General features: G+C 43.1%; 3 protein-coding genes across 8 annotated transcripts; 2 read left to right on the top strand and 1 right to left on the bottom strand.

Moving 5' to 3' along the window:
* Positions 1-10,531: 10,531 nt before the first annotated feature.
* On the bottom strand, positions 10,532-347,884 carry PLCB1 (phospholipase C beta 1). 4 transcript variants are annotated; one of them, XM_063391478.1, is made up of 33 exons: positions 347,514-347,883; positions 336,500-336,577; positions 251,651-251,719; positions 147,833-147,973; positions 141,790-141,869; positions 139,309-139,362; positions 138,707-138,782; positions 133,596-133,696; positions 132,061-132,227; positions 115,785-115,931; positions 109,303-109,460; positions 105,695-105,777; positions 99,985-100,069; positions 99,315-99,492; positions 93,605-93,675; positions 92,917-93,013; positions 89,196-89,280; positions 88,074-88,198; positions 87,648-87,802; positions 85,746-85,910; positions 84,562-84,661; positions 82,506-82,610; positions 81,898-82,007; positions 77,462-77,594; positions 76,586-76,639; positions 75,832-76,051; positions 72,547-72,727; positions 70,387-70,463; positions 70,206-70,295; positions 68,077-68,134; positions 67,010-67,096; positions 31,251-31,315; positions 13,699-13,837 (listed from the first exon to the last, which is right to left on the bottom strand). In XM_063391478.1, exons 1-32 carry the CDS (start codon positions 347,610-347,612, stop codon positions 31,277-31,279), a joined length of 3,468 nt encoding a protein of 1,155 aa, XP_063247548.1. In that variant the 5' UTR covers positions 347,613-347,883; the 3' UTR covers positions 13,699-13,837; positions 31,251-31,276. The 4 variants fall into 4 exon arrangements, with proteins under 4 accessions (XP_063247545.1, XP_063247548.1, XP_063247549.1 ...); XM_063391479.1 differs by having other exon boundaries at positions 13,816-21,566; XM_063391475.1 differs by lacking the exon at positions 31,251-31,315 and having other exon boundaries at positions 10,532-13,837; positions 347,514-347,881.
* Positions 347,885-391,634: 43,750 nt separating this feature from the next.
* Positions 391,635-412,590, top strand: TMX4 (thioredoxin related transmembrane protein 4). Of its 2 annotated transcripts, none has more exons than XM_063391474.1 (8): positions 391,635-391,877; positions 400,550-400,665; positions 403,746-403,791; positions 404,404-404,532; positions 405,227-405,272; positions 406,743-406,844; positions 408,529-408,592; positions 409,039-412,590. In XM_063391474.1, exons 1-8 carry the CDS (start codon positions 391,693-391,695, stop codon positions 409,329-409,331), a joined length of 981 nt encoding a protein of 326 aa, XP_063247544.1. In that variant the 5' UTR covers positions 391,635-391,692; the 3' UTR covers positions 409,332-412,590. The 2 variants fall into 2 exon arrangements, with proteins under 2 accessions (XP_063247544.1, XP_063247543.1); XM_063391473.1 differs by having other exon boundaries at positions 391,638-391,877; positions 409,036-412,590.
* A 3,789-nt stretch (positions 412,591-416,379) lies between these two features.
* On the top strand, positions 416,380-439,734 carry HAO1 (hydroxyacid oxidase 1). Of its 2 annotated transcripts, none has more exons than XM_063391472.1 (8): positions 416,380-417,021; positions 423,310-423,461; positions 429,901-430,156; positions 433,436-433,611; positions 434,090-434,181; positions 436,716-436,874; positions 437,147-437,216; positions 437,608-439,734. In XM_063391472.1, the coding sequence occupies exons 1-8, from the start codon at positions 416,885-416,887 to the stop codon at positions 437,676-437,678; spliced, it is 1,113 nt and encodes a 370-aa protein (XP_063247542.1). In that variant the 5' UTR covers positions 416,380-416,884; the 3' UTR covers positions 437,679-439,734. The 2 variants fall into 2 exon arrangements, with proteins under 2 accessions (XP_063247542.1, XP_063247541.1); XM_063391471.1 differs by lacking the exon at positions 416,380-417,021 and adding an exon at positions 419,777-422,189.
* The last annotated feature ends 58,035 nt before the right edge of the window (positions 439,735-497,769 follow it).

Below are 497,769 nucleotides of genomic sequence, written 5' to 3'. Positions count from 1 at the left end.
GAGACTTCTGGAGTTGCCTGTGCTGCAGCAAATGGAGTTGTGCACTCAGCCTGGTACAAGCTGCAGCAGTGCAGCCCTGCTGGGGCCCCAGCCACGTGTCCCCACTGCTCTGCTCCTGCAGGAGCCTCCAGCATCACCTGGAGGCCTTGGTCACCAGGAGAGGTCTTTGTTCTGCACACCTGTGGGTGCTAGGCATGCATCTTCCTAATCCAACAACACACCAAGAGCAGATACACCCAGCCATTCTTGCACCAAAAATTCAGTATAAAGTTTCTTTTTTTATTTTTTCTTCTAATCACACATAGTACTTGGTAGCAACACCATCTGATAACCCAGCATAAACAATCCTGCTCATTTGTGTTGCCTCGTTGGCGTTCTCCATAGAGACACGCACACAAGTTTTCTCTTTGTGTGCCACTCCTCCCACCTTGGGGAAGGAAATTAGAAGTGCTGATGGAGGAGCTCCAGTCACATTTTCTTCCAAATTCTGGTGGCATCAGCTCAACAGTGACAGTTTGTAAGGCAAAACAAATGGCTTGTGAAGTGAGTGTGTGTTATGGAGCCCTACCCAGAAGAAGAGTCTGTCAGGTATTCCAGAAATTCACTGTGACTTTGGTATATTTTTGTTTCACAAGAGCTCTGCTGCAAAGTTTAGCTTTCACCCTCATTACTGCAAATTATTCCCCCAGCTGAGGTGCCTGTTCTCTTAGGCAGTGCACTGCAAATTGGTTCTGTACTCTCAATCAGCATCACCCTTCTGTCAAGGGAATGCCTTCAAGGGCTTCACTCTGCACCTGGCGCTTCTTGTGTAGGAGCTCTTGTAGCAAAAGGAAAGTTTACAGCCTAAGGAGCAACACCCAGGTGCTGCTGGCAGGAGAATCCTCAGTGGCAGCTTAGAGGAGCTGTAAGTACCACACAGACTGACATACCCACCCTCTTTCATCCCTTTGCAAACCAGTGATACCATGAAACACTTGCACAGGAGATCAGGTGCAGGAAGTAACATTGCATCCTACTGAAGCAACTCTGGGTGCCAGCAGAACGTGATTAGCATTTGAAACAAAACACAGTTTCCTTCATTTGTACCCTCATTTATTTAAAAACCACATGGCTGCGTGGACATTATCACAGGAATAGCCCTTGTCCCTTCCTTGCCTTTTTTGTCCACATGTTTCTAAGGCAGCACCAGTCCTCTAGGCTTAGCTGGAGCTTTGTGGGAGGCTCATAGTATATATTAATATTACTATATTAATACAGTAAGAAGTACAAATAATGCCTTTTGATTTCTTCCTTCCCCTTCTCCTGTGTCCTCTGTCATCGATATCATGGCATTGTTCTGAACCTCTACACAGCACCTCTTGTGTCTGGGAATAGCTAAAGGAAAAAAATCAAGACAAGACAGATATTTCAGCCATGGAACACCAAGGAGAATTTCATTTGTCATGAGCTGGAGTAATTAAAAGTGATTTTTGCATGTTTTGGATGCTGACTTTGGTCAGAGCATGAGCTGTGCAAAATGCTTATTTTTATAGTTTTGACGTAAAGCATGGAATGTTTTCTTTCTTAATTTGGAACACTTGCCCCAAATGTTCCAAGTCTCTGTAGATAAGTCCAGGCTTTTTTCCTTGTCATGACATCCATCCATCCATTAAAGTCCCAGGGTTGACTGCCCTGTTGTTTAGCTGGGCTGAACACAGGACCAAGGCATCTTTTAAAAGTGAGAACTTCCAACAATTTTGATAGACCACTGATTCCAAGTGGGATGCACAGTTTTGCTATCTAAAATCTGCCTTCTTCTTTGCAGAAGAGCCATGGGTCATTGGCTTAATAAAACAAACCCAGCCTCCGCCCCCAAGCCCGGCATATACACAAAAATAATTTCCGTGGTTATATTTTTCTCTGGGGATGTTTAAACTGTCAGCTTTTCTGAGCTACATTCTCCCCTCTCATTCTTTCTCATGGGGGATGTCCTGTCACAGGGGACTCGGTGCAAAGTCACATTTTGAAATTTTCCAGAGGATTTAATACGAGCGCATGTAGAGAAACTTGCAAAATCTTTCTCTTTTGAAATGATCATATTCTGTGAATTGTTGCTAGATCTGGAGTTGTTCAGCTTTGGCAAACAGTTCAAAATATAAGAATCAAACACTTCTGATCCCAGGATTACGTGGATGTATCGTTTTTCGGATCAGCCACTATCTCAGTGTACGAGCACATGACCATTGGCTCACTCACACTGAGATCCATTTGAAATTATCCCATGTGATTGGAATCACTTGGTGCTGAACGAGGAGCTCTCTGTTTCCAGTTGTATCTTCTCTTATCCATGGAAAGTCCTGCTTGGCCAACAACAATAAACCCTTGGAAATGATCATACACATCCTGAAACCTCTACAAGTGAACGTGGGAAAAGCAGAAGCTTTAGTTTTGCTTGTTTTAACCTAGGACACTGGCTAAGAATCAATGACTGTAATGGATAGCAATGCAAAAATGTGAACCCACAGGGCCTGTCTCATATGGATACACATTTGAGAGTTTCTCACATTTGCAGTTTCAGCTGTCATCCTCTGCAGCCACCCACAGCCAGAAGTAACAGTGCGAGATCACCGCCAACACCCTCACATTGAGACTTGGGCTCAGTGTTTAATATCCATGATAACCCATCAGTTAAAATCCACTGAAATTCAACTCTCAAAACACTTGAAATGATTAATAATTAAAAGCTGCCTAGATAGGAATGTAACATGCCAAAATGTTGGCTAGCACAGGCAACTTGGCACAGCAATTTGCATTACAGCCTTTTCATCAGTTACAATAAATGAGTGTGGTAGAATCTCTCCCCCGCTATTAAATTAATATGCCTTTTTTTTTTTTTTTCCTTTTGGCTCACATATGGAAGAAATATCCTTGTGGCAATAGGAAGGGTCTTGGCAGACCTGTGCCTAAACTGTGTGTTGATGCCTGTGCTTCTTGCCTTACAAGTCTCCTGTAGGGAAAGCAGGGGTTTAGCCCGAATGCAGCCACCATGATCACGAGTGCCTGGCTGTCAGCGTGCCTGGACGGGCTCCATCTGCAATCAAAGCCACAGTGTGGCTCCCATAGAAAGCTGCCTGGGAAATGGAAGTGTTTTATCGTAAGAGGAGTCCCGCTACCACTGTAACTTGTGGCAAATTGCAATTTTGCCAGGAAAAGCAGGATCAGGCGCTGTTGGCTGATGCCTGTATTTCTGCTGGTAAGGAGTGCTAGCCAGAAAACCCAAAATGGTTGTATAGAAACGTCCTCCGACTGGTTTTCCCCCCATTTTATATAAATACTGCATGCTTTAAATCAATTACCTGTCTTCTAGAGCTCCTTGTGCTAGTGGTTTTGTGGCTTTCACTGATTTAGGGTTGCTAACTGTGATTTTACTGCAGGTGCTATGATGTTTATTGATTTTTTTGGAAGTATCATCTCCTTGAGTCATGTGAAAACAGTTTCCATTTCACAGCTCAGGAATGGTCCCACATCTGCTGCTGGTCAAGGAAGGTTGCAAGCACTCAACCGGTAACTGCTGTAAGAACCAGTAATATTAGTGGGTATAATTCGTATAATTACAAATGAAAATGAATTTTTTATTTCAAGGAGGCTTTATGAATGTCCCAGTTTAGGTTTTGAGTGGGTGGTAGTACAGAGGAAGGAACCAACTCCTGCCCTACTCGACATCAGTGCTCCATCACCCTGCAGTGTACACACCAGACTGATTTGCACCCTAGTGACAGACTTAGCATCCCCACAAACCTGGTCCCAGTTCTGAGGACTGTTATAAGAAATTAATTGGAATGGCTGATATTTAATTCTGATCCTCCAACACTTGGATTTCTCCAGGCATCCCCACCATCTGCATCCATGATGCTGCTGAGCTGCTGAAAGACTACGTGGTTTGGACCAGATCCTCCTCCTGGCTTGGGGCAAGCACAGCATTATTTTCATTCCACTATCTGAAGGAGGCAGATCTGGTGGCAATTTAAGAATCGTATATTATCACAGGCTATGAAAAGAATAATTTATGCCCTTGAGCATTTCTCAGATCTTTCAGCAAAATCAGACATCTAAAAGGAAAATCTAGTTCTTTGGAGAGCCACAAGGATGAGTAATGCACCCAAGAGGAGCTGGGGTTCAGACGTGAAGGGATTAGCATGATCCACCAGTGTGGTTTTGTCATCTCAGACAGACTCAGGCACATCGTGTTTCCCTGTTTCATAACAGCCATCTGGATGTGAAAATGCAAAGATGGCAGCTTGTTCTATGGCTCTGGTTTGTCCCCCCATGGGCCAAACCTTGCCTTGGGCTTTTGCAGAGGGCTGAGCGCTGCCTTTTGTGCTGGGTGCTTGCACCACTCCTGCTTCTCTTTGACACACAGTGCCATAGACTGTGACAGGCCTTGGTGCCTGTAGCTCTGAAAGAGGGGAAATACTCCAGGAACACCTCACCCAGTGTGGTCACAACCATCCAGAATGCTTTTGTGCTGGGGTGGAACCTGCTGCTCTGTTGGGCATTTGTCAAGCAGTCCATGTATAAAATTCCCAGTGCTCTGCCAGGATCTTTTTGCTTTCACACAAGGAGTCACTAAAATAGCTTTGCCTCTGTTGGCATTCACCTTCTGCTAGGATACCCTCTCCCCACAAAAAAGCAACCCCAAAGCTGCCCATTAATTGCTACAGCACTGACAATTCCTAAGAAATGGAGTGATCTATCTGCAGTTCCCTGAGCGTGACACTGGGCAGTCACTATTAAATAGCTGACCTAAGGCAAACCCAAGATCATCTAATTATTAAAAGATAAAATAAATACCCTCTCCCCCTCCTTGCCTTGCAGGAACAATACCACCCTGAATTTGTGTGAGTGCAGGCTTTCCAGTTCATCTCCCTCACTGAACATTTGATAGTTCATTTAAAAGAAAGAAAAAACCAAACAGAGCAGAGGGTTCCCTCGTGGAATGTAAGACCTCCAAAGACTTTTGGCAGCATCTGGAGATATTATTAAGTTTTCAGGCTAGGTATGCATAGCACAATAATTAGGTCCCCTGAAGAGACCCCAGTAATTGATGGAATTTTATGACATCTATTATAAAAGCATGAAATGGTTCTTCATAAAAAACAGTATTGGATTTTTCACTCTTTATTCCATTCCAGAAAGGCTAAAATCAATGTTAATACCGGGATAGTGAATTCTGACACTTGAAGAAGTTTGTGGCACTAGGAGCTCACAACACTGGGTACTAATTGCTGTGGAGCTAACGAGGGGATTGAGAGCACCGTGATATATGCATTGGATTAGACAGACTGCTCAAAAAATATCCTTTGTATTTCTTTAAGAAATATTGCAGAACTTGCCTTCTGGAACAAAAAGCCGTAAGTGTTATTTTGTAGAGCTGCTTCTTTACTTCTGGCAATGCTCCAGAGTGCTGAAAACCCAAGTGAACAGGGAAGAAAGAGGACGTGCACTGTGCATTGGCATTGCAAACAGAGGAGATCAAACATCAGACAGTTCTCATGCATTTTGGGCCTGAGCTGGAAACAGCCACTCAGGCAGAGGGCAGGAGTGGGATTCCAGGGCCCACTGGATCTGCCTGGTCCTGCCTGGCCATTGTCCTCTGCTGGGGACAGCCAGGCTGCCCCCTGTTCCCTCCAGCCTGGAGTGTGCCGAGGCTGCTGCAGAGCGGCAGCTAGTGCCAGCAGATGGGAAAGGCTGGGAAAATGAAAGTGCAACCCGAGGGGAAGGCAGCAACCTGCAGGAGGAATCCTGCAGGTTTGTATAGAAACAACTCCTCATTTCACATGCGGGTCACGTGCTGGTTTTCATACAACTGTTTTTAAGGTAGTGCTGTGTTTTGACAAAGTGGAATTTGCTGCAACAATCTCAGTGCTTGCAAGGGATTGGAATATGGTCAGAGATATTTAACTCTATCAACTCCATGAAGCAAGATAGTGATAATTGTGTCAAATTCACCTTAACCCACAGTGAAGCAGGGCCAATTAAACCCCAAGGTTTTTACCACTGCATGTAACATCAGCAAATGCCTGTCCGTGTGCCTTGGACACCATCTGGCACCACTGGCATCCCCTGTCCACAGCCAGCCCCAGCTTGAGTGTACAGATGAGGAGTTGCAGCTTTCCTCACATAGTTGGGAACAGCAGCATTTCCATGGAGAGCCAGGTAATTTCCCTCTCATTAGTTACCTTGACATGAGAAAGTTATCACAGCTCCCAGTCTGTCACTGGTCTGCAGGAACAGGGATTTTAAAACAGATACGGGTTTTAAATTATGGCAATAGACAACAGTTGCTTTTTATGGAAAGGGAGAGCGAACGCCCAAAGCTGGATTTCCTCAGGGAAAGCAGAGCAATTATTTTGTTGCTACCAAGGCAATACCAGGGTGTTTTCTTCCTATTTCTAGACCCCTGGTATAACAAAAGGAGCTAATAGCAGCCAGATGCAAGAGACACACACTGGTGAACATTCTAATGCACCGAGCTAAATCGGGTTCTGTGCCAGAGGCAGCACAGGGTTTCTCAGCAGTGCAGAGCAGAGGCTGGGCTGCCACAGCACAGTGGCATTGCATGGCATCACTCCATGTATGGTACAGCACAGGTGACAGCCTGTGCCACTCTGCACCAGCCCCAGCCCTGCCCAGGGCTCCCCAACCCCGCTCCCAGCCCAGCCCTTCCGCAGGCGCAGGAAAACCCTCCCTGGGGAGCAGGAAAGCACTTCTCTCCCTCCCCTCCTCTCCAGCCGGGCCTGGCAGCTGCCTGCAGGTTTCTGAGCACGGCACAGAAGACAGCAGTGGCGTGAAGGGGCTCTGTGGTGGCTTCCAGCCCATAAATCAGGGCAGCAAACAGCCCTGCTGATGGCCGGGCTGCGGTCTCGGGCTTAGCGATCAGAGGGAGCGCTCTGCGGCCGCAAAGTGAAAGCAGAGTGTCATATTTACTTACTGAAAGGAACACAGGCTGTTTCCTACTTCTACAAGTCCCTTCTCATCAGGAGAGGCTTTTCACCTAGCTCGAGGAACCGAGCTCTCTGCTGAGATCATTGCACTCTCAGATGGAAACCGTGGCACGCCACAGCCACTGCCTCCTCCTCGCTGGAGCTGTGTCCAGCTGTTTCCCCGAGGCTGACAGGCTGCACTCTGTGAGTCAGAGATGCATCTTACCACAGGCTGTACAGCCTGGGTTTGCTTCCAGCCAGGGAGTTCATCTGCTCTGCTCAGCTGGTGGCGAGCATTAAGAGCACTTGGGTTGAGTTTATTTATTGCTGAGGGCTCCTGGGATGCCACAATTTTACTGATTTACACCCTTGGAGAGAGGTGACTTGTTTTCTGGGAGGCATCCCATATGGCTGAATCACCACTCAGGGTTACTTTACTGACCCTGACAATTAAGAGGATGTTAGAAAGCCTTTCCAAGGGGAATCACAGCCTTGGGGTGATCACATGTGAAAGTGCCCTCCTGGGGGAAAAAGCCCTCAAAGAAAAGAACATTATACTAAGAGCAACAGATCTTACAGCCAGGAGATGCTGTGACATCATCTGGTCTGGTCTGTCCATCACAGTTCCCTCTGCTGCATCCACACCGACCACATGGCTCAAGTACCTGGTGTGCACATCCCCTGCAGTGTGTCATCCCCTCTCTCTGTCAGTGCTCACAATCCATCATCTCTGCTATGTGTATGCAGAAAGAAAATAAAGGTTTTGGTCTCTAACTCTCTAGCCTCCAGCTTCCATCTGGCAGCTGGTGTTCTGCCTTTCCACCAGCCTCTGGTGGTTTTCCTGTGAAGCCCAGCTTTCAGCTATTGGTCTATAGCCCAGGGACTGAACAGAGCCAGTTTTTCTCTGCATTTTCCTGAAAATGTGGTACAAAAACTGGACAGGGTGTTTCCCAGCTGTATTCCCAGCTGGAGACAACTCACCTGCCCCTCTCACAGCTTCTTCCATCTGTGGGTCAGATCAGTGCAGCAACACTTGTCAGCTAAATTTCATCTTTCCCAACAACAGAGCAAAGTTTGATTCTCACCTCCCCCTGGCCCCTTTTTTTCCCTCTTAAAGTTATTTGATCCCCCTTACCCAGCCTGTAATCACTTACTTGAACAGGCCAATTATCCCACAGCAGCTCATGACACTAATTACTTTACAGTTCTCAGCGGTGGAAGTTGCCAAGCTCTCCTGCTCATCAGCCAGGCTTCCTCCATTGATACAGCAACAGGCTTTACAGAGTTTCTTCTCTTCACATTCATCAGATTGGCTTCAATTTGTTCTGAATTAGGGCTTGGCTTCCCCAGTGCCACTTAAAGCCCTCCTACCTGGAGGGGAATCCAGCCATAAGGATTAGCACCTCCTACCACAGTCTTCCCACCATGTTTTGCAGCCCAGCATTCCAAAAACCTCTGCCCTATAAAATCATATGAATTATACAGTAATTAATAGATTACCTCCAATGTTTTCTTCTTTATCGTCTGCAGGCTGAACACTTGGATTTCTCATTTCTTCAGTGTTTTCCCCCTCAGATCCTCCTTTGGATCATGCTCTCCCCACGATACTGATCCTGAGGAAGCTGTAAACTGAGCCTCAAAACCCTCCCACCGAGAAAACGTAAGGGAAAGCAGCACAAGCCCCAAGCCTTTCCAGCTGTCTGTCCAGCTGTCTACCTTCCCTCTAGAGGACTGTTTTTAAGCCCAGAATTCCTTGCTGCAGTTGCCTTCTCTACTGACCATCACTACTGCTTTTTGAATGTAGCTTTGATTTCCTGCATTGGCCCTTTTGTTGAGCAGCTCTTCCTTCTCCTACTGGGCCCTCAAAGAAAAGAGTAAGGCAGGATGGGACCAGGTCTGGTGATGGACAAAGGATCCTGCTCTGTGTGAGCTTGGGCTGGCAGATTTGACGTGCAGCTCCTGCACACAGAGCTCTCCCAAAAGCCAAGGGTATGATACCGTCCTTGGGGGTTTAAACCCCCATTCATGTCTTTCAAATGCACAGCTGCTTACCTTAAATTTATTTCCTTGGGTTCAAGTGCATGCCCAGGTTTCAGGGAGCCTGCTTGTCCAGCCCTTCAGCCTGCTCATCCACTCCAAACTCTTTCTGTCCCCTCAGCAATGTTCCCTAGTGCTCATCCCAACACCTCAGCTGGAGCCAGGTACTCTCCAGCCCTGCTGGAAGCTGCTCCACAGTGAAGGCAATGGTGTAGGGCTCAGAAAGCTGCTGTGGTAGGACTGGTTTTCTTCTGGTCAGCACCAGAGGTATTTGCAGAACCCACCTGAAGCTCAACAACCCACTGGGCTTCCCAAAGCAGCTCAGGTCCCACTGCCTGGCCTCTGCAGCACCAACCTCTCTGTGCTCAGCTTCCGAACAGCTTTTCCACACATCCCAACCTGCTCGTCTCCCCCTGCCAGCAGCCAAGTCAGTCTCCTGTGGCCCAAGTACAAGCACCAAGCTTAGCTGCTCAGCTGGCTGTTAAAATCCTGCCTCACTGAGCCCTGCAGGAGCCAAGGGCTGTTTCCCAATCCTTCCTATGGCCTCCTGGCTTTTCCCTCTGTGCTCACCATCACCACCTCCACCTTGTCTCCAGATTTCTTGGTGCCAGGCTGCCCTCCTGCCCCGTGGTTCCATTTGCCTCCTCTCACCTGTGCCACTTCACGGTGGGACTGGCTAAGGGGGCCTCCACAAACCCAGCTCTTGATTTCACACCCCACTGCTCCTCTTTGGGGAAGGAAATATATCCATTTTTTCCTTTTGATTACCCCTCACTTCCCCATTTCCATCCCAGTTTTATTCCTGTCTGTCAAGACTCTTGGCGCTGCTCTCAGCCCTGTTCCTCCCTTCCTTGCCTGGCCTCATCCCGTGCCGTGTCCATCCCATGTGTCAGACCCCGTTTCCCTTCTAGTGAGTGATTTGACTCCAGCTGCCTCAGAGACTATTTATTTGAACAGGTATATATCCCTCCATACACTGGATTAATATACCTGCTTATCTCTTCTCCCAGAGATAATTTTGTACATTGTAAATTAAACAGGGGAAGGGAAGTCAGAAGCCAAAGGAATAGATTTATTTTTCAATGCTCTCAGTGGAAGGCCCTGCAAAGGTACATTTCACAGCACATATATAATTGAATAGATGATTAGTGAAACAGCTGGGGCAGTGGAACAGAAATAGAGGTGCTGTAATTTGTCGAGGCAGTTTATTGCTATGGCTGGAAATCAGGTCCCAGCTCTTCTGCAAGAGCCTTCCTGTAAACCAACACATTTTCTTACCGGTTCATTGGCTCCCTGCACGCTGCTTTTTGTTTGCCATTGTTTCAGGGTAGCAGCAAATGCACATTGTGCTGGGAGGGACAGGGGCTGGAAGCACAGGCATGTGCAATTTCTTGTTCTTGGTGTGAACACAAAGCCTGCAGGGGAATTTCCCTGCCTTCTCCTGGCACTGTCCCTCCCGTCAGCAGAGGGGTCAGGGTAAGGTCTCCTGAGTCAACCGAGCCTGTTGAGTCAATGAACACAGAAAACCGGGCTTGTGTTAAGAAATTTTTATTTGTCCTTTGGATCTGTAATGTAAGCACATAAAATTACAAGTGGAAGAAACATCATGCCACAAAATTGCATAGAATTTTTACAAAAATGTGAATTATGCCTCTGAAACAATCATAGATTGAGGAACCGAAAAAATATGTACATGTTAACTGGAATATTTCATCCTACTCTGAAAGCAAATCATCAAGGACTAATCAATCACAGACACTATTAATACAATGTACAAGAGCAACACTGATTTCAAAGAAAGGCAAGCAATGATGTCCCTTTAGTTATCTGTCAGTGAATGTTTAGCTAATACATGAGCATTAATTAACATAATTATGAACATGTTAAGTCTAAAATGTCTGGCCTTCGTTAGAATTTTTAAAATTCTGTTTATACTGCCAAAACCAAGCTATTTTCAGTAGTGTAAAGATATCTGAAGTGCACGACCTAATTTAATATAGACAGCTCTATTCTATACAGCAGAAAGTCCACGATACAGCATTTCCACACATTCAACACGGAACAAGGCAAATACATAAAAGGCACAAGACTTGCACATCATAAAGACCCTTTTTTCATTATCTTACTCTAGTTCAAGTAATATCAATATTAAATGATATCAGTTTCACTGAAATAGTTTGAACAATGCAAGATGTACAGGATTCCACACTACCTTACACCTGCAGAAAGTGGCACTGTACAGATATAAAAAAATGTGAGTACAGGAAATGGTCAAATACAAACGTACTGTAAAATGACTACAGCTGATAGTATATTTAACCCAACCAGTCTATTTATTTCTTGTTAAATACAAACAAAAGGTTAATTGGTATTTGCCCGAGTTTCTTTGAAGACTGTGGCGAAGTCCTGGCTCCCCTGAAGTCCCCGGGAATGTCACAGATTCAGAGGAGCCAGGATTTTCCCAAAAAGCCTGCGCTGTACAACGGTTTCTATAATGCAATCGTTTCAGATTTAGTATGAACACTGCTATCAGTTTATTCTTGTAATAATTTAGACAATAAGTCATTTTAACTTTATAAAATGCAGCATTATATCTCTACATTTTCAATGAGTGATTAAGATTGATTTCAAAGTGCAAAACTAGGATTAGCAGAGGAGTCACCTTTCCTAGTGTTAGGATGAAAGTCAGATTTTTGAATTTCATGTGCACTGATTTAATCATCATAAACCAGGACAGTTTAATTCAAAATATGATCTCCAAACAATGTGCAATTTTTCTTTCTTTCTGCTCTAAGTTTAAAAAGGAAACATCAAAATACTGTTTGTTTTCCAAGATTTGAACTTATATATATATACACACCATTATTTAACTGAAAACTTAAGTTTGATTTGTATTTTATTGCTTAAATTTAAATAAAATAAGTTACTTTAAGTACTAAAATCCTGAGGGAATGGAAGTAAGGTAACTTAACTGTTATGACGCGTTAAAATGCCTCCCTATTAATTGATTGCTTTCTCCGATTGCTGTTTAATCCTAAGTAAGGCCCTGATCTTGCAAACGTGAATGTAAATGTTATTCCCAGCCCTGCTCCTGAGCCCAGTGGTGCAGGAAAACACAAATTTGCAGGATCAAGTGTCTCAAGGCCAATCTGGGGCTTCTGAGCTGGTTTCTCCTTTGCTCCAAGGCACCTCCGCCAAGGAGGGAAGGATCGCGCACTGGCCCGGGAACGAATCCCAATCTGTCTGAGGTGTTTGGTAATTCCGATTTCTGTTGGGATGGGAATCTAGAGAACAGCATTTCTTTACCTTTTCAAATATCCTGACTTTCACAACGTCTCTCTGTTGTCTGATAGAAATTTCTCAGAATGTGCTGTTACCTCTCTCATGCGTATCTTACAGTACACTAACTTTGATTGTTCTTATTTTAACAAGTCAGTTAAACAGATTAATACACATTTTTAAATAACAGTGGTCAGGTTTTTATACTTTGCTTTTAGATTTTAGACCTTAGTAAAACTGAGCCTCAGTCTTAAAAATGGAAGATTCTGTTAGATTTCAAATACTGTAGTCCTAAACATTTTATCGTCCTATCAAATTCAGTAAGCTTAAAATATGATACTTAAAATCAATACTTTTGAGTCTGCAAAATATATATCAAATTTATATTCTAAAACTACTTTGATTTACAACACTAACACCACAAAAAGAATTCTATGATTCCATGATTATTCTACAGCAGTATAACCCAGATGTTAGCTCTCGGAAAGATTCTCCCTACTCACGGATCCCTGAAACATTTCATTTGGCCAAGAGACCACATCAACTTCAAATAGCAACATGCTGTGTGTGTATATAAACAGATGTGTGTGCACATATAGCTATATATATATATATACAAACATATATGCACTCACACGGTGTAACAAACACAGGCGGACACAGACACCCACAATCTCCACGCGGATTCTTCTCTCCGTTTTCCTCTCGTCCCCACAGTTCCAAGAATTTTCAGCAGCAAATATATGTCTCTCCATGGGATAAACATAATATCAAGACAGCAAGCCACCAGTGCTTGCAGAGCTAAAAAGGATCCAATGTTTCAGTGCAAATGTAAAAGGATGGTACAGCTGTCAAGGTGCAGTTATAAAGAAGGAAACAAATATGATTAAGTACTGTTGTAATATTCGCCAGGATCTCGATTAATTTGGAGCACTTTGCACTAGCACTCCAAAAGGAAATAATCTGCACACATTTGTCTCTGTACAATACACTGGTCTTCATTAAACATTCTTAACAGTGAACGTGGCCAGAAAATTACCCATTGTAAATTGGCCAAAAAAAAATAAAAGAAAAATAAAGAGAATAGGGAAGTTAACATATTAATTTTCCCATTACAACTGCACTAAGCTTTAGAATAATAATCAGATGAAGAATGAGAATGAAGACCTTTGCAGAATACTTTTTATAAAATGTTCCTTTGGGGAAATGTGCACTTGAATGCAGATTCCTGCTGCCTCCCGAAGCGCTCCGGCAGCAGCTCACCCCGGGAGAGCGGAGACGGGCAGTTGGGAGGGCGCGCCCCGGCGCACTGATTGTTTCTCGGGCAGTTAAAAAGTAGTATCAAACACTTTTTCTTGATTATCCTCCTCCAATTCCTCTTCACTTTGTGGAGGTTTATGATTTGATTTTCCACTGTCGGATGCCAGGGAAGAGGGGGCAGAACTGTGGTCTCCATCTTCACTGATTTTCCCTTTCATAGCTTCCTGTACGAACTCCAGAATTTCCAAAGGCAGTCTTTTGAATTTGTCTTGATATTCCTGATCGAGTTCCACCTGCAACTACAATAAAAGAGACAAGCTGTCTTCAGGTGTATCTGATGTGAGCAGTGCTACAGGATGGGGAAAGTACCACACCAGGCAGGAGGGGAATAAACAAGGCATTGCTGCACAATTCAAGAACGTATTCCCTTCTTTCCCGTATTAGCACCACGCATCCAAAGTGCCTATTAATTTCCATGCAGTCATTGCAAAGCTGGAGGAACGTGCAGTCACAGGGCTGGTTTTGGGTACCGTCCTTGGGTCCCCAAATCCTTCAAACACATGTGGATTTAACCGTACTGGTGTCCATACTCCCACTGGCTTTGACAAGACCCCATTCAGGTGTAGTATGGATCACAGATAAGCCTTTGAAAGAGCAAGGCCTTCATTGAGCTTCAGGTAATCACACATCAAACACACCACAAACGTTGCTCTGAGAACAATAAAACAGCTTTTGCCAGATTTCTTGGGTTGGAGAAACCATTATGAGAAAGTCAGTTGTCAAAGGGAGACAGAGAGGGAGGGAAAACACGTTAAATTACATTTCTTAGGGCCAGATCATGGAAAGTTACATTATCAGATTAATGCAGAATGTGTCTTGGACATTACTGGGGAAAACGTGTCATATCATCAACAGGATGCAAAAGGCATGCAGAAAGAAATCTGGCTATCAGTCTTCAGGAAGCAGTGGGTCCTTTCCCAGTATTTATTAGTACAGCCTTTGTTTTTAGTGCCCGTATTAGGATCTGCATGATCCATTATTTAAAAAACATTAATGTGTATCAAAGTTTCAACTGAAGACAAAGCCAATTTTTTCATCATGACCAATATGAGCACAGCAGGAAGCAAAAGGGGTGAGTTCCAAAGCCAGACTCGCTCCATCTGTCCGTCCATCCATCCATCTACCCACCTTCTTAAAAAGAGGGAGTCAGGTTCTGCTAACTGTAGCTGCAGCAGTTTTGCAATAGTTTCTTAGGCAATTGTGTTTTCAGCTATGTATTTTCCCAGGATTTCCAGGATAAAGGTGCTAGGAATTCTGATCCTTCAGCTCTAGGCCTGCGTCTATCCTGTACAGTTTCAGGTCTCCTTCACCCCACTGCAACAGCTCTCCATAGGCAATGCAAATTTTCACTTGAACATCATGGCCTATCCTAGTCTTACCATCCTTGACCTGTCCACATACACCATGTGACTCTACCACTACCCCTCCCTCTGAGCCCTTCCAATCCCATTCCCCATGCTTCTGTCCTGGTTTTCATCCTGCATCTCTGACTTTATTTTTGTGAGGCCTCTTCTCCTTTCTCCTGATGTGCAAATCAATGTCCTTAGCTCACCCGGTCTAGTTCTACATTCCTTAATTAGACAAATTCTGCAGCTTTTCTTCCTCAAGATCTAAGATCTGTTCTTTTTCCTTTTAGTTTCCCTGCTAAAGCTCTTTTTCTGCCTTCTTTCTGGTCATTTTCCTGATGTCCTGGCCTCGGTTTTCCACCTAGGATAAAACCCAAGTCTGAGGCACAAACGGTTCCATTAAAACACACCCTGCCTCTAAAATACATATATCTATCAACTAGAAATACATAGTTGTCACTGTGGCAGTTAATCATTATCATAACACCCTTCTTCTTTTCCTGAACCCCTTTGTTTTCTGGCTTTATGCCTAGATACCAATTTTCTGAAGGGATCCTCCTTTTGTCTCCACTTTGCAAACACTTCCACAAGTACAGGCATCATCAGACGAACACTGCCATAGGGTGGCTGGTGGAGAAAACTGAAAAATTATGCTGATCCTCCCTCTCTGCCCTGCTCACCACAGCCCCAGGATTTAACTGCTGCTGCCCAGGGAGCTCCTCAGTCCCCAGACATCATATCCACACTGGCTGGAGTGTCGGCAGCACGGCACTCACGCAGGCCACACTGCAAAACCAAAGATTAAATTCTAGGCTAAAGGTCCTCCTTCATGGTCCAGTTGTGTTTGGGGTCACAGTTCATGGCTAAATACCTGCACTGCTTAAAAACACAGGAGTGTCCAAGGCAGAGATGAGCTGCTGCATTTCCCCCACCTCACTGTCATACATGGCTTTTGTGAATTTTGGGCACCTCAGGTACAGAAGAAGGTGTGTAGTATCATAAGTCAGGGAAAAGTCTCCTGGGTCTCAACTTCCTTCAGAACCTCGATTTGCTTAATTAGGTTTAAAAGCAAAAGAAATACTTGAAATCCCTCAGAAACTGAACGTTATCTGAACCCAGTGCAACCACAAGCATGTTGTTAGATAACAATTGTGTCTAATATTCTCCTAAAGCGCCTCCAGTGGCTAATCCCCCCTAAGTCGAGTGTTTAATAGAAATGACATCAATCTGGAGCTACCTCTCTGTCTCCAGAGACAGTCTATATAGATATCTAATCATGGGAAGGTTGACATTAGTTGGGAAGGAGCAGACAGCAGACAAGGAGGGGTGATTAAACTGCATCAGTAAAAATTAGTTTTCTTTTTGACTCCAAGGGCACTCTCAGTTCTTCCCCTTGCTCAGTGTCCGACAAGCCCCTCAGATCCCATCCATTCCCTGGCCCCTGAGCTACCACACAAGGTTAAAGAAACAGACTGCCTGCTTAAAACCAGCTGGCCTAAAGAAATCCAGCTGAAAAGCCTCAGGGCCCTTCTATTTATTCTGTACCTTTACAGGGATATTACAGTTCACGGCAATGAATGGAAAGCTGCCCTCCCAGCAGCAGCAATAGCCACACTCATCTCTCATCTGGCTGGCTGATGGCAAGACAAGATGCCACGTTAGTGCAGGAGTAAAAAGCTCTCTGCTCAACCAGCACTTCACCAGACTCCACCACAGGTGGCCTTCCCACTCAGTTTGCTGTCCCCTTGGGTTGCTACCCCAATTTCTCCGCTCTCTAGCTGCCAAACAAGGTGACCTACACTTGCTGTTAGGATTCTGGAGTCAGACAAGGGGGGGAATGAGACTGATGATTAGAAGGGCAGATCATTATCTGGACCACTGTCCTCATTAACATGTAACAACCTTCTTCCTTCTGTTATCTCACTACCTCCCCTCTTAGAGATCCTCTGTCCTCTCCTTAACCCACAACAAAAACAACACGAGTGTCACCTCCATGTAGCTTTAGTGTCCCACAGTTGGACACTATTTCTTTTCAGGTATATCTCACTCCCATGTACTTTACTGACAGGCAGTGAGTTAAAACTTTGAAATTCAGAGCCATCGTTAGGTGTTTTTAGTGGGGTCCTTGGGGACAGGAAACAAATGTGTTACTCACTCTTGATGGCCGTGGCCAGAAGTTCTTGAACATGTGCTTCCATCTCCTACCTCTACTTTTTTTACCCAAGAGTGCAAGTTAAAAAATGCCAGCTGATGCTCACCTCAGCTTTACACAAAAACTGCCCTGGACAAGCAGCACCATCTGCACCTCGAGTCCAACCAACACAGCCCTGAGCCGAGGGCCAGGGCACGAGCAGGGCGTTACAGGTGAGCAGAGCTCCTGGTGGCCAGCCCAGCTCGTGGGCTCATGGCCTCTCCTGATTCAAAGGGCTCCTCGGCATCCTCGGCTACAACCGCTTACCAAAAAGGGTCGTCAGTCAGGGAAAGGCTGCCAGCCCTTCCTTGGAACGTGGAAGGGGGCAGTGATTATGGTTGTTCAGCTTAAAGCAAGGGAAACACACTCAGAAAAGGAAACAGATGGTATTATTAAAACTACTTACATTTACATTCATACCTAGCTGTTACTATTAGAACTCCCAAGTGAACAGCACTAAAAGCAGTGACTGTGATCAGTAAAGGATTGCAGGAGCAGAGGTTGTGGGTTTAGACGCTCCTGACCAAGCCCCTGCAGACTCTTGCATGCTTGCAGAGTGATCTAATGAACTCCTGTTCCTCCCAAGAACCAAAACAAAGCGCTCACGTGGGAAACGTGCTGTGCTGCCAGCACCAGTGACCAGGGCCCTTCGAGACAGGAGGTGACACAGGCGGCCCACACGCCCCGCTTCCACCTCACCCCCGCCCCGCACTCCGGCAGCCCAAGGGAAAAGGAAACCGCGGGGAAACGCGTCCAGCCCGTCCCCTTCCTGCACCACCTTTGAAGTCCTGAATGTGAACACGGCTGCTCCTTGCCCTTGTACCCCGGAGCGGCCTTTCGGAAGGCCCCGCTGCACGGGCTGTCCAAAGTGCTTCCCCCTGTCTGCTGTCCCCACGTGGCCTGGGACACCACAGGCTTGGCCTGTGACCTCGCAGCATCCTTCTCCTGCTCTCACATCGTATCTGATGCAGAACCAGCCCACTTCCACCCGCACTGGGATTCATTCCAGCTCACATGGGCTTTTAAAAATACGTCTGCAACTCAAAAATAATGGAAGGGCACTATTTAAGGGGCACCTCAGGAATTCATCTTCAGCTAAAAATGTTTTGAGAAAGTTATGTATGAAATACAACCAGTTACACATTTTGGTGAAAAAATAACCATCAAAACACTTTTGTTGAAACAAAAACATCGATTTGGGTCGTATTTGTTTTGATGAAGTTTTTCCACTGTGAAGATTTGATATGACTCCAAATAAGTCACTTTTTTAAATCTCAGTTTTTTCCATTCCGCTGGGAATTTTTCTCTAAGGGCAGCTTTTTGAGTTTGGTGTTTCTGTTATATCTCCTTTTAAATTTATCTTATTTTGTTTTCCTGATGACTTTCTTTCCCTGAATGATGCAGTGACTTATGAATGGAAAATTATTCGAATATCCTGGCTCAACAATTTAAGTAAAAATAGACCCTGAGGACTAAACAGTTCAGTATCTCCAACAATCTCTGACATTTCCAACAGTAAACTCTTTATTCTCAAGATTTTTGGACAATTTTTGAGTTAAGATTTCAAATGGGAGACATTTTAGAGTTGTGTTATTTCTCCTTGAGGCAGAGTGCAGCAAAATATATTAAAAAAATTACTCTTTTGGTATCTGATTGTTGCATTTACTCACCAGTTGAAATGGGATACTCATTTGTATCCGTAATTACCGTGGCACTGCCCACATGCAGGATATTATTTAATTCCACATGGACAGTGCCTGTTCTTTTTGTTTTACTGATGAGAAGCTCAACAGCTTCTTCTGTGCAATTTCAGCAGAATGTATTTTGACAAGAGGCAGTAACTGGTCACTGCACCATTTGTAACCAAAGCGGGGCTGCAACCTCTCCAGGGAATTTGTGTTCAGCAAAGCTCCCGTTTTCCTTATCACGTGTCATTGGAAATGTTTATTTTGTTAACACCAGCAACACTGATATTTTCAGTGGTCAGTGAAACCACATCGCAACAGCAGCACTGGGCTGGGATTGGGGCCCCTTTCTCTCTCCTCCCCTCCGTCTCTAAATCTGCTAAAGCTACAAATACTTATTTTTCTTCCTGCAAATATTTGACCCATGTGCCTAAAGATAATTTTAAATAGAGGATTTGGGGCTTTTAAGCCTGCATCAGACAACAAATATGCATAAAGTCAGCGACCTCAATTTAGCTTCCAAAATAGCACATAGAGGACTCCCAGATTAAGGGTACAGAGAGCAAGAAGGCTGCTGTTCCTCTGCTTTTCATTTTCAGAGCTTACTTAATTAGAAACCCATTCTGGAGGGATACAGCATTAAAAGACATATGAGTAGCAAGAACTGTTAAAAGCAGATGGAGGCTCAGTAACAGGGAGAGTGAAATTGAGGAACAGAGCTCAGGGATCAAGTGATTTATAGGCAGCAATTTTTGTTTAATTGGAAACAGTAGGAGTTCCTTATTAAGGACCATGTTATTCCCCCACTAAGCAGATTTCTGCTGGGAAGGCAAAGGAGTAAGCACTGCTCAGATGTCCTCTTGCCTCAAGGCCACAGTCCCTCTGCAGCGCTCGGCTGGAGACCTCTCTGCCCTCTGGCAGAATGGCCTAAGACAGCAGCTGGAACAGCAGGTTCTCGGGAAGCTGTTTGCCAGCACCTGGGAAAGGAGCTAACTCTGCACGTGCACACAGCACCTAAATGCTCCTTTTTTCTCCCAGGGGCATCAAGGAAGTGCATAAAGGGATGTGCCAACAATGTTAACATTTGGGCTTAATACGGTATAAGGACAACACTGCTAACCCTGAGATGAAAGTATTCAGGTAGACAAGGTTTCCTCTCAGAAGATGTGGGAGTGAGCAATCATTAAAGGGAGCCTAAGGGCACTTGGTATCTGAGGTGGCACAGGAGCAGCACGGCACCAGGTAAACAACAGCGGGCAATGTCTTCATGCCGGCTGGAAAGCTCCCATGAACCACTCCTGTCCTCACACAAGGACATCTCTGCATTTTCAAACAATGGTTACTTTCCAGACCATGAGAGACACTAGGCACACCAATTCCCAGGTGCCTTCTCTGCCTCCCTACCTGAAGGTGATGCTCCCCTAGTCCTTCTCACGAGGTCATCAGGCCGATCTCACCACCCCACAAAGTCTCCCTGCTGTTTTCCTGAGGGCAGCGCCGCTGGCTCAGCTCTAGTTTTGCTCCACCATTGCCCCTCTGCCTTCCCATGCCAACAGTCCAGACACTGTCTTTGAGAACATCACCAGCAATCACCTGGAGCGCATCCCAAGGCACGGAGTGGGTACACATCCCGTGTTATCTCCCCTGGTACAGACACTCCCCCTCCACCTGCCTCCCTTATCTGCCATGGTTCAGCTCAGTCTCTTCCTGCTGAAGCAAAGGTGATGTGCTCTGCCTCCCCGAGGTACAAGTCCCTTTCACATCTGCTGTCTCAAGGCACTGGACTGTGACCTTGGGGCCTCCATCAATATCTGTCTCTGCCTTTATTAACTGCAACCTCAGTCAAACCAATGGCACTGCGAGGAAACCGGGACCTGGGCGCCTGGATTTTAACGTTTAGAGGCAACTCATATCTACCTTCTGTGTAGGAAACCAACCTTTGCTCCAATAACTGATTAAAGATAAATGTTTGGGTGGTGAGATTGCCCTTCAGGGCTGCCCAGGTTATACACATATTAGACACACATACACCCTACAATATTTCTGCTGAAACCCTCTGGGTTACAGAAGGACCTTACAGCAAAAGCCTGAACTGGTGACCTTTTCCTACAGGGGTAGGGGTAATTGTGTTATTAGCAGCAATTCCAGATCTCTTGCATTTTCTTTAAAGAAATTATTTAAAGAAAGAGTTTGTACTGAATTCTGTGGGAGGATTTTCTTCACAGTAATTTGTTTTCTGTTCCTTCAAAAGTATGGCAGTTTATTCTCATGCAAAGCCCTGCTCTGTGCCTTGCAAGCTGCATACTTGGAATTACTCCTTTTTCTGATGATTATTTCATGTAACAATTTGCTTTTGTGGATAAAATGCTTTCTTAAGCTGTCAAGTGGCTCTTAGACAACTCCATAAACGCATGACCTGTGCACCTCATGATGTATATGAATAAAAGAATTTGAGCTAGAAGGAACAGGAAAAAAAAAATCCCCATTCCATGGGCATTTTAAGGGTAGATGCTGAGATTCTGCTCTTTTTCATCATCACTAGAGTAAGCTATCTTCACTGTAAGCAAAGGAGAATCTGCTCAGTTTCAATGCAATAAATCCAGAGAAACTCCCCTGAAGTCTCATCTATCAGCAGATACTGCTCTTAGTTTATTGGGGTGGATCCAGGATAAATAACTCAAGTGACAGAGCTCAAATAGAGCTTCTTAGCTGGTCCTTTTTTAATGTGCTGTCCATATTTTGGATGCTGCAAAACAAACAAACAACAGAAAAAGTCAGTGCAGCCATTACCTCCTAATAAATGATGTTTTTTCACTTCCACGATGCCTCCGAGGCAGCCTGGAAACAGGCAGCTGACTGTCCAACAGCACAGGCCTTCCAAGAGTAGCACTATTGTAATTCTCATCTCAAGAGGTCATGGCAGTCCCTTGGAAACTCATTTAAAATGATATCTTGAGGTTACAACAGCAACAACACATTCCAGAAATATTCCAAACACTGGATGGACCAGAGAATGTGGGGCTCAGGCAGCACCAAGGCAGCAGAGCAGGATGTCCCCAATGGGCCATGGAATCTGCAGGGCCACTTAATATTTATTGTGGTTTGCCTGAAAGTGGTGTTGCCCCAAAAGTGAGAGATTCTGGCAATTTTTGAAAGAGGAGAGACAAGAAAAGAAAGTTTCAGGTGCTTAAGCCTCCAGTGTGAGGGCTCAGGAGCTCATGAAGTGCAGATCTGTAAAAAAAGTGGTGGAACCCACAGCACAGCTTTTGGGCCTGACCTAAATTGAACTCCGGATTCACTTGAACACAGCACTTCCAGTCTCTCATCCCCGCCTTGCTAAAAGGTAATTACATTACAGTGTTGCCTGTGTCTGACTCCTGGCTGGACATCTCCAACAGGCCCCATCAGTGTCACAGAGATTTCTTCTCCAATACAACAATGAGAAGGAAATGAATAATCCCTTTCTCTGTGTCTTTCCAGTGGCATCACTGTGCTCCTCAGAGCCAAAGGAATAGCTCACCCTGTGGTTAGGTCTGGCACCTCCTTTCACTGCCATGCCCTGCTCTGCCACGATTCTTGAGGCTGTTTTGAGTGATGAGGGCTCCAAACACCCGCTGAGGGCTGTGCATCTCGAGACAGCACCTTTCTTACGGCACACACTGCCTGTGATTTCTATGCCACCGATAATTGCCAGGGAGCTGCACGGAGGTCTAGAAGCAAGCCATCATTAGCTCAGAAATAATCACGTTGATAAAGCCTCTGCTGCACTTTGAAGTTTACCTTGCTCTGACTGTAGCTCTCCACGCCACAGAGACTCTGCAGGATGGAGTCCCACTGAAAAATCAGCTTGGAAAACTACTGAGCAGTCAGTCCTTCTCCTAATAGCTTGTTAAAAATGAATGTTTTAGACTAGAAAGTAAGCACACTCTGAATAAAGATCAAAGCCTTAGGAGTTTCTTTGGAAATCTTTTCAAGTAGTTGCAGTTCTGTAATCCCTTGTAACAGGGAAGGCTATTCCAAAATATTTCCTAACTCATCAACAACATGAATCTGGCTTCCTCTTTACTATGAGCAGGGACTTTTGCATTGACTGGCCCCAAATAATGAGCCTATTTAGTGACAGACCCATTATTTTTTAACATAACAGGCTAATGAACAAGAATCCATTCAGAACCTGGCAGAAGTTTAACAGTGGAGACAGAGCTGCTATCCCTCATTTTCCATCTTCCAGAAATGATGGCTCAGTGTTTTGGCCTTTGTACTTCCAAGTGTCAGGGAAGTTTCAAGGCTGGGTTTGACAATGACAAAAAGCTGGGACCGGGTTCAATTTTACATGCTGATGTATATGTTCATTATTATCTAATGGCCATCAAATGGAGATGGATCATTGCTGCTGGGGACTGAGTCTGGTACGTTTATGGCTGCTCTGTGTTTATATCCTATGATTATCTTCACATCCCTCTACTTCCACCATGAGCTCAGCCATATATCCTTTCTCATCCTTTCATGCTTGGTGGGTTTTTTTTACTTGAGAAGCAAAATCAGTGCAGAATTTTAACTGCAACTATTAAAAACTTTAGAGCTTAATGTAAGAGCAACATTGCCCAGTGGTTCAGCCTAATTAAAAATAGCCTGAAGGTTTTTACTTCCTGATACTACAATGAGCTTTAAAAGAAAAAACCCTCCTCTTGCTGTCTGTACTGCTGTTACTGGATTAAGCAGTACTATGCAATAGGAGCCATCCTCATGATTAAGTTCAAGGGATTAATATTTCAGTTCAGTTGTTTTCCATTTCAACATTTTCTCCCAAGTTCATATTAACACTGACTGCTGCAAACTTAGGCAACTCTCTAATTACCCATCAAGTTTAAATGACCCATGCAAGAAAACTTTACTTCAGTGATATTCAGCAAGCATCCCACAATGCAAAAATTGACATATAAGGTAATTTCATCAAGTCAGACCAACAGGACATAGCCCATCCCACTGCTGCCCAGAGCAGCTTGAACTCGTGCCTGGTAAAGCACATCCCCAACATTCACTCCAGTCTGCAGGACAGTGATTGGCTTTAATGGGGTTTGGATCTACGGTTTGGATCCACAACCACACAAGTACAAATGCAACCAGACCAGATCAAGCAAAGGAATGCTGGTACAAAAGGACATGAAATGCCTCTGACCCAGCAGAGATCTGGGGGTGATCGTAATCTGCCCCACAAAGGAGGGGTGCAGGATTTATGTTTCAGTGGCTCGGGGTTTTCACCTGAAAATCACTCCCTCTTTCAGTTTAAGCAAACTGCAAAGCATGAAGGAGTCTGGGAAAAGGGACCAGGTTGCTGCTTAAAATCCAAGCCTGCTCCAACAGACAAGAGATAACAACTTCCCACAGAGAAGGGCAGATAGATGCCTTTGTCACATCCAGGCCTGGCTCTCTGTGCACCACCCGATCTGGGTTTCTGTCCAGCACCCCAGCTCCATGAGGAAGGGGAAGCGCTGAGGGAAGGTGTTTTTCCCTGCTGATGCTTATTCTGGGTGAGGAACTGCTCCCTGCTCATGCTGCAGCCTCACACACTCATCTCAGGTGTGGTGGGATATGTCCAGTGAGGAACTGTGACAAAATGTGTGTGTGCCTGTGAGTCTGTGCCATGAACACTGAAAGCCCTCCTGAACACATCTCCTGAAGAGAGTGCCATTGAGTTCTGTGGTCAGAACTCGCTGTTGCCAGGAAAAGGGATGCACTAATTCCTTAGAGGCCAGCGGAGGCAGGAGGATAAGGGACACCCCAATTTAAACTTCCTGAGAATCCCCTGGTGCCTCCCCCACACCCCAAGTTTACTACAGGAGCTGTGAGCTTTTCACTGACACTGCTGTGAGCTGGATGCGGTCCCTGGCTTCTCTCCTCCTGAAGTTAACACAGTTCACCAAAGTTCAGTTCACCAGAGGGTCAAAGCCTGAGCTGAGATGAATCTCATGGAACTTCACTAAGCCCTTTGCTTTTTTTTCCACTGACAGGCATGCCATCAAAATGCCTAACATGATCCCCCTAGTGCTCCACTTTGTTTTTAATCTGATTTCATTTATGTGTATCACTATTGGTAGCTTCTCTCTTGGAAAGGCTTTGCACCATACAAAACCTTATTTAAGAAAAAAACCCAATAGAACAAAACCTTTTTCCATTACAAGAACTGATCTTTTTAATGCTCTATCAGTGTTTCATTATTATTTTGGAACTTGACATCTTCCAAAAGCATTAAAAAGTTCTTGAGAGGTCTAACAGCTTTACAGTCTATTCTCTGATGCCAATTCTGATCACAATCTAGCTGAAGATAAGTTTAATGAGCACTAGAAAAATAAAGGCCTTTCATAAATGATCAAGTGATTTGAAAAAGCAAAAGAGTACTTTAAAAACACGTGTTTCTCGTTTTAGAGGCCTATTTTAAAAATGTATAGAGTACACATCTCTGTTGAGGAAAACAGAAATTCATATGGAACTTGGGGAGTATTTATTTCAAATGATGGTAGACAAGTATCAGAAATTAATGAGATTATTAACTTGCAAAAACACCTTTTAGAACAATGATTCTAAAATGTCATATTTTCCCCATCTTATGGAAATCTATTTAGTATTAGAGAAATACTAATAGACATTAGATTTAGTGATGATGATTGAAAAATAAAGTCATCTGCTACTCTAAATAACAGTAAAAAGATTATTCTGAATTAGTTACAGAAGTTCTTCCTAAAAAATTCTTATCACTTATGTTATTTAAACTTTCTTACATATCAATTAGTTGGAAATAATAAGTCTTTAGGCTATCCATTAATTGCAGCACTGTTGGCATGATCTGTATTTAAAATTACACAATGAAAATTAAGCTGAAGCACCAAGCTGTCTTGGCTAACAAAAAAGATTTCCTCAGCCCTTCGGATAGAGAAGGAGAGATAATGGGGGCACTGAATTCACAGGAGAACTCCTTCTCAGTTTACAATTCTCTCCTGTCACACGCTGACATCTGGAAGCCTCCAGCTCAGGAATCCCCCCCGTGTTTCACCTGCAGCGCTGCCTCTGCAGCGCATCCATTTCCCATCGATCGGCACGGCTGCTCTCAGGCACAGGGGAAGGAGCTCCCGTGATTAATGCAGAGGACAGGCAGCACCACGCACAACCTGGAGGAGATTCTGCACAGGATAATTACAAATGCAACGGACTGGGAATTGAAATTGTTAAGTTACCCCTTCCAAAGTCAGGGGGAGGCTGTTTGCAGAGGAATTGGTCCATACGTCAGGAGAAGACACCAGTTTTAATTTCTCCTGCTGTTATGGCTCAAGGCTCTCCAAGAAGCCTCCAACCCACGCTTTTAAGTCTTCCTGTCTTTGCAGAGCAGATCTAAGGACAACTGAATTTCTCTTGTCTGGTCATATTTTGCTTCACAGATACACTGAAGCCTCACTTGGCATTTGTCCCATTCCCTTCAGGCTCGTTCCTGCTGGCACCTGTCAGAGGCACTGCAGGGACTGCCACGTCTGGCACAGCAGCACTGACCAGGGAAGGGAGTTTAGAAAGTGCAGCCATTCCTTGGTAGGTGTTGTTTTCCCAAATCCTCCCTGCCTGCAGCACAGATGAGTCAAAGACAACACTCAGCTGGTTCAAACAAATCTTGGGAATGGCATCTGCCTGCCACAGAAATTAGAATAAAAGCAGCTGAAATATCCTGATGGAGGGAACCATACCTGGGAGAGAAACTTCTTTAAATGAGCCCAGGCACTGCAGCTCACTCCCTGTCAGCCTCTGCCTGCTCCACCAGCAGCTCCCTGTCTCCTCCATCCTCCAGTTAATTGTACTTTTAAATAAGGAAAGGCAGAGCATCCTCCTACTAATCTTAATGAGCTATAGGGAGGAAACAAGGTGAATATTGAGTCAATCCTCTTGTGACAGGCTTGTGTGCATATGGATGCATAGATACACATAAAAAAGAGAAGACATCTGAATATTTTTAAGTACATCAATATAATGACTCCACTGGCATAAACACAGGTTTTGTTGGAAAAAAAATCACGTTACTGAAATATTCATACAAAAGATTCAGTTTGTTCAAGGAGGACAGGTACAAAGAGGATCTTTGGTGAGATATTTATCAAAGATCTGCATTTTTTGTGATCTCCAGCACACCGTGGAGAGGGACCTGCTCGGGGTCTCTGGGCAATGTCAGAATTGACCATGAAAACACTCTGTGGGCACTCTGACAGACAACTGGGTGGTGAAGCTTTACTTACTTGGCCAGAAAACTTTTCAAAAAGGAATTCAGGAGAAATTCACAGAATATTTCAACTTCTGAGCAGGCAACATCCATATTTACAGTACGTCCTCTCTACTGGTGATTGGGTGGGACAACAGACACCTCTTCCCATAAAGGATGTGGACCTGTGAGCAGGCTTACTGCTTTTCCACATTCAATCAATTCCTGCAGCAGCCAACAGAGAACACCCTGGCCTGTGTAAATCCTCAAACGTGGTTTATATCACTGAATTAAATCTGCTTAGGAGTTGCAACCATGACATGGCAGCTGATATTACAAGAAATTAACTCCAGTCTTAGAAAAAAAGATCACTTCAAAAGTAAAAAAGCTAAGCAATAATTTAAAAATTGGAATTCATTTCCAACCAATTAGTATTTTCAAGTGGGAGCTGCAGTAGTGCCTGTCTGAATACAAATGGGAATGAAGGGTACTCCAGGCCAAGAGGAGGCGTTAACACTGACATGGAACTGGGGAGAAGTCACTGCAGAATTTATTCCTTTACAGCGTGGAAAGCACGAGCCCCTGCTCGGAATTCCAATGATCCCCCGACAGAAAGACTGACAGTGAGTTATCATTCCCAGAAGCTCCTACAGTTTCCATGCTACTTGGCATTACAGGCTGCTCTCTCCCACCTCCAGCAGCATCCAAGCTATGTGGTGTGAAGTGGATTACTGAAATAACAGGGAAACATTTCATTGCTGCAAGTCAATCCCATCAGGAATACTGATTTCTGAAACCCAACCCCTGCTCTGGAAACTGAACCTGCAAAATTTGCAGCAGAAAGGAGCATTTTGAGAGCAGAAATACTACACTGAGATCTCACCAACCTATAACACTCTGCAGAATAAACCTGATCCCAACAGGCACTTCTACATTTACTAACAGAAATAACCTCAAGGAGGACCACGGATGAGTGACTGTAAGCTGTTTCTAGAAATGCTAACCTTCAGTACCAGCAGGCTGTGAAATAATTTTTGCCCTACAAGCTCCACACCATATGTTTTGTTCAGGCTTTAGCACCTCCTTTGTGAAAATAAAGCTGTCAGGGTAAGAGGCAGCACGCTGCAGTATCATCCCCACAGGCCATGCAGTAGCTGAACCTGGAGGCTGAAGTTGGACTGTGCAGAATTCTGGATGTGTGCAGCAGCTGCCAAAAGACTTACAAAATTCCAGGTTTAGGAAAAAGGACAGCTTGATCCTAGACAACACCTGCATATGGCTGAAGCCTCCCTGAAAAACTCTCCCATGCACTTAAGTGCCCATTTGAAACACAGCTTAAAGGATGAGAAAAGTGCAGCAGCAGCTTTTAGATCCTACTTTTTAGACTTCTTGAAAGCCATTCCTATCCAGCAAAAAATCCTAGTGCAAAAGCATAGAATAAAAAAAAAAAAAGGCTGCAGGTTCAGACCAGACTTGTAAGTCTGCATTCTTTTCTTTCTGTTTCAAAATTTTATCTGCTGCTGACAAACAACATTGTGAACTATCTGGAAGTTCTTCCTGCAGCTGTCTAACATTCAGTCACTTGAGGATTCGAATAGCTCCTGAATGATGCTGCAATTTAGGTAATTTCTCTAGATTTCTGCATAGCTTTTAGCGTGGCTTAGAAGGATTCTGTGCCTCTAGTGCACAGAAATATTCTCTAAGGTGATCAGTGTTGTTCAGCCCAAAGCCAGTGGTTTACTCCACCAGAGCAGGAGCTATTCCTTTCTGGCCTGCAGGGAAAATTTACTCTCTTCTTCTTCTCTGCCTGCCCTCCCTTGTCCTGGTACTTCACAGCATCCCAAATGCCTTGTCCTATGTAACAGTGGGAGCTTAGAACAGAAAGGGGTGAAAAAAAATGTTTCTTCATATCACATCATTCTGATGTTTGCTTTGGTGTGATGGATTCCTTCAGCCCGTTTTGGAGCTCTCTGAGTACTCAGTGCCAATCCATTGTGTTTCCCAGTTTTCTTGCACAGGTAGGGTGCACTGAATTTCAATTCTACCATGGAGAGCTTCTCCTACACAGTCTGTGAGGCTGAAGTCCTGAGAGCAGGACGAAGCCAAGCAAAGAGTGGTGTAAAGAGGAGTTACTTCTCGTTAGAGGAGGTTTTTCTCTGGGGCCTGATTTCCTTTTAACTGTGCAGGAGCAGTTGGATTTGCCTGGGTTCCCAGTATCCTCCCAAGATATCCTAACTTGACCTAGGCAGATGATAAGAGGTTGGCTCCAAATTATTTAAAATGTTAGTGATCTATGACAAGAAGAGAGTTCAAACAAGTTCTTCTGTTTTTTTCAAATGTTCAGTGAGCTGTTTCAAGGCAGCTCATCTCTCTTCCCATCCTCCTGCTTTTCAGGAAAGGAAGACAGCACATCCCTCAGGAACAGAAATCAATATTCTCCTGTCACTTAAACACAAACAACAAAGAAATCCCAGTCCCCTAGTGAGCAATTGCCAGTTTAATTTTGCCGTCTTCAGTAAGTCACTCCTTTGAATACTGAGCAGGTGCCAACATATTCATTATGAGCTCTGCTTTCTTTTGTCACAACCACTGTGCTCAGGAAACACATATTTAGTTCCCTTGCCTGTATCCAAGAGGAAAACAGGACTCATGAAATCAAGGCCCCACCTCACAGTTTTAATCTCTAACCCTGCCACAATAAGAGAATTAAACAATACTGGCAATTGTGTTATTTTTACTGAGCATTTGAGAAAAATGTTCCCTTATTATGCAACAATAAAAACCTTTAAATGAACTGTAATGATGTGAATAGATACATGAGGAATATGTTGGGGTCTGTGTGAGCAGAGGCAGGTGATTCACAGAAAGAAAAGTCTGACAAATCAGTCACTTCATAAATCAAACTTAGCACTTGCCTTTCTGTAAAGCATAGGACTCAATCTGCATTGTGCAAGGCACAGATCAAACACTCAGAGTTGGTTCCTCCTTCCTTGCTAGGGCATGGCCATAGAAAGGGACATGAGCAGTATTTATAAAACCAAACAACACCCCAGACAGGCTAGGAGAACAGCTACAGCCCTCACTGAGAACCATGGCAGTTCTCTCCCCTAACAAGCAGAGCATATCAGAGCAATCCAGAAGAAAGCAGCAGAAGGTGAAATAGTAAATAAAAACACAAAGCAAGCAGGATCCCCTGATATGGTGACAAAGTTGTGTGGCTTATTGCTACCCCCTTGACAGTGAAAGCCCAAGCCCTCCTGGCATGGCTGTGTTTGCAGGATATATAATCATATCTCCTGATAGCAGGCACACCTGAAATAATACTTCATTCCATCACCATCTTTAATCATTAGCCCTTCCATAAAGCAATGAAGAAAAATCCCTTTAATCTACGTTCATCTTTCCTCTGGGCTTTGCCTGCCTTTCCTCAATTGTCTTCTGTTCTCTTCCTCCTCCCTGAAAAACTCACTCTTACCTTTAAGTCTTCCTCCTTAGCTTCACTAATCCTGTTTTACTGATCCCCATTCATCAATTCTTTCTCTTTGTGCCCCAATTCTTCCTTCTGCTGTGATGCCCTGGTTAATCCCTTCTTTATCCCATACTCTGGTGTCCCAGATGACAAATTCTTAATTTATCTACTTGGTAAGCCTAATCTTCAGAGGTACCCAGAATTCCTACCTTCAACACCTTTCCCCACCTCCCACTTCTACATTCAAATGCTCTCAATTCCTACCCCCACATTATTCAACCCTCTTTACCTCTTCAGAGAGAAATTTCACAGTGCCTGGTGTTCTGATCTGAGAGTACTGCAGCTACTGTGAGCAGAGAACAGAGGATATTCCCATCACCCAAAGGGCTGTGGCAAGAAAGCTGGGACAGTCATGCTGTTACACACAGCCCCTGCTGGCTGCACTGAGGTGGGGCAGAAGCAGCAATAAATAAAACAGGCAGGGAGACAATGGGGTGGGGCACGATCCGAAGAAGGCACAAATCGCTTTCGCGGTATCGAAGGGAGGTGATGGTCAGTGGCGGCTCATGTTATGCAGCTAGCAGGTAATAATCAGGGCTAGAGTTGCTCAAAGATTTCAGAAAAACCACCAGGCAGTTAATTGTGGATCATCCTGACTTGGTTTTGACATGTAAAATGAAAACAACATCAGCATTACTGGATAAAAAGGGGAATTTTTCACTCACTTTCACTATAGTCTCATATTCCATTTCTACTTCTGTTTTTCCTCTACTTCTTGTTCTTCTATGCTCTTTAAAACAAAACCAAGGATCAATTTAATTTGAGGTGATTAACAATTACTCTAAGCTGAAATGACATAATTCTGTGCATTACAGTAAAGCAACATCTCTTTAATCTATGCACTTAATGAAAAACAAAAGATTACTTCATGCTTCTGTGTGCCGGCTCATTAATATTTGACTAGGTACATATTAGTCAGAGAAACAGTCTATTTATCACCACCTGTCACTCCGTGCTACAAGAGGACAAAATTCCAACTGCGTTATGAGGGAGATCCAGCTTTAGTTGAAGTTGCAGCTTAAGCAGGTTGCAAGAAGTGTCACTTTTTTTCTGGGAAAGGGAAAGAAATGTATCTGAAGGGAAAAATGAGCATCAGCCATGCCACCTGAAGTATGTGCTGGAAGAGACGCCCCTGGCCTTAGACTGTGATCATACCTAATGCCATGAACTCAGGGCAGTTTGGATGGAAAACCTCCAAGGACATCCCCAAGTGCTTACAGGAGTGGGGCTGCTCCAGCCTGTTCCCTTGCAGTCAGTCTTGCCCGAGTGCCTGCGCAGGAAATGTGAGGGACACGCTGCTCACGGAGGTGTTACTACTGTCCTCTCGCCTTCAGCCCAAGCCGGTGTTTATCTCTGGAGCTGAAATTTGTGTTTGGCAGTTCCAGGAGCAGCAGGACTGTCAGATTGTCCCAAAGCCCCTGGCATGCTCCAGCACTGTTAGATTGTCCTGATGCCCCGATGTGTTCGGAGCTGCTTGAAGCCGACTCACTGGGACAGCATCACGCACCACTCTGAGCACCCTCTCTCTCCTGGAGAGGTCTAAGGTCTGGAGCAGAGAAGTCCTGAAGGTAATCCAACAGCAACCAAAAAGACATGTTTATTCTTTAATTTTTGCAGTTACTAGAAGATGGCTTTGAAACTATAGGAAGTTAAAAAAAAGGGTGACTTTTTGGTTGTTGCTAAGTGCAGCCCTTAAACAGCACTGTCCTGCCATTTTCAAGTGGCTGCAGCATGTTCCCTTCTCTGTTGTGTTAAATTATTGTGGTAGCTGTCTTGTCTTACTCTAAAATCAGTGTTATTTCAGCATTAAGTGATTTACTGCTCATATGGTAGCAATTGCATGAGTCTATCACTGAACTTGGTTCTGTTTGCACAAGTTAAATCACAGCTCTGTCATGACAGGGTCGGTGCCACCAAAATGTTGACACTTCCCACATCACATACTTTATACTTAATGATGTATTTTGGACAGTATTGCATCATGGAGCCAGAGCTGCAGTGGCATCCCCTGTCACACACAGGTGACACGCAGGTGACAGCCAGCCATGGGCTAATTGCATGTGAGCTCACTGAGGTAACCTGTGCTTTGTCTTAGGTGTCAGGTTTGTCATGAATGAAACTGAAAATGGAAACCTTTAAAAAGAAATACAAACAGACAATAACACAAAGTAAAGCTTCTCATTTAAATGTAAAGATGAAATAGCTTAGAGACCGAGGTAGTACTTTTAATATTTGTTACAAAACATTTCCTCTCAAAGCATTTTCTTAAACCGAATACAATTATTGAGTCACTTCCTTGGTAATGGGTGAAGAAGCAGAACAATGTGTCTGAGCACTGTGTCCTCATTTTACTTCCATGCAGATTCATAAACGCCTTCTAATGGAGTCACAATGCAGGCAGAAAATACCATTAGCTAACAACTGGCTGGATTTGATTGAAATGCTGTGTAAGGGAACCTAGGCCACCTTCTTGCCTGCGTTGCAGCAAACGAATGAAATGGATTCTATTTATTTTCTCCTTGAAGGCTTTCTCACTGTGGCAGCAGTGGGCTGGAAAGCTACAGCATTAACACTGACACAAAGGGTGTTAGGAGATACATGTGGGGCATAAGGTGCTCAGGAAATGGGTGCCAGTGGCTGTGGCAGCTTGCACCATCTTGACATGCAAAAGGAACCTAAAATATTAGCTGAGGAAGCAGAAGGTGACAGTTTGTAGCAGAAAAAAACATAGCAGCAAAGAAGGTGAAATGTAAAGTGAAATAAGAAAGCTATTTTGTTTTGCACAGTTCCTTATCGCTCCTCCTGAAGCACTTCATTTTTCTGCCCCTTTGATCTATGTACTTCACTGGTTCTGTGCTCCCACTGACAGACAAATCAGATAAAGCAACTCACAGAAAATTGGCCATTTTTACAAAATTACATGGAAGTTTGCAGCACACAAACATTTTGTTGCTGGGGATGTTGGCCTAGTTACTTCAGTGAGGTTTGTAACTACTGAAAGCAGGTTAAGATTTGATTAAAAATTCCCTTAAAACCAGTCTTGGAAAACACTACTAAGCATCCTCTTGCAAAATTTCTTCGTTTGTGCAACATTAATACTTTTCCTTTCTTTTGGAATGATTTTTAGCCAGCCTCCCTGTTAAAGGGCACATTTTTGTCTGGGAAAAGGTCTGTGTACTTTGTGTGTTGTGCCCACACACCAGGATTTGGGTGTGCAGAGGAGGCACACATTTGCCAATATCCAGACTTTACCTACCTGCAGGATGAACATCAGAAATAAGTAAACATTTCAACAAAAGCAACATTCAAGAATGGTAGCAAACCCCCCTCTACTTAACCAAACCGAGGAATTTTCCCCTTGATTATTTATCAAAACACAGTCCACGGAAAGTAACAGAGATATCTGGGTAGCATGAATTCCACAGGCAGAGGAAATGACAGAGTCACCAGATACAGCCACTTAGCTGGGAGCAGGGTATGCACCACTCCAAACCTCTATTCTTTCACTGAGCTTTTAACAGTACACTCTGTGCACCTGCACCACTGGCATGCTCCTGATCCAAGTGGTGGGAGTGCAGCAGACTTGCATCAGAGATGGACCACAGGGCTGCTCACTAGTTTGGGAGCTCCAGGTATGGCTTTGCAGAGTAAGAAAGAGAAAGTCAGAGGGAAACGCAGGGATTAAAATAAACACTGAATTTTTCAAGCTCTTTTCTATTCTGATGGTCATGACTGTACGTGCAAAACTGCCTGGTGTGGAAAATGCCTGATCAACTTCTTGGTTCCGGTGTGAGCAGAACCTTTCTGTTTGTACAGACATGGCATTAAGCAGCTCTTTGTGAAATCTCTAACACAGAGGTAATAAAGCACAGAAAACACACACACTTTCCCAAATGATAAAGCAGCCATATCTGTTGCTTTTAGTAGTGCTGAGACAACATTTTAGGGAAGACAAACACAGAAACCAGACTGTAGAAGAACACTGATGACAAGGGGGAGTGTTAAAACACTATCTGCTATTCATAGTCACTAACTAATGCTGGTTTCCCAGAAGCTTTCTGGAGACACCATAAAGTCCAGAAATCAGGCCAGTAAATGTTTAAGCTGTTAAAATATTGAAACTGAATATAATCTGGCTTATCTGATGGTCCTGGATGTGTCCTCACTTGTGCAAAGGGCCACAAAAAAAGCTGCACTTTCTATTTCTGGTTTTTAAGCTGTCATGAAAAGCAGTGTTGTGTTCTCAGTTGTTGTGCCATTACTGTAAAGAACTACTGCCATAATTAGTTAGGATTTATCTTTCTGGCACACAGAAACAGGGCATGGAATCTTGTCAGCCCCCACAATAAACTGTGCTGATCTAACACCTCCAAGCAACTCCTGTTAATGTGACTGTTCTTCACAACTATCCATTAATGAACCCTTAAAACCACAATGAAGAAATGTGTCTCAGGGAGAGGAAAAAGGAAACAGTGCTTATGCACAAGAGCTGCCTCCCAGCACATGGTTTGGTTCCTCAGTAATTCACACACCTCTCAGCTGTTCAGCGACTCACACGTGCTGCTCTGCCTCTGCCTCTGGCAGGCACCTGCAGGGTTTTCTGAGACCACAGCAGCACAAAACCACCATGCTACAGAGAGCAGGAAAGATCTGTAAGAGTGCTTTGAGGGGAAATAGAAAAGTTTTAAGCAATGTCATGGGTTAACACTGGCCAGATGTTAGTGCACCCATGAATATATGTTTTTTCTCTAACAACTCCTGTGGGATGTGATCAGGAACAGAGCAGAGCAGGCTTAAATCTTGAAAACAAAAAAAAAACCCACCAAAACTTTATTAATTACATAAGAACAGGGACAGAAATACTCTTAAACACACACAGAGACAGAAATAAAAACTTCTTAGAACATTTTCTTCTCCCAGTTTCTACCTCCCCACCCATCACTTTTCACAAACTAACCCCTGGGTTTTAGATCAAACAATCACCACTCAAAAACAAACTAATCTTCAATTCAGCAAGGGAGAGAGGAGTCTCTCTCGCACTACAGACTGTTCCTCAGAAAACACGGGTCTACCCCTTATGTGTTTCCATGTCACCCATAGCACCGCCCGGAGAAGTCTGCTAAGGTGACACTCTCTTTTTCCTATGTCCAGCGCTCTCACCGCTGTCTCATAGGCCAAAACTGCATACAGGGCTTTTTAAGGATGCTGCATGCCGAGCTCTCCCCTTTTCACCCAGGGGCCGGGGTTCCAGGAGCAGGTCTGCCCTGAGGGCAGAGGGCGCCACCTCACCCTCCCCCTCTCTTCTCTGCTCGCTACTCACTTCAAGTGCCAGTCACTGCAGCAAAAGCAAGGGGCAGCTGCATCTACCCAAAAATGCAGTTTATGTTCAAAAGAGACTCAAGTTCAGTCTATGGCTGACATTATGCACGAAAAGTCCAGCTCCAAGGCTACTCCTCTCATTCTTCCATCGAATTCCTTCCAATCATGCTTTATCATCTCGGTCCCAGGCCGCTTCCCTCTCTCCGAAAACCACCAGTTATGAGAATCAATGTCTAAGAAAAGTTTCTTTCTGCTAAGCAAGGGTTAACAGTTTCTTCTCAGCAGGGTGCTGCAGGCGAGGCATTCCCAGGCTCCGCAAACCCCCACATGGCTGAGCACCTTCTCCCGGAGTTTGGGGGGAGGAGGGGGGTGAGCACACACAGAAGGCACTTCCACAGTTTTCCACCCCTCCATCCTGGACGGGGCAGCTCAGTTCCAGTCTTGTCCCTTCTCTTCTAGCCCCCCCCGGGGGGGGCTCCGGCTTACCTGAGCCGACCACGTGTTTCCCCTCCCCCACCCAGCCTCGTGGCCGGGCAGGGGAAGGCCTCACACGTCCCTCTGCTGAAAACCAGGATCCGAAAAGAGGGCCGAGCCCCTCAGACTCCTGCTTTTAACTCTTTGTGTCCTCAGAGGCGTGTCCAAACCTCTGAGTGACCAATCCAGGTGCCAGCAGAAAAGCTGATTACTGATTGGACTGCCCACATCTCCCTGGAAAAATTCACCTCCCCCCCAACCACGACAAGCAATGGTGCAATCAAAGGGACCTAAGATTTTTAGAAATGAAACATTCCTGCCTAGTGCCTTCTTCTTTTTCTGCGCTATATTGCTCTCACCAAAGGTCCAGCTAACTAAAGGATACTTCTTCTCTGGGTGCAACTCTTCTCAAACTCTGGCCAGCTGAAGGAGAAGCAAGTGTTCACTGGCCACCAAACTGGGGAAAAGCCTAAGCCCCCAGGAAAACACCACATTGTCTCCAATGGACCATAAAAACTTTCTTGCTCTTTATGGAAACAGCCCTGGCCTAAATTCCTAAGGCGTGACTCCTTTTCAAACTTTGTTTCCAGCTGTGCTGTGTGCTGTAGACTTCGTCTTCAAAATAATGTGCCAGATGTGCTATAGGCTCTTTTTCTGTAGATGCTACAAACTCAAGGTGAATTGCTAGACCAAGGAAACAGAAAAGCCAGGGGCAGGGGATGTGCCTTCCTGTGGGTGTCATCTACAGCAGGGTGGCACAAACAGACAATTAGGACAAAATCTACCTCATGGCAACACAGAAACAGCACAAAACATTTAATTAAGGCAGTTTTAGTCCCATCTTCCCTGAACCAGCAAAGATCCTTCACATCCCTGTCACAGAGACAGAACGGGTCTAGGATTGTTCATCAACTGATCCAAGATTGACTGTGTAGTAGGCAGAGGAAGAAACGCAGGAGGAAGAGCTTGGTGCTGGCTTTGATCTCACTCAGCAAAACAGTAAAAAAAAAAAATTCAGATTAATTCTACTGCATGTCAGTGAAAATCACTGGTTTAACAACAGCATGTGTGGAACCCACCCCTGTGCAATTCCACACTTCAGTTACACACACAGAATCCAACTGCAGCAAGAACAGTCTTCAGATGCACTCCTGTTGCTCATCCTGGGCAAAGAACATTCCCATCCCTGTTTCCTAGTGATTACTTTAGATATAACCTTTCTTAAAAAATCAACTGCAATTACAGAGCAGTTCCATGAATGCCAGAAGATTAAGTCAGAATATCCATCTTTCAGCACAAAACCCCCAAACTACAAGGTCCAAGCAGAGCATCACTGAAATTCTGTCTGCACAAATCATTTTATGTGTAGCATAACATTTACTAACTTGCAAGCTAAACAGAGATCAAGAGAATGGACTTTATTTCTCAGAAATGTATTTCCATTAATACAATAAACGTTAGACACAAGAAGTCCAATCTGGGACTCCTACCCAGAGTTCGTGTTCCTCTGGTCCAGCAGGAAGAGTTAATGCCTTGTGGTTATGAGGCCACTGCAGGATGTGAACTGAAAGCCTCAAAGGTTTACCATTTTGAACCCAGGTTTATTACTCCTCTAAAGTCAGTCTGAATTTTGCTATTGATACCAGCCAAAGCCCATTAAAAGTTCCCTCCCCATTCCAAGAGTGCTTTTGGCACACTGCCTTAGTCTGAGAGGTAGATCAGCAACCCTTGCGAATCAGCTACTCATCAAAGGAGTAAAAATTACTTTAAAAATTGAAAGAATGCAGGGGGAGCCAATATTTCTACAGCTAATCCAGTACAGCAGGTTGGCAAGGCATGATTTTAGGGCAGTTTTGAAAGCAGGCATTCCAATCTGGTCACCTAAGGGGAATGAAGGAATCAGAGGGACTTAGATTACCACAGGGAGCAGGCTAAAGAAAGAAAGGCACCGTAGAAGCATTCTGTATTTTCACTAGGCAGAAAAAAAACTTCTGTTATTATTCAGTAAGCACTAAAATAAGCAAAGTCAGGAGTTCTCTCCCTGGCCATGGTGACACGGCCACCAAGAGCTTCAGGAACTACTGACTGCTCCTTCATGTGCTAATGAAACCTTTTTGCTGTCCTGCCCCGTTGCTGTAAAGCTCAAGTGCCAAGGCTGCTGAGCAGAAAACCCTCAGTGTTCCCCAGCCCTGCTTCAGCACAGGACAGCACTCAGCTGCCTCAGCCTTCCTGCAGGAATCTCCCTTGTAAAGCCTTGGAATGTCTAGAGCACATATTCCAATATTCCTTTGATACAGATGAAAGTTCTCAATAATTCATGGCAAGCAGCAACAAGATGAGGTAAGCAGTGCTGAATTCTCACTCAGCCTTTAAACTCTGAGTGTTACAAAGACATTTATGTATGTATTTGTACAAAAACATACAGGGAGGACCTCTGTCCTCTGAGGTGAACTGTAAAATAAAGAGAAATCAGCTTAGCTCCACTTTAAACCCAGCCTTGTCTCCACACAATGCATCAATTTTAAATAAGGTATCCAGTACCCAAAGCTGGAGCTGCTTGTGTGATGGCTGAGCTAAGCATGAGCTAACCCAGTTATTTCTGCAAGAACACAGCCTGCAGCAGTGTCCTGCCATGGCTCCCCCTTCCCTGTGTCCTCAGAGTAAACAGGTCACTGGGAGGAAAGCCTGAACGCCTTCCAGTGAAATGCGTTCATTGCCCCAGTTCAGCAAATGTTCCACTGCATTTCATTGCTCTAAAGTGCAGAGTGGGAATAGGGATTGTCAGAGTAAACTGTCTTCAGGGGATGTAAAGGACCCGCTCCTCTGATCCGATGGTGAGACAGAGTCACAGACTAGTTCAAGTCTGAAGGGAGCTCTGGAGATCACCCAGTCCAGTACCCCTCCCAAGGTGGGGGCACCTGGAGCAGGTGACACAGGGATGTGTCCAGGTGGGTTTGGGATGTCTCCAGAGAGGGAGACCCCACAGCCTCTCTGGGCAGCTGTTCCAGTGCTCTGCCACCATCAATGTAAAGAAGTTCTTCCTCACATTGAGGTGAAGCTTCTTGTGTTCCAGTTCATGGCCATCACTCATCCTGTCACTGGGCACTGCTGAAATGATCTGGCACCTTCCTTGGCACCTCTCTTGAGCTATTTACACAGATTCATGGGATCCCATCTCAGTCTGCTCTTCTCTAAACTAGACAGGCCCAGCCTGTCCTCAAAACAGACCCCTCATCATCTTTGTGGCCTCCACTGGACCCTCTCCAGTAGCTCCTTGTGTCAGAAATTGCCTTTCTGGAAATGATACTTCAAATAGGAAGACTGCAAATGAAAGAAAATTCTCATCCTGTCCCAAAATGTTGTTCTAAATCACACTGGTACCTATTCAAAGGGATTCCAGTAACATCTCTGGAAAGATCATGTACAAATGCCAGCAAAACTGAGATAAGCCTCAGGCTGAGAATGGACTTCTCATTGATTCAGCACCTCATAGAAATTAAATAGTTTAGCTGTCTTATCCCACAAACTGATTTCCTTTGCAACTTTCCCCATTTCATTTCACTGCCAAGGTCTCAACTCTCCCATCTGCAAAACTGTATGAAATGTGAGTTACTGGTTCAGATTTTAATACTGCTGGAAGTGGAAAGCAATAGCATGGTCCTGTCTTACACACAAGCATGATAGCTTAGGCAATTTTAGGGCATTCTCTGTATTAAATATAGCAGATTGCAGTTTTCTCTGCAGTAAAAAGAGCTTTATTTCCTAAGAACATTCAAAATCCAAGTCGTTACCCTAATGAGGTGTCAGATGAAAGGATCTTCTTCATAGACACATCAAGAAAACGTCATCTCCCAAAATTTCACTAAACATTAAATGACTGTGCAATAACGAACAAAAATGCTGATTTTTTTGACAAATTGTTATTCAATCTACTTGCTAAGACAGAGTACATATGACAATTAGTTCTTCAAATAACTACATGGGGGAAATCCCTTCTGTCCTGATGCTCTGCACTCTATGATAAGCTCATTTGTTTGTTTCTAAGAACAATTTTCAGCTTCATTCCTTTCTGAAACCAAAGTTAGCCTCAGACAGATAATGGAGCTGCTGCAAATTAACCCAAGATGTCTTAACATCAATTTGCTGAATGGAAAATCCTGCTTATTTTGAACTAATGTAGTACAGCAGTACCTGTTTAACATCAATTCGCAGCAGACTATTTCCTATTTATTGCTAATTAAAATCACGGATTTCCTGTTCCAAACAGCATATAAGCCTGAAAAATTAGCTCCAACCCAGTGTGCTATTGACTCAGCTGGGGCATTAGATCTCGATTTACCACCTCGTTCCAAGGTTTATGAGAACAGCTACTCTCAGGAATGACAAATCAGCCAGAGGGAGGTCAGGTGGAGGGAAAGTGGGAGGCAGTCGCTGAGATTTGTCTTCTCGAGGTTCTGGAGTGCAGAATGTGCTGTGCTTTTCTCCCCAGCCTGAGGCACCAGGAGCCCGCAGACTGGAGCTCTCCCCTGGCACATTGAATGTGGGCACCGCCCAGCCTTTCTGCCCCAGCTGCAGCCCTTCCTGCCTCGCAGGGAATAATGCTCCAGCTGTGTGCCAAGGGTGTATCTGCAGGTGCCATCTGGGCTTAACCTTACCCACCCACACTTCTATGGTCAGGGCCACACAAAAATGTTTTCATCTAATTGTGCTGGCAGAAACGGTCAGTTCTTGCTCTTCTGGAACACAGTTCAGCCAGGAAAGCACACAAGCTTGGGAACAGCTATGGAAAATGGAAATATTGGAGGGGTCCTGAAGGAAGGATGATCCCACCCAGTGCTTTCAGTACATTGCTCCAGAGCATTCACGTCCCTGAGATTTGCTTGAACTGCTGAGTTCCCAGGAAAGCAGCACCTGCTGGGCTCCACTGTGAAGACACCAAACTTCCAGAGGGTACAGAGAAGGACTGTGCCATCCCTGTCTCCCTAATCCACATAAACTGACAGAAGATGCACTTACAGCACAAAAATGCTTATTAATAAACCAACCTTTCTCTTTTTTTCTCCAAAAATCTTTGCCTGTTTGCCACATCAAAAGCCTAAAATCTGCTCAGGCTCATCTTAGGGTGATTTAATCAATCACAGCAGTTGGGACCACATTTCCAGCCAGCAGTCTGAGTTTAACTTTTACTTTTCTGTGTCAAAAAGTGACACAGAAAGGTAAAAGCCCTCTAGGAAGGATCCCTGCAGACCTCAGGACAGGTATCTCTCCAGAGCTTTGGCAAACATTTTGCCAACAAATGCTTCTTTATTGGCACCAAATCCACCAAAGCTCATTGAGACAGAAATACACCTCCTTTAAAGTTCTATTTCACGCCCCCAGATAAGTTAATTGCCTGAGCACTGCACATGTGCACAGTTTTAAACCCCAGCCATTAACTGCTATGAAGAATAATAGTAACTTTTGTTAATGTTATCCTTTGTTTTTTTATTTTTTGAACGATGTCAAAGGTCATTCTGGAAGATCTGGTCTGGAGGTAACATTCAAAAGTAATTATTAGTGTCCAACGTTGTTACTAGCGTTTTCTTCGATGCTCCAAAAATACTTATTCAAACAATTTTCCCAGTCTGAATCTTACTAATTTCTTAGTTGAATTGCTTGTTTTTAAACAGTTCTTGGTGATAGTAATAACATTGCAGAAAATACAATAGGTGTATAATGAATGAAATAATTGTGTTGAATGTATATTCACTACATTTAATAAGTGAGAAGAACTTCAATTTGTCTTTTGCTGTACAAGTGCCTAATTCCTGCTCAAATACTTATATAATTGGAAAATTATATTGGTTGGTTTGATACTGTATATTAATTGGTTGGAAACTGTTTAAGAAGCAACAGGCCAGGGACTGTCCTTTTGTGAGAGGCCCCTGCAGAACCAGCCAAGGGTTTTATTGTCTCTGTTCTTGCACTGAGCTACTGCAAATTCATGAACATTATCATTTCTTGAAGAGATGGAGTCCTACTAATACCTGGAAAAATACAAGGAAGCTGAAATGCTCTTGTATTTCAATTTGACTCAAGGTCCAGATTTTTTACAGATGAAGGACTTCACATTTATGGATGACTTAAATTGGTGTAGCCACCGCAGACAGCATCCTTAGCAATCCCCCCTTTCTCTCCCCAAGATGATGCCATTCTTGCAGGCATGGCTGAGCAAATTCTGCATCTGCTTATTAGCTGCTGTTGCTTAAATTAATTAAGTGCATGAATGTAATCTGCTGCCAAGTGGAATTCACATTAACAGGCAGGACCACAAATAGGGAAAAATGTTGGGGTTACTTATCTCAGTGCAGGGGAGGGAGGGGCAGAAGGCTGAGGTGAGTGCTGGACCCAGCTTGCTTGGGACACAGTTCTCTGAGGATCAGAGAACAGAACCCACAGATTGCTGCTCACTTCTGACCAAAAAGCAACATTTTGGTTCCCTTCAGTCTCATTTATTGCAGCAGTCCAACCTGCTTGCCTGGCAAGCTGATAAAACCAGCAGTGCTGTCAAAAAGGGAATGATGCAGTGATGGGGGCAGTTCCCTCCCCCTGGGGCAAACCTGAGTGCTGCTGGAGAAGTCTGAAACTGTTTAGTGACAACTTCCCCAGGCTCTGGGGAGCTGCCCCAGCTGGGGTCACTTCGGAGCTGCTCAGCAGCACAAACCACTGACAACATGCAGGAATAATGGGAAGTGATATGAATGCAAGCAAATATTTGCAATAACCCTTACTCTATCTGCATTTCTCATTAAAAGAATGCAATCAAATCAATAATGATAAATATAAATATTAATGTGCTGATATTTAGATGATAAAATGTAGTTTCCTTGTTCAGAGAACTAAGCTGCTCCCTTTTTCCTGCTGGCTTGAAACAGCCCTTTGTTTATTTCCATCTTGTTTTCCAACATAACTTATTTATTTACAGCATGTCAAGGGAGAAACCTAATTTCTAAGGACATTTTCCAATTAACTTTCCTAATTAAAAGTAAAAGTTAGACTCAATTGGTTTGTAAGTAGCATTATCCAAACCCCCCAAAATGAATAGATTCAGGGAAATGACTGAGAATCACCTACACAAGCACGATCAGAAACGTTCCCCCTCTTCCATCTCCAGGTGTTACAGATGTTGTCTGGCACTCTGGACGTCTGCTCCCTTCCTGCCTCGTTTGGAAACAATGACATTTGCTCCCAAAGTCTGTAACACTGTCAGGGAATTGTGCTCCCTTTGGTTCCTGTTAGACAGTACTCACATGGAAGTTTGCACTTCCAGCTATGGGCTTGAATGAGTTTGGAGCTCTGCTCTGAATATGAATCTCAGAGTCTCTGCTGTGATCCAGCTCCATGAATTTCTGCAAGACTCCAGTAATATCCCAGGAAATGCCTGCTGCTGCGCTGATTCAAACCTCTGCCATTCAGAATGAGAACTTTAGAAAGAACTCACAGTTTCAGCAGGGACCACGATCTTGCCCTGAGTCCCCTTAATGAAGTTTGTGTAAGACTTTCCAATTCTTGGAACTTAAACCAGACACAGGAAACACAGGAATTGGAACCTGGAGGTCACATTGTCATGTCTGACTTGGTGATCAATTAGAAACAGACTCAGCCCACTGAACAGTTCACAAGAACTGGGAAAATATTTAAATCCAATAAAGTCAAAGGAGATGCTTGCAAACCACTTTAAAGCCCTGAAATTACTTATTTTCCCAGCGCATTTATGGCGGTGAATAACCACACTCTTTGTGGATGCAAGAGCATTTCATATCTAAAAATAACTTACACTGTGCACTGATCACAAATCTAGATATACCCAAGGCAGCCGGGAGTCACAGATCAATTTATAATACTTATGTAAAATAAAAAATAAAATAAGCTTAAAGCAAAATTAGATGTTCTACTTGCTCCATATATCAGGGACATCTGCCATGAGTTATTGCAGACTTTCTTAGAGACACAGTAAATTAGGTGAATGTACTTCTTAGCAGTTTTAGTACTAAAAACACAATATTTTTCTCAGCTACTGAAAATAGATGGGAATATATTTCCCATATATTTAGCAGGTATAAACACCTGGCTACCCTCTGCTCACATCCTGACCATCTTACAACAGCTTCACACACACTTCTAAGCAGCACTTTCCCTGCTTCAGTACTAGAGAAACAGATAAATGTGCTTTGATGTATTTGCTGTGCAAGAAGAGTAGCTTCTATGTTCCTCTAAAATGCTTTCAGAAATAATAATGATAATAATATTAAAAATAATGACAAAAGAAGCCATAAACTCCAGTAGGGCCTGGCTGTAACTGGAGGAACCAAATGACTCTGGATTTTGAAGGCAATTAGTCCCCACACGTTTTAAATTAATGTGCTTGTGTGCAGACAGCAGCATTGTATTCCGATTTTGCCATGGTGTTTTTAACCGCATGAGTCACAGCTTGGGAAGGCAGCTGAGGAAACCTGATGGCTTCCATGCTCCACAGCGTTTCCTTGTGTCAGAGGAAAAATGCTGCTTCTGTTCAGCACAAGGTACGAGGGACCTCTCTGCTGGAGGTTTGGCATGTGCTAAATCCATTTTGCAGATAGCATGGAACCTGGGAATCCATAAATCTGCCTTTCCCCTTTCTTGTTTTCCCTACAGGGGAAACTCTGACTTCATTGTTAATGCAGTCAACTAGGAAAACTTGAGTAGACCACAAAACTCCTTTCTGGGATTGGTGGTTTCAAAACAGGACTGGGAACCATCAGAGCTGGATTCTAATTCTGTCATGCAGATAATTCGCTCTGAAAGATGCTCAAGCCAAAGATTTCAAACACTGACACCTGAAGTAAGGCAGCAAAATGTGAGTTAACCAAGCAAAGCCTTCAATACACAAAAACCACTGTCCTGGTTTGAGTTGGAAGCACCACAGGAAGTTTTATCACACATCATTTTCCTTTTTGGAATTGTCTATTGATTTTTTTTTCAGACCCGCACATTTAAAACTCACAGCTAAATTTTTTTTGACAGTGTCATTTCAACTGAGCTACAAATATCTTCTATTTGCTAGGTTAAGCTTCAGAGACTTTTAAATGCAGACTGCTTCAAAAGCTACATTTCCTCAAAAACATAACCTACGGTAGTAAGTATCTGGAATCTCTTTCTAGGAACAATTGACCATAATGACCAGGGGGGTTTTGGGCATCTTCCATCTCATTTACACCTGCTCTGAGCTCCAGTGGATTCTTGGCCACAAATGTGAGTGTCCAGGGAGAGATCAAAGCAACCCGTGACTCGAAACTCCACGGACTGCACTAACAGCTGCCTCCCACACTGGCAGCGGTGGCCATAAGGGTTCCCAGACTCAAATCCCTCTTCCCTTTGGGTTTTCCCTGCCAGGGTTGCTGGGAGTGCAGGTGAGGCTCCTGCAGTCCCAGCTCAGCGGGCCACTCCTGTTGCCAAGGTCACCTTTGCAGAGTTCTATTTGTATCCAGCTGACGTTGATTCATGCCGCCAGATGGCAAAGGACAAAGCACAATCGCTCAACACAACGTGTGACCTACTTCCACTCCCAACAATCTGCTGCCTAATACTTGGGAAATGCATGGAGACTTTGATTAAAATTTTAATTTTGCCTCATAGTTGGCCCACATGTGGCATGTACATTTTGCATGCCAGATACATCTGCTCCAGCAGGGTGGCGCAATGCCTCCGATTTCCTTCTGAAGCAGGGCCTGTGAATGTGTGAGTGCCACTTCCTTATTTCCTAAAGGCACTCTCAAAAGTAATTACAAGTTATTGGTTTACATGAACAGCTAATGAAGAGCCAGGCACCCTCACACTGGCACCACATAAAGAAATAGTGACGGCAGTAATGTGTCTGCTCTAGAGAAGGAGAATAGAGACACGATACACACAAAACTCACGGAGGGTTCCTAATCAAATCTGTGCAAAGTCATGGGGAAACTCTCTGTCCACTCTCAAAGTCACAGATATATTTACAAGATCAGCAGGACATGAGAATTTCTGCCATAATTAACTCCACTGTGAAGGTATGTGAGAATAATGGAAGTGACATCTGGTCACTGTATGCCAGATCCCCCAAATTGCTCAGGGCTTTAGGAATGCCATGATTGCCAGGCTGGCACAGACCCACGCCTGACTGAGAGCTGTGCTCTGCCTCTGCCCTTGGCTGGTCCCAGGTGCTGTCCAAAGGAAAAAGAGTTCTAGAGCAGACAGAGATAAAACAATTCCCACCTTTGAGCACACCTTCCTGGTCCTGATCTCTCAAACACTGGCCTAAGTCCTGCAATTCAAATTTTAGAAAAGTTTTAGTTCCTGTCAAAGTTTTAGTCAACAAGAACTTCAATGCTGAAAACATTTAATTTCTGAAGTGGTCTCCAATCCCATTTTGAATCTCCTCAGCTTTTGACAGACCTTTCAAGGGCTTGGCACCAATAAATGAAGTGGAACTGCTAGAAGTCTCAAGTGCTCAGCAGCTCTTCTTGTGAAAGTTCACTACCAGACCCTCAGAGAGTTCAGTGGTGTGTGAATCTGGGCACACACAACTCAGTAACTCTCCTAAATGAAAACAGAAGGCTTGTTAAAACACAAATCCTTCAGGCCATGAGAAAACAGAACCAAAAAGCCTGCAGAGAAACAAGGCTGACATTATATTTTGCACTGAGGAGGAGGTGAGAGATGCTGGTTGGAAACCATCCCATCACATATTAATACTGTTTATTTGGGGGAAAATGAGAAGGGCAAGCCAAACACAGGGAGAAGCAGTTGTATCATAGTGTAGACACTGCTAATGAGGTGATTATAGGTGCCAGAGTAAGTGAAAATAATTGGCAGGACATTGACTAAAAAAAACCCAACCAAATGTTTTATTATTGAATAAAGATTTGCAGGGCTACCTTCAGGGTATATCATTACATTATCTGTGTGTCACACGTGGTGTTATCTCCAGCAAGAAGTTCCCAGGACTGGGAAGATGACTCGAAAGGATATCCTAGCTGTGGGTGGAGCAGAAAACAGAAATATTTTCCAATCGGACAGAAAAAAGAAGCCGATGAGTTTGTATCTATTACTTTCTCTTTTATGCTTTATAGAAAAGATCTACATGGAAAGTGTTACATCCTAAAGTTCCTTTTCTTTGCCATAAATAAAGTTTGGAGACAGAAAATAATCCAAAAGAAGTAGCAAAAAATAGTGTTTCTGTCATTATTGAGGAAAGCACAACAGTTCTGGAAAAAATACCAAGCACCACTTTTTAAAAAGAAAAATCAGAGAAATCCCTTCTTCCTTTTAGGTCAAAGGAAGCTCAAACATAGATTTTAAGCCCAATGTTTATGGGTAAATTGGAGCTGTTACTATCCATAGAACAATAACTTGTATGAAGTATTTGTATGAAGGTTAGTATAATATTAGGAGTAATGTGTCATACCAGACACAAGTGTCTTTGTCCTGAGCAGTACCTCAGCCTCAGACCCTGGGAGAAGCTGATCCTCATGGCACAAGTGTGAACTCTCCCTGTGTCCATCTGGAGGGCACAGCTCCTGTTCCACACCAACCTTTCTGTACAGAAAGTCTTTGCCTGCAGGCACCAGACACACATCTGCAGCCTGCTTTGGGCAGTGGCCCTGTGACAAATGCAAGGTCCCTTCTTGCCCTCAGCGAAGCTCCCACAGCTCTGCAGAGACAGAGCCTGCCCAAAGGACCAGAGGTGACCTGACCTTCACGCAGGAACAGCGCTACTGCAAGGATACAGAACATTTTATTGCATTAACAACTGCAGTGCCTTGAGCCCATTGGGGCTGAGCATGGCATCACAAACACATCCCAGCCTGACAGCACCTGCTGAGTGAATCACAGAGGCTCTCCTGGGCTGCTCAGCAGAGAACACCCCCCTCCTCTGCTGGGTCTGATTGTTTTTTGACTTAAAAGTCTGCGGAGGGGGCAAAGTGTCTGTTTAATTTGCTGTTGTGTGGGAAAGGGGCCAAGGTGTCTGTGACACTGCGCTGTGCTGGGAAATTGTTTGCTCTGCAGTTTATAAGCAAGATGCCACAAAAAAAACAAACATAATTGAGGAGAGTCTCCTTAAATGAGAACAAAGTAAACAGACATGCTTCATTAGAAGTTACATCCCCTGATCCTTCTGCTGTGAAATCCACTGGGTTTTTTTCCCCTCTTTGGTTCAACTTAAAAATTAATTATCTTTCATAGAAAACACAAGTTGCTACCGTTATGTTAACAATACTTTGAAGAAAAAGGTCCTTTTGGAGGCAAGTCTGTCTTCTAAAGAAAAGAGATAAATTTAGTAAAACTCATCCTTGCTTGCTCTTTAGATCCTTCCAACAGGACTTTGCAACTGCTTTGCCTGCACTGAACAATCACAAAAGGGAAAAAAATCTCTTAAATAATATGGAACTGGGATAAACTAAGAATAGCAATACAATTGAAGAGTTTTGTTTGGGTTAGTGCTCTGGTTTGTTTTTTTGGAAGAGTTAGATGGATAATATTCAGGATAGCTCTTTATTTAAGGAAAGGAGCACATACCATAAATTAGAAAGTATAAATATTTAAAGGTTTGCTGAAAGTGTACACAACCAACCTATCATGACTGAACTGCTTTTTCTAGGCAATAGCTACAATAGATGTCCTTAAAAGTGATCCCTTGGTATAACACTGGGCAAAGGCCAAAAGAAACTCTGTTTCCATAATGGCGCACCAGGGAATTCTTTATTTTAAAGTGCCACATGGAATGCCTAAATTAAGTCATAGAGGCAAAAAAATTTATGGTATCCAAAACGTTTGCTTGGGCACGCAGTCCATGGCATCACCCTGTTAATCACACTGGAGATAAACAGCTCTTCCCAGATTCCTGACTCCAGCGACAACTGCTCCGGAGCTGTCACGCCTGACGCCAGCTCTGCTCACAACTGCTCCCTTGACCACAAGTTTGGATGTGCTTTTAGGGCTGTAAGGAAGAGTAAGGCAAAAGGGGAAAAAAGTGCCTGAAGTCCCACAGCCGCGTAGCAGGAATTTCAAACAGTTCCCAGTTTGGAAATGGCTGAGAACAAGGACACACTCAAACTCCGTGTCTGGGAGCATGTGCCTGGAGGAAGCACAGTTTAAAGAGTCTGCAAAAAATCCTTAAAAACCATAGGATAGGGAGGGATAAAGGCAAGTGGGGAAGGTCAACAGGAGGAGCTTTTTCCTCTCTCTGTAATGGTTACAGAACTAAGAGACGTGGCCTGCGTACCATGTGATTTTTTCAAGTCATAAGCACTACTTTGAGATTCCTCTCGCTCTGTGTCTCTGCTGTTCCCAGGGAATCGACAGCGCTGTGCCTGTCCCTACACGCACCAATGGCAGGCAGGTTTCACCTCTAATCACAGAACACTTCCCTCCCCTCTCACACCTTGTCACTTCCCATCAGCTGTGAGCTGGGCTGATGGATCACCCTGCACAGCTCTGCTCAGGGAGCAGGGAATGGTTCTCCTCACAAGCCAAGGAGAATGGCCTTGCATTGGGTGTTTGCACAGCCACGGGCGCAGCAGGGAGGCACCACGGCACTGCCAGTGCTGTCCAATGCAACGCCCAGGCTGCAGGACAGCTCTTCCCAGGAATGCGCCGGGTCTGCCTGGAACCTGAACCTCCGAGGACTGGGATCAGTTTCCAGTCCATGTGCCATTTCACACTTCCATACCCCAGCCTTGCTCTTTGCTTTGCCGCTAAAGCGATGCCACCCAATGTTCCATGGATTAGCAGCAAAGGCAATTGATACTTCCCTGAGTTTCTTTTCTTTCTGAGTAAAGTTTGTAGGTGAAGCAGACAGTTAGCAACAAAAACTCAGTTTTGCTCTTACAGCATTAAAAAGCAAAACTGGAATTTATACCTGGCTTTGTTTTCACAAGCAAAATTACAGATGAAATACAATTTTTCTTCTTGACAATAAAACCCACTCTCCCTTACTTAGTTACTCTTCAAATTTTAGATTTAAAATCTTAGTAGAAATACCTGACTGATCAAAACACGGAGCTGCTCCATGCTAAAGGAATTCAATAGCAATGCTCTTCAGTAGAGCTCAGATGAGAACAACTAAAACACATCTGTAGTACAAACCTGTCTGTCAGGAAACACCTCCATACATTCAAGAGCCTTTTGTGCAAATTGAATCATTCTGCTCAGAGTAATTCTTATAAAATAAAATAATTTCATTTGATGGCATGCAAGGTAAAATTCACTTCTTGTCTCTGTACATGAGTGGTTACTAGAATGTCAATTTTCACTCTTTAAAAGAGGGTTGGCTTTAACTTAACATCATGATTAAAGTCTGAATTTCTCTTTTAAAAATTCAGTTTTTCCAAAGCCATTCCAGAATTAATGAAATGCAAATGTAAAACCTTTAGTCTTAACTTTTACAATTTTTCCTTGCTTTTTGCTGTTAAAATATGTATTTAAAGATATACGTCTATCTGTAATGAAGGCAACAGTAAAAGAGTTTATTGCTCCTTATTTGCAGGCACACAATGCAACTCATAAATCTTATTTAAACTTTAGATTCACCAGTTTGGGGTAATTGAAGCTGCCTTGGAACAGCCTGTTCCAGAGCCTCTTTTGCCAGGCAATGGAACACCAAAATTTGCCTCCCGATTTTCATCTTCCCCCTGCATCTCTCCAAGCATTCCTTTCCTCAACACCACCTACAAACCCATGTCCTCATTCTCTGATGCACTTCCTTCCTTCTATTCTCAATGTTTCCTTTTCCCTGAAGAATATATTCCCATAGAATAATGTATTTTTTAAAACATTTGCCTTCCTTTGTTCCTCAGACAGGATTAAAGCCTTGTTTGAGCAGAGAGCTGCTCTTGCTGTCCACCCATGTAAAAGACAGGAAATTCCCCGAGGACGCACACTGGGCCTCATTCCCAGTCTGGGGACAGGTTTAGATTCCAAGGAATCCTCCTACAAGACTTAGTGGGGTTTACTGAAAAGCTTGGAAGTACTGCAATCTAGTGGCACCATATTCATTTATCGACAAAAAATAGCCAAGATAAATCATTTTTTGTTGTAAAGGGCCATTTAAGAATCTTCTTTGACAGCTAATCTAAACCACAAGAATTATTCTCCTAAAGAGATCCATTTCACAGACAAAAATTGAGTGCAGCAATTTAGAGGGTATCCCATACTTGTTTTCACATGCATCAGGAGAGCTTCACACCTGTCAGAAGAGTTCATCTCGATCCATCCTTTGCTTCAGAAATGTAATGCCTGTCTCCTTCATTAGAGAGGGTCAGGCCAGTTCTGCTGACACCATTTACACCTCTCACAGTCTAATTTGTAATCAAAATATGTGTCGTAGATCCTACCAGAATCTCTGTGAGTCCTGTGTTGGTCTTCTTGCAGAGAAGGTACAAAAAATGGGTTATTTGAGGTGCTTCCTGGCATTTCCTCCCCTTGGAGGACTTGAGACCTGCCCAGGTTTCTTGTAGGTGTCTAAATTCAGAGCAGGTGAGCCTCACCTCCATTCCTGCCCCCACTGCCCTTGGAGTATTCTTCAGCTCCGTTATTTCATGGCCCTTTTAATTCATAAAAATTCACTTTAGGACTCATCATTTGATTCAAGTGAATTAAACAGTGCAGCAATGTGGAAAGATAAAAGTGCTGGAAATGCAAAGTCTGAGGAAATGCAATTAGAGCATCCCACTTGACCAGTTCTTCAGCTGGCACTCATCGCATTTGCACAAATCCACACAAACATAGGAAAAGGTGAAAAGGGTGAAATATTCCCAGGATGAAAATACTCTTGCATTGCCAGTTAGCAGCAGCATTAAACTTTAACAAATGAGCTGCAGAACTCTCTACACTTCCATGTACGTGTGAGACTGAGACCCAAAAACCCCACAAGGCAGTGAAATATTACATTTATACCCAAACCCCGTCTGTCTCTGGTGTTGCAGCAGTCTTTTTTCAAGAAAGGAAACTGAAGGAATCCCTGGCACAAAAAACCAGGTGAAATAACAGCAATTTTCTTCAAAGACACTGATGTCTGTCAGTGCCACCAAAGAAAGTCACAAAAAAAAAAAAAAAAAAGAGGATGGCATGATTTCAGCCACCAACTAAAATGAAACAAAACCTTTCAGAAGTGTAGATTGGGATGATTACAGCCCACAGTTTTCCGCTGTTAATGACACCAGATGAATTTCAAATTATAAAAGGGGTGGATATTCAACATCCAGAAAGCTGTACGGGATAACACCAGATGGAGAATCTGGATGTCATTATAGGTAACATTTGCAAAAGGGCATAACTCACTGAAGTACTTCAGAGATGGTGACTGAGTTTAGAATTTTACCTTTCTCTGTTTGGGAGCTCTCCAGCTCTCTATGCTATGATGAACTCATTAGGAAAATGAAGCATTCTGACCACGTAATGATCTACATGGTGAACTATGCACCATATTCTTCCGCTTATGGTGTTAGAAATCACATTTTCAGCCTAAATAAGCCCAAATACTCAATTATTCTAAAACACTGATTTGATGTGTTGGATGTTTTTAAAGCACAGTAGCCAAAAGCAACAAATGTAAAAGTTCTGTATATTAAAAAGACAGATACCAGCTTGAAAGTTATTGCACTTAATCAGCAATTTATAATAATGAAAACTTCCATTTTCAAATAATAATAATAAAAAAATTAACACCCCCCATCAAATATTCCATGTAAATATAGAAAAACCAGGAGGACTTGTTGCCATTTATGAGCAGTTTATGCAGGCTCCTTGTTGCAGCAGCTTTTCATCATTCCCACTGCTCGTCCTGTGGGCACGTCACTGTGATTTGAGAAGTCCCCGTGGCCTGTCCCCGTGTCCCTGCACGGCAGGAAGCACCAGCTGCAGGGGTCAAGAACACCCTGACAATGATTGAAACTTTTCTGCTGTGGAATTGTGACCGAGGCAAAACCAAACCACTCCACGGGCCTGTAACAACAGAGAGTGTTTCAACAGCACTTCACCTCCAGCTGCCAAGAGAGCTTGGCAGTGAAAAAGTACAAATTGGGGAAGGACAAGGAAAAAGTGGAAACTGGGAAAGCCTCACTCCTGGCAGCTCAGAAGAGAAACTGCTTCATCTGATGGGCTGAGGTCCAGGGAAAGCTCAGGCTGCTCTGAGCTCTGTGAACGAGGCACAGCAGCTTTGCTGTCTGCTGCCTCTGGCTGAGTGTCTCGAGGAAGCCAGGGACAGAAAATCCTTCAGGAAAATGCACTGGAAAAGAAATGCCTGCAGAGCAGGTAAAGGAGAGAGGGAAACCACCACACTGTGTCTCAGCGGTGAGCCCCCATAAAGGGCTGCTTTCTATTCAGGCCACAAGCTGATCCCAAGTATTAATATTGCAATGTGCAATGAACTGCTAGGGATCAATGCCATAAGTGAGCATAACTCCACAGAAATAATCCCCCATGTCATTCCCAGGGAACTGAATCCTAAATTTTAACGGGTGGATAACAGAAACTGAAACCCAACAACAACAAGTGAGCAATTTCAGTGGAATTAAGGAGTCACAGGGAGGTCAAGGGCAACGTTTTGGTGTGAATTCCAACACTGTATTCTACATCAAAGGCAGAAGTGCAACACAGGGTAAAAAAGAAAGAGGGGAGACATGATTCAGTTGTGGGTTAAAAGTTGGTTAAGCGGCAGCTAAAAGAGGCACTTAAAAAATGGGTTGGAAATTTTGTTTCTTTACCAATTAACAGGCTCAGGAGACAAAACTCCAAAATTCTGTACCTGCTTGCATATTAAAGACCCCTGTAAGTGAAACAGAAGCTGCCAAGTGTTTAAAACATTTCTAAAAGCCACTCTGTGAAATGAGTAAGAACTATATAATGTGTAGCTGCTGCTGGCTATCGCTCCCTTTGCTCCTGAGCCAGGATGGGAAGCTGACAGGATGCTGGGAAGGCTCCCCTGAGGGCTGGTGTCTCAAGAGCCACCCCTGAGGTAACAAACGAGTCAGGCACACAGGAAAATTCCGGTCAGTGGATGAAGGACTTGGGTGTGAGTGACAGGAAGAGCAGCAAGAGCTGCAAATAGGACTGAGAGAGCCAGCTGAGAAATATTGTGGAATCCTGTGTCTGCTGAGAGGGAGACTGGAAAACTCTTTCTAATAAGAGTAGTTTGTGGTTCACATACTACAACAAGAGGGTGTTGCACAGAGTATGAGATAGCAGAAGTCATCCAAATACTTGCTCAGGACAATGTAAATCTAGTAAGGGAAAAGATGGAGTGGGATCAGTTACTGCTCTGAAGGCAGCTTTTCATATAAAACCTAGGCCAAGCTGTGACTCTTCCCATGACATGAATAATACACTTCTGATTTTCCCTGCCGTGTTATTAATATTGCATCTTGTCACAGGCCTGTGCACCACACAATAACTGCCCAGCTCTCGGAAGCCTTGACCTGAAAAGCCACCACAGAAGTTATTGGAGAACACAGCTTTGGTGGAAAACAATCAGCAAGGCAGGACAGAAAGGACATTCCTAAGTGCCCTCTGCACAGTGAGTAACATCATCTGCAAGTGAAGCAGACAATGAACTCAACAAACCAATACAAAATGGGTTTTCTCACAATATGTTATCACCTCTAAATGCAACATTTTTTCTGAGCTAGAAAGTTACATTTTTTAAAATGATACAACAAGCTGCGAGTGAATCTGATTGAAATGGGTGAGGGAGGGTGACTGGGGGAGCTCTGACACAGCAGCATTACAGTCAAGGTGATCATTACAAAGCTTTTGTACTCCATGTGTAAACAAGATATAAATGTTGGGATGGTGCCCTTCAGCAAAAGATAAAAATCAAAGGAAAACCCAGGAGCTGGAATCACTGGAGGGTGTTGATCAGTCCGTAAATGCACTTACACAACTCTAGAGCTGAGCAAGGGATGGTGGATAGTAATTAATCAATTAAGTAATTAATTAAGGCAATAAGGAGTCAGTTCATCTTGTCTGCAGGAGCAGGAATTGCTTACCAGGATATACAAGAATATAGCAGAAAACTCAGAGCAGGAACAGAAATTGCATTTGATTACTGTATCAACACAACAAAGAGAGTGGGACTGTGGAAATATCACTTAATCCCAACTCAGGCACAAGAAGCTCTCAGTGATGGGGCTTTCCCTATCCCCCACACCAGGTGGGGAGGGAAAGGCATCTAGATAGTCCCAGGAAGGAGGAATGCTAGGATAATAAACGTGAAAGCAAATTAAAAATGTCATTTCCAATTAGAAAAATGGAAGAGGAAAGTGATGGCGAGAAAGGCAACATTTGTTTTCAAGCTATCAAACTAGGCTTTCACAATGGACAGGAGGGAAAAATAAACAGTGTTAGGCAGAATGGTTTATGCAGCTCTAGAGGTAACGATTCCATTAAGAGGAGAGATTCTGTGCATTAATTGGGAAGCCGCAGACATAATGAATGCAGGATGACATTTTGATGCTTCACTTGTCTTCTCCCCTGCCAATCCATCTCTCTGCTTTGCAATCTGTCACCACTGACGATGTGTTAATCTCAGGCTGGGGAGATAAATCTGTCTGGGCTCTTTCTGAGAAGCAGGTACCTGTTAAGCACTGCAAAGAGCCTCTCCTAGGAGGGAAGAGCCACTGCACTTTGCTGGGAAGAGAATTTATCTAGCAGGTAATTCTCAGTGAAACCCTCTATGGCTTCCTCCTATATTTACTGTCTAATTTGCATTTATATACCCTTTATTATCTGAGCACCTCAAAATCTCCCATGTGCTTAACCTGACAAATCCCTAACACAATTCAAGGAGCATTAGGGCAGTTTCATAAGAGATGAGCAGGGATGATGGTAATTCCTGTTACTGGAGCTGGAAGGTTGGTACACAGACACCCTGTGTTTGTACAGGGTGGAAGGAAGGAGATGAGTCCATGAATCACTGATCAGCTGCCACCCCAGAGATGCTGCAGCACAGCTCCTCCCTGAGCTGTGAAAAGCGTGTTCAGTGCTCTGTGTTGCCTTCTCTTGACCACACCTTTGATTTCCATCAATTGCCTGAGGTCCCTTTCCTTGTGCCATTTTCTGTGCTCCCAATGGGCAGGCAGGAATTTTCCCCATTTACTAACTTTCTAGGAGAGAACTAGAATATTAAGCAGGCAATTTTACAGGACAGGGCAGAAAAAAAGAAAGAAGTAAAAGAGAAGGTTTGAATCACACAGTAATTAACATGGTGATCGTGCCAGTTTGAAAATCACTAACAGAATATTGTGACAGTGAATTTTCCATCCTGCAAGGCTGTGGATAACTGCAGTTTAACAGATGCATCCAAAATGTACATACCAAACTAAACCTCTACAATTACAGCATATGCATGCTCTTAATATAGCTAGTGAGCATGTGTGCATATGCACACACAGCACAATATTTTCTGTTACATATAGAAAACCACATTTATTCATCAATATAAACAAATGGATTATACCTATTCTATTTCCTTATGCTGTGATTACAATTCGTGCTGGCCAGGTCAGTGAGGCCACAGGTAGCAGCTTGGCTCCCAAGTAATGCTCCATTCAGGAGTCTTCAGATGTCACAAGACAGTTTTATCTGCTCTGTGGGGACCTGAGTCTCGGATGACAAACCCGTGGGCCCGTTCAGCAGCTTTGAAGATGCAATTCTCAGTGTAAATGGCTATCAGATGCCCTGTAAAACACTGCTGCTGTGATGTGCTCTGGGGTACCTGCACATTCCTACACACATTTTGTCTGCTCTATTAGGGGAATTTGCAGAGCACATTTTGCAAGAGAAAAAGCAAGTGGGTGATGCTGTGGTACCACAGAAATCAGCTTTGCTTGTTTTATCTCATCCTAATTGAGGGCTGTTTCTGTTGCCAAGTGAGGTCTGGGCTTCCTTGATGTATAAATCAAGGGTGTTTGTTACACTAAAACTGGCATGTAATTGCTTGTCAGCAGTCACCTTGCTCTAAGAAATGTGCAAGAAATCAAAGGAAATGTAGAATATTACTGGAGACTGCCTTGACAATGAATAGGACTGTGTGAATGGCTGATCAGGTCTGGAAGGGAAATACACAGTGAAGGGTTTTGGTATAAATATGTTTAGATTTAGACATGCTGAAAACATAAGTTTAAAAGTTTTGTATTCAATGGAATTCAGTCTTTAATCTCTGAACTCTGAGTGTGTTTGGCCCTCTCAAAGCCAAAGCACAGCAGTGGGGAGCCTTTTCCCAATGTTTCTGTGCCCGGGATGCTCAGCTTGGGCCCTGCCTAAGAGACTCAGGTGCCTCCTGTGCAGTGGGAAGGTGACCCTGGCACCCTGAAACGGGCTGGTCCGCATCAGGCAGCTCCCTGCCTCTGCAACTGGAGCCGTTCCACACCTGCAGGATTTTCCACACATCTCTGTAACCCGTGTGCCATCTCTTCTATCTGATGGAAGGTTTCAGGTCCCAGTCAAGCTCACAAATATGCAGACCACGTCGGGACAGCTCTTTAGCACCTCTCCCCTTCAGGCTGCTCCTTCAAACACGCTGTTTCATCTGAGAGAGACACCATTCCCACAGGTACTTGTGGATACTCCTTGAAATTTAATAGCAGCAAGTGACGGCAAAGAGGAAGGAGTACAAGAAGTGTAAGTAAATCAGGTCCACAGAAAGAGTGAGAGAGAAACCACACACTGTGGAAAGAAGCTCGATGCAAGCTGGAGAAGGACAAGCAGCAGAGCAGGTAAAACGGGGGAAAGTGGGGATATAGAGAAAATGGGAAGTAAAAAAGGCAGAGACCTCCTTGCATTATCAGCAGGGTAATATTAAGCCTGATAACCTTCTTTAGTGAATGGCTTTATTTCTATAAACCAGGGGTTAATCTGGAGAGCTGCAAAGTCCATTGAATGAACCAAGGCTGAGATTTTCTGTCTCATACTCAGGAATTTTAAAAAGAAGGATTTTTCTAGCACATGAACATCGAAACTGCTTTTTCTTTAATTTCTTTTAGAGAGTAAGGTAAAAAGAACAAAACTCCTGAACTTTCACCGCCCTCATGATTTGGCAAACTCAGAGCTGCAAGATTTGGTTACAATGTTAAAAGATAATGTTAGAAAGTTTAACTTTCACCTTGCCCATCCTAGAACCAGACTCTCCTGAACCACATCTGGATTAGTTCTCCTCTTCCCAGGCACATCCATTTATTCCACACAGAGCTTACAGGTCTCTGAGTCTCCACAAAAGAGATCATTTTCAGATACAGAGCTGCAGTTTAGGTGCTTAGTCACACTCCACATTCTCTTGGCAAAGCCTCCTTCCAAACAAGGGCTGAATAATGGGAATTTACTGAGTCACTCCAGTCCAACCTATGGACTGTCATCACCCACAGCTCCTGGATTATGCAACTGCAGCAACCCTGTGGAACTCCTCTGGGAAACGCTGATTTGTTGTGAGTCACAGGAGAAATTTAATGCAAAGTAACCTTTCCAGGGAACATCTTTCCCTGCTATTCTGCTACTGACTCCAGAGGGCTGCCAGACCCTGGAGCTCACCCACGCAGCACGGCAATGTGGAAACGGGGCTGAAAGGCTTCCCTGCCACTTTCTCTCCCTTCTCATGTGCAGGGCTTTCTTCCCCTACCAAGCTCAGTACTCTTAACCCTCTGCAGAAGAGACTGCATCTCAAACTAACAGCATTTTGTTCTTATTTTTGTTGTTTCTAGAAAGGAAAAATCTTCCCCGTAATAGGCTATACATGATTTGTAATATACTTTTTAAATCAGGTATAGTTTTGAAACTCTAACACTAGTTTTATTGTTTCTGTTACCCTTTCCAACAGTATTATTTATCATCCTAAAGGGTCTGAGTGTAAGATGAACCCATCACCCACTTTGTCATGACTGTACAGTTAAAGCAACTTGCAGCAGTCCCTCCTGTGCAGCCAGCCAGCATTATTTCCATCAGTGCCTCTGCTTTGCAGGGTGATTCTGCACAGAAACATTGTCATTCTCCTGACAAATGACTTGCATCCACAAAGCTGTTCCTACACTACAAGCTTTGCAGGACCACTGATTTTATTTCTCTGTTCATTAAAGAACACATTTTTCCCACATTTCATGCATTTTAAAGCACCTCTCTAATGAGTTCACATACTAAGCATTAATATTTCTTTCAACACTTTTCCATTAGCTGTGTCAAACCGAATCTCGTGTCATTTGTCATGTTGCACTGAGGGTCTGATAATTAAGAAGGGTGTTGCTGCTGTTGCTGTGATGATGAGCACAGTTGTTCAGGAGTATTTGGTTGTGCCTCTGCGGTGTTTCGGGCTCGGTCTGAGAGCGACCAGTGTGGAGATGGTGCTGTGTGTGCACTGTGAAATGCCTCTGTGTGCTGCCATGCATTGGAAACACTCTGCCTATGCACACCCCATGCATAATTCAGCCCATGTTTCCTCATGGATTTTCCTGCAGTGCCAGCCCAGCTCACGAAGAGGGGAAGGGGAGTCAACAGGTTGTGGTGCCCTGTTGCTCCCTGAGATTTAGCATGCAAAGCACTTGCCTTTGCAGAATCACAATTATTTCCACAGCACAGACCTCTCTGGGCAGGTTTAAATATTGCAGTCTAAGCTAAACATCCTGACACAAAACGTTTGCGGTCCCTGGATTCCTAAATTTTTCAGCATCACTTATGGTTGTTGTCTCCTCAGAGACCACAAGGCTAACACAGCAGTCACTTCTGTGCTCTCTGCTCCCCCAGGCAGTTCCACTTGGCCACCTGTCCCCGCTCTGGGAATGTTTTGCTGTGGAAAGCAATAAACGTGGCACCACAGGGAGCGCAGAGGGTCCCAGGGGTGCAGGGACTGAGTGGCAGCTGGCATTCAGCCCTAACCCCAGCAAAGGAGCTCTGGCTGGGCAGGGGATGGGACAGTGCAGGGGGAAATGCTTGAGAGGCCACACAGAACAGGTAAGGGACTTTTCAGTGTTCCACTGCTCACTCCAGGGTGGCATTTTCTTGTCACCCTTAACCACCTACAGTGCCTAGAGGAGCATCTTCTGCAGAGGAAACATGCTCTCTCTAGAATGTCATCATCCTGAACTCAACCTTGCAGAAAGAAGCTATATATTGATTTTTCACACCCTTCCCCCAGTTTTATCCTCAGTCTATGGAGAAACACGCTGCACTCTTGTCTGCATAGGAAGCTCACTTGTTCTCAGAGGGATCAGCTATTCACAAATGTTAAAATTAGAAGTTAGGTCTGCTTATGGAAACTATATCTGTCCAGAGAAGCTGGGAGTGCAGGACAGTCCCAGTTCCGCTTTGGATTTCATCTTTTTTGCATCAGGAAGGCCAATTAATAACCTAATCAGCGTGGGCTGGGACATGAGAAATGTGCCTACCTGAGAGGCAGAATACAGAACAGATTCACTTTGCAAATTAGAAAAAAACCCCAAATCGCTGAAGTTTTTTTTTGCAGGAAGAATTCTCATATTTGTGCCTTTTTAAACAATAATTTTCTGTGAGCTCTTTTGTCCACAGAGAGTAGCTGGATTCTAAAGTCACTATTATTAAAAAAACCTCGAACACCAGCACCCTCACAGCTCCAATTTATCAGCACGTTATCCGGGAAGATCTCAGTAACCTTCACAAATCAGCTCTGGCTGCCACATGCCCCCATTATGGCCCTCACTAATATCCTTAAATCACCAGCGACACTGGTAACTCGATAATGTTCCCTCTGATTTACACTACTGCAAAACTGAAAAAAGTTTGCCCTTTCAAGTCATTTATTTCCCCTTTTGTTGCAGCTCCAGAGCAAACCCACGATTTTCTCTGGCTTCCAGCAGAATGACCCATGTGTGAAAAAAGTATCTCCCTCTATCAGTAAACTCCAGCTTAAATTTATCGTATTTTTCCACGTGTTCCATTCATCAAAGTATTTTTTTACATTTACATTCTTCCTACAAAGAGCTTGTGACATTTTTGTTTAAAAGAGATATCAGAATTTCATTTAAAAAATTTAAAAAGCATTTTGCATATTCACACTGGAAACATGATGCTGTTGATTTAAAAGTTAACGTTTCCAAGAACATGTATGTGTAAGAGTTACACTGAAGACATTCAATTAACACAATAAATATCACCTCAAATTGTTAGATGTATCTTTTGTGACCTGATACCCCTTCCCACACTGCAATATTTAGTCTGCTGGAAAAAACAACCATTTAAAATGTGGATTTGTGAAGAAAAATGTAAACAAGCAAGGCCCAAATTGAAAATAATCCTTTGAGCACCCTATGTTTGGACTGAATTCTTTTGATCTCAGGCCTGTGACATGCCAGTCGCTTCAGAGAACTTAAGGAAGTTTTATTGGTATAAAACTGGCTCACGATAAAGGTCAGCCTATTTATTTTTAATGAATGAGGTGAGATTATTTACTCCTCAGTATACAGGCTGAAAGTGTTTATTCCATTGGGAGAAACAGAAAAAAAAGGGACCACCCTAACTTCCCCAAAACAATGCTCTGCAATTGGGAACACCTTAGCAACTGCACCAGTGCAAGACTTCAATCCCATCAGGGCTTGAGCTGCTCAAAGTTCGGGCTGTCACTGAGGGCTGCACGCTGAGAGTGCTGAGCAAAGAGCCAAGATCCTGCAGGGAATGGGCCATGAATACTGCATCCCAAAATTTACACCCAAGCTCCTATAGAGAAATGTGAAGATACCAGATCAAGTCACAGGAACATTTGTAAATCTCACTGTGTGTTTTATTTTTTTCTTTTAAATATGCCTTTTAAATATTTCTTGGTCACTGAAGCTATGAAAATTCCATTAATTTCTCTGCTGTTGCCTATTTAATGAGGTAGAGAAACATTTTATTATTCCCCTCTGATGAATACACAAGCAGCAAAACCCAGAGCTGAACAGAGAAAAACCCAGTAAATTATTTCAATCCTCTTAATTCTCTGCTTTTGTGGCAGATAATGCCATAAGTCATTTTAGCTTAGCAGCCACAGCTTGAAGAAAAATTTCTTTTAAACTTTGGAAACGTTAAAATTGAATGAATTAACAAAAGAATTTTTTACCTACAGAAAGAGAAAATAAAAGAAGAACTTTTCAAGTATTACACTGGCTGTCAAATAATTTTATGTTTGTTTTTTTTTTTTTGTAATGAGTCTGAATACTAATTTTTTGGGAGCACAATTTTCCCCTGTCCAATCCAAATCCATGCAAGTCCCATGAATCCCAGTAAACTGAAATAACCTTTTCCTCCAAACTCCCTCCCCAGAATTCTTGAAGAGCTGCCTGTGGTTGAACCGGAATGCATCTGGAAGTGTTTGAATTAAGTGCAGCTTGCCCAAAGGACAGCTTGGCTTCCTGCAGAGGTGTCAAGGATAAAAAAGGGATTGTGGTGGACAGAGCTTTGTTGTTGTGAGTTAACAGGGAGCTGGGGCGACACTGGAATACTCATCAAACTTCCTAAGGGCTGCTCCCTTCCAGCTGAACAGAGAGTGGCTCTGAGGGCAGCTGAAATATCCTCTGGGAGTGCTGCAGGACACATTTGCTGTTTGCCCCTGCTGCAGGGAGCAGCTCCATTCAACTCAACAGCATCACCTGCACCAGGTGATCACAGAGTTCACCTAAAGCACCAAAGCTGCAGCCCTGCAGTTACCAGAGGCTCTACTGCTGTAAAAAATGAGCAACTTGGTAATTTTGCTCTGCAACTTGAATATGTATCATTCTGTGCCTCCATGAATTTTTCAGGTACGCTGTTAATATTAATTTTTGATTGGATGTGGAAGTGTCAACTCCCACGGGGTGCAATTAATAACACGTGCCAAATTGGGAGATCATAAATGCAGGAAAGCGAGTTAGTATGCATCAGGTGCTTGTATTTTCCATTAACAAGAACAGATTTATAATTTAAAAAAATTGTTTTCATTACACTTTTTGAGGAGAAGGAATTTCATACCTTAAGGCTGTATATTCTCTTCACTCGCTTGAAAGACCACAGAGGTGCAACGCTTAGAGCAAAGTCTGCCCAGCTGCTGGTGCCTCTGTAGATCTGTTGGGCCTTTCCCCACAAAGCCCCACCCTGAGCTGTGCCATTTTCCACACCCTCCAGGAGCCCAGACCTCCTGGCAGGCCTTGGCTACGCCGGCGTTGTGCAGAGTAGGGCAGCTGTGGGCAGAAACACGGGCTCAAACTGAGCAGCCACGAGAGTTACACCTTCCTTGAGAGCTGGAAGAACGTGCTGGAGCCAAAAGAATCCCAACAACAGGAGCCTCAGTGTTCCACTGAGATCTGAGGGTAGCTCTGACCCACCACCATGGGTAGCAAAAGTCTCATTGAGCACAGTTAGAGGAGGCTTGGGTCTATTTACTGTAACTGAGTCGATTCTCCGAAAAATAATTAATTCCTTGTCATGTCTCCCGTGTATTGATTTTTGTAATTACAATGGAATTGGAGGCAAGGGTGCAGGGGGAAGGAAATGCACTTGATTTGTGTTTAATTTGATGCTCAAGCTGTCGAGGACAAAGCAACTGAGATGCCGTGGCTGTGCCCATCCTGGACGCTCCCTGTGCTCAGATGCCCTGTGCCAGACGTGCTGGAGAGCAGGATCCAAAATCTCACCCTGCTCTGCCATGCTGCAGTGCACAGAGCTGGCTCTCTGCAGCAGCCTCCAGCAGGCAGGAGAGATGCCCAGGGGGGAGAAGATAAGCACGGACAAGCCTAATGTGTATCAGTGACTAAGAGGAGGAGACAAAGCAGGAGGACGGGAGAGAAAGAAAATACAAGTTGTTGCTGATAATAGAGCTGCCAGTAGATAATGTAAGGGAAAACAAGGAGTGAGAGAAAAGAAAATACAATATGGCCTTGCTTGGTAATGATGCTGTTAGGAAGAACCAGCAGGAGGGAATCAACTCTGTTTCCCATATGCTTTCACTAAAATGGCAAGTCAGGGAGTTTTTACCCAGAAGCAAGTCAGCATTTGACTTCTTACCAGGTGATGGTCTCCTTTCCCGAGCATGTTTGTGGGTTCCACACAGCAGCCCTGACTGTAACACTCAGCTCCTGCAGCGTCACACATCAGTTTGTCACAGAGATATTGTCATCAGCCACACAGACACAGAAGCACCTTCTGGGCTCACTGAAGCCAGTGCCTGCCCTGGCTCCTGCAGGACCACAAGAAGCTGCTCCCAACCTTCTACCTAACAGTACCAGTTCAGGAAGTCTCCATCTCTCATAGGAGCAAAAAAAGCCTTTTCTTATATAATAGCCCTGCAAATGAAAGCTGCAAAACAGTCTCACATCCAAACACTAGAAAGAAATTATATATATGAGAGAAAGGCAGAGCTTAGGGGTGTAAATCAGTCCTGAGTTAAGCACTTTCAGCTAACCATGTGGTATTTTAAACAAACCAAAAAAGCCTCCAGGACAGGGAACTATTCTGCATCCAGTTTGTGCAGTTTCTAAAACCTGTTGCCTAAAAAGACAGCAGTCAAAGGCAGATTTTCTCCTGGAGCCTTACACACACCACATGAGAGGAAGCTGCAAACTCATATTTGAGAAAAGCCGACAAAATGTGAGAGTTTGTGGCAGTGTGCTGGCAACCCTGGGTGACACGAAATCCTCCCTGGCTGGGAAAGAGCTCTGAGCAGAGTCAGAACACAACAAACTGTGAGGCACCAATAAATAACCAAACGGCAGTGATGGATGACAGCAGATCTGTCTCCAGTGGAATTACTGGTGAGAACACTGAAAATTCTTTCCCTCTTAATATATTAAACTCTTTGTTTGGGGCTGAGTTGATGCTGCCAGAAAAGCCTTTTAACACAGCCAGCATAAATTTCAGTGGGTGTTTGAAGCAGGAGAGCCTGGGCTGTTGGAAAAGCAGCCCCCAGAAAGGCTGCTGCCTGCAGAAAACACATCAGCTCTGCTCAGCTGGGAAATCATTTGATCTATTTTATATCATCCGCCCCGTCACTGAGGAGGCAAATATGGGGATGAAATATGGACACGGAGCAAAACATAAAAAGAGACTTAATAAAATGAGTAATTATGTTTTCCCTAAACCCTCTCATGCAAGCAGGAGGCACACACCATCATAAATTCAGCCCAGTGCCCGTTTCAGTGTGTGGGAAAGGGAAAAAGCCCTGGAGCCAGGCCCTGTGAGCACAGGCCTGCGAGGAGGGATGGGCAGGGCAGGGTGAGGGGCTGGGGCTGTGGCCAGGGGCAGGGGGGCAGGGATCTGGAATGTTCTGTGCCAGCACCTACCACTGGCCAGAGAGAGAACTGCTGAGAGTCAAACGTGGCTGGCCCAGCACAACCTCTAGAAATTCAGCTCAAGTCCTCAGTGACAAATTTCCAGTTATGCTACCCCTCAGTACATCAAGAAATTACAAATAAAAAATAAAGAAAAAAAGAAGGAAGGACACAGCCAAACAGAATAATTGAGTGCCCAAGGATCCAGGAAAAGCCGGTATTAGAAGCACTAACTGATTATTCTTTGGCTCTTTAAATTCCAGCTCACAAGCCTGATAAACTCACGATCCTACAGCAGCAAACAAAAATATGTATTCTTTTTATACCCAGATGGCCACAAACCAAAAGGTTCCAGCTTATTTATAAACATGATTTTAAGAAGACAAGTAGAAAACTGGAAATGCAAACATTTCCCTTTTCCCAAACTATTGTAAACTTCTGGCTATTTAGCCCTTAGCCTAATTTCTTCTCTGGCTACTTCACGGAGATGACATGACAACACTGCCCAACTCACAGCCAGTGCTAGAACTGAAGCTGTAACACAGGCACAGACACATTGGCACTGTGGACACAGACAAGGAATGAGAACTGAAGCCAAGGACACACGTTTGAGCAAGAGCAGAAAAATGACAGCAGACATGACACAGAGGGCCGTGAGGAATCACACCTGGATATGAACCCTGCTGAAAACAAGTCTCCCTCCTTGTGGAAGTCTGATTATACCTACAGGAGAATCAGGTACGAGTGCAGGACTGAACCTTCTCCACTGAAGTTGGTGGCAAAACTGCCACCAGCTCCACTTGGAGCAAGAGTGAGCCCCCAGGCTCAAGGATGAAAACATGCATTTCAAAATGTCACATTGTAGATGTAGTGCAGAAAATCAAACAGAGGAAACCCAGCAAGCAATGTAGAACACAAAGCACTATTATTGTAGAAAAGCTTGTTGTTTCTCACAGAAACCCATCCAGACGGATGGTCAGCAGGGCCTGGGGGCAGCATGCTAAGGAGATATCTCTTTTTCCTTTCAGTGGCAACTGTGTTTTGCTTCTGTGCAGCTCAGGCACAGGGGAGGGAAGGGCACACTCTGCTGGTCACAGCACCTTTTGCACTGACAGCTTTTGAACAACCTGAGTGCTGAAGAATAACCCTCATCCCACCACACCTGGAGTGAGGTGGCGCCCACAGCAGGCTGCTGCTGACTTCTCTCACCCTGAGTGTCAGTGAGGGTGGCTCTGACGCTGTCAGCGGAGTCTCTCATGTTTAAACATCAGCCTACCTGCTGCAAGGGCTCTTTCCCTCCTGAAGGACAATTTTAGCAGTGTAACATATGCTCAAAAACTCTTTACCTTAGGCTTTTCATCCAGTATTTGCTGACGAATCTCCTTGTGTTTTTCTACAAGTTTCTCCTGCCTTTTACTCTGAGCATCTTCTAGCTGTCAGAAAAGAGCAGAGAATCCTTTTTCAGGGATTGCACATCCTCATTCTCCCACCTCCTCCCCAACAAACCCTCCACCCATCAAAACTAAAACATTATCATCCAAACTACAAACAATTCCAATATAAAATTATACACCACTGCCTCGAGCATCTCTGAGCACAACTGTTCAACAGTCGGGTGTGGAGATGAAATACCAGACTTCACATGTAAGATTCAGGATCAGAAATGTCTAAAGGACTGACTGCAGACTTCTAATGTGATTAAATTATAAATTTTGGGCTTCACTTAATAAGGCACTCAGACACAAACCTACCTAATTTGCTAATTCTTTAGGTTGCTTTCTAAATCAAGGCTCTTCTAAGCAAAAAAACGGGCCAACTTTTGAACCTAACTCTCTTTGCATTGAAATTAAGGGGAGAATTCAATGGCTGCACAAATTCCATGGTGATTTTACACCCCAAAGCACTGCAGTGCATGATTTCAGCCTGGTGTGAACCACTTGTACCTTCAGAAAAGCCAACAACTGCAATGGAATTCTTTCATTTGTGTTTACAGAACTCACAGAATGCGTTTTACGTTTCAGTAACTGTACAAATGCAATTAAAGTTAAAATACACTCTGCAATTAAATGTTCCTTGACTTTCCTTATGCAGTCTTTGCATTTGTGAGACAGCAAGCCCATTACAAAAGTGGGTGCATTTTCCATGAAAACACACAGGATATTGAGAGATGAAATTGTATTTAAATCTTCCCTCCTCAGCACCATCCCCCAAATGCTGACTAACAATTAATGAGGAGCTGTCTGAAATCCCAGTTCTCCTTGAATTGGAATGTGAAGCAAAGTCTACGCTGCATCTGCTGAAAGTCAGCAGGTGTGGAATCTTCATGCTGAGGCCTAGAATCTGCAGTTGAATATAATCTAAGAGATGAAAGGTGACATTCTGTCCCCCCAGATGCAGCAGAGACCTGACATACCCTCTTAATGTACTGCACCACCTCCTGGATGTAGGACCGGATCATCTCCGTCTTCTCCCTGGGGGAAGCATCCACCAGTTACTGGAGTCAGTGAGATCCCACCCGTGTGTTTTATCTCCCTGCAGCTCATCAAGGCCACCTTTAAGGATCTGCCGAATTAACCTTGCAGCACTCCCTGCACCAGGCTGCCCCTTTATCGCACCAGGGGCTCAGACTGCCCCGTGTCCTGCACAACACCCCCTGCTCTCCCCAGCAGGCTTTTCCCACAGGATGCTGCCGTGTTTTCCGAGTGCTGCTGGCGTTCCCACAGGCCGAATGTCAGCCTGGGAGCTGCGGAGCCTGAGCAGAGGCACAGTGCCACGCTGTGGCAGAGGATCAGCCTCGGAGCGGGCACTGCTGGTGACACCGGGGACAAAGCCTGGCCCCCACACAGAGCTGGGCTCGGGAAAGTTGGACTTTATGTCACACTCCGAGAGAAATTTGGCAACCATCAGTCAAAGGCTGCACACAAGAACCCCCAGAGGGGTAAATGCACATAGAGGAACAATTTGTGGCTGCTTCAGCTGATGAGTTTCAGGGCAGTGACTCCAAATCCCGATGGCCTCAGCCCAGCCCAGTGAACTGTTCCTCAGGGGGCACTAAAATCAGAAGGATTTAGGCAAGCCCCGCCTGGGTGTAAAAACATTAACAACAATTAAAACAATGGATTATTATCCTTCCCAAACTTGTGCAAAAGCTTTAGATGAACTACGGAGGCAGAGTGATTCAAAAGGGATTCAGCAGAAGGTCTCACTCCTCTCTGCCCTATTCCCGAAGTGAGGACAAGCTGTGTCTCAGGCAGGGGAAAGCTGACTTTCCCATGGAGTTCCCATCTCACCTCTCTCAAGGGCTCTCTGAAAAGCCTGACAGAGGAAAGTCCTTGGGAAAAATGAGAAAAAAAATGAAAGGGAAGGAGAAAAGAACTGCTACTTGCCTGTCCCTGAGCCCTTCTCACAGTGCCTCATTTACCTCGCAGCAAATCATTTCCTACTGCAATTGATTTTTACTGCTGCAGCATTTCCGTAATGGCCAGCTGCTTTTTTCTAATATGAATTCCATGCCCTCTGAACAGCTCTAACTGTATTAAGTATTTCTCCCTCTTTTTCACAATAAATTATTCTCATCTTTTTTTTTTTTACAGGATGCTTATTGAAATTTTTAATGCGTTGATTCTTAAACTACCTGAGACACTTCACTGTGTGTGTCTGTGATTTCCTTTCAGTGTTACCAAACACAGATTCTCTCTTGAGAGGCTCCAAACCTGTGTAAACCCTTTTACCTGCACAAAACCAAACACAGTCGTGCCTTTGTTACATGGCAAAACTCAAACCTTAGAGGGTTTCTTTTGTTTTTTTTGTTAGTTCCTCTTGCATTTTTAACTGCTCTAAAGTAAAGACAGGTAACAAGAATAGCAGTGCAAGATTAAAATGCTCCATTTTCTTTTTGAGCTGCTTGCCAAAACAAATGAAGGAGGACAAACAAGCCTAGACACTGTGCCCTTGGGAAGGACTTGCACAACTGCAGTTTGTGTTGTCTGGGGGTGCATAAATGAAATCAGGATTGCTGTGCCTGCACAGGGACACTGCACCCCCAGAGCTCAGCTTTGCCCTGTCTGCCCCCAAAGTGTCACCGCCACTGGTGGAGGATCACTGGCAGCGTCTGAGGGGAGTTTGTCCCAAAAGCAGAGTAAACCTCACAGTGTGGTGCTGCCATTTCTTCTGGAGAGCAGCTTTAATGGAGTCAGGAAGAAAAGACAGCTCACAAATAGGAGTCCAGCCCTGCAGGAACAGGAGCATTAAGGCTATTTGTACTCAGAGGAGCAGTGCCTGGACAAACACCACTGTGGGGAGCTGCACCGTGAGGTGCTCCCAGGAACAAACCCACTCCACACACTGCGGCTGCTGGCACAGCCACTCCCTGCTCACAGAACAGGAGATTGCATTAGCCCCAGGAAATGAAATTATTACCAGGGAAAGGGCTCTGGTGAGGTCTGACTAAAAGGCTGCCTTGGATTTAGGGTCGAGACCTTTCTTTGATTTACCAGCTGTGAAAAACCTTGTGTGAGGATATGGATCTAGGGATATACTTACTCTTCCATTTGATTTTTATCCTTCGACTTTGCTTCTGTGATCTTCTCCTGCCTCTTCTTGTCCATTTTTTTCTTCAGTTCCTTCTTTTCTCTAAAGTATGAAGTATAAAGGGAAGTTCAAAAAGTTATCTAAATGAATCCCACAAGGAGCAGCAATCAATGATAAAGGGAACAGCACTTACTTTTCACATGTTTCTTTCAGTTTCTTTAGCTGGTTGTTCTGACACTCCTCTGCTACATCTGTCAGCTTCTGAATCAGCTAGAAAAATATCCCAAGAAATAAAAATATGTATTTTCAGCTAAACATCACAGAGACAGCTAAATGTCCTCAAAGGTCTGCAGCAGACACAAAAGTGCTGTGCCATTCCCAGATTAATTTCCAGCGATCAAAAGCCAGCAAACATTATTATCAGTGTAAACATTATTCACTTGTGGAGTTCAGCCAGAATGGTGCATATCCAACTCACACAGAAACTGCTACTTCTCTGTACATCAGAGTGATACAGATTCACCATATTAAATGTAAAACCAAAATGTATGTTGAGTATTTTACCTTTGCTAGGAATGAAAATGCCTGTGAAAAATCATAAGGGGTCACAAACTGAATTTACACAATGCTAATTGCCAACTGAATTCCTGTGTCACTGAATATCCAGGGTTTTCTGGGAGGGCTGAAAACATTCCTCTTGTAATGAGGGTTATTACAAGGAGTGGTTTGGATTTTGGGGTGGTCAGGGGCACGTTGAAAATCAGGATGTCAAAAATCAGTTACGAAAGCCAAGCACAGAGAAGCACAACCTACATTTTGGTCACAGAATGGAAAAGCTCCGAGCCATTGGTTTGAAATCTGCTGTGGTTTCAATCTCCTTTGTGCCCAAACCAGTAACAAAAGCCAGGCCTGTGGTGGGGATGCTGGCAGGAGAGGAGTCATGGGCAGGGCTCCTGTGCCACTTCAATGAACAGTGAATAAAGTGGGAAATGAGACCCATTTGGTTTGATCACCCTTCTAGGTAAGTCTGATTTTGTAAAATCATCCTCTGAGGGAGATGAACCAGGAATGTATAACAAGGCATAGCTGGTCTGATCCAACTTTTCATTCCTTAGATCAAAGTAGAAAGGTACCAACAATAGGCTCCCCTCTAAAAGAAAGCCATCAGAAAGAATGTCTCAGCTGAAAGGCAAATTTTAATTGGAATATTAACTCCTGCAAAGCTCAGAGGCAAAACTGCCCAAAAGTTCTGTGCTAAAAATGCATTTACTGTGCCACCAGAAACAGGAAGATGCCAGAAATGTAACTGTGCTTTGAGAAATGCCATTTTCCATTTTGAAATGAGAAACGAGTTACTTGCCTTGTAAGCCCAACTATGAGGGTCTAAAATGGTTCTTTTCTATACAGATTGAAATGTCTGAGATGCAGCCACCAGCTGTTACTGGGATGGGGACTGTCCCCCGTGGTGCAGGTAACTGTGCCCATACCCCACCCTGCAGCAGCTGTGACTCACACAGGGATGGGGATAAACACCACAGCTCCGTGCTGAGATCCATGGAAATTGCTGTGCAGGGGCCTTGCTGAGCAGTATCCACACACAAATCACTCCTCTGACCTGCTCTTTGCTGCTGGCAGGGCGCAGGAGACAAATCACTTCACCCAACAGGAGTGAGGCAAAACATCAGGAACAGAAAAAATTGCAAGAGGGGCTTGTCTGGAGTTGAGAAACAGCTTGCACTCCCATAATACCCTTTAAAAATGTTCATTTCTGCCTACAAATATCCATTAGCATCAGCTTCCATCTGCCCAAGCTCCTCTATTTCAGCTCAGAGGGCCTATGATCCTGCTCTAGCTGTCAGCCAAACTCCAGCTGTAAAAACAAAGCTGATTTGGACCAATGAATGCAAATACTTCTTCACCATATACAGAATATGTCCTGATGTCCTGCATCCCCTTAAAGCCTTCATCTGCCACAGGAACACTCTTTGGCACAACCCTCTGTCCTGGGGAATGTTTGAAGCTATTTTCATGGTGTTTTGATTTATTTTCTGGCTAATCCTGCCTCCTTGTGTGTTGCAGGTTTGAAAAAGTGGCAGAACAAAACAGGAGCATCATCCAAACGCTGCAGGAAGATGAGAGTTATGTAACCAGAGGTACAATAATCCTGTTGCCTTTGTGCCTTCCAAGCTGTTGGAAGTGTCAGTGACAAAGTGACACAAGAGCCCCTGAAGCTGCAGCAGAGCACAGGGAGGTGAGGCCCTGGCAGGGACTCCAAGTGGGAGGGAGCCCCACTCAGTGAGAATTAGTCCCGGTGCCGTCAGTGCTCACCCCGAGCTCCACACCACAAACCTACCAGCTTGATGTGCTCCCGCTTCTGGTACTTCTCACTGTAATACTGCTCCTGCCTGAGGTTCAGCAGCTGCTGCTGCTGCTTCTCCTTCAGCTCCACCAGCTTCTGGGTCATCTCGGAGTCCAGCGCAGCCAGCTCCTGCTCGATGGTGGAGGAGCTGTGGTCGGGGCTGCTCGTCTCGGACCTGCAAGGACACAGCACACCCCGGGGGTCTCGGTCACCAGGCACCTACACCCTGCCTGTATTTGTTTAAATTTGCCTTTTTAGGTCACTTATAAGTAGTCCATTAATAAGTTCCTCAGCACCACACACAGAGCAAGAAGATAGGTGTTTTTAGCCCTAGTAAGTTCAATAATTTATTTTAAAAGAATTTATTAGTGATTTATTAGTGGGATGGCTACAGCTTTTAAGCCTCATTTCACTGATCCACCAGGGTGGTGTCAACCAGACTCACTACAAGTGAGCTACAAACACAACTGCCAAGCTTTCCCATGAAGAGATGCTCATGCAACTTGTTTATCCACTTCCAGACACAACTTGAACTTCAAAGCTGCAGAGCTTACAGCAGGAAGGGTGAACGCCGAGGATTTTGGAAACCAAGTCATCCCTGCAAGCACTCAGCAATAAATTTTAAAGCCTAGCGTTACATCTGCACTTACCCAATGCTTCACATGGTAGGAACATCCCTTTATTTGGTGTTTTCCCCCCCCTTCAGGAAATGCCATGCATAGCACACACAGGAAAGTGCTCCATGGGCTGTGGACTTCAGAGGGAAAGTTCACACCCCAGCGGGGAGCAAACCTCACACAGGCGACTCTCAGGAGCAAGGGAAAAACAATAAGGGAGCTAAAAAGCAACACTAAGGAATAGTTCGGGTCTGTTTCACTCTTTGTTAAGACAGAAGGAAGGACAGATGTAACTGTGAAAGGAGATATGATGACACTTAACTGCCCATGAGAAAAATAAGCAGCAAACCCAGTATCACTCTCAGGCCAGCATTAAACCAAACCCAAGGAAAATACATTAAAAAAATGAGATTATGCCGTGTCCCCGCTCTGCTGCTGTGTTTACTGCCGTGCTCAGGTGCTGAATCAGTTGCCTGGGAAACGTCAGAACAGCGCAGGAGATGGACAAAACAACAAAACCTTGAACAGGGAGGGCTGACACGGGGAGAAAAATGAGTTTGCTCCTCAGAAATGTGCTGAGATTACAATGCAGAGAACTGGCTCTGCCTCTCGTCTCTCTCCCAGGTTCAAGTGTGCAGCTGCTGTCACTTAGAGTTACTTCACCTGAAACAATGTGATCCTGCTTTCATCCGTCCGAGGACACGAAGCCCAAGGTAGCCTCCTTTTATTTCTTGTATTTTTATTGTATTTGAATATTCTGCTAAGAGGTTAAGTGGTGTCAGTGTGATGGGTGAGGGTAATTTAAACATTACAGAGCCAGAAGACAGCGTTAATGAATATTGCAGTCAGCATATTATGCCATTACACAACACGTATTTTAAAGCTGACATTTCTCTTGTATTCTGGAAAAAAGAAATCAGGCCTATTTCTAAACACTGGCTAAAATATTGGCTGTTTTTAATGGGTCATGATCATTATAGAAACTTCAGAGCAACACCAACAAAACACTTGTGCATGTGTATAAATAAATATTTCAAACTTCCTGTAGACAATGGCTTTACTGACTCTTGGCTGAATTTTAGACAAGGGCAAAAAGCAGAGATTGCTCCTGACCAGAGACAACACATTTTTATGGCCATCAGATACAGGGACTGCTGTGAAGCAGTGATTTATACTTTGCAGCTACAGGCAAATAGTGCCAGCAATAAATTAAAATGATAAAATCCCCTTTCTGCTCGGGATGCAGTGCTCTATTAAAGGCTGCTGCTTGAGATAATATGTATTTGCAAGCTTCAAAATCCCTGAAAACATATTTGTGTCTTTTTTAAAATTTAACCTCCAGACTTGTCTGTATCTGTACATAAAACTCCACGTCTCTGACACCTCTGTGGCAGCTCCACATAGGAGACTGCAGGGTTTTACTGCCTGACATCACCAATGGTTTGCAGTCAGATCACAACCCAGTAAAAAATCTCAAATCCTTTTTTGCTCAAAAACAATTGAGTCATTTTATTTATTCAGCTTGATTTTCTGCTTAGATGTGAATAGGAGGCAAGACAGAAATGTGCTGTTGTTTTGCCTGCCACTGTCTGTCACACACTGGTGATGGAAAACACTGCAGATAAAATATCCCTGTGCTTGCAGTTGACAGCCAGTCATTAAAGGGAGTTTGTTAAACTCAAGTACAGAACCTGGGAGCCTGAAAACTGGCAGCAGTGAAGGCCAGCAGAACACAGATATATTTTGAGTGTCAAGCTCTTATTAAGCCCAATGACATTCTGTCATCAGGAAAGCAGAAATGAATAAGCTCCTGCCCAGGGACAAGTTATGGCCTGGGTCCCAGTCACTTACATTTAGAGGTACTATCAACAAGGCTGGCAGCCAGAGCAGGCCTGCAGCTTTTTCCTCTGGTCATCTCCTACCAAAAAGTAATTTTTTTTAAAGTTCCTTCAATATCATCATATTGAAGAACTGCAGCTACATCAATGTCATGTAAAAGTTAAGAGGACTTTTGTGCTTATCTAGTTACTTTAAAAAAGAAATGATGTTAAAAAGGAGGCACCAATGGGAGAAATGAAAGTTCAGTTGCAAGAGTACCTACAGTGATTGGCTCTGTGTGTATATGCTTTGTCAGGAGTTATGAATTGATCTTTATTAACATACAGTTCCTTACCATAGGAACAAGGCAATAATTGTGGAAAGGTTAGTAAGAATTCATTGCAGCCTTTGCATTTCAAACTGATAAAAAGAAACAATCAATAAATAAATAACATAAAGATTGTATCAGGACAGAGAAAGAGACAGGGTGGTGCAAGGCTTGGAAAGAGAAAGCACAGAAGGGGTGTTCATGCAGAGGCAGAGCCAGGCAATCTTTAAGGGATCCCCAAGTGATCTGGATCAGTCAGGATTCAAGCAGCAGTCAGATGTTTATTATCTGCAGGTGCTTCTTTCCCCTAATTCTACATCTCATGCCTTCTGCTGTGGCCTGAGTTTTCCAAGGCTCTAACTCGGAGCCAAAGCTCTCATGCCCCACTAACCAGGAACCTGCTGCTTTTGATTTTTTCCGTGCTCTGTCACCTCCATCTGATTTCTCCACTGTCAAAGAAGGCCCGAGTGCAGATCTCCAGGAGCACACGGAGGGGGCAGGGTGTGTTTCACCCACCTTTTCTTGCTGTCCCTCTTTGCAGTTTTCTCCAGCACTGCTCTCCGCCGCAGGTAGTCGTTCTGGATCTCGTTGTACTTTGCCGTGTGCTCTTTGATCAGGTCCGTGGTTTTCTTGTGGTGCCTCTTCACCAGGTCCTTCATTTCCTTGTAGTGCTTCTTTTGAAGTTTAACAAAGGACTTCTGTTGTTTTAGCTCCTCAATGGTCTGTGCTTCCACTTCTGCAATGAGAATAACAAAAGCCACTTCAATTTTCCAGCAGTGTAGGATTTCAGCCAGAGGAGCCAGGGATTGCCATGAGCAGGAATGAAACAAAACCTGCTTGTTTACTGTGAGTAAAGGAAATATGGCATAAACTGAGTAGATTTACCTGAAATAAGCTCACTGGCTTGAAAGCTGTGGGATAAAACGGTTCCACTACTGTTCACTACAGTCAGAACAGTTTTAGCTTCTGTTCTCACAATAATGCTGCTCCTTTTTCTGTGCTGGATGGTAACTTGGTACTCCTGAGACTACAACAATTTCCAAAGATTCCCTGTTTGCACCCCATCTCATGAGATGTGCCCAAACATTGTTTACTTCAAACCTGAGGAATAACACTTGGCATTTCCACATTTCTTGTACATTTTCTAGGAGTTACTGCAGTCCTAATCACTGGAGGAAATGCCTAAGCCAGGTGGCCTACTTCATAAAAAACATGTTTTTCTTGACAAGAAAGCTTATCATTCATGCAGTGTAATCTGTGTAATTATTACCTGTGAGGACACTCTGGATAAGATCTTCTGTCTTTGCAGGTGCTTTCACAGAACCTAGGGGTAAAGGAGATGTTTAATTCCAGTTCTTTTAAAACCACAGCCACGACTGTGCTGCTTGACTGAGTGTTAAACACAGCAGGTGACACAGGACACACCCTGACACGGGCAGTTATTAATCATTGGAAAAAATACATCTTTTGAGCAGGAGAGGAGCAACATGTAAACATCCACACAGAGAGGTGACCTTCCAGAAACCCACCTGAGCTGTGTTGTGTTACTGATAAGGAGGATTGAACTCCTGATATCACTCACACGACCCATTTGAGTGGCATTGGGCTGACAGTACAACTATATTAGATATTATGAGTCAGTGCAAAATTCCTGCACACAGGATGAATGCAGCTCCTTGGAAGTCAGTCAGATCCTGCCTGGAGAGACTGCAGCCACGAAATGATAAACACTGTGCTCAACAAGCATTGGCTATAGGAGATGTGCCAATACAAAACACAGGAGTGCCTAAGACTGTCTTTTGTGTGTGGACTAAGATGGAACTACGTAAATTAGGCATAGGTGTAAAACAATTCCAAGAGATTCCTGTACTTGCAGCAACAACAAAAAAAACCCAGCCCATTTTCTTGCTTGTAATGAATTTCAGTTTCAACAGTAATGCAACTGTTAAGTAGAAGATATTTGTATATTTGAAGCAGAGAAAAGTGGTGAAAGTGTCTACCTATTTTAGACAAACCAAACAAACACACACAGTTTCCCACCTTTGTTCTTTAAACACAAAGCACTTGAAAATTATCACCCAGACTCATTTTGAAAAGATGAGACTTTTTTTTCTTTTCCTTTGTTTTGTTGTTTGTTTGTTTTTACCTGGTGCTGGCTGGCTGTGGACAACCTGAGTTGCTGGTTTCGGTGTGAGGGAGGCAGTGAAATTTACCCCATTTTCTGCTGGTGTTGGCCTGGGTTCATTGTTAGCTTCTGACGGTGCATCCCCATGGTCAATCTGAAATCACATGATAATTCACATTATTCTTCCCAACTCACAGACTTAATTGATTTGCAAGTTCCGTTTAGCCTGGTTTTTAAATGTAAAATTCTGCAAATGTTGTATCTAAAAATCATTCTAAAATAAAACAATAGACGAAGACATCCTCAAAAACTGTGATAACCCAGGTGGCTCATTTGTGCAGGGTGGATTTCAAGAAGAAATGGAGCATGTATTATTCTGAAAAAGTATTTTAAGCAGATATAACTCATCAGGGACATTTTTCAGTACAACATATATTAGCTGCACCAGATGTGAAGGCTGTATTGCAGTGAAGAGCCATAAAACCTTTCTAGAAATAACGTAGGTGCTGGCAGGAGAATGCTCCTCAATTCCCTGCTGTGAACAAAACACGTACGCAAGATTACTTTTAAATTTCATAGATACACACAGCACTATCATTATTCACCATTCTCACAGAACAGGAACATCCTTCTGACTCCCAAGATCTTACATTCTTGTAACTACACTCCCAGGATAAAGTATAAACAGTACCTCCATTCTGCTGCATGAACACATCTGTGGTATCCAAATATTTAAGCATTTTCCACAATCTTTTCCTTCTCTCCAGTCTCCTAAAGGCTCAGGCTTGCAGCGTGCACTGAACTACACACTGAACCTCTGAAACTGTCCCTGTGACCATCAGGTTTTAAGCAGGCACCTGGCCCTCAGCAAACAGAAGGTCATTCAAAGCAATTTTTATTTTGAAATGGCCAGGCCGCGCTTCCTGCTGTCCCTGCGAGGGGCCTGTTGCCATGGAGTCTCGGGGAAGTTCTGGATCTGTTCCTTCAGCTGCTTCCATCTCCTGCTTTGATGGTAATCACATTACATGCAGAGGCAGGATACCACTGTTGGGGTTTTTTTGCCCCGTGATTATTCCACTTGCAAAATATCAGCCCGTGCTGCATCAGCAGAGGCAAAATAGATTTAGATCCAACTGTTTTGTGCTGCTCCTGCTGCTGGTTTCCTTCAGCCTGGCCCTGACGTTGCACTGCATATTGCAAAACAATTCCTGTCTCAACAGCCTATTCCTCCCAGAATTACAGGAGAGAGATACTGTAGGCAGAAACATGATGCAATTGAAAACCAGTGCCAACAGTTTCATTTACATCAAGCAGGAACAACTGCAATCAAATATGGGAAAACCTCATTTAGCCAACATTTGTAACAGAGGGACAATGTGGCAGGCAAAAGCTGTAGCTGTGACACACAGCTGTGGTTATCCTCACAGCTCTCCTCAGGCTGCAGTTCACTAGTTTAATGAAAACTATGTTTGCTACACAGATCATCAACATTTAATACAAATAAAGCCAGAAATCCTAACTCCTGGCAGCTCTGTGCCCCACTGCATGGGAAGTGGGTATTATCTTCTTTTGAGTTTTTATGTGCTGTGAAATGCTGCATCTCAGCTTGTTGAGGAACTATTAATATAACCTGTCAGTTTGGGACATAAAACATCTGCTTTCAGAAACTGAAGCAGAAATGTGAGGCAGGATCATGAAGTGAACAAGGAATAATTTTCACTACATCAAGCAATCCAATCTCATTAAAAAGCACTTTCTCTTCCCATAATTCATCACACTATGCTAAAAGAATGCTAAAATAAACATGATGTTTCTTTTTTAAAAAAAGGATTTTTCCTTTTAGCCTGTTTTTAAAACATGATGTAATCCAGCCTCCTAATTTACAGTTTTACTATTCACATAAACTGGATTCTATTTCACATTGCCATGTCTTTTGCAATACAGTGCATTTACCAAGCAGATCCATACCCATTAGGGGAATCTATATGGTCTATTTTTATTTCTACAGAGAAAAGGACCTGCTTCAGGCTGGGATTAGTTCTTACCAAGGAATTCTCTGCAAATTCCTTTGGATTGTTCCTCCTGTGTGTAAGGGACACTTGGCAGGGGAAGAGAGGGCAACCTTCACTACCTGTGTGCTCTTAGAGATTTACAATGTGTTCACTGAAAGGTGCAAAACTCACACTGCAGGCATTCCATCCCCCAAAACCAGCTCCCCTCAGGCCAGGCTGGAAAGGACTGACCAAGAAGAGTAAAGGTAGGAACTTCTGTCATATTTATGATGGGAACTTTGTAAATCAATGCAGAAAAGATGCTGGAACCTCAGTCAGTTCTTCAGCATTCTTTGTTTATGTGATTACACTGACCATTAACAGACATTAATGTGAAGCCTGAAGAAAGGCTGATTTATTTGTGTAAAACAATTCACTATTGGGTAGCTTATTTCACTGTTGTTCTGTAAGAAGCCTGTGGAATGTCCTACAGAGGTTGAGTTTAAACTTCTACAGCAAGGAAAGCAAAGCAAAAACCTCTCAGCGCTCCTCTGACAGCTGCTCAGATCAAAAATGTGTGTGAGGGGCAGGAAAGAGGTGTGGGGAGTGGAATCTGTGCTGGGAGAAGCTCAGCTTTGCACACAATCAGTTCTAGTGGGCATTGGGAATGAGGATCCAGGTGCAATCAGGTGTGCACTTCTGGCAAACACCCTTGGGTTTGTTCAGCAAATGTGCTTGCAACTATTGATTGGTGTGATTGTTGTGGGCCAATAAAAGTGAAGAAAACAGACTGACAGATGAGGAAAATGTTATCATCACAAAACACGGTCAGGGAATTCAAGGTTTCCAAGTACAGACCAAAATATCTTACCCAAAGGTGCCTTTAAAATAGAAGGTGACTGTGGTGAATTCAGATTGACACTTACAGTGGCGGTTTTGTCCCTGCTCCTTGGTGCTGCAGCTAACTCAACCATTGCACATTTTTAGCAAACAGACCATAACCACTACAGTTTTCTTTTCCAAAATATTTCTGTGCCTCTTTAAAACAACCTCCTTTATCCTATGAGCTTTCAAGCTCCTTGGCAGTCAACTCTCCTTCTTCCATTTGCTGCAGAAGATACTCTATGACAAGAATTTGTCTAACTAACAAATAAGCCTGTATATACGTGTAGTTTTTCAAAAGTAAAAATGACCTCTAAGGTATTTAAAGGATTCTGTTAAAAAAAGGCTTTGCTATTAATATAGAATCTCATGTGTAGTGTGTCCCAGATAAATGTCTAAGATACTATTGAGCATTTCACAGTGTCCTCATTCAGCAGAACTTGTGACACTGCACAAAGAGTAAATTGTTGGCTACTGAATTGTAATGACTTTCACTCATCTGGTCTGCTTTGGGAATGTATTCTTGGTTACAAAATCTAGTTCAGTGAGGTTTTGCACATCTGAGAATTGCAGAAGGCAGACACCAGAGCAGAGGGCAGTTTAGGATTGAAAAGCATTTTCTGTCTTTGCTGCAGGCTCTGCTGAGAGCCTTTTGATCACTCGGTGTGCACAAGACTTGGCACAGCCACCTCTACAGACAAAGCTGATATGCTCAAATACTGCCAGCAGCCCCAGGGACAGTGTCTGGAACACAGACACTGAATATTTGAACATGCAAGTCCATCAGAAACCACAGCTGAACTCTCAGTTATACTCAGAACAACATCTGTGCATTTGGGTGCATAACACCTTCAATTATAGAGAAAAAAGGGTTCACAGGTTAGTCTGCAGCTAACCATACATACCCAGATACCTAACAACTAAAACTGTGGCTCCCATAGCTTTCAGCTGAGCTACAGTAGGCCTGACTATTTGTTTACTCCATGGCCTTCTCCCTCTTTATTTCTCTTTCTGATATCTATGAAGGGTTGGATCAGTTGAACTCCAGAGGTCCCTCCCCACTTAAATTATTGTGTGATTACCCTGTGTCTCTGTAGGACATGTTTGCTCACAGAGAATCTATAGAGACATTGTAATCTGAGATATACAAATGTTTCTCAGCAGAATGACCTCTCCAGAGACACCCTGAAATTCTCTGCAATGTTTAATGTTTTCAGGAAGAACTCCTGACACAGAGTTGTCTTTTTTTGCAAGAGGAACCAGCAGCACACCAGAAAACAACGGGCCTTGACTCACAAAGATTTCAGTTGCTCCAGAGCAAAGTTGCACAGTACAGAAATAACACAGTTTTTCATTTCTTTCACCTCTGAACAACAACCTGCTCAGTGCACACCACTGTGATTTTAGTGAAACCACACTCCCAGTGCAATGCTACTGCAGCCTCCTTCAGGGTGAGATCTTTACAGATGTTCACATCATCAACACTTACAGCTCCCAGGGATTCTCAGTGTTTGTCTTTCTAAGCAAAGTAGGTGCTTTTAAATACTGTAGCTTGATTTCCAGAGACTCAGAAACCTCCCTTACCTCTTTCTTGACCTCCTCCTCATCTTCCAGAGTCAGTGCAGCCAGCTGCTTAGCTCTCTGCTCCATCAGGTTTACGTATCTGATTGGATTGGACAAGGCCTCAATCACATCTAGGAACAAGGCAAACACCTCAGTTTCAAAGCCCTGCTGTTATGGCTCCAGCACTCAGGTTGTAAGAAAGTGGCAGAACAGTGTTTTTTCCTGAAGATGGTCTTTCCCTGCATGGCATTTAAACCCACCCCTGCTCAGAGCCAATGCCAAAACACAATTCTCTCTCTTGAGCATGGCACTTGGCCTGGGGAACAATTACATCCTCGAGTGTCCTGCATGCAAGGTTTCATTTGTGTTCCAGTGGCCAGTGCCTGCAGTATTCCCTCCTTTGGAGTCTGCTGAGAGTAAGAGCTGGCCCTAGTGCTAAGCCTCAGGCAAGGTGCTGGAAATCAGGCCATCTCCTAGGATTGAGGAGACACAGTGATCCACCAGATGCACACCTTTGCTCACAGGACTGTTATCCCAGCCTGGCAGGTCGTCTGCAGCCCATGCCTTTTGTGTTTCCATCACCCTTTATATTCCCCAGTGGGAAAGGCACCTGCACAATGCTGAGTTACCTGCATAAGTGTCAGGGACGTAGTCTTTGACCTCGATGTACACAAAGAGAGCTGGCAGCGTCAAAGGCTGGTTCCTCTCGTTCCTCAGGCAGATGTAGTGATAGCCTGCAAAACCAATTCACAGCACAAACCCTTCCACAGGCATTTCCAATGCATATCTGTCATCATTTGTTATTTATAGCATGGCTCCAACTGAGCAAGCAGCTCAGGGACTTCTGGGAGGGAAAGGTTTACGAGAAGAGTCTTGGGGATAAGTGTACAGACTGCTGGAAAGGCACGTGGCCCTGCAGTTTAAAATGATATTTTCTGTTTACTCTTACACATGTGACTGATGTTAAAAATGGTAATTTATTGAAATTTTTCATGCATTCTGTTTCGGTACCTCTGTCTGGATGTTTTAGTTTAGTACATCTTATTTAATTTTCAAAAGTGACCCTGGTAGTACTCAGCAATCTGAACGGCCAAAGTAAACTGAGATGTAACAGCCCATCCACGCACAGCATCTAATTTAAAAAATATACAGTGTTGGCATGATGGCCACAGAGTGTTTGTGTGTATAAATCCTATTGGGTGACCATCCTTAGGAATACACCTGTCAAAAGAGAAATTCTGGACTGTTTCAAAAGGTGGCTGTGCAACCTTTGAGTGATCACCCTGTGGCACCGAGTGCCATGTCCAGCTTGGGAGCCACACACGTGAGAGGTGTCAGGATCCAGGTCAGGAGCAGGATGCATTTATCTGAAGGAATCCTCACCTGGCTGATGTAAGCAACTCTCTCTCTAAGTAAGGGCTAAATCTTGCTCTGGGAACAGTGACATGTCTGTGGATTTATGTGACAGCATGACACAACTTTAAATAGCATCTCAGAAAAGAGAGAAATTACATATTACAAAGGGTTCTCAGCTCTCTCAGCCTCCTGCAGCAAGTTTTCTGCTTGGACACAAACTCAGACCAACAGGCTGCTCTCCATCACATGCTGTAAACTGAGGACAGAGAATGGGCCTGTGGGGAACAGCTCTGGTCAGGCTTCACTTACCAGAGGAGGGAAATCCTTCCCTCTGCAGTCACCCACCTACCTTCCTCTGGCACTCAGCACATCCTCCAGGAGACAGCTGCACCCATTAAGGCAGCAGAAAATGGCATAAAAAAGGTGTCTGCTGGACTGATAAACTAAGTTTGCTTGTGAAAAAGGTGTGGAGATTATTCCTGAGGGATAATTTGGCCAACTGTCAGATATGGGGACACGTGAGTTTAGTGCTGGATGAGGCACAGGATAGATACAGGTATTCCTTTTCCAGTGAATAAAGCTGGGAGCATGTTCATGGCCCATATGCTTGCCCTAATTCAGCTTCCTCCCCTCGCTGGAAAATCTGGCACTGAATTTGAACACTTCTCTTGCTCAAACTGCCAATGTCACTGCATCTTTCTGAAACAGGATCTCTGACAAGTCTCTGGCCTGGAAAATGTGGTCAGAGTTGTCACACAAGGTAATTTTCATTTAAGTGGTCACTAATTATAGTAGAAATAATATGATTTAGAAGAGTCCAATAATTATATTTTTCTTTTAATTTTCAGCAACGGGGATGAAAGTAATTTTGGGTTGATTTAAAGGTATTACAGAGATATAACAGCTGGCATATAGGTCAGTCTTTCGTGTGTGCAGAAATTACATTGAGAGGAGCAGGTTTTGCTTTCGTTCCCAGCCACGTCCCATTCTCACAAAGCTGACATCAAAATTGGCTGTTGCTGCTCTCTTTCCTCTTAGAAGTGTGCAATTGTACTTTATAGCATAAACCTGTGAGCATGAAACTGCTGTACTGGAGATAAGGAGGTGCCAATGCCTCCAATGCTTTAATTCCATTGGTTTTCCTGGATGGTTAAGAGTTAAATTTGTGATGAAGTACAGCGTTTTTGTTTTCCAAACCCGAGGCAGATTATTCGAGTCCTCAGTTGCTATGAGGCTGCAGAGTGGCTGCTGATTCAGAGCAGCTGAGATTCTGCCCTGCTGTCTCTTTTCACCACACTTTGTCTGTCTGGGTGGGGCAGAAGGTTTTACCTGGTCGAATTGCTGAGACGGGCAATATCCGATGGCCAATGAATTTCCCTCCTTCCTCATACACTGCTAGCCTTAAGCAGGCCAGGGAAGGCAAAACCACCTGGAAGGCAATATTGTTGCATTATGAACTTTCAGCTCTGGATGAAGCAGCTCCTTCCCTGGGCTGCACAGAACACAGGCTGAAATTTATCTAGTCATTGAAAGAAAAGAAAAAAAAGGCAACGAAAAGAGCTTCTCTTATTTATTTTCAACCTACTAAAAATAGTAGCCGGTGCTTCTCTGAGCACAGGGGCAGTCAGGCACGGTCATTAACTAAACACAGAAACGAAGTACACTAATTAGAAGTTCATTACAGAAGAAAAATGCAAGTGATGTTTCCAAACTTCAGCTCTGGCAGGCTGCCATAGGAAAGCCATTCAGAAGGCCAAATATTCAGGGAAAAGAGCACTGCTGCAAGTACCAAGTGTCTAAACATGCTTGTGAGCTACACTAGCTGACAGAAAACTGAAAGAAACTGAAAGAAACAAGCACCTGGACTCAGGATATACTTAACCAGGGTGCTCAGTGAGCAAAACCCAGAGGTTCTGATCAAGAAAATGTTCACATTGCACGGTGCTCAGTGCCTTCTGCCACCTTAGAAGTCTGGAGAACTGCCTCTGAGTAATAGTGCAGGATCAGCTCAGGAGTTTATGTCTCATCTCAGGTGGATGGGGTTTGTGTCCTCATCACCTGGGCAGTGACTTTATGGCCCAGTCTAGTGGCTGGCAGGGCCAGCAGATCGCTTTGGCTGCGCCAGCTCAGCCAGGCAGGCCACGGGAACTGCATTCCCATTGTCCTGCTCCCAGGTTCCCAGGAGGGCTGCTCAGCCAGGGCACAGTGCCATGGCCGTGGCACTGAACTGCTGCTGGGACCTGTGCCTGCTGCCCATTCCATCCACACGGCCGCTGCTCCCAGCTGTGCCCCCAAAACAACCAAGGGGACCTCAGGCTCACCTCCTTCAGCAGCTGCTGCCACAACGGGAGCAGCCAAAGTTCAGCAAAAGCAGCTAACTAGGAAATAACCATTCAGAATCTCTTTTCCTGCTTTCTAACAAGTGCAAAGTTTCAGTAAGCCACGGAAAGACCCCACTGGACAGGGATAAAAAGAAGCACAGCTGCTCTCTGGGAAGCAAATGTTTCACCCACCTTCTTAAACACTATGGCTTCCTCCTCCCAGACTGGATTCACTGCGTTGCCTTGAGAGGTCTTGGTCTTCAGAGCCTTTCTCCTGGTATCCACAGGCAGGCCAAACATGTCCACTTCCACATAGGTACCAACTTTTTTATCAGAAAGGAACTGACCTGAAATTATCTAAAGCCAAAGAACAAAGGAGCATCATTAGGGATCACTGTGGTGGATTAGGAAATGAGTGGCTGTAATGCAGATGCATAGTTCTCATTAATGATCAGATAGTGGGCATTTAAAATAAAACCAAAACAACACTAAGCCCACTATAAACAGAAAAAACCCCCAATATTTAACTGTAGACACAGAAAAACAACCTGTGAGGCCTGGTTTCCTGTGACCCTGTGGTCCTGAATTCCCCTAGGAGCAATACTGTGGTTGAGATCATGCTGCTGTCCTTCCCTCAGCAGGAACACTCACTTGGATCTCTTCCTCACTCTGTATGCCTATTTCCTGAGAGCTCTTAGTTCTATCTAGTCTCAACAACAGGTTCAAAAAATGCTTGAAAAAACAGAGGATTAAATGACAGAGAAATTATATATATGCTTTTAGCTGTGAGGGAGAAAACAATCTTAAAAGTTTGTATTCTAATAAAGACTCTTCACAGAGGAGCTTTTATACAAAAATAAAATTGTAAAATAGCTGATCTTTCCCAGTTCTTATTTTTAACAGGCAGCACAACTCTCAGCTTGAAAAACTGAAAGAAAGGTCTGCAATTACTCCAGAAAGCTGAAGAGGCACAGGAGTGTGCAGCAGTGTCACTGCACCTTAACAAATTGAGGCTCACCTACAGCAACTCTCAATCCAGAGCCAGCCCTGCCTGTGAGCGCTGACAGTGACCAGCAGAGCCCTCCCTGAGCAGGCAGAGGCAGCTGCCTTCTGCCAGCAATCCCCTGGCTCCTGCACGCTCATTCCCACAAAGCATGCCTCTCCTAATGGCTGCGGAATGACTTCCTCCTCCATTTGCTCTAATTGCACAAGAAAATGCCTCGAAACCCACAGGAGGGGCCTGAAAGCTTCCAGGATTGCAGGTCACCACGAAAGGTCACCCCACACATCCTCTTCTATTCCTGTGCCTGTCACCGGATTGTTCCTTCACATCCACATCCCTCCCAGCACGGCTCTGCTGCGCTCCTGCCTGCAGCCTGAGAGGAAACACTTGTTTTCCCTCAGTGAAAGCAGGAGGAGATTTTGCAGTTGGGCTCTGTAATACAGAGGCTGTTCTAGTGAACAAGTCCATTAAAGCAGTAGCAGGAAAGTTTATGGTTTTATAGCTGGAGATACACCAAGTGAATTTGTCCCCCTGTCACTGCCAGTGCAATCTATCCCCTCAAACACTTAGGCAGGTAATTCTCAATCTGCAGCTCCTTGGCCGGCCTTGAACTTCATTAGAGGTCCTTAAAAAGGAACAAGGAAAAACAAGTTGGCAATGAATTGCAGCTGACATTTATGGTTCCACAGTTCTGCTGGAGAACTTTCAGAAAAGCAGAAACATTTATTTATACTAAGCATGTAGTGTGCTAGCTATTCCAGTCCAACCTCCCACTTCACAACAGCATGTTTTAAATCCAGCCCTTTGTTTCTAAAAACACAGCCAAACTGCTCCTAAATCCATTCATTGCCCAGTTCAGTGATTCTGTAATTACTTCTATGGCAAAGAATACATACCATAAAATATATTGATTTATTCTACAATGCGAAATGCGAGGCAGAATTTAAAAATTAAATGTCACTCCATGAAATTAAATTAATTTTATTTTCTTGGCTTACTATAATAATTTTCTAGGCCACTGCACCACAGGAATATAAAGATATCCCTGCTCTGGCACTGCCATGAGAGCACTTCCAGCACAGCACACGTACCTTGACAGACAGAGTGTTGGCTACTATTCCATCCACTATGCCTTCAGTGAACGGATCAAAGTGCTTGTCTGGCCTTCTCATGAATTCTGGCTTTAACCTGTATCCACTCTTGCCATTGTACTCGTACATTCCCATGTTTATTTGCATAGACAAATCTGGATGTCAAAAATATTGGAACGAGTTATCTTCTGGACAGATAATGATTTCAAAGAGCAATGAAATTTAAAAAAAACCACTGCAATTTCATACTGACTGTAACAGAAACAGTACAAGCCTGGGTTAAACATTTTAACTACCAGCTTTACAGTATACTTTAACCCCTAGATAATTTTTGACAAATAAAACCATTCCTAGCTATGAGTCAGCCAGTCTGCCAGAGAAGTGGACATGTGCAGCTTTCCAAACCCAGGGAACAGCGTGACTTACCTACGGTTTGGAAGTTGAGGGCGACCATCTGGCAGCCAGCATTCCAGAAGACCTGTGGCATGTAGTTGGAAGAGTCTACTCGTGTTCCCTTTGGGTAAATCCGGCTCAGCTGCATTTTGTTGTATCTAACAATGAGTAGTTAAGGCACAGAACATGTGACAAAACTCTCCTGGCAAGGGGGAAGTGCAGCTGCAGGGTTAAATGCAGGTAACCCTTTACACATTGGCAGTGAGTTCCTCGCTGGGTTTCGGCAGCCAACACGCTTCCAGATGTCCACAGGTTTGTAGGATAAATAAATATGATAAATATGGGGCAATTAAAGGTGCTGCTTGTTCCTGTATAGAGTACTCAGAATAAGCATGGAAAGAGAACAGGCAGATGCTTTAGGAAGATCACATCCATAAAATTCCATTTCTCTTTACGGTTCCCACTTTGGGATTTTCCTAGGATGACATTTACAGAGGCCAGTTGGCTGTAAACAGTGAATGTTCCTCTGGAGCAGGGAGAGGTGTTCAGTTAAGAACTGGTTTTCTGGAATGAGATTAGAATTGGCCTCTACATGGACAGAAATGACAGGTGTACGCATCTTATGGTTGAGTCTACAAATCTCCGAGATGAGAATGTGCTGCAGGCAACCTTTGGAAGGAGCTCTCCATTAATCTCCTTTGAGGCACTGTTTTATCTGCTTAGTTATAAAGTTATACAAATCAAAAAATTAAGAAATTGTGTGGCAATAAATCGGTAGAGGTATGTTGGGAAAATTAGCATTCTCATGTGACTGCAAAAAAGTCAGCCACGTTTTGACAATTTGCTCACCATAACTCTTACCACTCCACGCAGGAGGATAAATTTAACAATCAGAATACAAAGAATTAGGTCTTCAATATGTCATTTATGCCTATTCCCTCTAGTCCTAGCCCACAGCACAAGGACTCTTGCCAGTTTTTAAATTAGCTCATCAGAACTCAGGCCAATTAATGCATTTAGAAAGACAGTCAAATCTACATATTTCATTTGGGTTCCCTATTTCCCCAGCTCCTGTCTCTCAATTCCAATAAAGCTCTGTAGCAGAACTCAGATATAGAAAGGCTTAGGAAGCTGCTTTCTGAAAGTCAAGGATACTCCACAAATTCCACAGGAGACTTTGTAAGTTGCTCAAGTCCTTTGGTTTCCACAAAGGAAGACATTTCGAAGCTTTTGTTGCGTTCTGCGGGTTTAGAGGGGAGATAAAACCAGGAACAGGTTAGAGTGGAACTCCCGTGGTTTAGTCCCAGTCCCCTTATCCCACCTACAGTTCCCCAGCTCCTTTCCCCCCGATCCCAAGGAATTTGCACACAGGTTTGCTGACAGCAGTGACCTTGCTCTGCACACCCTCAGAGCTCCACCTGCACTCACATCAGCACTGCCCAAATTCAGGGCACTGGTGCTGCCTGAGGTTGATGCTGCTCCAGCTGCAGGCAGCAGTGGGGGCAAAACACCGAGTGGATGTGCTTGAGAGGGTGAGCCCAGAGGTCACACCTGTGACACGCAGGGCTGCAGCAGCTCGCTGTGGGCACTGCTGGACCTCTGGCCTGTCTTTGCAGGCTGGTGTGGGGGCTGGGAGCCACTTGGAGCTGTGATAACTGATGTCCATACCAGATTCAAGTGAGCAGTGCTGTGCCTGCAGTGGCTCTCGGCACATCAGGGGCAAGGTCACAGCTGTCAAAGCCACAAAACATCCAACAACCCCTGAAGGTGCACTGCTGTGTCCCAGCAGGGATTCAGACCTCATCTCTAAATGATATCAGGCTTTTATGATCTCTTTAATTTGGTAAAACTTTCTGATCTGCCAGTAGTGAACAGCTCCTCCTCCACATCTGAGCTGGCAGGAGTAAACATTAAATTGTGCATCACTTGTCCCTCACCTTTGCCTGATGTGGGCACAGCCTTTTAATGCAGCCAGGCATCAGGATGCAGCAGAGAGCCTAAGTCATGACCCTGCTAGCTTCAGTACCTTTACCTCTGTTCAGAGGTAAGGATTTCTGTAAACTAACATCCTCCCACTTCATCCCACTCAGCTGTGAGGTCACCTAGAAGGGCCACAGCTCTGGAGGTCAGAGCCATTAACTCACTCAGCACTGATCTGTTTATAAATGAGGGGATCAGTGCCTGTGTTCTGAACGTGAGGGGATCAGAGCAAGTTCTCTCCAGCCTCGCCACTTTACTGAAAGCAAACAATAAAGCAGAGAAAAGGCCTGGCCTCGTGCAGGTTTAGAAATTGTGCTGCAGCAATCCAGGCTCAGGCAGGAGGCAGGGCTGGCCAGCTCCCCAAAGTCAAGCTGCGAAGCTGCAGGGGAGGGATAAAACTGAACAAAAGCACAGAGGAGCAGGACAGAAACAGGTGGGCACCATCCTCACAGGGAGCCAAAAAGGAAGCAGTGGATCCAAAGAAATGAGGAACTGGATTGTTTGGGCCACTGTGAGAGGAAAATGTGCTGCCAGCCTGGGAACTACAAACCATCCTCAGCCTATACTGAAGAGTCAGAGGATGAACAGGGGTTTCCAAAAGTGATTCTGCTTCTAGGAGAGCAGGGACTCACCCTTTATGGTGGTCCCTATTTCTAATCAGCAGCCATCATGCTACTGCTCCTATCCACAGTTATCTCCTAATGGTGAAACATTCCTGTTATTCCCTAAAGGCTGCTCTCCTACCACTCCCTCTTCCTTTCTGACACACAATATCCTTTCTTTCTCCAGCTGGCTCACCTCCATCTCAGCTTCTCATAAAGACACTGAGGTTATCCTTATTCCAGCTACCCCCTTACTGATGGCATAGCACTAGCAACACACGTATACTGGTTTTATCCTGTTTAGAATGTAGGTGATGGAATTTCTCGTAGCAATAAGCTCTTACTTCTCAGCCTTGTCTTTAAGTAGAGCATCTGTAGGAAACCAGAGCTGGTAGCTGTTAAAGGATTTGGTTACCAACTGTCCAGAGCCTAATCAGACCCATAATTAAAATAAGAACAATTATTTCCTTGTAGTATCTGGAGAGGATTAAGGGACCTGCCTGTTTGAAGAAAAGACTGTGCAGGAGAGACATTTCTCTCTCGTGATATATTACACTGTGCTATCTTATCAGGAGCAAATTACTGCAGAGTGAACAAATAACTCTTTGAAAACTGTCTGAAAAAAAGGGAAAAATACAGTTACAGCTACTTGCTGCCAGAGAAGAGGGAACCTTTCTAGTGAGGGCAGTCAAGGGATGGGTACAGAGTCACTGCTATTCGATATTTCTATAACCAACTTGGATGCAAGACCAGAAAATGTACTTTTAAAATGTGAATGACAGAAGCAGTGAGGTACTGGTATCCCCACGGAGGTCCGGATCACAACTCCAAACAAACTCTGAATAAAAAATAACAAATTAGAAAAGTGCTCTAACATTGAAACTATTAAACTGTATAAAAGACAAGCATGGATCTCTATACTTAAGAAAGTGAGGTTGAGTGAACAAAAGTGAAATTTTTAGGGAAGCAGCTGGATAGACAGCAAACTGAAAAGCAATCCTCATTTAATCCCTTCTTTATTCAGCTCATTTAATGAAGATCCAGCAATGAGCCCAGGCCAAGTCTAAGACCAGAACACCCAAGTCGTTCTTTAGCCAGCCAGCAACATTTACCACCTAGGGCCATATTTATCACATAATTATTTTTTTGACACAAACACCAAAAATTTAATTCCTTAACAATATGAGTTCACTGAAACTGTATTATTGATCAAAGGTCACATCAGGACTTAGGAGAAAAATCTGGTCAGAGCAGATCTTTACAAAACACAAAACTCAGAAAGGCAAAGGCATGTGAACAGAAAAAAAAAAAACCAACAACCCTACATGAGACAATTTGATAACAGCTGCATCAGCTTGTAGTGCTAGGATTCACATGGCTTCCTTTTCAGAAGGCACATCTCCTTCCCACTGAGTGCTTGTAACTCTCATTAGAGCTGAGGAGATTACAAACACCCAAAGGGACACTACCACAGGGAACAAGCACAGCTCCCTGCACGGTTCTGTGACTGCTCATGTGTGGTGTCTGTACAAATACCCACGTACAAATGAACACTTGGGAACTTCTCACGTGTTTGTTATTCATCACAAGTAAATGCCAAATCTTGTACAGAGACACGGACTTAGGCAACAATCACCTGTCCTCTGCCAAGGACACCATAAATCCGGAATAAATTAAAATGCTGTATTCACTCCCTTAACTAAAAAGCTCCAGAAGCACATTAAAACCTGTCAAAACAAAGTGAAAAAGGACAGGCAAACAGTGGGGGGGTGTGCATCAAGGAAGGCAGAGATGCTGCAGTGTTTACTGAGGAAACCACTGAGTGCATTCCTAGCAAGGCATCTTCTGCAAAAGCCAGCAGGGGGTGAAATTATGGCCCTTTCTTTACAACACACAGAGGCAGGAAAGTGAATTTGCATGTGGGGAAGGGCAGACTCTGCCTGCCCTGAATCTCCTGTAGAAGTACCAGAGGCAAATAAAAGTAGGAGCATTTATGACCACCTTTCTCACAGTGCTTAAGTTACCCTTCAGTCATGGACTAGAAAGACAATGTAAGCACATAACTTTCAAAACTGTTTTTGAAATGTCAGCATGTTTACTGTTGATGAAGTCGGATATTTAGACTAAAAGAGGTTTCAAAACACAAATGGATTTATTTGGCTGGATACCAAGGGAACATTTTCTGTCTGTGTTCCTGTATCTAACTGAGAGCAAGCCAAGCAGCATTTCTGCAGAACTCTGCCAAACACTTGCCAGGTAATCTTAGGATGTAATTTGAAGATGTTTCTACTTACTTTTTGATACTTCAAATGACTCAAACTTCACAGGCTGAATGTAGTTTACCAGGTTAGACATCTCTTCCGTGGCCATAGCCTCACTTCCAGCAGTACCCTGGGGAAGAGAAGGGAAAATGCTGCAGTTCGATCTATCAGAGGCCACAAACTCCAAAGCCCAGTTTTCTGTCAGTTGTGGTGTCTTTCACTGCCCCTGTAGAGAAGGCAGTGCTTCATGTGGGGAATGTCACACAGGAACGAACAAAATGGGCTGGAAGATGTAAATGTTTACATTAAACTGATGCTCTACTCATTCCTTCCATGTGGCTCCCAGGGAAGGGACAGCATTACCTCCACCCATGCACAGTGCTGAGCCCATTTATCAGTACTGTTGGAGAAAGAATAAAGCTCTAAGTTTTTGATATCGATTTTTTTCTTCCAACAGTGTTAAACGTACCACAGGCAGCTGCCTAAAACAGATCTGCTGTGGTGCTATTTGTTCCTTATCTTGAGAAAATAGGAGTATAAATAAACAAAGTAAAGATGTGCTTCCAAACCGACCAAGGACCAACTCGGACAAGCCGGTGCGGTGCTTCCCGGTGCTCTGCCTCCCTTTCTCCACTGGATGGCAGCTGCACTCCTGGTAACACGCACCAACCCGCAGCCACTGCAGCCGGCCCAATCCCCCAAAACACATCTCCGCCCTTACTTCATCCATCGACGACTTCTTACAGTCATCATCGTAGTCATCATCATCGTCGCTCTCCATGTCTGCTTCTCCTGAAAAGTTTCAAGCAGAAGATAATGACCGGCTGAGGCAACAGCCACAATTACCAGTGACAAATTCAAGGAAGATGTGCAAGTAGCACAAAGCGCTGTACATGTGCTTTTTGTCACAGCACCAATCAAACACTCTGCTCTCGAGGGACTCATCCATCTCTGGCATTGATTTGAGCTCTTACTGCCCAGCCAAACGAGAACTCTTCCTTTGCAGCTGCTTGAGTCTTATTCCTTGGCAATCAGCACCCAGGGAAGAGTGCAGTGTGCTCAGTGTGTGGGGAGAGCTTCACAGACTGCTCTGACATACTCCCGAGCTTGGGACACAGCCCCAGAGTTTGGAGATGTGAGTTCCAACTCCTGCTGCTGCAGGATCCATGCAGGACTCCAGGGAATGCCTCACCCACTCTGGGAAGCAACAGGGTGAGGAAATGACAGTGAGAATCATGAGCTTCTGCTGTACTACCGAGGGCTGCTCAGCAGAATCCAGCTGTTCTGGACATGCCACAGCCCGGCACTGAGGCAGCACAGCTGGGAGGGCGCGGCACAGGAGCCAGACTGCAGGAGCTCACCCCAATTCCCTTGGCAGAGCACCCCGGGTCCTGTCAGGGCTCTGGAGCAGAGCTGAGCTGCGCCAGCTGAGGGCAGTGTGAACCAAGCAATGGCAGGAGATGCCTGAGGCTCATCCTTTCCCTGAACACCCGGAGTAAACGGGACCAAATAAACCACATTTACTGCCTCGCTCCCAATTGCAGCGCACTCATCAAATTTCCACGGGCAAGACGTAAATTCTCTGATGTTAATTAACAAAGGCCTCCCCTCGCCTTCAAAATGTTTTGATTGGTTGCATCAGAAATTAAATCATTAAGGAATCTCAAGCTTATCTTTGTCTTTAGAAACTCCTCCTGTGGGCCTGGCTGTCACAAAGTGTACCCTGTGCATCTCAAGATTCCAGAAAGGAAGATTTACTTATCCTGCAGCCACCTATCCACACCCGTAAGAGTGACAGCTCTCCCTGGTAGTTTTATTCTACAAACCTTCCAGCTTTCTTCAGCAGTGGCAGTATGAAAATCCAACTAATGTGCATCATTCCCAAATTCTCCAGAGAATGGTAATTCAGTCTCAGCTCCTCCTGTCGATCTGGGGCCTCATCCCAAGCACAGTGGGTCAATACAGAAACTCCTGGTGGCTGCAGCAGGCCCCGAGTCTGGCCCGGTGGGGCCCCCCTGAGCACAGAGAGCACACGAGCGTGCCTTTCACAACCCGGCGATGACTACCCAGCCCCAACCTCCTTCCAGATGCAGATGTTGAAATGTCAGGCTTTTATTCATCAACACATTTCTTCCTGAACATCTCATTGAAGAAAAGAACATGATTGCTCAACAGGCTCAAGGGATGGCTCAGGGAGCCTCAGCACAACACGGAGAGCCAGGCAAGCTCTCACAGGATTTGCACTGACAATCTGTGGATGGGGAGCTCTCAATTGATTTAACCAGAGTGGCAAAATAACCCTTTGCACAGAACACAAGAAGGGGGAGGTGGGCAGATTTTGGCCAGCTCGCACGTCTGAGATAAGAGGTACACGATAGCCTGTTCTAGCTGGAAGTGCCCAGAGAGGAAAAAACACAACACATGGTTCGTTTAGTTACAAACATTTAACACAAATACTCCCAAGGAGATCAAATCTCATTTTCGAGTTCTGCATCAGCAGCAAAACCGGGACAAGTAACACACAGGACTGCCAGCATGGAATCAAAATGAGTGTTTCAGGAGGTGTGGTGCATCTGCACTGCCTTTCCCTGCAGCACGGCCCTGTGCTCACACCCAGCCCTCCCTCCCTGATTCATGGCACGGACACGAAGCCACCCTGAGGGTTTCTAAGGGACAATCAGCTGTAATGCCATCATTACTATCTGCATTTAGATGGGACTGCAAACCCAGGTCAGCACAGGACCTCTTCAGTGCTCTGTGGCACACAAATGCGGTGACAATAGAGCCCTTCTCCAAGGGAGCCAAACAAAAGCCTGCCCATGGACAGAGGCAGGCAGAAGAACATCAAGAAATTAGAGGCTGCTGCTCCCCACCACAAGTTAAACCACAGATACTGCCAATCACTCACAGCAAGGGCACAGGAAACTCCAGTGAAATAACAGGGCAGTTTCAAGGATGTTTTCAAGGAACTGTCCCTGGAGAGTGGGGCAGTGTGGAGGAGATATAAAAGTGCTCCTTGGGAAAAATGACGAGTGGGCAAAGGAGGCTGAACCCCAGCTGATGGGCAGAGGGGTTCAACACAGTAATACTGACTGGAGGATGATCAGGAGAGTTGGGAATGACGAGCCAAATCCCTGGGTGGAGGAAGCAGTGTGCTAAACATCATCCATTCTCATCATCCTGACAGATACTGAGTGCCTAATAAAACCAAAGGTTAGACAGTGCTTGAAATTCAGAGGAATCTGGTAATCTGCCTTTCAGACCCTTTCAAAACAATGGCCAGGATGAATGATGAATGTGGTACTTGCTGGCTGGGCTTGTTAACCCTGCAACATTTGGGCAGCCACCAGCATCCTGGGGGGCAATCACCTTTTGGGTTTCTTCCACTGTGCATCAGCACTTGCTGATTTTTACAAAGAGAAAAATGAACTTTATTCAGTTTGATAAACCATTCTGCTTTGTAACAAGGGGCCATGGTCTCAGCTGGCATCAGCAGCAGTTATAGACACTGAGCCTAAAACCTTTTATCTGGTTTTCCATTTAGGCATCGTGAAACCATGGAGCCACTTCTGCCCTTTCTCTCTATCTTCCATGACTGCTTCCTTGCAGCACCCACTGCTCTGACAAAACCACCACCCTATCAGTGAGAAACTAACAATTTGCTTATTTAACAATATTTAAATACTGCTCCAGCAGCAAGTTTTAGCTCCCTTCAGTGCTAAAACTTCTGGTGAAATGCACATCCCTGCAGAACTACCACTGTTCCTTCTGCACCGAGATAGAACTTCTTTGGAAATCTTGCTTGCTTCTGTTCATTGTGCAAGAGCAGCCAGGTCTAAGATGCTTGTTTACCAAAATTGCAATCTATCTCTCGAGGGTTATCTCAGAAATTATTCTTCTGCTTTGTCAGCTTTGCTCTACTTTTAGAAAAAGTTTTTTCCACTGAAATGTGTTAAAGTCACTTCCTACATCCGCTTCATGGGCATCCTGCAAGGCATCCTACAAAGCTCAGAATTCTTTCTTTAATTATTGCTACTATTTCACCAGCACTACACTTTTATATGGTCTTATAATACATCAAAAACATGGGTGTACTTGGGTTTAAATCTGACCTCAAGCAGTGTAAGACACAGCAAATCTTGATACCAGTTCCAGTATGAATTTCCACTTTTTTTTGCACTGCTGTGAAAAAACTCATTTAGATTCTCCAGAAGGCTAAATCAGCACAACTTTCTCCTGGAGATCAGCAGCTATTCCGACAGGAGATATACAACCCAGTAGAGTAGTTTGAATAATTATGTCCAAGTTGCTAAATGTAAAGATTATATTAAGGCTGGAGTACTGAAACACTTAATGCTGAAAAATGTTAAGAATGAGGCTTCTGATTAATTGCATTACTCCAGAGAAGCACAAGGCCTGCAGAGCTCCAGGATGACACATTGCCAATATGGAGATGTGAGAGGAAGGGTGTCATGGTGACTCTTGGGCTCTGCCATGTGGAAACTCTTCACTACCACAATGTTCTTGTAAAACAGTGAATAATTTATTTTTATCTGTCCACAGACAGAGAAACTGGCACCTGATTTACAGAAATGCTGCACTCTCATAGCTGTAAGCTGTAATCTCTGGAGCTCTGAACACTTAAAAAATTCAAAGTACTCTAGAAAAATGACATTCTGGGTGTTCCTCATCAGTCATCCCTAAAGTGTTCTTAAGTTCTGTCAGATTTGTCTGTCCTTAGAGAAAATTGGTTTAACATTATTGCACTTCCCACAGGTACTGTTCAGATAAATTCATTGCTGTTTGTCAGGAGCTCACAGGGAGCCTGGATACCCCCACAGGAACTCACTGAGGATGCTCTATCTAGGATCAAGTACTGAATGACAGAGAGAGGAAAAATATTGACTGACTGCATTCTCAGAAAGAGGCACAAGTCCTAAAGGAGAAACAGGCTGACACAAGGACTACAAGCAATGTGTTTTGGCAGTCATGGATGAACAAAGTGACCACAGCAATTCTGCAGTCTCAGTTCCAGCATCCTCCAATTTGTAAGTTCTCATTTTCATAATCAGAGGATGTTACAGAGGTAATACAGGCATAATAGTCACAGTTAATTTGTAAAATTACACACCATATTATGAGACTGACCCTTCTGCCTCACATCATCATCATCATCATCTTTATTCACAGCCTGGGTCTTTTCCCACAAAAGCTCCTGGAGACGCTCCTGACAGGCCGAGCTGTTGCCCTCTATGCAGCCCAGGCCCTCAGAAAGCCAAGGCCACGTTCTTTGCCACTGTCCTCACCGTGTGCTGATAACAAAAATGGAGAGTCAGGAACACAGGGCTGATTTCAAATGCTGGAAGGGAGGCAGTCAGAACACACACTTACTTTTCTCCTGCTTGGGATTCGTCTAAAGCAAATCAAGAAAATAGTATTAAGTCATCCCTGACACCAGGATGAATCTTCCTTTGAAATCCAAAGCGTGCCCTTTTCATAGTTTCTTTAAAAAAATACTTGAAAACCCCTTCTTTGCTGCTAATAGGATAAACAATGTTATCCACAAATGAAGCAGGATTTCTTTCCAGTTAATTCAGCTTGGGGCAAACTGCCAGCATGAAAATTTTCAGCTCAGTTAATCGGAGTTTAGAAAAAACTACAAACAGTGGGGAAAAGTTTGTAAATGGCAAATGACAATGAACTTATATTTCAGCAGAGCTTTCAATTTACTCTGTAAGTTTTCTGCTGCTAGGGCAGAAATGTCTGTGCTTTTAAGAACACAAAATTTCAGTCTCGATAGGAGAGGAAATTCCAGTGCAGGAAACAGACACTGGGCTGGCAATCAGGATATAGGGACTTTATTGTTTTTGCCTGTTTCCATCTCTGGAACAGAAGAACATCTCACACCACTTTAAACAGAGGTCCATGACATGTTCCAACCAATGCAGGACAAGAGCAGGTTGAGCCTTCCCTGCCTGAGGAGCAGGGTTGTCATCCCTTTATCCTAAACCCTGAGGCAGTGCAGACACTCTGCAGCCCTCCTGGGCAATGGGTTCTGTCTGAAAGGGCACCAAAGAATGGCAGGCCCAGCCCACACATAACAGGGAAAAGAGAATATTTATATTTGATATTGAGCTCGGGCACACAGGAAAGGCAGCCAAGGGTGGAGGAGTTGGCAGCTCCCCGTCCTTAATGAGCAGTGCAGAGAAATGTTAGCACACATCAGTGAGCCCTGGGTCATTCCATGGGACTGCTGGGCCGTGAGCCCTCACAGAACAGGCTCCAGGATCACGACACTTGAGTGCTGCTTCTGCCCAGCAGCCCACACTGGTGCACCTTCACCTTGCACAGCGCTGCAGATGGATGGGATTGGAGCTGTGATTAAACACTTGTGCCTCAGGGAGAAGAACATCAGCAGAACCAGGTCCTACCTGCTCCAGGGGAGGAAGGCTCAAACATGCTGGATGTATCACTGCAAGTGTTGGAAGCTTGCTCTGACAGCTTCTTCTTCGCACTCCCGTCTGCTGACTTGTGAGACTTCTTCTTATTCTTCACCAGGATTTTGTACATTAAATCCATAGGGCTTGGCAGAGGAACACCAGCTTCCAGCTTCCAGCAAGAAAGAGGAAAGGTTTGTTAGAACAGCAGAAGAAACCAGCTTGGTTCAGTGGCAGCTTCTTAGGGATTACAGGGCACAGGACAGCTCTGTAAGCTCTGTGAGCCCTGTTAAAATGAAATGGATTTTGCACAAGAGGCAATGTCAACACTAAATGAAACAGGGCTACTGAGGGCACTTAAGAAGAAAAATGCTTTATGAAATGTCTGCAGTAATAACCAAAATAAGTATTAGCTCAGATATGAGAGTCTACATTTTCAAATGGCAGCTATGAGGATCAACTGCATTTAAAAGACCACAATTCACTTTATCAGGGCGATCTCTGCATCAGAAATGATGCTTAAGTCACCAACAGCTCACGTTGCTTAATTCCCTCCTTTAGACTGAAAGGTTTTATATGAAGAATGAGGCAGGACTGAGACACTTAAATAAAAATTCACACAGACATTTGTGATGTGATGAACACCAAGGCACATTCACATTACCGGGTATTTTTCCAATGGATCCATAAGCAGTGCATCTCCAAATATTAACCTGCAGTACTCTGCCATTTTTGCCTGTTGTTTAGGGCTGAAAGGAAGAAAAGAAAGAAATGAGTCCTACTAAAGCTCCAGAGTGGAAGCAGCAGTAATGGAGTACATAATAGCCCTAAACTAGATACAATTTCCTGATCCAATAGCTGTGAATTTTTCAGTGAGACCTGCATACATCATGCAATTATTCCAGTCCCTCTGATGGAGTTTATCAAAGGGAATATACACGAAGTAAAGGCATAAGTCAATAGAATAACAGTGAAACACCCATAACATGAATTTGCTCCTTTCAGGCAACACATTTATTCAAAATTTAAATATTTTCCCCGTCACATTACTTTGTACAAATGCCTGGCCTTTTTCTTGCACTACAGCAGTTTTCACAACATCCTCTATAAGTAAACTGAAGCTCAGCAAACTCTACTTATAACCAATTTTCCCAAAGTGCAACCAAAAGATGGAATCATTCCTGCATATCAGTGATGGAAGTTTGAGGACTGAAGATGGGTTTTATGGCTCAGAAACATTATTCCAATCATCTCAAAATGCAGCTCAGTACCACAGTCACTCTCTAATTTTAGAAAACGGAGTATTTTTGTTACATGTGCCTGTTTAAAATGCGTAGCATCTGAGCTGAGGCATCTTTCAAAGTTTCCCTTTTTGACACTCTGTTGGGGAGTCTCGATTAAAGGACAGGTTTACATGGCTTAATATAACTTCCTCAGCTCCTGTTAATTAGGATCTGCATATCATGGAAGAGACAGGGATGCTATAAGCCATTATGTTACCATGGAGCTACTTTCATGACAAAATAGAGCTGAGTATAGACAGAAAAAGAGAAAGAAAGAAAGAAAAAAGCTCATTTCTCTCTTGCAGACCAGGAGTTGAACCCTTGGCTGTGCCCAGCTGGTCATTGGTTACCAACTCCCAGGGTCAGCGTGGCCAAACCAGAGCCGAGAAAAAGGCTGGGTGGCCAAATGACATTTCAGTCAGAAAATGTAATTTCCCTGGGATCAGCTTCCTGGCTGCCCCTGCAAGCAGACAGGGGCTGAAGCAGTCGTTAGCTCAGTCACTGACAAAAAATACTGCGAGGAGGCTTTCAATTATTCCCCAAAGCAAGAGCTGCATGCAGCCTAAATCCCAACAGCAGTTCATGAATGCTGTGTTTTACATGCAGCCAATTCTGTACAGAAGCTGAAAGGCACTTTGAGCTGGGGATGGAAAATAAGGCTGAAGACAAGCAAGGCAGCAGAACGAAGAACCCACACGGGAGAAGGTGGTGGAGGAACACATCAGGCTGGGACATTGTGCTGGGTATTTCCAACCCTCAGCTACCAAGGGAAATACAGGCATCACTCCAGCAGAGTGTGCATGGGCCGCAAATCCAGGGGTCATTACAGTGAGCTTCATTTCTGTCTTCTCCACCAGCATTTTGAACAGATCCATGCTCTCAGAGCCCAGAAAGTTCAAAGGACAACTCCGTAAATCTAAAGAGCCCATTTACTGAAACTGCAGCAATCAGATGTGGCATCATCATCATCCTTAAATGGACACAACTCCAAAAAGAGCGCTCCATAGGAATTGAAAAAAATAAAAAGCAAGAGTTAAATGTAATAAATTCCCATCCACCACCACAGCTAGAACAAATTCTTCTGATCTTCTGTGTTTAATTACATGTTTACCTCAAAAAGAGCACAGTGAGAACTTTCATTTTTGCAAACGTGAAAAATCAAATGCAGCATTATGTTGGTTCAGCATATAAATTCCAATGTCACTGCATCCCAGAGGCAGAAAGTAGGAAAATTACGTGGAAAACTAATGGGTTTTAGCACCACAAGAAACCCTTGAGGTAGTAAACAAGGCCGAACGAGGAAAATCTTGACATTACAAAATTACTTGTCTTTGTGAACTGGACTATGTGTACAGATACTTTTAAAAACTGCTAAGAGGGAATAAAAAAAATTTAGGAGTACCAGCATTTAACTGTGGTAGTTTTTTGTGTTCTCTCTCCCCAATATATACATCTATGTATGTGTTGCTGCTAGAGAGATCACTAGGAATAGCAGATTACACATCCCTATTCAAGTATTTTAAAATGCAGGAATACCAGTTTATTTTTATTTTCCATTCTTTGAAGATTATGAACCAGAGCAACAGAAACACTGAATTTTCTAAATCAATATCAATTCCCCCAATTTTGTTATGAAGTCAAAACCCAGGCGTTTCTTGGTCCACATCTCCTGTTACTGGAAATTCTCTCAACATTCATGCATTGTAGTGAAAATTGATTGTCTGATAAAAGCTGACTTAATCTGCTTTATGATTTTTCCTGTGCAGACATGCACAGGTAGCACAGAGACTCATTATAAATGCCCCAAAAATGTGCCAGGGCAAGAGGACATAAAGGGGGAACAAGTTACCTGGAGATATGGAAATACAAAGAATATTAAGAAATGTCTTCATTACCATTACTGTATTGCCTGCACTTTGTTTTACTGTGTTGTATCATGCCTGTTATGAAGGTCAACCACAGAGGCTCCTTGGCTGGCTCAACTGCTGCTCCCAACATTACACTTTTGTCACTTCTGCAGAGATACTTCCTCTGCAGAAGACAAAGGCACAGATGCTTCCCAGAAGAGTCTGAAATAATTCAAAGTGTGGGATGAAAAAGTGATAAAAATCCTGTTAATATTTGAAGCAACAATTCCAGCCAGAAACCAGCAGTATGAATAACTGTAATTAAATTTAATCTTGGAAGCAATCTTATATGGATACTGCTCAAGGATCACTTAACCTTTTTGCTATGTCATCAGTGCATTTCTAATTATAGAGTGTCTGCTTTCAGATTTGCAGATTGCTTATCGGCTTGCAAGCCCCACTTCAAACGTCAAGGTCTTCTTGAGGTCTTTTCAACATTTTCAGGGCACTTCTCTGCTTTTTTCACAGAACCACAGCTTGTTTTAGTGGTCTTTTTTCCAGTGGGCATATTTTGACTTCACTATAAATGATGGCATACGTAATATTTTATGTCATCTAAAAGTTACATGCTTGCCTCTTTTTCTTAACTTTTTATTGCATATAACCAGGCAAGAAAAAATACATTAATAGTGGAGTTCTAGGAAAGAAAATAAAAGTCCTTCATGTGCTATGAAGATATTGGAGAAGAGCCCTTCTAGGATACACATCAAAGGAAAGCAAATGAGATGATTTACACAATGTGCTAAAAAGTGATTTTTCCCCTAGGTGGACAAAAAGTGTCAAAAATATTCCCATGAACATAAACCAGAAGGAAGCAAAATTGCATTTCAAGTCTTGTGGTGATTAACAGTGTCACATCTATGGTGGTGATGTGAAACTTATTTACCTCTGATAATTGCAATCTGCTTAAAAGCCATAAACACAGGCTAAAACCATATTTTCATTTAAGCCAATGCCAAAACTTCTAGGGGACCAGAATTTCACAAACAACCCTCACAACTTGAAAGGCAGAAAAAAATACTTGGTCCCCTAGAAGGAGGAATTGATGAAACAGGATTTGTTTGACAGCAATTCAAAAAAATCCTTGGCACTTTTTGTTAACATTCAGGACAAAGTCCAACTTTAAGATCTAGGAGAAAAACAACATTCCAAGTAAATGAAAAGACAAAAGGAGCATTCCATGAAATTAGGTGAACTTTTCTGTCAGTGGCATGACTAATTGCAGATTTCTCCAGCAACTAATGAAGGAATTAAGGGGTAATTGTAGAAGTTGGTAAAATAACTAGAAATTATTTTCAGCCACAGCAAAATCAGAAAACCCTCACACTGAATCTGATCATTTACTGTAGCAGAAAATAATCACTAGCAGGAAAGGCTCAGAAAGAGAAAACATTTGGTCATGGTTTTGCAAACTTGCTCTGCTAAAAACCTGTGTCTTAGCAAAGTGTGGAAAAGGATATCAAGGAATACACATAAGGTTAATTCCTTATTCCATGGCTGGAGGTTTCTGGAGAGAAAGGTCCAATGCCTTCCATGGGGCAAAGTGTAAATAACAGAGTAATGCAGCAGGAACTCTGCTCCCTTTCTGTCACATTCCTGCAGTGTCACACCGCCTTAAATTCTGACACTGTTTCATCTTAGAATTTTAAAGCCACTTTTGTATATAACTTACATCTGACAGGAGTTTATTTCATAAATCTTTTTACTTCTTCACCTTCCTAAAATAGAACAGATCACCCTGGAACCGTCAAAGATTTAAGTCATAATGACTTTAAAGGAAGAAAAATGTAACTCTTGTGGTTGAAATAATTTAGCTGTTGTTTCTTCTCTGCCTCATAGTAACAGAGTGAATGTACATTATAATAAATCCAGAAGAATGAGTACCAAATATAATACTTTCAAAAATGATGGCTGACATCTTTGCTGAAGGCCGGAGGCTGTCTGTGAGCTCAGACCTACAGGAGCAGGTGAGTGCAAGTCCAAAGGGACGAAATACACACCACAAAGAAACGAAGGGGCCATTAGAGAAGGCAATTAAACACAGCAGCTGTGTGGTCTTTCAGAGGGAGACAGGAATATCTAAGCAGGATTTAAGAGGTAGCTGTTTGAATCATAACCATGTGCCCTCCAAATGTGTGCAGAGCAAACACATATTTGCCCACAAGAGGTAAATTTATACTCTGAGGTGCACAGGCAGTGGAGCTCAGCTCTCAGACTTTACATTTTTCTGCCTACATAAATTTTGATCAATATTCCCACATCTGTTCTTTAAAAGCATTCTTACATAACTTCTTCTACCAGTTCCTTCCCTTATGACAGGAATGCTCTTCCTAAGAGAATGGAAAAGCTGTTAAACCTCACCCTTTTCCTTTTTCAGAAACAAAAGTGCCAACATCATTTCTGATTTGTATTAAAACATTCGTAGCTGCCCCCAAGAATATTTTTATTTTACATTAAAAAAAACACTCCCAAAACAAAACCCAAAAATTAATTCCTAAGTCCAAGCTGCCCCCAGAAGTGTTGGAAATGTTTTCACAGCAAAAAATCACAAAAGGGGGAAAGGCAATTCAAGTTAAGGCAGATATTATGTGTCAATGTCACCCCACTTTGAACCACGTGGTCTCTGCATTCAAAACCAAAGGTAATGTAAAAAAAAATCAGAACTATAAAAATAAAATAGATCACTGGGACAAAGCTAGAAGTGTTCTCATTTCTTTTTTCTTTTCTTACACAGATAAATTGTCTTTTTCTTGAAGTTAAAAAAAAAAAGAAAATGAAATAAACTTATGCAAACTGCTATTTTTTTTGGCAGAGATGAACTCCTATTTTGCAGTCCTAGAAGTCCATGGTTCTGGCCTCTGCTTCTAACAGGAGAGACAGACCAAATTCTGAATATGTTTATAGCACAGAGTAGGGTCACAAGCAGGTGAAACACTGCCTGGTTTTCCTTGGAGTATTGCTACATTCCAGCAGGACAGACCGAGAGGGAAAAGTTAACAAAATCCCTCTCACAACCAAACTCCCTCTCACACAGGAGGTCCTGATCCAGGAAGGTTTTCAAGAGCAGGCCCAATTTCCTTTTTGGACAAGAGTTGTTGTTTGTGTCACAAGTGCACACCCAATTCCCTGCCGAGACCTTACAAAAAATGAAACATCAGACCAGAAGAGTGTGGTAATTACTTACGAATCCACGTGGTTTTCAAAGGAAAGGAGGATTGGGAAGGGCGATGTCTTAAATGCACATTCAGCAATAGCTTCTATTACTTCCTAAAGAATCAAAATAAACATAGTTAAAAATTTAACTCTCTGAAAAAGCAGAGTTTTAGCCTTTGAAGACAGAAAGGACCCAACAAGCTCTGAAATATTCCCTGAGATCAGACCTTCCTTCCTAAACATCCCAGAAAGTTCTGCATGTGCTTTGCCACAACCAAATTTTTCAGCCTGAACTATAATCAAATCTCCAAAAGGTCTGATGAGTCTCAAGCACCGCATTTTTCAAGAAATGACTTATGTCTGCCAAAATCAATAGTTTAAATGTAAAGCTTGGTTCTGGTGTGGCGCTGTTCCCTGCCTGCAGCTAAGGCTTTCATGTGCTATAATAAACACGCTCTGACAAAGGCAGATCTTCTAAACATCATCAGCACAAGCACATATCCATAAAATCCTTAGTTACTCTGACTCACATTCTAGTTCCCTCTCTTTTTTTTTTTTTTTTTTTGATGACAGAAATCCCTCTAAGGCAAAATAAAGGAAGAAAGAAATCTTTACTCAATTAAAACAGTTGGTTCTGTGGTATTTATCAAAGGACTCAGAAAAGGAAGCTTCCCTAAAGTTTCCTGCCAGCTCTATGGAAAATGGAAACCCTAAATCCAGTAGAAAGGTAATTTGATAACGATGATTTCAGTGAGGTGCACAATAAATGCACTCATCGTTACAAATCATGAAACTTTTCCCTCTTGGAACAAATCTCTCTTCCAGAAGAACATACAAAACACTGAAAACTTTTCATATGCTGGCAAGCTCTGGAATTTCTAAGAACCCTAAGTCTCTGCCATGCCAAATCATAAGGATGACTAAAACCTAAAAGATCTATTTATTTTAAACAAGCTTTCCCTGGGGATTCCTCTTGTTCATTTTCTGTAATTTCAGAGGCTCAACTGAGAAGAATAACAGTAAGAAATCCACTTCCTGAAAGAGAAGCTGAGCTTCTGGTGCATTCTTTTGGCCCCCTTATTTTCAACTGCCTTCCTGCTGCTAGAGGGGATGGAATCCTGTGCGAGTAGGGAAAATAACCTGGAAGAGTCAAGTCAGGAGTGCACTGATGAGATGTGGGGATGAGAAGCTCAGACAGCAGCAAAGGCAAGTGCTCCATGGTCAGAGGAACCAGCTGGCAGGTTCCATGCGTGGCCCCAGCTGCAGAATGGCTCACCTGCAGCAGCTCTCCATGGTGTAAACATGGTTACACACACAGAGAGCCCTGGTGATGGTGTGACAGAATGACAGAATGACAGAATGGCTCACCTGCAGCAGCTCTCCATGGTTTAAACACAGTTACACACACAGAGCCCTGGTGATGGTGTGACAGAATGACAGAATGGCTCACCTGCAGCAGCTCTCCATGGTGTAAACATGGTTACACACACAGAGCCCTGGTGATGGTGTGACAGAATGACAGAATGGCTCACCTGCAGCAGCTCTCCATGGTGTAAACACAGTTACACACACAGAGAGCCCTGTGACATCCATGGCTGCTCCCTATCGGATCCCACCCTGGCACAGCTCACAACCCACAGCTGAGAAAGACTTTATGGATTTCTGAGTGGTGAACCAAGGGGAAAGCCAAGGAACCAAAAAGCCCAGGAACATAAGGATGGGGAGCGCACAGTGCTGCTGCCTCTGCACTTGAGGAGCTCTGTCTGAGGCTGTGAAAGCCGGCAGACTGAGCAGAACCCTTGTGCTGTGGTCACGGCAAAAGTGTGAGCTGAGAAACGATTCAGCATTCAAGACATGAATTGATTCTCACACTCCTGACACATTATTTCACTGCCATTTTGCTCCTCCCCAGCCAAGCAGCACACTTGGAGTGTTGAAAGGAAATCGAGATGTTTTTCACATTTTTCTGTGTGGATTAAAACATGCCTGCCCTGAAATGACCGATGAAATACTCCAGAGTAGGTTTAAAATACCTTCCAATATCTCTCCTGCCAGCACAATGCCAAGGGTTGAACATCCAAATATCCAGGGATAATCCTTGTTCCCACTAATGATCCTTTTAAAAATCAGATTAACTTCGTTTTAAATTCCTGCTCATGACCAAAGCAGTCGAGAGCCATCTTCCTTAATTAAAGGACTTCCAGCAATCAAACCCCACGCCTATAAGCATAATTGGTTTCCCATAAACATAACTGGGAAGTTAATAACGAATATGCAAGAAGGTTGTTTTACGTGTTTCTGTGATTAACGCAATCAAGGGAGAATTAGAGAGAGCAAACTGGGAAAAAAAGAGTGTTCTGGTACAAGTGAAACTTGATGTTCTGTTTGTGGCAGAGCTGTTTGCTTTTTTCCTAAAGAAAGGCACTAGAAGACAAAATCCCACCCAACAACACGTTTGAAGTATGGGAGAAATGGCTCAAAGCTGTAGCTGGCACAGAAGCCACACGTAATCCCTGCACCATAACCAAAGTCAATAACGAACATTTTCCCACATATTCTTGCACACAGCTAAGGCTAGAAATGTATTTCCATGGTGAGTTAGTGTCTCAGATGAAGGAGAATTATTTCTTCACACTTCAAAACTGATTTCCTGAGGTATGATTGTAAGCTGTGCTGACTACCAATCCTAATACTACAGGAAAACACCTCCATTATGCTCCTCTAACACCTTGGATCAAAAACATCTTTAAGAAGAATAAGAAGATAACAATTTAAGGTTATTGCTAAGGGTATGGTCTCTACCTTATGCTGTAGAAAAGGAAATGGAAGATGAAATTCAATAATAAAGATGACAGGTTTAGGGTTTGACTGGCACAAATATCCCTTCACAGTCTCCAAAGATACTAATTTTTCTTTCTTACCTTCCAGTACTTTGGGTGTGATTCCAAGTATCAGGGATAACACTGCACACACACTATTTTTTTTTAAATCTAATGCCCAGTGTCTGGGTCATGTGCATGGAGCCTGCCCATCTGGCCATGAGCAGCATGTTATTCTCTGCTCCCAGGAGTTTGAAGGATTGCAAATTGTTGAGAGCTAGCTGCTACTTCCAGTCTCAGTTCAGGGCTTCTGCCTCCCGCTGCCAGTGACCAGGCAGGGAGGAGAACAGGAGTGAACTGATGTGCTGGGTACTGCTGTCCAAACCCCGTGGCCCCCAGCTCTGTCCCACGGAGCTGTAACCCAGCAGTTGTTTCTCCCAACGCCTTCACGGCCCCGTTTGTCTCTGTGCAGACCCAGCTGTGGTGGCTGTGCCTGGTCCCTCAGCCCTGGCTGAGGCCTTACCTGGCTCTCTCCCTGTGAGATTGGCTGCAGGGACGTGCACAGGAGCACGGACCCGGGCACGGAGCCCAGCCCAGATGGCACTGCTGTCACACCACATAATCCCTTTTCCTCACACTGCCAGGACCACCAGGACCCTCTCCCCACGCAAGGTCCAAATGCTGCAGCTCTTCTCCTCCAACGACTCTGCAGCTGCTCTGCAATTCCCTCTAGCAGCATCCTTCTGCCCTCCCACCCTCGCAGTGGCGTATCTGTGATGGTTTTGCCCGCACAGGACGCTGCCCAGCTGACCCGCCGTACCTTGAAGGATATCTCTGTGGTCATGGTGAAGCCGTGAGTGATGACGGGCTCCTCCTCCGCGGTCCGTCCCTTCCAGCAGTCCAGCTCCACGCAGCGGCAGCCCGACAGCAGCACCTGCCGGTACATCTCCACCGAGGAGTTGCCAGCCAGCTGTCCAGCTGGGACACAGCACAGACAAGGGACGTCACTCTGGGCCTCGGGAACAGGCACAACTGATCTGACAATCACTAGGGTTAACAGCAGCTTCTGCCCTCGGCTGAGAGGAGCAACGCTCCAGGGAACACGGAAAGCCCAAGAACGCAACGGAAATTACTGTGGCACAGTCAACGTCATGGTTTGGATCTGCCATCAGCCAAGCAGAGAATAACCCAGCTGAAGCCAGCTCAGAAGCTTCTGATGGGCAGCATCAAATACACAAAATTAAATAATAATAATAATAATAATAATAATAATAAAAAACTTAGTTTTAGGAGATTTTGTTATCCCCTGACAAGCAATGTGAAATTCAGAGGCGGCTCAGGAGACCAAGACCACATTTTCTCACAACATGCAACGCAGTTTAGTACAAGATGAAACAAACCCCCCTGGAGTCACTAATGGCACTGTCATTAGGTCTCAAATCAATATTTAATATGCTAACCACTGCAATGAGTTGGTCAGTTAAATTTCGTGATGTGTTACTGTATTATGTAGAGAGAAATTCAATCAGACTGTCCTTTTCCAAAAATGAGATAATATAAATCTAAAAATTAAGAAGGAAAACTCATTTTTTCCAAACTTGGGAAATATTAAAAAAGAAGCAACAAAAAATTCCCAGCCCAAGCCAACAAAGAAGTCCAGTTGGATTCAGGGAAGGATAGCCAGGCTGCCTTCATCTGCTGCAACAGGTTTGATTCCTGTCATTCAGACACAAATTTCTTGCAGCAGAGAGGTAACAGTAATGGAAGAATGGCTTTGTGCTGCTTTTAGATGTGAAGGAAATGGATGCAGTTTCCTGCTTTCCAGCAGACTTGCTGAGAAGATCTTCCTGGATTTCTTGAAGGGAAATTAGTTTTCTTTATAAGGAGGCAGTGAGTTTATTTACAGTGAAGATTCTTTGCTGGCTGGGGACATATAAATACTTCATCTAGACTGGCATACACTGTAATGCAGATTAATCCTCATTTTATGATGGATAAATAGTCTCTGTGATTCTGTGTTTAGGTTTTATGCTGGGAAATACACATTTTGGAATTTGCTTCACAAAACAGAATTGTCTGTTTTTACCTTGTACTTAAAACTGTAAGAGAACCCCTTCTTACTTGAAAATCCCTGTTTACAGTTTCTGTCTGATACATGAGATGGAGAAATCACAAATTCTCCACAAGGTATTAACATTACTCTTGTTGCAATCCATAAGAATTCTCAGTTACTGCTGGAACCAGTGAGAAATATCTGTTAATAACAGAAGAAATTGGCCAGTGCTGGAAACCTCTGAAAATCCAAATGGCGTCAGCAAAGTGACAATGTGTCTCTCTTTTTAAAAAAAAATTTATTTAGCTTTTTCCTGTTTCACCTTTGCTTATGGCAGATTATTTTTCCTTACACAAAAGCCTTTTTGGTGCAATTCCAATGTCTGGGTTAAGTAGTGGCTCTTTTTCTTTGCAGGAAGCAAACAAGCATAAGCACGGATCAGGGAATAACCACTCACATTTCCATGTACTCATCCCTAAGCATCTGCTTATGAAATCCTGGCTCTCATAGGGATCCACTGAACTCTATTGCCTAAAAACCCACATTCACTTCGAAAACTGTTCTAATGTTGTCTTTCTTTTCCCTCGGAGCATTTTGAGTTTGGATTATGAAACTATTCTATGATTAACGAACTCTATTTATGAGAGATTCCTGGTGATTATCATTGCAGAGTGTTTTGGGCTCCAAGATCCTTCACCTTCAGAAGTGTTTAAGTAAATCATGACATGCATCACTTGCCATATGACACTTCCCACACTACCTTATTAATAAGGCTCAGACGTTTTGGAAGGATTCCTGCAAAGGATAAGAGGTTATTCAACCTCCAAACCACACAATCTTCAGAAAGACTCCCAGGCAGAGTGTAAAACGCTAGCACACATTTTAATAGTCCCAACAGCTTGTTTTTCTCAAATACAGAATATGAGGGATGCTCCCCGAAATGTGAGGGGTTTGCATATATTATTTAGAAATTTCTATTGTGTGAGTTCCTATTTGCATTTATTTTAAATACCCCTTCTGCATTTTAAAATGTGGTAACACAGAGACTAAAGGGAACACTTCCAGTATATTTTTAATAGCCTGAGTGCAGATCAATTTTTTAATACTGGAAATTGAGAGCATTATTTGTTCCCTTCTACAATACAAGCAGTGTCTACAGTAACACCATACAGAACACATTTACATCCCATCACTCTATATGGACTAAGGAGAAATGGATTTGGACAAAAAATCACTTTTCTGAAAAATGCAATGACCAAATAATAACTGACAGGGTGCTGTGCAAAATGAGCCAGTGCTGACTGCTCTAAGCTGAGGAAATGACCCAGGTCTTCCCACACAGAACACTTCCACACTTCTGCAACTTTAAGCTGCTCATTTCTCAGGAACTGCATCCTTGTTGGGTTCATCCACCACTGTTTTTCCAAGTGAAAGCTATTTGCAGTATGTGGAGTTCAAACGTGGTTGCTATCTGTTTAAGGTATCTCTGCTCCACAAACTGGGGGATTTTTGGATCCAGCTATTTGGAATCACCTGACTCTTCACTCTCCTAGAACCAGAGGCTGCTTCTTCCCTCTCCCAACACTTTCTCCAGCATGAGGTGCCTGTACCCTCCCTTTGCTGGGCACAAACATGAGCTGCTAAATCTCCTCTCTCCAGACAAGTGCTGGAGAAGCAATCAGTGCCCTGGATTTTTTGTCCACTGGGGTTTGCAGTGTGCAAACTCAGAGCCCCACGCTGGGAGCCTGGCTCCTCACTCCAGCAGCCACACAAGGTGCTGGCAGCCGAGATTTTCTTAGACACAGCACCTTTATCTGCATTTACTTTCCTCCTGAGCTATTTCACCATGCACAGGACAAGCTGATCAGAGCTGTGACCTACTCTACTCCTGCTTGTGTGTCAGTCAGAACCAGGCTCTCAGCCCTGCCTGTTGTTTTGACACTTCACACTGGACCGAAGCAGGATGTGTGGCCAGCAGCAGGAAGGTGTCACCCAGATTTCCATCCCTTCCTGATGGTGCTGTCAGCTTGGAAACTGCTCTGCAAGCTTTGGAGGGGAACAAGATTTCAAGGAAGTGCTGAATGCAGACAATAAGCAGCAACACTGAGGACTGAGGAATCACTGAGAACAGAAAAGCTGGAGGGTGGTAGATGAGAGGTCACAGGCAGCAACAGAGAACTGCCACTCAGGAGATGTTTTTCTAGAAAGAACTGAAATACAAACCTATTGCTGAGATTATTGCCCCTTCTAGCCAAAACATGTGTTAAAGGTGTGTGATTTTAGTATTCTGCACTTCCCAGAGACAACAGCAAGTCGCCCAGCCCTCAAAACGTGCAAGGCTGAGCGTGATATGATCTGTCTCTGACTTTGGGTGCCGCTGAAAGAAATGTTGCAAAGTCAGTCCCCACTGTGCCCACAGCAGAAACCTGAGGTGAGACTCCAGGAAAACACAGAGTAGCACTTTAGGGGTTCAAAGGAATAAAGAAATAAATATGACACCAATGAGAAAAAAAGATGAGACAGTAAAAAAAGTTTCTCAAAGACGACATTTTTTTTAAGTTAGCCCAGGTTCACTTCAAATCACTTCTTTCTTCATGAATTTTTACCTTTGTTCTTAAAAATTACATTTTCCTAAGAGTAAAGAAAGCAGTAACACTTCTAAATAAATAATCAGGACTTGATGTACTGCCAAGGGTTTCTACTAAAGGCTAGGAAAATGATCAGCATAATTAAAAATAAATTCAGAGTGTGCACATGGTGCTTTTTATGTTATAATGTTGTTTCTTTGTGCATGCTTTTTCTGGGTTAAAAAAACTAACAAAGGCAGAGATAATTGGTAGGGCATTAAGCTCAGTAATCATAAAGTAATGCCAGACTGAATAGTTTTCTTATTGTCCTGATAATTATTACATGACTAGTTGCTATTTCATGGCCTCAGTCAGGGCAAAGGTGCTTCCAAGGCTTCCCTTCCAAAGCCATGAGCACTTGAGCAGATCCTTCAAACTCTTTTGGGGAAAAGGAGTAGCTCACCATCATTAATTTTATTAATTTTACTTCCTCGTTGGAAGAAAGCAAATGGGAAATGTGATTGCTGTATCTGACGCAGGCTCAGAGCAGAATCCAAGGCTGTCAGCTTTTGTAACGCACAGATAAAAATCAAATCATTAATCCCATTGTGGCCAGCTGCCACACATTCACTGAACATAATGAACCCACTTAAAGGGAAGGGCTTATGATTTATGCCTGCAAATGTGAAAATATGCACTCTGAAAAGGAATTTGAAAGAGCTTCAAACTTCTCTTGTACTATCCCCTGAGTTTATCCTGATTTACTCCCCTCTGTTTACTAAGCTGGGAATATTTTGTCCAATTAAGACTGAAGATCATGTTTCCAAATATACCTCTGAGGTTACTTGGAAATGCAGGCAAAGGAACCTGTAGATGCAATCTGAGATGATTTGCAGACTTTCACATACAAAGTCAAAGCAAATTTAGCAAGTGTCAAGGTAAATAATTAAACATGTGAGGTCACTTGTAGGGCAGTTAAAAAAATTAGAATAGGTTGGACTAATCATGAATTCCCATCCTTAATTCTTTGGGTTTTGGCTCCAAACCTTTGGAACACATCTCTGTCCTGACCAGCCCTGATAAAAATCTGTGGTATGGACCTGGCTATAAATTCCTGCTGGTAGAGGGGAGAGCAGTCTCTTATTTCTTCAGAACAACCTTAAATTGCATCCTTTTTAAACCTCCTGTGGGCCTGTGCTTCTCACTTTAGTACTGCAGCTTAACTGTTTTCTTCCAGACTTTCTGCATAAAGCTGCAGCATTTGGCTCAAGCACCAACTAATCCTCAGTGACAGAACAAAGTCAGTATTGGAGGTAAGAGGTCTGCAGAACATCACAGTTAAAAATTGCTTTTGCTTTGGCCATGTCTTCGCTCCACCCAAGGGCATAAATTTCTGCATATTGGAATCATAACTTAGAAGTGGCCACACTGCTTTTTGTTTCTTTTAATTCAGAGAAAGAAAATCGCTGTCAAAACAAATACTTATGTGACAAGTTCTAGCACAAAACACATTTCACAGCCTAGATATAACTCCTGAAAAATGGTGTCTAATGGAAACGATGACAATTCCTTCACTTCGTGAAAGCTGGCGAAGGTGCTGGAGAAAGAGCTGCAACAAACATAAAGCAGATGAAAAGAGCTCCCCTGAGGTCTGTTTAAAGTGCCTGGGGTTGTTCATGTTTTGGCACACTGGCACCCTGAAGGAGCTGGTCAGTTAAGGCCAGTCTGTTAACGGTGTTAAAAAGCCTACATTACACATAAACCACATTTTTAGCACTTAGTGCAGCATCATTTTGTTAAATTAAACATAATGCTAAGTCATTAGCAAACATGACAGGACTAAGCAAACATCAAATCAAACAGGAGAGAACCCCCTGTGCACATCTGCTTGCCCAAAACATTTGTTCCTATGTAAACCAAACTATAATAGTAAATTTACAATTATTTGCTCATAAATTAACAGAACCTTGGACTAGAAAACTAATGCCAAAAGTCAAATTCCTAAACTGCCTTAGCTTTCTCTGAGTCTTAAAGCATTGTTGACTTTGCTGTGCAAACAATACAGTTCAGACTGTAAATCTAATTAACAGGAGCTTCTGGGTGCTCAACCTTTTTAAAAACATGACAGCACCTAAAAATCCCAGCTCAGATGTCAGATATTGTCAGGGAGCCAATCTCCACTCTTGTATTTGTGGGCTGTCACAAAATTATGTGCCATGTTGGAACCTCCTTAATCTCTGAATCAAAGCAGATTTCATGGAGCACAACAAACTGCCAGATTTCATGTTTAGGGGCAAATTTATGAGCTACGGAGATGTTTCCCGTATTCTGCTTTGCATGCTTGCTATCTTTGTTGTCATAAAAAGCACGAGGTTCATTCTCCTCCCTAAAGATGGGCCTTAATATGGAATCCTGCTTGAGGGAATCTTTCCAGGGACTTCACTGGGTTTCTGGCCAGGCCTTATCTGAACAACATAACTGCTGCTCACACGTTAATAAAAGTGTATTTGATGCACTTGTGTTGCAGCTGCAATAAAAATCAAGTGCCACCCTTGCTTCCCTGAAGACTGAACTCCATCATCTGTTTAATGCCGATGTTTTTAGTGTATTTTATGTTACCACTGAAAATACACTCGGAATTTTTGTAAGGTAAGGAATCAGATCTGTCCAACACTGCTGTACCTGTGAGGTAGGTGTTGTGTGAGGAGTTGATGAAGTAGTGTGACAGTGGTTGAGACATATCTTCATTTAAATCCAGTTTCTCGGGTGGAACGACGCCGTTCTCTTCTCCACTCAGATACCGCATAAATCCATCCACGGATATCTGTCCTGAGAGAAACACAGAGCCAGGGAAAGCACCCATTAACTTCAACCACAGATTTTGTGGCATGCAGATAAATTCAATGTACACTTACACAAAGGCACGTGTGAAAGACCATATAACCACCAGCCTGGCGTTCACCCAGTTATCCAAATATTCTTTCGTTACTACTACCTCGATTTCAGCCGCACAAGTGGCCAGTAACACACAGCCCTTCAGCTGTAACAAAGATAAAGCTCTTCATAATCAGCATCTTCAGAAAAGCAAGTGCAGGGGGGAATCAAGAGTTACAGCAAAAATAGATCCAAGCCCATCAAGGAAAGGGGTCTTTGGGGGACAAAACAAAGCACGCTTTCCAAAGCAAACCAAGAAACCTGCAGGGAGCCACAGACACAGGCAACTCTAACCTCTTTGGAGTTTGGTCCAGTGTGTGCATGAACTACCTTTCAGGTGGGAGCTAAGGTTTGCTTTGTCACTTTTATATTTGTCTTCTAATTGATATCTCATTGGAGTGTCAGCATAAATTATCATTTCATATGCTGCTGTCAAATCAGAAAGCTGAGTCCTATCCTTTCATTCATCTCAGACGAACTGCTCTTACTACATCAGGAGGACTTTTGCTGTTAAGCCTTCTGCATAAAGTTGACTTTAGGATGTCAATTTGCACATTTAGACTAAAAAGAAATCCAGTAATCCATAATTGAAGATTACTGCTTAATTGAAAAAATTTGAGACTTTTTTTTTTGCCTGGTATTTTTTGCTATTTTGTCTAAATTTTGTCTGTTTACTCAACCATATATCTTTAGTTATTTCTGTGCCTGCCTACAGTAAAACAGATCTTCTGTATCTCTGAACTACATGTTTAGTGACTCCCAACAGTGAGAATTTCTTACCTCTCGTGTCCAACCCAAAATATTCTGCACAGTCTGACAAAGCAAAATCTCATTTGCCTGATGATAGCATTGAAAAACTGAAGATTTCAGTTCTATTCCTGACTCTGCTATTCTCTCCTTTCAGGATCAATCCCTTTTTATACTAAAATACATAAACCTACACATGTTTTTCTAGAATGTTAAAAAGTAGCAGACAACCTTGTCCTTTTTCCTGTGTTTTTAAGCTTGTAAACACATGATGCAAATATTGCATGTAAAGCATTTACTTAAAATCTATGCTTGGGCCTGATTTGGCTCTTGCTCAGAGAGGAAAAGATGTGTAACAGTCTTAAGTATACATCCTCCTTTTCCTAACACCCCAAGACTGGTAGCATTAAACGAACTTATTCATAAGAGCAGAAATGCAGTGACAAAACAGAGCAATGCAATTGCCATTCATTCTTACGACAACTGTAAGAGGGTTGGAAAGAAGAACATCAAGTCCATCCCCTATTTTAAGGCTGTAATCCAAGTGCAGTCCTGTCAGGCTCCACAGCTGCTTTGCTATAGGGTAACTAATCATCCAGAGATGGAGGCCCATGTACTTTCCTTTCTACAAGGAATAATTCAAGGAGGTGAAAGTCAGGAAAAAAATCCCACCACTGAGGTTTTTCGTGGAACTAAAGGTGTAGGAAGAACCTTTCCACCGCCTGAATCGACCAGAGAATGCCAACAGCACCAGGTGCTACCATGGAGTTTGCTTGACCTAAAATCCACCCAAGAGAATGCTCTGCACCAAGCAGACTGAGAATGTGTCAAGTATCCACACCAAGTGAAACAACAGAGGAAAAACCAAAGTTAAGACCTGAACGGGATTGCTGCCACTTGCATTTTGTTATACGGATTCACGCACGTGTAGTTTTGAAGGTTCTCAAAGCGATCTTTGCATTCAATCCTCAAAGCGCACCTGGCAAACAGGGGCCTTGTTTTTCAGATGGAGATGGTTCTCCTGTGCACTGCTGCTGGTATTAACATAAATCACAGCGAGCATTATTCACAAGTGTAATTAGGCAGCTTCTGAGCTACCCACTTGTCTGAGCCCACGGCTCTAGAATGCGATTTCCCCTATCACAATTAAGCAGTCAGCATTTCAGAAAGTGAAGCAATTTGCAAGTTCAATTACAGCCTATATTGCACCAGTGAGAGTTTGTCTGTGGAACGGAGATGGCAGATGTCAAAGGGGCTTTGTGTCCTGGATATTAAAGAGTAGATTGTTTGTGACCAATGTCAATAGTATTCTGAGGCAACTGCAGAGAGGACGATCCTTGGTGGACAGTCATTTAAAAAAATGGTCTTAATTAAGTGGTAAGATTTGTTCTCTGTTTCCTTAAACATATTACACCTTTACACAGACACTGGCAAGAAAAAATAATGTTATCAGTTGTTTTGATTACAGTTGTCACCTTTTATCATTGCCTATATAATAGAAAGATTTAATGGTATGTTTAGACATAAAAAGTTACAGAGACAAGAGACACATAATGCAAAGATAGAGAGACATGATAGATTCACATTTTTCTTTTTCTTTTTTTGGCTTTTTGTATTAAAATTATCTTAACCCTAAAAATTTGATTAAACTTCTAAAAATATCTGGTGTGCTTAATACACCTCAAGTTGTAGAGTTAATTGGCTTGCCTTTTTCACTCACCATTGCCATGTTAAATTTGATCTGGTGTCTCTTCTTGGGATGGAATCACATCCGTGAGCGCAACCACAGCAGAAGCCACGTCAGCAGCTACAACCCTCAGCGAGACCCTTTTCTCTGCAGGGTTTGGAGTTTGCCAGCACAAGAAATTTATTTTTCTTCCCTTTCAAACACCTCTTCTCTAATTTATCTGATTAATTACAACTTCCCTCCCTATGGGGTCACTCGGTAGTGCTTTATTAAAACACTTAAAAACAGCACAAACATAAAAATGCCTCCTTTTTCCTGAGGTACCTGCCCAATTGAAATGTTCAACACAAATCACTCAGTACCACTGAGACATCTGCTGAAGAAAGCAAGAGCTTCCTCATCCTCCACTCTACTCTTCCTAAGATCTCTCCCTTTTCCCCTCTCACTTTGTCCTCTTTCCCTCACTCTCTGCTCATTTTCCTTTCACATTTTTCATGTTTCCCCCTCACACATGGCACATTTCCCCTCACTGCATTTCCCCCCTCACTCTTGGAACCTTTTTCCCTTCACACTTTGTGCTTCTTCCCGCCACACTTTGCACTTTCCCCCCTCACACTTTGCACTTTTCCCTGTTTGCATTTTTCCCTTCACACTTTGCCCTATTTCCCCTTACACCTTCCATTTTTCCCTTACATTTTGCACTTTTCCTCTCACACTTTGAAATTTTCCTGCCTCACTTTGCCCCTTTTCCCTCACACTTTTCCCTGCACACTTTGTACATTTTCCCCTCACACCGCACTTTTCACCTAACTTTGCCCTTTTATCTGTATTTTTGCCCTTTTTCTCCCACACGCTTCACTTTTCTCCTCACTTTGCTTTTTCCTGCACACTTTCCACTTTTCCTCCTCATATTTTGCACTTTTCCCCTCACACTCAACACTTTTCCCTGTTTGCATTTTTCCCTTCACATTTTGCCCTATTTCCCCTTCCATTTTTCCCTTACATTTTGCACTCTTCCCCTCACACTCTGTACTTTTCCTGCCTCACTTTGCCCTTTTTTCCTCTCATTTCACACTTTTCCCCTCACACTTGGCACACTTGCCCCTCACATTTCACACTTTTTCCCCTCACATTTTGCACTTCCCCCCTCACACTTAGCACTCTTTCTGCACTTTTGCCCTTTTCCTGCACTATTTCCCCTCTCACTTTGCACTTTTCTCCTCACACTTACCATTTTTCCTCCTCATATTTTGCACTTTTCCCTGTTTGAATTTTTTCCTTCACATTTAGCTCTATTTCCCCTTCCACTTCCCATTTTCCCCTTACATTTTGCACTTTCCCCCTCACACTCTGCACTTTGCCCTTTTTTCCTCCCATTTCACATTTTCCCCCTCACACTTTGCACATTTTTCCTTCACATTTCACACTTTTGCCCCTCACATTTCACACTTTCCCCCTCACACTTTGCACATTTTTCCTTCACATTTCACACTTTTGCCCCTCACATTTCACACTTTCCCCCTCACACTTTGCATGTTTTTGACTTGATTCTCAAAGCATGTGTAAGTGGCCAGCTAAAGTTTGGTGCCAGACAAGTGAGTAACAGATCAATTTTAATGTTTTTATTGTGCATTGGAACAGGCCTGAAAAATACAAGAGTAAGTGTGGAGGAGAAATACAAAAGTGTCTAATGTATTCTTAGTCACAGACATTCCCAGTACCTCAAAATTAGAAATGTGTAACTGCACACTTGTGTAAAGATTATATAGGCTTTGATCTACCTCTAGAAATGTACCTGAATTAAAAACTTTCAAGAGTTTGGAAAGGCACTGCAGAGTCTGGAAACGTTTCTCTATGCCTCTCTCTGTATTTGTACACACATGCAGAAAAATGTGAAGCAGTTTCTTAGTAAATGGTTCCACAGAACACCTCAAACTGCTGCTCCATACAACCTTCAGGGTGGTGGAATTCATGCAGAGATCAAAAAAGAACCACCACATTGGGAATCAAGTGAAATCAACTGAATCTGGCTTTTTTCATTAAAATTTGATAGGAAGGAGAAGTAATTTCCTACTGGAAGAGGAATACATTGAGAGATTCTATTGAATTTCCTGATTGTGATCAGCTTCATTATATGAAACATGGGAAGTGTTTGTGCACCTTGATCTTTTTCTGCATCCCTGGCTCCACCTGATTGTCCCAAAATAGTTACAAGGGAGGGAAAAAGAAAAAAAAAAAGCACAAATGAAGTGGCAAGTTCTATGCATTTCACAGTAATTCCTTCTAAACTTCAGTTACATGATCCCATACCTCTCAAGATCAATTACAATGGATCAAATACATGAATGTTCCTGATTCACAAAAAATCACATAAAAATGTAACTGTTGCTTTGTCCACAAGTATCAAGGCTCTTTTCTAGTCAACATTTGTCAGACCTAAATACAACAGAAGTCACTTCTGTTATCCCAGATCCTTTTTCCTGGAAGCAGTCTTCAGGCAGGTGACACACTTCTGACAAATGATCTATTGAAAATTCACAGAATTTCCAGGGGTAATTAAATGAATCCTCTTTTCTGTGGTTCCTAGATCTTGTCAACATTCATCAGTCAAAATGTTTTCTTCTGCAGCTGAGGAGATCTGGAATATCCTCACCCCTGGGAGATGGTGATCACACATTTGCCATGAGGCAGGAATTCCAGCCAGCTGAAATGGCTGATAGGATAGACTGCACCTTGTGAATATACCTCTCAGAGGCTCCTCTGAAGACTTACTGTGTACTCACGAGGCTCTTCTTAGTCCTGTTTGACCAGATCCAGAGAACCTGGCACATTTCTCTTGCAGGGCCTGTGACAGTGCTAGGGCAGACACAGGTGACAGCCCCATGGAAAACTGTTCCTGTGCAGTTTCCAGGCTGGAAAAAGCACAGGCTGCTTTTGACACAGAAATCCTTCTCCTGCTGCCTAATAAGACACAGGTAACTTGACAAGATGCTGCTTTCCCAACCTCTCTAGCAGCCAGCATGACCAGCACGTTGCTCTGGATGTGGAAATGCTCCTGTGTCCCTGGGAGCTTGCCAGCTCCTCAGCACGAGGATGTAAACAAGCCCCGCTCACTCAACACCTGCTAGAAGACATCAGGGTTCAAAGCAGGGTCGAGCTCCCAGAAGAAGCTCCTCCTGCAGTTCAGTGCCCTCTGCAGAGGCCCGGGATCAAGACCAAAACACCAGCAGTGCGGTAGTCTGGGGGAGGCATAAAAGTGCAGCTAACCCTGAGAACTTCCCGAACAGCTGCTTGATCTAAACTTCACCCCCTTATTTTGGTGGGTATGCTGGATGTGCAGCTACTTAATTTTCCTAGGGTCTGTCCAGCCTGCTCCCAGGAGCCTTCCAGTCCTCCGGAAAAAAATTTTGGGGCGGATAACAGGAGAGGCACAGCAGACAGCAGAAAAGACAACTTATGTGAACGCTTTTCTTTGTGCTTCACTCTTGCAGCCTCCACCTGTCCCTTAAAATTTGTGGATGTTTTGTATGACTATTAAAATGTGCATTTGCTTGTTCACAGTAAGCAGGTTTGGCCTCATGGATCTTAAACATTTCTTTCCGTGTGTCTGCAAACTTCACAGTGCTTTCCACTCGTTTACACCCGTGCTGTTATCCACTCAGTTATAATGTAACTGGAAAGCACAGTTGTGCCAAGAGATGTTATTAAAGCAAAAAAGAAAATAAAAAGGAAGCGAGACAATTAATTGGCACCTTCTATCTCCCAGTCAGCAGCACAGAATTACAATTGCATTTTGTCTGACAGTGAAATCGGGTTAATTCCAATGCAATCTGTAACAATAATCACATTTGCTGTAATCCCACACAACTGAGCAGTCCTCTCAACTCGAAGATAAGAATCCAACAAGTAAAGCAGGTATTTGATAATCCAGTGAGAGATCTGTAAATCGTGTCCCATTGGGAATTCTCTCTCACAAACCAGCACCGCAATTTACAGCTCATTAGGTATTAAAATATCATGCACAGTGTGGAGCAGGATGCACAGAGTCACGGTGTGTCTCTTGACACACATTAGCTACTCTCTGCTCTCTAGCTCTGTGAGCCAGCAGAGAAGCTCACGAGATGAATTTACATAAAATTCACACCGAGTGGGACACGGTGTGCCAAAGCCACTCTGGTGGCACTCACAACATTTGTATCCAAGTGACGCTGAAACCTGCTTGGCTTTCCAGACACACCTTCTGCTGCTGTACTGCTGTGGGGTGACTGCAGTTTCTGTCTGTATCCAGTTTTGCAAACCAGGGCAGGACTGGATTGTCCTGCACTGTCCAAGGGATGCCCTCTGAACAGCAAAGTCATCACAAGGACAGAACATGGTCCAAGCTCAGCCTAGACCAAAAAGACCCCAACCCTACAACTGGGTTACTACTCTTAGCCCAGGAATCTCAGTGCTGCTTTCTTTTAGAAAAAACACTGAGGACAGCAAAGACTCTCAGGACTCAGGTCAGGGTCTGCAGATATATCAAAATATCAACCACCATTTACACACCACAGAAATCATCAGTAGCTCCTCCATTTTAGCAGTTCGCTCAATGATCAGTAAGGGCAAAAATTCACAATAGTCAGTCAGCCTTATCAAATTAATAGGTAGAGCAACAGCAATATATCTGAATTACTGCATCTGGATATTAGTGAAGCATTTAATGAAGCTTTAAACTCAAATTTTTCCTAATTAGAAAAACTAATCTGCAAAAAAGTTCAGATAGAAATAAACTGAGGTCAGCTTAAAAGTTCAGGGTTTCTTTGAATTTAAAAACTGAACTGCACAAAAAGTCCAGAGGTTGAACACTGATCAGCAGTAGGTCTGGTTTCGTGAAGTCCTTAATAATACGAAAAAGTAGAATCAACAACACAGGGTTTAAAGAACAGACAGTTCTCTGGTGGCTGTTAGCAAAACAAGAGGGCAAAGCTGTAATGAAGCAGGTAAATGGGACACAAATCAAATGAGAACACACAAATAATAATTCAAGCTACATAGCTAATCACTAGAGCAAAGAAAATCAAAAATACAGAGGTGAATAGGAAAGAGGATGCCTAGAAATCTATCGCCCTGAGAAGCAGATGAGATGCAGAGAACAGCAACCCATCTGTACAAGAAGCTGCATCAAAAAAGGTGATTAAGAAAAAGAAATTAAACATGTAATGAGAACAGAGTGAGCACTAGAAAACTTGGGGTGAATGTCTGAAAAAGCTTGGCAGTGCTTCAACTAAGTGTGCTCAGAAACAGTCCTGTAACCAATAAACAGGATTTATTGGTTGTCTCATTGCTTAAATCCTTTAAAATCAAAGCAGGACAATATCCTGTTGTGTTCAAATCTCATTTCCGTTCTCTAAACTTGGAGGAAAACATGACGGATCCAATTCTGCCCTCAGTTATACTCGCTCAAATACCCTCTGTAATTAGACAGTTACCTGGCCACAAACCAAAACAGGCTGTCTTGGGGAACATGTTCTTGAAACAGAAATGAAAACTCACTCAGTAAGAAAGGAACAGAGCAAGATTCCTCGCTCCAGCCCTGAATGGGTACAGCGCAGTAAGACACAGGGAAATCTGAACACCAACAGAGAAAGGTAGCTCTGATCCAAGCTCAGGATAAATGCTCACTGAATGACAAGCAGCCACTGAGGGAAAACACGGGAAGGCAAACATGTTGTGCCTAAGTAGCCTACATAAAAGAGCTGGCTCAGTATCCATTAATCCATGCAGAAATATCGCATGCCCAAGGACACTGAGATCCAGAGCCTTCTGCAGAGGAAGGTTTGTCAAATAAAGGAGAGCTCAGTGTGTCTAAATCAGGAATGCTTGTCATTCTAATGAAGCTATCATATCCACTTCATCATCTGTACAAGTGCACACAGAAAACCAAGAGTGGATACAATTATTTATTTACCTTTTGGGGAGGGGCAAGAAAATGTTTGCAGATGGAAAACCACATTTCTGAACTATCAAGAGGAGGCACTGCAGCGCAAGACACTTAATTCACTCCAGAGAGGAAATATTTCCTACAAGCTTCCACGCAAACCATGCCAAACAGCAAATCTGCTTCAATCAGAATAAAAACTTCAGGAGCGTTCCAAGGACACTGCCATCTCCAAAGGGAAGGGAAGACAGAGCCTCACCTGAGGGAAAAAACAGGTTTCCTAACCTCACTGGTGCCTGTAGGCATGAACCATCCAGGTTTAACAAGATCTTAAAGCCACTGTGCAATGTTGAGCATGGTATTTATTTCATTATTTTATTAGAAGTCACAGGCTTTTTCAGCCCTTTTCAAGCTCTCAGGAAGGAAGGGCTCACAGGGGCTGCACAGCACATAAAAAGGATGTATTTTTCTCCAGTAGTGCTAGAAAACAGTAAAACACACATTGAAGCAGGAAAGATTCTAAGCACTCAACATTTTCTCTTCCTTAAAATTTATACCTTGGAAACACATTTATTTTGATGGATATTGATCCTTTAAATTCCTGCAGCAGCTTTAAAACCCTGTGCTGCTACAACACATGGTCACAGTTCAGAGATCCTGGTAAGCAGAGGTTTCATGATAAGGAAAACAAGTCTTGGAACAGCTTCTAAAACTTTAGCAGGCAGATGTATCCAAACTTGAATAACCAGTAATTGTTAAGGAGTGGGGGAAAACCCCAAGCACTGATCTCTCCTAAGTCTCAAGACTGAGGCAGGGTTTTACAGCCACGAGCCCATTCTCTGCTCTTGACTTCTCAGCAGAGATGCAGCAGAAATTGTTTCTGACAGGATATCCCTTACAGGCTATCAGAAGACAGTTTAGTTCCAGTTAAATCCACAAAATCACTACAAAACCACCTTCACACCAGTCCCCAGCTAGCAGTGGAATGAGCACTTTGCAACATGGCAGATTTCTAAGGCAGCTGAGTGGAAAGGATTTAAATTAGACAGATAAAAACACCATTCATCCCAGCAATACTGTAGTTATTTCTGACAGACTTGAAAGAGGGACACCACTGGAATATGTCACTGTCTTGCCAAACCTCTCAAAAACATCCTCTGTACAATGCCTCAGAGTGATCCTGGGAGATGGAATAATGTTAAAATGTTGGCGTACTTCCAATTGCTAAGTTGCACTAAAAGACATCTAAAAATATGTGGGGTTTTTTTTGCTAAGTGATACTTCTCTACATAAGCTATTAATGCACTTGCCAAAAAGATCGTCCTGTAGTATCATGGGAAGAGACAAGGGAAGAGAGTCAGTGTGCTGTAAGTGCCGAAAAAATTCTAAAAGAGAAAAATCACAGGTGACGTTTTTACTTCCAGAGACTCCTGCAGCTGAAAAAAGACTAATATTAAAGAGAAGTGGAAAAGAATAAAGGGGTGGCACTGCAAAGACAGTGCAAATAAATGGAAAAGAAGGCATTTCAGTCCCTTTAAAGGGCCTTCCTTATCTGTTCTTTAAACTTGGTTCTGCAGCTGCAGGCACTGCAGTGGACAATCCCTTTCATAAACAACTTGAGCTCTTCACTAATAACAATCGCTTTTTTTTGCCCTCTTTACTACCTCTGGCGGTCTGTGCCAGGACCATATTGTTAGGAAAGTTTTCCTAACTTCCAGCCTAAACTTACTCAAGGCCACTTGATCCCTCTGTGTTCTCGTGCCAACATTGTCCTTTAGTTTACCACTTCTTTCTGCCTCCCCAGCGTTTAACCCCGCTGTATTTATAGGCCTATTCCAGCTAAAGGGTATTGTGAGATGATTGCATCTGAGAGAAGGGAAACTTCCTCATATGGCTGCTGTGCTCCAGCAGTGCCCAGGCCCCAGCGCTCCGAGAGCCCTGCTCTGACAGATCCCACACATCCCAAAGCACTCGAGGATCAGGGCTGGCTCCTCGAGGCACAGACTGACTGACTGTCGAGTCGAGCCGACCCGAGGGCGAGGCAAACCCCAAAAATGACACACAAGAGAGGATGGCTCAGTGGCAGTGAGCCCAATAGTGCTCCTGTGCCACCAGTCCTAGATGCCACCCAGTGGATCCCTGCAGCCTTCACTCCCTGTGTCCTCAGGGGCCCTTTCCAGCTGAGAGCATTTGTACAAGTCATAATGAAGAGCCAAGCCATGCCATGTTTGTCCAAACTTCATCTCCGCTTGCTTCCTTCAGCACTTGAGTCCGGGCTCCTTTATATTTTCAGAAGTAAACTTTATCTAACACTCATCTTCAAATAATAAACCCTGCTGCTAAAATTGAATACTTCCCCGTGCTCCATAAACGAGGCAGCAACAAGCACAAAAGAAACAGTTTCACTGTTGGACTAAGTTTTCTATTTATGGGCTCTGATAGTCTGAGGCCGGGTCAAACACAATACAGGCAGGCAACTGCAGAAAAATACGTCCCCATAACCCCTGAAACGCAGTCTTGACGTAAGAGTCTCTTATCTTTGAGCAAAAGCTCCAGCTGGAGGGAATGAGGTTCTAAAACTGTGTTTGCCTTGTGGTCCTGTCACCCCCAGTTTTTTCAGCCATTCTCAGTGCTAGGACACAGGGCTGAAGGCTGCCTGTGGGGTTTGATCCCAGGGCCCACCAGCTGTTCCCTCTGGATCCCAGGCTGGGGAACAGGAGTCCCAGTGTGGTCACTTCCAGGTTGGACAGCACAGGGCTGGGTAATGCACAACCTGCATTACCATTACCATGACTTCATGCTCTGCAGCTCTGCAGACAAACTCCACAGTAAGTCTGGGCCATTTCACCTTCAGCACTGTTTCACTGATATCATGGAGCTATTCCTGGTGCCAGATACCAAGTCCAACATGGATTTCTGCAAAGCTCGTGCCTCTTTCAAAGTATCTGCATTATACACTGAAGATCACGAAACTTGTCCCCCCTGGAACCCTAAATATATTTTTGCTACTTTTATTATCAGTACTGCCAACAGCAGTGTTCAGTGTTGCAAAATCCATTATCACTAGTCCATATCACCGTTTCAGCTGGTACAGTTCAAAGATGACACAATTTACCTGTAAAGCAGATGCAAAAAATCCTTATAATTGAGGACTTTCCAGTCTAAAGTATTTTTACATTTAGTTTTCCACTTGAGGGGCAATGTTCCAAACAACTGCAAGGTCTGAAATTAATTTTGCAGCTTAACTAGAAAAAACAACCTCCAGTGTATTACAGAAATACATTCTGCAAACTCATTTTGACAAATAGTTTCCATTACCTTATTTATGCTGACACATTATCCATACTAACATTTGTCGCACATATATACATATTTTTTAAAACAATTTAAAAAAAAGGTTTTCTGGTAAGCTACCTAACTTAGCACTTGCTGCTGACAGCCTGGGCTAGACTACGACTTTGGTGTGGCTTAAACATTTTGAAGAGTAATAAATCATGACTGGGATCTATTGTTCTGTCAATATTTGAGACAGAAACAGTGCAGAGAGCTCCTCTCTTGTACAACTGGACTGGAAAACACTGACCATCCCAAAGTTAATGGGCTCTTGGGTAACTGTTCTTACTTTCCAGTGTTACAGCTGGGAGGCCAAAGAATTTCAACTGTTTTGTAACACTTCCTACAAAGGTTTCATACCAGAAGGCTCAACCACTTGCCTGAATGATTTATACATCAGAATTTATGCTTTAAATATCACAAAGTATGTGATAAAAGTAGAGCCCTGGCTGCACGGTGCTTGTTTTTGCCATTAAAATCTGTTACCTAGGAAATGACCCCCTTCTGCCATCAAAAGAATCCAATGCGTAATTATTCTTAAGCAGTTACTAAAAGGTGAATTTAATGCAGGGTGAAAATGTTTAAACTGCATAGAAGTTTTAAGGAGGGAAAACACATTTATGCTGGAGTGAATACTGCCTGCTGTTAAGGCCGCCATGGGAAAAATACATACGATAGATGCTGTATAAAATTAAATCTATCTTAATTTAATGATAATTGCTTAATTTATTTTATTACCTGAGAAAAACTCAGCGCAACAACTACCAATAAATGTGCACTGTAAAACAGAATTAATACTGGAATTCATGGAGAGAGTCACGCAACCAGCTCCTCTACAATCCCTCTAAATACATGTCTAACCAAAGCTGACACACAGCAAATAGATACAGAGAAAATCTGGAGAAAGAAACACTGTGAAATATAAGTGCAAAGCTCTTTTCCTCTGTGCAGATCTAAAGGTTTAGCCCTTTAAAATTAAAGAAGCAAATATAATATTTAAATAAATGCATCCCTAAGAGGGAAAAAAACATCAACGTCTTTATGCCATTACTTAAAGCACTTTCACACTCTATTTTTAAATCTTCCACCACAAAAACCTCTCTAAAAATAAAGGCTGATAATAACCAAACCCGTGCCTTGCTCCCTCCAAGGACGATGGGGGGAACACGTATTTCATAGCTTTAGTTTTTTCACACCTCCCTTCCCTAGCAGGCCTTGTGTTCCTCCCTGCTTTCCTTCCTGGTCTGGTACATGGGTACAGCTCTGGCATGCCTGGAGTGTGGAAGTGGCACAGGATGCCCCCAGAGCCAGGGCTGTGGCTCTGTGCTTTCCAGAGCACTTACCGGGTTTCAGAATGAAAGGTTTAAACTGAGACATTGGGATTTGAGCTCTCAAAGCTCCTTTTGAACTCAGAAACTTTCAGAAATGAATTGCATCATTAAGCAAAGGAAGAGCCAGCATGTTTCTGCAGAATGGGAGAAACATCTATACAGTAAATTCTCCTCCGGTCCCAAGCCCCCAGCACACTTCTGCTGACAGGGAGAGGCTGCTCAGCACTGCCAGGGACCTCCTCCTGCCTCCACCTGATAAGGGAACACGTTCCACAGCGAATTAATCTCCTTCACTGCACGACACAAAGCATTAATCACTGCAGCTTACCTGAACCACAATAAAACACTACTCCAGACACTTAACCTATGCAGATGTCCAGCCCGCCTATCTGCTGATTCTGCAAAAGCTCCACCGCATCCCTGCAATAAATTCACCTAAAATACATCAGTGACAAGCAGGAGCACTGGCAGGATTTTTACTCAGAGCTCTGCAAGCTAAGGAACTTCACCAGCAACAACACCAAACTTTTAGATTTTACCAGGTACCTGAGGAGCTGCAAACATTTAAAATATTATGGACAGCTCTTGCTTACTGTGTTCAAAATAGTGTAGGTGAGGAGCAACAGGTACAACAAAAGGGCTACAGTGGTGACATGGGGAATTATGAGATCCCAAATGCGTTTGAATAGTGCTGTGAAAATTGAAAGACAGCACAACAACTCACTAGAAATTCACTGAATTAGCTATGAGAGAATCATTAGAAGAGAATATTGCAGTACAGGGGATGTGCACAGACAATGAACTCGGACAGGAAATTAGGAAGAGCAATCATCAGATGAGTGAAGGTCTAGCACTATCCAAACAGGGAGCAAGGAGTCAGGTGCTGTACATAGCTTCCATTTCATGAATTTGGATTTATGTTTTCAAGGAAAAAAAACCTCAGATTTTGTTTAACAGAACTTTTCAATGCATGGAATTTTATTTGCTGAGAAGCATGTGCAGCACACTTTTGGAGGTTGCCCGTTGCTGCGTTCATGTTTCTGGCCAAAAACTGTCTGGACATTTCACTTCAACAACCCTGGCAGCAGGAAGCCTGGGTGATCACCCCTTTTACAGAACACCATATCAGGTTAAATCACTGCTCCAAATATGTGGTTACATTTTGGTGACATTTTATAGACAGGAAGCATTTTTTGAATATTATTCCATGAGTGCAGAAATGAATGCACACCTGCACTTCATTTAATATACAGTGAATTGCATTCCCAACTCGGAGCAGATGTACAGAAAATATTGTGTCCCCGTGTCATTCCTGATTAGCCAGTTCCTGTCATTTTAAGGAGTAAGCTTGGGATTTGCACTGGAGCATGTGCCAGCTCCTGCAGCTCAGCTGCCAGACAGGGAGGCGGTGTCCTCAGCACAGAGGTGGTTCTCAGGTTGTGCCAGCTGGACCCCAGTGCCCAAGTCTGAAAAGGGGAAAAAAACTCCACAACAATCCCACAGAAAGAATTAACTCTCCATGATCTGCCTTTCCCTTGTTCAAGTCAGCATTTTCAGAGAGAACTGACTCTTTAGGAGCAACATAAATTACAGCCAGGAAGAGAGGCACCTATGGAATGGCAAATGTCTACAGCAAATGCGTGCACCAAGACAAACAGGGGAAAGCTGGAGGTGTCCCACAGATCCCACAGGAGGACAAAGAGCAGCAAAGAGCAGCACAGCACCCTTCTTCCTGGGCTCTGTTTCATGTTTTCTGCGTATTGCCAGTCAGAAGGTGATTCCATTTCGACTCCTGGCGTTCCGCTGGCACACCAGCGCAACTCCTTCTAATAAATCCCTTATTTGGTTTGTATGAAGTGCTAATATTTGGGTTACAAGAGTGATCTTTTAGGGAACAGACTTTCCTGCCACTGGTGGGAAATAAGGTAAGCACAGAGCACAGCTCTAATATTTGCACAGATGAGAAAGGAGGTCACAACGTGTTTCCATTTACTCAAGGTACCCTTCTTCCTGACATCAAAGGCACTTTGCACAAATATGGCAAAGAAGCAGGATTTAACCCTCCAGCAAAGCCTCTGGAAACACTCAGTTTGATTGGACTAGGGAAAAAAGAAGCCTTAACAGAAAAATTAGAAGTGTTTGAGAGACAACATTGATTGTGACATTGATTTCCTTCAGGAAGCCATCAAGGTGAGAAGGCTTCCAGAGTGCCTTCAGTTAACCTCCAGACTGTTGGGTCTTTTTTGACTTTTTTGATCCACAGTCTCTGGACCAAACAATCTTTTTTTCAAATTAGATCCAGTTTTCAGGATATTCCCATGCCTCTAAAATTTCTAAGGTGTAAACACATCAAAAGCTGGGCTAATCATTAGGATAATGGATTGGAATAAAACAGGATGCAGACACAAACTAAATGCTATTTTAAGACTTGTCATGGTAGCAAAAATCTGTAGAGATTTGTGCAGGAGCTCTTTCACTGATTTTGGCAAAATGCCCAGTTAAGTCCTGACAACACTTGAGATGTTCAAAAGGGAATTTTCTATGATTATAGCATGAAACACCCTGAGTGGATCTCATGTCTTGTGTTGTACACCACTTTATCCAAAAGCAGAGGACTAGACTTAATAGCTTTATCAAATGATAGAATTATCATGCTCTTAGTTCCACTGTCCCTGATTTTTTCTTTCAACTTTCCATTTTAGATGCTGGTAAACAGCCATGGTGAGACTCAGGTTTTTGCTGAGGGTCGCATACCAGAGCAACTCTTCTGTCAATGACACACACTGCAAACCAAGCAGGGAAACCAGCCCCATCCTTTCTAACCTGATACCAACCAAACACATTTAAAAATGCACCACGTGATGTCTCACAGGCCTGCACGATCCCAAAAGGAGACAGCTGGGAGAGCAACTGGGTTTTGAACCAGATTTTGCTTTAGCACGTAGGATAATCGAGTTACTGTTCTGCATCAGGAACTGAGCAAGCAGGAGTGTGAAATCCACTGACCTTTCTTTGCTAGGTTGCTGTTGGGTTCGTACTTCTCAATCAGCACTTGAACTTGTTCTTGTTTGAGCGGTGGGTAAAGGATCTCATTTAATCGTGGATCCCGTTGCTTCAAATTTATAAAGTCCATCATCTGATCAACAGTAAGGTAGGGTTTGCTCTTGGCACCACTGGAGAGAAATCAAAGCAACACAAAAGTTATCTTAATACACGTCCTTGAAATCTTGTTTCATGTCTGAAACCTCCCAAGGAAATTGAAACAAGATTCATACAAAACTATCATGAAACAAAAACATCACTCCACTGTGTCTCTGGAGCAATTTCTTTTGCTAAAGGTTCTTCATCAGACATCTAGGAGGAAGATCTTTGACAATGTTCAGCATTATAGGCATCAATGGGAAGACTTGGAGCAAAGCTAAAAGCCTTTCATTCCTCTGAATTCTTGGAATTAAGCTATTTAAAAAAGTAAAAGAGAAAACAGTCATGGAATTCAATCCCAAGCTTGCCACAAACACTGCTGGCATTCCTACCCCAACTATTTGGGTTTACTGCTGAATGAAAGCAGCCCTGATTTCATTATTCTGGTAATTTGTGTGGGGCTTTTTTTAATGAACTTCCTAAAAGCTTCGAGGTGCTCTGTAACGCAAACAAAAAGATGTCTATTCAGAGAGACAGTGAAAAGAGCAGAGTTTGGGTTGTGCCCAGACAGAAACCCAGGAAGCCTCCAGGCCTGGTGATGAGCTGAGGGCTGTCTAGAGCACTCAGGCTTGGCTTGAGCTCTGCCAGGGAGCAATGGGAAGCACTGGGTGCACTAGGAGCAAACTGGGCCAGGGCTGTGCTCCTCTGAAACCCCCGCCTTGGGGACAACAACCCCAGGAGGGGAATGTGAGCACGGTCGTGCTGCCAAAAGACGTTCATCAATTGCTTTGGAGGCCGTGGGGTGTATTTTGGGAATTGCTCTCCTCTCATATTGCTGAATGTTCTGACCCCATTGATCAGGCTCTGCTGAAACTGGAGGTACACAGATTGCTGCAAGGGGTAGAAGCACCAGGAGTTACAGAGCCCATAACTGAATGTATGAAATCAGTTGTAGCCGGCTGCTAATTTAATTTCACGGTGTGAATTCATCATACGCAAATCCTGAAAGTTACTGCGTTATTTTGCCAGTCCTAATTAAGCTTTTGGGGGTGATTATACATATTCTCATGCCTATTTCATGCTGTTATTGCTTATTAATCTTCTTTATTTTCTTGGAAACCTAAACTATCCTGATCAATACAGAGAAACAAGACCTGGCAGTTCTGCTCCTCTAGGAACAAATTCCTTTAAAACTCAAGCCATCAAAAGTGGAGGTAAAAGCCTGGGAGGGAAGGAACCCTTGATCCAAGATTAAATAACAGCCCTGCTTGACATTTAAATCTGTTACTGGCAAGCACTGCATTCTGCTACAGTATAAATAACCTATTTTGCCATTCCCAGCCCAGAAAACCAGTGAATGAGAAAAATAAATAAATAAAGCAATGAGAGTCGTTCCTTACAACTCGGAAAAGATGTGGTCGATCTCAGGCCGAGGGCAGAGGTTGTTTAAGAACACTCTGTACACTTCTGGCGTGAAGTCGTCTTGAGGGATTGAATCATTCTGTGAAATGGCAAAAAAAAAAAAACAGTGAAAGAGAGATACAGCACTTTTACATGTTCTTTGCAAACACATCACTCACTTTTTGGCTGCTTTTGATTTCCTTCCTGCAACCTAGAGGAGCCCAGATTCTGCAGGATTATAAATTCCCCTGAATGACAGAGCAGCTCAGAGTTCATCTTTAAGAAATACGTACAAACGCATCTATTAGCTTCCATGGGCACAGATATCTCATCCTCTGAGCACCCGTGAAGGAGGAGGAGGAAGGGACATCTCCCCATCTGTCCCCCTCACCCACAGCAGAAATGGGTCTGTCAGCCCTGATGAAGGCTCTGAGCTCACTCCCAGCGGTGCTGAGCCTGTGTTTTTGAGGGAGCAGAACAGCAGCGTCACAGAGGATGAGGATGTCACTCATCTTCCCAAAGCTGTCACACAGCTAGGGAACAAACTGGGTCACTGTGTCATTACTAATACACTTGTTCCCTGACAGCAGCAGTGATTTTGCCTTTTCCTTCCTACAGATACATGTTCAAGATGCCACAATTCTGGGCAAGACTCAAGCAGCACAGCTTTTCCATCCATCTTTGTCCTAAACACTCAGTGTAACACATTTGGCAATCAGATTTCTTTTAGAAGGAATTGATAAAAATGCTCTCCCGCAGAAGACTCGCCAGTATTATTTTTTCCTTACATTTTCTACATTTTAGAGCAATTTAAATCTAGTCCAACTTCTACCTGACAAATCCATCACCCTCACTACATTTTTCTCTGAAAAAACCAAATTATTGGAGGTAATTACTGTACTGGGTCAGTCCTGTGCAGGAAGTTTGGAAGTCCTTCATCCAAAGCTGTGACACGTGCTCTGTGGAGCACCAGGGGCCCACAGGATGCCTCTCCACTGCAAAAGGCAGTGAACTAGAGGAGAATGGTAACTCGGGCACAAAGCTGTTTGCTTGGCAGGCTGTCGGAACCTGGCTGTCTGGGAAGGGAGCTGCTGCTGGGGCGGTCAGGGCTTGTATTTATTCTGCCTGTTTAGCACCGTTGCCAAGGGAACAGGAAACATCCGTTCAAGCCTTTGTCAGGCACAAGGAAACTTTTCTATATTTTTCCTGCTTTAGGTTACAATAAATAAATGATACCACAGGCGTCGCTTTGTCTCCTTTCATCTGAAACCCGCAGAGGCTCAAGAGGGTTTTATTCTGTTTCTGTCCACAAGAGCAGATTGACCAACCTGGGCTGCTCCTCTGCTCTGCCTGGATAACATCTCCAGGCTCCATTCTAAGGTGACCCCATCAGACCCTTGTGCCCTCTTTTTTATGGCAGACTGTGAGTTCCCACAGGGTGAACTGGTTCAAAACTTGCCCTGCCAAAACCTCCCTGTGTTTTTCATGGGACCAGTCCGTGAGCCAGGTAACTTGCCAGTGGCACTACTGCCAGATCCAGTGCAGGGGTGGATGGAGGAGTGGGAATGCTGAGGGCAGAGGATGAAAACAGCTCCTTTGAGTGAGACTTGCCAGCGACACTAAACCTGCACCCATGACACTGATAAACTCGAGCTGTGGAGCTCTCGGTGCCAACACCTGTGTTTTCCTTAAGTCTGGGATTCTCAAAGCTCGGGAATTTTCTTGTTTGAGTTAGCACCCTGCCCTCCCCTGCTCCCTCTGTTTATAACCCTTGTCCAGCAAGGTGCTGCTCCTCAGCCAAGGGCTTTTCAATGATTCTCTAATTACCACAGAACTACAGTCCCCCATCAAGCTACTGGGTTTTTTTCTTTACAAGGGATATGAAGGTGCTCAGCTGAACAAATGTGGATCTCTTCCAATGATCTGAGATCCAGGCTCTGATTTGCCACTCAGACCCAATTAACAGACACTGTTTTGCCTCCCAGTGTCTCCAAACACCCACTACAAAAAAAATAACCAACACGAGCCTTCAGGCATAAGTGTACAGAACTTTTTAATAGGTATTTCCTACCAGTGTCATAATCAGTGGGCTACAAAACACAAATATGTAGATGGGAGACAAAAGCCACCTCAGGCACAACCTCACACCACTATATATGACTTCCAAAAGCCTGTCTGCCCAAAGGGATTAAAATACACTGCCCCCTTACTCAGCCTGGTCTGAGCCATCCCCGTTTCAGAGGAACCACCCACACACCTTATGGGCTCCTCTCTTTTTTGACACCAGTGAACAAAGCACAAACCTTCTGTACCACATGAGAGCATCCCTCGTTTCTGGCTTGGCTTAATATTGGCATTCAATTTTATTCCGTGATTAAGGCTCTCTACTAATTTCAAGCACTGCTGATTTATGATTTGCCTGGTAACCTGCCTGCTTTTATAACATCTGTATCCAGTCTGTTACGTATTTGGCAGCACAAGAGCTAATTCAGATTATTTGCACAGACTGGACTCAAGAGTTGGTTATTTTATTTTAACAGCCAAGCTCCCTGGTGCTTCATTGTGAACCTCAACATTAACTAGAAGGCAAAAACCACTCTTCACAGACAAAAGGCCAGCTAAAATAAAGCTCTTCAAATTCTATTTAAGGCACCTTTAACCAAAACAAACAAAAATATCCAACAAGAACAAAAAACAACCTCATCTCCAAAAAGTAGCCAAGATTTAAAAAAAAAAAACAAGCCAACAACACAGACGAACCAGATGCCAACCTCCGAAATCCATTGGGGTATTTTAAAACTTTGTTTAAATGTTTATTTAAAGATCCATTTGCTTTCAGATCTGCTGGATGACGACTGTTCCAAAAATCAGGCCTTGATCCTGCAAGACTCTACAAGGCCAGTTCTGGATGCAGTTCTGCAGTTCTACAAGACTGCAAGGCCAGTTCTGACCCAGAAAGAGAGAAATTAATAAAGCCATGCTTTGCAAAAGAGCCTGACTTGAGGTCCATGGGTTATCCCACTGTGATCATGCTCAGCTGAATCAGGGCTGCAGTGCTCAGCACTGCAGAGAATCCATCCCTTATGAAGGTCCTCGAATTCAAAATAAAGGATTTATTTTCGGCAGTTCTGAGGATCCTCTCTGGTGCTATTCCTCCGGATGAAAACAATTATCCAGGCAATGAGAACTCCTCCTCCCCTTGCACTAAATGCAGAGCCTGCACATCATGCCACAGGGTCTCGTGGCAAACACCACACAGGGAATTCCCTGGAGACTGGGGCTGACAGAAGGGGATGTTTGTCCTGTCACAGCAAAGTCCACACAGGGACACCCAGCCCTGGCACCTGTGCCAGATCACTGCAAAAGGCAGGAGAGGGACTCTTCCAGGCTTGAAGATCCATTCCTAAATTCCAAGAGCTGCAGGCAAACATCATGTGAAGCTGGTGGCCAAAGAGCTCCGTATCTTCCCAGAGCAATGAGAGGTGTGGAAACATGGAAGATCCATGAGGCATGACTGAAAAACCAAAGAGCCTGAACTGCTAACGTCCAGGAGAGACTTTCATGAATTCTCTGAATAATGTGGTGTTATTTTGCTGAGCAAGACCCCCTGATATTCCTGTCTTGCACGCTGCTGGAGTCTGTTGCTCTTCCAAGGCTTTATGGGAACACCATTTGTCCTGTAGTATAATAGGGCAGAAAAGCTGGAAGCTGAAGCTAAGAATTCCATTTGTTCAAATAAACAGGAACACAAAGGAAAAGAGCTGTAGTTGAAGTTCTGCTTTTCTTCTATTCCATTATCTCCACAAGATCCAGTTTTGACCTTCCACAATATTTTTCCAAGATGATCAACACAGTTTTCTTTGGTGCATGTAGCACATTTTTCTTTTGTCCCAAGCAAAGAAAGGATCTACTTTATACTCTGAATAATTTTCAAGATGGTATCCCAGCAACAAGCATCCAGCAGTGTGTATGCAAAACTGGCTCTACTTAGACAAATAGCAGAAAAAGGCTGCACTTTCTTCCAAAGACCCAAATGATATTTAAATTTTCTTTTCAGAGACATGTAGTAAATGGAAGAAATAAATCAGCTGATTCAGAAATCAGCAGCACCTCAGAGATTTTTTTTTTGGCACACTTTGTCTTGTTTGCTATCAATTAAATGGAAAGTCATCTTTAAAATTATTCTCTCCGCATTTCTAACCTCACAATATTACTTTAGATAAGATTAGTATAGTATTTTATACCGACTTTGCTGACATTTCTTGGAATTTTATGGAATTGTGCTCCCAAACCTATGAAGGAAGGTCTCACTGTAAGGGGTGTCTGAGGTTTGGCTGGTGGAGATTTTGCTCCACTCTTCTCCTGCAGCTGTAGGAAGAGGCTCTATTAAACCACCGGGGAGCAAATGTTGAGGAAACCTCACAGCACAGAGTTTTGTATAAGTCCAGGGATCAGCAGATGCAGGCTCTCTCTCTGCCACAGAACAGTTTTGCCCCACCTCTTGGACCCCTGACCTAAGGAATTATCCTGCAAGAAGCCTTCCTGGGATTAAAACCCAGCTTGGAGATGGCAGGTGGGACCAGATGTCCCACTGTGGTCCCTCCCAGCCTTACCCAGTCTGAGATTCTGTGTCTCCAGCATTAACTGGAATCACCTGCTCAAGCTCAATTCCTTCTGAAAAAAGCCTTGAGGATGAGGCACCATCCTGGAAATACTGTGGGCTGAGGGGAGCTCCTGCATTAGCAGGATGCAGTGACTGCATCCCTGCAGTGTCACCAGCTTCCACAGCACAGCATTCCAGCATTTCCCTCATGCACCTTCTGGATCAGCCAGGGTGGGTTCAGCCTGTCACCTCCAGCTATAAAACACAGCTCAGGCTACCACTGCTCTGAAACCGTGCCTTGGAAATTGTGCTACAGCCACCTGTTCTTAAAATGCCCCCACAGGACTCCTCCAGGACAGGTCACACAAACTCTGCCCTTTCCTTGAATCCTTTTAGGCTTCTCCCAGGTCCTCCTGATCCCAAACAACTTCAAATCAAAGGTACACAGCAGAGAGGCAACAGCAGCAAACGCAAGCAAAGCTGATGTGAGTAACTGCAGGTGCTTACCCTGGAAGAGGGAAGGTTACAGGCCTCTAGCGCGGTCTCCACCCGCTTTCTGTCGGAGGAGAACAAGCGGTATATGCTGCAAAATGAGGACAAAACAGAGGCATTTGGCTTAAAGACACGCCTTGATGGCCCGTGTGGCTCAAAGACTGAATATCTTCTAGCAGCCTGCTACATCTTGAGCTGTTCATTTCCCTTTGCTGGCTGCTCAGTAACAGAGCGGAGCTCACAGTGCTCAGGTTTAACCCCACCCCACACCAGCCCCTATCACAGCAGGCATTTATTTCAGCTATCACTGGTCTCTTCATTCCCCCAGTGACATGCAATTTAAATCTCTTTATTTTCACGTGTCCCTGAGATAAAGAAATTATGCCTTTTTTTTCCTTAATTTTCACAAGTGGAAAGAACCAGGGCAGAGAGGCAGAATGTCTGTGCCCAAAGGGCATTTGAATAGAGACATCCCAAGTATCACTGGCCACTCTGTTATAAACAGAGGGTAAAATTATTCTTCTTCCAGGCACAGGAGTCCCATGCACATCCCAAACACATATTCACACCCCAAAGTCAGCAGAGAGCCTGTGGTAAGGAAGGGGAGCAGCACTTACTTCTTCAGAGGAATGCGCCCCTCTGGAGTCACCTGTAGCTTGAGTTTTGTGTAGCTGTGGAGAAAAAAAGCACCCTGCTTCATTTTTACAGCATTTTCAAGGATCTCTCCACCAACCTTCTAGCTCTGGGCTAGTGCTCTGATCATGTGGCAAGTTCCAGTCAGCTCTTTCTCCCAGTATGAAAACATCTTGGGATATCATAATTGACTAAAAACCTCCTACTGTCTCTCCTGAGATAACTGTAAAGGAGTTTTGCAGTACCATCATCTGGTGAAAATGTGACAACACTTAAATATTTACGAGGATTTTTTTTGTTAAAAAACTCAGCTTTTTCACTTCATCCTGGTCTGCCAAAAGAAGAAGAAACTGCTTGGTTCTAATAAACTTTTCTTTTCTTCCCAACAGAAAATGCCATTAGCAACCACTTCAAAAACAAAGTGCATGTTAAAACTAGGATAACTGGAATAGGAACATTTCCACAAATTCTTGACTCCCCACATTCATCTTCTGGAAGCCTTTTGTGCTACTGTGTCACCAAGCACAACTCCCAGCACTGCGGAACATTAAAATAAAAAAATAATATTTAAAAAAATAAGTTTCTTTTATTTTGCCTTCTATTTTTTGAAAATTCTGATTATATTTTGGTCACATTGAGTGCTTTCCTCTATAACCAAGGAAGTTAGAAACAACAGAAGATGGGGAAAAGCTTCTCAAGCTGTTTATTACTGCACTTCCAATGCTCCAAGGAACTTAATGTCCTAAAGAAAAAACCCTTCATTCTGCTCTAATGCAATTTGATTTTCCCTTTCAACAAAAGTGTTCTGTTAGGACTCCAACCAACCCTTTGCTTAGCAGACTAATTTTAATGGGGAAATAATTTAGTCTTTAAAGTCATAGATTTCTTAAGTGACTGATTTGGCATCTGTGCAGAGGGGCTGGGAAACCTTACAGTTTCCAAGTGATTTATTAATTAGTGGAAAAAGGCACAGGAATGCCATGCTTGCCTGCCACTGAATCTACGCCGTGTGCCCAGTGACTTCATCTTTAATTAATTCATAAGGCTTGAAGAACTGCCAAAGAACAGCTCCAGACAAGGAGCTCTGCTGCACTGTGTGATGACACATTTCTCCTCTCATTTGGGTAGGAGGAGGCCCATTAGGTACAGCCCCAACCCTCCCCATGACAGACCTGCCAGCAGAGCCCCCTGGATCCCTGGGGATTTCAGGGGCAAGGAAATTGTAAAACCAAACCACTCTTGGAACTCATCTCCAGCCTGTGGAGCTGAAGGAAGCTCACCAGCTCAGGTGAGCACATGCCAACACACAGGGCCAACAGGAAATGTTAAATGTTCCCATTATTTGGGATTTTGCTTGCCTAATACATCCCTGCTGTCCCAACACACCATTACCAGACACAATGCTGTAGTTCCAGCAACACCCACCCTTCAGAGCTGCGTCAGGAATTTCTGTGGACTCCAGCTGCACCACAACAAACACCACAAGGAGGAAACACACCCACAGATGCACACCCCTCCTTCCCAGAACAGGCACCTGGGACTCTGTGGGATTGAAGCACTCTGGAACATTCTGAATCTGGATGCAGCTAATGAAAGTGGCCATTCACAGCCTCACAGAGTCCAGGGAAAGGGGAGGTTAATTTTGGAGGGCAGGAAGTTTTAGGAACCTAAGTTTAGTATTTAGCTGGACTGAGCCCCTGCCTGTGAGCAGGAAAAGGTGTTTGGGGGAGACCCTAAGCTGACTTTAGGCAGCAAACTGACAGGCTGGGGAAGGTGCATGCCCTCTGTTAGAACCCCAGAAGGCCAGTGAGTATCCAAGCTCAACACTGGCACTTCCTGGCAGGCTTAGCCACACTGTTCTCAAAGCTCTGATTTACACAAAACTGCCTCAGCCCATGCACTTCTCATCAGCTGAGAATTGCTAACGTCAGGTTTAGCTCTCTTCCCTTTTGGGTGAGTATTTCACCCCAAACGGTCTCATAAAGCTTTTCTACTTCGTGGAAACCAACTCAGACTCTGCCCACTCTGCCAAGCAATCCAGAGGAATGAATTCTCTCTGGATCACATGGAAACCAGACAGATTGGACTGAGGAAAAGGGACTTCTGGCATTTCTCTATGTTGTGCTCAATAAAAGACAAAAAGGAAAACAAACCTGAAACAAACCAGTCCAGAATATTCTTTCTTTTTAAATGGAGACCTACAACTGTACAAGGGGCAGGGAGCATTCAACTCTGATTTTTCTGCAGTGATTTATTAGTTTGTAAGGAAAACCCTAAAAAGGATTTTTGTTTAGATGACTTCTGATAACAGGCTTTTTAGAACCACAGGAACAAGGACCTGTGTTTACAGAAGTGACAAGTCACCAGAGCAGAAACAATAGATGACAAGGTGAGTAAGGAGCACGGAGGAAAATGACGCAGAGGGAAGAGCAACACCCACAGGGTGACATGCGAGGGCCACTTACGCTTTTTCCAGAAACGCGTCCCTTGACATGTTCTGTGCCAACAGATTTGTTGCCAAACTGAACACTTCATCTGACCATTCCTATGAAGAGAAAAAGTGAATAAATGAGGCTCAGTTTAGATGTTTACTGACACAATGCAAAATATTTTTGAAAATTATGCTTTGAAAAAAGGGGTCTAATTAGAGCCTGAACTTGATTTTTCCAATTACAGCTTCCCTCCTCATCTGTGAGACCTGATTTTCTCATGCCACAAAAAAACCATGAAGCCTGTTACAAATTAAAGTCTGACTCTGTCCAAGACCTTACCAGCCAACATAAGAAACAAGCTTTAAAAAGCCCCAAACAGCAGAAATATACAGGAATACATTCCAATGACTCTGATGTGCGAGGAAGATGCAACTCCAAAGGACTCTTTTCCCCTGATTGTACATCCTTACACTGAGGTCCTATCCCTCACTAAATGTTTTTCCCCCTTCCCAGTGTAGGGAAGAAATGCCATAGAATCATGGAATGCCCTGGGTTGGAAGGGCTGTCCAAGAGGATCCAGATTCAACCCCCTGCCAGGTTGCTCCACGTTGTTCAAGTGCTTCCCTTGTATCCCTGACTTTTCCCGGGTTCCCAGCACGGCTGATCCATGATTATAAACTGAACTTTAGACTCTCAGAGTTTGTCCTGCTCTCCTCCTTTGCAAGTCTCTCCTGCAGCTTTTCATTGACAGCTTCAGTGCGTTTTTCCTTTCTCACTTGGTACTTATTCACAATCTTTAAGTGCAAACCTTCTCAGTCACAACTGTGGGTTTGGATTGGCTTTGTTTCACCCTATTAAAAGAAAGGGAAGAAAACAAGCAATGCCTTTGCAAACAACGTAATTTTTTTTTTGTTTTGGTTGACAAAGCATTCGGAGTTTTGTTTCAAACTAAAGTTATGTTTCCTTCATAACAGTCCAAATCCAAAATTCCCACTGCCACACTCTTTGGGAAGTGATCACTTCTCCTTGGCCTTTCTTTTTCTTGAGAAAAAAAAAAAAAAAAAGAAAAAAAAAAAAAAAAAAAAAAAAAAGAAAGAAAAGAAAAAAAATATATATAAAAAAGGGAGGATTCCATTCTGAAAAAAATGGATAGAGATGGGAAGTGTCAGTGACCTCCAATGAAACAACATTCTTGTGTCGCTTTGGAGCTCAGAGCTTGTTTTACCTAAAAAGCCTTATATTTTCCACACAACCAGGTGATTGATTTGAGAAGCTGGAGGTTTTTCCATCTTTTTTATCTGCTAAGGTTTTTTCCCTGATGCTATCAGACCGTGTTCCTGAAACTGGTCTCGCACCGCTGCTCCCAAGGAGGAGCAGATAAGGCTGCCTGTATGCCCAGTGTTTTTTAGTGGCCTTTGATGTCCTCCAGCTCTCAGATCCTGAAGCCCATCCCATTCACCATCTCACCCCTGAACAACAGAGATAACAACTCTCCTGTGGCCGGTGTTTCTGGAAGAGAAACCTTCCCTCAGACACAGACTTGTTCTGGAGGCAGATCAGATAGGCTGCTCACTCAGTCCTCCCCTCCACCTTCTCGTGATCGCTACCATTTTTTCTTCCTTAATTGTTTTTCCTTCTTAGGTCTAGCTTGAAAAACCCAGAGGTGTGAGGAAGCAGAGGAGGAGGAATTGGGTTTGTTAGGAACACAACTGCTTTGCTGTGACTCTTGGAACAGAGAGAGTATTAAGTGCAGCATCTGTTTTTCTTCTTGGCAACTCATTTTTCCAGGCTCAAAATAGGCTCATCTTGTAAACACTGTTTTGTTCAGGCACTAATAATAGCTGCTCAAACTCCTCCCTGTGACACTAACAGCCACAGAGATTAACAGCAACACAAAATATTATTTGGAAATTGAAAATATACTGCCTTTTAACAGATCTTGATAGACTGTTTTCATCTTCTGCTGGGCTTAAAGCTGAAATATTTTGTATAAAACAGAAGTAGGGCACTTCAAGAGTATCCCACACCCCCAGCTCTTCCTTTTCTTTGTCCGAATGCTTTTTGACCGGAATGTAAGGGGAACTCACTTATTATGTGCCTGTCACACACATTATTTATATAAGCAGTCTTGCCATTTGTTCCATTCTGTTCCTTTGCTGGCTTTTCCTGGCTCTCCAAAGCAATCCCATCGCTCTTGCCAAACATTCTGAGGGCTGCCTGCAGGCTGAGCCATTTCTAACCAGGTCACAAGCAACACTTGCTCACTGTCTCTCCCTTTTCAGGGTCCAGCCACCCCAGAGCCACAGCCAAAAAGCCAAGATCAGAGAGCGTGCCAAGGCTCACATCATCTTCCCAGCCTCTGATCTGAGCCCTTGGCAGGAGCGGGAACAACAGCATTGAGGACAGAGCTTAAAAAATGAAGAGATGCTTGGGACTGCCTTTGATAGGCTCTCACCAGCCAAGCAGAGAGCCAAGGAGTGCCTTGCTGCTTCAGCTACCAAATGGCTCCGTTTCCTTGGGTTTGCTGCATGGCAGGGAGCAGAGCCCACACTCCACCTCGGTACCCGCGGCTCCAGCAGGCAGCACTCCAAGGGATGGAAAGCTGTTCTGTGTGCAGAGAGAACAGCCAGCTGTGGGAAGGTTACAGCAGCATCGCCACGGGCGCTGCAGCCTCTGCACAGATGTGATACAACAGGAAAATATAAATCTGGGCTTTTGAAACAGAGCTGCAGCAGTGCCAACAAACCCTGCACTGATCCCTTCCGGGAGAGGAAGGACCTGGCCTCTGATCTTCAACTCCAAGCGAGTCACATCCATCATGGTAAGAGCTTCCTGAACTTGGTCCCCCCTCCTGGCTCCGTCCTGTCACGCCAGTTCATCTTGTACCACTCCTGAGAAGTTTGCTGACGAGTCATTCAGCTGTTGTGTGCTTTGACAGGTAGCACACGAGCAGAGCTCATTTGGAAATGTGCTGCTCAGTGAAGTAATCTCTCTTCCTCTGCATGCATCAGGATACCAGAAGTCATTTGGTGCAACAAAAGAGATGAGACCTTTTTCATACCAAAAGGCAGCACAGAGCCTTGAAAACACTTCCCTCAAATCAGGCCTGACTACATGTGAAGGCAATGTTCCTTGCATATTTCTTTTTGGTGGGAGGTGAACAAAGCAAGCTGCTGAAACTCTACACTTTCAGAATTTCATTAAAAAAAAAACCCATATCAAATGGATGTGGATTTATGTGGCTTGCTTTAGTATTTTGTTCTACTGATCAAGCTCTTACATACACTGAAGAAGCTAGAAAAATAAAGATGTACGCTGGAAAGAATAGGACAGCGTGACTTGTGAATCATCCTTGATGACATCATTTTACTTATGGAGGAATTCATCAGCTCTTAGTGATGCATTTTACCCAAAGCTCATCAAACCGAGGAGAAAGAGATTTCCTTGGGCTCTGGACAGGGGCCTGCAGGGCAGGATTGGCAGTGCAGAAAGAAGAGAGCTGGCATGAGAGGCACCAAAGAGAGCGAGAGGAAAGAGATGGGAAAAACGAGATGTTCACTTTGGAATCTGCTGGATTTGGGAGAGAATGAACTGTTCTAGAGCAGACAGAGCTTGATGGATTGGAGCTCTCCGAGGTGGGAATGGAGACACGGAAAAGGAGCATTTACTCAGAACAGGGTTTGAGAACAAACCTCTGCTGCTTCTGCAGCAATCTGTGGATGCTCCCAAATAAATCCTGCCCCAGACAGGCATCCTCAAATGAAAATAAGCAAGCGCTCTCCCAGTGCTGCTTCTCCTCCCCACCAGGACACACCCTCCTGCTGCCCTTCAGACCAGTGCCTAATGAATTACCAGCTGCATTCTTTGAACAAACCAGGTGCCCTTCAGCTCAGCACTGATTTGCTTTAAACATCAATTACTTTTTCCTGGAGGAATGAACACAAACCAGCACACTGACATTTCTAGTTAGTGCGCCTCAGGCAAGCTGAACAACCCGAGACTCGCATTTTCCTAATTTTCCCAGAACTTGGCCAGTGGATGTGACAAGCAGAGTTTGCTGCAGAAAAGGCAGCCCACTGCAAAAGGGAAAAAATCCTACAATGGAATAGTTTTAACTGTCTCATTAAGACAAAAGGCAAAGTTTATTTTGCCTTTCTCTTTAAGTGATGTCTGGTCAACACTTGCCACACAACTTGAAAAACAAGCTATCACAAATGGAGGGTCACCCAAAAAATGTTCATGCACTGAAAAGGGAAGGTAGGAGAGATTTCTATTGGCACTTGCTTTCCTTGGAACATCAGAAGGGTCAAAATTTGCAAGTGTGGTGCTGAAAACGTCTTGTACCGACATTCCTCCCCAGAGCTCCCTGAAGTGATGATTTGTGCCTGATGTGTTTATTTATTACAAGTTCTCTGACTCACTGCATGGGGCTCAGAGACAATAAAGACCAAATTCTGTGTTGTGGTTCATATGAAGTTGGTAAACAGGTTAAAAAAGGAGGGATTTTTCGATGTATTCAACAGTGATCAAAACTATTTTGATTCAAACAATCAGGATATTTAACATGACCTCAAAGCACACACAGTTCATCTGCAATGCCTTAAAAATTTCATCCCCACGCCATAGTGCCCAACTGATCAAATATTAATTTATTTGCTCTGTTGCATTTACAAATAAAAGGAAGACTCAGATTCTTAGTTATTTGGATGGTAGGAGTTACTCAAGATTTAGAGCAGCCAAGCTTTTACAAAACGTTATTTTATCCACTGCACCTTAAGGTTCCATTATCAAACAGAAAATAGCCCTAAAATAGCCATTTCTGTGCTGTTTTAGCAAATAGTTTATGGCTCACTGATCGCTGGCTAGACAGGTAAGTGAAAAAGACGGACATAAGCTTCTGATTTGGGTGATTATCCCTGCTCCTTGGTAAGGGACAGCAATTTCTGCTGGTAAAGATTTAGCATACCTTTTCATTTCCCACCATAAACACAGCTCCTTTTTTTTCCTGAAGAGTCATTTCAATTGCTTTCACTTCTGCAGCGTTAAGATTTCTCACCCTGTAGAGCTCTGCATTTCCAAGTCTGAGAACAGCACGGCTCTCAGCTGTTCATGGACCACCACAAACTCTGTTTCTATTCTGCTATGTCAAAGAAAAAAAATGGAAATCGTGTTTTTGCCAACTGGCTAAAGAAGATTAGCAGAAATAGGAATCTGGCAAGAAAAACTGTGCCCTCCTCGCTGAAGGCTTTAGTCCTGTGACCTTTTTGCACCTGGTCCAACAATCCCTGCTGCCTGTGAGGTGACAAAATCACTCCTTGCTGTTGTTAAATCACGGCAGGCTGCAGAGAACCTCTTTTTAGCACAACCTAGTGAACTCCAGGATGTAAAAATGCTCTGTGGAAAGTGTTCTGTGCACGGATGTCTGGAGGCTGGGATCGGAGCGTACCCCTATGAGTGGAAGTGGAAAGAGGAGAAGCTTTGGAATGTCTGTTTGAAATAGATAAAGCAAAAGTTCCCAGCTCATTAAACAGAACTGAATTGCAGAGAAATTGGAAGAAGGAGGAAAAAAACCCAAACCCAAAGGTACTAATATCAGTGTGGTTTTATTTTGTGGATTGGACAGAGGAAACTGATGGACCTGCATGGAAAAAATAATTTTCTAAGGCAATGATGTTGACCATAAGCCTTATCAAGGGCTCTCAGCGGGCAAAATGTGATACTACTACTGAAATAGTGATGTGTGTTTGGGGAGCCACAGTGTGACATCTCATTCCTGAGTTGAAATTTGTGTGTAGCACTATTTTCACTGTGATTATTTGGGCCTTATGAGCAACATTCTGAACTTGAGCACACTTACCAGGGGCATAAATCTTGGTGAATGACCTCCTTGGAAAAAACAAACCAAAACAAAATAGATTGTACATTTATTCCTGGGGACTGAGTGGCACAGCTCCAGAATAGAACTGTGCTTCATTTCATTGCAATTCCCACTTTTAGCTCGTTTATCCACATCTCAAAACACCACCTCCAAAACCTGAATTTGACAGGACAGAGCTTCATCCCTCAGGTGTGTTACCTTTGCTATATCATCTTGGAATGCCACCAGGTTCAAGTAGGATATATTGACCAGGTCTGGGCCGTACACCACAGTTATCATCCGATTTTCCAGCCGGCCTCCCGCGTTCCCTGCATCCAGCAGCTCGCGCAGCTTCGGATCCTGCAGGGGAAAATAAAAATGAAACCATTAAAAACATTTTGTAAATGCATGGCGCCGAAAGAGGAGCAAAAATTCCAAATACTTCCATTTTGAAAAGTTGTGTTATTCTGAACATTTTAATCATGTTGGCACTAGGATCTGGGTAATGACTCATTAAAATACTTAGAGTTATTAACCCAGAATAGAAAGGAAGTCACTGCTGTAAACCCTTCAAAGCCTTTGAGCTCTATCTTGGTGCAGTGCAGACTCAGAGCTGCCCAGCTGATGGCTGCACACTCCTGTTTTCAGATATTTTGCCACAGAAGTTAAGCAAACACAAACTGTGTTGCTTGTCAGAACAACACAATCTGTCCAAAGGCTACTGTCCTCAGCAGAGAGACTCCCTGTGATTTTACTGGATCTTAGATAAAACTGAAAATGAGAACTTAGTTTTTCCTAAGGAATTAAGGAGACTTCTGGAATTAACTTTCTTCAACTCTGTGAAATGAATAACAGAATTTTAGCACTGCCCTCCTCTTTCTTCTTCATGTTCAACAGGTCATGTGTTATTTAAATTGTTATATTCCATTTAGATTTAGCTTTTACCTTTTTCCCCCCCCAGTTTGTATCCAGTACCGAATCACAGACTCATTTAGGTTGGAGAAGACCTTTAAGAGCATCTAGTCCAGCTGTTCCCCCCGCTCTGCCAAAGCCACCACTAACCCATGATGTCCCCAAATGCCACAGCCACACATCACTTAAAGCCCCCCAGGGATGGTGACTCAACCCCCTCCATGGGCACCTTGTTCCAGCCCCCACAGAGGCGTGACTACCCAACACCTCTGTGCAGTAAAGGCACACTCAGTGATTGGTATCAGCTATTAATAGCCTGAACCTCAGCTTCAGTGGCAACCCCGGAGTGTGAGTAAAAGCCTCAGGTTATTTGGTGACTCTCCGTGTTTCCTTTAGGCTGCACCATTTCCAAGAAATGCACTCAGTGTTTGAAACTAAGACAACAGGTCCTTGGCCTCACGGTGAAGTTTATGAGGACAGATGAAAAGCTGCCCTGCATAACTGGATTCAGTGCTTTGCAAAGGGTCCCTGTAATGGGAAAGCTCAGGTTTCCTAGAAGGCAAGACTGCTCATTCTCCTTCAAAAACTAAAAAATGGCCAGCAAATAGAATCCCTGTGGGATGACAGATGCTGTGTAGAGATGAGGTTTTTTAAAACCGACACAATAAATGTACTGCACTTTAAATTTCAGTCTCCCATGAACCTTCTCCCCACACTGTCTGCATATGCTCAGTTTTTGGTATTCTTAATATTTAATAACTCCTTGAGAAAGTATTTAATCTGTCACCAACTGATACCAATTAAATTCAATATAACAATGTTAAGATGATAAAAAGGGTCATTTTTCATGGATCTTGCAGGAAATCCTGCACCAACAAGACATCAATCTAAAGGGTATCTCCTGATTGATATCATATCTTGGAGGCAATGGAGCCGCGTGTGTGTTCACCAAACACTTCACCAGATTTAGGAAAACATTTTTGGAGCATGAGGTAGAAACTGAAAAGAAAGTACAAGGCTGTCTATCATAAATGCTGAGTCTCTTTAAATACTGGGTATGATGCCAAGTGTTACAGGAGAACAGACAGAATAATCCTATTTAAGGGCTCTGTAAATTGTGAATATCATTGTGCTCCGAGACAAAGATGGTTTCGTGGGTAAACAAGCTAATCACAGCCTTTCACTGGAGAGAAAAACAGGAGAGGGGTACAAAAATAGTAGTTGTGTTTCAGAGATGAGGATTCAAAGGAGAAAGAGAAAGACAAAGAAATGGTATCATTTAGATCTGGGAGAAGAGCTAGAGAGATGCCCTGCAGTTGCTAAGTCAGTCATGGTGTATTACTAGATGGGTTTCTTTCTCTTTTATTTACAGGCTGGATGTTTCAAAGCTTTGTTTTATGTCTCTGGGAGATGAGAATCCATCTCCTTTCTACCCTCTCCCGTTTCAACCTCCAAATCAGACAGATGGATGCCTCTGCTCAAGGGCCTGTCTGGGAATAGCATCATTCTTCGTGGGCTCAGACAGAACAGGACTGTCTATCTGCTTTCACCCCCTTCCACATCATTGTCATTCCCCTCTCCCTCTCCCTGCCTGAACCTCCTGTTTCGCTCCGGATGATGAACTGCAATCGTAGCAACAAAAGAAGAGAGCAGATAACCTTTTCCTTTCGTATTTACACTCGGCCAAGGGATGTCTCAGTGATGAATCACACTCCAGCTAGACTAAGATACGCATTAGCCACGCACCACCGAATAAAAAAAAAAGGAACTTATTTGGAATGAGATGGTTTTTCCAAGCAAATTCAACAAATGAAAAATTATCTGGCCCTGGCTCTGTTTTTAGAAGTGGGAAGCGAGCGGCAAATCAAGCAATGAGAGTTTGAGTTTGGTTTTCCAAATCAAAGATTTTTTCAGCAGGTTTCACAGGCAATCAGACAGACCATCTTCTTTGGGCTGCTGTGTTTGAATGGCTAAGATGCTGGATTTCTCTGTTCTCTTGAAGGCTTGTCTAGCAAAGTTTGATGCACACACTCCATTGCAGCAGTGCATTATCCAGCCCCCATCCAGCAGCTGTTAACAAAAGGAATATACCACGTGTCCTGGGCTGAGTGCAACCTATGTAATCCATAGACTTAAAATACATATTTTAATAGGTGGGTTTTACTTTTTTTTAATATATTTTTAAGTTTAGTGCAAGAGACTATTCCTGATGCTAACACGATTCATACCCTTGTTGATCCCTGCCATGGGTGAAGTTGCCCTTTGGGGGTGACAGATGCACTTGTCAGTGACAACCTTGCCCTTAGCTGATGATCTAGGTCGTAATTAGTGTTTGGATCTGAAGTCCTCAGACACCAAAGCCCTTCACCAGCTCCCACATTCCTCATGAACAGCTCTGCTCCCTTGTTACTGCCGTTCACTGCAAACAGTGCTAAGGAGATGAGCAAAATATCCTTGAGCAACATCTTGAAGACTATCAGTGCTCTATGAATCAAAGCCCTTTTGGAAATGTCAGCAGGTTTTCCTGTGGAGATGGCAGCAAAGCACATGAAGGGGAAAAAACCAAACCAAGCGGCAACATCAAATTTAGCTGCTTTTATGCAAATTTGATTGTTTTGATTTTGATAATTCCATTTTAGGGAATGACACTGAAATACCTGCTGCTGGTTGAGGCTGTGGTTCATACATTGGCTCACAAGTGGACAGAGTGGTTTTTAGGATAAGCTCTTTGCTAGATTGGTAATTAGCAACATATTGAGCTCTTTGACGGACATTCAGAAGAATTGTACCTCTTTAATATTGATTATTATTGTTATTGGAACACCTGAGCTGCTGAAGTTTGGTAGCACAGCCATGGGATGGCCAATAAACAGCAGCCACTGGCAATACCCACACAACTCATCAAAGTTCCCTTTGGAGCTCAATATTTGAAGTCTTTGATGTTCCTTTTTGCCTCTTGCAGTCAAAAGCCACAGGGGCCAGCTTGGTTCTCCCCTTCCACTGGAGTCTGGTAGGAGCTTCAGCTCAAGGATGGGTGGTGCCTGAAGACTGCCCCGGAAACGAGTCAGGAAAATCAGTGTTTGCATGGGACCGTGCTTGAATTCCCAGAGGGAGACAGAATTTGTAAGCAGGCAAAGATGGAGGAGGTGATGAGGATGGTGTTGGCACCACAGAGAGCTTTAGAATCTATCAAAAATCAAATAAGTCATGTCAAGTGGAGGCTAAGGTTGATCAGAGGATTATCTGCTCATTGGAAAAAAATCTTTGCTATTTGGGTGTGCTGTCTTGGGAAACTTATCAAAGAAAATACACCTTAAATCAATGGGAAATAAAGAGAGAATGGAGAAAAAATAGCAGTAAACATTAAAAAATGGAATAAAAGCTTATGGAACTCCTACCATTTTCATGAACAAATGCAAAATAATTACTTTTTGTTAGAAACCAGGGTCCTGTAGACAGATGGATAAAAATAGATTTCAATCAGACTTCCCAATCTTTCTCCTGCTGTATTACCTTTTCTCTGGAAATCATAAGAATAACATAAACTTAGAGAGGCACCTCAGCCACATTACAATCCCTGCTTTTCACTGTGAGGGGTGTTATTAAAATGTAGGTCTTAACCCTGAAATCCCAATTAGTATGTGCTCTGCACAGCACAGCAAATGCCATAACATCTTTTATTAGTATCACCAGCTCTTTAAACTTTTTTATGTCTTCTGAAAACCTGCACCACATTGTCTGTCTGTGGAAACGCTCTGCTTTTTCCATGCACAGCTACAAAAGGCTGCCAGGAGGTTCTGTGGCACTCAGACGCTGATTTCAACACACCAGGGAGCAGCAGGTCAGCCCCCTTGGCTAACTGGTGCTTCCCAAAGCTGCAGCACCATCTCAGAGAGCAGCACTGACGCCTTTAAAAAGGAATGGAGCCTGTCCAATGCTAAAGATTTTCCTGGGCTTTGATAGTTGCAGATAATGTCACGGCCAAACCGGGCCATTATCAAGAGAATCGGAACTTCTTGGCTTGCTGGAACAGGTGTTAAATCAAATATATCCAATGATATACTGGGAATTTGGGTGAAGACATTAATTTACAGGGCAAAAACTCTCAAAACTATTTTATAGAGCCATAGAGTACTTCAAAATTCCCTACACTGTAACCATCATGGTCTATATTGCTACCTGTAACTATCATGATCCCAAATCATTGTATTTATGTCCTGATAACTTCAGGAGAGATTTGAAACAAAACTGGCACAGACTTTTGTCTTAGTTTTCTGCTCATCAAAGTGAGATTTCCAAGCACTCAAAAGTGCATTTATATGTTTCTAGCTCTTTATGTATCCCAGAAGAGGGAATACAGGAGAGGAAAGAAGCATGATCAGCTAGCTACATATGCAAAGAGTTTTCCAGGAAACACTCGAGTTTGAGGCTTAAATTAAACAAAGAACCTTGCTAAATTAGGACTTTATAACGTGACTCCATTGAAGGCAGAACTCCCACAGATTTCCTACAAATAGAAGAATGTCTTGTCTTTAAGAATTCCTTATCACAGAGGGTTTATCAACAAAAATGTATATACAGGCATATATATATATATAGGGAGCATGGAGATCTCATCTATTTGACACAGATTTCAAAACACCAGCTCTTAACACTTTAAGCACCAGGCAAGTTGCTGGTTTAGGGGCAGCAAAATAGAAAATAATAAAATCCTAAAACAAATAATAAATTCCTAAAATCAGACCACTTACCCCTGTGGCTAGCTAAGGACTTCAGCTGAGCTCCCCAGCCCCAGCTCTGCTACAGTGACCCAACCAAACTCCTCAGTGCAAGCTGCCCAGCACAGAACACCAGCTAAAGATAGGAAATGCTTCCTAAGGCTCTCAAAATTATTTTGTACCACTTGTGGCACCTGAAGCACACAGCTCAGGTCTGCCAGAATTCTCAGGTCCATGTTGATACCTAAGAGTTGCTTCTCATCTTGGTGTCTGCACCAGCCTGACCCTCAGAAACAAAGTGTCCTTTTTACCTGGCTGAAATTCACTGCCAACAATCCCCACGCAGATTTCACAGCTGGCTCAAACACCCTTTGTGTCACACATCACCAAGAACTTCCCATCAAGTGCATGGACAGACTCATTCTTCAAAGAAATCTTTCTTCTCTTCCTTCTTTGCTGAGACCAAAGTCAAAACTCTCAAGTTTCTCTTTCAGCAATCCCTCTCACTGATCAGGGAGAATGTCCACACATGGGAATCACACCTGCCAAACTCAGTGACAGGATTTTGTCTGTCTGTCTTAATGACAGTCATGTGAAATGAATATACTCCAATTACTACATCAAAGATATTCAAAACAGTGCTCTCCAAACTCTCCTTCATTACATAGAATACACAGGAAGTTTTATAGCTAAATTGATTTATTTATATCAAGTTATCCTTACCAAAATCGTTGTCATTAAACCAGAAATCTATTTGGCCTAACAAACACTGCAGTATGGTTTTAACACAAATAATGTCTTCACACATTTCACGAAAGAGTATCAGATCAAGATATATCCAAAATATTTGCAAATAAATTTCTCCTCCTTTCTAAGGTTTCAGAATGGAATCCAAATTTGGCATGATATCACCATAGCTACCTATGCACAGAAACAGAGCCAGGATCTTGTTTAAACACCCAAGCCATCCAGACATCATTCCTGTGCAAACCAAGTCAGTGTGCACAAAACAAGAGGAAGTTTCTTGGAAAAATAATCTGTCATCTAAACTGGTCTCAACTAGACCATCTGCTCAGTTAATACAGTGGAACACTTCTGCCATACCACACAGCGTGAGGTAAAAGGAGTCAGAAATGCTTTAGTCAGTCCCTAGGGAAGGAGATCCAAGGCATCCACTGACTCCTACAGATCTGGTACGTGCAGCAATCCCAAATACCTCAGATGCAACTAAAATCCGAGGGCTGCTCTTCCCACTGATATTATCAGGGAGGACAGGATGCCATAAATCACACCTCGAACAGTCAATGCTGATCAACCCTCTCTATGAAACACCTAGTCCAAACAAAGGTTGTTTTCCTAAAATAGCCTAATCCAATTCCATGCTTGAAGTAAGAACATCAATACATCAGGTTTACCAGGACCAGGCTATGAAGAGTGAAGATACTTCTTTTTCTGTGATGTACAACTTTTGAGGAAGAGAGAGCATGTGCCAGCTTAATACAGATTTTTCTTTTGCAAAGGAGTAAGAGGGAAGCCAATCTTTGCCTGTACAAATGAACTTAGGAAAAGACAGGACTGTGTCAACAGGCATTTGCAAATACAACTCTAACTGTGAGCTCCGAAAATGCAGAATGAATTCATGCTGACTTTGTACAATACCCACGTTGCAAGACACGGGTTATTTAAAAACACAAAACGTGATAAACCAGCGTCTTTATAACACTTAAGGACATCCCCCCCAAAATCATCCAATCTTGTGTCAGCCACCACCCCAGGAGGACAGGATGCATTCTCTGGAAGCTCATAGGCCATGCCAAGCTGGAGGGAGCAGCCCACGTGCTGCACAGCCAGGCTGACAGGTCTCTGTTACCCTCCGGTTTTCAATGACACCACGATTTCTGTACCAGATGTGCTGTAAAAGTTCACTGGGGACAACACTACAAATTCCCTGATGGTCATTTAGTGCTAGTTTTGGTGAAGGTACTACTTAGAGTCCAAAATCAGATTGATTTCTGGGGGAAGGGAGAGCGATACCCAAATGATATCTATGCCATACACAGTGAAATCAGGATTCTATCTGAAATACAAAGAGAATTTGTTGTATGTGCTGAGGAAAAGCCCAGGGACAAAACCAGGGCCACCTCATTCCTCTTTTCTGACCTTTCACACAGTTCAAGTGATCCAAATCCAGTTTCCCTGGGTCTCTCATGCTCTCATGGCAGAACATTAAGCAAATATTCAGCCTGGATTTTTTTTTAGCTTTCCATCCTAACATTCACATTTCTCAAGATGTTGTTTTCTAGGTTCATGGTATTTGAGTTTTAAATGGTTTGCAAGACTGTGTGTTCTAACAAAAACAAGTGACAGTATAAACCATCTAAGTAAAAGCAGACCAAATGTGGTGTTTTTCAGTGCTTCAGGATGTGGTTGTGATTAACACAAAAAGCCTTTACATCTCACAGTGTAAATCTTAAGTTATATGGCAATTCTAAAAAGGTGAAATACCGAGCAGCTACAACCATTCACAACCTTCCTCTAGGTGTTCTCTAACTCACGAACATTTTTTACCAATTTTTATCAGCTGCAGATGGCTCATTATTTTAGAGATGACCTTTAAACACACACACTTCCCTTCCCTGCTTTTCCTTCCTCAAAATTCTGTGAGTTTTTCTCCAATTTAATTTTAAAGGAAGAGATGAACAGACAGCGGCAAAAAGAAACTCATCTCATTTTCACGTCACTTTTATGAACTCATTTTCTTTGGTCTGTATGAGACTATTGAAAAACCTATAAAAAGTCTTTAAATGAAATGATTTCTACAGCAACTTGCACAGCACCTAAGGGCAGGAATAGCTGGAACAGCAGCCTAATTTTCACTTATCTATAAATCTCACATGCACTGTTCTTCCAATTCGGAATTGCTACGTGGAGTTATTTTAACAGGGTTACTTCAGAGGTTGAAGTACAATCAGCTCTTCATTTATCTGGAATTTGTAAAAATTTGAGATGCTTAAAACGAGCTGAATGAGAGGTATTGTGGGAATCCCACCACGCTGCTCTGGAGTGCTCCGTGAGGGCTGCAGGACAATCACTTGCATTTTAATGCATTATTTGGGTTGTCAGCTGGTGGAAATGTGAACATCCAGAGGGTCTGAAATGCTGGATGCACCAGCTACCCACCCCACAGAAACACAGAACAGATCAAACACAGAAGGCCAGAATTGAAAACATCTGACTAATGAGCTGCTTATTATTGCAACATTTCAGACACACTCATCAGCAGAGGAAAAAAAAAACCCAAAACAACAACAACAACAAAACACCTGTATGCCATGCCAGCAATATTTTGTTCTCTCTTACCTGTCTGAGAGACACATTTTGGTGTCATGTTTTCAAATTACAAAGTCATGTGGAATGCTTAATGCTAAAGGTTTCAATTTACCTGATTTTAATTATTGTAAACACTCACTGTTCCCATTACCTTTAAGTATTTAATTCGAGGAAACTCATTTGCAGCGTAGGAAAGAAAAATAAACCATTTCAATGACGATGCAACGAGAGTGGAAATTGTTTTCTTCTTGGGCTGCAGCAAACCCTCAGCTCCTGCAAATCAGCCCGTGAGCTCAGAGCAGGCTCCTAATGGCACATCTAATTAATGATTGATGGCTAATGACGAGTGTCCCTGCACTGTCACATGTCACAAAACCTGCACTGCACCTTAGCTGACACAAGTCAGAAACAGAAATACATGTGGACACTTGACACCTATGAATTGGTGCCAAATTAGGCAGCACAGATGAACTTACTCCCTGCAGAGCTTGATGGGGTTGTCCTGGTTCCTGGTGACAACACAGCTCGATGGGAATCGGAGCCAGGGTACCACAAAGTCAAGGGACTTGACTCTGAAAATCCACAAAATCATCTAAAAATTACATGGCAAAATCATATGGCAGATGCCACTGCCTTGGAGGGCAAGGTTAATAGAGAAAAAGTAGTGTGGAATAAAAAAAACAAATTAAGATTCCTCTATAAAACTTGGCTTCGATTTACTTCAGAGAGGAGGATTTTCTCTAAGTACATTTTAATTTTTAAATTAAGTATCTAACAGAATAGAAATAGGTTCCTGGTTTAGAAGACAACATGACTACTGAAGAAAAGAAAGAGAAAAGCAAAATCTACAAGGAGTATGAGTAAGAACCACAAATATGTTTTTCTGGCTGAGGAGAGAGAAACAACAGTGAATAAATGCAGAAACTGGGTTTGGGTGGTTTAATGAGAGATTAATTTCACCACCTGTGAGAGTACAGGAAACACGTTCAGTCACTGCTAGGAAAAGGACAGCCAAACACTGATGCTCTCTGGCAAGCAGCTGCACAGAGGAATTCTTCAAGGGATGCCACGGACATTATTTTAAGGCATTGGTTTTGAGAACTAATTGGGGAAGGGAATATAAAAAGGGTCTCTGGATCAGTTTTAAATCAAGCTAGAAGAAGACAACGCATCGACTCTGAGAGCAGTGCTGATGAAAATCCTGAGTGTCACATACTTGTGAGCAGCCAAACAACGTGAGAATACCAAGCCATGGAAGAGAGAAAATCAGTGCAAGCAGAAAGTGCTGGAAATGGTCCCAAAAAATCCAGATGCAAACATCAGAGTGAGCAGCTTTGGGCACCTGATTCATTCACATGTGTTCTGGAACCACAATTCACTCATAAATACACGTTCCTGCCTATATAACTGCAGATACAGAGCACTGAGACAACTGCACCAAACCTGGTCCTTCAAACTTCTCCATTTCCATCAGTTTTCCTCATGGTTCATAGGGAAAGCAAAAGGGACCACAGCTGTAGCTCTTTAAAAAGGAGACATTTCTCAGTGAACACTTCTGCATCCCTGATGTCCAACGATGGCTCTTTGCCACAGCAGAAATAATTAAACTTTGGAAAGTGCAAGGAGACAAAGGGTGTTTTTCACATCCATCTATTGTGACAAGAACTTGCTAACACTTTAAATGAAGTTCAGAGTTATACACTAATGCAGTACAGAATCTGGAAAATACGAAAGCTAAAACTTAAGGCATCACCTCAATTCAAAGAGGTTCACCTGGACTTACATGAGATGAGAAAGGGTAAAAATTGGCAGAGGAAGTTTAATTGCCATTAATTGTTTTTAAAGCTCCTTGTACAAATCATGGCAGCTTGCAAAGAATTCAGTTTCTTACATTTAGAAGGTAGATCAGCACTTCTCTTCCTAATTTCACTTGCTGAGTGCCAGACAGACTCCCAGTTATCCAAGAATTTAATGGACTAAATCCAGCCATTTAAGGCTGTTTCATCTAGATAAGAAGCTTTCCAACTTGAAGGATAAAACAGCCTTGAAGGCAATGGGAAATAAACCACATTTTGATGTGTATAAACTACCCAAGCAGTTAATTTTCAATTATAAAAGTAAAATTTTAGCTGGGGGACGTTGAGTAAATAGGTTTGGCAGGAGAAAGGAGACCAGCAAGGAGTGGAGGAGGCTGGAAAAGTCCTGCACAAACTCCAGGCCACACTTTGTGCTCCCCCCTTTGCTTACTTCCCAAGGATCCCCAGCGGAGCACTTGACTGAGCAAAGCTATGAACTCTAGGGTTGGACCAAAATATTTCTGAAAGGTTACAAAGTCCAGTGTTTTTTGAAAAGGAAATTAAACATATTTTGTGCACATGAGATTATGGCACTGAGGGTACGCTTCCTCCAGTTGGATCCCTTCCAATACATCCTTGGGAAAACAAATATTTATAATGGACGCAATTTGGAAAGGGAAATTCTGCAAATATGAGAATATTCTCAATGTCACTTCCCCAAAACAACATCACTTGACACTGGGTTTTTAATAAAGACGCATTAATACCTTGCTGTTCTCGAGTTCTTTTCTCCCCCCATCCTTTAACAGGAAATAAGGAGCCAAACAAAACCTGGCCATCTCTTGTGATAAGAGAGGTGAAAAATCCTGAATTTCAGTATCTTCATCTCCTCCCTATGTGAACTCAGTTTTTCTCTCTTTTGCTTCTCTAAAAATCTACTGAATTTCATTTTTCTTATATTCTGATCAGCTGCTCTTGCATCACTGAGAGTGTTAACACAGCAGAAGTCTTTTTTTTCCCCTTTGAATGATTTTTATGAAGAAGAATAAATGTGTGCTTCATACTTCCACATCTGAATAAGCTCTGAAGTGATAAGGCACAAAGCCTCATTGCATTCACATGAGCAGAGTTAAGACCTTCCCCTCCTTGCCCGATTGTGTCACTGAGATGCTGCCTTGAAAAGCCACCAGAGCCATCCCCCCCCTGCCTTACAGCAGGAGGAGACCTTGCAGCAGAAAATGGCACCATGCTCTTCATGCATTTACACCTCCTGGAATTTAAGAGCATCAAGATGCACCTGGATAATGATTCTGCCAGCGTGGCACTGCTTCCCACTGGCCACTTCAGAGGCTCCCTCATCCTGCAAGGAATCTGGGAACGCTGCAGTTTGGCCATCCCCCACCAAGCACCTGGAGGGGTGCTGTCACGCCAGCTACGTCTCTCCATAAATTTACTTCTTCATTCCAGCCCCGTCCAGAGCAGCCTCTCCTACCAGCCCTGTCGCTGAGGTGTTGCTGTAGAATTTTCCCTCTGGGTTTCAATGTATGACTGAAACCAGGGGTGCTGCCTGCACTCCTCTGCCGTGAGAAGCGATGTGCCTTAGGTCTGCTGAACGTCTCAGCACCCTTGGAAGAGTGTGAAGGTGCCAGTTTCAATTCTGTGCAGAGCTGTGTGGCTGAGCACGGTGTGGACACAAAGGCTTTCTGTAACTCCCTGTTTAGTTCAGCTTTTCTTATGACAGAAAGCTGAATCCCAACAGTGCTTTGAAGAAATCCCCCAAGCCTGTGAAACAGGACCTTTCCAGGAAAGCTGCCAGGACTGACAGTCACCCCCAAGCCCTGCAAACCAGGTGAACTCACCCACAACCCAAACAAATCCCCTACAGATAAAAACCCTGTGTGTAATGGATTGGTGCTATAAATAGGGAGATCAATAGTGCCTGGAGTCAGCCTGAATGCCTCAATGAATGATTCCCCAAAATAGCAGCAAGACAAGGCCACGTGGTACACACTGGCACCTACCTGAGGCTTCACAGCGTGGGCAACACAGGGTCAAAATCTTCTTTTCTTCTTCTTTTCCATATTTTCCATACCATTTAGACTCTTAAATAGGTTAGGATTTGTTTCATTTGCTCAGTGGGCTTATTTGAAAAAAAATCACGTCTTTAGCAATCTGTAATCCTTTCAGAATAATGTGAATTTTTTACATATACACAATAACAAATATATATTTTTTAATATTTCTGTAACATAATTTATACTGGCACCACCATCTGGTTTCACTCTTTATACATGGTGGTGTCTGTGGCATTTGCCCCTTTCTGTGGCTGTGCAAGCACAACCAGCAACAGGGAGTAAATTCTCAGTAAATTTTTTAAATGCCTGCTTTGATTTTGGTTTTCACTCCAACTCATAACTAAGCTCCTGGAGGAAGGACACAAGAGGATGTTTTGAAAGAGGGATAAATGTAACATTGGGAAATGCACAGTTTGGGCAGAAATCAAAGTACAGCCTTCCACCTTGCCCTGGAAAAACAACCTGTGCCAATAAAACACGCGGGGAATGGAAGTGCACTTGAGCAGCCTTCTGGGCAGGAGTCCCAGCAGAAATTTATTTCTGGCTTATCGAGTTTCTAATCAGTTTTTTAAACCAGGCTGCTGAATAGGTGTAAATCTCCTGAATGGTGGGAAATTCGCTATGGAGACAGGAACTTTCAGGCTGCAGTGGATCTCATCTACCCAGAAATCTGACCTCTGAGACTTTTATCTGCAACTCTGATGAGAGGCTGCAGGAGCTTGTCCACAACCAGATTGTACTCATGATTCAAATGGATTTAGAGAAAAATTAAAGACCACAAGTACACCAAATTTTAAAAAACCCCATGAACAAGCAAACAACTCACAAAGAAACTCCTATCAAACTATATAAAACCCAAAAGACCCCTGACTTACCACTGCTGGGATTTCCAGTATTAATACAAAGGAATGGAGAAATTTAAATTATAATGGAGAAAACTTTCAAAAAGAGAAAGTTGATTGAAAGTTAGGGCAATTGACACAAACTTACTGTTTTTAAATCAGTTTGCTAGAGCCTTTATCAAACACACCTTAATATGTTTAATATTTTAACACCTTTAGAGGGGTTTTACCTAATCTGATAGTGCTTTTCCCTGCCAGCCTTAAATAAAATCAAATTGCCATGTATGGGGTGAGTCCTTGCCTCAGTACCTGATCTCTTCTCCTGCCATGTGAAGTTTTGTTTGCTTCTTCCATGTGAAAAGCACATCTGCTGAACCCACACCTTCTGTCAAGGCTGCTGTGACCTATGAAGCTGGAAAGTGCCATCCAAGGTCTGGATTTGTTTGACCCCTTCCGAGGAAAAGCTCCACTCTTCTTGACAGATCTAATATCTAATAATACCCTCCTCCATCCTCCTGCCAGTGCCTCTTGGAAACGCTGTTTCCATTCCTTTAGGTGTTGTTCTTTGGATCTCACTCAGCCTTTCTGAGGTTTGGGATAATAAATGCACATACATTATTCTTCTTAGTAGCCAAAGAAAACCATGGCTCAGTTCTCAGCCGTTGGTCTAAGTCTGTGAGGGAGCACTCACACAACCCAAAGGCACGGAATTCCACAGAGATGGTGTTCTCCCAGTTATTTGGTGTTATGTGGTAACACCTGAATCACCTCCATTCCCTGCACACCCCCTTGGGTTCAGGAGGTTTGGCTCAGATCAGACCCTCCTGGTGCCACACACGGAAGATTCCGCATCTTCCTTCAGAAATCTGGAAGTGTAACCACAAGTTTGTGCTCCAGTGAAAGGAATTAACTGGATGGATAAGGAAAGCACAGAGCACAACAAATTTATCTGCTTTTCAGAGGGCTCACTACAGCCTCTACCTTTGTGATGAGCGAGCTGCTCCAGAAGGATGTCCTGCATGAACTACGAAGAGAAGCTGAACAGATCTCAGCTTTGTGATGAGCACAAAGCTGAAATCTCACACCTTAAAAAACGAGGAAAGGAAAAAAAAACACTTCCATGGACACAACAACATGAGTCTGCTGCTGCCTCTCTTGAGGCCTCCTGCAAGATCCTGCCCAGACAATGATGTACAAAAACAAATACTGAAAAACAAGTTCCTATTTTTTTTTACAGCTCAGAGCAGCTCGTTGTGCTGTTTCCCCTAAGACCAAGTGTCAGCAGCAACAGAGCAAATACCTGACCAGAGCATATTTTATTAGATCAGCTGTCAGGCAAATTCTCTTTCACCTTGGAAAAACAAAAACAAAAACAGCCACACTCCCTGCACCCTCCTCCCAAAAAAGAGAAGTAAAACAGGACAGACTTTTCTGAGTAGGTTTCTATGAAGGCTGCTTCAAAAGCTTCCAAATACTGAATTATCGCCATTAATGGAAGCACTATGCTAGGAGACTTAGGAGATGTTGAATCTAAGACAGGAAGGGCCGTGCTCAGGACTTGGGGAGTAAAAGAGCATTTGGGATGAGCTCCTCTTCCAGAAGCTGTGCCAAGGGGAACACAGTGTTAACACCTGCTTTTGTGAATAATCCCACTGACTGTAACATGAGAAGTCCCACTTTCCTAGGACAAGAAAGAAAAGCAGATGTTCACAGAGGAGGAGTTACATAGGTGTGGGCTGCTTTAATGGGATGTCCCTGGGGCAAAGGCTGCCCAGTAATTAATTAGGCAATAGTAAATCAAGCCACCAAGAAGCACAATGATGCCCTTCCCTCCTCGTGTTTGCTTGGATGCCTCTGGTGATCTTTAGTGGGAGCTCTCAGAAGAGGGGAATGAGCCGAGATTCGAGGGTGATGGGCTGCAGTTTATCCCCAGATTTCTGGTCCAACTCCCATCCATGGTGGGAGCAAAACTCTGGGGCAGACACTGACCTGAGGCACCTGAGCAGCCCTGGTGAATCAGGGCACTGCAGATTCAAGAGGAACGTGCCCAGAAACTTCACTTTAGGTTTGTTTTGGCTTTTTCAAGGACTTCAGTTACATTTACAATTCCTCTTTACACGACAGACTTTCATATTTTTAAAAACCCAAGGTTTTTTTCCTTGCTTTAATGTATCTGTTTCTGACATATTTCTTTTGCCAAGGTGTGACATTTTAACATGGGCTTATGAAGAAAGACATTTAGAGAGGGTATAGATTTTTGCAAGAGCTCTGATTCAAAAGGAGCTGAAAAAAAGCCCTTAAAATCTCTGAAGTATTCTATTGCTGAGGCACAAAATACTGAAAAAACTGATAATTCTTCAGGCAATAGAAAAAAATGAGTAAGTGGCTTTGATATTTATAAGATGATGTGGACAATGTCACTGGCTTTTCCCTTTCCAAACCTTTTTCTAAATATTCCGACTTTAAAATAGCAAGAAGCCTCTCCATATTTTCAGACACAAAAGAGGAAGTATTTCCTAAGAGAAAAATAAATGCTTTCTGTTAACTCCCCTGCCATCTGGGAAGAAAGCAGCAGAAAAGGGGATGGGGAAGACATCTCATGCATGTGAGACAGTTTTTCCAATTAGGACATTTTTCAAGATTAATTTTGACAGTTGCTGCCAGTGGCTCACCTGAAAGTCTTTCTCAATCTCTCTGGACCTTTTATTTCCATTACTTTTTCTGTATCACTACTTCTTACCACAAAAATTCCTCATTTGCAAAAAGATATCAATTCCGAAATTAACTTTATAAGAGAAAATGGTAGATCTTAGATAACACCATCATCTGTGGAACCATGGATGTAAACATTAGCAATTTAAAGCTTTCAGGGTGATGTTTCTTCTGTTATTTTCTTCTTTCCCCCAAGAGATTCCTCCTCTGCTGTATTTCAGTTCTTTTTTCTTCAAATTTCTTTTAAGAGCCCCTACGTACTTGATTTTCCTGGATCATTGTTTCAGCCCATGTGACTCTCACTATATTCTGAGTTCTGTGAATTTCAGCAGCTGACATCCTTCATTTTCTCTGGTTGAAAGGAAAATTAAATATACACCATTTAATCAGCCTACATATGCTCCAGTTTTCCTTTGTCCTAACTGTTGGGGTGTAACAGCTCGGGTTTTATTTGCTGTTAACAGGCTTGTAATTGTTTTTGATAAAATAATGCAGTGTTTGTTCAGCTCTGCAAAACAGAAACGCACAAAAATACAAGTTTTGTGCGCAGCCATTATGTGGGATAAAGAAGGGTTCAGCAGCTAAGTGCTCCTAGTGACTATCAGATTAAATCAGTCCATTTATTGAAGTTCTACAAGGAGAATATGAATTTTAAAGTACTCCATCAAAGTGTACCAAGTTGTTAGAATGCCATTTGCTATTGTTTATCCGAGCTACTGCAGCTCAGCCTTTGTTTAACACTCCTGTAGTTCCATGCTCACAACACTGTCAATCCCAAGTAGCCAAAACAGCCGTGAGTCACCTCCCTTCCACTGCAAACAGCGACTTAAAATCCAGGAGATGCACGACCACTGCTGGTGCTGCCATTGAAGGAGCCTGGATGATCACCTTGGGCTCAACCTTCAGCTGCTGCACAGCAAAAATGATAGGAAATGAACTTAATTTCATGGATAAGAGAACCAAAGTGCTCAAAGGTTTAACGACCTCGGAACAGGAAGCTGGAGACACAATTTGCAGCTCAGGAAGATGCACATACCTGCACAGTTGTGCTCCTGTTTACTGAAAATACTGAACAGGAAAGCCACATATGAACATGAAACAGTCAGGTAATAAATACTTTCAGGAGAACACAGCTGCTTTTTTAATTTTTTTAAGTAATTTTACTGCAATGATTTTCTGTTCAGATTTTGCATAAAGATATTTAGGGATCCATTCCAAAATTCTATTTGTGGTTGCTTTTGACATCATGCAGAACTGCTGCTTTTTCCATATAGGTGACAGCAAATACTTAATATGTATTTGAGAATTTGAGAATTTGAGAATAGCAGAAATTTAGCCTCTCAAAAGAAACTCAAAGGTCTCTGTGGTGTGTGAAACAGCGTTAAAATTAAGCAGTGGAATTCCTCATGAGACAGCCCACAACACAGGCACAAGAATAGAAAACTTTTCATTCAGTAAACCATATGTCCCTAAAAATACCTGGCCTAGCACCAAATTATCCAAGGTGCAGTTCTCAGGCTTTCTTCCCCAGCACAGCAATTATGTCTCCATTGTACTCTAATCTCTTATTTTTAGCAATGAATGTGTCCATACAAAAAGCTGATTAACTTCTCATCAGCATCTGGCACAGCACAGGCTATTCTTTTGCAGGTAACCAAAAGCTGCCCTCTCTTTTTTTTTGCCAGCAAAAATGCTCCAGTGAGCAATTCAGGAAGATTTATCCCGGACACGGGATTGTTCTCCTGTTAACACGCTGACATATCTTGAGATCAAACTGCAAGAATAAATTTCAGCTCCTGAATGGTGAAAAGGTTTTGTGTGGAGCCTTTCCTTTGGCAGGACGCCTTCGCGGATGAGTGCTAATTTCTAAATACTAAAAACTGTATCCTGCTATTGCTAAACGCATTCCTGAGGCAAAGGAGAAATGGGGGAAAAACATGAGGACTAAAGCAAAATATCTAAAATCTGCCTTTTGTGAGGGAACAGAAATATGCTATGCCCTGAAAGCCTATGGAAATCACATGGTGTTATTTTGTTCTTTTGTTGGCTGGGGGATTTTTCCCCTCTGAAAATGCTAGCGATGATGATCGTCATCACTATTTCACAGAGCAATGCAGAAATCACAAGTGTTTCCTACTCAAAGTCTGCAGAGCATCTCATAAATTCAGGCTCTCATCAACAAACCCTGAAAAAACCCCACCAAAATCATCATCTTTTCAATCCACGGGAACCACAAATGCCCCTAAAAACTCAGATGTGAGCTTGTAAGCTTTCAACTTCCAAAAAGCTGCCTTGCTGCCCCTAAAAAAAACCCCAAACCCAAGAAAACAACAAAGACCAAACAAATAATAAATCCTAGAAGAAACCTCAGTGTCTGGAATCTTGGAAAACTAAAGCCTGATGGAATCTGGACTTGCAGAAGTGTTGTTTCTGTACAATCTGCTGCCATTAATGCAGCCCTGTCACCTGCCCCCCACCAGGGCTTCACCCCAAAACACCCCAGAGTCCTGGCAGCCCTGTCCTGGATGAGGGTGCCATCCCCATGGGATAACCCACAGCTCATGGCTGGTAGGAACTTCCTAGAGAAGGGAAAAAAATAGACAATATTATTCAGGGTTGGTTTTTTTTCCCCCCAATGAAATATCTGGAAGTTTTCCATCCGAGCAAAAACGAATTTAAATTTGCAATATCCACTTTGGAAGTCTGTATTAATTCAGAATGTCTTTAGCGGCTTTGTTTATTTTTAAAAGTCATGCAATACTTTTAGTGCACAATCACATCCTAATCCATGACTGCATTAATCACATTTTAAATGACAAGGACATCCGTGATCAAACAATCTCATCTTGCTTGAATCACAGTAGCTCCTGATACAGCCTGACACTGATCTAGACCAGAAGAGGCTTCAGTGTTGAAAACAAAATCAGATTCACTATTAGCCTGCAGTTATTTTCCTTTCTTGTTAATAATTTCAGTCCTTTCCTATTAAAGCAGGCTGGATACATCAGGCAGATAGATCCTCAGCCAGAGGCATCTGTGAAGTATTCAGGTCTAATCCATGTCCAATCCATTCAGGATTGCTAGAGATAAACCTGCAGTGCCCTACACACTGGCTCTGTCCCTGGATGATCATTTCACTTCCTCATGGGATGCAGAAGAACATTTCTGCTCCCCAAATATCCCCTTAATAACCCATTTTTAAGAAATTACTTTAAATTGTACGTGGTCAACTATGTGGCCATCCTGACACCACTTCTGATTCTGACTGGAATTATTTAATTTCTCCATTTTCCAAGTTCACAAACCCGCTTCATTCCAACTTTGTAACTTAATTCAGATTTTGGCAATCACATGCTCATTAAATGGCACGTGCTGTAGGACGCAGTCAAACACGCTGGCATTTTAGCTGGCTGTGGAAATTGCCTCCTGAGGATTTTTATAGCCCAGGCTTTGTCCCTGGATTTAGCAGCAGCACAATGTTCCCATACACGAAGGGCTTCGCACTTATTGCTTCACTGCATTTCCAAGCTGTTTGTTCATTCTGCTGGGTTTACTAATTGTGAGCCCAGCGAGCTCAGCCCAGGCTGTAAAATCCCAGCTAATTAAAGCTACCAGAGGAGAGGTGTGGGGAGATAATTTCTCAGTGTCTTGATCCTCAGGTATGACAAGCAGCTGCACCGGGGCTGCTCCCCTGCAATTACAGGAGCTGCCTGCACTAAATGAATTCATTTAAATTCTAAACATGGTCTAACAAGTTATATTGTAAATAGCACAAGCACACAGGGAGCGACCCCAACTTATGACGTTTCCCAGCAGGTAAAAAAGCCCCTTGATAACGACGATGTTTCAGTACAAACTAACAGAGGTAGAAGGCCAGATGTGAAAGACATCCCCCACTGGGCCAACATCATTTTGCTCTCACACTTTTACAGCGAGTTCCCTCCAAAGCTCGACGTTAATCAGCTCCAGGAGAAAATGACACCTGGATTAAATACAAACACTTGCTCATACCAGGTAGCACAAACGTTTATTTTCACTGCACCCAGTGCTGTTTCACCACCACAACAAGCATGTGGAGAGCCACCTCTTCCATCCAGCCCTGCCTGGAAACTGCAGAGGCTTGAATGGACTTTAAGAAACTTTACATGAAACTTAAGATGACATTTCCTGTTTCTGTGAAGACCTGGGCCTCGTGGAGAGATTGGAGAAACGAAAGGTCTACTCTGTCTACAAAAACACAGGGTAATGGAGTTACCTGACTATATTTAGTTGTTAAGAACCAAACAGCAATGGAATAATAACCAGGACATTGCATGGAAACCCATCACAAAAGTCCAGTGTGGGGCTTCATCTCAGCCCCACACTCTCAAAATCAAAAGTTTGGCATTTTGTCCTAACTCATGGTCTAAATCCTCTCTTGGCGAGTGGAACACAGCAGGCATTTCCAGAGGGAGGTGGCTGCTGCTAGAGCTGTACCAAGAGAAAAGCCTGGCTGGGTGTCCAGGTTTTAGGTAAGTAAAATGACAATTAATACAGAGGAAAAATAATCAGAGATGATCAATGCAATGCCTGACTAATCCCTGGTCTTGGATCACTTTACAACTCACCTTTCTCCAGCAGTTTGGCTGTCACTTCATTGTGGAGATGTTCCAGCCTGGTGCAGACCCACACAGGAGCACTGAGAACATCTGGAACTACCAAAAAACATTCTTTGTGGCTTTAGACTCCACATCTAAAGCTGAGGTGATAAAGGCACAAAAAGCCAAAAACCTTCTGGGTGTCTCTCATTCACTTTTGAGTTCCCTGAAGCTTCCCATGCTTTCGGATCGGAGCTGGAATTTTCCTGGCATGGCACTGCCAAGTGGCTCAAGCCCCTGGGCACTCCTGTGCCCACAGCTGTCAGGTCCTAAAGTCAAGAGTTAAGAACCTTGTGGCTTTTTAAGGGATTGTTCTCTTTTAGTAGGACAATATCCAAAGGGAGGTTTTCCCCAAAATCAACAGTATCCATTAAATAATAAAAGCATTCTGCCTGAGACACGAAGCTCACAAAAGGCAATAAAACTGTCCCCTGGTCACCAATCAGGTACTTTAAACTAATATAAACAGCAATAAAAACGTTAGAACGTTATTTCTGTAAACTTTGCTGCTAAAGCAGTGTGACAGTTGTGCCTCAGCACACAGACAGAAAAGGGAAATTCTTTTTTAACAGGCAAACCAAATGCCAGCATAGAGAGAGCCTTGGAGCTGGGCTGCAGGGATTGGGCTCTGGATCAGGGAGCTGAAAGCAGCTTTGCATGAGGATGGTTAAAGGGAACCCTCCCAAATTTGTTCCCATCAATAAAAGGTTTCCTTTGTAAAGCAGAAGCAGTAGCAGGGAGTGGAGTTTCCTCTGAGGGCCTGATGCTGCTGTCGGAGCTCTCCCCAGGCTGCTGCTGCTCCAGCCGCTCACCAGGCTCCTGAAGCCACACACGTGGTGACACAGCGAGCACAGCCCTCTGCAAGACCTCCTCAACAAGGACATTTTTCACAGAGACTGATTTCCCACACAGAGAGAAGAGCTTTGTTTGTTTGCGCAGTGGTTCACGATCCCCTCCCAGGGAATAAATCCCAATTCAGATGCACTTGCCCCCATGGTTACAAAACAAACCGTCAGCTCCCCAAGAAGTGACAGCTGAGTGCAAGGACAAAAATAAAAGGTTAAAAATAAAAGGTAATATATATATATATAAAAATATATTTATATCTTCTGCAGACAGAAGAACCTTCTCTCAAGCAGTATATTGGTACTGACATTTAATAGCATTTTTGCAATATTATGCGACTCACAGACAGCAAAGAAATAAGGGCTCAGTGGTGGAGGTGCTCTGCATGCAAAGCTACTGAGAGGCTGCTTGACAGGGAAAACAGAGCCTAGTTAAAGCATTAGTGCCTTGGAAGACGCTCACTGAGAGGTGTAACTTGTAATATTAAAGAACTGGCCTTGAAAATTGGCAGATCTTTAAACCCTGAATTCCTTCCAAAATGTGTACTATGCTTTTATTTGAGGGGGGAAGGATTTCAACTTGAATTTATGACTATGAATGGAAACTTCTTTCGACTGAAGAAGAGGAATCAAAGAGATCTTAAAGAAATATTGTCTGATTTAAACTGAGGCAGTAACAACCATCAATATCAATATTTGGTGTCAGTGGAAGCAATTTTAAGCACAGAGGCCGTAGCAGCTCCCACAACCTGTGAAGAGTGGTAATGTCAGTCCAAAGCAGTATAAAATAAACACACTGGCTTAGCAGCTATCAAGAAGTTTGAGATTCGTAAGAAATCCTGAGAAGCTGGCAGCATGAAGAAAGTAACTGGAATTTATTTATTTTCAGGGAAAAAAACTTTGAGAAATCCAAAACACGGGTGGCACAGCACAGCAAAGCAAACAGCCCTGACGAGTTCATCCTCGAGCCTTTGTAAATAAAACCCAGGAAAGGGTAGGAAGAATAGTACAAATATCTGCAATGAAATTCAAACCCAACCAGAGCCATGAAAAAGCTGTGTCAGAAAGGTGAATTACCGGAACCAACCTCACTCTCAGATCTCACTGCCATTACCTTTTTAATTACAGAGAAAGGTTGATAAAATGTAGCAGAAATACATTTATGACACTTCAAAGACAAGACTCCACTAAATTCCAGTTCCATCCTGCAGCAAGTGCCTACGACAGAATTAATAACCTGTAACTTAAGAGCCTTTCTTTTCAGCAATAAATACAGAGAGATATTGCACAGAAACTCTGCCCCAGGGACACCAGATCTGTGCTGCAGCGATTCAAGTCAACAACAGCAACAAAGCTTTCACAGTTTTCCAAAATCCCGTTGATCCTTTCAGACCAAGACCTTGGAGTCATACAGGCAAACCAAGCTACGGCATTTATTCCCTGCTGCACACCCGACCCCCGTACACAGCGGCTGCACACGATAAGCACAGGAGTGACATTACACCACCAAAGGAATTCAGAGGAAATTCAATAAACTCCAGCTTAATAAATTGAATATCCTGAGCACCTACTTCCCCAAGCCTGACAAGGCCTTAATATGTGCAAGTGATTATAAATGCCTATAAGAGCACACAGCTTAGAATCCCAGATGCTTTGCAGACTCCTGTTTACCTCCCAGACTCAAGTGTGTCTTCAGCTGATTTCATTCTCTACGGCTCGACATAAAGTGTGTGTGACCTGCAGCTGCCAGATCACATTCTCCTTATTCTTGGTGGCAGAACCCACAATAATCCGCCCTGATAATCCACCCAGGGTAAGTGATATCCTTTCTTCCTGAAAGCCCAAGGCAGAGCAGGGGGAATCCAGTCATTGATCTGACAAGTAATTTGTGGCTTCGCTTGACAGAGATTAATTAAGATTGGAAGAGAAATGGGAGCAGGGACGATAAGCAACAGAGGTCCCTGAGGGGGCTGATAAACCAGAGGGATGTTTCACGACTAACAGGCACATCAACAAAGCACTGAGTTTCCGAGTCCCTCAAAGCAGGGCTGTGCTGAGGCAGCAGCTCCAGCCCTGGGCCTGCAGCAGTAGGATGGATGCTGAAAACAAGGACATGAAGATGGAAACCCAAGTCCTGCTGATCTGGCTACAGAAAGGCTTTTGCTGTTTGAGTCCAACCAGGAGTTGCTCAAAGAGCAAACATCCAATCTGTCAAGTATCCTTCAAAATTCAAGTCTCACTCGGAACAGAATGACACAGATGAGTATTTAAAAGCATAGCAGTATGGCTTTCTACACAAACTGTTCCCACTTCAAGCTGGCAAGCAGGCTGTGGAGGGTGCTGTGCATCTACCAGGGTGCATTCTGATGAAAATGCTTCGCTTTCATCTCGTAAAACCTATCTGCAGGGCTTGAAGGCACACCCAGAGCTGCTCAGAGGAATTAAAATTGCAGAGTAACTATAAACAGTTGGTGCTGGATACAGACATGGCAACAGCACCTTCCACGCTTTTCCTAGGAAAGGGAAGAGAGCAAAAGAAGGCTGGAACTGAAGCTGCAACTTGGAGCAAAGGTCTCAGTGAAAGTGCTTCTTAATTACAGAAATGAATTTTAATACAACCAGATTAGAATTATTTAACTGGGTTCATTGCTGTAAATCAGCGAAGTCTTCTGAATGTCAGCTCCAAATTAAGCCAATATAAATATTTGATGGAAGTTCACAAGTATGTATAAACAAAAATGTATTAATGACACTGAATCATTTTGTAACACTGAAAAGGAGATTTTGCTCCTAATAAACTTTCCGCATACTGAAATTATTTTAAATTATTTGTTCTCCATTTGTTCTGGTATACAAGATTATATTCATGAGGTGTAACTGTGATGCATAGCAACGTGTAAAGTATTTTTCAGTATTTAGTTATACGAAAAGCATAAATATCAAGCAATCCTGAAGTTTATGGACAAGAAAACCCCACTGAGGACTGGAAATCAAGCTCAGGAGGAGCTGCTCTGCAGCCATGCATGCAGATTTCAGTAGGAGAGACCCCCACATCCCCTTGAACACCACGGAGCAATGAGCACGTTCCAAACGAGCTGAGGGCGAGGCCAGACCTTCTCCAGCAGGAGCAGCAGGAAAACGTGAGCCTGATTTGTGTCAGGTGCTAAACTAAACCCAGAGCACCGACTGCCAGCTGAGCACCCTCGGTGCCCACAGAGCCCAGAGACCAAGACCTGAGAGTCTGGCTTAAGGAAACACTCAGGTTCAGACATCAGGGAACAGGAGGAGGTAGCTACTGCTTCCAGAAGAACAGAGCGGGAACGGCTCCAAGGCAGGGAACTGCACCATTTCATCAGTCAGGCAGCCACAGGAACATTCGACAGAATTTTACTTTTGTGAAGAAAATTGTGGCTGAAGCCAAAAGCAGATGAAATGCAACACCAAAGCAGTGTTTTCTCTTTTTCCAAGACGGATCTGCCTGCCTGAGTTTCCTGTTGTACATTTTCTGCAGCAGCAGCAGTGTCCAGCTCTGCTCTGGAGATGTCTGTGTACTTGGATACAGGCTTGGCATCCCTGTGTCTCACTTTGGACTCGGTGCTGCAGTTCAATCCTACACAAAAACCATCTCTTGCTCGGTGTACTTGCAGCCAGTGCTATTAATTGGCTTCCTTGATACTTAATTAATCTTCTCAGTCAAACACCTTAATCCTATGTAACACTTGCATTTCCATGGGTTAATGAAAGTGGGATATCAATTAAGAGACAGAAAAAGAGCAGCTTGGAGAAAACCAAACCCCACCTCAAGCGAGGCCCAACCACAGGAACGAATCCTTTCTTTGTACCTTTTTATCAGATACTTTTATTTGCCACACTTTGCTACTGTTCTTGTAAACTGAGGTGGATTCACACACTAAAATTCACCTGACAGATCAGGTACAGGTTTCATGGACAGAAGTTTCTTCCTAATTTATAAAAGAAATAAGAAACATTTTTAAAAGGGTTTTGGTGACTTTGCAGAAGTCTGTATCCATTGGGACTCCAGCGAGCACCTCCTCCCTTCACCACCATGATACCTTTACAGATCTACTCTGCAAGCTATAAATTCGGCAAAAGCTGGAATAAACTTTCCAGGGTCACATCTCCCCCATCTGTTCGGCTGAGTCCCCTTATGTGTCTGCATTTAATTTTGGTACTGGGCCTTCTGACATTCTGGAAAACTTCAGGCTCCGATCATCTGATTCAGATGCAACCCCAGACTCGGAGACACCTACGCTGTGGGGGTGGCTGGATTCTCAACTTTGCTTCAACTTTCTCTCCTATTTTAGCATTACATAACACATCTATTTCAGTCTGTGCCATCAAACATTAAAATTAAGGAAAGCCACGCTTCATAGCTGAATAGAAAGTGAGTTCTTGATGCTCATGTTCCCAGCAGGGACATTTAACCATATCCAGTCACTGCCACTGGCAGCTGGTTCAATGGGGTGTAGCAATCTTGCCTTCACATTCATTTTTTAGAATAAAAATTGCAGGTGCACATTAATACTTTTAATGTATGGACTGCAGAGAATGCAAACTGTACCATTCCTATGATTTGCCAAATAGCTCTGTAGGATTTTTTTAACCTTAAGCTTTACATCTATTCTTTTATTCCCAGATAACAATCTGTGAGTTTAGTGATAATAAAATATAAGAAAAAAAATGCTTAATGCTAAAATTTACATGCTTAATAAAACAATAACTAGAAATTATATAAAAAGGCAGCCCTTTCATATTTTACTCACAGTGTGGCTTTCAGCAAGGAAAGCTTACCAGGTACTTATTTGGAAAACCTCTGCAACAATGCCAGTTTTGAAAGAAAAGACATAATTTTACAGCAGAGTGGTAAGCAGGGAAAAGCAGACAATCCCCATCAGCGAAGAAGAAATAAAGTGTTCTCTCCTCTGGCTCTGAACAGAGACAAATGTTATTTGTTTTAATGAAGAATGGCTCACACAAATGCTCTTTGGATCTGTTTTGGGTTTTGGTTTTCTTTTTGGAAAAACTTTTGTCAGATAATGTTTTAAAGTATTCCCAGATGTTTTATATTATGCAGCCAACTCAATTCATTGTCTACTATGCAATGAAAACGTCCAGATTCATCTGTGCAGCAGAAAGTACTCGCAAAGTTAATGGTGTTTGATAAATGACACCTTCTTCCCCAGCCCTCCTTAACCTGATGCAGTGATGACACATCTGTCTCCCTCCCCAGTGGAATATTCATTTCTGCTGCCTCCCAGCCCTGAGAGCTCTCACCTGCCGGCTGATATTAAGCAACAGCCTGACAGCAGAGGGAAGAAAATAAAATGAATTTGTGCAATTCAAGAGTAACTGGAAATATTCCTAGAGAGGGACAGATTAGCACAAGAATGACTGCTGGCCATTAAAGGCTGTCCAAAACACTCTGCAGTGTAGGTCCTGCGGATTTCATCTATTTCTGCTCTGGGAAAAGTGCTCTGCTTGCAGAGCTGTCTCTATTTTTATACTTTCTGAAGAGAGGGAGTCAATGGGTTTCACGCTGTTTTAACACACCGCACCCTGGAGAATTTAGTCCAATATTATGTAGTAAAGTGGTTACAGCAAAAAAGAAAACCCGTGCCACACATTTTCCTGAGAACCAGGCGGGACTTTGCCCAACCCTGAGCACCAATGGCTGGTACTGAACACAGAATTGCCCACAGCACTGCAGGGAAAATGCAGGACAATATCCAAACTTACACATAGGTGAACTCATTTGATCAGCAAGTCAAGAGCTACAGTCTTGGAGACAAGATGTGCTTTCAGATGCTGCACCTCTCTGCCAGTACACACATTTCTATCTGCTTGTGAAAATCATCCCAGGATCTAGCTGCAAAGAGCTTCAAGAGCTTGGGGAATTCAGCCCATCCTCTGCCAGCCAAATGGTGCTGAGAATTGTGTACGGCAAACCCGAGAGAGACATTTTATCTAGGAATTCAGACCAGGAACAATAGGCTTAGGGATGTCCCCAGCCCTCAGCTTAGCCTAGCTGTCCTCTGGGGGTTCCCATAAAGCTTGGCCACGAGAACAATGCTGCATTCATTGAGGTGGAGTTTATCCTCTCCTGGGAGGAAGGATTGGGGTTAAATAAGACCTCAGCTTCTTCAGCTGTTGCCTCCTGAGAAGCGACTCACTGCTGCTCCCAGCTCCGAGCGCAGCCCTGCCTGGCAATGCACACCCAGTGCAGGGGCTGGGCACAAGCAGGAGCTGCAGAGCTGCAGCCCCTCCCTGACCTGTGGGGCACAGGGTGCTGAGTGCTCCCCTCCTGCGGCCTCAGAGACACAGCTCCGTTCCCTGGTGTCTGCACTCCTCATTTCAGGCTTCCTGAAGGCCCTTGGCTCTCTAGCTGTGAGTTACAGCTGCAGAGGCCCCGCTGGCTGAGAACCCCCAGCTGGAAATTCAGGCACAGCCTCTCCTTCGTGGCCCGGCAGGTAAAACCCCCCCAGAAACATCCCAGAGGTCTCCCCAGTCTACACAGTGGAACTTTCAGCACAGCCCAACAGGATTTATCCTGACCACTAACTTCATAAACCCTCGAGGGGCACTTGAGGCAGGGAATGCCTTCCCTAGAGCTGGGCTGCTCCAGAGCTGCTCAGAAATTCCCCCTGCACAGGGGAAGGCACCAAGGTCTCTCCCCATACCAAGGCACACATCACTGCAGCCCACATGTTCTCCTCGCTTTTCAGCACAGCACCGAGGCTGGCAGAAAACTCTTGCCACAAACACAAGGATTTTCTCAGTGCCCTCCTTGTCTGAAAAATTTTTGTTCAATTTTTGTCTAATTGTCATAAAGCATATCTATTCATTTAAAAACACATCCGTCAACCATCCAGCACACTTGGAAATGCATATTCAACAGGAGATAGGAAACTCAGTCTTCCTAAAATCCTGGGATTATTTTCCTCATGGAAAGAAATTTGATGTTTTCTAAACATTCACTATTAATTAAGCACTCAATTACTATAAAACCAGCAAATATCAAACCAGATAATTTATATAAAGTGAAGTATATACACAATGCCAAATAATATTCTTCTCCTTCAAAGATTAGACATGTAAAACCAGTGGAACAAAGGATGCACTGCAAGCAGGACTCAGCAACCAAAGAAGCCATACAATAAGATTAAATTCCAAAACCTTTATGAATACTCTTTCTTGGACAAAATGAAATAATAATTTCTCCAATTCCATTCAAAGGCATTACTTAAGTGCAAAGCTATGCATGTCCCTAAAAATATTTATGGGCATGGAAGTGTTCCTGTAAATTGAAAATAAATTAATCAGCTCAGCCAGTGTTTCACCGGGGCCCCTGTTGAGGGCAGAATATGACACGGGCCGAATAAAAGATGAGGCTGTTCCATAATCTCCACGGATGCAGTTCTTGATGAGGTTATGAATAATATCACTTCTCATTATATCTCATGGCTGTTTGAAGTCATTCTGCATCTCGGTACGCGCGAGCCGAGTATCGCTCCATCTGGAAATGCAGTCCTTAAAGGAAGCAATTTTGCTCGTGTAGAAAGTCTAATCCTACAAAGTCCCCAGGAAAAGATTCTGCCAACTTCAAAGCAGACCGCGCTTCTTGCGAAATATGGTAATAATTATCCATCCCTTCGGCACATTAGAAATATTCATTTCATCAAGGTCAGGCAGTGAGATCCACTTGAGGGACTGTGGCTGCTTGCTCATTTTAAAGCCTGGTTTCTATATATTGCCCCATAAGTCTCTGGGAAGTGTGAACACAAAGAACATGCTAAAACTACCAGGTTGTTAAGTAGGAAAACTACACTGAACCCATTAATGTAAAAGGCTGTTTTATTTGGTTAGACTAATTTAAGAGTTCTGTCTGGTTTTTTACATTAAAATACACTTTTTGCTCAGTAGCTAAAGTTAATTTGAAGCTTATGCATATAGAGAGATTCATTACCAACAACACGAAAAGAAGAACTAAATACAAAACCAAGCAATTATGTTTCTTAATTGCTGCTATCTCATCTAAGGTCAAAAATATCGACGTTTCTTTGTCACACCTGACATCCTTAGGCAGCACATTCAGCGCTGCTCAGGTGCTTCAAATGCATAACTACAAACACACAATCCCGGGCAGCACTCCGGGATTTAATATTTCTAAATTACAAACTTTTATCCCCAACACTGCCTCAATCTTTCCACAGGTTCTAGGTCTAGGAGGTGGTTAATGAAACTAAGTTGTTAGTGATCTTTTCAAAAAAGATCAAGTTGCAGCACAGTTGTTTCTATTACAATAACAACAGTCCTACAGGGGCAAGGAGGGTTTCCAGTGAGATTTTTGCAGCTTTTCTAGCAGGAAGCTTTCAAACATGAGACATCCATGCCTAAACAGAAAGAGAAGTAGATGCAATCAACAGACTCCTTAATTGTCTTTCCCATGGCTCACTGCAGAAAAAAGCCCACACCTTTATTCTGCAGATACTAATTTCAGAAGATGGTATTTTTAGGAGGGAAAAAAAAAAGAGAGAGGAAAAAAAAGCCATATGACTGACATATATTAATTAAACCCTGCTGTGATGTTTATTAGTTTGGGAATAATTATTTAATCAAGAAATAGCTGCCAAGCTTTTGATTTGATGCTGATGAATAGATATGTTCAAAGAGATATCTGAAGCCAACCAAAGTAGGAAAAATTCCAGAATAATTCATAGGAATCTGAAAGCAGTGGCTCAGCACAAGAACACTAACCTTGCATTTATTCATGTTCTAAGTCGGAGACCTTTGGCTTCTTTTCTGAATAAACACCATTGTGATCTGCAAATGTTTACTGGCATGACTGAGCCAAACATGAAAACAACCCACGGCACAACCTGAAGGAAACGGGACAAACAAGCTGGCAGCTCTCTGACAGCTTGTGCTACATGTCCTTCCACTGCTCCCACAGAAACACACCTGGGGAAAAAGGAATCATGGAATGAAAGAAGAAGGAAATCAGAAAGACAACGAGGAGAAGGAGGAGGAACAGCCCAAATACAAAGCTTGTATGATTTCTCTAGAAGCAAGCAAATGCCATGGTGGATTAAAACCCAGTTAAAACTCACATATATATGTGCATATATATGTACACACATCCATACAATAAACGTAACTTAGAATTATCTTTTTAGACATTTGTTCATTTTAGGCATTGTCTTGTTAGACAATTGCTTTGACACCTTTCTAAGGGATCTGGATCAGGGGATTGGATGGACATGAAAGATCTTTCCTTTATGGCCAATTTTCTCTCTTCCTGAAAGCCACATACTAAACTGTGGAAGGGGTTGTCAGTTCAGCGATTCATTTATGCTTCTCTAAAAATGCTACAACCTTCAGGGGATCGATCTTATGCCAGGAATGTCTGATAAAGGAGCACTGATTCCCTCCAGAGTGGCAGGACGTGCCGAGGAAGAAACTGCACCCCAGCATGAAAGCAGGGCCTTCACAGGTATCCTGTGCTGCTGGCTTGAACAGACTTGCCTTTCTCCCACTGAGGTAACAATCTTCTAATTTTAAGAGAGTGGGAGATTTTGTGAGCCTGAACGTCAACAAAGGTTTTGTCTGTCAGAGTGAGGAGGCGTAACGGGAACCGAGGGAGGAGGAAGGTACCATGTTACAGAAAAGGTGCCCAAGCTCTCCTGAGCACAATTTTCTCCTTCCTAAGCAAATCTGAACTCATATTCACCATGTGTGGGACCCTCTTGAGAATACACCATTGGTGCCATCATTTCAGACCTGCTCCATTTGTCAGCTAAGGCCTGGGATTTCAGTCTTGGCCTACTTTGCTGAGGTTTTCTTCCAGCTCTTTCCGTGAACATCTTTTCCAGCAAAGCTAAAGCTTTGCAAGATGGTGTCTGCACTTACTAACAAGGTGCAGGTAATTTTAGCAGTGCTGTTTCTTGAGGCTCCCTTTCTTTTTGAGCAGTTTGAAAGGGTTCACACTGCCAGGGCAAGGGGTAGAACATATACAGTCCATCTCCTCCCACCTCTCTTGTGTCATAATCAGCCTTAGTTCTGCCTTTCCCACACTTTTGAGGAAATAATTCTTGAATATTAACAGATTTCCTCTCAGTCTCCTCTGTTTAACTTATCCAAGTAAAGGAGCAAATGAAATACCTAATTTACTGATTTGTAGAGTAAATCACGAACAAAGGCAAACCAGAATAAATACCTGCAATTAAAGGAGCAACCTTTACAAGGCTAACTAATACATGGTGATTGATACAGGATCAAAGCCTGGTGAAGATGGGACAGTTCCTGGTTTTCACATGTTTAATCTCTTCCACAGTATAGGAAGTTTATTTTGAGTGGCCAATATATACTCAGTCTACAAGAAGCCTGGTCTCTACTGAGTTTACTTCCAGCTGAAAACCGATTTCCTACAGACAAGATTTCAAGGAGTGTGTAGACAAGTCTTCACCCAGGTGTTATCTGTTAGAAACACATAAACATCTTTACACTGGGCAAAAAATAACCCAGTGTGCGGTGTAGAATGACCCAATAACTGTGCACGAGACTTTCAGGAGTCAATAAAAGGCCTGCAGAACCTTAGAGGAATGCCAGAAAATTCAGATCTGTGATTAAATCCCGTTCCATATATTCAACACTTTTAAGCCTCTCGGAAAGGATTGCATGCACAAAGACTCAGACCTAGTCCCCTTTGTCACAAAGCACTGTCACAAGCAGACACAGTCTGTTCTCTCCCCTACCCCACAGAAAAAGGACCTGAGGCTAAACTGGGTCAGTGTGTCACTGTGACAGCAGTTTCTCTGCTGAAGACACACCATGCACAGAAAAGGGACCAGGAGAACAACAGAAAAATGACATTTTGTTTTGCTGGGGCATGAGCTTGGAAGAAAACCAAGCAGAGTGGGTTGCTCATCTATTGCCTTCTGCATTATTTTGTGTTGTTTGATGCCTCATTCCAGGTGCTCAGTGTTCTCTCGGAGGGTTCTGGGCTGGAGTGCATCAGCACCACCTCACTGAGGAGGCTACAGGCAAACTGTCCCTCCCCTCATATAATTTCTCCTTGCACCTCACTTTCCCAATCCTCTCAAACTCTTCTCCTCTTCAGATCAGGACCATGGTATGTGAGACAGACATAATTACAAAGGCACCCAAGTGTTTGAGTGTGTAGTTTGGGTTTGCATCCCAAGAGCTTTTCAGGGCCATCCAAGTCCCCCTAACTCTCCATGTGCTCTTTAAACAGCTGTTGGGTCAGGGGTGCACCCAGAGCAGATGACGGCTCTACAGGCATGAAACAGCACTGGGGCCCTTTTGATAGAAATCCTTCTGGCCAGACAAATAACAAATACTAATACACTTTTCAAGTGTAATCTTGCAATTGATTATCTGCCTGCAGTGACATGATGGCATACAGAAAAGCATTAAAAAGTCTAAAGGAATACAAAGAAACACATCTTGGACTCTTTTAATGGCTCAGCATCTCAGGGGAGAGGAAGGAAGCATGCTGTGAACACAGCAGCATTTGGCTTAGAAACACAATGCATGATTTATTAATTTTGATGAAGGTTTTCGTAGCAAGTGTTATGTCCATCTAATTTAAGAGAATCAAACGTATTTAATAGCGAGCAATCTTGCTGAATATGCAAGCTGAGCTCTCCACCACCCAGCTGAAGCACACTTCTGTGTTAGGAGGTTTTTTTATGGAAATGTCTGAGCCTCACTGGACTGAAACCTGTGCAAGCAGCTGTGGAACAGATTCAGCAGAACCTGCCTTCTGAAGAGAGCTGAAAGCTCAGCCTTGTGCCAGGGCTGCTGTGGATGGGTTTGTTTCCTTATGGGCTGAGCCAAATCAAGTCTCACTAGAACCTGGTTATCCTTCAAAGCCTGGATCAGCTCTCACATTATGCACAGCACTGCAGGCAAATGATCTGAGCACAGCTTTGACTCCTCCCCCAAAAAATGTGCAGCAACATACAAAACAACGATCCTATGAGATCTGCAATTTGGGGTTATCACTAAAAGGATTGTGGAAACACCCTGTGATCAACAGAACTGAAATAGGACAAAGAGATGGAACCATGCATATGAACCAGGCATAGACATTATCTCTAATAAGCCCTGAGATGTTTTTGTCTGCCTACATGTGGGCACCACAAACATTATTTTTCCATTACCACTGGAAGGAGACCTCCCTCCCCTGAAATATCGAGTTGCATGCTTTATTTTTCTCTATTTGCAGACAGACACAAAAGCCTCCCGAGCATCTCATACAATAGAAAGGTCTATATTCATGAGGGTGAAGCCCCATGCTGAACCACACATCACACAGTGTCAGTTTAATTGGGATGTTCCAAACGTGGTGCTCTTAAGGCAGAGTGGACATGACCGGTTTTTGTATCTGCTACCTGCAGCAGGCAGGCTCAGAATAGAAATAAGAGTCTGAAAATCATCTTGGCTTCACTTCACATGTGAAAACAGCTCTTAGAGCGACTTAAAACCGAGTGCTATTTTATGGCAACAAATGATGCTTTCTCTTCACCATGCCCAAACAGCCTAAAATGTAAAATTCCATTCTTCCTAATATATTCCAAATAGTTAGTACAGTTATAAATTTCAGGAAGAGCTGAGTCTTGGGAAATAGGAGAAATGAAATTCTAATGCTGTACCAACTGCAGCAACCAATGGTGATGAATGTTTGCTATCAATGTTACTCTCACCCCCAAACCCTCTCCAGTGTAAATAAGGAAGAGTGATGCCAGTTGGAAAGACTCCTGCATTATTTATGTAGTAATGCAGTAGGTAACTGAGAAATTAGGGTTTAGATGCACTTTTGCCAAGCTAACGTGTGCTCAGCTGTTACACAGTCTTTCTTGCAAGGTTTGCCTGTACAGGAGGGCTGCACTGCTTGACCCAAAAATCTGCTATGAAGCTCCCAAAGGGAAATCAAAAAAGCCTGAGGGAACACACACAGCAATGAGGGAAAAGGAAGAAAACTCCAGCTTTGTTACTTTCCAGAAAATGAAAGATTTTTCCTCATGCCTGCTCCAGCTACTTGGAAGGCTACAGTCAGGACAGTAAGGATGAAGCAGCACCATTTCCCTGAGGCACAATTCTCTCTAAATATCAATTTGTTCTTACTAACACCTAAACTCCAGTGGCCTTTCCTAGAACTAGCTTAAATCCAGTGCAGGTGCGGATATCCACGGTGCATAGTGCACCAGGATGTGCCTGAGTGTGCCCTGGGAGCTCTGGAATGAAGCCAGAAATGCACTTTTGCACAGGTTATCCCAGGCCTCGCCCCTCCCAGTCGAGTGTTTCCATGCATGAGCAGGAGTTGAGTGAGGGCCAAGGCACAGAATCAGAACGTGAGTTAATCCCGGCAGCTCCGGCCTTGGGAAACACAGAGGAATCAGCCAACATTCTCCTTGTAAAAGGGAACTTGGCTGAGTCCAACCTAATGTTTATATTGCTGAGGGACTTGGCTCCAGCTTCCCCATTGATGTGCAGACCCATGAAGAACTTTATCTCACTTTCCAAAAACGCTGTTTTAACCTTAGAACGAACAGGACATGAGGAAAGGCCACAGGCTCAGGTGCCTCAGCGTTCCAAGACATGTTGCAGACTTTCAGGAGAAATCACAGGCGAGACTCTTTTAATGTCTTTTGCAAAAGCGGCCTTTGTCCGGTCTCCAGCAATGAAAGGCTGCAGCTGAGACCAGCCCCGCCAGGGCTGTGGAGATGCACCAGCACCACGAGCTTTGGAGCAGGACCTGGGAGCCTCCTGGCTCAACCCAGACACTCCAAATATTCCCAGCCTCAAAAAAATTCCAGATGGCAACACTGGGCAGAGAGTTTGAGGCTTGACTTTTGTGAAAACCTGAAAAAATCCTGTTCTTTCCAAGAGTGGATAGGGAAGGAAGGATCTCTTATAATTAGTGTCCTCATGAAGAAAATTTATTCAAGTTATAAAAGCTGCAGCACTTCAAAAAGCAGCTTTCTCTTCTTCCTTAACTCCTCACTCATGTTTGCTGTGTATTTCACACAGATTTTGGCTTAGCTGATAAAGTCCTAACGTGTTCCTCTGACAGTGGCTGGTCCAATGAAACAGCAACGAGTGACCTGTGAGTAAAATTCCAGTCCTGCTTACACCAACAAAATGCTGCTGTTGCCATCACCTGAGGCCCAGGTTTCCCTTTCGATTCCCTAAACACACAATTTCTGATTGAAAAAAGGTGAAATGGAACACGGGCATGGTCATACCTGAAAGTATAAGAGTAACAAGAGTGAAGAGTAACAATGAAAAGAAAGAGAAAAAGGAAAGAAAAAAAAAGGAGAAAAAAGGAAGGGAAAAAGGAACAAAAAGAACAGGGAAAAGGGAGGAAAAAAGGAGAGAAAAAGGACTGGAAAAGAAGAGGAAAAGAAGAGGAAAAGAAGAGGAAAAGAAGAAAGCGAAGAAGAGGAAAAGGGGAAAAAAAGAAAAAAGAAGAGAGGAAAAAAAAGAACATGAGACTAAAAGGACCACAGTAATTGCTATATCCCATTCAGCAGATTTCTATTCCAGAGCAGTATGTAAATGTCAGTGAGCTCCATCCTTTAGTAATCAGCAGCATATCTTGTAACTTCATCATCAGAAAGGGTCAAAGTTTAAAAAATATTATCGTAGGAGATGGAGACTGAGTATGAACTTTCAATGACAAATGCAAGCAGCTGATCTCAGAGGAACATTTTGAGCTAGCTGAAATCAGTATATCTCCATAAACATCAGGGAAAGCACTGCAATGAGACCAGAGATTCAACCCCAGCCTTCCCTGCTGTACCAAAAGCAGGGGAGGTGGAAGCAAAGGTAAATTCCATTTAAACACGGGCTCACATTTAATTATGCAGCTACTATGGCTTGATCTGCTCTGAACCAGAGCGAGGAAAGGGCAGTTTCTGTTCCAGCATCAGCTACAAATTACAGAAATGAACAGGAATCAGCTGCCTGAGGTATTTATAACTAGGGACACTCTGTGAGGATTTCCAGAGTATATCACACTGCAAGCCAGACAGATTCATCCTCCATTGCAGAACTAGCACCGCTTTTTATCCCTAAATGAGAATTTCCCTACATCAAACTCCTGAGAGTACCTATCTGGGTTTATTTGAAATTATTTTCATAGGATTTCAGCAAAACAATTTACTCAGACTGTTGCTGTTTTAGTAAAAGCAATTGACCTTTCATCCTGATTTTATTGGTGCTGCTGGGGGAAATGAAACCAACTTTTCATGGTAATTCCAAACACGGACGCTCAGCCCCTCAATTTTCTTCTCTCTTGTTAAAATATTCTTCCCTTTACAGAAAAGCAATAAAATGGCCTTGCTGTCAGTATAATACCAGGTATGAAGAGATTTCTCTGATCACCATTTCTATCCTGGCAATACAATCTGATTGAGTGCTGCAGATACACTCCAAGGCAACCCCTAAAGCACCCACAGAATTTTGGTTAATTTGCCAACACAAGCTGATAGAACAACTTCAGAAGCTTCAGAGTGTTATGCCAACATTTTGTCCTCAGTTTTGCTTTTTCTTCAGCCTCTGTAAGAAAAACTGGCAGGTGTGGATGGTGGGTTTATAGCTCTCAAATGCTGCTGTTTCAGAGTAAGTGGGGTGTGTTTAATTGAGGCAACATCCTTCCTCTCTGGTAAAAAACCAAAAAAAAGCAGCAGCAAGGAAGCTAAGCAACTGGAAATAGGATATTCCTCCCGAAATCAGAGTGCCCCCGAAGGAGTCAGGCTGTCCCTGGCAGGGAGCTCTCCATCCCTGTGAACAAACCACGGGCATCTCCCTCCCACACGATCTCCTCATCTGCTCAAATGCTCTGTGCTGGCAGCCCCCAATTAACAACTCCCTGAAGCCAGACCCCTCTTAGGGAGGCGGTTAAGCAACTTAAAGGAACTTTTAATTAAACTCCTGCTCATTTTAAATCAATGGAAAGGTGCATGGCCTCTGCTCTTGGAAACCCAGACTTTTGTGCTCTTTGTTACCACCATTTTCCCTTCAATCTCTGTGGAATTTGTTTGCACCAATCATAAGCTAATACCAATAAATTCTCCACTTTTTTTAAAGTTCTCTAAGTGATACAAAACTAAAAATTACAGAGCTAAAACTAAATAATGCCTTATTTGATTTTTTTTTCACAACATTTTCTGATAGCAGCCCAAATCCAGCTGTACTACTTCTGCACACAATTTCTCTAGTTCCAAGGAGGAGATGTAAATCTCCTATATTTAGCTGGGAGACATAATCTCGATTAAATTTATGAAGAGAAAGAAAGAATTTTCCTGACCCAAAAATACAGAAAACAGTGAAGGGAAAATTAGAACTCATGGGGGCAAAATGCCTTGAAAGCTGTGCAGGGGTTAGTTAAATATAAAAGCGTGCCTAGAAACCAGCTCTCGGCCAAGCAGGCACCTAGCAACAAAATGCTGCACGTGATGTGGTTTTAAATAGGAGAGAAAGTGGTGCTGGTAAGTGAAACAAGAATTCCTCTTTGAAACCTCTCTTGCTGCTGTTCTACCAAATACCACAAGGCTAAAGATGCTCCCATGACAATTAGGAGGGTCACCAGTATCACCAAATTCTGTTTCCTGCTCCATTTCGGCAACGGCTGTACCTTCTCCTTAGCCACAGACAGGTTTTCCTTTTCTTCACAGATTTTGTCCAGAAGCAAAAAAATATTTAAAGGACCTGATGTTATGAATTTGTGATGCTCAGGTGGCTGTGACACTTCAGGCAATGAAGGGATGAAGATGGCACTCAAGACAGGCAATGTGTTTTGTGGGGTGTGGAGAAAAATCCCTTGAGGTTCAGCCAAGAAAATCTCCAAAATGTGTCCCTGGGGTAACTTCACATCAGTGACTGCATGTCAGCAGAGGCTCAATTGTCCTTTTCCTTATTTTTCAACTTGATATCCTGAAAAAAGCTGCGTGACTGACCGTGCAATTTATCACTGCAGTGATGGGCACTTTCCAGCCCAGCACCTTGAATAGGTACAGCACTATTTCCAGGCTGACAGTGTAATGTGCAGCTCCATATATGTGTAACAGCTGGAATTAAGAGCTTAAATCCACTTTGTGAGATGTACGGCCATTAAAGCGCAGGCAATGATGGAAATAAAATAAGGAAAAGAGCAAAGGAAAAGGCTATTATGCACTTGTTAGCACTAAACATCAATTCACTTGGAGTTGTTCCCCTTAGAAAAATAAAAAAGGAAAGAAAAAGAAAAAAGAAGGAGAACTTGCCATGTGTAAAAGTCTGTGCCATGAAATCCCAACAGATCCAATAAGTAATGTAAGAAATCCTTATGATGTACAAGATGGAGTTAAGCTCTCAGGGGATATAAACTGTCACAATTTAACAAATATAAAATGAAAATAAATGCTTCAAGTTGTGTAAAAATACAGCAGTGCCAGTCATACTGAAAATGGAAATTCAAAATGGGAAATAAAACAAAAAAGCACCAACCCATCAAGTAAGACACGGGTCCAAACCAACATCTTGCAACTTCAGCTAACACAACATTAATGTCTAAATATCACCTCTGGAGCCCTTTTGCACTTTACTGTTTTAAAAGCATATTTTATCAGTTCCTCACAGGACTTGGGGAATGTTTTCCCTCGTATCACTGTTAAAACTCCGGGTTTGGCACAGAGGGATTATCTGATGCCATCAGTTCCAGTGTCAGTGGCAGAGAACTGGAGAAGTCCCTCAGCAGGTGCTGGGCAGCTCCCCTGCAGAGGCTGTGCTTGAGCAGGATGGGTGTAAAAGCAGCCCAGCTCTTACATAAAATTGAGAGAAGTCAGTAAATTTACAGACATCTAACCTTGAAAATCTGGCCATCGAGACCAAAAAGGTTTCAAGCCATAACAATCATTACAACAATTAATTCAGTGTATGTACATGCACTGAGGCTGCTTAACTTTTAACACACAGAAGAGACACAGATGTTCACTTGTGGTTCCTTCTCCCACCAGTGACATTCTGCCTGTGGGACGTTGTATTTCTCCTGGATAATGTTATTACATATTTTATTGACGTCAATAACCTTGTGTTTCGAGGACAGTAATAACTTCTGGCTATTTTTACTTACGGGCAGGAATTTGAAAATATTAATTGAGGTCCGTGATCCTTCATGGTAATAGTTACCAGAATGTTCAGAAGGGAACATCACAACTTCTCCTGTAAATAGTGCCAGGCCAAGAACAAACATAAATTTAGGTTAGCCTTTCAGTAACTCTCACTGTAGTTTTTTTACTCCATGAGCTAGTAAAAGAAGAAGGTATAATAAAACACTTCTATTTTACCCTTTTCCACATGATCGACCTTATTTCAGCTGCAAGAGAATAACAAGTGCTTTGGGAAATGTGCAGGAAAGCAAAAATTATTAAATGATATTTTCTCAGCTTTCAAAATGCAATGTTTGAAGGCAGAAAATTGGGTAAGGAAAGGGAACATTCTTATTCCCTCCTCTCTGTCCCTGTGCAGTTCAGCTCTGCTTTCTTAGCCTGACGCTGACAAAGGTGGACAGAGGGGCTACAAAACCATAACCCTCTGTAAAAGACCTGCTGCATCAAGGGACAGTGTGTTATGAAGCTGTTCTCTCATTTCCAGGTATTCCGTGTCCAAAGTAATAATAATAACGCTAAAAAATTGATGTGCTTTGCCGTGGGCCACTCTAAAACACCTTAGACTTTTCCAAAGCACCTTGTTCCACCCTGACTTAGCTTTCCCACTTCATTTCTCTCTTCTCCTGTGGCCTACTTGTTCTACGGATCCCTTCTCACCAGACCACATCCAGCCCACACAATCTGTTCTGTTCTTGGGCACCTCCCAGTGAACTTCCTTTTCCCCCCGGTTTCTTTTCCCTCTTGCCATTCTTCAGGGAACGGAATCCACCAGAGGCTACAGAAACCTGTGGCAGCAAAGAGAGCTGAGGCTACACCAAACCCAACACCTCTGGTGGCTGGAGAAGCTGAAGAGGAACAGTGTCACTCACTCAGGTCCTACAGAATCACTCAAGGCCTTTATAATCACTCTGAAGAACCATTCATTGTAAAACCTGGAACAGAAGTGACCAAAAACCTTCTCAAGAGGACACACAAGGACAGCAAAACCCCACGGTATCATAAACAAAGAGCTCTTTTGTACAGTGACAATCGGAGTTTTTTCTCCTCAATATAGTCTTTTGTTGACTTCAATGTTCACCCAATGAGCTTAATGTATTTATAATTCAATCTTTGAACGCTTGGCAATGAATAAAGGATTGGGCCTGATAGGAAAGGTCGTGTTGACCTTGAGAGCTATCAAATGACAAGACATTTTAGCAATGGAATAAACAATTTAAATACATCTTGGGAAGTAGATCGTAATGATGGAGCCAAACATACAATCAAATGATACTTTGTTCCAATAAAAAGTTTATCCTGTCTCTTCTAGCTCTGTTAATGCTGTGATTTTTATGTCTTCTCTGTCAACTTGACAAGCCAGTTTTATCAATTACAGCTTTTTTACCAAGCAGTTTCCACCACAAAATTTGCAACCCTCAAAATACAAATCTTCAGAAATGCACATTAAGAACACTTGCCTTGTTATTGAACTAAACAATCTTCAATAATCTTTATACAAAACATTATCATGCCTTTATTTCTAACTCTTCTGTAAAGTAACTCACTCACTAGCCAGAATTTGCACAAATGCAAATGAAGAAAAAACATTTAGAAACTGGAGTTTCTAAGCCCTTTTTTTGAGGGTGAAATGTGTCTCAAACACGTCTCAGTGCAGCTCCCAGTCAGAGAAGCAGGCCCTGTACTTACAATATACAATATAAATTGTTCATGATGCACTTCTGCACATAACAGGGAAAGAATTCCAAAAGTAGAGGTCAGTTTTGGTAAATTCTCTAAATATTGGAAATGACAAAATTTCACAGTTTCTCTCCTATATAAAATCGCTATTATTTTTTTTTTCCTCCAGAGTACTGTCTGGCAGCTGTTGACAAAACCTGACTTTTTAATGGTCTGCATAAGCTTGGCTGACAAAATTCCCAATAGATAACACCCATCTACCACACAGCACTGACAGATGACAATGCCCTCCGAGTTAGGATCACTGCTCCAATAATCTTCTGTGCTCTTCACAGCACCATCAAAACCCATTTATCTATTTATTCATGAGCTTCCAGTGAAGATTAACACATATCCCAGTGAAGCTGGAAGACAGAAGATGCCTTTTTCCTTATCATTTCCCAGATAAACCCAAACAACAGATCTCAACTCTTAGTGCTGATGACAGCAATGTGGTACTTAAAAAGTTTAACCTCACAAATTACAGCCCCACAAATCACAAGCAGCTGAAGGACAGACAAAATAAAACTGAAATGAAACCATTCTGGCATGTCTCATCAAATGACTGGAAATGTAACAGGGATGGCATCTGATAAAAGACACTTAAGGAAACCCTGCCAGTGTCCCAGGGCTGTGTTTGGCAGCAGCTCCTTTGTACCTGCCTCTGGGAGGCTGCAGGAGCTTTGGGTGCATCCCCACAGCCCCTGCAAGCTTTCCAGCAGAGCTGGAAAGAGCCAGCCTTGGCACAGTCGGCAGTGATGTCTCTTGAAGCCAGGGCAGGTCTGCTGACCTCTCCATTCCTTGAAGGAAAGAGATGTAACAATCTCTTCTATGAGACAAAGCAGGAAAAAAGCAATAAAACAACAGAACTCCTGTGACAAGTGCTGTTGGGAGGGCTAAAGCCTTTCAGTTGCTGCCAGGGATTTTCTCCAAGGCATTCTATTTTTGTGTTTTCTTCTTCCTGAACAAAGAGATCAGGGAAAGGATCTCACAGGCTGCCCTGAGATGCTGGACATGGCAAGGTGGGAGAAAGGAACCGTGGCAAAGCTGTGTGTGCTTGTGTGCAGAGCAAGGCAGCAAAGAGCAGATCCAAGTGGACTCTGATCTAAACCAAAAGCAACAGCTTCTACAATGCTCTGAGATTCAGGAACATCACCTTGGCATGAGACAGTGAAAAGCTGCCCACATTCAGCTGTACCACGGTAGCTCTGGTTTCTAAACTCGGAAGTAAAAACAAATTTGAACTGGTTTTGTACATTACTTAATCTATCAAGAACATTGACACGCTATAAACCACATGACACCACTGGCCAAGCTCGTCATTTCTAAGATATTACTGAAGACTTGACACCAAACCCTATTTTGTTTACGTGCTAAAGTAATTGCATGGACCTCTACAGAACTAGTCAGGTAAGCTGAACTGCACTGCTTTCTGTGTTTATGATCAGAAATGAGTGATAATTTTCTTCCATCCTGGTAGATGTACTTGGAACCTGAGTTATAAAAGCAGTTTTCAATAATGCACTGGGTGTATGAACAAGCCTTTTCCATAATAACACCGCTGATTTAAGAGGGATGATACTTCACAGAGCACAATCACATTTCAAGAGTTCCTATTATAGTAACTTCTCTATAACTGGAGCATTAAATAAGTTCTACAGTGTTATTAAGAAGTCTTGAAAATACTCTTTGAAGTTACTTAAAGTTACATTATGGCCCTGTCACTCCTCCTGGAAGAAATAATACCTGGGAACTGGGGAGAATCACAAGGTTGGCTTGACAGCTCCACTGCTGTGCCAGTGTAAGAACCACCAAACCCCCTCAGTGCAGAACACCCTCACCGGGGACAAAGCATTTCTTACAACACAGCAAACCTGGCCCGTCTCCTTCCAGGGCTTCTCAAACCTCTTCTGACCACACTGCAGGAGACCCTCACATTTCTGCAGTGCTTTTGGCTGCCTTGGGCTAAATCTTCTGCCTGGGAAGCAAATAAGTGAGGCCAGGGGAAGAGGCCCTTCCCTACAACTGGCTGACCTTTTCTCATGAACTATGAATTTGATATTGCTTTTGATATTTCTGAGGAGAGCCTGTTGGCGTTTGTGTCTCAAATCTCACCTGCTGAAATGTCACGCTGCACATCAGGGTTCAGGCAGCAAGATGAAGACGAGTGACCCAAACCTCTCCATTAAACACAGATCAGTCAGAGAAACTTGACTTCTGCCCTTCCAATTGAAGTCCTTTAGGAAATCAATCCCATTAAGTACCATTGACAGAAGTGCCGATAAGCAAGTGGCTGAACTGACTAAACAAAGTCTCTGCATTTTGCTCACTTACATCCAAGAATTTATCTCCCATGGAGTTAAAACGACCCCACAAACTCAAATCAATGTAGAAACGCTGTCACAGATTACTCCAAGTGTAAGAAAAATTCAATTGGTGGTGTGCAGCGCTGTGATGAAGATCAAAACCAAGAGAAGAAGGAGGGTTATTTTCCACTGCAGAGCAATGGGAGGTGGGCAGGTCCCAGCTTGCCAAGGGACTTTTCCAAATGGCACAAAGAACTTGCAATTTGTGTTCCTGCTGACTGTGCTCCCCTGTACTTTCCACATGCAGAATCCCTCCTCAGCTTCTTTGGCTCATTTTAAACCCCCAAGACTGAAAAGCCTGGTTTACACAGAGTTGTGTAATCCTTCCCAAAGGAACATTTCAGCTGCAGTCTCTCTACACATCAGCTAAAACACTATGAATCTCTTGTTTGAAACCCTGTGGTCCCATTAAGAAATCAGAAAGCTGAAAGCCCAAAATATCAAAGCCTACAGAATCCTGGAAATTTAGGAAATTCAGTTTCATGCTCTCAGTGTCCCTGTCTGGAATAGGAAGTAGGATTACTTTTCTGCTTCACCTGATAACACCAATAAGGTTAAGTCTCCAGTCTCAGTGCATAAATGAATCAATAACATTATTTCAAACTTGAAGACACACCCCAGTAAATTTTAGAATTAAATTCTTTTGTATATCTGGCTTCCTGACAGTGGAAATGCATCACATGCCCATCTGCAATGAGCAGCAAAAATTCAAGGGAAATTTTTGTCCCAGGATAGCCCAGACAAGGCGCTGACTACAATATGTATTGCTGACTACAATATGTATTCCTGGACATATGTTCACATGTTTCTCTATGTTTAAGCACACAACCCACAGCTTTGCTAACCTGAATCGTGTCCATTTTCCACCGCATACCACAATTAGGCAACACAAATGGCAACAAGGTTTACATCCCTTACACACTACACCTGCCAGAAGAAGGTCAGCAGGACTGGCTCACTTTGCAACTACAACTGAACAGCTCTAATACTTTAAATGAAACTTTATCCCAAATTGTGGCTTTGCCTTCTCCAAAACAAACTGCACAAGGAGAGGTGATGGTGCCTTGTGGTTTCGATGTAGATGAGCATTATGTTTAGTTTCCAGATGGGGCAGAAATGATTTAACTCATTTATTGGTTGCTTAGAAGCAGGGAAATCTGAAGTACAGTACATCGCTACCCAATGTCACAAACTCTGCAAGTACAATGAAAAGTTTGGGCAATTGAAATCATAACTAATGGAAAGCCCTGACCCTGCCTGTTCTTACAGTGTCAAATCAGCAAAACACACAAATATTTAGAGGCATGTGTGGGATATACAGCACACAGCAGACCATGGAAAGCAAAGCACTGTGAGCAGGTTCACAGGAAATTCAAAGCAGATGGTGGCACCTTCTCAGCCCTCTGAAAGAGCTAATGCAGCACCAGCATTTTGTGAACCCAGCTGGAAAATGGGCAATTACTCCTGGTTTTGCATCCTGGAGGTTTTCTGCAGAACTCCCCTTCCCAATCCTAGCAGTGCCAAAGTAATTAGTTCTTCCCAGCTCCCCGCATGTTAATGGCTCCGTCGATGACGGGGTCTCAGATAAATGGCACTGTGGACAAAGAAACCAGCAGATGTTAATTCAAGCTACAAAGCTCTGTTCCAGGACAGTGACTCACCTGCTCTCCCCCTCATCAATTTTATTTTGAAGTTTGAATCAGAGAAACAAAAATGGGGAAAAGGAAGCGCTGGATCCAGCTTTTTCTCATCATCAACACCCACAGTCAAAGAAATCTGTACTTGAAGTCTCAACATCTTGACCCAGAGTCTCTATTCTCAGACCAGTTAACTCCAAAGATATCTATTTTGTCCACTGGACTTCTGAAAAAAACCCAAGCACATAAATCCGTCTGGATGGAAAACAGGGTTTTACCAGAAGTATTTTTTTGCCTTAACAGCAGAAGAAACTCAGCATGAATCATTTCATGATACTATCTGAGAGCATCCTGGTCACCTTTAACATCCCTGAAACTGTGGCTCCAGAGATACTTTTTTTTACCAAGGTATAATTTCATAACAAATTATGTTGAAACAGTTTGATTCATTTTAGCAGACCAGAACTCCATGCTCAGACAGTGGTGAAAAAAATCTCTCTAATAAACTGAGACTGCAAAGAAAAAGTAGTTCACCTCTCTATATGAAAATTTAATATGTATTCTTATATTTTTCCTCCAGCCAAGAAGGAAAAAGAATCAGATGTGACTAACTCCCCACAGAACAACAATTCTGGTATTTGATTACCTTTTAAAAGGCAATTCTAACCTAGTTTTTCAAAGTTCACCTACAGCAAATTGCTGCCAATAAATGGATGGCCAATTCTTGAGAGTTATTGCCTTGAAACGTTTCCCTAAACCAACACGGTTCATGGCAGAGCTGCAGTGAGGGATTTTTCTGAACAGACTGTGCCTCCTGTTTGCTCTTCTGTCCTTCAGGCTCAAACCCATCCTTAGGAACTGGGAGTGAGGTCTGGAGTGATAGGTAAAGTTCACAGAGAAATGTGGCATCATCTTCATGAAAAGTTTCTCTTGGGGATATGGGAGGGAGGATCTTGATTAAAAGTTTCAGTAAGGGATATTCTGAGGAACAAGAAGGGGAACAAGGCAGAGATAAATTTTAATATTCTGACAGGAATGCAGCAAATTCCCACTACACTGATTACATCTAGGTTTTCCCTGGATTTACACTGTTACAAGACAGGTGAGAATATAGTGGTGAAGTTAAAGATAACATTCACCTACTGAGTAATTACACTGAAAAAAAAGAAAGTTACTCCACTTGACTGCCAAATTTGTTAGAAAACACTGTGTACTTTACCTATTTATACCTAATTGTCAACTTCCCTAAAATTAGCTTTCCTATGACACCCAGCTGAGGTTTCTAAAAGCCTGTCCTGTCATAGTTCCATATCTGAATCTGGAAAAAATCCACAAAACTTGCTTGCTGAAATGCTTTATCCAGAAGTTTCTTAATGAAGAGGTCTTATTTTTTTCCCCCCCCCACCCTCTCATAGACAATTTTTACTGAATTTTCTGCATTTAATTTAGAAAATCCCCAAATAACCTGTGATTTATTCAATGCTTGTTTTCAAAGCACATAAAAATGTTTTGTGTTTCCTAAGAAGCCAGACAATGGCTGCTGATAACAAACCAACCTCACAAAAACCCCAAACAAAGTATGTATTTAAACACTGGTGTGTTTGGAGGGGGGAAGGCTGCCCTGGGCTCTAACTGAGAGGAGATTTCTGTGCTTGCAAGGGAAGGATCCCACTCGGGCAGCCGCGGGAAGGACGGGACGCTGCCGTTGGCAGCGCAGGGACGCGGAGCTGGCAGCTCTGGCTGTGTGGGATCTGAGACACGCAGCACGATGAGATTTACAGGCTGGCAGTGGGAAGGAGACACCGGGAGGAGGCAGCTCATGGGTGAACACGTGGGAAGAAATGGAGAGACAGCAAGGAGGCTCTTCCAAGGTAACTCCTGAGGGTCTCCAACCTGATTCTGAAATCCAGAGGAGGTGAAAGCTTTCCTGCCAGGTTATCAGCCTCAAGCCCCAGCCTGCACATTTCTGAAGGGACTAAACTCACCAAAAATATAAAAACCCGCACAAAACAATTCCACCTACAAAAATCTCCCTAGCTGGCATCAGGGAAGAATTTGGTGCAAAGACAACATGCTGCAGCAAATAAAGACCGTGGAGATGGTAGGAGTTGGAAATGACAACCTCATGGAGTCCTGAGCCCCCACAACTGCCCTGAGCTTGAAACCCCTGAATAATCCCCAGCCCACTCCTGCCATGCCCAGGAAATAACATGGCTTTGAGCTCGCCTGTCTCGGGTAAAACAAAAGCTTTTGTGACTCACGACAGAAACCCGAATGCTAAAATTTCCCGCAGAACTACTGAGTGTGTCTTTTGAAACGAAGTGCTTATTACCAGGGACTTGTCGTCCCAAGAGCAACTGTAACCTTTACATCTGCTTATTTTCTTTCAGAAAACCACCTTGCTCAGTTATTATATATGGAAAGCTTGATGGTTGCCAGCAGCTGGAAGGGTACAAACCCCCAAGCAAGTGCCACAAAGTGGTAATATTGAAGCTGCAGGATGTAAGGCTGCTGAAAGAACAAATAAATACTATTGGTACAGAGAGCTTTAGGAAGGAAAGAAACCTGGATTTCCCAAAGAAAAATATAAAGCAAGCCTTGCACAACTTCATTCTACAGAATAATTCTATGCAATACATCCCTTTGCTTTTCACATTGCTTGGCTGTCACCTCGTGAAGGCTGGAAAGGGAACGGATGCCAGGAGGAGAAAGTGCTGAGGTCTGGCTGGAAAAGGCTGAACTGAACTTCTCCTCACAAACAACCCCTGACAGCTGGTGGCAACCAGGAGAGGAGTTCTGCAGTGCACAGCCTCAGTGAAACACCCTGCAGAGCTGCAGGATGCTGAAGGTATCTCTAAAGCTGTGCTATTGGTACCTGGGAGGGTTTTTCCAAAACTCCCTTTGTGCCATGTGTGTCTCTGAACTGACCCACAGCCATTAAAAGCAGAACACGTGCACCTCACCAGTTCTCCCTCCCAGTCCCACACACCTAAAGGGACAATATCCAGTTCTCCTGGCTTTTCCTTCACGTAAAGAGGTGCTACAATAGGTGCAGAGGTGGTGAGAGAAGTGGTGGCTCCTCCACAGTGCCAGGAGGTTCACAGGGAACAAGGACAAAGTAAGTTAGTCAGTGACTTTTGGCTGAATTCTCCAGGGAGGGGGAGCACTGGCTCTTCATGTCCCAAAGGACACTAAAATCCTGGCTACGTGCAGCCTGGAAACCTGCCAGCTGTGGGAACAGAAAATAAGGCACTTGGTTCCCTATGGATTTAACAGCACCATATATGCCAAACTGGAGAAACTTCAAGGTCACTGGAGAGTATTTAAGATGTTGATACTTAGTCATGCCATGATAATGTCAACTGCAATTAAATGCAGTTGAATTGAGGGCCCTAAATGCCTTGCATAATTTACCTTTTCAACTGTGGGGATAAAAACATATTTCAGGGCTCATTCCAGAAGTGTCTGGTACAGAATGATGCCCGTGGTTCTTCATATTTTAGTTAATTCAGACATTTTTAAATATGCTTGTAAATAAGCACTACTGAGAACAGTCTTGGTGATTACACTGGGATCAGACACAAAATGGGTGATGGCATGAAAACATCATGATCTGTAGGAAAAAAAGGCCTTCCACAGGTACCATTTCCATAGGTGGTATGCCCTGAACATCCCTGTATTGCAAAGATGGCCAAGGCTCTAATTCTGAGCGTGGAGAGACTCTGCAGTGGGAAGAGCAAGGACTCCAGAAGGCAAAGGGCAAAGTCACAGTGGGGGGTCACCCAATGATGCCCAGGCCATCTCAGTATGGGAACTCTTCTGCCAGCAAACACTGCAAGGTGAACTCAGCTCTCCTTCCTCCCCCATTAATAAAGGCCAACTCTTGTGCTCTTGGTTTGAGCCACTGTTTCTCTCCTGCAGCACCTGGAGAAATTCCCTTCCCGCAGCCCCTGCCCCGAATTTGGCTTCAGCAGCTGAGTCCTTCTCACAGTTACTCTCACAGCCCTGCTTAAAGCCTTTTGCCTCTCCTCCAACATCCTTTCCAAAATCCTGTCAGGTCAGTTGGCAAATACCATGGCAAGCTCCTGCCCAGCTGCCAAACACCCCTACAGGGCTTTCTGTTCCCTCTTCCTTCCCTTTCTCGAAATGCTCTCAGCAAAACCTCCTCAGTGCCTCTCTGCCACTGCAACTTGGTAATAAATACTTTCACTCTGAGCCCCTGAACCTCTGCCCCAGCTCACAACTTTGGCCTTGTCTAGGCCTAAAATAGCTTCTATTTTCATTCCTTTTCTCTCTCTCTCTCTCCTCTTGCCTGCACCTCTTATTTCCTGCTTTCTCTGTGCATCACTTTGAGAGCGGCAAAGATTTGTTGTTCACACGTTGAGGAACATTGCTTCTGTCAAAAGTGTTATTTATAAGGATTGGAAGGCTTTTTCCTGATGAGAATTTCTGGCGAGGTTTTGGTGTTGCCAATCTTCTTTCCAAACAGATCTTTGAAAATTAGCTTTAAAAGCCTATGAAAGCAAAACAGTTGAACAGAAATTTGTTTTAAAAACCCCAAACTCTTTGGAAGTATTTTTATGACATGTGTGTCAAGTCCTGTGAACCCTCCAAGCAGCTAAATAACCAACAAACAGTGAAAGTATTTTTTAGCTGCATAGGTGGGATAATTCATCCTGCCTTCACTGTAGGGACACAGCCCAGGCTGCCTGTAGGTCATGAGTATTCTCTGACACACAGAGAATTTGGCCTTCCAGAATTAGGCACTCTGAATCACACCTTTCAGGAAGCATCACATATCTAAGGACAGTGTGTGAATACCTGGGGGTTCTGGAAACAGAGCTCCTAAAGCCCCTTCCACTGGAGACGGTAAAACCAAAAGTTCCTGGGCCTCAAGCCCCAGTCTCCAGCTAGGACAGTTGTTTTGAGGCTGCCTCAACTATTTCAACAATAAAAATATCTACCTTTTTTTTTCCCTTTCTTTTTTATTAAGTTCTTTTTTCAAGGTAGCTATAAAGCAAGCTTTAAATCTTGTAAGAGACTTGTGTCCTGTTTACCCAGCTAGAACAATGGAAATCCAAGTAAAAACAGAAGTTTTGCTGACAGGCAATAAACTTGGAACTCGTTCTATTCCACTGGCAGGAACTGGGGAAACAGGCAGCAGGAAGATTTGAACACCCACAAAACAACACAAAGAATTTGGCATTTAACTGAAAAACACAGGGAAAGACCCACCTCTGTTCCAAACGCTGTGGAGGGATTTAACCAGGCACGGGGATAAGCAGTTCCCCAGCCCACAGATCTGCCTGTTCTCCCTCACCAGCAGGATGGAGAGAGGGCAACAGTTCCCCTTTCTTTTTATTACCCAGCTGGAAGGGGATGGCAGTGCACAGGGAATAACCGTATCAGGATATGACACTTGAATGAAGGGGCTGTGAGTCCCCCAAAGCAGCAGTTCCTCCCCACTGAGAATTCCTCAAACCCACCCGGAGCCAAATCCTGCCCCATCCACGGTGGGTTTGCTCATGAAGCTTTTAAGGAGCTTGGAAATAAAACACATTTCTCTGCTAGCTGTAAATCCTTTGTCACCTGGGAAATCAGGTTTATTTTCCTACCACTTTTACTCCCTGTAAAAAGTACTACTGTTCTGCTTAAATTTACATTGTGTTTTTATTGTGGAGACTGTGGAAGTCCTGAGTTCTCAGCAATGTTGTCATAACTCAAATTCAGTTGTGAGGGTTTCCAGACAAATTCTTTATCAGGATGTTATTGGCACTGTTAAAACTCAGAGAAAAGAAAATGACTTGTTAGGTTTTGGAAAAAAAAGAGCTATGGAGCTTTAACATGACATTTCATTAATATTCCTTGTAGCGTATACACTGCGAGCTCATTAACAAATCACCAAGCAAAGTAATTATTTTGGGGTGGGTTTTTTTTGGTAAGAATATAATTTAATATGAACATCATTCTTTGCAGTTCTGGATTTGTCATTCTAGTTTGTAAATAAGATATCAAAAGTGAGAATGAAAGCATTCTGCTAAGAAGCACTTTGAAAATAAAAGTCTACCAAATTAATTCTGTGATTAATCAAAGGAATAAACTTTATGAGTCTTTTCCATGTGCCTACTAAGGATGTAATTTTCTTTATTCCTGAGGACTCAAGTACTACTCTCAAACAAGTGCTTGTAAACCCAAGGTATCAATAGTAATCAGGCAGAATGAACATTAAATAACTTCACAGGAGAACTCTGCCTCATGCTCCAAACTCTTACTGCACTGGAAGAGGGAAGGAAAAAAAAAAAAAAGAAAAAAAAAATAATTCAAGAGTTTTATGATTAAAGTCAGTGAAATTCTTCCATTTGCCTCATACCAGTTGACTAAAATCGACTTCAAGTGACAGGACCATGTTGATAAAGCTCTTAAGAACACTCAGCTGTGGATTAAGAAGGGTTAGTTTTAATAAGAGCTGACCATGGTAAAATGGAAACAATTTCTAGTCCCTTCACCACCTGCACTAAAGGTCTGCTATCAAGCTAATTCCAGAAATAAACGAGAAATAGGAAAAACTTCCAGTGCTTGCAAAATTCCAAGAAATTTAAAAGAACTTTACCCACTTTAAGAAAACAATATTTCAAAATCTAGAGCTGGACTACGAAAATAGTAAAACCCCATCAGTATTTATATCAGTTTAGGTAACTTTTTCCCTGTTTTCTATGACTCAGTGATAGGAAAAAAAAAAAATCCAACTACTTGATTTAGACAGAAAAAGAATGTTCTGTTTGAAACAAAAAGAGCACTAGACGGTATTTCCCTTCTCCAGAACTGTGAATGACAAAATAAAAGAGCCAGTCTCTGGAAGATTTGTTTTCTTTCTTCCTGGTGTTTGTGTGACTCAGCCAGCACTAACAGCAGTCTCCCAAATGTCTACAAATGGTGGCTTGAGAGCAGCACAGCCAAATCCCTGCTTGGGGTGAGCACTTTCCCAAGGGGATGCTGCTCTTCTGGAAGTTCCATAAACAAATGTATGGAAATCACTGTCAGTGTGAAAGGCTGCCCATCGCTTCTCTCTTGTCCCTCTGCCTAGCGCACAGAGGCTTAACTAAGAACGAGCAGCATCTTTTATTCATCGCCTGAGAACTCCTGGTAGTTTCTGCTCCACGCTCTGCCAAACAATCAATAGTCTGTGCCACGGGGCCAGGGCTGAGGGAGATCACAGCGCTGCAGGAAACAATATTGATGGTGCTGCACGCAGAGGGGCAGCGGGCGATGATGCCGCTCGGACAGGAGGAAAACAGCACCGTGTGTTGGAAACGCGGGGAGAATTTCAAGCAGCTCGAATGAAATACCTGAACTCAGAGGGGGCCACAAAGTTGATGAAGTGAAGGCTGCAGCACCTTGCCTAGACAGGGAATTGGGGCTGTGCAGCCTAGAGAAGAGGAGGCTCCAGGGAGACCTTAGAGCCTCTTTCAGTGCCTAAAGGAGCTCCAAGAGAGCTTGAGAGGGACTTTCTACAAGGGCACGGAGTGACAGGACAAGAGGAATGGCAAGAACTGTCAGAGAGTGGTTTTAGATTGAATATGAGGAAAAAGAAATTACTCTGAGGATGGTGAGGCCCTGGCTCAGGTAGCCCAGAGAAGCTGTGGCTGCCCCATCCCTGGGAATGCTCAAATCCAGGCTGGATGGGGCTTGGAGCAACCTGGCCCAGTGGGAGGTGCCCCTGCCCATGGCAGGAGGTTGGAACAAGATGAGCTTTGAGGTACCTCCCAACCCAAAGCACTCAGTGATTCTATGATTATGTGAAAATTTAATATAATTATAGCCATGATAGAGATGAGAGATGCAAGGCCTGCAGGGAAAATAATGTTGTTTATTAGAATAATTGATGCAGTTGGAAAGGATATAGATTTCTAATAGAGCACATTTTACTTAGTGCCATCTATGTATTCCTTTCAAAATGTGTCTAGATGATTACAGCTTTCCAGCAAGGCAGAAATTGCCTCATTATCAGTAAAATATTCAAAGCGATGGTATACACAGCATTGTCAAACGTGGGAAATCATGAAAGCGGGAGGTGGAGGAAAAAGAATTCCAGATTTCAGCTAAAAGATTTTCAAGTCTTCCTTTGCAGAGTCAGACATAAAAACTTGTACTTTTTCAAAGCACTCACAAATGGCTGTAAAAAAAGATAAGACCATGGCTAAACCTCTGTGTGCACCAGGGGGCCAAATCCTGTTGAATCCCAGCATGAAGTTGAAAAAACAACTGGAAAACTTGCTTTACAACCAGCCTGGAGTTTCTGGGACACTGAGAGTGAGCACCCCCTTCTTCTGGCACAGGGACCAGGCACAGCCACCGTGCTGCTTTCTTCCTTTTCCCACAACCCTCAGTTTCAGATTCTTATAACTGATAACATGTTCTGAGAATGGCTTTGAGCACCAGCTTTCTTCTTCCCCAGAAGAATAAAATGTTACAAAGATCCAAATTCAGCTCAACTTCCTCGGTTATTTGGCTCTAAAATATAGAACAATCCACACGTGTTCATTCTAAAAATGCATCAATGCTCCTTCCTAGTTCCCAGGAGTTATTCTCTTTCAAACGATCTCCCAAATTCATAAGAAATAAGCCTAATTTCTTTCTGCACTAAAAGTGCAGATTCCCTCTCAATTACCAATATATCTGTAGCAGTTGGATTATTTAAAGCTCTCAAATTATTCAGCCAGCAGAAGTTAATTCATTTAATGATTACATGCAAAACTGAACCTTTGAACCATTTCAGTCAACTAGCTCTTTAATTGTTCTTCAGCAGTCCTGTAATAACTGGAAATATTTTCTTAAACCGTGGAAAAGCTGAACTGAGATGTGTAGTCAGGAGCTCAGACCTTTCAGATTTTTCTCCACAAATACTTCATTACTGCTGCCACACACGTATTTATAACATTATCCTCGGAATTATTTCTAGACTGCCAGGACTTTGGGAGAGCTCCACACTGAAAGTATTCACCAGCTCATATTAAATTGATAACCATGAGGGCCAGACCTTCAAGCCAGGGTAACTCAGCTCCAGTGATTCCAGGGCTGCTCATCTATCTGGTAAACACAGCTCATGCTGAAGACCTGCATATTCTGTTTCCTCAGGAACACTGGGTCATTTCGCTTTTCACAAGCTTCAAATGCTCCAACACTTCAGCACAAAGGGATTAGAAAGGCAGAATTACTTCTCACATAACTCACTTGACCATCCTGGCAACTCTCGCCAATTACAAGCACATAACCCCTGCCCACGGCCGATGAGGAGAAATTACAAACTCTCCTGGTTAGATGGGTGAAATATTTTCAGTAACAAAACCTGCCTGGAAAGGGATGGCATTTTTAGTATGGAAGCACACACAGCCCTGTAAGTAAAGCTTTCTTATACCTTCTGCTATCGGTAGTTCTAGATTTCAAAAAATAAATTATTCATCTTCCTCAGCTCCTTGACAGCCTTTGCATTCATTTTAAGAATAAAAGTAGATTGCTTTGAGTGGAAGAAGCAGCCCAAAGTACAGACTTACTGAGCTCTATTAGTAGAAATAAAATGGTGAAAAAGTCTAAAATTTGGATAATGAATCTAGAGGGTGGCAAAGAAACCATCAGGCAAGATGCTTCACCCAACCTTCTCCTTGCTTACACAGCCCCAAAAGACGTCCTACAAGAGATAACCCTGATTTCCTTACTTAAGATCTTCAAGTTAGAAATGTGGGTGCAAGAAATTACTGCCAAACCCAATCCAAACCATCACATTTGATAGCAAAATCCACATTCCCTATAAACCATCTGCCTAACCAAGACTAATTTAATTCTTTAAGGGTTGTAGTTGTGACCAATGACCATTACAGATGTTGTGGAAACACCTCAAAGGAGTCACTTTGCACAGATACAAGGGTTCTAGAAAGGATTAAAGATGATTTGAAGGACCGGGCAGTTTCTAGTAAGGCAGAAAGATAAGGCAGCAGGAAGAGCAACACAACTGCACATGCAAGTCGAGTTAAATCCTTAAGCTCCTATTGTGCACACCCCAGATGAAAACTGCTACTGTCTTTTAAGTCTTCCAGCTGTAAATTTATTTATTTAAATAGAAGTTCTATGTTGAAGGACCATTCTGAAAAACAGATAAAGTTCAAAACACAGCTGACTCAACAAGTGCAAAGCAGGAGTACATGGTGAGTGAGATGAAAAAAATACCCACAACCAATAAAACCCCTTGTAAGATCTACAGCAAAGCAGTTTCACAAATTTCAGTGGCACCCATCACAATTTGAAATGAGCAAATAAAACTCCAAATTAAGGTTCATCACTTTCTTTAAAAAAAATTATCTCCTTCCCAATTTTAATCTTTTTATAATGCATGCAATTTTTATCTCAAAAGAGAGTGACAGATCATTTTCTGAATGTTTGAAACTATTTACCATTCTTTCCCCTCAATAAAACTTCATTAAGGTTATTAAACAGAGAAGAAGTTGTATTTGCCCCGTGCTGTAACCCTGTATTCTGGCAAAATGCGAACTCATCTGTTCGATATAAGGGGAGCCAGAACTGCAAATTCAGTATTTAAATCATGTGATAAAAGCAGAAGAAACCCGTGCAATTATATGACTTCTTGCTTTCTCTACTTTCTCATCCTCTTCTACAAATTTATTTTGTTTGATGTAATTGAAAAACAGGAGTGCAAGCGTGAGGTTTAATCTTTAAGTGGCCTTAGTGAGTTAAAAGAAAATTATCTCTAAAGAAAATAAAGGCAGGAGACAAAATGACAATGAGGACCATATGTCTTATGGCATTAGCACAGCAAATGTGCATTCTTGATCCTTTTCTTCAAAATACATTAATTATTTTTAGTCTGGCTCAGGAGTGGCACTTTGTTTTTGAGATAAAGTTTCTCTGTGGTGGTGCTGGCTCTGTAGCTCCCATTCTGCCTCGAAGGACTGTGACCTTTCTGTGGATGGATTTTATTTTTCAGTCTCTACAGATAGGACCTTTTTAATGCTGACCAAGTACTTTCCCCTCAAAATGACAGCTTAAGCAAAACTGTGTATTACAGTTCATCTCTATAGATACCTGCCCACTCTATATCCGGGAACTGCATCCAGCAGGAAACTGGAAACCTGGAGAGCTTCAACAGGGCCACAGGCAACATTTTGCACCTTTCTGACCATCTTTGCAGATGATACAGAGCAGTATAAACAACCCTCACAGCCAAGACAAAGCTGAACAAACTGAGAACATTTAAATAGCTCTTTCCCTGATACAGATATGAGACAGCCAAAAGCCCACTAAGACATGAGTTACTCGGTGGCTGATTGACTGTTTTATCTGAAAGCCTTTTCCTCCACTCGTGCTCTGATGTGTTTTGATGCCTTAAGTTTTGGCTTTCATGTTTTGCAGACTCTGTGCTGCCTGGGGGTGCAGTTCTGAGCCTCACATTAAGTGTTAGTCAGCTCTCTTCAGAGTGGGTAGACAAAACAAATCCTTTTCCTGCTGCAGACCGAGGACAGCAGTTACAAGTTTTCAGTCCCAAAAGCACAAACAAGGGTGGGCTGAAGAGAGAAAACAAGAAGGATTAGACTTCATAATCTACAGCTGTAATTGAACAATTAACCCCAATATGCAAATGGACCAAAACTTTTAGAAGTGTGAGCCCTCAGGACTGTTCATCCATTTTGTGACCATTTTGGGTCCACCTTGGGTGTAGCCCTGGCCAGGCTCTTGCGCTGCCCAAGGTGTACCCTAAAGGCCTTTTAATAAATATCTACTTTATTCTCTAGCTCTGTCTTGTCTCTGTTCCAGGTCAGCCTTCCCAAGGCATCAGTTTCATAGGGAAGGACATGTTAATGTCACCTGCTGCACAATGCCATGGAAATGTTTGGAGTTTGGACATTTGGGGGGGACACAGGGCAACAGCCTTGCCCTACTGCAGCTGGAATGGGACAAAATATATCTAAAACAAGCTATCTGAATATGTGCTAATTTCATCTGATAAATCCAACTCATCAGCAAGGAAGCTTCCTGGGAAAAGACAGCAACCTGTTCACCAGCTTAAAAACTTTCAGGCATTTCATTTCCTTTCAAATAACACATTGGTCATTTCAGCCACAGTTTAGGACAGTTTGATCCAGATCCCACACTCCTACAGATGATGATAATAAAGGTGCAATTGCTACGTAACTTTCCTCAAGCCTGGTGCTTTCCCTGCCCTGTACAAGCAGAGGCATCCCAGCAGTTCCTTAGGGATGCCAGAGAAGTCTCTCAAGCAGCAGACAGGATTTGTTTAAAGGTACACTTATAAAACATAAAAAGGCTCAGCCTCTAGGCAATTTCTGGTTTGTTCACTCGTTTATTTTGCACAGGAGAGCACGAACGCATAGTTTCCAACAGAAAACATAAAATCATAGTTAGCACACTAAATCCCTAAAGAAGAGCAGACTGATTTTTCTCCCTGAAACAGGCAAGAAAAAAAGATCTCTGTTACACAAAGAAACTAAAGGAGAGCTATGCAGATAAGGCACTTCAAAAAGAAAATTAAGTATTTTATAACTTGGAGAACAATTACTTAGAGATTTGACATTCACAAGCACCCAGATCCTCAAGGACAGGAGCACCACTACCATAAATTCAGCTGCCACTACTCCCTGCTTTAGCATCACCCCACTCCCACTTTCCCATTCTCACTGATGTACAGCCTGATTAAGATTATACCCTTTGAGCAGCCAAATAGGAGGAAAATTCCAAGTTTGCTACCTAAAAACTGCAGGCTAGAATCCCTCAGATGGAAATGACAGTACAACCCCTGAAATCACAAGGAAATTATTAACTTCATCCCACAAAGGACCTGTCTTTGCTTCTTCACAGTTCAACTGATTTTAGGTTTTTCATCCAAATTTTGTGAATAACCTAAAATTTTCATCATGTACAATATTAACAGTTTTCCCTGGATTTAGCTGCCGCAATAGCCAGCTCTTGCAGCATTGCAGGTGCGGCCAAACCATGAGGGAGCAGCCCCAAATCTCTCCAGTTAGAGGAGGAGCCTGTTTTGCCAATTACAGCAATCTACTCCAAGTACTGGTGCTCTCCATCACTTGCACTTCCCATAGAAAGCAGGGAAATGTTCTTTAAGCCTCCAAAATGTTTCATTTTTTGATGGAATTTCAGTGAGATTCAGTTATGAAGTGCTAAAATAATCATCAATTTATTTCTTAGGAGAATGTCGGCAACATGGCTAAACAAGAAACATAAGACTGACACTACTACTTTTCCAACTTGTTTTGCCACCTGCATGACCTCCAACTTTTGTGTTTGGTAACCAAATACGTAGATGATTAAGAATGAAGAATTAATGGAGTTGTGAAGTCAACTTCCACCACAATTCCAGTGGAATTCAGCATACAAAATCCTCAGGTTCTTCTGAAAATCTTTAATCTTTAGACAAATCACCTCCATACTCAAAACCTGACGCTACACAGGGTTGTCCTTTGTGGGTCAGCTACCAAGATATGGAAGAGGGAAGAATTTCTTTTGCACTTCTGGGGATCAGAAAAAATCAACCCGCTCTGAGCAGCTGTTTCCACACCTGCATCTGCGCTTGCTTCCGTCAAACCAAGGCACTCAAGGATATGTGCATCCAATTTCTTTTCATAAATAAATTCAGCTATACGAACTCTAGCTTTAATAACACATTCTTCTCTCATCTTTGTGAAAACACGGCACCTGGAAAAGGCAGGGATCATTATCAAGGATCTGGAGGGAGATATGTAATTGCAGTGGAAGATGACATGGAAACGTGTGATAAAAGATAGGAACAAAACACTACAAATCTTCCGTTTTCCAACATAAAATACAAATATCACATTCAGATGAGAGCAGTGTAATTATTGTTACACAGTTTAAATTTATTCATTATCTGGTCACCTTGCATCACCTAAAAAATCAGCAAGATTCTGTGGAGCAGCAGAAACGTAATTACCAAGATCAATTCAATGCACTGTGCCATTAACACCTTATTATAATGAGGCCACAATATGAAAGCATCTCACACACAGAGCTGTGGTTTGCAATTCATGGTGCAATTAGGTCTAATTCAATGAATCCAGATCTAAGTGGGATGGAAATTCTGGATGTCTTTGTCCTCAGAGATAAAGGTCAGTCATGCAAGTCAAAATTAACTTCAGTGAAAAATTAACAGGAGAAAGGCTTGTCAAGCAGTGCCACAGACTGCCCAGGGAAGTGGCAGAGCCATCCTCCCTGGAGGTATTGAATTGATGTAGCACTTGGGGACATGGTTTAGTGGTGGCCTTAGCATTGCTGGGGGAACAGCTGGACTGGATGATCTCAAAAGATCTTTTCAAGTCTAAAGGATTCTGTGACTCTGAGAACATGTAAAGGCTTTTCCAGCAAGAAACTACAGTTAAAAAAATGCCCACAGATACACAAATCCTGAAATCCTGATTATTAATGATTTAGTCAAAAGTATTCCTTGACGTTTCCTTTTCCCCCACCCTTTTCTTTCTTAATTTTCTCTGTATGGTGGCACAGATTTGAACTGACAATGCACATATCTAAAGCTGCAAACCACAATTTTCTGCATGAGCGTTTAATATTAGAATCCTGGATTCCTATTTTATGTATTCTAATATTCACTTTCAAAACAGGCATATTGATGAATTTTTCCTAAGAGCTGACGCATCAGCCCTGTGAACATTAAAGCACAGTCTTTGATTCCCGCAGGAGTGTTAGGATTTTCATTTTGAGTGTATTTCAGCAATGTATTGGACCATTTTCTTAATTTCATTATAGACAGCCCTAGCTCGGAGCAGCAGAGGGAATTTGTCTACAGGCTCATTCCCAAAACATCCAAGTGCTACTTCTAAGTACAGATTTGCTATTATCAGTCATTACCACCCCAGATCTCATAGCACAACACAAACTGCTGAAAACAGCGAACGCTTGACGCTGCCCTGTTTCTGTGTTTTGTCTTGCACAGCAAAACAAAAAAACAAATGCATTTTGTACATGAATCAAACCCTGAGAAAGAACTTCTGAGACAATGAAATTAAACATTAAAATGTTTCCTTTGAATTAGTATGAAATGCATTCAGTGATACCAGGATGAGGCAGAATGTACGCTATGACTTCTCCATCTTAGATGCAAACAAGCCACTCTCTTTAGTATTGTTTGTCCTGCAAAGACCTCAAGAACTAAAGGTCCTGTGATTAAACAGAGTCTTTTTGCTTTGTAACTTGTTCTTCTCAAGCACCTGAAGCTTGAATATAAGCTGATCCATAAAATGAACTTCTACCTCCGTTACCCTTTGTGGCTGAAAACCACTTTACCGGAGATACAAAGTCTCTTAAATTCAGCTAAAAAATGCAGCTGCAAATAGATACTTAAGGCAGGGAATTGAATGTTATAAAGCCTGAACACTTTACAGCTTACCAGGTAGGAATGTTGTTCTCAGGAAATATCATAATGATATTCTTAAGCAGCTTTGGTGACTCAGTGGTAAGTCTCCGTATTGCCGTGTGGGAAGCTGGAATTTGAATTCGTCTTCCCCCTGGGTTGCCACTTTGGGATTCTTGTGCCAAAATAAAGCCGCGGGTTGTGCAGGGGAGGAATTTTTTGTGTGGTCCCAGGATGCCACGCTGGCTGGGGGAGGCTGTGTGGGCCCAGGGCTTGCCTGGAGGGGACTGTGCCCAACACCTGCCTGGCACAATGGGGAGGATTTAGGGGCCTTCAGAAAGGTCTCAGCGCAAGGAAAAAAAGCAGAGTTTTGGTTCAAAGTCACTTTTTCCCTTTTCTTCTAAAAACAGTGGGTTTACACCAACTGCAAATGGGGGCATAAAGAGTCTGACCAACCTATCCTCTCTTAAGCTGATACTATTTTATCCTCCAGTGAATGCTTTTATTGAGTGTCCTGCCGAGGTGAGGGTATATAGCATCTCCAAAGGTGCCAGAGATCAAGCATTAGCACCTGAAACAGCTTCCCCACCCACACTCAGCTTCCTCCTGAGCCTTGCAGCCCCTCTCCCGCTCCTTCCATCTCCTGGAAACCTCACCAGGCAGAGCTCAGGGTTTTACTGTGTTAAAGGCATCAGGAGCTGAGCGTTGTGCACTCTGCAGAGCTGACAGACACCAGCCTGGGACACACACAGGACCAAGGACAAATCACCCATCTCTGCAGAGCCCCAGCGGGGTGCACTTAAGATGTGCACTGAGGGTACTGATATTAAAGGAGAGATGAACAAGAAGGAAACTGAGTAAATGGGGGGTGAGAAAGGAATATTTTTTTCTCCTCATACAAGACAAGCAGGACAAGAAGCAGTGAACACGAACTACAAGGTATGTGCTGCAGCTCATGAGAAGCTTTTGGAGCTGTCCTAGGTAGACACCAGCCCTTGCTGAAGGCATTCAGACAGGTGCCTGGTGGAAGCTCTCTCCTAAAACCCAGGCTTTGGGTTCCCAGCTTATGTGGAAGATGATGCTGAAATGAATCAAGCAGCTCAGCTGATAACAGGCAGTACAGAATGCTGAGTTTTGCAGTGTTACAGGAGGCTCTGAGGACACGGGCACCAACACCCTCCAGCAGACAGCACTGCACTTCTGGAGACCACGCACGTGCTAAAGCAGAGCCTGCCCTAAGTGGATAAAACCAGATTTGCTCAGTAGCTTGGGGATTGAGCCACAAAGGCATAATCCACAAATACCAGTCTAGAAAGTAAGGCTAATTCAGGCTTTCCGTAGCATGCACTGCCACCTCTGAACCAGCTTTTTTTAAAAACTGTCTTTAATTTGCAGCTTATGCTGCAATTTCTAAGCTGTTCCATACATGTCAACAAAACAGCCAGGAAATTCATGGGAAGCATTTCATATTTATCAGGAAGTCCTTCTAGGCTGTACACAAAGACATGGCTCTTGTAACTCAGAGTCTCTTCCTTGTCTTATCCTTACTTTTAGTGGCATATTATGGGCAGATCTGTGCAAGAAACTTCTTGTCTAGAGAGCAGTGAAAAGGGATGATCCTGTGGATGAACAAGGGGGCTGAACAGAGAAGGGCCCACACCCCTGACTTCAGCCCAGCCTATGGATGAGACAGCAAAAGTTTAGCATCTATTTTGAAGGGGAGCAGAAATTCCTCCTCCTGCTTTGCAGTCAGAAAAAGATCCAAAAATTGGTTCTTTGAGGGGCATTTCTCCTATAGCCACCTCCAGAACAACAAAAAAAACCAAACAAACAGGCTTGAAAAGTCAAACAAAATACAGAGTGCGCTCTGCATCCTACAATAAGAGAAGCAAACCTGATAAACCCTTTGGTTCAATTAAGACAAGCCAGAACGGGAGCACCTTCAGTATCCCATTTGATTCCCAAACCACAGTTTTATTTGCTCGTATTCTTACGTTCTTAGCTCCTGGGGATACTAAATTCATAAAAACTCTATCCTGTTTTGCCAAAACTAGGGTTCAGTTTTTATGTAGTTGATTTGATGAGGGTTTGGTACAACAAAATAGAAGAAGGGTGAACACATCCGGTTTTAGTAAATAAAAAAGAGGTGATCAGAAAAAGAAGGAACAGCTTATTTTTATTTTTCTTCTTTAATCAGAAGCTGCATTTTATCTGTACAAGTTGAGATTACAACAAAGCTCTAGTGATGGCTTCAGTATCACCGCTGACCTGTGAAAATCCCATCCTGGACAGTAGAATTTTACTTACTAAAGGGAGTATTAACTTTCACACATTACTTTTGGCAGCTGAGGAGCTGCACAAAATAGACAAATAGAACAGCCCAGAGAGCCTTAGGTGAAGACAAAATAACCATGAGCCACCACACGCCAGGGCCAGCTGGGCAGCTGCAAACTGGAGGCCATCTACAGGAAGAAAGGAGTGAAATTGCTGGCCAGCTGAGAGAGCTTCAGTCACAGAAAATACAAAATCAGGTGATAAAAGAGGCGAGTGCTGCATGTCCCAGCTGCTGAATCCACAAGAGCCCTCTGGATAAACACTTTCAATTATCTCAGGAGCTCGGCTGGCACCACACAATTCACACCTTTATTCCCCTCTCCAGAGAACAGACCAACACTTAGGGAGAGGGAGCAGAGCGGAAAATGGGCAGCTGAGGAAAGGAAACACGACACAGAAGGGTGCAGAGAATATTCTCTGATTCCCCCTAGACCTCTGATGACATCTTCTAAAACACCAACAAGGCTACAGCAGTGCTGGCTACAGCAGGGAGGCACATCCAGAGGAGATGAGGCAGGAATAAAACCCAGCACCTCCCCTGAAACCTTCAGTGACCTCTGCAGAGAGCGCCACATAACCTACAGGGCGGGCAGCTCTGGAACTGCGAGGCTGCAGCAGTGAGGACGGCAAACCAGGTACCAGGGCAGGCCTCTAACACTTCAGCTGTGAAATTTAAACTAGTATTTCAAATCAAATGGGAAAAGGATGGAAATAAACCAGTGGAATACTGGGAATAAGGGAGCTGGGGCTGCAGAATGGGTTGTGCCTTAGACCAGGCACTGCAAGGTTGAAGGGTCAGTACTCAAATCAGATACTGTGGAGTAAACACTGAACTTCTGCGCTTCCTTTTTACAGCAGTATTGTGTCCTTAGCCTGTGTAATTACTAAATGTGAGATCAGGAGGACTGAAATGCATGAAACATTTACACAGGCACACATACACCCATCTGTGAACTTTCCCATCTCAGAGCTTCCAAACCAAATCTTCACAGAGCATTTTAAAAATGCACAAAATGCAGATTCCCTTCATCACATGAAATGCCTCAAGAGAGAAAACAAAACAGGAAAAACAGCTGGAGGTAAGGATTTTCAAAGTATGAAATGTGCCAAAATTGGAGAAATGTCTTAATCTCCAGTGGTGGAAATGCACCAAGTGAAACACTTCAGTATTAAAGCAACTAATGTTTTTAGGACAGAACAAGTTCCCCAGTAGTATATTAATGCAAAATTATGTGCTTTGAAATGGGAAGTGATTAAAAATATACCAAATAAAATCAAAACACTGAAAAGCCTTTTTGATGGCAAGATCAAATTAAGAGTAATTTTTATTCCACTTGGAGGGAAAACTATATTAACATCCATTAAAATCTATAGTAAACTGATTACCGATGATTGCTGTGGTTTAAATATTCACTTTGCCAACTTTGGGAAAGCATAAGTCAAAAATTAATCCGAAATCCCCTCAGAGAGCCTGGCTATGGCACCTGAGTGATGGATGGATGGGGATTTTCACAGCCTGCTCAGGAGCAGCCACAATGGAGGAGTTGTTGGTCACTCATCCACAGAGACCAGGACACCCTAAAGCGACCCAGGTGTGGAACAGCAGAGAGGAAACCCACGTGTCTGTGTCACTGCAGTAACCAAGAACCCAAAAATGTTCTTTAAATAACAGCAAAAGTATGTCCTTGGCAGCACAGAGCACCCCTTGCAGGCTGGAGCATTTCTGGCTGCAGAACACCCAGAAGGCTGTGCTGCTTCACCAGAGGCAGCAAATATCTCCTTTGCACTTGGGGTATGTTGAGCATCAGGAGTAGAAACCGTGGAGATTTGTAAATAGAGTACAAACCCTGTTAAATATCCTTTATTGCTTGAACTGTGTCTTGGTAAGGAGAGGAATGGCTTCAAAAGGCATCTCAGAGTGCACAGGAGACGGGCTGTGGCAGCTTACACACTCTTTAGTGCAGGAGCCTCGCACTGACCCATATTTGTAATCAAAATAAAATCCTCCTGTGAAGGCTATCAAAGCTTCGCTTAGCAGAATTCCACTAACCTACAGGATAAACCCTTCAATCTGGAAAAATTCATTTGACCTCACTGTTACTTCTGCGTGCAGAACTAACACAGAGCGAGCTCCCAAGGCACCCTTAAAGGCAAAAATGTCTTTTTCCACCCAGCTGTAGATGGATTTCCCATAAAAAGCCACCTTGTACATTTCCATTCAAGCAGCTGCTTCACAGTGTTCAGATGCAGGTTACAGATCAGTGCAGCCCAACGCCACGTGACAGAAAATTTCACTGTCACAATTAATACTTAATCAATTTGCGGCGCCTTGTTCTCCAGCAGGCACTTAAAAAACACAGGGAACAGGTAGAGCCTTAAACTGCTGGGAGAATAATTACCACCCTGACTGGGTCCTCAACACAATGCCACTCTGCTGTGGTGTTCTGACAAATACTTACAGACACTCACAGATCCAGTGACATTTTCTTTTCTTTTATTAAATACTCTGTGTGGGCAAGAAAAGAAAGGAGGTTGCAGTATAATTTTTGACACCGTGTAATATCAATACTAAAATACAAATGAAAGACTTTTAAAAGAAAGTTGCAGTGTTTCTTCCAGTAAGTTCCCCTCTTGTGGTATCAGTAAGTCTCATTTTTGATATTCACAAGGCAAATGAATGGTTTCTTTTCTGAAAGGGAAAACTGAAATCACTGTCAACAAAATGATGAAGAAACAAAGATGATGCATATTAAAATGAAGATGTTAAACAATTAAAGACTAAATTTCAAAACTCCCACTGCAATGAGAAGGGAAACTCTGCGACATGATATGTAGAAGAAATGGTAGGTAAGTAACTCCAAGTCTAGAATTCTGCAGCTTGGAAGTGAAATGGATGTTAGGAAGTGGTCAAGAACACCACAGAACAGCACAGAGAATACAAGTAGGTGAAAATTACTCCCACAAAACCCAGAGGAAACAACTAAAACAATCCTATAGAGTGCGGCAAGCAGGTTTTATTTCAAGTTGTGCTGCTGCAGTGAGCTGGGCTGAATCAGCTTAACACGGATCAAGAGGAGGTTTGCAGCTGCATTCTGCATTACCATGGCTGCCAAATTCCTCACCCTGCATCCTTGCCTGACTGCTCACTTGGATGGGAGAAGGACCGTCACTCAGAAATTAAGGACTGAGCCCTGGAATCAGTCACTGCACTCTGAGAGTGTTTCCACACTTACTGCAGCAGGGCCACCCGTGATTTAAATAGGTCTGTTCTTTAGTTATTTGTTTACTGCTTACAACTTACTTATTTAAGTGCCAAGAGAAGGTGCAGATGCCGAGTTACATAATCTCACCTGCAGGACAGTTCTGTCTGTGCAACAGTTCACAAGATGCAAACCTGGCGTTTTAGCTTCAGGAGCAACTCTCAGTTTTACATTAGATAACACCACTTTAAATTGATTTGACACCAGAGCAGGCACAGCATCGATATGGGGTGTTCCATCTGAATGTGATGTAAAAACTGAGCTCCACACATTGATGACACTGTTAGGTAGTTATTTACTATTATACATAATTGGTGCTAAACTGGGGACAAGTGTTAATCCAATAATCAAAGGGTTAAGAAATGGAGGAGATACCACCAATAAACAAGAACCTCATCAAAGACATCCTCTTCTTCAAGTATTTCAACTGCTGCTAATCTTTAGAATCCATTTTCAATCATTTCTTGGGAACTTGTCCTCAGCAACTTTTAGGCTAAGAATATATTAATATGTACTGCCCTTCAAATAAAAAAACACTGAGGAAAATTGTCTGGGTCACATGTATTGGGCAATTCATTTGAATGCACAAGGTCTTCTCAACAGACTGCAAAACTACCCATTTCTCTGCTTTGTGAGGCCCTGCACACACTGAACTCATGAATTAACAAGCCTAGTTAGCCAATTTCTGAATGCACACCTGAAAGAAAAGAACAGACATAGCTGTAGATTTATTGGTACAGTAATGCCTAAATGTTGATTTGTTCAGCATCAATTAGAGAAAACCATATGTTCTCCATGGGAGACAAAAAATAAAATGGAACCAAACCCATTTTCATTTAAATGCCTGGAATTTGCTCTGTTCTTAGAATGATATTGCCACAGAACTTACTTAGAGGCTGCTGCAACTAAAGCATTCGGCAGAGGAGAGGAAGAGATGCTGAATGCCCGAGCAGCAGCGCCCTTTGCAAACCCTGTCCTGGGAAAATGACATCATGTCCTGACTGCTCTGTCAGACATCCTCATTTGCTGGCCAATTCACACAGAATGGCTTAGACACTGTCATTTTCCATTCAGAAGCTGCTGCTGCTTTGCTGGATGGCTGCGTGCTGCCCATTAATGCTCCCCAGCTGCCTCCAGCTCTCTGCTGGCATGCTAATGATGCCCAGCATGCTAATGAGGCCCAGCAAAATAACACCAAGATGGGACTGTCACATCCAGCCCAGGCTCCGACTCCATAGCAGCCTGATTTCCACCCCACCTGCCTGACCACAAAGCTCACATTCAGGCTGTCGATGCTCTCTGGTGCTGCACTTGGGGACAGGACCCAGAACTATGGACTGTTCTGATTCCTTTGCTGCAGTCACATCATCTGACCAGAAGCCGTCTATCCTTCAATAAAGCAAAGCCCAGAAGTAGCTTTCCACTTGCCTGAATGCTGGAAATAAACTAAACAACCCGTTGCAGAAAACCCAGGCAGATGCAAATTCTGCCCAGTGTAAGAAGGGAGGAAAAGGAGAGGACAATCTTTCCTACAGGGTCTCTCCTCATTTCAGAGTAAAGACTGTTCATACAATGGTTTATACCTTGCCCTTACCTCATACAAAAAAGTGAACACTTAAGAGTCATTCTGGTTTTGTAATTTTACTTTTCTCCATTTTTAATCTGTGTGGAGCTCATGGAGCTACATCCCTGCTATGGTACAAGTGCCAGAGCCAGAAAGAAGGCTGCCCATGATGCAGTTCTTTGGAATAGTGTTCTTCTGTTTCAAATTTCTAATAATTTCTAGTAGATCATCTAGGCTAAATCATTCTAGTAAATCTAGGCTCTGTAGCTCATTGGTGAATGATTTGTATTGGCTACTGTTGGAACCACTTGTATAAAATGAAGAAATCACCCTTGGAAGCTTTCAAAACAAACAGATTCCCACACATGCAGGCTAAATCTGAAGAGTAACTGAGTTGGTACAAGCAGGCTCTAAGAGAAGGTTTGCCCTGCCAGCTCACTGGGATAGCTGGGTGGGTCTCTTAGGAGGAACTACAGTTGTCAGGTAGGTCTGAAGGAGCTGCAACACGCAGTGACAAAAAGTAACACAACAGTCATGGTCACTGATGATGCTCAGGAGCAGCGACAACTTCCTCTCCTTTCTTCTTTCAGCAGCACAATTCCCACTGTTGCCTCTACAGCGCTAATGCTCAGCAATCCTTTAAATCACCCTTATGGAAAATCCAGCACTGAGGTGCTTCATTTGTTTGTTTTCTTTTGCTTTTGATGGAGGGATGCAACTCACCCATGTGGGGAAAAGAGGGGGAAAAAAGGGAGGGAGAAACCCCCCAACCAAACAGAACAAAAACATCCAACCCCCTAAAACGGAACAAAAAACTTCACAGAAAAGCCCCAAATCAAAGTGTAATGAAACAAATGCACCTTCTCCCACTTCAGAAAGTCTTTTATCTTCCTGGGGTAATTGAATCACAATTTAGATGCCTTGGAAGGAAGCAGCAAGCCTGGCAGCTCTAATGCATTCTGCAGGAGGCCAGACTTCACCTAATGCAATAACAGCATCCTAAACAGTACCATATCTCCCCAAATCCATCTCTCCACCATCTCACTCTACAGCTTTCCTACTTGAAATAGGCCTCTCTATTCATAGTTTTAAATCCAGATATTAAAAGAATCCATGTATTAAAAGAAACACATGATCTCTTCCTATTTATATAGATATAAATAGATAACAATATACAGATAACAAATATAGATGTATAGATAACAAATTAACACAGAGCCAAGGCATTCCAGGGAACCTCACTGCAGAGTCTGTGGAGTAAAAACTTTGAGCATTTTAAGGTCCTAAAGGAAGGTCAGCCTCAGGGGTCTGTATTACTTCAAACAATAAAAATGAACTTTTCCCACTCCTTACAGCTTCCTCGAACAAAGTTTAAGAAAAGAAACAGCAGCACTACCTAAATGTTTTGTCCTTTAAAGAAAAGGGGAAAAAGAGTTCTTTTTACTCTAAAAAAATAAGCACTGCAGTTTGGTGTGGGGTTTATTTGGACACGTATGAGCTAGGAAAAACCACAGCACAAACATTAACAGCAAGTTGATCTTCCAGCTATAGTCCACTCCTTGACACTAGAGGCTTATAAAATAGAGTTGCAGATTGTAGTTTTATCCATTAATTTCAATGAAGAGGTATTACAATACAAAATTATCCCACTTGCCAACATTTTAAAATGGACAATATGCTTAGAGTCAGAAAAAGGAGTTGGCTTCAGAGAGGATTTTGGAAAAGGGCAGGGGAGAACTACACTTATCCTGCCAAAATGTAGAAGGGCTACTTCCCAAACAGAAAAATTTGACAGGTATGAAGCATTTACACATCTCACAGCAAAATACAGAATGTGTTTCTTAAAATATTTTAAGAAGAAATAAAATGCATATTTCAAAGACACTTTCATGAACATGTGTTATAGTCCAGATTACACAACACTGCCTCTATTAAAAACAAAGCCTAATCTAAAGGAAAAAAAACTACCCAGCCATATTCATGGTGTTTGGAAATGAGAAATAGATGACTAGGAGCATTTTCTTCATTACATACCAAATTGCTTCTCAGAGATGGATATTTTAAGGTATCCAAGTGGCCAATTGTCAGCTGGTGTAAATTATCATGGTTGCAGGGAGCTCTGTTTTTACCAGCTGAAGATTTGCCCCTAAGCATCTGCCAGTGCAGCCAGCCAGGGAACCACAGACATATACATGGAAAGGCATTGATTCTAAAGAATGCCAAGATAATTACAACGTGCTGGGCACTTGCAGGGACAGGGGACAGGAAAAGGATGAGGAAAGTCACAGTCAGTAACGAAACGAGCAGGAAAGCAGACAGCACTCCTGATGGCTGTGTAGGCTTAGCATTACTGCACCAAAAGCTGTGCTACAGCCCTGTGCTGCAGATCCTGTACAGAAACTGTGCTGAGGCATCTGGGCTGAGTCAGCACTGCTGTTCCTCCCTGCAGCAGTCAGGGACAGCTGGTGACTGCTGAAACCAACAGAGTGGATATTCTGAAGAGCAGGATAAAGCATTTACAAGATTTTAAGAAATTTAAGATAATTTCCATGTGCATCTTGGCTGAACAAGTCCAGTAAGCGCGTCCAAAACCTCCTCCCTGATGCCTGGAGCGCGTCCCCGTGCTCTGTGTGCCCGCTTGACCGGCTCCTCCCCGTGTGGCACCAGGCCTTGGGCAACCTGGCTGGGGGCTGGGCATCAGCCCATCCCTGCTAACAACTGGGCCATCCTCCCAAAGACCTGGGCTTGCTTGCTGGGGGTGGCCATCCCCTGCCGTGGTTTGGGTTTCTGCTTGTTCTCCACACACCCTTTGTTGGTGTAAGCCAGCACATAGAGTTAAGAGACTGCAACAGAGCAGCTTCCAGCGCACCAAGCACTAGAAAGCTTCAGATTTAAACAAAACACCTTCCCCAGCATTCCATGTAATGCTTCAGTACTTTCAGAAGACAAGAGGAGAGGAAAAAATGTTTCCCAGAGAGTCCCACGTCAGCAGTACCTTTTTGAGAGCTGAGAGCTCACCTTCCCCTGCGCTGACAGCAGATGTGCTGCTGGCAGTCACCTTCCTGTTGCTTCATTTGCAGGAAAACAAGAGACTGGAGCTGATGCATTTTTGCATAAGTGAATCATGTTAACCCAGCTTGGCAATGCTGCCTCTTCAAACTATAAGTTTTTGTTGCTCAGAGTATGTCCCTTGCTAGATACAAAAGCCATTAGATTGAGTAGCCCAGCTACTGGTAAAGAATAACTTCTAATTACATGACATAATCATTAATTAGCATTTATCCAGAGATGAAACTTGCATTCATGGGTGATAAATGATGTGATCCTGAATGTTCAGGAGCACTTAGTCACATCCCTGGGACATCACGGGTATGCCACTGCTAAGCACCTTTACATGAAGTCTGGGTGCCTTTCTAAATGGCCACTTACTCTCAAAATACAGTGACAGATGTAAAATACGTGGATTGGAACTTCAATTCAGAGCAGATAATTCTGTCAAGGAAACATTATGAAAAAGATGAAAACCAGCAGAAGCAGATTATTAAATTTATGCTGTGCTGGATTCGCTGCCACCATTTTTAACAACAGGCTTTATCCTTCATGTAACCAAATTTATGCTAATCTCCTCAAGAGTTCCAGAAATCCAAACCAGAGAAACTCATCATTTTCAGCATTTCAAAACTCACTTCACAATACTCTCCTTTTTTATTTTAACCTCCCCATGAAAGCCTATTTCAGCCTTGCCCAGTAAATACTGTAGGGTATTTACTCTGGACGTCAAAGCGCTGGCGGTACTTCCATTTCATTGTAAAAGGCCAAGATAACAAATACAGATTTATTATTAAATGTCCCACCTTTCACACTATGCAAATTTGCCCAGCCTGCAGCCTACTTTTGGCAGTCCTCTTTCCCAAGGGCCCTTTAGGAAGAGGCTATCAGCCAGATTAATTATTTTAACAATAGCAGCCTTTTCCTACTGCCATTTTTTCTGTCACCATTATATGACAAAAAGCAGAGGGGAGGCAGAATGAATTTATCCAGCTTGTAATATATCTCAGTCCAAAGCTTCCCAGAAGCACTGGATTCAGTGTGCAAGAACAAAGCCTCCAGCCTTGCGTGACAAGTTACAGGGGACAAGAGAAGAGCAGAGCATCGTGCGTCCCTGCCTCTGGAAAAGGCTGTGTGGTCCATCTGGCTGGAAAGGCTGACCACCACAAGAAGGGAGGGAGGGGCAGCTGTTAAAAACCCAGAACTAAAATAACCTGCTCTGCCTGTTGTCATTCCTTAGGACACCTTGGCTTTCCAGTGGAAAATGCACCTTGCAAATGCTTTGATGCTTGATGACTTAGGCACGGTTCGTTTGCCAGTCCTGCTCTCCTGACAGGACCGTAACTGCAGTGGCACGTGACCTCTGAGCAGCAGCTGGCACAGGGACACACAGTGACCTTCCCACATGTCTCAGGTGGAGCCCTGGCACTCCAGGAGTGCCCAGCGTCCTGCCCAGCAGTGCTGCTCCGGCTCCTCCCAGGGCAGGACACCCAGGAACCAGCCTAGCACTGCTGCTGCCCAGCCTGGGAAAAGGAATGCTCAGGGTCCCTGCCCCCTGCTAGAGATACTGGATGTGTTTTTGGGCAACTCCCCATTGTTATCATTTTTACAACTCAGAACCACAAATCTGCATGGAAGGAGAGGGAATCATTCCTCTGCGAACCCGAGCTGCTGAGGGTGTCAGGACCTGCCCTTCCACTGGGGGGAGCAGAGCCTTGTGGCTTTGTATTCCAAATTCACTCCTTTTGGAGACCTTGGTCCCGGAGTTGCAAAACAAGTCAGGCACAGGGGATTAGGTCATGTGAATGGGTGCACTGTATGTTTGATTTAACAGAAAACATAAAGCAGTTGGCACTTTGCAGCCTGCTCTGTAATGTTTACAAAATGATAATAACTGCAAAGAAACGCCAACAGGAACTTAGCACAAGTTAAACAAATCACCCTCAAAGTGGCACTCTGACACAATGGTGTCAAAACACATTTCCTTTCCCACTGGAACAATCCTATTATTTCGTGCTGGCAAATGGTGGGGAGAAGCGGTTTTAAACCCATGGGAAAATGGCACATTTACAGGGACATGAGCAAGGCTGATGAGCTCACAGAACTACTCAGGGGGAAGTTGGGCTTCCTCAGGGAAGAACTTCTGAAGGCAAAGGGTTTGACAGAGAAAAAGTCTATAGGGTTATTGCATGTCAACATAAATCCATGGAAAGACAATGCCATCTTCATTACTCCAACAGGCACCAAATCATAACCCTCCCACCAAACAAAAACAATCTATGATCTGCCCCTCCTCCTCCTCCATAGCAGCTGAGAAGTAAATGAGACAGAGGAAAAGAAATGTTTTCCCAGTACTCCAAGACTGGCCAGCGTAAGGTTTCACAGGAATCAACACAGCTTTGTGCAGATTGCCACAAATCTTCCCAGGCCAATGGGAACTTCTGATTAGGAGAGGTCCAGGTTAAACTCTGGCAGTCAGGAAGGCTCATCCACATGGCACAGCCTGCATTTCCAGCTCCATATTTCACTACCATGTGTCTTCAGAAGACTCAGTGCTTATGGAGTAAAAGACAAACATTTCAAGGAAAAACAGATGTCAAAAATCAAGAGTCACTTCCCCTGGCACTTCACTTCTACAGGAAGCGCCTCCATCTCTCCCCTCATTTCTGCCTACAGTGTGAAGGGCTCAGATGCCAGCTGGACAAAACATCACATCCATAAACTTCAGTGCCAGTCAGGGTTGGGATGGAGAAGTGGGCAGCCCAACCTATAATCCCTTCATAGAGTAACTTGGGAATCGAAGGAATTTAAAAAGTGTCTGAATAGGATTTTAGGGCAAAGCTTGTGAAATCAGAGCATCCAGGACCTACAGACGTAGTAAATCCCTCCCAGCTCAACCTTCCCATTATGCACAGGTCAAGCACAATAAATCCCGAGGCAGCTTTAAATGAAAAGTCCAGTGACTACGAGTTGAGTGTCTAACACTGCCAGGAAAAAGATACAGGCTCTGTCAGTGAGATTAAGATCACTTATTACACAAGTTCAGCACAGGATGCCATAACTTAAGTCAGGAGGAGAAAAGCTTAAGATAGCCCTGGCTTCCTGTACACTCACAGCAGTGAGGAAGCCAGGAGCAGATCTGAAAACCTGACTGAAGCATGCCAGAGGTGAGGAGTGGATCTGCTGCACCCGTGAACAGGAGTCCATTAGGATGCTCCTGAAGCACAACTCTAAATCGAGTTCCATCCCATTTCTGTGTGCCAAACCTGCTCTGCCAACGTGAAATGGGAAGCTCCAAAAGCGCACTCCTGCAGCACCAGGGTGCACAAATCCTCTGCTGGCACAACAGGAGCTGCCAAGTATCCTGTGCAGCACGGGCTGCTGGCTGCAGAAAGAGTGGAGCACAAACAACTATCTGAATTGTTGCTTGTATTGAAGAATTTCTCTCAAACCTCCATGGCCAGAGACCAAGTAGTCACACCACTGGATGATTCGTCAAAACTATGCAAATGCACAAATATCCCAAAATTAAGGAGGAAAAAACTAGATGGTTGATTTGCATGTCTGAAACAGAGCAACACCAAGTCCACTGTATTACAACAGGTACTGCAAATCTTCAGGCCAAGTAGTAAGACAAAAGCCCAATAATAAATCTGTCCTGTGCAACCATCGAGGTCAAGGTGTGCTGGAATTGTTTTATCGCTTCCTCTTTGAGTTCACCAGAGGAAACTTGAAGCAATTACATGTGGGGAGATGAAAGGGTGGGAGGGGAGGAGGAGAGTCAATTACACCATCACTTCTGAACACTTCTGAAGAGAAATCTGGGAGGTGGAAACCTCAGTGTGGACATTTCTGGCATCCCAGCCAAAGCCTGACTGACATGGGAACACCACACAGCAGGATCTGACATCTGTTCACTTCTAATTCTGACAGTGTCCCTAACACACGATATTGGTTTTCCTCTTCTGATGGCTCAGACTCTAGAATACCTGTTTTGACTGAATGTTCCCAAGTGTTCCTGGAGCTGAATGGGCTCATTCCCTCGGAAAGCTGTGGCACCGTACTTGTCTCTAGAGGCACCTCAGCTCAGTAATTAGGCTGCCACCTTTCACTGCTTTCTGGTTCCAAACAATGCTTCTGTAGGCTTGCTCTGAAGCAAACCAGCCATTTAACCACACACAAAGGGAGTGCTGCCTTCCCAAAGAAAAAGAAGTCAGATTTGTGAATTTCCTTGGAGGAAAAAAAGGTGTAATTACCAAGCACTAGTAGCCCGTCCTTCCCTCACAAAAGGCTGAACACTAACATTGCTTAAAGGGTTTTCCTGAGCCTTGTTTGCTTGGTAAAAATATCCCAAAAGGGTGAAAGAAAGAACCCCCTCCACAACAGAAGCAGCATGGAGTCTTTTTTGCCAGATAATTCGTTTCTTATTTTGGCAATAATGAAAGGCACGTTGGGCGCTTTCTAAAGCGGTTTGTTCCAGATTGCTGGCTCCCACTGTACAAAAAAAATAATGACCCTTTCCCCACCCCATCTAAACAGTAGCACGCAATCCCGGCGGCACAATATCCCATTGTAGTGCTCTGAATGCCGGCCTGGCAGAGGAGCTGGTGGGAAGGAGGGAGCACAGGCGCCCCTTTGCCCCCCAGTGCTGCCAGTGCCAGCTCAGGGTAGGATGAGGGACAGCCACTGCCAATATGTTGATCCGAGGAAACGAGGGAAGGGGCCACGCAGAGATAAATGCATGGAAAGATTCCACGCTCTGGCCCTGCCTCCTCTGAGCTGCTGGAGGAGCTGGGGAGAGGAAGTTTGCGATGGACTGCACAGGCATTTCAGCAGCACTGCCTTCTCTGCTTGCAGGGCTCTCTGCTGCCTAAAAGTGACAATCTCTTTTCTTGCGATCCTGGAGTACAAGACAGCATCCCCATTTCAGCTGTTCCTGCTTTTTTCCTATCACACCTTCCTGTGCTCTGCCCTCCTGCATTTATCAGACGAGTACAGGGATGGGTTTAAAGGTCTCCCACAACCCATACTGAGCACTTGGATACCACTCTGAAAGCTCATGAAAACACTGAAGCCACCTTGCAAAAACAGCCGTACAGGAAAGGAGAGACACATCCATCCAATTCCTGTGTTCAGTGAATCACCCAGGATGCAATTAAAAAACGACCTCTGTGCTCAGGTAAAGCAGAGGAACTGACAAACAGCACTAGGGTTTCTAAATGCCTCAGCCACTTCCAGAGTTTCCCACCTAGGACAGCATCCCATGATGTGGAAGGCAGAATGCCACCACTAGAAGAGTGTCCTGGCACAACTTGTGAAAGCAAAGGAACACCCACTCCACCCCTGTACTGCTGTTCCCCCAGCTCCTCCTTGCCCACCCTGCCCCCAGAGCCCAAGATGGGCTTTTCCCATCCCGCTTTGCTTCCCATGACTCTCCTGGCAGCCCTTTTCCCACAAGCCAGCAATGGCAAGGCTCTCAGCCTGCTGCCTCCTGCAGGACTGGGTTGACAGTCCTGTTTTGTTTATGGCTCCTCTCAGTTTAGCCACATAATTACGTCCATTTGCAGCACAGAAACGAATTCCAAGAATAAAGTGACTCACATTCATTAAGGCTGTTTGTACAGAATCTGATGATGCTGTTGCTCCATCCAGAAAGGACTCTGTGTCCATGTTTGTGACAAGGCTGGGTGGACCCATGACAGTGATAAATTTGTAAACTGAGATGTACCCACCTCCACCTCATGACCAGGAGCCCACAGAAGTGAAAACATTAAACAGGTTTGTTGTTTTGGTTTTTTTGACCTGCCTTAAAAGCACTTAATTCCACTTTCTCTTCAACTCTGTTTCAGAAATTACTGGGAGATTTTACTCCAAAAGAGCTGAACAAATGACAAGTTATTGCTATAATCTTGTATTAAATGGCACAATTTTGATTATTTAAGCTGAATCCAGGGTAACATAGTTCATAAGCTTTAAAGTTTTAAAATAAGTACACCACAACCACACTTCTGGACAGGCCAAGAGCTGATTACATGGAACCTAAGCAAGGAGGTGACACAACGAAACAAACTAAAATTCTCCATGAACTTCAGCTACAGTCACATAATCCAGCAGCACATTCCCCTGAACCACAGGCTTTTGCCACTACACCAATCAAAGAGAAATTTTAGGCACTTGGAAGCCCCAATGTAGACAGAGTGAAAACTTTTTTTTATAACAGAGTGGTAAGCTTATAACTTAGCATCATTTGAAATATTTGCCCATTAAAAGCTACACAGCTGACCCTGAGGTACCTCAGGGAAAATGTAATATTGTTCTTCAATAATTAGGTCAGACTCTGACATTTTGACCTCTGTGTATTACTGCTGAGAAATATGAGCAAAAGTCAGTATAACCTGAGGCTTTCATGATAGGGTCGGAACCTCTGTACTGTAAAATATTCCAGTTGACCCCAAGGGGATTCAAGTTATTACTGGATATTCCTTCTCTCACACAAACTGTCTTCCTTCCCGCTGGCAGCAGGGTATAATATTTCCATCAGCAAAAAACATTCTCCAATTTAAAAAAATGTCCTTCTCATTCACAATCAGCTAGCGTCACCTCCGAGATGTATCTTGTCCTCCAGCAAACACAGCAACTGTTTCCATACTGAAGTGGCAAATAAAATCTGTGTTTGGAGCTGAGTTTAGTTGGAAAAGTGTTTTGTGTTTTATAAAAAGAAATATCTCATCTCCAAAATCACCCAAGTAACACTAAGGCTGCGTCCTGCCGACTGTCAATAACAATTAAATCTTTAGGAGGTGACATAATGATTAAATTGTTGCAAGCAGAGAGAAGCAGAAAGATTTCACAGACTGAATGCGGCTATTTGCAATTTTTCAAAACACATTTGCTATTTGTAATTTTTCAAAAAAGCAACAGTGAGTGCACAGCAGTAAGTCCAGAACATTTTCCAAAAACTCAAAAGCTCTAATGGGAACGTGCCCGTGGCTTTTGCTCCATGAAATGAGATGAAAACCAGTTGTGCTGACCCAGGCTCTGGAGCTGGTTATATTCCCACTAATAGGTACTGCCAGTCTGAAAGACAACTGACAGTTTTCTTGTCCCAAAACTTCTGGGATCACCAAAGTTCATGTGCTCAGGCTAAGTATGTCTTAAAAGGCTACATGGAAAAATGTGGTTCTCTGCTCATTTTTCCATGTGCCAGAGCAGGAGATAGATAGCAATTGCACTGTGAAGCCAATAACCACCTCAAGTTATTCATTCCTCCCCAAAAGACCGGCATTGTTTGGTTTTCCAAAAGCTTGATTTATTACCTCCAGCAACCCGGATGGGAGTTAATTGGGAGAAAACGCAAGAGCTGTCCAAACAGAAGCCTGCATGAGAGCTACTGCCTGTAAAGCAAAGCTGAACCGAGAGCTGGAAAAGGTCACATCCTTTTATTTCTGCAGGCAATTAACCATCAGAGCAACTTATTCAGGGATTCGATCCATTCTTCACGCAGAACTACCAAATAACTTCCTCTGTTTAATACTGGTAGACAATTTTCCTATTGAGTTGACTCAGCTTGAAACTCATTTTCAAACCCCTAATCCACCCCAACTGTAGATTTGGCTGGGGAATTGTGGGCTGGATTTCCACAGCTCCTCCTGGGATGAACAGCAGAGCTCCCACCACCAAGGCGCTCACAGAGGGCGAGCACCTTGTGGTGATGACATGGAGAACCAGAACTGCTGAGTCCCAGAGCACTCTGGAGAAGCTCTGGGGCAGCAGAGCAGACTTTACAAGTGACTGGATGGATCTCCTGGGGTATAAAGCTCAATAAGGTATTTTAGAGGGCAGAAATAGTCAATAGCTTCTCCTTTTACACTACGCTTCTGTTTACGAAACTACTGGGAAATAGAACTTTTTTTTAAGTTTTATTTTAAAATGTCCTCACAAAACCAATGATGAAATTCTTTCCTGTGAGAGAGGTGAGGCCCTGCCACAGGTTGCTCAGAGAAGCTGTGGCTGTCCCCATTGCTGGAAGTGTCCAAGGCGGGCTTGGATGGGGCATGGAGCAACCTGGGATAGCAGGAGATGTCCCTGCCCATGGCAGGGGAGTGTTGGACCAGGTGGTCTTTAAGGTCCCTTCAAACCCAAACAATTCTGTGATTCAGTGTATGATGAACTGACACTACCAGGACAAAAAAAGAGATAAATGAGGCACAGGCTTGGTGCTCTTGACACCAGTTCCAGCACCTCCTGCAGCCAGAAAACCTCCTGTATTGCATGAAGACAACTTACTACTGGGAAGCATAAATAAGTCAAATAAAATATTATGCCATGAATAAAGGCAACTTAAATATACATTGAAAAAAAAAAAAGCTTCAACTTTACCATTTTCAGAAAACATCCTATTTGAAATAATACCATAAGCTTTACAGAAATTATGTGAAGACAGAACACACCTCTTATTTCTCTCCACAGCAGTGAAACAGAGGAAAAATCATTTAGCATTCAGCTCCAATAGAAAGCACCACTGCTTTTAAGTTTTGAAAGAAAGCCAAGCAGTTCACTTAGTATTTTCTAGTAATAAGCATTTACCCAAGACAACCATGCCAGCCTTTTGTTTAGTACAGAATTATTGCCTGTATGCCTTTAAAATTGAGCCTGTCATGCAGATGTTTTTTATAAACAGTAGCTCACACCCATTTAGTAAATGAAAGCATCTCAGACACAATCATAACCCTGCACAGAGCAATCAGACACAGGAACGTGGCCATTTTACAAAGCATTGAATCAAACTTGCAGGCATCCAGCTTCTCCCCCTTCCCTCCCCCAGCAGCACCTTGACACCGCCGGAATAGGACGGAGCAAAACGGGGTCAGCTCAGAAACGGGCACCAACATTTAAATCCACGCACCACATGCCAAAAACTCCACACGGCACAGCAGCTCCAGAGAGAAGGAATACACAGCACACCCTCAGCTGGCTCCAAAGCTCTGGTATTTCACACCTGATCCTAACCCAGGAAAGGCGATTTGATCACAAAGGTGCACAGAGACTTGTGATGTAGATGGATGACTTGAATACAGTTCTGCTTCTTCATGCAGATAAATTATTCCTTAAATTCAATAAACAAATACAAATGCATTCTTTTGTTGCTATTTTAAATTTAATCATCTACATTCAAGCACCCCTTCAAGGCGCTTAAACTAAGAGAGCTTGGGCCCAGTAAGATCTTAGCTACATGATGCTAAGTGGTTTTGACAAGCTCTATTATAATTACTTTAAAATGTTTTGTTTTAATGCTCGTGTTTGCTGAAGTCTTTGATGGGAGATTAAATTACCTTCACCCGAATCTCCTATAATAAATTAAAGAAAACAGAAATATAGTGTCAATTTGTGTCCAAATCTGCTTACAAAAAAGAATTAGCTCAGGCCTTTGCCTAGCCAAGCACTTAATCATGTGCATAATTTTTATTACATCAGTATTCCCACTGATGTCAATGGCCAATTGCAGCTACAATGACAAGTTCTATACATGCCTGAGTGCTTTCCTGGAGCTGGGCCTGAGAGAATTCTCAACACATGGAAGTGACTTAGGACAGCCAGCCCAGGGAAAGTCTCTTGGGACCGATGTCAGGAGAAAGCTCAGCACACAGCCTGATGCTCCCTTACAGAGAGAACTAAGTTCTGCATGATAAACCTTGGTAACATAAAAAACCAGCACCAGGCTGCCCTGAGTCAATGAAGTACCACCCAAACTTCAGGCAATTAACTGATGATCAGAGCAGTGCCGCTTAATTAAATAAAACCGTGACAGTTACAAAAAGTTGTGAGGTTTACTGTGTTTCCTTATAACCAAATGCTATCTTATCAAGTGTTATGTAGTGTCCAGGGGAACACACAGGTATCTCCAATTCCCAAAGGAACTACTTAGGGAAGAGCTAATTTGGGTAAAGGACTTTCAGGTCACTGGGCACTTGCCTGCAGACAAAAGCAACTGCTGCTGTCTTGAAGCCTCCTTATGTGAGTCGTGAAAAGCACCAGTGAGATGCATCCTCAGCTGGGAGACAAAGACACCAGAACAACTCGGGAGACTTGTCTGGGAAAGCTTTCACACCAGCAGAACTCTGGGTTTCCACGGCGGAGCCCAGGCTGAGCTTCTGCAAAGGCAAGACATTCTGTGCTGTGGAGTTGAAAGCAGGCTCCGGCAGCCAGAGAAAGGGATTTAATTATCGCTCCGTCACCCACATCCTGTCCGCAGCCAGCACTGCCTGCTTTGATGGCTGCTGCCACTTGCTCTCCCCCAGAACGCAGCAGGGAAGATAAGGCGTGTTTGGGTTCTTCTGGCTGCAGAGGATATTGGTTTGCTTCTTGTTTTATAAACTCTGCTCTGTCACAGCTCTTGGCCATTACTCAGATGAGGGAAAAACAACTATTTCCTGCTTTCTGCATAAAGCAGTGATCACAATTGTAATCATTTGTCCTGTACTTCAACAGATTCCTTTTAATTTGCCATGTGTAGTGTGTATGTGTCCATGAACACTACACGCAAATATATACTTACACATACGTATTTGTAATATTGGGCTGGTAGCATCCAGGTTTTTCCTCAGAATGACTGCTCTGACATTCTTTTTAAGCAACAAATTTCAACATTTAGTCATTACTACTAATATAAAGAAAAACCCTACCATTTTAATTTCAGAGACACGCTTAAACTCATTCCAGTACAACTTATTTTTCATGCTGACCAGCACCTAAACTTACACCTACATGGCAAACTGGTAGCTTTTCTCCATTTTAAAGTAAGTATGTTTAATTTCTGCACAACAAACCTACAAAAGTTTTGCGTAACTCTTGGCAAATACCAATCATTGCTTTGAAGATAAAGCATGAAAAATCTCCTGCTTGGTACCACCTTCATCCATCTTGTACCATCATTCTTGCCTTGGTGACAGCCACAGCTTCTAGCTCCTGGGAGACCAGGAGAAATGGTAACAAACCCTTCCCAAGCTTCACACTTCATAAAACAAACCCAAAGCATCACAATAAGCAGCACAGCTCTTGCAGAACAAATGCCTCAGTCTTTTGTGCCAGTGATTTCTTGTTTGTACACACCAAAAATACATTGTAAAGTATTTTTTTAATATATATATATTCAGAGTGGGTCACTAATATCAGGCACAAATATTGGGACAGCTCAAACATGCTCTTGTTAATATTCGAAGAGGATGAGCCTGGGATTGATCTATTTTTTCCTTCTCCCTTAGGAATGGTTTCCACAAAGGGCAAATTTAATAATCAATTACTATATTAAGAACAGAACCTATATTAAGTCACGAACTTTCAGCCAGCAGTTGCAATATAAACAGACACATCTGGTGCAGAAGATCTCTTTTCATTACTTTAATGTTTGGTTTTAAACGTCCTTAATTTCTTCATACACTTCTTTATAACAGTTCAGCAGTGTTAAGTATCTCCCAATGGGGGAGAGCAGTAAGAGCATCAAACTCCTTCTCAAGAGGCTGTTCTTGCACGTTTACTGATCCTGCTGTGAAAACCCCTGGTGAATTTTTGATTCTGTGGCTGCTTGTCTCCAAGGTTCAGCCTTAGTTACTTTTAAATGATTAATGGTGAGCTAGCCAGAGACCAGGCATCTCTATTAAAGTCCTGCCTGTGTTTACAAAGGCCCATGAAAGAGAGTTGCCTGTCCAACATTATTTCCCAAAGGAGCACGGAGCTCTGCTGCTGCTGCGGCTCCATCCTACATCAGCTAATGACAAAGAGCGAGCTTACACGGATCACAGGGTTTGGAGTCCGTCTGTAACAGAAACCAAAATTCACTTTCTCACTCTTTCATTAGCACTTCAGAGTGCAGAATGTAAACCTGAACATCAAACCAAAACCAGCAGAGGGACAGCAGTCAGGAAAAAGTTCAGCTGGGTGAAAACCTGATAATTTTTATGTGGAACTGACATAGCTGACAATGTTTTCCCCTTGTATACCCTTATTAAAAGACATTTTTGAACTATTTTATGAAGACCAGATTCTTAAATTAACCTTGAGGTCTAATGGGCCTATTAAATATGAAAAATTCTGGAAAAACCCACCATTTCTCGCTGATATTCTGTTCTGAATTCATAACATTAATCCTAATCTTTACATTCTACTCAATTTTGAATGAATTCTAGACAAGTAACTCATGCTTTTCAAACTTTATCTAAACTTCCTAAAATGGAATTTCCCAATTTGAGTCATCTCAGCTTAAAAACGGAGACCAGAACTGCCTCAGTACAATTCACACATATATTTAAGGACACAACATTTCCTAGTGCTAAAATAAAACATTTTATAATCATCTGCAGGAGCTCAGATAAGATGCCTCATGCATTTGCCCTTTGCATCAAAGACCAGAAGAGGATGCTGAAGGGGTTTAAAGATGCTACAAGAACACTTTCAAATGGTATTGATCTGACAGAAAGGAATGACTGCCACGTCACAAGATGGGCGACATTAAATCTGCCAGCAATGGAAGAAAAAATAACTATTTACAGGTTTAAACTCCAGCTTTGTAACCTGTTTGCAAGTGCTGTCTGGAACATCTGAAGATTGTTAGGTTGTACCATCCTTTTAATGATTTCTTTCATTATTATTGATTTTCTTTTTAACGCCAAAGAGCCGGAGTTAGGCTCCTGGAAGTCAAAAAGACAAACTATTCATCCTTCACCAGGCCTCCAAAGTAATAAAAAAAAGGAATTCAACATTTTTCATCTCTTTACTTCATTAGAAATTTGAAAGTTGAAAATTTTCTAAAATGTAGAATAAAAAATAGGATGAAGTAAATACAAATTTATTTTTGACGAGTCCTCAAAGGAAAGGAAATCCAGCCAGCATTGAAAACAGTGCAAAAGCACAAACAGTTCTCCCCATGCTTTACAAAGCTCATCTTCAAGCATATAATCTGACAGGAGAAGAGTCACATAAATCCAAATTGTATTTCAGTCCTTTTTTTGTTTTCCAGTGCCCACTAAACTTCCAGGCATCTTTGCTGGTGAAGAGAGCACGTCTTCAAACCAAGTCATAGGGGTTCCTTTTTGTGCTGCTGAAAATTTACAAGGCTATCTCATGTTGGTGCCAGAATCAGGAGTGAACTAAAGACACCCAGAAGGTATAAAACATATAAAAAATACACTCAGCCCTTCTCAGTTCAACACAAAGAATTCCACTTTTTGTCTCTTGTCTCCAGACTCAAACATTGTACTTCGGAAATGACAGGACTCTACAAATAATGTTTCCAGTTCTTAAATTGTTTTGTCCCAAGGCTAATTATATTAATAGACTTTCCTGGGTTTAATTAGCATTTTGTATAACCCCAGCTGATCATTACGATTTCATTTAATCTGATCACCAAAGTACGTATTTTAGGTCCAGTCCAGATGAAGGAATTGCAAGTACACAATTACAACTGAGTGGATGAGCCAGGGCATTTTTCACTCCTAAATTTAATTTCAGTATCTCAGGTCCATTAGTGTGGATTGCCAAATCCTCCTCCTTGTTTAACTGACAGCAGCAATCGATCACAACCTCCTGTTTTGTATATTGGGAGCACTAATTCTCAGTTCCTGTCACTCAGCAGTCGCAAGTGGTTCTTCCCTACCCGAAACTCAATGTCTCCCAATCTTTGCACCTTGCTGGAAGGTACCAGCAGACATCTCAGTGCAGGCAGTTTCATGCTCATAGTAAGTTATTTTGCCAATAAAATCATTTCACCAAAGAAAACATGCTCCTGCTGCCAGTAAAAGAGTTGCTCTGCTTCTACAGTTGTGTTTGTAACAGAACTTTCACTGGCCAGGTTTTGGTAGTAAAACCTCTAGAAGTACACCAGGCTCCCAAGAGCTGAATCTCCCTTTGGGTTTCTGAGGAGCTGTGCTTCCACGTGAGTTATTGGGCTGAGAGCTAAGGAGGCCCAAGAGGAGAATTTTTACAAGCCCAAAGCCCTCAGTAAACATAACTCCAGAGCTCCTTTGTCATGCCCACGGGAAAGCATTAACTCCTTTTTGGAGGAGTGGTAGATGAAGGTTTGAGCACGCTCACTTCCCTGTTCCTGAGGCTCAGGCACTTGTGGAGCCATGCATCCTGCAATTCCCAGCAGGTGGGGAATAATGGCACCACGAGAAGCAGTGTTATAGTCCCAGCTAAGTCCAGGAAACATGGCAAACTGAGATTAAATGAATTCTTTCTGAGGAATGACGGCATAAGCACACACATTCAGCCAAACTAACAGCAAGAGCAAAGCCCAAGTTGTCTCTACTAAAACCAAAATGAAGCCACAAAACCAACTGCCTCAGCACTGTTATATATCATAATCCTGTACTTTATACAGACAGGGGAACCCCAAGAAATGGCCTTGCTACACAGAACTGAGGATGATTTTATAAAATACAACTGGACAAATCCCACAGAGCTGCAGACACACCTCTACATAAATTCCCACAGGACAGCTTTCCTCCCCTGAGCTTGTAGGCACACAGCTATAAAAGGGCTTTGGGCAGACTCTCTGTTTCTATGGAATTATCTGCCATCTCCACTTCAAAAGAAATCACAGGGCTGGATACAGAGCCTGACACTGGATAACTTCTGGAACCATTAATTCCTCCCCTTCTGGCTTCCTTACAATGCATAAACTACAGCCAACACCTCTGTGATTAAAGTACTTTACTCATGGAATCTCTGCTGCATGTGAGCACTGATTTTCCATGATGCTGAGTGCTCCTGTCTAGGTACAGGACTTCAACTCCCAGTTCTCATTTAGTTTAGATGGAAACTTTATTCTAATGTGAGGTTAAGTCTTGAATAATTGCTGCTGAGTACTAGAGTACTAGAACTTGTGTAGCTCAGATGTTTACAAGGCCTGGTTTACATATACTTGTGGTGGCAGCCTTTAGGTTAAACCAAGAATGCACAAAATTCTTTGTATTTCCAAGAGTTTGCTTTAATTGTCCAATATTTTATTAATCTGCTTACAGCCTGTCTGGTTTTGTTTATCTGGAAGAAGCAGTTTGCATGAGTAAGATAATTCAATTGAAAAAATACATTCCCTGTAGATGTCTCCAATATGTAGAAAATTTTGGTCACTGATGTTCTTCAAAAAGGCTCTGCTGCATTTTCTACACTGAACCATGATACTTCTTTCCTTAGGGCAAAAGGTTATTTAGTGCATGAGAAGTTATGGATTTTATTCTGTTAAATATTTTGTTGCAGATCAGAACTCCTTGGGCCATTTCTGTTTGCACAAATCTTTCCCACCAAGTATTAGTCATGCTCTGACTTCTGTTAAAATGGTTTTGATGACAATTCTTGTAGCTGGCACTGGGGCCCAGAAACAAAATGAAGCTGATTCGTAAGCATTTATTTTATCCAAGGTTTGTGGCTCAGCTGCTTATCTGAACTTCCATTATAAACTTTGGCTTGCTTGTAAATCTTAGCAAAGATCTTTTCATTAAACCACCAGCCATTAACATGAAAATTCAGTAAGAAAAAACAAGTGCTTTGAAATTAAATTAAAAAACAAAAGGTACTCTTATTCAACCTATTAGTACTTTAAGAACTTGATTTCTAGATACGATTAAAAGCAATTAAACTCCAAAGCTCCAGAACTGCACTCCAAGGAGAACACACAGCAGCAGAACGAAATGCAAGGATGCAATGAGAGCTGTGTTGAAAGTGCTGATGTTCCGTGTGCCTTTGGCTTTTAAAGCACAGAGTCACTGCACTGAGAGAAATTAAACAGCCTGGATGTGAGAAGGGGACCAAGCAGCTGTTCTGGAGTGGCTCATCAAAAGCAGGGAGCTGCTGTCACTCCCAGAAGAGACTCCTGTTCCATTCTCTCTCTCTGTAAATCAAATCTCCACATGTGGCTCTTCAGACCCCACCTGCTCCTCGACAACTTGCTCAGGTTGTGAGATTTCAGCACTAGGTTATTTCAAGTAATTTGTATTCTTGCCAGGCAGTGTAACCTTATGTATGACATGCTCTCCACACGGCCTCCTCCAGTGCTGCTAATTCCTGCCCAATTAACATTTGGTCGCACATCTTTCCATGAACAGAGAGTCGCTGTTTAATTACCAGCACCCTCCATCACAGATCACCCAGGGACACAAAGGGGAACTGGCTCCACGAACCCAGGAAAAGAGAGAAGCATTTGCAGAAAGGATTCTCTCCACTGCCCTTAACTCTATGCCCAGGGCACTGTTTTTCCAGCCAGTGTTTCACTCAAGAGGTTTTGAAATATCCTTTTGTAATTTGCTTCCAGGTACAGTCATCATCTTGTTTTAAATATTACAGCTCAACTGAGGTGGCTCATTAAAACGACACTGTGATGTTCTACCAAGAAGGAGCATGGTCTTGGCTGATAAGGAAGGGTGGTGCTCCTACACATGCTCCAGTCAAGCTGCTTGAAGAAGAAACTTGCTCTACACTTGTGCAGAAACCTCTACCAAGAAAAGGAAGTTCAAGACAGGACCAAATAAGCTGAAGGTGGAGAGGAAAATTAATATAACAGCACCACATTCAGCACCTTCTCAGGCTGATGATTTGAAGAGCTTTCTGTTGGCAACTGAGCTCCAGTCCGCTTCACTTGCTCAGTGTATTTCCCAGAAGCTACATTTCAGCTCTGGCTCTTTTGAGTCCTCTTTTTTTTTTAAGCAGAAAATCCAGCATCCCAGTGCTAATACCATTTCTCAGTCAGGAAGTAACAGGCAAAGCTCAATTGAAAAATCGCGCTATATTTTACATTCTTGATAAAGTGACACAAACTTGACAGAAAGTTCATTCTCTCAGCACCCTACCATGAACCACTACAGCCTTTACTTATCTCCAGCTGGTGCAGATCCTCCAGGCTGGAGGCTGGAACAAGAACAGCACTAATTCCAGTGTTTCCGTGTCAGGCAGTGCCTTTAGGAGGCTGCCTTCCTGCAGGTCCTTCTTCCAAGATGTCTGTGTTTGATATCAAACAATTCAGAACAGAAAGCCAAGGAGTCATGCAAACCAAGAGCAGCGATTCAGTGGCAGCAGAGGTGTCTTCCTTCAATTATCAGACATGCACATAGCACAAAAGTTTATTCAGATAACATGTCCTATGCCTCCTGCATAGCTTTAGAAACCTTTGGTCTTCCAGCTTCATTTTCCTGGGTGTTGACAGTTAAGAACAATCTCTGTTTCTCCAAGAAAAAAAATAAGGGATGATTCAGAGACGCACAATTAGATTAAGATATTCCAGGTTAGGGAAAGCAAATGTGACAAGGCTGTCAGGATTTTCCTCCCAGATTTAGGAGAAACAGATGAGACATTACATAAACTCCTCACTGATCACCAAGGTTAAGCTCTGCAGCAGATCATCAATTTAGAACAATTTACTATTCCAATATGAAAGATTTACTTAGAATTACAAGTACTCTCTTCCATAGTTTAAAGGTTGTTGGAGGAAAGAATGAATTACAGCTTATTTTTTTCTAAATAAGATTCATAAAATTGAAGAAATGTAAACTTGGAAAGGACTTGAAAGGTCATTAACGAAGTGTAATGGAGAAGAAATACTTGAGTAACACAAATACAAATGCCTTTGTAAATACTGCTCCTGCTTATTGCTTGACTCCCATTTCACAATATCCACACTATTCCTACTTCATTGCATAAAAAGCAAACAAATATTGAGGGCACTGTCTGATTTAGTCACTACTGGAAAATTGCATTAGGCACAGATCCCAAAATAATAACTATTCTGCTCCTCAGCTTTTAAACAAAACATACACATTTGCAAACACTCTCCATGCTGGGCCTGCCAGCCTGCAGCTCATCATAAAGCACAGTAAAAAGGCTACACTGATAGTACTGCAGATAACCTATCGTGATCCTTCACTTTCAGTCAGCTCTTTCATCCCTGAAATGATGGCAATAAATAGCCGTACAGCTACAGAAGCAAACACGGTTTGGGCTTTAAATACACTGAGAAAAATCATGAAAATATTTATGGAATTAGACTGCAATGCTCTGAAGGGAAAGATGAGACTGGCAGGAGGTCAGGGATTTGTTTCTATCCACCTTCCCACCTGTCTGGTGCTTTGGCTGTGACGTGTGGAGCGATGCTAATGGATGGGTAGTGGTCATTCCTGCTGATTCGGGCAGCAGGATGATGTGAGGGTTTTCATCAACAGAAACATGGGAGCCAGCTTTCTAGGATCAGACAAATTGGATTTCAGCTCTCAAACATGAAGTGCACTGTCAAACGCAATTTCTTCGTCAAAGAAACATGTCCTAGATAAAGGAATGAAATTGCAAATAGATTATAAACCATATTTAAACTGATTACAGGGTAAGGCAGGATCCAGACTAAAGACATGCAGTGGTGCAGGCTGCACATCACTGAACTGAGCTCCTGGTTCAGGGTGATTCCACATGCAGTTTTCAAGAAACAAGACAAACTGCCGAGAACATTTTTGAAAGAAAAGTGAGAAATGCACTAAAAATGAAATATCACTGAGTAAAAATGCTTTGCTGGGTTGGGTGTAGCCACACTGGTTCAGGCTGGACATCGAGGAATTTCTTCATGGAAAAGGTTGTTAAACATTGGTTTGGACTGCCAAGGGATACGATGGAGTCACCATCCCTAGTCAAGGAACGACCCAACGTGGCACGCAGTGCTCTGCTCTGGCTGACACGGTGAGGGTTCAGCCACAGGTTGGACTCGATGACCTCAGAGCTCTTCTCCAGCCTTAATGGTTCTGTGATTCTGAAATAATCCAACATCAGCTGAACTCCGTAACCAAAGGTGTTTAACACAGCACTTCCAACCTCTTCTGAGGAGCAACTGTTTGGATTCCAGCTAGGAATTAAGTAAATACAAATGCAGAAAGAGTAGAAAAATAAATACATCAATGCACTAAAACGGCACCAGCATTACTAATTGCTGCTTACTGGACTTTTTCCTGGCTTAGCTGTTTCCCTATAAAAACCAAACAGCTGCTAAGATTGCACAAGGAGCTCCTTGCCCCCACATCTTGTCCAGGCTTTGCCAGATGCTCTTTGGAGAAGACATCTCTGCTGCCTGCCAGGCCCTGAGGGCTCCGTGGTGCTCTGTGCCCTCGCTCACGTGCCTTTGCTTGGAGTGCATCCTGGCACAGGGTGACAGTCTGTGGCTGAGGTAGTGCTTGTGGCAGTGCTGTGGGGCTGGCAACAACTCACAACATCTCAGTGTGATTTCAGAGCTCTGCCCCTCTCCTTGGGGTCTGCATTTTCACATGGGTCACCTCCCCTGGCTGGCTGTCACTCCAGTTTAATGTCCCCTGGCCGGTCTGTGGTGGCCTCACCAAGACAGTGCAATTGCAGTCAGCTGCTGACACTTTATTCCTACCAGACAAGGCATGTAAGCAGCACCCAGCTCTTCTCTTCAGGAGCAAAAGTCACTTTTAAGAGATGACAGGCACGTTAAAAAGTAGACAAAACCATTTCCCACATTTCTAAAGAAGTCTATTTTAGACAGCAGAGTTCATGCTTTGTAACAGCACTCCTATCTGTAATATATCTATAAACAACAAACAAAAACTGATTCCAAGTTAGAAACAGAAAAGATTGTGCTTGGCTCAGATGACCCACTGTGGTCCCTTCTAACCATGCCCATTTTGTGGTTTTTTTTTTAATTTGAAAGCATCTATTTGTTTTAATAGAAATATGTCTCTGGTCTAGCAAAATGTAGACGATTTCCACTGATATCAAGTATTTAAAATGGGAAAACCAACAGAAATATTTGCAAAAATATTTAAATTATTAACTACTGCTTCTAAAATATGGAATTTTAGACTAAATATGAATTTACACAGAATTTTTCCTCCAAGTCTCCCTTGTGATGCTGTTTGCTAAGAAAGTTCATTAGAACTGGTTTTGTCTCATTCCATGCTGACACTTAAATAAAATTAACTCTACATTTGTTAAAATGCAACTTCTAATGAAGCTCCCAATGCAGAAATACAAAGAAATCAGAACACACACATCAAATTACGCTGAAAGCCAAACCAACCCAGCTGAATGAAGCAGCCCAGCTCTGCGTGCCCAGACTAAACTGTGCCCTCCCCGCCCAGGGTTTGCAGAAGACTTTAAACCCAGAGCCAGCTGCTGCCCACATCACTCATCCCTGCGTTTCAAGAAAGCTCTTCGAACACAATAAGCCATCACATTTCTTCCCCAGGCGTGGTTTCAAACATTACTGCTTTTTTTCTGGGCCTGCACATTATTTTCTCTTACACAGGACATGACCAGCCAGCCCAGTTTTCTGCAATGTGATGAGGTTTTTCTTTGTTATATCCACTAATCAGTATTAAGAGCAACTTGGTAAAGAGAGATGCTCTGGATGAACAGAGCCCACTCAAGTCGGCTTTTCAAGCTAAGATTTTATTATTTGAAGCAAAATTAAAAGGAAGCCAATCAGCTCCCTCTGGGTGATAGGAATTTTAAAGAACCCTGCTGTACATCTCAAGAATAAATAACTGAAATACAGCCTTTTTTTTTCCTTTCCTTTGGTGATTTGCCTGTTGATTGCCTTTTCATTTCCTGGAGACATTTCTAAGCCTTCTACATCCCAAAACCCAAACAAAATCAATCCTTCCCCCACAAACTGCAATCATCCAGTAATGGGAGAGCAAAGAACTGAAGGCAGCACACGAAGCCTTGTGTTTCTGCTGCCTCTGCTCACAGGCCCAGCTAGAAAAGCATTTTTTTAATTTCACTGGGGGGTGGGCTCACTCCGCCATCAAGGGAACTGGAAAACACGTGATGTACTGATAAGTGCCCTATAAATAGATTTTGGCTTTGCCCAAGTGCTCTGATTTGCAGCAATTGATGTAAATAAGCTCTGGGTTTAAAGCCTGTGACAAACACTACTCTCAGACGGCTTGGTTGTGTAAACAGCTGTCTCCATGGTGCAAGGGAGGATGAAATCCACTCCTCAGCTCTCTCCCTGCAAAACTGGGCACATGGTTCCAAGGAAGGCTTTTGCTGTGTGCCATTAGCTTTTTTATTTTGTGTCCATGCTGCTGAGACCACAGAGCCTGCATTGACACTTGTAAGGTGGTCCTTGCAATTCTCAAGCATAATCCCATGTAGAAAAGCAGAGAAAAACAAATACTCAACTTTTTTTATCTCCAGTTCTCTTATTTGCAGCAGGTAGAGCAACTGTACCAGATTCATCTGGCCAGACTGAACTACGTATTCATGCAATTCAATTCTGTACTCCCAGGGGCAACAGACAATGCACACCCAAAGAAAAATATCCATCTGCGTCTGCATCAGGGGTTCACTATTTTCATGCAAATAAAAACATCTCTCCCCATCTTTTTCTCTGGTTTATAAGCACATTAGAATTCTAAGTACGTCTCTAATATTCAGCTGCAATTGAAATAACTGTAGATCAAATAGTTTTATATCACATTTGACATAGCTCAAAGAGTAAAGGAAAATGCTTTTTTTTCCTCATACTCTAAATAATCTTGCAAATAGTTTTGAATTTATCATCAGGATAAACTGCATGACTAACAGGCACAATTCCTACTCAGGGGAAAGCTGCTGACAACACTTCTACATTCTCATCACTCATCTTAATTCTGGGCTACTTAATATAGAATTCTCTTTAAACAACACTTTGTCTCCCAGTTCTCTTATCCTGGGATCACACCTTTCCTGGATGTGCTAAACAAATGCTTGGTCATTGCAGGCTTTCTTCCTACGAGGCTTCTGGAGCGTATGCCAAGTGCCTCGATGAATCAGGCTCCACAGGCAGGCAGGGCAGGGATCCACTTCCTTTCCATGGGACGTGCAATCCCAGCTCAGGCAATTCCCTCTTCCATCAGGAAGGGAGTTCACAGTGGATACTGACTCTTACAGAATCTTAAATAGGATTGAGCAAACCTGTATAGGAGCACTCAGGCTGCTCACGTTAGTCCTCCCTGCACTGGAGTGGCACAAGCTCTTCAGTTTGCTTCAAGCTATTGAACCGATAATCTGAAGTTATTCCAGATGTTCAAACAGCTCACAAATATGAATTTCCTAAAGCCACGGGGGGGCGGTACCCACAGTGCCAGCACCAGACACCTGCTCTGGGAGCAGGGGAGGGAATCTCACATCCCCATCCCCTACGAGCATAAGGGTTCCCTTTAGTCCACACAGAGACAGAGGACAAGGACCTGTGGCTCCTCCACCACACCTTCTGCCAGCTGTGGGCAGCTTTTCCCATGTTGCCAAGCCCAGCACTGCTGTGAAGAGCACAAGACTGTCTGAGAATCACTGGGTTTTGCCAGATGGCAGAAAGCTAACAGAGATTGTGTAACATTTGTTTACAGCCTGATAAGTTTTACCTTGGCACTCATAATTTATCCAAAGAAGTTTTCAGTTGAAGTAGAAAACACAGTACCTCCCTTTCAAACACGTGGACATTTAAATGCTCTTAATCAAGCTGGTATCTGATTCCTAAAAACACCAGTAAAGGGTTTCTTGTAATTACATAATTTGCAAGTGTCACATGCAAACATTTAAATTAGCAATATCAAGTGATTATGCTTTCAAGAGAACACTTTAAATATAAACCAAAAGGAAAAGCCAAGCATCATCAAAATATGAGGAGACCTAAGCACAGCTTTCAAATGCTCCATTTTATTATGCAAGCAACAGTTAAATAATTCCACTTCTCCTCCCACCATTTGAAACTCTCCTGACTCCAGCAGGATGAAAAAAAAAATAGCCTGAAAAAAAATCACTTCCCACAACTGAAATACTGCCACAAACTTATAAGTGTCTTAAAAACGAGCTAAATCATATTCAGTGTTGCCTAGAAGAACTTACAGCAGCAATAGTTCCTTTGAAACATGCAGAAGTGCTGCCCCTTCTCAGTACAGGGACAAACATGGCACAATGGTTAGCACATCAGTTATGACAAGTTGCAACCAAGGACATCAGAGAATTGTAGAATGGTTTGGGCTGGAAGAAGCCTTAAAGGCCACATTGTTCCAACACCTTGGTATGGGCAGGGACATCCTGCCACTCGAGCAGGTTGCTCAGAGGTCCAGTACAGTGGCCCTGAACATACTTCCATCAGATTCAAACTACAGCATCAGCAGCCTCAACTCCCAAAGCACCCCAGAGCCTTGGGCCGCTGCACAGAAACTCTGAAGGACTATATGAAAACACTCCAAAAGAACTCCTCTTCTTTCAGCCAAAGCCAAGCAAACCCAAAGCCCCACAGCAGTTCTGGAAATGTCCATGCACTGACCTGTAAAACACACACACCACAAGACCTAAACAAGCTCCTGTCCTGCCCTCCTCCTGCCTCTGTCCAACACCTCACATGCTGACCCTAGTAGCAACAGTCCACACTGTAAAGGAACAGTTCACCACTGCTCTAACCAAATGTAAATATTTCTGCAGAAGGTGACATTCTCTCCTGCAGAATCAGTGTAGTCTAAGGGGTGTGTAAACACAGAGGAGGAAGGGGAAAACTGCTGGGCTGCAGCTCTGGGCATGGAAGCAGCAGCATGGGCAGATCCCCAGAGCCAGCTTTGGGAGCAAGGGCAGAAAGGGATCTTTGTCCTTATCAAGGCACAACTCAGCAAAACTGAGCTAACTGGGATAGCTAAATCAGCCTTCCCTCTCAAACTGCCAAATAACCATTTGGAGGTTTAGACTTTTTTACCAAAAATGTGCTGCAGAAAACCTTCCTGTGTTGGCTTTGGTCTTTAACCCTCTGAAGAGAGTCTGGCTCTCTTGCAACAGCCAAAGCAGAGTCCCCCTGCCCTGGGAGGGCTGGGATCTGCTCCCACAGCTCTACCAACTATCCCACACACATTAGCTTCCATTTGTCTCACCATGAGGACAACCATTCACACAGACGCTTCAGTTTATCTGAATTCAGTTTTGTCCTTTCTTAAAGCATTTTAATAGCATGCAAATCACAACCATTATTTCCAAGATTAATGTTTCCCCTTTATAGCATGACCTTACCTAGCACGGCTGTTCTGCTTCTGCCACTTCATTAGCAAACAGCGTTTTGAAGCCATTTACACTGAACACTCCCAACTACAGCATACAATTTCTCATATAAATTATTTTAAATGTATTTCATTAATCTCAGAGGAAGGAGGTTAACTCCGAGCAGCAAAAAGAACAAAACCCAAAATCTTTGTGTAATTTCAGTTATGGCATTATCAATATTGGATGTGTTTCAGAAAAGGGAAAATAAGCATGAGATGCATAGCAATTCAGACCCACCACCAGCACAGCTCCCCTGAACTACCAGAACCTTCCATCACGGTAATTTCTTGTAAAAAATGACTGAGCTGAGAATGATTATTTTGTGTTTCGACACAACAGAAAGAGCTCATTTCCTCTGAACTATTTTTTTTAAAAAATCCAATTATTTACCAGTTGCAGTAAACGATGTTGAACACTGATGTAGCACCAAGACTGGACAGAACTTTTATGAATTCAAACAAGATCATGATGTATTAGTATTTGAAAGTTATACTGACACTTGTTTTAGGATTCCTCCTGGAGATAATATGGAAAAGATATGTTCTTTTAACACTTGTTATGGTAATTAACCATCACTGGAATCTGGTATGTGGAAACCAGTCTCCCTTGATGGGAATGAGCCCCAGACATGTGTGCACAACAGGGTGGGAAAATACCGGCTTCCATGTAGGCCAGATCCTAAATCACACTGCTGAGTTCACTCTGATTCCAAAAGACAACAAAGAAACTGGGTACTGCAAGGTATCAGAGCCAGGAACTGCCTAAGAATCTTCCAGCCAAAGGGATTTCTTCTCCAATGTAAGGCAATTGTGCTTTATCCAAATTTCTCCAGACAAACAGTGTAACTCAGAAGCTCACAAACACAAACCATACAGAATAGGTCTTTAAAAGGGCAAACCCGCATTTTAACAGATTGCTGCACTTTACAAATACCCACTCAGGTTTTTTTCTGTGTTGTTTTTTCAGTTCAGGACTGTGGTACCAACTAAATCAAGAGCTACCTGAACCTCAGTGTAAGATCAGCATGGAATGGTCCCTTCCTGCACCTGCTCTTTCTGGGACACACCACAGTCCCAGGGCACTGATACATTTCTGTACTTCTGTAAAATTCTTCACATTTTAGGCGGGTGAGTAATTCAAACTACACCTGAGGGGTATGAAGGCAAGCTCATACTCAAGAGTGGCTAAGTTTGGCAAAAGTTTAATTCACCTGCTTTCTTACCCAGCCCCTAAAATGGTCTCTGTTCACCAAGAATCACACATAGGTACATCCACAAAAACAAGACTTCTCTGTAGACCAACCTTCTCACCAAAGACCTGACTTTTGCAATCTAAAGCCAAATTATGAGGGGTATGGGACACTCCCAATGCTATTAACCACAGGAAAGAAGACCCAGATGAGGAAAATTGCTCCTAATTCTGTCTCTGTGCAATGCTAGTGCAGATCAGCCACGTCGAGGAGAAGCTGTGCAACTTCTCCTCCAGTTTGTAGCTGTGGAAATGCTTCTCTTTGGAAAGACTCAATTCACAATGCCCTCCACAGTGAGAAAAACCTCCCTAAATCATGCATGGCTGTGTGTCAGTCTTAACACATAGCAGTTTTCACCAGGAATTCACTGCACTTTGTTCTTGTGAATCACCAAGGGTTGGAAAATGCATTAAGCCAACATTTGGCCTTCAGAAAATGTTCTTGTAGCTCCAGTCTACAGAGAACCATTTTGCTTCCCTGTGCCATCCATTTTGCAGGAACACCCCTGTGGATGCTCATTAACAGCCCGGGAGTGGCAGAGTGTCTGAACTCCCAGTGGCACCAGCTGATAATTTTGTTTATTTAACTAGGATTAATTTGTAAGGTGACAGAGTTGAGAAAGCCACAGACAGACAACTCACACTCAATACAGCTGTAAGGTTTCTTGTTATCACCACACAGATACTGCCCAAGACTTATTTAAAAATGAAGTATTCGTAAGTCTTACTTGGCAGCATAATCCTACTTATAATTAAATAGGAAGGGAGCTTTGTTTGGTTTGGTTTCAGAAATAAGCTACTGTATTAAAAACCTCAGACAGATATTTGGATGCACTTGCCAACTTTCTTGCACATCCACAGCAGATAAAGCAAAAGAAACAAGTCTCCTTTCTCCCTGATGCTTTGGAAAAATGCTACCACAGATTTAACATGAATATACTGATATCACTACCCTGGAAATCCATCATTTTCTGCTGCTTTGTAGTTCACAGGGGCCCCTGGCTATTTCAATTTGCTCCCACTCACTCCCTTACCTGTTACTGAATTTTAAGTCCTGCTCTCATATTCCTAATAAAATGTCTGCCAGTAATACTGGTTGAGGTCTCTTTGCAGGACATCTGTGTCCTCATAAGGTCCCAGTGGCACAGCCAAGCCTTGGGACACGCACAGACCAAAACATCTCACAGCTCCATCAGGAGATCCCAAAATCCCCATTTATATGCAGATGATAACAAGCATATCAAACCTTTGCAACTAATTAAAACCTGACAGCTTTTCCAAACGGCTGTTTACAAGCTAAGGGATGTAATGACAAATCTCCAAGCTGCATTCCAATAGACCAGGAATATTTTAATCATTTGTTCTAAACAGTTGCAGAAAGATGCATCTGCTGTGACATTTGCACTTAAGCCTGTTGATCCTACATTTGAAGCTTGAGGGTATTGCACTACCATCAGATCTCTCCACACTACTGCTCAAATATGTACTTTAATATTTATGAAATATTTCTAGATGGAGATTATGGCTCCAAAGCAAAGACTAGTATGGTTCAGTTATTAAATACCTTTACATTTTCCAGTGAAAAATTTTGAAATTCTTTCCAGACTGAGTGTTCATGACAGGCTAAATGGAGCATTCCTTATTTTTATGGATAGCAACATTTTATTTATTATTATTTTATTAGTATTGCACTAGGGCTTTTCCAAGATTTTGTGATCTTGGTGCAAGTCAAAGGACAACATGTGGACCTGCAAGGTAACAAACAGATAATATTGGAAATTGATAGGCAGTATCAACATCTTAGCATGGTTATAAGTGCCTCTAAAATAACATTGTCATCCCACCAATTTTTAAATTTTGTGCCAGTCAGTGCAAAAATGCCATTTGTCACATTCAGGTGAGGTTTATCTCGAGTGACAGGGCGTGGGGGATTGTGACAGCCATGGCTGGACGTGCTGTCCCAGCTGCACCCTCAGCTCATTAACATCATTAGTTGTGAAAGCAAGAATAAGACATCCCTGCCCTGGATTACTTGGCAGCAACACTGGTCATACCAAAAGGGGCAAAGGAAAGAAAAGTGTGCATGTACACAGGTTTATTCAAAAGCAGCAGCAGCATCTAAAGCACAGCTTTACCAATGATTTCTGGTGTTTTCAGGAACTCAAATATCACGTATTTAATTGAGTAGTGCCTAGCTTTTCGAATTTAAATGTCAGGTTTTAAAATCGCAGTTGTAAGATGCCTCTGCGCTTCTTAAAACATGGAATTTCTTGCTACAGGCTTTGCACTGCGAACTTTGGCAAACAAAAAGAAGATGTGGGCTTTATAAATATGACAAAGAAAAGTATAAAACCAACCAGCTCAGAAAGCTAACTGAAACAGTCAGCAAGCAGGGGGAAAAATAAATTAAATCTTTCTGGCAATGATTCATAGTGAAAACCTTGGAAAAAACCCTGTGCTTTCTGCCATGCCCTGAATGTTAGTAAATAGTGATTTCAACAAGCTGTCCAGGCAGAGCTATGTTACACAGTGAATGACATGCTGCTGCAACGGTCCCAGTTCCCCAAGCATTAGAGGTTGTGAATAAAGTCACCAGTTCGGGCCAGTGGAGGGTCCAAGGAAAAGCCCCCTCACTCTCAGGGCCCGCAGCTCCCACGCTCCCGGCAGCATTTAAACAGCTTTCATTTCTGCATGAGCACTGGCCAAATAGCACACACAGAAAGTCATCTTAACTTTCCTTAATAAACTAAAACTCAGCCTAGAGAAAGTGTTTATGGAACTCAATCATTCTTATGAAGAGGAAAAAAGCAGTTATGTAAAAGAACAAACACATTTGGGGCGGATGTTTGTGGCTGTCGCTGTTCTCCCCAAGGTGAGTGGGAAGAAGGTGAGCCGCATGCACATTCCATTTTTATTTCTTTTTGGCAGAAATAGAACACTGCTTTGGCGTGATTTACATTTTCTAATTTAGCATCAAGGTTGTTGAAGGGAAAGCAGCGTGCATTTATATCAGCAGACAAAAATAACAGCAACAGCAGCGTTTGAGATGGGCAGAGTGGCAGCAGCAGGTGTGCGGCTGTCCTGTGCCGTCCATGGACAAGGCTGGCTTTTCCAGGGAACGGGCTGAGTGCACAGGAAGGAAAATCCCAATAGATCTGCCATTTCCCACAGGCAGTCTAATCAGGGTGTTATAAACACAACAGAGATGTCAGTCCTACGACTCTCAGTGCCATGGAGTGCACAGCAACAGAGGCAAACACCTCAGTCCAGAAAGCTCTGACAATTCAGATGGAATTGCACATCCTCATTTCCCCCCAGAATCACCTCATCTTCGGTTAAATAATTACTTGGACTTTCCTTGCTGGTTTTCCTTTTAGTTCCTGAGCCCACCTAGTTCAGGAGATGCTGCTTGTCCTCTGTAGATGTGTTAGAAGCCAGCAAACCTTCCACAGCAGCTTTTGGGTTACAACTGAGGTAGGTCCAAAATCACCTCACTCAAGCATTTCGAGAAAAGCCACCAAATACAGAGAGGCTGGTGCTGATATTAAAATAGTAGTTGGGATCTTGGCAAATTTCTGACATTCAAACATCTGAATTATTTTTTTTCTGTAGAGCTTGCTTGTTAAAGTGAGAAAACTTGGGGCGGGGGAGCCACGAGATTTTTTAAAATTGGGGATTACTCTCTAAACACATCCTGGCATGAGAGTGATTCTATCATTCATAATTTCATCTCCTACAGGTTTCACAGTATATGTTATTTAAAGAAATTCATTTCCTGCTGAATGATTTATGAGAGAAAACAGGATGCTGAGGGAAAACAGACTGATCAAACGCATCAGAAGTTTTCAATATGAGCATATACCATTAGATTATTTCCTTCTCCCTGTCAACTAATCCTGATATTTCTTCTCGCTAGTAAAACCACATATATGGTTGCTTAAGATTTTAGTTTCCATAGAAACTGTTATTGGCTAAAGTAAATACAAGATGATAAGAAGTGTGACTTCCCTAGTCCTGTGAGCATGTTTGCAGCTGCCAAATTTTCACCACCTGACCATTTATTTTTCAGTACTTACTGGTGCCTGACATTTTTAGCTACGGCTCCCTTTAAAGAGCAGGGACACTTTTGAGAGGTACTTCCATGCTTTCCAAAAAGCATGTGAGTATTCATAGCTATTCCTATGCCTCCTTGAATAAAAGCACATTTTGTGTTATTTATTTTGCAGACCTCGTCACTGAACTTTACAAGGGAAAAGATGTCTCTGTCTGCACATAAAACCAAAGCTTGAGAGAATACTACCAGGTAATATACAAATAAAGGGAAATAAAACATGGCTCCATCACAACTAATGATTTTCTCCTGTCCCCAAAACTCCTCTCACTCCCTTTTCCTACCTGATTCTAATACAAACTAAAAAAGCAAAGTCCTGATAATCACTTTATAATTCTCTCACTTCTTTATCAATTTCATTTTACTTTGAACGGAGACACTTTTTCCTAACATACACCATTAATGTGTCTTTTCTTGTTCCCTTCAGAACACGACTTTCATTTTTCTTCTCATGTAGAGCTCTGCTGTAGTGCTCTGTGCTGCCTGAGATTTTGCCTTTCTCCCAAGGAATCAGCCTTTGCATGTATATTGCATTGAGATGGAAAACTCTGTTACCATTTCTGAAAATAGCAGCTGAAGACAGAAGGAGCCATCTTTGACAATGTGCAAAAAGAAGGCAATGCTGGAGTTTCTCAGGATCTCAAGGTCATTTGAGTAGACTGCTTCTCATCTCCCAAGCATCAAGTGCTTTGGTCCCCACTAAAAATTCCCTTCTACATCATTAAAACCCAAGTTCCTGCCCCTGTGGCAACAGCACTGCTCAGGGGCAGCCACAGATTCATTACAGTACCCAAAAATGTGTTCTCAGCTCATTGCTTGTGCTGCATTAATGTGAGGACTGTTGGGTGAGAGCTGCACTTCTGTGCCTTCCAGTGAACTTTTGAGTCTAAACATTGAGGGGATGGAGAACGCAACCACAGCAGCTGGGTGAGAAACCCAGAAGATGCAAAAACCATGCAAAAACAATCACAAAATATATGGGACTGGACTTACGGAAAAATACTATGAAAATTGAATATTAACCAAAAGAAGAGAAACGGTAAAATCTTTTGTGCTTCTCAGTCCTTTTTCAGCAATGAAGAATACTCAGGCAGTGCACTGAAGGCAGCACGAGAACAGACTGAGTTTTGGAAACCAGGACTGCCTACAGCCCTCTAAAATCACTTCTCTCTGGCAATCTTGTGTAGCAGCACACCTCACACGATCTGGTAGCTTAATGTGGGTGAAACTAATGACACTGAAAGTTAGCTTACTATAAAAATAAAAAGGAATTACTCTTTTTTATTTAATGGGGAAGTCAAGGCTTATTAAAAAAAAAAGACATTTCTATCAAAATGCAGCAGTAGATCAGAAATATGTCAAATGAGGTTTAAAGATCCCCATTAAGTTTGTAACGACAACCCATGGGTGAAGTCTACTCTTAGAATTCTGAAAATAGATATAAAAATTTGCATAAACTGGCATAAGTTCCCTAATATAAAAATTGTACAAAACCATGGGCAGAAGGTGGGGTGGTGGGCTGATGCAGAGAAAATCACCTCAGTCTCTCAGTTTACAGTTAAAAGCAGGGGGTGCTCCCGCCTGGAAGCAGAGCTGTGGAAAAGAGCCCCCAAAAAGCTTTGGTGAGTATCCTCCATTCCCTGTGCTCCCTCTCTCTTCAGCCAAAATCCCACGAGTTTTACTGGAAACCTCTGTGCAATCCCAGCTGCCACTGCCTGACTTGGAAGCGAGCCTTCCAAAGCTGAGCTTTAGATCCTCTGTGGAAATGAGACACGCAGGGCTCTGTAACGCCGCTCACCCGCAGCCCACGCTCCTCGGCTCAGCCCCACGCCACGGACCAGAGCACAACTGCAGAGTGGCCTCAAAAGCAGCCTTTTATTTCACACCCTTCACAAAGTGCCATCAAGAGCCAGCCCAGGTGCTGCTTAGCTCTGCCCACACGCAAATCAATGACAAAAAGCAAGCTCATTCACACAGGTGGTGCATTTCATCACCCCGAGGGCCGGCATTTGCTCCTACCCTTCATTTAATGCCACTGCTGTCAAATCTGTAATGTGCTCTAACAAAACCAGCCTTTATATAACCCAATAAATAAAAGTCACCAAGGCAATAGCTGTGCATAAATTTTAGCTAAAAACATTTTGTTAGAACATGAACGTCCTCTGAAAAGCGGGTAGCATTTTAAAATAATGTTCTAGACATTGTTAATACTTTACTGCTATTCATCATAGAACCATTAATCATGGTGAACTCATTTGGTATTAATGTGGATGTCATAAAATACTTCTATTGCATTTCAATTATAACTCAGCCTTTAAAATGCTGCCAACTCTACACGGAGAGCTTTGAAAACCAAATATGAATAGTCTGTTCAGAGATAACTACAACTGCTTTCTGGCACAGGAAAACAACCTTTCCCATTCCTAATTGCCCTGGGGAGGCTGAGGGGCCGTGCCTGCGCCCAGGGCTGCAAGGGAGAAAGATCATCCAGACCCAGGAATATTCCTGCCCCAAGATGAGAGTAGGAGAAACATTCTTTTGGTCTGTTCAACCAGGGCTAAGCAGCAGCAAGGCCAAGCTTTCCAGCCCCCGGGGAGATTTCATTTTTTCCTGTCACTCCTGGGATTCCCTGAGGCGCTCCCTTGCTTCCGGAGCTGAGTGCTTGGGTTTTCCCTCTGATGTGCTGTGTGTGCCCAAACAAAAACACCAGAGAGAACTTATATCTACAGCCTGCTGTGTGCAGAGACTGTAAATGAGTGCACAATACATCAGGGCAAGCCCAAAGGGAGCTGATATCCCGACCTACCTGACAGCAGTTTAAAAAAATCCCTAAATCCTCCTTCTTGGCTCAGGAGGCACTGAAAGAGGAAAATCACCAGCACCACGTACAAAATGGACTCAAACAAGTATGAGCTCCCCACCTTTGGGGAAGTCAAGAACTTGTGTAAGTGTACCTTGACAAACCAGGATTTCTGCTCCTGCATTGCCAGCAGAGCTTCCAGATGGATTTTACATACCGAATCCAAAGACAACAGCTCAACAACCCCAACACTTCTCAACAAAACAGGAACAAATAAAATGCAACATATTTCTTTTTAGCTGTGGGAGCTTGTTTTCTTCTTTTTAATTCTTGCATGTAATTCCCTTTCTTTTTTATCTAGGTCATCAATGTAACAGGGAAGCGCGCAGCAAGAATTCCTACCTTGGGAGCTCTGGCATGTTTTCCGCATCTGGCATCTTTGACAAGGCTGATATCCAGCAGCTCAGTCTCCTAGAAGGAAAAATTACAACACAAGTAATTATTACATTATTCAAGAAGCCTTGTTGTGTTATCAGTGTCCCACTTCCCACATCTGCTCGTCCAAACTGAGATCAGCTTCTAGGAGAGCTCAGATGCACTCAGGCAATTCCAACAGCAGTAGCGTGCAGGTCTCCTAGGATATCCAGATTATATAGAAGCCATAAGAGTCAAGCTGATTTCCTGGATCACTAAATAGCAGCTGCTGTGCTTTCGGTTTAATCCTTTTAATACAATTTTAGCATTTTGATGCTTGTCACAGTGTGACAAAAGGCAGTGCCACAAACACAAAACCCTGCCTCTGCAATAGAAAACCTGCTTTGTTATCACCGGGATACTTTGAAAAGTGCCCATAAACCCCAAGAAGTGTTATATCTATAATGCTAAGGAGGTTCAACAACTTTAGTAACTGCTGCTCAGTAAAACACATGCACTTTTTGACAGGCATTTCATAGCTTGTGCTACTCTTGAGTTATGGATTATACAACAAAGCTGGCAGCTTCTGTTGGGCAAATTCTTGCCCTCCCCTACACACAAGTAACATGAAGAATCCCCTTTCCCTGATGTGAGCATTTGGAAGGAGGATGGATGCTGGAGCAGTGCAATTCCCAGCTGCCAGCAGCAATCTGAAATACTACAGCAGGAGTGTGACCACGCTGCAGGGAGAGCCACACCACGTCCAAGCATTTCAGCCTGCCAGAGTCAGAACTGCAAATGCTGTGCAGGGAACTTGAAATCTTTGTGCTGGACAAAGACACTACTCCTTTTCTTTTCAATTCTAAGGAGAAAAGAAAAAAATACATTGATGGACATGTTATTTTGCCAAGGGTTACTTGGGATCCTGATTTGTTTTTCATTTTAAGGAACCCATTCATGCTCAGCTCTTGCAGATCTTTGTTTTCTACTAAGACAAACTCTACAAACAAATTTTCATGTGACCGTACATCATATTTCTCTCTGTTCCCCCTAGCAATCCTAATTCCCTTCTGTTCTGGTACTTGCTGAACTCCACGAGCACTCTTCTCCTCGTTGTGGAGTCTGTTTTGAGGAAACTTGCACTTTCAAGTGCTCTCACTTGTCTGAAAGAGGACAAGGGTATCAAAACTTAGATTAGAAAGAAGCATTGGCAGGGTGATAAAAGGTAAAAATAACCCAAACTCCACCAATACTAAGGGAATATGGACACACACCTGCACTGTCAGAAGAGTGTTTAACTTTAAATAAAAACAATTTACAATTAAGCACACTGGACAGCTTTGAGTCCTTTGAACTTTGAGTTAATCCATGTGGCCATTAAGATCCTGGTGAGAATGAAAACAGTGGGATATGGCAGAGCTACGTATGAGTTTATCACTCTCAGAGCAAGAACTCAGGTGGGAAACAGAAGTTATTTTTACAACACCACATGATACCCACACCTCAAAGTGGTCTCAAGCCCATGGTGAAATGTTCTACAGAAGCTCCAGGCACACGGAGATCATGTCACAAAAATCAGATTTCCCCAACTGAAAGGACTAACAAACACTAAAAATAAAGGCTTTAACAGCAAACACATGAGGGAACTAAAATATGCTGAAGAAAAACAGATCTTCACAGAGATGCTGAACCACACAGAGTGGATTTCAAAAGCTTTTTCTTTGTCTGGTATTTTGTTTTTTTTAAAAAGAGAACAACGAACAATTAGTAATTTAGTCACTTATGAAAGTGCAACTAGACCTCCCGTAACACAAACACAAAAACACCCTTTTAAGCAGAATAGCACACATTAAAGAGAGACACAAAAAAAGAAAAGACAATGACCAGCACTCCCAAGGACCTGAACAACCTGCCCTGGTCTGCATCCTCCCAGATGGAGGAGGATGAGCAGGGTTGGTTTGGAGTTTTCACTACTGTTTTTGAGCTGCTTGCAGGCCACCAAGCCACATACAGAAAATGTGACAACCTGAGGACCCAAGAACTGGCAAGGGCAATCTAAGAGTAAGGGAGAAGTGGAGTTTTGTGGAGCTACTTGGCTTAGAGCTGTAGGAAAGGCTGATCCTGAACATTCACCTCATGGCCTTCCTGCCCTGTTACCTCTCTGGCAGAGAGCACAGGGTTTGTAATCCTATCCCCAGAATGCTTTATATCCCTATTTGACAATATAATTTAATATAAGTAGATGAGAGCAGGACCTGCATCCATGGAAGTGCCTCTGCAGGCAGCGTTCAGTGGAGTCTCGATAAATCAAAATTCATAAAGGGCCATTTCTTGCTACTTTGGTTCAAAAAACCCTCCTGGAATTCCCTCACCCCAGGCAGTTGCTTTCATCTTTTAAACAACTAATTAAGAGGGCAGAGATCAACTTCCTTGCAAGTCAGAGGAAATACAATTTCCAATTTCCCTATTGCAAAACGCGGGGGGATTCTTGTAAAGCGAAAACACACTTGAGCAGTGGCCAAAGAAATGCCCCATTTCCTGTGCAGCAAAACAGTCCAAGCCCTCTTCCACCTAAATAAACAGAAGCTTTGTTAATGACTTCCTCCATCCAGGCTTGGAAAATGCACTCTGTGTTGCAGGGGGCATAGAAGTCATAGCACCTGGGAAGGAAAGAAAAAAATCCAAACCCTCTGCAAGTCGAACTTTTCCCTGTTTAGAGATCTTCAGCCATTGCTGCTGGGACATAATCCTGCAATTGGGTACCATCTCTTAATGGAAATGGTATACCCCTCCAAACACTCATAATACAAAAACTCCGGAACAGTGAATTATTAATCCTACCATGTTTGTTTTCAATTAGCAGCCGAGACAGAGATGCATTCAGAGAGGGCTGCATTGTGCAATCTCACTTTTATGGGTGAGCACACACTCACAAAAGCAACCAGGATTGTGCAACCTTCAGTGTCTGCTTAAGCACTTGTAATTAGGCCCATCTGAATTTAATACAATAACAGCCATTTATACCAGGCGAGGATCTGGCTCCCTTCTATTTTAAACTGCCCAAAATGATGCCAACCGAGTCATGGTGCCTTGGGCACGTGCTTGTGACATAACCCCAGCTACAAAGCAGGAATCCTGCTGGATAGCACTGGAGAGCTCTGCTGGAGAGCCAGCAGCAGCAGGGCAGGCTGAGAGCAGGATCAACTACAGAACCTCCCAAAACTGTGTCAAGGAGACCCAGCGAGAGCAGGTGTGCCTTGCATCAGCTGCACGGGTTAGCCCAGGGAGCCAATTGCTCTATAGACATCCCTAACAAAAATAATTCCACTCTTCTGCAGGCATTCATGGCTGAGGAGTCGTGTATTGCTCTGACCTCAACAGCTCAACCTCTGTTTTCACGGCCCTTCTGGCTGGCTGTTCTTTTTTTCCCAAGGCATGGCACAGCTCTCAGCCAGTGCCACTTGGGGAGAAGGTCTAACCAATTAAACTCTGTAAATTCATTTTCCACTTAGCTGGAAAACCTGTGGCTTCACAGTTTCAAATCTGAGGAAGAAACTGTGTGCCTGAAAGCTTATCTAATTTTTCTAGATGTTACCAGTCAGTCTGCTGGAAAACACAAGACTGCCTACCAAGTGTGCTTGATACACTGCTAGCAAAATAAACTTTGGAAAGCTAAGGCAGTTTTCTAAACAAGCACCATTTAGTGTTACTAGACGGCAACATCTGGTCAAAGTTTTCAAAGGGGTAAAGCCAATTTGCTGAAACAAACTTCAAACAGAGAGTCAAACACCACTTTCTATTGGGAATAGCTAATCAAAATGAAATGGTACTTTAATATTGAAAGGTGGTTTTATCATTCTCTGAACACAAAAGCACCGAATATCTCTGGAAGAAAAAACGTTTGCAGTTCTGTGCTATACTTACTTTTATTCAGCATTTTAAAAAAATGTTATTTTAAATCAAATCATGTGACTACTGTCCTAACAACATGTCAAAAGGAAAACATTAAGAACAGCACTTGAATCTGATGAGGAACAATTACAGAATCACAGAATCATTTAGGTTGGAAAAGACTCTGAGAGCACTGAGTCCAACCTTTGACCAAATACCACCATGGCACCAAGTGCTATATCCAGTCTTTCCTTAGGTACCTGCAGGGATGGTGACTCCACCACCTCCCTGGGCAGCCCATTCCAATGTCCCATCACCCCGTCTGTGAAGAATTTGCAAGTCATGAAGAATTGCAAGCTGTGCTAGAGGAGTACCTTAGGCCCTAGGTTTAGAGTAAACACGTATGGAAACTCATCAATTTACAGCCATTTATGGAATATACCTCACTCAGGTTTTAGGGATGTTGACAGTGAGCCATCAGCCCCACTCCGATGAAATTCTCCACGTGAGAGTGGACGTTTAGTGCCAGTTCCAAAAGGGTGCTTGCAGAGCTAGGGAATGTCATATATCGTTCCCCTGTTCAGAACATACTATTTTCCTTATTATCATTAAGAATAAATTGAATGAAACACGGCAATTTGTCTCCTCATCCCAAAGGAGAACCGTGGAGGACTGGTGAGACTGATTTAACAGAAACCTGCACTGACAGTGACAAGCAGGAACAGCAAGGTTGTCAATGACTGTAACTGGAGCTGTGCTAAGGTAGTCCTGAGCCTCCCCAAAAGTCCAATTATGTAATTCATGAGCTGCATCCCACTCGAGAGAGACAGTCCCTGAAGAAGCTGTCTCCATGCTTCCTCCTGGCAGCACACAATTCAATTATCAGGCATCAAAATTATGGGCTGTGTCAATAAGGCAGCAGCAGAGCAGCACGTACACCTCAAATCAACAGAACTCTCCTCAACAACAGCAAAGCCTTTGCCTGCACAGTTGTCCTTCCCAAGTTCAAAGTGATTTGTTACCTTCCCACATGCTCTTCTCAAAGAAAAAAATTGAAAGTTATATTATTAATGCTAAACTCGCCAACCAGACCTCCTTCTAGCTCCTTGCAGGTGATGGAGAAAGCAACAGTAAGGCACTCAGATGATGGAACAAAGGATCTTACTCCTAGAGTAGCCACTGACTTCTCGAGGGTCAATTAAACACACAAAATTTTAACTTGGTCAAAGCGGCTTTTGAATTCTCTGCGTTCTAAATATCTATTACAAAATCCAAAGCCCAAAACAAATCCACCACCCTGGCACATGAAATGAAAATTTGGGTGAGAGGCACAGCTGTTCATGAGGGGAAACACAGCAAACACTCTGCTGCCTCCACCACTTCACTCAAAATCTCTTATTTTCAAGCTTTTCCTTTCCGGCCAATGAGCACTGGCAGAAAATCACCACAGCCTCATCCACGTCAGGACCATTCCGAGCATGAGGCTGGGCACGTTTCACCACACGCTCAGGGGAATTTCCAAACCCCCGGAGAGGAGGGTCCAGAAGAGGGGCCTGTTTGTCAGCAGCAGCACTACAGCTCCCCGTGGAGTTGGGGAGGTATTGCTGCCATTTGTTCTGCTACCTGTGGTGACAAGGGACATCCCCCGAGGCAGGGAGGAGATGGGAGAAAAGACAGAGATGTGTTCCTCTTGTACAGAGCAGCAGCTTTGAAGACCAGAAGGGATGGCTTTAAACCCTGCTTTGACCACATGGCTCCCCTAGGTCTGAACTGGCATGTCTGAAGAACTGGCAGAACCATGGGGTATTACAGAGAATGGAAATTTTTCAAAAAAATCACTTGAACAGAATGATTTCTTACTACCCAAAACATATTCTCTATAAATTTTAACTTTACTGGCTGGTCACTAACTCTTAATTCAAAAAGACGTGGAGGACCTCAGCAAGGCAAGAACCAGCATTTATTATTTGACTCAACTGTCCTGGCAATGAGCTCTAAACACCTTGAAATGTTTCCTGGCACTTCAGGAAGAACCTGCAAGCAGAGTGGCATGACATCCCTCCTGCAAGGCCCTTACAGGAAGCATTCCTATGGAGAAACAAGCCCCAAACTGAAAAGTATTGGCTATCTTAATAACACAGAGTCTCTCTCCCTGGAGTTGTAAGAACAGCAACATTTTTTAGTACAGGGGAAATGATCTGCAGTTTATATAAAGCATAAAACATTGAGCTATTAGGACAAAAATGAGAGGGAATTTTCATGCTAAGTGCCCTTTTAATAATGAAAGCGAAACAATTCTTCTGCAGCTATGCATAGAGTTCTTTGCTGCTTCATTAAAGGAAAATTTCATTTACTTGGATTTACAGAGGCTGTGGCTGAGCAGTCTAGAAACGGGCATGGAGATTTACCAATACAAATCTCAGTGCAAAGAAACAGAACACAGTAAAGATTTCCTGCCTGCCTTCATCCCAGCAAACTGACCATCAGAAATAGGCAAAGGTCACCAGGAAGACTCAGTGTGCTATGATCAGCCATCATCCCAGGTGTTACAAGTAGTGCACTGGAAAAAGAGAAACTTTCCATACCAGGTAAGACTTCAGCCATTCATCGGTCTCTGCCAACCGATGCTACAGTTCGAGCCCAAAGTCAACAGTGTTGATAGGGTGTAAACTCAGCGTGGTATATAAAAACAGCCAGTGTCAGCACATACTCCAAAAAAGCAAGCCTCAATCCTTCATCTTACAGCCTAAACAAGACAACCAGTGAATGAAAGGAGCAATGGGTTTGTGCAGTGATCTCCCAGCAGGACAGAGGACAACAACGGCAAAACTGGAGAAGTACCTCCCAAACTTAATCCCACAGCCATGAACACGGCATCTCCTTATCCCACTGCTGCCTTTGCCAGTGCTCTCCCTCTCCAGGAAAGGCTCCACCACAAGAACACTCAAACCCAGAAGTTTCTCATCCAAACAAGCTGGATTTGTTGCAGCTGGCAGTGGGAATTGTGTGGACAGGAACACCTTGAATGTACCTGGTTAGAACTGCTTTGGATCTGCTACAATTGCTCTTGCACCACTGCATGTCCCACTCACACAAAACAGGGAAGAACAGGAGCAAAAGGAGAATTCGTGAAGGGCAGCCATATTCAAAAATGAAAAGAGCTGGGGGAGGACCTGCTCCAGAAGAAAATACAAAAGTACCTTGTAGGCAGCCTTCATAAACAGTACTTGACAGATTTTTATTCACATAACTGAGAATAACCTGGCAATTCATAACTTTAGAATCACAAGAAGAGTACAGTGAATTAAAGTTTAAGCAGTATATTTAAAACCCCCAGTATTTCTATTAAGAAACCTTTCCTTTCAAATCCCAACTCAAACATGTATGATTATGATGATTAGAATCCCTACCCAAAAAGGGCTCTATCAAATTTTGGGGGTGATATTCTCATGCCATTATTTCCCACTGACAGGGGATCACAGACTAAACAGAGATTGTTTTTCCCTTTGATGCAAGTAAAATGTATTGTATTCAACAGAGTGTCCCAAAAAGTGACAGCAGGAGCAGAGACTTTCATCTCACATGGAAAACCAAAGTACAATTCCTGCTCTACCACACCTGACAGTGCAGCTCCTCCTTAGGAAAATGTGTCCATCAACAAAAAGTTTCACCAAGACTCAATGAGATTCAAGGCTTTTGAACTCTTAAAAAAGCCCTTTTTTATGCATGCAGCATCAGCTGGAATAATCTAAACGTATATCAACAAATTAACGGCTCTGGCTGTTTGATTTTAGAAGCTGTTTCAGCAGGTGAAGGTGTTCTTTGCAGAACTCCACTGCTCTGGAATAGTTCTCCTTCTGACTAGTTGGGTTTTGTGGAGGTGTTTGGAGACTGCACATTCATGTCAACAGCACAGAGCTTTTGGCTTGTCTATATTAAAACAAGAAACGCTTTTTACAGCTCTAAATTGAACAGCATTGGGAGATCAGGACCTTGGAGTTTCTCTGCTCCCCACACAACACAGGGAGTTTTAATGTTGAGGCACAAACACAGCAATCCGTGCCCTACTTACACGCCTGCCACTTCCCTGCATGGATAAAGAGAAGCAACTAAAAACTGTATGGAAGCAGAATGTGCATCCCTGCCAGCTCCTCTAGCTGTGGCCCTGGCATGTGTTACTTAACTGGAGAATCCACAGTCCAGGCACAATTCCAACTGGAGGCTCCAGCTATAACATGCTGCTTGAGCACTAACAACAACAGCTGAAAACCTGCAAAACCTGGAGACTGGAAAAAACCTAAAACACGTACAATTTTGGGAAAAGGAGGAGAAGTAAGCCCAGCAGCTCCATGTACATTAGTCTGATAGGCAAAGCTTTGGATGAGATGATGAAAGGAGCATAAATCACATGAAGGTAAACAACAAGAAAATAAGAGGCAGCATGAGCTTGCCGGCCAGATCATACCTAAGCTGCTAATTTTTCTTTTTTTTTGGCACAGGAAGATTTGGACATCATCTCTGCTTGAATTTTGATTAATGATATGAGCTGGAACGGAGAAGTCATCATCCCAAACTCTGGTCACCAGTGCTCTGAGGTGAATTTAACCTAAAGGAGCTACAAAGAAGGTTCCAGAAGCGATCACAGAACCCAGAGCAGGCCCTTGTTAGAGGAGACTCAGAGAGCTTGGCTTCCACCAAGCAGCTAAGAGAGGGATAATCATTGTCTATAAATACGTGCATTGTATAATCAGCTGAGAGGAAGAGGAGCTATTCAATCTAGAAAGAAATAAGAACTGAATTATATGGATACTAATATAAGTGTAGGCAAAATTAGGACTATTTTTCTTCAGATAGTGAAAGCAAAAATCACCTTTAAAAAGGGGGTTGAGATGCGTTTCTGAATACTAATACATGCACCACACAATACCCATAAGCATAGAGCACAGAAAATGTTTTTCTACATTTCTACAAAGGAATTATATTTATTTACAGCTAAATCTTTGTGTTCTTACCACCCCAACCACCAGGCAGCTTTATATCCAAAGTCACCATTGGATAGTTCAGAGAGTAATTCACTAAATACTGATTTGTAAGTGGCCTATCTAGCAGGTGTTGATACTCCAGCAATTTCAGAGGGGATTTAGACTTTCAGGCTCCTTATTTGAACATCAGAAAAAGGCCGCAGAAGTTACACATGCAGAGGGAAAAGCTTTCCCCAGCCAGATCCTCAACTGTTTGCTGCTCTCAAGGAGGATGAAGCACACAAACAGCATCAGCTGGAGGTGTCCATACACACCAGAGAAATGAGAAACGTGCATGTGAGGGCACAACAGACCTGGAAGGAAGCATTGGGTTGTTCTGAGGGAAATCATATTTCGCTTCTTCAAAATGCACAGTCCCCAGTGCAGGAGCTGGGCAGCAATTTTCCATGTTCTTCTCCCTGTGCTGGGGCACAAACTCTCATTCCATTCTCCCACAGCCCCTTTCACTTCACCTGCTACTTTCATTTCCCTTATTACCTCCATTTGCTGCTTACCTTGTAAATATAAGTGAGTTTAAAACAGTTATTTGTTCGGTGTTTATTAGGAAATTAATTAGAGGGGAGTAAGAATTTCTTGCTAATTTATTCTTTACAAGCTCTAATCATTATTATTTTTGCATGCTCTCAGGGTTTATGCATAAGTGCATCTTTAAAATCAAAGCAAAAAAAAAAGAAATCCCCATATCAGAATCAGTGAGTGAATCTCTGCAGATTTAATTTAAATTCATCTGCTATTAATCTGAATGCATAATATTCTTCACCATTATTTTATACATCTCTAGATAGAGCTGGGAAATTATTTTTACTGAACTATATGCATGCACATGCCTCAGATTCTTTTAGTCTTGGCAGCTGTGCCTGAAATTGGAATTTACACTGAATGAGGAAATACGGGTCATTCTGCAAACACAACAGAGATAAGTCAATGGCAACTTGTTGGAAGACCTTGAATTCTTGCCAAGCCACGTTTCCCAAAATATTTTGCCCTACACCACACTCAAGCCTCAATTACCAGCTACTCTTTCCTGCAGGAGCCAGCTGCTCTGAGCATCAAAGGCACAGACACAAAACAGAACCAAGTCGTAATTCAGCAAAAAACCTGTAAAGATGGATGATGAGCTCTTCTTATCTTCCATCAAACTGAAGAACACACTCTTCTCAACACAGACTCACTTCAGCCTACACCTGAAGTGTGCCAATGGTTGGCTGTGTTCAGCATTACACTCAGCACACTCGGAACTTTGCGTTTTATTCCTTGCCTGAATCCAACACTCCAGGGCTGTTATAAAGCGGGGATTTTTTTGCTAACTCTTGTTAGCAGCATGGACACAAGAAGATATTTTTCCTTCCCATCAGGGCACTCTTTGGCTCTTTCCTGTTTATATTTTCTCCTACTACGTGGAACTAAAAGCAAGGCAGCAAAGCCAAGGTTAGCCTTGTTGTTTAATGATGTTTCCTTATTTAGCAGCTCGTGTGACTGCAGTTGCTGTTTTCTCCCCCAGAAATGTTCTCTGGAGCATAATTATGCCAAGTACCTTTCCCCCAGCAGCAGCACACCAAGACTTCTTGACTTTGCAAAAGAAAGTTCATGTTCTTGAAGGTGACTGCAACACAACTTAAAGAAAGTATTGAAGGACTCAATCCTGGCAGGGAAATGCAAAAGGAGAGGACCCAAATACTTCGCAGGCCCTCCAAGCCTCTATGATGCACAAGTTTTAAAAACCTCAAAGACATTTTTCACAGCACGAGCAACCTGCAAGCCTGAAGGGCATTTAACACCCAGACACTCTGATTCGAATCCATTTGTGCCTCGTATTGTCACAAAAATCACCTCACTTTTCCAGCACTCTCCCTGACATGAGCTGGATGTCAGCTCTGCGTTTCTTTTCCAGACTCGAACCACTCAGCATGAAATAATCCTGCTGGATGATTGCCTGGGCTGGGGTGGGTTGGTGCTTGTTATTCTTAATGTAGCAGCCAAGGTGATTTCACCAATTTCCTCAAATGAAACTGCAATTTCTGAAATAAGGCACGTCCCAATGAAAGAGATGAAGGGGAGTCAAAAACGCTTTGGGAAATGTTTCATGCATGCTCTAAAATATCAACTGCCTCTCGTATGTGGGAAGAGCTAATGCCTTCCTGCTTGGAAAAACACCTTTGGATTTCAACAGTCAGTATGGTTGTCACTACCACATCTGTGAAAACACAGCCGAGTTTGGACAAGCTACTGAAACATCTCCTTTTGCACATAACTAACTTAAAAAAACAGAATATATATGTATGCTGTTATTCTCAAAATGCATATGGGAAATTAAATGTTTAATCTAGCATTTCACAATACCTAAGTGGTGAAGCTTGCAGCTTAAGTAATGTCTTAACAAGTGTCTTGTTTCTTTCTAATAAAAATTTCACGTGTAATGAAATTATTGTTAGGAATCAAGGGTATGATTTAGCATGTCTTCCAAAGCAGGCTAGGCTGCCTCCAGAATAACAGCAAAAAGTGCTATTATTGAGTAAAAAGCGTGATAGTTGTGAGAAAAAGGCTCACATGCTTAGAAAAGGAATCATTTTTCCATAACTACGTAGATTGAGAGACAGTTATTTTTGTCATCATCTTCAAAGAGACTTTTCAAGTTATGGAAAGTAAACAAAGGAAAATTAGAAAAACAACTCTCTTTTTCCCCTCTCCCAGAAATATGATAGTTTGAAAGCAAACAGTGAGAAAACAAATCTATTTAGGAGAATAAGGAGAACAGCACTTGCGTAGAAGCTGGGGTCAGTGGCACCACCAACTGTGATTTTAGTCCGTGGACACATCAGATCAGGATTTCACTGATAAGAATTTAACTTCAGCTTGTCACCCTCAAAAATCCCTCCCACAACATGCAGCTAGGCTGGCTGTAGGTCAGGACAGAAGGGGTGATGACACAAGACACTCCAAATTAGAACCTGGGTGACAGCTAAACCCTGTAAAAGACACTTGGTGGGGGAGAGAGCAAATAAACAGGAATTTGCTAGAAGGTCATGTCTGTGTGTTTTGTGGTCAACCCTTGCAGCCTTAAAACGACCATTATGATATTTAGGGCTCTACTTGGTGATTTTTTTTTTCCTACTACTGTTGGTGAGTCCAAGGTCTTGTGTGATAATTACAGGATTAAACATAGATTGGGATACGTGGAGGGACACACAAGTTTTTAGGCACGTATCTCCTGGTTTGTGTGTGCAATAAAAAATACTTTATCCAGTTAAACCAGACTCTGCTTATCCTTCCCCAGGATAAGCAAACTCTATTTATAAGTCACAACTCACCACCTTCACTATTTTTTGCAGGACGTTTTATATAAAAATCCACAAAGCACCTCATAGAAGGGTCAAGAGCGACCCCAGTGAACACGTTCTACTTCATAATGGGCAAACACAAAACTGGCAGAAACTCTGCAATTCTCTCAAAAACAAGGAAATAAACAGGGACTTGAGACACATTCTTCCACACCTTTACACGTATTCCTGTTACAAAATTTGCCTCTTCTGTAACAAAGAAAATCCCCCCTCAAACACATGATGTTATGTTTTATACTTCTTTTTTAGTCTGGATTGTCTCCAGGATCTTCCAAACCTGATTCAAAACACCAATCTGTGTATCAACAGTTTTGGAAATGTGGGTATATGATAATGTAATGGCATTCTCACTTCCTTTCCCACAGCAAATACAATTTTCCATTCATAAAAAAATTGCAGAAACAGCTTTAATTTGTCAGAAAATCTGGCTTTACTGACAGTCCAGATCTAAATTTACCTTTTTCTGTACAGAAGGGTTTCTTAAATACTAAAAGTGTGTATCTGTTCTTTAAAATAATTTTTTATTCAGGCTGGTAGAGGCTTAGTCTCTCTCAGTAGCCTCAACCTTTCAAAACGATTGTTTACCACTTCAATTATAGGAGAACAGAATAACGCAACCAATTAAAAAGATGAAGGAGATGGGGTTTTATATTAAACTTAAAATTACCCTTATGGATAAACAAACCTTAGCCAATTATTGCAGCAGCAAAACAAATTAAGATACGGTCTCAAACGAGATGAAACACGAGATTAATTTCTTGAACAAGTACGTGCCCAAGATGGGAGAGCTCAGCAGACACAATCCTTCGTGTCCCTGTCACTACAGCCCTGAAGGAGGAATACAGATCATTCAGCCATTGGGAAAGCATCAAAAGGAACAGTATTTTAATACTTCTTCCATTATTTTGTGTAACTTTTGTTATGAGTTTAACAGACTCATTTGTGCTCCAGGAAGATCCTATCAATATTTGAGCAGCACATCCAACCTCCACCAAATAAATCAACCGACCTCGACTTTTATTGCCCCGGATATAGAATCTACATTTGATCATCTCATCAATAATTGCTCACCTCTGATTCTCAGAAGAGTCTGAATGGCCCATTATCAGGCAGAAGCCTAAATAACATACTATTACTATGCCATTGATGGCACATAGTCTCGCCCCCTCCAAAATTCATAATTAAAGAAGCAGGCTGGGCATGTCGGCTCTGTTCACTTCCGAAATATTGGAGACATTTGTTTGTTCTGCACTTGCCACACAGGGACAGGAATCTGTATCACGGTCTTCTCCCCCAGCAATAAACCCCAAGGAAACATCAGCAATGTAGGAAATAGATCTCAATATCCACTTATCTGATTTGGTATCTGCAGGGGTTTCATACTCCATCAGAACCCAAGGCAGACTAAACACTAGACACTATGAAGAAACGGAAAACCATTTCCAAAATGGATTTATAGAGGAAACTTTGGAAACAGCCAGAGGGTTAACATTTACATTGGCTACCTAAACCCTCCTCAGGCCTGTCTCAGCATGTTTGTGCCTCTGGCAGCTGCTGCAGAGCGGGCTTCCCTTCAGGACCGGATGCAGGGATCCCTCCCGAGCTGTCCTGCACAAAACCCCGCTGTGTGGATAAGGGAAGTGCGCATGCTGTTGGCTGCACACGCCGAGCGTGCGCTAGGCTCCGTGGTTCATTCCTGCTGGGACTCCCTGCAGTGCCACAGGCCTTTGGGAAGCCTCAGAGGACAGGGAAAGAAGCACATCCCGCACTTTTTGCTGCTCTGCAAGTCCGGGAAACAACGCCCACTTGGTAAGAAAATATGCCCTGTGCAGAATCATCACTTCTCCCTTTAGATGTGCACGGAGCAAGTCCCTGTTTCTCTTCTCTTTCAATCCCAAAATTAGTTTCCAGAATGCTTCAGGTTATTTAAAAAGGGGGAAAAAAACCAAACCAAAACTTGCTTCTTATACCTGATAGGAAAATGGATGTATTTCTCTGCCACTCACCACAGACCTTCCTACATCTGCATGTAGGGTACCCTGAGCTAAAAGAGATAGGGGAACAAAAATCGGATTTCAATTTATGTCATCTCTTTGCTTTTAATGTTAGGCGTGTTAACAATGGTCTGCTATGCATGCAGGTTAACATGCGTCTCACATTATGGAGTCAATATCTCCTCCAGTGTAAATCTCAAAGTTCAGCATGCCCTGAATTAAATCCTGTAATGACTCCTAAAGATGACAGTACAATCTCTAATGTCAATACCATACTCTGGTCCATGGTTATAATTTGTTCGGTCAATAATTCACCACAGTCTATTAAACTTAGTACTGGCTTCCTCAAAAGCGCTAAAATAAATGTTTAAAAGATTCCCAATGGCATGTTTATAGTTATCTGTAATTGGCTCTGCAGCATCACAAGAGCACATCACAGAAATTATATATATAAATCAGACCACGATCTTAATTTCACACTTATTCTCCAAGGATTGGCATAAACAATTGCAAAACCTCCTGTAGCTCATGATAGCCTTAATCCACAGCCCAGGCTGCACAGCCAGCAAGACTCCTCCGTGTTTTGTTCTCCTCTGACTATGTCAAGAGTCTGAGCAGAAGCCGAAGGCCAATTCCCAGCTGAAATGACAGGACAGCTCCTCATTCGAAAAGTTCTGATCCCACAGTGTAATTCAGTCCCTGCAAGCAGCTGAGAGCAGTCAGGTCTTTGGGATGAAGCTGTCATGCCAAAGGACAGGCTGTGCGACCACACACAGCTATGGATGCGCAGGGGGAAATGTCCCTGCCCTGCACAACTCCACAGATCCATGGTGGAGGGCTGCTTCCTGTTCAGGTGTCACCTTCTGGGTGACACCAAGTCCTGATCAACAACAGTCACAACAAAGCTCTGATTTTCAGGAGAAGGATGACCAGCAAGTGTCAGCTTGGTTATCTCTATTACCTCACTCTTCATTATTAAAAAAAAAAAAAAGGAAATCAATACAAGCAAGCAGTGCAGAAGTGCTGAATGTTTTCAAAAGCTTGTCTCTACCTTTGTGATAGATATCAGTTCTATAAGAAGTCAAAAAACAAGGAGGAAAAAAAAAGGCTGGCTGGCAAATGTTGATGCACAGCAGCTCGTGTTATAACACACACTGCTGGATTCCTTTTTCCATCCATATGCCAGGAACAATTGACCTAAGGCAAGGCTTTTTTATTGCAACTTTTGGCAGATCCAGTCAATATCCATTATTTACAATTATGCTTTTGTGTGTGTGTTTCCACTGCAGCATCTCTGCCTAATTGTCAAGTCCAGATAGGACTTTGCCATACAATTATTCAAAATGCATTTAGTAAGTGATGCAGATGGAAGATACAGGAGGAAAATAATACCAGCATGAAACTACATTCCTAACAGCACTCTGCAATGCATCTCTCTAAACAGAAAGTATATGGTAAGCTAGCACTACAAAACCTCTACCAAAACCCCTCTTTGTTCATGTTCCCTATGGTAAATCAACACCCTTTGTTTTCCTGATCTGGAGTGACCAGCAGCTGCCTGGACCTGCACTGCAGAATCCCACTCCTACCACCCCACAACACAGATCCTGCTTGGGGCCAAACCCCACAACATAACTGAAATCCTCCACCCTCATGCCTTAAACAAAAATCCCACATTCCACACCAGGGTGACAGGGCTGGGGGACAGGACCTGCTGCAAGCATGGACCTGGTGTAAGCATGGACCTGCTGCCTCCAAAAGTTACAGCTCAAAAGTTAAACTCGGCTTGATTCAGTTCAGCTGAGCAGATCATGGAGTTTCTTCCAGCTGACAGATTTTTGATGTGATATTTCAAGAGGGCAATAAACTTACTGTAATCTGATTAAATTTGTCACGTGACAAAATCATCTAATGGACAGAGGTCCTGAACTTTCCTCCTGGATAGCTGAGGGCAGATGAGGCAGTTATCAGTTGAGTATCCAGCTACATCCAAGCTTCTCTCTTCTGCTCCTGGGACAGCCAAGATATTTTCTATGGAAAGGCAGAAGGGAGAGGCAGGGGGGAGCTACAGGAGTTTCAATATCAAATACATGACATAAAATACACCCTGTCTGTACTTGCTTTCAGGGCTCTCTGCAAGTAACCACATCTTGATGCCCCTCCCTTGTTTTCACGCTCCTTTATGTGAGCATCTTCTAGGGAGTGATAAGAGGAAGCTTCAGGCTGGAATTTGCAAATGCACGAGTGTGGGAGTCGCTCAATTCCGCCTGGAATAAATGGTATAAGCATTAGCAGTGCTAATGGAGGATTAGCTAATGGAGGATTCCTCTGTGACAGGAGCTTGTCTGAATTACCTATCCTGTTAGGACTCTTGGAGGACAGGGGAGCTTTGGCAAAGCTGCACTTCCAACATCTTTCTAAGCCAGCCAAATTAGTGTAAATGAACAATGGCAGGCCAAAAACAGCTTCAGCAATATCATTTGGCTTTGTGCTAAATATAGTACAACAGCATGTTCTGAAGTGCAACTCTAACAAAAAACAAAAGATAACTTCTAAACCCTCTCAACACTTTTCTTTGCACATCCTTATGAAAGATGAGGGATCAGGCATTGCCCAATACCTGATTTGCAATCCTTGATCAAAAACAGTGCACACTGACACACCAACACAAATAATTTGACCATAATCAAGGCAGCAGAGTTCAGTGTTTCATGCACTGTTCATGAAGGAATTATAGGAAGGAAAACTGGAAGAAAAAAACCATTCCTCAGCAAGCACAAGAATTGTGCTCGTGATCACACAGACTTGTGCAGTGTGCACAAACCCTGTGCCACTTCTGCTTCTCCTAAGGTGTACAAGCCACGGAATGAATTATTCTCCTCCTCTGCTCACGTGTGTCTCCCCGGTGCCACATTTGAGCAGCTCCTGCAGCCATGGCAGAACCAGGTTGATGTTCCCACTAAACCAGGCTGCAAGACACCTCCTCCAGGCTGGGAAAGAGCAGCTGCACACCCACAGGCTGCCAGTTCTGCTCTGAGCTCAGCTGAGAGCACCCACCAGCCCCTTTCCCTGCCTCCACAGGCAACAGAACCTGATGAGCTTAGTCCCACTCCAATGGGAGAAATTCAAAGGTCACACAATCCAGGGTGACAATCATATAAGCAGGCTCTTGTTGGCATGCTGAGCCAACAGATCCCAACATTCCCTTTCATTTAATTTTTGCTGTTTGCAGATAAGTATTTGTTTAAAAAAAGAAACAAAAACAAGACACCAAGAAAAGGTAAAATACTTCTAAGCTTGTTGCAGAAAGGCTGAATAGTGAGAAGGTGCTAAGGGTCGTAAAGACTAAATTCCCTATCCAGTTCTGCCTCCTGACTAACAGCATCCCTGAGATGCTGCCCATACTGCCACTGGCAGACCTGCTCATACTTGATTTTCTCTCCTCCATCCTTTCCTCTTACTCCTCCAAGACTCCTCTGCGTTGGCATCCCCTCCTCAGGCTCGCCATCTCTTAACCCTGCCAACCCAGCACTTGTCTATTCCAGGTTTTTTATGCTTTTACAAAAGTGACCTTGCGACCTCTTGCAGAAGTCACCTTGACAACAGAAAGGGACAGCCAGAAGACAAACACACACTTCCCAGTGCTGCCTGTGGCCTCAGCCTGACGTGCTAGCACGGGAACTTTTCTTCCCTGAGCTAGTCCTGCTCACTCGTGTCCTCTGTCCCCACAAGCACTGGCTGGTGGATCCAGCTGCTGCCTGCAGGGTTTAGGGGAAGGTTGTGCATAATTCACACGTTTCACTGGACCAGGACTGGAAGTTTGGCCATCCAAGTGCAGGTGGAGACATACCTGCAGCAGCCAAACAAATTTGCTGGCAGCCCTCACATCATCACTCCATACATCACAGTAAAGTTCTCTGCCAGCGATTTCGGCTGGGCTGGAGTCATCTGTGCAAGGCAGGATTTCCCAAAGGACCCTTCCTGCAAACGACATCTCCTTCCTTGTGCAATCCCAGACATGCTGTGATTTCAGGCTCGGGGTGGTTGCTCTGCCTTAACGAAGTGCCTGGGGTTTACTCAGATGCCATGATTACACACTAAGGTGTAGCAAGGCACAGCTTTTGACTGACAGGCACATGAGAGAAGAGACCCAGACAAGGCATTTAGGAAGACCAAACCTGCCTTTTCCTATAGTTTCTACTTTGGGGGGAATTTGGAGCAAGAAGAAAACGCAGCTGATTTCAGAACATTCACTTGGAAAACAGGTAGGGCAAGGCAAAAGCAGACTTTATTTAAAAATAAAGATATTGAGACATTCACTTTTAATGCTGAATGAAAACTTTCTACAGAAAGAAAATCAACCCTGTCTTCTCCTTTCTGCCTCTCTAAAGTTGCTATCTTGCAGAAATATTATGTCTTGACTCATGAAATTTGTCTTCAGTAAACTACAGCAAGCAACAGAACATGCCTGTACTTGGAATCTAACAAAAAAGGAAACTATGTTTGTCCTCCCACAACCAGGCAAGGCAAAATTATTTGGGGGATAATTTTAAATCACACATGTGTTTAAAAATATATATGGAAGCATACTTTTGGTTTGTTTAAACCAGTGGTGCATGTCAAGGACCATCAGCTTCAACTCCTCCTAGGCTTTGATGGCTTGTTTAGCCACAAGGGAGAAGAGGAAGTCATTTCTTTTTGTGGTAGAAAAAGAAAAATAAACAAACCCCTACACTCCTCCAAACCCACTCCTCCTCACACACACACCAGAAGACCCAAAGTCAAACAAACAATCGCCCCAGAGGAAATAAACATTAAAAAACCAAACAAGCATAAAATTCCTTAAAATGTATCACCTTTAAAGAGAACATTTGGCAACCACTTCAAAATAACAAACAGGGACAAGCAGCCCAAATATCTCCTCCCTTTGCAGAACTAAATTGAGAGCTGCTGTGATATTTAAGAGATCCATCAACAACAAAAAAAGTAACCAGTGAGACTTTTGCATGTGTATCAGCAGATCTACAGTGCTGACAGATTCTGCCATCTTCAAAAGATATTAAATATTGTTTGAATTGTAACTCGGTATTTAAAGTTGGTAAGCATCACTTAAATTTTCCAGAACATCGTTTAGATTGCCCGGAAAAACTAATGCTGATTTGGGTATTCTCCACATCACCACAATTCATGGCATGTGCATACACATGACAGACCCATCACATACATGACACCTTGTATTTTATAGTTGTGTTCAGTGATCCAAAAGGACAAAAAATTCAACAAGCTTATGTGTTATAAGAGTCTTTAAATCATGCATTTAAGCTTTTTTTACATGTTCTTGATCCATTTTTCACACTATTTTAAAATTTTAATCTACAAGAGGAAGAAAAGTCCTCTCTTGGAACAAGCGAAAAAATCTGTTATGTCACGATGGGACTGCAGAAATTGAGACTTTTAACAAAATGCCAAATATGATGAGGTTTAAGCTTCAGAGGATCTATGACCATCTGAAGGAATCAGTGAAACCAAAGGTAAAAATAACAACAACAGGAATTACACCACTGATTTCAACAGGACCAGGTTCTTATACTGCCTGCCCAAACTTAATTTCTTTCGTGTCAGTCGATTATGCCTTGGCATTTTGCCCTGCTGTTGCGAACCACTATTTGTAAATTAGTTTTCAAGGTTAAAAAAAAAGTGCAAGGAAATGAGATTTCCTACTGCCAACCAAACATCACAATGAAGTATTGCAGTAGCTTTCCCAAAATCGCACACATTGGTCACTCTTCTGATCAGAAAACCTTAAAAATAAATTCTGACAGGTGATTCATTTGCCTTTTACCACAACCCCAGCACAGCCAGGGAGATGTGCTGGCCCCCCAAAGCCATGGCTCCAGCAGCAGCTCAGCATCTGTATTGTCACAGGTGCTCCAGAGCAGCCCCCCAAAGTCCCTCCTCACCACGGAAAAAAGCCTGAGCACAAAGCAGGTGCAATAGGGACAAATTCAGGCAAAATTCAGGCAGTGAATCTCTTCTAAACACAAGGCTCTGTCTGTTCCACAGGATAATCATCATCATCATCATCGTATGTCTCAGAAGAAATCCAGAGGCATATCTTGCTATCTGTTTTGCAAACAGAGTTAATGAGAGTCATGTGGATAATGTTTTTCATTAGATTGAGGATATGAGCCTGATTCAACTCCACTGAAATCAATGGCAGGCTTTCCATTCATCTTAATGAACCTGAATCAACTTTTGTAACATCGGAACGCAAAACCCCCCGCTCGTTCTGCCTCATGGAAGCATCTGCTGTGTTCAGAGGAGTCCTAGGACAAATGTAGCACACCAAAAAACAGTCAGATCAGGTCAGGAGAAAAGAACACACAACCAGTGAGGGCATTTTCATATTGAAATGCCTTGTGTCAGTGGGAAATAGCTGTTTACTCTACTTTTTTCAGGGTTATCTTCACACTAAATTAATCATGTAAAATTCAAAAGAAACCTCAGCAGGTACTGACAGAACTCATGTGCATGCATGGGATATGTGCAGAGCACTCCAGGGCAGTACAGCCTTCCAGTGTTACAGAAAGCCCTGGTCATTTCATCAACATAAAGAAACCAAAATATAGCTAAAGAAACTGTCTCTCTTTCCAGGCAGAAACACCTGATTAGCTTCAAGAAGGAAAAACAAAAGAAACAACACTTTTCCTCCACACAAGTTCTGCAAACGATGCATTTTAACAGGTGCACAAACTGGGATTCTGGTACAACAACGCATTTCTGTGTTCTCTTGTTACCCTCACTTGAAGGCAGCAAGTGGCAGCATCCCCACAGATAAATCTTTACACCAGTTTGTTTAGAGCTTTTCTTGTCTTTATACTAAGTAATGGCCAGGTGAGAGCAGGAAGGGAGGCTGCTGCAGACCAAAAAGCACGTCAGGGAAAGCTGCAAGGATGGACAGGGGTGTTGTTATTTGGCTCAGTGCTGTCTTTGGCTGGGTCCAACACAAACACGCTGCAGGACAGACCCTCCTCACAAAGACACAGATTACAGAGATGCTCATTTAATTGCTGCCAATTGGATACAGAATGGGAATGAAAATACTTTTTTAGTTAAATGTTGACTTTATAGCTATTTCTACAGCAGCTGTATCACTCCCAGGAAATAAATCTCACCACTAACTTGAAGCAGTGTCCTCCCTCCCTCCCTAGTTCTCCTCATTGCTAGCAAAGCCATCTCTATTATTTTTACTCCTTCTTGTTTTCCTTGTCAACTGTGTGCGTAAGGCCAACCCCCCTGCAGCCCCATGGAAGCTCCACACTTCAAAAGGACAAAACCAGCACTGAGGGTCACTTGGGGAAGTTCATTCAGGAAGGCTGCTCTAGTTCCTTGCCCATCTCCTGAGCACTTGGGGGATTCAATTCATCTTGGTCTAGTGCTTTGTCAACTTTTCACAGTTCTAATTACCTCATTATATGCTTCACTACACCAGTCAAGCCTTTTTCCTTTCTACATCGCCTCTTATGGTCCTGTTGCTTATCCTAAGGAACTTTTTTTTTTTTCAATTTTTTGCTCCTATGTGTGAAAAGCAGCACAGGGAAATGAACTTGCTCAGTGAACTTCCCGGCTCTTGCCCGGCTGCATGCCTGAAGGCACAGGATAATTAGGCACATGCCAGACAGATCACATCTGATGCTTTGCTCTCTCCAGCTGATTGCCTTTCATCAGCACCTTCAGTCATCCTCAGCTTACTTTCTTTTTCAAGTCCCTGTGTGCCTGTCACTTCACAGAGAATTATTTTAGGAAGAATTATTTGGAGACAGGTTGGAAACAGATCTGAAAAAGTAGGAAACTGAATACAGAGAGAACAGCAGAGACGGTGACATCAGCCTCCCAATTCTGGGTTTCCATGGCTAAGAATAAGTTATACCTGCTACCATAAGTATGGAAAGGCTCTCTGGAAGGCAGAGCATTAAGCATGCACCAGAGACAACTGACTTGTATTTGCTGTTTACCCCACTAAAGGGAATTGTTCCTAGTGCAGGAAGAACAGAGTTCTATTGAACACCATGTTCAGATCTTCTCTACTCTGGACTGAAATACAGGGAAGATGAACCTGCTCCTTTATGGAAGTGGATTCCGGCCAAGTTTCCAGCAGCGACGCTTCCTGCTCCTTTCAATCCTCACCTCTAACCCAGAGACCTGTTTTCTCCTTTGTTCCCTGCCCACACACCTTTCTACACCTTTGGCTGTGCTCTGCCTGCAGCCTCCCCTCCTGTGACACAGACACTCCTGAGGAACTCACTGCATCTCCTGCTGGGCTGCTCAGCTCTCCGTTTATAAAGCACATGCAAAAAGGCATCTTCCCAAGAAAAGAGAGCTACAACTCCTCTGTCAAAGGCAATTAAACTCCTAAGCACAAGCCAACAATTTCTTCTCCCTGAAAAAGGAACAGAGAGGGATGGAACTGAGAAAGCTGAAGCCAGCATTTGATGGAGCACACCTTCCAGGAGAGGAGAATACCCAGCTTGCCGGCCCTGTACCGCAGGGTTTACCTTGGCGGCTGTTAACACAAGCAGCTTTCTGTTTCTGTTGATCGGGAAGCACCAGCTGAGAACAAAGCAAACACAGGTCTCCGCACTGTCAGTGGCACAGAACAATGTCAAAATGTGCCCAAGGAGCTACAGACAAAAGCCTGGTACATAAATACACACGGCGCAGAACACTGAGCCTATAAAGAACACTGGTTTCAATAAACATCGCTGAGTGTCTGCACTGTGAGAAGAGGCCCCTGAATCTGTAACCTGCTCAGAGCAGTCTTCAAATGCACAAATTCAACAAGATCCTGACCAGCTACTTTCAAACAGGTCAGGTCTAATTTTAAGATTATTTTCGTAAGGTGTGTCCCCCATTAGCAGACTGAGGTCTTCTGAAAATGTTGATTTTGGTGCTGGTGTGACCCACTAACAGCTACAGCTTATAAATCCTACCTTCCTTGCCTCATCTGACATGAACAGGAGCCTGAGGCTTAGGGGGAGCTGTAGGTCTAGATGGGGACAGAGCTTAGTCTGAAGTTGTTCCATGTCCAGCCACTGCTCCTGAGCCATTTAGGCAAGCTGCCATGGGGACAAACCTGGGATGACAGCGAAGTAATGCTGAAAATCCAGCCTTAAATTTGGGTGCCAAAATCCTTCTGGATTTTCTGAAAGGCAGCTGACAGACTGGAAGGTTCATCAGGCTCGAGGGAGAATTATCTTTTCTCCATTTTCCTCACATTCTGTGGTTTTTTTCCACCAAGCACCTTCTGTTCCCAGGATTTGTTACTCCTCCACATCAATGGCACCTATTCTTTCCTTCTTCTGTTTACCCTTTCATCAGCTGTCTTTGGCACTATTTTAGTGATGCAAACAGCTGATTGCCTTCCTTTGATAAAAAGTACCCTTCCTCTCTTATCTACACAGTCCCGAGACATACAGCTCAGAAAATCTACAAGGTTTGGGGGCAGAGGATTTGTTCTTGCTTTGGTTGGTTTATTTGGGTTTTGTCTTCAATCACCTCTCTCCTGCTCTAGAAACAAAATGTTGCTGTGGGGGACCTGTGTGATCAGATACCTTAGATTCTTCACACAGGGAAAAAAACCAAAACTAAACAGAGAGGAAAGGCCAAGGAAAAAAAAAAATCGGGTTTTATATTTGGATGAACTGAACAGCATCGATCCTCTAAGATGGGAACCAAGTGACAGCCCAAAGCAGCCCCTAAAATAAGTTACAAACCAAAACAGCATTAATACAGAAAGGCAGGGGGACCAGCAGGATGGGGAGAATAATGTAAGTCAGCCATGCCCCAAAGAATGGCTGCTGCCAAGGAAAAAAATCAGACTTGGAATAAATGACCGCATTTTGATCCCATCCACTACTTCCAAAGCATTCAAACTCATCATTGGGACCAAAATTCCCAAAAGGGCTCAGTTAGTTCCCATTTGGGCAAGAAAGGAAGTGGCCAAATTTTACAAAGAATTGGACATGTGGCAGTGAGCTACTCTAACATCTTTTAAGATGAATCAGATGTTAATTTATATTTCTGCCATTACTCTGCATCTGAGTTTGCTGACTCAACCTCATCTTTCAGCTATGTCCAATATCCACTGTTAACATTCCCAACTGGCTCCTTCACAGCTGTTCTGCTCCCAGTCTCACATCCCCAGCCACTGGCATTGCCCTTTCCTTCTCCACTCCACATGTGCTCCAGCTGTGGAAGGGAGCCAAGGCGAGCTGCACACCCATCCCTCCCTATTTCCTTTCTGACAGAGCACAGCCGCTGGTGCTCAGGTAGCAAAACCCTTCCATTATCTCACTGACCTTCTTGCATATTTCAAGAGGTTATTTTGTGGCTTGGGCAAGTAACAGCAGAGTTCAGGGAGGTTCGTGTTGCCTTTCCCACATCCTGACCTCTCCCATCACCCGGCCCCTCAGTGGGCACCTCATAATCAATGGATGTGACAGGCCTAAGCCAGCCTCGTGCTGACGTACGCCAGCACTGCAGGAGGGGACAGGGAAAAGAAGAGTTTGATGTGTGAAGAATGCCTGCTTTGCACTGGAGCAGACTGGGAGTGACCTTCTGCTGGTCAAGACCTGGGGCACAGCAGGAGAGGAGGAACCACCGTGCTGGGAATGAAGCGAGAACAGAAGAACACAGGGCTGCCTTGACTTAGTGCCAAGTTCTGCAAGTCTCCTTCCTGTGCTGCCGGGGGATCTGAGGCAACGTGGGCTCTGGCACTGACACAGGAGAGCAAAGGATGGCACAAAGCAAGAGGAGAGCAAAGGATTGCCACCGTAGTGGGGTTTGCTGTGGAAGGGAAAGAGTGCTTCTGGAAAGTCTGGCAAGGAGGCTGAGACTCCAAGGATGAATTTTGACAGCCTTCCCTTCTGTCCTTCTGCAGCTGGGCTGGATGCAGTGCCAGACAAGCTCTCCTGGAGCACTCACACCTTAACTCCCACTGACCTCCAGTAAAACAGGAAGGCTGGGTTTACACTCCCACCCCTGGACTGAGATTCAGATTGACATTAATTTTCTGTCCTTGCTAAATCCCTGTAGGACCATCACCAGACCATTGACATTCACTGTGTTTCAGACTCGCTTCAACAGGATGAAAATGATAATTATGGTAGTTTCTTCCATTCCAGACTTTGCTTTGTCATTTATCAGTTTGCCTGTTTGTTTTTCTAGAATAAGGGATAAATGCTATGCTTGTTTGGAACTTCATCTACAAACGAAAAAAAAATGCAAAACTTGAAAAAAAATCAAAAGAAGTTGCATATCTCAGTAATTCACTTATTTAAACAACAGAGATTTCAATTTTGTGCCAGAATGGAAATTTACCCAGTTTGGGAACATACCTTGATGCTGTAAATGCGTGCCAGTAACAACCCCACCATTTCTATGGAAGTTTTCAGTTCTGCAATATTAAATATGGCTCTAATTAAAGATTTATCACAACCTGTCCCTTTGCATCTGGTGGCTGTGTGCTGCAAAGATAGAGAAGCACTGCAAAAACCAAGTAGCTGCTGTAATGCCAGCCGTGCTTCCTGTGAGTTCCAGAATATCGTTGGACACCGAGCCTGCTGTGTAACAAAATACAGGGCTATTTGTATTTCAAACTCCTAATGCTCCATTAAATGAGTGTATGGCATGAGCAGGGAAAGGCGTTGGTTTTGCTGTTTATTTTTATAAACAGCGATAGGAGCTAGAGTGTAATTTTAAAAAGTATGCCAAACCTTACATCAGGTTTCAAATGACACTTTTGTAAATTTAAGAAAGGTTATTCTAGTACAGTGGAGTGATTCAATGCATCAAACTTGTTCTGGGGTAACAGACGAACATTTTCTGATTTTCCACGTTATTGAAGGCCAAGCAGAAAACAAAACCAGACAAGGGTAGAATAAACTTTCACCAAAGGACCAGACAGAGTTGCTGATTAACAAATATGAAGTGCATCAAGAGAACAGAGTTGGTGCCTCCTTGCACTGCAGCTCTTTTGCACTGGGATCTAACCTCATGTCAAAATAAAAACAATAACAAAATAGCTGTCTTTCAACCTGCAGCAATGGCTCCAAAGACTCTCCCTGCTGTGCAGGTGAACAAACACAGAATGACTCCTCTCACAAGCACATGGTTGCTAGGAACACAGCTGTGAAAACCTAGAAGTCTGCAAACAAAACGTTAGAGCAATCAGGGCCACGCAAACGCTCCGAAAAGAGCCCTGTTTCTTAGAAAACCAAGATGAGGGAGAGGCAGCTGTGAGCAGCTGTTTGGGAAGCACAAGGCACTTGTATGGATTTCACATGGCACCGGTGGGATGGACTCAGCCTCCAGGCTCCCAGCAAGCTCCCACACTCCAAAGGCTTCACTGTGATGGCGTAAGATTTCTATCAGACATTGCATAGCAGTTTTCTGTTAGAAAATACCCACCTCTGGATCCCTACAGAGAGAGCTGATTAAGCTCCTCTCCCGAATTTAATTCAGCACTGCCTGCTCATCAAATATGTCACAACTGGATTTTGTTATAAATCAATAGGGACTGTAGGGCACGTAATCAGATCAAAAACAGAGAAGAGCACAGCCTGCACAGCAAAGTCCTGACAACAGCAAACCTTCCCATGGCAGGGTAAGTCATGCCATGGGAAAAGCAGGTGCTCCTCTGGCCAGGGAGGGGGACAAGGATGGGCCACTGCCATTTGTACTCAGGACAGCAGCAGAGCACAGGGAGCACAAGCGTTCTGGCAAGTCCATACACACTATTGGCTTTCTACATTATCCTAAGACTGTTAAATCAATGGCAACAGAAGGATTCAGCTGTCCCAGCAGCATCTCTATCACTCAATTTTACAGCTATGCTGTATCAACTGTCACTAAATAACATTCCCCTCCCCATCCCCTCCAAAAAACCCATCCCAGTATATCCAGAAGTTCCTAGAGTGGTTAAGGATCTTTGGGAAGCCCTACAGGAGTGGCAAACCTAAAGAGTTAGTGCCGATTCCCTAAGCCTTTGGCCAGCATTCATTCACAGGATTCTTCATCCCACTATAAAGATGAAAAATTCCAAGCGAGATTTGAAACTGATCAAAAAGAGAAGAGAGAAAGCCCCACACTAAATGAAAAGAAAGGACAAAAATAGCACTTATTACTTTTGAGATTCGCACCTATTGCTTTCCACTTTATTTTGGTTTTCCCTGTGTTTAAACATGGCCTCCCACACTTATTTAACACCTGTTTAAACACTGTTTAATCACTTGATACTCACTGAATGTATTCTTGTTAAGAGGGATTTATGGCACTGACCTGATTAGGCAACAACCATTGGCATTGATAATCATTAGGCTGCAATGGCTCCCTGGGAGATGTCCCAGTAAAACTGGCTGGCTCAATTAAGCACTGCAATTAAGTGGACCATATCTATAGGTTGATCTCACAAGGAGCACACACATTCAAATGCCTTTTTTTTTTCCTTGTGTTAATACATTTTTAATGTAGAATTAGTACTTTTGATTGGAGAAGAGACCACTACTTACAGGTTTCTCCAAAAATTCCTTTTTTGGGGGGTAACTACAAGCTCTTATGTCGATGCCAAAAGCTTCCTGACCAATGCCCATAAATCCTGTGGAAGCACAGCTCTGGGTGTCTGTGTCAACCAGACTGTCCCAAGAAAGACCCCCTTTACCAGGGGATGTGCAGTGACAGAGGCTGCCCATCTCTGCTCCATTTATTCAGGAAATTCAAAGAAAACAGGGAAACGAGGCTGGGAAATGCAGGAAGACAAGGAAGATTCCTCTGGTCACAATCCCAGTTTTGCCCTCAGCAGTCCTTTTTTCTCCAGAGTTTCTTGGAGCAGCCCAGCAGCCTCTCAGGGCGGGCCTGAGTAACCAAGCTCTTCCAGTCCCATACACAGAGGCTGATCCCAAGCCCATTGAGTCCCACAACCCTTGTGTGACCTTGGTGAGCTGGCTGGGCAGCACAATGGGCACATGCCCAAAATCCATTTTTATTTGGCTCATACCCAGCCCCCCGAGCAGCAGAGACATACATTAGGCCTCCAGAGGTACTCCAGTCTCCCTGCTGTTGAGGAAAGGGGAGCATTTATCCTATCATTCATGGGCTCAGCCTACCACGGCACGGAGACCCTCAGGGGGCACAGGTACAAAGACATGGGGCTTTCAGCACATCTGAGCCCTGCAGTCTGTGTGCCAAACGCCCCAGAACCTTCCCAGTGAGGAGAATTTTGATCCTTGCACATAAGGCCACCAATGCATTCCCCATTTCAGAGAAAAGGGAGAGGATGCATGGCAGAAACCCACAGGACTCATTTGCTGCAGGGCCAGTATCTTTAGAATCAGTAGTAGCTGTGCTGGGAGCATATAAATGCTGCCTAATTTCAAGAAGCCTGTTGTTGTTGACCGTTAGGATTTTTCCTTTTGTTTCTTTCATGGAATTTTGTCCCATCTGTTGCTAAGACACAATAATGACCACTATTTGAGACAGAAGAAATGGCCAACGTGTGGGAAGCGTGCAGCTAGCTACTCTCTTACCTGGGTGGTTTTCTCTTTGGAAGGGCAAAGATCCCACGAGATTCTGGCTGGCTGTTGAGGGGCTGGGCTCGGCTCCTCTCACTCTCGGCATCAGAGGAGGCACAGCCCGTCTGTGGTCACTGCCCAGAGGATTTGCGGCCACTATGGAGCTTTTGTCCTGCCCCTGCTTCTCCTGCTGGGGGTCAGCCTTTGCTCTTTAGAGCAGCCTTTGCACTGTGACCTTATTAACACCCAATCTGAGTGGAAAGGACTCTCACCAACTACTCAGGTGCCTCAGGGGAAATCCCAGGACCCCAACCACCTCCCCCTCCCCACAGGGCAAATCTCCTCAGCTGTGCACAGCAGCCTCTTCATAGAAGCCCAGCAGCTTTTTCACCGCACTCTAACCCAGTTCCCCCTGTCCACCTGACGGCTCCTGCTACCGCTGCAGAGTTCCTGCTCCCTTTCCTCCGCTGCTCCGGGCTCTGCTGGCCCTGCCATTCCAGCCGCTCCCCTCCCTGCCCGGCCCTCCCGCCATCCCCGTGAGGGGACGCGGCCGAGCCGGCGGCGCAGCGCCCCCTGCAGGGCGGGGCGATCCTCGCGCCCGGCCGGGAGCGAGCAGCGCCCCCTGGCGGCCGGGAGGGAACTGCAGCGCCCCCTGGCGGCCGTGCGGGAACTGCAGCGCCCCCTGGCGGCCGGGCGGGAACTGCAGCGCCCCCTGGCGGCCGGGCGGGAACTGCAGCGCCCCCTGGCGGCCGGGCGGGAACTGCAGCGCCCCCTGGCGGCCGGGCGGGAACTGCAGCGCCCCCTGGCGGCCGGGCGGGAACTGCAGCGCCCCCTGGCGGCCGGGCGGGAACTGCAGCGCCCCCTGGCGGCCGGGCGGGAACTGCAGCGCCCCCTGGCGGCCGGGGGGGAACTGCAGCGCCCCCTGGTGGCCGGGGGGGAACTGCAGCGCCCCCTGGCGGCCGGGGGGGAACTGCAGCGGGGAAGGAGCCAGAGGGGGAGAGGCGGGGGCTGGGCTGGGCTGGGCTCTGCCCGCCCGGGGCTGCTGCCGGGGCTGCTGGGTTTGTCTGCCTGCTTATACATTTACACTAGGGAAGAACTGGTAGTCCTTCCCCCATATCCTTGCTGAAAGCCCCAAAATTTCAGAGTTATAATAGTTTGGAGGGAACGCGGTCACATTTTCCATTCCAAGGGAGATTCCCACCTTCCTCTGCAGTCTTTCAAACCAGGCCTCCTGTAAACTAATCCTGCCTACAGGTGTCAAAGTCAAGGGACACATTCTGCCTCCTTACTCTGTGTCTTACTTCCTTAAAATGCAGTTGAGGTGGAAACATCTCCTGCATGACAGTGGTGCAGTGAACAGGTCAAATCTTTGTGGTGGTTCTGTGACACCACAGCAAGGTTTGCCAGGTAAAATCGTCACAAGACAATTAACGTGACTCAGAAGTAGTCAGGCAGTTGTCCTTCTTTACATGAAATAGCTGGGGTCCATTTACATGTGCCACAAAGTATCCATGGCCAATACTTCTCCAGGAAGTTTTAATCCCCTCCTATCTGCTGCATGTGCCCAGAAGCATGGCAGCTGTTCTCATCAAAGCACCAGAGACAACACTCTGAATCACTGGCAAGAAAAAATTTTGCTTTTAAAATTAGAATTTACCGAGGTTCTTGAAGGTATTACACTAAACTTATAGCTTAATCCCCAAACTGTAGGAAAAACAAAGGTCAGAGGAAGACAAAACTGCTTTCCACTTTTTTTAGAGATACTGCAGCAAGTCTTCAGCCCCCAGCATCAGGCTTCTGGGTAGCTGCAGTCACTGATTCATACCTCACTTCTGACAAACTTCACTGAGCCGGTTCAGCTGATACCTCTTTCCCAGATGAGAACAATTAAGACAGCAAAATGCACCAGGCACACGCTCCAGCACTGCTTCCACATGCAAAGCAGTGCCATGGAAACAGAGAAATGCCAGTGCAGTGGGAAGGGCAATCAGCAGTCACCAGATGAGCAGCAAACCGAGGGCTGAGGCAAACAGCTGTCAGCAGGATTACTGACACAGATTGCATTTCACAGGGCAGCTCACATTAATACTGCAGGATGGTATTTAAAAGTCTGGACAGGAATTTGTTACTTCATCATTAGCTACCACGTTATCACTTGCCTGCACAGATAGCATGACAGGCAGTGGCATGACCTGCAGGCTGGAGAAATAAAGGATTCAGCTTTAGCTTTATCTCTTCACTTCAACAGCCATTTCTACTTATTTTCTACAGCTTGTAATTTCACACTTTTCTATGCAATATAAGCTAAACACTTTTTGTTTCCCAGCAAAAGAAAACAAGGCAACCCTGTGGATTGTCCTACTGCCCTTTCTAACTTTAATAACTACAGACAAACCACTTGTTCTCAAGCTTGGAAACTGAATATCCTCTGAAGCAGCTCTACAAACAACTCTGCAGCCAGACAGCCTCCCTGTCCAGCGCCACGCAGATGCAAACATCTGCTTCTGTCTCCTGCAGGTTCCTGTGACATCTGACACAAAGATTCAGGGAATGCTGCTCCTCTGCCATCTGACCTCACTTGTGATCACTCCCAGCACTGAATGCTATCAGAATGGGAGAGAGGTAAATGCAATAGAGAGGAAGTGAAGATAAAGAGGCAGCATATGCTGAAGAGGCAGTCAAGGGCTGTGCCAGATGTTCTCCAGTAAAACACGCTATGAATGTGTCAGACCTAGCTCTCCACGGATGTCTGCTCCATTGCAGGTTAACAGGGCACTGCCTAGAGCAGAGGGTTGAGGCACCACACTCGAGGCACATCCCAGGGCCTGAAGCCAGAGCTGAAGATGAATTTTAGCTCTCAGGCCAGACTGACCTGCAGCAGCCTTTCCACCTCGGGGCCCTGAGCCACCGAGGTTTCCTGCAGGACATCAGCCAGAGCCCGACTGCGCCACTTCAGTACAGACATCACAAACTCGCTCGGAGCTCAGCGGGCTCCCACAGCAGCTGCAGCAATCCAGCCTGTCTAGCCTTATTCATCTGATTATGTTTCACAATCTTCTAACCATTCAAATGCTAATGAACACACGTGCCAAAAATACCAGAAAATAGCCACAACACCAACCACATACACCTCTCATAGCTTCTTCACTACTATTTTATCAGTGCTGTTGTGAGCTAGTGAGAATTCCTAAAGGACTCAGCCTTGCACATTTCTGGAAAGTTTTTCTACAAATTAGATGCTGCATATATAATCATAGAATGGTTTCAGTTGGAAAGGACCTTAAAGATGATCTGGTTCCAGTGCCCTGCCTTAGAGGGCACCTTCCCCTGTCCCAGGCTGCTTCCAAGCCCCATCCAGCCTGGCCATGAACACTCCCAGGGATGAGGCAGCCACAGCTTCTCTGGGCAACCTGTGCCAGGGCCTCACCACCCTCAGAGTCAAGGGTTTTTTCCTAAAATATCTAATTTAAGTCAACTCAGTGCAGACATTTACTGTCTTCAAGTTTCAAAGGATGCTTGTAATACTTTGGATTGCCAAGACAGGAGCCAAAGGAAACCCAGACATCAGCTGTGTCCCAGCACTGGGCTCTCCAGAGGGAAGCAAAGGCTGGGCTCCAGCACACCTGACACACACACAACCAGAAATCCTGCAGGTACAGCACCTGTCCCAGAGGTTACCTGAGCAAGTGTTGAAAATTATCCACAAAAAAGAGTGGGAGGGGAAAAACCCCAGAGCACACCTGCAGTGGTTAGAAGAACCATGATTTGAAAAAAAATTAAGGCATTTTCATTATGTGGTTCTTAATGAATATTTTTCATGTCAAAACTGCCCTTTCTGTGAATGAGTTATGCCCCCCTTCTCTCTTTTCTTGCAAATCATAGCAGCACAATATGAAAAAAAAAATAAAAGGAGTCTTTTACTATAATCCAAAACAAAAGGGTGATGCTGCCACTCGAGGTCCATTCCTCACACCTTCTCCTAACATTCTCTAACAACGTGTTTATCTAAAACCTGCGCCAGGAGGCTTTTAACCATTTCTGTTTATACAGCACAGAGTGAAACGAGCAGTGGCTAAATTTCAATCATTACTCAACAAATCTGGCTTTTTAATCCGTGATTTCCTGTTTTGCTCTCACTATAGGACTGATTCAGATCTCCCCTGACGCCAGCGGAAAGTGATTTCAGCCTTTATCAGCCCAAGGTTCCCAGATTCTGTAGTTCACAGCTCAGACACAAGTGCTGCTTATTTGGCCAAGAGCTGCCCAGCTGGGAGGCTCCTGAAAAAAATTTGGCTGGAGAAGCCCAGCGCTCTCCTTACTTCCAGTGTTTCTGATGGATCTGGGCTGTAAATGGGATGATCTTGGTCATCAACAAGAAGGATATGAAGATTAAGCATGAGCATTTTCTTAGTTACATTCCAAAAGCATCATTTCTTTAAAAGCTCTTTAATGATAAGAAAGTATGTCCTGCAGCACCTCTCTCAATTTAGCAAAAAAAAAAAATTGAAGGTATTTTTCATGCTACCAAAGTACATGGCTAAGAATAACAAACTTCTTATTTCTACTTGCAAAACAAAGTCAGACAGTCTAGATTTTTTATAAGAAAGAAGAATACTGAACACATCTGTCTCACCTGAAATGGCACAGAGTTTGGAAATGCTATCAATCAGTTGTGATCAGGGCCATTAAAAAGCTTTATGTTTTTAAATGCAGATTTTTGTCCTGAGGCTTTAAAAACAGAGGTGCACATTTAAGACTTGGGTTTCTAGGGGAAAAAAAAGTTTAAACCTGTTCTGCCAACAAAAATGTTAACACTTTATTTATAGAAACTTTGCTCACTTCCTGCAGCAGAATAGATAAACTTTAAATTGTGTCATTTAATAATGGAAATAAATAATATAAACACATTAAATGCAATACAAGCAGCTCAACAGAGCTGAATGCACACAGCTCTAATGGAAACAGCAAATTTCTGACATTTCGTACAAATCAGAAATCGTGACTAACACTTGTCCTCCTTTGTGAATACTTTTTCCTCCCTGATCATTTGGCAATTCTAGATTAGTATTTTTACTAATCTAGAATTAGTTTTTTTCCAAATGCCCAAGTCCTGCATTGAGGGGAGATAGCCTTAGGTGTTTCAGATGTCATGAATAAATTAACTCCCAGACACATCAGCAGCAAACGTGACATTTCTCATCTTCATTCTATACATCTGATGATTGCCATATCCATATCCTCAATTCTCTGTCTTTGAACTATCCCAAAAGGTTGCAAAATACTACAGCTTTTACTTGCAAGTATTACAACCAGATGCCACTTTTGAGTTTCCTAGATTTTAGAGAAAAACACAGAAGTGGTTACTCCAACATTTTTTTTTTTACCCTCCTTCTCTGTGTTGCTTTGGCAGATTTTTTTTTTTAGGTTGTTTCTTCTGTTATAAAGGCACAACAAATCAAACTTTCAAGCACAACCACCCAGATAAGGAGGTAAAATGGAGCTGAGATCCATGAGAACTTTCACAATAACCTCTCTCATGTCATCTCTTCATTTCACAACCCAACTCATGCCTCATTTGTTATGTCCATTGTCCTCAGTGGTTCATGTCACCCTTCCCTCCCTCTGCACTGCTGGAAAAGCAGAATTTGGAGCAGTTTGGCACAACTCCTCCAAGCCCACCAAAGAGCTTCTTCCCCACCTTGTGACTGCCCTCGTTGCAAATCCCCAGCCGAACCAGCCCTGCCCTAGGTGACCTGCAGCTGGATAACCTGCCCAGCGCATCAAAACCCTCTGGCAAACTTTCAGCCCCTCCACAAATTCCACAAGCAGCTCCTGAAGCAGCCTCTGCTGCTTCCACCCTTCCTGGCTGCAGCTGCTCTGCTTCCCAAGGAGCCCATCCTGTTGCTGAGATTCCAGGGATTTTTTCCTTGACAAAAAGTAAGTCCACAGTGGGCTGGACTCTGCTCCAGAGTTACAGGAGCCAGACTCCAAGCACTGCTGACAGAACCCACTTCTGTCTCCTGACAGAAACCACTGCAAGGTCTTCCCTCCACCCCCAACGTGTGCAGTAGCTCTTATTGATATAAAGGACCATTATGATGTTACATCACTCTGAACCTGCAGGGCTCCTCTTCTAGGAGAAGAAATGGCAAAGAAACAAGAGCTGTGGCATCTTCCCAGAATATCTGGGGTTCTAGGTCTGGGCAGGAGATTTTGTGCATCTCCTATGGCTGTAAATGAAAGAAATTCTCAAGTTCAGGCTGTAGAAACAAAAGGGACCAGAAAGTCCCTCTGCTGCTGAAGCCAAGCATGGACCAAATGACAGCTACACACCCTGAGGGACAGGCTGTGGTCCACCCCAGGCACACCTTGTGAGGGAGCCTTGCTTTGATTTAAAAATGTCTTTCTTCCTCCATCTTCGAAAGCACAGAAGGAGAGATGTGCTACACCTCCCCTACAGCTTTCAGAACCACTAATTCTGTTCCACAAGTCTTTATTTTACCCTTCCCAGAGATAATAAATCTCGAGGTATAAATTGGGAGCAGATGGAGTGGGATGTAGACTGTCAGCTTCCATTAACAACACCGGGAACTCGCCACAGCCAAGCCAGAGCCTTTCATCTCAGCCATGCACAACGGGGGGAGGAGCTCCTCGTTTGTGTCAGGGCTATCGACAGGAGAACATCAGCAAAAGCCAGATGTGGCTGCACTGATGGCCAGGCAATTATGGGCAGAGGATGGCTCTGCCCATAAATCACCAGATCACAGTGCAATCACTCACAGTCACGGGGAGGCTGGAACAGGGCCGCAAACAGGACAACAGCAAAAGCTGCAAGGGAAGCACGGGTGGATTTCTGGCATCCCAAGCCTCCTTCCCTTCAAAAGCTCCAAGCTGCATTGCTGAAGTGGAGCATGGGAAGGCTGGTGATCAAGCACACTGGGACACTGCTCCGTGCTGTCCCATGCAGCTGTAAAACAGCCAGCTTTGATGGGCTGCCCTGTTAGCACTTCTCATTCCTAAGGAAGGGGGCTACAGGCATCTGCAAGCCAGCAAGAGCAGCAGGAGCACGGGAAGACCCCCCAAGAGAGGAGCTCCCTCCAGCTCCTGAGAAAGAGCAGTTTTGAGAAAAAAACAGCCCAAACCTCCACAGAACCTCCTGTGTTGCTGCCATACTTGCCTTTCTCAGACTTTCAGGAGTATGACTGCATGAGGGAACCAAGCACACCCGTGGCTGCTGGTGCCTCCTCTGCCCTCCATCACCCCACAGCTTCTGGAGGTGCCCCATCTGCCTGAGCCTGCTCAGCAACAGCCTGCAGCTCCTGTGCTCTGCCCCACTCGCAGCCTGGGCTGGGCTGCACTGCCCAGCTGCAGCAGCCCTCTCCCATCACCGTCTGCTCCCAAACCACTCCTGTCCTGCCGCAGTCCTGCACAGCCCAGGGTCACAAGCTCCCCACTGGTGTGAGCTGAACCCCATGGTGATGCACAGAAAAACTGTCACCCCAAAGAACTGTCACCCCAAAGAGCCCCAGATCTACAAGAGTGTAGATGCCTACCTTTATCCCTTAGGAGAGTTAAATGACCTGCAGCATGAAGGGATGCTCACTGAGAGATTCACAGCCATTCTCCTTTCTTTTTTAAACACACAGCCTGCTGGGCAATGGAGAATTGGTTGTATTGACTGAACACCATCCTACATCAACCAAACTCCTATCCACAGTCAAACCCACCAGCAGATTGATGCATCACTTTAAACAGATACAAAGCTTAGATGTTTTGGAAAGCAAAATTTGTGAGATGTAAAATGTTGATTTGGCACCACCAGCTTTCTCAGAGCCTCTCTTGCCTCTCAATTATTTCCTGTTTTATCATCAATACACACGTTATCCAAACTTTGCAAACTGGAGAGCAACACACCACCACGCTACTTTTATGAAGAGAAGAAAGGTAGTCATGGTGTCAAGAAACAGTGGCTAGAGAAGGAAAAAAAGACAAAATCTTTCAGCAAATCCAGTGATTGCCCTAGTCTGAGACAAGTCACAGGACCAATCAGTCCATGGAAAGAATCTCATTTTTTAAATATGCGATGAAATATCGCCTCTCAAGATTGTCTATACTCCACAGAATTAATAAGAAATGGTTTGGCAGAAATTCAGGTAGCACAGGAAGCAAGAATTAAAAGGAGGTATTTAAAGAAAAAAGAACAGGGGGGGAAAGGTTATATTTCAATTCTTAAACCTTTAGGACACCTCTTTCTGGAGAGAGACCTTAGTCAGGCCAGTAGGCAACAGTAAGAGTGACCTGGCAGGATGCTAATTATCCAGCCTCTATCTCTGGACAACCAGTGCAGCCTTCAGCATCTTCAGCCTGACTTCATCACTGCAGCAAACTGATTGCTTCTGACAGGTGACAAAGGACACGAGAGGACAAGGAGCGCCAGGGGCTAACAGCTTCTCCTCAATCCTGCTGATCGCAGCGTAAAGTACTTCTGAAGTATGATGCCAGCACTTTGACACAGCCCAAAGAGGGAGACAAGTGTGCAAAGTCAGGGAGGATGGATTACCTTGGCTGATGGATGTCCTGGTGCTTGCAGAACGGGAGAAACTCGAGTGTTTCGGGAAGTGGCTCTTTGTCCTTGCACCAAGCAGCTCAGGCCGTGTCCTCCAGCTGTGACACGGTGTTCAGTGGTCACACAGCCCCTGCCCTGAGCTCGGCTCACTCACAGCCTCTACTCAACCCACCATTAAATGCTATCCTACATGGAAAGGAAGCAGGGATATTTCATGGGGAATTCAGACTGGGCTAATTTGCAGGTCAGACAGAAGCAGAGGTTGATTCTGGTTAATGCTTGGGTTTTTCCTACCCTTACCACTAATTTGAGCCAAGTGTATCCTACTCTACAGATGCTGACAGCCTGGTCAAAGAGGAATTTTCAGGCATCAGGCAGCAGCAGGGCCTGTGGGAAAGCAAGTCAGATAAACTTGCCCAGGCATTTGCTCCAGAGGAGCTGGGAGAAGACATTCCAAACAATTTCTAATCTTTGCACCTGCTGTTTCTCCAACTTGTTTACTTGCAAAGATGTTTAGGAAAAAGGGTTGGTCTGAATGACCAGTCATGTCCAATCCTATTGGGTGTGCCTTCTAATAAATATTGCTATATGCTCTCCAAGAAGATTTGGAGTCATATGGTTATTTCAGCCATACATAATGATACTACTCCACCTCTGACTCAGAAATGAAAGGGAAAATAAACACTGGGCAGACTTCTCAAAGAAGGATTTAAGATAATGCACAGTGTAAAAAAAATCTTTTTAGTGGTGTTAAGGAAGGAATTTAAAGTAAACACTTTGACTTCACCCTTTTCCTCTCCAGTGAACAGAAGATTCTAGAGATTCAGGGTAGTTGGTGTGTTTGCAGAGGTAAAAGCAAGTGTTCAGAGGGAGGAAAGATGCGATCAGTTAATTTAAGCCCAACTGCAGGGAATGTGGTGAGGAAGTCAGAAGGCTTGAGAGATGAAGATGAGTCACTGAGCTTTCTGCTTGCAGGCTAATCCAGCCTGTGTAGCTGACAGCAGACCCTGCTGCTACCTGCTAGTGGCTGGAATTAAATGGTTCCTCACCAGCTCCTCTGGAGACTTCCACATTCCTGTGCAGCCATGGAGGGAGAAGTGCTCACTTCCCTCTCCACATGCACACTTTGAGGCAGGCAGGACTGTTCCTTCACACGCTGTGACTTCTGCCAAAGGTTGTCTGACATTACCTCCACACACCTTGCTCCGAAGGCAGGAGAGTTCCACAGGGAGAGAAGTGCAATGGGATGAAGCTTTGGAACTGCAGCATCCACACAGAGCCTTGCTAGAATGCCCCTAATGGCCAGCAATGAGAAGCTGAACACAATAGAAACCATTTTAGCCCTTTGCATCCTCATGCAGATCCCAGCCACACTTATACCTTGCTGAGGAAGGATGTGAATTTTGCACAGTGCAGAAGCCAGAAGTGCAGGCTTGGTACCACACTGCTCTCCACACAGGATACCCCATGTCTGCTCTGCATATTTCCAGGTAGGTTGCTTTGGGAGCTGCCAGTATTTGCAGAGGAACTCCCACCAGCAGCTGAAGCTCTCACTCTCCCTGTCATAACTGTCAACAATGCATTAAGGTCCAACACCAGCCTCGCATTACTCATATTCCATCCTCAAAATCTCCTGAAGGATTCCTCAAATGTGTTGCAGATCAAAAGCATCTGCTCCTAATCCCTTTTTAGCTTGCCATGTTATCTCATCTGAAATTCTCTTGCCTCTATTTACCCAGATTTCTGTGTATTAGCAGTAAAACATGCCACAGCTTAGAGAACAGCAGCAGTTGCAGATTGTCTTGCTCCTGCTTTAATGTTCTTACCCCTCCACAAAAACTAGAGGGGAGTTTTTTCCTGAGACCATGGAATAAATGGAAAAAACCCACAAAACATTTTCAATTACATCATCAAAAGGATCTCAGAGAGGTATCAACAGAGGGGATATTCAGGAAGAGACAAAGGAAGTACTATTAATCCCCATGTTGGAGATCAAGACCTGAAGTAAAGGAAGATTAAATGAACCTTCTTTGTTTACCCAGGAAGTCTGTATCTAGCCTGCAAGACAAGTCCAAGTCTCCTAATTTCCAGCCCAGCCTCTTAGCCACAAAACAGATTTCCTTCCAACTAATAAAAGCTTACAGGAATTTTAGTTTGATGTTTGCATGCAGGCAAATCGGCGTATCTTTCGTAGCAGGAGACAGAGCGCAGATGTACACAGGGAAAGAAAAGGAATAGATAAAACTGCTGGTTGAGATGATCTTTTGAAGCATTTCTTTCCTGGCCCTTCCCCAGCACACCCTCTCCTGCCACCACACAGGCCCATAAATCATCATCTCTCCACATCACGTACACGCAGCTCGTGTCGCTTGCTGCACTGTCGGAACTCCGCTGAATTTATCTTCATCTTTGTTCAGGGAGACAAATGGAACCACGCAGAACTCGCTAATGAAAGTTAAAGGAAAGACAATTAGACAGATGATCACAGTAATGTGAATTAGTTTGAAGAGCTTTCAGGGCCCTGTGCAAGTGCAGCCTCCTTCCCAGGAGCTGAATAGACTGCTCTGCAAGCTGGAAGCTGAGACTGTCCCTAATGATCACCAAAATTCCTGGGCATTACCTACTGCCTGTAGTCCATCATGGAAGAATAACATTCTAGAGCTCTAGCATGCTTTTGAGCTTTACAAGGCAACCACAGAGCCAGGCTGAAATTCAATCAATACAAATTAGTTCTAAAGTGAGAAGTTGATGTTAGTTGAACAGACAAGGCGATTTCACCCCGGGAGGACAGAAATGAATAAACCCTTTTCCCTTTAACTCTTTGCTGGCCTGACATCATGGTTTTGAAGAGCCAGTCTGAGGACAGAGGGTGCTCAGGCTGCAAAGTAAAAGGTGGAGATCTCCAGCTCATTGTCCCTGCTGCTGACACTACAACTTTATGGTCCTGTGCAGCATATTGAGAATGTTACCCCAGCAGGGTGATGTATATTTATTTACACAAAATACACAGTGTCAATTTAAAATTTTGTGTATGGGTGAAGATCCCTGCACTTGGATTATAAAGGGAATACTTCTGTTACAGCAATGACTTGGGATCTGCTGATCACCTGAAGGTGGTCAGTGCTTATCCCAAAGAGCTCCTGAGCTCTGCTCCCATCCCATCCCCAGTGTTTGTTTCTCCAGTTGGATGGAAAGCCTGGACACAGCCACAATTACACCTGGACACAGTCCAGCAGCAGCGAACATCTGCAGACTTCCAGGCATCACCACTTGTAAAGTTCAAGTCAAACTCCAAGCTATGCTAGTGCCACTTTAAAATAAATAATGTTAAACACCTCTAAATATTTCTGTAAAACAACTGGTAAAACTCCCTCGGAATTCTATTGCTACACAACAGCACAGGTTTTACACACCTGAATGAATGTTCCTTTGCAGGATCTGTTCTCTGGTGCTTTTACAGGTTAATGTTACCACGTATTCCTTTGAAGAAGAAGAAAGAGCAGGAGGCACACAATGGACAGGGACTGCTGTCACAGCACTGCACACGGGGCTCGGCGACGTTAAGGACAGCTTTTATGCAGCACACACAAACCAGGCAATTCTGACATCCAGCATCACAAATGGTTTCAGTGAAGGCAGAAGATACCAGCTCTGAAAAACCTCTCATGGAATCCTAAAGGGGTTTGATGCTTTTTAGCACAGCTGGTAAAAACACAGGCAAAGGCTGATCCAGTCTAAGCCCCAACCCAGCACTGTTTGTCTCTTGGACAAGGATTGCTAAAGACCTGCAGAGCAGGAAGGCTGAGGCTGGATGAGGCTTTGTAACTGCACAGGGGGGTGAATCCAGATGGGACGGGAGGCAGACTGACCCTACACACAGAAAGCACCAACTGGTTCTGTCAGTGATGCCAAATAATTCAAATGCAGCTCCTCTGACATACCTAAATACCAGACTGTGCTAGGACAGTTAGCATGCATTAACTGCGGAGACAAAGGGGTTCAAGAGCTGAAATGCAGCAAGCTCAGCATATAATGAGACAAAACCAAATAATTATCATTGTCAAAGATGCACTGTGTATTTTATATCCAGTTCATAAAGGAGAAATGTTCAATTTCCACATCCTTCAATGAACTATATTATCATCTAAGATGCATAAGACATCATGCCCAGGATGACCCAAAATCACAACAATATAGGGAAAAACCCCTGTCCTTCAACAAACCAGATGAAACACTGTACAGACTCGTCAAGAAATTATTTACCTATTAAATTCTTATAAATTACTAACAGTAAATTGTACAAATGGTATCCACTGTGCAAGGGATGCATAAAAGGGAAGGACCAGAACAAGCCTTAAGTTCTGGGAGCCCTGCGGTGAGCTGTGCCACCCAGGATTTAGGAAAGAATATCAGCAAACCCCCATTCTGCAGTGCTACTGCAAAGTCTAATCTTTCTTTGATGCTGTTGCTATAAAAGACCTTCAATATACTTGATCTCATTTACTTAAAAAAGACTGTCAGAAAGGCTTGTCAGCAACTTCTTAGAAAGGCAGCAGAGGGAGGGGAAGCAGATTGTTAACATTAGAATATCACCTTCCATCTGGATGTGTTTAACATAGGATCAGATACAAGATTTGGACATAAATTTGAAGTCCTTGGTCTCACGCCCAGATTAAACTTGAACTTAAGAACTTGAAGACATGTTCTTGTCTGTGGGATGGAGCATGATAATAAAAGCTCCAAACATTCAGGCAATTTCACTGCTTACACTCCCTTGCACTTCTTTAAAAAAAAGTTAAGTACATTTAAAAAGAAAAAAACTATAAAAAGCCATTAAACACCTACAAGCTCTGCTGTACACTGAAAAACGGAAAAAAAAAGTGAAAATACAGAAGTAATATCTCAAGTTCTGCAGTTTCAAAGGATCTGCTAATAAATGGACTTATTGATAGGCACCAGCTGAAAAGAAGTTCATGACTGCCACTTACTTAATGATCTCAGTCCCACTCTCTGCTTCTGAACAGGATAAACTTAAAATATATAGAGGGATGGAGAACACCATAAGGGAACTATTTTTGAAGAGATAGTTAAAAAATAAAAGAACTAAACATTGCACTCGATGAAGTGGCTCATTATTGACAAACTTTTATTGACAGCACCTGAGTAGCTGCAATGGATGTGGATTTCAAGGGGAATCTACAGCTGCCTGTAAAATCGTGTATTTTCAGAGGAGAGGTCATCCAGGCTTCAGCACATCCTACTCCTCAGGAACTCCTCATTCTCCTCACAGCCACCAGTTTCTCTCTGTCTCCACTTCTCCCCAGCCCTTTGGGACCACTTCACCTAATGAAGAACAAATAAGCCAAGCACTGCTCTTTACAAAACGTTAGTTTCACGAAGTGGGTTCAGCAAGTAACTTCATGTATGGAAAAACAACAGGACTTCACCTGAGAAGCTGAGAAATGCAATTCCCCTCATCTGCCAGGTATCTTCAGCCTTTCCAAAGCAGCAGGACCTGCCCAACACACTGAGCAGCCAGAGCAGCCCTGCATCAGCCCTTCAGCTGCACCAGCGAGACAGGTCTCAAAAACCCACCACAAATGAGCAGCACAAGAAGCGCACAGGAATTCATGGTTGAAACAGGAAAAAAAAAAGGACAATAATCTTCCTGCTAGCAAATAAAATCCAAAGAATCAATCTCCAGCCCACAGACTTGGGTGTCCCTTTCTCTCTCTGTGGCAGCAGGAAAGGCTCAGAAGGGCTGGGGAGGAGCCCTCAGCCCTCCTGCTTTGTGAATACCCAGACTTACAGAGCACATAAAAGCACGGCTGTGGTGGGCTCCCAGTGCTTTCAGCAGCTCCCACACCCAGAAGGCATCAATGTGAAATACAGCTCCAATACTCAGGTAAGCAACTATCTTGTCAGCAACACAAAGTCACAAAACCCAAACAAACTCAAGGAAAATCAGCATCAACCTTTCCCTCGGTTGGGAAAGGGATCAACCTTTCCCTCGGTTGATAGGGATCAACTCTCCCTATCTTTCTGCAGCCCAAACCAGCCTATCCTGGGTAAGAACATCTCTAAAAAGACATTTTAAAGTAAAATCAAAGCTAGATCATAAAACTTTTAGTGACCTGTTTAGAAGTAATTATTTCTACATTTTAAATCTTTATTTTCTACACCACCACTCAACAATAATCTGCCAGTATCCATCTGAAAAAAAAAAATCTGTTTTGCACTTGCCATAATTCCCATGTTTATTTTCTTGTGTAAATAAAGAAGTCAGAGCAAAAACAGAACAGATTTTTCTGGATGGAAAACAAATTATTTGGTGGTGAATTACTTGCTCTTCCCTTGTCTTTTTTAAAGAGAAAAGATGGGAAAAGCACATTTCTGATCCAAAAGAGCTAAAGATTAAAACAAGAATTAAAAAAAAGAAAAAAACCCAAACACTTCCTAAACCAGCTGCATCCTTTGCTGTATGGATTTGAACCATAACCATTTATTCCACAGCCAGATGTCACTGCAAACTTAGGCCCAAAATGCTTTGTCCCTTCCCACCCTGCCAAAACAAACCCTTGCTTTCCAAAGGAGAGCATCACCAGCTCAGCAGCCACCACGTGCCCACGCTTCTGATCAGGCTGCACCCACAAGGAGAAGCTGCAGCACAAGAAGTCCTTCCCCTGGGTAAGGCCAAGAGCTGATGAGCAGGAATTTTTCTCACAGGAAATTTTGGTGAGAAATAACATGTTGTCAGGCTTTTATATATAAAAAAAATATTTTCTTGCAGAAAAAGGAAACATTTTCTCTTTGGCAGCCCAGAAAAGGAACAGCTCCATGTTTTCCAGAGTGACTGTACATATTTCTTATGAAAACAGAAGTGGTTTATATAAGCCATTTGATGAACTAAGCAATCTCTGTTAAAAAGAATTACCATCTCAAACACTTGGAGAAATCATTTGCTACCAGCTCCACTTAAAGGCAGGAGCAACCTCACAGTAAAGCTCTTCAAATGTACAGATCACATTCAGAAACACTAAATTTCACAAGAATTAGTCAGGACAGGGAACTGTGTATTTCATTTGATGTCCAAGCTAGGATAACAGCTGGTTCAAAAGGTAAAATTGTTTAAAGCAAATGATCTGGAGCACAACACAATTTCTAATGTTATTTCTTTTCCACCCATTGTGACACAGTTCAGCTGGGCATCTGAACTACAGCCCCAGATGAGAACAGTTGTTCAAGGCTTCCTTTCACTATGGAAAAAAATATTATGAAATATCACCTTGATTATGTATTTCCACCCTGGTTTTAAACTGAAAAGCTTATGAAATATCACCTTGATTATGTATTTCCACCCTGGTTTTAAACTGAAAAGCTCCACAGTCACAAATTATTTGAAATGCTAACACCCCAGCCCTAAGTTTTGTTACACCCAGGCACCCCTGAAGTACTGTGAACAAAAAGCAGCAAAGCTCATGGAAGTTTTGGTACTGACTTCAGTAGAGCCTGGCTTTTCCCCTACTGTATCCGCATTATCTAGTTTCTTTTTATTCCCATTCATTTCTATTCTCATCCAACCCAAAGCATTAACCTTGCAGTCCAGGTGTGCTAAAAGCATTCATGGAAGAGGAGGACATTTATAGCACATCCAGGAACTCCTCAGCGCTGACAAAGCCTGGGGCAGCATCAGAACCTGAGCTGCAGAGCAGCATTTGATCATCTCCTACCTCCCTGAAAGCTCCTCCAAAATCAACAGATGGACACGGCTTAGAAAGCAACTGCTGCTGTTACTGCTAAAGAACACCGAGAGAAATGAGCTTGTTCTTTTAAAACTGTAATTCAGCCACGAGCAGAACAGATGCTTTAGAGCTCTTCCATGTGCCACGGGCTTGGCTTGTTACCTGGGCCTGTTAAAGCCAATGGGCTCTCACTCCTGCTCAGCCCACATCCAGAAAAACACATGGATGCACCTCCATCCCCTAGCCAGGAACATGCTGAACAGGTTAAAACTTCTGTCTGCACCCCAACACTGGAAAGTATTTCTGAATCAGGCCATTACAGTCCCTAAAACCACCACAGGCAAAGCATCACCCCTCATTCAGGCAGAGATCGTCCCCCGATTAAAATCTCTGCCTATTTTCTTTAATCAGCTGCTCTGCATCACTGGGCAGACTTCAATTTGCAAAGCACTGCTTAAAATGAAGACAGTTTTTTAGAGCACCTGAGATTTAGAGGAATTATCTAAATCACAAAGAAGCCTCGATTTCCAACCCAAAAAAATGGTGACTAAGAGCACAAAAGAGTCTACGTAATTCAGTTGCTTTCTTTCTCCTCTCTGCTTTGACAGGCGAACTTGTGCCACAAACAAAGCCTTTGTAAATTGTGTTTGTTTTCCATCCTTCATAATCATTCCTTGCATTCTCTAATTTGTCAGCTTGGTATTAAAGAACAACAATAATTTTCTATTATAATCTAGTGCTCTAAAAGCATTTAACAGTTCCTCTTTGCTACTGAATGATAAGAGACTGCACTAATTAATTGCATTCCCTCTGTTTTATGCTTCATAAAAACTTTAGAGGAGGTTTCAAAGGCACAAAAGGACATTTAAACAGCTTGCACTCCCTAGAAAACAGCAATGTGTGCCTTGGAAAATTCCTTACTAAAACAAATGGCCACAACGAATGAAATTGAAAAGATTTCTGGTTCAGAAGGACTTAAGAATTCAAGCCCAGTTACACCTAGAACTTTAATTCTAGAGACACTCACTTCTTCCAATTGACTGGACAACACTGAATTTGGTAACATTCCTCTCTCAAGGTTTCCCACAAATAAAAAGACACAATGTTTCTCAAACTTCAGGTACAAAACAAAGCAACAGAAGAGAGCTGATTATTTTCAGGTTTATCCATAAATACAGGATGGAGTTGTTTTCTGGCTATCAAAAATATTGTAAAATGAAGAAAATTAGAAGAAATAAATGCTGTATAAAGCAGAACTCCAAAGGTATCAGAGGTTCAAAATTAAGATGTGTTCAGGTACAAATCCCTGATGAATAATTATTTTCTCTAATAACATCTTGGAGGGGTGAAGAAAGGCCATGCAATCTGTGAGCTATCTGAGAAATGCTGAGAACAATGCCCAACTCTTATTTAACAAAACATGAAACAACTGTAATTTAATGCATCATAAACCAGGTTTAATTTGTTTCAAGATGTTTTAATGAAAGATGGTAAAATAAGGGACAGATAATCTATCTGTGCTTCTTATCCTACAAGTATAGATGAGCTCATGCCAGCACCGACACTTTTCCTTCTTACATAATTATAATGTAGGATGCCTATTACTGAGACACCTACATAAATATTAAATTAGGACATTTATTCTTCTCAGTTATTACAGTGAAGCCACTGGAAGAAATCATTTTCCTTCTACAAATCTTGCATTAATCACCCTTTCAAAGCAAAGCTGCTGCATAAATGCACTGCACTCACACATGTTCTATTCAAGTTTGAAGGTAAATAGTCCAAATAAATATTTTTAAAGATGGTGCAATATTGAAATCCTCACTGTGAGATTCCCACTCAAGGAGAACTCAGCACCATGGTCTGTATCCCATGGAGCCTCTTCACTGGGCACAATAATTGTCAGACTCCAGGTAGTCACCACACAAAAACCCTGTCTAAGCCACAGAAATTATTCAGCCACTCCAAAGTGTAAATTCTAAGTACATAAAAGAAAGAATTCTGCCTGTTTCTATTAGGCAAACTGGGTTAGAGCAGATGGCATTGCCACAGAGAGAGAGTCAGAGGAGAAAATCTTGCCATCTCGGGGAGCAGCACTGAAGATGCACTGAAGAGGGACTGAAATGCAACTCACGGCATTTCCATCCAGTTACCAGGCCAGGGATCTGTTTCCTTCAAACTGGGTTAGCCCAGCCCCTCAGAAAGCCAGGGGTTTCCAGAGACTCACCAACAGCCCTGGGCAATCAGGACTCCAGCTCTTCCCAATAAACTGGCAGATGCTCCAGGCACTGCCTTCACTCTAAGGGATGTTTTGTCACATAGCCAAGGCTTCAGCCTCAATCTTTTCTGCTCATTTTTTAATGGGTAAACAGATCGTGGTTTGTGACTTGATAAAAGAAATTAGATCTTATCAGGTCTTTCTTGAAAAGAAAATACTCCCAACCAAAGCATGGCCTTGCATATTGGCAGAACTAATTGTGCAGCACACACAGGAACTCCAAGGGATGTCAGTGAAGCCCAATTTTAGAAACCGGAGCACAGGATTGCTCTGGTGAGCTAAATGCAGTAGATAAGCACAGCAGAAAATTCACAACTAACTCCAAAAGGCTTTTGTGAGGTGAGAAACAATAATGTTGCCTAATATCAACACCAACATTCCTACCTTGGAATAGCATTTTTATTTCTTTCCAGCACTAGACCTGCTTAGAGCATATTGAGTTTTCTAGCAGAGATTTCAGCCAGAAAGCAGTGAAACCCTATGAAAAATTGCTTATGCTCTCCCAGCATAACTAAAAGCCTCCCACCCTCTTCTCTCTTTGCTTTGAACTCAGGAAACAAATAATTTAAATGATCTCAAAACCAGGGTGAGGTTTGTCTACATCACCCACACAGACAAGGAACAACTCTGAGGACACCCACAGAATTGTTCCCTCTTCACTCTGCAATACAGAGAGCAAACGATGGCACTTTCCCCTCCCACGTGGGTACTGCTAAATAAAATGTGTGAAGGCTCCAGCTGAAGCATGAGATTGTTTGCCTCTAAGGAGAGCCCTGTGTCACATTCCGCTGGCCCACCAGCCACATCCACGCCTGCTCCCAGCACACCCACTGCCAGCTGTGTGCTCCCAGCTCCCGGAGGCTGCTGTGCTTCCCAGGCACCTCTGAGACTCAATCCAGAGCCTCCATCTCAGCTCTGCACAGGAATCTTTGCACTACAGCTAGGAAAAGCTGTCTGGGGAATGCACTGGAGCAGCACAGGCTGGTCTGAGCCAAGGGTCTTGTTCCCAGAAGCTCCCGGCACCACAGTCTGGCTGGTGGTGTCTCAGCAAGTGCAGTGTCCCACCAAACCAGGGAAAAACAACTTTTCCTTTCTGAACTGAGCTATTTCCAGCCGAGCACTAAGCAACTATTTAGAGATGCAACCAGCTGGGACCAGAGCAGATGTGATTCAACTCCTGTCTGTGCACCAGCAAAGGTCACCAAGCTGGACTGCAGCGTGGCACAGAGGGCAGAGCGTGGTGCCAGCACGACGCTCCAAGGGGAAGCCACTAACTCCACATTTCACACCACGGGATGCCTCCTGCCTGTGTCAACTCTGGTGGCAGACTGCAAAGCACAGCCACCTTAAAAAGTTCCTCGTGGAGAAGGGGAGATGGCTGGGTAAACACCTCAGCTGGAGTGAAGTACTGGATTATTTGTCGCTCAGCATGGCTCTGCAATTTGAAAGGCAAGACCAGCTTCGGGATTTTATGTTATTGTAATAAGGCTTTGCCCATGACACAGCTTAATTGCTCTCAGCCCTGTGTAGACACTAGAATGAAGTAAGACTACATTTAATAAACTTGGCCACAACAACTCATAAAAAAATCTGTTTATTATAGACAAACTTACTGTAACTATTTATAGGTTAGCTTTGTCAAGTCAGCAAAACAAAGGGAGCTGTACCAAGAAAAACTAAACAAAATATCTTCAAGCTGGCATGGCAAGGTCTGTCAGGGCTTCATCAGTATAAGGTGATAAAAACAGAGTCAAGGATCCTTGTGCTCTCCTATCTCTGTCATGAGACAAGTGTAGCCAGTGCTGACTTGGGTGGGACACGGAACAGCCCCTACCCTGAGGTGTTTACAAACCAAAGCAAGAATTACAGAAGGAAAAAGTGTTACATTCACTCTCCTCCTGGGAAAAAGGCCACAAATAAAGTGAACTGGCCAAGGTGGGGCCAAAGCTCTGCAGCTGAAGTGCAGACAGGGCTGTCTGTTCAGCTGTCTCAGGCACTGACCCACAGACCAAACCTCTCTACACTGGCAGAGTGCATTTGTAAAGATGTGCAATTTTAGCTCTGTACCTTTCATTTTAGGAAGGTTCCTCCTTCATCAAGAGGGATGCATGACAATCATTCATAAGAGATGAAGAGTTTGAAGAAGAAAAGGTACACGATCATCTCAGCAAAGGATGAATCACTTGCTAAACATTCTTCCCCATCATTATTTTATTGGGAAACGCAACCTCCCTAGAAGTCAAAATACCAATATCATGCACATTTACACTAATGGCAAGGAGTTACACCCCCAGCATCCAGTCTTGCCAATGGCACCGTGAACAACCCAAGGAAACAAGAGATATTTCAAACACAAAAAGCACAAACACACAAGAAACAATGTGGAGGAATGGGAGGCTCATACAAGCCTGAAAGAGTCTCTGTTGTCTGATCATCCACATCAGGAAACAACTGACCAACTCCAAGAAAGGCAAAAAAACCATGGGAGTTCTCCACTGACAACACTGGAACTATTTTTAAAGAAGCAAACAAAAATTTAGGATCAGTGGGTGAGTGTGATGAACAGATGGGGCAGTGCAGGGAGGAGGATCCCCATCATGACAAGACAGAGAGGATTCTCTTCAAAGAGATGACAAGGCAGGAGTAGCTGCCAGACAGGGTTATTCTGGCTCTGGTCAAAGTAACCATCCTGTTAAAAAAGGAAAGACGTTTCCAGCCCATAAGCAGGTGCACAGGTGGATTAAGTCAGGAGGAGATGCTGATTCTGTCCCATTTGCCCGGTAAATCTCCCAGACAGCTCTGCACTTCCAAAGGCAATTTTATGTGACACAGCTCTTGACCCATTTCGGGATTTCAAGGCCACCGTGTCACCTATGGATGTGGCTGTCATTGCTGATGGTGGCAATTAGCACATATTAACAGGCTGTAAATTCTCCTCTCAGGTCAAAGGTCAAGTGCTACGACTGCCACTAAACTGGGCAAACCCCACAGCACACAGCAGCCACAGACCAAGTCTCTCACTTTTGAAATACCTCACAAATCAGCCTAGATGGTAAAAATGAGGGCCCAAATTCACCGGTTCTCATGCCATGTTTGCCCTGGACACTCAGCAAGCTAACAGAAGTACACTGAGCTCTTGAAGCACCAGCTCACGTCCCAGTTTGACCAATGTCTTGCAAACACTGACTTCCACACACAGCCCCGGTCCCAGCATGCTGAATCACAGCCAAGATTCCTGTAAATATTCCAAATCCGGGAATTCAGCACCCTTCCCCTCCTCTGATGATCATTTGCAAGACAGTCTTAGAGAGGGGAACTGTGACACGATGATGCAAACCCAAAAATCCAGACCAACTGCAGCTGCTGTCGGAAATGTTGGGATCAGGGCACACAGAATATGTGAATCCTTGGATTCCTGCTTGCCAGACAGAATGCCAGCTCAGCCAGAACAGGATTTCTTGGAGGCTTCATTCTAGGTACTCCTAACATTTTTATCTGCCAAGACCTTCACAAGCTCTTTCTTTCTAGAGTCTGCTGAAAGGAATATATCAAAACAGAAGGATTTTTTCTGAGGGTTGAGGTCTGCTTCAAAAAATCCAGCGAGGTCAATGCAAGTCTTTGTTAAGCTCCAGCTCCAGACTTCAGGAAAAACACTAAAAGAAAAAGCTGAACATTTGCACATGACTTCTGAAACAAACCTGCGCTTATCCTCTGCAAAAGATTTCTGGGACAACAGTACCCATCCTTAGAAAATCATCTCACTTTGGAGCACTTAATTACATGATTATGACAATGTCTTCCACCAGTAGAAGACATTTATGAGTGCATTTATTAAGTGATATCTACAAGAAGCCTCTCATATCCTGTAACATGTTGATTATCTTGTTTAAAACCTATAAATCAATCACACAAAGATTTAGTGCAACCAATTTCAATTTCTACACCCAAACCAGTAACAGGTACTGTCTCACCTGTAACAGAAATGTAAAGTGCACTTGAAATACTCTGCATGTATTTTTATTTCAAAAGGCTGCAATAGTCAAATGCATAATGATGAAACAAATTGTAACATCCTACTTGAAAAACATTTCTTTAGAGCTTCATTAACTCTGTATTAAACCATATTAGGATATAGCAAGCATATCTACAGGGTAGTAATTAATTACATATTTGCATTTTTGTCACACTACATGGTTATACAGAGGGGCCTGACTGCCACATGTATCTGAAATAAAATTGTCACTGAAGCTGAGGGAAGCTCTCTGACAAGGTCTCCAGCTCTCAGGACATGACTTTGCAGGGATGCCTGGGGAAGTCAGCTGGCATCAGTTTAACACAGCTAAAAGAAGATTAGTTAAATTCTATGCAGATGCCTTCCTTCAGAATGAAAGTGACTTTAAGATGATTTCTTTAGTTAAGTTTGGAAGTGAACTCAATTGAATTATAGCACTTTGATTGTGAAGAAAAGCATCCACACACAGTTTTGATGCAGTGCAACAAGCTGCTTTAACAATTAACTTATATTTGTTTTCCCATGTGCTCTTCCATTCACTAACCCTTTAGGAAGGCTATAGTTCTAACACTGTTAACCTGATTAAGTGAAATTTCACTTTCTCACATGACAGTATTCCACTTGCTAATGGGAAGAGATCTCTAAATTACAGTGAGCTTCCAGGAAAAGTCATCCAGTTTCAGAAGAAAGAGTATTTTTGCCGTGGTATTTCAGTGAGTTATGCTGAAGGAGTAGAAGAATGCTCAGCCTTTTTTGGAATTTGATGAGTGACATCCAGTGCAGTATTTGAGGGGATGCGAAGGGGGGGGTCTGGAGTACTTTTTGGTTTTAAAAGCTTTTTGGCTTTAAAGCCAAGTAAGTTCACTAGCAGAGGCCATGTTCCACATGTACTGTCACAAAGCACATTCCCACCTGTAAATGGCCTCTAACACCTTATCCAGCCTTTCATGCAAACCAGCTCAGCAAAGTCAAGCAACAATAGCTAAATCATTATCAAACATCTCAGAGGAGAAGACAAAGCAGGTAAGGCTGAAAGGATGTTTTGACATGTACTGTCTCAAGACTGGACACCGCATTTTAAAATCTTCTGGCAAAAAAAGAGAAGATGAATCCAGAATCAGGTAATCTCTAACACTCAAAAAGTGTTGCTTTTTTCCCAGTTTTAAACCTCAGCCCTTCTGACACAGAAACCCTGCAGACACCACTGTACTAAAGGTGGAAAGGTCTCTCAGCAGAGCTGTAAAGGAAATATCTCTTCCCAGAACAGACCTTAAGCATGCAGGCATATAAATGCACTTTTATAGTACCTTATTGTACCACGTGCACCTGTGAATCTCCATCTCCACCAGAGCATGTCAGGTGCTTTACAGACATTCAGGTGTCCAATCTGGTAATAAATAGTAGATTTAAAACTCCCCATTACTCCTTGCACTCCTGGACAAGGAGCCGGGCACAGCTTGGATCAGGACAGCCAGCTCCCAGCAGAACACAACCAGACCCAGCATTACTGGGATGAAGATCTTACAGTCAGATGCTTGTGGATGACGGAGAAATAGGGCAGCAGCACAGAATTAGGTACATCCCACAACTCTGCATTTTCTTTACACCTTCCCATAACAGCCACATCCAAAACTAAGCTGCTGGCTCGATCCACAAGTTAAGTGCTTTGATAACTGCCCCTGTAGTCTGATACAAGTTCATAGCTCTTAAAACAACAGAACTAAAACTAGCAGGCTCAAAAATTATTAAAACACCTCAAATAACAGTATAAACAAAATCAGTGGTGCACAAGCTTTTCTTTAGACCTTCCTGGCTCACTGAGCTAAGAACAGAGCTGAAATTGCAGCTTTACAGCAGTTCTACAGACTGAATGCTTAGGATGTGGCAGATGCATATTTAATTACAACATGTTTGAAGTCGGCATCACGATCAAAAGGAAAGAAATGTTACATTGAAGAGAGTTGATCTAAAGCTGCAATTAGAAACATGAACCCAGGGGAAGGAGCTGTTTGAGTTGGTAGGAAGGCATTATACACAGAATTAAGATCAGTGTTATGGTTTTAAAAATGGAGCGAGCAGGCAAGATAAGCAGCAGCACAAATTGAGTATTTACACAGCTGTAAAACATCTACCAGGAGAATTGTGAGAATGTGTGTTTGGAATGGTGAATGGGGAAATCTTCTCCACCTGATCCCGCACAACAATCTGCTTTACTGCCTGGCTGCTCTTGAATCAGACATGAGCACCAGAAAACATTCATTGATTTAAGCCACGTGTGTCCAAGCAAAATATGGACCCAAACTACCCACTTAGCCAAATAAAAAACTCAAACAAAAGGACTATTAAAGCTTCAATGAAAATGTTTATTTAAACTTAAACTGGAGGAATATTTTGCTTAAAAGCCTAGAAATAAAACTTTCACCTGGTTATGTTGCAACCTGGTACCAAGAAAAATAACTTTACTACCTTGCTTGCTACTTCTGTGCACAGAAAGAAAAATGCTGGTCAGTTCTGTCAGGGAATTGCTTTCACAAAAAAACTCTTCTGGGTAAAGAAAGTGCTCAATGTACTTGAACTAACAGGCTGACCATTTCTTTCATGAATTCATTGGTCCTGGCTTACCAGCAGGCAGACTTGTTTGTATTTGTCTTACTTTCAGATGTTTAGATAAGAATAATTTATTAATTTCTGTATGTTTATTTATTTGACATAAAAAATAATTTTAAACTTTCCGAGGTTTACACTTGTAATAACTTTGGAAATTACTTAACCATCACTGTTGCTTTTAGTATTGTGCTTTAACACAAAGTATTTTATAGAGGCTGGTGATAATATTTAACACAGATGAGAAGGATATCACAGGAGATAAAGAAGGACCCGCTCACACGCACAGTACCCTCTGCCTTCTACTCAGTGCAGCTTGAAATCAATCTGGACAAGCAGCCCAAGCCACCAGGCCAATGCTGAGCCACAGGGACCAGCAGGGTCATCTCCCACACTCATTTCTGCCCCACCACCCTTGCAAAAGCTCGCTGTGAAAATCACACCCGTGGACAGCAACAACTTCAGTCTCAGCCACTTACAACAAAGTGGTAAAAGCTTTCAGCTAACACAATGTGCTCTGTTGTGAAGCAACCACGGGAGAAGGCAAACACCCTTAGCTTTCCTGGGAAGATTGTGATGCTTCACAAGAGGTTTGCCTGCAAAAAGAGCCAGGGAAAACCTCCTAGCATAGTCACTACCAAAATGATAAGGAAAATTCCCCAAACTTGGCTTCCCCCTCCTCTTTGCCATTTGCTCCCAGTACCTGCCACGACTAAGGCACACAGTCTGTTGTGTTCTCCCCTTCTCCCTCCTGTGGGCACAGCAGCGGGAGAAGGGAGCCCAGCTGCCCTGCACATTGGAGACGCAGCTCCAGACACTCCAAGGGCACCTCCGAAATTCCTTTTCCTCCAGCCACGCTCTCTCCACAGGCCCAAGCCCAAGAGCAGGAAACACATGCCGGGGCAGAGAGCGGGAGCTGAGATCTCTCCCTGCAATCTCAAGGAAGCAGGTGGTTCCTCAGAGGCCACCGCCAGCTCCCACATCCAGCGCCGTCCATGGCCTGGGTGCGGCTGGGGCATGATCAGTTCCTAAGTGTCCTCCCCACACACAGCAAAGGCTCCGTCTTATGTCTGCTGACACCACGGTAGCACAGGGATTCAAGACACACACGTTTCCTGTTTTCATTGTTTAACAGGCTCTGGCAGTGATACGCTCCAAGCCAGCTGATTCGGGTCATTAATCAAATCAGCAGAGCACCGCGAACAATCTGTTTAACTCACTTGGCAACTGGGAGCTGTCTCCGCTCGGAATTTGGGTAGCCCCGGTTACTTCTGATCAGCTGCACAGCCATTGAACCACCCTCCTCGATCTCCAGAGGAAGGAGCTAAGTTCTGGGAATCAAACCTGCCATGCGAGCAGTGGCACTTGCTCCTTCAGAGAGCCCTGGCTGAGAACGCGCCGTGGCTGCCACTCAGATTGGCCTTTTCCCTCCGCCCTGCTGCCAGTGAGCTGCTGCAAGACCAAAGCCAAAGGGGAACACACACAGGCAAGGGGACATCCACATATGGTCAAATTTTGGGACCTTGAATTCAGTCCAGAACTTATCCCTTTGGCAAGGCTAAAACACATCTCAAGTCTAGGCCAGAAAATTAAGAATGATGGCTTTTTGTCTGGATGATTTAGAAACCGTATGTGACTGTCAGTCTTGAGAGAAACACACTCACCATAAAAGAACCAAATTAATAAACGGTTATAAACCACTAGAAGTAATCAGTACTAAAAAAATATTTAAAAATAAAAGTACTAAGTTATTGCACCCTGCCAAGCATGTGCTACTGCAGGGCTGTGACCAAATAGTTCTTCTATTTCCAAATACATGACACATGCAAGCTATAAATAAACAAGTTGAGGATGTGCGTTGATATCACAGACATCATTTACTCACTCTGCTGTCCTTTACTTAGTGTTGTCTTTACTTTCTTCTCCTCCTCTCCAGGCATGAAAACAACACAGCCTGTCAAACACCATCAAGTGTATCAGCACTCATCTTTCATTCGTCCCATGTAATTCCTCAGCCTGGATTTCCTGTAGTCAAGTACGGCCTGCAATGTAAAGTCAGATCCTACATCCCTCTGAAAGATGCAAACTCCCCAGATCTTGTGTTAAGCTGCCAGTTGCTCCTCAGGGAATACTGTACACATGCTCAGTCATTTTAATTATTATTATTTAAGCCATAAAGTGCAGACCAGGAAACAATTCTGTTCAAGTGTTGCAGCATCACTGGAATCCATCACCAAGCATAAAAAAAGAAACGGAAGTAACTGTAGATAATTATTTTACAAGAGCGTCAGATAAAAAGAAACATTAAATCAAAAAACTTCTATATTTGCACAAAACTGCAACAGTCAGATGCAGCCCCATTCCAAGTCCCATCCTTATGTAATGCCATCAGCCAAAAAATTCTGAGGTGACTCATTCAAGGTCTCCCAGAGTGTAATGTGAATTTGCCCCAAATTTGTCTGCCGAGCTCTAGGGGCAAAGGGCAGAGAAGGGTCTTTCATCTTCCCAGTGCTCCTTCCTGCCTCCTGAAAGGTCAGTGCGGAGGGGATGCCTCCAGAGAGTTCTCCTGAATTTCCAAGAGGGAACCTGCTCGCTTCTGTCAGTGCTGTACTCAGCACAGGCAAGCACGTGGTGTCTCTCAGAGATGCTGATGAGTTCAGGCTCAACAAAACCCAGTTTAAGTCCTCTGAGTAACTCTGAACTGAAGGGACATTACTGCACCGTGAGAGGTCTATGACAGCAGCAATCCCTCGGCAGGAGTTTGAGCCTTGATACTATAAAGTTTAATTCTAACTCATTCTGTGGGAAATAGGAAAAGCAGAAAGATTTCACAGCAGTGCAGATGTAGGCCTGAAGTCAAAAAGATACCAGAATGAGGACACAGAACAATAAGACTGTGTTTTTGTGCCATCTAGTTAAGCCTTAGCAAGTCGAAAAATATATTAAGCAAAATAATAGAAAAGCTTAATAAGGAGGCTTTGTACTTGGTTTATACAAGAGTATAAAAAGTTCCTGAATAGGAAAAAAAATGAAACAAGTACCTATTGTTAGATAGAAGGTATACATGTAGTTTTAATGATTGGTTTATGGAGATGCCTGGAAGCTCTTAACAATTTGCTATTGGTTAGAAAACTTTTTAAAGGCCTTGGAACAGACAATTTTGGCTGCTGTTGAGACATGAGCTGTTGCCATCTTTCAATTGTCTCACCCTGTACTGAGGCTGATGTTGCAATAAAAGCCCAAGGAACCAGACCAGCTGTCCCATCCCGTTATTTGGAAATATCATATCCAGCATCATTCCAGGTGCTCATCTGCCCAGGCGGCAGGAATCCAGCCCTCACTCTTCTCTCAGGCTCAGAGAACCAGGGTGCACTTGCCTTCACCGCCTTTTCACTGAGCACTTCAGGAGAACGATTTATATGACTTGAAGTGAACAGAAATCTTGAATTCAAGTGATACTGCTGAAGATTCTTGAAAATGAACATGTTAAGTCTTTGAACTAAACCCCAGCTGTGTCAGAAGTTACTCACGTGAACAGAGAGAGCAGCTACATCACAGAGGCCCTACACATCCAACGCAGCCTCAAACTCAGACGTTAAGTACACTTTGCTCATTAACAGCCATTGAAGAAATTATCCACCCAGTATTTTGAAAACATACACACTTCATTCTCTGTTACGGCTGATGTTGAGGTCTTAAAAAAAAAAAAAAAAAAAAAAAGGCAAGCCAGATGCACTGAGGAGAGAATTTGGAATTTTTACAGGGGTTTGGCTCCAAGTATTTTAACATATCTGAGACCTGCAGGTATTTACAAGTTTTGGTGGCAAAACCCATTGCTGCAATCAGCCATTTCTTTCCAAGCTTAAGGAGCATGTGGCTTCTGAAGATTATCACACTTTTTTCTCAGAAAGTGTGCAGGCAGTTCTAGAGACAAGAGTGGTGCTCGGTACCAAGCATATTATTTCCACATTTATGAAATTTACTGGGAAAAAGGCACGTTATTTGCCAGAAGCCTGGTATGAAAGACCCCAGCAAACAGAACTCGGCAGCAATAAACCCAACAGGCTTCTATGGTCCATGAACAAGCAAACAAAACCCCAAAGGGTTTTAGGCCATGTGTGAAACACCCAGGCAAGTCTCAGCCCATGCCTGCCCAGTGCTGAAGCCACTGCCAGTATTCCCAGTGGAGTCTGAAGCCTCTCTAGCTGGACAAACACCACATTTAAAAAATGGAGTTGGATTTGGACAGTCTTATAAATCTGATGGTTTCATAGCTTACTAAATAACTTCTGCTTCTGGGAAAGTGAAGTGACTCCAAAAATAGTAACATTTTATCTCAAAATGTTAAGCTGCAGTCATACATCCAATATAACCTCAGGGTCCAGATTTCATTTCGCCTTTTAAGTGCCTGGTTTTGTGCGTTCACAGTTTAAACAGAAAATGATAAGAACTAAGGGTTAATAGATGAACACTTTAATTAAATGAGAATTCTCAATATGACAGCCCTGGGTGTTTTTGAATGCTGAAGTTTTTGCTAATGTCTCTCATTAACACCAGGGCGGCATGGCTCTGTTTTGTAATTTAGTCTCTTGAAAGAACAACTTGTTTGAAAGTTCCAACTCTCATAGCTGTGAAGAGTACAGGTGGGCAGGTTCTCCATGAGCTCTCTCTGTATTCCTACAGTGCAAATGTTAGCTCCTCCAGAGTTAGCAGCAGCAACTAAAAATCCTCTGTCCTGGCTCACAGCAGAGTGGGGCTGGCCCTGGGTGATCAGTGGCCTTGCCTGGGGACAGGATGAACAGGCCATGAGCAGGTCCCAGAGCTTGGCCAGCCACTGGGATCAGCCAGAGGGGGCTGAGAGGCAGGAATTCATGATGAAGCCATGGAATTAAGAAGATCTCTGCCCTCCTGCCTTCACTCTCCCACCAAAGCAAAAGCAGAGCGAGGCTCCCAGATCCGACATCTACATTTCTACAGATGTGGCACCTACATTTCTACAGGCCCACACATGAGCTACAGGACTGTCACAGCTACAGGCTAAATCCTTTTGAGAGCATGGAAAATCCTGTATTCCCCTAATCCATGGGCTGTGGAATTCTAGAATTAGGCACTGTCTTAACTTGCTCTTCAGAGGAGCTAACAGTATAAAAGAAACATCACAAGAATGCATTACAGGCATTATTTTTTTCCCTTCCTTATTAAAGTACTGTAAGAACAGAGGAATATTTTCCCCCACGTATTTATTTAGCCCGCCTTTTCCCTCCTTTTAGGCTGTTTATTTTCACTTAAATGTAACAGATAAAATATTTAAACTTCACAGTGTAAACAATGTATCAGATACATCAAATGCTGGACTAAGTGGGCCAAAATAAATTGGAGTTAGCTCGCATTCTCTTTGTTGCTGCTATAATGATCTCCAAATGATAGCACAATCTCCCCTCGCAAAATGCAGCCCTGAGTGTTCCCGGCTTGCTGCAGGGATAAAAGCAAACCTGAGTCTTCTCATTACAGCACCCAGACAATTTGATTTCATCCTGATTAGATCATTCATTCTCAGGGGCTTCACTACAGTATCACATATGTCTTTATAATCTGTCTTCCACCTGTATGGCAGCGAGGCTGTTCATTCCAATAAATGCAGCTTTAATTGTGTCTATGGGATATAAAAAGCAATTTTCACAGAAATAAACAATCACTCAAGTCAGCTTCTTGCAAACCAACTCTGGGCTCATTTCTTATCTTGAGGCAACTCCATGCCTAAGACTTATTTTTACAAACATTGATCTGAAATCAGAATGTCTTTAATCGAACAGGGCATTTTAATAATTGTGTCATTGACAGATACTTTCTGCAAGTATAAAAGAAAGCTTTGCCCGTGTGAGCTACAGGAGTGAAAGAGCATAAAGCACATTTCAAAAATGTGATTTTACACTGTCCTTGCAGCTATAGTGGCTGTGTACAGTACAAAGGAAAGGTGTCTTTACTGCCAAAAGAGGATGATATTGGATGTACTTAAAAAACAATCCAATAGTCCTCACAGTTGGCAATTAATGTCTCAACTGCAATTCTAGATTAATGCTTAATACACTACTTATTTCTTGTGCTATAAGGAATGTGACTTATTATGTACCTAAGGGACCAGCACAGTAGAAACTGGAAAAACTCCAAAACTTGTTTCTGTTCTCACACCAATTTTCCTTACATTACAGAGGCAATATAGATGTCAGGGACAAAGACCTGCATGAGGAGAGTTGTCTGCTCATACACCAGAACAGCTCAGTAGTTCTAATTAAGCAGAGATCAGAAGTGCCAAAAATAACAAGTGCCTTTGGCAGTAACTTATCCAGTCACATTTCAAAAGTATTTCTTAAATTCATCTCTGATGATCACTTACTGCCAGTACCACCTGAAATCCATGGTGCACTCAACCCTGGAGACAGCAACAGCAAATTTCATGCTGATGTTACATGAAATTGATATTTTTTAACAAACAGTTCAGCTTTTGCTCCTGGTACCACCTTCATTAGTTGGCCAAGTCAGCTGGCTGACTGTTGCCCATCTATTTAATCACTGGGAAGCAGATAGGAAGGTAGATAGGACAGGTGTAGTCCAGAATACCAACAAAAATCCTTCTTCTCTCCAAAGTTTCCCCTCAGACCTTTATGCCATTTCAGCAAGAGAACGCACATCTGCTGGGGATGGGCAGCAGGGATTAGTGATCTAGATAATGTCATGAAATGATCTTTTTAAGCAGTCAGCATCAAGGAGCAGAACAAATTTCAGTGCGTAAAACCCTTCACATGACACGTCACCTAACTGATGTGAAAGCCAAATATTAAGGTCTGCGGATGCAGACTTCTTTTCTGGTGATGTCAAGCGTTGTGAGTACAGCAGGCATTCTGGAAATAACATTATATTTTAGCTCAAGGACAGAGCTGTGTGTGGCTCAGGAGACTGTCACTTCTCAGAATGATGCAAACACAGAATGAATACCAACACACACCACCAGGAAGGACACTCGTGGAAGTAATCCCCAATTTGTGCAACTTAGCAGCCTCCTTTCTCTTTGCAACAAGCAGTTTGGAAGTTATCAGCCAAATAACATCATTTGATAAGGACACACCACTGAAGCAACTGGGCTGAAGCCTGCATGCATAATTAGGTGAATTTGGTGTGCAGTAAAGGAACTCGGGCATTTTCCCTTTCCTGAACTAGATCCCAGTGTGGAAATCAGCTTCAGAGGAGCAAAGCCTCCCTGGAGGTGACAGTGGGGCAGTGCCAGACCCTGAATCCAGCGCAGGTGCAGCAGCTCCCTGCAGGAGCACTGAGGGCAAGGCACAGGAAGAAGCATTTCATGGCACGAACAAACAGCAACTTTGCACCCATCCCAGGAAGAACTGGACACAAACACTGCAGCATTGGCTTCAAATGAATTCCTGTGCTTAAAACTGTGCAGTAGATCAGGCTTGAACCTAGTTCTTGCTACGCCAGTGGGCTGCCATCAGTCCTACCCAAAATGTCATTTAAGGCACTTCTGGGGCTGATGTCACCCAGGGCCCATTATGAGCCATGTAGCTGCTCTGAGAACCTATGGGGACACGCAAAACAAACCCAAGAAAACACTTTGAGAACGCTTTTACCTCATCCCTCAGAACACAGTGACTGGACACCAAATTTGCAGGCCTGTCCAGTCCTTCCTTTGGGCATCAGCACCATCAAGAATTATGGTATCATGGAAATGAATTCATTAATCTGATATATTTGAGGACTTTGTTACCAATATTATAGTTGCATACTAAAGCAGAGGATTTCACACTGCGTCCAGAAGAGAATGACCCATGTTCTTTGGAGCTGCTTTTGCTAAAACAGGAAGGAACTGAATTATGGCCTGCAAGTGCCAGGTAGGCCAGGGAGCAAACAGAAAGAAAGAAAAAAACTAATAAGAAAATCTAATTTCTGAAAATGGCTACACTTAAATGGTCAAGATTGGTCCATGTCCAGAGGGAATGAATAGTTCCTAGAAACTGAGAACACAAACTGAAACTCAAATGCAGACTGGCCTAGAGAAGATCTGTGAGAATCAGGAGCCAGAAGCTTCTCAGGTAAGATGCAGGACACATCTACACTGCCAGCACACAGTCACCAGAACACCCCACATTTCATGCCCATTCTTCCTTCCTCTTCCACCTTATCACCTGGACTGTATACAGAAAAAAACCTGGAAGTGCTTGTTGTTGTTTAAGCAGTAACATTTTTAGTCCAGAACATGAATGATAGAAAAGTTATTTTATTCTGCCCAAAGAGTCTGACTACTGAGCGAAGCAGCAGCACCGCAGTTATAACACTGCACAAGTTCCAATATTTCCCACGTGCTTTTGATGCTGCTGCTCCAGCTGACAGGAGTTGCAGAACTGTCCTCATGGCCAAAGGAATGTGTCCTTCCATCCCCACTGCTCCTCAGAAATGGGGCATTCTTTTGTGACCTCACCAGCATCCCACAGGGCACACACTGCCAAAGAACCCAAATTTCCTGCCTAAAAGCACTTCCTCAAATTCCAACACACACATACCCTGAAATCACCCAAGTAGAAGAGGTGATGCCCTCTTTGGCCATCCCAATGCAGGCTGAGGAAAAGCAGCACACAAAGATGAGTGATCTGTGCATGTTCAATGCAGCACAAGATCACAACACCCCCAGAACCTGGAAATATTCCAGCAACACCCTGTTGGATAGACCAAAGACACCAGACAGGTGACTGAACATAGCCAGTGGCTTGCTTCCCACGAAAGTCTGCTCAGGATTTATTTTAGCTTATTTTTTCCTCAAAAACAACAGATTTATTTTAAAAAGTTAGAATGACAACCTTGAAAGAGTGTTCTAAAACACACTGAGGATTTGACTTCATTCTAAATCATTATTTTCCCATCTATATAATAGTACCTCAAAGGTACAAAACTTGTATTAAAACACGTATTGCAAGCATTAATATTTCTTTGGAATCACACATGAGAGTAAATGAGATTCTGTTACCAGCAAAGGAAATCACTTATTTAAACTTTCATGGAGCCCCAGGTCATTGTTTCATTAAAATCCCTTCTAGCCTAAACATAATGACAATATCTGTAAGTTTAAGTAGAACTGGCATTTAAAGGCAGTTGGCCTTAGCACTGGCATTTAAAATAATGTGGGGATAATTCCTGACATTTACTGTGCTGTAGAGAGAGAAGGAACAGAACTAGCAAGGATTTGGGCTCTGCTGATGCCCAATAGTTCAACAACATCATTAGTGTCGGTACGAGGCCACATTAAATCTGGTACTCCACATCCAGTCCAAGTTTGGAGACACTCAAGGAGCACTTATCTTCCAGTAAATAAGAGTCCAAATGCTGTTCAAAGTACTTAAGGATGGCTATTATAAACTTGGTTCTGGCACTGTTGAGGATTACAGACACAAATGACAAAACTCAAAGGAGTAAGAGCTTTTGCAAGCCTTGCTGTTTCTAACCTGAACTATCAGATGACCAAAAACACTCCGGAGTAAGGTGTCAACAGAATAGCAAAAGAAATTGTGTTAAATAATTATTTCTATCTTGGAGAGTTACCTGGAAATCACCAGGTAAAAGCCCTGCCATCAATTCTTGTGGCTATTCTAAAAGTAACTGCTGAAATTTTTACACAGATCTGAAACGTCCCCAAACCACTCCAGAGACAAACTGCACTTTCTACTGGTCAAAAAGACAGAAGTTTCAGCAAATGTCAGGACTCTGCCACCTGTCATTACATTTCCCCACTCGTATCACTTTGAGAAAGTTACACCAGCATTGCTAGGCTCTTTCCAGTGATCCACTCTCATCTCTATTTATGCATTTTGCCTTTTTTTTTCTTTTTCTACTTTATTCTACCTGTTAAACCCACAAAGAAAATCCCTATGTAGCCTATTGAACCTCTGAAAATATTCCAGGAGAAATTCCCTATTCATGGTACCCCAGGAGCTCCTGTTCTAGGATTCTACAATTTTTACCTTAATTTGGCAGTGTCATCCCCAGCAAACACTTCCAAAGATTGTTTACTTACAATGGCATTTGAAAATGTTAAGCATCTGAGACACTGCTCTCTGAACACAGACATACATCTCAGACATGCTATCTGGAAGATAATCACTTGATTTTCAAGGTCCAATTAATTACTTCAAAGTTCACTACTTCAGAAAAAAAATATTTTAAAGGACACCAGCAAGGACAAAACTTTCCCAAAGCTTATCAAAGCCACATGAAAAAAGGCCACCTTTTCTCACTGAGGATGGTACAGAAGCCAAAAAGCAGCATGTGCTGCTCCTCCAGCACTTTTACACACACCAGAGTGGGACTACAAAAAGGTTCTTGGGAAAGGCTCTATAAATAAGAAAGTGGCAGCAGGATGGTGGGAAGGAGGAGGACTTCACAGCACACTGACTTTTATGGTAATTTCTTACAGGGTTCCCAGCAAAAGCAATTTTTTGTGAGACAAACTGCCTTCCTGCAAAGCCCTTTCCCCACTAATCAAAGCAAACAATCCAACAGCTCCTGTGCCCACACCCGAACAGTCCCTACCCCATCCAATACCACCCCTGTTCTCACAGGGATTTGGGAGCCCCTCAACTCACAAGGAGCTAAATTGTTCTGCTCTGTGGTCACAGATCCAGCCTTCGGGGCACAAGGAACCCTCCCTTCTGATCCCTCAGTATCCCTCAGAACCCACTGAGGATTTTGGTGGAAATCTCAACAGCCACCCATGGGACACCTGCTGATGCCTGAAGGGACTGGCTGGAGACAGCCTGGCTGGAGAGGCACCTGCAAAAGACTCACAGGAAAAACGTGGGCAACAGCTGAGCAGGGAAAAGACAAAACATTTTCCAATTAGCACATCACATTAAGGTTTGGTTACTGGCTGAAGGACAGGATGCAAGCCAGAAAACTCAATGTTTGGGACACCGGTGGAAACACTTCAATCTGCTGTTTTCTGTGACAGCTGTTTGTCTTGCAAGAAAAACTTGCAAATTACACATTTCATAATAAATACCTGATTAATGAGAAAATAAATCTCTATGTTTAGCCTGACTTAGGCTAGTCTTCTTTGTTCACAGGTCTACTTCTCTTTTTAGCAAGTGCAACGAGAGCTTTGACAAAAGCACTCACCATTCACAGACGCTTCCTTCGGAACTTTCCATCAACGTTGGCCAGGCCAAGCCTTTATTTATTGCATAACTTTCTAGGAGGTAAATACATATAATCCAGGAAATAGCAACAGACTTGTTTTTTCCTGACTTCCTTTACATGGATAGAACTCTTGGGGGAAGCCTGATCTCAAAAAATACCCCACAAAAAGCAACCATCCCCTGATGTCCCACCACAACACACCGCCCTGAGAAATGTGCACGGGCACACACAGACGCGTTCGACTCCCACAACTTTCAAGTGCCTGTGCTTCCCGAGCTTTAAAAACTCCTGACACTATGTTTACATGCCCAAAACAATCCTTTCCCATGGAATTTCACCAATTTTACATGCCCTGGGAAATGAAGAGCTGGAACACATTCAATACAAGCAAATGCACGCAATAAAACAAGCTCAAGTGGCTGAAACTTTTAGGGATGATACACAACAGAAGGCAATAGAAACTGGTTTACTGTTACTCTCTATGCAAAAAAAGACAGCATACTTTGCAATCAGAAATATATCTTGAGTCAAATGGAAAAGTATTGCATGAATTGTAACATTTTCATTCTTCAAAGGATATCAGTGAAGTAACGATTATATGGAAATGCCAAGTTATAAAGTTTCTCCCCAACAACACACAGTACTACATCTAATTACTTAGAGAATTTCTTTCAGGTAGGTATTAAAAACACAAACCTCATTCCAAACTTCCCCTAAATGTCTAGTGAGAAGCAGCATAACAGCCAACAAAAAACTATTTATCTGACAACTATTAAAGGAGCTTTTTACTTTTGACTTGAGGCTTCCAATATTACACACACATTAGAGACTGCTGAAAAATGGATTATTGGGATTGCAGGATGGCCAGTCACAGGTCAGGATCCCATTCTGTCAATTATTTTGGGACTGGGACTGGAAGAGCAGCAGAACAGCCTTGACAATCTATCAGAGGGGGACTCTTGGCTCATCCAACCTTATCACTCTCCCTTTCCAAAGGAACTATTTCCTTACAGCCAGAGGGACCTTGCTTCAATATTTCATCCAAAGGATCAAATCACAGAATTTTACAATAAATGAAACCATTTCCAAGCATTTGTGTTGAGAACAACCACAAATACCAAAGTGGACCTTATAAAACACTGATTTCTATTTAAAACTCTGAAGTGTCTATATTAAACTCTCTAGTGTTGTAGCACTAAACAACTTTTCATTGCTTCACCTGAGGTGTGTGTGGTCAGGAAGGAGTCCAGCCCAAAATCCAGTATTTCCCAAATCTCAGCCAGCAGCCAACACACAAAAATGGAATCACTCCACTGACTCACACTGAAATTAAAGGAGAGCTTCTAGAAGCGTTTTCTACCCTTTGAAGCACCTGCCAATATCAACCCAATATTCACCTCAAAAAGCAAAGGATCTGAATGCTGCTGCTCTAGCTCTTTGAGATCCATCTATCCAAGCTTGGAGATTTCACAAGGACACACTGAGATCTGCCACAACAGCTGTACTCTGTGAGCACCTTGAAGAATTTAAACTTCATTCATTCAGCTGCACCAACATTTCTCATTTTTGCATGTCCAAGTTCACAAATTCTTTTATATTGACATTTTGCCTTAAAAAACACAAAAACCTTTCAACATTAAGGGTTGTAGAAAAGTCTAGGGACATTTTCAGTAACTTTTGCTGGATGAGTTCAAGACAAATGCTGTAGGTTTCATATGAATACAATTACAGCTTTTCCCCCCAGAGCTGTCAATCAGTCTCTTGCAAAGTAATGCCAGTGAACTTGACAAGACATCAGGTTACATTTCTGTCAGCTTTAACATTAGAAATTTATTTTCGTTAATTATTCCAGTCAATCAAAAAGGAGAAAGTAATTTTTATACCTTATACTTTTACTTTTCTTCACTGAATGCATGGACTGAAGCAGTGGAGCAACTCAGCTTTCAAGAGAAATTATTGGCCCCAAATACAAAAGTTAACACAGGCCACCAATCTCACAGCGGGATCTGTGACCTACCTGTCAGGGCATTGCCCAGAATTCAGATCTGGTTATCAGAACTGATCTTGTCCCAAACTGACATGAAAAGGTGGAATCCAGCAAAATGTGGCTCATTCACAGAACTCCTCTCCCAGTTCTCCACAATTCAAACACAGCTTTCCCTTTTACCAGAAAGCAGCTTCAGTTTTAATCTCCCTGTCAATAAACTAACAGGTCGTTCTTCCTAAAAAAATAAGCAAGTATACTCATTAATGCCAGATTTTTTCTTCAGTGGATGCATCCTGAGCTTTGGGAATCACACCAGCTCACTCAGCAAGCACAACTGCTTCTGTAATCACAGAGTGAAGTCATTTCCCTCTCATACTAACAGAGGAGAAACCATGAACAAAACTTAAACCTAAATCTGAAATTTTAACCTGTTTTCCTTGTTTTAAAAAAAGTTTAAGTAACCATGGATGCCAAACAACAGCAACCCAACAAAATTCATTCCCATTTCCCAGATGTTTTTATTTTTCCAGTGACAATACCAGAAAAGTTCCGGTCACTGCATCTTCCACTATAGCTGTAATTCTATTTCAAAATTTTGAGTTGTTGCTGTTTTTTCTCAAAACACAGCATTACTTCATTGGACAAAGCATCAGTATCTATCTAGAGCAGCATCACTTCAGCACATTTTTACTGCCTAATGCAACTCCACGTGGATGTTGAAGAGGCTGCAGTACCACCCATCCAAACACTTGAATTTGCTCACTACAAACAAGGGTTATGCAACAGCAGCATGTGCGTTTTGTGGTCTCCCCAACTCCACCTTCCTTGAGAGGGCAAGGAATTACACAAGGAAATTATCTGAACTGCAGGGAGAGTTGTAAAGGCAACAACAACAAAGAAAGAGCCAGATGAAGTCACTCTCTGGATTGCAAGTTTTCTTGTTTGGCTTTCACACTTGCAGAGAAAAGTTCAGCGCCACTGAGCACACAGCTTTTCAAGGGTTACACACCATCAGCCACACAACTGCTCCAAAAGAAGCCTGGAAGTTTTCTTAGCACCTAATATCCTGATAATGATTTCCAGTGCTTTAAAAGGCCAAGCTAATGATTACACACTTGTAGCAACAGGTGTGGATTCCCCACAGCTGGCAGCAAGGCTTTCCTCAGCTCAAGTCTGCCTCATTGCTATTCACCTGCAGGAGCAGGAAGCCCAAAGCCCTCGGGAGAGGATTGAGACACAGCTAATGATTATCCACAGAGGTGTGACAGGGCCAGGAAACAGACCCTGTCAAACATCTCACCCCCCTAGCAAGATATCAGCATCTCACATGGTTTGAGACCAGCACTGCCTAAGCACACTCCATTTCCTCTTCCTAAAGATGCATTTATTGCCAACCCTTCAAGGGCTTGGAGCAACTGTGCTCACAGCAGACTATTTCACACTGCTCCTGAAACTGTGGTGCAGCAGTACCTTCAGTGACACTGCAGAGTCACTTGGTTCTGAGAGCTCAGGAAAAACCCATTTCCCAGTCCCAGGAGCCTGCAGTGCTCTACAGACAGGAGATGGTAGGACAAAGCTTCCCCCTGCAGAAGTTCTTTGGCAGGAGCATAAGCACTGTCTCCCAGAAGATGCCACCAGCAAACAACTGCATTTAGCTTCTGCCTGAGAAATTGGGAATGCTGCTAGAGGCTGCCTGGTGGCCCATCTCACCTTTCTCCCAAATGACAAATAAAGTTAACTTCAAAAAACTCCAAAAAGCCTAGAAAAATTACCATCAGGGTTGAATAATCTACCAGTATTTAAATACATTCCATATTGCCTTACCAGACTTTCCCTTTCCTCCATCTGCTGTAGGATTACAAGGAAGGAAAGAGGTTTAGTCCTCTGCTTTGAGGACCTTCAAGGAAACTTCTAATTTGAGCCACCACTTATTTGCCACTCCAGGATTAGGCAAATACAGGTGATGAGGAAATGAGCATTGATATCTCCATTTTAATTGACTTTTAAATTGTCAGGGAATGAAAGGCTGCTGCCAAAAGGACAGATCCCAGAGAAGAACCTGTTCCATTAGGGAGGTAGGAGTTAAACAACAGCCTCAGTATCAATCAACAAGAAGCAGCCTTGCTCACACATCGGGTAAACACGCTGCAGAGACTGCCTGCAGACGGGAGATTTAAAAATGGCAAAGAAATACCAAGTGTTTCTTCCCTCCCCAAAGAATGAAGTGCAGTGAATTCCACTTTAATACAGCTGTACACTGAAAGATTTACTTTTTCTTACCATCAGGAATAAGGGTGCTCAGAAGAACTTGCTTAACTGCAGCTCAGCTGTATGTGGGATCAGAGCTGGCCCAGACTGGGTCTGTGCGGCACAGAGAGAGGTGGTTTACAGAACTCACCACCTGCCTGAGGTAGGGAAATCCTTAAAACTCACCTAGAATCTGATCTACAACAAAATCCCCTCCTGATTTTTTGTGTGATCTGTGAAAACCTGATCTGTTTTGTGTGATCCAGTGAAATAAGCACATTTCAGTGTCAGAGCTATCAAGACACCCTTCATGGATGTGACAGCAGCACATCTAGACTGTGGCAGAACCAACACAATCTCCTTGCTCCCTGATGTCACCTTCTCTGGAGCCAGCATCACCCAGGCTGTTCCCCTCTGCCAGCTCCAGTGCCCCGGGGGAGTTTGTAGGGAGTTGTGTGGGCCTCAGGGTCACCCTCAAGCAAATCCTGCAGGGTGGGAGTGCTTGGTGGCATCCCCCAAGCCCTAGGAATGAACTCACATGGAAGAACCGAAGGGTCAGCAGCTCACCAGCAACACCTCACAGAGTGCAGGACACCAGCCACGGCTGAGAGGAGGGACAGCCCATGGAAACCTCATGAAAACCATGAATGCTCCAGCTATGCCAGGACACCAAATCAGCAGCCCAAATTCAGCAAAAGCCAGAAGCCCCCAAATGTAACTCTTCTCACTCACACAGAGGCTGGACAATGCTTAAAGACCTGAGGACACAAATCTCTACCCTGGTGTGTGCTGGTGATCTGGATACTTATGAATTATCATTTATATTATCTTAAGAAGGTACCTTGCTAAAAAAATATCCCTGGGCACAAATCTAAGACAACACATAAAAGCTCACAGCTGAAAACTGATTTAGCATCAAAGACCAAGCTTTAGAACTGGCTTACTTTCTATCTTGACAGCATGCACAACATGAACTCCCTTAAATACTGAATAATTTTAAATTTTCAGACACCAATTTATGCTTCTTGCTAAAATTAAATCCATAAAGCCCAAGAAGAACAAACATGTTTTCCTCTTTCAGTGAAGGACCTTTCCAAAGCCCAGCTGGGTAACTGCACTCCCTGTACAGCTTCATCTTACTCTGAAGCTTAAAACCCACACAGTTCAGCTTGTATGCTTAGGAAATGGTCTAAGCAAAAAAGATTCTGCAGTTCAAACAAAATGCTTTAAGCTGTCTCCCCACGGTTTGCAAAGGGAGGAATTTTTGCACTTAATGCAATATTCATTAGTTATTTGCCTCCTGATCTAAGGTTTCCATTTCAAAAGCTGCTTATCATCAGTGTAACATTTTGAAGTGACTGGAGAGCAGAAGTCTGCTTGCAGCTGTGAGGCTGCCAGGTAAGAGCAGAGCTCCTCCATCCCCAATTCCCACTCTCCACAGCGCACACCAGCGCTGTAAAACCAGCAGTCCAACACTGCCCTGGGCGCCACTCCACAGCTCCAACACGTTTCTGAATTACTGAAGCACCTCTGATACACCATTGCCAAGTCACGTGCTCTGTAAGATGGAAAAAACCCTAGAGGATGCAGGTTGACAACACACAGCTAACAAAGATTGCCAGGTCCCACAATTGCAGGGTCTTGCAATAGATTGTGTTTTTTCTCGTGTTGTTGATTTGTTCATCAGTAGCTGTCTGACTGGAATTGAGTCTCTGGAGCAAACACTGCCATTCCTATCACAATATCAGTCAAAGACATTCTCAGGCCACTCCTGGGAGATCACATATTTCAAAGTACATTAACTTCTTGGGAGCTGAGGATGGGGCAGGAAAATAAAAATGAAGCACATACACAGAGCTCTGTGCTTGAGGCACATTTAAAACTCCAAAATCTCCTTTTGGACAACCTCTGGGAAGAAAAGTCCAGACACATTTAGACATAAGAGACAAAACTGATCTCCAAAGTCAACAGAACATAAATTTATTAATCCACATCAGAGCATGGCTTGCATTTTCAGGCAAATTCAGGTTAGAGTACTGCATTGTCACCTCAGCTAATCAGTGCAGGGTAAAGTACAGATGCAGATAAAAATAACATCATTATTTGTCTTTAACAAAACCCAAGTAAGTTTGGATTTAAACCAGAACTGTTCATTCTCCTTACATGACAGTAAGCAGATACTAATGTCTATTCCTACTCCCCATGACTATAACTGAAGTCAAACATGACATTCAGGATTTCCAAAAGCATTCCATGCAGTGCAAGGCAGCTTCCTAAGCTCAGAGTAAGGAGTCTGGTTCCACAAGTCAGCCCATTTCATTTCATACACACCTGCAGAATCAAGTGTTAAAAAATACTTTAAAAAAACCCAACTCTGAAGTCAAGGGAGTGCATCTGGGTTTTGATATTTCCCAGAGGTTATAGAGGTACAAAAGCCTGGTCCCTTATCCTTGCTACTCAACCCATGCTGGTAAATTCACTTGAACTCCCCACATGGGCAGGGTGTTTATGAACAGCTCATTCATTGCCCAGCCAGCCAAAGGAGAGCTCTCCACCTCTGCAGGTAATAAATACAGATGAAAGCCATTTCATTCAGCAATTCCTTTCTCAAATGATATAAACTTTGTGTCCTGCAGCCACTAGACCCTCAATGGTGGACAAAAGCTGCCTTTTCAGTTTGAGTCTTTGACTTGAAACAATGCTATTTTCTCCTCTTTTTGGGGTCATATCATTTTATTAGGTCATAACAGCTTGGTCCATGTTCTCAGGTTAATTCTGTAAATCATTTGCACCAAAATTAATCACATCAATATATGAACATTCAGACCACCCAACAGTTTATATTCACAACATAAAGCCAAGCCAATTACACAACTTACCTAATGCCACTAGGATATTACACTAATGGAGTAGATTTTACAATTTCTGAAACAGTCCATGAAGATTATGTATGATCTGTTCCCACAGACCTTACTCTTTGAGTCATGCCCAAATAATTGGCATTTTTTAATCTCTAGGGAATTTACTTATAATGCCCTCATGATTCAGAGATTATCCTCATGTTGGTGTCATCATCATGCAGATTAAATTCAAATGTACAAAATTAATACACGGCTGAAACAGCTCAATTTCACCAATCTCAGATATGGATGTGCTTCAAATCCCTCTTTTCAATCAGGCCAAGGGAGATGGGAGCTTAAGTCTGTCCAACCCCTGAGAGATTTCACACTAGTCAATCACAATTTATACAACAGCAAAACTCAAGTACTTTGTTCTGAGGTTCCCAGAAGCGAGTCCAGTCAGTGCCACCAGCTGGATGCTTCACCTCCACCTCTCCCTTTTCCCTCCACCTCCCAGCCCACTGGGCAATCAGGAGGTGAGTGACCTGCCAGCCACCACCAGGCTCTGCACAGGTAAAGCTGCATGAGCCAAGCTGTGAACCCTGGCATGCAAATGCCAGCTCCCAGTGTTGGCCATCTGTCCTTCAGGGGCCACAGCCTGAGGTCACAAAAAATTCAACAGCAAGATGAGCCCAGTGTGTCTCCAGTCTCATGACACAGGACAGTTTTAGCAAGTTTGGGTTCATATTTCAAGCCTTGGAAATCCTCAGATGCCACCAGTGTCAGACTGCTACGAACAGAGCACACTTTTGTGTCACTAGTGCACCCAAGAACCATTCCTTAGGCTCTGAGCTGAGACTGCTGCAGACTGGCACTTTGGACTTGGTTCATTAAAATCATCACTTCTGTTTCTCATTGTTCTGATAATATAATGCCATGGCAACAAATGAGAAGCTCCAAATTATATGCATGACTCTGAGAGGAAGTGCACAGTTCCTGTATATGCAAACTTTGATCTACTGCAGGATGGTCAACAGCATCTGTTAGTCTAATATCCCACATTATTACAGCCATTTAGCTAAACAGATCATAAAAAGATTGCTCTGTTAGCCATCTTCCTGGCAGAAGGCCAGGGAAGTTGCTGAGTGGCCACAACCAAGTGCCAGTATAAATCCAAAGGATTTGGAGTGATGGCTGGGGCTAAATTCCTGCAGTCCTCACTCGTAGGAGTCTTGCATTGTTATTTTCAGGCCCACATTTTTAGTTATCCATGTGTCTAAGCACCCTAAAGAAGGTGACACAAAGTGACATGCCATACACAGTTACATTTGCAATTGCCAGTCCAACCATACCCAAGTCTCTGTCACACTTTAAACCTGCTCTGAAGGCAATTTGTGAAGAGCTGTTTTAACTTAACACCAATGTAGCAGAGTGGCACAGTCCATCTGCATTGTACAGCAATGCCAGAAATGAAAGAAAAGCCAAAAGCCATCCTTTGGCACTGGCAAGATGCCTGCAGGAGTTCCCAGGACATGCCCAGGAAACTTAGATATATCACTCAAGACAGTTGTGAAGCAGAATTGGAGGAAGGAAGAGAAAAGAGGGGAAGAAGGACCCTCAATTTTAGCCTGAACCCCTGCAAATATTGAATGAAATTCCAGGGAAAAGTGCAGGCAGTGGGGAAAAAAAAAGAAGAGCTTCACTCAGCATTACGAAATGTCTATTGTCAGTTCCCAGCAAAGACAAAAAACATTTTCAAGGAATTAAGCGATCTTATTTCAACAATCAGCTTTACAACACGACTAGTATAAGTTTTTAGATAATTCCGCACACATGCTGCAACTACAAAAGGGCAGATAATTTTCCCCTTGCACAAAGGCTGCAAAGTCTAAACCATTTGGTGAAATGCAGGCGCACTATGGAGGATGGAGGAAAGTGCAAATATTTCAGTCTGCCAGTCAGAACAGCTGAGCTGACCTCCAGTTTTCTTTACCTCACCTTACTCCTCCTGGGACCTTGATTTCAGTAGAAACATTGAAAGTCCAACATATGTGAAAGAAGGATCTAAATCTGGGTATGCAGCACACAGCTATGCAAAAGATACTGGTATGAGTTGTCAGTGACAAGATAAATTTGGAGTCAGTACACTGAAAAATCTCCTTCTGGCAGGAGAAAAGCAGTGCCACTCTTCACACTGGTTTTCCATATTTCAGAATACACTGCATGCAAGTCTAAGGAGAGGAGCTTTTCACTTCCTCCATCCAGCATGTATGACATCATTGTGCTCAGAGTCCTACTGCAGCCTCTCTGACAGGCTCTTCCCAGCAATTTCCACTGGCAAAAACACCTCAAGGTTTGTGTCTTCAGGGTCTGCAAGAGGGAACCACGCAAAGCCATGGATATAGCAAAGAGAATTCTAAACTATGACACCTATTGCTAGCATTTGATGTCCATAATCCAGTTTACTCCACAGCAAGGATTTTCCAGCCAACCCAAAGCCAAACACTGCAGTGTGGGTTTCTGACCACAGAAAGGGCATTGCTGCTGAGCTCCTCTCAACACCATTTTCACAGGGCACTGACTGACACACAGCACTTCAAACAGCCGCCAAAGCCTTTTCCTTTGCTGCCAAGCACCAGTTACTCATCAAACACCTCAGTAAATTATGGACCATTGGAGCATTATAACAAATCACATTGCTTTTAAGGAAATGCTGCTTTTTAAGTAAAGAGCGATTGAGGATCTGCACCTAAAAAAACTCAGCTTCAGGGGAAAAGCCTTGAGCAAGGAACTGAAAGGTAAAATTCCCCTGTCTTCAAATTTCACAATCATCACAACCCTGTGTCAGGGAAATTATTTACAATTTTTAATGATTCTGCCTGGTTCTCTACTGTGGTATGTTGCCTTAATTTAGAGGGATTTTCTGTGTGGACAACATGGTCCTATCCTTATTTCCCTAGTTAGCAAGCAAATCTGGATTCAAAGCAGAAACCCCACCTTTATTTTACTTATCTCTGTTTTTAGGGAAAGTAAAGAATAAAGCCATCACTGTATTGTTCTAAAAGTTGCCTTAAATACAGACTGTTTTAAATGTCCCAGTCTCAAAGTTGAAAGTGCCAAGATAAACTACCTAAGTTTTGGACTGTACTGCTAACCTACAAGCATATTCCACTTCATAACACATTTTATTAATTAAACCCGATGTCTAACTGTCCTAGGTAAGCACAGGGCAGCTGGAATTAAAGAAAAAGAGCTTCCTTTAAAATTTCATTATTGTTTTAACAAGGCTTCAACAAGCATCACTCAGTACCAAGCAGCTCTACCCTGCTAATCAATATTTTCATTAAGATTCTCATTACAGCTCTTAGTGCTGTTTATCAGTCAGAGATAAGCAGCTCCCTGGGTAGTGGAGCACCTGTCCAAGTTATCCACAGGCCCCTTAAGTGAGAAATATTGTGCAGTAACCACATTAAAACTCTCACTTTGTTCACCTCAGTCAGTGGTGAGTTGGCTGTCAATAAACAGAACCTGAAACAGCTCCCAGCCCATGGAGCTCTCCAGCTTTGGGGCAGGCTCTGTCACCCAGAGCACCAGGGATGTCACATTGCAGTCCAAGGGCAGCCAGGGATGTCACACCGCAGTCCAAGGGCAGCCAGGGATGTCACACCCCAACAGTGTCTGCACAGGCAGAGGCACAAGGCTCAGTAAAGCTCCACAGGCACACTGTGACCGGCCTGGGGATCAGGGGGAGGTTCTGGTAATCCCCAGCCTCAGACAGCACAAGAGCTGTCTTGGGGTAGAATTTCACTTTTGATGTGTGAGTGCAGCCTAGAAATAGCAGTGCTATATATACACCCAACTGCATGGGATAATGGGGCAGCTGAGGGACTGACATGCCCCGGAGAGTCAGGATTTACAGACATGCTCCAGCCACCAGCAGTTCTCTGGGACAACAGAACACCCTGTTCCTAACACAGGATGCAGGGTACACCTTGGATAAAAGCAAGGGCCAGCCTCCACAGTAAAAACCCAGACACTGGAAATGTTCGTGGGATATGAATGAAGACAAATCTACATCCTCTACATGGCAGCCCCCGCTCCTCACCCACACTGAGGGCATGAGGAACAGCTCAGCATCAGAGAGCTACAACATCACAGACTGGGTCTCAGAGATGAGCACATGCCCCTGTTCTAGGTTTTCTGTTCACAAGTAAAGGGTGGACATCAGGAAGTTACACTGCTAAACGTGTCTATGTGGAAAGATTAACTGGAAGTGGTCATGAAGATGAATTCTGACTTGCTGCCCCGTGTAGAGCCCTAACTGTGGAAAGGCGACAGGAGGTTTGCTGCTGCCAGCACACACAGCACACCTACACTGACCACAGCCAGGGGAAGGCACAGTCTCCCCTCTTTTGGGGGTTTGACAGCCTCCATAGCTTGCTCAGAGATTCAGTAGCACAACTGATGTCTGGCAAGGACATACAGCAACACAGGAGTCTGCCTGTGCATTTTACACAGCTTCTAATCCAGTGGAGTATTCGCAGGATATGCAAAAAGCATCTGTACAGTTAGAATTATTCAAAAATAACAGACACACACAGTGAACCTAAAACTCTCAAAATCTGTAGCATTTCAAAGCTGTGTTTTCCCAGTGCTGGGTTAATACAAGTTGTCTGTAAAAAAGACAGGATTGAGATGGTTCCCCAGGAAAGGAAGCTACAGAGGGCCTTCTGTCCTTACAGCTAACCAAAAAGGAAAGCAGTGTGGTACAATGGAGCAATTGTTACCACTGAGCATCCAGGCCAGGAGCACTGCTGCCCTGGGTGATGCCAGCTACAAGTGTGTAAAATGCCAGAACTGCAGGAGCAGGCAGGAGAGGAAAGCAGGGTCAAGCCCACTTTTTTAGTGGTAACAAGCCTGAAGGTAAACAAGGCAAGGATTAGTGCAAAACTGTCATTTACTGCCACTCACGTGTATTTCAAGAGAATCTTTCAAACTCCAGCTCAAATTAAAAAAAAAGTCCCAAATTTCTACCACAGTTATCCCACAGCACTGATTCCTAGTGGAGTGCATATGTTCACACAGGAAGATCACATGTATGGAGACAGAATACATCTTACTTAAAAGATCATTATTTTTGGAGCATTCTCTCTTACACAGCTAAAAAAAAAAATACAAAAAAAAAACCCTGAAAGCATAATAGGGAGAGGAAACAGCCAGGATGTGAAGCATTACAGAGAAGTCAATCCAACAGGCACACCAGGAGGTCAGCTATCCTTCCAAAGATCAGGGAAGCTGATGTGCTAGGAGCCAATTCTTGAACTACGCTAATAATAGTCCATCAGCAAAGCTGATGCTGCACGTTCCACCAAATCGATGCACAAGCTGCAGGCACAAACACAAGAGGGTTTTTTTAATTAAGGAGGCAGAAAGGAGACTGCAAGCTGGCTTATGAGACACCAGCAGCTTCATTTACTGCAAGCCCTGGTCAGACAAAAACAGACACCAGCCCAGGAAGGCACTTCAGAGGATGTTGGTCAACTTGGACACAAGCTTTCTTTACTGAGCTATTTAAATTGAAAATTGTAACAGCAAAACAGTCTCCAGCAGACAGATCATAAAAATCTCTTGCATAAAAATTCAAGTTTCCAGTTTTTGGTAACATTTCACATTTATATCCATCTACAGCCAAAGCTTACAAAGTCTCAGTCCCGCTAAACAAAAAACAAGCTACAATCTCATCTTCACAGGAAAGTCACAACACATATTCAGACAGCAAGGATAATATTCTCACGTGAAATAAAATGTCAGGATTGTTCTCAGTGCCCAAGAACTCAGCAGTACATAAAGTTGGCTGACTCCAGAGTCATCCTCACTTGCTGAGGTTCTTTGGCTTCCTCACTTCAGCACCTGGACCAGTGTTGTGGATTAAACCCAGCACCTCATTTTCTGTTCCTGCCTCCCTCACAAGAAGGGAGATATTTAGCACTGGGAAATGCTTATTAGAGATCTGTGTTTGATGTAGTACCATTTCCCTAATGGGCCTTGAACAATTTCCATGTTTTGAAAGCAGAGAGATTTCCTTTAAATCAGCAGCCTGATGGGAAGCTGACCTCCATGAAATATTTCCTCCCATTTTGACTGTCTGTTGCAATTCCCTACCACTTTCCCTGTCTTCTTTTATTCTGCTCACATGCCGATTTTTAAGATGTTGGGAAAAAAACATGAGCTGTTCTCAAGTTCCAAATGCCACCATGGTGCCTCCTGATGTCACACCTCAAATCCATGAATCACAAACACTGCAAAACTCAGATTATTTGCTCTGCTACCTCTATTATTTCACTGTCTGCCTTAGGTTCACTCCAAATTTTCAGTGTCATTAAGAAGCAAAACCTCACATCACCACAACTCCTTGCCCCTGGGAAGTCCTCATCCAGATTTCCAGCAAAAAGATGAGCAGGACCTCCACAGAACCATCTCCATCCTCCAGAGCCTGAAACTCCTCATCCTTAAATTTCCAACTGAAATACAACAAGCAACCCCTGCTCTCAGAAATCAGGGACAATCCACTTGAAGCTTCACACTCAGTTCACACGTGCAGGGATGGAGCAAGTTTAGAGCAACACCACTCTAATCAATTTTACTTTCCCTTCCAGCAGGAGAGGATTATGATCTGATATCAAAAGCATCCTATGGATAAAAAAAACACTTTCTCAGTTTTGGTATTATTTCCTCTTGTACCCATCTGACACTGGAGAATGTGCAAGTGCAAATTAGAGTTTGTTTTTTGTTTTTACAGAAGTCCCTGGAGAAAGCTCAGAAGTAGCAGAGCAGTGAGAATACAAGGCATCTCAGACACAATAAATAAAAAAGCAGCAACAAAAGAAGCCTCCACAAGTCTTGGTCATGCCTGGTAGAACACCAGGACATGGACCCAAGTAATTCCAACTCCAGTGTTCTACAGCTGAAGCAAAGGCAAATCTGCTCATATGGCAAAACACGATAGAGGCCCATGTACCCAACACTCATCATGAAACAGAATTAACAGAAAGGGATGGTGACTGCTGAAATGCTAAGGATGCTGTAAGAATGAGCAAGAAAAGTCAGATTTTCACTGCACACATTAAAATACTCCTTTATAAGGACACATGCATTATTTTTTCTCGTTCAATTAATCGCATTTACGGTCTCAAGCTTTTTAAGGGTTTAAGTTATTTAGCTTTTTTCTGTTTACATGCCAGAGAGAGAAGTGTGAATACATGTTTAATGATGCACTTCTTGGATGTTTTCAGCACTGAGATGCACGACTGAGTAACCTTGCTCTTGAATAAATTAAACCAAACAGTTGAGATTTGGAGCAGGTATTTTTAAACCTGGTACTAGTAAATATTCCATTCTCATTAAACTACTAAGCGTATTTTAAATATTGATATAATAACTTCAGTCTTTATTGTATGCTTGTCAAATGTACTGTAAAGCCTATATAGATGTAATGTAAACATTTTTGACCCACAGGGCAATACAAATACTGAGCCAATTGTTTTAAAGCTCCACTTCAAAAAGAGACACAAAAGAACTCTTACATAACAGGTAAAATCCCCAGCAGCTGGAAAAATGCCACATCATCTTCCATTTGGATGAGGGCAATGGAATTGCCACAGAATCTACAAACATGCTGAAGCCAAACTTAATCCTCCCCAATCCTACCTACAGCCCTCGGGCTCCACTTCCCACATTCCCTCTGTCATCTGTGCTGGGTTTTCAGGCCCAGAGGAACTCAGGATCACACCAGGACACAAGAACGGGGAGGACCTTCCAACTCAGAAAAATCCTCTCATCTTTTATCATAGGGAACCACTCCATGCACTCTCGTGGCACAAGAGCTGCAGCTCGAGGCACAGGATTATTGCTCCAGGCTCTTGTATCAAGCTCCTATCCTGTGGCTGAGCTGTGGCATGCTGCCACCAGTTCTGCCAGTGATGTTCACACACAAAAACAGGCCTGTTCCTGTTAGAGGAGAAACCACACCACTTTTTCCCTTGAAAACTATACAACTGTCATTAAAAAATGTACAGATCGAGTTTCTCTGCCTTGAGATACCCCTCAGCCTGTCAGTCTGGCAGGAATGGCTGCCTCTGAGTATTCCTGTGCCTTCACCACCCCATTTTCCCTCAAATACACTCCAAATCTTGAGGTAGGAATGGTGCTATGTACACCCTGAAGCTGGCTCTCCCTAGCTAAAGCCCTTGGCTGGGCTGTCCTGCAGCTCAAACTGCAAAGGGCTGAGGAGGGAAGCGCCAGCCTCCCATCCCCACCCACACAGGATCAGCACTAGCAGCAGCTTCCCAACAAACACTTCCTTTGGACAAACAAGATCATCATCTGTTTACAACAGGCTTTAGAAAACGCTGCTGACTCCCAGGAACTGGGCACTCACGTCGAGTTTCACAACACACACTGTTAAATCTCTTTTCATGGTGCACTGGGTGACACTGGGTCTGCACCCTCTGTGTTGCCCAGCTTTTAAAATGAAGAGGAGTGATTCAGTATGTGCTAGTGAGAGAGAAAACAGCATATTAACCATCCCCAGACTTCTGAGCCCCTAAATGGATCCACCACAAAAGCAATTAGCTGCTTTCCTCCTTTCCCTCCTTTTCTTGCACAGTGTTAGAACTGCCCTGAGTCAATGGCTAAGTGCCTTCTCCCAACATCCTTCTGATTGCATAACAACTTCCAGACAAAGGATGCAGGAGTAATAATGCACAAACTGCCTGACAATACTTTTTTCTTCTCCCAATCTGTCTATGCACCCGTTAATACATTTATCCATAGACAGAAATCAGTCTTTGTCTGGCTTTGCTTTGCTAGCTGGGCTAAACACACCAAATGCTTCCAGCCTCTGCTCATCTCCTGAGAAATGCTTTTGATTATCACTCCTTTTTACTCCAGCAGACTCTCTTCACCTGGTTAAATTCTGATTTATCTTTCTTCCATGCTCATGACCAGAATAAGAACAAATGGAAGAAATAGCATTCCATGTAAAAAAAAAAAGAAAAAATTGAGGTTTTAGTCAGGTCATAAAAATACATCACCACAATGAATATTGTCTGGATTTGCTGCAGTTAAGAAACGTTACCTAAACAATAAGATAAGTAACAGACATAAGCTTGTCACATTAATTAATTTTTCTTTTAGAGCCCATGTTGAGAAGCAGTCAAGTAATAATATGGAATCAGCCAGCAGTCTGCATACAGATGAAGGAGAAAATATTCCAGAATCTTCAGCAACAAAAGAACTTCATGCAGAAAAATACAATTACCATCAGAAAGCTGTCCTGCCATCTGCTCAAAACAAAAGGTATCAAAGGTTCTTGCTGTTACCAGAAAACAGGGAAATACTACGAATGCCTTGATTTTGATTTTGGAGGATTACCCTTCCTGATGACAGCAATGGAAGCTGAGATGTGCAAATGCACAGTGAGTGTGCCAAAATGCAGGATAGCACATGGGTCTCACCCAACTGCAAGACTGGAGCTTAAATGAAATTCCTTAACAGACCTTCACACCACAAAAACTGCCACCCAGCTGAAGTTATCTTTGACATGTGGCATGCCCTAAGTGGAAAGGATCTCCATGGGGCTGAAACTACAGATCTTGGATTGTTTACGAGGAGCATGCAGCTCCTGAGACCAAACTGGAAATTGGCACTAAGTTATTTATCGGAAAGCTACAAGGGAAAGCAAGTGAGCAGTGCACACTGGTCCTGTCTATAAAACTGAGCAGCCTTTTGGACCCTCATCTGCTCGACTGCAGCATTACCCCGACTCACTGACCTGCCTGCAAACCTGTGAGCATCAGCAGCTCACGCAGAGCTACAAGATGGGGTCAGTGACCGAGGGAGGGCTGCTCTCCACAGGAATCTGCACCACAACTGTGGGCTCTGACTGCACCAAGAGCAATCTCAAAGACTCTCCAGAGCCACTGCTAGACAGCAGACACTACACATTATTTGCTTTGCTGTGCAAAAGAGAAGAAACAGAAAAGGAAGGGAACAAGAAAACAATGCCAGAAGCAGCTCAACCAGCCAACGAGTTAGGGAAAGCTGCAGGGCTACAACCACCAGTTCTCTAAGCTAAATAAAAATACAGCACAGAGGAGTGATTTTCTGTTGTTTTTTTGTTTTGTTTTGTTTTTCCCTCACCGTGATTCATGCAGTTTTTGTGTAACTTTACTGATAAGGCAACACAAGCAAAGGAGGCAGATTCCTGTTTTAAGCAGCACACCATTATCCAGGCACTGATTTACTGGTTCACAGTGTCTGGCAAACAGGACACACAAATGGCTTGAGAGATGGCTGCTGCTCAGGCCTCATCTCCACACCTTTTGTAGTCAGCTCCCAGAAAAACGTGCCTGATCAAGGAAGCTGGCAGCAGGCTTCTCCCACTTCATCACTTTGTTTAGCAAGGTTTATCTTTCCACACACAGAAAACAGCAGGCCTTGCTCATGACAAAAGCAATTGCTTAAAAAAATAACATGGGGAAAAAAGAGAAAGTGATCACATAGAGGTTGTATTGTCCTCATATTTCTTCACGTAGTTCCACTATCATCACAGGATCACTTCACACAAAGAGAAGGAAATTAAAGAGAATCTCCTATATAACCTTTTTTCATGTACTTGCATTTCACAATCAACATGAATCCAAATACTCTGAAAAGCAGAAAAAGGCATTTCCTTTCTAGTCCTTGCACTATCAGCACCCAGTAGATACAAATTTACTTTCTTTAAATAGGCACTGCTAGAATGGTGTTTAGAAACAAGCTTCACCTAGTTGTCATGAATTATTAACCAGAAAAAAATCCCTCTTGTTCTTCACAGAGTCTTGATTTGCAAGTTTAAAAATCAAACTGACACTTAAACCTCTTGTATAAATACCTAACCTTTAAAAAAATGCTCTGAGCATTATAAATACATTTTTTCATGAATATAAGAACAACAATTCTAAAAATAGCTATTCCTCACAGAATTGCTTCAAGACATTGTTTTTACAGACAACAGTAGGAAACTGAAGGAGGTCTTAGTGCCAAACATATTAGAAGTGAAATAAACTCTCCAATCAGCTCTGGGCTTCCACTTATTCTTACAAAGTTCATCGTTATTTTCCAGCTTATACAATTAGTTTATGCAAGGGAAGGAAGAAGCCAAAAGGCTGCACCGTGTCCTGGCACAGCCACCGGGTCAGTGTAAATCAGTCACAGCCCTCAGCTTCTGAGGGCACTCACTTGGCTGGCCTGGCAGTAATTTAAAACAGCTCTGCACTGTCAACAGATGAACTCACTATTACCCACCACAACCTTGCACAAGCGCAGGCAAAGACAAGATTTTCATTATAAACTCCACGATATGATTTCCAAACAGACTCCCTCGAAACCTTGCTCCATCTCCCCTCAAAAGCAAACATAGGAAGATAAACACGACCCAATATAATAGCAAATTGCCTCTTCAATGTGCCTGCACATTTCGTGGTTGCTATCTCCTCAAGCTATTTTTGCCCTGGTATCTAAACAGAATCAACAAGAACTCCTGAAAAACAGCCACACAACTGGTAAACCAGGTTTCCGCAGCCAGAGGACTACAAGCACATATTCAGGTTTTTTGGCAGATACTCATACAAGGCCAAAGCTCAAGCACTACCAAGTTCAACACCATATTCAACAGGGAGCCAGTACAAGCACTTACTTGATAAGTACTTGAAAATTCATCTGTATAACGAGGAGAAACTCATTCAGTTCCCAGTTTCGATCCAGTGTTTTACAATAACAATTGCAACACTGATTTTTCTATTATAAACCTGTGTACGAAACAAACTGCACCCAAAGGCAGGGTGCTCACCTCTTTCCTCGTGTTTCCTTGGGTTTCCAGCCTCCAGCAGCTGGCAACATGACAGTGGTGGCTCTGAGGGGTGGCAGGGACGTGAAACTGGAGCAGTGCAGCGATGAATCAGGCCAGGAGCTTTCCCAACTGCTCCCCAGGCACAGGAGTGAGCTCAGCACACCGGAATGCTTTTGAAAGTGGCCAGTGAGGATTAGGAAGAACTTGGTGACGTGGCCTGCCAGGCATGGCCAGCGAGCACGTGGCTATTAAGGAGGAAGAATTCAAAGGGAGCTGTGGCCTCTGGGAATTCTGGGCCTGCCATGCAGTACAGACAACACCCTCAATGTGCAGAAGGCAAGAGGAAACCACAAGCCAACTGTGAACCACAACAACATCCCAAATGGATCCTTGCTGTCCTTGCCAGGACAACGATACACCTCACTGGGCATCCCAGCATTGACATGGCTGGAATTTACCCAATCTTCCATTCCTCCCTCCAAGATTTGTGCACCAGGGATGAGCCACAGGCCTGTTGTCTTTGCTGCCCAGAAGAGCAAAGGAAGATACGCTGATAAAACACTTGTCAGCTGTGCCAGACTGCACCTCACACCACAGAGAAAAGGAAGAACCATTCTGGAACTGGAAGCTTTTCTCTTACCTTATTTTGATCTGTCCAGTAGAAGAAAAATCCCTGTGGGTCTGTTCTGAGGATAATTGGAGTCACAACTGTGGAGTCCTGGCAGGGAAAGGACAAACAAGAAATCCATGTCAGCACACAGAACGCAATTATGCACAAGCTGCTTTGCCATCCGTGTTAATGAATTGCAACATCTAGAAATTACCCTGAAGGTATCACTAGCAAGATGTCACTGAAAGAATTTAGTATCACCTGCCTCATCTCCATTTTTCTGACATAATGTACTTCCATTACTGTGGAGACAGCACCTAATAACTCCAGACTTGTCAACACGTGGAGTTAACCCAGAAAAGCTGGAAGTAGATGAAGTTAAACAGGGATAACACCCTCAATGTCAAACTAGAGCCCCCACAGTGAAGCATAATAGTTAGGTGTCCACTGCCCACCTTGAGCTGACTTCACCCTCAGATATCAACACTGAATACCTACAAAGCTTACTTTTACAAAGGCTGAATTTACCTTGAAAACATGGAATAGCATTCTTTACCTTAAGACTTTTGTCAATAACATTCCATTAAAATTTATCTCTTTTTTTAATCAAACCATGAAAGCTTTAATCATGGGAATACATCTGTATTCCACCTCACTTTCAAAGCAGTTGAAAACTTATCTAGTCTGGTAACATCCATAGCCCAGGTGATTTAAAAGCAGGCCCATTTCTTACTACACTGAGCAAGGCAGCCTTGTTACCTACCATGTCTTCTGACTGACAGCAGTACCTGACTTGGGAGACACAAACTCCAACCCAAGCCTTTTCCACAGGTGCCAGTCCATCACATCTCTCACATCAGGGTTCCCTGGTGCCTAACAACAACTGACATCAGTGCAGCCTGCTCCTAATAGGATTTCTCCTCTCTTTCTCTTCTATTTTTCATGACATCTGTAAAGACACTTGTCTCAAGACCTCTATCCATTTTTCATACTCAATTTAGAAGTTATGGAAAGGCACAGAAGAGAAAAAAACAAGGATACAGAAAAATTGCCTAAGTCTCAGCTCCCCCAAAATCCAGGCTAAACACACAGTTCCTCCTCAGAGAGAATTTATGTTTCTGTTGAAGTGCTACAGGTATTTTACAGCTTTAACATTCACCTACTTCCAAAGCAGTAACATGTGAAGTCAGTCTGTATTGCGTTGAGGGAAAAAAAATATGCTGTAATAGGTTCAAACTTAAATCCAACATATTTAAGTGCAGAGTACAAAGAAAGTTGATGGAAGTGACACTATTAAAAATAAATAAAACTTAACTTCTTGGAGTGTCATTTCCGATGCAAGAACACTTGTCTGTATCATGTCCCCAGTGCAATCCCTCATGACACAGCACTGAACTCCCAGCAATGGGCATCACTGAAAAAGGGAAGATAAACTGCTCCCAGATCTCAGCTAGAAAAATAGAGCTGAAGCAGCTCAGTGACAGGCCCAGAACCAGCCAGGAGCCTACAGGGCAACAAGGTGAAAGGATAAAATGGCACCAAGCGTATTTTTCTCTCAGCACAAGAGAAATGCTAACTGAAGGGCAAGTTCTACACTAAGAGGAAGTACAAGATCAAAGCCTTCACTGGGCACAGAAGTTCTTCTCATAACTGCAAGATCCAGGCTTTGCATCTGTCCAGAGGTGCACTGACACTGAAGTGGTGCCACAGGAGTTTGCAGAGGCTGGGAACAAGTGTGGCTGTGCCAGTGCCATGGGAATGTCCCAGGTGGGCCCAAAGCTCTGTCAAAAGCCCCACTGACCCTTCATTAGAACACTGCCCTTCCCTAAGAGAACAGACATGCAGAATTTGTAGATTCTTATTTCCCCCCACCATTTCTTCCTAGTTTTTAACATCTTGAGAGTTGGACACTGTTTGAAGCAACACAGAAATTTGGTTTTAAAATATATCAAAGAAAAAATCCATCTGTATCCACAAGCACCTCAAAAAGGGTTCTTAGACCTCCAACATTCAAAACAAACAAACAAACAAATCCCTGGTCTGGAGACGTAGCTCTCCTTTTTTAGCTTATTTCATTGTGTCATGCAACCTGTGCATGAAAATATAAACTGAGGAAAGAAAGACTAAGTGTCCTTCTGCTTTTGAATGAGATACAAGCAACTTTAAAGGGAAAGAGAAAGAAGTGATGGGAAACAGACAAAGTAATTATATCCAGGATTAACTAATTTTGCTGATTAATCATTTCAAATCAGTTGCTTCAAACCAAAGTGTGTTTGATGACACACAGCTATCAGAGTAATACTTTTGTAGAATGTGGGTTGTAAAATGTTAACTAAAAATCAGACTCAAGAAAGCAGAGGATGAAGGAAAGAACCTTCAATATCTGTTAGGTGGCCTAAAGGAAACTTTATCAGGAGTCTTAGCGTGGGAATCTCTGCTCCCAGAAAGCTGTTTGGTTGTGTTGAGATTTTTGTTTGATTGGAGTTCTAATTTTTTTTAATTAACTCTACCACTCTGACATTAGGCACAGCATAATTAATGTGCTGATGACCATGAGAACCCCACACTGTCACACAGGATCTGAGAATAACTTCTCACATGTATTTGTGCAACACGTGTCTTAGGAACTCTTCCACACAGCCAGCAGCAGCAATAAAAGCCATGTGCATAATGCTTTATATATTCTACAAGTTAATTATCACTCTTGTAAATCCCTGACATCAAATGCCACACTCAGTTCTGGGTGTGGAGGAATAGAAATAAACTGAGTCAGCTCTGCAGGTCCTTCCCCACTCCAGAGGAAAGCAGAGTCCTTTGTCACCTCCTGCTTTTATACTACTCTGAAAAGGCAGGAAACAATCAAAAAGACCCCTGAAAAACCCCTTTTGCAATATACACTCAAGAAAAGCAGCAGTTCAAGGCTCTGAAATAGGTATTTGCTTCAACCACCAATTGTCTGGTGCATTTATTTACAAACACTATTGTACTACAAGGGAATGGCTGTGGTTTATGACCCATAAGACACACCTGCAGTCATTTATGAGTATCCTGAAGTCCATTAATTCAATTTCCTCACCCAAAGACCTGACCTGAATAACTCTCCTGAACAGACTGACCAACCACACACAACTGAGGAAGAGGGTTATGGACAGAACACAATGGAGGAGGAGGAAAATTAAAATAAACAAAACTTCAAGGACAAACAAATCAGGTGCAGACATTCGTATCTCCCCTAAGCCACTCAGATCTAAAAGTGGGACTAAAACAGGAAATAATGTGTTGCCCATCTCTAAAGCTGAAGGGTTTGGAAATGAACACATCCAAATGTGTAGTAGGAGAGCAGACTATATCCATTCCTTTGGATATCACCAAATCAAGCAGCCCTTTGAGGAGCAGGCCAGATTCCTGGGACACTCCCAAGCAGATAAAAAAGCTACAGGAGGAGATGACCAAGGCAAAAACCAGCTGTGACCAGAAGGGGTAGAGGAAAAAGAGAAAAGGAGAGTGTCCCAGTGAATGGTGCAAACAGCTGTGGGTTATCAGGTCTTTTAAAAGCCACCCGTGAGTGCTCATGCCAAGCAGTGGCTTGGTTTCCAAGAGGCTGCTCCTGCAAATTCCCTGAAAGAAAGAGTGGCCCTGTCAGGCAGTCCCAGTGTGCTGTGCATCACACCAGCCTCGGCTTAAGAGAATCATTTTCTTGAAGGCCTTTTCATTTCACCTTTAAAAGTCCTCCACCTTATTATTTGCTGACTTAGGGCCAATTCTCTACTTTCCTCCAATTCCACATTGCTCAAATGAGCAATGTAACTGTTCTATACTTGCTCCATTAAGTTGCCTCCTAATTGGCTTCTCAACCTCAGATCCTGCATTAGCAATATTCTTTGGTTTATGCTGTTAAATAAAGAGGTTTCAACTTGATGCCCAGGAAGTGCCACAAGTGGGATCTTTACCAGCCAGGCACAGCAGAACACAAGCACACAAGATCAATGGACAAATCCATAATTAAATGACTGCCAGGTAACTGCTTCAAAGTCTGATTTTAGGAGCAGGCCCCTCAGACTACATGTAACATCAGTGAGCAGAAACAGCCACTTCCACTCCATTACTGCTGACCAATACAGATCATCATACAGAGATAATCTGTGAAAAGGGTGAAAACTTGGGTTTAGCTCCTTTCTGACTGCATATATCAGAGCACCACTATGATCTGGCTGTGCACGAGATGGAACCTGTTACTCCAGGACTATGAGCCAGGACAGCTTGTGTTTTAGTAAATAACACCTAGACAATGATGATGTTTCTTAGAAACAGCTGCAGTCAAAATTCACATCAACAGATTAAAAAAAAAAAGCAGAGCAGCCTCTGTCCTCAGCTCTTCTGACAGATGGGGCTCATGACACTGCCTTAGTAAGGCTGACTGTGCTTTCCTGGGTTTGCCTCAGATTTCCAGAGACACTGAACATCCCCAAATATAACCTGTAAACTTTCACATATCATTATTTCACTTGCTTGAATCTTCTGGAAAATTTCTGCCAGACTGCTTTGAAACACAAAGCTAAGAAATATGGATTCTTTCTGGCAGAATCAAAATATTCTTGAATATTTCTTTCATTTTGGCCAAAGGGCCTAAAATCTGGTTGAGCAAAGGTGTAAGATGTGAGCACAGTCCCTAAAAAGCTCTCTTGCCACCCCACAAATCAGGTGGATTCCAGGCTTGGAGGAAGCAGAGAAGGAGCAAAGGAGAAGGGACAGCAGAACTCCAGTTTCCACAGGGTCAGCAGACACATTAGCTGTGAATTCCAAAATACACTGAGTGTACTCAGACTGGAACTAAACAGGATTACCCAGACAATCAGAACTATGAACTTCTTCAGGCTGACAGCTGAACTACAAGTGAAAGGGAGAAAGTTCCCATCCCATTTGCAGTGAACCCCTGAAACAATCTGGAAGGGTAAAGATGCCCTCTTTCACCAAGGGCAGAGGAACCAAGTCTGCCACAAGGGAACAGGTTGCAAGAAGAAAGTGTTGGGGAAGGTCAAATAAGTGCTGGGAGGACAATAAAAATCAAAACTGGAATTCATCTTACAGAACTGAAAAATGAAATTCCACTTGTTCAACAGGAACATGCAAGAAGATATCGTTCACTATTAGAGTTGCTAAATCCTGGAGAAACTTTGGTGATGGCATCACAGGACAGAAATTGTTGTTCTGCTGATCAAAGACTGCAAGTTTCAGAGATCTGCCTTGAGTCAGATTTCTCACGAGTCTGTCCTACCCCAACCCATTTCTCAGGATATCCTCACACTCAAGCTAATAATCCTCTTACTGCACTTGTCTGCATGAGTCCTTAAATGTTGCAACCTAAACAGTCAAGACAGAATAAAGGGAGAACTTCAGAGCAAAGGCAGTGAAATGTCAACCAGGAAGATTTTTACCATGGCCAGAGAGTCCTGGTGTGATGCTGAGAAAATAATTTAAACCAGTCTCCTCATGAGCATAAAATGCTGCATTCTGATTTTGAGAGAACACTGGAATTGTATTTCCACATTTCATTTTCTAATTTTCAGAGGTGCTGAGCTCAAACTCATCTGAGATCACTGGAGAGGCATTCTGAACATCTTGGCAGTTTGACACTGTAGGCTGAAAATTAGGTCCAAGATACCTAATCACAGATTAAAAATTAGGAAACTTAACATTGGTCTTTTTTTGGCTCTACAACAGTACAACTGGAAACACTCTGTCATTTAATGGGCCTCGTGAAAATAAATTAAAAAGTGCTTATGAAGCATTTACTTTGTAATAGATCAAAGATTGCATTGTTAGAAATAGACTGCAATAGTTAATTGTGTGTTAACTATTTCCCTCCAGGTTTTGTTAAAAAAAGCCAAAACAGTCTTGAGCATTCAAACACTAGAGTGAAGAAAGCACACAGTGCACAATCCAAATTCACAGTTAAGTTCTTTTTTTCCAAGAAGGTTCATTTATTTAGGAGTTGTTTCCTGGTTTTCACTTTCCCATGTATCCACCAACATTCCAAAGGGCTCAAAAACATCATAGAGATGTCATTCATGACTTGAACATCAGGTCTTCCCAGGCAGGCATCTAACCAATCTGCAGCAGATACAGGTCTTATTTTCCTCCCACACTTAAGTTATAAAGAGCTTTTCAACAGAGTTAACCAAGCTCAGGATTTCCCATTTACTAAATATTAACTCTTAAAAATTGCAAATTCAATCTCCCGTGTTGCAAAAGATCAAAGCCACAACTTACACTCATTCAGATAAAAATACTTTTAAATGGCCCAGAGCTGATACTTGTTTACTACATAAAGATCAGCAACAAAGAAGAAACAACAGAAACTCTAGAATGTCCAACTTGACCTCTTCACTCCAGACTGAAAGTGTTCACAAAAAAATAAACTCTTGAGCTTATTGTTTTAGTTTTATACACGCAGAACAATGGTTGCTCATTTTTCATGTCCTCACTAATGTACTGGAGTGGCAGGCTTGTGAACAGTTTAAAAACAAACAAAAAAAGGCAGGGGGGGAAACGTTGCTTAAAATAACTTTTTAAAAATTCCAAGTTGCTTATTTGTTTCATCTCAGCTTATCCATAGTAAAGATGCTCTGATGTTATGTTTACTTGCAAGGTTAAAGGGGATACTCTCGATAATCTTCTTTAAAACATTCTAAACAGATAAAGAAGCCTGCAAATTTCCAGAGCATTCACTCTGAGCTCCAAAATGCTTTATAAGACAAAGGGCTCTAAGAGAAAGGCATTTTAAAAAACTTGAAAGACCTGGCTTCTATTTTTCACTGCTCACCTGGGGAAGTTCTGTAGCCACCAAGCAATGCTACCTGTCAGGAGGTTTGCTGCAGTAATCCAATGCTTAGGAAAAAAAGATATGGCTACAAAATTGGAATCCTGGCCCTCAATTTAGGTAGAACTCACCTTAGCAATATAGTTAACTTAAAAGTGAAAGTAAATAGTGTGAACCACAGAGAGAGATCAGTCAAAATCTTTATGCAAAGTACATATTATCACTAGGGAAGATAAGAAAGCCTTTAAGCACGAAATGAAAACAAACCTATTTTTGAACACACACCATCATATTAACTTTCTCCAGTGTGCCAATTACAGCTCTCAGAAAATATCAGCTCAGCTGTGCTCTGGCTGTTGAGCTACTTAAAGACTCAGTTATGTCTATCTTGTTCTCACTACAGGCCAGACAAAAACAAGGAAAGAAGTCAGCCAGGGCAGATTTCAGCCCTCAAGACAGATAATTCCTGGGGGAAGTTGCTCCTTATACTCAACTTTCCTTACTCTTCTCAGCCTAGCAACACATTCTGCTACATTAAGCTTAACTCCTTATCAAAAAAGTTGCACCAGTGAACTTAATTACATTTATTTATTGGAGTACTTTAAACTCTCATCAGGAAAAGCCTGCTATAACCTGGGTATGACCACAGCAGAGGGGATCAAGCCAGTTCTTCCCAAGCCTTCCCCCTCTCTCGTTTCTCTCTAGGAATACAAGGACACTGCTGTTCAAAGCCAGACCAGCAGTCAGGAGACTCGGAGTCTCTCCCAGCAGTCAGGGAGAAGCAGCCATAGAGGCTCAACTCAAGAAACAACTGGAGGAAGCAAGTGCTCAGCCAGCTACTATCTGAACCAGGCACACACATGGATACAGCCTCAAAAAAGACCTAAACAACCAGCCACATTTATCTTCTACAGACTCTAAGAGAAGCTAATTTTGCTCGCTGCCTTGTAAATCCAAAACTACCCACCAAGAGCAACAGATCATTCTAAAATTTGCTTTCTGACCTGGAATACTGTTACAGAATGCAGTAGAAACAGTGTGAGGAAAAGCAAAGTCACAGAACAACCATAATCTGTTTGACTTTAGTGCTTTACACCCTGATCCCAAATGGAATTTGTGAACAGCGTATTAGGCATTGGATGGTGGGAGCAGTATTGCATCCAAGGCATGAAAGAGTGACTTGTCTTGCAAAGCCAGAATTTCTTAATTGATCCTAATGCTTTTTCAATTTAGAAACTGAAGATGGTCTGCAGAGAAAATGCAATTCCTGCCTGTCTGTGATCTGAAGTGGCTGATGTGACCTCCCACGGCGCAGGGGCAGCAGGCACCAGACGAGGCTCACGGGGGACACACAACAGATTTTGGTGTTGTTCCTCAGAGAGAGGGTTCATGTCAGTGGTCAGTGCCACATCTGCTACAGCACCTCAGCTACTGGTCAGGCACAGAGCTACAAGAGCCTTAGGATGGGAAGTCCACACACGGACTGGTTTTCAAATCTGTATCACCACAGCTTTGTCAGACTGCTCTGCATACCTTGCCACAAAGCTGGAAAACACTTTCTGTACTGTTACTCCACACAACATGAAATTCCTTAAACGCCTCTGATGCTCTGGTTTAAATGCTTCCAGCATTCCCATTTAAAAAGATGCATTTACAAGTTCTCAGTGGTTTAAAGCTCAGCTAGAAAAATTTTGCTTTGGGCTGAAACTTGATACAAGTCATAAGAATTCACAACAACCACTTCTGCTTCAAGAAATGCAAAGGAAAGTCAGTAGGATCATCTTTAAACTGCAATCCAAAACAGCTGGGAAAGGAACAAGGAGAGGACCGAGGCTGCCCCAGTGCACAGGCAATGTGGAAGAACTGAACTCCCACTCACACAGTGAAAAGAAACGGTGCATAATAAACACCCGTGTGTGAGCCTGGCTCTTCTGAGGAGCCCTGGTAGCACGGCAGAGCCAAAGTGCTCATTATGGTCAATTGTGTTTTACAGTTACATGTTGTAGTTTACTACTTCTTATTAGAGCCTATTGTTTCACCAGCCAGTTTGTGCGTGCCTGTTTACATGAGAGACCACAGAGGCTCGAATTCATCAGCAGCCTTTTAAAAAACCCTCCAGCAGATCAATTTCATAGAAAACTAAGACTCCAAAGCGGTTAATGGCTACTCAATGGCAAATACTTTTCAAAGCCACTGGACATGCATTTGTCTGAATACCTTCATACAGCCAGAGTGGCAGAGGAGGCTCCCTTCCAATGAAACCTTTGGATTTTGTAGGGCTTCCACTGCTGAGAACACTACAGGCAAGACAGGAGGGCTGAGAAATGTGCAGATATACACACAATGCATGGTCAACAATGAGTTAATGCTAGAATTCTTCATCACAGCGTGGAAATAAAGAGACATCAACTTTCACAAGGCTGCCAATGAAAGCACTCACTAAACACAACAGGACTCAGCTCAGTCACACATTCCAGGTAACACCTGTGTACTGCTGAGTAACACCTTTAACCCAACACACAGGTCTTTCTCCAGAATTTTGCCATGTTTTATTACTGCAGCCTTTAGGTTTACAAATTTACATCTTTTTACCAACTACCCTACAGTAGACAGGTTATCCAGTGAACATTCACTGTGCATGGAGAACACCTCTTCATCTTTTAATTCTATCTGTACAATTACTATTTGGGAAATAACACTCTATACTGTTGCCTGATATCCCGGACTTGCAGTCTGGAGACTCAAATCATCATTAACTTGACCTCTGCATACACAGGCAGGAATTCCTTGGTAGCTTACCAAAAATAAAACAATAACTGCAAAGACAAGGCTGCCTTTTCCTATCCTAAGGAAAATGTCAACCAAAAGAAAACGTTTTCTCAGGCAAGTCATTCAAGCCTAGTTCCTGAATATAAAGAACCTGTATCAAGCCACTGTTTGGTACTGTGGACAAGGTCAGTTTGCTGAGCCTTTAAAAAAAATGTGTTAGCTTATTACTGTAAATAAAACTTCACACCCCAAGTTGTTTGGTTTCTGGTGTTCACTCTCTCCTTGAGAGTGTTTATCACAGGTTTACAGGGGTCAGGCTCACACATTTGGCTGCTGGACAGGCTGAAAGCAATGGCAAAAGAGCAAGACCTAACAAGCCAAGAACAGTGGTTACACATGAACTGCTCCTTCTCTCTCACTGCTGTCCCTCCAGTTGTTGCTCTGGATGTATTTAGCACAGCCAAGCTCACAGCAAAAACACAAGAGCTCCAAAGACAACTCATTCTCAACAATTCTCCTGACATTCTGACTGCCTGCCTTCTTTCCCAACCACTTCTCTGCCACAGCTCGAGTCTCACGATGCCTCTGTGCCTCCAGACACCACTCACAGACACTTTCTGGGGCACCTGCTCCTCCGTGCACCACTGAGACACAAACACCCAGTGTTGCACTGCCGGAGCAAAAGCTAGCAGAGGACTCATCCTGCTTTCCTTCCCTGCAGGCTTTTAAAAAGGCAACTTTTCTGTTTAGCTCCCCTCTCCTCCCAAACATTCCCGGGCATAGCCAGCATGCCACGAAAGAAATCCCAGCTGCCGAACAGCTGCTCTACCAAAGGTGAAGTGGAAACCGCGCTGCTTTCCTACGTGATGCGATACAAACGTCAAGGGTTAGGAAGCAGCAAGCAGTAAGGGGAAAGCAGATGTGATGTTGAGGTAAGTCCCATGCCCTAATGAGCCAAGAAAGAAGAGTGTCTTCTGCGGAGGAAGTGAGATGACCAAGGGTACCCAAACTGCAAGCCCTGGGAGAACACATCCAGGGCTTGACAACTCCACCAGAGGAGTAGGAGCCAGAAGGAAAAGGAGAGGCTGGGAGGAGGAGACGGTGATGGAACGAGAGAACAGGTTGAAACAACAATGTTACGAGGACAGAGGTGGCAACACGCACATCGAAACACGGGAGGCGGGAGAGGAAGGCGCTCGCGAATGGAGCCAGCGCAACACAGCCCGCTCCGGTCAAGCGCAATTAGACAGGAGAGCCCTCGGAGAAAGTTTGCCCGGCGTTCAGCCGCCGGTTCAACCCCGCCGCCCGGCTCGGGCAGCGCACGGCGGGGACAGCTCTGTCGCCGCCCCGCACCTGCCCTCCGCACCGAGCGGGGCAGGGCCCGGAGCCCTCCCACCCGATCGATCCGCAACCCCGCCGTGCCCCTGCCGGGGTAAACCACCCGGGGCTACTCACATCGTCCCACTTGACGAATTTGACGCCTTTCTTGAGGGTTTCGGAGACGCAGACGGGCTTGAGCTGCAGAGCGTGCACCCCTGGCTGTGCCCCGGCCATCTGCACCGCATGGACGCGCTCGCTCTGCCCCGGCGCGGAGAAGCCGCGGGAAGCGGCCGCGGCAGGAGGGACGCCGGGGCGCCGGAAACCCGGGAGAGAGGCCGGCAGAGGCGCCTGCAGCGGGCAGGGAGGCGGCCGCCCGGGCGGCGAGGGCGAGAGGCTTCACTGGCGCTGGCCCAAGGAGCTGGCGCGGCAGCGGCCGGGGCGAGCCATGCGGCGGCACATCCTCTATATACCGCCGGCCCGCCCGCTCCTCTCACACACACGCACGCACGCAGGGCACGGAGCCGCGGCGCTGCCCGCTCCGCTCCCTCCCCTCCTCGCCGCTCCTCCTCCCGCCCCGCCAGGCTCGGCCCCCGAGGTTCCCCCGCGCCCAGGGCAGCGCCGGCGGCGCCGCGGCGCCACCTCCCGGCCGCCGCCAGCGCCCGCTGCCGCGGCCGGCGGCGCTCCGTTCCGCCGAGTGCGGTCCCGGGCAGCCGCCGCGGCTCTCCGGAAGGCAGGAGCACGGCAGGGAGACGCTGGGAATGGCAGATCCATCTCCCGCCGCGGGAAGCACCGGTGGGGCTCCGGTAAAGCACCGAAATGCCCAGCAAGGGAGCGAGGGTGAGTATCCGTGCGTCTCGCCCTGCTGAGAGATGTGGGCAGGAGAGCTCCCGCGGGCTGCAGAGGGGCTGAGCACTGAATCTCACTGTGGTTGGTGTTAGAAGGGACCTCCGGAGATCATCCAGTCCCACGCCCCTGCCAAGGAAGGAGCACCTGGAGCAGGTGACAGAGGGATTTGTCCAGGTGGGTTTGGGATGTCTCCTGAGAGGGAGATCCCACAGCCTCTCTGGGCAGCTGTTCCAGTGCTCTGCGACTTTCAACACAGTTCTCCCTCAAATTGAAACTTCTCATCTTTTAGTTTTGAGGGAACAGTTATGGCAAAAGCAGAGGGACAGCGCTGAGCCTGCACAGTGATGCCAAAAGACGAACAGCTTTTAATTGAAAGAGGGGCACAAACAATTCCCAAAGCTTCATGCTTTAAATACACAGAAACTGCTTTACCACAGCTTTTTGATCTCATAAGATGAAGAGGCTTCCTCAGAACAAAGGCATGTGACCTTAACTTAGTTTGAGGTACCTTCAACTCAAAAGGCATAAAAGATGGCAAAACATCAAAACACCCTCTCACTCAGCAATATTCCAAATCCAGAGGTTTTAAGGAAATGTTTTTCAAGAACAAAGTTGCACTTGCTCTACCAATGTCCTTCTCTCTGTTTGAGCACCTGTGCAGTTGTAGAGATGACATGACACATGAGATTTCTAACTCATCTGTAAGGATTTCTAACTCACCCGTGGGATTTAAGGGCAGCAGGCCAAACTTCTACCACAGACAAAGCAAATGACATAGAAAAAAGTCTTTGAATATATTTTTAACTTAGTACTATTTTGATATATCATTCCTCCAAACGAAGTATTTTTTCTTCAGTCTGAGTGTGGAGATGTTGGTTGTGTTTCTTTTAATTAAAAAAGCTATAAAACTGGCATATTGGAGTGCTGATTTGCTCTTACTATAAAGAGTTGCTAAAGCTTTTCCTCCGGGCCTTTTCCAGATTCTTCCCCTTCACTGAAAAACTTTAGATTGCCTTTAGTGGGAGGTGAATCTGCTCCTTTACGATAGCCCAGGCACCCAGCATCCACATTTCAAGGTCAATTAACCCATTTGATCTGTTTTTTCTTCTTATTAACCTCCCGTGCAAACACGAGTGTCGCATCAGTCAGGATGAGCGCCTGCTCTCCCCCTGCTGTGCTTGAATTCCCAGCCATTTGCCATGACTTAAAGAAACAATAACCAATCTGTGTTTGGCTGCACTGACGTATGTGTTTGCTCCATGATGGGGGAAAAGGGAGAGATTTTCAGGGCCATTTTTACAACTGTCTCTTCAACTCATTCAATATAGCATACAAAAGAATGAAAATACTACTAAAATCCCCAGAAAATAAGAGCGGAGAGTACTGATGCTGCAGTACTTACTCACAACCCCTTAAGCTCTTGCATTCCCAGTAGTCTACTGAAATCAGATCTTGGGAATAAATAAACCTGCCAGAGATGGTGGCACTTCTGTGCTAGTTTTCTCAAGAAATCCACAATCCACTTGCACTTGGCCTGGCCTCATTTCCAGTCTTTGTTAGGGAAAAACAAACCACAATTTGTGATACCTCAGGATTCGTGATGATGCCATAGGCTCCCAGCAGTCATTGATCTGAACATGACGGCATGGGCCTATGGATTAGGATGGGCTCTGATACTGGCGTCAACCATTATAGATATGAAGTCTTGTCTGGAGCAATTCTGTAGTTTTTCAGAATTGAGTACTTTAATCTGATAGTATTTGTCTGAAGAGAAACATGCCTTTTATATGGCAGGTATCTACTGAATTTTCCATCAAAAGGACGAAGCGGCACAAAAGGAAATGGCATTATGCCTGGGCCTTTTAAACAACAGCTCTGCAAAGTGCTTGTGATTCAGCCTGCGCTGAAATCCTGGGCCATGTGAAATCAGTGGGAATTTTAGTTTCAACCCAGATAGCTGGCTCATGTGTTACTGCTATTGCTTAACTGGCATCTGCTCCAGCGAGGAGCACATTTGTTGGTACCTAGTCCATATTGCAAACACAAATTCAGAGCATGTCTCAATCTAGTTCCTTTTCCACAAAGCTTGGGATCAGTGGCCTGGAAACCAGCTACATTCAGCAGGATTGTTACACACAGGAAGAGTATGAAAATCTTATCGTTAAATAATTGGACCAAACCTTGCAAAAGAAGAACCAGACACCTTCCTCCAAAGCCTCAGCTAAACATCCAAATGCTTATATTCTGTTTCTTCTTCACTCAGCCCCTTTCAGTTCCAAGAGTGAAGGAAAGATGTAGTGTTAGAAAAAACCCACTCAGCAATAGGCTTATTCAAATGGTTACTCCAAATCATACAAATCAGATGTGATACCTGCTGGTCTCATGTTGCTGCAAGAACTATTTCAGGATATTTTCATTTCTCTACGTTCAAAGATCTCAGCCTAGACAAAGCGATTGCCTTGCATAGACAAAACTTGTTTGAATGCAATATACCCATGAAGCATTATTTTTATATAAGGGGCTTAGGTACCAATATTTCATTTCCAGGGGAATAACTGAATACACAATGTTTTAGATGCACATCTGGAAAGGTGTGTAAACAAATTAGGAGAGGAGCAATAGCTGATTTAAATAACAGATGGCTTTGACTAAAGTCAGGTCAAATGAAGACACAGCAAGACTGTATGTGAAGTGATATGAGAAATGCATTAAAATCTAAAGTTACTATTTTAAATTTGGTTTCGGGGAAATTAATATGTTAAATCTCTTCTATCAAATTTCACTTGCTATCCTGATTTTATTGGTGTAATTCCAGATTTGGAAGAGAAGCAGGGGCCTCAGCCTTGAGCATACTAAGAGATAAACATAAGTGTTTGCAGGATTTGGGGTTAAAGATAAACTCAGCTTCCCCAGAAGTATATCATCCTAACTGCATCCTAAATTGGATCAAATGATACTCTAATTATCAGTGGGAGCAGGATCATTAAGTTCTATGGAACAACTCTCTAGAAAAGAAATACAGAAAATGCATATCTCTGATTAAAGCTCAGTCCTTCTGATAAAAAGCTCCTTTCAAGTTTCGCAGACAGCAAAGCTCACACCTGACCAACGAGACACAAGTGCCACAAGGTGTGGTGAAGCTGCCTTGTGTGCTAAGAAATGACACCTTCCAAATGCAGAACTGACTCATTAACTGAGGGAATTCATCTGCTAATTCTTCTGTAAGCTCATGGCCCGAGGCCATTGGAAACTGTTTATGTTTAACTTGCTCCCTGTACAAGATGCCCTACAGACAGAGCAGCAGCCAGATACAGCCTTTATCTTTATGAGTGAGCCTGATAACTTCTGTGGCACAGCCACTCAATCAGGTGACTCTTGAGGAGTGAATATGAAATTCTGGCACACAAACCACCACCATAGCAACAAAGACAGCCTGGCAACAGCAGCTGCTACACAGAAATTGGAAGGGGAGGGGAATCTTGTACAAGAGTCCATTTCCTGTTGAAATAATTTTTGTTTTTCCCTCACATCAGAATCACAAATGCCTTTAAAAGACTGGGAGAATAAAGATCAATGCACAGTGATGGAAATTATGACACAAACAGCATCTTTGGATAAACGAAGTGGCTGGGTCACTGCTACACTCACTGGGACCATATTTTATTTTGGATGGATTTTGAGCTGGCACCTGTGGCACTCCATGTCACCAGAAACAGTCCACAGTTCTCCAGAAAACACCCTGTGTGAAGAATGAGCCCGGATGGTTTGGACAGAAGATGCCACTAACAGAATTCCTCACCCACTGAGACCTCTTTCACTGGGGATGGGCCCTGGTTTGAGAGAGCCTTCCCTGCTGCTGCTCTATCCCATGGGCCCCTCTCTCCATGTCCCCCAGTGAGCCCTGACACTCCTTGCCTACTTAACCTTTGCTAAAAAAACACCCAAATTATTACCAAAAGAACCCAAAATTATTGCCGTTCTTGCACAGTTAAAATGGCAAGTTAAAAATCCAGCTAATGCATTCCCTAGGAAGTGTTTTACCTTTTATGTACTATAATCTGTTCTTGCTTCCCTGTGGAATTTACAGCATAATACATTTTCTTACAGATTGTTAAAACCAGTCCATAAAACATACAACACATTTAAGAACGTTGAAGTTCATTTTGAAAGATTTCATGGCCTACCAGGTTGGTTAAGTCACAGGTGGAGTAAACTGCCAAAGGTCCACTGGCTTCAAAGCTGTGCATTTGTTGATCCCAGTCTTCTGGGATCTCTTTTTTCCTCTTCTAGCTCTTAACTTCTGTCCCAGCTGTATAGGCAGATTAGAACCCTCTCAAAATCAGATTCTCTCACCTGCTTTAATTTACATCCTAGCTGACCTGTGAGATGAGCTAAAACACAAAAACATGAAATGGGCCGCAAAACAGAAAATGCCTCAAAAATCCCCAGCCCTTTTGTAGAGCAGAAGTTATGTGCTCTGGGTGAGGTAGCTGCTGCATGAATGGGACCTCTGTGCTTCATGCAAAGGGAAGAACGCTGGTTTGGGCCTTTCTTGCAGTGTCTGACAATTACAGAAATCTCATGGTATCCCTTAGAGGCACAAAAATACTTCTATATGACGTATATGCCCAGCATGCACATAATGAGTCAGCACACACTTTCTCTGGATTCCCATCCGTAATTCCCACAAAGCTTTTGCATGTATTGCTATGACAGAGCAATATTTAACAGCTCTCAGCTGTATTTCCCATCACCATGGTGGAGTCATATCCCATGGTAGCTAATTTATTTAGGCCTAGCTTACAAGTTTGTCATAGTTAAAATATATACATATTTTTTTTTTAGAGCTGGTGGCAGGATGGTTTGTCTTTAGAAAGATGGGAGATTACAAGTCTGAAAAAGTGTTCACAGATTTGGCCCAATCCTCTTTCCTTAAATTTAAATGAATTCATCTCTCAGGTCATTCTAGATGGCTCTTGCCCATTTCATTCCTAAAGGCAAATAGCCCAGCATACACACCCTGGATTCTGGAAATGACCAGGGCTTGGTTTAAGTACCCTAAAATTAAGGGCCAGTACACCAGCAGGAGCGTATCATGTCCATTAAACATTTAGAGAAAAAATGTTTACAACTCTTTCAGATGCTAAAAAGTTAAGGAGAAAAATTTTGTCAAATTTCTTGCCAGGGAAATTCGACCTATTTTCAATTTTTAGATTTCCCAATTGCTGTGAGATTCATAAATCTCATGAAGCTCCCAAATTCATACAAAAAGATTTTGATGGCATACCATCTCTTGAAACAGGTCATTTGGAACTTTATGCCTTTCCCACTAACACTTTTCTCTAAGCTCATTTCAGAAATATTCTTCTAATACCCTCTCCTGAATCATCAGACTTCCATTGTCATTCTGGCTATTTTACAGAACCTGCAGTTATAAAGGGCGAAGTTCCACAACTGACAAAACATTAGTCAGAAAGCAATAGAACACAATTTATGTAGCTGAAAACACTCGCTTTCAGCTATGTTTCTAAAACTTAGAGCAATTTTCTTGTGATACAGGTCTTCGAGCCACATCTCCTGGAGTGAATTGAAACTCTTAATGGCAGGAAAAAATAAAACCAATTCCCAGTCACATTTCAGAGAAGCTGGTTTAAATCTAATGCAGTTCTTAATATTGCTAATCTGAATAAAGCTCATCTAATGGAAGAAAGGACTCACAGTCTTCTACAATCTGTGAGCTTTCCCAGCCCAGCTTCCAGTGTCTAACTAAACACAACAGTGTCCTCCATAATCATAAAGCTGAAAGCTATTATGGCCTATCCAAACTCTTATGCTTTTATTAATATCCACAATCAGCATTTTCACGTGTGCATTCTCTTGAAAAAAAATAGAGAACTGTTAGTTCCTGGTGAAGAGTGCTCTAGGATTTCAGGTGAAAGCTACAAAGCTTGAAATGCAGGTTCAGGAATGGCTCTGCTGATGGTCCTGTCACTGTGTGGCAAGGAAAAGCACTGACTACAGCTCTTGGCTGTCTGGGAGGCAATCTGCTCTAACAGGATGCCTGCTGAGCAATCAGAAACATCGTTTACCAACCTCCCAACCAGGAGACACTGAGACATTGTCAGATAAAAGGAAAGAGGTTAAACAGGGGAGGAAAAATGCCTTTTACAAGGCCACCATGGGCTATTTTTTGATATGTATCAGAAAAACACAGCCAGGAGGAGAGGAAGAAACAGCCACTGTCTCTATTCCATAGCACCGCAAGATCACCAAAGTGCTGGCTGCCTTACTCACGTTTTGTATCAGATATCCAGCTCCACAACACCCAAAAGTCCTCTTGTTCCAGGAAAAGAGAGAAGAAAAGGACTAATAGGTTAAACTGAAAGGCTCTAGTCATACTTTGGTTGAAGTCTTTCCATGAGCTTTGGCGCAAGTTCAAAAAGGCGCTCTGAAAGCAAATAAATTATCTTTTTTCTGAGATTATGCAACGGTTTTGATGAAACAGCTCAAGATGAATTTAAGTTTAAACATTCATTTTCCCAGTGGTCGTGTAAACATGTAAAAGATCACGACATATAATTTCAAATAAAGAAAAGCAATTACTGCAAGGAAACCTCTTGTTTCGGAGCAGCCAGCAGCTAAAGAACTACGAGCAAAACAAAGCTGAGTGAAGATCACAGGCTTAATAAAAAGCACCTCTTGACTTCTCTACACAATGAGATTTGCAGCAGTCATCAGGAATACTTGGCACAGGTGCTCATTTGAATTAACATTCCCCCACCAGTGCTACTACAGTGAAATCTCAGATCCTCTACCAGCAGGTTGTCTGCTTATAAAAATCAGTCTGAAGGTAGATGCCAATTAAAGAAAGTATATTTTTATTTATTTAAGAAAACAAGGAATAATAGATGCTATTTACTTTTACAGTGCCAAGAATATGTGAAATGATTCCTAAACTTGTAGCACACCAGGGATTCAAGCAGGAGTGCACACACATTTTTAGCAGTTCGGACTGTTTGTTGCCATCTCAGTGACACAAAGGAAGTGTGCTCAGGGCAAGGATTATCACTGCCCTAAGAGACCATGATCTTACAAGAAGTCTTAGATAAGCTGAGACCCAAGTACAGATTTCCAAGAAACCTAATCAAGCAGTGTTTCTCTGTTCTCCCACATGCCTCACAACACTGATAAAAAAATAGATGTTTTAGATATGATACAATAGCAAGAACCAACAGAGCAGTGTAGAGAAAGGATCTTGTGACTAGCATTATATAAATATCAATCAATGAGTAGTGTTTAATATATACTGGTACCAAGTCTGTCAATAGAATTCTAGCCATTGATGCCATCTCAAAGCTGGCACAATAGGAGCTATTATTGAAGAAGGATTTAAATTAAAGCATAGCCGCCTTGCAGAGTAGTTCAGAAACACCACCTAAAATAGAAGGCAAACAGCAATGTGACTTCAGCTTGGCATTTCAAACAAAGTCACCACAAATTCAGTAATGTGAGCTCATCACCACAAAGCCAGAGCAATACAGTCCTGCTTCAAATCCAAGTGCCTGATCACACATAGCACTGATCCTCCTTGGCACTGATTTCATTTTCAGGATCAGTTCAGGAAAAGTGATTTTCACAGACAGAAATGGGACATAGGAACTCAAGAGACCCTTAACAGGGGCCTTCTCACATGCAAATTAATGACTTGAATCCATTTTTTCAGGAGATGCAAAATGCTGCCATATGACTGTATCCTCACAAAGTTAGGCTCTTCAGTCTGTGAGACAGCTATTTCAGAGTCAGAGCTCCTTTTGCCTTCCTTTACTACAGTTCATCAGTGAAAACCTCCTTCACACTCACCTAAAAATGGACATGACTATTATCTGATAAGCGTCTTGCAAGATATAATGAATATCTAATTGTACCAGGGAATATTGCTAAAAATGCCAGCTTTATTGCAGAAAAATATAAAAACACAACAAGTCTGGGCAGTGGAGGCACAGGCATTGGTTTGGGACCAGTTTGTTTCCGTGGTAGAAAACTGTTTCCCTCTAATCTTTTTGTGGAAATAATCAGGCTTTTATTGACAAAGTGTGAAGGTGAGGAACTCAATCCCCAGATTCCATGCCCTCAGGATCAGCTCTGTGGCCTTGTCTCTTCTCTGGGTGAAGTCTCTGCACCCAAGACCCCCCTACTTAATTTTTCATCACCTTCCTACACCTGGGAAGTCCATGTACACCTCAGCCCATACTGCAATACTTGGCATAAGATCATTTCACTTTATGCTAGATGTGTTTTAATACCAGATTGTTAATAGAGGGGAATAATTCCAGTTATTGTGGGAGCAGAAAAAACCTTTGGAGTCACTTACCAAGTTCAAACCAAACTGCAAAATTCCAAGACTACAGAAATTGCTCAGAGCCCCAGGAGGATAATCCAGCAGTGCTCTAACATCCTATCACTCACTGGTAGGAAATGGCTGCCTTCCAACATGCCACTGGGGTGCCAACCTTCTTAATTTCCTTCCAGAGCTCTTTTGGAATATAGTACATTTCCACAGACTTCAGCCAGAAGAGCTTTAAAATCTTCCATTCTCACATAGTGGGCCGATCACTGTTCTTCAGCACTGCACCAGCCTGAGCAACTTCTTACTCCCATCTCCTGTTCAGGTTTTGTCTCTCTGGGAGGCTGGGCATCAAATTAGAGGAGCTTTAGGAATAACTGGTTTGCAGGCACCAAGTGGCCTGGGCAGCAGGTTTTCTGTGTGATCCATGGCTTGTTTCTGGCAAGGCAGTGTATTTATTCTGTGCTCACAGCTACTTCTGTGTATTTCTGATTCGTAAAATGGCTTGGAAGGGACCATAAAGACCATTTAGTTCCACCAAAGCTAAAAGTTTCATTATCTGACAAATACAGTTTATTCCTCCATTAAAAAAGGCATTTCAAACAAAACTAGACCCTGTTGGTGGTTGAACTTTTTTTTGTTGTTTTTTAAGTCTGCTGTTCTCAGGCACACAGCTTTTGCAAGAATTAGCATTTTGGGATAGTATTTTCTCAGCATACTGTGTTGTTAGGTATTTAACAAGAACATTTGGTATGGAATTTTCTGAGGTATGAGAAAAGGAATTGGTAGGCTTTTTCCCCCTTTATGTGCATAAAATAAGTGTTTACATGTATGTCATCTATGCATGTACACGTTCCTACTTAGATTTAACTAAAAACATTGTTTGCCAGCACAACATATAAGTATTCCTCCTAGGCATCTTGCTGAAATTTTTCTTCCTTTTTTAAATCAAGCTATTTGCAACATTATCCCTTTTCAACAGACGGAACACTTATTTTCCTCACTGCAACACTTAAATGCTCAAGGCCAATTACAGCTGCTTTTGCCAACCTCTTAAAACTCATTTCTGCCATTAAAGAACCAGCCAGCTACACTGCAGCACAGAGCAGTGGATAAATCGCAGCTGAGAGCAGCTTCTGAGGCTGTTAGTTCAGGAAACCACCAGCCACCACTTCCCAAATGAAACAAACCCCATCATCTCCTCCCCCCTGGTTGTCAATTGACCCTTTGCCATAGCCCCCTCTTCCCTGTGACCTGCACCTATCCCTTCCCAAGCTCCTCTCCAAGTCACCAGGAGGTCGTGTTTTCACCTTGGCAAAGCACAGCTGATGTATTTGCAAAGTTTTGCCTGCATTCCCAAATAAAGGTATTATTATTGTCTCATCAATCAAGTTAAAGTCTGAGTGAGAGGCTGCCTGTTAAGATAACTAGGAAATATATTTGGAGTTATTTGACATTTGGCATGTGTGGAGGATTCATGCTTGGGTAGCACCTACCACATGGAACAGCTATTTGAATTTGGCCCTTACTGCTTCTAACAGTTTAGCTTCAAGAGGATTTTCTGCATAACTTTTTTCTTTAAAAGATCTCACAGCATAGAAAACAGATGGGAGCTCATTTTTGCTTGAATATATAAAGTTGTAATGAAGAGTCTTAACCCCTGTGAAAGACAACATCCTTCCTAAGAGAGAGACAGCCACAGCCCTCCTTTAATGGCAGCATTTCTATGTCTGAGAAAAGGCTATTAGGAAGATACTGCCTTGCAGTGCTATAAAAATGAGTTAAAAGCCATCTTGCTGCTAGGTATTTTATATCTACAGCTACTCAGAAAAAAACCTGTCATCTCAAATTCGAGAGGGGAAAACGTACAACACGTTTTTATAGGTGGGAAATGAAAAAGGAAAGGTTGCTTATGCATAATAGATAATATCACCAACAGGTTTCAGTATATGAAAATACTATTTAATATTTAAAGAGCTATTATGTGTCCCCTAATGCCAAATGATGCAAGGTCAGCTGTGCATGAAAAATAATGGCATTAGCAAAGGGAACTATCTATTGAAGGTAATGTGGAAATAATGGAGATGCTGTCCTCATGTCTTTGGACACGTTTTCTTTCTAACTGCCTGATCTTAGATGCTTAGTTGTTTGCAATAAACAGACATTTCTGTGCCTTTCCTGAAGGCAGACTTTCCGAAATGGGTGTACTACAGGCATAAAGACTGTGCTGCACTCCATGGATTTGTTCTACTGCAGCATTTAATCCAGGAAGGCTCTCAAGGGCTAACAAGGTTTGACACAGGGGCAAAAAAGGGGTGCTTTGCCTGTGCCATGGCACACAAATTAATTTCCCCAGACACACCTAGATCACAAATGCAAAAACGCAATGTAACAATTTCATTTCCCATGGCATTGCTGCTCATTCTTGATTAGCTCTGCTTCCTTTACCTGGATCACACATTTGAGTCAAAAATTTGTTTCATATTTCAGGTAAGCAGCTTTGTGGGTAAAATCTGCAAAATACACTCCAATTGTCCCTCCATTTGTAATTTAAAAGCCAATCATTCTGACACAGCTAAATCCCACATGGAACAAAGGGTATGAAACGTGCATGTGGAATGCTGCCAGAAGCTCTAAAGGAAACTGTAATACTCCACATCTCCATTTGCCCATCCTCACATCTGTGAGCAAGAGAAAACTTTATGTTCTTCTGTACCAGTTTAACCCACCACAGCACACAGAAGCTGCTTGGATGCCCACAGGTAAAGGAGAGGCTGCATTTGGAAGCTCTTCCCCACAGATCCTGTAAACCATTCTGGCTGCCTGTGCCCAAACAGCTCTGGTGCACTCCTAAAAATATATCCAGCTGACACTGCTGCATCCAGCCCCCAAGAGTTCGGTCTCAAAGATGTGCCTGATTTAGCAATGGAGTCAAATATACTGTCCAAGCAAGGGAGTATTCACCCAGTGAAGACAATTCACAGGCTTACTAGTAACTGTTGAATAGCCCAGTAATAAAGGAATATAGTGATCTTCAAGGCCTCATGCAATAAAACACCCCATTATTTGTCTAAATTCAGGAGTCTGCTTGTTATAAATGTAACTGCCACGGTTTGTGATCCATTAGTGAACTATTTTGTATAAACCACCTTAATAGCTTTGTGATTTACATTCACTATTTAATACTCTTTCCATCAGCAGCATTTTGGCAGTGATTCTTGCTGCAAGTGCTCAGTGGAGAATAATTTCCTTGCAGTCGGTAATTGCCACCTCTCAAACAATTTCAGCTTTTTAGTATCGATTTTAAGGGAACTTTATGAGGAGTCACATGTGAATAGTCATCAAATATTGTATTACAAATATAACTGGTCAAGCACAATAGATCAGATTAAAAGAAAAAGATCCTTACTAGTTACAGTATACTCCTAAAATATGAAAGGAATTATTACTAGGGTATTTCAGAAATAAGGCTCCTAGCAATGGCACCTGCATTTCAGTCAAGCTTCTTCTCCAATCAAAGTCTCTGTAGGGTAATTCTAACATATTATTTTTAGGTTGGATTTAAAATGCATTTGTGCTTTAGTCCAGGTTCAGCCCTGATGTTTTTCATAAATCACTTCCACCTGAAAGCTTCCTTAAGGGCAAAAATGTCAGAAACTAATGCAAATCTGCTGCAGATACCTTGTCAGTAAACAGGCACTAACAGCAGACAAGCCTTACATAGAAGAAGCATGAAATGAGAAAGAAGTTATGGATAACCAGAGCTTGATTCCAGTAACAGTACACATTTCCTAACTGTTTAATCAGGCTGGACCCCAAGTGGCTTCACATGACAAACTCCTGACACATGTATTTTGAAAAGTACAAAAACCAGTGTTTGTGGAAACAGAACTTGTGCAAAAAGAACTCCCTCAGGACAGTAACTTCCACAGTTGGCAGGATTGTGAGGTGGCAAAAGTATGTCTGGGAAATGCCTGCCTGTACAGCCTTCAGAATTTCTTAGAGAAGAAAGCAGGAGGTGAGAAGATGAGCATTTCCCACAAGGCTTTCTCCTGTAACATATGAGACCTTCAACCATTAATTTGCCTCTTAGGAGTAAACCAAGATTCAACCAAGTGATACAAACTAGTACAAAGCAGCACTAGAGGAGACTTAATCCTTTGCTGGATGCAAGAGGAAGCAGTGACCAAGGATGAGGAAAAGGCAAGTTCTAGCCCATCTTTTACTCATTTATTACATTTAGAACAACACCAAAACATATATCATCATTGAAGGGACCATTACTGAGATAACCTAAATCTATGAACTTATATGTTAACAAAGAGAAAGAAAAGTTCTCTGTATTGATAAACATTTTAGTTTAGAACAACATTTGGTAACTGATAGTGCTTTTTGTCATTTTTGTGACATGCCTTCAGAAATGCAGGATGCATCTCTCAAGGAGCCATGCTCGTATGGAATACTGAGACACCAGTCAGTGGCTAATCCATAGAAGATACCATTCCTGTTTAATGTCATTTATCAGAATGATATGGCCAACTGGCAAAAAACCACGAGTTTGATTACAGATATTCCTGTTCTACTGTCAGCTATCAAGGTCACAGCTTTATTCCCTCCTTTACATGTTTATGCTGACATCAATAAGCAATGTATTCTAATACACCAGTGATTTAACCTTTCTCTTCCTTAAGCAAATAACTTTAATACATAATTACAAGTAAACATTTAATGTTTGCTTAGACCATAAACACTTCAAATACACAGTTAAAATGTTGAATGTTTTTATGTTAGACACTTCTGAATTTATATCAGAAAAGTAAAAACTTGATTTCCTAATCCATTTATAAGCTATTTGAAGAGACAGTTTTCCCACAGAATTTGTTCACATGGCATGGTATAAATAAGCACAAAACCTGTTGTAATCACTGTAAACCAGCTCAAAATGATGATCTGCCTGTGTGTAACTAAGTGGGATTAAGTGAGCACTGGACTACATCAGCACAGGCCCTGTGCTTGTGATTTGACCAAGACTTTCCCAAGACCTCTGACACTCAGTTCAGGTTCCTCCAGGAGGGTCCATGTCTTCAGGACATTGAACACTCAATGCCAAAATGTCCAAAGGAAAACACAGCCAGGTATTTAACTGCCTAGACTGCATGGAGAAATTTAGCTCAGCTTTGCACACTGAGCTACTTTTGAAATGGAGCTATATAAACTATTCAACATCTGATTTACCATCCTACCCACCTCAAACATGAGAGCAAGCAGCTATAATTCAACTTAAATTTGCTTTAAAACACCGAGTTCCAAAATCCCTCTCCTGATTTCCACATTCCACTAGCTGTATTCTCACTGGTGATAACCCAGAAACATCACACTGCAGGACTTGAACTCATCCCAACATACGAACACCTCACGGGGCAGGGGAGCCCTACTGGCCACACCCTGAACTGGGAGTGCCCTGCCTTGCTGGAAGCTACTCCTGGTGCCCACCACAGAGGACGCTTGGCCAGGGACAGGGGGGAACATCTTGATGCCACAGGAAACTTCTGGCAGTGCCAAATCCACTTCTGGTCTCCTCCCCACTGTTGCAAGTTTTTAATTTTTTTTTTTTTTTTTTTTTTACGCTGCTTTTCCAGCCTTTATTTCAGAAGTCTCTTGGTCATTCTGACTGAAAACCACATGCTCTGAGTGTTTTGTGCTCTGAGCCCTTTAGGGAAGCCCAGCCACACACACCCACTGATGGTGCTGCTCCTACCTCGGCAGGTGGAACATCCAGGCTCTCTGCCATGGGCAGGCTCAGCCAGAATACCACATTCTTGTAACTTCTGGTGGATACCAACATTTATAAACAAACCTGAATTGGCTGAGGTGAGTTATATTGCAGGCAAGAATGTGGGATATTATGATTGGTTACTCTAATTTGTATTTCCTTTAAAAAGCTACAGATTTTCCCCAGTGACCTGTACAGCTCAGCCTGCTTTGAACTGCTAAATATCACCATGCCTAACGTCAGGTTTATTAAACCACAAAGTTCTGATGGTCCCTGCATCCATGTGGTGTTTCCATGTCCAAGGATCCATTACTAGTTCTGACAGCAGAAAGGGAGCTTTTCTTTCCTTTCTGTAGAATATCAAGTGACCATTTTGAGGTCCTTTTGTATGCAAAGCTGATCATCCAGGAATCTATCTTCCCTTGCAGCTATGCTTCAGGTCTTTTCCCTCCTCTCACCTTCCTTTTATCTACAATGCATGCCTTGTTCTCCGAAGGTTTGCTCCTCACAAAAGTGCCTGAACAGCGATGGGAATGCTAAGTGCCATGTAAGATCATCTTGAATAAGATTGAGCCTGAAAGCTCTTCAGAAATTCAGACTTCCTCTTGTAGCAAAAGAATATGAAATATGTCAGGCCCAGCTACTCTGACCACTCACTTATGCTAATGGACTTTGATGGGAACTTCTCTCATCAACAGTGTTTAATGCCTCTTCAGAGTGTTTCAGATTCTTAATAGGCCTAATAGTGTGGGGAACTGAAAGATAGCCAGATGAATTATGCTTTCACAGTAACATTATCCTGTCATTCTCCCATTGTTCAAACTTGAAATCAGCACCTCGGGTTAGGGTGACCTCAAATGCACATCCTGAGCCTTTTAGCTTTCATTACAACTTCCTTTATTCTGCCCATACAGTTTGCTCTAAAACCTCATCTGTAAGAAAACAGGAATTAGACTTGAATGGGAATAGGAATAGCTGCAGCCATGTTGACAAGGATGAATAGCATTTCATGAAGGAAAGCCATTCACCCAAGGTCCTCCCAGAGCAAAGTAGTGACTGTCTCAATAAAACACTGAAATAGATCCCAATACAGTTGGTTTGTGCTGCCCCAATTTTCCAATGATACAATGACTTGTAAGCAAAATACAGAATGTGAGAAATGTCTCAAAAAGCTCTTTTCTCCAACAATTTCACAGATGAACAGAAGAATCAGAGCAGTCAAATGATACAACGTTTATCAGCGTTTACAAACAAGTAGAAATAGAAGGTGACAAAGAATATAACCCCACTGGCAAGCACAATTGTACAGTGAAATCACACAAAGAGGAAAAAGTCAGACTTTTACACCCATGCCAGTCCTGAGCCTACAGCAGGGCATTTTGGAGAACTGAGCTAAGCAAGAAGCTCCAGAGGGTTTTTGGAACATTGTGTGCACTCCTTTAAAGAGGCACAGCTGCTGGTGCTGAGCACAAGAAAAAGAGAGCAGCAAGGATCCTCATCCAAAGCTGTTCATTCTCACTTTGGTAGTACAACACTACAAGTTAGTTCAGAAAATCCGTAATTGTTATTTTCCCAAGAAAGAGAAGAGAAACTGGCTTCATAAGAGTTGCATTCCAAGAGTCATAGGTAATTAGCAAACAGAGAACTGTCAGAAGATTTTGGCAAGCCCAGGCAATAAATGACTCATAACTTTTTTAGCCAAGGAACTTTCTATACCTCTCTCATCCCTCCTTTCTGTTACACTGCGCAGCCTCCAACTTTCCACTGCCTCCTGCAGTTCATGGTTTCATGTGTTTGGAGTCCACAAGGCAATCAAAAGGGATAAATCTATAAAAAACAAACCTCCACTCTCCTGGCAGCTGTGGGTCCTTTCTAAGCAGGGTGTTCTCAGCATAAGACCCAAGGACAGGATGCATCCATTCAAAGTTTACTTGATCATCTCTAGCATCATATTAATATCCAGGGAGTCAAGCCCTCCAATAAGGCAGAATATTCTTGGATTCAACTAAGCCACTCCATATTTTAGGAATTCCTTTCTGGAGATAAACAAAGGCCTATAAAATGGATCACATTACAAAAAGTAAACAATTTGAGGTTTAATTCTGATTTTGATATTAACTTTGAAAAATGGCTTCTTATAACTATATTTCACACCTGTGACCATTGTACTCTGCAGACATGCGAGGGTTAATTAGTTATAATTTCCCCTTGAAAAATGTAAAAATGCTACGTAAGTGCTAAATGCCATAAATTTCTCCAATAATGAATTGGCATAATTCCTAGACTTGATTACAACTTGTCCAAAAACTATGCATAATGCAGGTCCTACACAGAAAGGTCCATCATCCATTATATATGACCTTGAGCAGCCTGGAGAAGGGGTATTAGCCTAAGTAATCCACTCAGTATTTTGCTGTCTCTACAATGGCCCAGAATTAATAGACTGTAAAATATGTATCTTTATTCTCCCCTATCTTTGCTTGCACTTAGCATGGTAATAAAAGTTGTTTCTTCAATATATGAATTATGTATTATAGATGAGTATGAACTGTGAAAGGCTTACATGCAGCAAGACTAAATTGGCTTTCATTCAGTTTAGACAAAGTGCAAAACCAGTTAATAATAGGAGTAATAATGCTGTTCTGATTATATAAGTTCTACTTCAGTACCATGCAACAACACAGCTTGAGAACCTTATAGGAGTTAACAAGTTCCCACATGATTGGGCATTATCCCCACATTTGCAAGGAGCAGAAAGAAAGGATGAAGTGAATTAAATTGCCCAAGATGAAATAAAGGGCCAGACTGAGCTAGAAACACACTCAGTCTCAAAACTTGCTGGTTAGCAGTTACACCTCCAGCTCTCTCTTATCAAAAGGATTTCCTTTCTGATACAGCTATTGTTGTATCTTGTTATTTGTCAAGAAAATTAACATCTCCACAATGGTCACATGGAGAGATAGCTCTGAAGGAAGTAGCTATTAATATTAAAAATTCAGACAAACTTAGTGGAAGAGCAGCAAACAAGACACAACACACCAGAATAAATTTGCAATAGGAACACAAATGTTTGTGGGAAGAAGCCTTTAGCAGTAGGCTCCCTGGACTATCAAGGCCAATAAAAAAATAACAACCCTGGAAGAAAGGAAGCATAGTCTTGGAAGCTCTGATTTTATTTCACTTGCACAATAACACAAGATGATCTGGTGCCTCAATCATGCACAGTAACTTGTGTTTATAACTGCAGACAATAAGGGCTCTGGCTGCTGGGAGGGACTCCATTTCTAAAATAGGACCATAAACATTTGTTGGGCCACACGGGAGCAATATTTCCTCTAGCAACTCAAATTTCTCTTCCTGGGCAGCTATCACTGGCAGGAAATTTTGGGGGTAGATTTTCTTGACTTCGCTTCAGCTCTGGACAACTTCTCGTGAGTTCTCTAGGACCCTCATTCACACCACTAGTGAAAAACAGCACAGAGTCACAGAAGGCTCTTGTCTTCGCCACTGCAGCTTGACATCTCATGAATTTCAGGCATTCTGAGTGCTGGAAAGGAAGAACAGGACAATCCTCCTCCCACCCTTACCTTCCACATACACCTGCCTGTTTGCTGTCCTGTCAGGAGAAATGGGCTGGAAAGGAACCTGAGCACCTCCTAAATTTCCCTGCTCCCCTCCATTTGTATCTGTAGTTCACAGCTGCTACGTGCTCAGCCTCGGGGTGGCAAACCTTAAAAGCAGGAATGATTTAGGCTAATCTTTCTCAGACTTCTGCTAAATTTCAGCTGGACTGGTGCTCCTTGCAGGGCTTTCTGAGTCTGCAGCTGTTGGCAAAGCAAGCACCACTCCAGCCTGACTGCTGTGCTCAGAAGGGAATGTTCACCCCAAGTGCCCAGAACACCCTCCACAGACAGGAACAGCACCTCTCCCAACACGGCAGCCTGAGCTGGGCACTGCTGACGCCACAACAGCAATGAATCCTTCATCACTCTGTGCTCCTTGGCTCCTCTGAGGATTCCCAAAACAGCAGGGAAGGCCAACCACACAGCTCCTCTGAGATGGGCCTCCTGTCAGCTATGACAATGCGTTTCAGCCTCACTATTTTCAGGAAATACTATCAAGTAATACTTTAATTTGCTTACAGCTTGCATCTCAGCTCAAATGAGAGCTAAGAGGAGCAGCTGAGTCACTCAGATTGCCCTGATCCCTGCATCAGAACTGCTTATAAATCCCAGCTTAACAGGCATCTGGTGAAAACTTGGCAGACAACTTTGCCCAATGGCAAAAAAAAAAAAAGTATCTATTTAATCCTTCAAATACTTGCAGTCTCCAGACAGCTGACCAATGAATACTTAGCTGCTTTCCCCAAATATGCAATTTGTTGGCAGTCTCCAAAGGGTTAAGGGCTAGATTTAATTGCTAATAAAGCTGAATAAAATATTCTCAAAGGAATTAATGGGAATTGTTTCAGGCTTCAAACTCAGCTAAACCAGTTTTTAATTAAGCTGTATTTAATAAATAACATCTTAAACAACTGTACTGCTTTCTTACAACTTACTGAGGAGAAGTTAATTCTCAAAATATTTTTTTTTCAGACTTGCTGACTGCAACATAGAGGAGGTTGGACAGCATTGATTTAATGAGATCAACCTTGCTGTGAGAGCTTTGATTTCAGTTGAATTAGGCTAGGTTTGCAGCAGATGAGAATATTTGAATGTTTTACAGCACCCTGAGCTGATCTCAATGCAGAGATGCAAGAGGCTCTTCCTTACGCACAGACTTTCATACTGGTACGTTTTCCAATCCAGCATGGAGAGGCTTTTGAGCACTTGGATCTGGGACTCTTCTGTTTGTGCAGTGCCTGGCAGAGTGCAGCTCCAACGCACAGACAGGGCCGGTGGGTATTCCAGCAATACAAACCCAAGTGATTGACTTACATTTCACACATCTTCATGTCACAAAGCAGATGCTTCTCCTGTCACGTGCCAAGGGTTGCATGCAATATCCTTCTGACTCAGCGTGTGTGAGAGGCAGCAGAGACCTTCCTGACAAACCATATGGCACTTTTATTTATAAAGTGGTGTACTTTGAGATGTACTGCCTGAGAACACGCTTGTCAAACAATTGTGTGGTCTACAAACACAAAATAGTCTTAATATGGTGGGAAGTGTGGATAAAATGCAGCCAGGCTCCAGCTCCTTTCCTGGCTCCAGCACAGTGGCACTGAAATGAGGCATTCAGCCTATCCAGCACCTGGATCACCGGTCAGGTGTGCCAATTCCAAATCCTAATCCTCTCACCCTGGTCATCCCCACTGCTATCAGTCATGAGTCACTGCCACTCTGAGATCCCCTCCAGCCTCTCTGACTGTGGCAATCCCTGAAGGAAACAGGATTGTCACCCTGGAAGCCAGTGTGCTGCCCAGGCCGTAAACTGCCACCATCAACTGGGCAGCTAATTAATGCATTTAGCTGCACTAATGAACTAGGCAGCGCATCAAACTACAACAATGGTTTGTGTACACTAAATACCAGCAAAGCCAAGTTCTGCACCCCAAGTGCCTGTATGCTGGTTTACTAACTGCTCTGCACAATGTGCAAGGAGCAAGCACAGTGGAAGCCCAGGGATCTTCCTGCTTTTTATTTTCCGCTGTTTACTCAGGTCCTTGATGGCAGGACCTGGACTATCTCCCTCCCTGTAAACTTCCAAAGGCTGATAGGCTCTGAATAAAGCTGGGAGCTGCCTCAACAGCTCTGCTAAGTTATCCTGGGGAGGGGCTCCCCGCTCCCTGCCCTCAGCTCCCTTCTAAGCTGCGGTTCTCACCCTCATCCCCTGCCTGGGTCTGTCTCAGCTGTAACACAGCCATGCCCCTTCCTGGCTGTGCAGCCCCTGGATCCAAACCCTGCTCCAGACTGGCATCCCAGCTGACCATGGCCTGTCCCCAGAGGAACCTGATGTCCTCAGAGGGAGTGGGACAGTGCCTGACTGACAAGGAACACCCAGAGCCTGCAGCTGCTGGTTCCCCAGCCAGCCATCAGCCCATACTGCACCTTGATATTTAGATTTAATTACTGTGAGAGAACTTATATAGACACATGTCCTAAATGTCTCAGAAAATAACCTCAAAGAAAAACAAAAAGCACCCTATACAGACATGCAGTTACTCAAGAGGAAAGGGCATGTACCTCTTAATTGAGATTTTAAACTTCAAGAACCAAATAGTATCTCAATTGCTACTTTTAGCATCTTAAGACATCCAACTGGAAAAGTAAAGCTTATTTCCTATCACCACAAACCCATGGAGGCTGGGTTTGTTTCCAGATGAAACCTATTGTGACTGGCAGTCAAAACATGACATCCATTCCCATCAACTATCTGAACTGCAGGCAGGAGCATTTCTATTCTTAAGAAAGTCATCTTTCTATCAGCTTTAGTTGTGTGGGCAAGGCACTCAAAATAGCTGCTCTTCCTGGTGCAGCAGGGTCACGGCAGAGTTTTTCAGAATGAACAGCACTGTAATGGGGCCACTTCTGTTTGCCTTTCTAACAGAAAGAGTTTCTGAAAACACATTCTGCACAAGAAAAGTTAAGCAGTTCTTTACTCAATGCCAATAGTAATTTTTCTCCTGCTCATACACATTTAGGCAGTTTGCCTGCAACCTTTCCAAATGATTTCTGCTGCAAGAAGAACAGTGGCTATTCAGTGCTCTTTTATCACAGAAGAGGTGGGAAAGCATAATTAAAAGGAGGGGTCAACAGTGGAGAGTATCACAGAAGCTGCAGGCTTTGTAAATGGTGTCTAAGAGACTGCCTACCACTGCTGAAATGCACTTTAATTCACTTTGGACTCCAGGTGCTCATTCCACACCTACAGCAGTCAATATCCTCACAGCCAGCTCAATTGGTGTTCATGCATCGGTTCTGGTCACACAGAGCAGGATTTGATGACAAGCACCTCACAGCAGCCAGTGGGGGAGTTTGCTCAGGAATCAGCTTTTCCAACTCTCTGCTTCCTGATAGCAATTGATGCCAGAGACACCTGCTCTCCAGAGGGCCCAGGTTATCCCAGCACTGCTCCCTGCTGCCTCTATGCAGGGATCTCTGTTTGGGTCCCTGTCAGCGCCTGCATAAGTTAGCCATGAGCCTTTGCCCCTTCCAGACACTTCAGCCATTTCAGAACTGACATTTTTACCAGTGGCAGTCCAGTTAAAGTCAGCCTGGCAAGTTCTGTTTCCAAGCACTGATCCTCCTGAAAGCACAGAGGAGCTGTCACTAAATCATGTCCTGGCATCCATTTGATTTTAGCATCACCTCCACTGAAACTCATGGAAAGGTCTTCATGAGTTTCCACAAGTGCTCAGTGTCCTGTCACCTCAGATCTGAATATGCAGAGGTGAAAGCTGTGCCGTCAAAATCACCATGGATACCAGAAGAGGAAAGCAAATTCCTCAGTTCCTGGGCCATCACACTACCATCCACACAGAAACTGGCCATGTCCTGGATGCAATACCTAGGGACGTTCCAGGTAAAATACATAAGCACCATATAAAAGCCAATCGGTGCTGCTAGAAATAGGCCCCAGAAGATTAATATCAACACTTTGAAAACCACCAGGCAGCAGCCATGTGTTGATTGTCTAAGCACTACCAAGTAGAGAAGAAAAATTCCAGAGTGACATAACAGAAATGAAAAAATGGGACCTCAACATGGACAGAACCAGCAGCACTTTTCATAGTAATGTTTGCACTAAAGTCTCATTAAAAAGGGAGGAAAAAGATGTTTGTCAGACCTAATATTGTGAGAGCATCTTCAAAGTGGATATCTTGGAGAAAAAAACCATTTGAGATAGTCTCAGATTATGCACCAGGAACTGTAGGTATAACTTCAGATTTTTCATCAGTTGGGAATTCGTTCAATTCCACATGGATATTAAAATAAAGCTCAGATTAATTAACCATTAATTCAACTACTACAGATTCATCCTCTGTATTTTTACCTAGCTTTACTTGAGAGCAGAATGATGTCATGCTAGGGTGGCTTCATACAGGTTTTTCACAGAACACACTTAGATTGTTCTAGAACACCTGTTCTTCCCCTCACAGAGACACGTGGAAGATAAGCAATTTTATGGAAAAAAAATCTAAAGGGCAATCTTTTTGCTCTTCAAAATCTTTGAGATGTTAAATCAGATGAAAGTTAATTGCATGCAAATGTGTAACAACTCCAAGATTCAGCTCAACCTCCCTGTATACAGCTGCAGCTGATTTTTGTCCCCTCCAGAGGTAGTAAGGAAATTACTTTGAAGTCTGCTGCTAATACTCCAGTTGGGATTTTAGGATTTGAGGCTGAGAAGTAAATATATCTTTGGAGCTTGATGTATCAGGCATGAAGGCTTTGACTCACCAAGTGATTAACTTTGTCCATCAAAAGAGCCCTGAGCCTTCACACTGAGCTTTTCAATTTGTGGAACGGAAAAAAAAATCAAAACAGGATAAAATACTTGACACAGAGAAATAATTGGTAATACACTGACAGCACAAAACTTTGAGCCCATGCACCTCTCTGTAATTCACAATAGAGGACTGCCAGCAGGGTTAATAGTTAGGTCCTGACAGTGAAGACTCAGAGAAGCCAAACTAAAATATGCCCCAGCCCAGGGACAGGTGTGTTGGAAAAGTCAGGCAAAGCCTCTGTGGTGCTGGTTCAGCTGACAGGACCTCACAATAGCAATTGCACTGTCATTCAGCAGTTCTGAGCTTCCAAGAGGAAATTTTAAGGGAAGAGGGCAGCAAAGAAGATAAGGAGGATTAATTTAAAATGTACATTTTATCTTTTTACTCAGAAAACCCTGTTCAAACAATAACATCTCTGCTTAAGAGATAAAGATGAAGCTGCAGAGAAGAGCCAAAATCCATTAGTACAATGAGTGCTTCCAATTTTGGCAGTGACAGGCAGAGCCCTTTCATACAGAGGTTAGCTAAATAGTTATTTTAAGGACTCACTGTCCTTAGTGGAAAATTAATAGAGCAAGTGTCAAAAGCCTTTCATGACTCCAAAAATTAGAACAGTCTGTCTCAACTGGGTACCTGTCCTGCATAGAGAGCCTTCACCTACTGAAATGTAAAGAGGGAAGTTGCTTCAGCACCTGGAAACTAGCACAGCTGTCCTGGAATCATAACATCCACATATCTCTATCACACATTGCACAGTGCCTGCCTAGAACAACAGCATTCCTCTGCTCAAGCCACGGACACTCACAGCAGCAGAAAGCTAGAAATACAGACACTTAGAAACAGAGAATCACCACAAACTCTGGAAACCTCCCTTGCTGGGGAAGGGCAGGCAGTTATTGAATTTGCAGAAGAAACTGGAGAAAGGGAGCAGTGTGCACATAGGCCAAATTTTAACTCAAAAACAAAATCCCAGAACTGAAGTTCTTCACATGGTGGGGACTGAAATTTTGCTACTCTTTTTGGGAGAATCAGGTGTATTTGAAGGTAAAACAAGACTTACAACGTGCATGGCTCAGAGGAACACTTAATGCTTGCTTCTATGTCTGACTCCTGCAAGAAGGTGAAAAAACTTTTCTGGATGTTTGTTAGGGAATCTTTCATTTATTTTTTGCATCATCTCCACAACAATCTATAGTTTTGATACACTAACAGCAAACTATTGTTGGCATAATGAATTTATAGCTGTTGTTGAAAGTGTATTGCACAAGAAAGGGACATTTCGTATATGATACATGTCTGGATATTCATGCCCAAACGCCAGCATTACATAGAGCTGCACTTCAAACCTCATTTTGGTTTGATTATGTGAGCAACTTATTCCTAGAATAACAAAACCTGCAAAATCCCCACTTCCTAAAAGTAAGCCTCAAGAAATTGATTTGAAAGTTAACCTTGAAACCAACTTTACATTTAATTTGAACTGAATTTTTAATTAGCAGCTAAAAAAATTCTCTAAATGGCATTATGCCAAATGTGATCTCTATTCCCTTTTCTAGTGGCAGAGTGCTCATGACTATAAAATAAGTGAATGATCCAAAGGCTGTAGTGTGCTGCAGAATGGATCCTGAGGGAAAATAACTTACTGTGGATGTGGAAACAAGATACTTTTTCCTTTTTGTCCCCCACATAGAGCAGCAGTAGCTCTGCATCCAGGGGCTGCTCTGCACTTTCACTCCTAAATTAAAAAACCCAGGCTGGATGAGCATATGATGAAATTGCTCGATACTGACGATAGGCACATACATTCTTTGGGATCTTAAAATAATCTCCCAAGGGAACATTGTGGTTCTTCTTTGAGGCTCAAGACTACATGCCAAGTAAAATTTCCATGTACTGACTAATCCAGTAGCTATCTATCATTCTGCCAGCCTGCTTCCAGTCCTAATTCCCTTTTGTTGTTTTCTTGGCCTGCTTGAACCGCTTACTGTCCTTTGGGTTTGCTGCATACACATCAGTGGGAACAGGTTTTCCTTCTGGGAAGCTCCCACTAAAAGACATCTTTCAGTGGCCTCTCTTCCTTTCATGCACACAGAGCTGCCCTGCCTTCAGTACTTTCAGCCTGCGATGTTCTAAGCATTTGGGTCCAATGCTGAACTGCATTTCTCTGTGTGTAGCTGTGAGCAGGTGAGATACAACAATTCCCAATTGTTATTCATACTTATGGAATCAATATTCTCCTATTTTTAGCTATGACAGGCCTTCAATTCCAGCTGCAGTGGCCTAAGTAGTTAAAAAAGTTCATACTATCACAAAAAAAATGGAATAGTGTCACTACCCAGAAGTAAGAGCTGCTGTGACTCATGAGCTGGGACAAAATCCACCAGAAGGCAAATTTTTCAAGGAAAAGCCAGATCTGGAACTGAAATCTTCCATGGAGACTCTTTGACAGAAATGTCACTTTCTGAATAAACACTGAATGCCTGAAACATAACTAGTAGCCTAAAATGAAAATAAAAGAGAAAGTTCCACTACACAACTTTGATTATGTAAAAGACCAGAGAGGAATTACTTTGAGGCCCTTTGATGACAATTCACAGCTGAAATAAAGTCATCTAAAGATGAAATGCTTTTATCAAATCTCCGCTTCCTTTGTGAAGGTAGGCCTAATTTACTGACCTTCAAAGTACTAATTCCAATCAATATAGTATGGATCTGTACATTTTCCATAAAGGAATTTTTAAGTTTTGAGAAGTTCATCATTATCATCTCTGCTTGAGCCAAAAAATCCCAATAAAACTCACTTTTGAGCTTCACACTGCTTTATAATAATTCCATAATCATCTTTTTGTAGGTCTATTTGATTACAAGTTCAAAGCTTTAAAAAACAGCATTTGAGAAGTCAATCTTGGCAGATTGCAGTTCACCTAAATATTCACAATCTAAAACACTGGCAGGGCTGTGGCCAATCTAGCAGAGCTGCAACTACAACCCACGGTTTGTCAATCATTTGTCAAAATACTAAAACCCTAGGAAACTCATACTAACTTAGCAATTGCTAAGAATTTGAACTGGTGTTTGTGGATACACAAAAAAAAGGCAGGAATAAAAGCATCCATTTAATCATATTTCCTATTTAAAACCCACAATTCTGAATCTCATCGGACCCTGATGCCTCCTGCCTGCATTATCATCATACTCCACTCCTGGATCCTCTTTCTCTCTGGTACTTGAGATTTGTAGAACACTTAAAATTCATTCCCCTATTTCTCCCAAACAAATCTTCAAAAGTGTCCAATATACGAAGAAATAAATAAATATATTTCCCGTGTGCTCGGGGGGGACTGTTTTTCCTACATCAGTTGAGTCCTTTTCTCCTGTTCCTAAAATACACGGCAGTCTTGCCAGAATGGAGTTGCGATCAAATCCCTTAATTAAAAACAAGCATTTATTCACTTAGGTTTGGCAAAAACGCTTTGTTATTTCCATTTAAATAACCACTTTGTGCACATAATTAATATAGTCACAGTTAAAAAATAGTTTCCTAAGTTCCACTACCCTTCTGAAGATAATGTGACCTATTAAAAAGAAGTATTGTTTCGTCAGCAGGGCCTCTGACTGGACAGATTTGCATTTCTGGCTTTCATTTCTCCTTGGGTGTTCAGAGGCAACATCCCTCTTTCCATTTTTTATTCATTTTAAGTACTTATCCACAGTGTGTAATGCAGGAACTTGTTTTCATCAGCAAATCAAGCAGAACTGATAGAATATGCAAGAAGTAGACTAAAAGGAAAGAATTGGCATTTTTCAGCACTCCTTTCATTTCAACATCTGCACACAGTATTTCACTGGAGTGGGTATTTCCCTTCCCTCCCATGAGCTCAGCATATCAGCATGACTATCAGTCCCAGACTGCTCATCTAGGAGCACACCACAAAGGGAACTGGTGACTCTTTGTCTTTAGTAATGATGAAAATTAGATCACTTGGAACAATCTGAGATGAATTGTGCCACCCTTTTGCAGGAGAGAAGCAGTAAAAACTCATTGCTCCTTCCAAAGAGTTTCTAGTTGTCAGAAAATGTGGAATCTAACAATGTCATTCAGCAAACATGCTATTACGTTTACCCAAAAACTGATCACAGTTTTTGGAGAAAGCCACTTTCAGGAAATGATGAATTTCCACAGGGTACTTTGAGCATTTGGATTGTCAATAAAACAAAACAGAAGAACATAGTTTTTCAAGTGTTGAAATAAACTTACTCTGTACCAAAGCTTTTAAAAATAATTTCTTATAGAGGTGTTTCAAGAACAATGAGAGCTGAATTATTATGGTTCCCACAGCATCATAACTACTGAAAAAACATAATATATATCTACCTTAAAAATGCTAGGTGGCCACATCATTGCTAACCAATGATACTCTTTCCTTATGAAAAAAAAGATTCAAGTACAACAGTAAACCCCTCAGGAATGTAAAATTGTTCTCTTTTCTTTTAGAGAAAGCTCTTTATCAGTGCTCCTCCATCCATTTACAGACAGGGAAGTGAACGTGAGGGGAATTGTTCAGTGCCAGAAGGGAGCAGAGCCCTTTCCCCTCGCGCAGCTCCATCCACCCTGCCACACACCTGAGGCAATGCCAGCTCAAAGCAAGCATCTCTTCAAGCAGCATCTCAGCAGAAACAGGCTAATTTTACCAGTCCTCTTCTTTTAAAATATGCACATGTGCTGCATTGTATGATCTGACATTCAAAGCTGACTAAATTATACAGTGATCTTAAGATATTTTCAGTAACACTCATTTTACAGCTGGAACGTGCCTGACAAGTAGCCTGCAGAAGCTTTACAGCTCAGAACTTATTGAAGTCTCCAGTATTTTTTCTGTTTACCTCTCCTTTGTGTCCTTGTGTAACAGACTCAAGGTCAACAGTGCTTGATTTAAAAATAAAATTCAGAATCCAAATTCACACAGGAAAACATCTGATTACCTTTTCAAACCTGGCAAAGAGCCTAATTCTCTTGGGTTTCAAGGAGATGCAGGATACAAAGTGCTCATTATTCACAGGACAATTTAAAACCACAGTTTATTCCCACAGGAGCTTCCTGGTTGCTCCCCCACTCTTGGGCCAGAGGGTGGAAGAGCAATTTGAAGATGTGGCTACTCCTATTCTCTCCACATCCTTGGCTGGTCACCTCAAAGGAAAATAAACAGGCGGGAATGCATTTTCCATGCTTCCAGGCACATCGTGGAAGGGACTGGTGACACAGAGAGTGACACAGGCATTCTCACTCCTTCCAAAAAAAGTACAATAACTCAAATCTCAACCTGTCACCATGCCTTGCACAATTTCTACATCCTTTATTAGCATTTTCTTCCTTCAATTCACTGTAATAAAATGCATTAAGGAGCAGCGTTTTGTCAAGAAAAGTCAAAACCGTAGAACTGTTCCTTTTAAAGTAATTAGCAAAGTCCAAATTCATTTTAGCAAGGAAATCTGATCTTTAACCTGGTAGTTAATGGAGCTGATTCCAGAAAGGGAGCTCGTTTTTCATATGGTACAATGACAGATCTTGTTTCCATAAATGAGGTGAACAGGCTGATGCTGCCAAGTTTCAGCCAACATAGACTGTTTAACACCAGAACCTCCAAGAAGTAATTTTATTTCCCATATTTATGTACAGCTGAATTTTCTCTTGGGCAGAGAACAGACTGACTGTCAAAAGCTGTCACTTCCAAAATCCAGACACAGCACATTTTGTTATATTTATTCCCCTTGTTTTCAAAACTAACTAAAAATGCTGCTGAAGGTGCAGGCAGATAATTTAGTTTGTGATTTTAGTAGTTTCACTTTTAGTCTGTTTTGTCATTTATAACACATACAAGGGCACAAGATGACAAGTTGATGGCTTCTGTAGAGGCAGCAAAAGAAATTCTAAATATGCACTGGAGCAACAGCAACCCTGAGTCCAGTACTGAGCTCAAATATATCCCAAGAGAAAAACAGCAGGTTAGTAACACACTATTTAGTTCAGTAAGATTCTTACATTCTTTGTGGTTGAAGTCAAAAAGTTTAACTGCAATTCAAGACCTACAAGGATTTGTCCCTTAAACTTGCAGCTCCTCAAAACATGTGTGGTAAAAAAGGAAAAGAGAAAAAAGGCAAGGAAAAAAGAGACCTAAATTTTCATATGGACTGGACACAAGTACATAACGATACTGAGCCCATTCCTTTGATGCCACTAAAAATTGGAATGTTAGAAACCAGTCCACTGCAATCAGTGAAGCTCTGTCAAGGTCAAGTGTCTCTGAACAGAGTTCATCAGGCACTCAGCATGACAGATCATTCAAGTTTACACCTGTCCTACAGCAATTGTCTCTGGCCTGGAAAAGTCCCATCAAAGTAAACTGCAGAAGTGATTTCTGCCATAAGGAATTGGGGGAGAGAGGGAGAGCAGGGGGGAGACATCAGTCAAGTACCCAATAAAGATATCATTGGGCTGCACCCTCATCAAGTGACTTGAAAGAAGGGTCACCACCACACACATTTCTCTTACTAAAGCAAAGTCAAGGCAGAAAATTTCCCAACATTTTAAAAAACTCGAGTCACATCTCAGAATGCTTAGAATGATACTGTATCTTCTGGAACTGATGGATCTTGGAAGAGATTTAGCCCCATATTTAGGCTTTTCATCCCTGAAGGACTGTACACTTCAATCTGTTTAATGCACTTTCATGTGAACATCCTGATCTTATGTTTTTAATTGTTTCATGTTCAGCTTTCTGAATAAATCTTAAAACATTTTGGGTCATATTTGATGAACGGTTATAAATTATTTCTTTGCCTATTTCCCATCAACATTCCTTCTAGACTCCGTTCCCTGTGCTACTCCCAAACAAAAGCAGAGCACAAACTGCACCAAGCAAGCCAGGTGAAGGTGATAAGCAGCATGAATAGTGAGAAGAAGCATTCACACAGATGGTAATTCCCAATTCTTGCCTCAGCCATGCAGTGATGGAAGCGTGGATGTAAAAAGGCTCTCTAGGAACCTGGCCTTGAGAGGCTGCCTGAACTCCAGCAGTGCCTCCAAACCACACTATGATTTAGAGTGATGCCTGAAGTCCAGCATTCTGCCTCCAACCAAAGGTCCTTCCTTTTACAGTGAGGAAATCTCCATGGAGAGTCTTCCCCTGCCATCCCAGTTCCAGGCTTAAAGTTTTCCCTCCTCCCACTTCTACTCAGGCAATATGGAAAAGGCAGAGCAGAAAAGCAGTGATCTCATTTTGAGCTTATGAACTCCATTGTGCTGGTGACCTACAATTTCAAGAGCAAAGCAACTTGAGAAAACCATTTTACTTTGTACACACAGATAGATAATAATGATCTCTCTGACTGACTATCCTCCCAGGAAGCCTGGGCACTTATGCATTCCTGGAAAAAGTGAGCATCGAGTGCTGCCTGATCTGGTGGTGTTTTTCTTTCACTCAACATCGATAGAAATATTTGCCATAGCATTAGCCCATACACCTCTCAGTGCCTTCCATTAAGTGCAGAAATGGAAGTGTCAAGACAACTTATTACTATTTATCTATTTATCCTTGAAGCACTCTGTGCCTCTACCTGTCTCTCTTACAAGCTAAGGAAGTGCATGAGTTGCCTGGCGCCGGTACCTTGCAGAGAACTGAATCTGTAAGGATACACCCTAAAATGCTACAAACACAGGAGGCTGCACATATTGGAAAAGAACAACAAAAAAAACCCCACAACCAAACCCAGGCATCTCCTTAGCATTAGAAAACAGCTGAAGGAAAATGTAAAGTGTCTCTAGAAATATGGAGACAGCTAAACAGACATTTGGAAGCAAACACTCAATGAAAGGAGAAAAAGCCAGCCACTCTACTTGCTGCTATAGACGTGGCTCAGGTTAAAGAGGCAGCTGCACACTTGGGAATAAAGCCTTGGGAAGAGTAGGACAAGCAAGTCCTCAAAGCCTGCAGTCCTGCTAAGGAGGAAATGCAGTGCTCATGTATAAGCTTACACCTCACAAGAGAGCTCATCTTCCCCCCAGGGATGTGCAGACACCATCACTGGAGGTTTTCAAGCTGCAGCTGGACAGGGACTTGAGGGTCTTGTCTCTCCTCCCTTTGCTATGACAGGCTGGACCACAGGATCTTTTGAAGCCCTTCCCAACCTCATCTCTCCTATGAGAGAATTACTAAAATAGCCCCTTTACTTTTTGTGAAACAGTATGTTCCCACAGTGACTTCAGGCTTGATTTGTCACCAAAACTTCTCAATGCTAGTGTTGCTTTCCCTGTCTTTTTTTTTGATGAAAAATTGAGAAGGCCTTCAGAATTCCTGAGACTTCAACAAAATTGCTCTTCAGGCTCTGTAGCAGCAGCAGAAAGGAAACCAAGCTCAGCCTGAAAACAGGATCACTACCAGGGGACTGATATCCTAAGGGAGGCAAAATCCACTTGGCAGGAGGTCCTGTCTTCAATGTGCCATCCTGTAATCAGCTGTTGACAAACTGTTAATGGACCGGAGCTCAGCATCCACGAACACAAGCAAGTGTTGAGGAGGACATGGGTTGTCTAACTGGATGCATTCCCAATCTGTCATCACATTTGCAAAGGATAAGTGCACAACTGGTTCATCACACAAATGGAAATCACACCTGCTCCAAGCTGTCATTAACATACTACAGTGCCAGCTAACCAGAGGGGTAGGAAATACGTGGAGAGCAGGAATTTACTTCCACTTCATAAATCATCGGCCCAGCTTCCACCACAGCCAGTGGAGCAGCACTTGATCTACAAAACACTAAAAGAGAGGAAGAAAAAAGTTAACTAGTTCTTACACTGCTAGATCTAAGAGGTCACAGATCTCAAGCAAAAGCAGGAAGTACTTTTTTAATACAAAGCACAGTTCAGTTCTGGAACCTCCTGCTAAAGGATCCAAGAACTATGAGCAAGCTCAAAGACATCAATAAATTCACACAAGTCCATTGCTGATAATTAAAAATAAATTGTTTCAGAAACCCCTATTGGTGCCAAGTGTTCTCAACATAAAATATTACACACAGCCCCAACTAGTACCCTTTCCTCAGGAAATTGTTATTAACCTGTGTTGAGACAGGACCCTTAGTTTGACAGAAGTCTGTCTGATGCAGTCTTCCAATTCCTATACTGAAGTTTAGTCAGATGAGAAGGAGGAGCCTGGTCTGACAGTCCTAACAGGGAACTGGGAGAAATTTATCAAACTCACTTAATCTTAGCAACTTTTTTCTTTCAACTCCATTAATTCAGCATGAGTTAGCACAGGGTGTTTGCTATAATTTAAAATTAGAACAGCAATAATATTAACATTCCTCTCTGTATTCCTCTCTGATACTCTCTATCAGGGTATTCTGATGCAAGGTATTTTCAAAGGCAGTCACCTCTACAAAGCACTAGTGGTGTGTACAGCATTCGTGACCAATAGGAATAAAGGGAAGATATTGGGAAAATCCCTCAGCTTATGGTTAGAGTCATACAGCTTGTCAAGTACATCTGAACACAAGAACAGAATTCAAAGAAAGCCAGAGTGTTTCCAACCAGCCCCTTGCCTCTGCCAGAGAAATCTTTCCAAATAAAAAAAAATAGACTGTAAAATTCCTAGTAGCAAACACAACAATATAACATTTGTCCTCCTGTGAAGACTGGCCCACTGGAAATGGAAGAGCAGGAGGTAAAGCACTAAGATGAAACGCAGAAAACACAACTGAATTGTTAGAACAGTCCAGTGAAGGAAGTACATTTAACTCTGCTCTACTCAGAGGAGCTTGAAGGCCTTGGGCTACATCAGTCATTCTCTATTTCCATCAGCCTCACTACCTTTAGTGAAGTATTCAGGACAACAATGTATTTGGGGTGTGTGCACAGTATTTTGTATAAAAAGGCCAACACAGACCTTTTCAAGCCTCTTAAAACCAGATGCTGCAAAAGAAACTGTTTGATTTCCCCATTATCTTCATTAAACCGCTCATAACGAAATGATCCCTCTGGATGCTTTGAGAAACCAAAAACTGAAGTGAGACTGCAAAGCAATTCAAAGAGAGCAAGACATATTGCAAACTGCTACAGAACAGCAAGAAGCACTGGCAGAGGGAAATATGATAGTTTTCAGTCAGAAAGAAAGGAAAATTTTGATCTGACGAAAAATTTTTACAGGGCAGCAATCCATATAAAGTAGAGTTACACACTCATTGTTTTCTCATGCCTCATGAAAGCTCAGAAGTCCAAACATCTTCTCTAACTTCTTTGCTCTTTCTGGCTTGGATTTTAACAATCTGAGGAAGTGGAAAGAACAAAAGCAGGTTGACAGCTAAAGCTGTGAAAGCAGCATGGCAATCTTATTAAATATGCCAGGTTTGCTATGCTACCCTGCAGAAAAACACCAAGTGATGCTAATTGGAATCCAACCATAAGCAGCTGGTGAATCCAATGAGCACTGAAACTGCAACACTTCCAAAAGCTTTAACCTGCATCTGGCCCAGGTGTACTAATACATTCTTATCTGATTTCACCAGGAACCTGCTGATAACGATCCACAGAAATCAGACACTTTGCAAATGAGTGTTTGAGCTGAATATGACACCAGTATTCATGCTTCCAGGACAAACATGCAGATACACAAAAAGCTCTGGCTATTGACAGCATTTAACACCTCCCTTCTCATGAGGAAGCACCAGTAATCTCCATTCCTCTGCAGGCTGGGGAACAGTTCTTTCAGCAGATGAGTTTGGCATCCAGTAATCTGTTCCTCTGAACAGCCTAGTCTGAAGTACAGAAGCCCACCCTCTAGTCCTGTTGGTTTCAGTGACAGGAGCCTGTGACAAGCACACATCCCAGTGGAACAGAATGGAGCAGTTGCCATCTGAGAAGCTTTCTCCCTTTGATTAGTCCAATTAAACTAAAAAAACCCAACCAAACCACTTAGTGCCAAAAACTGCAAACTGCCCACATCTAGAGATTTTAAAGCAAATGTAGATGCTTCCCAGTGTTACTGAAGTGTCAGAAAAATAAGTTTAAGTGTTAAAGTTCCCACTCTCACCTCCCAGAGTTCCACACAGCTTTTGTCTATCCATCTCCTCATATCAGACAGCAGCAAAAGCTTGAGCAGGGCTGAGGCAGGATCTGAGAAGGACCCCAGCACAGACCTAACCAGAGCAACACCCCACAGAAACTAAACCAGCAACAAATAACAAAACTCATCACCTACCTCCAACACAGCAAGAGAATGAGCCAGGCACAGGGGCCACCTTGCTAGGAAATTAAACAGCAGACTAAACACAAGGAACAGACAGAGACCAACACAGCTACAACCAGCCTAGAGGCCCCAAGCTTGAGCTTTAATAGGGCCCAAGGCCCTGTGGAATGGGTGTGGTGGGCAGGGGGCCCACGTGAAGCTGCTCAGCACCAACAGAGCTGATTGGTGCTCTCAGGGCTCTGGTGCAGCTGTTTCTTTTTAAGCCCCATCTGCATGGTTTTTTTTTTTTTTCTTCTTTTCAAAGAAGGTTCTAGTTCTTAATTCAGAGCTGAGAAACAGCTGTTTAAAAGCTATCTATGCTTTTACTAGAGACTCTTAGAAAACAGGAATGCAATGTAAAAATGGCAGATTGATGCTGCAGTAACCCTAAGGGGGGTTATACTTTCATTACAGTCCTCCAATGATTTGATATTTTTTATATTTATGCTAAGGGATAGTGCTGAGCCCCAAAAGAAATTCTGGGCATAAAATCCACAGTTCTCCCTAGACAGAAGTAACCAGTACCTGTTACCAACCAAAGAAAAAAAGTTGGAATTGTCTGGCCTTTTGTTCACAGCCCAAATTTTACTGCGAAATGCTGAACCACAAGGAACAGCAAATGGTAGGCAGGCAGGAAGTCTTACAAAAATGTCTGTTACATTTCCCAATGACAGCCCTCTGTTTTAGAGAATGACAGCAGAGCTCATTTCTTAGGGTGTGGTGGGACTTGCCTGACTCCCTGCATGTTCTTAAGGCTTTTTTTCTTCTTTTTGCAACAGAAATCACATGGTTATATTTCAGAAATTGCTTGGAGGGTTCATCAATTTTAAAATATTTTTTACTGTTCTCTAAACTGCAACAGAGTATCCTTTTCTTCTACCTCAATGAGGCATTTGATTCAGCTTCTTCCCAAGCATGTGTGAAAGGAGGACCAGCAGTGCTGTCAGAACCTGTGATTTAGCAGGACGTGTTTCTTGTGTATGGGTCTGTGTTTAAATCAAAAAGAAACTATGAATTTATAGTTATATCCTAACAGTTTGCCAAAAGTACAATTCCCTGTGAAGCCAAATCACGAAGTCATCTTCCCCTATCTTTATGGCCAAGGCTCTGTCAGTGTTACAAGGGTCAGTGTCTGCTCAGCCACTGAACGTGGCTTGTTTCAAGATACCTTTGTCTTCAGGTTTACACCCCTGGTGGTTTTCTTTCACAAGACATCTCCAAAACAGAAGCAAAACATCTCCCTGTGGAATTTGAGACACAAACAGAGAATGCTGTCATTGTCTTATGTTTCCCATATTTTCCTAGTCATTTATCATGGAAAAAGTCACAGAAATGGGACAATAAAATGTAAAATATCAGCTCAAAGAATATCCATCACTTTCAGTACAGGGTTTTTCTGGAATAAACAATATAAAACTATGTATTTACATCCATTAAATTGTTATCATACATAATCCTGTTATTAGAACTGCTTTGCATTGTCCACTTGTGGAGCTGAACAGGAGAAGGATGGCAAATGAGCTTCTGAGCACTTACCAGCTTCAACATATTCCATATAAAGCCTGCTATTTCTAGGTATCTGCTAATGCATTCTTTGGCAAAAGGGTAGCTCTGAAAGAAACTTTTAGATCAGCCCATATCATCAGCCCACACTTCAGATAAATGTGCACCCTCTACAATTTTCCTTTTCTTTGGAAAGGAAAATATCTTGGCTTTGTGCCTGAGACCCTTGTGGTCCAGGGCTGGATCACAAGTGCTCTGCTCAGGAGCCACCCCAGATCAAAAGCAATAATTTTCCTTGTGGGGATCACCTTAACTATCAAAGCATATGTCTGAAAGTTGCAATCGGCTGAAATATTTATGGACACTCTGGAAGTTGCATTTAATTACAGGTTGCTGATTGTATATGTGAAGCTTTCTGTGGCCTTGGCAAACAAAAGACTAGAATTTCAGCTTACTGGAAGTTTTCTTCTTGGAGTAGCCTTTTCTCTTTTTTTTTGCAGACAATTTGCATTTTAAAAGACTTCTGCTTTCATGTGGCTCAGCAACAAGATACAATTTCTCCACTGAACAATCTGCAGCCTAATCTAGCAGTGACTCCTCAAGCAAGACTCCTGCCAAATCCAGCAGCTCTGCATGAACAGGGACTGCCACAGCAGGCCCGAGATCACTGTCCTCCTACCTGAAAGACGAGTGCCACCCCAGGTGACAAACAGCCTAAAAGGCTCTTTGGGCAGCAGCAGTGTTTGGGCCTCTGGCAAGTGTCAGCCCCGGCAGCAGCACCGTGGGCTCTGGGAATGTTCAGTGCCAGATGGAGCCTTGCCTGCCAGCAGTGGTCTGAGTGGCCCATTTTCCTTGGCACCTGTAGAGAGGCATTTGCCAACAGCAGAGGGGACTCATAAATGCACCCTTGCCCGGGATTATTAACCTGTACGCCACTTCTTTTTGGAGCAGAGCTATTTCTGTGACCACAAAAACAACTATGACACATTAAGCAATCTTTACATTCAATTCTGTAGGAATTCTGCAGCCTGGTAAAAAAATCACCTTTGTTCAGCTGGCTCACCATTCACCTGGATTTTTGGCTATGAAAAAGATTTTTTCTGCACCAAGAATTTTGAGCTCCACCTGCTTTACACGGCAGTATAGAAAACTTTTTGGATTGACTCCAATTTTCATTCAACTAACTTATCATAAAATCACCCCACCGATTTTCGACTCTAACTGCAAGTGATCTTGTTCCTAAAATTCCAGGAACAATTTGAGATCATTGTTCCAAGAATGAATGGCCTGAAATGTCTATTGGACACCACAGATTCAAGATAAGTGTAGAGTTAAACTCAGTTCATATTGCTTGTAATTCTTCTTACAAATAAGTTATTTTCAACAGTCTCTGGGAAAGCGAGAGGGAGGAGAATTACAGTAGCAAAGCTATGGCACAATACAGTTACATAATTGCATTTATCACATTCAGTGGGGATTTCAACAACTTTCTCTGTACAGGTAGGTTTTCCCAGTACTTTTCAATGTCCTCTGCAATTGTTTCCTTGTTTAAATGGTTGCCAGGGAAAAAGAAAAAAAGATGCTGACCATTTACTTGTCCTTGGTCCACATCATCCACTGGAAAAGGAACAGGAGATCTGATTAAACACAAGGTCCAGGATAAGGATTTTATACCTGTCTTGAAATACCTGGAAATGAACATTACTTTCCAAAACTTGAAAACTATTAGAAAAGATTGATTGCATAGCAGCCTCAGAAGACTGGAATAAATATCAAGGCAGAATATCTGTTAATTATTTGGATGGGGGGCAGAAATATTATTTTTCACTGCTTTTAGGTGAAGACATTTTCTTAATGTGGGAGAGAATGGCTACAAACTCTGAAAAGGTAGTGTGGATAAATGTAGCAAAACATTGGAAAATATTGTTTCATGTATATCCTGCTGCTTTCATCAGAAGTTGCTTAATTCAGCACAGATTCAGAGTAATAAATAAGGATATTTGCAGAGGTTGGGATTTTTGGAAGCTTTACTTGAGAACTACATGCAGTGGTGTCTGGATTTATGGCTCTGCTGTACTATGTCTCCGAGATGCTTATCCAAAAACTGACTACAAGCAAGAATTTGGCTTATGACACAACAGCTTTCATTTTCTCAAACCAGCCATCCTGTCAGGTGAGCTGTTATTCTTTCTGCAGGAAGCTTTGATGTATGGCAACTTTTAAAATCACAGCATCTGTCCTGTGTGTTACAGAGTGCACAGCAGCTCCTCTGCCACAGGACATCTGTGAGCTTGGCCTGGCTTTCCATCTGCACCTTTGCTGCACTGCTGAGCTCCTGCAGCAGTCAGAGCAGCCTTAAAATGAGCTTGGCATTCCTAAAGTGGGACTGTGGCACTGCCTGGAATGGAAACAGCGCTCACTGTGCTCACAGGACCCAGGGCAGCTTTTGGATACACAATTCTTGGGCAGTCCCTGCTGAGGGCAACAGGAGATCTCCAGGTCTGCCTGACTAGCACAGGTTGATTCACTTCTTTAACACAACATGTGGCTGCCAGACACGAGCTGAAACAAGGTTATTGTTCAAAGAAGTCACTGATGGTAAAAGCCGTGTCTAAATAATACCCATGACATATCTAACGAGTCTTAGTTGTGTGATTAAGGCCTGGATTTTGGACTCCTGTATTGTGTAAGGGAGAATAACTCTTCTTCCTTTAATAGAATTATTCCTGATTCAGTTTGGGAGCACAATCACCATTACCCACAAGTTATAGTGTAAATCCTGCCCTGGTACATGCATGCCCTTCTCACAGCTGACAGAAAACCAGAGGAAAACTAACCACAAGCAGTAACAGGTACAGGAACAGAATTTGGCCACAGCTGTTGGCACTAGATTTACTGCCTGATGAGCCTAGCCAGTTTGAGCTTGCATCAGAATCTCATAAAAACCTAATAATACCTTTCCATCTAACTCAGCCACATCTATCAGGCTTTGGAGGTGTCAAGCCTAAAAAGAGAATTGTACTGCTGTCTTGAAGGTATTTTTATTGCGGAGAAAAACATATTGCAAGCAACAATTCCTTACACAGCAGTTCTCTCTTTTCCACTTTGGAAAAGAAAAGGTAAGAAAAATAAGCCAAAGCAATAAAAAATCAGGTTTGATATCAGATCTGTCCAGATCTGATGCGCTCAAACTTGAAAGCTTGTTCTGCTGCCTCTTGTAAGATCTTTTAAATTCTGAAAAGGCTTGACAGGCAGAAAACGAACAGATGCACAGTAGAGGTGGGAGATGATCTTGTGGGAGGTCTCTCTTGCCTTGTGCAGAGAGAAGGGTGTGGAGGCGTGCCTGCATGCCGGGGTGCTGTGTGGGGAGGGAGCCCCAGCATGCAGCTCTTCACAGGGCTGGAGGTTACATAAAGCTTGGCAATGCCTTCCTCTCGCTCCCCTCGGAACCTTGGGAGGGAGGGAAGGTGCCAACAGAGAGGCATTGCACGAGGAACAGGCTGCCCTGCAGGCTCCCTGCTTGTTCGTTCTGTGCCAGCTCCCCTGCTGAGCAGTCCCATTTCCAGAGGCAGCAAGCAGGCTGTTCCTCTTGCTCCCACCGGGGCATTCCTGCTGCCTGGACAAGGTGTGCTCTGGTGTTATCCCTGCTCCCTGGGGCTTGTGGATGCCTCTGGCTGCAGGAAGCACACCGAGCCCTGTTGTACTCCGGTGCACTTCTGTTTCAGATCTGGATGACAAACTTCACCTCTGGACATGCAGGCAAGGTGGAAAAGCAGAATTTTCAATGTTATTTAATACTACAAGATCATGAAGAGCCTCTCAGGAGAGTAGGGAAGAACTGTTGGTGCATATCAACTTCCCTATAGAGGAAGCATAAAAGTGAGAGGTGATTTTTTTTTGCTAATAAGACATATTTTTCATACCCTTTTCATACCCTGAATACCCTTGATAACTTGTCTCCAAATCTTAGCAGGACAAGTTCTTCACATTTCTGGAGAACAGCAAAACTCAGAGTTAGTCAGAGATGTTCTTGAATATCACATTCAACTGGATGTATTCTGAGGACAGCACCCTGTAAATATGATTTCCTCCTCTCATTCCATACCTACCTTTTGGTGAGTAGTTATTAGATTCACATTAACTTGATGGGTATGAACAAGAAAGCTCTTTATGTATATTCTTTTAATATTCCAATGAATTCTTTAGTCTGATTTTTGAAGCACAGGTATGAACATTCCTTGTCAAAAGTCAAAGTTTTGTCTAAAAGCTTTTGTTCATTTTTACTGGATACCAAAGGCAGACCCATGGTGAATTCCCAACAGTGCTGTGCATTTATTGATTCATCTGTTCTAAACTAAGCCATTCTCCTTAAACATAACATTGTTAATAAATCCATGTTAGAAAATACATTGAATATGTATTTTTGGCCACATCTTGTTTACTCTCTACTACATTATTTAAGTTACAAACCTCTTGTAGCATTCACGTAGTGACAAGTAGAAAAGTACGTTGCACGTGTTATTTGTGTTGCTTTGTTAGACACATGTACAAATTAAAACTGGAAATATCAACAGTGCTATTGTCTGTGTGATGATAACCTCTCGTTTTCTAGTTTCACAACCAATCCATCAAGAACAAATTCCCAACGTTTAGGAGCATGGTTCTGGAAATCCAGTAGAGAACTGGAAAAAATTACGTAGCTGGTGATATCAAGTGTATTTTAGGAAGATGAGGGTTGCAGTAATCTATTCTGCTCTAGGCAGTGTCATGAATCCATCATGGCACACAGTGAAAGAAAACATGTCAAGAATGCTGGAATACCTTTCCTTACCACGAGACACCCACACAAACTAATAATAGGACAATATCCAATAAAGGAGAAAATAAACCTAATAGAAACCAAGTTACAGAAAGAATTTTCCAACTTCACCCTCTGTACCACACACCTAAAATCTCCTAAGTTTTTGACTCCCTTCTTTTTCCACACTATCAGAGGAGGCAAATTTTAGTTCAGTGAACACAAAGACACAGAAGTTTGAGTGGGAAGGAACCTTTCAAATGTCACCTAGTTCAACTCCCTATACAGAAAAGAGTAGCAAAACACAAGGTCCTGTCTTCCTGACACAGTCCAAGAGAAACAGTGAAATTACTGATGGGGAAGTCTAGGAAACAATGTATTTTGGTGGTATCCTCTGTGCAGAGCAACGTTGGTCACCCAGATAAATTATCATTCCAGCACAGAAATATTTGTGAGCTGAGTGTCACAGAACAAGTGAAAAACAGGTTGGCATCTTTCCCTTCATGTAGCTTCACTTGTTCTTTCCACACTGTCGTTGAACTTTGCATTTTATAATCAAGATAAAGCAGACAAATGCAGACTAGAATTTTTTTGTTGTTGTTTTTAAATCAAATTCTGTCCAAAACTTACCTGGGGTTCATGGCTATACGTCTACCAACAGCTGTGGAAACCTGAAGTGACAGCTTGACTCCTGAAGCTTTCCTGTAACAGCAGTGGGAGTGTGGAAGATGGAAAACTGTAGCTCTGCAGGTCTGTGCAGGGCCCACAGGGCACCACACACACAGTGTGAAAGGTGGAGCAGTAAAGGTCAACAGAAGCCCACTGAAACTAGAGGAGAGGAAATTGTGTAAGGAACAGAGTAATTGAAGTCATCACAGCAGCAAGAGAAGGTCTGGCCCAGCCACTTGTTTTCTCTAACTGGCCCTCCTTGCTTTCTCTTTTTACCCATTTCCTAATGGATGTTCCCAGTCGGGTTCAAATGAGGTGTCCCATCTCCACCTTGGCAAGCCTGACCTCCTCCACAGGGATTAGCAGCTCCATGACATGTCTCCCCTGGTTTAGGAACACTCTGCTCTCTTTCAGGAACGAAACCAACTCTGCCTTCCTCCTGATCAGCATTTGCCTGAAACACAAACCTCTTCTGTGTTGAATGTGACTAGAAATTGCTGATAAATTAGTTACAAACTAAGTTTTTCTTTCCTTGTTCTTTGGAATTCGCAGGAACGCTCCCATTTATTTGGAGCCATCATTTTACATGTTGTTCCTTCTCAGCCCCTTCATTTGCATGTTCTTTAATGACACAACTATAATTATTCACCACCCTGTACCACCACCAAATAAAATGTTCCCCAGACTTCCCTTTTGCACATCAGTTCTTTGTCACATAAATTCTCTTAATTTGGCTCCACCAGATCTCAACCCTCTCTCTGCTTTGGCCAATCACTTTTTCTTCTTTCCTTAGAGGATCTATAGAAAGATTAGCATGTTTCTCTCTAGTTTTCCAAGTTCTTACTAAAAGGAGGAAAAAAAGTCCTTTCTGTGTTATCTTCTCACAAAGGAACTTCAGCCAACTGTGTGTCTTCTCAAATCATTTCTACTGCTCTATTTTTTTTACTCTTCACTACATATCCCGGGTCTAAACATTGCTACACCATCCAATTTTACACTATCCATTAGGAAGGGCAACGATAAATTAGAGAAAGTCGTGGTTATTTTCTCTTACAAATCACAAAAGGATTAGAAAAATTGTAGTACACAGACTCTGAGTTTGTGTACCACATGGAAAAAAATTACAGGAATCATGTCCTGGGAGGCTCGTACTTATTTAATCCTCAGCTGGCATTATTTGCAGTGGCAAGATGGCTCAGAAAGTCCGGGATCCCTGCAGTGCTGGGAAGGTGTCAGCAAAACTCTTCTTTGGTAAGGGCAGGTACTTGGGATACCTGATGAGGAGAGTATCACTGAGCCTTTGGGAGAGGTCTCATTATTCCTGAGAAGTAAGAAAAGAGAAAAAAAAATTGTCATGGTTCCATTTCTGCATAGTGAGAGTGGTGCTAGGGGCAGCTTCTGCTTCTGTCACAAATAATTAACCCTCAGTCTGCTTCAGTGACAATAAAGATTAGACCAATACTTGGGCTTTAAGGAATGGTTTGATCAGAATCCTATGGGGAAAATACAGGAGTGATGTAAAGGAGCCTCGTAAACTGGTAAAGTGCAACAAAATTCACAGGTGGTAAAGGCTACTATTTCCTCTGCTAGGGAAAAGAAGTATCGTAAGTCCAACAGGATTTAGCAGCATTGTGTTGCAGTAACTCTTAGAAAATTGTTCAGCACAAGTTACTTCCATGACAAGATAATCTCCAGCCAAAGATTTTCACAACAGACAAGAAGACAGCCTAGACCTTAGAAGAGACAGTGGTCTCTTTTAATTTTCTTTTCCTTGTCAATTTACCAGGGTAACTAAAGAAATCAATACCCGTAATATATTTAATTTATTAAGAGTACAGTCATTCCATTCAAGGGCAGGGCTGCTGGGACCCTGGACAAGCCAAAAGGATGGGGCTGACAGGAATCTCACTGAAGTCAAGGAAAACCCAGCGTTCTGTGTCTGGGATGGGGTAAAGAATGCATCGGGATGGATGGGCTGCCTGCCTGGGGCAGAGAGGTGGTGCCCAACGACGGAAGGAGCAATGGCCATAAACTAAAATATAAGAAGTTTCACCTCAACTTGAGGAAGAAATTCTTTATGTTCAGGTTGACGTAGCACTGGAACAGGCAGCTTAGGGAGGTCAAGAGTATTCCTGTCTGAAGAGATTCCAAACCCACCGGGACCTGTTCTTGTGTCACCTGCTCTGGGTGCCCCTGCCTTGGCAGGGGCCTTGGGCTGAGGTCTGCTCCAACCCGAACTGTTCTGGATTCTGTGAGTCTGTGACAGTCCCCTGGAACGGGAAACACTTGCTGTAACGCGATCCCGCAGAGCCGCTGCCTCACAGCACCCAGTGGAGCCATGACCGCTTTTTAACCAGCTCCCACAACACGGCGCCGCGAGCTTGCCCCATTACAAGGAAGGTCAGAAAACCTGACGGAGCGCTCGCAAGCTGCGGCCGGAGCAGGTGCCCAGAGCCCCTGTCGGAGCGGGACTCGGCCTTTGGCACCGCTCGAGGCCGTGCTCGGCCACTCCCGCCGTGAGGGGCGGGCGGGCGGCAGAACGGCCGCGGGCGGGGCCGCGGCGGGAGGAGCCGCCCCTGCCCGGCGCAGGCGCCACCCCCGCGGCGGCCGCTCGTGCCCCGACTTCCTGAGGGCGGGCGGGCCGAACATGGCGCCGGGCCGCTGGCGCCGGGGGCGGCCGCTCCTCAGCGCTCTGCTCCTCGTAGCGCTGCTGGGTCCCGCCGCCTGCTTCTCTTCCTCCTTCTACAGCCCCGGCGAGCCGCGGAGCAGCGTGCGAGTGCTGTGCGGCTCCAACTGGAGCCTGGTGTTGCAGGGCCAGTGGATGTTGGAGTTGTGAGTAGCGGCCGCTTTCCCGCCCGCCTCGGAGGCAGCGTGGCTGGGGGGCGAGGGGGGTTCCCTGCGAGGGGCGAGTGTGGCCGGTGACTGCAGCCCCGCTGTGGGGAGAACGGGCCGGCCCGGCCTTCCCGCCCTGCGGAGGGCCCGCGCAGCTTCCCCACCCCGGTGGGTGCCCGGGGCCGGCGTGAGGGAGGCGGCGGGCGGTGCCCGCGGTGCCCTGTGCCCGCCCTCAGCCGGCGGGCACACCCTGCTCTCTGCAGGGAGGGCCGGGCAGAAGGAGCTGCCCCGCAAGGATCCCGTCCTGTGTGGGCAGAGGGCCCAAGGTTAAACGGGTCACTCCGGATAGAGGGGAATGAGGGATATGGAATGAAGGACATGGAGGTGTCTGAGCGAGCCCAGAGCAGGCCACCAAGTTGGTCAGAGCATCTCTCCTTTGCGGAAAGGTTGAGAGAACTGGGGTTGTTCACCCTGGAAAAGAGGCTTGGGGTAACCTAACTGGGCCCTTCACCTGAAGGGAATTTATAGGAAAGACTGGGAAAGATTATTTACAAGAGCATGTCATGACAGACCAAAGGGAAGTGCCTTCAAACTGACAGATAGTTGGATTAAATTGGATATTGGCAAAGACATTATTTGATGTGGGGATGGTGAGGCCTGGCACAGGTTGCTTAGAGAAGCTGTGGGTGCCCCATCCCTGGATGTATTTGAGGCCAGGTTGAACGGGGTGGGGCGTGGAGCAACCTGGTCCAGAGAAAGGTGTCCCTGCCCGAGAAAGGTGTCCCTGCCTGTGGCACGGGGTTAGCCCTGGGTGGTCTTCAAGGTCCCCTTCCAACCCGGACCGTTCAGTGATTCTGTGAGGCAGCTGTCCCTCGGGTTCTCATCTGAGTGTCCAAGGTTAATGGGTCACTCTGCGAATAGTGTCCAGCACTGCTCCTCGCCCTGCTCCCCCACCAGGGGCTGGCGCTGGGCTCTGTGTGAGCTCCAAGAGGGCTGAATTTGGTAGGGAATATCTAGCAGGAGTAGGCTTCCAAAGCAATATTACATAATATCCCAGCCTTGACTTGAGCTCAGAGTCTCATTCAAGGGAGATGCATCAGATTTCATTAACTTCTGACTGACTGTACTGTAGTGCTGGCTCTGCTTGTGACATGGCACAGTTCTTGAAATGCATGTGACTCTATTTTTGGTGGAGCCTCGCTCACCTGCTTCTATTTAGAAGGGGAGGGAAAAGAGTTTGCGGTGGTTTTTTTAAGGACAGCAGTGAATAAAAAAGTAATTTAAGTAGGCATACAGTCACGTGGTACCTGTGGGCTGGGCAGCTATAAAATAGGATTTTAGTGTGGCATGTGTGCTACTCTGTGCAAGTGCTTGAGTTTAAAACAGTTTGAACATCCGAACTCATGCTCCCTCCTAAATACTTAGCTAGCTACTTAAAGTTTTGGGTTGCTCTTCAATTTGATTTTTCTCCAGTCTCTTCTTAGCGAGATGGACTATCACCCCTCTTAGGCTTTAGTGCTCAGGATCCTGCTGGATCAGTTAATCAGTGAATAGGTGCTAACAATCTTGAAACAGCTGATAGTCATCCAGGGATGCCAACTGTTGAGGATTTAGAATGGATTTTGTGTCTCTCTTCATTTATTGTGACCAAGAAGGTGGAGGAAAAAAGAAATGTGTTTTCTCCCACTCCGGGATTATGTTTTAAATTGAAGTTTTTTCACTGGGGACGTCTTAGTCCAATGTAGAAGCAATTGTGTGAAAGCTACTGATTCATACACAGGTTGGTGAGTTTTAAGGAGAAAGATTATTTATGGTGACTCAAAATTTTTATTTCTAAAAGGAAATATAATAACTGGTGGTGCGTGCCTCTGAAGAAAAGAGAGGAACTGACTGAAATCAGAAGTGGTTGGGATAGCAAACAATTACAATCCTTTGGAAGCCTTTACTCCAGTTGAAGAATTGGTCTTTGGAGTGAGAGGCTGCTGACAATAGCGATGGTGGCAGAGTTAGCTTTAGTGTTAGCTGGGCATGGTACATGTTGCTGCATTGCTTAAATCAGACTCTAATTAATTTTATGCGGTGTTTGATGTGTGAAAGATACTCGGGTCTCCACACTCTTTTCTTTGGTTCATTATTGGTGCTTTCTGCTTTTCTCCTGAGGAGGAACCTCTGTCTTTAATGAGGATGCAAAGCAATGCTGCTGGTGTGGAATTAGTGAGTTTGAGCTCTAGGGTTGATTTTTTTTCATGTTTCCCGGGCAGAATCCGGCCCGGGTTTTTTCCCCTATCCACTTTCCGGGTGAAATCTGACCCGGGTTTTTCCCCATCCTTGCTCCCAGTCCTCTTCTATCAAAATATCTGCAAGAGAAGGGAGAAAATTTATTTTATTTTGGGAGTGAAGCTGGTGCAGGCAGCGTCTTACAGCCAGTGAGTTTTCCATGGGCAGCAGCTGCATCCCTCTTGCCGAAATATTCCTGACTGGGCTTGTGGCAGAAACTCTGTGTGAGAATTCTCAGCCCAAGTGGCTTCAGTGAGGAGAACAGCAGAAGCAGACTGATGCGATTCTTGCAGCAGTTTCCGTTCTGATGGGTTTTGGCTTCTACTGTTTTTTATCTAGTTTAGAGCTAGTGATACAGACAGGAGTCCTGCATGTCAGTCCATGGATTCCTTCCATGCTGTCAGCCTGGCTGGCAGGACTGCAGTAATGTTCATCAAAACCTCATTTGTTTGAAGAACCTCCTATTTATTTATAAAACCTTTGTTTTCCGAGCAATGCTTTTTGTAATGCAAAAACAGCATCTTCATGAAAAAAAATTATTTTCATCAGCTGCTCTTTTGAAGCCTCCTGCCCTGGTAGGAACAGGTACAGCTGCAGTTTAATGTCAATTTTTCTATTTGGGAAAGTGGAAAATCACTGTGCAATTCCACTTTTTTGTTGTTCCCAGGAGTTCAAATAGAGAAACTTACATTTGAAATTACTTGTGTGTGGCATCTGTAGCAGAAATAGGGTTTTTCATCCTTCATCCCTCCTAGCTGAGGTGTGTGTACTCGGCTGGCTTTTTATGAATATTTGGTTATTCACAGCTGGAAAAATTGCAGGCCCTGGAATCACTGCTGCATTTCATTGATAAAAATGTTTTGGAGAAGGTTCTGTGTCTGCCAGACATTGCACCATTTTTTGGATGTTGTTGCTATCACAGCACACAGGTCTGGGCTGGAGTGCTACGAATGTGATGCTGGAATGAGCTGTCTTAAAAAGTTTCCCTATTTCCTTATCGCTTTTCTGTAGCTGTGAGATAATGATTCATTAATTTGAGAAGTTATCTTTTTGTCTTTAATATTCTGTCTGTTAGGAACATAGAAAACTAATTTCTGGTCTGCTTACTTGAATTGCATTTTGCATTTATAAACAAAACTTGTTCCAAGCTTGATTTATCTCAATTTAACATCCTCTTCTTTTTGAAGTAAATTAAAACAAGCAAACAAAAAAACCCAATTCATCGATAAACTTGTTGTCTTCATGCCTCTGGTTACAAAAGAAATTATTTATGCTCTTGGTGCATCTGCAGTTACTTTTATGTGCTTGTTCCCACATAGGGTATTAAATGTTTTGGTTCTGCTTTGCTTTAGCACAGACTCATTGCTGTGTGTACCTGAAAAAGAATGACTTCATTGTCCATTTCAATATTAGCCAGGTGAAAATCAGGAGACCAGTTAACAGTCATTTCCAAAGCTTATTATACTTACAGTGTGGGCCCATACTTTTTATTTTTCCACTGTCATTTATCGTTAAACACTGCCCTGCTATCTCCTTGGCCAGCTGATTGCAAGGGTTCAGCCCTCCCACCCTTTTGTCTGTAGCTTCAAGGGAGTGTGCTGAAAATGAAACAGAATGTTTTGGTGTTTAGATGGGTTAATGCTTTTAATCAGTTGGCTTGAAATACTTTGTGTAAATAAAATCCCAAAGGATGTGCTAAACTATTTAACAATTACTGTAAGTCAGGTTAGAACTCAACAAGGCTGAGAATTTTCTATCACTTAAGGATGTCTAGTCTCTTACTTCTTGTTAGTGTCCAGGCTTTTCTTTATCTTGTTCTTAAAAATACCCAACAACCCAAAGCCCAATAAAAGCTAAAAAGAAAGAGAAATGAAAATCAAGTTATCAAAACCCTCTTTTGGTTTTGAAGCCTCTGCAGCTCTGCTGACTGGGTCCAGAGGAAGTGGCCAAACATTTTATTTAACAACTGAACACAGCTGAGTGCTGTGCAGGGCATTGGCTGAACAAAACCTGCAAAAATGTGATGCTGAAATACCCTTTGTAGCAGAAACAAAATTAAACAGGGGCTGAAGGGGGCATAAAATGATGGAAGTTAATCTGCTGAAGCTCTAGAATAATTCACATAATTTTTCATTGATTGATTTGCTTTCTATTTTAAAAATAATTTCTCCTTCTTAGAAAAAAAAAAAAAAAGAAAAAAGAAAAAAAGAAAGAAAGGTTTGTCTGGTTTGGAGAGGTTTGGCAAGGAAGCCAAACCTTGTCAGGAGCTTCCAGGGCTTGTGTTGTGGGGTAAATGACAGGGACCAACTTCTGTATCTTTGGCTGCCACCTGCTCACTTGAAAAGTCATTAACACCACACAGTTGATCTGGAGCTTTTCTTTTGTTGCCATTACAAAGCTGCCTATCCTGCCTTAAGACCTAGCTGTATTTAGAAACTGTCTTTTTTTTTTTTCATTTTGTATGCTTGTGAGATCTGTAGCAATAAGGCAAAAAATTTTTAAAAGAATAAAAATAAGAATTTCATTCTGATACTGCTTTTACCATTCTGTTGGATACTGTCCCAACATTTTCACTCATTTTAATAGCATTCCCAATATGAGCTTGGTTTAAGCAAGTTTTGCTGTTTTCTGTTCAGCAAATCCTCTCCTGCCTGTATCCATAAGCAAGATGCCTGCAGCTCGGTGAAATTGCCATGAAAACCAAGTGTGGAATGGTACTCAAGGTTGCATCTGTTCACGGATACTGTTTGTCATGGTAGTGAGAAGGCAGAATGGAAAGAGAGAGTTAAATGTGCTTGAAAAGGAGTGAGGTGGTGAATTCAGTAGCCAGGCAGGGACAAGAAGAAAGAGAAGTGCCTTGGAGCTGGAAACTGTGTATCAGATGATCTTAGCAAAGTCCTTCTGTGTTTGCTGACCTGCTGGGGGTGATACGGCTGAATGGCACCTTTGCTCAAACCGGTTTTAACTCGAGTGGGTCTTTTTGTATTGCCTCAGTGAAGTTGTTGCTGTTTGAAAGCCAAAGCTTGTTCTTTTATGCTTTAGATCAGAGATAAATAGAAGTCAAAAGCAAAGTCTGTGTCTGAGAGCTTCAAACTCTGCTTTTTCAATTGCTTTCTTTATGCCTTCTGCAAAAAGCTTTAGGTATTGTAATGGAGTAGGAGCAGGAGAAAACACCTGCATTCTTGGAAACAGTGATTTTAGTCCACTGAGGTCACTCGTTTTTGCAGTGATAGATGTTTGCAGCCTTATTTGTGGAGAGCTGACCGTGTTTGAGAGCATTTCAGCTGTAAAACCGTGCTGTGGAAGAGGTCTGGAATCATCAGGAATGAGATGCGTACTGGGGAATGTGCAATACCTGCTTGCAGTGAACAGTTCGGCAGTGTGTCACTTTTAGCTGTGATGGAGATCAGCAAATTGCCTTTTCGTGTGCAACAGGCTACTGAAAGCTTTCCTTCCTCAACAGGGTGCCCAAATCTTGATTTAAATTCCAGCAGACTTTGATTTTTGATTTGGAAAGGCCTGTTTTCTTGGCACACCTGTTTGCACTGCACCCTGTGCCCTGCAGGTTAATAGAGCTACCCCCTTGTGCACAGGGAGGAGAAATGGGAGTGACAGCCCTAAATTTGGTGGTGTTGACAAAGTGCTAATTGTTTCCTGGCCTGTCTGGAGGATGGCAGAAGTTTGGTTCCATCTGCTTTTGCCAGGGACCTGCTCTTGCGTTTTTTGACTCGAAAAGTAACAAAGACTGGTTCCACAGCAGCCACGAGGGTCTGTTTCCCTGCTCCTACAGATTATAGGGTTTTTCCTATGAATTTAAGAATGGTAGTTATACCGTGACTTCTGTGGAAATACAGATCAGCCACAGTTCTAAAGGATTCATCAGAAGACCCTGAGAAATTAAATACTTCCCTCAGTCCTTCAGGGTGCAGAAAGTTTTCTGAAGCTTTTGATAAAGTGTGAAGTATTCTACTCTTCAGTAATTTACTTCCCCTTACACTTACTCTTTCAGTATTTTGAGACTGAGAAAGAGACACGATAAAGCTTTGGTAGTGTAATTTTTTTGTTATTCCCAGGAGGCAGTCATGAATTCCTTGACGCCTCAAATGCTGCACAACAAATGCAGACATGAAAGCTTCAGGAAAGTGAGGGTGTTGAGGTAAACAGCAATGGTAACTCTTGCAGAAATCTGATGTCTATTGCAAGATCTTTCTTGAACATGTGGGGACAGGCTGTTTCCTGGCTGGCAAGAATTGGATGTGTAAATTCAGGAACGTAAAGCAAATATTTTAATTCTGATTGTCTGTGCCAATGTTCAGCTGGAGTGGCGGGATCTTGTAGCAGTAGGTGGAATTATTGCTATCCCATGTCCAATATTGATACTAAATATTAGACAGCCAACAACTGCAGCTTTGTGTAAAGTTCAATGTTATGTCCTGTCACTGCTAAACCGTGACATGGATAGATTTTTGTGATAGATTTTCATGCTGCTTTGAACTAAAGGAAATATTTTCAATCATGTGAGTGCTTGTTGTGTATGGTATATTCCTATTCATTCAGGAGAAATGCTCATGCATGTCAAATGTAAATATAAATTTTGATGGGGTTGAAATTTCTATTCCAAAATCAGATTAAACAGGATAAAGGATGTATTAATTTTGAAAATCTCATGGTGTGAATTTGAGACACCTAGGGAAGATGGATTTAAAAAACAGTCAAATTTCTCTCTTTCATTTTAGATCAACACCAGCTGCATTATCTGATGGATGTTTGCAGTTTCTTATTTATCAGTCAAGCTTCTATAATAAAATAATCCTGTTTGTAAAGTACAGTATCTGTCAGACTGTTATTAAAAGCTCTCTCTGGGCCAGCAGCACAATGGAGAACATCGCTGTGTGTGAGACTTGTTTCCAGCACCTTTTGGAAAGATACTGAGAGGCTGTCTCTTGACAAATAAGATTTATGTCCTTTTTTCAGATGCTTTCACACTGAATGATGTTGACTTAAAAAGACAAGATATGGGCTTTCACAGAATCACAAATTTCTAGTATAGTTAAATACAACAAGTATTCTTAATTTGTGTCCTTTTAACTGCAAAGTGACAAGATTCCCTTTTTAAAATGCAGGAGTTTAAAAACTACCACAAAGCCCTCAGAGTAGATTTAACTCTGCCTCTTCTGTGAGAAATGACCTGTTTTACATGAGGCTTTATTCATATGAAACATGAACACCCCCGGGGTGGCTGGGGATGTCTGTCTGCAGGCAGAACGGAGGTAAGCATTCCTGCTGACAGCCAGAGAACACGGATTGCCAGTCCCTAGGTCAGGTAGCAGTGGTGGCAGACAAACCAAAGGAGCAGAGAACCTTGTGAAGGTTCCCAGTGCTGGTTTTGTGCTAAGGATCTTGGACTCTGCCCAGGAGGGAATGTTTGGATGGTTGTAATGGATGGGGAGTGTGGTGGCATTTGTAGAGCACTGTGACAAGGAGTGTCCCCAGACTCGCTGCTTTTGCTGCCGAAAACCTCCATCCCCGGCAGGTGAATCACATTAAACCCCAGAGAGGTCTCTCCTCATTAGCAGAGGGCTGGGTCTGTGCATGGGCAATTGCCCCAGCTCAGTCTGTGCCTCCCAGTCCTGGTTCCCTTCCGTGTGTCTGACAGAGCTGCACAAGCTCCATGCAGGCTTGGCCAACCAAGCTAGGCTAAAATACAGAAAGGTGGCAAAAGGGATTTTATCATCAGTGTTATCTGATATTATCCTTTATATTAGCTGTTCTGTTTCCAGATTGATATTACCAGGAGGTGCAAAATTGGTTTAATTATTCCGATTGAGAGTGTAAAAACCGCAGCTCTTGAAACATGCACTCCTGTTTTTCTGATATGAATCCCGGGTGCAAACCAGACAATAAGCGTGAGCAGTAGGAGTTTGATGTGTGCTCTTTTCAAGTCTCTAATAACTGCTATCAAAAAGGGCATGTTGTGATGTATGGAGTAGTGGGTTAAGGCAAATGCAATTTAAGGAAGTTCTGAGGTGTGGGAAATCAATACAAAATGTTGTGATGAAGGGTACTGCTTCAGAGGACAGCCTGGCTTCAATAATTCAGGTAGCTGCCATGGAAATGTATTTCATTTCCTATGTAAATAGAATAAATCACAAGTGGTGAGGGGTTTGGATACGAATTTCTCAAATCTGTGATTTGTTTTGTTTTAATAACACGGGGAGGAACATAGGGATTGATTAAAAAACTTTGATTGTCTTATTCAGTAGACTTGATTAAGAAAACCTGTAGGTTGTTTTGCTTTGTGATTGATGTGTTTGTGTTCTCTGTGTACGATAAATCAATTGGAATGTCTTTAAGTGTAAGAGTATTAAAATATTTACCCTGCCTTCCCCCTTTAGCTACGCCCCTTGGTGTCCAGCCTGTCAGCAGATTGAGGCAACCTGGGAGAGCTTTGCAAAGGACAGCGAACGGCTCGGCATCACTGTTGGGAAAGTGGATGTCACTCAGGAGCCAGGTACAGCATGAAACAGTATCAATAACAGGAATTATTCATTACAAGTGCCATTTACTACTTATTTAGGCTTCAAAGTCAAAATAATGTTATCCACAGTTTGTTTCTCCATACAGTTCATATTTCTGAACTGAAGTTTATAAACTCAGTTTGAAGGATTAAAGAACTGGGGGGGTGATCTGGCTTAGTACTGACTTAAAAGAAGCTTATTCTCTATTTTAATCTTCTTCACTGGAAGCTGTTGCCTGTCTCATTCCTCCAACCTGTCTGCAGAAGATTCCAGCTCTGTTAGGAGAATTTCAGGGTGTGGTAGAGCAAGCCTGCTTTAATTAAAGTTGCTAACTGTTTCCAGTATGGTGCTGGTTTATTGACTGGTTTAATTGTGCCAGTGCTTTATATTACAGATGTTATTGCTGTTTCCTGTTGGTGATGCACAGAGCAAATATATTTATAAAAACACTCTTCTAACTATTCACAGAAGTATGAGTGCAATCTAATTTATTCCTTTGGTGACTCCCTCAAAGTTCTGAATGTATCTTTGTACAAGCAGTATTAATATTGTATAAACCTCTGCATCTCTTGGGAGTGCTTCATGCTTGTTTGGGCATTGAGGGGATAAAGAATTTTATCAGCAGTATCAAAAGACTGAAAAATGAGCTGTTGTTAAAAAAAAAAGGCCAATCTTTACTGATTTTTCTTTGTTTCTGCTTTATAAAGTGTGTGAAAAATGTGTTTATTTTATTAGTTGAAAGCATGCTGAACAGATTTACTGTATCAAAATGCTTGTCTCAGAATCAGCAATCTAAACTGACAAGAGAATGTCAGCTGGTCTAGACCCTGTGTAGGTTCATGTCTTGTTAAAAGTTCACAAGTACACAAAAAATCTGGTATCAAATAGCTGCATATACCAATCATTATATAGTAATAAACAGATGAGTTTTAATATTACCTTGTTTATATAGATGTAAACTTAATAGTTGAATTTCTAATGTTGCTGAGAGTCCTGACCCCTAAGCATGGGTTACTTCAGAGTCAAAGGACTGACCAAATGATGAATTTGTACTAAAGCTCGTGTCATAAACCTACAACATCCAGTTCAGCACTGGAAGCTGCAGGCACTTCTAAAACTAAAGAATGCTCAAACTGAGAAACAAACATTTATTATGTATTTGACCTTTGGTGCTGATGTAATTTGGAATTTTGGAGCTCTCCAAAGTTACTGAAGTATTTTTACTGTGGGCTTTGCATCAGCCTTTCAGTTGTTGTGTTTAAGTGCTCTGTCTCCTTTCTTGCTTGCACAATGGTACTTTAATTAGTCTTAGTTATGTAACCCCTTCATTGAATTGAAAGTAGTCAAAATGTGTTAAATTAGGGGAAAACCACGAGATGAGTGCAGAGTTACATAAAACTGCACTTCCCAAAGCGGCAGGAGAAAGTGGCCATTCATGGTGCTTGATTGCAGGAGACGCCTGAGGAATAAATCCACCGGAGTCATAATGGCTTCACAGCACATTTCAGTCCCTTCATGTTCCAGCCTCCAAGTGCTTCCTCTTGCCTCATCTTCTTCTTTGAAACAGTCAGTGTGGAACAGGCAAATAGTGGAGATGCTTCTGGACCCTTTTGTTCTGCATATTTGTGGTGCCTTTTTTAAGCTCCTGATCACAATTTTTACCCGTGAATTACAACAAAACTTCTTGCATCTTCTGTGTCTTCTTTGAGTAGTTGTTGGCTGGAAGCAGCTGGAGTTTTAGATGGCACCTCTATTCTCTGTGCATTTTCAGGGGTATGCATACATAAATAAAAGGGCTTTTAAAATTTTGATTGACTGTTGATTTCACAGTGGATGTCAGTTTCTGATTTGCAGACAGAGACAATAGCCAATTCAAGATTGTATGAAACAGGCACCAAAACAATTTAATGTGTTCTTAAATTTTGTAGTTGACTCACATGTGGTTTTACCAACCTAGGGAGTGCCTTAGATAACCAGCAAACCTAAAATACTGGCGATGCTTAGGTGCACTTCATAACTTTTAGATTTCAGAGTTGTTTCTGAGGTGTTCGCTCTAGAATAGGCCACAGGTAAGAGGTTTGAGCTGTTTTATTTCCTTTTTCTAAGTGGCATTTGTAAGAACTTCATTGTTCCTTTCAGTGTTCCCATGACTTTCTCTGTTCTTAAGCTAATTATGTTCTTTGTGACTCTCCTCCCAGTTTTTCTGTCTGCTTTGTTAATTCTGCTGTTACACTTGTGGGTTTGTTTGCTTTGTATCTCCCTGTGCTAGCACAACTTTTAGCTGTTTCAGAAAGTTTTTCATCACCCCGCCTCTCATAGCAATAAAGGCAGAGAGCTGAAAAGTTGAAGTAAAGAAGCTTTCCTGTCTGGAACTTTAAAGATCATTTGCTTTAAATGTCTTCAAACAAAATACCAAACAACAAAAAAAGCCATAACCCTTTTTTGCCTATCCATAGAGGAATTCAAACTGAGGAAAACATTACCACTGAAACTTTTAAAAATACCTGGCTTATTTCAGTGTGGCTCATCTTTGTCTCTAAAGGCAGAAAGCCTCTTGCTGCAATACTTTTCCAGGGCTAATCTGGTTGCCTAGAGCTGTTTGCTTTATTGAAGGCTGGATAAGGCCTTCATTTCCCAAAAGGCTTTCATGGAATTATATAAAAGGCAAAGTTAAATAACCATACTCTTTACACTGGCACTTTATATGAATTGCAGTTGCTGGCTATAGGAATCCAGCCCTTTCCAATGGACTCAGAGTGCATCTAATGCTGGCCTGGTCCAAAACTTCAGCTGGCTGCAAATACTGAGGAGACAAATCCATTGATGAGGAAAATTACCCCTCAGTAAACATTCTTCAAGCGAAACATTTTTCCTTAATTTATAACCAATATTTAGTATCTATTACTGTTTGTAGCATATCTGAATACAAACTGTTAACCTGTATTTACAAAATATTGGTGAAAGCTATGCAGCCTGCTCTAAAATACAGATATGTGGGTATTGAGGGATAAGTCAGAATGCTGAGGAATTTCAGTGTTACTGAACTGTTTGTGTTGTTTTCTTCCCTTTCTAGGCTTGAGTGGTCGTTTCTTTGTCACAACACTTCCTACAATTTACCAGTAAGTGTGTCATACTGGAAACTGCAGCTATTGACTCCTACTTGTCACTCGATTTAATCTATAACTGAAAAGTAGGGGAAAATGAAGGATTGGTGGCTTTTGATTTCAACTCAGGTTATTGTAGCTTTGATGGCATGATGAAAACTTTCTGTGGCTTTTCTTTAGTTTAAATGACTTTACTAAGTTCCCTGTTATCCATGCTATTAAAAATGGATCAGACAAGACATTTGCTGTATCTCTTCTCCAATAAGGTGATGTCATCCTTGAAATACTGAACCCTTCATTAAGTCAGAGTATTATGAATCGTGCAGATATACAAACAAATACATATATATGTGCACTTTTAATTCTGAGTTGTATTTAGAAATGGTTTGGTTGTTAACCTCACATGCTTTGTGTATTTGCTGTAATGTCAGTGAATATTTAGGAGAAACAAGAGCTTTATAAATGGCAAAACCCCATGCTGTTTAAAAGTTGAGATTTTCCATCATGGATTACAGTTCCCAAACCCTCAGCTCTGAGCAAGTGAAATCTGTGATGCTTGGGGGGGTTGGTTGGGTTTTTTACCCCGGAGTTTTGGGCTGTGTGTGCTGATGGGCGTTTGTTTTGCAGTGCCAATGATGGAGTTTTCCGCAGATACCGCGGCTCCCGGACCCTGGAAGATCTTCAAGGCTACATCCTAGAGAGGAAGTGGGAAGCTGTGGAGCCTGTAGCAGGATGGAAGTCTCCATCTTCTATAATGTAACACTTGGGTTTTGTTAACAAGAATAATGTTTTATATCTCATTATTCATTAAGGTTCCCGTGTTGACAGTTTAAAGACAGAAGGCCTTTATTCCTCAGACTTTCAGGCTTTGCAGAAGCAGTCAGTATTGACAGCCTGATTCGCAGCTTCTCACCTATAAAGGCAGCTTGTTTTCTGCATTTGCTGTTGTTTGTGCCTGCTAGGGTTTGTTTAGGTCATCTTTGGAAAGAGATTAAGAGAAAAAGTACAGCCACTGAGCATTATGTAAAGTGGTATTTCCAATATCTACTGAGTCCTGGAATCAAGTGTGTGTTTACAGATTATTACTTTATAACTTTTGGCTGCTGGGCAACCTTTTAGCTTTAAGGATTTCTTGTTCATTTCTTTACAGGAGAGTCTTTTGTCTCCCTTTGGAATAGCAAACAGTGTAGTACTTGCAGAATATGTAAGAATTTGGTTTTAGAGAGAGGGATTTGCTTAGAAATATTGAATGACACAGAGGATGAACCAAAGATGTGAGTGGCCCGTAGTTCCTTTTGGCTGAAGCCATTATGTATTCATTCACATCAAAGATCCAGAGAGGGTCCTTATTTTTCATGTGAGAAGGAAGAAGAGCTGTGGGATATTTGGGAATGGGGACAGAAGCTACAGGGCTGCTGTGAACCTGTCCTTCCATTTCCTTGTTTTCCAGGATGCATGGCATGGCAGGGCTGTTTCACTTCTCAGGATGGATCAGGGTAAGTAACTGTATAGTGTCTCCATACCCCCTTTTTATGCTCAGAATAATCATATGTTTACAAGTCAACACATAACTGAATATTTTTATTTTCCTTTTATGAGAGTTGCATCACGTATTGCATAGGAGAAGGGGAGAGCAAGGGGAGTTTTTAGTAATAATTTGTGCATCTGGGGTTCAAACTGGCAGCACCACTTGTACAGGAACATGATGAATTTTGATAATAGAGTAATTATCAGAAGTAATGATATGGAGAAAGGCCTAGCTACACTGAAGTGTGTCTTAAAATATTAAAACATACTTTACTTTAAAATATTTCAAGATGCTTTCATTTGGGAACTATCCAAGTTTTTCCATGGCATCCAAATACCGAGAATTTTCAGACATTTTAGATTCTGGTCAGGAAACATTCTCTTAGAACCTTTGACTGCCAGTGAGATTGAGAGGCTGTGTTTGATTGCCACAAAATATGTTACCATTGTAATATGTGCTTCAGAAAAGAAATGGATCTGAGAGTTGGAACAAGTTTGTATCACTTCTACTAAGCATCAAACTGACTAGAGTCAAGCAGAGCTCTGAGTTGTGTATCTTTGATTCTTTTACTGGATAGTATTTACTTTTGATAGCCTTCTGATGTTTCTCTTCTATGGTTGCTCTGAAATGGTGTTGTTTCTCTGTAGTCTCCTTCCTGAAAGATTAACTATCCTGGGAAGAAACCTCTCATTTGCATTGCACTTTGATGAATATTTCAGGTGTACATTTCCTCACTCCTCCTGCTCTGCTGTCTTTACTTATGCTTTAATAAATATCAAAAAATGTTGTGACATTTAAAAAGAACACTCTGGAATTTCTGTATTTAAACTCTTGTAAATGTTGATTGTGGTTTGTTTTAAAGGAGGTTTAATGTCATAATTGACTTCCTACTAGCTCGTCTGGCTCGATGTGCTGCTTGACTCAGCCAGCTGAATTTGTAGGTTTGAGGAACAGACTAAAGAAATCTTAATACTGTATTTGGGTTATTATGTTTAAATTTAGAAGTGAAATCATTTATTTAGTGTATGCTTAAGAGTATGTGGCTCCTTTTAAGAGCTGAAAAGCTTAAGTAAGAGCTGAGTGGCTTAATTTTAGTTAATGAACAGATGCTACATAAGGATGAAGGATGTTGTGATACTTTCCTGCAAGCTCTGAGGCTCCTCATCCATCCATCTGCAGTAAAGGTTGTGTGTGGCATCTGTAATGCTCAGTGTCTTAGGGAGAAGGAGCTGTGCATCCCCTGCTTAAAAAGCCTTCTAATGTGAACAAATTAGTAAAAGCCCCCAAGATTTAATGGTGTCAAAAGGGGAAGACTTCAGTATAAATACTGTTAAATGAAAGGGCTTTATCAGACAGCAATTTAGGTAGTGGTGTTGGCAGTAGAAATCCTAAGTGGGTTTAGGTATGAAGTTGTTAAGTATCTTATTCTGTTTTCCAGCAAATTCATAACTACCTCACTGGCACTCTTGGAGTTCATGTTTGGGTTTCCTATGCCATCTTCATCTTAGCTACCTTACTGATTGGACTGCTTCTGGGTTTGGTAAGAAAACATGACTTCTTTTCTCAGTTGACTAGAACTCTTGCTTTGCATGATCTTGTGAAAAAAATAATACCAACTTTGCTCCTAAGACACACTTAACTGTACATTGCTTTAATAATATATTACTAAATACTAATATCTCTTCCCTGTGCCATCCAGAATGTGCAAGAGTGGATTAAAGCTGTGCCAGGGAGGTTTACAGTGGGCATTAGGAAGCAGAGGGTGGTTATACACTGCAGCAGGCTCCCCAGAGAGGTGGTCAGTGCCCCAGGCCTGTCACTGGTTAAGAAGCATTTGGACAGTGCCCTCAGTACAAATCAGGTCATCTTCTTATGAAATCTTATCAAATTCTCATGAAATGCTTCAACTTAGATTTGTTTAGTCCATCCACTAAAAGGAGTGATTCTTGTCTTGGTCTTCTTGTATCTAAAACACTTTTCTGTTTAGGGGTGCAATGTGTGTGGTCAGAGTTGGTCAAGACTCCAACTTTCTAAGAGCACAGGCTTTGTGGAGAGTTTTATTATCCACAGAGGAACTGCTTTTGTGGGAGTCAGCAATGTAAGGGTTCTGCCACACTGTTACTCAAAAGGATGAAAATATCTTTTAAGGCTTTGAAGATTTGGGGGTTTAAGTTCTTTCAGATTAGTTGGGTTCCATGAGCACATTCTGCAACTGCAAGGACACTTCGAACAGTTCTGCTGGTAACTGGTTGAACCTGCTGCTAAGTCACGATTCCTTGTAGGAACTGTAAAAGTTGTTTCTGGATCTCTGCCCTTCAGCCCAAATATTAGTGAAACAAAAATTTAGTCAGTGTATTTATCAGTAGTACTGGGAAGTGATTTCAATGCAGCTGAAATTTGAGTTTAGGCAAAACCACGTTTTTGTACTTGATGTGCATACAGAATTGTTGTGTACAAGCAAATGTTTTTGATTATTCAGTTTCAACAGCTGCATTTTTCTAGATGGTAGGTTTTCACCAAATGAGAGCAAAATGAGTTAGTATAACTAGGAGCAAGTGAATATCATGTTATAAAAGAAACTCTCCTTTTTACTCCTTCACTAAAAAAAAACCCAAAGTGAAAAAGCTGAAAAAATGTGAAGTTAAACTCCCAGCTCTTTCCAAAAAGCTTTTCAATGACTGAAATATATTTCTTTGACATGATGTCAGCTCTGTCTTTTTCTTTGCACTATTCTTAGCATGTGTCAGTGAGGAACAAATGTGTTCCTTGCATTTTGGGTGTCTGCGTTCTGCACTGGGCTGGTTAAATAATGAGCACAAAAGGTGGAACACGCATCTGTGTTGGGGAGCCAGTGATAGGAATGGAATAACATCCCAAATCACAGGAAATCTTGACCAAGGTTTTTTCCCCAAATTTTCAGAAAGTAAAAATTCTCAACTGTCTTCTGAGCTTCAGCTTCAGCTGTGAGCAGTGTCAGTACTGAATAAATTTAGGAAAGTAGGAGGCGGAAAATGGGTAATGAAAGCAGGGAATGCTGGTTAGTACACACTGAGAAAGCACTTCTTTCCATGTTTTTATTTAGCTCTTATCTCTAAGCAAGATAATAAAAGTTTGTAAATTTTATTGTGTATATCTATCTAAAAAGAATGAGTGCAGGGACTTTTGCAATTGCCAATAAATGCTGTTTTTATTATTGCTAATAAATGCCTTTTTCCTTTCCACAGATCCTGGTTTTGATTTCAGACTGCCTCTGCCCAGCTAAGTCAAAACACAGAGCTGAAACACCTGGTAAGAACTCTTTAAGAGGGCAAGAAGCTGTGGTTTAAAGTGTAAATTTGTAGGAGGAAGGGCAATACACTGCTCAGATCTTAGGTGTGAGCCAATAATCCAGGAGCCAAGCAAAAGTGGTTTGTCTTTGGTTTGTAACTCAGTGGAATAAACTGAAAGTCTATCTGTGCCTGATATTCAAGGAAAATAACGGGAAGTGGAGGAGAAATCTGCTGAAGACACAATGAAATAACTGAAAAATAAGGAAAAGTTTTCAATCACAGAGCCACAGAATGGTTCAGGTGGGAAGGGACTGTAGGGATCACCTGGTTCCAATCCCAGTTGGAATAATAATCCCAATCAATTGTAATGTTGATCAGTATTTCAGAGTATGTCCCCGGTGGTGCAGCTTTAGAAGGCTTTGCTGTGAGATTCAGTCTAACTGCGGTCTCTGCTTTGTTTAGAAGAAGCCATTACCAAGGAGAATGCGGAGAACGCGGCGCTGGAAGAGCCGGAGGAGGCTGCAGAGCTTTCCGCGGATGATGCGGAAGAGGCTGCAGCTGGGAAAGATCTCTCAGACGGAGAAGACGCAGCAAATTCAAGTGCTGATAGTGCTGATGAGTCGGAGGAGGATTTGGCACTTGGAAAAGAATCAGGGGAGGAAGAAATGGAAGACTTAAGTGAGCAGCCTTTAGCTGAATCAGAGACTGAAAGCACAGTGAGGCAGCGGAAAAGTCAGGGGGCTGAGAAGGAACTATAGTTTTCCCAGTGGTGTATCTTGTACACTTGGACCAAAGAAGTGTCAGACCCCTTCAGGGTCTGAAGCTGGAGCTCACACTTGATTTGTCGTTGGTGTTTACGCAAAGCTCTGCTCTGCCAGCAGGCTCCTCTTTTTTTAAGCTTAGTACTTGCTTACTTTCTTTGATAAGCACATTTGCTGTGTGTTGTGTGACCTTAGCCGTGACAATCAGAATCAGTGTCTTATCTGTTCCATGTCCTCTCAGAGAAGTAGAGGGTGTCAGCCTCAGTTCACCAGCTCTGAAATGATCATTGTCTGTGTCCCTCTAAGGACTGACCTGGGCAAGATCAGGTCTTTTAACTCCAGGGTAGCTTGGCAGGACTGTGACTTTTCTGTCTGAATGTTGATTGTTCCCAAATGCCACAGAAGCACAGAGACGATTCACTAGTGAAAGGAGGCACCTTACTGGTCTTCTGTCAGAAGTATTGTGTAGCTTGGGTTTGTTTTTATCACTTTCAACCGAAGCACCTTTCTCTTCCATTTCTGTTCGTGTTTGTTTTGGAAGTTGATCCTGCAGCTCACCCCCCAGATGTGTCAGTTTTTGGTGATCCAGAGGCTGTGTAGCTTGAGTTGTTTGACCCAAGGAGTTGGAGTAATTAAAAACCTCAGGCAGAAAGAGAGTTGCAGCTAAATGTTTAAAATGTGTTGGGACTTTTAAAAGGTTTAAAGGAAGTTATTTTGGTCAGGGGGAAATGTTGCCAAAGCATTTTTTTGACAATTTTTTTTTCTTTTAGTAATTTGTTCCCATCAGGAGACTGTAGCAGGAAATACTCAGTTTGGAATCAGTAAGTTGGATTTTTCTTGCCAGTGCAAGTCTGTCATGCGCAGTGGCAGTCCTGCCATTTCCAACTTGGGATCCTTTTGGCAGAACTCAAGCTGCTTTAGTGATGTTATCTGAAGAGGCACTTAGGGTTTTACCTTTGATCACTTTTCTACTTTTGAAATCATCACATTGGGAAAAGAGAGGGGGGCACAGGTGGGTAGTGGCGAGAAGCTTTGAGTTTTGCTATTCTACCAGAACAAACACGCGTGTGTTGAACCGTGTAAAGTGAAAATGGCTCATCAGGTAGACAGCATTCCACGTGGTTACACTTGGGTCATTAAACATATCAGAGTACCACTCCTTTGGGTTCACATCTAAGTCTTTTTTGGTAAGGAGTACCCTCAGTGAGATCTTGTGTGTTCCTGCTTTGTTGATGTGTGACCCTGAACGTAAGGTGTGTCCTAATCTTGATATTATTTTTAAATATATATATATATGTTGCATAAACCTTGCTAACATGCATGAATTTCATCTTGTTCTTCAAGAACGAAGAGTAGTCAGAGATAAGATTATCTCATTAGAAGAGAAGTTGCAAGTGCAGAATGCTGGCTTCCTTTGAGACTAACAGGGCCAATTTGTGTTGAAAGCTATTTTGTTGCTGTTGTTGTTTTTTAATGCTCATAAAGAACATATTTGCCAAGAAAGCTCAACTTTCTCATCTATGTCCTGTCACATATGATTTTGAATTATATGGTAGGAACTTTGCATTTGTCTGGTAGAGCTGCTCATAAAGAAGAAAATTACACTGCATATCCTGAAATTGAAATTTCGTAAGGACTACTCCTAGTCTGGAGTCTTGAGTTCCATGTAGTGGACACCTCTAAATGTGCTTTCACATAGGTGAAAACTTAGACTTGATAATATCTCTACATTGCACTATCTTGAGAAGAGTCTGTGGTGTTTGGGTGTTGTCCCATGTAACTGAGCAGCTGTAAAGCTGGCAGCTGCAACACTCAGCAGTAGGTGAGGCACAGCAGCCTTTCAAGAGCTACACTAAATTTTATCTGCAAAAATCAAGGAAACTCTGTGGCCACCGCAGTGTGAAGAGAAGAACCGTGCACTTGGAAGACAAAAAGGCGTTCTCGCCAAGAGCTGGTTTCCGTGCGGTGTCTTTGGATTTCACAAGCAAACAAACCTGTGAATGGCACTTGTCCTAAAAGGCCCTTTGTGAGATGCTGCGAGAGAGCTCAGAAGCCCCTTTGTGTGGTGTGCCTGAATTCTCTGCTCACCTTTCCTCTGTTGTTGCACGTCACAGTTGGGTTGGGATTATTTAAACCAAAGATACGAAGTGTTTTCCATCATGAGAGACTGAACTGTAAGATCACTGATGAGCAGGGATTAAATAAGCAGGCAACAGGTGACAGCAGCTTAGATCTGTCTTCTGAATGTAGAAATGAGCTTGGTCAGGCTTCTGACAGTTCTTGAACATAGGATGGATGTTCCTGTGTTTTCATGAATAAAGTAGGGAATATTAATGCTGACAGGGTTTGACCATATTTGATGTGTATGGTGTACCTTATTGCAAAGATCACTGAATTGTGATTAAGGCTTTGTTTAGAAAAGGTGATACTGTGCAACCATTGCTCTCTCCAACTTAAATGTTACATGTGTAGGAAAATTACTGGAGTGTGATACTGGAGATAGTTTGGACTAATGTTTATCTGGGAAACAGCGAGCAGTAAGCACTGTAAAGGCTAAATTTGCATTTAACAGAAAATTATTAGCTGTGCAGTAGGAGTGTCATGCTAACATACCTTCCAGGATCAGGGTTTTTCCCACTAAAACACACTTTAACTGAATCATGTGAGTAGTGCTAATTAGACTATTACAATAGTTTTAAACTTGGTGTGTTTCCAGAAAGTCAGGATCAACATTTTGTGCAATCTGGGTGTACTGTTATCTCTCTTCTGTTAGGATTAACCATGAAGAAATGGAACTCGTTCTTGCAACCGCAGTATAGACAAAAGGGCCTTGGAGAAGCTGCTGCTGGCACTGTTCAAAATGTTTTGGTGAAGGACAGGGCCTTAAGGCTTGTGAACTAGAGCTGTGTGTCAAAATTAATTTAAGATTGTTGAGAAGCAATTTAAATATCAATTGGGCTGCATGCCACTGGAATGGGAATGCTTGACAGCAAGTCACGGAAAAAATCTGGCAGGTTCCTTCTTCAAGAGGCTGGAAATCCATCCAGCATTCCAAACCTCCTGTCCTTGGGATCTGTGTGAACTTGTATGTGTGTCTTGGAATGCTCTGTATCTACTGCCCCCATGGGGGTGGCACGTGTTATGTGGGTTTTCTTCCTGGAAATGTTACACAGGGTCGTCTGTTACATGGAAGTGTTGCAAATTTATACTTAGGCGTATTTTTACTGAAATGCCACATAAAATTTTTTATTTATGACCTGCTTGGAGTCATTTTCTTTTCCTCAGTGCAGAGCTGGCTCATCTGTGTTGTTAACATTTTTTTTTTTAAATAATGATGATCTTCCAGTTAATCACAGAGGTTGTGGCTTGTGAAGATTCTGTAAAATCTTTAAAAGAAACCTGGACATCAATGAATTGCTTCCTTTTGGAGGGTTTACCTGGAGGAACCCAGGGCTCTCAAAGGTTTGGAATGGAGCTGGGCAGAAGAACATAACTGAACCCTTAAAGGCTTCACCTCCACGTGAGGTTGTTCTTTCCCCTCCCTGAGAAATCCCTAACTCTGCCAAAGCTGTGCGGACTCCTCTGCGATTTGGAGGCCAGCAAGAAATGTACAGACCTAAATGAGCCATCCTCAGGTTGTGGTTCACATTCCAGGCAGTGCTGCAGGAACAGGCTGTAGGAGGAGCTGTGCCAGAGGGAGAAGGGACTGCCAGGAACCATCCCTGCTTCCTCCTTGGATGGTGTGAGCAGCTGCTGGATCTGGCACCTGGATTCGTTCTGCTTAGGTGAGTTACTGGAGCTGCCTCTCCCTGGGAACGGAGCTGCAGGGCCTGGGCTGCAGGCTCACTTGGGTTTTCACGTTTGCCACTCACTTCAGTTTTCTGCTTTTCCACTGTGTTCATTTCCAGATGCAAAGTGGAGTCTGGAATGGTATCGAATGAAGCCTTGTGAGCATTTTGTTTGCTGCTTCATCAGCTGCTGCTTGTTCTCTTTTGTGATGTGAGAATATGAAATTTTCTCCATGAAAACAGCACATGGAATAATACTACAGGCAAAAATGGAGCAGGTTTTGATCAGGTTCAAGCAATCAGACAAATGCAAGCTCTGGTTTTGTAGGGAAAATATTGAAGATACTCTCTGGTAGCTGAAGTAAAGTGGTAGAAAAACTAGATTTTCTCTCTGGACCTGGACCATTAGTAAGTCCCAGCCCTGGGAATGCAGCTGCCCAGTAGTGTGTGCTGTCATTCCCTTCCCTGCTGGGAAGTACATTGTGTTTTACTCCAGTGAGCACTGTGGTGATTACTTATTTTTAACCAAACATCTTCATTCCTCTCCCATTAGAAAAACACCTAAAACTCTCAGCTTTTACTTTCACTTTATCTCTCCTGAGGAGAAAGGAAAGCTCCATATCTAAACATACAGGGAACAAATAGGGATGTAATTATCCTAATATTTTCGTTTAAATTTCCATTTTAAATGGAAAGGTTATTTTTTATGGCTCATTAGAATTACTTGGAGCCTGCTGGTACTTCAGACTTTTACATCTGTTAATCTGAATTTCAGGAGAGTGTGGGAGCTGAGTCTGTGCACCATGGATTTTCCTGGCACAGGCTGGGGCCAGTGCCTCTCGTGCTTGCAGAGGATGCAGAAAGGACAGTGGCCATTCCAAGTGTCAGTCACGCATCAGGAAATGAAAAGATTACCTTTGGTAAGGGCACTTCTTAGGGCTTTGTTGCTGTGGTTGCAGGGACAAATGTAACACAGATACCTTATTGGTAAATCTGCCCTGGATTGGTTTCATTGTACTCAGAACCATGCAGCTTCTCTCAGGAGAATCAGTCCTCTGCTCCACTCTTCTGCCACCTCAGCAGTCTCCAGACTTCCCAGCTGACTTCCCCAAATCCAGAGGCCTGTTCCAGCCACCTGCTCACTGCCGAGTGGCCAAGGAACCGTCCTCATCCCTGCAGCATCCCTCAGCTTTGACTCCCACACTGGAGTTGCCAGATGGCTGCTAGGGGAAAAACCCCACAAATATTTTCTGTTGGTTCTTCTGGCTGGCTTGGAGGGGACAAAGTGAATTGGTTCAGTTTTGACTGATGTGAGATGCTGTCCAAAAACACTGCAGAAAACAGGTATTTTATGACTTTATTTGGAGAAGTTGTTTGTGGGGAATTTGGAAGCCAAAATAACTATTTTACTTGTGTAAGAAACTTGATAAAACAGTTTTGCACAACAGTCTTGAGAAATGGGCAATGGCTTGAACATTAAAATATTTGAATTCTATGCTGCAGTTAACTTCAGTTAATCTGTACTGCTGTTAACTGAAGGGAGAAAGTCCCAGCTGGGTCATCTTTCCCCTGCAGAGGGGAAAGAGTTTTCTTGTGCTGACAGGAGACTGTTGATGTTGTCTCTCTGATCCTGCCGCAGGACACAGCTCCAGACTGGAATGCTGTGCAAAGTCTCCTTTTCTAGCAAGTAACAGACATCAGAACAAGCGTGTTGTGGTTTTTCTCTGAAATCTTTTTGGCTTTTGCAAGTAGTGCTTTCTAAGCCACAAGCTGTGTTTCTGTTCAATAACCCTCTGTGGGGTTTTTCAGCTGGAATTTGTGATTGACCTTTTTGAACCACAGTGAGAAATTTCCTTTGCAGAGCCTGGTTCAGCTGAGCTCCAGGTGTGACCCCCATTCTCTGTTTGTAGTTCCTGCCAAGGGAGCAAGGGAGACGCAGGAGATGTGGGAGGGGATGTTCACATTACCCTGACCCTGTTGGGTTCCTTGACATCGGCTGTGGCAGTGAGGTTTGCGTGGTTGCTCGGGCAGACTCTTTGCTGTTCAGTCAAGATGCCATCCCTTGGCCCCAGGGTTAAAGGTCACATAGCAATGCCTCATTAGGCAGCCAGAGGGAATCTCATCCAGAGATAGTCATTAAAATGAGGAGCCAATTACTTGGATGCTGTGTGTGTTGGTGTCAGATGTGCAGGGGAGACCTGGCATTAAATGTCGTGTTTTCCTTAGTTTTGCTTCCCTTGTGCTGATAGTGGCCCCTTCCACCTCACCCCAGCTCTGCAGCTAGCCAGCACGGGAAGTGGTGGGTCCTGCTGGAAGCTCCAGTTCCAGTTGGACCCCGAGCTCTGTGGAGTTTCCCAAGGTGTGTTGGCTGGATTGCAGCAGGAATTCAGTGGTCCCAGAGGGCCTTTGGGGTGTGATGGCACATGTGGGAGGATCCATAAAGGGTGACACCTGAGAAACCTGACAACAGAGAAGGAGCTTTCAGCCCAAGTGGCAAATAATGGCAATTAAAGTAAATCACCAATATCCTGGGAATGTGGCAGAGAAGCATCTAAGTGGAAAAAGAAATATCAAGGTGGGAAGAGTTTTGAAGAATACAGACACTACAGAATGTGGAGAGGGGAACAGTTGGAGAACATTACAGAACGTGGAGAGGGGGACTATTGTCTCCAGTAATTTTTGCAACTTCCCAACATCAAAACCTTTTCGGTTCATTAAGGTTGAGTTCAGCTGCACATATTAAAATGTTCAGCTATCCTGCAGCACTTCCTGTCTCCTGCTCCAGGATAAATACCTGTTTTGAGCACAGATGATGCAAACTTGAAATAAATGCAAGCAGACATGTCCCCAGTTTTTTGCTGCGAGCGCAGTGAAATGCCAAGGTTAAAGCAGTTTGCATTTGAATTGTTTCTGACACTGGTATGTGACAAATGCCTCATGGTGTAATTGTGTGTAAATTGATATTAATGTGCAGTCTGCAGCTGAAAAACTGAATTATATACACGTGATATACTCCTAATTTCCCTGTCAAACAGCTACTGTAAACCTGTTGCAAACTTGGCATATTTTTTAAAATTTAAAACAAGGAGAAATCAAGAAATACTAACCAAGTCTGTTACACTTTGGATGAGGGTTGTCTCTGATAAGATGATTATATTCCAAGCCAGTGAGTGCATCTGACTCCTTAACATTTTAAGAATAACGAGAGCCCCCTGGGTTGTGGAGATGGAATTACCTGAAAATCAGGAGCTGTTTGCCCAAGGATGTCTGGCAGCTGGCTCTCTGCAACTGGCCTCTGTATCCAGGATTCTGATGGAAATTACTGCAATCTCACCTGTGTTAGGTGTTACCCTAAATGTGCAGGCTGGGACCTGCTTTTAGAAATCACCTAAAACAAGATTTGCTATTTGGGTGTGAGCAAACTCTTTCTGCTTTCAATCTCCTGGATATTTTGGATGACAGAGGGGAATGTACATTCCAGATATTGGAGGTTTAACTACATATTTCTTTCCCTGCTTACTAATTTTCTCTCTTTTTACCATATTTTATTCTGTCATGTTCTAGGCTGGCCTTGACCATAGGAACTAAAAGATGGTGCCGAAGTCCAGTATGACACGAGAAGTTGGTGTATTTATTTTTTTGGGGGGGGAATGTAGATAAATGGAATCCTGATGAGGTCTCATATTAATGATTTACAGGCAAAACTCCAGAGTTTAAAAGAGTGGGAAGTGGGAATAAACTAACCCAGGGAGATCTGCAACCATGTCTGGCAAGCCAGTGTGCATTGCAGATTTTGAGGAGCATGCTAAAACCTTTCTGCCCAAATCCGTGTACGATTATTACCGCTCCGGGGCGGATGACCAGGAAACACTGGCAGATAATGTCGCAGCGTTTTCCAGGTAGGAGGATGATTGAAGGCTGGGGTGGGAGGCAGGGGGTGTAAGTTCTGCTTTATTGGTAGATCTGGTGCAATTTTAGATTTTTCTCTGTGAACGAAACTCAACTTTTCTGCAACTTCTTTCTATTTTAGCAAAAAAAACTCTCAACTGACTTTTTAGGACGACTCTCTCTCCCCTCTCACTCCTCCACCTAACATTTTCTGTCAAAAAGCAATCCCTAAAATCCATTAGCACTTTTTTAGCTTTGCCTACTTTGGGGTTCTTTTGTTAACAGAAATTCTCTCCAGAGTCCTTCAGCTCCAATATTTAATCAGCCAATGAAACGGTAATTTCTGTCGTTTCTACATTTGGGGTTATAGTACCAGCTAGGGGTTTTTGAGGTGGGGTTGTACTTTTTAGGTCCTTAGTCAGTTTTGCCTTTTCCTTAGTTCTCCTAAACTGAGTTAGTTCCCAGATGAGAGCTGCAGGGCCCTGCAGGAAGGAGTTGCATTTCCCAGCCTGGGTGAGCTGGGAAATCCAGGGCTCAGTCCTGGGTGGCCCAGCTGTGCTCAGGGGTTTCCAGCAGGAGCTCAGCCCTTCACCAGGAGATACTGTAAATGCTGGCAACTGTTCTAAGCCAGTTTTGACTTAGACTGGCCCCCTGAACTGTTGTCAAAACCTGAGCTCAGGTCACCTTTAGCCTCAGAAAGACAAGATCAGCACACAGTCAGTGGGCACTTGCTGTGGGATTCGGTAGAAGTGTCACAATTAACATCACATCAGTTGGTTCCCTACTCCCAAACGTCCCTGAGCAGGGCAGAGGGAAGGAGGCAGCTGGAGGCTGCTCCCCTCAGCCCAGCTGAGCCCAGTCAAGCTGCTCAAAGAGCTGCTGACATCTCCTTCCTTCGGGGCTGTGTTGGTGCAGATGTTTAACCCCTTGCACTTGTCTTTGCGGAGGCTTTGTCTTTAGTTGCTCTGAGTCTAACAAACCAAACCATGATTTTCCAGTTGTATCCTTAGTCTTTCTCCCTCCCCGCTTTGCTTTTCTGCAGTCCTACTCACTGCTCCAGTTGCTTTTCCATAGGCTATGGGCCATTCAGCTGGAAATCTGATACAAGTTGAAGGTTGTAGAAACTCTGTGACAATTCATTTAGCAGGATCAAAGGGCCCAGAATCTTAATTTTAAGGACATACATAGAAAAGCTTTGTAATGTCAAGAGAAGACAACTGGCCTCCACTGATTATTCCAGACCTCCTAGCTGCATGCAGAAGCTGCCATCACAAAAATTTCCCTGCTCAAACACAAGCCAAAAGATTGCCCTGAGGAGTGCATAGGAGCAGGAGGGGATGGATAGTGTTCAGCTGATTTCTATTGGACCTTCTTTAATGCTTCCAGATGCTCTGATGCTACTTGCCCTCATAAAACCAAAATGAGACATTAAGGAAAGGATGCTCCAAGGAAGTACTTGCAGGCAATAAACTGCGGGAGCAGTGAATGTTTTACTTGTAACTGCTGAAGTCATCATGGTGAGGTGGGATCTGAAGCTGCCAGAGACAGGCTAACAAAGAGCTGGGCATGTCCCTTGCTGTGCTGGCATCAGCAGAGCTCGGTCTTGGCAGGGAGATAAGGCCAGCTCTGCTCTAAAGCTGTTTCCTGCCACAGGGATAGATTCCTCTGATGAGAGACCTCCTTACATCAGGCTGGTTGCCTGTGGGGTTCAGGCTTACCTCATCTTTCCTGAATCTTCTATCAGATTTTCAGTAAAGCCCTCCAGTTTCATATGTTTAAAACTGGTGTTTGCAGGCATCCTGGGACTGAAGGGGATGTTCATTAGCAGTGCCTTGAATAGCCTGAGACATTAAAAGAAATCAGTGACATTTGGCGTGGCTGAAAGCCCCTCATTTGGTGTGCTGGGTCCCTGTGCCTCAGAAGTGTGGGGATGAAGGGGCTGGGAGGTGTTTCCCTCTTTGCTCGCCCTCCCTTTATATTTGTCTGAAATAAAACAAGATCTCATTTTCTCAGCATGTGGGATGCTGACATTAGCAGTCCTTACACCATGTTCACAATGGCTTCCTGGGAATACATCTCTAAAAGGCAGAACTTGCTATAAAGACTTTGTAATATTTTGGTTTGTAAGACCAATTTGACACAAAGGACTTTGAAAAACATTTCTTTTTCCCTTGGATGGTGTTGGGAGAAGCATGGCCCAGCTGTTAGAGGTGGGGAAGTGCTGCTCACTCTGACCCTCACATAGTCCTGATGTTTCTGCGTGTTCCTGACTGCAGCTTGTGGGTAAATATAAAGTCAGATGGACTTTACACCCCCGAGGCACAAAGATCAGCAAGTCAGATAATTTTGTGAAAGACAGGAGTATGTTCAGCTTCGTTTCCCATTGATTTCCCCTGTCAGAAGCTTAGTTGCAGGGTTCAGTCTGATTTTAAAAGTTTGCAGTTCATGAAATATTTATATTCATAAGTTTAAATGGAAGAGAGAGCACAAAACTGAACCAGAAGCAAGAATTGTTAGCCTGTACCTTTATGGTGCAGGATTATTCAGGTGAGGTGTGAGGTGGAAAACAGCTGGGTTCATCTGTGAGTCCTTTATTTTTTATTTTCTTTTTTGGCAAACGGTTTCATTTCTGGAGAAACAAATAGATCGTATTAAGGACAAATATTACTATTGTTATCAAGAACTAATGATAATGGATGGTTGTGTTGTTGGATCCTGCAGTGTGTTTGCAACACTCCATGCCGTTTTTGGAGCAGCACGATTCATCCTCATTGGATTACAGAATTAATGTCTTGGCCTTTTGACCTTGAGGTACTTTGTGTAATCAGATACCAGAGGACCAAGTGCCCCCACAAGGACAGTGTTTAAAATGGTTTAACACCAGGTACAGCCACTGTCCCCCAGCTCCCAGTTCTTCTGGGACTAAGAACCAGCACTGGGATGTCGACATCAGTGTGTTCCTGCTGAGGCCAGGTAAGTATTTCTTATTCATGGTTCTCAAATGGCCCTGGCAGAAGTGAGGCACTAAGGCCAGAAAGGATGATTTGGGATGGCAGAGCATATGTCATTCCCTGTGGTGTCTGCCTGCTTCACCTCGGGTTTGCTCTGCATCCCCGAGTGTCCTCCCAGCCCTGTCTGGAGCTAAAATCCCCTCCCGAGCTGTCACAGAAGTGAGGGGCCTGAATAGAGAAGAGATTTTTGTGACAAGGTCAGGACGCCTTTAGCTCAGTGGCATTCTGGAAATCAGTCTGGAGTCTCCCCTCCTGGCATGCCAAGGAGCGGGGAGGTTGGTGTGTAGGAGCAGGCTCCTGCTAATCGACCCTGCCACGGAATTCCCAGAGGCCTTGGGAGAAGCTGCCTTCTTCTGTTGTGTGCAAGGAACAGCAGCTCCTGCTTCTGCAGTACCAGCATCAGCGCAGGCTTTCTGCAAACGTGGTGTTACCTTATGGCAATTAAAGGCATTAAAATGGCCACAGAAGTAATCTAAACATTGGTTTAAAAAAGCAAGGCTGAGAGTGGGACTGGGTCAGGCAAGTCGGGGAAGTTTAGGGGGGGGAAAAAAGAAAGGAATGCTTGGAATAATAATTTAGCTATGTTGTTGTGATGTCTTTCACCTCGGATTCCCAGTGCACCACAAAGAGTGTGGATGGCAAGACTTGCTGGGAGGGAAGATAATTTTCCCGAGGAGAAGCAGCTATTGCTTAGCCTGGCTCAGCAGCAGCCCCTGCTCCTTCTCAAAGGAAGTGAACTGTAGGAGAGAGAAGGACAGCAAACGGGGTTTGGTTTATGATGGAGGCTTGGCCTGAGCAGTGTGTCTCTTCCCAAATGTGCTTCTTGCCCTGCAGAACAAGGGGATTTGGGACAACTCAGGAGAGGAACAAGAGGAGCTGCTTGAAAATATGGTGCAGTTTGAAAATGTCAATGTTTTTCCTGGCTGAAAGCAGCCAGTGCTTCTCTGTTACCCCACTGCAAGGTAATTTACAATCAGATTTTTTTTTTGAGCATGGAGAAAAAAGGAAAAAACCCAAAAGATTAATCTCCCTTCATTCCCTTTAATCCTTCCTTCAAAACAGCTTTTAGCTGAAGTTGCCTATATTGGGAGTGCTCTCTGCCTTCCCCACTGCGGCATCTCCCGCTTCCAGCTGGGAAGAAGGATGCATTCACTCTCAGTTGCTGATTGCAGCACACAAATGTGGACTTGGCTGGAAAAAGATGTGGGTGATGAGGAGATGATGAATTAAAAAAAAAAAGAAAGAAATCCAAGTTTTTATCCAAAATATGCAGGAAATGTTTCACTGAAAGACTGAGAGGAAGCAGGTGCTGTGTGGCAGCTGAATGAATGTGTGCCCTGGTGATTGGGAAATACTGCCTGTGAGGTTTCCTTGCTGCTGTTAAGGGCATTTCCCTGTCCAGACAATGCCTGGTTTCACATATCTGTCAAACTCAGAGCTGGAAACACCCCAGTTTCCAAAGCAAGATCAGGTTTTATTAAAGGATGATGATACTCTGGTAGTGAACCTGTTTGGTGTTTTTGTGGGACCAGTCAGTTCCGGATCAGGAGCACTGACTGGATGTTGGTGCAGAGGATGTGCCCTGATAAGGGATCTCTGCTTGGGACTGCATCATTTTTCTTGCATGCACTGCTGGGGGGATTTTGGCTCTTCCTGTTTCTCTTCCCAGCTAAAAGGACCACAGAGATGCTGTACCTCAGGACTGACCCTCTCAGGCTGGCTGTGAGATGGCAGTGGCAGTAACAATCTGACAGGTCAGAGAAACCAGGAGCCTGGGCAAGAGGGAGATGCTTCACATCCTTTATGCTTTGGGGTTTAGCTGTATAAATGAGCAAGGTTACAAAGGGATTTTTGCTTTCTTTCTTTGCTGGGAAAAGATACCTCAGAACAGAGTGGAAGCCTTCAGAATGAGGATTAGGAAAAAAAGGTGGAGAAAGAAGTCCTGTTTTCTTTGTCCCACCCTCAGCCCATCCTCCCCTGAAAAATAACAAACTGTTACAATGGCATGAAAACAAGCGTGAGGAGATGTTCCTGCCGTGTGTGTCTTGGCACCGAGCAGCACAGCTGACTTCCACAGCCACACATCTCCTTCCAAGCATCATAACCGTCCTTCTCCTCCCTGGGGAGCGCTGCCTGGAGAGCTGGCACAGCCCCAAGCCTCCAGCAAGGTGCGTCTCATCCTGGCTCTGCCCCAGGCTTTTTGGGGAAATGTATCTTGATCTTTCTACAAAACAGAGATTTTGTCTTTTTCCCCCTGAATTGTTTTAATACACACACTCAAGCTCACCCCTACTTCCTGTCAGAGGGTAGCAGTGGCTCTGGTTTTCTCTCTGTGCTGGTAATTGTAATATTTTCAGTCTCAAGCATTCTGGTGCTGAGCAGTTGCTCAAGTTCAGCAGTATTAGACCATGCATTTTTAATTCTTCTCTGTAATTACAGTTCAGGAGCCATGGGAGCCCTGTTGGAGGGAGGGGGAGGTCTCAGTGAGAGGTTGGTGCTTGCAGGGAGGCTTTGGCCTGCCCCAGGTGTTGCACCCCCTCTTGTGGCTTCTGCCGGTGGCAGTGCTGTGACAACTCCTGGATGATGGGGAAAAGTCCCATGGCACAGGTATCTCCAGGAATGCAACCCTCATAAAACTGTGCATCCAAAGTGTCTAGTGGTCCCCATAATAGGGATCATGATCTTGTGATGCTCTTTTGTGTGGGGAAGGAGAAAAAGGTAAATTTCTATGTGTGTGCAGATATGTGGTGTCCAGCCAGGCCACAGTAAACTGTAATTTCAGGTTAAGTGTGGTTTAGTTTGCCCTGGTTTGAAAAGGGAGTTCCAAGCATGCAGGCCAGGCTTGTATTATCCAAAAATCCCTTGTCTTTTGGTACCCTAGTCCATCGAAGGGATAACTGAGGGTGGCTGATGACTTTTCCCATTTGCATACAGCATCTGGCACCCAGTTCTGCCCGGAGGCCTTCAGGGGGCTGAGACTCACCATGAACCTCACTGTTTTACAGCTCCTGTCCTCCCTTTCAAACCATACCAGCCAATAGTGTTACAGGGGTCTTTGCCTCTTTCACCCTCTCTGCTCTTTGGTCCCTCCTTGCCTGCTCCCTCCAGGTTTGCTGCCCTGCAGGGGTTTTGCTGCAGCTCTGGATGACGCCGTGGGATTTTGTTCCAGCTCCAACACAGCTTCCACTTTTCCTGTGGCAGCAGGAAAACCTGCTCTTGCCCACTGAGAGCTGTAAATCCCCCCAAGCTGCAGCCATTTGAAATTGAGTTTATCTGTGTGTGTGCCAGGTGGAAGCTGTACCCCCGGGTGCTCAGGGACGTGTCGGTGATGGACCTGTCCACCTCCGTCCTGGGCCAGAGGGTCTCCGTGCCCGTGTGCGTGGCCGCCACCGCCATGCAGCGCATGGCTCACCCCCACGGAGAGACGGCGACCGCCAGAGGTGAGCCCTGTGCGGGTGGAGAGGGACGGGGCAGGGCTGCGGGCGCTGCACGGCCCGGGGGTGCTGTGGCAGCTCTGCTGTGCTGCTGCCTGCCCAGCCCCGCGGGCTCCTTGCCCCGGCGTGGCCTTGAGTTGCTGCTCGGGGTAACCGTGCTGACTCCCGCGTTTGTCTTTTACCTTTTCACTCCTCTGAGTGTGGTTTCTCTCTCTGTGAAACAGGGCGGGGGGTAATGCAGGATGCAAGAGGGGAATAATATGTCGCATATAAAATTGGAAACATATACCTACCTACCTATACCTTCTGTGTAACTATAAACATTGTCACGGTAACACTCTTCCTATTTAGAGAATTGACTCTAGAAATTCCGAGGCCTTTGTTTGCCTGGGAAAAGCCCTTGCTTTGAAGAGAGCTCTTTGAGAGCATCCCAGGGAGGCAGTGAGATAAGGGTCCCTCTGGGCTAGAAGCTGCACAAAGACACTGCCAACACAGAGGCTGCAGCTTAGAAATATATTAACCAGAATTCAGATGGGGAACTGTCGCCTACTCCCTTAACTCCAGCTGCAGAATGGCACCAAATCTGAGGAAGAGGGGTGGGCTCTACATTTCAGTGCTCTGGTGCTGAACGGAAAAGGGTGCAAAACATAAATAGATTATATTTAAAAATAAATAATCCTGCGCGTGGTTGTGTTATTCATCTACTGGCGCTTCCATGCCCAGTGCAGCAGATGCTGGTGTGAAGTGAGTAGAATTCTCAGCCTTGCAGCTGGAGCTGCCCTCAGCCCTCATCGTGTGATGTGCGCGGGGGCGGGTTACGGCACGACCCCAGCGTTATCCTTGAAAAACACACCTCTCCAATTTGACAGTACGCTTGGGCCGCGTTTTTCCCCTTCCCGGCGAAGGCGTTTCCCCGTCTGTAAGGGCCGGCGCACTCCACGCGATGGCGCTCCAGCACCTCGGATCGCTGTGGGCAGGGCCGGCGGACGCTCCGGTGCTGTCCCATCCTCTGGCAGCTCCTGCGCATTAGTTGTGGGCCAGGTTGGGCACGGATGAAACCCTGAAACACTAAATGCAAACATATTAATGCGATGGTGAGAGCGAGGTTTGACACAAAATTCAGGATGTTTCTTAGCCAAAACACTGATGCTGCAGCCTGGCCACATTTTAAGGCATAAATCCCCCATGGCATGCCAAAGTTGAGTGGTACAATAAGGCTGAGTACCACCTTTTCAAACTTTAACACATGATTATTGCATTTAATGTTCCTTTTCAAGCTGGGACAGCTCAGTGTACTGGCACCAGTTGGAATGTGTGGTCCAGTAAACTTATCCACTGGAACTGGTGAATTTTTCATTGCTTTCAAAGGAAGGCATATTAAAATCACACCCTCTGTATTGCATTGGCATTTGGGGGAGAAAGAAAATGGCTTTGGTTTTGTGCTGTTAGAGATGGAGTGGGGCACTCAGCGCCAAGCTTTTGGTTTGACCTTATAAGATGACAGGAATTAGCTGTAAAGTACACATTTGGCTTAAAGATTCTCTTCAACTTGGGACACTTGGGGTCAGGGGATTTGCCACATCCAACTTCTCTTCTGTTCCAGAGGTAGCACAGAGTTTAAGTGAGCAAACTGTTGGTTGCTTTAATTCAGCTTCTGCTTCAGCTGCACCGGTTTGCACGAGCCAAGCAAGTCTGATCCATAGTCCTGTGGCTTCTGCAAAGCCTGGCATGCTCACTCCAGAAGCCTGGCTTTTTTTGGCTCAAGTGCGCAGGAAGTGCTGTAAGAGGTGGTGCCTCTGCTGTGGCCATGATAGCACAGCGTGGCTGAGTCCTGCCCCTTCCCTGCCAGGGCCCTGGCTTGTGTTGGGGGCAGAGCAGCTCCCCAGGGAGCCTCCCTGTGTGCCACGAGTCTGCCTGGCTGGCCTGGAAGCCCAAGAGATAATAGTGGTGCACACCACGCTGCCCTGCAGGGCAGGGTGGTGAAGAGAGCAATGACAGCTCCTTCCCTGAACTCCTGGTGTTTTGAGAACAACGCTTGAGGAATTTCCTGGAGTGACAGCGTCTCGCTTGGAACAGCTCTGCTCTCCCGGCAGCTTTGCCCACGTGTTGTAGGGTAAATGTCCCCTCTCAGGACAAGGGCTTGTCATGGTGTGTCTTAGAACCCCCTGCCCTCACAGCTTCTTGCTCTGTGCCTTCTCAGGGTTTTGGGGGCTGCTGCTTCCTGAGGGATGCTCTCCCACAGCAACCAAGCTGGTGGAGAGGAGTGTGCACCTTCCCAGAACAGGGCAGGCTCTGTCAGCTCACCTAAAACACCCCTTCACGGGCAGTTCTTCTTTGAGTAAAGAATCTTTTCTAGGAAAAGCATCCAATTGTCACTTTAAGAGTTGCTGGTGACAGGCCAGCCAACACAATGTAAGTTATTCCAAAGGTTCAGTGACCCCACTCTGAGCAGAATAAATTGCAGTCATGGTCAAACCTTGCACAACCTCAAATACAGGTGTTGGATTTACTTGTACTCCTGTTAGCTAGACTTGAAAATAATAAATTAATTTTTTAAAAAGTCTATGCAGGCTGTAATAAGGCTGCTCCTCACTTTTCTCTGACATGTCTGAATGTAGCAGGAGTCCTTCCTTACAGAGAAAGCTCTCTTGTCCTTGAAACAATTTCATGCACCTTGGCAGTTGTCCCAGTTTTTCTAGGTCTTTCTTCAAGTATATTCCCTGGTATTTTAGTTGTAGCTCATCAGTGTATGTGGCAATTTTCCAAAGAATGGATTTTCTGTTCAGTAGAAACTGAAAAATTGGGAGGAATATTGTTTTGGATTAACTGAAATGTTTTATTTGATCCAAATCATAATTTTTTTATTTCATTTTCCTACTGGCTAATGCTTTTTGCTATAGTTCTGTTTCGAAACAAAAGTGTCAGCTCGGGAGAAAACATTTCCATTTTGAAAAGATCAACACATGACATTTTGACTTAGGTGTTTTTTTCTCATCCTTCCCACTCCAATTTCAACCTCTCTGACTAAAAATATTTGCCAAATTTGATGAATAATCTTAGCCACTGAAGAGCAAAAGGTTGTTTTCTGAACACTTTTCAATAGAACCCTTCTGATTCTATGGGATCTTTTTTTCTTGCTTGTCCATCAGCAGATTCACTGTTCCTCCATGCCAAGGCATTTGTTTGCCACCCTGACCTCATGCTGTGCTTGCAGACCAAGGTGGTCCCCGTGTCCACAGGACCCACCTCGAGTACACTGACTCAAAATCTTGTGTACCATCAGCTGCTCAGCAAGGAATAGCAGTTTTTTTGCAACCTTAATTGATTATAAACAGATTTGTAGCGCTGTTCTATTGAGATTTGTGTTTATATTCCTGCTTATTCCATACTGCATTTACTGGTAGTTTAAATTCCTATGTTTTCACCCCACAGCAGCATTGCAGTGCCTGGCTTCTCCATGAATGGCTGAAAATCAGGCTGAGAATCCAGCTGTTTTCTTGGCCAGGTCACTGACAGTTGCTGAAGGGCTGAAGTTTTTGTGTTTGCCCTCTGCAGCTGCACTCAAACCACTCTCCAGGTTGCTGCACAAGCGGGAAGGGTTTCACCATCACCTGCAACATGACTGCACCGTTGGCTTTGCCAAATGGAGAACAGGAATATTGACTGCAAAGCTGGTTTTGCTGCCTGTTTTAGCTGAGTTTCTGGCAGCTCTGTCATTCCCACTAGAGGGGGAGCAACACCTTTGCTCCTTTGGCTCTTAACAGGCTGCTACTGTGCTTTTTATCTCTATGATGCTGGTGTGCACTGAAATTTGGGGTTCTTGTGCCCATCAGAAATGGTTGTGACTGGGAAGGAGGGGTTTAGCCATTTATTATATTTTGTGCTCAGCCACAGTGCAAACAGCGGGGCTTTATACCCACCTGTTACCCATGTGGGGATCAGAAGACGAGGTTGATTTTGAGATATGAATGTGAATATCAATCCAGAGTCATGGAGAGGACAGTAGTCACATGGGACAACGTGGCCTGGGCTGACCTGGCCTGGATTCCCCACAGAGAGCGGCGTGGCCAGGGGACTTTGTGCCACAAGTGTGCCCAGGCAGCCTGACGTGCAAGGCAGATCCCAGCTGTGTTTTGGCCGCATGTCCCTTCCCCTCCAGCCGTCCTGCACAGCTGACAGAACGCGTTGTGTCAACGGGAGCATGGCAGGCACCACTCGCACGCAGGGTTTTGTCAGGGCTGAGGGAGGAGAGGCTGACAGGGATCTCTCAGCCAAGTGTGGCTTGTCGAGAGAGTAACGTGAAGTTCTTTAAACAACTCTGTCTGTCGGGAGATGCAGCTCCAAGAACACGGCTGCTGCTCCTGAGAAACACCGCTGTGCCAAGAGGACATCGTGTTGATCCCGAGGAATGTCCTCTGGCCTCTAGCTTGGGGACAGTGGATTCACTGGTGGATTCTGAGAAAAATGCCTCCAGTGGGGGCAGTTTGACTGCTGGCCTGCGGAGATGCCCCTAAAAGGGAAATGATGGGAATTTGCCCAGCTCGAGGAAAAAAGCGAGTTCCCATTCCCATACAAGGTAACCCCGACAAAATCTGCAAGCTTGAACTGGGCTCCTCTCCAGTGCCCTCCCTGAAGTATTCTTCCTCTGAGCTGCCCGCAGGGACAAATTCCAAACCCTTCCCAAACCACGTAAGGAAGTGATGCTCCATCAGATGGGGAGAGGATGCTCTGAGGCTTCAGAATGAAAAAAAGGCTAAAAAAGGTCACGGCTTTCTTTGTTCCCCACCAGAGCTCCCAAGCGTGTCCTGTCCCATTTGCTGCTATGTAACATACTTCAGTTGAATTGCCCAAAAGTGAATGCCTTCGAACTGCCAGAGGGCAGGTTAGGATTAGAGACGAGGAGGAGATTCTTTACTATTCTGTGACTCCATGGACTGCCCCAGCTGAAGATGACCAGGAAAAAAACCCATAAAAACCAAACAACTAAAAGCAGTCATGAAATGGCATGAGGAGAGGCTGGTTTACAAAAACATCTCATGCTAAACTCTGGCAAATGTCACATACTACAGCAAGAGCATCCTGTGGGAGTATGGATGTAGTAGGACTGATTTGAAATAATAAATAATTTGCAGCACCTCAACAGTGAAGTGTAAAATATGGTTGTTAGAGGGAATGAGTTACTTCTGTTTTCTTCAACTGCAGCTAAATGTGTGAGAAGCGGGAGTGTATTTTTAGAGAAACCTAATTTAAGGTAGAACCCCCCCCCCCCCAACCAAACCTGGCAGCACTTCAGGCCTTGGTATCTCACGGTTTTAAAAGTCTAGAAAATTGTCAAAATAAGCTTTAAAATTATCATGACCAAGCACAGATCCACCAAAACTGGAACTGGGAATTTCTAAAACTTAGAAAAATGTTGTCTGTGAACTTTGGATTTGCCTGAGAGATCTAAACTACGTGTGTTGAGCTGGTGCTTCACCAGAGAGCTGCAAACTTTACAGGAGAGACAAGAGGAATTTTCTGAGTATGCTTGCATGAAAATGCCATAACCCCGTCTGGAATGGCTGAACTCTCATTGAATCAAACTGCTTAAACCTAACCTTAAATAAGAGAAAAGCACTATTTTCTCTTTTGCTACATATGCAGCTAAGTTGAAAGGATATGGGTGGTATACTGTGATTTACATCTTCTCTTCACCAAAAATGTTTTATTGTGCAGTTTCTGACTAAATTTTTGCTTTTGCAGCCATAGGGTTGTAGGGGTAGACTTGGGAATAAAAGGAAAATATGGAAATAAATGGACAGATACCTAAAGGCAGATTGAACATTTACATTCCTCCCTTATCTGATGCAAGGGTTTTGCAGTTCCTGGGTTTGCAACTCTCCTGTGCATTCCTGATATAGAGGGAACTACGTCCAGTAATTTAAGGAGAGGAACAGAATGGTTACGAACTAGAGAGGTTTGGGTGATTGCTGCTGTATTTCCAGTGAGGAAAAACTACCTGGTGGAGGGTGTAATCGAATTGTTTGAATAAGCTGCTCATAAGTTTCCACTCCAAGAGGCTTGTAATCCTTATTTAATAAAATGTTGTCATAAAGACCACTTTTTAATTCCTCCATGGGCTGGGGATGACGTCTTCAAACAGAGGTCCATTTACATGAAAAATATGCATACTGTGGTAGACCAAGGAAAACGAGGCTTTCTCTAATATTTTTGAGTTTTACAGCGTGTTTTCCTTTATTTTACAGTAAGTGACAGATTACTGCAAAAAGAATAAGTGACAGATTCATAAAAACATACCTGTACGAGGTTAGCTGGTGCAGCCTGGGTTGGCAGTGCAGACGGTGATTTTTGGGAGGCAAAACGTGGCAGCCTTCGAAAAGCTGGAAGCCTTAACTGCATTCTTTTAATGCTGCTGCTTAGAGACTCTCCCTTTGTGTTCCTCCAGCCTGCCAGGCCGTGGGCACAGGGATGATGCTGAGCTCCTGGGCCACGTCCTCCATCGAGGAGGTGGCCGAGGCAGCCCCGGGCGGCCTGCGCTGGCTGCAGCTGTACGTGTACAAGGACCGGGCGGTCACGGAGTCGCTGGTGAGGCGCGCCGAGAGCGCCGGCTACAGGGGCATCTTCGTCACCGTGGACACGCCGTACCTCGGCCGCCGCGTCGCCGACGTGCGCAACAGGTTCCGGCTGCCCCCGCACCTCAGGTACCGCTGTGGCCACGGGCTGGAGGGGGGAGATTGTCCTGGGCACAGCTCGGGAGCTGCGGCCGTACCTTGGGCTGCCATCTGCTGTGGGTCAAAGCGAAGCTTTCCTGCCGGTTTGCACCCCGCCAAAGAAGCTGTGCCGGGCAATGTGAGGCTGCAGGCTGCTGAAGGAAGAGACGCAGGGCATTTTCTTCATCCACGTGGCAATGTATTCTTGGCTGTCTTCAAACCTCAGCTGGGCACAGTGACCTGCTCTGATGTTGAACTGGGATCCAGCAGCAAAACTGGCTGGGCTCCGGAAGGGGCTTGGACTCTGTGGGCCAAAATTCCCTTCCAAAAGATGTTATGGTTCCTTCTGTGTTACCCTGTGATACTGCTCTGGGTCCAGGGACATGTTGCTAATGATTGCAGAGCCCCTTTTCAAACAGGTTCAACCCTTCTTTTACTCAAATACACAAATATGTGGGTATCAGTCTTTCTAAATTCTCCATGAGGGCAATTTTTAGCCCAAAGTGTGTTTGGGGACATTTTTCCGTGTCTCAGAATTTCTGGCATCATGATTGACTCCAGCCCTAATTCTAGTTCTTCCCCACTGCTGGGCCAATGAGAAATTCAACTTTAATTGAGAGAGAGTTAAACCAGAATTTTAACCTTACAATGGTGTTTAAGGGTGATGATTTGCCTGGCCTTTTGTAAATATGAACTGATAGATTGTAGAGCCTCCCCTGATAAATATAGGCTGGCACAGTTCTAGCAGCCAAGGACTAGCTGGCAGAATTTTTACTTGATGGGATATCCAGGACTTGAAGCCAAAAATCTTGTGAGGTTCTTACATGTAGGTCTTGGTACCAACCACAGTCTACCATGGCACATGTTAGAATTATTCAGAGCATGAAAATGAACACAAAAATGGAGAGACGGAGAAAAAAACCCCCCCAAAACCAAAAACAGCTTAATGTATTTTTAAGCAGATAAACTTTGAGGTAAGTTCTGGGTGAAAGCTAGTTTTGAATATTATCAATGAAATTGAATTGTTCTATGTCTCCAAAGACTGTTGTGTTATACTATACACACATTGTATGTAACATGTACTTAGCAAGAATCACATCTAGAGGTTTTTCTTAATTTCCATACTGCTCAAAAGGAAGCTAAGCTATGGGGGCTCTGCAGTGAATCTGATTGTCTACCTCACTGGCAAAAACCCCTCCAGAGCTTGAGGGCTCTCCCCCATGCACTTGTACTTGTAACTAAGAGATAAAGGTTGACAGATTGGAACTCTGCCCTGATTTCTGTGTTAAAGCACAGTTTTAGGAGGAAAGCACCAGAAAGCAAAAAAGCCCTAACAGATCTAACATGAAAATGTACCACACTGGTATCGGTGTGTCCTATGTTGGAATCGTGCTAGAGATCTGTGTTTGACATATTATCAATACACACTGACCTTTTACTCTAAAAGAGAAAATTAAACAATTATTTAAATAGCTGATTTTTTTAGCGCAGTAGAGTTTTAAGGCCTGGGGTTGGGGAGTTCTTGAATGCAAGTCCAGTAACCCAAAGACATTTGAGGAAAGCGGGAGGGCATTTCTGAAGTACTTTGACCCCACCTGCCCAAATATAACAAGGTTTCGAGTGAACCCTGTGAAATCACATGAAATTGGAGTAATCCTTAAAGGTTCCAATTAATCACTGCAGATTCCCGAGCGCCGCTTGGGCAGCGCTTTGTTGCAGAGGCTGCTGTGAAACTCTCCTAGAGCTGGGCTCTGCTCATTTATGTGATAGCTTTTTCTTGGCTTCGGGTTTTCAACAAAGTTTCAAAGCAACAACAAGGTGCCATTGTGCTCTGAGATGTATGTAAGGCAACATTCATCCAAGTGTTGATCTGCATTTTCCAGGCCAAGAAAAACAACAGTTATTTATATAATCTTATCCATGGTTCTGTTTTTCTCTGGGCACCCCACCCTCCACAAACCAACAGCTGAAAAGCTGGATCTTGCTGAGAGCTCGCTCCTTTCTCGTTTGCTTCTGGGCCTGGAGCTGAACAGAAAAGCCATGTGAAATGCTGCTTGTTGCAGGCATGAAATCAGCAGTGAAACCAGCCAGGTTCCATGCAAAAACACTCATGCACTTCCCAAAATGTGAAATGTGAGTATTAAATAGCCCAGTGTGGAACAGGATACAGTTTTAGAAGAGCAGGGCAACTGAGACATGGATGTGCTAGAACCTGGGAGATTTTGTTGCTGAAAACCCCAAATAACAGCTAATGCTTTCACATGGGCTTCCTTTCCTCCATACATTGCACAAGGAAATGTACGAAAGGGACACAAGGCAAACAGGCTGGCTGTTGGCCTTATTGGACAGATGAAAATTCTGAATTCTTTGCAGGGCTTCATGCACATCCATTTATTTCACGGAGCTTATGAAAACTTCATTTCCTGCAGGGGGATATGGGCAACTGAATATGATTTCACCAGAAGCCGTTTATTACATTTACCATTATATTATTATAATTATAATACAAATATAATAATATTATATTACGTTTATTACATTACAATCCCAGTTATAGATTCTAAAACCTACAGCCAACTCCTGGTTGGCCAAGTCGCTGGTTCAAGAGGCAGGTACATCTCCTTTAGGACATCCAACTGGTCAAATGTCCATCATCACGTCATGTCTTCTGTATCTAAGGTTTACATTCTCTGTGGACAGTTTCTCAGGCTCTCTGTTCTTATCTTAACCCTGTTATTTTCCCAGTAACCTTGATGAATCCCTGAGAACCCTGAAAACAAGACTGCAGGTGGCTTGATGAGATTTCTCACCAACAGTTTGGCTGGTGCATCAAAATGGCCTGTTATAGAGATGCATTGCTACAAGTTCCTCCTTCTCTCCTCCACCTCCCTGATCCCCTATTCCTCTCATAGCTGAATTCCTTGGATTTGAAAAACAACAAAACCCAACCATATTTCTTTTGCTAAAGTAGGACTGTTACCTTGGGCCAGAGAAACTTGTTCCAATGTTATCACAAAACCGTCACAGAGAGATAGAAAGGCTTTGGTTGCAAGGGACACTATGCTTATGTTGATTATCAAATACTTTGTCAGCCAAAAGTTCTGGCTCACTGAGGACGGGGATCTGACACGCTGGGGCCAGCTGGTTTTGCTCCTGCCCTGCAGTGCAGCAAAGCTTTAACTCAGGTGAATTGAATGCTGGCATTTGGGACCGATCGTGGCTACAGCGAGTCTCCCTCAGACTGTTTTTCTGTGTCTTCTGTCACTTCAGATTAAAAAACTTCTCCAGCAGTGACCTGGCATTCTCCTCGGGGAAGGACTTTGGCGAGAACAGCGGGCTGGCCGTGTACGTTGCTGAGGCCATCGATGCCACCGTCAGCTGGGAGGACATCAAGTGGCTGCGGGGGCTGACCTCGCTGCCCGTCGTGCTGAAAGGGATCCTCAGGGGTGCGTAGCTCTGCTGCTTCTGGGGAAGGCCAGGGAAGAGCTGTCACTGCCTCCTGCACCGCTAGGAACCCCCCAGTGGAGGTGGTTGTGGAAGCAGCTGCCGAAATAAGAGCCTGGTGGCGTCACCAACACCGCCATTAATGTGACCATGCCAATCATTTTGCGGTGGACAAAACCATTCAGCAAAAGAATTTCTCGCTGATGAGTTCTGGGACATAATAGAGAAAATAAAGGCTAGCAACCAAAGTGGCTGCTGATCCAAAGGGATAAAATGTTCTGCTACAACACTTCAAATTACTTTTCTGGTTTTATTACTTAAAAATAAAATCTTTTTCTGTGTTGAGGCAAGGCTCTGGAAGGCTGAAGCCCTAAGGTGGCTTTGCATGAGCTGAGAATGGTTTCCTTAGTGATTCCCTGATTGTGGTGTCTACAAGCTCCCACTTTTGGAAGGACACGTCCTGTTTGTGTTTTTTCCTAGCTGATGATGCCAAAGAAGCTGTAAAGATTGGGGTAAATGGGATCCTCGTGTCAAATCACGGAGCACGGCAGCTTGATGGGGTCCCTGCTACTGTGAGTACTGATGCCATTATGCTCCAGAAATATCTAATTTTCTCTGCCTTCTGCCTTCTTGTTTGCTTTCTCTGAACACGTGGAAGCTGGAGGAAAAACCTGGAATAAGTATTCTATGCCTTAAGCCATGAGTAATATCCTCTCTCCACTTCTCTATGTATGTCACATCATACTCTGAGTTAGACACAGCCTCTTCTTGGTAGATCAAATTAGAAAAACTTTCAGAAAAATTTTTCCACTCTGCTCTTTCATTTCTTCTTTCTCATTCTTTTTTGAAAACCTTTCGTTGCCATTTGCAGCACACTGAATGTTGTATTAGGGTTGTTTTTCCTCTTTTAATATTCTTCGGAGGCTTCTGAAAAATTACAGTTGAGGAACAGCTAGAGGCAGAATGAAACTCTCCATTTTTCTCCTTTCAAGTATTTTCACCTTTGGAAAAGGGAGAGAGTGGTTAAATTACAGTTTTTCCTTTTTCCTTTTCCTTGTCGTGCTACCCCATGACTTTTCCAAAGGTGAAAGGGATTTGAGAATTTCTCAGTCGGCAAAAAAGAAAGAAGTAAAGGAAAATGAAAAAGTATGTGCTCAGGATGAAGGAAAAACCCCAAAATTCCAGTCATCACTCATCTTGCTTCATTTGGTGTGGGAAAGCTGCACAAATAAAAAGAGAATGAAAGGGAGGAGAATCAAAGCCCAGTTGTGCCTCTCTGAGTATTTCCAATATGTTCTCGATGAAAAACCTCCTGTTTTCCATGATGAGTCTCTGAAGGGAGAGGGGAACAGGTCCTCTTGTCACCTCCTGGGAATGTACTCCCCAATTTCATTGAGGGTGTTTAAAACTCTTGGGCAGGCCTGTATGTGAGGTAATCCAACAGCAACAACGTTTAAGGTTGTTAAAAACATCATTTTGAGGAACGGGGGAGAGCTCAAGAAATACAAATTAATTTTTGACAGCTGCAGTAGAAGAGAAATTTGCAAACTCCTTGTTAGGGGTTACTCCTTTGCCACACCACAGGGCAGAGGAGAACTGCTAAAGCTGACGTGTTCCCTGGATTTATAGTACAAGGAACAACACTTCAGAATGCTGTTTTTATAATGTATCTGTATCAGATCATGTTAAATGGTTCTGATTTAGAAACATAATAATTTGCTTCAGGTTTGTGGGGTTTCAGATCGTGAGCTGAACCCAAGCTGGTCAATATTTCTAGTGTCTAGTTACACATTGAGGAAATCTATGTTTTAATTATGGTTTGCATCATGCTTTAGTTATTAGAGCACTTTAATGTTGGTACAGTTTGTCAGGATGTAGAAAGTGGTCTCTGGATATGGAAATAGATCCAAAATATGTCTGGCAAGAGAGCAAAACCAAAGGGAGGGGGAAATCACAGCAAGTGCCAAACGTCAAGAAAATTTTAATCCAAATCTAAAAACAAACTGCACTTTCAAGTTTCCCCCCCCATCTTCTAGTCATTTTTACCCATTAGAAAGGAAATTAATTACATCCGTATTTGAAAGACACGAATTTGTGTGTCTTTTGTCTTACTTCCACACACTATTTCCAGTCTCCTTAATACTTGGCTTCTGGTGGTGTTCCTTTCTTGATTTTCATGAATAGAAACTATTTAGGTGGCCTCATAGGAAAAGTTGCCGTATAATTAATGCTCCAGGCTTGAATTCAGGAGGCTCATCCTTTCTTTGGGACCCCTTGCATGGCAAGAGGAATTACTTAATTCCCTGGTAATTCCCTGGTTACTTATTTGTAACTTGAAAACAGTGAAAATACTTTCCCCCCTTACTTGTATCACTGGTGTGGGGGATAAGTTGAGAAAGGGGATGAGCAGGGCTCAGTGAAAGCAACATATATGTGCATTAAAATAAATTATTTCTCACCTTGCTCAAAATTTGGAGGAAAATTATTATTTTCTTATATTAGGATGTTTTTCTCTATAGTTATTCCTGTATTTAGATGCATTTTCAAAAGGGAAAATAATTTAAAAGTTTCAGCCAACTCTAAGTTCCTCCAGGTTTGTGTTTCTCTCAGTCCTTGCCTGTATGTACAGTGCCTGCCTCTGGGCTCCTGAGGTGGCCTGCAGGAGAAATGAGTGGGAAATTTCAACAGGGAAGCAAAGATGATTATTTAAAAAGTGAGCTGATTCAATTTCATCCCCAAACTAGTGACGACTGGAAGTTTGGGAGGTAACACCTCCAAAAGGCTTCCTTAGTGCTGCTGTTTCAAATATTCTGCGTAAGAATCAGATAGTGGCTTGTGTCTGATGTGTCATGGAGTCAGATGGCCATTTTGTGACACCCTGCTGATTCTCGTTCTGTTTATGTGACTCTCCAAATGTATTTGCCCTTTGCATGTACCTTCTACCCTGCAAAGTCACTGCTGGTTCCCAAGACAAAGCTGTGTTATTTGGGTATGCAACTGCTCATTGAGCTGCCGTAAAGCTTGCATCCTATGTGTGAGAGTTGGCTCAAAAAATAAACAGGGTTTCAGGAGCAGCCAAGCCGTGTTCCTGGTTTCTCTCTTTTAGATTGACGTCTTGCCTGAAATCGTGGAGGCTGTGGAGGGGAAGGTGGAGGTGTTCCTGGATGGTGGTGTAAGGAAAGGCACGGACGTTCTCAAGGCCTTGGCTCTCGGTGCCAAAGCTGTTTTCATCGGCAGACCTGTCCTCTGGGGACTGGCTTATCAAGTAAGTGAGGAAAAGCTCAAATGCATGACTTTGGATCCCTGGACTCACTCTGTAGCCTCATTATGTGCACACTGTGTGTGTGCACAGAGGAGCGTGCGCCAGATTTGTCTCTGTGCATCCACATCATCTGATTTGCTATTTGCTGAAATTGCTATGACCAACCCTCAGGATTTATGTTTGCGCATAAAACTTTTCTTGGCACTTGTACATATGTCTGTACCTACACACATATATGTACACATAATAGTTCACATTGTCTCCTAATCCCCCAGGGTGAAGAAGGAGCAAAAGAAGTTCTCCAGATGCTGAAGGAAGAGTTTCGCCTGGCAATGGCACTGACAGGTGGGACATCAACATTTCCTCTCCGTAATCACATTTTCTCAGAGCTTTCACTTGCCCCAGGCAAGATGCTATAGCAACTTGCAGGAGAGGAATGTTTGCAATCTAAACAGGTTAGTCTGTGGATAAATGGGCATAAGACTTGTTATCCCTCCCTTATAAATGGGGAACTGAGTAGATTAAGTGAAAACATTATTTGGGTTTGTTGTTGTTTTTCAGTTTTGTTTTTTCACAAGGAGAGCAATAAATCCACAGAAAAGTAGTGGCAAATCTTTGGTCACCAAGGGGTGGATTTCATCTGACAGAATGTAGATTTTTATGAGGCAGAAAAAGAAAAGGCTTAGAGTGGGTTGGAAAATCAGGGGCTTGAACTGATCTGCAACTTCTCCTCCAGGATGCCGGAGAGTAGAAGAAATTGGCAGGACACTGATCCGAAGACATCAAGTATTGTTTTCCAAGATTTAGATCTGAAGACTCTTGCCTTGTGCATTGCCTGTTGTGCTTCCAGACAAAATCCAACTGCATTCCCTCAGTGGGCCTCCTCCTGCAATCCTGACCGAGGGGACGCCCTGCTCTGTAGGGAGATCACTTGCTGAAGAAAGAACTCAAAGCAAATTTTACAGGTGTTTCCAAATCTCTCGGGCTCTTAAGGAAAGCTGCTACACTAGGAGGTGTGATTAGAGATGGGGCTGTATACAGGACCAGCACAGAAACTTCAATGTGTTTTGCAACAAACGCTGACAATTAATTTCCATGCCTGGGAGTAATTTAGTTGTTAAAGTGAAACTATAAACAGAAATGTTTTGATAGCAAACAGAAATGCTGAAATTTAAAATGCAAAAGATGCTTCTTGCTCACTGTTTAGAGAAACTGGACTGTAGATTGTAGAGATTAAATCTTGCTTTCTTATGAACAGAGTGTCCTTTCCCTAAGTGACTTTATAAGCATCTGGGCTTGTGGCACGTAGGCTGTAGGAGCCCAGAGCACTCTTCATTGTAAGGAACCAAAGAGCAAAGCAAAATTGGGGAAATTCAGATGTTTAAGTGGCACAAGCCCCTCTGCAGTCAGACAGCTGTTATGTATGTGCATTGAATGTATGTCAGATCATTGGCTAATGAGAATCCCTGCAGCCCAAACTGTGCCAGCTGCATCCACCTGGAGCTCCAAGTCACATTTTTCACCTGGATTGATTTGCTAACAGTGGCAAGGGAAGGCTGATGCTACCTTGGAGAGTTTGTAGAATTTGCAGCCATGTGCAAAACAGAAACTTGAATAACTGAGGCATTAACCCATGACTTGGGAAGAGCCTAGTGACTCTATTGAGTTTCCACGCACATCCTTCAGTCAGATAAATCTCAGTGTTCTTCACTCTGCTTATGATGATGATGCAGAGACACACAGGATCTGTGCCTCTGTACTCTAAACAGTCCAAATATCCACTGAATTCAGGAGAAATTTTACATTTGTAAAGAACAAAGGAGGTAAGACTGTGCTGTTCTCATCTTGGGTAAAACCAAGGGCAGCTCTTCACCTGTCTCACCTCCCTTGCAGTCATGGCAGTTTTACAGGGAGCAGGGAGAGGCCACACAGGTTTTGAATATCCTGCTGTGAAAATTAACTGTTCATTTTAAAGAAGACTAAAGAAGAGAAAAAAGTCCTAATTTCTTGGTCTCGCTGACATCACCAGCTCCACCATTTGTTTCCCATCAGCCTCGTGCATTCTGACTCTTCCGCTTTGCTCAGTTTGAAATATCCCTTACTGAGCTTTAGAGTCAGCTTTGTAATGAAATGATGGAATATCATAATGTGAACTAAAGCTGGGGCTGGAACTCGAAATGGGGAGAAAACCCAAAAGGCCACATGCTTGCCCTCCAGTTGTAAAATCTGTACTCTTATTTACTGCAGAATGTGGTCTGTTGTGTGAGAGTTGCGTAGCAACAAAATAAAGTTTATCTGTGCAAGGAAATATGAATGTTTCTCAGAGCACAGAGAAGCATAATTTCTGCTGTTTACCGCACTTATCATATCTGTTGCAATGTGGACTGTGTCAGATGTCAATTACAGACTAACTTCAGCAAGACTGTTTATTTGAGATAATATAAATGTTACTTAAAAGACAGGGGCATAATATCTTGTGTTTACATGTTTAAGGTCTATTTCTAAAGCTCAGAAGATGCAGTTTCCTGTCTTTGTCCCAACCAGATTCGAGGAAAGTTCTGAAACTCTGAGGTTCAGTAGAAGTTCTGATGACGAGGAAACCGGTTTCGTTACTTGTGCGTAATTCCCTGTTTCTAGTTCCTCTGGGATAAGGGGTTTACATTGTTTGTTCCTGCCTGTTATCTGAGAATCGTCTGACTGCCTTCCAGTTCAGCCCCAGTAAGACTAGACAAGCATTAAAAACCAGAATTAGAGCCAAAGACTTAAAGGCTGTGAAACTGGTAACAGAAAGTAAATGAATTTGTCTGGTAGAATTCTCTTTTTAAAATATTCCACTGTGAAGAGAATTTCTTTTCATTTTGAGACAGAAACACAACTACTTTTTGAAATTATTAAATAACTTTTTAAAAAAAGGTAGTAATTCTGTTTGGTTTGGGTTGAAAAGCAGAAAGATTGAGTGCCCTCAAGCATTTTAAAAGCTGAACAATGTCCAGGCTAAGGAAAAAAAATCTATCTCCACACTTGCTTCATCTGGAGGAGCTGAGAAAAAAACAGAGCACACAGGTGATAGTACATCTTTCTGTGGTTTGCAAGAGTGTTTCTGAGGAGAACATAAGTAATGTAACAAAAAATAGGTCTTTGTGAAATATGTTAAGTAGAAAATTATTTGTCTTAAGTAACAAGTGAACCTAACAAACTTTTAGGAACAATTAGTCACAGTTCTTAGATCCAGGCACAGAAGTAGAGGGGAGCAGAAGTGTTTTGCATTTATGATGCTTTAGTGTAACTGCCTACCCAAATGTCGAATAACAAACATGATGGGTTTAATAGCAAAATTATTTTCTGGCCTTACTTTGGCTCCATATTAAGTCACAAATACAAAGAAAAAATATCTACATAGAAAAAAAATAAGGGGAGAACAGTGAGTGATACTTCTGTATGCAGAAAGACAGCACTCAGCTGGTGTGCTGGGTACTGAGAAAAATCCCAACTGGTTTGGGAGGCTGGTGACTGATCAGTAACTGAATGGGGTTCTCCAACCACCTCCCAAGATGGGCCAGGAGCATTCCCTGGAAAAAAAGATTGCAGCTCTTAATGAGAAAATATTTATCAAACATTTTGTGAAGAGAGACGAGACCAAAAGCAAACCCTGATGGTATGACAGAGAAGGATGAACCTGTGCTTTTTAGGAGAAAGTGGTACGTCCCAAGAGGTTCAGATGCAAGGCAGGCTCTCACGTACTGGTGTTTCACATTCAGTGTGGATTTCACTGCTGCTGGCAGTTCAGAAGTTTCCCTTTTTGGAAGCATTGCCACAAAGTTGTCTCCTCAGCCCCAGTGAGCTCCTGGAGGATTAAACCCACTGAAGAGTGTGTAGAAGAGAGCAACATTCTCCACAGGATGTGTAGAAACCACTCAGGAGGTTTGGAGAGGCTTCAGCCCTTCTTTGGGATCTCAACGACTGAGATCAAGACACACATTTTTAACACTCAGTTCTAAAGAAATCAATCTGTTTCAAAGTGCCAAGGTCAGTGAAAGAGCCTGTCATGTTTTCTGAGCAACTGATAGATCACATTGAGGCTGGACATGCAGGGAGCAGGGTTCTCCTCAGGAATAAACCAATATCCCTCTGGAAAAGCCCATCCTGAGCAGGTTTGGCTGCACTGGGAACATCTTTGCCATGAGTCTGGCAGTTTAATTCAGCAGAGGAGAGCACAGAGGTGCAGGACTGCAGGCGTGGCTCAGCAGATGGCAGGAGTCAGCCGAGGGTTGCGAGAACATCTGACCTTTCAGATCAAACGTGGAGGAGGAGGTTACTGTAGCTTCAGGGCAGATTTTCCTCTCTCTCTCCCTTGCCTGTCAGTCCTTTGAAGCAGAGGCCTGCTGCTTTTCGAATGCTTGGAGCATGCACACAGGGTGGAGAATCCAGTAAGTAAATAATAGGAGTCATAATTCAGTGCACTGAAGCTGAGGAGCTGTGAAAGACATGATCTGTTTTCTTGTGACCTCCACCTCTCGCTGTGACTCCGGGACACGTTATTGTGTTTTATTTTCTCTAGTGGCCAAGTCAAACAAATAGCTCTGGAACGGGTAATGACTCCACCCCCATCCCCAGTTTTTCAGGTTGAGCATGAAACTTGTCTGTCTTACTGGGAATTTCTGAACATAAATAAACAGACCCTTAGAGTAACTTGCCTTGATAAATGGGCAGTGTAGGTCGGGGCCTGCTGGATATGCATGCGACTCAAAGATGAAGCAGAGCTGGGGAAGTAGGCAGGAATGGCTCTGCTTTTCTTGGCTTCTCAAATGGTTTTCAGGCTGAAATCAAATACTTGAGTGCATGAGGAAAGCTGGCTTCTGAAGTCATGATTTTGCACTGAACCTCACTGTAAGGATATCTCTTATAAAGCTACTTTTGATGTGGAAATTTGGCTCCAAACCACACTGAAGGCCATTATAAATAACCACTTCATCACAGGACACACAGAAGTTGGCTTCCTTGAACACTCCTAGAAAGCAAGCCTAACCTTATTGAGCCATAACCTCAGCTAGTGTAAATCAGAGAAGCTCCATTGACTTCATTAGTTTATACTGATTTACACCAGCTGTGGCTGTGGCCCACAATACAGCAAGATATGTCAGCTTTTAAATGCTGTCACTGGGTGTTGAACAAAACTGTTTTTAAACAAGACTGGCAATCCCAGATTTAGATGCTAATGAGACGCAGCACTGTAATTGTTTCACGATGCTTATGTGCTCCATTTTGTTTTCATTTTTGCATTGCTTCTGTTTTTCTTATCTCCTGCCAAACAGAGGAAGAGTACCACATATGTTACATTCATAACAAAGATGTTTTGCTGTGTCGAGAACATGTCCTCCAGATGCAAAATGCCTTTGTGTTGTAGCTCATCTTCTTCCTTCTCACAGGTACATTGGTTATGGGCCAACATTAAGAACGCCCTTGAGGGCAGCCCTGTGTTTCCCCAGGGCCTGGAAATCCGGAAAGGGGCACCCAGAGGCTCTCCTAGGGGAACTTCAAAGATCTGATTCTCCTTTAGGGGTTTCCAGCTCCTAAGACATCATTTTATGTGGGCAGGATGAATTGTGTCCAAGAGCACCCTGATAGGATGCCCTGAGACAATCAATACATCTCCTCTGTCACAATCCTGCAGGGTGCTCAGGTAATTATCCACACTGAGTAATCAATTGGCACCTCTATGGTGTGGAAGGGTGGGAGGTGCGTACAGATGCATTATTCAGCTAAAGGGAATACATTCATATAACTAGACTGACAGTGATTAATATTGGTTATTATTTTATGACAGCAGCAGCTGTAAGTTCCAGTCAAGGTCAAGGCAGCACTGTGCACTGCAGAGATGTTTTCCTGCAGGCAGCAGTCTCTGCTCAACAGAGTCAGAAGGGGAAACTGACAGGCAGAGGAAGAGAAAGTCTCTCTCTAAAATGGGGGCAGAAACAAACTGAGTCCCCCAGGTATGTCTCTTAACTGTCCCTTCCACTACCTTAATTTGCTGTTCTCCCTAAGGCAGGTGACTCTGGGGTGGACAACACACACCACAAATACTCATCGACCATGGGGAAGGTCCACAGGTGAACAGAGCAGAGGTAGTTTTGAGAGAACTGAAGGCAGTGGGTTTTAAACACTTAGTTGTCATTAAAAAGGTTCCTGCAAAGCAGGTATTCACCACGAGGTTTATTTCATGTGAGATGAGTCTCATTCTTGAGAACAGTCGCTAAGACTTCAAAGGAAGGTGTGAAGGTCCTGCAATAAGGTGACACAGCATAAACTCAGCCATTACACAAGTTCAGGATGGGTATTGTACACATCTCTACTCTATGGTCAGCAAATTAGTTCAACATGTTCTGTTATTGGACCCAGAAACCTAGCATGGGTGTGAGATAAACAGTCTTCCTAAAAGGGAGGACCTGAATGCTGATCAGAGATGGGAATTCAAACAGCAGGATCATCTCCCATATCTAAGCTTCCTTCCTCTGGGTCTGTACACGTATTCTATCAAAGAGAGGTTGAAGAGTGTAAGTGGGGGTCTCTGTTACAATTTTAATACAAATTGTCACTGACTTAGGAGTTACATGTCTGCAGCCTTCCCATTAGGCAGTTGAGAGCAGCAAAAATGACTGAATTTGATCTAAATTCCTGTTGACAAGTTTATGTCTCTACCCAAGAACCTGGAGAAACTAAAAAAGTGCCCTTTCTACAAGAAACTACTGGCAAGCTTTTTGAAATAGTTACAAACAAGAGAAATGTATATTAGGAAAAGGGATCTTGTGCTTTCCTGAGACTGTGACCAGCAGAATATACCTGCAATTAGAGTGAGAGTTGGCACTAATCCACCTCATTTCCTTACTGCCTGCTGGTGAGTTTGTTCCACAGCTCCTAATCCCTGGCAGCAGGACTGAGGGTGGCACCATCCATCTCTTGGCTGTGGCATTGCACCTCACTGCATCCTGTGTGTTTACTGCCGTGCCCGCACCAGCCTTTCCTGTGATGCCCTTGGGCTGGATTGCACAGGGAACCTGGGATGAGAAAGATGGGTGGGACACCTGGGCAGAGTCTTTGTCCTTTGGAAATGAAGTGTGGACAGGTGTGGGTATTGTTGGGGGACTTTTGGTGAGAAGGTAAGAGCTCATTTTCGTTTTTCAAGAGCCCCTTTCCCAGGATTAAAGTTGGAGGTTTGCCAGATGGGACAAGGGACCTGCATAGGTGGGATTCTGGTGGCCTGTGGTGCTTCAGCAACACTTCATGTCAGCAGAGAAAGCACTGAGTCTTGTGGCAGAGGAACCCAGTCTCTGGTTCCCGTACACCATCTACAGCCATGGTAAGGAATTTAAAGAGCAGACTGGCAAAGACCTTCAGGTGAACCTACAGGCACACCAAGGTTTTCACAGGTTTCACTGGAAGTTTTGTGGGTATCCCATCAAGTTCATAGAATTTGAATTGGTGGGACTTGCAGCTGTCATGTGAGGTACTTGATGGTTGCTTTTAACTGGAATTTTGAGGCCACAGTGGGAGGAAAGCGAACTCTGTGGCAAGGCTGCTGTGGTGATTGTTCTTGATTTGGCAAGGCCTGTGCAGTAACCTTCTAAATGCTGCTGGTATTTCCCAGACAAACTTGCTGTGTTACAGAGTTGGTGCTGAATCATAGAATGGCTTGGGTTAGGGAAAGGGACCTTAAAGCTTATCTAGTTCCCACCCTCCTGCCATGTGCAAGGGCATCCCCCACTAGACCAGGTTATTCAAAGCTTCACTCAATCCATCTTTTGTGAACAGAAAGATGAACAGTCCCAGTGCATGACATGCGCACTTTAATATAGAAATAATCCAAATAGCTTATGATCTCTGTACTTCACTCTCCATGTTATTCATCCATAAACTGTATTTTAAACAGATTCGGTCTCCCAACCTTTGCTTTTTGTGCACTCCCGGCTAACCTGGAAGAGTGCCACAGCTGTGCAGCAGGCTGAGAGACATCTCTGATAGCTTAGCTCCAGCTTATGTTCTGGTTATTCAGCAGTGCCAGAGACACTGGAAGACCTTCTGGCATCATTGACAGTCCTTCTCCCATTAGTCTAGGGACAGTCACTTGCAAGTAGTTATGTGTAGGCTTGTAACTGCTGCACAACAGACTACAAAACCACACCCGGTGAAAATAACTCACTGGCATGCTAATGAGCATCAACCCAGACAGTTCAACCATCTGCATGCTCTGCTTTTTATCGGTTTCAAGTGTGCTGGGTTTGGGTGTACATGTCCCCTCTGCAAGCATAAAAACATACTTTTGATCTATTGCAGAGAGATCCTTTTACCATAAAGATAAAAAGATTTTTAAAAAAGATTCCTTTTGATTCTCAATCCTTTTTCCATTATTGCTCTGATATGGATGTGACCATATTGTCAGGTTATTGTAGAGGATGTAGAGTGCATCCAAAGAACAAGGAACTGTAGAGCACATCCAGCCCTCAAGCTGATTTATTGTGTTGCTGTTTACTGATGTGTTTGGAAATCTTCAGTACTACGTGACGAGCAAAGATGTTGGCTGCAATATAAAGTGTGTCTCAGCCAACACTGTGGCTGCTGCCATGATTTCTAGAGCTGTGGTTGCAGCACCATCATTCTGTTCTGAATTTGTGCACTAGATAATTTACCTTGGAGGATTTTTGTTGCCTGTGAGAAGCTTTTTGGTTATTAAAACAGGAAAAGCACTGTGTCTGCTACTACAAATATTAATATATGGGAATGCAGGAGAGAGCATCCTGAGCTAGCCTTTATCAGTCTCACCTTTCCACCCTCATGAGGAAACAGCTATGGAGACATTCTTTGAAGCTTCTCTTTCCTTTTCTACTTGTAATTAGCACAGACTCTATTGCCACTGCCTCACTGAGTGTGAGGAAGTGTCACTGTGTTTAGTTTTGTTCCCCCTTGTTTATGTTTGTAGTGCTGGCCATAGTTACTCCATCCTGCTGTGCCATGTCATCATGGTAAATGCCGGAACCACACATCCCAGTATTTGAGTGTTCAGTGAAGTGTGTCAATTAATTACTCTGCACTTGTGCCGTCACATTGACACTTCCATTGGCCCAACAAGATGGTTTTAGGCAGCACAACAGTATGTAAACAGTTGATAAAAACAGGACCATCAGCCTAGTAAGAATGTTGGATTTTCGGGTGTGGTGCAAAAAACCAGAGCATAACTTTAGGGGATGGTTGTTGTCAAAAGCAGAAATTCCTAGTAAAGTGTTTTCTATTTGTGAATTTAAATTTTCCAAATCAAGTGAACCTAAGTCTGTTCCAGCACGTGATTTAGGTCTGCAAAACAAAACTGTACCTGGCACATGTACCTGTCTAAGGGGCTGCCTGTTGATCTTATGTGTAACGTGCACACCACAAGCAGTTACTTGTACGTGGCAGCAGAGCAGCCACACTCAGGTGTGTATTCAACATCTGCCTTAAAATTTTTCCTGCCCTGATCATGACTTTTTGGAGTTCACTTATATCCTGATGATGAACCTGTGCCTGATTTCCCAGAGGGAAAACCTTTTTCCCATGCAGGACCCAACACCACTGCAGCCTTTGCCAGTGCAAATATTCCAGGAAGTGTACATAGCTGATCAATTAAAAGATGGAAAGAGTACTTGGTCTATGTTTGGAGGTGCAAGTGAGATAATTTTGAGGCTCTTTCATCTCAAAAGAGAACATACAGGGTGCTGTGGCTGAAAGTTGAAGGTATTAAAAACAAAGCATGGGGACTTTTTTTTTAGCAACAAGGATTATGAGTGTTGGAATATTCTCAAGAGATGTTTTAAATTGTCCTTTGTAGTCTTTAAATGAAATACAAATTATTTTTTTTTTAGAAGATATGCTCTATTTTGGCTGAAAAATATTGGAGACTTTTTGATTGAAATGTTCTGTTTTTTCATGGTCCAAATCAAATGAGATGATTGCAACAGCTTTAAAAGTTCCTAAGGTGATGGACTTAGGAAGAAGAAGAAGGTGATGGTTTTGGTGGTAATTTTTTTTTATTTATGGCTGAATCTATGAGAATCAGACAAGACAGGATAGTTTGCACGACTGATTTGTGCAACCCAAGCTACAAGATGTATTCCAGTTTCCTGATCCCGAATCGTGCTGAGCCTCTTCACCAGGACTTCCCAATGGCTCTGTGCATTTAGGATTTTTAATCCTCTCTGATCCAGTGTTGATACCTTGATGAATTAGACTCATTAAAGCTCTGCGCTGTCACCTTGTTTCTCTGACATCTCTGCTTTTGACTTTGTTGGTGTAGCTACATCAGATGTCTCGCTGTCTTGCTGACCCATGGTAGGTTTAAGAGCATAATTCCAGGCTTTGTGAGAATGGAACATTCCTAAAGCAGCAGCCCCTCACTAATCTGCACAGAGAAAACACATATGACAGGCAGTGGGGATTCCATTTTTCAGGATTCAGGGTTTAAGACAGGCTTAAAGGAGTCTTATTAAAAGTGTTTCCCAGTGCATATGGCTCCTTCTGACAGCACCCAGGTGGTTAAGAAACCAGCATTAAGAATAAAAGCCGTTTCTCTTTTCTGTACAACAAATGGTTCAAGTGTCTGGTATTCAATTCAGAAAGGAAACCTGCAGCAGTCATGTCCCCTGAAATAAACCAACCAACATTTTGAGCTGCCAACACTTCTGTCTATTACGTCAAGGCATCGCAAAGTTTAAAGCATAGCAAAGTAATATATATATATTATTTTTTTCAGTAATCCCAGGGTAAATATTAGGTAGACAGCATTTCTGCTTTGCGCATTAAAAGCCCGACTGAATTTGAAAAGCCTGCAAGTGCACTTTGGGGATTTCGGAAAGTGTCGTTTGACCATGAGCTAAGACCAGAAGCTGCCATTTTGCAGATGGGGCAGGAGGGAAAGGCGTTTGGCCTCATTCATAACTTCACAGCCACTGCAAATATCAGCTGATGAATATTTATGTTATGACTGGCAGAGGCCCGAAAGGCAAACGGGGGGAGGAGCGGAGGGGGAAGCTTAAGTTAGGAAAATGGTTGTCTGATCTCTGTGGGATTTCTTTACCAACACTTTCCATGCTTGAACAGTAGCTGCTGAATGAAATCATTATGTACTGAGCCCCTGTGCAGGAAAACAAGGTTTGTCAAGACTCCATTCGTTAGCACCTCGTACTTTGTTTGAACCTTGTACATTTGCTGGGCCCTGTAAAGGGAAGTTTTTTTTCTTTTCAAATACTCTATTGGGTGGACCAATCTTCTTTTGTTTAGTCATGGTTTAATTAGTATTGTACTTGAATTTTAAAGAAGCAAAAGAGGTGAGTGCCATTCCTCTCTATATAACATAAGTTCAAAGTAATGTATTTCTTCATATTTGTATTATCTCAAATCAACCACCGAGAGGGGAAAAATCTCAACCTCTTCCTTTTGCCTTCACCAAGCTGTAAATTAACGGCAAGGAACAACTTTCAATAAAGCTCACCAATATGACTTCAGCGTTGGGACGGATCAAGCCCAGGAAGGAAACCGGCTGGAAAAAGGAACCGCTGGAAAGCAGCAAGGGCTTAGCAAAGTGCTGCTGGCTGCGGGTGGGCAGGCTGAGCCCCTCCACAGGACCACAGGGTCAGAGGTTTAGGGCTTCATGAAATATGAACATAAAGAAAGAAGGGCAGGCAGAAAGAAATAAGAGCAGGCAGGCCGAGTTAGATATACAGAAAAAATAAAAATGCCCACAACCAAATGGTCACCTCAGAAAATCCTTTCCCGGGGGCTCTGCAGATTCACCACCCTCTGCTTCAGAGGAATAGGGAAAAACCTGGATTTTGACTGCTACTTCAGAAAAAAAAAAAAAAAAAAAAAACCCCGAAGTTGGGTCTAATATTCCCATTTTTTCTTTGGGTGGCGCTTCTTATACTGCTTATTTAGAGACACCTCAACGCCTTTAGAAGAAGGAAAATCTTCAGGGAAAGCCCACGTGCAAGAAACCACTCAAAACCCCCTCTCAACTTTCTTCCATTCTTTCTATCCAGCTGGGAGATCCCTGTGTGTCCCATCTACAGGAACCAGCAGATGGAGCTGCAATACACCAAGTATTTATTTCCCTGGAAAGGGAAAACTTGGGATAGATCTACTCGGGGCTGCCTGTGGCTACTTCCAGCCCCTGAGGGAAACCGCTTCCCGCCTTCCCCCCTCGGCAGCCCGGTGCAATTGCAAACGCAGCCGGTGCAGCCCCACTCCTTTCCGAGGGCGGGCGGATGTCCCCATCGTTATTTCCTAATATCTGAAGAAGTTTCTGGCGGTGAGGGCTCTTTGCGACTGAGCAGAAGGTGTCTGGGGAGGGGTTTGGGGGCGGCAATGCAGCCATGAGGCCCCGGCGCTTCGCCCTCACGGGTTTTGGCGGGCTCCCCTCAGGGCGGGCAGCCGTGTTTGACTCCCTCCCTGTCACTTTCGTCGGTGCTGAGTTTGTGCCCGCGGCTTAGAATGGAGGTGCTCGGGGGTCTAAGGAAAGTCCAGTTTGTCCTCAAAAACTTAAAAATAAAAACCAACAAAAAACAAACTCAACCTCCCAAGAAATAACGGTGAATTTGTGGTCCAGCCCTGCTGCCAGCCCAGCAGGAATCTTGGGGTGCTTTCCCTCTCAGGGTGCTGAGGGCAACCCAGTTTTGGCCTCTGCCACCTGCCTCCAGCCTCTGTGGTGAAAATAGTGAGGAAAAGCCTCCCAAAAAAAGGACAGGAGAGACACGAGAAATTTGGACTGAGGTGCAGAAACACATACAACGACAATGAGCAAACAGGGCATATTCATGTGCAGGAGGTCTGCAAAACATGGCAGAGTGATCTACAACCCGTGTAGATGTGATAGCTTATTTTTAATAGGAAGAGTTATGTCAAAAAAGGCAACTTCTTGAATATTTAGTGTTTATTTGTGAGATTGTCCCACCAGCACCTGTAAACCCATGGTGTGCTGTGAGGAGAAGGGGTCGAGGAGCTGCTCAGCAGTAAGCAGCAGGGAGGGAAGGCATACACAGGGAGGCACAGATTAGGGAAGGACATAGGACAACCCTGTGCAGCTGTTTTTGTTATACCACCGAGCTGTAAAGTCGAAAAATGATTTAAAAAGCAAGGGATGTGCCAGGAGTACTGGTGTGTCCCGCTTATGGACGCTTGGGGCATTCTGTGCAAATTGAACATTCCCCCCCCCCCCCCCCCCCCCATTTTTTTGGATGGCTTAATATTGCAGAAGTGGAAGGGAAGAGCAACAACACACTTGGAGTGTAGAGCCTTTTCCCCTGATGCCTCTGGCACCGAACTGTGAACTGCACCAGAGTGACCTGAGGACAGAAGCAAAACCCAGCTGCTCCCATCTTTTCATTGCTGTAATCCAAAACATGGAGGTTATTTCAGTGGAGGCTGCACGTGAAAAGGCCTCAGGTTGGTGGTGGGGTTTTTTTTGTTTTGTTGTTTATTTATTTATTTTTTTTTAAATTTTTTTTTTTTTTTTAGTTAAAAAAATTAGTAACCAGGTGGGACAAGGATAACCTGTGCATGATTTACTGGACAGCAGGGGAGCAAGCAGAGGGGCCTTGATGGAGCTGGAGCGATTTGCATCCAGGGAATGTGGGGCTGTACCCAGAAGTTTGCACACTGATGCTCCACAGACTGCAGTTGCAGTTCCCAAGACTGAGCTAGCCTACATTCCTTTCACAAGTAAATAGCAAAACTTTTCTTTTCACTGCTGGATTATTTGATCATTGTGAGTCATAGGTGTGTGTTTGTGTGCGGAGGCTTCTGGTTGGGTTTTTTATCTGCTCAGTAGCTTTTTGGGAAGGTGACCCATTTGTTTCTGATCAAAAGCAACTAAGAAAACCTGCTCCATAAGAGAGTTCATTCATCTCAGCGGGGGGGAAAAGGATGGGAAGACAATTACTGTGTCTTGTGACTAATACAATATGTGACTCAAAACATTAAGCAAGAGTGCTGCTGACGTGATAGCCTCATCCCCTCAATTTGAATTCAGTCTGAAGCGTCAGGCTGAAACATGAAGTAGTTGCCCTGAAGCCAGGCTTCTCTAGCTTTGAATCCAAAGCCACTGAAGTTAGTCCATAACCTAAGAAAAAGGAGCTGTTTAAGTGGGTCATTCCTGTTACAAACAGAATTGGGAGATCTCTGCTGTTGTCTTTATGTTTTGATTTAGCAGGTAGAAGTTGGATTTCATAAGCAGCCTCATGGAGGCATGACCTGCAGCCCATCTGGAGGCTCCTGCTGTGGCTCAGGCAAAACCTGCTAAGTAAACTCACCTTTTCCTCCTTGCCACACTCTCCTGTGCCATTCTTAGATTTAATGAATGAGGCAGATTTTGATTTCAGCTCTGTGTGGGAATGGATGGTGGTGTTCCTTTTGCAGGATAAGGTGGCTGTGAGGTAATTTTTCTGTCCTTCTACAGTGTGCCTGTACATATTTCTACTCCAAATGCTTTAAGGAGCTGGAAACCAAAGTGTGTAAGGACGGGTCCTTGCAGGAGCTCCTCATGTGCAGAGTCTGCAGAATCATAAAAAGATTAAGTTGGGAAGGACCTTAAAGACCATCTCATTCCACCCCTCCTGCCATGGGCAACAGCACCTTCCACTAAACCAGGTTGTTCAGGATCACATCCAGCCTGGCCTTGAGCACTTTGAGAGGGTGAGCTCTGTGCAGTAGAACAAATAATTTGTTTAAATTGTCATATTCATATTTCAGAATACAGCTGTCTGAGTGACAGTAAAATAAATATTCTGTGAGAAAATTGGAAAGCTATGGGGAAATTCAATGAATGTCCCAGAGGAGTTAAGTTTATTTTCAGTGAAACATTAGTAGAAATTTTATTTGCCATATGAGGTGAGGTAATTTTTTTTTAGAACTGTCTACATTCTCTCAGGTGCAGTGATGCACCAGTGTGGGTGATACTCTTGATACTCTGTATAATCTGGGTGATGCTCTTGATATTCTGTATATGAAGAAGCACAGCTGTTGCAGACACTTCCAGTACTTAAGGTTTTTCAAAACTACATGTTGTAAACATTTGTTTAAAAGAGGCAAGCAATTCAGATTTTAAAAGGATGCTAATTACAGAAATATCTTTCCTTCTTCCAAAGCTTACCTCTTCCTTCTCTCATACTTTGCATTTATGGTTTTGGGCCCTGAGCTCAAGCACGGAGCTGTTGCATTTCTTCATGTGGAAGATCCAGAAGGACACGAAGTTTTAGGTAGATAAACATTGATTTTTTTGGGTAAATCGTGTGGCAGCATTTTGGAGAAGGTGCCTTTGAAGGGTGGGGGCTGGATCATCCTGCCTGTGGGAGAGCTGCTAAGGGGTTGAGCTCCTCAGCGTGGAGTTAGAGGGGTTGTGGTCTGACTGAGGACAAACCAAAGGTGCATGAGCCCACCCCTGAGCTGGTGTTCCCTGGAGAAGACAGAGCATGCTTCCACCAGCCCCCAAAATGGGGCTGTTTTCACCCTTGTTTCAGAGCCAGTCACAGGATGTATCGTCATTTCTGTGTGACTCCTGGAGCATTGTACTGCACCGGACGATGTTTTTCTAGTGAAGAATCATTTCCCAAAATACAACCCTACCATGTTTTGCCAGAGGGTGGCAAATACTGCTTTGTTTGTCAGCTATGGGGTGTACTGTGGGTGGTGAGTGATTCATTGCCCAGCAGGCGAGAATTCAATTTGTGAGAGATGTCTGTAGTTTAGCTTTTAAAAAAGTCTGTGCTTTATGTTCAAAAGTCCTGTGAGGATGATAATAAATTGGATTAACTTCCAGAGGTAGTTAAGGTAAGTGGTAGATCAGGCTTCTAACACCTTGCCAGATTTGGCCATAGTTTTGTGCAGTTTGAAAGAAAAAATAAATTGTAGCCATGATTTTGTTTCTGATTTCAAGGAGATCTGATTTTGTACCTTGCTTTGGGATGGGACATACCCAGTTGTTGCCCCTGAAACTGCAGAAAAGCAAAGCAGATGAATTTCGCTTTTCTTCTGGAAGTCCATGGAGTTTAGGAGATTGCAGTATACCCTCCCATCCAGAGAGTCTCATGTGGTTTGAGGTTTTATTATAGACCTTTTCTACATCTGTACTCAGGGTAGATTCATGTTTCAGTGGAAGCCCAGCAAGGCCACAGCCAGGTGTTAGGATGTGGCATGGGTGACTCACTAGGGGTTAGGTACACTTCCTTCTCCATCAACACTGAATAAGTGTCCTTTGTGGTAATGGATGGGTCAGCTCCTGGCTGACAGGGAGGAAAACAAAGTCACTGCTGAGGCTTTGGTACTTGTACAGCAAAGTCCCCTGTGCTCTGAGAAGCACAGATTTTATTCAGACTGTTCAGTTGAGACATGGCTGGGCTTTGTGGGTCTGGGAAGTGACAACTGGGTTTAATTGTACTGTCCACAATTCCAAGCTCCCTGATACTCCACTGCTTGGACCCTGTGTGAGGGCACAGGAGAAGCTTCTTCAGCCCTCAGAGGTCTCCCAGCAGCAAACCTCCAGAGACAGGGATAAAACTATATATCCCATAGTTTTGAACCTCTCTGAAACCTGCCAGGGCTCACAAATGACCAAAGCATGCAGGAGTTCTGTTCTGCTTTAAAAATGAAAAAAAACCTGTAAGAATCACATCTTGGAGCAGTAAAAATGTTTTTTCACCTTAAAGGTTGTTATTTCAAAGGATATTTTCATAGTGACTGAAAAAGAAACTGGAAATCCCATATTATTTCTCCTTCCCTCCCTCAGCCAGGCCCTTTCTGTGCCCAGAATTTTATCTGGTGTGAGGAGAAGGCTCCCTGGATAGAGTGAGAGAGGTTTGAAGGCAGCATTTAGGTGTCGTTTGCCACCTGGCCCGACTGCAGCTGGCCCGCTGCTGAGATGGCATCTCCACTGCGGATGACACAGTTAGGGGCTTTCTTTTCCAAACCCTGCCTTGAGGAGCAGAGGGGGAAAATATTAGAGAGTTTAGCTGTAAAATGGAGAGAATGGAGCTTCTGAAGTAAGCACCTCTGATACAGAAAAGTACAGATATAGCTCACTGCTTTGGGCATGTTCTCACAAACAGTAAGATAGAGTTAGTTCTCTTTGGCTGAAACTGGGCTTTGAACATGGAGTTAAACAGCAAAAGTTGTAGTCCTCACAAAATGAAAGTTCTTTCCTGAGTTCAGTTCACATTTTAAATCTGTTCTTTTGTAGCCACAGAAATGAAAAACCACATTATCATAAACTTTGTTTATGCAGCAGAGTTTTACAGCAAATGCCACTTTCTGTATCTCTGGAGTTCCAGTGTTTGTAGGCTCTTGGTCATGAAAGAAAGATCACACTGCTTTTCTGTATAAGGGTTTGAGCATCATTGGCTGCCAAGATTGCAGAAGGTAGACATTTTTTCTTCCTGTGGAAATGACATCTATATTAACTTTTTTTCCCTATATTAACTTATTATATGGGTTTACAATTTTATGTGACTTTCAGTAAAAGGTATTGTGGCTTTCGGAATGCTTCTGTGGTTTCACTGTGGTTTCAGTAGAGATCTAGGTGTTCTAAATGTTTGTGTTACCAAAGGGATGTGGATCCTTAACCTCTGTAGGGACCTTTGAGAACCTCTTTAAGTGCCAACCTGTGCTTAAACAGTTTGAGAAGCTGATCCTTAATTTCTCTCCGAGCACCTCATTTGCACGTTTTCTGTAGGAAGATCCTTCTGACCAGATCCTGCTGCTTGTGGTGATGCTTGTGTCAGTTTTTGGTTCATAGCTGGATGCAGCTCCAAGGACAAAATAATCAGAGAAACCTGCTGGTAAACTGCTCCATTCAGGAGAGATCAGAGGAGAGGAGCGTGTGTGTCTTTACTGGAGAGGGTGGTGGCTGGAATGATGCTTCCACTAGAATGTAACTGTCTGTGCTGCCTACATTGTAAAGAGAGAGGGTAAGAAAAATACCTTAAGTTATATCCTGGTTAGTCATGCACAGAGGAACAAATGCTGAGGGAAATTTTCACTCAGCTATAATGCTTACTCATGGTGGGTGTTGCAGTTTAACTAGAGGCTCGGCTGGGGATTAGTGCTCCAGAGAGGGAATGACTACAGCAGGAAACAGAAGCCCAGTTAGTCCTGGGGCTCTGGGCAATTTGTACCTGGTGCTGATGTTGAAAGCATTTCATTTTTCTGAGGAGCTTCTGTTGTTTGAAAAGCTGAAAATCTTTTTGCTGGGTGTATTTTAGCCTTTCTGATGAAAAGTTGCAGTTTTCTGTGGGAGGCAAAGCCCTGCTTTGGAGGGGACTATACAGGTTGCTTTAAATGGAAACATTTCCTACCAGCTCCATACATTCAAAAGAAACTGTGTTTCAGTGAGCTGCCCAAGTGACAGTGAAGTTATTTCAGTGATTCTTGTGCAGGCAGAGCACCCCGGGATTGGCGTACAGCTGTGTTCACTGCAAGCTCTCCAGATTCCAATTATTTTTTAGACAAGCAATTTTCATTCCAGGACTCCTTGTGCTGTACAGGAGCAGCCACAGAACACCTTGTTTTCAATAATAAATTTACTGTTATCTATAATAACTCTTGTAATGTGAGACCTTGTATTGAGCTGTGTGATCTAACAGCTGTGATTGCTGAGGGCCCGCAGTAAAAAAAGCTCTGGCTGTTTTTACAAAGAATGAAACTGATTCATAGCAAAATTATATGAGTTTTCTACATGATTTGAAGGTAGTTTGTGGGCTTTTACTCTCACTCAAATTTAAATGGTTCCCAAATTTCCAGCAGAATGATTTTTCACATTTGAGTAGTGGCAAAGAGAACGCTTTAGGGCTTACAGGAGATGTGTGGTTTGAGTGGCAACTGCACCTCCCTTCAGCAGAGAAGGAGGATGGTGGATGTGAAAGGAAGTAGCCAGGACAACAGCAAGCAGAACATAGCAGGAGAGTCTTTTCTTGGGTTGATCTGGCTGCCTGGAGAAGTCTTGGAGTGCAAATGATGAATGATGTGAAGATCTTAAAAGATTGGGACCTGCAGGACAAAAAGGTTGAAAGGTGATGGACAGCAGGGGAGACAGTCCACCAGGGAAGCCCAACTGTCCCAGTCGTGCTTGTGTTTTCCTGATGCTCTCTGCTTGCCATCCCTCAGAGCAGACGTGTCTCTTTCTCCTGGCCTGCTCCCTTTTTTTCTCCTGAGACTGTGAGTGCCACAGCTGAAGTGCTGCTCTCATTCAGGATGTGCTGTCTGAGCCGGGCTCCCATCCCAGCCTGGGCTGACAGCAAAGAGCCTCATGGCATTCTCAGTTGTATCACCACCAGTGAGAGCAGAACCCAAATGAAGGCCTGTGCTGACCCAGCAGGGTCTCACAGGGAAGCAGCAAGCCTGCTGCCCTGGTGCATGGTGAACCTGGGTTTACTCCTAGATTTGCCGTGCTGCTGGAGCTTGGTGTTGAGGCAGTGCCCACCTTACAGTGAGTCTGTCCAGCAGAGGTGAGGAGCACTGGGAGGAGCGGGACATGGGGTGAGAGAATGGGAGCCCGTAGCTGACAGGCCCTGTGCAGGGCAGGTTTTCATGTCTTCATCTCACTCATCTATTTGTGGCATTGGTGATTCCCATGACCTTGGGATTTCGCTGTGAAAGGAAAGTTTGAAAGCTTACCATCATTTATTTATAATTATAAGTAGTAATAAAAACAGAGACAGTTTCTGGGCTCAGTACATTCCTCTCAGCAGGATTCCCCCTTGACACCAATCTCTGTTCCAGAGAATGGAATGCCCTCCATTCTCTTTCTGCACTAAACTTTCCCTCCTCCAAACAATAGCCCTGTGTTGCTTCCAGTGGCTCAGCTGTACCATGGTGCTGGTCCTGCTCTCTCCCATCCCAACACCTCCTGCACTATTGCTGTCCTCCAATGAAGATTTTAAACAGGGAGTAATCCAGAATATTTAAATCATTCTATAAATTAGGCTTAGAGAAGTGACAGCCAAGTATGCAATTTCTACGTTTCCAGACAAACTGTGTGTTTTCTCAGAGGTTTTAAAACAAGTTTTATAGACTGAGTATGGCAAAAATCAGTGTGATCAGCAAATACTGACCTTAATGATAGAACAGGATATTGGCTTTAGTAATTGTGGTCCAGGTCAGGTGATCTAGATCTGGGAAGAAAATTAGCTTAATTTGCCTCCCAATGTGATTTAATGTTTCTCAGCATCTGATATCTAGGAATATATGTCATGTCAGAAAACCACAAAGTTAAGACAAGAAAATAGCACAGAGGTTTTAAAAGAAAAAATCACTTTCCCCCCTTCCCCTTTTTTTCCCCTTGGACCAGTATCTTGAAATGTTTTAAACAAAAAAGATATTATTGTAAGTATATTACAATATGGATCTAATAATTGCGTGGAATGAGGAATCAGATCTCTAATGTCTTGTACCTGAGTTGTTATTAAAAAGCCTAGGCAATACACGGGTTTGAGCTTTACTAATTCACACCAGAAGAGCATCTGGCCATTTAGTGATTTGCGCTTTTTGACTGAGCTTTTTTGGGAGGGCTTTTTTCTTAAGAATATGAAAGTTAAATTGTGATAAGGACTCAAGCAAGGTGTTGTGGAAGCCTCTTTTATCTCTCCCTGGTCCCCAGTTTTGTCAGTGTTAGTCTGAGCTTTGTGGGAGTGACTGAAATGTCTTTGTGATATTAGTCTGGATTTAGATAGGACAGGATTCTTTTGAATTCAGGTAACTCATTTCTGCCTCATGGAGAGAGCAGAGCTGGGGTTCGTACAGCATTGTCATGAGGAGCCTGCTCAGTGAAAGCCTAAAGGTAACAGAGCTTGTGCAGAATAGAAAGAGTGAGGAGCACTCTGCTCCTTGAAATGAATGTTTCTTGACTTTTGTCAGCTTTATTTTAAATATTTATTCTTTAACCTTTAACCTTTAGCTCCCTCAATATTAATTGAAATCCACATTCTTCTAAACATCAGGCAACACAAAGAGGCTGTCTCTAGTAGATTTTGGCTTCCAGTCACCAAGTTGCCACTGAGCTGTAGCAGCTGATGACACATGTTCTCATAAATGAATGCTTACAATTAATATTAATGGGAACTAAATGTACAACTACCCTAGTGAGATTTGGACTTTTTGTCCAATTTATAACATTTTTTGTTTTGTTCATTTTATTGTGGAGACATCTGTTTGCCTTTATTCCAGTGGAAATTAAAGAGCTAACCTCGGTCAAAGTTTAATTTTGTTTTTAGTGTTACATTATATTTTCAGAAGTCTAATCAAGCCTAAGTTCACTCAAGGAAATCAGCTCCTGTTTTCAGTCTAGCCTCCTTTTTCTTTGCAAAGTTGTGCTGCATTTTAGTGGTCAGGATTAAAATTAACCACCTGCTTGCCTGGATGCAAGCTAACACTGAAACCAAGGCAGCACAGCCTCACACAGTCTGATAAGTGCCTGGGGGCACAGACATCTCTGAGCCATTCTTTTATTGCCCCTTGATATCCATCAGCAAGAGAAGCTCATGCTTATGTGCAATATTCCAGTTTTAAGACCCCTCCCAGAGAATGGGGAAATGTTGGATTAGGTTGATTTTAATCCCACTGAAAAGTTCTGCCTTTTTTTTTAATTGTCAGCATCTGGATGCTTCTGGAGTTACCAGTGGTGGTAAAAGGAGTTCTTTCCTTGGCTGCACAGAAAGAGTGATTTTGAGAGAGGACTGGAATGAATTGTTTAAGTCTTGTACATCCGTGGCCTTCCAGAAATCCCATTAAATTGGCTGTACCTATAGATGAGCTGAGCATCAAACCAACTTTGATGGAGCAACAAGTACTGGGGTTAGAAACTGAGGAAGTCAGACGGTCAGTGGAGCCTGTGGATGGCAGACGGGGAAGTCACTCTGTGGAGCTGTACCCACTTCTTGCTGTATATAACTCACAATAAGACTTTGCAGCTTAATGTAACTCCTGAGTTCTTACATCGTACATCTCCAGCCTTTGCTCCATAAAAGAAACTTCTGGTGGAGCTGTTTGCTTTGAAATGAGTTATTCAGTACTGCATCCATCTAATCCAAAGCTTTTCCATCAACACTAGACTGAAAGTTTCCTGTTCTTTGGTTTTCTGTGGTCTACCTTCTTACTCACCCTAACCTCTGGACTGCCAGGTCATACACGACTTGTAAGTTCTGGCTTGTGTTTGATTATAATGGGAGCTCCTAAACCCCTTAATTTGGTTACTAATTCCATTGGGAAAGACTGAAAAATGAGTTTGAAAGCCAAATGTTATCGACTAAAAAGCCTCTTTTACTAATATGTAAAAAATGTCCAGTTCCATCTAAACCCTGCTTTTTTTGTCTAAGGATATAACATCCTGGTGACATCAGAGACACTCTTACTATATTATTTTTGGCCCATTCACAATGGCTTCAACTCTCAGTGTTGTCTCAGCCAAAATTGTGTCAAAAGGGGTCAAAAAGGAGAATGTAGTAGCCGCACTAAGAAGGTCATTTTTGCTTAATATGTTGGGTGTGCTCCCTTAAACCCTGGGGCTTAGTATCAGAGAAACATTTGATTGGCTTGGATCAAGTACAAGTGCTTCTATACTGGAAACTAATCCTGATAGATTTTACAGGATGTTTCAGGTTACTAAAACACGAACCTCTGAATGAGGGCAAGTTAGAGGGAAGGAGGACCCTGCTGGGCTTGCCTCTGGAAGAAACAACAGAGGCAGAGGCACTCGTTTGCTTTTAAGGAGGATGAGTGAGAGGGCGTTGGGACACTGACTAAGGCTGACAGCCCCTTGATGGCTGGGGAGATGGGAGTTACACACCATTTCCATTATGTTAATGGCTACTTAAAAACACAAATGTCAATCCTGGTAACTCTCTCTGCTCCACAGAGCAGCTACAGAGAAACAACAGCCAGCGAAATCATGTGAGATACTGGCAGTGGCAATGAAAAAGTTCCTCTGCCTCCTGCTGGGATTTCCTTGGGATTGGGAGTGATTGCTGCAGGGCAGATGTTCAAAACAGCATGACAGACAAGGGAAAATCTTTAGGCTTATGAAAGAGGAAGGACAACAGTGTTTGTACACAGTTTTTGTGATCAAAAAACACCAGAGATGGGATGAGAAAAGGATAGGTAGACTAGGAGCCCTCTGAACTGTATTTTCTCACCATGGTTCTTTTTGCAGGGGGATGAAATCCCCAGAGGTGATTTCTCTACCTCTACCTCCTCAGAGGTGACTCTCTACCTCTGAGGAGTTGGGAAGGAAACTTCTGCTGTGCACCTGAGAGTCTGTGCTGCTTGCTGAAAAACAGTGGGTGGCTTTTTCACCTTTCTCATTATAAATAGGATCAACAGTCTTCTCAGTAAGCCACCTTAGCCTTGTTTCATGTCTACCTTTACATCTTCTAAAGTTTATATTTCGACTAAATTTTATCCTTGGTCCTGATCTCTTTTGCATTAGTATTATCCCTATGTGTATATACAGCAATTATTTAATAGAACCTTAGGACTCCTAACCATCAAAACTGGGCAGAATTTGAGTTATCCTAGGAAAGCATGAAAAATATATTTAATTTCACTCAGTACCTACTATTTGCTTGTTCATCATTTTGGACTGCATTTAGATAAAATTTGAAGTTAAACTATAATGCACAAAGAGACCACCAAAATGTTTTATTAGTTGTATCTCTTAATGTTCTTGTTTATATAGAGGAAAAATGTTTAAAGATATTTTGCATGTAAAATTAAACACAGAAATAGAGAAACATTGTGTGAAACATTCACGTTAGAGGCCTGGAAAAAACCTGAACAACCCTTCCCCTAAAAACTCTGATATGGTTTCCCCTTCTTGCCTGGAAGCAGTAATGTCTGAGGCCTTGACTGAATAAAGTTAAGCTGGTTGCAAGTTTTGCTCGAATCTCAGTTGGAAAATCAGGCCACAGTGAAATTAGCAACATAAACAATGTTTTGAGGAATAAATGCCAAGAAAACTGGAGAAGTAGGCTAAATTTCTGTGTTTGGCTTAGGTCAAGAAGAAAGGAAAGGGGGACAGTGTTCTTTTCACAGAGAAATGGACAGGAATCACCAAGTGTGAAACAAGTCAGTGATGTCCTCCCGCTGCTGTTTATCAGAAAGCACTGGGAGCCTTTTTCCTCCCTACTTCACCATGAGGAAGGAAGGTCTAAACGAAAAAAAAAACGTTTTGACCTCTAGTTTTTCTAGTAACTTTTTACATGTCTTTACATGATCAAGGGCCTGATTTTGTTCTAGCCTTGTTTGTTCTCTTTTGCAAAATGAGGATAGGAAGTCTCTTTTTGTTAGCTTCATACGTGGGATTTTTCTGATCTAGCTCTTGTCATCAATAAAACCCTAAAAGACTGAAAAAAATAATGTTTTTGTCCAAGTTAGCTTCTTCCCAGAGAGCAAAGAGAGATGGGCACCTACATCCCATCCCATTGATGGCATTTGAGTGTGCCCAGCTCCTTTAACTGTACAAGGAGACTGATGCCCTCAGTCAATGCCTTATGCCTGCACAGGGCACTGTAAGCATGAATTCTCTCTACAGCACCTTGGGCTCCAACTCTGGTTTTATTTGTACTGAGAAATACAAACTAGAAGCAGTGGTCTGATGGGAGGGGTAGAAAACCCTGTCTGAGTAGCTCCTTAGACTCCTGCCCTCCAGGGATCAGTAAGACAGAATCACTTGCTGTGTGGTACCCTGATTAGAAAATGAATTCAAATATTCACCTACATGATTTGCAGGCATTTGGAGAAAAGGTTAATAAAAAAGTATTTCTGGCGACAGGCTTGTTCTGAAAACATTTTTTTAAGCCAGCTTTACTCTGCATCATTTTGCAGGTAATTTGCACCTCTTGGTGCATGTGCAATGTGACATTTGCACTAAGCCCAGGCCCACCTGCATTTCTGTGCAGAAATCCTATCAAGCACATGGTTTGGCACCCGGCACACTGAGAGCGTGGGGTGGGTACCTGAGTGGAGTTCATACCTTGTAGTTTATTCAACTGGAGATGAATGGAGCTGCTGTTTCCAGCAGACTGCTTTTCTAAAGAGTTCACTTGTCTCAGAGTAGCACTGAAAGAGTAAAAACGTTCAAGCCCTCAGCCTTGCTAAGAGTTAGAGCATAAAGTCACCACCAGCAGCTTGATTGGCCAGAAATGCTGGGTGACACTGGGCCTGCAGAACTCCAAACACCCAATGCTCCATGGCCTGGCATTTCACCCCCTTCAGACAGTGTAGCTGCAATCCTGAACCAGTTTTTGTTGTCCTGAGAATGTTTCATTGTGAGAGGAAAAACCTTAAAAACAACCCAAAAACTCCTAAAACCCAAGCGAGGATTTTCTTCTCTCTTTGTGCATACGTATTATTTCTGGCTACCATGTAATTTTTCCTCTGCAATTTGGCTTTGTTGAGTTGATAGTATCACTTTGGTCAAACCAACTACATTTCCAGACCTGGGCTGCACAGCCCATTACCGAGGTGAACGGAGAGGTTTTTAACAAATAACCTCATTAAACTGCTGCACTTTTTGCTCAGCAAGCAAAAGTTTATCGTGCAGTATCTCAGTTCTTTGGGCTCCTCAAACCAACTGGAATTTGCCCACCTTGTCATGAGGTGCTTTTTTTCTCTTATCACATGTTCTGTGCTGTTTGCCACATGAGCTACAGATGGTGATTTTAATTTGAAAAATGTAATAAATTCAGCAGATTAGTATTTGGCTGGGATTGAGGGCTGAATTGTTCAATTGACTATTATGGAAAACACATCAGCCAACCTCATCCCTGACCAGAGAGCAGTGGTTCCATCCCCTTACAAACAAAGCCTTTGTTTTGTCTTCCTTGCTCTGTGATTCTAGTCTCTACTGTGCATTTGTTTCCAAAGCAAAACAAAGAATTCATAATCTTTGGCAGTTGAAATATTTCAACTTGGATATTCCTGTTACACAACTTACCTTCTAGCTGATCAGTAGGAGATGACCTCACTGCTGAGGAACAGTATTTTTTCAGATGCCTTCAGCCCTGTTTGTTTCTAGTCCAGCTTTTGCCAGGAGTCAGCAATAGGGCAGAGTTTAGGGATCAGGATGCTGGTGCAGCTGTCCCCATTCCGTGCTGCAGAAGGACTCAAGCCTGTCCATTTGATACGGTCTACGAGTTGAGCACACACATTATTCGTATTCCCTGTGATGAAATGTAGAGGGTTATGGATAGTCAATGTGTGCCATACACACAATGTGTGCCCTTGACTGTTTTACCTGCATTCTGCCTATTGCTTCCCCCTGGTTAGTTATAATATGTCTAGACCTCTATCAGATTTCATGAAAACAATCATAATGGCAACAAAGATTTCATTTTTCCCCCAGATGGGCTCTGAACTGATCCTGGCTTGGAGTGCCAGCAGCTTCCTGCAGTGCAGACAGTCCTGTCATATTGCAGGGTATATTCTAGGGACAGATTTGAACTTTTAGGTGTAACTGCCACGGAACTCAATTTTCCATTGAATCATGTGATATCTCTTCCTTAATATTTTGGCCATTCTGTTCAGACAGGTTTTAAGTGTTTCATTTTTTATTCCGAGGCACTGAAACCAAGAGCCAAAGAAGCCTAGCAGAGGAAAGCAGGAGAAGAACCCATAAAAGAATGTAAGGTACTGGACTGCACCTCTGTTTTTCTGGTTTTGGTCCTTTATCAGTGTAAACTGCACCATCTATTAACCACTGAGCATGATGGAGTCTTGAAAAAAACTATTTAGAAAATGGATACACTACCTAAGTAAAGACAGCACCAGTATTAGTCATGAAAAACAAGCAATGAATGACTCTTACTTTTTGGATTAATATTTGTAGGATTAACATATAAAGTTGAAAGTTGAACAAAAGAGAGGAATGAAAATGGAAAAAAATGACATTTCTTTACAGGTCTTCTGCCAACCATTTGATTTTTCTGAGAGTGCAATTTTTGACATTTAGTAACAATAATTTGATTGATTTTAGTATGTGAGGCCCTTGGCCAAGACTGGGGATTTGTTATGCATTGCACGTGTTGCACATGTAGGGACAGCTCTGCTCATAGGACTTGCAAAGTGCAGGAACAGAAATAAAGACTCACTGAGGTGCTGCATGTCTCCACAGGGTGATGGAAAAGGCCAGGCAGGTCACTGGCATAGCCAAGAGTAAAGCCCAAGTGTGCTGACTCCTGATCTTGTGTCCTGCTTACTAAACTTTGCCTCCTGTAGCAGAAGAATGGCAGCCAAAATGCTGCAATTGTCTTGGGTGGGAACAGGGTTGAGAAAGACACTGAGAAGAAAACATGTCCAGCTTTTTATGAATTTGTAATTTTCTGGATTTGCCACTAGCAGCAACAAAACTGCCAATGCAGTTTCTGTCTGTTGAGTTCTGCACCTAACAAATTTATTAGTGGGTCTTGACTGCTCACACTCCCTCTGTTTTAACATTTCTCTCTGCATGGTGTCTGTATAGTCAGATGTTTTACTGGATTGTTTTATAACTTTGCAGTAGTGAATAGTATTAATCACCCAGTAGCAATATATGAAATCAAGTATCTTTAAGTGCTGAAGGGGTGTAAACTTGAAGCTTGGCAAACCATCTTTTAAGGAAGAGTTGAACAAATGTTCTGTCCCTTCTCCTGAAGCCTTTACACGCTGGCAAACAACACGTACAGTGGTTGCCATAAGCTTTTATTAGGGCTGTTTTTCCATTTCTGAGGGAACAGTGCTGCGGTGTCTGCAGCCCTCGTTGTGTTCCCCATAGGAAATGGATAAAGCACACTGAGCATGCAGGAGCACAGCAGAGCCTGCCAGCCCCAAGGATGGATCCGATAAGTGCTGCATGGGTAAGGATCAGCATGCCCAGAGCATGACAGGAGCGCTGGGCTCAGAGTCATTCTCGTGAGCGGTGAGTTGATTTAACCGCTGCCTTTTACCGCCGAGACCTAGATTTATGTGTTTATAGTCATTTCAATGTCAATACGTCAGTGCTTAGTGCAGATCAGTTCTCTCTAAAGAGGACAGGAATGATCCAATTTCCTCTACTGATGGGTGAACAGGAGCCACAGAAAGACTTCGTGATTTGTTCACCTAGCCAGCCAAGATGGAACAAGGGATTCCCAATTCCCAGTTTGTTGTTCTAGTGATTGGCGGAGTCTGTTTCCATTCCCAAGCAGTAATGTCTATCCTAAATCCATTAAGAACACTCCCTCCTATTCCATATTCCAAACTAGAACAAACTGTACTGATCTGACCCCAGTTGTGAAGCTATAAATTTAATTTACAAGGTCATTTATATGGGAGGAGAAGTAGTGTCAAAATACAAGAATCTATGCAAGCAGAAAACAGAAGAGGCATGGATAACATAACCCCTATAAAATGTCTCCACATGTGATTTGTGTGGAAACAGTTGCTCTGAGATCAGAAGGAAATCTGTTGCTTTTGGCAAAACTGGTAATTCTACAGCTCAGGAGTTCTTAGGGCCTCTGTGTGATACTTTCTGAGCTATGGACTTATCTTAAAGACTTCCTGTTTTGGAGCTCTCGGTCCTGCCAAGATGTTTGTCTTAGCATGATTCAGTTCTGTTATTAGAATGATATCAAGATTTACAATGAGCTGGTAAAAGATTAAAAGATAGAACTGCAGCAAGCATAAAGATGAACATAGTCTGGAATGGAAGGTAGAGGAGTCAAGAAGAAAAATTCAGGCTGGATGTTGATTTAGCAGTATTCTATGCACTCTGTGCTTTCTGTAAGTCCATCAGTCCAATGAGTCTGTCCTCACTGTAACACTTGTTACTGCTAAAAACTCTTTTCTTCCACTGCCAGCACTGTTGTGCAGTGTGGATAGGAGATAGAAATAACCAAATTAAATTGATTTGATTTTTAAAATATTAACAGTGTCTTTACAGAAGTAACTATAGGATATGGTCTCTAGTGCTCTTCTGTACTAGGTGCTGACCCAGTTCCTATGCACATAGGGTGACATTTGATCTGTTCTTTCATAACTTCTCTAAGTGATGCTGATCAAAATAGGGAGCAGCCACCTCTGGTTTAAGCTGTGGACACACCGGGCTCATTTTGAATCCAATAAAGGCAATTACAGCTGCATTACTGTGGAGCTGGGAAGAGACAGCTGAAAAATAAATTATTATTTGGCAAAAGGATCTGAATATGCAAGGTCTTCCACAGGCATTAAAGGGTCTGACCATCAGCAGGAAACACTACAAGTTTCTTTGGAAAACTCGCGACCCTTCCACCACAATGACCACGTCCTCTCGAGGCTCCAACCCTGCCAAAACCCAACCTACCTCATACTAAATAGCAACAAAAAGACACAAAGTCAGTTTATCTTAAAATCACAAGTCAATGCACTTGGGGTAAAAATTCTATCAAAGCAGAGTCGGTAACTCCCAAAGACAGGGCAGATAGAAACCTGTCTTGCTTGGGCACTGTGAGTGCTCTCAGTTTTGGTCAATTTGATTCATCAGGGTGTCACTCAGGTGCTACCAAAATGTGGCAAAAAAAAATAGACCAGGAAAATAACGTTAAAAAGCACAGCATAAACAGGTGTTTTACCAGCAGTGCTTGAGGTGTTGGGCAGTACCTTCTCCACAGGTTCAGCTTTCTTTCCCTAGTAGCATCTCAAGGATATGGATTCAGGGGTAGAGTTCTCATCTGAGGTTTAGCCACACTAAAAAAAATACTGGCAAGCTTGGGAGAGAATGTAGGTAGAAAGAACCCTCAAACTATTCAGAACTGCTGCTTTTCTGAGCTTTTGTAGCTGGGTCATATGAGAAGAGAAACCTTGGTTCTGATGAGATTAGTGGGAACTTTTCTTTGCTCTTCCAAGGGGCCAGGATTTTACCCACACCTCAAGAGCCTGCAATCTGATGGAGAAGGTGAAGTGCCTCTTGTCCAACTGTGTACGCAATCACTGGGCTAAGCTGTGTGATCTGGGCATAATTCAGCATTTCTTCTCCAGCCACTGGAAAGGTGAGGGAGCTTTTGGAAAGTGGATTCTGACTTAAATGTCAGAACTGAAAAATAAAAAAGTGTGACTGGATAAATGAACGGAATGAGATGATGGATTAACTCATACATTTGCAGTTACTCACCTGGTCTCCTCCACAGTATAAAGTCACCTTCTTCCTTTCAGTGGCAGGTTTTGTTGTCACTTGTAGTTAATATTGTAATTAAATAAACATAGATTTGGCATGGAGTTTGTGCTGGCCTCTCTCACATTCATGGAGTAAGGAAAGAGGCACCTATCTGACCTGGCTGTGTGACACATGGGACCAATCAGTCAAAGGCTTTGCTCTACAGAACAGTTGTTTAGATAGCAATTCACAAGATTTACAGAGGAGATAAATTATACTGGACTCCAAACCACACCATATCCCTTGCTTGTCTTAAGGTTAAAAGGGGAAAAAAACATTTATGAATGGATAGAGGACAGGATGGGAGCTCTCTCTCCCACTCCCTCACAGACATACTTGTATGTATAGCTGGTTTATATATATGTCTATATTTTTATTTATAGAAATTACAGCATTTAAATATACAGGGAATAGAGACTGAGTCAGCTGCTGAATTTGATGGAAGCATGGGCACTCAGAAAGGTGCTGATTTAACAGCTCTTGAACTCTGTAGAGGCTCTTCAGGAGATGTTGAAGCCTCTTTGGAAAAAAGCACTTCATTTCTGTTGGTTTTGGGAGAAGAGAGCTTCAGTGGCAGCAAACATCCAGTAACAGAGTGGATTTTTTATTGTGTTTAAAAAAAAAAAAAGAAAAATCTCTGTTTTGAGCTGTTATTAATTGTCACTGTGCAATTGAAAGGTCAAACCTGATGTTCTTGCTCAAGCAAAATGCTTTGGAAAGCCAGTGGAGTTTTGCCTGAGAAAATACTGGATAGAAGCATGCACAAATGTCAGCATTGGGACTGGATTTGAACTGGATTCAGGCATTAGTGAAGAGAGTTCCAGAATAAGCTCTGAATATTGAAAGAGTGCTATCTGTAAAGGGTACTTCTACAGGGGAAATACGGGGTGATACCCTCAATTTATAAACTCTCAGGAAGAAGGAGGAAGTGACTGTCACTTATGGCACTGTTCCCTTGGTCCTAAGGGTGTGAGCTACCAAGTGTCATTAAATAAATCTAAGGTCAGGCTAAAGGCTGCTCCTGAAAGTTCCAGCTGGTTGTCCACATCCTGTCCCTCCTGAGCAGGTGATACCAGGGGGACTTTCAATCCAGGCCTGTTCAGAATGTCTTGGCATCCATTTTTTCATGAATGTGCATGACCCAGCAAGAGTATTCGCAGTGTAACCACTATCCATGGTGCAGCAACCGGGAAGGTGCTGGAAGAAGTGGCATTTCATTTGTTTCGCAGCTGCAGAGGCAGCTCTACTGCTCATCTCTTTCTAGCCTGAACTTTCTGTCCCACAACAGAGCTCATCTGCCCTGCTCTCTGATCTCTCCTGTAGCACTTACCCTGTAACATTTACAACATCGTTTTTTGTGTGGCTTTTCAAGCACTGACTGAAACATTTCTTATTTCTGTGTTAAGTTCCTAATTTGACTTTTGCAGATCTAGTCAGAGTAACCACTCGTGGGATAGAAAAGGTAATGACTAATTTTTGTGAGCAGCTTACACAATGCAGCATCCTAAATTAAATAATCAAATGTCAACAAATCAAACTTCTTGTAAGTTATTCTGAGAGGGAAATGGAAAACAAGTTCACAAGTCCTTTCAAATAAATCTGCAAATATCTCAAGCTACTCACAAACAAAAGAAAAGAGATGGAGGTTTCCCAAGAAATTTATCATACTGCTCAACTCCATTCCTATCCAAAAGGTTGGGAAAGTGAACAGCCACTTCTCACTTTTGCAATTTTAATTTCCAAACAGGACAGAATACAAAGTATTAAGTAGATTGTGGGTACTTCTGCATTGAGGGATGTCTCCTGAAGGTAGAATCAGATGTTTGCAGGTCTCATGTCACTCTGATAGTGGTGAATGAGATTTTTTTACTGGTGTTTCATCTGCTCAGTTATGGCATGGTGGATGGAGCTGAGGAATACTGAGCTGTCCTTAACTCTTAAAATAAGAATAATGATGATAATATTAAAGAGTGGAAAGTCTGAACCAGATCTCAGCTCTGTGTAGAGAGTGAAGTGGTGAAACTTGACACAATCTCTGTGTAGAGACTATTTCTGTAACCTGTTTAAAAAGCAAGATAAACTAGAGTAAATAAATAATACTCCTTTGCATCAAAAGATGAAAAAATCTGGGCTCTTCATGTTGAGAAGTGCCTTGTTCATTGTGTACAGTTTTCACAGTCAAAAGATTGTGACTGTGGAGTCTGCTCTGCCCTGACAGAGGAAGGTGTAACAGGAGCCAACAAACAGAAGGAGGATCCATTCAAACCAGGAGTAAGGCTGAATTTTGAACAATGAGCTTATTTAACCAGGTTGGAAAAAATTACCCAGGAACATTGTGGATCTCCATCACTGGAAGTCTTTAAATCAAGAATGGATGTCTTTCTGATGACCATGCTTGTTGCTACAGCAGGAGTTATAGGCTTTGAAATTCCGTGGCTCGTGTCATCCAGGAAGCCTGGGTAGATGATTGCATTTGGTCTCCAGTGGCCTTCCAGTCCCTGCAAAGCGTTCAGCTGGATTGCTGCTTGCAGCATGTCTGGAAGAGGAAAAGTAACATTTCTCATAGCTGGACAATAGATGACAAGTGGTTTCCACTGGAGTTACAGATCAGGTTTTTTTTAATTTTCCAGGCAATGCACTAATTTTTCAGGGAATAAGGAAACTGCCAAAGGACCTTTTGGTTATTTAAAATTTCATTACAGCATCCTTTCCACTCCTCCCCCTTGTCCTCCCCTACAAAATCAGTGCAGAGGTGAACAATGCACAGAAGTGGGGTACTGCTCCAAAATATGGAAACACTAGCCCTGAATTACTGTGTTTGCATTGGGTATCCTTTAAATGACATTAAATAAGTTGACTGAATTTCCCTGAGTGCTCTGAAATGACTTTTGAAAGAAAACAGATTTCAGCAATTCGAAAAAAAAAAAAATCTATTTCATTTGCAAGTGGCACAGAGCGACTGAGGCTGGCCATAGCCTTTATGAATTGCCACAGACACCTGAGGAGCAGGATCTACACAGTCACTTCCAAACTTCATTGCCAGAATCAGTCAATTCCTATAGCACTCCTGATCTGATGTACCAGGTAATGGTAAATACTATGTATGCAAAAGAGAAGAAACGAAAGGGCATTCCTTAGTGGTGTTCTGCTGCAAATAGACCAGCATTGTGAACCGACTTGCAGCAGCCCATACCAAATTAATCAAACCACAGAATATCTGCAAATATTTACCTGATGGCTGGGGGTTGAAAAAGCCATAACACAAATAGCTTAGTACATAAAATAGACCTGATTTACATTTCAACAGATGTGTTGATGAGAGTAAATGATGGGGGGAAAAAAGGAAGAGGAAAAAGCTAAAATGAAAACAAATAGATTATGTTCCCAAAATCCTACCAAGTATGTGATGCACTGAAATGATCAGACTCTTTAACTGCTTGTAAATCTGACTAGACTGAGGTTGTGAAATTATTTTAGGGTGACAGCAGAAGCCTTTCTAATGCTACCATTGTGGCACTGTGTCAGCTGAGTAAGAAGCAGCAAGTATGGCATAAAAGTCAAGTGGGCAATCTGAGAAGGAGGCAGGTTAGCAGTACAAAAATTTCTGTCCAAGTAGAGGAAGTATCCTGATGTAATTGTATTTATAACCTGTGAATTTCTGAAATCCTAGGGAGAGTACATCTGAGGACAGTGCTGTGGCTGTACATGGCCCAACTAGGAGCTATTTCAGTTTTGAGGAAAGGAATCAGAATTCTTGCTCAGCTGCTTAATAGAGTGTGTCAGAGCTCTGCTGTCCTCTGTGGAAGTGGTACTTTCCCAGCACAACAGTTCTGCATCCAGTCCTGCCAACCTCAAATATCCCCCCGAGTCATATCTTATACTTTCATAAATCTTAAACTTGGTTTCAAATGAAAGAGCTTCAAATAAATGTCTTTCAGTTACTTTTATTTCCTGTCTGGTTTGGGAGTTTGATATTGGTAGGCAATAAGGTTTTTGTGGTCTCAGAAGCACGCTTTCTCCTGTTGGACATTTGGCACTCCTCATGCATCAGCCTGAGGCATGGTGGGAGCAAGGATGACCTTGGAAGAGGAACAAAGCAGAAGAAGATGCCATTGTCGAGGAGTTCTGGAGATTGGAGGAGTTGCACAGATTGTGGCTACATATTAGGATTTGAGGTTGGGGTTTTTTAAGACTCTGAGTGAAAGAGTGGGAGACTGCAGAAGTTCAGCAGAGCATTTCTGCTGACATCCTCAGCTGGGGAAGCGTTAACAATGTTGACACAGACTGTCAACTTCTGGTTTCAGATTCACTCCTCCAGGATGAGAGACAGGAGTTCACATCCCTCAGACGTTGTTTCAAGCTGTCTACAGGCTAGAGAAGATAACAGTGCATCAGCTTACATTTTTATAGGTTCACTTGTAATTACAGGAAAGGAAAATTGAGGTTTTGAGTGTTGATTTCAGTGGGAGCAGGAATGCAGAGACACTTCTGAAAATCTTGTCTGCAGTTTATTTTGAAAACGGAACTGTAAGTTTTTAATCTCAGTTCTGTGAAAAATGTCAAAGACGGAAAAAAAAATTAAGTCCTGCATGTGTGCAGAAATAGATGTGACAGTTCTACCTGATTAATTCTGAAGAAAAACAGCACAGCCTATGCAAAGGAAATTTCTCAAAAGTACATGAAGACCTGAAAAGTTACACTAAGGGAGGTTAAACCTGGCTTTTGAACATCAAATTAAAAAGAACTTCTTACTTCATTTTGCAAATTGTAACAATTCAGTTTCTTCAAGATACTCAAACAAATTGAGCTTTGTCTTCCAGGCCAATGGAAATATATTATACAGGGCTGTTGTGAAGTAAAATGGCTCCAGCAACTTTATGGAAAGGGGGAAGGTTCCCAGGCTTTCTGTTCCCAATCCAGTTTAGTTTCAAGCCTCATGCTCAGTTTCACTTTCAGAGTGCCCTAAGAGAAAACGTAATTTAGACTAGAGCTGCATTCAGAGTTAATGGCACTGACTGTAATCCTTCAAAATGATGGATACTGGAATTTCCCCCCCTTTACAGGAGGAATTGCATTTCTCAATGTCACATAAGGGAGAGAAACAAACATGCAGAAACAGCAACTGGCCCTCAAATCTTTGAAGATACATGTGTGTTGCCAAAGCTGAAGTAATCTTCCTGCCAGAAATCGTTGTGAAGGAAAGTTAGAACTCCTGTATCTGTGCTCTTTGTGCTGACCTGGGTAAAGATAGTCATTCTGTGTATTGGAGAAAAACTGGGAATTGTGGGGGAAGCAGAGAGATCCTCAAGCAGGCGAGAGTTTGTCTCTTGGGGTAAAGGAAAAGCTTAGACACAAAGCCCAGTTTCTGTTGTCGGTCTGTTGTGTTCTGCATGTTGTGAGTTCTCAGCAAGTGTTTGAACAGCAGGATTTATTTGTTTGGGCTGGTTTTGCAGTATTGTATCTGCTTTTGCCTTGTTTGGCACAGGCTGATTGAGTGGCTTTGCTGCACATTCCCACCTGTGCTGGTCATGAGGAGGTCTGTGCTGAAAGGTGATATCCTCAGAATAATCTTCAAGAGTGTTGAGGGTAACAAATGGATGGGTTTGCCTGAAAGAGGTGGGTGGAAGGGTGAGACAGAGCCGTTCTGATCTTTTCCATCAGTAGTACCAACACTAGTAGCAAGAAAAGAGGCCTAAGAGGGATTTTCTTTTAGAAGCAACACTGGGAAGGTTAATTTCACTTAGACTAATGGAACCACGGATCCAGATTCTGCATCCCAAAATTATCCACATCCTCTGTAGGAGCAACATGGGAAAGGTCAGTCTATCACTTTGAGACTGTTGGATGGGCACAGTCCTTATGCTTAAGCTGAGCACCATCAAGTACAGCAAATGTCAGAAACACCTGAAAACATTGAAAGCAACAGCTGATAGAACAACAGCATAACGAAAAGCAAGTGGAAGCAGCTGCTGGTGCTGCTGATGGATGCACTCTGTGTGTCCTTCCGAGGTGCACATCACACTCATGGATAAATATAAGGGTTTAGCCTTTCAGACAATCAGCACTGAACCCTGAGGGACTAACTCTGCGTGGAATGGATGCCTGTTGTACTCAGAAGTAGCTGCTTGCCTTCACTGGATGCTTTCTCTTCCAGATGACAGTTATCCATTCAGTGTCACAGGGATCAGGACACAGAGATGTTTTATGTCACTATAGGGTGTCTTATGGCCAGAGCTGAAACCTCTGTGCTTTTGTTGCTGGGCTTCACTGCAGCTTTGCCAGGGTGAGGTACGAGGTGTTACTGTGGTGATGTGGTAGGAGGAGCATCCCCAGGAATCTGGACAAACGTATTGAGTGGAATATCAGTAACTTCTCATGCCCTGTTATTGCTGATGTATCTATCTAGTCTGAGGCATGTCCCATTCTCCTAAGTTACTGTAGTGTTGACTGAGGCGTGGTGTTTTTCCATGGATTTACATGTAACTGCCATGAATGTGGAGGAACAGAGGGGGTCATACAATCAGGTGATTTTCCTGAGCATGAGTGAGTATGGGGTCTTGGTAGATATCTGTGTTCTCTGCTCTTCTCAGGTGTTCCCCTCCAGAAAAACTCCTTACCAGCAGTTTTTCTCCTGTTAAACAGGCAAGGAGTAATACCAGAGGAAAAAACCTACAATAAAAGGAAGGCTACTGCTTTGGTGTTTTGGGAAACAGTTTTGTGAAAAGCCCTTGAACATTTGTTTTTGTAAAGAGATCCCTTAAAGCACTGACAATTGACAAACAGGCTGGAGTAGGGAACTGGGTTATATCAAGACTGTTTGGTGATGCATTGACATTAGGTGTCACAGCTCCATTAATCAAAAATATTTTGGAGGAAATTCTTCCTGGTTCATTCATGCACAAATAATTTACACTGGGAGCAGTGGGTCTAAACCTCTTTGGCAGACTGAATGGAGGAGCATGATGAACAGCTAGGCTGGCTCCTGAGTGACCAGACACTCACTGCTTTACCAGGGCTCTCCTTTTTCCCAGGTATGCAGTCGTCTGTTGTGCCTGGAGGGAGCTCACAGTAGATATTTGTGAATGATAAAATAAAAGGGGGCTGAGGGCCCAGAGACTCAACAGAGGATCTTAGGTGAAAGAAAGCTCAGTTGTTAACCTTCCTGTGCCTGATATGTGGTTTGTCAATTAGGCAGCAGAAGCTGAGGAGTTGGTTGTATATTGACCTACAAGCATTAAACAACTGGCTGGGAGCCATATCCTGTGAAGTCTGTACTGTCCTTTTGATTTGAAAAGCAGCACCACAGTTGTGGTTCCACTTAGGGTTTTTGAAACACAGGCTTTAGTGAAAAAAAAAATTTAAAAAGAGAGAGAAAGAAAAGTATCTTTCACCAGGTGCACTTTGACTATTTATTTGGAAAAAATAAAAAGGGGTTTGCACAGAAATATCCATAGTGTTCCAAGGGTTATTAACATGCATAGCCATGCTTGGCTTGACCGTGCAGTGTGCTCCTAGACAGAATGACAAAGCTGGAAAAATGAAGTCAAGGAAATATGAGCTGATTTATTTTTTATGTGTAACAAGCTAAACCTTGATCCAGTGCATCTGTGGAGCAAAAGAATATTTATTCAGTTCCACCATCAAAAACACTGAGAAACACGAGGTGAGTGTGAATTGTCTCAGCTGAACTCATGTATTCTCCAGACATAATTAAACACTGGCCCAATTTTTAATGTGGGCTACTTAATTGGATGTCAGAAATTCCACAACTGGAGGTTCAGTTTGACCTTTAGTTACATAAAAGAAGCATTTAAGAGTCTCCAGTGAGTGTCAGTGTCTGAATGCAGATGCTTTATTTGAAAACTGTGCTCCTTTACAGTGATGCATTCCAGGAGGAGAAAGCCCTGATCCTGCAAACAGTTTGGAGCAGGCTTTAGCTTGCTGCCAGTAACACCAGCTTGCTGGAATCCACTCATTCCAGGGAATAGCATGCTAGTAAATACAAGCAGATGGGAAAGCAGTTGAGGATTCAAAATTAGCATGAGCTTTTTCTCCCATTAAATACATACAAATTTGTGAATATACTTTAATTTCAAGGCAGAAGTCCAGAAATGGTAGCTCAGATAACCATCTTTTTCAAATGCCTGAGGATTTGCGGAGGAAACATCAAATCAATTACAGTGAGACTCTCATTAAGTGGTGGAGCCTGTTAAAGCTGGGGTGACCAAGGTAAAAATGTGACTGGTATACACACAAGGTCATTTTAGATCCAGTCAGCCCAGGGGAGATAAATACCACTGAAGCTTGTCAAGATCAGCTGGATTTCCATCCACCTAGGAAAGAAGCAGAGGACGTGGGGAGGTGTTCCTAATCACAGCTATTGGAGATGTTGGTAATGCCTAAAGGAGTGTCCTGAAGGAACACTTTTGTGATAAGGAAGTCCTAAACCACATGAAACTGTTTAGTCAGTGAAGCTTTATGTATGCCCCAAGATCTGGAGAGACTCTTGCAGCTCCTGCTGCTCAAACTTGACTGCTACCAGTCCATGGCAGAACAGGATTAAAGGCGTGGGAAGCAGGTAATCCACACACTGCCAGCACAGCTCCAGTGCAGGCTCATGTAGGATGAGCCTCACAGGTAAAACAGGTCCCAAAGGTGTCTCAGGGATCCCTTTGCACCTAGGCTGTGATTCCCTTTCTGTGGTTAAAACAAGAAATTAACTCGTCAAGGGAAATGGTTTGCTGGCTGGGTATTAAATGCTGGGAGCTGCTTAGGAGGTTTAGGAATGGAGAAGTTCAGGAGGTTTAGGAATCTCCAGACTTAGGTTGGATATGTATGTGCAGGTCCCTGTTTGCTATGATGTTATGCTAAACATTCAAAGTGATGTTCTTGTTCCCATAATGTTTTGTTTGGTCAACTCAAATCAGGTTAAAAATGTAGTTTTAAGGGTAAAAATGTCATCAGCAGAAGGCATTGCTCACTGAAGTGTGTTCCTCACTTGCCAACTACTACTTGGCAGGAACAAGCAGGCAAGGTCATTAGTGTGGTACTTTCTGGAGAAGGATGCAATGCACTCCATGCAGACTGCAAATCCAGGGAGTGCCAGACTACCAGTGTAGAGTCTTTTCATTTGCTGAGCCACAGGGGATGGTAAAAATCTCCAGATAATTTCTCAGCTTTAAACAAATGTTCTTTCTGTGTATGGCTCACAATTCACACAGGGCAAATGTCCACAAGAAAACAAAACTCGATGAAGTCTGGGCTGTCAGTCAGCACTGAGTGTGCTCTCTAACTTGAATTACATCCATATTACTCACTAGGGCAACTGTGTATGTAAAACGATTTGCACAATTTCAGCTGGCTGGTCTAATTATATAAAGTACTCAAGCAAACAGAGAATTCCCCAGGAAAATTATGTTTGTCTTTAAAATGAATTCTTTCTCTCACTATATCTGTTTATAGAAAAAGTTTCACAGATAAAAAAATGAAGGTTCTTTCCAGGCACAAAAATATTGCATAAAAAATAATATGTGGATTGGACAAATGTATTTTGATCATAGCCTATGGAATATACAGGGGAATAATCTGCAGTTTAGATGTTCCAGTGATTCTTAAATTGCAAGTTGATGTTTGCAATATTATGACCAAGGCTTCAGAAGTAAAGACAATTGAAAATATTTTTAAGCAAAAATAACTTACAGTTCATATTTCCAAGGTTTTTTGTCTGTCGTTCTGTGGACTAAAGGAACTGAGAGCTCTGTGGAGCTAAAAGGAACACTGAAATTCTCAAGATTCTCTCTCTTTTTTTTTTTTTTTTTTTTTTTTTTTGAGAGTGCCCACCCAGTATCAGAATAAGTAGCAGAAAACCATGAGTGTGACACTCCTCTTGTCACACCGAATTTCCTGCATTTATGTTTTTTAAACAGATGATGGCCCTGGTGAGAGGGTGAGACTGTGTACAAATGTTTGTGGTTCAGAGCCCAGTTTTCCAAAGAGAAGTCCAGAACACACAATACGTCACCTGTTTGTACTCCAGCTCCATGAGGCAACGAAGACAGAATTATCCAGCCTTTCCAGATCAGCTCTCCCGTGGGGCTTTAGAGCTGAGTTTTGGTCTCTGCAACACACAAAAATGTTTCCCCACATGAATTAAAATATTACTTCTTGGCTGTACAGCGTGCTACAGGCTTTATCCACTGGTGTTACACTTTTATACTGTTTTAACCATTCCCAAACTAAGGTGGGGAGATGGTCTTGCCAGCATTAGTCTGCCTTTGGCTCAGGAAGTGTTTGCATTTCTTGTTATTACTGCTAAGCAGATTATTCACCATTTATGTGAAGAAAATTTATCATGTCCTGTAATATACCTAACAAGAGACAAAGGGGATTTTGCCAAGTGAGGTTCCTCTACTTACAATTTGGATCACTTTTATGACTGACTTGGGGAGCAGCAGAAGTCAGACCCAGTGTAGATGCTTTTATTTGATGTTATGTGAGTTTAGAGCCCAAGTGAATACCAGGGCATGGCAAAAGAAGGTTTGCTGCAGTCTGTTAGTAGCACTGGAGAGTATCCAGTGAATGATAGGAACAAAGGCTTTAGTAAAATGAGGACTGGCACTGGCATGTAGCTCTTCCTCTGTGCCTTTCTGCTAGAACTTACTTCCAGTTTGTGAAGGGCAAGCTTTGCCTGTGAGAATGAACGACTTCATGACAGTACACAGGTTCTGTGTGCTGCCAGTCAGCAGGAGAATCAGCCAGTGTCACACATCCCAATGGGAATGTTTGTTCTGCCCCATGGGCATCCATATTGGGGCATCTATTGCCTCCCCTCCCACTGCTCTGTGGGCATACCTGACACAAGCCCAGGTACTGGCTCCTGCACATGGAGCAAGTCCAGCAAAGGTAGACTGGAGCAATCCTTCTCCCATTTCAGACTGCTGAACACAGACCTGGAGGTAGCACACAGTGTGGCTACTGCATACAGAAATGAAGCTGGCTACAGGGAGCTCAGGATTTTATCCCAGCTTCTGCATGCTTAGGTATTGTGCACTTCCATTGATTATTACTGCATTTTTAGCATTTATAACTCTTTCTAGTTCTTTGGTTGTAAAAGGTCCTTGGCCAGGTGGCTCTCAGCCAGGTGGCTTTCAGCTCTCAAGTGATATTTATGTGGGAGACGAGCTGTGGTCATATTTTCAGACGCATTGTGGTCACATTTTCAGTCAGGAATTAGAGCAAGAATAAGACCATTCTTTCCCCCTCTGTAGTTGGAAATGTTGTTCAGAGGCATCTTTCTGGTGTCATTCCATGTCTGTTCATTTTGGTGTGGACAATGGCCTGTGTCAGTCACGCTGCTGTGTCAGTCGAGCAGAAAGACCAGACAAGGAGGGGAATTGAGGGCCCTGCTCAGCCTGCAGGGAGAACATACAGTGCAAATAAATGGAGGAGGCAGGCTACTCGGAGCAGTCAGTGTGCCCTTTGTGCAGCACATTGTGATTTTTGGCTTTTGAAGGCAAGGAGGTGGGCAAACTACAGCGAGGAAGAGATTTTTCACTAGCCAGCTCCAAGCCGGCCTTTGCCAAGAGAATAACTTTAAGTGCAAACGGAAACCCAATCGTATACAACTGCATGTTGAATGTCAAGGGATGGAAATGTTGTAAGAGTCAGAGTCCATGTTTGCTTTCTTGGTGTGTTCTTTTCCGTGCTCACTTGAAGAGGAAAATGGAATTTAGGATGGGGAAAAGAAAGAGCTGGCAGTACTGATAGAGTAAAACCCACATGGGCACTACCTGACAATAATATGCATTTAGCTGCCAACAAAAGGAATGCTAAATAAGCATGGATCTCTTACCAAGTGCTGCTACTGGATTTATTTTGGTTTAAGGTTGTTTTTTTTTTCCTTCCCTCAGTGTTTTTGCTAATTATAAGTTGTGGCACCAAGAATATTTAATTTCTGTTGAAAGGATGTGTGGTTTTCTGAGTGGTGGGAGTAAAGCAGCCAGGCATACTACAAAGGAGAAGTGTCCTGAAGTGAAGGTTTTAAAACATTTTCTGTCCATTGAGCAAGCACCTTGTGCTGTTGGGACCTCAGATAGAGCTTTACCGCTGAGCCCAGCTTTAGGATGTTTTCTAAACATACATTTTCAGTGACAGAACTCAATAGTTCAGCAAGGTGGATCCAGTTATGCCAGCATAAATTCCAATATAATTTGTTTTGCTGATATACATTTATTCTAGTTATGCCAGGATAAATTCCAATAAAATTTGTTTTGTTGATATACCTTTATTGATTTTTAAAACCTTAATGCACAATGCTGTTTTGAAAACCTAGTGACCCTTCTAGAAAAGCTGTGGTGTCTGGACCTCTGGGAATATCTTTGTGGAATATCCTTGTTCCTGTTGTTCTACACAGTGGTCACCTCAGTCTGCTTCTGGAGGCATCTGCTGTGACCTAGAGGATTTTATTGGCAGGAGCCAAGACAAAGCTCTCAATCTGATGATTTTAATCCCTTTTTATTTTCGGAGAGGTGGCTGCAAAGAAGCAATGTGGCTTCCCCAGTGAAGCTATGTTGTTTGGCATTGCCTTAGGAGTCCCATTAGCTTCTCAAATTAAAAGGTTCTGGTGTGTTACTAGAACAGCTGTTTTCATTAAACTCACTCATTTAGGATACAACAAATAAGCCTTTAATCTAATGTGTTGATCAGTGACAAGTCAGCAAGTTCGAAGGTGTTACCAGCTGAGGAAATGTGTGTTTGCTGCTGCATAGTCGAAACAAACAAAGGGTTTTTCTTTGTTGCCTTAGAAGTAGTCTCCAGTTTGTGAAGAGGGTGTGTTCCAGACTCATTTTGGGTCTCATCTGCCATTATATGTAAAGAAAATGTTACAGCTCACAGGTAAGACTGTTGTTATGGCTTATCAATGCTCTGTGCCAGTTTCAGTTGAATTTGAAGGGACATGAACCTGGAACAAGGGATTTCCTTTTTCATTCTCATTACACTCCCTGCCCCCCCACCTTTTAATGTAGAAAAGCTCTAAAAATTCTAAGATAATTTTACAAATAGCAGCCAAATTATAATAGTGTTTTCTTCTTTCTCCTGCTACTCTGAAAATTAACTCAATGTCTTTTTCTTTGCACACTGGGCATAAAGCTGAAACAAATATTCCGTTTACAGTAACCATGGCTGGCGCATGTAAGAACCAAAGCCTTGCGGGTCTTTGGGATTCGGATTTGGGAGGAAAAAGTGATGACACTAATCACAGCCTTGGCATTTTAAACTGAGAGCTGTGGTCTTTTAGGGTCGTGTCTACTCAAATGATCTTCAACTAGCAGTTAACAGCAGTGCTGTTTGTGTTTTCCAGGCTGATTCTACCAGGCTGAAGGTCTGTTTTCCTCTACCTGCATGCTCAGGAAAAGACAGCCCTGCGTCACTTCAGATTTGGTAAGTTTTCTTTGGGATAGGAAAGTCTTCAGCTGAAAACTCAAACCTAGCATGAATCCATACCAAACCAAATAAATCTGAAGATCCATCTGTATCCTGGTATCTCTGAAAAATGGCAAAAGCCTGGAATATCCTAGGACAGCAATCCAGTGAGTGTATTTTATATGAAGGACCAGCTTTGTGGTGTCTTGATGCATTTCCCACAAATCTACTTAAAGATAATACTAGTGTTTAAATACTCCAAAAGAAGCAGATATGGATGTACTGGCTCCCAGTACGGTATTTATTCTGCCTTGTTTTTTGCTTAACATAAAGGCTCTCAAAACAGCAGGCCTAGAAATTGGTGTTTCCTTCCTTGAAGCAGCAGCTGGGTAGTTGGACTTCTGATCACTGTATAAAGGTGAGTCCACACCTTCAGTTGAAGACTACTGTGTAAAGGTGGGTGTCCACAAAAATAAACTCCTGGACTTGCACTTCATACATTGCATTTGTTTATACAACTTGTATAAACATATTTAGGAGTAGTTTCCATATGAAATATTTAATAATTTGAGCTGCTGGAAAACTGAAAACTCGTCTTCAAAGTTAAAAGACTAAAGGAAAACTGGTATGTTGTTGTTATTGTCATTGTTATGTCAGCATTATAGAAAACTATCAACACTGTGGTGGCTGAGAATTACAATTTGGTGATTACAAGAACTGCTGATGGTCAAAGAAATGGAACAATCCTTTTGGGAACCACTTTAAAATTCCAGAGGTGGTGTAGTGGTGCTTTTTTCAGGCCTTTAAGTGGAACTCTTGCTATTCCCACTTCTAAGCCTGTCCCTGGCCTCCCCATACTGGGTCCCTAATAGAATTTAGATATTGAAGTTTAGAACTTCAGTAATTGGGAAAAATGTAAAGTGCTAGGTATGTTTTTTGCCAAATATATATGTTTGTAATGAAAAAAACCACAGATGAAGGTGCTTTTGGAACCTGATTTGTTTGCCTAGTGATGGGTGTAGCAGACCAGCGTCTGAGGGTCAAGCATGACAGTTCTACTTTGATACTTGCATGATCCTGCAATCATCACATTCCACAACATTGACACACAGTGAAACGAGCAATGTCTGTGTGATCAGACTGTGTATGACAGACAGAAACATAAATTACCAAAATGGAATCGTCTAAAGGACTGGAAGTGATCTAAGGTATGAAGGAACAGGGCAATCCTTTCCAGAAACCTCTGCTGAAGGTTTTCTCACATCAATTGTCATGACAATAGGTGGCACCCTCATGCCAATAAATATCATGTTTGACGGAACTAGGCTTCCTTGCACTTACATACTGCAGTTTCTTTAATCAAAATTATTGGAATTGAAAGCAAAAACAAGTTGTGAAAGCAGAATGTTCATTACTGAAAGGGGAGACATGCCTGAAAAACAGAACTGTAAACTCCATTTTGTCTGTTGATTTTAAGATAAAACCAAATTACCAGTTTAGTGTGAAACTAAACTGCTGTTCTGTTGAGGCAATTGAGAATTTTGAGTGTGGGCCTGTACTGAGCAATGGACACAAGCTGTGTCTTCCTGTGCTTTATAGCTGAGGATTCTGACCCCTTAGGGATTACTTTAGAAGAAACCAAGGTGTGTCCTGTTTTATTTGCTGTGTTACACAGAGTCTTGAGTGCATGGGATATCCAGGCAATCTTGAAGCTCACACCTGCACAAAGTCAGAAAGGGAATCTTAAAAGAAAGGACTTCTCTCAGTACAGTTTTTGTCACTTTTACTTCCAATGTGAGTCAAAACCTGGAAAAAACTATTAACCAGACTTTGTCAAGCCACAGGCATCTTAGCTTGTGGTTTGGATAAATGTCCAGGTCATTTCTTACTCTATCCTCAACAAATCTTATTCCCTGCTTCTCTGCTGAGATAGAGAGGAGGGTAGGAAGCGGCAGAAAAGAGAACATTAAAAAAGCCTAAATGCATTGTAGAACAGTGAAAGGTCACCACACATTAGGAATTGTGAAAGACACCTGCTTTTGTTGATTTTGGTGATATAACAGGCTATGAGAACTTTTGCTAAGCCTAAATTTTATGCATTTTTTTATTTTAATGAAAATGGTGTTTAAAAATCTGTTGTAATTACAAGGACATAAATTATCTTAGGCCTGCAGATGGCCCATAAAATTTGCAAAGCCTTGGCCATTTATAAGCTGGAATTGGATCAGAAAAAGCTTGAGGATTCATTGAACTTTGCTAGTCTTGGCAATGTCTCTGTTACACTTTTGCTGGGATTTTGCTTCATCCTTACATTGCAAAAGTAACATCTTAGGATGGTAAAGCCAAACTAAAGGGGAAAAAGAATTGATGGAGTGAATGAGGTTCCATTCTGATTTGAGTCTTAACACAGCTGTTCTCTTAGCTAAAATTTTGCTGAAGTAGTTATGATATTCTAGGGAAAATTAAAATGTCCAGTGTTTCAGGAAATGTTTCTTATTTGAACTTCTCTTCATTTCTCTTCATTGTGTGCATCATCACATGCTGATTTTTACAAAGGTTTTTGTGCAAAGCAGTTTAATCCCTGGACAAATTATATTCCTTGGGATGAACGCTATCTTCAGGTTTTGATGCCAAAATGGAATTGTTGTTTTCTGCTTAGTGTTTGCTCCTCAGCAGGTCTGGTTTTAGGCAGGTGGTTAGAGATCCAAAAGGGACCAAGAGACTACTGCAAGTCAGTTAAGCTGTCACACTGCACTTAAGTATTATTAAATGAAGATGCTTTACCAAACACTTTCATCTGCTCATCTTGCACTGAGAAATACCCTGATGCCAGTGTTAAGTGTTTCTGTTCCTTGGATTTCACAGATGGGAAAGCTCATTCAGTTCCCCAGGATGCAACTCCTGTCTTGAAAAATCTAAACAATTGGGACATTTTTTTGGTCCCGCATCTAAGTTTTAGGTTGTGACAGTGACCTGCAGTCCTTCAGAGCAGCAGGATCATTCTTTGTAGCCTCACTTGGAATGAGGAGGAGTATTCTGCTTCATCATGTGCTTTCTCTGTCCTGAAATGGAAACAGATTGTGTAAAAAGTGTTATCAGAATACCACCAGCCTTTTCTTGCTGTGAGCAGCAGGCTTCCAAAGGGAAGCAGTAGCTGCTGAGTATCATGCTTAATTCTGAGAGGGTAGAGGGAACACTGTCTCATTCCTATTTTTGGTCTCCCCTTGGGAAAAGACCAAGCGGTAGGGAGAAACTGCTGTGCAGCCTAAATATCTCTTACTGTGAGTTCCCAACAAAATACAACAGGGCAACAATATTAGTGGGAAACTCATCTTGATGGGGCAAGGGAATCAGGCAGGCACAGGTTCAATATAACAGAGAGAACCAAAGGGGTTCATTTGTTAATGTTTCCGTGGTTCTCTTGTCATTGGCAGTAGCCTAAAGAGTAGAAAACCCTTTTGACTTAATTTAGTCAGTTTTGTCAATTAAGCAGAATTCTTCTTTCATTTCTCCACTTTATCTTTTGCAAACATCTAAGTGCATCATGAACTGCAGATGCGATTAATACATCCTATTGTTTGCACTTTACCTTAACCTGCCTTTAATTAATGAATGATTTTTGATTGCTCAATACTGAGGTTTGCCTTGCCACAGGGATGGCAAATCTGTACTCAAAGATGTCTTAGCAAGGCCCAACTTCCTACAACATTCACCAGAATATCGAAAGGATAACAGATTCCTTGTGCACTCTTTCTCTCTTTGCACTCAGTGAGAGAGAATTTGGAATGTCTGGAGCACACTCCAGCATGGCATTGGTGCTGGCACCATCCTCTGCCATTTCCATAGTTTTCTCTCAAGATGTATTATTGAATTTTTTCACAATGTGTCACTTTTGTTTTTTATATCTGGATATAAAAGACATTAATTTCTACTGGTTACTATAAGAAGATAGTTCCAAGAGTTCAAAATTTAGGAGTTACCAATATTTACAGAAGTAAATACCATGGTGTATCAAACACTTAAAGAATCCTTCCTCATGACAAAGAAAGAGCTTATTTACAGCTCATCTGTATATACACAAAGTAGTAAATATTCAAAGTAAGATCTTTCTGATCCTCAGGTCAAATTTTGTATTATAAACCCAAAACAGATTGTGTGGTTTGCAGGGAGTTGTAAAACTAAATGAAGCACATTCAAAATACATTTTTGGTCTAATTCCATTTTCCAAATCCATGTATGAAACATGAAAATAATAGCCCAGGTTTCAAAACCAACAATGTTCTCCTTAGAAACCAGCATCTTTGTTTGCTAGGGGGTTCCCAGAATTACAGTGCACTCGTGGCACACTGAGGTGGGTGTGGGTGGTGGGACCCAGGCCTTCATGGAGCACTGGGAGAGCTCAGGACGTTGAGAGTAACGTGAAGGTAATGTGCAGGTTTGCAACCATCACTGCAGGTTTCTCAAAATGAGCTTCTCAGCTGGGGACTCAGATTCAAGTTCCAGACTTCAAGGACATAGATACTTTTCTAGAAACAGCTCTTGGTGTCTCTGTGATGCAGCTCTCTATTTTCTGTTTATGGGCTGTGCCCCTTTGGGAATCCTCAGATACCCCAAGTCCCTCCCTGCATCCGACACTTCCACGGGACCTGTGGGGACACAACAGTAGGGCTGGCCACTAAAGTGTGCTATTTAATTAGCCATGGGCAAACAAATAAGGTTTTGGTCGAAGTAGTTACCAAAGACCAAAGTGACATGCTAGCTTTTCTGGAAGTCTTGTGAGTACTGGGGAGCTTTGGGCTTAGCTGGAAACCTTGGATGTCATTACTGAGCCACTGTGCTTTACTTAGAGCATTCCTTCAGTGTCAGGTTGAAAGGTGAAGGCAAGAAATCCCAGAACTGCACACAATGCTGCGGAATACACATATTTCTCCTGCACACATCTCTGGAGGAGTCCCCCACCAAGCTGACACTAACCCTGACAGCCAGATGTGCAACTCAGATCAGACAAAAACCAAAATAGACTGTGGTTTACAACTGCTTGCAACAATAAACAAAGCATATCAAAGGATCGCCCAAAAGACACTTTCTCTGTAGAAACCTACATGGTTTTATTATTCTAGTCTCCAGCTTTAAAGCATTTTTGTCATTTTTGTAGAAGAAGAATTAAATAGTTGCAGATTCCAACCAGGGACAATTGTCAGGGACTGGACTGGGCTTATTGGTCAACCACATCCATCTCAGTGAGACTGTGCATTGTCAGCAAAAGTTTCCTTAAGGATGATGTTACTTGCCAAAATCTGCTTTCTTCAGTTTGTGATGCATTTTTATAGGGGCATTACTTATATAAAGCTTTCCCCACTGCCCCATGCAAATAATTACAAATATAATTTTATGTGGCCCCAGTTGGCCTGTGCAATATTCAGTCTTTCACTTGACTGCTGGTGAGTTCTTTCTGTTAAACAGAATGAAACAGGAACATCCATCCCTTTGAAGCAAAGCTTAATTGTTTTCTCCAGGTAAACGTAAATGTCACAAATTGGCATGACAAAATGTCATAAGTCTTTGAAACACATTTCAGTAGGAAAGCATGTAAAATATATATGGTTTAAGTTGGCAGTGTTGCCCTGCAAAAATTAATTCAGCTTTGCAAACCAATCCGGATGAACTAACCTGGGAAGGGGAAAGTGAGAAATGCTACTCTAATATGAAAACAAGTAAAGCTTCTGTTTCAACCTGCTTTTCTCTTGAATCTATTTTAAATCTTTAGCATTCTTTTAGCCTCCAGACTATAAAGTTGAAAGATGCTTTGTTCTCCAAGGCTGGTATCACCTTACTAGGAAAGCCATGGAGGAGGACTCATAATGTCTTCTATTATGCAGCTCTATCTCTACTTAATGTTGACATGAAATTCTTTACTAAAGTTCTGGCAATAAAATTAGAGAAACTTATTCCAAAATTGTTTCAGCTGATCAAGCAAAATTTGGAATTCTTTCTATGTCCTGAAACTTCAGAAAGTTAATAGTTTGTGTTATCCTGACTCAGTCAAACTCTTGTCACTTTCCTGGAATCTTTGTGGGCTGAAATACTTGGGTGTTTTTACTTTTGCAGACATGTGCATTCTCCTGTGGAATTAAATGTGAGAAAATTTTAGTTGTATTTTATTACTTCAGAAAGAACAGACAAAATAATTGTTCTTGGATTAGTTTCTTCTCTTCTGGCCCTTCCCTTTCTACCTTGGTGTACTACTTCTCAGGATGCTGGCTTTTCTAGCTCAAGCTAGGAATAATCATCAGGCAACAAAATGCAGAGGTGATTCTTTCACCCATCCATGCTAGATCTTCTGTGTGCTAGGGTGACTTCATGATGCTTGTATCCTCAATCATTTGTTCTGTTTATGCTGGATATTAAGTTCTGCACCTTGAAGACTGGTTCTGAGAGCAAAGAGTGGGAAAAAGAAGTGTGCAGTTTGTTTCAGAAACTGCACTCACTCCTCCACATTCTGCTTCTGGACTTTGTTGTCTGCAGAATGGACAGACAATGGGAGAGAGCTCTCCTTTGCTTTTTAGTTAGTTTTTTTGCTAGCTGAGGCAGAGAAGTTCCCTGGACTGTGGCCTTTCTTTTTCTTGCAACTGGTCAGCCTGCTCTGGACTGAAAACCCAGAACAACACTGGGAGCTCACACCTGTGGCACACCTGGGCCCGGGACGCTGCACTCCAGCACAGGAGGCACTGATAAGAGACTGAGCAAGCTGAGCTACACCCCATGGCAAGGACTTTTTGAATTTGCCATCTCTTCAGAACAGTGAGAGGTTTTATTGTTTAATATTATTCATTTTTTTATGCTTGCGGACACTTTGCTTGTTGAATAAACAGTTTTTTCCACTTTTCTCCAAGAAAATCTTTTTCCAAACCAGTTGGGGGAGGGGCCACTTGAATTTGTTTTCTAGAGGGACCCCATTCAGAGATTTCCTCAAAAATTTGCCCTAAACCAGGACTTTCAGGTTTCAAATGGCCATCCAAAATGTCATCATTTCCTTGGTTCTCAGAGGTCACAGTTTAGGAAGCCAGTTTTTAAGGGAGGACATCAGGAAAGGAATTCCTGCAGAGAAACCTATGAGTTCACTGAGTAACAGCAGAATGAAGAGGAGAAGCCAAATGACAGTCTGTGTTACAGCAGCCTTCATCTCAGGTGGATGTTGTTCCAGATGGCAAAGTGGAACCTTCTCTTTTCCTTAACACTGAAGATGAAGCTCTCTGAGAAGGTGAGATACAGGAAAAAAATGACAAAGAGAATCAAAGCAGATCTTCCTGTCAGAGTTGGTGGCTAAAAAATTCTGGGTGTGAACAATTATGACCTCTGGAGTTTTAAGATGCGATGAAAATGTTCCGAAAGCAGAGACAAGAACACCTTCTCTCCAGACTGTACAGGTGCTTCTGCTCGCTGTCCTGAAGACCCAGAGAGCTTGACACTGTTCATTGCACCACGACATGGCTACGGAAACAGGGAGAGTTAATCCTGGCTGCAGAGTGGGAATACAGGCTTAAACAAGAGATTGAAGAAGGCCAAGAGCCTGTGCCTCCCACATTCTGTGCAGACACTGATCCTGGTGTCACCTGTGAGAAGGGCAGAAAGTGTTTCCTGGGAATCTTTATCGTCATCTGCATATTTATTGTTACTGCTCTAGGTAAGCCAGTAGCTGGCTCACTGTGGCAATCTTTTCCCAGTATTCCCAATAGACTTGTCAATGAGTGGGAGCGGGCTGGAAGCCGGAGTGTTTTCCTAACTCACTGCATAATCTTCACATGCTGCAGCAGACAAGCTCTTGTGGTCATGGCATTAAAATATTACAAGCTTTGTTTTGAAACAATGACACAGAAATGTTCGCAATGACTCCTTGTGCAGTGGTTTGGGATTTTAGCTCATGTCTGGAAGCCACAGTTTCTAGATTGCAGGACAGCTCACAGCTTGGGAATTTCCAAAGTGACTATTAACTGGAATGTTGGTTTGTATAACTGTGTCTGTGTTAGTTCAAGGTTTGTCCTCTTGCAGGTGGCAGTGCTGCTGGGCAGGGAAGGGGGAAGAGGAGGAAACCTCTCACCATTCATTTTGCGTGGGTGCGGTGGAAATCCAAATTTTGACTAACCCACCATGTCTGGAATTAATCTCCCTGGCAAACCAAGTACAATCATGGCAAGAAATTGTATTTGCTGTGCTGAAGCCTTTCCTATGGGGCGGATCCAGCTTCTTATGAGGTCAGTGGAAAAGCCTTTGTAGGCTTCACTGGGTGAAGTGTGCTAAGTGGGCTCTGGAGGTTCTTAAGTCTTGAATGGATGCAAGAGCCTCTGTTCCACTCTGCAGTTCATTCTGATCCAGGCACTGCCAGTGGGTAGGATCAGAAAGCACACTGGGGGTCAGAGACCCTTTGCTAAGAATGAGAGATACCATCTCTGCCGGGGCAGAGTTTTTCAAAAAAAACCTGAATTTTTTCATTCAGTAATTACCTAAGATAGAGCACTTGGAGAGCCCTTACAGAACTCTGTGAACTAAATACATAACAGCAAGAAATTACTTCAGTCTGACCTTCTGCTCCTACAGAGGAGCTGCACTGCACCTGTTCATGGAGTACCCAGCTTCAGGCAGGGCTTTACACACGTCTCCAATTACCTGCTTTGCACAGGGTTTCTTAGAGATCTCAGGTTAAGAGCTCTGCTTTTTTCCTTTCCCTCACCTTCACTGTTCATGAAACTAAGGCGAGTTCAGCACCACCAATGCCAGCTGGCACAGTGGTGCCCAGCTCTGCTTCCTTATGGAATTCCTGCTGGAACAAACCCACACAGCTCTCTCTCTGTGGAACAGCACAGCTTCTGAGCATGGGGCCACAGAGGGGCAGAGGAAACTGAGAACCAGGGACGATTATTTGCTAAAGAGACCGTGAGCTGTGTACACTCCCCCAAACTCTTGTTCATATTCAGAGCATGTCTGAGCTGCCTGTCCAGACACTTAGGAGTGAAAAAAGATATTAGAGGAGAATGACAGGCAAGAGACTGTGTTCAGAACACAATTTGTTTTGCTTGTCCTTCTCCAAGATGAAGGTGAAAGATTCTTCAAGCTGTGTGCTCTTCTGCTTTCATTGCCACTTTTTGTCCTGCCAGGAAGGGTGTCTGCTGCAGATTCTGTGCCTCGGGAATGCAATAGGGAAGCCAGGAACAGACACAGAACAGCAGCACACTCAGTTCAGTGGAGTATAATGAACTTGGGAAAGAGCTGCTTCCAGAGGACCAATACAGGAACCCAGAGAGGTCTCAGCTCTGGACAAACACAGCAAGATAGTAAAGGCTATCCTGAATTTTTCTAAAATTATCTTTCCAGGCTCACTAAATAGCAATACTGGCCTAAATATTAGAAAAGAGAAAACCATAGTATTACCACTGAATTATTTTAATTTGATTTCTCATCCATTTCACTTGAAGGTGGCTCATTCTGTGTTGTTTTAATCCTTTTGGAATTGGTTGCACTTAGGCTCCCTCATAAGAGGAACACCAGCCTTTCTCCACTGCCTAACTGGTGCCTGTATCTTCAGTTCTCAATGTTTTGGGTTTTTTTTTAAATTTTTCCTCCTATCACAATTAGAAAACTTTTTAAAGTGAAAGGTCTGATTGCAGTTTAATGTCTGACTGGCAGAGCCAAATCTTTTCTACAAGAACAACAAGCATTGAAGGATTCCTAACACAGCAGTGTGAAATGTAAACTGTAACATGGTACAAATGTAGTAAAATGAAAGCTAATGAACCCTGCTGTAGAAAATTAAAGCTTCGTTCATAGCTGAGACCCTCCTGATAGGAAATGTGGTGGCATGCTTTCTTCATAACCATGAGTTAGCAGAGTTTACAGCACCCTGAACTTGTTGAAGATATTTGCCAGAGTTGAATTTCTGCTTAGACTCTGTGCATCTGAAGATTCATGGACAAAAAAGGGACAGCAGTCCTTTCTTCTGAGTGGATCTTGGATTACCTTGTAAAATGCTTAATTCTGCTAATACCTTAAATGTAAGAAAACAAGAATGAAAGGGTTTTAAAATCAGTTTTATCTTGACAAATGAGTGATGGATTTTAATGCACCATAAACATGTAACCCTCACCTCTCCTGCATTGCAAGGTAACATATTGTTTTGTTTTCAGTTTACCTCCCACCTTCTAACTGTTGTTCTGTTTTCCATTACTGCAACTTGCAATATAACAGAATCGTTGAATCATATGAGAAGGGTCCAGCAAATCTTATTTGTTCCACCAAAATTCCTTCCATGTGTTGAAGCTTCCTTTTTTCTTCTGCTAATTTTTGTCATGTGCCTAATTTTAGTCATTTCTCCCACACATTGGAGGCCAGCATCCTTCCCTCACCACTGACAGGTTTCGAGGCCTTACAAGAAGTAACTGAAGCCTGTTGGATTTACCACATCCTTAGAAGAACGTAACCATGTGCATAACTTAAAGCTGCCCTCACAAAGAGGGGAGAGCAGAATAGCAAAACAGAAGAGCAGAAAAACAGGAGTTGGGCTGGAGAGCATAATTGGTGATTCAAATTAGAGATGCTAAATAGTACGAGAAGAGAACAAGACAGGAGCCAGGCCTCTCACTAATATTGGGGGAACATGATTTGAAAATGGCTGTTGAGACATAAAATCAATTATCTGGATCCAAATGAGGGAAAATGTTGCACCTGCAAGGTGAACTGAGCAAACTCCCATGGGCTGGTGCCAGGCAGCGTGGGATTTTGAGCATGTTTCTGCTGGAGGCCTTTTGAAGTCTCTCAGCTTGAGCTCAGGATCATACTGGATTTGGGCAGGAACTACTGTGCACTTCATTTGCTCAACACTACATTTTGTGCCTGTATGTTTGGAGGCAGATTTCCAGGCTTTGAATACCTCTTTCCTTTGTGAAAGGACAATTTGGGTCATTGGTCTTAAAGAATTTTTTCCAACAACAGTTTTGGTTTGCTCAAGGAAAGTGAACGGGAGTCCTATTAGAAGCAAATGCATGGCAGAGACATCTACTACTGCCCTTTAACTGCTGGAGACTTTGCTCTTGTGTGTTTTATTCATCTCATAAAAAACAGCTTAGAACCTTGTAAAAAAAAAAATCACAGAAAATATGTGAGACTTAGCACAAATATATACCACACACATAGGGTGGTCTTTTCTTTGCGTGTATCCAATAAACTTCCCTTTTTTCTTTGTGTTGTTTTTCGCCAACTTCCCATTGTTTCCTCATATGTGAATTTCCTTTGGCTTGGGCCACGCTCCCCCCATTGTTGTTGTAGGCTTTGCTCTCTCTCCAAATTTATAGCTCCCCAATTAAAAAAAAAAAAAGAATGAGGATACAGTTTATTAGCAGAGCCAAAGTATGTAAATGTTTATAAGAAGCGATGCTTATAGTAATCCTAAGTAAGCTGTAAGAACATATAAAATTTATATGCTTAAAACTTTCTGGACATGACATTTTGGTACAGGATTACAACTTTTGCTAGCCAAAATGTTAAGGATTAGAGAACTGGAGGTGTGACCCAGTGCTGTCCCATGTAAGTTTAGAATATGGAAGGTTTTTTAAAACAGTGCTTGAAAAAAGTATTTCAGAATGTTTTGGTGATATTTACAGCCAGCCTCAGAAGGATCTTTGCATTCTTCCATTGGGTCAAAACCTGGATTCAGAGAGGTGGAGGATCCAATGGGCTTCTCATGGTCATCAGTACAACTCCTGTCACAGTTGTGCTGCCAGTTGCTCTTCCTCATTCCCATTCTCATGGAGAAGCCAAAGACTCTGGAATGTGGAGGCAGAAGCATGGTCTAAATTATCTGTCTTTTGCAATGCAGAAGTTTGCTTTTCAACACAGTCTTTAATTGCACAGAAGAAATTAGGCAGAGTATTTGCACCAGCATGCTACTTATTATCAACATGTTTTTCATTTGAGGAATTTTTCTTTTTTTTTTTTCAGATCTAATTGAGAGTACTCTCCTTTTCTAAGATGTTGGACTTTATTTTCCTAATCTTAAGATGACTCAAATTTCCTGTAGAGGAATAATTCATCCATGACCCTCTATCTGTTTTATTGTGCTCTTTCTCATATGAGATGAGCTTGTAGTGCTGCCTTTTAGCATAGATGAAGGCTTTCAAGGGTCAGAAAAACCTGTGCAAATCTTGACACTATTTCGATGTACTGGGTATTACTGGCCTTTAAAAAGCACACCTGTATCCCTTTCTGGAGGCAATAGCTACAGCTAGACTGAAATATTCTAGTAAAATTTTTATAATTTTGACCAATAAGCCTATGTTGCCATTCTTTGGAAGTACTGCAGCAGCCTCTGTAAGTTGACTTTTCTCTTTTAACCTCTTTTTTTTCCAAAAATGAATTTTTTGTTGGGAAAGAAAAGTGTGCTTCTTCCTTCTGTCACCTGTGTGAGCATGACTGTGCATTTTACCAAAACACAAATCAATCCCAGTGAGATTTTGAAAGCAGTTGGTAAACTGTAAAGTTGGCTGGGAGGTAGTAGGGATTCCATGGAATTCCCACTTACAGGCTATAGTGGGTAGGGTTTGATTGTGCCCTCAACTGTCTTTTCTTCTTTGTCTCAGCAATGACACCTCCATTTCATGACAACGTCCAGGTATCTGAAATTTCTCTTTATTCTGCCTTGAAATGAAGACAAGTCAATGCAAACCAGTTGCTCTTTCACATGCTTTCACAAAAAGCAATGACTTCTATTTCAAACTGAAAAACCAAAGTTTTTGATCAAATTATTTTTTTCCTGAAAGGGATTAGAGAACCCTCCTTCATGTTAGGAACATTGCCATCAAAATCTCTTGCCATGGAAAATTTAACAGAATTGTATCCTTTTATGAAGGAAGGCTCTGTGAAAAATATTCTGGCCATCTCTTCCAAATGTTTCACAAACATTTTTTAAGCACCTTATTTGGATTTGCACTTGTGGCTGGGTTATGTGTCTGAAATGAGATGTGTTGTTATTCCTTTGGACAGTTACTGTTTCTGTGTTGAGTCTGAAATGAGAATATCTCCTGTGTTAGTCCCTCTTTTGTGCTTCTTCTCACCTCCTTCAAGCTAAGCCACCAAGGAGGTGTCTCCAATGAAACCTGTTTTTATCCATTGCAGCTTCTTCTGCTGACTGCAGAAACACTGTTCACACTTGAACAATGTATTGAACCCTCCTAACTTGGGTCTTTTCTCAGTGATCCTCTCTGTCCTAAATGCAACCAAGGAAAAGATGGTTTCATTGAAGCTGAGCTTTGAAATCTTCATTACTTAAGTAGGTTTGATGCTGGTTTATGGTCAGACCAAAGAAAAAGGACTTCACAAATGTCCACTAATAATATTTCCTTTCCACTGGTCTCCAGCTGTAGTAGTGTCTCTTTTACAGCCTGTGTCTCTTTGGTGGTCTTAAACTCAGAAGACTCCTTCCAGAGTTCTGCTGCTCATGCCAGATGCCTGGAGTGAAATTCAAGGGTGGTAGGAATGGGCTCCAGCCATTATACAACCACAAAAATGTCCTGATGATTCAGAAATTTCATTTAAACAATAAAATGCAGGGCATAGATAACAGAGAAAAGAAGAAAAAAAATAAGATGCAAGTGTCTCTTCCTTACATTTCATAGCTGACATCTGGTGTAACTCAAGATTTCATTAGTGCAGCTGTTGTCCTGCACTGTCTGCTTTATACTCAGTTCTTCCTATGAAAATGTAATTCACTAAATCTGGGCTGACTGCATTGAATGTCCTGCTCTTAAGATACTTGGGTGACTAGGGGGGGTTGCTCTCACTTTATAGATCAGGCTATTATCTGTGTAGAGCTTTATAGGATAGCAAAAAGGGATAGTGGTGGTGGAAGCTATTTGAGTCAGCAGCTGGGGGAAAAAAGGAATAAAAGATTGGAACACTTCTTTTTATATGCTTGGCAACAAAATTGAGACCAAAGGCCAAACTAGCAGCTGCTCATTCTCGCTGAGATGTAGAGGTTTCTTGGGGGGATCCTGAGTCCCATTTTCCTCTTGTGACAGCAACATTAATGCACTGGTTCTAGCACAGGGGGTGTCTGACCTCGTGACTTTTCCATAATGATTGTACAACCAGGGAAAGACAAGAACTGCTCCTCTTAGAGCAGGAGTTCTCCTGAGTGCTTCTGATGTGCACAACTTCACTGCTGATGCCTGTGATACCAACTCTTATTTTCGACTCCATCATGATACAAATGGGAGACTGACTCTGAATCAGCTCCATGGCTGCCAGGACTCAGCAGGTTACCTTTCAAAGGTGGAGGTTTGCTGAAGGTGACCAGCTGCAAGTTTTCTCTGCTCCCAGCTTTTTGGTGCACATTGATTGATATGAAAGAAAGCCTTCATGTTGGAAGGGGAACAGAGCACAGGAAACCTGTAGGTACCTAAAGGCAGTAACTGCCTGATGATGCACAATACTGTATTTCACAGACAGTGAAGGAGGCAGCTCTGATGATATGAATAATCAGCTTTTTCTACACTGACTTTGGTTTTTTTAGTCCTCTGCCAGCTGTGCCCCTTTCTTCGATGTTCCCATTTCAGGTGTGGCTATTAAAGCCTCTCTGGTTGCATTTTCCAAGAAGAAATAGCCCAGGTCAGTGTGTGTCCCAGTGTCAGTTGTGAGTGACACGTCCTGCGAGTCACTGTCATGACTATTCACACGTGGCAACGCACATTTGGACACAGAGGAGCTGGTAACAGTGTTACAAACCTGTCATCTGACCATGAATTTTGACACAAAATTTAGGTCACATGGAAGTTAATTGCCTACATCCTTTTTCTGGTTCCAGTCTTGGTCAAATTGGTTGTTTGTGCTCCTTTGAAAAACCAAGCTGATGACTATTAAAAGGCCTGGAAATGTTTTGCCTTTGCAGGGAAAAAAAATCTGAATCCTAACTTTGACCTTTTGTACTGGGATGAAGAATGTTATCACATAATAATTCAGGGAAATTATCTCCACTCAAAGCATCTTCAACTGGCCACAGATATGTTCTATCACATTCTTTGATGCATCTTTAATGTCTTAGTGGACTTTTATATCCTATTCCATGTGTGCCTTTCCCCTTGGCCTGTCACGAGACCTTTTTGTTTCATCTAATTCTTCAGCTAACAAACAAACAAGCTTATAAGAATAAGATTGTTAAAACTATTTGCTGTTGGGAAGTAAGTTTTAATCAATCAAATGTCTTACATGTTTAACAACTGCTTTAAAACAAACAAAAAATTTATGGGGAAAAATTCACACACAAATAATGCTGGCTTTAGTTTATGTTCTTTATTCAACTGAAAATACAATTGAAGTCACTCAGATTTTTCCAGAAGTGAGAACATGGAACATCAAGCCTTGGTTCTTTTAAATATGGCTTTTTACTGCATTGACAGGAACATGTTTTCCTTTGATATTTAAGTTCTGAGAAAACTCTATCAACTGGCAGCAATGTAATTAAGGAAAAGAACAAGTGCAGTCCTCTCCAGGCTAACCACAGGCTTTGGAAAAAACTTAGTTTTCTCAAGCACAGTAACAATTAAAACCTCTTCACTCAGCTCCATCACTATAAAGCATCATGTGTATCTGCTTCTGTTTATTCACACCTACCCCGCATATTGCCTAAGGTTCAAATGTCCCTGAAAAACAAAAAGTTACCACTTAAAGTGAATTTGCTAAGCTTCCAGGCAGATAATTCTCTAATTATAGAATCACAGAATAATAGAAAGGTTTGAGTTGGAAGGGAACTTAAAAGCCATCTCATTCCAATCCCCTTGCCGTGGGCAGGGACACCTTCCACTATCCCAGGTTGCTCCAAGCCCAGTCCAGCCTGGCCTTGGACACTTACAGGGACAGGGCAGCCACAGCTTCTCTGGGTAACCTGTGCCAGGACCTCACCACCCTCACAGGGAAGAACTTTTTCCTTATATCTGATCTAAGCCTACTCTCTTTTCATTTGAATTCATTCCTCTCTGTTCTTATATATAGTCTCTCTCCATGTTTCTTGAAGGCTCCCTTCAGGTACTGGAAGGATGATATGATCCTTAGTGGGCTCCAGATTAACATAAAGGAGAGACAGCTCATGTTTGTTTTCCATATAGTACTAATAAAAAACAGCTGGAAAACCCCAAATCAATTAAGAAGAGGGCAAGGCAGGAATTTTTGAGAAAATATCATTTGGAGATTCTGGGTTTTTTTCCAAGACAGAACAGCTTCAAACATACAAGTATGTTTCAATCAGTTTGTGATTTTTACACTTTCTTTTGAGCAAAACCAGCCAGAAGCTGGTTTTGGCATAATTTAAATGAAATATTTTGTTTTCCAGAGGTAAATGACTATTTGTGTTGCAAATGCCCGTTTAAACAAAAAGATTGACAATGAAATACTGTGTATCCTAAAAAAGCAGTTCTGTCCAACTGCTAAGAGAGAGGTTGTAATTGCTTGGTCACAACTCTTGGAGCACAGGCAGGTGAGTTTGCATCTGGTTGTCCAAATGGAGGCAGAAGTGTCATGTGGAAGCTGCACTGTCAACCTCAGGAGTAAAACCATGTTGTCCTTTCCAGCCTGGTGCTCATAAGGATGTATCTGCTTGGGAGCAGAAATAGAGGTGAGAGTTGGACCCTCAGCTCTGTTGTCTCCTGGAAGTCATCTGGTCAAACCTCTTGCTCAGAGCAGGTCAGCTTCAAAGTGGGTTCCAATTCAGACTTGGATCAGGGTTCCACTTCAGGATGCCAGACAGCAATTCACAGGGTCTGGGTGATGTCTTTAGCAGATTTGTATTCCAGCTCTGAGTGAAGCCATTTTACACCTAATTCAGATAATGTAGGCAGCAGGATTGCAGTGCTGAAGAGTAAAAGTCTCACAAACTCTGTGAGCTGTTGAGATGAAGGATGGAAGTAATGCCAGTTCAGGTCAATATGTAATATCTGTGCAAGCAGGCACTTGATAGAGGAGCACCAAATGCCACAACAAATGGCTGCCTGAGAGAACAGCTGGTTTGTCAGGAGAGGAGCAGCATGGACCACGCTGGCAGGTGGTTCCACAGGCAGTGGCCCTGATGTGGCACAGCACAGTGCTGCCAGCAGCCCAGCATGAGTGTTGGCAGCTGGATGAGTGAGTGTACTTGGTGTCTCTGTGCAAATGGGGACAGTAGCTAAGTGGCCCTCTGATGATGTGGCCAGTCTGTCTGGGGCAGAGCCCTGACCACAGCTGTGACACACTTCTGGAGCC

This window comes from Prinia subflava, chromosome 2 (assembly GCF_021018805.1).
Source record: "Prinia subflava isolate CZ2003 ecotype Zambia chromosome 2, Cam_Psub_1.2, whole genome shotgun sequence".
In the NCBI taxonomy this organism is placed as follows: domain Eukaryota; kingdom Metazoa; phylum Chordata; class Aves; order Passeriformes; family Cisticolidae; genus Prinia; species Prinia subflava.
The sequence above is the reverse complement of the archived record's forward strand: the minus strand, read 5'-3'. Positions and strand labels throughout refer to the sequence as shown.

Excerpts from the sequence above, each read along its gene's own strand:
- TMX4 (XM_063391473.1), top strand. The coding sequence starts at position 391,693 with ATGGCGCCGGGCCGCTGGCGCCGGGGGCGGCCGCTCCTCAGCGCTCTG. Across the intron at positions 391,878-400,549 it reads GGCCAGTGGATGTTGGAGTT|CTACGCCCCTTGGTGTCCAG; the intron begins GTGAGTAGCGGC and ends TTCCCCCTTTAG. Across the intron at positions 404,533-405,226 it reads AAGTCTCCATCTTCTATAAT|GATGCATGGCATGGCAGGGC; the intron begins GTAACACTTGGG and ends CTTGTTTTCCAG.
- HAO1 (XM_063391471.1), top strand. The coding sequence starts at position 422,047 with ATGTTCCTGCCGTGTGTGTCTTGGCACCGAGCAGCACAGCTGACTTCC. Across the intron at positions 433,612-434,089 it reads GCTGAAAGGGATCCTCAGGG|CTGATGATGCCAAAGAAGCT; the intron begins GTGCGTAGCTCT and ends GTTTTTTCCTAG. Across the intron at positions 436,875-437,146 it reads TCTGGGGACTGGCTTATCAA|GGTGAAGAAGGAGCAAAAGA; the intron begins GTAAGTGAGGAA and ends CTAATCCCCCAG.
- PLCB1 (XM_063391475.1), bottom strand. The coding sequence starts at position 347,612 with ATGGCCGGGGCACAGCCAGGGGTGCACGCTCTGCAGCTCAAGCCCGTC. Across the intron at positions 336,578-347,513 it reads AATTCGTCAAGTGGGACGAT|GACTCCACAGTTGTGACTCC; the intron begins GTGAGTAGCCCC and ends TTTCCCTGCCAG. Across the intron at positions 93,676-99,314 it reads GCCTTCCTCCCCTGGAGCAG|GAGAAGCAGACATGGAGAGC; the intron begins GTAGGACCTGGT and ends GAAACTTTTCAG.